The 459200-nt window shown below is 43.0% G+C and overlaps 2 protein-coding genes across 5 annotated transcripts; one reads left to right on the top strand and one right to left on the bottom strand.

Annotated features, from left to right (window-relative positions):
* The first annotated feature begins 17080 nt into the window (after positions 1 to 17080).
* Positions 17081 to 386673, top strand: kcnd2 (potassium voltage-gated channel, Shal-related subfamily, member 2). 2 transcript variants are annotated; one of them, XM_078417420.1, is made up of 8 exons: positions 17081 to 17275; positions 17520 to 18245; positions 18661 to 19930; positions 359319 to 359481; positions 368104 to 368202; positions 371770 to 371865; positions 381052 to 381293; positions 383934 to 386673. In XM_078417420.1, exons 3-8 carry the CDS (start codon positions 18807 to 18809, stop codon positions 384091 to 384093), a joined length of 1884 nt encoding a protein of 627 aa, XP_078273546.1. In that variant the 5' UTR covers positions 17081 to 17275; positions 17520 to 18245; positions 18661 to 18806; the 3' UTR covers positions 384094 to 386673. The 2 variants fall into 2 exon arrangements, with proteins under 2 accessions (XP_078273546.1, XP_078273547.1); XM_078417421.1 differs by lacking the exons at positions 17081 to 17275; positions 17520 to 18245 and adding an exon at positions 18407 to 18575.
* A 10064-nt stretch (positions 386674 to 396737) lies between these two features.
* tspan12 (tetraspanin 12) lies at positions 396738 to 435833 on the bottom strand. Of its 3 annotated transcripts, none has more exons than XM_078417417.1 (9): positions 435815 to 435833; positions 435165 to 435278; positions 434475 to 434603; positions 432360 to 432442; positions 430271 to 430406; positions 428834 to 428908; positions 421396 to 421503; positions 415840 to 415983; positions 396738 to 399066 (listed from the first exon to the last, which is right to left on the bottom strand). In XM_078417417.1, the coding sequence occupies exons 3-9, from the start codon at positions 434538 to 434540 to the stop codon at positions 398752 to 398754; spliced, it is 927 nt and encodes a 308-aa protein (XP_078273543.1). In that variant the 5' UTR covers positions 434541 to 434603; positions 435165 to 435278; positions 435815 to 435833; the 3' UTR covers positions 396738 to 398751. The 3 variants fall into 3 exon arrangements, with proteins under 3 accessions (XP_078273543.1, XP_078273542.1, XP_078273545.1); XM_078417416.1 differs by lacking the exon at positions 435815 to 435833 and adding an exon at positions 435442 to 435460; XM_078417419.1 differs by lacking the exon at positions 435815 to 435833 and having other exon boundaries at positions 435165 to 435282.
* Positions 435834 to 459200: the final 23367 nt, after the last annotated feature.

The raw sequence follows: 459200 nt of genomic DNA, 5'->3' as shown, positions 1-459200 counted from the left end.
TTACCCAGCCAATTAACCTACATACCTGTACGTCTTTGGAGTGTGGGAGGAAACCGAAGATCTCGGAGAAAACCCACGCAGGTCACGGGGAGAACGTACAAACTCCTTACAGTGCAGCACCCGTAGTCAGGATCGAACCTGAGTCTCCGGCGCTGCATTCGCTGTAAAGCAGCAACTCTACCGCTGCGCTATCGTGCCAATTTTTAAACAGGTGTATTGTTGAAACTAATTACCATTCTAGTTAGGATGAAAGTTATCTTAAAATGTATCCTGGGAAAATTGCAGAGACACAAAAGCATAGAATTCTGTGCATTGTGTTTGGTTAAAGCTCCAAGGCAAGAATTCAGATCCAAAGTCAAGCTTTGAGCAATGCTGAGATTTCAAAGTTAAAAGAAAATTTGGTTCTCAAGGACACAAAGGATAATTCCCAGTTACGTTTAATCATATTATTGTAAAATATTTTAGTTTGTACGATTTTATTACATTGCAAACCTTGGTTAAGTCCAATGTCAGTTGTTCAAGGAGAAAAATAATGAAGAAAGATTATTTTTCACAAAACCACGTGAAAAATTTTAATTGCCCCAATTGGTTGCCTTCTGTAAAATTTAAACAGGATCTGGATCTTAAACAGGACTGAATTAATAAACTTGGATTGCTATTAATAAAATTAAATCGGTACATCAGGTGGTAGAAATTTGTGCCATTTGTAGAAATTAAATCTCACTCAATTCACACTGCAAGAAATTTACATATATTGGGTATAATAATTAGTGGCATGGGTATGGGAAAAATGAATGGCGGACAGAGAAGTTATAATCTTATCAAAATGTTTATAATTTGTGCTTTAATGAGGGCAATCAATGTGGAGTGAGCTCATCTAGCCCAACCAATCCATGATGGTGTTTATTCTAATTAGCAAAGATCCATATCTCGATCCTCAACAGGATTTTAAACGATTCATTTACTGGAAATAACATTGCCCTTGGTTAAGTACCAACTCCAGTAGTACATTCTATAGACTGTGTGCTGTAGACTCAGAATTATTTTTAAAATCACTTATCTTTAATCTTAGATCCACAAGCCTTGATCTGGAACAGCCAGTTTCTATTTACTCTGTTGATTTCTTTCATATCTTAAATGCCGCAATCAACTTCCCCCTTTATTTTCTTTGCACCAGTTATTTTTTTTTATCTTTATAGTCGCATTTTCTTACACTAGTGAGCAGGATGAATCTGTGTTTCGGTTCAGTTCAGTTTAGTTTATTGTCACGTGTACCGAGGTACAGTGAAAAGCTTTCTGCTGCGTGCTAACCAGTCAGCGGAGAGACAGAACTTGATTACAATTGAGCCATTTACAGTGTATAGATGATAAGGGAATAACGTTTAGTGCAAGATCAAGCCAGCAAAGTCCAATCAAGGATAGTTCAAGGGTCACCAATGAGGTAGATAGTAATTCAGCACTGCTCTCTGGTTGTGGTAGGATGGTTCAGTTGCCTGATAACAGCTGGGAAGAAACTGTTCACCCATCCTAAAGCCTGCATAAACTTCCAGTAAGTTGGAATGCAAAAGGGCACACAATTCTCACAGTGTGAAATTACTGAAGATTTGTATAAATACTATTACCTCTTTACATTATACATAAATATCTCATTCATTTTCCTCATCAATTTGTCGGGCTGCTTTTATTGTCCTATTACACTGAAACTCTAAATACTTCCAAATGATTTCTCCATTTTGTTATTTCATTAATATCGCCTTATAGGTTTCTTTGGTGGAAATTATTTTCCATGTCTCCTATTATACTATCCCTATGATTGTGGGCACCAACCATTCTTACCCAATGTTTCAATCATATGTTTCTATTCCCCTTTTTAAAGACTCTGTAAAGTTACTTTTCAGCCTATGTTGAGCATTAGTTTAAAGGTTTTTGCATACTGCAGTAAAACATTCAATATGTCTACTTTCTCAGTGGTAGTAACAATCACAACAGGCATTTGTGTAGAATTACCCAATAGCTCTTCTTTGAGAAAGAGAGAACAGAAGAATCAGTAGGCCATGCATCTGAACACTCAACATCACTCAATGTGATTAGAGCCGATTCTCCAGCTTAATACTCTAATCCGAGTCTTTTTTCATACCCCTTGCTTCCTAATTGCTGAAAATCTATCAGGCTCATTCTTAAATATATTCAGCGACATAACATCAACAGCCATCTGTGGAGTGAATTTTATCAGTTCACCACCCTTCGTATGAAGAAATTTCTCCCTGTGTCCAGTTGCTCCATGCCTTATCCTGTATCCCTGAGACCTCTTCAGATCGTTCACCTTGTTGTAGTGAAGAGGCTTGCGTGCCCCCATGACTCCAAGAGCGAATCCGTCGGAAGCACTAGCTTCTGGTAGGGTCACCCTTGGCGGTAAGGTCGAGGATGAGGGTCCAGACTAAGAACAATCTAACATACAAGACCTCAACAACAGACCAGGCGGATGAAGTTATCTTGAACTCAACGGCTGTGAAGGCGGATGAAGGCTGCAACAGATCTATCAGCTCCAATCATCTTGGTTCCCTTGCCATTGGAATTAGTTGATTGATTTGTGAAGGACCGTGTGCTTCTTGGAGTGCAACATTAAGTACACGTTAAACAAACACATGCACAGGCGTCTTCGTTCTGACATCGGAGCGTAGACCATCATCCTCGACCTCGAGGGATAGCCATGAATCCCTGAGACCATAACCATTGGTTCGTGAAACTCCAAGCTGGAGAAATAGCCTCATTCTATCCAATCTTTCAATCACTCAAGTATCTTTTGCTTATCTTTATTTGTCTGTGCTTTCCCTGGGCTGAGCTACAGGGAGAGGTTGGGCAGGCTAGGGCTATATTTCATGGAGCGCAGGAGATTCCTTGTGTCTACATTCTCTTTTGGCTTTGGATTAAGAGGGCTGATCCGTGGGCGGTTGCTGCTGGGACGCGTCGGGGCCTGATCAACCCCAGCTGGGTCGCCTGGGCGAGTGTGTCTGATGTTGTGAGACCCGAAACACCCGAAACATGCATCACTGCACATTCCTGCCTATTATATCTACTGAACTTGCTGTTATTGCCACCTGCACAACTTCCTGCCTCACAAAGCATTGGGTCCTTTTCAATCAAGTTTAAACCATCCTGAATAACACTAGCAAGCCTGCCTTCCAGAGTATTCCCCCCCCCCACCCCACCCCCCCCCCACCCCACCCCCCCCCACCCCCCCCCCCCCCACCCCCCCCCACCCCACCCCACCCCAGCAACCCATCCCTCTTGTGCAGGTCACAAGAATTTTAGAATGTAAAAGCGCACAGAGGTAACCCTACCAATGTCGTTTATGCACTGAAACAGCTGCCATTGAGGGTGCAGACATATTAAAATCTTCAACGAAAGAATGCCAAAACTTCCAGACCAATGCTCAACATAGCTGAAAAGAGGCTTCATAATGAGTTGCTCAGGAAGTTGAATATTTTACATTAATCTACTCTGCAATGAAGGGAGAAAGACGATATTTTAATGCAAGCAGATAAAATATGCAATGCTGCTTAAGGTTTGAGTCATTGAAAATTTGATTCATGGGTATTGTGAGAGCAAAACTGAGCTCAGAATTCAGTTCTTTTCAATTCTGCAAAGGCCCCAAGAGCTCCAAGAAGGCTTCTCAACTGATGTGTGTGACAAATCGTGGTAGGCACTACTTTGGTGAAGGAACTAAATTCCAGGTGGTGCATGGATAATGGAGGTGTGCCGACTGGACTGATTATAATGTCAATCGGTGTACAACACTGAGTTGATGAGAACAACCTGTTTGAAGCTTAAAGGGCCTGTCCCACTTAGGCGATTTTTTAGGCGACTGCCGGCGACTGTCAAAGTCGTAGCAGATCGCCAAACTTTTCTTTTACCCGACGACAATGACCACGACAATGCCGAGTCAGGTCGAGATTACAGCGTCTTCGGAAACATCGCGAAATTCCCACGCTGTCAATGCTTCTCCGGCATCTTAATTTTCGCTGAAATCACTGACAAGTCGGTAAGTACTTGAGAGTTTTGAAATATAACATCTTGCCCGGGTTACTTGAAAACCAAGCTTCACGGTAACAAGGCATAAACTGGATTGACTTCCAGTTTACTAATAGCAGTATTAAGAAATTTAATTTTAAAAGTGGTTAAATGGATTTTTGTAAAAAGTGTGTGGGCATTCTTTGAAAATGTAAGGGAGATGCATATCTGGTTTCTGGGTTGCATATCTGGGTTGGGAGCCTACTTTAAATGTGATCGCTGATGGCCATAAACATCGCAAAAATTCCCACGCTTACCTGACCGTCAAACTGTCGCCTCCAATCTACCTGTCAAATGTCCTGACGGTAAATAAATTGGTTAAACACAAGTATTTTATGGTATTTTGAAATGACTTTACTTATTTTAATATTGTGTGCTTCTAAATGCATCTAAGAGAACCTATCAAACCTGGGGACAGCATGCGACAGCGCCCGCAATAAGCAACGATACCTGGCGACAAACCAGCTGTCGCGAGAAATTTCACTCCGGTTGATTTCTCAGTGACGCGTTGAGATCCACTACGATTCTTGGAAGACTCCTCACGATCATGCCCACGACATCCCGGCGAACTGTCGGCGATAGCCTAGTTGCCGGCAGTCGCCTTAAAATCGCCTAAGTGGGACAGGCCCTTAACACTTCAGCTCACATCTTCACCTAAACGCAGACTGAAAAGATCTCATGCAGACAGAAGCAAGCCTTGGAAGTAATATTTAAAGGACTTACCAATTGCATCCAAGTTTGGTGCTGGTTGAATATCTTCTGCTTGTTCTCTTGATTCTGCAGTCATTTGGTGATATATTTAGTTACAGATGTGAACAGGGAGTGAAGTGGCAAAGCTGAAGGACATGTTTCTGAGCAGTCAGGTGCATTTCTCCTAAAATGCGGGTGGGACAAATCTTTGATTATGTTGGCTGCTTTTCTGAGGCAGCATGAAATGTACATGCAGTCGATGGTGGGAGGTCTGGTCTGTGTAATAGAATAAAGAGGAAGAGAAATAGGAAGAGTTATTACCATAGTTCTTTAATAATCATTTTTCCAGTGACCAAAAGCTGTTCTCCGAAATGTCATGTGGATTCCATTCATCTGAGACACAGTAGGCACGATGTTCACTACACACTATCTCCAAGAAACATAGGAGCAGCATCACCCACTAAACATGAGCGTTTTAGACATCACTAAAGCAGCCAATTAGGTTCTGTGGAACATGTTCCTTAAATTTAACTTGCAACAGAAATTTGTCTCTTTTTCATATTTGCTTCATGATGCGGAAGGAAAAAAAATCAAGGTTCTCGTAGTTTTATGTAAGAAGTCTCATTGATAGCAAAGGTGCAGAAGTGAGATTAGCATTATACCGGGCCCAAGGTAACAGGCTCGAGAGAGAACTAAGCAGCTGAGTTTATATTTTCCAAGCTTGATATGGATTGTAAATCATATTAAGGATTTATAGTATGGAATAATGAGATCAAACAATCTAGTGCAAAAACATCAAATTGGCACCTCTGAATATTGTTCTTTATGTTCATTGTGGATTTACAACTTATGGTTAAGAAAGTAGAACTTAGCCATTAAATAATAAAAACTGAGCCTGAAGAAGGGTCCTGACCAGAAACATCGCCTGTCCATTCCTTCCCCACATTCTGCCAAGCCTGCGGATTTCCTCCAGTACTCTGTGTTTTGCCCTAAAATAACAGGTCTACCTCACACCTTGAAAATCATTTCAGGCTAACTAAATTTGATAGATTATAAAAATGGAACAATATGAAAACAAAAATGTTTTTACCATCTGGTTACTGTTGTGTCATCATGGCAGGGTTTCTATCAATTAATGTGGGAATATGTCAGCGGCATGCATCCTGCGGTTAACTGTGATAGACAAAGGAAAATCTGACCTTCAACTTCACTGTGAAAAATTCAGTGTCAGCTGTTTAATGAGGAATACAATAGATAGAAGTCTTTGGATGGAGATTACACACTTATAATAATTATTCTTGAGCTGAATTTGTATGATTTCTTAACGCATGAACAGTAGAACACACAGTTCTGGCCTGAAGAATATAAACATATTGTTGGACTCCTTGCTGTAGCGGCCAATAATATCATCACACAAGAGGTGAACCGCTTCGGACAGACCGCCGATTACAGCCGCTCCCTCTAGTCTCTCAACAAAATACTGCAAGATGACAAGGATGATGTCACTGCACTACATTGTAAAGTGGTCTGTCTGGTCCACGCTGGGAGTTTCAAGGAAGCGCTAAACGTGATCCACACTCACAGTAAGGTGCTTTCCAGTGATGTGATTGCCTTTGAGAAGGCATATTGTGAATACAGACTGAATCGCATAGAATCTGCTCTGAAGACCATTGAAGCCGTTGACCAGAGGACTAACAAGTTAAAGGAGCTTTACGCACAAGTGTTGTACAGATTGGAGTGGTATGAAGACTTTTTAACGGTGTATCGTGACTTAATTCGAAATTCACAAGATGATTATGAGGAGGAAAGGAAAACCAATCTTTCAGCTGTGGTGGCAGCTTTGAGCACCTGTGAAAATTCCTACCCTGAAGACTTGGGCTTGCCTGAAACTTCATATGAACTGTGTTACAATACTGCTTGCATTTTGATTGGTGAGGGTAAGCTGCCTGAAGCAATGAATAAACTTCAGAAAGCTGAAGAACTCTGTCGGCAATCATTTTCAGAAGATACTGATATAAATGATGAGGAAATTGATGCTGAACTAGCAATAAAGACTTCTGTTGTACCTTGAAGACTCGCAAAGTTTCATACAGGCATTGAACAAGAACACAAAACTTATGTAGTTGTAGAAACAAAGTTTCTAGCTGATGCGACACATCCAGGAGTGGTAATGGTGTATGAATCACAGTGCAGATCACCTAAGTTGCATTGCATGCTTCATTTGGGAAGCAAACATTGACTACCAGGAGATAACAGCCGACGTGTATGCCTACACATGTTCTTCTTACCTGACGGCTATCTTTAATTTTAGAAAATCTAATTGGGGTGAAAATAGAAGCATCTGCTCTTCAAAACATCGAAATGATTCATCAGTGAGTTTACTAAAAAAGCAGAAACTCCAAATTATAAAACTCAGAACTAAAATCCACTGAGATAAGATGGTTTGGGCTGGATGCCATATAAAGTAGCCCATGGACATTGACCGTTTGATTTTTATTATTTTGGAGTCAGATTGGAATTTAGTTCTGAAGATGCCTTTCTGTTTTTGCATCAATATTTCTAATAGTATTTTCAATTTTATTCGACACGACAGTAAGGAGGTTTTTGGAAATGATTGAATGTCACCATTCAGATCTTGCATTTTGACATTAAAAGAATATCTGCTGTGCTAGAAATTAAACATCAATAACATTAATCAGGCTTAATACTGTATAATTAAGTAATAACATCAGTATTTTATTTTGCATCGTTCAAGGTATGTGAAGGAAAACAAGGTTAAGTCTGTTTCAACAATCTTGATCTGAGGGATAAGACTACATTAGAAAAAATAATATGCTGAGGCGTCAAATGTAAACTTACTCCATCAGATGCAAAGGTTCTAACTATAATCCAATAAGTAGGAACTTAAAGAAAGAATAACTTTCCGGGGTAAACCATTTAATAGCGAAATCCAAAATATTAAGATGGTTTCATCAAAGATCCATAGCGAGAAAGGCCTAACAAATCTGCAATCCCAAAGAGGCTGTATGGAGTAATATACTTTATTAGGGATTGGGTTTACAAAACTCCCGATTGACTAATGTCATTATTTAGATGATGGGATAAGCTTCATCCCAACAGACATCTTGACATAGTTACATTGCAATGTCAGAATGATGATACATATTCCTGGCCATTTGAGGAGAGTGAGAAAGGCCGTCGGCTGTCGGAGAGTGAGGAGGGCCATTAGAAAGTGAGGAAGGCCGTCTGAGTGTGTGGAGGGCCATCGAGAGCGAGGAGAGTTGTCGAGAGCTAACCGGCAGGGAGCCACCGAGCATGAAGGGGGACCAGGGGGCTGCTGCCACATGCAGCGACAGGTAGAAGATGGGGAGGAAAGATACGACTGTTCGGCGAACTTTTGTTACTTTGTCAATGCCAGAAATGTGGTGACACTTGGGTACCGCCAAGCTGAGGCCTACTAAACGATTTTACCGGGTCGTATTCAAAACAAAGCATTTCACTATACCATATTGCAAGGTATACCATATTACTGAAAGATAGTAGTCAGAGGAGGAAATGGAATTGCAATACTGAACAGAGATAGCAGCATTATAGAATAACAAAATACCCATTAATATAGCATCAGTAAGTGAAGATTTAAGAGTTAAAAGTAACCATATAACCATATAACAACTACAGCACGGAAACAGGCCCGTTCGGCCCTACCAGTCCACGCCGACCACTCTCCCTGACCTAGTCTCATCTACCTGCACTCAGACCATAACCCTCTAATCCCCTCTTATCCATATACCTATCCAATTTACTCTTAAATAATAAAATCAAGCCTGCCTCCACCACTTCCACCGGAAGCCCATTCCATACAGCCACCACCCTCTGAGTAAAGAAGTTACCCCTCATGTTACCCCTAAACTTTTGTCCCTCAATTCTGAAGCTATGTCCCCTTGTTGGAATCTTCCCCACTCTCAAAGGGAAAAGCCTACCCACGTCAACTCTGTCCGTCCCTCTCAAAATTTTAAAAACCTCTATCAAGTCCCCCCTCAACCTTCTACGCTCCAAAGAATAAAGACCCAACCTGCTCAACCTCTCTCTGTAGCTTAAGTGCTGAAACCCAGGCAACATTCTAGTAAATCTCCTCTGTACCCTCTCCATTTTGTCGACATCCTTCCTATAATTTGGCGACCAGAACTGCACACCATACTCCAGATTCGGCCTCACCAATGCCCTGTACAATTTTAACATTACATCCCAACTTCTATACTCGATGCTCTGATTTATAAAGGCAAGCATACCAAACGCCTTCTTCACCACCCTATCCACATGAGATTCCACCTTCAGGGAACAATGCACAGTTATTCCCAGATCCCTCAGGCAATAGTATTGCATAATATGATAGAATTTAGGATAACTGTTTAGGAAGATATAAACAGAAAGCTGGACAATGATTTGGACAAAACTGATTTCAAAAGGTTGGGAATAGAACCTGGAAAAATAAAATGGAAAATAATGATGAAGGGTAATTATGGCAAATTTCCAAAAAGGTATTTAACAGAACCCTGGAGAAATATCTTCCATATATATAACATATAACATATAACAACTACAGCATGGAAACAGGCCTGTCCGGCCCTACCAGTCCACGCCGACCATTCTCCCTGACCTAGTCTCATCTACCTGCACTCAGAGCATAACCCTCCAATCCCCTCCTATCCATATACCTATCCAATTTACTCTTAAATAATAAAATCGAGCCAGCCTCCACCACTTCCACCGGAAGCCCATTCCATACAGCCACAACCCTCTGAGTAAAGAAGTTCCCCCTCATGTTACCCCTAAACCTTTGTCCCTCAATTCTGAAGCTATGTCCCCTTGTTGGAATCTTCCCCACTCTCAAAGGGAAAAGCCTACCCACGTCAACTCTGTCCGTCCCTCTCAAAATTTTAAAAACCTCTATCAAGTCCCCCCTCAACCTTCTAAGCATCCATCTTTAAAGAGGCTGAATGCTAATAGGACGTCAAGATATATGAAAGTGGAAAGGATGGAGTCACATATTATGTAAGGGAATTGCAGAAAACAAGAATGAGCATGTGAAGGGAAATTATAGGAAAAAAGGACACAACTTAAAAAACAGGAAAGCCAATAAGCCATACATCAGTTATCAAAGAGCATAAAAGTATTTAGGCACATAAATACAATGTGAAAGTTGGGGTGGGTTTTTTTTTATCAGTAAAATTGAGATGAAATCCCGGGCCATTGGACAAAATGGTGATTTATCAGGGAGATACAAAGATGAAGTGACAAAGATGAGATTAGAAATGATATGGTTGGATTTAAAATAAAACATGTAGAAATTGTAACCTAAGTAACAAAACTCAAAGAGGTTGAAATCCCTGGCATGGATGGATTGTGCCTTTACATTTTAAAAGAATTTAAAGAGCTAGCAGAAACTTACAGCTTTTTAGTTTAGTTTAGTTTAGCGATGCAGCACAGAAACAGGCCTTTCGGCCCACCGAGTCCGTGCCGACCAGCGATCCCCGCACACTAACACTATCCTACACACACTAGGAACAATTTACAATTTTACCATTCCAATTAGTCTACAAACCTGTACTTCTTTTTAGTGTGAGAGGAAACTACAGCTCCCAGAGAAAATCCACGCAGGTCATGGAGAGAATGTACAAACTCCATACAGACACCACCCATAGTCAGGATTGAACCCGGGTCTCTGGCACTATTAGGCAACAACTCCACCACTGTGCCACCGTGCCACCTGTGTAAAGAAAACTTCACCAGAGACAGAGATTAATGCCAGAAGATGGGTGGATAGCTACTTTTATACATGTAATCAATAATATATCTGTAAAATAATAGCCTACACGCTTAACAACGGTGGTAAGAAATTCTTAATAAAGAAAAATAGGAAAATCCCCAAAGATCAAAAAATTGGGAATGTTGACAAGGAGCCACATTCGAAGATGTCAGGGAAGTCGAGAAGAAGCTTAGTCAGGTAAATCTTAAAGTAGGAAAAGATGGTCTTGAAAGGAAATTCCAAAGATTCAAAAGATTTCATATTTCCAAATATCAGTGTCCTCTCCCAGGCTAACATCTCTAGCGTTGAGACCCTAGTTACAGTCTGTTGGCTCTTTTGGACAGGCCATGTCATTTTGTTGCCTAACACCAAGTTATGACATGGTGGGAAATCATTAGAAAGAGGGAAATAAAAATTAGGCAGGAAGAGGATATGTTCAAAGCCTCCGACTGTCTTGGGAATCTGTAGCCCATCATTGCTCAAAGTGGAAAAGGAACATTTAGGGTGGTACTGTGAACTTCAAGTACATGCATTGGGAGCACATGGTAGTCTATTGTGAATGATAGAAATAGTGCATCACTACCCATCAAGTGCACCAACCCCTATCTGTGTAAGAACTTCTAATTCCCACATTGGCCTCAGTGGCCAGAATCCACAAAGTCTGAGTGAAGTAAATCATCTTTGATCCCTAAGAACTAACTACGAAATAGGAAAAATAAATGAGTTAAGTTTATATGAATTAGGACAAGAGCAGCAAAATTTGGTGGATAAACATAACAGCGTTGAATGCAGGATCCTGACCTGGAGTGTGTTTGAATTGACAAGTCTGGGGATAAAGAAAGGGCAAACACTTTTGTTTTTGTGGCAGATGAGTATAAACATTGACAATGTTATCAAGGCAGGAACGTACGCTTTAATGATTATGCATTCTTGTAGTTGAAACTCATTAGGAGTTTCAACACTATCTTGTAAACATATAACAACATATAACAACTACAGCATGGAAACAGGCCTGTCCGGCCCTACCAGTCCACGCCGACCATTCTCCCTGACCTAGTCTCATCTACCTGCACTCAGACCATAACCCTCTAATCCCCTCTTATCCATATACCTATCCAATTTACTCTTAAATAATAAAATCGAGCCAGCCTCCACCACTTCCACCGGAAGCCCATTCCATACAGCCACAACCCTCTGAGTAAAGAAGTTCCCCCTCATGTTACCCCTAAACCTTTGTCCCTCAATTCTGAAGCTATGTCCCCTTGTTGGAATCTTCCCCACTCTCAAAGGGAAAAGCCTACCCACGTCAACTCTGTCCGTCCCTCTCAAAATTTTAAAAACCTCTATCAAGTCCCCCCTCAACCTTCTATGCTCCAAAGAATAAAGACCCAACCTGTTCAACCTCTCTCTGTAGCCTAAGTGCTGAAACCCAGGCAACATTCTAGTAAATCTCCTCTGTACCCTCTCCATTTTGTCGACATCCTTCCTATAATTTGGCGACCAGAACTGCACACCATACTCCAGATTTGGCCTCACCAATGCCCTGTACAATTTCAACATTACATCCCAACTTCTATACTCGATGCTCTGATTTATAAAGGCAAGCATACCAAACGCCTTCTTCACCACCCTATCCACATGAGATTCCACCTTCAGGGAACAATGCACAGTTATTCCCAGATCCCTCTGTTCCACTGCATTCCTCAATTCCCTACCATTTACCCTGTACGTCCTATTTTGATTTGTCCTACCAAAATGCAGCACCTCACACTTATCAGCATTAAACTCCATCTGCCATCTTTCAGCCCACCCTTCCAAAAGGCCCAAGTCTCTCTGTAGACTTTGAAAATCTACCTCACTATCAACTACTCCACCTATCTTAGTATCATCTGCATATTTACTAATCCAATTTGCCACACCATCATCCAGATCATTAATGTAAATGACAAACAACAGTGGACCCAACACAGATCCTTGGGGCACTCCACTAGACACTGGCCTCCAACCTGACATACAATTGTCAACCGTTACCCTCTGGTATCTCCCATTCAGCCATTGTTGAATCCATCTTGCAACCTCACTATTAATACCCAACGATTTAACCTTCTTAATCAACCTTCCATGTGGAACCTTGTCAAATGCCTTACTGAAGTCCATATAGACAACATCCACAGCCTTGCCCTTATCAATTTCCCTGGTAACCTCTTCAAAAAATTCAAGAAGATTAGTCAAACATGACCTTCCAGGCACAAATCCATGTTGACTGTTTCTAATCAGGCCTTGATTATCCAAATAATTATATATATTGTCCTTAAGTATCTTTTCCATTAATTTTCCCACCACAGACGTCAAACTAATAGGTCTATAATTGCTAGGTTTACTTTTAGAACCTTTTTTAAACAAAGGCACAACATGCGCAATGCGCCAATCTTCCGGCACCATCCCTGTTTCTAATGACGTTTGAAATATTTCCGTCATAGCCCCTGCTATTTCTGCACTAACTTCCCTCAATGTCCTAGGGAATATCCTATCAGGACCTGGAGACTTATCCACTTTTATATTCTTCAAAAGTGTCCGTACCTCCTCTTCTTTAATCCTCCTAATTTCCATCACTACTCTACTTGTTTCGCTTACCTCACATAATTCAATATCCTTCTCCTCGGTAAATACCGAAGAAAATAAATTGTTTAATATCTCCCCCATTTCTTCCAGCTCAGCACATAGCTGTCCACTCTGACTCTCTAATGGACCAATTTTATCCCTCACTATCCTTTTGCTATTGACATATCTGTAGAACCCCTTGGGGTTTACTTTTACATTACTTGCCAAAGCAGCCTCATATCTTTTTTTCGCTTTTCTAATTTCCTTTTTAAGATTCCTTTTACATTCTTACAACCTGGGGAACAAGGAAAGGCTGAGGGTAGATCTATGTGTCACCTGAGGTAGCAGTGTAAGTGAATCAGAAGAAAACTTCATGATTGTTTGGCTATGAGCCATCTAGAGGATAATAGAGAAGGGCTGAAGAAGTATGATGTGGTCAGTTGCCTCAAGGTTAAGGATTTAAAAAATATATTATGGGTATAATAGGATGTCATTAGTGACTTTAAAAAAGCAGATCGGCTATTTTGGTAGGCGAAAAACACCTTTTTGGGGAATTAATAAAAACAGACCAAGCACGAAGGCTTATATTTAGGAGAGTAGGAATGAAAAGTAAAGGCAAGCATGCATCAAACCTTACCCACTTCACTATTCATAGAGTCATAGTCATACAGTCATACAGCATGGAAACAGGTCCCTTGGCCCAACTTGCCTATGCTGGACCTGATGCCCCATCTACACCCGTCCCACCTGCCCGCATTTGGCCCTTATCGCTTTAAACCTTTCCTATCCATGTATCTGTCCAAATGACTTTTCACTGTTGGAGAACTGTATATAATTCAGGTTGGTATTTTACTTCATATATAGAAGAGGATTTCTATCAGTATTTACAAAGATAATATCAATTCTATAAAGTATAGGCTTCAGAAAGGGGAGTAGTGGGTTATTTTCTTCCTCCTGAAGGAAGGTGAAGAAATTAACTAATAGACATCTTTGTAATTAGATCAAATTTTGAAAGAGTTATCACAGGGAGAGGTTCCACTTGTGAGAAAGAGCTATGTCACAAGATAATAAATAACAAGTCAAAATATAAATCAGATCACAAATATAATTGCCAGCAGTTGAAGTATCTTATTTTTGTATAAATGTATTCATTTCCAAAATGCTTCTTTAATAAATAATGGGATTAAAAATGCATTTCGTTTTCTTCTTCAAACAAAAACAAGGCCTTCCACTGCAAGAAGTTCGCATTAGCGTGCTTATTTACAGCCCGACAATTTGCTGACAGTTTGGGGTTATTTAATTAAAGAGCTTTTGGCTAGGAGCTGCTGAGGGGGGTTGCATATGTATAAATGGTGATAGAATTGTAGTTATCTGATATATTAGCCTTAATTGTAGGAGTGAGCCGAAACAAATGAATACACTAACGCACGGATGGCATCGTAGGTTAGAATGAAACGTTACCCTTTACATAGGTAGTGGTAACTCTATGAAAGCGCCGGACACCCGGGTTCCATCCCGACTACCGGTGCTGTCTGTACGGAATTTGTACGTTCTCCCTGTGACCTGCAATCGGTTTCCTCCCACACTACAGGTTTGTAGGTTAATTGGCTTGGTCAATGTAAAAATTGTCCCTAGTGTGTGTAGGATAGTGTTAACGTGCATGGATCGCTGGTCGGCGCGGACTCGGTGGGCCGAAAGGCCTGTTCCCGCGCTCTATCTCTAAACTAAACTTATGAATGTCATGATTCGGAAAGGACTGTGAATCTGCATGGCCTGTTAGCCTTTTCAAGAACATAATCACTTACATAACATACAGCAGCGCCCAACTGCTCTGCCCAATTGCCATCAATGAAAATGCCAACTGCGATGAAAACCGCAGTACACTCAAGATTGTAGGTGAACACAATTTTGCACGTTGGCATACGCTCAACCATAATTCACATGAAGCAATTTATGTGTAAATCAAACTTAAAGCAAGACATTTCAATGAAGATGACAGAAAGCTTTCCTTTTGGAAAATGTTACTAATAAGCAAAATTAGATCCACATTCTGATTCACAAAAAATATAGCTCCAAAACAAAACTACAATCTTTCAGTGCCACCCCTCAGGTTTATAGTAAATGTATCAGAAACACATATTCACTCGTGCATTTGCTGTGAGAGTTGTGCCAACGCATTAATATTCTTACCAATTGATTATTATTTAAATTAATCTTGTTTAAATAATGTGTTTTTCTGCACCTCGGCAACCAACTACAATAGAAAACAATAACCCAAAGTTCACAAAATACTTCCATCCGACGTTTTAGTCTTCTGATGTCTTGTCATTGAACATTACATTGCCTGGTGTTTTGTCAAGCTGCAGCAGCTGAAATTTAACGGTTTAGTTAATGGGAAAAGGTGTTTAAAAACGCCCGGTCGTAAAACGACCCATTGCGATTTACCTGGTGTTGGGGGGGAAAGGGAATCTGTTTGAAGGAAATGCATCTTTTCACTCGAGGTGTCTAAAGAGCCAGTAGCACGCCTATGATTGTTAATATAGAGATAACACATTATAAATTGTCTTTATTATTGGGTCAGTTAATTTAATGCAACCTGATAGTTAACGGTAATCATGTTTGATCTTTAAACCTGTATTTGAACTTACTGTTGTAACCTTTTCATTAGATTTTTAAATTATTCAGAAATATTGTTAAGAACGATTTGTCTTTATATAACACTTGTGTCAACCTCAGTAGATCCAAGGTACTTCGCAATCAATGAACCGCTTCGTGATGAATCGCTTTGTCTGAAGAAGGGTCTCGACCCGAAAAGTCACCTATGCATGTTTTCCAAGGATGCTGCCTGACCCGCTGCGTTACTCCGGCAATTTGCATCTTCGCGTTGTAAGTAATGTGCTAAAGTAGACATCTCAATTTGCCGAAAGTTCACGATGATACCACTGTGATAACGTGATTTTGTATTATTGATCGAGAGTAAAATATTGGCTCAAACGCCTTTAATGACGCAACCACTTTTCAAAATACTCCAATGCAATCTTTTCAGATTCACCTGAAAGCACGGGTCACACTCAGAAACAGACTAACATCTCATCAGATTATGAAAAACAGGATATCTGACAATGCACTGTGACCTCAGCACTGAAGTGTTAGACAGACACAACATGCTGGAGTAACTCAACGGGATAGTCAGCATCTCTGGAGAGCAGGAGTGGGCAACGTTTCGGGTCGAGACCCTTCTTCAGACCCGCAAAGTCACCCATTCAATCTATCCAGAGATGCTGCCAGTCCCGCTGAGTTACTCCAGCATTTTGTGTCCATCTTTGGTGTAAACCAGCATCTGCAGTTCCTTCCTACATTGAGGTACTAGACTGGTTTGGTTTTCAAGTGGGCTATTTGAATCCAGAACTGTTGGTGATTCAGAATTGAGAGCACTAGCATGCGAGCTAAAGATGGGCTATTATTACCCTGGGCATTACATTATTTATTTGCAATGCGGTTGACTAGCATATGAAGAAAACAAGTTGGAACAGATTTAGACCATGCAATCCTTTAGCCTGTTCCATCATTCAGGTTCAGATCAGCAATCACCTCAACTCCCGTTTTTCAACATCTCCGCAGCGATAAAACCATAATCAAAATTTGTTTTGTGGAAAAAGCAACATTTCAGCTTTGATTCTCGACGATTGGCTGGGATAGAGGTCCAAAGATTCACAACTCATGCCAAAGGAGACTTTTCCCCCCAACACAGCCCATAATGTATGCCATTCGTGCCTTTCTGCAATGTATGTCTCTTTATCCCGAGACTCTGCCCCGACTTCTTGTGTCACCGGGGAACATTTGCGTAACATAAATCCCATCAAGCCCTTTCAGAGTCTTGCTTCAATAAAACCACCACCTTCTAAACTCAATCTTCACAAAACAACCTCTGCATCCCAGAGAACGATCTGGATATTTTTACTCATTCTGTATGGTTCCTACCACGAGACGAACCGAACATCTGTGTAGTTTCTTCACCAACCAACATTTATCACTCAGCCAGCAGCGTCTAGAGCGGATTATTGGGTCAGCGTTGTGTTTTTATTTGAGGGATCTTGCTGGGTGTGGGTGAGTTTTTGTTTTCCATTTGAAAAGTACTTAATTGGATTTTAAGCATTTGGGACTTGCTTTTGGTCGTGAAAGGTTACAAATAAATGCCGGCGTTTTCTTTGTTAATCAGCCGAATTCTGATTAAACTTGGCTATGGTTACAATATGTGAAAACTCCTCAGATATCCACATGCATTGTCACCGTCTCATCCCTTCAACACCCCCCTTCCTGAAATAACCCCGCTTATTTTTTTTACACACAGCCGTTTTGATTTTGATTGCTCGTACTGACCATCCAAATCCTGAAATGCATCGCCCTCTGCAGGTCGACTTCATTCCCATGAGCTGGTAACGGGGGAAACAGAAATAAATACACGGCATTGAATAGAGCTGAAACGCTGCCTTGGAGTATCTGAAACGACAACTCGAACCAGGCGGGATCTTTCTCACCTTGGCTTATCTGTTTATAAATGGCAAAGGAACGCGGAGACGGCAACACGGAAAAGCGCACAGGAGTTAGTATAATCGGCGAACACTGAGAACTGCAATGAATTCTCGTCATTCATTTCTGCAAGAGCGTTGGATTTTCTGGTTTCAATGATCGATTTTATTTTACGGAAGTTCTGGTTCCAGGAGCATCGTCCACCCCCACCCATCCATAAAATGTTTTAAAAAAATGTAAGTCTTGATCTTACATAGAGGTCCCCTTGAATACACAATAGCTGTCGGCTATGAACCACCCACACGGTCTCCGAACAAGGAAGTCCAACTGCGCCCTCAGTCTTGCGAGTGCCTTCATATATTCGGTCTATAAATGTACATGAAAACGATCTCGCCTTCTTTTGGAGGTACTGTACTGCAAAGACTGGAGAAGTGGAATATGTTCAGGTCTTGCATCGTCTACCGAATCGTCAAGCGTGATTACGTATCCTGAACTTGTTGCTGGTGGACTGGAAGCTCTGTTGGGGGATCCTCCTCTCACTGATCCGGTACAGGTTCTTTGCATTTTATTTTATACGTTGATAATACACACACATATATGTATATATATATATATACAATTGTGAATTGCACAAAGATCTGAAACCTCCAGGCATCCGTTAAGAGGTCGATATTTCGGAGAGGTACGGCAGCAAATAGTTAATGTTCTTTTGATAACACCTGGTAAATGTGCGGCTGCTTCTTAAGTTGGTGCCTGGAGGTGTACAACTGCAATAGGACGGTACTCTTTAAAATGCATGTGTAAACAGAGCATGCAGATTTGCTGCAAAGAAATTTGGAAAAACAAATCTCTCGAGGGTCGGCAATCGCGTGCAGTAGTGAGTTTGCTTTTTATTTTATTTCTTTTCCCACTCGTGCAAATCGCATTCCCATTCTGGTTTTTTTTTTTTTTTATCTTTCCAGATGTCAGACGTGCAACACCCAGCCGGGGTTTGAGTCAGGAGCGACCCACCCGTGTTCCTCGCCACCTACCCAGCCAGCCACCCACCCACCCAGACAGGCAGGCAAGGCAAGGCAAGGCAGCCGGCAGGCAGGTCAGACCGCTGAGGATGGCAGCGGGGGTAGCAGCCTGGCTGCCGTTTGCCCGGGCGGCGGCTATAGGGTGGATGCCGGTGGCGAGCCACCCCATGCCCGCCGCCCCAAGCGACAGAAAGCGGCCGCGGGACGGGCTGGTGGTCCTCAACGTGAGCGGCCGGCGCTTCCAGACGTGGCGGAGTACACTGGAGAGGTACCCCGACACCCTGCTGGGCAGCTCGGAGAAGGAATTCTTCTACAACGACGACATCCGCGAGTACTTCTTCGACCGCGACCCGGACATCTTCAGGAACATCTTGAATTTCTACCGCACCGGCAAGCTGCACTACCCGCGCCACGAGTGTATCTCGGCCTACGACGAGGAGCTCGCCTTCTTCGGCATCATCCCCGAGATCGTCGGCGACTGCTGCTACGAGGAGTACAAGGACCGCAAGCGGGAGAACTTGGAGCGCATCATGGACGACGCGGAGGACGAGCTGGGCCTAGGCGAGCGCAGCCACCTGCCGTCCATGAGCGCGCGCCAGAAGGTGTGGCGAGCCTTCGAGAACCCGCACACCAGCACCCTGGCGCTCGTGCTCTACTACGTCACCGGCTTCTTCATCGCCGTGTCGGTGATGGCCAACGTGGCGGAGACGGTGCCGTGCGGCGCCATGCCCATGGCGGGCGGCGTCAAGGAGCTGCCGTGCGGCGAGCGCTTCGCCCTGGCCTTCTTCTGCCTCGACACGGCGTGCGTCATGATCTTCACCGTCGAGTACCTGCTGCGCCTGATGGCGGCGCCCAGCCGCTACCGCTTCGTGCGCAGTGTGATGAGCATCATCGACGTGGTGGCCATCATGCCCTACTACATCGCCCTGGTCATGTCGGACAACGAGGACGTGAGCGGCGCCTTCGTCACCCTGCGGGTCTTCAGGGTCTTCCGGATATTTAAGTTCTCCCGCCACTCGCAGGGCCTGCGCATCCTGGGCTACACCCTCAAGAGCTGCGCCTCCGAGCTCGGCTTCCTCCTCTTCTCCCTCACCATGGCCATTATCATCTTCGCCACTGTCATGTTTTACGCCGAGAAGGGTTCTACTGCCACCAAGTTCACCAGCATCCCGGCTGCTTTCTGGTACACCATTGTCACCATGACCACTCTGGGGTAAGTGCCTGGCTTTCTCTGCACTCTCTGCTGGCTGGGGCAGGTTGGCCTGCCACCAGTCGTGGGTTTCACTCTTGGCCTGTGTTTTGTGTTGTGTGGAACTTTTTGATCTTGGTACCACTGATTCATTGGCTGCCCCGAGTTCCTTGAGTTATTTTGGAGTACACTTTGGAGACCATTCACAGAGTTCAGGGTATTTATTGAATGTGCATTGCTTTTGAAGGGCTGCATTGTTTGTGGAGAAGGTGTGAAATTCTTTGTTGGAAGAACCAATGTAGCCTGTTTGCCACAAAGGGTAATCTGCATGCGTTTGAAGTTTTTGAAAATTCAATACAGTTAACTTAACAGAACTTTGGAAAGTTTGAAACGTATAATTTCTCTCCCCTTATCAGCACATGTCATTTTCATATTGGTTTGTTCTGTGCCCATATTTAAGAGATATATTGAAATAACCATTACAACTCTGAAAGTCTATGTTTGAATTAAATACGCATAAGTATTTACTTTATATTTATAAAATACGACAACACAGAATTGCCACCTGGGAAGAAAACAACTGAGAAGCTCAGCATTTCTGAAATGTTGGTGTGCAAAGTTGCATTTTTAATAGCCTTTAAGATCATTTGATATCAAACTATAGGGCATATTTATGGTTCAGCAATCATGGATAGGTTTTTAGTAAATCATATGAGGCAGCTTGGAGAACCAGTTGCTGCTGTTGTGCTGAATATGACCATCTTTGTCACTTACAACTAACTATCTGACCCAATGGGACAAAACAGACCTTGACATTTTGGTCCATGATGTGTAACTAAGCTTTAGCCAATAAAGACATGTAAAATTCCAATAGTATTGATTACATTTGATCATTCTTGGGTTGTAAATTTCTATTTAGGTACAAAGATGATTGTTGTTAGGGGTCTTTCATCCTGTGTAACACATCAGACTACATCATATCTGATGGTAGCATGACAAATAACTGGGTTGAATGACAATTCCTCTGCACTTGTGTGCAAATACTGAAGAGCAGAGAGCATGTGGACAACAGTTTCCTATGGAGCTCCAGCATTATTCACCAATTATTCTCTTTTCGATAGTTTCACCTAGTATGTGAAAATGGACTTTGTGTCCAGGTTTACTGAGACTGTTGTGGTATGTGGCATAGTGAAAAGTCTGGAGTAACTTATTTATTACTAAGTGTTAGATTTACAGAGGGGGAGAAAAATCCGCTCTAATTTTCCTTCTGATGTTAATGGAATGTTTTATATTAGGACAGCATGGTGGACAGAAGATTTTATTTGTTATCGTGGAAGTGACACACACTTCCACATTCTGGGAGTCCAAATAATTTCACAATATTGGATAGTTTAATAGACGTTCTGAGGAAAGGTATTGAATGGACATTTCAAAAGTTGTATTTCTTCAGTCCACATGTAAAAGAAACGCGCCAATATAAAATGTGTTTTTGCATTTACCTTGTCTCTAGACAGTCAAGGAAAATATACATTTTAGTTTCAGCATTTTCTGTATATGGCAGGATGCATAGGAATTGTAGTTATGGGCACTCCTGATGCGCTGAGTTACTCCAGCACTTTGTGTCTTCTATCAAATTGATTGCTGTTTATTGAATTCTTCACTGTTTGCACATAGATGAATTGTTAAAACAATAACTACTGTTTAAAATAAAAACGTGGAATGCTTAAATATAGTTTTGATGATTCACCGTGAAAAAAAACAATGTAAATTTTACCACAGCTTTGCCACTATTAAGGATGCATAGTTTAAAGCTACTAGTGTTTCAGCTAGTTGCCAAGTTTCTTACTTAAAATTTGACTACTTTTGGTGGCTTATGGTAATTAAATATATACTTTTTTTAATTGATTAACCAAACTTGGGTTTCGCACAGGCAGTTGTATCTATTAAAAGATGTTGGTTATTCCCTTTTTCAGTATTACTCAAAAAGTAAAGATAGACTTTAAGAATCATTGACATCATATAACTATAACGTGTTGGAACAATAAATATAATCTAGCAGATCAAGCAGCATCTCTGGAGAACATGGAAAGGTGACGTATTGGGTCAGGACCTTTCTTCAGTCTGAAGAGTCCCGATCTGAAATGTCACATCTCCATGTTTTTCAGAGATGCTGTTTGACCCGCTGAGTTACTCCAGCACTTTATGTCCTTTTGTGTAAACCAGCATCTGTAATTCCTTGTTTCAACATAATCTTGCTGGTTTGCTTGGAAATAAAGTGCATTATTTGCAAATACTGTATATGTTTTCATACTCTGGTATGATCGGTGAAAATGTGGCCGAGATGTGTAATTTTGTGTTGACAATTTAAGTGGTCAATTTTATCTACAATGTTGAAATGAAGTGCAATTCGGAGTAAACTAAAGCCTGAAGTTGTCAGTAGTAATATAGCAGTTTTTTAGTTAAATAAAGAAAATGGAATTTCATCAGGTGAGTTTTTGAGGCTCTTTGCATTTTGCCCAACAAATCCCTAATTGTCAGTTGATGCGTAAATGAAAGGTAAATCCAGTTGTTCTGTAGCACAGAGGCAAAATCTAATGGATTTGCTGCAGGTGGTTATTTATGATTTTGCATTCTTTCTTATTAAATGAGTTAAATGCACCATGCCTTAACTTATTTCCTATTCTCTTTCAATAAGTAAGTACACGTTCTAAATATAGCCATTTGTAATGGAAATTGAGTCAACATTAAGCCACAAAATTTTAAGTTCTACAGACTGTTGAAGGGACAGGTAGTTCTATTATAATGAGTGTTTCCGTACCACGAATTGGATATAAAGCGACTGGTGCAATAGGGAACGCTATTTGTGTTGCACAGACCAAATTGGTCATAATACAATTTTGATGAGAACCACTTAAAGTTACTTTAGAAATTGACAGAAAAAATCTGTTTTGTAAAATAAACATTTTGCTTCAATCCCCAGGTATCTCACCCAAGTAATTGTCTATTGTCTCTTAAGAATACAGTCTGCCAGCCAGACCCGGATGTGTCTGAGCGTGTCCAGGATATCCTGAAAGGGGAGGGAGAGGAGCCAGAGGTCGTGGTACATATAGGTACCAACAATATAGGTAGGATAAGGGAAGAGGTCCTGAAAGGAGAATTCAGGGGGCTAGGAAGAGAGTTTAAAAAAAAGGACTTCCAAAGTAATAATCTCAGGCTTACTGCCTGTGCCACGCGATAGTGAGAATAGGAATGGAGTGAGGTGGAGGATAAATATACGTGGCTGAGGAACTGGTGCAGGGAGCAGGGTTTCAAGTTTCTGGATCATTGGGACCTCTTCTGGGGGAAGTATGACCTGTACAAAAAGGACGGGTTGCATCTGAACCCGAGGGGAACCAATATCCTGGCGGGGAGATTTGCTAAAATAACTGCGGAGACTTTAAACTAGTACGGTTGGGGGGAGGGACTCAAACACAGATAGCTAATAGGCAGTGTGTGAGGCAGGAGGCAGAAAAGGGAAACACTCAGACCCAATATGTAGGAGAGAAAGAAGGGAAAAGAAATAAACTGAGAATAAGAAATGATGGGTCCCTTAAATGTGTATATTTTAATGCTAGGAGCATTGTAAGAAAGGTGGATGAGCTTAGAGCCTGGATTGACATCTGGAAGTATGATGTTGTGGCGATCAGTGAAACATGGTTGCAGGAGGGTTGCGATTGGCAATTAAATATTCCAGGATTTCATTGTTTCAGATGTGATTGAATCGGAGGGGCAAGAGGTGGGGGTGTTGCATTGCTTGTCAGGGAGGATATCACAGCAGTGCTTTGGCAGGACAGACTAGAGGGCTCGATTAAGGAGGCTGTTTGGGTGGAACTCAGAAATGAGAAAGGTTTAGCAACACTTATAGGGGTGCATTATTGACCGCCAAATAGGGAACGAGAATTGGAAGAGCAAATATGTAAGGAGATAGCAGATATTAGTAGTAAGCACAGAGTGGTGATTGTGGGTGATTTCAATTTTCCGTATATAGACTGGGAATCACATTCTGTTAAAGGGCTGGATGGTTTGGAGTTTGTAAAATGTGTGCAGGATAGTTTTTTGCAGCAATACGTAGAGGTGCCTACCAGAGAAGGGGCAGTGTTGGACCTCCTGTTAGGAAATGAGATGGGTCAGGTGACGGAGGTATGTGTTGAGGAGCACTTTGGGTCTAGTGATCATAATGCCATTAGTTTCAATATCATTATGGAGAAGGTCAAATCTGGACCAAGGGTTGAGATTTTGGATTGGAGAAAGGCTAATTTTGAGGAGATGAGAAAGGATTTAAAAGGAGTGAAATGGAAATTGTTGTTTTATGAAAAGGATATAATAGAGAAATGGAGGATATTTAAAGGTGAAATTTTGAGAGTACAGAGTCTTTATGTCCCTGTTCGGTGGAAAGGAAAGAATAATAATTTGAAAGAGCCGTGGTTTTCCAGGGAAATTGGACACTTGGTTCGGAAAAAGAGGGAGATATACAATAAATATAAGCGGCAGGGAGTAAATGAGGTTTTTGAGGAATATAAAGTATGTAAAAGGAATCTTAAAAAGGAAATTAGAAAAGCGAAAAAAAGATATGAGGCTGCTTTGGCAAGTAATGTAAAAGTAAACCCCAAGGGGTTCTACAGATATGTCAATAGCAAAAGGATAGTGAGGGATAAAATTGGTCCATTAGAGAGTCAGAGTGGACAGCTATGTGCTGAGCCGGAAGAAATGGGGGAGATATTAAACAATTTCTTTTCTTCGGTATTTACCGAGGAGTAGGATATTGAATTATGTGAGGTAAGCGAAACAAGTAGAGTAGTGATGGAAATTAGGAGGATTAAAGAAGAGGAGGTACGGACACTTTTGAAGAATATAAAAGTGGATAAGTCTCCAGGTCCTGATAGAATATTCCCTAGGACATTGAGGGAAGTTAGTGCAGAAATAGCAGGGGCGATGACGGAAATATTTCAAACGTCATTAGAAACAGGGATGGTGCCGGAAGATTGGCGCATTGCGCATGTTGTGCCTTTGTTTAAAAAAGGTTCTAAAAGTAAACCTAGCAATTATAGACCTATTAGTTTGACGTCTGTGGTGGGAAAATTAATGGAAAAGATACTTGGGGACAATATATATAGTTATTTGGATAATCAAGGCCTGATTAGAAACAGTCAACATGGATTTGTGCCTGGAAGGTCATGTTTGACTAATCTTCTTGAATTTTTTTGAAGAGGTTACCAGGGAAATTGATAAGGGCAAGGCTGTGGATGTTGTCTATATGGACTTCAGTAAGGCATTTGACAAGGTTCCACATGGAAGGTTGATTAAGAAGGTTAAATCGTTGGGTATTAATAGTGAGGTTGCAAGTTGGATTCAACAATGGCTGAATGGGAGATACCAGAAGGTAATGGTTGACAATTGTATGTCAGGTTGGAGGCCAGTGTCTAGTGGAGTGCCCCAACGATCTGTGTTGGGTCCACTGTTGTTTGTCATTTACATTAATGATCTGGATGATGGTGTGGCAAATTGGATTAGTAAATATGCAGATGATACTAAGATAGGTGGAGTAGTTGATAGTGAGGTAGATTTTCAAAGTCTACAGAGAGACTTGGGCCTTTTGGAAGGGTGGGCTGAAAGATGGCAGATGGAGTTTAATGCTGATAAGTGTGAGGTGCTGCATTTTGGTAGGACAAATCAAAATAGGACGTACAGGGTAAATGGTAGGGAATTGAGGAATGCAGTGGAACAGAGGGATCTGGGAATAACTGTGCATTGTTCCCTGAAGGTGGAATCTCATGTGGATAGGGTGGTGAAGAAGGCGTTTGGTATGCTTGCCTTTATAAATCAGAGCATCGAGTATAGAAGTTGGGATGTAATGTTGAAATTGTACAGGGCATTGGTGAGGCCGAATCTGGAGTATGGTGTGCAGTTCTGGTCGCCAAATTATAGGAAGGATGTCGACAAAATGGAGAGGGTACAGAGGAGATTTACTAGAATGTTGCCTGGGTTTCAGCACTTAGGCTACAGAGAGAGGTTGAATAGGTTGGGTCTTTATTCTTTGGAGCGTAGAAGGTTGAGGGGGGACTTGATAGAGGTTTTTAAAATTTTGAGAGGGACGGACAGAGTTGACGTGGGTAGGCTTTTCCCTTTGAGAGTGGGGAAGATTCCAACAAGGGGACATAGCTTCAGAATTGAGGGACAAAGGTTTAGGGGTAACATGAGGGGGAACTTCTTTACTCAGAGGGTTGTGGCTGTATGGAATGGGCTTCCGGTGGAAGTGGTGGAGGCTGGCTCGATTTTATTATTTAAGAGTAAATTGGATAGGTATATGGATAGGAGGGGATTGGAGGGTTATGGTCTGAGTGCAGGTAGATGAGACTAGGTCAGGGAGAATGGTCGGCGTGGACTGGTAGGGCCGGACAGGCCTGTTTCCATGCTGTAGTTGTTATATGTTATATGTTATATGTTATATTGTGTTGGAATAATAATAAACATAACCTCTATTAATCAATATAACATCCAGCCTTTGGTATTTTAGTTTTCAGTAACAAAAATCCTTGCAGGTTTGGTGTTGTAAAGGATGGGCACGAGCACAATGTCAGACTATAATATTTAATCGGTAGATCATTCAACCATTCAGCTTTTTAATGTTGTTTTGACACCAACCTGACAAATTTGAATTTCGGCACTTCAGCTGCCAAGCTCTTGTAACCTTGCACAGTAGAACATGTATCACAAAATGCTGGAGTAACTCAGCGGGTCAGGCAGCATCTCAGGATGAAGGAATGGGTGACGTTCGGGTCGAGACCCTTCTTCAGACTGATGTCAGGGGAGGGGGGGGGACAAAGATGGGATGTAGTGGGAGACAGGAAGACAGTGGGAGAACTGGGAAGGGGGAGGGGAAAGGGAGGGACAGAGGAACTATCTGAAGTTAGAGAAATCAATGTTCATACCGCTGGGGTGTAAGCTACCCAAGCGAAATATGAGATGCTGTTCCTGCAATTTGCGGTAGGCCTCATTATGACAATGGAGGAGGCCCATGACAGAAAGATCAGACTGGAAGTGGGAGGGCCACTGGGATATCAGGTTGGTTAAGGCGAACTGAGCGAAGGTGTTAAGCGAAACGATCACCGAGCCTTCGTTTGGTCTTGCCAATGTAGAGAAGTTGACATCTGAAACAGCGGATACAATAGATGAGGTTGGAGGAGGTGCAGGTGAACCTCTGTCTCACCTGGAAAGACTTTGGGTCCTTGGATGGAGTCGAGGGGGGAGGTAAAGGGACAGTTGTAGCATCTCCTGCAGTTGCAGGAGAAAGTACCGGGGGGGGGGGTGGTTTGGGTGGGAAGGGACAAGTGGACCAGGAAGTTACGGAGGGAACGGTCTCTGCGGAAAGGGGAGGAGATGGTAAGATGTGGCCAGTAGTGGGATCCAAAATGGAGATGACGGAAATGTTGGAGGATGATTTGTTGTATATGCTGGCTGATGGGGTGGAAGGTGAGGACAAGGGGGACTCTGTCCTTGTTACGAATGGGGAGAGGGGGAGCAAGAGCGGAGCTGCGGGATATAGAGGAGGCCCTCATGAGAGCCTCATCTACACTGGAAGAGGGGAACCCCCATTTCCTAAAGAATGAGGACATTTCTGATGCCCCAGTACGAAACACCTCATCCTGGGCGCAGATGTGGCGTAGACGGAGGAATTTGGAGTAGGGGATAATAATAATAATAATAATGCATTACATTTATATAGCGCTTTTCATACACTCAAAGACGCTTTACAGGGATTTTAAAGAACATAGGGAAGTGAATAAATAGATAAATAAGTAAACGAACAGAGAAAGGAGACAGAAGGTGAGGTGACCTTCAGTGGTTGAAGGCAGTACTGAACAGGTGAGACTTCAGTGATGTTTTGAATGTGGTGAGTGAGGAGGAGTCTCTGACGGTTTGGGGTAGTGAGTTCCATAGGGTGGGAGCAGCGATGGAGAAAGCCCTGTCCCCCCAGGATCTGAGTTTGGTCCGGTTGGGGGGGGATAGGAGATTGGCAGCAGCAGAGCGGAGGGTGCAGGTGGGAGTGTGCCTGTGGAGGAGGTCAGTCAGGTAGGATGGGGCCAGGTTATGGAGGGCTTTGTAGGTCATGAGGAGGATTTTGTACTGGATTCTCTGGGGGATGGGGAGCCAGTGGAGTTTGTAATGGACGGGGGTGATATGGTCACGGATCGGGGTGTGGGTGAGTAGACGGGCAGCGGAGTTTTGAATGTATTGAAGTTTACTGATGATTTTTGAGGGTGAGCCATAGAGGAGGCTGTTGCAGTAGTCCAGACGGGAGGTGATGAAGGCGTGGATGAGGGTTTCTGCAGCTGTGGAGGAGAGGGATGGACGGAGACGGGCGATGTTTTTGAGGTGGAAGAAGGCTGTCTTTGTGATGTGTTTGATGTGTTTGTCGAAGGAGAGGGTTTGATCAAAGATGATTCCAAGATTGTTAATGGAGATGAACTGGTGCCTGTCAGAGAGGTAAGATTTGAACCAGGATAGGGCTGTGCCGGTGATGTTAAAGGAGGTTTCAAGTCGGGTGAGGAGAATGGAGTGATTTATGGTGTCAAAGGCGGCGCTGAGGTCAAGTAGGATGAGGATGTTGAGGTTGCCAGCGTCAGAGGAGAGGAAAAGGTCGTTTGTGATTTTGAGGAGCGCAGTTTCAGTACAGTGGTTGGAGCGGAATCCGGATTGGAAAGTTTCATACAGGTTATTGGTAGAGAGGTGGTATTTGAGTTGGGAAGCTACAGCATGTTCCAAAACTTTGGACAGAAAGAGTAGGTTGGAGATTGGTCTGAAGTTGCTTGGGGTGTCAGGGTCGAGACCAGGTTTTTTCAGAATGGGGGTGACAGCAGCGATTTTGAGGGACGATGCCAGTGGACAGGGAGGAGTTTATTGTTGCAGTGATAAGTGGAGAGAGAGCAGGAAGGCAGGCCTTGACAAAGCTGGAGGGGATGGGGTCCAGAGAGCAGGTGGCAGTTTTTATTCCTTTGAAGAGGTCAGAGAGGTCGGTGGTGGAGACTGGGGAAAACTGAGGCAGGGGTTGACAGGATAAGGGGGGGCAGGTGGTTTGAGGGGGAGCAGGTGCGTTGGTGATTAAGGTGCTGTAGATGCTGTCTATTTTGCTTTGGAAGAATGAAAGGAAAGTGGTGCATTTGTCAACTGTGAATGATTGGGAGATGGTGTCCAGGGGGCTGAGGAGTTTGTTTATTGTAGAGAAGAGTGTTTTGGGGTTTCCGGAGCCAGAGTGAATTATTTGAGAGTAGTAGGTGGAGTGGGCACGGGAGAGGGCATCTTTGTCGTGCTGCAGGTGGTCTTTGTAGGCTTGGGAGTGAATTGTGAGACCTGTTTTGTTGCGGAGTCTTTCAAGTTGGCGGGCATGAGTTTTCATCATGCGGAGTTCGGGGGTAAACCAGGGAGCAGAGTGGGTGAAGGAAACTGTTTTGGTTTTTGTAGGTGCAGGCTGGTCGAGGCAGGAGGAGAGAGTGTGGTTGTAGTAGTCAGTGAGGTCAGAGGGGCTGTGGAGGTCAACGAAGGGAGAGGCGGACATTATTTCAGAGAGGGTGGATGAGAGCGAGGTTGGTGAAACAGAGTTCAGCTTACGGAAGTTGATTTTACGTTTTTGCCTTGGAGCTGGGGTGGGAATGTTGACAGACATGGTGATGGCTAAGTGATCAGAGAGGGTGGGGTCGGAGTCAGAGAGGTGATGTAGATTTAGTCCAGTGGAGCAGACAAGGTCCAGAATGTGCCCACGGTTATGGGTGGGAAAATTGACGTGTTGAGTGAGGTTAAAGCAGTTGAGTATTTCAGTGAAGTCAGCGGTTATTGTGGAGTCAGTGGAGTCCATATGGATGTTGAAATCACCGAGGAGGAGGATTGAGGGGGAGAGAGAACAGAACTGGGTCAGAAAGTCAGAGAAGTCAGAAAGGAATGATGGGTGTGGTTTGGGAGGGCGGTAGACAACTGCCATGACTAATTGTGTGTGGCCAGAGAGTTTGAAAGCCAGGTGTTCAAATGAAGGAGCAGATGAGATGGAGATGAGGCTGATCTTGAAGTCCTGTCGGTGAATTACGGCAATCCCACCACCTCGGCCTTCCGAGCGTGGTTTATTGATGTAGGAGTATCCGTTGGGTGTAGTGAGGTTGAGTGGGAGGTAGTCCAGAGGTTGTTGCCAGGTTTCTGTCGGACAGAGGAAGTCCAGTTTATTTTCCAGGATGAAGTCATTCAGAATGTGGCTTTTATTGTCGAGGGACCGGATATTGAACAGAGTGAGCTTCATGTTGCTTGTGTGATAGAGTTTTTACAGGAGAAAGGGTGGGAAGAAGTGTAGTCAAGATAGTGGGAAGAAGTGTAGTCAAATCCTAACTCACACAGCTAACTTGACTACACTTCTTCCCACCCTGCGGTTGGAGCGTTGATCCCAGGCAAGGGATCCCAGGCTCCTATGGTAAGTCCCCGGCTCAAAGTTATTTTCGAGCAAGGCCTCCAGCTCCATGATGTTAGGCCGCAGAGCGACCAGAGTTACGATCCTGAAAACAATTGCATCTCCGGTAAGGTAAGAGATTGAAAAAAGTTTTCATCGACCCCCCCCCACCCCCCACATAAAACAAACCAGAGAACATTAACACAAACTTTTAAAACACACTAAAAATAACAAAAAAGATGAAAAGACAGACAGACTGTTGGCGAGGCTGCCATCGCTGACGGCGCCACCTGGTGGAAAAAATAATATTGAAGATCTGTACTTTGGAACCAGTTGTCCTACTGGCCAAGCTATTTTAGCGCAGTTGCAACACTGGCATATACCAGCCAGGTGTAAAATAACCTGATGTGTCCTGTTCTCAAAAAGCAGGAAAAATCTATTCCAATGAGTTACTGATCAATAGGCACACCCTCAACAGTAAATCCTTTCAGGATTGGTGCTTGGTGGCTGCACCTTCTGCGCAAAATGCACTGTATTTATTTGCAGTAGCTACTCCAATAGCGCTACCAAACTCGGAGAATTTATCACCAAGAACGGCAGAAATGTAGGAATGCCACCACCTGCATGTTCCCTTTCCATTTGCACTTCATCGATCTATTGCAGTTTCTTCTTTGCTGGATGTGAATCTTGGATTCCTTCCTCAACAACACTCGAACATCTTCACTAAAAAGACTGCAGTTCAAGAGGCAGCTCGCTACAAACTTCTAAAGGGCAGCAAGGGCTAGGCAAAAAATGTTAGCTTTGCCAATGATGCCCACATGCCTGAAAAAATAAATACAATATGACTGGTAAAAAATCACCAGTGGACAGAGCAGTAAGAAAGGAGAGCAGGAAGACTTTCTCATGCTCTCATAGACACCATACAGTGTGGAAACAGGCCCTTCGGCTCAACCAGTCCACGCCGACCAACATGCCCCATCTACACTAGTCCTACCACCCTACATTTGGCCTATATCCTTCTCAACATATACTATCCATGTACCTATCCAAATGCCTTTTAAATGTTGTGATAGTATCTACCTCAACTCCCTCCTCGGGCAGCTCTTTCCATATACCCCCCATCTTCTGTGTAAACAAAATGTTGCCCCTAAGTTGCCCTCATTAAATCTCCCCCCCCCCCCCCCTCACCATAAACCTATGTCCTCTATCTACCCTATTTATTTCTCAGCCCTATTTAATCAATGTCAAACTGAACCAGCTTTATGTCATACTGGATACAGATTCAAGATATATGTTGTCATACAAAGCCATGAAGTACATATTTTGCAACATTGTCAAACCATACCTAGCTTCAGTTCATCTGCACAAATCTTCATCTATTCCTTTTTTGTTATTGTTGCATTCGTTGACAATGCTCTGCTGGCCAATCTTCCACATTCTCATCTTAGTAAACCCAAGTTCAACTGCAACTCTGCTGATTTGCACTGGCTACCATCTGCCTATCATTCTATGTTTTGAACGTCGTTGGATTTCTATTGTGTAGTACTTGAGTCTTAATTCTTCCCCTTGTTTTCAAATCTCTATTACTACTGCTGTTTGCGCTCTTTGCCATCCATTTGAAAACATTTTGTCCCAGCTTTCAAAAAATGAATTGGACTTGGTAAATGGAGCTAGGTAAACATTTCAGGATATGCAAAGCTCTTTTCAGTCAATTGGTGCACAGTAACCTCTGACAATCGGTTATTGATGTAATAAATGTCTTAATAATTTTGTTAGAGGGGTAGGACAACAGAGTTAATTCCCCTTCCCTACAAAATAATGATGTTGGGTGTTGTATATTTATCAAAAATCAAGCTGATGTAACTCTCCTTCCATGTGTCACTGAAGTGTCAATCATAATTTTTATGCTCAAATTTGCTATCCAGTATCAATACAGGTGCTCCTCAACTTACGATGGGGTTACATTCCGAGAAACCCATCGGAAACCGAAAATATCGTAAGTCGAAATACATTTAATACACCTGATCACGTGGCCGGAAGCGAGCTGCGGCCACGTCGAAAGTCAAAGTCGAAATATCGTAAGTCGAAGCATCGTAAGTCGGGGAGCATCTATATTTCCTAATTGACTATCAAATTTTGCTTGATAATGTAGCATGGGTTGCCATCTGTCCATCTGCCTGAGGTGATGGTGCGGCTTTAACGTTGTTGCACTTGGAGAGGGGAATGCTTCGTCTGTGGTTGCATTTGCTGCTGCGGCTGAGTCGGCCTATATTTGACAGGCAGATCCTCCCACAGGTGAACTTTTCTCTGGCCACTGGATTGGGGAGTATGTTGCTGTTGCCATTGACCATTTTGTGGCATTGGTGTCTGGCCTCTAGGGTCTTGTACCACATGCTGTTGTAGTGCTTCATACCCACCTGGAGGCCCTCAGCTGTTCCTTCCCAGTTATTAGTGCCAATGTTAAAATTTGTCATATTGCTTTTAATCATATCCTTTTAACAAAGCTTTAATCTTCCTCTTGGTCTTCGTACATGGGCGACCTCCCCATATAGTACGTCTTTGAGGATGTGTTCATTTTCCATACCGCATACATGTCCAAACTAGTGGAGGCACATGTTTGTGGATAGAGGGAATGCTAGACCTGTTGGTCAGGGAGATGATAGATTAATTGCCAATTTTGCCTCCCAAGAAACTCCCATGATGCGAAGAAGGCAGCAGAAATGAAAATTATTCAATTTCCATTCTTGATGTAGGCGAGTCACCCAAACTTCACTGCTGTACAGTAACATACTCAAGACAGTTACTTTGCTCATGATTGTGAGTTTGAATCTTGATTGATCTGTTCTTCCATACCCATCTGGTTAGCCTCTGAATATGATTGCTGCCTTTCCGATGCTTAAATTGATTCCCTAATCCAGAGAATGGCCCTCAGTCACTGTAGATCCTCAGTAGGTGAATTTGTTGAGTTTCCAGCGTAATGGTGTTTAGGGTGATTTCAGGGGGGAATGAAGTTCCTGATTGTCAGTCGGTATTTGTTGTTTAACATGTGTCATTCATCAGCCCCTGAAGTCCTCCTTCCATTGGGCTGATGAATGCAACATCATCAGTGTACAGGAGATAGACACAAAATGCTGGAGTAACTCAGCGGGACAGGCAGCATCTCTGGAGAAGGACTGGGTGATGTTTCGGGTTGAGATGGTTCCTTCTCTCCAGAGATGCTGCCGAACCTGCTGAGTTACTCCAGCATTTTGTGTCTATCTTTGGTTTAAACCAGCATCTGCAGTTCCTCCCTATACATCAGTGTACAGGAGTTCCCTAAGAGGAAGCACATTTCTCACCTAGTCTTGACTTTCAACCTTGCTAGATTGAAGAGCTTCCTGTCACTTCTGGTGTGAAGAAACACTCCTTCCATGTCTGTCAGAAAGGTAAAGGATAGAAGGGCGCACAGGAAGATGTCAAATAGAGTGGGAGCTAGGACTTCATTCCACTTCTCATGGGGAAACTGATATAGCACCATCAAATTACAGTGCACCATGCATATTCCCATGGAAGGACAGAATGAGATTTAGAAAGCTTGGTGGACATCCAATCTTCTCCAGTACCCGCTGACAGAATTGAAAGCTTTCATAAGATCCACAAAAGTAATGTCTAATGGGGTTTGCTGCTTTCTACATTTTTCTTGGATATGGCTCAATGTCTATTGTGGATCTACCTCTGAGAAAACTGCATTGTGCCTCAGGATATATCCTGTCAGCCAGTCCATGAAGTCTTTGCAGGATCACTGACAAACGCTTTTCCTGTAACACTCAGAAGTGAGATGCTCCTATGTTATTGCAATCGCTATGATCTTCCTTGTTCTCATATAATGTGACAATGTTGGCATTACGCATGTCTTGAGGGACACCACCCTCTCTCCAGCAGAGCCTGGGAAGGGTGCACAGGTTTGGCAAGAATTGACAGTTTCCAGAGTTCAGCAGATACGCCATCCTGCCCAGGAGCCTTCCTTCGCTGCCAGGCAATGGATGGCTTTATCCAGTTCCTACAGGGGTGGTTCATAATTGAACTCACTCATCACTGGCACCGGAGGGAGAGTATCAAGAGGTGTGGTGGAGATATTAACCTCGCATGAATATAGCTGAGAGTAGTGTTCAACCCAGCGATCCATCTGCCATCCTTTTGTCAATGATGATGGTGCCATCTGCAGACTTCAATCTATTGGTCAGTTTATGCCATTGTACATGGCACAAATGTTTCCACAGTCACTTGCAGCTTGAATTTCTTTGCACAATTAATTCCAGTACCTGTTTGTTTAGTTTAGTTTAGTTTAGAGATACAGCGCGGAAACAGGCCCGTCGGCCCACCGAGTCTGCACCGACTAACGATCCCCACACATTAACACGATCCTACTACTAGGCACAATTTAGGCATACACCAAGCCAATTAACCTACATACGTCTTTGGAGTGTGGGAGGAAACCAAAGATCTCGGCGAAAACCCACGCAGTCACGGGCAGAATGTACAAACTCCATACAGACAGCACCCGTAGTCGGGATCGAACCTGGATCTCCGGCGCTGCAAGAGATGTAAGGAAGCAACTCTACCGCTGCGCCACCGTGCCGCTTAATGCCTTGCTGCTCTCGGTGTGGCAGCTTTTGCAAGCCTTAGGCCATTTTGTGTATAGGGGTTCGGATGTACATGTGTGAGGTGCACAGAGCGTTTAGCTTCAATGATGGGTGACATTTCATCTAAGCTTGCCCCAAACCAGCTGGTATTCTTACGCTTTACTTTCCTGAATGCAAGTGATTTTGCATCATAGATGACTGTTATCAGAGATTTTCAGTCTTTGTTGGTATTCCTTGGAGGGTCTGTGGTTGGGAGCGTTTTGGGGAATTGTGCTGAGAAATCTTGATGTTCGCCCACATTATTGGAGATGTTGTTACAGAGCTGACCTTTCTTTTTGGATGTACCTTACATGGGAGTAGCTTCACCTTGCTCTAGATGAGTGAGAGGTCAGTGTCACAAGTTGCACTGTGAAAAGTTTGAGTGTGGACAACACAAGGCAGATTATTTCTTCTAGTGATGAGTAGATCGAGTTGGTGGGAGTAACCAGAGCAGGGATGAGGCCTTATGGTGGTGTTTGCCCTGGAAAAGATATTTGTGATGCAGAGTTCGTTTTGGGTTTCTTATCTTTCTTTGTTTCTCGGGTACCGAGTTGACGTCTGCTTGTCAGGAAGCCCCACGCATCCATAGAGCAAGGCAAACATTGATGGGTGAGAACCTCATTGACTGGGGGCTGCCCAGCTTGAGGCAGATGATAACTCACCAGAAGGACAAGATGATCCTTCCCACCGTGAGAGATAGCCCCTGGTTCCCAGGCTGTACTGGAATTTAGAAGGATGAGGGGGGATCTTATCGAAACGTATAAGATTATTAAGGGGTTGGACACATTAGAGGCAGGAAACATGTTCCCAATGTTGGGGGAGTCCAGAACCAGGGGCCACAGTTTAACAATAAGGGGTAGGCCATTTAGAACAGAGATGAGGAAAAACTTTTTCAGTCAGAGAGTTGTGAATTTGTGGAATTCTCTGCCTCAGAGGGCAGTAGAGGCCAATTCTCTGAATACATTCAAGAGAGAGCTAGATAGAGCTCTTAAGGATAGCGGAGTCAAGGGGTATGGGGAGAAAGCAGGAACGGGGTACTGATTGAGAATGATCAGCCATGATCACATTGAATGGCGGTGCTGGCTCGAAGGGCCGAATGGCCTACTCCTGCACCTATTGTCTTTGTCTATTGTCTATTCCAATCAAACTTGACCTCTAGCATGTAGCTGCTACCTCCCATGTTTCTTTTCCCTCGCTATGATCAGCAAAGATGAAGTGTCTCTCCAGACATGCCCAGCTTCTGCATTCCCTGCACGACCTAATAGACTGATTCCAAAGGAACAGCAAGGCTGCTACATCTGGGGCCTATCTGGTTGCAGGAGTTGCAGAATGAACGAGGGATCAACCGATTGCCTCTAGGCCTTTGGCTTATCTGAACCTTACCCACACGGCAGTGGCATCCTATTTCACCCATAGCTGGGACCCAGTTGATGGATGCCAGGATGTGTCAGCATGACAGTGGACCTACACGTTGCAGTGGAGCCAATGTTCCTCCGAGATCACCACGCAGTACCACTTTGAGTCCCAATATATTCACTCGGACACCCGTCGACTGTGGCAAGGCCTGAATACTGTAACAGGCCGCAGAGCAAAGTCATTGCAGGATCACTACTGCAACAGTCTGCTCTTTGTTAAACGTTTCACATGAACATTTCTTACTTCACTCACTGGGCAAGATTACCAATGTATGAAGAATCACATGTATTATGCATTCTAACTTCCACCTGGACAGACAGTCCAATCCTATTTCATGCTGAATTCTTACTACTTTTGGAAGATGTTGGAAATCTTCATTCCACTCCTCCAGATTAAATAATGTGCAGAGATGAAAGAACAGCCAGTTCATCCACAGTACAATTCTAAACCATGAGACTAACAATATCAATGGTTGATGCAGAGAGTGAAGAGCAAGATTCACATTGACTGGACATTACCTGTTAATTCCCTTTCTGGTATAATTCATATGGAAGTTCAAAAAGGTTGTGGAACAGCAATTTGCAAACATCAAATGTGATTAATGACCTATATTAAAAATAAAGAGCAGACCAGCATCTTGCTTTTCAGAAAATGGAAAAGTCTAATTATGATAAATTTAACAGCTGAAGCCACAAATGTTTTGTTCGCCGAGGTTCAGATTCTTCAAGAGTGATGACTTATAATTAAAGTGTACACAGGTTATGTTTGAAATGAAGATAGGCCTCAGGGGATGGGTGTGGGGGGGGGGGGGGGGTGGGGGGGCGGGGCGGAGATGGCAGGGGGGGGAAGAGGGGGAGCTGGGAAGGGAAACGTAACTGATGCCCATTCAATGCAAAGCTGACAGCTTACCATGTCCATGCTGCCTATTACTTTTTGCAGTAATTCGATGTGCAATCTGTAAAGGTTTGATGGTTATCACTCCCGCAAGAGATTCAAGTTTGAGAGTAACGAGATAAAACTAGCCTTATTAGGTTCAAGACAGCCTCCTACTGATACCCATGGGCGGCATGGTGATGCAGCGGTAGAGTTGCTGCCTTACAGCGAATGCAACGCAGGAGACCCGGGTTCAATCCCGACTGCATGTGCTGTCTGTAGGGAGTTTGTACGGTATCTCTGTGACCTGCATGGGTTTTCTCCGAGATCTTCAGTTTCCACCCACACTCCAAAGACGTACAGGTAAATTAAAATATTGTCGCTAGTGGGTATAGGATAGTGTTCATGTGCGGGGATCGCTGGTCGGCGCAGACCCGGTGGGCTGAAAGGGCCTGTTTCCACGCTGTATCTCTAAACTAAACTAAACTAAACTAAGATAGTCCAGTCAATGTGAATCTTGCACTTCATTGCCTGCATCTTCCATTGATATTGTTGGTCTTGTGGTTCAGAATTGTACTGTAGATGAACTTGTTGTTCTTTCATCTCTGCGCTTTATTTAATCTATAGGAGTGGAATGAAAATTTCCAACATCTTCCTAAAGTAGTAAGAGTTCAGCATGAAATAGGATTGGACTGTGTCTATCAAGCTGTAGGTCAAAACGCATAATACATATGATTTTTCATACACTGGTAATCTTGCCTAGAGACTGAAGGAAAAATAGTTCATGTGAAAAGTTTGACAAAGAGCAGACTGATGCAGTAGTGATCCTGTTATGGGTGGAAAAGTATTATGGTTTCTGAGGTGAACGTTTATCCTTTATTGGGTTGTGCTTTGACTAATTAGGAATTACTTGAAGTTGATGCTGAACTCAGATTGTACCTTTCCCAAATTGATTTCCTCTTACTTATGAGGGTATTATGCACGTTACAATAAATGAATGGTCAGTATATATTCATTCTCTTTCATGCCTAAGTTTAGAGCATTTTTTTGTGGAGTAATATGTTCTTGAGTGTGTTGTTTACTGCACAACAACATTAGAAATGTCAACTTGGAACAGCTGCCTCTAAATATAAGGATGTAGTTTCACGTGAATACTTAAAATTGGTTGACATTGCAATAATATATTGAAAAGGATTCCATTTAAAAATAAACATTTAACCTAGGTACAATGTCACTTTTGCATGAAGAGCTGGTTTTCTTGGCTAGTGTTTCTAACCTAGGCAACACAATCAAAATGGAAAAAAAAGGTTATTTGTGAAACAGTATAATGTCTAAATTCAATACCATATTTTCTACAGAGACTCTTTGGTTGACTTTGAAGTATTTTCGTCCAACTCAAAATAATAGAAAATTATATTGTGATTTCAATGGAGTGAAGAGATGGTATAAGGCTGCTGGCCAGACAGAAATGAGGAACTAGGGGTTGTAATGTTACTCCATTTCAACTGATAGATGGTCAGTATTCCTGCCAGAATCGGATGGTAGGCTCTTTAAATGCTCACGTCTAACTTTCATGACAAACATAGCACCCAGTTAGGAGTTAATGAATGTAAGTGTGCATTCCATCCAATGTCAGTAGGTTAAAGATGAGTCCAGAGTTCATATGTAGTGTATCTCTGAAGTGCAGAAAAGCAACCAAAGCCACATTAATGGTGTTCTTTTCAGGATTTAGTTTGGTAGGCTGCACAAAGATGAAATCACCAACATCATCCAACCAACTAGGTTGACATTGTGATATTAAGAAAAAGCTGAATGCACTTGGCACTATATAGTGTCTTGGTAAATTCCCAGGTGTAGTTCTGCAAACATGTGCTTCAGAACTAGCTCAAACTCTACCAAAGCTGTCCTGGTACATTTTGGGTACTAGCATATATCCAGCTTTGTGGAAGGTTTCCAAATATATTCTGTTTACAAAAAAGCTACAATGGAATTAATCCAGCTAATTATTGCTCAATCAGTCTACTCTCAGTTATTAACAGATTAAGTCAATAGATATTTTTATGGCAGAGATAGATAGATTCTTGATTAGTACAGGTGTCGGGAGTTATGGGAAGAAGGCAGGAGAATGGCGTTAAGAGGAATGAATGAATGAATGAGTTTATTGGCCAGGTATGCATATACAAGGAATGTGCCTTGGTGCTCTGCTCACAAATGACAACACAAACATATAGTTAACAATTAAGAATAAAGCATAAACACATCAAAACAATGATACACCATGACGGTCTAAACATGTGGGTGAAAATAAACCAGAGCAAAAAAGAGACTTTAGTTATTGAGTAGAACTATCACTCGTGGAAAAAGGCTGTTTTTATGTCTGGCTGTGGTTGCTTTGACAGTCCGGAGTCGCCTTCCAGAGGGAAGTGCTTCGAAGAGTTTGTGGCCAGGGTGAGAGGGGTCAGAGATGATCTTGGCCGCTCGCTTCCTGGCCCTTACAGTGTAGTTTGTCAATGGGGGGAAGGTTGCAGCCAACAACCTTCTCAGCTGATTGAACGATCCGCTGCAGCCTCCGGATGTCGTGCTTGGTGGCTGAGCCAAACCAGACCATGATGGAGAAGGTGAGGACGGACTCAATGATAACAGTATAGAATTGGACCATCATTGCCTGTGACAGATTGCGTTTCTTCAGTTACCGCAGGAAGTACATCCTCTGTTGGGCCTTTTTGACTGTGGAGTCGATGATGGCCCCCCCATTTAAGGTCCCTGGAGATGATGGTTTCAAGGAACTTAAATGACTCCACAGATATGACTATGGTGTTGTTGATGGTGAGTGGTGGGAGGGGACGGGGATCTCTTCAAAAGTCTACCATTAGTTCCACTGTCTTGAGAGCATTGAGCTCCAGGTTGTTGCGATGGCACCAGGACGCCAGCTGTGTCACTTCCCCTCTGTAGGCAGATTCCTCCCCATCCTGGATCAGTCCAGTCAGAGTGGTGTCATGTGCAAACTTGAGGAGCTTGACAGAGGAGTCTGTGGAGGTGTAGATATGATTGAATGGAGGAGTAGAATTGATGGGCCAAATGGCCTAATTCTGCTTCTGTTACTTATGAATTTATGAACCGGGTGATAGTAGGCATCCTTGGTGCTATCAATCAGGATTAAATCACCAGCAGCCTGGGGAATGTATAGAGGAGGTTCATCTACCGTAGGCGGCGCGGTAGCGCAGCGGTAGAGTTGCTGCTTTACAGCGAATGCAGCGCCGGAGACTCAGGTTCGATCCCGACTACGGGTGCTGCACTGTAAGGAGTTTGTACGTTCTCCCCGTGACCTGCGTGGGTTTTCTCCGAGATCTTCGGTTTCCTCCCACACTCCAAAGACGTACAGGTATGTAGGTTAATTGGCTGGGTAAATGTAAAAACTGTCCCTAGTGGGTGTAGGATAGTGTTAATGTGCAGAGATCGCTGGGCGGCACGGACTTGGTGGGCCGAAAAGGCCTGTTTCCGGCTGTATATATATGATATGATATGATATCAAGATGTTGCCTGGTATAGAGAGTTTCAGTTATGAAGCAGGGCCAGGTCTTTTTTGCATGAAACAGAGGTTAAGAAGGGACTTAACTGAGTTTTCTAAAATTATGAGGCCTATGCAGTGCAGAAAACTTTTCCCATTCTCAGAAACACATAAAACTAGCATAAGGGATTTAGAGGGGATCAGTGTATGTAGAATGCACTGCCTCTGTGCTGGAGGCAGAGTCACTGACAGTATTTAACAAGTGTCTAAACGAGCACTTCAAATGTCTCGGCATAGAGGGCTACTAACCAAATGCTGCAACACGGGGTTAATAGGGCGGCACGGTGGCGCAGCGGTAGAGTTGCTGCCTTACAGCGAATGTAGCGCCAGAAACTCAGGTTCGATCCTGACTACGGGCGCCGTCTGTACCGGGTTTGTACGTTCTCCCCGTGACCTGCGTGGGTTTTCTCCGAGATCTCGAGATCTTCGGTTTCCTCCCACACTCCAAAGACGGACAGGTATGTAGGTTAATTGGCTGGGCAAATGCAAAATTTAAATTAAAAAAAATTGTCCCTAGTGGGTGTAGGATAGTGTTAGTGTGCGGGGATCGCTGGGCGGCGTGGACCCGGTGGGCCGAAGGGCCTGTTTCTGCGCTGTATCTCTAAATCTAAATCTAAATCTAAAATACAGATGGGTGCCCACTGGTCAGTTTTTGATATAGTGGCCCAAAGGCCTGTTACTATGGTCTATGACTGTATGATTATAAACTGATGCTCAATTGGAGTTTCCCCAGGATCACTTGCTTATAGACTTCACAGTCTTGGTCCAAGCATGGACCAAAGATCTGAATTCAGGAGATGAGGTGAGAATGACTACCCTTGATGTTAAGACAACTTTTGACTGAGTGTGACATTAAGGCACCATGGTAAAACTGAAATCCAATGAGCATCAACAGGAAAACTCTTCAGTGGTTGGAATCACACTTCCTAAAAAGGAAGGCTGCTGACCCAGGACTTCACTGCAGGTGCTCCTCGAGGGAATGTCCTAGCTCTGTCCATTTTTATTAGTAACATTACTTTCATTAAAACTCATTCCATTCGCAGTTCCTCTTCCTTGGACAATGAAACCATCTATGCCTTAGTGCAGCAAGATTCAGACTACATTCACAAATTCACGTGCCGGACACTGTCTGTCTCCAGCAAGAGCTAGTTCAACCACATACCCTTGACATACAATGACATGTAATTGCTGAGTCCCAAGCATCAATATCCTGGTGGTCTTTGTTAACCAACTTTATAAGTATGGTGGCTGCAAGAGCAGGTGACAGACAGGGTAACCTGCAGTAAACGACTCCCCTCTTGAACCACAAGGTCTTTCCACCATTTAAGGCACGACAGAGGTTCAATGGAATATTCTTCTTTTGCCTGAATGGTCAGAGAGCCAATCACTCAAGAAGCAGAACGTCGTGCCACTTGACCCACGAACCAACCTAAATATCCATTCCCTCCACCATTAGCGGGCATTGGCTGAACATTGTACCATTTGTACTGCATGAGAATATTGACATTTGCAGGTTCCCCACAGAGCTGCGCATCATGATGACCAGTTGTAAAATCCTGAAGTTCTCTACCTTGTATTGCGGTGAGTGCCTTCACAGCAGGCCTGACGTTTTTCAAGACGGTGCCTCACCACCACCTTCGGAAGGGCTTTTGGTGATAGACAATAAAAAGTAGCTATGCCAAATAGCTGATCCAGAAAATGAATGGTTTATATAAAACCAAATCTAGTAAATCTGGTAATATATTTAATATTTCTATTGTCATCAATAAAAATACATTTTTTAGATCACTTGATTTTAATCTACTTGTGCTACATTTAGAATTTTGCTCTGTTTACTTAACTACCGATAACATTGCTTTAACTTACCATTCATTGAGGTTGAAGGTTGGACATGCTGCTGATGTGTACTTTTAAAATATATTCCACTCAGAGATTGGCTTCAAATTGCCATATTACTAACATGAGTATCATTCAGTTGCAATCACTCATCTGCAACCAAGTTGTAATTAGTTTTGTGTTTTCTTTAAGCAACAGCCCCATTGTTTAGTATTGTCTAAAACTGGGTAGTTAATGATGCCATAATGAATTGGCACATTGATATGTTTAAGCACTCTTTTTGGATTTATATAGTTCATGGTTTGATTTAAGCAATTCATGTTATTTGGATTGTAATGTGAAATTGAATTAGGATTAAATAATTGAAACTATAGGAATTCATTGCACAAAGACTCTGTACGTTGTTTTGATTTTTTAAAAACAACTACTGTATACTGTATGGTATAAAATGTTCATTTAAATGTATGAGTGCAGGTATGTAACAAAATTAAATCGATTCATTATTTTTTGTGTCCGAGTCTGGGATTGTCCAAATATAAACTATATGGTTATGTCAGCTGGAGACAAACTTTTGTTAGAATCCCTCCCCTCCCACCTCTGCCAGTTTGCGAAGCATTCATCAACAGGCCAACTCTGAATCGATAAGACACAACTAACATGGTGATCAGTGGCTTTGTTATTCTCCAAATTAATTGACTAAAGCAATATTTAAGAGAATTTTAAGGGATCATCCACTGTGGGATTCTACAAATAGCAACACTTTAAGCAAGAGTTTTAGAACCCATTTTCATGCTTTACTTCATTTTCAGGTCAAACCTGTATGGATTTTGTTTTTTGTCAGTTTGTAAATACTGATTGATTTAACGTGACGATAAAATCATTGGGACCAATAAGGCGGCACGGTGGCGCAGCGGTAGAGTTGCTGCCTTACAGCGAATGCAGCGCCGGGTTCGATCCCGACTACGGGTGCCGTCTGTACAGAGTTTGTACGTTCTTCCCGTGACTTGCGTGGGTTTTCTCCAAGATCTTCGGTTTCCTCCCACACTCCAAAGACGTACAGGTCTGTAGGTTAATTGGTTTGGTAAATGTTTTAAAAAATTGTCCCTAGGTGTAGGATAATGTTAATAAACGGGGATCACTGGTCAGCGCGGACCCGGTGGGCAGAAGTGCCTGTTTCCGCGCTGTATCTCAAAACAAAGATACATTTATTAAATTTGCAATTAAGGGTTGGATTTGATTCACTGTGGGCTAGTCGAAAATTATTAAGCTGAAAGGGTGCTTTACTTGGAGCAAGAAATCTTAAAATAAATGTAACCTGTGTGAGGTTCGTGAAATGTAACCTAACTTTTTTCTAGGAATATTTTGATATATGAGACACAGCACTGAAATAATTCTACCAACCACAACCTCAAACACAAGTGTTGAATATCTACTGTCTCTGCCCAATGTGGAGGTAGTCCATTGTCCAAATTGTTAATTTTGTTTTATTTGCAAATGCTGCAGTGCAAATGTAGCCTTTGATTATATTTGCAGAAGTCAAAACATTCACGAATACAAAGTGTTACGTTGCAACTGAAAGTTCCAATAGGCAGACAAAAAATGCTGGAGTAACTCAGCGGGTCAGGCAGCATCTCTGGAGAGAAGGAATGGGTGACGTTTCGGGTCGAGACTCTTCTTCAGACTGATGTCAGGGGAGGGGGTGGGACAAAGAAAGGATGTAGTAGGAGACAGGAAGACTAGTGGGAGAACTGGGAAAGGGGAGGGGATAGAAAGGGAAAGAGGAACTATCTGAAGTTAGAGAAGTCAATGTTTATACCGCTGGGGTGATTGCTATGATGATGATGATGATGATGAGTAATTACTGAAGAGGCACAGAGATGTATAGAATTGAACCAAACTCTAAAATCGAGAGTATAGCAGAGATAAAGAGGGAGGATAATATTCTGTTACCTTGCTGCACAAAATTTGGTATGCTGCCACCATATTCTTATGGACTATCACTGTTCTCAGAAGTTATATCTAGATCCTATAGAAAACTGTACATTGAAATCCAATAAATATTTTGGGCCATTGTGTTTCTGATGTGTCTGCACTTATCAGTCTGAAGAAGGGTCCTGATCTGAAATGTTGTTGTCCATTCCCACCAAAGACACTGCCTCCAGCTCTTTGTTTTTTGCTCCACTCTTAAGGTTGCTTCTTCCCTTGGTCCTCATTGTTTATTATGTCTCTTTACTTTGACATCACCCTGGTCTCGTAGATGCACCAATAAATTTAGATGGCCTTTGATACTGCTTGCATCTCCACTGTCAAGACTGGTTCTTCCTAACAAAAAATGATTATGTTTTAAACACTGAAATGAAAAATAACTATCACGGCAAACAGATATGCAAACAATCTGTGTAAGTGAAACTGTGAAATATAGACTGATTACTTTAGAATTTAATCAATGCAGGCTAATTCTGAAGTGTCTTCCGATTATATTGGGAAAATTAAAAACCAATTGGTGGTTGGCTAGTTTGCCTTTCTATTGCCTATTATAATTGGTGAGAACTTGTCCACATGTATGCTAAGCCGGGTTACCAAAACCTAATATGGCAGAAGGTGAGAGGTCTCTTTGGTTTAGATTTAACAGTACATTATTGAGGTTCTCAGTGAATCGTCAAAATTCCTGTTTATTAAATGTTATGCCATCAGACACGTGCACAATTATTTTGCTTGTATTTTTGTTATAGAATGAGCAAGGAATAAAAATATCACCGTTTTTTTTAAAAACAGGTGCAGGATTAATTACTTCACAGTAGGATGCTTGAGGAATGAAGACATTACATTTCTTCCGTCATTTATCTGCATAAAATCTTGTCTATTTTCTTATGGGACTTAACACTTCAGTTTCCAGAAGTCTTGTGCTGGAGTTGCATTGAAGCACCAGCTGCTTTGTCCTTGCTCATTGCTGCAGTATTCTGTTGCCAAAAAATAGGTCCTTTAATATGGTTCAAGCGATACAGTAGCACTGATTTTCATTCCCTTCCAAGTGATGTTAATCAGTAGATACTAGCTTAATCCAATATAACTGCCCCATGTAACCATGGAATGATATACATAGTATTTACAAGAAGCCAATCATAGTAAACTGTTCTATGATAGCATTTAACCCTCACTGCAGCCTTTACCCATCCTTTTAAATTGAAGTCCATCAATATATTTATGTACTTAATGTTCCCTTGTACATCTACAGTGCATTCAGAAAGTATCCAGACCCCTTCACTTTTTACACATTTTGCTACGTTACAGCCTTATTTTAAAATTGATTAAATTCTTTTTTTTAATCATCAATCTACACACAATACCCCATAATAAAAAAGTGAAAACAGGTGTTTGGAAATTTTTGCAAAGTAATTAAAAAGAAATAATTGAAATATCACATTTACATAAGTGGTCAGACCCTTCACTCAGTACTTTGTTGAGGCACCTTTGGCAGCGATTACAACCTGAAATCTTCTTGGGTATGTTGCTACAAGCTTGGCACACCTGTATTTGGGTAATTTCTCCCATTCTTCTCTGCAAATCCTCTCAAGCTCTGTTAGGTTGGATGGAGAGCATCAATGCACAGCTATTTTCAGAGCCCTCCAGAGATGTTCGATTGGGTTCAAGTCCAGGCTCTGGCTGGGCCACTCAAGGACATTCACAGACTTGTCACAAAGCCACTCCTGCATTGTCTTGGCTGTGCGCTTAGGGTCGTTGGTCCTGTTGGAAGGTGAACCTCTGCCCCACTGAGGTCCAGAAGGCTCTGGAGCAGGTTTTCATCAAGGATCTCTCTGTAGTTTGCTCCATTCATCTTTCCCTCGATCCTGACTAGTCTCCCATTTCCTGCCGCTGAAAAACATCCCCACAGCATGATGCTGCCACCACCATGCTTCACCGTAGGTATGGTATTGGCCAGGTGATGAGCAGTGCCGCTTGGCATTCAGGCCAAAGTCGTCAATCTTGGTTTCATCAGACCAGAGAATCTTGTTCCTCATGGTCTGAGAGTCCTATAGGTGCCTTTTGGCAAACTCCAAGCGGGCTGTCATGTGCCTTTTACTGAGGAGAGGCTTCCATCTGGCCACTCTACCATAAAGGCCTGATTGGTGGAGTGCTGCAGATATAGTTGTCCTTCTGGAAGGTTCTTGCATCTTCACAGAGGAAACCTGGAGCTCTGTCAGAGTGACCATCGGATTCTTGGTCACCTCCCTGACCAAGGCCCTTCTCCCCCGATTGCTCAGTTTGGCCGGGCGGCCAGCTCTATGAAGAGTCCTGGTGGTTCAAAGGTTCTTCCATTTAAGAATGACGGAGACCACTGTGCTCTTCGGGACCTGCAATGCTGCAGAAATTGTTTTATACCCTTCCCCAGATCCGTGTCTCGACACAATTCTGTCTCAGGTCTACGGACAATTCCTTCATGTTCATGGCTTGGTTTTTGCTCTGACATGCACTGTCAACTATGGGACCTCATATAGACAGGTGTATGGCTTTCCAAATCATGTCCAATCAAGTTATTTTACCACTGGTGGACTCCAATCCAGTTGTAGAAACATCTCAAGGATAATCAATGGAAACAGGATGAACATAAGTTCAATTTTGAGTGTCATAGCAAAGGGTCTGAATACTTATGTAAATGTGATATTTCAGTTAGTTATTTTTAATTACTTTGCAAAAAATTTTAAACACCTGTTTTCGCTTTTTTATTATGGGGTATTGTGTGTAGATTGTTGATTAAAAAAATGAATTTAATCCATTTTAAAATAAGGCAAAACGTAGCAAAATGTGGAAAAAGTGAAGAGATCTGAATACTTTCTGAATGCACAGTATGTGTGGTTTTGACAGTGGCTGCGGTGAAAACATTTATTTAATGCATTCTACAGCCAATCTGCCAGTAGGAGGCAATCCAGTCAACTGACTGGTTTCAACAATCTCAATTTTATACTGGGTGATATGGAGCCAAACATTGAGTGATAATCTGGATGGAGATTTATAGCTTTATTTCATCTCAAGTGAAGATCCCTCATTTGATATCCTTTCTTTGATATGCTCTACCCGGCCCCACAAAATTTGGGCATGAGGGAATTCCAGAGCCTGACTTGCTGTTCTGGACCTCCTTGTATCTTAAATAATTTTGTCTTGCTGCAGCTCGTTTTATATTTTAGTTTGCTTTGCCAGATTATCAGTTTTGAAACTTTCCTTTCTCATTCTTGGTTGTAATGTTCTTGGTTGCTAAATGCTTTGAATCGCAGTATTTGAAGAAAATAAGTATCCCTTTTTAGTTCTGAGCATACTGCACAATAATGATGAGTATCCAAAATTGCAGGCTTAACAATTCCTGCAACACTTTGACTGCACTTAGCATCTCTCTGGGACCTCTGCCAAAAAAAAAATCACCTTTCACATATACATTATGTCTGACGAGAGTTGACTTAAGCTGTCTCCTCGATACAAAACAGCTGTCCCAGAATTATATCATTTGCTGCACCATGATTTACTGAAGGGGGTGGTGGTGGGGAGGGTGCAGGAAGCTTTCATGCTTCTTTTTAAACCTCTGCAGGAGACCTCTTGTGCTTGCAATGGTAAAAAGTGTGCACATATACCAAACCAGTGACTTGTACTCCCTTGGTAAGTAGCAGTATCTTCACATTTTTCCATTGGAAAATTGTTTTTTAGGAGTGCTGGATACCATAAATGCTACCCACATATGCACCGGAAATCTTCACATTGGCCCCATAGGCTTGCAGCATTGTCTTGTACATAATTAGTGTGATACTGTGGACTCGGCTCCTATGAGGTGAAATTAAAGGTGACATTTTGAGAGTACAGAGTCTTTATGTCCCTGTTCGGTGGAACGGAAAGAATAAAAATTTGAAAGAGCCGTGGTTTTCCAGGGAAATTGGACATTTGGTTCGGAAAAAGAGGGAGATATACAATAAATATAAGCGGCAGGGAGTAAATGAGGTTCTTGAGGAATATAAAGAATGTAAAAGGAATCTTAAGAAGGAAATTAGAAAAGCGAAAAAAAGATATGAGGCTGCTTTGGCAAGTAATGTAAAAGTAAACCCCAAGGGGTTCTACAGATATGTCAATAGCAAAAGGATAGTGAGGGAAAAAATTGGTCCATTAGAGAGTCAGAGTGGACAGCTATGTGCTGAGCCGGAAGAAATGGGGGAGATATTAAACAATTAATTTTCTTCGGTATTTACCGAGGAGAAGGATATTGAATTATGTGAGGTAAGCGAAACAAGTAGAGTAGTGATGGAAATTATGAGGATTAAAGAAGAGGAGGTACGGACACTTTTGAAAAATATAAAAGTGGATAAGTCTCCAGGTCCTGATAGGATATTCCCTGGGACATTGAGGGAAGTTAGTGCAGAAATAGCAGGGGCTATGACGGAAATATTTCAAACGTCATTAGAAACGGGGATGGTGCCGGAAGATTGGCGCATTGCGCATGTTGTGCCTTTGTTTAAAAAAGGTTCTAAAAGTAAACCTAGCAATTATAGACCTGTTAGTTTGACGTCTGTGGTGGGAAAATTAATGGAAAAGATACTTAGGGACAATATATATAATTATTTGGATAAACAAGGCCTGATTAGAAACAGTCAACATGGATTTGTGCCTGGAAGGTCATGTTTGACTAATCTTCTTGAATTTTTTGAAGAGGTTACCAGGGAAATTGATAAGGGCAATGCTGTGGATGTTGTCTATATGGACTTCAGTAAGGCATTTGACAAGGTTCCATATGGAAGGTTGATTAAGAAGGTTAAATCGTTGGGTATTAATAGTGAGGTTGCAAGATGGATTCAACAATGGCTGAATGGGAGATACCAGAGGGTAATGGTTGACAATTGTATGTCAGGTTGGAGGCCAGTGTCTAGTGGAGTACCCCAAGGATCTGTGTTGGGTCCACTGTTGTTTGTCATTTACATTAATGATCTGGATGATGGTGTGGTAAATTGGATTAGTAAATATGCAGATGATACTAAGATAGGTGGTGTAGTTAATAATGAAGTAGAGTTTCAAAGTCTACAGAGAGACTTGGGCCTTTTGGAAGGGTGGGCTGAAAGATGGCAGATGGAGTTTAATGCTGATAAGTGTGAGGTGCTGCATTTTGGTAGGACAAATCAAAATAGGACGTACAGGGTAAATGGTAGGGAATTGAGGAATGCAGTGGAACAGAGGGATCTGGGAATAATTGTGCATTGTTCCCTGAAGGTGGAATCTCATGTGGATAGGGTGGTGAAGAAGGCGTTTGGTATGCTTGCCTTTATAAATCAGAGCATCGAGTATAGAAGTTGGGATGTAATGTTAAAATTGTACAGGGCATTGGTGAGGCCGAATCTGGAGTATGGTGTGCCGTTCTGGTCGCCAAATTATAGGAAGGATGTCGACAAAATGGAGAGGGTACAGAGGAGATTTACTAGAATGTTGCCTGGGTTTCAGCACTTAGGCTACAGAGAGAGGTTGAACAGGTTGGGTCTTTATTCTTTTGAGCGTAGAAGGTTGAGGGGGGACTTGATAGAGGTTTTTTAAATTTTGAGAGGGACGGACAGAGTTGACGTGGGTAGGCTTTTCCCTTTGAGAGTGGGGAAGATTCCAACAAGGGGACATAGCTTCAGAATTGAGGGACAAAAGTTTAGGGGTAACATGAGGGGTAACTTCTTTACTCAGAGGGTGGTGGCTGTATGGAATGGGCTTCCGGTGGAAGTGGTGGAGGCTGGCTCGATTTTATTATTTAAGAGTAAATTGGATAGGTATATGGATAGGAGGGGATTAGAGGGTTATGGTCTGAGTGCAGGTAGATGAGACTAGGTCGGGGAGAATGGTCGGCGTGGACTGGTAGGGCCGGACAGGCCTGTTTCCATGCTGTAGTTGTTATATGGTTATATGGTTATATGATACCGTATTACAGAAGGATCATTAAGCACATCAACGACCATGGTCCTGGAAATAGACATGCTGTTTTTATGATGGCGCATTCAGCATAGTTAGTGCTTTTATTGAACGTAGATGGATACTAGATAGATTGCGGTTAGAAAAGTGGGCTCTGGCACTCCTGACCTTGCAAATGGACTTCAGGACCTCTATTCATTTAGTTAAAAATACCAATAAATTACCACATATAGCATATTATTTGTCAATAAATATTTAGTGTACTGATGGCTTTAAAAAACGTTAAATGTTAATGTAAAAACATTAATATTCTAATCCTGGAACTAAGATTTATAATTTTCTGTCAGAGGACGAGCTCTTCATGTTTTGTTAGATTTGAATTGATGATAAGTCCTGAGTGGTTAAATGGTTCAGTTAACTGCAATTAATTCAGAATTTTATTATGAATGCTTAGTTTGTAAAATCTTAATTTATTTTCATTGCATGTTGCTAAGATGTTATCTGTCCTCTGAAATCTGTTTCTAATTTACAGATTAAAACATTCCATGATGACAATCTTGTTGGATATTAAAGATAACAGTAAGGTTGTACTCAAATTATTTTAACAACATAGACTTTTGAGCAGAACTAATAATAAAAGTGAATAAAATGGCTGAACGGCAGTTTTGTTTCCACCTTGGGTATCCTATCCCAGGATTTGAGCTCAATTGTAAATTTCAATTACTATGCAGACCAAGCTACTGCTCAATTATTTCATGTCTAAGACTTTTGATTCACAGTTATCAGAAAATACAAGGAAATATAGGATCAACTAAATTTAACTGGGGTGGTTTGCAGAACAAGCATACCATACAAAGTGCTGGAGTAACTCAGCGGGTCAGGCAGCATCTCTCTGGAGGACATGGATAGGCAACGCTTTTTTGGAAGAAAGCTGCCCTAATGTTGCTCTTTGTCTTCTCCAGGCTGACGAAGATTCCTGATCCAAACCTTCACCTATCCATATCCTCCAGAGACGCTGCCCATCCGCTGTTACTTCGGCACTTTGTGTTCTACACAGGATTCCAGCATCTGCTGTTCCTTGTGTTTACCTTTTTTGTATTTTCTGTTGTAGAAACATAGAAAATAGGTGCAGGAGGAGGCCATTTGGACCTTCGAGCCAGTACTGGCATTCATTGTGATCATGGCTGATCATCCACAATCAGTAACCCGTGCCTGCCTTCTCCCTATATCCCTTGATTCTGCGAGCCCCTGGAACTCTATCTCACTCTTTTAAATTCATCCAGTGAATTGGCCTCCATTGTCTTCTGTGGCAGAGAATTCCACAAATTCACAACTCTCTGGGTGAAAAAGTTTGTTCTCACCTCAGTTTTAAATGGCCTCCCCTTTAATCTTAGACTGTGGCTCCTGGTTCTGGATTCCCCCAACATTGGGAACATTTTTCCTGCATCTAGCTTGTCCAGTCCTTTTATAATTTAGGTGTATCTAGAAAACGTATCCAGAAACGTAGGTAAGAAACTGTACCTAGGTGTCTTCAGCGTATACCTTTTTAATTGAAGCTTGAAAATGATTACTCACTTCATGATTTGTTTTACTTTTTCTTTTCTCAATGTCCCTTCACACTTACATTTTAATATCTGCCACTTATCACTTATTTAATTCTGTTTTGCACACATACAGTGCCTTTGTTGCTTATAATGTTGCTGTTTGAAATCTGAATGCTCTTTGATAGTTGAGATTTTCTGAGTTTTGAGGGCTTAGGTTAAAAGGAACAAGGTCTATGCTCCTTATTTTCAGGTGCATAATAAACTAAGGATATCTTGCTTGCAGTTGGCTACTAGAGAATTCAGCAAGACACAAATATGCATTTGTTTCTGTTTCAATTTTGGTCAGAATGAGCTGAATATTTGGAGATAATGCCAGTCTCACTGACTACGGAAAGGGTAGATTTTAATTTTTATCCCTGCAATATCCTTTTAAATAGTTAGCAATGTTAATTGCAAACACAAGTAATTTGTAAAAGGGACATTCTCCTTTATCTTCACTGATGTAATATCTCCATTATAAGAAATATCATATCATATCATATCATATATATACAGCCGGAAACAGGCCCTTTCGGCCCACCAAGTCCGTGCCGCCCAGCGATCCCCGTACATTAACACTATCCTACACCCACTAGGGACAATTTTTTTTTTTTACATTTACCCAGCCAATTAACCTACATACCTGTACGTCTTTGGAGTGTGGGAGGAAACCGAAGATCTCGGAGAAAACCCACGCAGGTCACGAGGAGAACGTACAAACTCCTTACAGTGTAGCACCCGTAGTCAGGATCGAACCTGAGTCTCCGGCGCTGCATTCGCTGTAAAGCAGCAACTCTACCGCTGCGCTACCGTGCCGCACAATAGGCTCACAAATTCTGTGTAAACTGCTCCTGGAGACAGGATCTCAGAATATAATTCCCATCATAAATGCTTGGGAGGTCTAACGAGCTCCAGCTCTGTGTTTGGACTTCACTCAGAATTCAGTGACAGAATGCAGCCAGAAAATCACTAAGGAGTTCAGCAAGCAAAATCAGGATGTGAGCACTGCTGGCCGAAACAAAGAGAATCTATGCCACGGTTTTATCAATACAGTAGAATTCCTATCGTCTACTGTACAGTTGGTCAGAAATTCCGATGGGCAATGTCTGGGTTTTGAGGCTTTTTCACATGCTCTCTTTAAACTTATGGAGCTCTGCTAGACATAGTTGAAATCTGGCATGTGCTCCACTATATCTGAGGATTCTTACAAATATCAGTAGGAAAATTACTCCCCAGTTACCGATGGGGAAAACCTCAGCTGTTATTAACATTTAACCTGTCACTGATCCTCTTGGGAAGAATAATTATTGCTTTTGTGGTGTCAGGATCCTATAACTCTTCAGGTTTGACTTTTGGTTATAGTGTTGCTGAAATCTGACACAGAACAGGGAAGTTAATCTTCTGTGTGAGTAGAATGAATACAATACACTTATCTCTGCACTGTAGGCAATTAGTGATTGATCACTTTACATCCATGCAGTTTGGAATGAATTATAAGGTCTCTGTGCACTCTTGCCTCCAATTTGCATGACCTTTCCACATAGTTCAATTACATTGTCTCCATATTTTTCTTCTAATGAGTTTACCCAGAGTTTTGATAATTGTGTAATTTATTTTATAAGAGAAAGCAAATAACTTTAATGATAAAGTTACAAATGAGTACTGTGGCCCCATTTGTCGTGTAATTATAATACTGTTAAGTGAAAATTTAAATCGGTGAAGATACCTAGATATTTTTTAAAGATTCAACCTGGTGTGTTCATTAAAAATAAAACATATTAAAGAGGTATTTATCGAATGGATGATTGATCTGTCTTCAAAATAATGTTTATCCAATATTTTCTGAACAGAAGTAATGACTTGACTGAAGTATGCCTCCAGGTCTGTAGTGGCACTACAATCTAGTTCTGTTGGTGTAACTGACATGTGAGTTAGAAGGAGCATGCATGCAGGCATTTTAAGCATTCTCTGCAAATCATGGAGATGATGGCTGATCTGATCGTAACCTCAACTCAACTCCAACTCCTCAACTGCCCACCTCTGATAACATTTAACCCCCTTGATTATAATCTATCTACCTGAATCATATTGTAGAGCTCAGAAATCTGCCCTTTGGCCTTGCACGTCCAAACCAAGCTCTTTGCCCCTCTGTACAAATCTTGTTTGTTCTGTATTAAACATTTTCAAAGGGTCCTTTATTACCACTCTTTGAGAAAGTGAGTTTCAAAGAGCAAATATATTTGCCTTGTGTCTCTTAAATGGATAATTCCAATTTTTTAAATGGTTACTAACCCAACACGCCTCATCACGCTACAGATCATGACCTGCATGAAATTGCATGTTTTAATCATGTCGCCTCTCACTCTTCTAGACACCAGTGTTTGAGACTAGCTTGTCTGATTTTCCCTCTGAAGATATCTAGCTTATTCCAGCTATCCGTTTAGTAAATGTACTGAATTAATTGAAACACATTTAAATAAGGAAACTGATACTGTGTAGAGTAGTCCTGATGTGGTCTCGCCGATATCCTAAAGATGAACATACCACCATTTTTGTGTTTGATTCCCTTCGTTATAAATAATATTCTGTTAGCCTGATTCATTACACGCTGTACTTGTATGATGTAGAGGTGTTTGTTAATAATTGCACAGTATTCAATTCCATTTGTAATTCTTCAATAAGTGAAGTAATGTATACTTGAATGCAGCAAGATGTGGATAGCATTTGGACAGGACTGAGAAATGACATGTAATATTCATATCATTGAAGTGCCAAGCCATAACCATTTCCAACAAGAGAAAGCCTAGTCACCTTTCTTTGGCACAAAAGCTGAGAACACTGATCAAAGCAGATCAGGCAGCATATGCGGAAAGAGAAACAGAGTTAATGTTTCAAGTCAAGGACCCTTTTATCAGAATTTGCAGTAAACTGCTATCCCACCTGCCATTTAAGGCATTGCCAACTATATCACATTTGCCTTCTTTCAAGATATTTGCATAAATTGTAAAATATTGAGGTATCGCCATTGATATACATGGTCCAAGCAAAGTTCCACTTTTGTTCCCCAGAAAAAGACCCAATTATGCCTACTCTGAAATTTCTGTGAGCTAGCCAATCTTCTGTTCATGCTAATATATTACCTGCTCTACCAGAAGCTTTTATTTTCCATAATAATCCTCGATGTGGTACCTTATCGAATGCCTTCCAAAACATAATTCTAGTACATCCACCTAGTTTCCCTGCATCCACATATTATTTAATTAAAGAACAATGTCTTGGTCAATTATCTAAAAATGAATGATTATTAAGAGTGTGTCAGCAATGTAAATTATGGAAAAATCAATTTATTAAGCAAATCTTTCAGAGAATGCCCAAAAAGCAGAAATAAGCTTTTCTTGATGTTCTTGAATAATTCAGGTAAATAACCGTTAAATATTACTTTTAAACAACTTCTGAAACTAGTTCAGTAAGGATTTAGAAATTGGATACTAGCAACATTTTAAAATCTTAATCTACATTGATTTGTGTGTCTTTTGTCAGGAGATTAAAGTAATTTGTTAAAAAAAAGGGTTAACATGTGGGAATTGAATCTTTCCAGAGCAAGTGCTTATGAATGCCTCATGTTTTTGGAGGTCTCACAGGAAAACTGTCAGAAAATTATTAATAATGATTGTCAACTGCACCCTAATTAAACTTTCCAATAAAAGGCACAAAATGCTGGAGTAGTTCAGCAAGTCAGGCATGGGATGCAAATATGAGAGAATAGTTACAACATTTAGATTAAATGAATTTCTGAAGGGTTCATTGAGAACGCAGGATGCTGTTTTGTGGAGTGTCTGAAGAAATAATACATTTAAGGAGAGTCTTGATGCATACATGAGGGATTTGGAAGAAACGTAGGAGCACAACATGGAATGGACAATCTATGTATTAAGTGACCTGTGTCCCGATCATATAATTTAAAAAAATGGCTCTTAAAGGTAATGTCTTTTTCCTGTTTTCTCATTGTAGAAGGAGCTAAAACTACCTTATCTTACGGAGTAGCTGAAAGCACTTTTACAGAAAATAATCCAATAATATTTTCATGGTGTTCAGGAAATTAAAGTATAGCTGAATATTAAAATAATTATCAAACAGTCACTTAGGTACAATACACAATCCTTCAGATTCAGAGACGACCAACAACCAACTCTTTGTTCATGGTAATCTTTCTGATGGTAAGGTCTAGGTTGTTGTCCTGACATCATGACACAAGGCTCTCGACCTTTTTTCTGTCCTTCCTGTCATCTTGTTGCTGATCCAGCAAGGTAATACAGCAATGGTCTGCAGAGATTAAAGGTCTATTTCAGGATTGTCTTGAGTCGGTAGACTAGAACATGTTCAAAATGACTTCATCCATCCTGGATGAATAGACATCAGTTGGTTTCATCAAGGAATCTGACTGCAATTGGGCATGATTGATTAGGGTATATACTAACCAAAAACCTTGGATGAACAAGGAGATCCTTTGGCAAATTCCAAATCCGAGGCATCCGAGAAGGATGATTCCACAGTGTATAAGAAGGCCTAGTGTGATCTTCACAAGGCTATCAGGATACCAAAAGTAAATTCCAAAACAGTTTGGAGGATCAATTGAATCGGGTGGGATGACGGGCAATTATAGCAGGGCCTGTATACCATCACAGGTTGTCAGTGGCAATGATGCATCTCTACTGGATGAGCTCAGACTTTTATGCCCAACCTGAACAGTCAAAGTTCCACATAGGCGTATTTTCCCTTTCTCTCCTCCCCCCTACCATCCTCTAATTGCTCTGTCCCACGCATCTTGCATCTCAGTGGCAGAAGTCAGATCTGCTTTTACGAGGATAATCTCTCTGTAAGTGGCCAACCTGGATGGAGTCCCTGGATGGTTCTGAAAACATGCGCCATTCAACTGGTCACATCTTCAATCTTCACTTTTAACAACCGACAGTCCCCTTCTGCTTCTAAGAAACCTCCATCGTTCCAGTCCCCAAGAAAAATGAAGTAACCAGTCTCAATCTCTACTGCCCAGTAGCCCTGACATTGACCATAATAAAATTGGTAACAGGCACAATTTTTATGATATATTTGCATATATTCTTTAAAGATTAGGAAATATCATTTAAAGAAAATCAATTTTGTGTTAATGGAATAAATTGCCAGAAAAGATGCGGGGAATGATTTTTATCTTTAAAGTGTGGGTGGTAATTTGATAGAGTGAATAAACCATACTTTTATTCCAGTAATTTTAAATGAATAATAATCAAGTGGATTGTGCAAGAGTTAGCTATTCAATGCACATCTGCCCTTTATTGAATTAGTTTACCAGGTTTATATTGGCAAAGCCCGCTCAATGTCATTAATGTGGTGTTGACCTTGCTTTTAGTGCAGACTTAACTGCATATGCATTCATAGAGAGTTCCCACTTTGAAGGAGCATTTTGACTGAAGCCAGCTCCTAATTAATGGGGGCTGTTAAATTCTTCAAGCAAAATCTGCATTAAATTTGAAGGTGTTTTTGGCGTAGTGTTGTTTTTGAACTTCCACTTATTGATGATATGACTGTGGAGGTCCTAGTGGTTGAGGTAAGGGACCAGAACAACATTTTTGCAGTCGTGTACACCACAATATGCGTGCTAGAATCTGTTTTTATTTGAAGATGGATCACTGATATTAGTAGCTGTGTCTTCCGCAACATAGTTTGAAGCCAAACTTTTCTCCATTGAGCTATTTCCTGGGCATTCTTTGCACTTGGCTGTTTACTCTTGCTAGGACTTCACCAAATTCAGATCACTGTTTCTAAATTATCAGAAGTGCCAGACTGGTAGAGTGTATATCTTTAATGTAAAACAAAATTCAAAGTATCTCATAGGCTTTGTGGCTAATTCATTATTGAGCTATTTATATCACATCAGTGTTGAAAGACTACCAATTATGTCAAGAAGAACTAACTGTAAGCAAAATTCCAATTTTTTTATTCGAAGGATATTGACATTTCCAATTTTAAAGAAAGGCAAGCTGCCTCAAATTTGCCGAAGTGACAGCAAGTGATGCCAGTTTCTGCAATAATGACAATCCTTTCTTTTTAATTGATGCTGCAGAAGCCGTATAATATTGGCTCTGAAACAGCTTTGAAAACTGCTGAGGAAGTTTAGCTGTCTTTTGAAAATCATTAATTGTAAACAGCAACTTCACAACTGTGTGGGTAGACGTTTCTTATGGTGATGCAAACCCCTCAACAAATAGTTTAAAATTATGTATGCATGTGGACTGATCAGTGCAACGATAGACTTAAGGCTTGTAATAAAAACTGCAGCAACTGCACCAAATCCAGAATAAAGCATTGATTAATTTATTTTATGAATTGATTATATTTATCCATTCTTAAGTTAATTACTTATGGCAGGAAACGGTGAGAGTGATCCAATGGTGTCACAGAAAATGCCGATGGATCAAACAATTATGGCCGATGAAGTGCCGCAGCGAACCATCAACATTCTTGTAAAGCAGGCATTATTTGTGCACACTCCAGTGGCTCAGGCCACTGTGAATGTGAAAAGTCAGCTTGTAAGTGGAAAATGGGCTGCAGGATGTCAAAAAATATTTTGAGGAAGACATGAACAAATAGAACACAGAATCTTATAGAAACATATAAAATTATAAAAGGACTGGACAAGCTGGATGGAGGAAAAATGTTCCCAATGTTGGGCGAGTCCAGAACCAGGGGCCGCAGTATTAGAAATAAAGGGGAGGCCATTTAAAACTGAGGTGAGAGGAACTTTTTCACCCAGAGAGTGGTGAATTTGTGGAATTCTCTGCCACAGAGGGCAGTGGAGGCCAAATCACTGGATGGATTTAAGAGAGAGTTAGATAGAGCTCTAGGGGCTAGTGGAATCAAGAGATATGGGGAGAAGGCAGGCACGGGTTATTGATTGTGGACGATCAGCCATGGTCACAATGAATTTCGGTGCTGGATCGAAGGGCCGAATGGCCTCCTGCTGCACCTATTTATGTTTCGAGAATAAAAAAATAATTTACAAAGTGCTTTTTTTGAAGCTTTTAATATTGATTTCGCATTCAAAGCCAGTCATGAACCTAGAGAGTTGTGAATCACCCAGAGAGTTGTGAAGCTGTGGCATTCTCTGCCGCAGAAGCCATTGGAGGCCATTTCACTGGATGTATTCAAGAGAGAGTTGGATATAGCTCTTAGGGCTAACTGAATCAAGGGATATGGGGAGAAAGCAGGAACGGCATACTGATTCTGGATGATCAGCCATGATCATATTGAATGGTGGTGCTGACTCGAAGGGCCGAATGGCCTACTCCTGCACCTATTTTCTATGTTTCTATATTTCTATGTTTCTATGAAGCATAATCCCAATTTTGTAGTATTCAGACCCACTGACTCCCACAACTATCTTGACTACACTTCCCACCTTGTTTCCTGCATAGACTCTATCCTTTACTCCCAATTCCCCCGTCTACACCTCTTCTGCGCCCAAGATGAGGTGTTCCATACTATAACATCCGAGATGACCTCATTCTTTAGGCAAGGGGGGGTTCCCCATTCCCATTATAGATGAGGCCCTCACTCATGTCTCCTCGGCACCCTGCAGCTCTGCCCTTGCTCCTCCTCCCCTGAGTCGCAACAAAGACAGAGTCCCCCTAGTCCTTACCTTCCATCCCATCAGCCGTCACATACAACACATAATCCTCTGAAATTTCCGTCACCTCCAACGGGATCCCACCACTAGCCACATTTTCCCATCTCCACCCCTTTCCACCTTCTGCAGAGACCATTCCCTCCGCAACTCTCTGGTTAACTCATCCCTTCCCACCCAAACCACCCCCTCCCCAGGTACCTTCCCCTGCAACTGCAGAAGATGCAACACCTGTCGCTATACCTCCTCCCTCAACTTTGTCCAGGGACCCCAACACTCCTTTCAGGTTAGGCAGAGGTTCACTTGCTCCTCCTCCAATCTCATCTCCTGTATCCGTTGTTCAAGATGTGGACTCTTCTTCATCGGCGATACCAAACGAGGACTGGGCGATCGTTTAGCAGAACACCATCGCTCAGCCTGCATGAACCAACCTGATCTCCTGGTTGCTGAACACTTTAATTCTCCTTCCCATTCCTACACAGACCTTTCTGTCCTCAGTCTCCTCCATTGTCAGAGTGAGGTACATGCAAATTGGAGGAACATCATCTCATATTTCGCTTGGGCAGCTTACATCCCAGTGGTATGAATAATGATTTCTCTCACTTCAGGTAGCCCCGGCATTCCCTCTCTCTCTATCCCTCCCCCATCCTATTCACACTAGCTTCTCATTTTCACCCTACAAACAGCTAACAATGGCCTGTTTCCTTTATCATCTTTATTTTTTTGCATATCCTTCATTCATTATTCTTTATCCCTCCACATCACCATCTAAATCTCTTATCCCTTATCCCTTACCAATTTGAAGAAGGGTCTCGACCCAAAATGTCACCCATTCCTTCTCTCCAGAGATGCTGCCTGTCCCGCTGAGTTACTCCAGCTTTTTATGTCTATCTTGTAGTATTCCGATTGCATTCTAAACTTTGAGAGATCTATGTGGCTGTAACACATATCTCACACATAGGTGACATCAATTGGCGGCTCTCCTTGAAATTATATCATAGAAATGCAACTTATGCCCAGTGTGGGCCATGCATAGAGGTGTAAATTATAATTGCAGCCGCGTGTTCTTCACCGGGTATTTAAAGGAATGCATAATGTGTGCGGATAATGTCATCTGCATGCAGTGCATGTACACTGAAAAAATATGAAATTCACTTTGTGATATGAACATTAAAAAGTAGGGATCACACTTCAGGATCATTTTGACTGCTACATCATAGGGACATCAGCTCCTTAACTTGCAAAGCCTTTTCCCTGTCTCATGGGCTCGTGTGAGCTCCAGAGGAGGTTTCGTAAAGCTTGGCAAACAACGGTAAATGCTTTCTGGATTGCAGTCAAGAAAGCGCTGAAGACTGCTATCTATTTGCCTGAATAAGACACCGAAGAATGCTGTATTTCATTAAGCACAAAACAATTCACTGCAATACTTTAAGCCATCATGAGCTTTCGATCTAAACTTGGCGAACAATTGGCAAACACATCAGGCAGTATCCAGTTGGATAACTGTAAAACCTCATGAAATTTCCTCCTTTGACAAGAAAGAGGCTCAGACTTTCCCACCTAGAAGGGCAAGGACATTTGGTCATTTGCGTTCTTCAATATGGGAAAAGAGACTCCCAAGTCGAGCAATGCCCTTCAAAGTATTTCTAGGCAGTCAGTGTTCCCTCCCAATTGTTTGTTAACCTTTCAGCCACATTTGCTGCTCATGATTTCTAAATGAGTAAAGAGGAAAACAAATCCACATGTTTAAACAATCTCTCAGTTACCTTATTTTGTAGGGTACGTCGAACGATCACTGTTCCAGGTGTACACTGGCCCTATCCCCGAACTCTATCTCCACTACATTGACGACTGCATTGGTGCTACCTCCTGTACTCATGCAGAACTCACTGACTTCATCAACTTCACCACTAATTTCCATCCTGCACTCAAATTCACATGGAGCATCTCCGACATCTCCCAACCATTTCTAGATCTCACCGTCTCCATCAAAGGAAACAGACTATTGACTGACATCTATTACAAACCAAGCGCAGGCTCGGCGATCGCTTCGCTGAACACCTGCGCTCGGTCCGCATTAACGCAACTGATCTCCCGGTGGCCCAGCACTTTAACTCCCCCTCCCATTCCCAGTCTGACCTCTCTGTCATGGGCCTCCTCCAGTGCCATAGTGAGGCCTGCCCGAAATTGGAGGAGCAGCACCTCATATTTCGCCTGGGCAGTTTGCAGCCCGGTGGTATGAACGTCGACTTCTCCAACTTCAGATAGCTCCTCTGTCCCTCCCTTCCCCTCCTCCTTCCCAGAGCTCCCTCTATCTTCCTGTCTCCACCTATATCCTTCCTTTGTCCCACCCCCGACATCAGTCTGAAGAAGGGTCTCGACCCGAAACGTCACCCATTCCTTCTCTCCCGAGATGCTGCCTGACCTGCTGAGTTACTCCAACATTTTGTGAATAAATCTATTACAAACCTACTGACTCCCATAGCTATCAAGACTACACTTCTTCACACCCTGCTTCCTGTAAAGACTCTATCCCCTACTCCCAATTCCTCCATCTACGATGCATCTGCGCCCAGGATGAGGTTTTCCATACCAGGGCATCGGAGATGTCCTCATTCTTTAGGAAAGGGGGGTTCCCCTCTTCCATTATAGATGAGGCTCTTACTTGAGTCTCCTTGTTATCCCGCAGCTCCGCTCTTTGTCCCCCTCGCCCCATTCGTAACAAGGACAGAGTCCACCCCATCAGCCGTCGTATACAGCATATAATCCTCTAACATTTTCGCCACCTCCAACGTGATCCCACTACTGGCCACATCTTCCCACCTCCACCCCTTTCTGCTTTCCGCACAGACCGTTCCCTCTGAAACTCCCTGGTCAACTCGTCCCTTTCCACCTGCCCCTTTACCTCCCCCCTCGACTTTATCCTAGGACCCAAACAGTCTTTCCAGTGGAGGCAGAGGTTCACTTGTACCTCCCTCAATCTCATCTACTGTATCCGCTGTTCCAGGTGTCGTCTTCTCTACATCGGCGAGCCCAAGTGCAGGCTCGGTTATTGTTTTGCTGAACACCTCCGCTCAGTCCGTCTTAACTTACCTGATCTCCCTCTTGCTCAGCACTTCAACTCTCCATCCCATTCCCACTCTGCCCTTTCAGTCCTGGGCCTCCTCCATTGTCAGAGTGAGGCCCAGCACAAATTGGAGGAACAGCAGCTCATTTTTCACTTGGGTTGTTTACACCCCAGCGGTATGAACATTGACTTCTCTAACTTCAAATAGCCCTTGCTTTCCCTCTCTATCCCCTTCCCCTTCCGAGTTCTCCCACTAGTCTTACTGTCTCTGACTACATTCTATCTTTTTCCGCCCCCTCGCATGACATCAATCTGAAGAAGGGTCTCGACCCGAAACGTCACCCATTCCTTCTCTCCTGAGATGCTGCCTGTCCTGCTGAATTACTCCAGCATTTTGTGTCTACCTTATTTCTATTATTGGTTATCACCTTCTCCACAATGCAAATCAAAATTACAAACATTTTTATATGTATCCAATCCAAATTATGCAATCACTAACTGGATCTGCCAGTGAATCCATGCAAAGCCTCCCACTGGGTCGCGTACTTGCACAAGCGCTAAAGGCCTGTGTGGACTAACTGGCTGGAGTAGTCAAGGACATCTTCAACCACTTGCCTCTGTGGTCTGAGGTTCCAACCTATTTTTAAAGTGCATATTTGCTACTATGCACAAGAAGAGTAAGGTGACCTGCCACATTAACTACCATCCAGTCGCACATATCCACATATCTCAAGTACTTTGAGAGGTTGGTTGTGATGCAGATTAACTGCCACAGAAATGACTTGGATCGACTTCAATTTGTCTATTGCTACAACACGTCAATAGCAGTTGCCATTTCACTGGCGCATCACGCTGCACTTGACCATTTGGATAACAGAAATACATAACAGGCTGTTGTTCATTGACTACAGTTTGCCATTCAACTGTATAATTTCCTCAATTCATGCGAAGCTCCAATCCAAAACTTGCACTTCTGCACCTCCCTTTGCAACTGGTTGCTTAAGTTCCTCTCAGCTAGTGCGGATTGGTAACAACCTTCCTTCCGCCCTGACCATCTACACAGGTGCACGCTTAGTCCCTTGCTCTCCGGTCTGTTCAGCATGACTGTTAACATAGAAAGAGTAAATGAAACTAAATTCCTTGGGGTGATAATAGATGAAAAAATTTGCTGGAAATCTCACATTAAACATATCCACAGTAAAAACTGTTACAATGGTTTCGTTTCGTTGGGTTGCTGTTAATTACTTAAATTATTGCATCGTATGGGAGGCGCATTCCCAATCTCGTTGTACCCCTGGGTACAATGACAATAAAGATATATTGTATTGTATTGTATTGTATTGTAAAGTATCTAGAAGCATTTCAGTTCTGGCCAAAGCAAAACATTTCCTAGATAACAAATCACTTCGCATTCTGTTCTGTTCACTAGTTTCACCTTATTTAACTTACTGTATAGAGGTGTGGGGAAGTACATATATAAGTTCACTACAACCACTATTCATACTGCAAAAAAGAGCCATTAGAATAATTCATAATGTCGGTTTTTGTGAACACACCAACTCATTATTTATAAAGTCTAAAATAATCAAATTTTATGACATTGTGGAATATCAAACAGCTCAATTCATGTACAAAGTGAGAAACAATTAGCTACCAAGTAACTTACAGGAAATGTTTTATGAAAGAGAGGGGGGGTATAATTTAAGGGGAACATTAAATTTCAAGATTCGCAATACTCGAACAACAATGAAAAGATTTTCTATATCAATCAGTGGAGTAAAGCTATGGAACAGAATGAATGCGGAATTAAAACAATGTTCAAACATCATCCAGTTTAAAAACAAATATAAACACATGATTTTTTCTAGGTACAGTGAGGAGGGGGATTAACAGTCACCAGGGGTCGACATATAACAACACATCATTATTTAAATAAGTATATCTATATGAACATATAAGGGTGTATGAGTAATTTTGTATTAATATCTGATACTTGATAAATATTGATTAGGGAATGGGGGTAGGATTAAATAAGTTCACACTTCTTCCTACTCCTTTTCGCACTTGTTAAGTAATGGATGAAATTCCTTGTATTTCTGTTTTTTTGTTTATTTTGTTTTTTAATTGATGTCTTTTAACATGTTCGAAATAAAATAAAATGAAATGAAATGAAATGAAATGAAAAACTGTATGGCTCAACACACCTCCAATGCCATCTACAATTTTGCCAGTGACATTGAGCTGGGTAGTGCGCAGAGAAGATTTACAAGATTGTTGCTCGTATCCGAGAGCCTGAGCTGTAGGGAGAGGTTGAGCAGACTAAAATTCTATTCCTTGAGCGGGGGAGGATGAGGGATGACCTTATAGAGGTATACAAAATCATGAGAGGAATCGATCGGGTAAACGCATGGCATCTCTTGCCTAAAGTAGGGGAATCAACAACCAGAGTACATAGGTTTAAGGTGAGGGGATGATAGATTTAATAGGAACCCGAGAGGTAACGTTTTTATATAAAGGGTGGGATGAGCTGCTGGAGGAGGTAGTTGAGGCAAGGTTTCAAGGTCAGTTTATTGTCACATGTACCAATTCAATTTGAGTTACCATACCGCCAGACTAAGTGAAAAGCAACAAGACACACAACCACATAAAAGTTAACATAAACATCCACCACAGTGAATTCCGCATTCCTCACTGTGATGGAAGGCAATAAGGTTCAAGCTTCTTCCTTTTGCAGGGACTATTGCAATGTTTTAGAAACATTCAGACAGGTACATGGATAGGATAGGTTTAGAGTGACAGGGGCCTAACACAGATAGGTGGGACTAGTGTAGATAGGACCTGTTGGTCGGTGTGGGCATGTTGGGCCGAAGGGCCTGTTTCTATGTTGTATAGCCCTATGGCTCCATGATATCGCTCTTCTTGTCTGAATCGCGGTCAGCATGCAGGGGAGAGATAAAGCAGCTGGTTGGATAACAATCTCTCGCTCAATGTCCACAAAACTACAGAATTAATCATTGACCAGGAAGAGGAAGTCAATTCTCTTTGTGTCAATTTTCATTGGTAGGTCGGCGGTGGAAAGAGGTAGAAATTGAAGTGCATGGGTGTTAACATCTCAGATGACTTGACCGGGGATCAGCGTATTGATATGATTGCAAGTAAGGTGTGTGCCAGAGCCTACACTTTTCCAGATGTTTAAAGAGCTTTGGCATGTTATTGAATATTCCAAAACACTTCCACAGATAAACTGTGTAAAATGTCCTGATTGGTTGCATTGTGGCCTGATATTGCATTCCAACACACAGGAGCTCAAGAGGCTGCCGAGATTGATAGACTTGGCCTGTTCCATCATGCGCACATCTCGACTATCAAAAGCATCTACATGTGGAGCTGCCTCAAGAACACAGCATCGATCATCAGGCATTCCTACCATCCAGGCTATGCCCTCTTCTCACTGCCTCTATTGTCAGGAGGTACAGAAGCCTGAAGTGACATATCACAGGTTCTGGAACAACTAGTTTTCTAAAACAACGACAGATAAATGTGTAAGAAAATAACTGCAGATGCTGGTACAAATCGATTTATTCACAAAATGCTGGAGTAACTCAGCAGGTCAGGCAGCATCTCGGGAGAGAAGGAATGGGTGACGTTTCGGGTCGAGACCCTTCTTCAGACTGATAAATGTGTGACTGAGGGATTGGTGCAGGGTACAGGGATTCTGATTTCTGGACCATTGGGGCAGAAGTGACCTGTACAAGAGGAACAGGTTGCACCTAAACTGGAGGGGCACCATCATCCTTGCAGCGAGGTTTGCTAATGCTTCTCGGGAGTGTTTAAACTAGAATGACAAGGGGGTGGGAACCAGAGCAGCAGGTTTGCAAATTGAAGAACTGATGAAATGTGGAGGTTATGACTTGTGGTTTACCTAGATTTTCAGAAGGCCTTTGATAAGGTGCCACACGTGAGGTTGCTAAAGAAAATGAGAGCCCTTGGTATCAAAGGAAAATATTATATTGATAGCAAGTTGACTGAAAGGCAGAAGGCAAAGTGTGGCAATAAAATGGGCTTTTTCTGGTTGGCTTCCAGTGACGAGCAGAGTTCCGCAAGGATCAGTACTGGAGCCGCTTTTCTTCACGTTGCATATTTCGAGAGGACTAGAATAAAAAAAACCAGGGATGCATTGCTGAAGCATTATAAGGCACTCATCCGACCGCATTCGGAATATTGTGAGCAGTTTCACTAACCGATTTCCAAGGAAGGCTGTGCTGGCATTGGTGAAGGTCCAGACAAGGTTTACGAGAATGATCCCAGGAATGGTTGGGTGAATGTTTGACAGCACAGGGCCTGGAGTTTAGAAGGATGAGGGGGGACCTCATTGAAACTTACTGAATACTGAAAGGCCTGGATAGCGTGAATATGGAAAGGATGTTTCCACTAGTGGGAGAGTCTAGGACCAGAGGCCATTGCCTTAGAATAAAACGTACCTTTATAAAGGAGATGAAGTGGAATTTCTTTAACATAGAAACATAAAAAATAGGTGCAGGAGGCCATTCGGCCCTTCGAGCCAGCATCGCCACTCATTGTGATCATGGCTGATCGCCCACAATCAATAAACCATGCCTGCCTTCTCCCCATATCCGTTGATTCCACTAGCCCCTAGAGCTCTATCTAATTCTCTCTTAAATCCATCCAGTGATTTGGCCTCCACTGCCCTCTGTGGCAGAGAATTCCACAAATTCACAACTCTCTGGGTGAAAAAGGTTCCTTCTCACCTCAGTTTTAAATGCCCCCCTTTATTCTAAGACTGTGGCCCCTGGTTCTGGGCTCGCCCAACATTGGGAACATTTTTCCTGCATCTAGCTTGTCCAGTCCTTTTATAATTTTATATATTTCTATAAGATCCCCTCTCATCCTTCTAAACTCCAGTGAATACAAGCCTAGTCTTTTCAATCTTTCCTCATATGACAGTCCCACCATCCCAGGGATCAATCTCGTGAACCTTTAGTCGGAGGGTGGTGAATCTGTGGAATTCATTGGTACAGAAGACTGTGGAGGCCAAGTCAATGGATATTTTAAAGGCAGAGACTGACAGATTCTTGATTAGTAAGGGTGTCAACGGTTTTGGGGAGAAGGCAGAAGAATGGGGTTGAGAGGGAACGATAGTTCCCCCATGATTGAAATGGCAGAGTAGACATGAATGGCCTAATTCTGCTCTTAGAACTTCTGAACCTATGAGAGAGTATACAGTTAATGGCAAAGACCCTTAACAGTATTGATATTCAGAGGTATTATGGAGTCCAGGATATAGCTCACTGAAGGTGGCAGTACAAAAAGATAGCGTGTTTTAGACCTCTTGTGGTATGCTTGCCTCCATTTTTCGGGCATGGAATGTAAGAGTCAGGCAGTCAGGATGCAGCTCCATAGGACTATGTTTAGGCCGCATTTGGAGTTTGTGTGCAGTTCTGGTCACCTCATTACAGGAAAGATGTGGAGGCTTTGGAGAAGCTGCAGAGGAAGTTTACCAGAATGCTGCCTGGATTCGATGGTTTCAGCCACAGGGAGTGGTTGGATAGACTTGGATTTCTTTGTCTGGAACATCGGAGGTTGAGGAGAGATTAATAGAAGGACATAAAATTACGAGACCCGGAGAGAGGGTAGACAGTCAGAACCTTTTTCCCAGGGTGAAAATGCCCAACATTATAGGGCATAGCCGTAAGGTGAGTGGGGAAAGTTTAATGGAGATGTGCAGGGCAAGTTTTTTACAGAGAGTAGTGGGGTCCTGGTATACACTGCCAGGGGTGGTGCTGGAGGCAGATATGATAGCGGTATTCAAGAGGCTTTTGGATAGGCAAATGTAAGTACAAGGAATAGAGGGATATGGATCATGTACAGGCAGATGAGATCAGTTTAACGGCATCATGCTCAGCACAAACATGATGGGCCAAAGGACCTGTTTCTGTGTTCTTTCTTTGTTCTAATCAGGTTCTTGAACCAACTTGTACAACCCTAATCCTACCTCAGCAAAGGAACACTACAGTGCACCACTTGCACTACCATGGATTTGTTTTATAATTGTATATTTTTGCTCTAATGAATTGTTTCTTTTTCATAATCTTTTTGTAGAATTTGGGTGATTTGTATCTATCGTGTTTTTGTGGGTTGTCTGAATCTATGTGTCTGTGATACTGATGCAAGTAAGATTGTCATTGTACCTGTATCTCACTGTATTTCTGCGTATGATAATAAACTTGACTTGTGCATGCCAATGTTGCCCATCTCTGTGTATGCATTGGCCTAGCTTCCTTCTTCGACACAGCATTGCTCTGCTGCACCGAACTAGTGGAGAGCTGTTGTATTGGAATGGAGGAAACTGGACATGGGAATGAATCTGAGGTCAGGTGGCTTAGTTTGAGACTACACCACCTTGCCTTTTGGCAACAAAAATCTTGGACAATGAGCGCTGTCAGAGTGGAAGTAGTACAAGCATGAATGCTTTCACCTTGTCAGTAGATTCATACTTAATGAACCCACTGAATCTCCTCTGTATGGGGCATCAGCTGGCTTAGCTAACTGAAGAATTAAAACAATGAAGTTGCATCATATCCTCAAAGCCTCGGGCACCAGGAATCCAGAGGAATGATAGCAGCCGCCATAGCTTGCATTGGTAGCTGAGCTCGGACCTTTATACTCGGATATTGAGATGGCTTCTGTGTTTGTTGTAATGTATTTTGATATCTTTCCTGCCAGGCACTGGACCATGTTTGGGTTCGCAAGTGATAACATGGAGCTGTCTACTGCTTCCATACTATTGAGACACTATTTTGTGCTCAATAGAAAGTAATTTGTAAAGTTGGGTACCATTTTAATCAAGGAGGATGTAACTGAAGTGCTTAGAAGGGACCTTCTCAGGGTCTCATCCAGTGAGGCTATATCGGCGTAACTTAGAAATAGGAAGGGAATGATCATTTTGATGGGACTGTTTTATAGGCCCAATAGTCATCGTGAATTAATGAATTAGAGGAGTAGATGCATAAGGAGATTGCAGATAGGTGAAAAAATAATAGAATGGTATTAGTGAGAGATTTCAACTTCCGTTACATATGACAGGCTCTCCCATAGTATAAAAGGCTTGGACAAAGTGCAATTTTATAATGTGTCCAAGAAGCTTCCATAATATTAATAAATAGAGGGCCCTACTAGAGAGGATGCAATAACAGACCTCTTCTTGGGGAATGAGGTATCTTGCATCTATGTACTAAAACTGTTGTTTGTTTGTTTGTTTGTTTGTTCCTGAACTACAGCCAAAACGGCACACGATAGCGCAACAATTTTAGGCCCATCTTACTCAATGTCGTCCCTTTGGTGCTAATGGAAGAAGTTTCGTTGAAATCGGTGTTATATTTTTAAAGTTATTCACATTTTAAAGTTTAAATCTATCGCCTAGGGAGGGAGGGAGGGAGGGGGAGGATAAGGGGGGTTGAGTGGATGGAGTGGGGGTTGGGGAAGGGGAGAAGGGAAGGGGAGAAGGGAAGGGGAGGGGAAGGGTGGAGGGAAATGGTGGTGGGAGGGAGGGGGAGGAGGAAGGGAGGGAAGATGGGGAGGGGAGGGGGAGGAGGAAGGGAGGGGGAGGAAGGGTGGGGAGATGGAGGGGGGAGGGGGAGGGGAGATGGGAGATGGGGGGAGGGGGAGTCCGGAGGGGGGGGAGGAGAACGTGCTGCACCGATGCAGGAGAGGTTTGGGCCCAATGGGTCCACTTGGTCTAGTCTATTTTAAATGCAAGGAGTCAACTAGTAAGATAGACAAACTCAAAGATTTTAGTTAACGTGTGGTACATGACGTTGTTGCAATCACTGATACAGTGATAAGATAAGTCAAAGGAAGGTCTTCCATTTTAGTTCAAACATTGTGGTATATTGTGGGGTAGAAATGGCAGGTACACAGTGGTATGTTTCTCTTGTGGGAAATTAGGGAGAGGTCAAGTGTCCCTGATGACTAGTTTACAGGAAGTGTGTTCAGGTACAAATTCTATCAGACCACATGAATCAGCTGGAGTGGCAGTTGAATTCACTACGGAACATACAGGAGACATAATATTGTTATAGACAGAAGCACCAGGGAGTTGGGGACTCCAATGCTTCATGCAGATAGCAGGTGGGTAACTGCCTGGAGGGGTTATTCTCCACTTACTGTTTTGGTGACTGCAGAGGTTGGGGGGGTTGGGGAATAGCCTCTCAGGGGATAGCTGAGAGACTATTCAAAGTAGTCAAATCACTGGCATCATGACTCACTCTTGTGCAACAAGAAAGGATAAAGTCTGGACAAGCAGTAGTGATAGGGGGCCTGATAATCAGGGAGACAGACAGACATGCATTTCTGTGACTGTGAACAATACTTCAGGATGGGATTTGCCCCCTGATGACAAGGAGCAAACGCATAATAATTTGAAAGGGGAGGGTAATATTTATTCACTTGTTCAAAAAGAGAAGTAGGAACAAAAGCTGGAAACTACAGGTTAGTGAGCTTTGCATCAATAGTGGGGAGAGGATCTATGTTCATTTGGAAAGGCAGGGGCTACTTAGGAGTCACATGGTTTTGTTCTGGGGAAATCATGTCCCACAAATCTGATTGAGTATTTTGGCAAAGTCCAGCACAGTAGGCTGGTTCTGCAGGTTACAGCAAAATGGAATCTAAGGTGTGTTGTCAAACTGGATCTAAAATTAGCTTGTTGATAGAAGAGAAGAGAACAGAAATCGAGATATGCCTATTTGACTTCAAGTCTGTAACATGTGGTGTACCAGAGAGAGCAGTGCTGGAACCGTTGTTATTTGTAGGCAGATTAATTAGTGAGTTTGGTGGTGGAGTAGTGCTATGATAGGAGACAAAGAATGCACTGCCAGAGAGTGTGGTGGAAGCAGAATGGCTGACAGCATTTCTGACCCGCTGAGTGACTCCAGCTTTTTGTGTCTACAGCATTTAAGAAGTGTCCATACATAGACTAAAACTGCCTGAGCAGAGGTATGTCTGAGCCAAGTGCTGGAAGATGGATTAATAAATGAATGCCCTGTGGTCAGTACGGATTTAATGAGTCAAATGGCTTGTTTCCATGCTCTATAATGTCTCTGTACCTCTGTTATGACTAACAACACTTTGTCTGCAAACAAGGTGCCTAACAGATTACCCAAGTTCAATATTGAACTCAACTATTCTAGGTTATCTATCCATTCTAGCCTGGGATCTTATACATCTATAATTTTCAGCTTTCATTGCCCTTCATTTTATAATTTCAGCTATGATTCATCCCCTCTCATTTACACCTTCCCCTGGATTAACTTGTCATTATTCACTTTTTTTTCACTATCCTCTTTCAGCCAACCCAGCTTTGCATTTCAGTCACTTCTGCTCTCCACCCTATCAAAGATCTTCTCCTGAATGAATGAAAGGGTAGCTGGCGGTCAAAGTCAAGCATCAGTTCTGCACTGAAGTGATTAATTGAGGATGTCATAGGGCTGTAAACAGACTGAGGAAAATGCACATGGAAAGACTTGCTTTGTTGTCCAGTCTTCCTATAACCTGAGTAGACAAGGGGCAGGTCACAAGAAAGTGAGCAGATAAAAACTGCTCGAGGGCAAAAACAGAAGGGGGCAATCGAGGAAGTAGGATAGAGAATTAAAGTGAGTGACAACCAGAAATTTGAGTCATACTTGCAGAGTAAGTTGGATGGAGTCACCCAATTTCTCTTTGATTCCACATTATAGAGGAGACCAAATACAGTGGGCACCAAATGCAGTAAACTAAATGGGAGAAATTTTAAGTGAATCTTTACTTCACCTGGAAGTTGTATGGGGTCCCGGACAGGAGGAAGGAACTAAAAGGACAAATATTCCATCTCTGGCTGTTGCAATGATAGCTGCAGAGCTGGGAGAATAAACCAGGCTATCCCTAATTGAATGGCCTCTCAGGGACAATGAAAGGAGAGTAGAAGTAACTGCTTGTGGCATCGCATGGAAATTAGAGCACGATGTGAAAGTGGGGTACGTGGGTGAGCAAAGAAATGAAACTAATACTCTCAACTCAGGGGAAAAAAGGATACATCTAAAACAGTAGTGTCAGAACAAATGTAATGGAGATGGAGAACGCAGTGGAGCACTTGCAGAGGGCAAATGAATAACTGTGGGAGGCTGTGTTTGTAGTTTTTTTCTTATCCCCTGAAATATAGAGGGGGGGAGGACAAGAAGGAAGGTAGGAGGAGGGGGGTGCTTTGAAATGCATCATGTGTAAATGAGACCCGAATAGAAGTTGACAGCAAATGTGAAGAGACCTTCTACTCCTGTGTATTGGTAGAAAGAGGTTATTTAGATGGGGAACCTGAGTACAACTTAACCAAGTAACGTTGAATGGACCCTGCAAAGGCACAGGCATCGCTTGGACCCACAGAGGTTCTCAGGGTTACCCTTGAAGTAACTAATATCACAGGATTGGATTTCAATGGAACACCACCAACCAAAGCAGAGGGAGGAGGAAATGCATCAGTGAAGGAGGACTGGTTGAGTCACTGTTCAAGATAGGAGCGAAGGTTCCTCGGACTAAGATAGGCACAAAATGCTGGAGTAACTCAGCGGGACAGGCAGCATCTCTGGAGAGAAGGAATGGGTGAAGTTTTGAGTCGAGATCCTTCTTCAGACTCAGACTATCCTGGTGGCATGCAGGTGCACACCAATTATTTAGCCATGGAGAGAGTGGGTTCGGGATCTGGAAATTTATATTTCTTCACTGCTAAGTAAGCTTTTCTGAATCTATTCCTCAGTTTGTCTATTTGAACTCCTTTTATTGCTTCAATGGAAAATGATCTGAATATACCTAGAATGCCAATTCCCTCTTTCATTGAAGAATGCTGGTGTGTTGTTAAAAACATCTTTTGCTTTGATTTGATATCTAGTTCCCAAAGTTGCATATTTTGCTATTTTAATATTTTATTGTCCATCCTAATTTGGGAAATTAGAACATGTTTCTTTTTTATTAAAACTTACTGCAGTATGGTGGAATAAACAAACATATCCTTCAGAATACATCCCTTGGACAAAAATAACTCTGGCTTGAAAGTTAATTACCACATTATCAATTGTGTGAAAACAATAAATGAGGTGAGAAAATGAGAAATTGCAACAACTTTGACTTTGTAGGTCACATTCTGCTGACATTAGCGTTTCAGGGTAATGTGATGGAATTACTTGGGAGGCACGATAGTCATTTATAAAATGGTAATTTTATAAAATAGTTATTTATAAAACACGTGAATGGGTCAAAATATTAACGGATTCCCTAAATTTTACATATTTTAAAGCTGCAGTATCGAAGACTGGGATTCTCTAAACTGAAAACCGCAACGAACTATCAAAATAACAGAGCTCCTCTGTGGCAGGAAAGTAGCGCTAAAGCATTATCTGCTGATATTTCTTTCAGTCCGGCTGAGGTGAGAAAAAACTTTTTCACCCAGAGAGTTGTGAATTTGTGGAATTCTCTGCCACAAAGGGCAGTGGAAGCCAAATCACTGGATGGATTTAAGAGAGAGTTAGATAGAGCTCTCGGGGCGAGTGGAATCGAGGGATTTGGGGAGAAGGCAGGCACGGGTTATTGATTGGGGACGATCAGCCAAGATCACAATGAATGGCGGTGCTGGCTCGAAGGGCCGAATGGCCTCCTCCTGCACATATTTTCTATGTTTCTATGTTTCTATCCCCATGAAAGCATTGTTAGAAGAGCTGTATGCTGGAATACAAGCTGCAAAGCTTAAAATGTGGCATGAAAGTAAGTGTAAGAAACCCCATTTACTGAGAATTTGTTAGAATGTTTAAAACATCCATCAGCTGCAAGGCAGGAATTTCATTGGGGCTTCATTGCCTTTTATGATCTTGTTTCCACCTTGTTACACAGGGTGATTTTTCATTTCCGGTTAATACTTTCTTTTATGTACCTGATTCAAGGTCTGAAAAGTTTCAGAGTTGTTATTTCAATTTTGACAGCTTTGCTCATGAAAGTACTGGAGTAATTTTCACCTGAAGATCTACGTGAAAAGTGAAAAATTAACATGGTTTGTGTCTGCTGCAAAATAGCTATTGAGCAGGGAAGATGTTATAAATTTGCCATGTCCTGTAAACCTCGCATAATCCAGCATACTTTGGAGTTAGATGTTGGACTAACAGGTTTTCTCTACAATTTATTCCTATGAATGCGCCAATAATTTTTTTATTTTAATTTTTTATTTTACAGAGTATTATATACATTTTCTGTGAACCTAGAAAATTTAAAGGGACTGCAGATGCTGGTTTACATCGAAGATAGATACAAAATGCTGGAGTATCTTAGCGCGACAAGCAGCATCTATGGAGAAAAGGAATGGGTGACATTTTGGGTCAAGACCCTTCTTCCGACTGAAAGTTAGGGGAGAGGGAAACTAGAGATATGAAAGAGTAAGGTGTGAAAACGACAGATCAAAGCAGACGGTGATCAAGGAAATGTAGAATAGTTCATTGTTAGCTGAGGGGAACGTGACAAAGAGGCATACAAGCAGTAAAATGAATCAGGAAGACAGTGAAACTAGTCGGAGAACTATTCGTACCGCTGGGTTGTAAGCTGCCCAAGCGAAATATGAGGTACTGAACCTCCAATTTGCGTTGGGCTTTACCTGACAGTGGAGGAGGCCCAGGACAGAAAGGTCAGTAGGGGGAGTTAAAGTGTTTAGAAATTGGGAGATCACCTAGACCTAGGCATACTGAGCGAAGGTGTTCAGTGAAATGATCAACGAGTCTGCGCTTGGTCTCGCCGATATATAGGAGTCCACACCTGGAACAGTGGAGCAGTCCTTTCAGGTAAGGCAGAGAGGTTCATTTGCCCCTCCTCCAACCTCATCTACTGTAGCCGCTGTATTTATACAATGGAAGCGGCACAGTGGTGCAGCGGTAATGTTGCCGGCGTAAAGCACGAGAGGCCTGTGTTCGATCCTAACTATCGGAGTTCTCTGTATAAAGTTGGTATGTTGTCTCTGTGACTGTGGGTTTTCTCTGGGTGCTCCAGTTTCCTCCAAAGACGTGCAGGTTTGTCAGTTAATTGTCTTCTGTTAATTGTCCCCAGTGTGTAGGATAGAACTAGTGTATGGGTGATCGCTGGTCAGTGCGGACTCGGTGGGCCAAAGGGCCTGTTTTCCACGCTGTGTCCTAAACAGAACTAAACTTAAAGCATCGTGAACCATGATTAGTCTTTCTTGTGGTCCCTGTGCAGAAAAGTTTACATTCCCTGTGTACACAGGTTGGCATTCTGGGAATTTTTTGAAGTCCAGAAAGGATAGCGTGTGTCAGTGGGGCCATGTACAGGTCTGAGTTAGACATGAATACATATGTAAGTACGATGTAACACAATGTAAATTGCAATATCTGCCACCACTACGTTTGGCCCAAAACATTGCCTGAAAAGTCACATTTCCTGCCTACTCACTGTCAAACCGATCCCTCCACTTGGACTGGTGAACTGGTCTCTTCCACATGTCTCAATGGCCTCACCTCTCTATTTTCTGGGAGGACGTAGTTGGATATAAGAGTCTGAGAAGGGAGATGAAAAAGAATGAAAGATGAGCCAAAAAACGTCAAGAGAAGAGAATGACAGTTAACTTAAAGTGGAACCCAAAAGTCTTCTGCAGGCAACGAGTACTTACATATAGATGGGTCAGACCTGTAAACAATAATGAAAATGATATATATCTCAAGATAGAAGGTATCACAAAAAGCTGGAGTAACTCAGCGGGTCAAGCAGCATCTCAGGGAGAAGGAATGGGTGAGGTTTCGGGTCGAGACCCGTCTTCAGTCGACCCGAAACGTCACCCACTCCTTCTCTCCTGAGATGCTGCCTAACCTGCTGAGTTACTCCAGCTTTTTGTGATACCTTCGATTTGTACCAGCATCTGCATTTTCCTACTATATATCTCAAGATAGAGGTGTGGCATGAATATTAAATGAGTACATAGATTGGTGTTTACCAAGAAAGGAAATGCTGCCAAAGCCTCCAATGGTAGGATGGTTGGGAGCAAGTGGAGATGATGGGATGTGGGGGTTGTGGGGGGGGGGAGGAATGATAAAGCCGAGATATTAGAAAGACTATCTATTCTTATAATATACAGGTCAGCAGGTCTCGTGACATGCCCTCCAGATAACATAAGGAGGTGGGGAGTGGGTCACAGAGAAGCTTTGCCATAAGTTTCCAATCTTTCTTCAATCTTTGGAAGGTTCCAAAACTCTGACAAATGGCAATTGTGACAACTTCTTATTCAGAAAAGCTCTAATGATATGAGAATGTAGTGGGATAATTAGTAAATTTCCAGATAACACCAAATTCGGTGGTGTGAAAGACAGTGAAGAAGGTTGTCTAAAGTCACAATAGGATTTTGATCAACTGGGAAACGTGAGAAAAGGAAAAGCAGATCGAATTTAACCAGTGTGAAGTGGTTAGTTAAACCAAGTCAGGATGTACAAAAGGATTGACAGTGCCACAGGGATTGTGGTAGACCAAAAAGACTTGATGGTACAAGAACATAGTTTCCTGAAAGTGTTGACAGGTAAAAAAGGTGGTGATGATGGAGGACATGCTTTGTCTTCATGAGTTGGGGCATCGGGTACAAAAGTCGGAACATCATTTTATAGCTGTACGTTGGTGATACTGCATGTTGTGTTTGATAAATCACCGGATTCAGATAACAGAGTTTGATTCACTCAGTAACTTATTACACTACCAAATAAGGCACATACACTCACGTATCCCCGAATGTCCCCGAACGCACTCGCAAACCCCGAGTACACAGCAGAGCATGCCGCAGGATGTTTCTACATACACTCACATAAACCCGTACACACTCGCAGACTCATCAGACCACGCCACAGGATGTTTCGTTCAATATCACCTGGCACCGTTCGCAACACTGTCCAAGGCTGTGGTTCTCTCACTGAAAGAGGGCCCAACACCATCCTTTATGGCATTTCTTATCAGAGCAGACCGCGCCACTGCCCCCTCCCTGAGCCAATCATAAGCCCCCTTCATCTGCAACGTTTCTGCACTACCAGCGGCAGGGGGTGCGGGTGGTCTACCCAACTATTGCTGTTGTGTTGTGTTTACCAACGTTACGCTTTCCCCTAGAATAGCCTTGGAAAGACTGCGTTCCCAGGTAATGATCACAGGTGCGAGGAGATACGCGTTCCCAGCTAATGATCACAGGTGCGAGGAGATACGCGTTCCCAGGTAATGATCACAGGTGCGGGGAGATACGTGTTCCCAGGTAATGATCACAGGTGCGAGGAGATAACGCGACTGGAAACTTGTTTTCGAGAGGCCATGGAATGTAGGACTGCTAACTTTGCTGATAACTCTTCCACATTTTAGCTGAAATTGTCTGTTTAACCCTTACACTACACTGCACCTCGCATATTATGTGCAGTTCTGGTTGCACACTATAGAAATAATATTATTAACCTAGCAAGAGCACAAAAAGATTCACAAGGATGTTGCCAGAACTGGAAGGCTTAAGTTATAAAGAGAGACTGGATGGATTATTTTGGAGATACAGCATAGAAACAGACCCTTTAGCCTACCGAGTCCACATGGATGTTCTCATTACTTCTACGTTATACCATTTTCTCATCTACTCCTAACACATAAGGAGCAATTTACAGAGGCTAATTAACCTACAAACCCTCATGTCTTTGGGATGTGGGAGGAAATCGGAGCACCTGGAGGAAACCTTTGCTGTCACCGGAGGTACGTGCAAACTCCACATGGACAGTACCCAGGGTCAGATTGAACCTGGGTTTCTGGCACTGTGAGACAGTGGCTCTACCAGCAGCACCACAGTGCCATCATGGAACAGTTGTCTCTGGACTGAAGGAGGCTAAGAGGTGACCTTACAGAGGTTTATTAAATCACGAGATAGGGAAAAGAGTCTTTTTCTTAGAGTAGGGGACTCTAACACTGGAGGGCATAGGTTTAAGGTGAGAGGGGAAACATTTAAAGGGGACCTGAGGGACAAGTTTGTCACATAGAGGTCGGTGGGAATGTGGAATAAGCTGACAGAAGTGGTAGAGGGGGGTACGCTTACAACATTTAAAATAAATTGGGACAGTTACATGGATAGAAAATGTTAAGAGGGAAGGGCAAAAACGCAGGAAAATAGGATGAGCTCAGGAAGACATTTTGGTTGGCATAGACTAGTTACCTGCTTCTATGCTACATAATTCTATGACTCTAGAAGTTGGTCAATCAGTATTTCAAAAAGATTTAGAAATGATAATCAAGAAGATTGTTGGAAAGGTTTGTGTTGAGAAAAGAGAACCAGCACAGGTTTGTTAGAAGTAAATAGCATTTGACCAGCCTGAGTGAATTTGTTTTGATGACTGAGAGAAGATTGATAAAGGGGATATGTACAAGGTCTCTGTGAATTTGATAAAATCCCGCACAAAAGACTGGTTAGCAAAATATTTAAGACCATGGAATTGAAGGATTGCCAGGAGCATGGATAATAAATTGTACTAAAGCTAGAATGTAATGTTAAATTGGTGCTGTCAGGTTGGAGGCTGATAGATGGTGTTCCCCAGAGGTCAATGTTGAAGACAGATGTTTTCCTAATGCTAAAGTTTCCAAAAAGAGGGATGGGATACGGAAAGTTTATAAACAGTTCCTGACTAATGTAAAATTACCTTGCACACACAACTTTACCTCGGTTAAAATCTTTTTTAGAACCCTCAAGACATTATGCCACTCTTTAAATTATACAGATTAGTCCAATTATGATACAAGTACCTGCTTGTGTGCTGCCCCGCAGAATGCCGATGAGTTATCGCACTCTTAGTTCTCCATCCGACCACACACAGGTACATATCCTGTACATAAGAAGGGTATCTGTTCGGGTTGCACACTGCTTTGCCAGAAACCAGGGTACCAGTCTTGAGCAATGGCTTATGTCTCACTGTTAAACTGCAGCATGACACACCCTGGGGCATTCGACACCAGTCATGAGGGACTACCTCTCCAATCCGAGCTGCAGGCGATTCATTGGTGGATTTGCACCAGGTTCCTGGCACATTGGTGCAAACCAGCAGGGAGTGAAAGGTTTTACACCAGTTCTAGACACCATAGCTGTGAACACAGTAGCGTGCTGTAGAGGTTAATGCAGTAAGGATTCATGTCAGATTTTTGGCACTGTAGCAGTTAAGTGTGCAGCTGTATAATATGCTACAATGACTCTTCCTAACATTAGTCTTGAGAGTGCTAACAGAATCAATCTATTGGCAAGAAGAATCAGAACTAGAAGTGATCAAGAAAATGATTCCTTCCCAGGGATCAAACCATTGGTCTTTCCCATCAGGAAGTGGTTATCCTTCCCTTGACTACCTTTCCTATCCATCCTCAAACATGAGGACTGTTCTTCTGGTCACAGATGTAAGATTCTTGGAGACGGAAGTTCCAACTCATTCACTAGTTGAGCTTTCTTCTCAGATGTGTACAGGAAATATAGCTTTTATCTGTTTGAGATCTAGAAATTGAAATCTTCCAAGCTCTTTTTGGCCTCTACCCACATGACTCATGGATGATGGTTGAATTCAGACCAATCTGCAGCACAAAATGTTTTGAAATAACGATTGCAGCCATGGTGGATGCTGAAAGTGCTGGGGTTTCCTTCTACAAACACCAGATGTGCAATGTGGGCATCAGCTTTTTCGTCATCATTTTGAAATCTCTGCAAATCATACTTTTTAGTTTTAGTTTTAGTGATACAGCGTGGAAACAGGCCCTTCGGCCCACCGAATCCGCACCGACCAGCGATCCCCGCACACTATTCTACACACACTAGAGCCAATTTACACTTATACCAAGCCAATTTTACCTACATACCTGTACGTCTTTGGAGTGTGGGAGGAAACCGAAAATCTCGGAGAAAACCCACGCGGTCATGGGGAGAACGTACAAACTCCATACACACAGCACCCGTAGTCGGGATCGAACCCGAGTCTCCGGCGCTGCAAGTGCTGTAAGGCAGCAACTCTACCGTTGTGCTACTTTGTCGCCCTTTATGGGTCAATTTATTTTACTTGTAACAATAATATTTGAATATCTCATTGTATGTAGTAAACAAGAAGAAAAGTCCATATGACAGTGTAGAAATAATACATTAGAAACTTTTTGTGTAGGCTAATCATAGATTTTGAGTTATTTTATTTATTATTGTGTGCAGTTATTAACTTAACATGTTATTCGGTTGGTGATCTTTGCATTTGCCAAAGGTGGCGGGTATGTAAGGGTAAATAATTTCCTATTTTTTCATTTCTTTTTGCATTAATGCAGTGTTCTATGCAGTTTAATATGCTTTAAAACATCTAGCTAGTGAGGTCAGTCATAGTTTTCAAAATTGATTATCGTGAAATTTATTGCAGCTTTTTAAAACCATTTTAACCATCGGTATTGTTGCTGAATTTTAATAAGATTTATGCTATTTCTGCTAATTTATGAATGGTATAATCCCAAATTTATCAGCATAATTGCACAAGCTAGACTTAAAAAGTAGAAAATAAGTAGAAAGTCATTTTTCACAGTCAGTGGATCTTTGAATAATAGTGACAGCAATGTCAGAAATCCCTCTGATTTTTAGTTATTTCATAGGGCATACAAAATTGTACACTGTTGCAGGATTTAAGATGTCAGTGCATATTAAAGGAGCAGACACTGCTTCATCATAAGTCAGTGGCATGATGTTTGGAGGGGAGGATATGTAAAAATATAAACCATATTTGACGGAAAAAAATTCAAACATTGGATGAAGGCATCATATTACAGCATAGATATATTTCTCCGAGAAAATTTTGCTTATGAAATAAGTGCCAAATTTATCACCGCCAATTTAAAGTTCATACACATCAGAGCAGTGTAGAAATGTTTCATCATCTTTATTAATCAGGCAAGCTAAGTCTTCTTTAATTAAAAATATTCAATATAACATATGTCGGACATGCATTGTACAAAGCATGTATTCACCTCCAACTGTACTTTAAGTGCTAGCAGGAGAATTGGTATAAACAATAGGTTCATGAATTGAAAGGGCATTATTTCATTTTGAAGTTGTAGGGCACATTTACAACCTTCACTTTTCATTTAATTAATTCAGTGTTAAAACCAGCTTTCCATGTGATATTGTAGCCAGGTTGTTAATTTACATGTTTTCATATTAATATTTGTGTTTCACTATTTATCAGCAACGTACACTTAGCTGCCTGGAAATGCAATCCTTCCACTTTCCAGAACCACGTCTCTTGAAATGGATTTTTTTTCACTCTTGAATAGATAACAATTACAATGGTTTCCAGAGGTTTCAAAGGACTTTTATTGTCACTTGTACCAATTAAGGTACAGTGATATTCGAATTACCCTACAGCCATAGTAAAAAAATGGTAACAAGACACACAACTACATAAAGGTTAACATTAACATCCACCACAGCGGATTCCCCACATTTCTCACTGTGATGGAAGGCAATAAAGTCAAATCTTCTTCCCCACATCGGGGTGATCGAAGCTCCCACGTCGGAACGATCGAAGCTCCCACGTCGGGTCAGTCGAAGCCCCCACGTCGGAGCGATCAAAGCCCCCACGTCGGAGCGATCGAGGCCCCACGTCGGAGCGATCAAAGCCCCCACGTCGGAGCGATCGAAGCCCCCACGTCGGAGCGATCGAAGCCCCCACGTCGGAGCGATCGAAGCCCCCACGTCGGAGCGATCGAAGCCCCCACGTCGGAGCGATCGAAGCCCCCACGTCGGAGCGATCGAACCCCCGTGTCGGAGCGGTCGAAGTTCCTGCGGCATGGCGCTCCCGAAGTCGGTCTCTAACCAGAGGCCACGAGCTGCACATTGTTAATGTCCGCAGACTCCCGCGGTTGGAATTCCGAGGTTGATCCCTGTTAAAGGGATTGCCCGAACCACGATGTTAAGTCCCGCAGGCTCCCGCGGTTGGAGCTCTCAGTCGATCTCCAGCAAGAGGCCGCCAACTCCTCGATGTTAGGCCGCAGTGCGGATGGAGATACGATACAGGAAAAAAATCGCATCTCCGTCGAGGCAAGAGATTTAAAAAGTTTCCCCCAAACCCCCCCCACATAAAACAAGCTAAAGAACTCTAAAACATACATTTAACACATACTATTAAAACAGGAACAGACAGACTGTTTGCGAGGCAGCGGTTGCTGGCGTCACCCGATGCCATGGTCAAATGCTCCTATTCCTAAACCTCAGTTGCAAATCTTGCTTGTGCCAATAATGAATTTTTGATGTTGAATGTGCACATAATGATGAACTTGCCCAAGAGAAATTAGTGTAGCTGGTTGCAAAGTGTATCTGTCAATGGACACTCTCAATACAACCAGCACTTACTAGTAATTAATCATTGTGGACGGCTTGATTGTAATTGTCTTTTCACTAACTGGATAGCACGCAACAAAAAGGGCTTTTCACCATATCTGGGAACTTTATTTATCCCAGGAGGGAAATTGATCTGCCAACAGCCATAAAACACAAGATACATGAAACATGAAATTAAAGTGATGAGTGGAAAGGATTGGGGATGTGCCAAGATTGGGGGTGGGGGAGGGGTGCGGAGGGGAGTCAGTCTACCCCATGATAGAAGGAAGAGGAGTTGTACAGTTTGATAGGCACAGGGAAGAAGGATCTCCTGTGGCATTCTGTGCTGCATCTTGGTGGAACCAGCCTGTTGCTGAAGGTGCTCCTCAGGTTGACCGGTGTGTCATGGAGGAAGTGAGCTATATTGTCCAAGATGCTCTGCAGTTTGAAGAGCATCCTCCCTTCATGACCACCTCCCATGAATTCACCTCCGCCCCCAGGACGGAGCCAGCCTTCAGGATGAGCTTGTTGATCTTATTGGCGTCTGCAGCCTTCGCCCTGCTGTCACACGACAACGAAGTAGATGGCACTGGCTACCGCTGATTGGTAGAACATCTGCAGACATTGAAGGAGTGGAGCCTTCTCAAAAAGTACAGCCGGCTCTGTCCCTTCTTGTACAGGACCTCAGCCTTCCAGTTTACTGTCCAGATACATTACAATAAACTAAACTATCAACTATAAGTGAACAAAAACCCGCAGATGCTAGAAACACTAGAAAATGCTAGAAACACTCGGCAGGTCATGTAGCTCAGGGAAGCACTGGGAAAAGGGGTCCTTTTGTGTTAAGGACCCTTCATCAGAATTAGAAAAGTGAGAATGCAAGCTTGTTTTGAGTTGCAGAGAGTGGGAGGTTGGAGAGAACAGAGAGATCTAGAATTTAAAAGCAAGGCTGTAATACTGAGGCTTTATAAGGCACTGGTGAGGCCGCATTTGGAATATTGTGAGCAGTTTGGGGCCCCACGGAGAGAGTCCAAAGGATGTTTATGAGAATGATCCAGGGGATGATTGGGTTAAAGTACGAGGAGCGTTTGATGGCTCCAGCCCTGTACTCACTGGAGTTTAGAAGGATGAGGGAGGGATCTCATTGAAACCTATTGAATAATGAAAGGCCTACAGAGAATGGACGTGGAAAGAATGTTTCCATTAATGGGAGAGTCTAGAACCAGAGGCCCTGCCTCAGAATAAAAGAATGTACCTTTAGAACGGAGATGAGGAATTTCTTTCGCCAAAGAGTGGAGAATCTGTGAAATTCATTGCCACAGATGGTGGTGGAGGCCAAGACATTGGGTATTTTAAATGCAGAGATCAGTAAGACCTTGATTAATAAGGACGTCAAAAGTTACGGGAAGAAGGCAGGAGAATGGGGTTAAGAGGGGAAAATAGATCAGCCTAATTCAATAGTGAAGTAGACTCGATGGGCCGAATTGTTTAATTCTGGTCCTGCGTCTTATGGTCTTATGGAATGACGGTGATCAGGTATAGGCCAAAGTTTTTAAAAACAGCAATTAGCAACAGAATAGAGAGAGAGAAAAAAAATTGAAACAGGCACATCCATATTCATGGAAAGAGTAAAAAGGGGGTTACCTGAAATTGTTAAGTTTAATATTAAGTCCCAATAACTGGAATATACCTATCCAAAACTCAGATTGCTGTCATACAGCTAATGTTTTGCATTGCTGGAGCCATAGAGGAAGTCAAAGGCAGAGAGGTTCGGCTGGACATTATGCAATGATACTGGAAGCTCACCGTCGCATTTGTAGAACCCTTCTAGTCTACAGGCCTAAAACAAGAACTGTTCAATGTACCTTTGAAAGACACAAGCATTGCACGGGCCCTTGCAAGGTTTCATAGCTATAACTCTGATCTGGAGAAAGTGAGTGGAGTTGAAAATAATTGCTCAATATAGGAATGAGTTTGGCTAGATAAAGGAGACTGTTGGAGTAGGACTGGTTGGGCCGCTGTACTTGGGCAAAATCAAGTGCTCACCAACCATTCTGTTGTGGTATAGGAATATAGAGTGATTGGATATCCATTGTGAGGATGACTTAGTTGTGACCAGGAAACTGGAAATGGCGACTGCAGGAAAGTAATCGTTACGTTTGAAGTGTTGGTCTACACTATTGCAGCCATTCCCTCAATTCTCTCCATCCTCTTGCTCTCAAAAGCATAAATAACTTGTCTCCATTCATGGAATGAAAGTGCTGGAGTAACTCAGCGGCTCAGGCAGCATCTCTGGAGAACATGGAAGGTGACATTTTGGGTTGGGAACCCTTTTCAGGGGGAGAGGGAGAGGAAGCTGGAAGAGGGGAGCATTTCTGTAGTTCTCATCAGAGAATTTTTTTTTTTTTTTAAATCTGCAGTTCTCATGAACTAAATTGTGGTCACTGCCACTTGCTCTGATGAGTTCTTCCAGTATTTTATGTTTTTTTCTTTTGTGTTTTAATAGCACAGTTTTCTCCAAGCAGCGTGATTTGAAAGCAGTGCTTCCTGATCAAGTGCCAAACTGGCAATGAGAACTCTTGGTATCATTCAGTTCGTTTATTTCTCTGTTTGTCTGCTGCAAACTTTTCTGCCTGATACTGGCACACATTTCCACCATCCCTTCAACTCATGATCAGCGAGGTGTCCTCTCTCTCCTTGTCCCCTGCTTCACCCCCTTTATCAGCTGATCTACTAAATCATTCTCTCTAAGGTCCTAATCATGGAGCTTCTAGGCCTTAATCTCACAATCTGATCCAGAGGTTGTGAGGAAAAAAGGAAGAGAGATGCCAGAGGAAATGGGAGCTAGGTCAAGGTACAATTTAAACATGTCAATCTTGACTTTGGCAGGATATCCATGAGGTGAATGATCAGAAATTGTAGATGTAACTGGAGCCTGACAGAGTGTTGGTAAGATAAATCTGGAATAGCTGCTATAAATCCCTCAGTATAGTTAATCGTGGATTCTTCATTGTGTAATTTAAAATTAGAGTTGGGAAATGATAGACTGCCTGCACAAAACAATATAGACTTAAGTAATTCTGTATTCAATCAAAAGCCAAACAATGAACTATATCCTCTTTTGTTTATGAATTCAGGTCTTTTGATGGCTACACGGTTGAAGTCAATCATGCTATGCACAAAACGTTTATGTGTGGGTGGTTTGGTGGGGGTGAGGGTTAGCTTGGGAAGTTTTGTGCTGCTCCTAAAAAGATAGCTTACCTTAATTTAGTTTACTTTAGTTTAGAGGTACAGCGTAGAAGCGGGCCCTTAGGCCACCGGGTCCATGCTGACCAATGATCATCCGTACATGAGTTCTTTATTACCCCAGTTTCGCATACCCCATCAAGAGATCATTTATAGAAGCCAATTAACCTACATACCTGTACGTCTTTGGAATGTGGGAGGAAACCAGAGCACCCGTAGAAAACCCATGTGGTCACAGGGAGAACGTACAAACTCCGTACAGACAGCACCTGTAGTCAGGATGGAACCCGGGTACATGGCTCCGGAAGGCAGCAACTCTACCATTGTGCCACTGTGCCGCCTCCATGCGCATCTGTCAAAGCGACTTGAAGCGCTCAATTCCATCCTGAATGCTCCTTCTCCGATTTGAATGATCTTGTCAGATTCCCATGAGTCAGTAATTTATATTGTACATTTTTTGACTTTAAGACCATGGGATGCATATTTCAGGAAGCTGGTCCCAGGCATGCAGATTGTGTGACCCGCCCAGCGGAAATGGCTGTGTTGGTGGCAATTTTGTAAAGAGAAGCAGGGTTAACATTTGAGTCAAATATCATTCATCAGAGCTGGCTTATGAAAGGATTTAGAGGGCTGCCACACAAACTTTGAGCATATAGAATTTGAGTCTTAATCTTCAAACACTCTTTCTGTTGGTCGATCAAACACTGTGCCAGAATAGTAAAGGCAGTGGTGAATCTTATCATCAATGTGTATTTGGCTGAGAGATGGCTTCCAAGATCTGGAAAAAAAACCTGAGATCTGAACTAGAAACATCGACTGCTCTTTGGCTCCACAGGATCTGCATGATCCGCTAAGTTCCTCATCTTTGCTGGTGACTTAAACCAGACAAGCTTGAAGTCTCTGACTATCTGCCATCAATATGTCACCTTCAACACCAGAAGACCTAACACACCTGACCAATGCTCTACTGCCATCAGAAACACTTACTGCTCCATCTCTTGCTTGCACTTTGGAAAGTCTGCCCACCTGGCAGCGCTGTTCCTTCCTGTGTACACGCAGTGAGTGAAGAGCGCAACATTGGCAGGGAGTTTCGTTTTTCATTTAGAGCTACAGCGTGGAAACAGGCTCTTCAGCCCACTGAGTCCGCGCCCACTAGCGATCCCCGCACACTATCACTATCCTACACACACTAGGGATAATTTACAATTGTACCAAGCCAATTTGCCTAGAAACCTGTACATCTTTGGAGTGTGGGAGGAAACCGGCGCTCCCAGAGAAAACCCACGCAGGTTACGGGGAGAACGTACAAAACCCAGAACAGACAGCACCCATAGTCAGGATCGAAATCGGGTCTTTGGCGCTGTAAGGTGGCAACTCTACCGTGCGCCATCGTGCCGCCCTAAAAACACCACAAAAACCTGGTTCGTGAAGGCAGAGGAGTGGTTAATGAACTGTTTTGAATTGGTGGACGGAAACATGTTCAAAGATTCATCAACAAACCTAAATTCATATATCACTGCCCTCATCAACCTCAAAAAGAAATATGTGGTCAAATGTGTACCTACAAAACATTCTGACCTTTTACTTTTGCAAACTGAGGACAATGTCTGCACTTGTACTTCCCAGAAGTTTAAGGAGATTCGGCATGTCACCGATTACTTGAACAAACTTCTACCGATGTACTGCAGGAAATATCTCGACTGGTTGCATCATGGCCTGGTATAACAATTTCAGTTCACAGGAATGCAATAGACTGCAGAGAATGGTGGACTCAGCATGGTCTCTGATGGATATATCGCTCCCCACCATCCAAACCATCTACATCGGGGATTGTCTCAAGAAAGTGACCTATCATCAAGGATCCTATTGACCCTAATACCTCTGGAAGGTATCAACTGATGTGTCGAACAAAAGACTAAACCAAGGTTTAGTACAACTTAATCTTTATTAACACTCGAGTTACTTAAGCAATCATGCAAACCACTGACTTCTAATAACTTCTCATTTGCTTTACTATTCCGGCTTGTCACTCCTTAAACTAAATCACAAAACTCATGATTTGTACTCCGATATTATCCGTATGAATGAATTGGCCAGATTCACTCTGTCGGTAGGTGGTAGTTTTCTCTGAGCTTCGAACTTGTGTCCGTCCTTCTTGCAATGGTTGTTCCTGGGTTTGTCGCTGCCAACGTCTTGCACTGCCCTTCCTTTATACTACTTTTTCATTTAATTTTCTAAAGGATGCCTTTGTTCCAACTGAAGGCTCTCTCATTTCAAGCTGTCCCTCCTCCAAGGGCTGAATAATTAAAACAGATCTTTGTTCCTTATCAGGCTGGAGAGTTCTTAATTATGTTGCCTGTTCATATTTGCATTCTCATGACATAGTCCTTTTAAAAAACGGCTATTCCCAGACATCTTAACTTCTCAAGGCCACACTACTAGCCCTGAGGTTACCTTCAGCTATGCTCTCGCCAGATGTTAATGACATGACCGCTTTCACAGTGCTTCATCGTTCTCAATACAATACAATATATCTTTATTGTCATTGTACAGGGGCACAACGAGATTGAGAATGCGACTTCCATTCGATGCAATAAATTCTGGTCCAGTATTTCTCTCTGTCCCGCTCTGGCGACCTGAAGCCTGTCGGGATGCTTGACATCAAGTCTCTGGCTAAAATCCCCACCACCTGGGCCATCTTCTCTTCTCGTGCCACCGTCAGGCAGGAGGAGATACAGAAGCCCAAAATCCAATACCTCAGGATTCAGGAACAGCTGCTTTTCTATAATGATCAAGTTCTTAAATCAACTTGCACCACCCTAATCCTACCTCAGGAAAGGAACACTATGGACTACCTCTTGCACGACCATGGATTTGCGTCTAATTGTGTTTTTGTACTAATGTTTTGTATTGAGCAGTCCTATTTTACTGTCTTGTACAATTTATGTGTAATTTATGTATAATTTATGTTCTGATTATTGTCTGAGTCTTATGTCTGTGATGCTGCCTGTATTGTACCTGCACCTCATTGTACCTGTGCATATGACAATAAAATCGACTTCACTTGTCTTGACTTCCTCCCGCTGTTTTGTTTTGTCCCAGATTCCAGCATATGGTGTCGCTTGTGCTCCCGAGAAATGGAAAGTGGTTCTTATTTTTCAAGGTCTCATAATGAATCTATTTTTTAGAGCATTGTTGTGTCATGAGGCAAATTATTGGACATTATTGGACTAGGAAATTTAGTGCGATGCTTATTCTCTCATATGCACTAGCAAATAAGTTAGTAGTGATATCAAGCCCTGCCTACAAATGTGCAAAAATGAAGGCATGTCAGCCTACTCCAGCTTAATTTTCCAGGACTGGACTGACCTTGGTCATTAATCTGAAGAAGGGTCTCAACCCAAAATGTCACCCATTCCTTCTCTCCAAGATGCTGCCTGACCTTCTGAGTTACTCCAGCATTTTGTGATACCTTTGGTTCCTGAAGTAGAGGTGACAAGGATTGAATTGTTTTCCATTTGATCTAGCTCATTCTAGCAACATGATTGGATGGCATTTTCAGTACATGATGGAGTCAACAAAAGTGAAAAAAGATATCGCTAAGAAATTTATGAGGTAGAATTGGTTTGGATGGAGCCAAGAAGCATCAAATGAGCAGAAAACTTTGGTAATTCAATGTGATTCATTGATTCAATGATTCAATGATACTTTTTTGTCACATGTACCTAAATACAGCGAAATACTTTGTTTGCATACAACCCGGTAAAATAGATCTCACCTAGGTAGTGCACAAGTCTTGCCATGTTTTGGCGCCGACAAAGTTACAAAAGTTCATTGAACATTCCTATCTACTGCCTGCCACATGGCAGCGGGCAGCATAACCCTCCCCTCCCCACCGTCCCCATTTGTTCTCGCTCCCCCCCCCACCCCTGCGGGTCCCCCATTGTTCTCTGTTTATAGGATTCCAAACAATAGTAGTAATGTAAGCAGTGACATCAAACACAAAATCAAAGATGCCAATCACAATGGTCCTTCAGCAGTCATGGGTGACTTTCATGCATTTATGCAATGGTCCAGCCAAATTAGCCATCATAATGTAGAGGGTGAATTTCTGGAATGTGTTTGGGATGATTTTTCTTTGACCATATATTAGGGAATCAATGGGAGTACAGGCTCTCCTAGATTATGTCCTGTGCCGTGAGAAGGGGTTTAAGGACTTTCATGGGGTAGCAGATGGTGCCTTGTGGAAACTGCTGGGATCAGTGTTTAAGTCCCAGCTGTTCACAATACATATCAATAATTTAATGAGGCAATAAAATGTATGTTTACCATCAATATAGAACTTGAAGCTGTTGATTGTCTTTGGTTACACTACGGACTTTGGTTTTGCTCTATTATGATTACCTAGCAATATGGTTCTTAATTTATTGTATCATTGATTATTATATTTCTGTGTTATTGAGTTTATGACCTTGTTAAGCTGCAGTAAGAAATTAATTGTTCCATGGTCGGTAATATCACAATTGACTCTTGACTCTCTTGAATCTTGGATGGGATGGATGGATTCAGACTTTTCATGGCATCTGCCTGAATGCACCACTGCATTGAGGGGATTGACTTCAAGCTCTTATTAGGAAGTGTTCAGTCTCCAAAGAGATATGTGTTGGCACCCTGGCTCAATTAAAATTGCTGCAAGAACACCTCTGAGCTCCTCCTGCCTCCTGCATCAGATCTAAGCATGCCTGACTGCACTTGACATCTCCTTACACATGCATCAAGTGTGTGAAAAAGACATTTCCATCATGATGTTCTGTGATTTCTATGGAGCGTTACAGATGATTGGACCACCTACTCCCTTCCCTTTGTCAGGTCCCAAAACTGGTTTCACTATTCCTTTTACCAGATTGTAGCCTGGGGATTTCAATGTGAAAAGAGATTGAGTGGACTGGTTCTGTCCAAGAAACTGGTAAGGAGAATCTTTGACAGCTTGCAGAGCATGCTCCTTGGACTAGATGGATGTCAGTACTGCCAATTAACTAATAATTTTCTATTTCTGACATAAAGAAAATATATATATATTTATTAAAAATGATTCAATCTAAGGAAAAGAAATAGTATTTAATTTTTTGGGGGGGAAATGGAATAAATACTATAAGCTGTTGTCAATATGTTTTTGCACATTGCATGTACAGACGTCCTGAAAATCTTGGCACTAACATGTGGAGTTCCTGGCATTTGCTGTAAAATTAAATTGTGTTAATCATTTAGTAGCACATCGACATTCAGTGTAGCAGTCAAATGGAATCTTATTGCAGGAGCATGAGTTTCTCCCAGCACTAAATTGTTTGTATCCTTCCACTTTGTTGCACACCTACTCTTTATTGCTTTTACAGTAGAACTATTGATATAAAGGAATGAGTTCCAGAATTCAACGATAGGATGCCTGTAGAGTACTAAAGAGCACACTAAAGATGCCAAATGAGGTACAATGCTCATCCTGGGTATAATTGGGATTTTTACATTGCTGGAGCTTGACTGCTTTATGTCCATTCTACTGGACTGCAGCAAATGCTGTCAGATCCTGCTGTGTATTTCCAGCATTTGCTTCCTTTATTTCAGAATTCCACAGTCTGCAGCATGTTGTTTTTGCAGATTGTGGGAGTTCTGATACTTTTCAATTAATAGTATTGAGCATTTGACAACTAAATCTGAAGGAGAGGATAGAGTGAAATATTTGCAGCTGTTGTTCATTGTTGGTAAAATGTATTGTGGGCCAAAATGCTGGCAAATGCAATTATTGTAGAGGGGCAAACAGGTCGGCATGGACGTGGCGGGTCAAAGGGCTCTTTGCTGTACAACTCTGTATGAACCTGACTTTATTAAGAGGACTCATTGATCAAGGAGCTATAATCACAATTTTTAAATCAATTTGTCAGCCATTACACTGCCATTAAAAAGACATCTTTACTTTTTTTGTTTTGTTTTGCTTTTTTTAACTTGTTTTTTACTTTTTTTACTTGTTTTTTTACTTGTTTTACTGGAATATACATATTCATTCTAATCTATATACTAAAACTCGTGTTGTTTGTTCCTGAACTACAGCCAAAACGGTTCACGATCGCGCAACAATGTTAGGCCCACCTTACTCACCATCGTCCTGTGGCGCTATGGATGAAGTTTCATTCAAATTGGTGTTATATTTTTTGTTATTCACATTTTAAAGTTTAACATCAGGGAGGGGGGGGGAGGGGGGGAAGAAGCGGGGGGAGGGAGGGAAGGGGGAGGGGGGAGGGAGGGAGGGTGAGGGGGGTGGGGAGGGAGGGAGGGTGGAGGAGGGGTGCAGGGGGGAGGGAGAGGGAGGGAGGAGGGGGTATAAGGAGGGTTGAGGGGGATGGACTGGAGGAGGAGAAGGGGAGGGGAAGGGGGGGATGGGGAGGGGGAGAGGAGAGGGGAGAGAGGAGAGGGGAGTGGGGGTTTGGGGGGAGTGGGGGAGGAGAGGGTACTGCACCAATGCAGGAGAGGTTTGGGCCCACTTGGTCTAGTGTATTATTATTGTTCTAATTTTCCTTTTTGTTTAAATGATTCCTTGTAGTAAACACAAGGTGTATGTTCTGGTTGGTAATATAGACGCAGGAATTTCCTGTTTGTGCTGTTTAGTTTCATCCCTCACCATCACCATGCGCAGATGCCAGCATAATGGTGCGCCATAAAGTCAAATAAGGTGCTGTTGTGGTGCTTTGTAACAATGTAAATTTGCTTGTTTGACATTTTTTCCATTTAATAAACTGTATCCGTTTTTGAGTTGAAGCCTAAAGCTGAATAATAGTGTTAATTTAACAGTTTATTGTTCTGCAACATTTAGTTTTAAACCTCCAAGATAAGTAAAATGCAAATATGTCAGGACTTAATGCCAAGGTTGAACAGATGGTATCTTTGTCTCAGAGTTGTTAATTATAAACAAACCTATCCCTCCACAAATTTGTGCAGTGATGAAGAAATAATTGGACCCATTTATTTACTCAAAATATACTGATGTCAGTATGGATATTAAATGAACTATATTAAATGACTTTTAAAACATATCTCAAGGTTTCTCTATCCACAGTCGTTTTATTCAATATTACATTTTAGAAAGTTCCCAGGAATCCAGTCTGCATCTCAATGTGCATTTACAAGAAGGCTAAATGAATTTATTTTCACAATTTATTTTTTGCAAACAAGTGAAATCTCAGTTATATTTGCTATGAATTTGAGATTTGTGTTATGTAAGAGAATATTATGATAACAAACTGCTCTTAAGTGTCTTGTTAGAGGCAGGAAACATGTTCCCAATGTTGGGGGAGTCCAGAACAAGGGGCCACAGTTTAAGAATAAGGGGTAGGCCATTTAGAACGGAGATGAGGAAGAACTTTTTCAGTCAGAGAGTGGTGAAGGTGTGGAATTCTCTGCCTCAGAAGGCAGTGGAGGCCAGTTTGTTGGATGCTTTCAAGAGAGAGCTGGATAGAGCTCTTAAGGATAGCGGAGTATGGGGAGAAGGCAGGAACGGGGTACTGATTGAGAGTGATCAGCCATGATCGCATTGAATGGCAGTGCTGGCTCGAAGGGCTGAATGGCCTACTCCTGCACCTATCGTCTATTGTCTATTGTCTATTGTTCATGCCAAAAGACTGGTATCTTGTATTCAAATTTTGTAAACACCAGTTAAAAGTAATTGCTCATTTTTTTGCATTTAGATTGAAATGATACCATTTGTCACATGGAATTTATCAAATCTATATACTAAAACTCTTGTTTGCTTGTTTGCTCCTGAACTGCAGCCAAAACGGTACACGATAGCGCGGCAATTTTAGACCAATCTTACCGCCGTCCCTTTCGTGCTAATGGAAGAAGTTTCATTGAAATCGGTGTTATATTTTTAACGTTATTCACATTTAAAAGTTTAAATCTATCTCCTAGGGAGGGGAGTGGAGGGAGGGGGAGTGGAGCGAGGAGGGATGATAAGGGGGGTTGAGGGGGATGAAGTGGGGGGGGAGAGGGGGAGGGAAGGGGGGAGGGAGGGAGGAGGGGGGGGGGGGGGGGGGTGGAGAGGGTGCTGCACCAATGCAGGAGAGGTTTGGGCCCAACGGGTCCACTTGGTCTAGTGAATAATAATTTGTGGTATGTAAAACCTCAACAAGTAATTCTGTATTGGGTTGTTCTATTTTTTGATCTGATTCCACCTTTGCAAAGCTCCTTAAGCTCTTCATTTTTTTTTTACAATGGATAGGATTTGACTTTGCAGCCAGCATGTGGTGTGCATAAATATAGTCACATCACTATGAAAGTATTATAAATAGTCAAGGAGCTGAAATGTTTGAGTAACTGTTATACAAAAATATTAAATACTATTTTCCAATGACATTATTTTTTATATTAAAACTGTATAAATTATTTTATACAGGACTAGAGGGCCTGAGGACATAGGCTCACGGTGAAGGGGAAACAATTTAATAGGAATCTGAGGGGTAACGTTTTCACACAAAGGCTGGTGGGTGTATGGAACAAGCTGCCAGAGGAGGTAGTTGAGGCAGGGACCATCCAAACGTTTAAGAAACAGTTAGACAGGTTTGGAGGGATATGGGCCAAGCGCAGGCAAGTGGGACTAGTGTAGCCGGGACATGTTGGCCGGTGTGGCTAATTGGGCTGAAGGGCCTGTTTCCACACTGTATGACTATGACTCTATGACTCTACATTGTGCTGAACGTTAAGTTAACACAATTCAGACAAAATGTAGATTTCCTAAAAACCTGACTCTATCCCTTGCAGCCATCCTCTCTGCTGAAATGAATAGAGTTGCTGAATTTGCCCATGTTCAGTGCCCAAATATCATAGTTTAACTGCAGAGTGATTGCACTAAACTGCTAAATTGTATGAGGAGTCAAAACTGGTGCACAGTCAAAATGACAGCAGTATCAATCTCCCAGGACGTTCAGAACTTCTGTGTTCGGGTAAGTGGGCATTGGAATTGAGTTTGATTCCCAATCTGGTTCCTTCTGCAGAAAAGTTAGTGTGCCATTGTCAAAGGACCAACAAACCTGTGGAAGGCAATTGCTGAGGGAAATACAATGGTAAATAACATACACCTTTGTTTAGTTATTAAATGTCCTTTATAGCTATCACTATCAAATTGAAGGTAGACACAAAATGCTGGAATAACTCAGCGGGTCAGGCAGCATCTCTGGAGTGAAGGAATGGGTGACGTTTCGGGTCGAGACCCTTCTTCAGACTTCAGTCACCCATTCCTTCTCTCCAGGGATGCTGCCTGACCCGCTGAGTTACTCCAGCATTTTGTGTCTACCTTCAATTTAAACCAGCATCTGCAGTTTTTTTTCCTACTATCAAATTTATTTTCATTTAAACTTCTTGTTCAAATCATTCCAGCAAAATCACTTAAATGTACAATGGATTGCAAAGGGAGATTTGGAAAAATGGGGTATTTCATCCGATAATGTTTTCTTCCGTTTATTTTTAATTAAATTATTTATTAAACAACTTGAAGGCAACACAATATGGAGTTGAATGTTTAGCTCAATGTGTACAAATGTGTTCTAACTCCGTTCCCTTTCAAAGGCATATGTATTTGCTCCCATTATTCTGAACCCAGATATTCAACTTCACAATCAAATGCTATCTGTTCCTTTTGGAGACCAAGGTGAAACTATTGTAAGTGCTTCCTCCACTAGCAGGAGAATAGATTCAGTTAAAATGACAATGTGTTTTGTTGAAGTTTAGATATTTAGAAATTAATGATGTAGACAATGTCAGTTGGAATTGCAGCCTTGTATTTGGCAAGTGAACTACAAAATTGGCGGAGGATTTGCAGTGACCCACAACTTCCTCATCACTGTGCTTGCAGCGGTGGAGGTCAGGACTTTTGGCTGCCAAATTGGGCAGGCATTTTGAATTTATAGTGCTCGATACGAAAAAATAATTTGTTGCGGTTGAATATTAGCAAAACATTTCATGCCTGCTGGTACATCTGGTAAGTAATTCCCCATAACTAAATATTGAACCCTGATTGCATGATAATTCAAATTCTGGATTGCTGTGATTTTGTCGAGTTGCGATTTAATAAAGCCTTCCAGGCTTCTCCAGTGCTGAGATTGGCAATTGTATGGATGGTATATGTGTATTAGTTATGGTGACTTTACTCAAAGCAATTTTCTGTTTAGTATTCTTAACGAAAGCCTTTGATTAAATTGAATAATTTATTTTGTGTATGCTGATGAAGTTATCTCCTGTGATGCCTTTCATTAACCCTGAATCATTGGGACTGACCGAGTGCTTCAGGCAGAGAATACTTCTGCAGATAAGCAAGTAATTTCTTACCCATTGCTTTCTCAGTTCTGTATAGGAACCTGAAGACTGTTCCATTATTCAACAGAGGTTTGTTGAGCTCCGTTGGACAACTTTGTGCAAACTCATTACAGATTTGACGAGAAATTGTGGTGTGGCTTTCAGAAGCAGCGGTATGTAAAGTCTACTGTAACTGAAGTGCTTAGAATTAAATATGAGAGTCAAGTGGTTGATGATGGCCTGGTCAGTTATCCATGTATCATTTCCCTCCTGGTTGCCGGGCTCGTGGAGTGGAGTCCTCACGAGAACCTCCAGGCAACAAAATTGCTTCTAACAGCACACAATTTGAGTGCCTTGCTTCACCAACATTGGATGAGGCCACCTCTGCCATTTGCCTTACTTTGAACCTGCTGCTCCTCCCCAACTTCCTACAACTTCAACTTCTTTTTATCATAATTATTCTGGAAGATCTTGGGCAAAGGTTAAGTTCTTTGGGTGAAGAAGTTGCATAAAAAGCAGCAACTAATTTCAGAGTATCTACACTTCTCGGAACAACAAATTCATGAGCATCCCGAGAGCTTCCTGCATTAGGCAAGTTAGTGGTAGGGTTATAGACCAGAGGCGAATATGACAAGGTGTCTTAGAGCTAACCTTCGCCTTCATCAGATCACCAACCTCAACAGTATCAGCCTCGTCAGAAAAACAGTGACAGCTTTGGAGAACGCTCTTCCACCTGCTAACACACGGAGGTAAATCAGCCTAAAATACCACACCACCAGGTTCTGAAACTGCTACTTTTGTACACCAAATAGGCTCTTGAACTAACCCATACAATCCTAATCCTACCTCAGCAACCGGGCACTGTGGTCCACTTTTTATGCACATAGTTCTTTGTTTTAGAAATGTTATGTGTATTTTTTTGTGTACTTTATATATAATTTGTGCCTGTGATGGTGTTGCAAGCACAATTTTTCATTGTACCTGTACCTCACGTGCATTTGACAATAAAGTCAACTTGACATGAGGGTGTGGAGCGGTGGATAGGGCAAAATTAATTTGAGGATTGCTCAATTTTCGGTGCTGTCCTGCGTAATGAGGATATTTTGAGAGTGAGAGTGAATGATTGCGCCTTCAGATCAGGTAATGCCTGTGGAAAGAGAAAAACGAAGTTAATTTTACAGATGGATAATCTTGCATAAGAACTGGCCGGTTCTGATAAAAAACGGAAAGCAAGATCTGGAATTGCTGAATTTGATATCAAGTCCCAAAGGCTCTATTGTACGTATGTTGGATTTTATTAGAAAACTGTAGGCAGCCACAGTTGGGTAGGTTAGAATAGGAATGGGATGAGATATTATATTGACAGGCAACTGGAAGCTCACTGTCGGTCTTCACTGAACAGCAGTATTGCACAGAGGTCACCCGGAAACCATTTGGTTTCTTGAATGCAATTGTCTAGATTGGAGGAAGTACTAGTGAATTGCTGCTTCACTTGAAGGACTGTGTGGGTCCCTGAATAATGTTGAGAGACATGGTTAAAGATGAGCTATTGTGTATTCTGTGGCTGCATCGAAAAACTGCTGTCAGGATAAAGAGTGGCTGGCAGAGGTGCTAGAGCAGACATGGAATAGCAGACGTAATCATCTCTTTGGAATGCTGAAAAGGAAGGGATGAGAAGGTGTGTCTGATGGTAGGATCTTGTTAAACATGATGGAAATTGTAAAGAATTACCTGTGAATGCTGAGACTAGTGGAATGGAAAGTGAGGAATGGAGGAACCTTACCTTTGCTCTGGTCACAGGGGAACAGGTATGAGCAGAAATGCAGGAAATACACACGAGACTGTCAACTGTGAAAAAGTGTAAACCACATTTAAGAATAAAGGAAGACATGTCGGAGACTTCTGTGCGTCTCATTATCTGAGCATATGCAACAGAGACGGAGAAACTAGGAGAATGCAATTGGGTCCCTACAGGGTGGGACAAATTCTAGTCGAGATGACTATGGGAGTTTGTGGGTTTGTAATGGACATTGGCCATTAAGTTAAGCCCTGAAGTGGAGGCAGAGAGGCCCAAGAAGGAAAGGGAAGAGTCAAAGATGGACCATGTGGAAGTGAGAGCAGGATGGAGATTGACAACAAATGTATTAACATTTCTGAGACCAATTTTAAGTGCAGAAAGCAGAGCCTTTACAGTTATCAAGGTACTGAAAAAGAGCAGAGAGAGGGAGCTTGAACCCGACTGAAACAAGTTCTGTTTCACATATCCCACAGAGTGTAACATGGACCAATGTGTGTTTCCATAGGCACCCTTAGATCTGCAGAAAATGAAAGGATTTGAAGAAGTCATTCAATATGAAGGAGAGTTTAAATGTAAATCTTCTCAATTGTTCTGCTTTTGTTCACTCACCATTACCAATCCCCTTCTGAGCTTGCAGTTCCCTGCTTTCTGAGAATTAACCCCAATATTGACATCAAGACCTCAGATGAGACTGATGCTGAACCAACTGGTAGCCAAAAGGTCATTCTTAGACACGTCCTCAAACCTGCTTCTGGTTTATAATCCCACCACTGAATATCAAGAAACATTTTATCTTCCTGGTTTGGGAGATATTTCCTCCTCAGCCTCCAGCCTTACTATCCCCAATCCTGCACAACCTGCTTCTGCCTCCCTTCCAAGATCCATGATCTTAAATGTTGAGGCAAGCGTAATATTTTGGCCTGTTCTTGCCCCACCAATCTTATTTCTTATTATCTTGACTCTATTCTTTCTCTTGTTCAGTCCATTCTCACTTACATCTTTGACATATGTAACGTGTTGGTCAAGACCTTTGTCAAAGGAAGAAGTAGAGGAGGCTCAAGCTATCCTTGGATTAAATTTTACCCAGAATAAGGGAATCAAGAATCAGAGGACATAGGTTTAAGGTGAAGGGGGAAAGGTTTACGAGAAACCTGAGGGACAACTTTTTTACTCAAAGGGTGGTAGGTATAGGGAATGAGCTGCCAGAGGAAGTAGTTAAGGCAGGGACTATCACAACATTTAAAATATCATTTGGACAGGTGCATGGATAGGATGGGTTTAGAAGGGGATGGGCCAAACGCAGGCAGGTGGGACTGGTGTAGTCTGGGCATGTTGGTCAGCATGGTCAAGTTGAGCCGAAGGGCCTGTTTCCACACTGTGTGACTCCATCACTCCATCCAAGTGTGGGACCGAACATAGATGGATTATACATCCATGGTGAAGAGGAGCAATTGCAACCAGCAATCTATCAAGATGACGAGGAGGCTACAAAGGTCTCAAAGATGCAGTGGGGAAGGTTTGAACAAGAAGAGAAGTATAAAGAAATACATTTGGTCAGGCAAGAGCAGGCTAAAACAATGATTCTACCCAGACATAGCTATTTGCGAATTTTGGATAGACACATGAGGAGATGTCACATCATTGGTACTACGCCGCGAGCTGCTACCTGACTATTTTAGCAACCTAGACATCTTTCTGGGCATTCCAAATACTGAGCTGAGCTGTTTCACGAATTTTGCAGATGAACTGAATTACCGTTATTGTTAAAATCTATAACGGTTAAATGTACAAAAAGTAGGTGAAATTCCATTTCTAGGCATTTATTTTGTACATTTACTTAGTTTCATATGAAAGGTATGCATGCTAATTTGAGTTGCTTTTCAGATCCAAATAATATTTTAAATGGTAACCTTGTAAAAGGAAAGTTTTACAGTAAAGTTTATCCATATTGGTGCTTAAATTGCAGTATTCTGGAAACAATTAAAAATAAGCATATTCAACATTTCCATTACAGTATTTTTTTCAGGCACATATAAGCAACTGATGTAGAAAGCAATATTTATACTTACGCAATTTAGGCAAGGTGACAGAATCCTAACTGCCAAGCCAGCATTGGGCAGTGTGAAAACATAAAATATAAATACAGTAATAAATCTGATGGTGCTTCTTGTCAAGAATCAGCAGAACAGCTTTTTTTACAGGGTTCTAGAAATAAATCACAGGGATGTCAACAATAAATGCACTGTCTCCTTCGTACTTTTTTAGTTCTTGTAGCTCTTTTGAACAAGTCTCCTTTCCACAGATGGGAGACTTAAGGGCCTGTCCAACTTAGGCGATTTTTTTGGCGACTGCTGGCGACTGTCAAAGTCGTAGCAGATCGCCGAATTTTTCTTTTACCAGACGACAATGACCACGACAAGCTGAGTTAAGTCGAGATTACACCGTCTTCTGAAACATCGCGAAATTCCCACGCTGTCAATGCTTCTCCGGCGTCTTGGTTTTCGCTGAAATCACTGACAAGTCGGTAAGTACTTGAGAGTTTTGAACTATAACACCTTGTATGGGTTACTTAAAAACCAAGCTTCACTGTAACAAGGAATAAACTGGATTCACTTCCAGTTTACTAATAGCTGTATTAAAAAAAGTTTAATAAAAAGTTTAAACGGTTAAGTGGATTTTTGTGAAAAGTGTGTGGGCATTCTTTGAAAATGTAAGGGAGATGTATATCTGGTTTCTGGGTTGAATATCTGGGTTTGGAGCTCACTTTAAATGTAATGGCTGAGGCCAAAAACATCGCGAAAATTTCCACGCTGTCAATGCTTCTCCGGCGCCCTCATTTTTGCAGAAATCACTGACAAGTCAGTAAGTATTTGAGAGTTTTGAACGATAACACCTTGTATGGGTTACTTAAAAACCAAGCTTCACTGTTACAAAGAATAAATCGGATTTACTTCCAGTTTACTAATAGCTGTATTAAAAAAAAATAATTTAAAAGCGGTTTCGTGGATTTTTGTGAAAAGTGTGTGGGCATTCTTTGAAAATGTATGGGAGATGTATATCTGGTTTCTGGGTTGAATATCTGGGTTTGGAGCCCACTTTAAATGTATTGGCTGAGGCCAAAACCATCGCAAAAATTCCCACGCTTACCTGACCGTCAAACTGTCGCCTCCAATCTACCTGTCAAATGTCCTGACGGTAAATAAATTTGTTAAACACAAGCATTTTATGGTATTTTGAAATGACTTTACTTATTTTAATATTATGTGCTTCTAAATGCATCTTAAGAGAACCTATCAAACCTGGGGACAGCAGGCGACAGCGCCCGCAATAAGCAACGATACCTGGCGACAAGCCAGCTGTCGCCGAGAAATTTCAAACCGTTTGATTTCTCAGCGACACGCCGAGATCCACTACGATAGCATTTTTTTCTGCTTATCAATTTCTCAAATAATTGCTTAGTTGTTCTAGGTCCCAATGGAAATAATGTTATAATCATATAATATCCTCCAACATTTTCGCCACCTCCAACGGGATCCCACTACTGGCCACATCTTCCCATCTCCTCCCCTTTCTGCTTTCCTTCAAAACTCCCTGGTCAACTCGTCCCTTCCCACCCAAACAACCCCCTCCCCAGGTACTTTCCCTTGCAACTGCAGGAGATGCAACACCTGTCCCCCTCGACTCCATGCAAAGGACCCGAACAGTCTTACCAGGTGAGGCAGAGGTTCACCTGCACCTCCACCAACCTCATCTGCTGTTCCAGGTGTCAACCTCTCTATATCGGCGAGACCAAGCGCAGGCTCGGCGATGGTTTCGTTGTCTTAACCTACTTGATCTCCCGGTGGCTCAGCACTTCAACCCTTCCCATTCCCAATCTGACCTTTCTGTCCTGGGCCTCCTTCATTGTCAGAGTGAGGCCCAACGCAAATTGGAGGAACAGCACCTCATATTTCGCTTGGGTAGTTTACACCCCAGCGGTATGAACATTGACTTCTCTAACTTCAGATAGTCCCTACTTTCCCTCTCTATCCCCTCCCCCTTCCCAGTTCTCCCACTGTCTTCCTGTCTCCGACTACATTCTATCTTTGTCCCGCCCCCCCCCTGACATCAAACTGAAGAAGGGTCTCGACCCGAAACGTAACCCATTCCTTCTCTCCAGAGATGCTGCCTGACCCTCTGAGTTACTCCAGCATTTTGTGTCTACCTTGTGTTATAATCAGTTCTGTACACATAATACAAATGGTAACCCCTAATTCATCAGTCGCATCATATCTAATTAGCATTATGGAAACTTGTGCTATTGTAGAACTATCCGATTTTCCCTTCAGACCAACCATGATTTCCTCGATTTACCTCACACCAATTACTTAATTTAGCTACATCGTTTAGGATTTTTCTCAGTTGTTTGAATAATACCTTTTAGTTTATCAACTCAAACTAATCTACCTTATGGTTTGCTTCAAGGTTTCTTTGTATCGTGATGCAGCATAGACATCTTTTAAAATATATATTTTAGTACAACCTTTAAATTTCTGATGAGGTAAGTGTTCTGAGTTATTCTCATTTCATATTTTGATAGTAGCAAGATGCTAGTGAAGTGTGCAGACACAGATGTAAACACGCAATGTAATTTTGTTGCCGACTTGTACTGGTCTCAGAAATAATGTTGATATTATCCATCAAATACTTTTCCAGAGATATCTATAAAAATACAAACATATGAATAAAATTCTAACAAATGTACAATGATATTTGTAGGTACAATGGATAACCACATGGGCCCTGAGCTGCTCTTTTTCATTTCTGTCATGAATTTTAATGTTCATTATTTTCTTTATTTTGTAGAGTTCTGTTGTGGACATGTTAATATTTTTTATAGCGTTTCACATTCTGCTATATACAGTATGTTCAAAACTCATTTTTTAACTCTGGCTAACATAAAATGAATTAACATTTGTCTTGATATCAGGGAAAGTGGATTGTAAGTCTATTATGCATGTGAAGATGCCAAATATTGTTAATAAACGTTACATAAATTAATACTGAGTTGTATTATTTAAATGTCTCCCAATTAACACCATTTTTATTTTTGGTAGAATAATATTAACAGTAGGTTGTAACACAAAGTGCTGGAGGCACTCGGTGGCAGATACAGCATCTGTGGAGGGAATGGAACTGTGACATTTTGGGTTGAGGCCTTCTCCAGACTGGTTGGAATTGAGGGCAGAAAGTGGGGTAAGAGGTGGGGGTGGGTCAAGCCCCAGCAAGTGATAGGCTGAGAAAGGTATGATTGACTGATGGATGAAGTAGGTGACAAAGATTAGAGGTGAACAGGAGATAATAGTTTGTCTGATAAAAAGAGGAGGAGCGAAATGTAAAGCCTGAGAGAGGGATGTGGGGATGGAAAATGAGTGTGAAGGTGGGGAAAGGAGCAGGTGACTGGGGTGGGGTTATAGGTGCGCAAAGTAGTGAAGATGAGGTCACGAGAAAGAATGAGGGGGTGAGGAGATTATTGGTGGAGTTGAGAATTCAATGTTCATATTTTGGGTTGTATGCTGCCCAAACTGAATAGGAAGGGCTGCTCCTCCAATTTTTTGTGGGGCCTCAGTCTACCAATGGAGGAGGCCAAGGATAGAAAGGTCAAAATGGGAAGGAGAGTTATGGTTAAGAACCCTGCGATCCAGCAGGCCTTTGGCAAAAATGTTGCGTAGTCTACGTTTGGTTTCAAGGTCAGTTTACTGTCACATGTACCAATTTAGGTACAGTGAAATTTGAGTTACCATACAGCCATACTAAGTGAAAAGCACCAAGAGACACAACCACATAAAAGTTAACATAAACATCCACCACAGTGGATTTCACATTCCTCACAGTGATGGAAGTCAATAAAGTTTAATCTTCTTCCTCTTGTTCTCCCGCGGTCGGGGCAGTCAAACCATCCGTAGTCGGGGCGATCAAAACCCCCGCAGCCGACGATCGGAGCCTCGTCGGGGTGATCGAAACTCCCGCGTCGGGGCAGTTGAAACTCTCTCCGCAGCATAGAGCTCCTGAGTTGGCCTCTTCTTGCTAGAGACAGCAGGTTTCATGGTGTGAAAGTCCACAGGCCCCGCGGTTGGAGCTTCGATCCCCGGCAAAGGGATCGCAAGCTCCGCGATGTTAAAGTCCCGCAGACTCCCGCAGCTTGGAGCGCTGGGTCGGTCTCCAGGAAAGGCCGCACCACTTCACGATGTTAGGCCGCAGTGGGGACGGGGATGTGGATTGGAAAAAAATTGCATCTCCATCGAGGTAAGAGATTGAAAAACAGTTTCCCCCAACCCCCCCCCCTCTTTATGTAGTTATCCATCTTTCATCGGAATATAGTTTGTTGTAATAAAGTTGATTTTGGTAATTTTTAAAAAAAATTGAGTCTGAATTTATTGTGTTTCTATGTACTTTATCATGGCATTCAAAGATTCTAGTCTCATTCATTATGACCAATGAAATAAAACACTGACACAGGCACTGCACTGTGAGAACTCTTTTCATTCATTTATTTTGATCAATGAAGCAAACACATACACAAGCATTTCACTAAGTTTAAAGGCAAATGCTCACACAAAGACAGACACGACTAACACAAAGACAAATGGAGTTACTGCGATGCTGTTAAAGGGAGTATGGACACCTGACCATAAGGACAGCAAGGTCCGGCCAGACCATTACCAACATCCAGGGATCTCTAATTTCCCCTCTCTCCTGACTCTCTTGTGTGTAGATTGATGATTAAAACAAAAGAGTTTAATCAATTTTAAAATAAGGCTGTAACGTAGCAAAATGAGGAAAAAGTGAAGGGGTCTGAATACTTTCTGAATGCACTGTAGATGCACAAGGGAACATTAAGTACTTAAATATATTGATGGACTTCAATTTAAAAGGATGGGTAAAGGCTGCAATGAGGGTTAAATGTTATCATAGAACAGTTTACTATGATTGGCGTCTTGTAAATACTATGTATATCATTCTATGGTTACATGGGGCAGTTATATTGGATTAAGCTAGTATCTACTGATTAACATCACGGAAGGGAATGAAAATCAGTGCTACTGTATCGCTTGAACCATATTAAAGGACCTATTTTTTGGCAACAGAATACTGCAGCAATGAGCAAGGACAAAGCAGCTGGTGCTTCAATGCTTGTCCTTCTAGCAGAAAGAAACTCCAGCACAAGACTTCTGGAAACTTAAGTGTTAAGTCCCATAAGAAAATAGACAAGATTTTATGCAGATAAATGACGGAAGAAATGTAATGTCTTCATTCCTCAAGCATCCTACTGTGAAGTAATTAATCCTGCACCTGTTTTAAAAAAAAAAAAACGGTGATATTTTTATTCCTTGCTCATTCTATAACAAAAATACAAGCAAAATAATTGTGCACGTGTCTGATGGCATAACATTCAATAAACAGGAATTTTGATGATTCACGGAGAACCTCAATAATGTACTGTTAAATCTAAACCAAAGAGAACTCTCACTTTCTGCCATATTAGGTTTTGGTAACCCGGCTTAGCATACATGTGGACAAGTTCTCACCAATTATAATAGGCAATAGAAAGGCAAACTAGCCATCCACCAATTGGTTTTTAATTTTCCCAATATAATCTGAAGACACTTCAAAATTAGCCTGCATTGATTAAATTACACCCATTTTCTAAAGTCATCAGTCTATATTTCACAGTTTCACTTACACTGATTGTTTGCATATCTGTTTGCCGTGATAGTTATTTTTCATTTCAGTGTTTAAAACATAATAATTTTTTGTTAGTAAGAACATGTCTTGACAGTGGAGATGCAAGCAGTACCAAAGGCCATCTAAATTTATTGGTGCAACTACGAGGCCAGGGTGATGTCAAAGTAAAGAGACATAATAAACAATGAGGACCAAGGCAAGAAGCAACCTTAAGAGTGGAGCAAAAAACAAAGAGCTGGAGGCAGTATCTTTGGTGGGAATGGACAACAACATTTCAGATCAGGATCCTTCTTCAGACTGATAAGTGCAGACACATCAGAAACACAATGGCCCAAAATATTTATTGGATTTCAATGTACGGTTTTCTAGTAGAAATAGGATCTAGATATAACTTCTGAGAACAGTGATAGTCCATAAGAATATGGTGGCAGCATACCAGATTTTGTGCAGCAAAGTAACAGAATATTATCCTCCCTCTTTATCTCTGCTATACTCTCGATTTTAGAGTTTGGTTCAATTCTATACATCTATGTGCCTCTTCAGTAATTACTCATCATCATCATCATAGCAATCACCCCAGTGGTATGAACATTGACTTCTCTAACTTCACATAGTTCCTGTTTCCCTCTCTATCCCCTCCCCTTCACATTTCTCCCACTAGTCTTCCTGTCTCCTACTACATCCTTTCTTTGTCCCGCCCCCTCCCCTGAAATCAGTCTGAACAAAGGGACTCGACCCCAAACGTCACCCATTCCTTCTCTCCAGAGATGTTGCTTGTCCCGCTGAGTTACTCCAGCTTTTTTGTATCTACTAGACCAAGTGGACCCGTTGGGCCCAAACCTCTCCTGCATTGGTGCAGCACCCTCTCCACCCCCCCCCCCGTCCTCCCTCCCTCCCTCCCCTCCCCTTCCCCTCCCCCTCCCCCCTCTCCCCCTCCCCCACACTCCACCACCCTCCTCCCCCCTCTATCCCTCTCCCCCACCTCCACCCCTCCTCCCTCCCTCCCTCCCTCCCTCCCTCCCTCCCTCCCTCCCTAGGAGATAGACAATCTTTAAAATGTGAATATCTTTAAAAATATAACACCAATTGCAATGAAACTTCTTCCATTAGCACCAAAGGGATGGTGGTGAGTAAGGTGGGCCTAAAATTGCCACGCTATCGTGTACCGGTTTGGCTGTAGTTCAGGCACAAACAAACAAACAAACAAGAGTTTTAGTATATAAATTTTCTTCGACCTGATTGCAGCAGGTTACAAGGAATCGGATCCCCCGACAGTGAGAGGAAGAGTGGCCGTGGGGCCAGTCCCGATTTTCAGCGGGACTGGATAAGTAAAAGATGTTGATACCGGGGAGGCTGATACAAAGACAGTGGGGACAACAGTATTGGCAGTTGGGTTCTCGCTGTCTTTCGGAAAAATCCCGGACGTCACGTTAAAACCAGACTCCAAGTCTGGGAACGCATTGGTTCTGCTGGAGGTTCACTGAAAAACCCTTGTCGCAGAGGCATTTAGAAGCACGTAATATTAAATTAAGAAAAGGCATTTGAAGATACCAGAAGATAGTTTTGTTTAACCAATTTATTTACCGTCAGGACATTTGACAGGTAGATTGGAGGCGACAGTTTGATGGTCAGATAAGCGTGGGAATTTTGCGATGTTTCCGAAGACGGTGTAATCTCCTCGCCAGGTGCTAGTTTAACAAAAAAGTAACTTGCATCGACCTGACTCGGCATTGTCGTGGTCATTGTCGTAGGGTAAAAGAAAATTTTGGCGATCTGCTACGACTTTGACAGTCGCCGGCAGTCGCCTTAAAAATCGCGTAACAGGGACAGGCCCTTTACTCCACCCATCTGTCAAACAAACTTCCCTCTCTGGATCCACCTATCAATTGCCTTGTGTTGCCCGGTCCCGACTCTCTTTTCTAACTTTCTCACACCTATTCGTATCATTATGTAGAAGGGCCGTGACCTGAAATGTCACCTGTCCATTCACTGTACAGATGCTAAGTTCCCCCAGCACCTTGTGTGTTGTTTCAGATTCCAGCGTCGGCAGTTTCTTGCGTCTCCATTAACATTAGGCGATTGACATTTTTGAAGAATGGTATTAATGAACAATATACAATATAAAACAGAGCTCTTTCACATTAAATCTGAGTCTGAAGAAGGGTCCCAACCCAAAACGTCACCTATCCATTTTCTCCCAAGATGCTGCCTGACCCCGTGAGTTACTCCAGCATTTTGTGACTATCTCTTTCACATTAGATATTTACTTATACAATGATAAATCTATACATTTGTTCAGGCTTATTACATGGAGTTACAAATATATATTTTCAAATGAACTGCTCTGCACAATCAATTGGTAAACATCAGTCCCCCAAAGATAACTTACTTGATACAAAGATATGACGTTGCTCAGCACGTAATTAATTTGTTTCCCTTTTAAAGTGTTGTGTTTATTTAAATATAGATATGGAACAATTTAATTCTATCCATTAATCCATTTTACCTCTATACTGACTAGGGATATAATAATTTTAGCCTTGTATTAATCACATTTACATGACATGTTCACTTTTTTTTCCTCGTGATTCTTTCTTTGTATCTGTTTTGTTTCCTTTGTACAACATAGAACAGACACATCAGGGGCAATTTTCTGAGCAGACAGGTAGCTACCTTTTGAAGAGAGACTGGTAATTTTAAGTTATAAGTTGAATCATCAGCAATTGAGGATGTATTTGTTTCAAATTATTTTACAGTTTAGAACCAATATTTTGGGGATATCCTTTATTTGCTTATGTATAATTTATAATTGAATATTCCAGTTCCTAATGAGGCTCTTTTTCTTTATGCCCTACTAGGGTAGAGTAAGTGAGTTATCAGGCTGCCATCTTTGAGTTAGGGAATTTTCTTAAGGGGGTGTGCTTGCAGAAGGAATGGGTTTTTTTGCATGACAAAATTGAAGAACAGCTCAGTACTTCTCACAATTCCCACCGGAGCAGCATCTAGGGCATGAAGTTAGTATTCAGAAGGTAACATTAGTAATAGAGGTGAGGTTTGCAGTCTAGCAATAATAAGAGATGGATAAACTTGGAGTACGATCTAGGTTACATGGTTGGGATTAATGTCTGAAGAAGGGCCTAGACCCGAAACGTCACCCATTCCTTCTCTCCAGAGATGCTGCCTGACCTGCTGAGTTACTCCAGCATTTTGTGTCTTTATCTTTGGGATTAATGAGAGTCAGGGTTGGGACTTGCAGTGTAGGTGATCCTGGGGTTAGGTGCATAGGATTTTGAAGATTTTGTATCAAGTTAATGGAGCAGATTAGTAAATAGTGGGTGGGGGGTAGTAATGTTATGTTTTGACAGTAGTTTGTGAGGGTGCAGATATCCGCTATGGGCTACACTTGAATTACTTTCTTCCTCTAAATTAAAAAAGAGTGGCTAATTGCTCCAGTGGCTTTATTCCACGCTGAGACCAATTTACTACAATCTGCAGACGCTACCATTGACTTTTACATGAGAGAATTAGAAATATTTGCTAATCAAACTCCTCATGGAAGCTCAAGTTGTGTAGGAAAATAACTGCAGATGCTGGTACAAATCGAAGGCATCACAAACTGCTGGAGTAACTCAGCAGGTCAGGCAGCATCTAGGAGAGAAGGAATGGGTGATGCTTCAGGTCGAGACCCTTCAGTCTGAAGAAGGGTCTCGACACGAAACGTCACTCATTCCTCATGGAAGCTCCCTCACTTCAGAGAGCCTGGACTCTATGTTCACTGCACCCTGAGACTATAGTGTTTTTTTAAGTGTTTCAAATATAAAAAGTCCTCTGAATCCCTGATTTTAACCTAAATCACAGATTACAGGTGTCACCTATTTTACCATGTGGCTATTGCTTTGGATTAGAGTGTAGTAGTTTTCATACTGAAATTTCTACCAGCAAATATTTTTCCAACATATTCTACATTTGGTGATGGTGACTTGTGATGTAGAAAAGGCGGCATGGTGGCGTAGCGGTAGAGTTGCTGCCTTTCAGTGCCAAAGACCCGCGTTTGATCCTGACTACGGGTGCTGTCTGAACGGAGTTTGTACGTTCGCCCCGTGACCTGTGTGGGTTTGGTCCAAGATCTTCGGTTTCCTCCCACACTCCAAAGACGTATAGGTTTTTAAAGTTAATTGGCTTGGTATAATTGTAAAAAATTGTCCCTAGTGCGTGTAGAATAATGTGAATGTGTGGGGGTCACTGGTCGGTGCGGACTCGGTGGGCCGAAGGGCCTGTTCCCATGCTGTATCTCTAAACTAAACCATACTACAGTATGCATAGAGGGTATTTTATTCCAAGAAATATCCCAGTAATTTACTTAGATGATATATCATTGGAAAAACCGTCTTTAGTTTTGATTTTTTTAATCATTTTCCAACAGAAAGATGAAAGGAAAATAAACCAAATGAAAATGTATTATGGATTGAGGAAATAAATTGGGGGGAGGGGAAACATTCTTATTTGGGTGGATTGACACATTTAAGATAATTCAAGATCAAAGTGTGAGGTTGGGGAATTAATTTCATGTAAATGGCCATGAAGATATTATAATGATTGAATTAGAAAATGCAATGGAAGCAGAATTTGTAATGGGGCTGAATTTGCAGTCATCAGTATGCTCCCACATCTTTACATTACAGTGTAATGATACAAATTGAGATGTTTGAAGCAAGTATGATTTAGTGCAAAGGAAAGGTTATTTCTAAATAAATACATTCACATTTAAAATTACTAATTTAAGTCACCAAGTCCACAGAAGCTGACACATTTCTACAGTCTGACCACAGAAATATTTATGTAAATATGTGATATGGGGTTGAGTGCATTTCACACCCATCTGACTGGATAGATAGTTTAGTTTAGAGATACATTGCGGAAACAGGCCCTTCGGCCCATCGAGTCCGCACTGACCTGTGATCCCCACGCATTAACACTATCTTACACATACTAGGAACAATTTACAATTATACCAAGCCAATTAACCTACAAACCTGTATGTCTTTGGAGTGTGGGAGGAAAACGAAGATCTTGACGAAAATCAAAGATACTAGAGGAACAAGATGGACCACTCCATTGAAATCGCCTATACTGAAGTGTAGTACGCAAAGGAGTGTAACGTCCGCCATTTTAACAGGTAAAACCTGCCGTTCGCTATGCCTCTCACAGTGTAATCAGTGTTTTAGGGGAACAGTATGTGTGATGATACCATTCAAATGCGGAATATATCTCATCTATCAATTCACAGATTTTTGTATTTTGGTATTAAGTGTCTGCCTACTAAAATGGCGCTATGACATACTACAGTTTTTAGGGTGGAGTGGTCTATCTTGCTCCTCGAGTATCTTTGGCGAAGACCCACGCAGTCACAGGGAGAACGTACAAACTCCGTGCAGACAGCACCTGTAGTCGGGATAGGACCCGGATTTCTGGCGCTGCAAGCACTAAGGCAGCAACTCTACCGCTGCGCCACCGTGTCGCACTATGTGTCATGCAATCTTTCACCCCACCTATGGATTTAATATATAATCAATGCCGCTCAATCGCTTGTTGTACTGCACACTGGGAATGAAAAACAAGTGTTCAATGTAAAGACAATACAGGCAGGCGCCAGTTATTGATTTTTGTATCTTTGAAATAGAACACTACAATAGCATTCATGCAATGAATAATCACAAAATAGATTGATTCTTTGACTCTTTGGAAGATAATGCAGCCGAGCAAGATTATCTTGCAGGTTTGAATAACTCTCTGGCTGGTATTGCATAAGCCACAGCTTACAGTGTGAGAGGTATTCATTACGTCATGATTAAAGACTGTGCTTACTTTAGTGTCCATCTGTCTGTTTTGTTATGTAATCATCATTGCCTGTGATGAATGTAGAATTCTGGCAGGTAGATTTGCCACTGCTGTATGGGTGGTTTTAAACTAAATAGTGGGGGGGAGGGGGTGTTTCAAATGGGATAGACAAAGATGGAGTTAAAGGGAAAGAGAGAAAATGAATAATTAAGAAACACCCCGGAATTAACGGGACAGAAAGCTCACGAAGCAATAGGAGAGAATGGCCAAGTATAATAGGAATCGATGTGGAAGCTGAGATGAGCAAAGGATTAAAAGTACTATATATGAATGCGCAAAGTATAAGAAGTAAAGTGGATGAGCTTGAGGCTCAGTTAGAGATTGGTAGGTATGACATTGTGGGGATTACAGAGACGTGGCTGCAGAAGGATCATGACTGGGAACTGAATATTCAGGGTTATGTTGTTGTTCGTCCTTCGGGTTCGAAGATGACCATGACTTCACTTTCAGTTGGAGGATTGGTGACTGTGGGTCCGGAAGTGACTGGTGAGGCCAATCTGGGCCCGGAAGGCACGCCCACACGTAGGACACAAGTGGATGGCTGCTGCAGTGGAAGTGGAGGTAGCCCGGGCCTTGCGCGCGGTGCGTTTCCTCTGGGCCTCTGCGGCGCGTCTGTTCTCTGCTGCACGGGCTCCCATGGTGAGCTTGCTATGCCAGGTTGGACGGTCCAGAGCAAGAGACTCCCAAGTGCTGAGGTTGATGTCCAAGTCTTTGAGGGACACTTTGAGGCAGTCCTTAAACCGTTTCTTCTGTCCTCCTACTGAGCGCTTGCCCTGACGCAGTTCTCCATACAGATGCTGTTTTGGCAGTCGACTCTCGGGCATTCTAACGACATGGCCTGCCCATCTGGCTTGGGCTTTCCGTAGGAGGGTGTGGACGCTAAGACCTCTGTGTCGGGAATTTTGTCCTGCCACCTGATGTGAAGGAGTCTACGTAGGCAGCTCAAGTGAAAGTGGTTGAGCTGTTTGGCATGTCTGCTGTAGACATAAAAACATAGAAACATAGAAAATAGGTGCAGGAGTAGGCCATTCTGCCCTTCGAGCCTGCACCGCCATTCAATATGATCATGGCTGATCATCCAACTCAGTATCCCGTACCTGCCTTCTCTCCATACCCCCTGATCCCTTTAGCCACAAGGGCCACATCTAACTCAAAATAAAAAACTGATCTATCTCTCCCTCCTAACCCCATTCCCCTGCCTTCTCCCCATAACTCTAATTTAGTTTAGAGATATTTTTGTGGCATGGTAGAGTTGCTGCCTTACAGTGCCAGAGTTTAGTTTAGAGATACAGCTTGGAAACAGGCCCTTCGGCCCACCGGGTCTGTGCCGGCTAACAATCCCCGCACACTTACACATACTAGGGACTATTTACAATTATACCAAATCCATTAACCTACAAACCTCTACGTCTTTGGAGCTCCTGGTCTCACTGGCATAGAGAAGAGTGGTGAGTACCACTGCACGGTAGACCTTCAGCTTGGTGGTAAGGCTGAGTCCTCTCCGCTCCCAAACATTCCCACGGAGTCGCCCAAAGGCAGCGCTGGCCTTGGCAATCCTGTTGTTGACCTCAGCGTCAATGTTCACCACTCGCGAGAGTGTACTACCCAGATAGGTAAAGCTGTCGACTGCCTGTAGGTTCTGCCCCTTCACCGTGATGTGTGTTTCCTGATAGGGCTTTCCAGGCGCTGGCTGGTACATAACTTCAGTCTTTTTGGTGCTAATGGAGAGACTAAAGTTGTCACAGGCCTGTGAGAAGCAGTCCATTTCATGCTGCATCTTCTGCTCTGTGCTGGCGTTGAGGGCGCAGTCATCAGCAAATAAGAAATCTCTGATGATGGTCTCCTTCACCTTTGTAACAGCTTGCAGGCGCCTGAGGTTGAACAGCCTGCTGTCAGTCCTGTACCTGATGTGTATTCCATCCTGGCAGTCACGGAAGGCATCAGTCAGCATGGCAGAGAAGACCATGCTGAAGAGTGTAGGGGCAAGAACACAACCTTGCTTCACGCCGTTTGTCACTGGAAAGGCTTCCGACTCGTCTCCGTCATCTAGCGCTTTCACCATCATGCCGTCACGGAACTGCCGGACAATCGTGATGAACTTGCTGGGACAGCCAAACTTCTGCATTATCTTCCACAAGCCATCTCTGCTGAAAGTGTCGAAGGCCTTTGTCAGATCGACGAAGGTCACGAACAGGTCGCTGTGCTGCTCTTGGCATTTTTCCTGGAGTTGGCGTGCAGCAAATATCATGTCAACAGTTCCACGCCCAACACGGAAACCGCACTGGCTTTCTGGAAGGAGACCCTGCTCAAGGTGTTGAATGAGACGGTTGAGCAGGATGCGAGCCAAGATCTTCCCAGCTATGGACAGGAGGGAGATGCCTCGATGATTGTCGCAAGACTGGCGGTTGCCTTTCCTCTTCAAGGATCATGACTGGGAACTGAATATTCAGGGTTATACATCCTATGGAAAGGACAGGCAGGTGGGCAGGGGAGGTGGGGGAGCTCTGTTGGTGAAGGATGGGATTCAGCCCCTTGCAAGGGGTGACATTGGGACTGACGATGTCGTGTCACTGTGGATAGAGTTGAGGAATTATAAAGGTAAGAAGACACTAATGGGTTATCTACAGACCCCCAAACAGTTGTCTAGATATAAGGTGTAAGTTGCAGCAGGAGTTAAAATTGGCATGAAACAAAGGAAATGCCACTGTGGTTATGGGGGATTTCAATATGCAGATAGACTGGGAAAATCAGGTTGGTTCTGGACCCCAAGAAAGGGAGTTTGTAGATGGATTCGGAGATGCCTCGGAGATGGATTCTTAGAGCAGCTTGTACTGGAGCCTACCAGAGAGAAGGCAATTCTGGATTTAGTGTTGTCCAATGAACCAGATTTAATAAGGGAACTCAAGGTAAAGGAACCGCTTGGAGGTAGCATTCATAATATGATTAGTTTTAATCTGCAATTTGAGAGGGAGAAGGTTAAACCAAGAATGTCAGTGTTGTAGTTGAACAAAGGGGACTATGAAGGCATGAGAGAGGAGTGGCCAGGATCGAATGGAAAGGGATCCTAGCAGGAATGACAGTGGAACAGCAATGGCAGGAATTTCTGGGCATAATCCAGAAGATGCAGGATCATTTCATTCCAAAGAGGAAGAAAGGTTCTAAGGGGAGTAAGAGGCAACCGTGGCTGACAAGGGAAGTTAGAGATGGAATAAAACTAAAAGAAAAGATGTATAAGATAGCAAAGAGTAGCGGGAAGACAGAGTGGGCAACTTTCAAAGAACAACAGAAGATAGCAAAAAGAGCAATAGGGGCTGAAAAGATGAGGTACGAAGCGAAGCTGGCCAAGAATATAAAGAAGGACAGTAAAAGCATCTTTAGGTATGTTGGGAGAAAAAGATGAGTAAAGACAAATGTGGGTCCCTTGAAGGCAGAAACGGGTGAAATTATTATGGGTAACAAGGAAATGGCGGAAGAGTTGAATAGGTACTTCGGATCTGTCTTCACTAAGGAAGACACAAACAATCTCCCAGATGTACTAGTGGACAGAGGATCAAGGGAGACAAAGGAACTGAAGGAAATTTGCATTAGGTGAGAAATAGTATTAAGTAGACTGATGGGACTGAAGACTGATAAATCCCCAGGGTCCGTGGTCTGTGGTCTGCTTCCCAGGGTACTCAAGGAGGTGGCTCGAGAAATCGTGGATGCATTGGTGATCATTTTCCAATGTTCAATAGATTCAGGATTAGTTCCTATGGATTGGAGGGTAGCTAATGTTATCCCACTTATCAAGAAAGGAGCGAGAGAGAAAACGGAGACCAGTTAGCCTGACATCAGTGGTGGGAAAGATGATGGAGTCAATTATTAAAGAGGTAATAACGGCGCATTTGGATAGCGGTAAAAGGATAAGTCCAAGTCAGCATGGATTTATGAAGGGGAAATCCTGCTTGACTAATCTTCTGGAATGTTTTGAGGATGTGACAAGTAAAATGGATGAAGGAGAGCCAGTGGATGTAGTGTATCTAGACTTTCAGAAAGCCTTTGATAAGGTACCACTTGGGAGGTTGGTGAGCAAAATTAGAGCACATGGTATTGGGGGTAGGGTATTGACACGGATAGAGAATTGATTGGCAGACAGGAATCAAAGTGTAGGAATAAACGGGTCCTTAACGGAATGGTAGGCAGTGGAGAGTGGAGTGCTGCAAGGCTTGGTGCTGGGGCCGCAACTATTTACAATATATATTAATGATTTGGATGATGGAATTAGAAGTAACACTAGCAAGTTTGCGGATGACACAAAGCTGGGTGGCTGTGTGAACTGCGAAGAGGATGCTCGGAGATTGCAGGGTGACTTGGACAGGTTGAGTGAGTGGGCAGATGCATGCCAGATGCAGTATAATATAGATAAATGTGAGGTTATCCACTTTAGTGGCATGAACAAGGAAGCAGATTATTATCTCAATGGTGTCAGATTAGGTAATGGAAGTGCAAGAGGAAGTGCAACAAGACCTTGGTGTCCTTGTACACCAGTCACTGAAAGTAAGCATGCAGGTACAGCAGGCAGTGAAGAAAGCTGATGGCATGTTGACCTTCATAACGAGAGGGTTGAGTACAGGAGTAAAGAGGTTCTTCTGCAGTTGTATAGGGCCCTGGTGAGACCACATCTGGAGTATTGTGTGCAGTTTTGGTCTCCTAATTTGTGGTAGGATATCCTTGCTATTGATAGTGTAAGAAAATAACTGCAGATGCTGGTACAAATCGAAGGTATTTATTCACAAAATGCTGGAGTAACTCAGCAGGTCAGGCAGCATCTCAGGAGAGGAATGGGTGACGTTTCGGGTCGAGACCCTTCTTCAGACTGAGGCAGTGTTTCACGAGGTTAGTCCCTGGCTGGCAGGACTGTCATATGAGGAAAGATTGGAAAGACTGGGCTTGTATTCACTGGTGTTTAGAAGGATGAGAGGGGACCTTATAGAGACGTATAAAAACATAAAAGGACTAGACAAGCTAGATGCAGGAAAAATGTTCCCAATGTTGGGGGAATCCAGAACCAGGGGACACAGTCTAAGAATAAAGGGGAGGCCATTTAAAACTGAGGTGAGAAGAAACTTTTTCAACCAGAGAGTTGTGAATTTGTGGAATTCTCTGCCACAGAAGGCAGTGGAGGCCAATTCACTGGATGAATTTAAAAGAGAGTTAGATAGAGCTCTAGGGGCTAGTGGAATCAATGGATATGGGGAGAAGGCAGGCACAGGTTACTGATTGTAGATCAGCCATGATCACAATGAATGGCAGTGCTGGCTCGAAGGGCCAAATGGCCTCCTCCTGCACCTATTTTCTATGTTTCTATCTTAGATGTTTAGGATTTCTTTTTGTGACTATACCGATGACAAAGCAGCACATTTGAACTTTCTTCCTGTGTGTGGGTGTAATAACAACCTGCCCTCCAATGTCCTTGATGCTACTTTGTTCTTCTTTCTATTTGTTGCCTTTTCTTTCTTAAAAGTAGTAGAAATACACACTTCAAGGTATTTCTTTTCATGTTGTTTGGAAGTGAACAAGTAATTAGACATCCCCCACTGGTGGCTCACATTGAAGTATCTAAGCTTAATTAAATAGATGCTAAGGAAACTCACAATAAAAGAGAGATAGAGAAGCAATTTCAGAGTTTGGTTTACATGGTTAGAATCACCTGTCAATGCTGAGGCGTAATAAGTGTCTGGCAAGAGGCGATTGTTGCAACTAATAGACAACCTCAGTGTGTTGAAAAGGTGGAGGAAGTTGGTGGTACGGGGTTGAAACCAAGCCCCTTGAGCAATTTGAACAGGAGGATGAGAAATTGAAACTTATTGTATTGGTAGAATGGAAGCCAAAATAAGTCATCAACCAAAGAGTTGAAGAATTAAAAGGCACATGGATTATGGGTATCTGAGTTTTGCATCAGTTCAAATTTAATGAGGTATCCATTTCCATTCAACAAGTGGATACATTCCATAATCACTATTCTATGAAACTTTAAAGTCTATAAATTGCCATTGATGTGCTATTCAGTGATAAGTTGCTCTGTAATGACAATTGTGGGGAGAATTTATTCCTGCTTATTCAATCTTAGTGGTGTTATTTTCAGCATATGGGCTAATGTAAAAGACAGCAGCCTTTGAATATAGTCAGAACCATTATTCTACAAAGAATATTACTGAGTAAAAGTTACAAATTATGTATTTTGCTTTCAAACAAATCAGGAGTAATGTGGAAAAAGTCACAATAAAGTAGCTACTAATACTATTCAAGTGTCTGAGGATGTAAGTGTACAAGGAGAATGCTTACATTGATTGACAAGAGACTATGTCATGGACAATTGATACATGCTGTTTGTTTAAGAAAATAACTGCAGATGCTGGTACAAATCGAAGGTATTTATTTCACAAAATGCTGGAGTAACTCAGCAGGTCAGGCAGCATCTCAGGAGAGAAGGAATGGGTGACGTTTCGGGTCGAGACCCTTCTTCAGACTGTTTGTTTCCTCAGTTGTGTTATTTCTCTGAAGAGATTTGAATTTGGTTCCCAGTTCACTATATTCTGCTAGCATTTCATAGAACATAGAAGAGTACCGCATCGGAACAGGCCCTTCAGCCCATGATATCTGAGTCAAAATTAAACCAATTCCTTCTGCCCATACATGATCCATGTCCCTCCTTTCTCTACGTGTTCATGTACCTATCTAACAGCATCCTAAATGGCACCATCATATCTGTTTCACCCTGAGCAGCATACACATTCTGGGTATCCACCCATCTATACATCCTCCACAATAATTCTTAGTCTGCAAGGATATGCTCTCAGTCCGTTATTATAGTCCCTCTGCACTCACGGCTGTGTGGCCAAATTCAGCTCTAATTCCATCTACAAGTTTTCAGGTGACTCCACTGTGACGGGCCGAAACACAAACAATGACAAGATGGAGTACAGGAAGGAGATGGAAATCATAATGATATGGTGTCAGGACAATAGCCTCACCCTCAATGTCGGCAAGACAAAGGAGTTAGTCATTAACTTCAAGAAGCATACCAAGTCCCCAAAATTCTCGTTGCAAAATCTCATCTCGCTTTCTACCTGGGTACCAATATAGACTACAATTTCTAGCCCTTCACCCTCATCTCTCAGAAAATCCTTTGCCTGCTCAGAGACATTGTTGACCTTGGGGCCAGGGTAGCCACACACCGCATGGGGAAAACAAAAGATACAAAGTGCTGGAATAACTCAGTGGGGCAGGCAGCATCCCCGGAGAACATGGATAGGTGACAATTTGTGTCGGGACACTTCTTTAGACTGATTGTTGGATGGGGGGGGGGGGGGGGGGGGGGGGTGGTGGAGGAAGGCTGGAAGAGTGGAGAGGAGTGGCAGGACAAAACATGGCAGGTAATAGTTTGATACAGATGAGGGGGATTTTTTGATAGGTAGGTGTACATAGGCCAGTGATGAAAATTAGGAGTGTGGGACAAAAGGATTGAAGCCTTGTGAACTGTGAAGTTAGTGGGAGGAATGTAGCGGAGAGGGGGGAATGGGTGCAGGGGAAGGGGGGTGGGGTTATGTGGGTGGAAAAGGGAGAGGGGTAGGATAATGTAGTTATGGGTTGCAAGGCACCAAAGTTAAAATGATTAGCAACCAGGAAGTACAGTAGGCCTTGGTGGAACATGCACATATTCAGTGAAATGTCGAGTCTACGTTTGGTCTCGCCACTGTGCAGGAGGTCATTTCGGGAACACTGAGGTGAGAAGAAACTTTTTCCACCAGAGAGTTGTGAATTTGTGGAATTCTCTGTCACAGAAGGCAGTGGAGGCCAATTCACTGGATGAATTTAAAAGAGAGTTAGATAGAGCTCTAGGCGTTAGTGGAATCAAGGGATATGGGGAGAAGGCAGGCACGGGTTAGTGATTATGGATGATCAGCCATGATCACAATGAATGGCGGTGCTGACTCGAAGGGCCTAATGGCCTCCTCCTGCACCTATTTTCTATGTTTCTATGTAACACTGCGTGCAATAGATGAGGTTAGACGCGGTGCACATGAGCCTTTGTCTCACCTGGAAGGACTGCTGTGGTTTCTAGATGGAAGTGAGGGAGGAGGTGTTACATCTCCTGCGGTCGCAGGCGAGAGTGCCTGGGGATGGGTGGTTTGGCTGGGAAGGGATGAGCGAACCAAGGTGTTGCAGAAGGAGCAGTCTCTGCGGAGGGTGGAAAGGAGTGGAGAAGGGAAGATGTGACTGGCGGTGGGATCACACTGGAGGTGATGGAAATGTTGGAGGATGATGTAAGGAGTTTGTACGTTCTCCCCGTGACCTGCGTGGGTTTTCTCCGAGATCTTCGGTTTCCTCCCACACTCCAAAGACGTACAGGTATGTAGGTTAATTGGCTGGGTAAATGTAAAAATTGTCCCTAGTGGGTGTAGGATAGTGTTAATGTGCGGGGATCGCTGGGCGGCACGGACTTGGAGGGCCGAAAAGGCCTGTTTCCGGCTGTATATATATGATATGATGATATGTGTTGGATGCGGAGGCAGGTGGAGTGAACTCTATCCTTGTTCTATCTGGTGGGAGGGGGAGTGAGAGCAGTACTATGGGACACAGAGGAGACACGGGAGAGGGATCAAATGTTTATGTCTGCAGGAAGTGTGTCCAGCTGTCGCTCCTCTCAGACCACATGCTTTGGTTAGAGCAGCAGTTGCACACACTGAGGAGCATACAGGAGACAGAGATGGTTTATAGACTGTAGCTTCTGGGTGGTCATACCAAAGGTTCTGCCAGATAGATGGGTGAGTGTGGCAAACAGGTAGTGCAGACCTGTGGCTATCTCCCTTTCAAACAAGCACACCATTTTGGATGCAGATGAGGTTGGCCTCTCAGGGGCATATAGCACTTAACTTGTTTCTACTCAAAGAGAAGAGTTATAATAACAGGACATGATTTTAATGCATAGCAGCAGGACCATTGTGGTATGAAATTATCAAATATAATCAACGACTAATCAGAATCCACCCAGATGTGATCAGTCTACAAATACCCTCAATTCTTTTCTTGGCTGTGGCTTTTAGTCCTACTCCAGAGAATTTAGCACAAAAGTCAAGGTGAAGATTGCAGTGCAAGGTTGATTGAATGCTGTTCCAATATAAGCCTTTTGCACGCAATCAGGTGGTCATAATAGATCCTACGACATTATTTTGAAGTATGTCCTGGTCAATTGTTTTTTAACCTCAATTGTCATCTTCACATCCTATTATCTGGTCATCGACTTTGCTATTTGGAGGATCGTGCTGTGCATAAATTGACTTGTGCTTCCAATATTACAGTAGTGTCTACAATTTTATATCAAATTAATTTTGATAACGTTCATGGTTAGTTTCTTTGACTGGATTAAATATATGTAGCTTATTGTCTACAACATTTTTGTACATCTTCACATCAGAAAACATACCAGTGTAAAATGCTTAAAGTCTTTATATTTGTGCTAATCCTCAGCAGTTATTGTGCCTAGATAACGTTTGTGTTCTAGAATACTACAATGCTTTTGAAAAAAAACTCAGCATCTATCCATAATAAAACAGATGTAACATTGAAATCCTTATAACATATGAACAGATGTGTGCACACTTGCACACAACTCTTTCATCTGCCAAAGATAGACACAAAAAACTGGAGTAACTCAGCAGGTCAGACAGCATCTCTGGAGAAAAGGAATAGGTGACAATTTGGGTTGAGGCTTTGAGAGTCAGGGGGCCCTGACTTAGTCTGAAGAAGGGTTTTGACCTGAAACGTCATTTATTCCTTTTCTCCAGAGATGCTGTCTGACCCACTGAGTTACTCCAGCTTTTTGTGTCTATCTTCGGTTTACACCAACATCTGCAGTTCCTCAGTTCCTTCCTACACTCTTTCATCTGCCACACCGTTATACACTTCTTCCTTTTAATAATGCAGCTCGTGTTACTGCCAGGAATATTGTGGTCTCATCCAGCAATATTTGATGAAATAAAAATGTCCATTTAATCACCAGTGATATTTTAAGTCAGAATACAGAGATATTGAGCTCTCACGTCATTAAATATCAAATTCATTTAAAAAATGGTGAAGGTTACATTTTTTGAATGGATTAAATATATGTCACCTTTAGAATTTGATATTTATGAATTTTGCAGTATCTATTCAGCTATGAACATGACCTCATTTTATAGATACTGCCGGGTGACCATTATGCAATAAATAAGCAAGTTATTAAGATTTGAAAGGGAGGGATATATTTTAGTATTTTGAGCATTGAATTTCAGATATATCAATTATAAACAAGTAAAATATTTTTGCACTTGCAACTGCTTGGGTTTACTCATTATCCCACAATGCTGCTTTATGAAAAAAGAGGTAATGTTCAAGTCATTCAACTGAGAGATGCTCGCCTGCTGTCCATGGGCACGCTGGGGGATTCCCGAGACCGCTGGGCACAGTGGGGGATGGAATGCATCCTTGACAAGGATTGTAATATAGTTGTTTAAGAGTGTATTTGACATTTAAGAATATTTGTTTAGATAATTGGGTGATTTTGTACGATGATGGTGAGTTTGTTTGGTATTGTATATATTATTCTTGCAATAATTAATTACGTTTATTTTTGTAAAAATAACTGAGAGATGCTGAAAATCGAGCAGTCAGCATAGCGAGGTCCACGTTGATTTCCAGTTCGTGTTTTGATTGGAACGGAGACGTGATGTTGAGACACTGTGGAAAATTGACAGTTGTTCAACTAGGCTCTTATTGTTGTCCACATAGAGATGAAAGCTAATAATCATTCTCCCCGTTGGATTGCAACCTTGTCGTGGTCGGGGGGCTTGTGTGTCTCAGTGACCGCTAGAGCTATGCCAGCGGGAGATTCGTCTCCTGTTAGGGTTTCCCATGCTGGACAGGTCGAAGGGTAGAGACGAGACGAAGAGCGATCCACTGGTCCTCCAGGTTGGGGGTTGAGCACAGGGCTCACAACCCCACCTCGTAAAACGAATATGTTACGGAAACACCAACTGAAGGAATCAACACTACTGGGCGTGACGGACTTCCAGGGCTATCAACAGACGCTAGGATGAATACACTGAGAAGAGAACCAGACAGCATCCCAAGAATAGCCCTGCACTGGACACCAGAAGGGAAAAGCAAAAGAGGGAGACCCAAAACGACATGGTGTCGGACTGTAGAGGAGGAAATGAAAACTATGGAATTGACCTGAGGTAGTGTCCAGAAACTAGCCCAGAACAGACAGGAGTGGAGGACCTTCGTTGTTGCCCTACATGCCAGGAGGCATAATGGGCAGTAAGTAAGTAATAATCATTGTTATTTTTAAGAACTCTTGGTTATGCTGTATTTCACCAAGTACAAATGGGCAGAAAATGCAGAGTGTATGCAAGGCCCATTTGTACCATAGAATTGCATCTAGAGCCCTATGATCTCACAGAATATGCAAGGCAGAATGGATTATTAACCATATTTACAGGACAAACCACTACCATAAATGTTGTTGAATATTCCCTTTGATGTTTCATTGGCTGCAGGTCCTATCATAACCTTCAAGAGACATTTGGAGAGGTACATGAATAGGATATGTTTAGAGTAATATGGACCAAGCAAGCAGATGGGCCATGTTGGACGGCGTGGGCAGTTTGGGCCAAAGGGCCTGTTTCCATACTGTATGCCTCGATGCTCTTTTCAGTGAGAAATGGGTGACCTCCCCAATCTTTATTGTCATTTGCTAACGAGTGTTTGTGTTCCCCATGGTACATATTATTTTATACATATCCTATTACAATAGCTTTAAAATTGACAGTATAATTACATCCAGTCTTGTTGTCTTTGCATAATGCCCCTTTGTGAATTGAAGGCCAGGTCTAATATTTTTTACGTCTTTTGTTTAAGTAACAAAATTAATCCCATGTGATGTTTTGAATTCACATAAGTAAGCATGTTATTATAAATTGTAGTTACAGAAACAATCGCTCATTTCATTAGTCATACATGTGTTAGACAATGCTTAGCACATTCATTGTTCCCATTGTAATTGTAATTTAACATCTAGCCCAGCTAGTGACTGCTGTGAACAGAGCAGCTGACAACTAGGGAAAGTCCATGTGACAGCTTGGAAAGACAGCTGACAGGAGGGAATGGAGCTGTTATTGGTTCGCACCTCATTGCAGCAGTGCCAGAGATTGTAAACAGTCTCGCTGCACCCCTAAAAACCTACAATAAATAAAAGAAAGATTCCACTAAGGAAGATAACTCACAGGTGGAGTACCCGGCTACAGACCACGGAACGGAAAAGGCTGTGAGCAGGATTAGCGCATCAATGAAGGACAGCGGCTCAGTGGTGGAGAGAAAAAAGATCCAGGTCTGTTCTTGTGGTTGGCAGAAAGTAACAACAGCAAAGGGCCTCAGAAGACATCAGGAAAACAAGTGCTTGTTAGAGGGAGTGCAGGGAAATCGCATTGAGCAGTACTTCTTAAAGTCAGTCAAGTCAATTGAGTGGTAGAAAGTCCAGCGACAGGTAGAAAGCCACAGTTCGCAGGATAGCATTACCCCTGTTACTGATGAGTAGGGAACAAGCTCTGTAGAGGGGGATGTAGGTGGTTGTGAGGTTAATCTGCCAATCAGGGAGAAGAACGGTGGGCTGAAACATAGTTAAATGTCCTTGGGCAAGTGAAAGAAAGGAATGGGAAACTGTTCATATAGATTTGGTAAAGGCCCTAGAGAGTCTGGAAGGGACAGTGGAAAACAAGTTAGATAAGATGGGAGAGTTTCTTTATCAATACAGTGCAGACAGGTTTGGTGTTATTGAGAAAAAGAAGGTGCAAACTCTACAGGTGGTTCGATCTAGATGAGAGTGAGAAATCAAGAGATTAGGGAAGGAGAGGAGACAGTTGAGAAAGCAGTGGAGAAAGTTTACACTTGATGAGAGAGAGGGAATTAATGTTTTGCAAGAAGAGTTAAGAAACCGGTTAGCAATATTAAGGAGGGCAGAACATCTTAGGAGGAAGAGAAAGAAGAAGGAGCAAGTCAGGTCAGCATTTCATAGGGATCCATTTAGATTTGTTAAAAGAATGTTTAGTCAGGAAAAAAGTTAAAAGCTCAAAGCTTCAAAGGAAGAGTTAGAGGAATATTTTAAAAGGACATACTTGGATCCAGAAAAGAAAAGGGGAATGGGTTTCCCTCCAGATGTACCACCCTTATGAGAGATAGAGCATCAGTTAGATGTTTTGCCACCAAAGTGGAAGGAAGTGGAAGGCGTAATAAGGCGTGCAAAGGCTTCTTTGGCCCCAGGGCCGAATGGAGTCCGTTACCGGGTATATAAGAGTGCACCTGATGTGCTCAGTCTTCTGGAGGCTCTTGCATATAGTTTGGGAGAAGCAGGTTATACCAAGGGTTTGGCGTAGAGCAGGGGGAATTTTCATTCCCAATAGAAAGAGTCTTCAGAGTTAAGTCAGTTTCGGCTTATATGTAGAGGGCAAGATTTTCTTTAGCAGTGGCACAGAGGCTGGCAAGTTATTTAGAAAGGAACAGGTTAATAGATACCACAGTGCAGAAAGTTGGAATCCCAGGTTGTGCAGGTTGCTGAGAACACATTAGTGTAATATGGCCACAGATTCAGACAGCCAAGCTCAACAGAAGAGAATTGCATGTGGTGTTTTTGGACCTGGCAAATGCGTTTGGATCTGTGCCACATAGTCTTATTTGGAGTGCTTTTGATTTCTTTAGAGTTCCAGGATCAATAGTAAATTTAGTGAAAGCAGATTTTCAAGATGTCCAAATGTGTTTTAGCATTTTAGGACTTTACAACAACATGGCAGAGGTTAGAGATGGACATTATGGCAGGGTGTACTATTTCCCCGTTAGCGTTTACAATGGCGATGGAGCTAGTGATTAGAGCATCACGGTGGGTCGTCGGCGGGGAGAGATGGCAGGTCGGGCTGCGCCTCCCTCCAATCAGGGCCAAACGGATGATATGACCTTGCTGACCACAACAGTAGCTTGTGCAGGAAGGTTATTAGAGAAGTTAAATGATAATCTTAAATGGGCTAGATTGAAGATTAAGCCTAGCAGATCAGAGTATTTCTTTGGCAAGAGGAAAGGTAGTAGAGAAAAGGTTCTGTGTTGATAAAGAAGAAATCCCGTCTATAATGGAGAAACCAGTTAAAAGTTTGGGTAGGTGGTATAACAGGAATTGGGATGACACTGAACAGGTTCAGTAACTTAGAAAGGATGTTAATGACGGGTTAGAAAGGAGAGAGCAGTCAGGGCTTCCAGGCAAGTTGAAGTTGTGGTGTTGCAGTTTACGCTATTCCCTAGGTTGATGTGGCCATTGACAGTATATGAGGTGCCAATTTCTAAGGTGGAAAGGTTAGAGAGATTGATTATTTCATATATTAGGAAATGGTTAGGAGTTCCACGGTCTCTTAGTAATGTGGCTTTATATGGGAAAGGTATTCTCCATTTACCATTGTCTTGCCTAACAGAGGAGTTTAAGTGTGCTAAGGTGATGTTAGAGTTGCAATTATCAGGGAGCAAGGATACCTTAGTTAGTAATCTGGTGCCAAGTGTAACCAGAGGGAGGAAGTGGAACTCAAAGCAGGCAGTAGAAGAAGCACAAGCAGCTCTGAGGCAGACAGACATTGCTGGTAGGGTGCAGCAAGGGAAAGGAGGCTTAGGGCCCAGCACAGGGAAACCAGTGTGGAGTAAGGCAGGTTCAACAGAGAGGAGGCAATTGGTAGAGCAGGTACGTTGTCAGGATGAAGCAGTGAGATGTGTAAGGGCAGTAACTCAGGTTAATCAGGGACAGTGGATGAACTGGGAAAGTATAGAAAAGAGGAGGTTTAGCTGGAGGGACCTGTGGTGTATGGAGGCGGGTCATATAAGTTTCCTTACAGGGCTATTTATGATGTGTTGCCATCACTGCAGAACCTAAAACAATGCGTAGGTGGGGACCTGGCACGTCCCTTGTGTTCAGAGTTGGCAGCGTTGAGGCATATTTTGTCAGGATGTAGGACTAGACTTTCTCAGGGTCGGTAGACTTGGCGGCATAACCAGGTATTGAAGTGCTTAGCTGCAGCAATTGAAAGGAGGAGAGCATAGGTGAATTCAGTAGGCATCAGGCCTGGGAGTGTAGCAATTCATTTTGTCCGTGAGGAAGAGAAAGGTAGAGGAGGGAAGTTTGCAGACAGGTATGACTCGGGCCAGTTACGGGGAGCCAATGATTGGGTGATGCGGGTAGATTTAGGAGGAAAGCTTGTTGTTCAGCAGGAAATAATCACTACTAGTTTGAGGCCTGGGACGCCAGAACCAACTGCTGAGCCTTCCCGAGGTGGCGTGGACCAAACTCAACGAAACACCAATGAAGGGAAGTGCCCTCTTGATAACCCCAATGATATACTTGCATCTACTGGATTAGGGTTTTTTTTTAAAGAGAATTAATATGTTGGTAGCCGGTGGGGGGGGGGGGGGGGTTTGCAAATGGAGTCATTTATTGTAAGTTGGTGTATTTAGGTAGATAATACTTTGGTCTTGGGCTTGGTTTTTTTAGTTGAGCGCTTATCCTGGAGTTATAGCACAAGTACTTTGTGTTTTAAATGTAATTATTTTATACATATTCTATTGCAATAGCTTTAAAATTAACAGTATAATTACATCCAGTCTTATTGTCGTGCATAATGCCCCTTTGTGATTTGAAGGTAAGGTGTAATATTTTTTACATCTGATCTGTTGAGGTTAAGTAACAAAATTAATCCCATGTGATGTTTTAAATTCACATAAGTAAGCATGTTATTATAAATTGTGGTTACAGAGACAATCGCTCATTTCATTAGTCATATATGTGTTCGACAATGCTTAGCACATTCACAGTTCCCATTGCCAAATGTCAATCTCTAAGGATATAGTTTATCCATCCATTATCAATGTATAATTTAAAATTCATTGAATCTTTTCTCTGTAGCTTCCCACCAGAAGATCAAAATAGATTTGATGCATTTTCATTGGTCAGTTTTATTTTTCACATGTATTTCTTTTTAACCATCTTGGATCATTATCATCACATGTCTATATTCATCGGAGGCCATCGGATAATTTAGATAATGAACATGATTTATTAAATTTGACCTTACATTTTAAATTTGACATAAGTATGTCAACAAACTTTGTTCATTGTCAAATGATCAGAATCAGGCCTGCAAGTGCAGTGATAGTCAGCTATGTCAAGTTCGATCACAATATCATTGTTGGATCGACAAAGGTGGGTTGCGTTCAGGGAGTTAGGTGTTGCCTTAGTTCAAAGATCAAGGCCTCAAAGCCAGCACAAAACTGGTGTTCCATCTAATGCCAGTAATTCTAGTGGTCTTGTCAAAAATCAGGAAACTTACTGGAGATCCCTCAGAATAATGAAAAGGTACCATCATTGCTGTCCAAAGACAGTCACACAATTTATGAGGAAGTTAAGCAAACCAATGTCAGTATTCTCTCCCTGGTGAACATGTGGAACACTGAGACACTGATCACCGTCAGCCAACATTGATGAGCGAGTGGCATCAACAGCATGTTGAATACAATTGTGAACACTGCCCAGTCCATCACCGGCTCTGACCTCCCCACCATCGAAGGGATTTATCGGAGTCGCTGCCTCAAAAAGGCAGCCAGCATCATCAGAGATCCACACCACCCTGGCCAGACACTCATTTTATTCCTGCCATTGGGAAGAAGGTACAGGGGCCTGAAAACTGTAACGTCCAGGTTCAGGAACAGCTTCTTCCCTACATCCATCAGGCTATTAAACACTACAACCTCAAATAAGCTCTGAACTACAAAAGACTATTATTATTATTATTATTATTATTATTATTATTATTATTATTATTATTATTATTATTATTATTATTGTTATTGTTATTGTTATTGTTATTGTTATTGTTATTGTTATTATTATTATTATTATTATTGCTCTACTATTGTTTGTTTTTTGTGTGTACGTATGTGTATATGTATATGTACAGTATATGTATATATATGTGTGTGTATATATATATATATATATAGGTGTGTGTGTGTGTGTGTACTTGTGAGTGTGTGTATATATACACTGATATTTTTCTCTCTCATTTATTATATTGTTGTGCTGCAGCAGGTAAAGCCCCTGTCCTACTTAGGCGATTTTTTAGGCAACTACAGGCAACTAGGCTGTCGCCACACGGTCGCCGGGGTGTCACCTGTATGGTCGTGAGTCGTCTCCAAAGAGTCGTAGCGTTTTTCTGGTCGCCGCTGGATTTTGAAATGTTTAAAATTTTCCGGCGACTGTTGGTTTGACGCCAATAATCATAGCTTGACGTCTCCTGACGTGGGCGCTGTCATAGGTTGTCGCCAGGTGACGTAGGTTGTCGCCGGTGCTTACTTCGGTGAATTCCATTGGCGACTACCAATGTCAACCTACGTCAACCGGCGACAGGTCAAAACCGGAGGCGAAAATGACGTGAATTATCTTCAGTTGTCGCCGACAGGGTCGTAGCTTGTCATAGCTTGTCCCGGGTAGACGTAGGTTGATTTCAGTTGTTGTAGCTTGTCGCCTGCGTGGTCGTAGGTTGTCGTAGGTGCGGTCGTCGGTGGACGTCCTAGTGGCGACGATTGGGTTGTCGGTAGCTTGCCGTAACTTGACGTCGACTAGGTGGTAGGTTGTTGTAGCTTGTCGTAGACATTGCCCAGTCAGTGTTTTTTCGGCGAAATGCTACGACTATGACAGTCGCCGGCAGTTGCCTAAAAATGAAGAATTTCATTGTTCTATCTGGGACATATGACAATAAAACACTCTTGACTCTTGATGTGTGACATCAGACTCAAGATGCACCATTGTATTCCAAGCTCCATCAGGGTGAGATTTTAAAAAGGCCAGTGAAAACACTTTAGAAACATTCTTAGAACCTTCTGAAGAAAAATGTTACATTCTCACAAACTCATAGTAATGGCTCAAAACTGCCCAAAATAGTGGAAAAGCTGTAAGGAAGAATCCAGGCACAGATCACCCATCCCCAGGTTATGAATACCTGTTCAGCCCATATATATGGTTTCAGATTTTTGGACTGTTGGGATCTCTTCTGGGGCAGAAGTGACCTGTATAAGATGGAGAACCAATATCTTTGCAGTGAAGTTTGCTGGTGAGCGTTTAAACTAGAATGGCAGGGGAGTGGGAACTAGAGTGCTAGGTCAACAAATGAATTACTGATGGGTATGTCGAGATTGGCAGAACCTTTACTCCCAGGTGGGAATGTCAAAGAATTGAGGGTATAAATGTAATGTGAGAGAGTCAAAGGTTTTTACAAGGAGGGTGGTGGGAGCCTGTAATGAGCTTCCAGGAGTGATGGTGGAGACAGATACGTTAGTGCCATTGAAGAGGCTTTTAGGGAGACACGGATATGCTGGGAATAGAGTGGTATAAAAGTAGGCAGATGTGATTAGTTTTTCTTTACATTATGTCCGGCACAGACATTGTAGGCTGAAGGCCTGTTCCTGTGCTGTGCATTTTCATGCTCTATGTTCCTCTGGGCGAGTGTTTAGGAGAATGGTGTGATGGATTTGCCGGTTACTGCGGGATGACAGACTGGGATTTCAGTTGGCCACCACATTTCCATCTCTCTAACGGTCGAGGATACGAACAGTTTACAGAAACAGAACCCTCTTGTAACCTCAGGAGGAACTGTAATCCAAACCACCCATTTATCAACCCCTTCAACATTTATCTCTGCCACATATGGCAGAATCTGCAACTCCTGCGCCAATCTGATTTAGTCATCTTAAAACTCACAGAATTGAATTGAATTGAAAGATACAGTGTGGAAGCAGGTCCTTCAGCCCACCGAGTCCATGCTAACCATCAATCACTCTTCACACTAGTTCTCTGAAATCCACACTTTTGCCACCACTCCCAACACGTGAGGAGCGATTTTACAGAAGCCTATTAGCCTTCAAACCCGCACGTCTTTGGGATGTGGGAGGAAACCGGAGCACCCAGAGGAAACCCATGTGGTCACAGGAAGAACGTGCAAACTCCGCACACATAGCATTCGAGGTCAGGATTGAGCGTGGGTCACGGTCGCTGTGAACAGTTCCACCAGCTGCTCCACTGTTTTGCCATCTAAGAGAACTCCAAGGGAAAGTGATCATCTAATTCCCGAGGGACTGCCTAAGAAGAATTAACAGCAGCCTAAAAAAGTCAAGGCTATAAATTTGATTTACCTCACTCTCACAAATTGGGTGGATAGCTTGGTTTCCTTTTCAATTGCTTTCAAATAAAACCATTGCTAATGGATTGCTAGTTCACCATCAGCCTATTTTGCACTGCTTAACGAGTTTCAACACTGAATTATACATTAATATAATTCAATAATAAATGTTTTTTAATTGCAAGATCATTATATCTGCACAGATGAGGAACGATATTTAGAGCATAATACACCAGTGCAGGGATATTCCTATTTTTCCCTCTATTATTGCATCGAGTTATTTCCAAAAAATGATTTTTTCATAAATCAGTTTTCATCTCTCCAGCATTTGTTCATGGGTGGGATGCAATGCAGGATTAAGGCAAGTGAAAGGCCGGAAGTTGGTATTGAAGGTGAAAAAAAAAGTTTAGTGGACAGAATAGGCAGGAGGATGCTCGCTCGGAAGGACTGTTGGATTAAATGGCATGTAATCTATTGTGAGAGGCCTGAGCCTGGGGTAAGGTGGATGAATTCAAAATGTGAATAGGTATGCGCGACTGGGACGTTGTAGCCATTACAAACATCTGGCAGAGAGGGACAGGATTGACAGCCACCAAGATGCAGGACAGAATGCCATAGGAGATCCTTCTTCTCTGTGGCTATCAAACTTTACAACTCCTCCCCCTTCTGCATCAGTGAGGGGAGGGAAGCAGAATACAGAGGTGTAGTCAACGGCTTTGTTTAGTGGTGTGGGCTGAATCTCCTGCAGCTCAACACCGACAAGACTAAGGAGTTAATGGTGGACTTTAGGAGGAGAGGAACACCCCTGTCCCCTGTCTCCATCAATGGTGTGGACGTGCAGTTTACCGGGCAGTACAAATAACGGAATGTACCTGGACTGTAAACTGGACTGGTCCAGGAGCTGAGGCCCTGTACAAGAAAGGACAGAGCCGGCTGTTCATTTTGAGGAGGCTCCGCTCCTTCAAGATCTGCAGTAAGATGCTGCAGAGGTTTTACCAATTGGTGGTAGCCTGTACCGTCTTCTTCGCTGCCGTGTGCCGGGGTAGCAGGGCGAAGGCCACGGACATCAATAGAATTAACAAACTCATCAGGAAGGCTGGCTCCGTCCTGGGGGTGGAGATGGATTCATGGGAGGTGGTCTTGGAGGGGAGGATGTTCCTCAAACTGTGGAGCGTCCCGGACAATACAGCTCACCCCCTCCATGACACATTGGTCAACCTGAGGAGTACCTTCAGCAACAGATTGGTTCCAGCAAGATGCAGGACAGAACGCCTCAGGAGATCCTTTTTCCTTGTGGCTATCAAACTGTACAACCCCTCCCCCTTCTGTGATGGGGTAGACTCAGACTGACCCCCCCCCCCCCCCCCAATCTTTGCACATCCCCCAAGTCTTTGCACTCGTCACTTTCATTTCATGTTTCATGCATTTTGTGTTTTTATGACTGTTGGCAGATCAATTTCCCTCCTGGGATAAATAAGGTTTCATCGTATCGTATCGTTAATGTTCCAGGCTACAGGCTCTATAAGGAGACATAGAGTTGTGGGTGATGCTTTATTGATCAAGGAGAATGTCACGGGATTAGACCGAGATGACATTACTGGTGGTTCGTTCAGTGTGGCTATATGGGTGGAGCTGTGAAATAAAAAGGGGATGATTACCTTGTTCGGACTGTATGATAGGCGCCCCAAATAGACAACAGGAATTAGAGGAATAAATATGCCAAGAGATTGCAGGTAGCTGCAAGACTAACCATCCTCTATGATAATCCTCAACCCTACAGGGAAGCATTCTCAGCCCCCTTCTATATTCCCTATACACTCATGACTGTGCAGCCAAATTCCAACCAACTCAATTGACAAATTCGCAGACGACAACATTGTTTATATTGATGGCGCCGAAGTAGAGATGGTTGAATGCTTTAAGTTCCAGGAATAAATATCACCAGCAATTTGTCCTGGACCAGCCACATCGAAGCAATGGCCAAGAAAGCAAAACAATGCCTCTACTTCTTTAGAAGGCTTAGGAAGTTCTACATGTCCCCTATAATCCACACCAACTTCTACAGATGTGCCATAAGAAGCATTTTATCAGGATGCATCACTGCATGGTTTGGGAACAGCTCCATCCAAGACCGCAAGAAATCGCAGAGAGTTTTGGACATAGACCAGACCATCAGGCAAACCAACCACCTTTCCATTGACTCCATCTACACTTCACGCAGCCTCAGCAAGGCCACCAGCAAGATCAATGACCAGTCTCACCCTGGGCACTGAGTTTGTAAAGATTCCTCAGGCAAAATGTGGTGGGCTTCAAGGGAGGGGGCATAGCTTGATCTACTCTTAGAAAATTGGGAAAGACAGGTGACTGAAATGTCCATGGGCAAGCCTTTTGGGACCTGTTACCACTGTTCTATTAGCTATTAAAGTAGTTATGGATAAAGATAATGTGCACCCATAAGTTAAAATTCTGAAGTGGGGTAAGACCATCTATGATGGTATTAGACAGGAACTTTCTAAAGTTGATTAAAATAGCAGATAGCAGATATTAGTAGTAAGCACAGAGTGGTGATTGTGGGTGATTTCAATTTTCCGTATATAGACTGGGAATCACATTCTGTTAAAGGGCTGGATGGTTTGGAGTTTGTAAAATGTGTGCAGGATAGTTTTTTGCAGCAATATGTAGAGGTGCCTACCAGAGAAGGGGCAGTGTTGGACCTCCTGTTAGGAAATGAGATGGGTCAGGTGACGGAGGTATGTGTTGAGGAGCACTTTGGGTCTAGTGATCATAATGCCATTAGTTTCAATATCATTATGGAGAAGGTCAAATCTGGACCAAGGGTTGAGATTTTGGATTGGAGAAAGGCTAATTTTGAGGAGATGAGAAAGGATTTAAAAGGAGTGAAATGGAAATTGTTGTTTTATGAAAAGGATATAATAGAGAAATGGAGGATATTTAAAGGTGAAATTTTGAGAGTACAGAGTCTTTATGTCCCTGTTCGGTGGAAAGGAAAGAATAATAATTTGAAAGAGCCGTGGTTTTCCAGGGAAATTGGACACTTGGTTCGGAAAAAGAGGGAGATATACAATAAATATAAGCGGCAGGGAGTAAATGTGGTTCTTGAGGAATATAAAGAATGTAAAAGGAATCTTAAAAAGGAAATTAGAAAAGCGAAAAAAAGATATGAGGCTGCTTTGGCAAGTAATGTAAAAGTAAACCCCAAGGGGTTCTACAGATATGTCAATAGCAAAAGGATAGTGAGGGATAAAATTGGTCCATTAGAGAGTCAGAGTGGACAGCTATGTGCTGAGCCGGAAGAAATGGGGGAGATATTAAACAATTTCTTTTCTTCGGTATTTACCGAGGAGAAGGATATTGAATTATGTGAGGTAAGCGAAACAAGTAGAGTAGTGATGGAAATTAGGAGGATTAAAGAAGAGGAGGTACGGACACTTTTGAAGAATATAAAAGTGGATAAGTCTCCAGGTCCTGATAGGATATTCCCTAGGACATTGAGGGAAGTTAGTGCAGAAATAGCAGGGGCTATGACGGAAATAGTTCAAACGTCATTAGAAACAGGGATGGTGCCGGAAGATTGGCGCATTGCGCATGTTGTGCCTTTGTTTAAAAAAGGTTCTAAAAGTAAACCTAGCAATTATAGACCTATTAGTTTGACGTCTGTGGTGGGAAAATTAATGGAAAAGATACTTAGGGACAATATATATAATTATTTGGATAATCAAGGCCTGATTAGAAACAGTCAACATGGATTTGTGCCTGGAAGGTCATGTTTGACTAATCTTCTTGAATTTTTTGAAGAGGTTACCAGGGAAATTGATAAGGGCAAGGCTGTGGATGTTGTCTATATGGACTTCAGTAAGGCATTTGACAAGGTTCCACATGGAAGGTTGATTAAGAAGGTTAAATCGTTGGGTATTAATAGTGAGGTTGCAAGATGGATTCAACAATGGTTGAATGGGAGATACCAGAGGGTAACGGTTGACAATTGTATGTCGGGTTGGAGGCCAGTGTCTAGTGGAGTGCCCCAAGGATCTGTGTTGGGTCCACTGTTGTTTGTCATTTACATTAATGATCTGGATGATGGTGTGGCAAATTGGATTAGTAAATATGCAGATGATACTAAGATAGGTGGAGTAGTTGATAGTGAGGTAGATTTTCAAAGTCTACAGAGAGACTTGGGCCTTTTGGAAGGGTGGGCTGAAAGATGGCAGATGGAGTTTAATGCTGATAAGTGTGAGGTGCTGCATTTTGGTAGGACAAATCAAAATAGGACGTACAGGGTAAATGGTAGGGAATTGAGGAATGCAGTGGAACAGAGGGATCTGGGAATAACTGTGCATTGTTCCCTGAAGGTGGAATCTCATGTGGATAGGGTGGTGAAGAAGGCGTTTGGTATGCTTGCCTTTATAAATCAGAGCATCGAGTATAGAAGTTGGGATGTAATGTTGAAATTGTACAGGGCATTGGTGAGGCCGAATCTGGAGTATGGTGTGCAGTTCTGGTCGCCAAATTATAGGAAGGATGTCGACAAAATGGAGAGGGTACAGAGGAGATTTACTAGAATGTTGCCTGGGTTTCAGCACTTAGGCTACAGAGAGAGGTTGAACAGGTTGGGTCTTTATTCTTTGGAGCGTAGAAGGTTGAGGGGGGACTTGATAGAGGTTTTTAAAATTTTGAGAGGGACGGACAGAGTTGACGTGGGTAGGCTTTTCCCTTTGAGAGTGGGGAAGATTCCAACAAGGGGACATAGCTTCAGAATTGAGGGACAAAGGTTTAGGGGTAACATGAGGGGGAACTTCTTTACTCAGAGGGTTGTGGCTGTATGGAATGGGCTTCCGGTGGAAGTGGTGGAGGCTGGCTCGATTTTATTATTTAAGAGTAAATTGGATAGGTATATGGATAGGAGGGGATTGGAGGGTTATGGTCTGAGTGCAGGTAGATGAGACTAGGTCAGGGAGAATGGTCGGCGTGGACTGGTAGGGCCGGACAGGCCTGTTTCCATGCTGTAGTTGTTATATGTTATATGTTATATGTTATAGGTTGTTTGCAAGCAAAGCGACGTCCCGAGAGTGGGATGTTTTAAACATGTGGTAACAAGAGTTCCTGTTAGAGTGAAGAGCAACGCGGGTGGGAGTAAGGAAGCTCGGTTGATGGGAGAAATTAAAGCCATTGTCAGGAAAAAGAAGGAGGCATGCAGGTATAGGCAGCTGGGATAAACCTGGAGAGGTTTTGGGAACTGAGCAGCATAGTTAAGAAGGAAATAAAGAGGGCAGGAGATAGCCCTGACGGATAATATTAAGAAAAATCAAAAGAGATTTTAGGAAAGAGGGTAACTAAAGTAGAAAAAGGGCCCCTTAGAAAACAAAGTGGTCATTTCTATGTGGACCCACAGGAGATGGGCAAAGTCCTCAATGAATATTTCTACTCAAGGAGGTGCTGGATGTCCTAAGGCATGTGAAGGTAGTTAAACCTCTCAGGCCTGATCATAGATATCCAAGGTCATCATAAGACACGGGTGAGCCAAGACAGACGGATGGCTTATATTGTGCCTCTATTTCAGAAGGGCTGCAAGGAAAAGCCTGGGATTTATAGAGCAGTGAACCTAACATCTGTGGTAAAAAGTTACCGGAGTGGATTCTGCGGGATAAGATATAGACGCATTTGAATAGACAGGGGCTGATTAGGGATAGTCAGCATGATTTTGGATGTGGGAAATTATATTTTATGAATTGGATTGAGTTTTTTGAAGAAGTAACCAAAAAGGGCAAAGCTGTAGATGTTGTCTCTGTGACTTCAATAAGGTATAAGGTATCGCGTGGTCGGCTGCTCTTGAGGGTTAGATCACATGGGATCCAGGGAGCGTTAGCTCTCTGGATAGAGAATTGACTTCATGGCAGGAAGCAGAGGGTGATGGAAGATTTTTCAGACTGGAGGCCTGTGACTAGTGCTGAGCCCATTTGCTGCTGGTAGTTTCAATCATCAGTTGGAATGAGAACATAGAAGACATGATTAGTAATTTTGCAGATCACACTAAAGTGGTTGGTATCATAGATAGCAAAGATGGTTATCAAAAGTTAGATTTTATATATATTTTTAGAGATACAGCGCGGAAACAGGCCCTTCGGCCCACCGAGTCCGCGCCGCCATGCGATCCCTGCACATTAACACTATCCTACACACATTAGGGACATTTTTTACATTGACCCAGTCAATTAACCTACATACCTGTACGTCTTTGGAGTGTGGGAGGAAACCGAAGATCTCGGAGAAAACCCACGCAGGTCACAGGGAGAACGTACAAACTCTGTACAGACGGTGCCCGTAGTCAGGATCGAACCTGAGTCTCCGGCGCTGCATTCGCTGTAAGGCAGCAACTCTACCGCTACGCCACCGTTACAGCAGGTTCTTAATCAGTTGGGCAAGTGGGTTCAGAAATGGTTAATGGAGCTTACTAATAATAATAATCATAATCATAATAATAATGTATTCCTTTATTTATCCCACACTGGGGAAATTTACAGTGTTACAGTAGCAAAGTGGATAATAATAATAATAATATATTCCTTTATTCGTCCCACACCGGGGAAATTTACAGTGTTACAGCAGCAAAGTGGATAGCAAGAGAGCAAGAGATCATTCATTATAAATAAAAGATACATAAATTGTCATCAGTTTTCTGTGTGTTCTTAGCTGTTATTGTTGACTGGTCTGTTGGGAGCAGTGCTGGTTGTGCAGTCTCACAGCAGCGGGAAGGAAGGACCTCCTATATCTCTCCTTCACGCACTTGGGGTGAAGGAGTCTGTCATTGAAGGAGCTACTCAGTGCAGTGACAGTGTCCTGCATGGGGTGGGAGTCATTGTCCAGCAGCGATGTTAACTTTGCCATCATCCTCCTCTCTCCCACCACCTGCACTGAGTCAAGGGGGCAACCCAGGACAGAGCTGGCCTTCCTGACCAGCTTGTCGAGTCTCTTCCCTTCCGCTGCTGAGATGCTGCTGCTCCAGCAGACCACTCCATAGAAAATGGCCGATGCCACCACCGTGTTGTAGAAGGTCCTTAGGAGTGCCCCCTGCACTCCAAAGGACCTGAGTCTCCTTAGCAGATAAAGTCTGCTCTGGCCCTTTCTGTATAGCGCATCGGTGTTTTCAGTCCAGTCCAGTTTATTGTTGAGGTTGATACCCAGGTACTTATAAGAATCCACCCTCTCGATGTTCATTCCCTGGATGTTCACCGGTGTCGGGGGGACCTGGCTGCGCCTGCGGAAATCTACCACCATAGCAAGAGATCATTCATTATAAATAAAAGTAAAGACAAGGATAAATTGTCATCAGTTTACTGTGTGTTCCTTAACTGTTACTGTTGACTGCTTAATGCAGATAAGCATGAGGTGTTGCATTTTAGGAAGTCAAACTAGAGAAGGATCTACTGTGAATGACAGGACTCTGAGGGAGAGCAGAGGGATATAAGAAATCAGATACATGGTTGCTTGAACGGGTACCAAGGGTGCCCAAGAAGTCTTGGCCATTTGGTCAGGTACATTGATAGGAAAGGTTTAAAGGGATATGGTCCAAATGCAGGCAGGTGGGACCAGTATAGATGGGGCACCTTGGTCAACATGGGCAAGTTGGGCCTTCGGACTGTTATTGTGCTCCACATCTCTAAGTTTTGATTGCCCCCTTCTAAAGGAGTTATTTATAATGAATTTAAGATTAATGTAAATGTTGCTGCAGAAAAATAGATCGGCCTCGATTATGTTCATTTCATAATTGGATCAATTGCTGTGCTAGTTTGCAGTGCTGCCAGTTATAAAAGGAAAAACACAAATGGTTACAACAGATAATATATAGTTGGTAAAAGAGAAACATTCTTCAGGAAAATGATTCATTTGTCACATGCTTGGGTTCCTCACTATTTCAACAGCCAAGACGAGTTAAGTGATATGCTTATAAGATTATCCACGCACCACTTCTTTATTTCTGAGTATAAAGGCAACAAAGTAATAGCAACAATTCTCAGTGGGTAAGTATCAATTTGTTGATTTCAAGTGCATAGAACAGATGTTCCATTTAAAAAATGAAAATATAATGTTCATGTGTGTAGGGTTACTGTAATCCAAAATGAACAAAACCACTAAAGCAATCATTGGTTTTACAAATTGTATTTGGTTGTGAGAATTTTTGAAGTATGCTTTATCTTGCTCCATTTATTGGCTTTTCCCAGGGGGATTTGGACTGAACTAACTGTATCTGTTCTGGATTTGCAGTACGTGTTTTATGCTTTGAAGAGACTTTTATTGGTTTATGCTTTCTGAGGAGCCAGAACTAACTGCAATACAAGTTGCTTTGTAAATCATGCAGGAAAGAATAAGCTGCTTGCGATGGAAAAATAAGGCAATCTTTATGCACGGTGTGAATTGGTACTCTGAGTTGTTACTGTTGTTAGCCGTTTTGAAAGAAGGGATCAAACTTTGAAATCTCTCATTGGCAGTAAGGCCCTGAAACACAGGGGGAAGACCTCACACGACTTTGCAGAACTGGTGGCTGGCAAGGGCGCACATTTAAAATGCCAATAAAAATGTGTCTTTGCATTTGTGAGGGGATCCTGCAAAACATCTTCGAGTGCTCTTAGTGTAACACACTTTCCAGTATCAGGGCGCTTGCCACTATTAGCAACAGCATTATCTAATCTATTGCAATTTTTATGCAGCAACAATATTCCCAAGTGTTTTTTGAAATGGGAAATATTTGCTGACTGCGTGAGGTGATTTTAAGAAATGAACCGAAATTTCGAATATTTTAAAGAATGAAACCAAGCGGTTTAAGAAGAGAAATAAAAAAATCTAGTGATTTGACAGCTGAAGGCTGAGCAGCGAGACTGTATTCAGTATGGATGTACTATGTACTGTACTCAACTGGCCAGAATTGAAGGACCATACCTGTTTTGTTGGTATTTAAGCACAGTAGCTTATAAATATTTGGAGGGATGAGATCATACAAAGGTTTAGAAACTTTAATTAGAATGACCAAATCAAGATGCTGTGCAACTGAGAGCCAGTTTACATCAGTTGGAGTGATGGGTAAATGGGGTTGGTGTGTGTTCGGACACAGGAATCAGAGTTTAAATTAAGCTTAGGAATAATAGAACAACCAAGGATTTCAAAAATTCTTTGGTATGGTCAATTCTAACAGTTATTAAATCGTGAATGGGAATTTCATCAATGGATTAGCTGAAGCAAGGAAGAGTCAGATAATGTTAGAAGAATTGAAATCAAACTCTCTAGGATTTCAAATGAATGCTTGGTCTTACCACTGTTCTCTTACTCCACAAGCAGGGCATCTGAAGCGAATGACATTCCATTGAATTAGCACGCTAGAGTAGCTCACAGTGCTTGTTCAGGGTCCTAGTTCTGATCGAGGGGCTTGGACCTTAAAAGTTAGCTGCTCTTCTTTCCACAGGTGATGTTTGGCTCGCAGAGTTATTGTAGCCGTTTCTGTTTTGAGTTTCAGGTTTTTACCATCTGCATTTCTTTTGACTTTCATTGCCTGTTCAACTGTTTGCCACCTCCAAGGTGGTCTTGGAAGCTTGAGCCTTTAATTACAGCAATCTTCATTTAAAGGCAGACTCCACTGCTGCTCCAGTCAAGACACTGGCACTTCAAAGTTAACCCACTAATTCAATTCCAGTAAAAAATGCATTGACTGGAATACAACTTTGTGTGACAGTCTTGAATCATGCTGACAGCCCATTTAATATCTTTCAGCTTCTTGAGTCAATAGAAAATACATTGAGAGAAATAAAATAGGTAGCTAATTTGTAACTACCCAGAATGTAAATAGTGAGAAAAGAGTTCAGAGAAGGACATTTGGTTTCTTTATATCCTATTTTTGATTAATTGTTATCTATTATATATTATTTCAGAGTGAACTTATTCATTTGTTGAATCTACTCCAAAATATTTAGCAAATGATGATTACAGTTCTACATGATACATTTTGTAGGCAGGTAAAAATGTGTCCAATCTTGGGAGTCAATGGAAGTCAGTGGTTAATGAAGGTTTACACTGGATCCACATGGCATCTCCTTGCCTTTCACCTTTTAGGCTGCTAATTTCATGATACCTGAAAAACCAACCCAGCCTGGATTAATTTTAAAATGGGAGATAATTGTGAGTTACACTGCCTTATTTTAATATGCAAACCACCCAAACCCACCTCCTGTGGTGACCTAATGTGTTATCTGTCTGCCATTCTGCTTCTATGGAACGCATTTGACAAGTTTGGCGCCATATTTTTAATGTTTTCTGCTTTCCTGCGTCGTGCCTGTAAGATGAGGTGGGGTTGCGTTGGTTACCAGATTTACAAAACCGTCACTTTCATGCTAAAATCGATCAGTGTAAATCAAATATCTAACCTAAAGCAGCTCTTCACATCAGTCATGTGGGGTTCAGTTTGAGGTTTTACCAAATTGAATCATGTCAGAAAATCATGAATATATATTCTTGAAGAGTAAAATAAATTCAAAGGGTATTTTGTTTCAGTGAGATCTGAAAGAAATACATTATAATAGGCTATACTCAAACACCTGCGATTTTCATGAAATATCTTTCATCATCCACCACACCAGGAAACATCATAATCTCACATGAACCTAATACGGAAACATGCGCAGTTGACTCCTGATGGATGTGTGATTATTTAGCCAAGAACCTTTGTGCTTGAATCAGAACTTCTGTAAACTGAACATAAAAGAGTCAAAATTGCATTGAATTGCTGAATGAACAAGTTAATGAGCTATGCCAGAGCGCATTAACATATACATTCAGCAATTCAATTTAAGCAAAATTTAATAGAAGCACTCTACAGGAACATATTGTACAAAAGTGATTAGAGTTTTAATAGTAAGTTTCATTCTCGTGTTGTGATCTAGCAGTGAGATGCTAAACATTAGGAGATCAATAACTAGGAGGCAGTTTGTGCTTGTGGTTTGTTCTTTTTATGTATAAATATTGAACATAAATTGGATATGTTGCTACAGTGGGAGATAATTGGAAATTGTTTGTACATTGCCCACACAAGACCAATTTTTTTTTTGCCAGTAGTGGGAATTACATTTTAAAATGAGAGACTGAATCTGAGAGATAAGATTTAAACGGTAAATTCCAAGTTAACAGTTACTGCTTGTGTTGCACATGAGATCATTTTTACTCCCGAGGAAGAGGGTAATATTGAAATGGTCCAAATCTCTTGCATCTTATTTATAAATGGGAATTACTGCTGACAGATTAGAGAAATATGAGATTCATCTTCTTGCAACAATAACGTTTACATGCAAAAAATACTCTGAACAGGCTCATTTGCCTTTATGAAAGGTTTATTCTTCAGATATTTTGACCAGGAGGGATGGGTGCTGGTCTGCATGATTGAATTTGTGTTGTTGGGAAGAAATGGCTTCACCTGCCTTTATACCACTACTGTACCACTCCAAAATCATGATTGAAATGAGCTATAATTCGTTTTGCAGTGAGATACTTCCCATTGCCTGTCATTTTACCACAACTGTTACTTAGTTATTCAAATGTTGTAACTTTAATTGGTTTATTCTTGGCAATGAGATGCTCATTCTGAACTTTTGAAATGAAATTTAAATGAAAATTTTAAAGTAATTATCTCGGTATGGATCATGCCACCAGCCTAATGGCAAAATAGAGTGGAAATCCTGTTGTAATAGTATAATGATCTGGACTATCAATTTCTTGAGTGCTTATAGAATTCTGTTCAATGAAATGCAAAGGCAGATGACAGATGTCCAAAAAATGTGCCAAAATGCTGATCCCACATGTTGGTGATCTGAAATATAACAAATCAATAGATGTACCATTGCCCAGAACTTCATTAACACCTATACAGGTGTAAGCAAACTTTACAGTCTGGGCCAATGTGTGTTTTAGTGTGGAGTAACCCATAGTTTTGTATTGAATCTTATACGGTGAATCATCCTTATGGTTAAAATCCTTTACCCTCTCTTCGCTGATTAAATGCTGAGATCATAAGGTCATAAGTGATAGGAGCAGAATTAGGCCATTCGACCCATTCAATCAAGGCTGATCTATCTCCCCATTCTAACCCCATTCTCCTGCCTTCTCCCCATAACCCTCGACACCTGTACTAATTAATCTATCTCTGCCTATCTCTGCATCAGGCAGTTGGAGGTGGGAGAAGGCTAGGGAAGGATGAGGAGGTTTGGGTATGGGATCAGTAAGTAAAGGGTTTGGCTGAGAGTTAGCAGAAGAAGTGGGTTGAGGGAAAGCAGCCAAGGATCAATGTCATGGGGTGGGGATAGGTCGGCAGTTGGTGTGTGTGGGTCACTAGATGCATTTACTAGCCCACCTTGGTGTTGGTGGTCACGATGTGCTTTTCTTAGGGACTTAAGCAATACTGTACACTTTTAAATATTAAGGGGTACCCAGAAACTGACTGCATATTAACAAGTATAGTAAAATGGGTTGTGCTGTTTTTTCATGCTGTTTTGCTAATGTAATATTAAGTTACTAATTAATGATTTTTTTAAGCTATGATAACAATTGGCTATTCTGGGTAGAAGCAACAGAATATTTTTCAATGCAAGTTTTTAAAAAAAGATGTCAAATTGTTCATGGCTAAATGTGGCGCAGATTTTTTGGGCACTATGAAGAACAATATTTCAATGTTTTTCTAACATTATCTGATTTATGCACTTTCTAGTTTAAGTCACATTGGCCACCCTATCATAAATGTAGTGAGATGATGATGTGCAATGCCCAGTCTTGAGTTATTTAGTGATACAGTTAAACACAAAGGCCTGGATTTCCCAAGTTGTCAGTGGTTGGTAGAGTTCAGTACCTTGAGTGCCATTTGCAGTATGGCACTGCCCCCCTAGTGCGTGGAAGACCACGTGCTGGTCGTAAGGACGCATCCCCAAAGCTGCCCACTTGTATGGGGTTAATTGATAAGTCTGTCATCACCAGTTTGATTTTGCTTGACCTACATCAACGTCAGCCGCTCAGTCTTGAGATTCATGATATTTCTGCTGTATGGTACAATCGTGAGGACCCAGTCCTTGCTATCACCTATGCAGGGAACAGCGTCAAAGCAGGAGGAGGAAAATGAAGGACAGAGGCAGTAGAAAGACAGCACCAATGAAGATTCTTCAATGCAGCATGACCTTGAGCAATTCTTGATGTAAAAAGCTAGGTTCCAGACTTCCTGAGAAGGGCTTCAGCAGTTTGGATGCCTGGCTGATTGACCATGTAAGGGCTCTAGCTAAATGGCATTGGGAGAGATCCGAAATGCTTGTTCTGAGAGAGTGAGGGAATTGTGTTCCACAGAGCCTCCCACAATGATTATAGCAATCCATTTTTTGACACACTGGACTGGTATAAAACCATGAAAGTTGCTTTGTGAATTGATAGACCCAGCTTAAGTGTCAGCAATATGAACTTGCATGGCAACAAATGGAGCGTGCATGACAGAAATCTAAGCTACGAGGGTTGTGTTTGCTCTGCAGTAGAAGCTAAGACACAGTCATCGTTGTGTAAGGTTTTAATGTTTTAAAATAGTTATAAGCATCATTCCGTCAAATCGGCCATGGTGACCAAGCTGTCGATCCAAGCTAGTCCCATTTGCCTGTGTTCGGGCTACATGCCTCTAAACCTTTTTCTGCCCATGTACCCCTTCAAAATAAACATTGCCATTGTACTCGTCTCTATAGCTTCCTCTGGCAGCTCGTTCAATATACCCTCAACCTTCTGTGTGGAAAAAAATCCCCCTCTGGTTCCTTTTCAATCTTTCCCCAACCATTTTGAATCTGGGTTTTCTAGTTTTAGACTTCCCTACCTTGGGAAAAAGACTGTGATCATCCACCTTATCTAAGCCCCTTATGATCTTACATACAGTACCTCTTTAAGGTCACATTTAGCCAACTAAGCTCCATTGAAAGAAATATATGCTATTGAATTATTCTACAATATTAACATTGTTAATACTGAACATTATCATACTTGGTTAACCATTTAAAAACAGCCGTTCACATTTTGAATAACTAATATTACCCTAGCCTAGAACAAAATAATGAAATAATAGGAAGAAAGATTATAAAGACACACAACGTGCACCAGCTATACACGTACGCTTTTGGTTTAGTATCAAACACACAATGCAAAAATATTTTTGCACAGTACTCAGTTTTTCATCTCTGTTTATTTATTAAAATGATGACTGTTAATGGCAAATTCATATCTCCACTGCCCTGAGCTGTAATCTGGCAGAGTAGATGGCCTACCCATTGTAGAATCATTTCAGTTGACATTTTATTGTGGAATTAAAAACTGAGCAGGTTCCATAATGGGTGCGTGATGCTCCATGTCAAATTACTGCCGAGGGGTAGAGGTGAAATTTACCCCTTAATGGTAGCACATTGACATGGAAATGCAAATAAGTCAGAATAAATCCAACATTGGTACTTTTATATATGCTAACTCTTATTAAAATCATTTAACCACCTTCCGGCAAATAGGAATTATGTCCTCCTGCCCTAAAAAGCTCCTCCTCATCCTACGTGCCGAGATCTCATGGTTGGTGCTGGTTAACACCTGCGTGAGGCTTCCATCTAGGGCAATATTATGAGATGAGGAGCAAGTGCCAGTTTATTTTCTATTTTTCATGCAAAATTCTTTACTTCTCAGAAGTATCTAATCATAGTCTATGAGTCGCTCGACAGGGGTTTCAAATCTTCACAAAGCCACTCTTTAATTATTGCTTCTCCTTCAAAGAGATGGGTCATAGCGAATTAATGTGAAATGAATTAATCATAGGTACTGGCTGAAAGCCATGTATTCATATGGAATGTGTTCATGCTAGGCTTTGCAGATTCAAAGAATGATAGCTTTTTCAATTGACAGTACTAAATGAGTACAGTCAATTAAGCCTACACCTTAGAAAAGCTTGCAAAAAGACAAAACTCGAACTGGCTGCTAATGGTTGAATTTTAAGCTTGGAATAAATTGAGAACAGAGCCCGAGGAAACCCAGAAATCAATCTTATATTTCTGCATTAGTTCGCCACTAAACCTCCATTTTGTATCTCCTGAGTAATTATTATCAGTCGGAATTTTTCAACCCAAAATTTGGAATTTGGAGCCAAAAACAATTGTTACTCCTCAATTTGGTGACACGTTCATGATTATGCATCAAAGGGTTGTGCGGGCCAAGTGGGTACATTTCTAAAGCAACAGGAGTAATGAGTCAGTTGTAAGAATGTCAAGCCACACTTTTAGATACCCGCTTCTTGTCTCCCCTGAAATCCTAACGATTCCTCACTGGTTCTATGTTATCCCATTTTCTCATCAACTACCAGCAGATTAGGGGTCAATTAACGCACAAAACTGGACATCTTCGGGATGTGGGAGAAAACCGGAGCACCCAGAGGAAACCCACAGGAGAATGGGAAAACTCCACAGAGACAGCACACAAAGTCACGATCAAACCCGGGTCTCTGCTGCTGTGAGGTCAGCATCTTTACCAGCTGCACCATTTGACAGAGTTTTCGCTGGTAAAGAAGAATAAAGGTTTGTGTTCTCCTGTGGTTACTGGTGTTATTGTAAGATTCTATTTGGTTAATTATCCAAATCAGTAAGATTATTACATTCCACTTTTGTGCCTTGCCCATTATTAATTTTTGATTGGCAACTAGTTTATTTATTGGCAACTACTGAATGATGTCAAGATATGAATTGATTATAACAAAGGAAAAAAGGGTGGGATTAAGTTGTACCATGAAAGATGTACAGTTTTTTATTTACAGACTGCTTAGTGTTAACAGTGATGAGGGTTGGGGTGATAAGAAAATAGCTTTTGTCTATGGCTTTTAGTTTCTCTGGTGAAAGCCAGCCAAACCTTTGAATGTTGAGGGCATTCCCGGCAGCTGTGTGCTAATGATGGTGCACAACATTCATAAAAATCTTTCTTGTATATCTCGGAGGCATTAGCAGGACGGTGCTTTACACTTTGTTGCTTCCACGCATCCTGAACACCCTTACTATGCCGTCCTGTGCAGAGTGTAGCATATTGAATGAATGATTGAATAAGTTTATTGGCCAAGTATGCATATACAAGGAATGTGCCTTGGTGCTCCGCTCACAAATGACAACACAAACATACAGCTAACAATTAAGAATAAAGCATTATCACATCAAAACAATAAGGATACACCATTATGGTCTAAACATAAAATGGTGAAAATAAACCAGAGCAAAAAAAAAGACTACAGACTTTGGTTATTGAGTAGAACTATCACTCGTGGAAAAAAAAAGCTGTTTTTATGTCAGGCTGTGGATGCTTTTACAGTCCCTAGTCGCCTTCCAGAGGGAAGTGCTTCGAAAAGTTTGTGGCCAGGCTGAGAGGGGTCAGAGATGATCTTGCCCGCTCGCTTCCTGGCCCTTGCAGTGTACAGTTCGTCAATGGGGGGAAGGTTGCAGCCAACAACCTTCTCAGCTGTGCGAACGATCCGTTGCAGCCTCCGGATGTCGTGCTTGGTGGCTGAGCCAAACCAGACCATGATGGAGAAGGTGAGGACGGACTCAATGATAGCAGTATAGAATTGGACCATCATTGCCTGTGGCAGATTGTGTTTCCTCAGTTGCCGCAGGAAGTACAACCTCTGTTGGGCCTTTTTGACTGTGGAGTCGATGGTGGCCCCCCATTTAAGGTCCCTGGAGATGATGGTTCCAAGGAACTTAAATGACTCCACAGATGTGACTGTGGTGTTGTTGATGGTGAGTGGGGGGAGGGGAGGGGGATCTCTTCGAAAGTCTACAATTAGTTCCACTGTCTTGAGAGCATTGAGCTCCAGGTTGTTGCGATGGCACCAGGACGCCAGCTGTGTCACATCCTGTCTGTAGGCAGATTCCTCCCCAACCTGGATCAGTCCAATCAGGGTTTTGTCGTCCGCAAACTTGAGGAGCTTGACAGAGGAGTCTGTGGAGGTGCAGTCGTTGGTGTAGAGAGAATAAAGGAGAGGGGAGAGTACGCAGCCTTGCGGTGCTCCTATGCTGAGGGTCTGCGGGTCCGAGATGTGCTTTCCCAGCCTCACATGCTGCTTCCTGTCTGTCAGGAAGTTGGTAATCCACTGACAGAGGGGTTCAGGCACAGTCAACTGGGAGAGTTTGGAGTGTAGTCGCTCTGGCACAATGGTGTTAAAAGCAGAGCTAAAGTCCACAAACAAAATCCTTGCATAGGTCTCCTTGTGGTCTAGGTGCTGGAGGATGAAGTGCAGGCCTAGGTTGACTGCCGCATCCACCGATCTATTGGCCCTATATGCAAACTGCAGGGGGTCCAGCAGGGGGTTTGTAATGTTTTTCAGCTGGGCCAGCACAAGTCTTTCAAAGGTCTTCATGACTACAGAGGTGAGTGCGACAGGCCTGTAGTCATTAAGACCAGTGTTTCTTGTCTTTTTGGGTACAGGGACAATATTTAAACCATTGTGAAAACCCTGATTGAAATACATTGGCGGGATTCTCAGGATCTATCCAGGCATCTAAAGTGCATTTTCAGCATGCCACTGACTTGTTTCATGAGAAGTCATGAGCAACATTACATTGGTCCTGTGTCTATTCCTTGAGTTTATGAGAGGCAACATCAACTGGTATTTCAAGTGGGTATTTCTGTGTCCAGTCAACCATTTGGTATCTGTGTTGTTGGGAATGCACACATTTGGAAGAATAGTCTGCTAAAGAATGAGACTGTCCTCACATTAGGCCAGAAATCTTGAACAGGTCTGCATAAAGATCCCCTTCTTGTCCTTTTGTTTTCTTATTTAACTCAGCTTTTGTCTGCTTACACGATCAGAGTGTTTTGTGACTCTTCCTTTTGTAACTAAATACAGCTAATTGATATTTTCCACAGACTCTCATAGTGCAGCTTATAGAATTAAGATTTCAAGAAGGAGATGAACGGTCTTGAAATGCGTTAAGGTGGCTAAGTCCTCAGGCATTATGGCATGTAGTTAGTTTGTTTGTTTTAGTTTATTGTCACATGTCACCGAGGTACAGTGAAAAGCTTTAGTCGCTTGCTATCCAGTCAGCAGAAAAACAATACATGATTACAATTGATCCATTTACAGTGTATAGATACTTGATAAGGGAATTACATTTAGTGCAAGGTAAAGCCAGCAAAGCCCGGTCAAGGATAGTCCGAGGGTCACCAATGTTCAGGACTGCCCTCTGGTTGTGGTAGGATGATTCAATTGCCTGATAAAAAGCTGAGAAGAAACTCCCTGAATCTGGAGGTGTGCGTTTTCACACTTCTATACCTTTTGCTTGATGGGAGAGGGGAGAAGAGGAAGTGGCTAGGGTGCGACTCGTCCTTGATTTTGCTGCTGGCCTTGCCGAGGCAGCGTGAGGTATAACTCAGATAGAATTCCCCCAGGTCTTACCTTTAACTCCATCAGCTTCCGCATCCAACACATCATTCCCCGATATGTTTGCCACGTTCAATGTGATCCCACCACCAGTCACACCTTCACATCCCCACCTCTTTATGTCTTATGCACTGATCGCTCCCTCTGCAACTCCTTGGTTTGCTCATCCCTTCCAAAACCACCGCCTCCCTAGGTTCTTTCCCGTGCAACCATAGAAGATATAACACTGGTTCCTATACTTCCTCCCTCACATTCGTCCAGGCACCCCAGCGGTCATTCCAGGTGAGACAGAGGTTCACGTGCATCTCCTCTAATCTCATCAACTGTAGATCAAGCATAGACTCAGCGACTGTTTCGCTGAACCCTTACGCTCGGTTCGCCAAAGCCTGCTGGATTTCCCAGTTGCTAACCATTTTAATTACCTTTCCCATTTCCATACTGACCTTTCTGTCCTCTGCCTCCTTCATTGGCAGAAGGAAGCCATATGCAAACTGGAGGAACAGTACCTTATATTCTTCATTCCTTTGCTGCCTGTCCCGCTGAGTTACTCCAGCATTTTGTGTCTACCTTCGAATTAAACCAGCATCTGCAGTTCTTTCCCACAGCACCTCATATTCTGCTTGGCTAGCTTACAACGGTATAAACATTGAATTATCCAATTTTACGTTACTAACCTACAAATAACCCTTTTTTTCTTCCCCCTCTCTTCCCTGTGTCCCACCTGGACTCACACACATTTTTCCCCTCCCTCACCCTTTCCATCTATATTTTCTCTGGCCTCATAATTCGCACATCTTCTCTCGTTATCTCACACCTTTAGTAATTTCCTCTGTCCTTTGTCCAACCAGATGCCTTTCAAAAACCACCTTCATGTCTCCTCAGTCTGAAGAAGGGTCTCGACCCGAAACGTCACCCATTCCTTCTCTCCGAGATGCTGCCTGACCTGCTGAGTTACTCCAGCATTTTGTGAAACCTTCATGTCTCTCCACCTATCTCTTATCAGGCTTTGTCCTTCTCTCTTCCAGCTTTCTCCTCCCAAACACACTCTTCTAAAAAAGGGTCCCATTCCTAAATGTCACCTATCCACATTCTCCAGCCTGACCTGCTGGGTTTCTTCAGCACTTTGTGCCTTTTTTTTGTCTTGATGGCACATCCTGTGGAATTGTTAATTCTGCCATGACTCAATACAACTTATGGCCTCTTCTTTCGATTTCATTGCTGATTTTAATCTATTATCCTGGAAACTCATTAAAAAAATTAATCACTCATTGAATGCTGCCTGATGCGATTCTTAAATGTACAGCTCACAATCTTGAATCTGTATCCTAACGTATCTGAAAATATTAGTTTGGGTGCACTTTTAGCATCTTGCCTAGTATCTGCTTACCTATTGTTTAATAAATGGACAAATTAAATATATAATTTATTTTTCAATTTTTTTATTCTGCAAAAAAGATAGCAGTCTAAGCAGGACCAAAAGAAAGGCTGCATTGATTTTAGCATGCACAGAAAACATTCCAACATAATTGCTTAGATAATTGTTCTGTCACACAGATCACTCCCTGAATTTTGACAAAGAAAAAAGAAATGGAACAAGAAGTATACAATGCAACATCAGGGTCAAGAATCAACTGACAGCCGACAGATAGTGCCTCGACATGTGATTAATTGTGCAAGTTAGGTTATAAATTAAGAGAGTGGTTGAAATACACGTTACTCTGTCAACAGTGCCTTAACAAGAGTTAAGAACCATGGCTTCTCTGGTGGTATTGTTGTGAAATGTCAATAATCTGACATCAATAATAATGCGGGCTGGGGCCTTCTAGTGGTGTTGGACCAGGAGGTCTACAGCTCTCCTCGACGTTGATCTATGCACCTCAACACACTTTTAATTCATATTTTTTAGATGTTACGCAATATTATAGTAAACTAGACCAAGTGGACCCGTTGGGCCCAAACCTCTCCTGCATTGGTGCAGCACCCTCTCCTCCCCTCCTCTCCCCTCTTCCCCCCTCCCTCCTCCCTCCCCTCACCCTCCTCCCCTCCCTCCCCCTCCTCCTTCCCCTTCCCCTGCCCCCCACTCAATCCCCCTCAACCCCCCTTATCCTCCCTCCTCCCCATCCCTCCCTCCCAAGGAGATAGATTTAAACTTTAAAATGTGAATAACTTTAAAAATGTAATACCGATTTCAATGAAACTTCTTCCATAGGACCATGGGACGACGGTGGGCCTAAAATTGTCGCGCTATCGTGTATTGTTTTGGCTATAGTTCAGGAACAAACAAACAAACGAGATTTTTAGTATATAGATTGTCCATCCTAATTTGGGAAATCACAGCATGTTTCTTTTTATTTAAACTTGCTGCAGTATGGTGAAATAAACAAATATATCCTTCAGAATACATCCCTCAGACAAAAATAGCTCTGGCTTGAAAGTTAATTACCACATTATCCTGTGAACCTGATACCATTGAGGGACTGTGGGAAAGGTAGTTGCAGTCAGTATAAAGGGAACATCAGAGCCAGGTCCTGGTGAACTGAAAGGGAACACAGGAGCCAAAACTCCAGTCAGTTGAAAGAGAGCACAGGAACCAGGGCCTCAGTGACTTAGAAGGGCGCGTGGGAACCAGAACCCTGGTGAGCTGGGAATACGGCAAACAGCACCTGGTGAGATGAATCCCAAACCATTACAACTTCTGATTATTGGAGTTTTACTGGAGACCCATGCCTTGCTTTCATTGCACCAGAACCTGCTGATAGTGATGTGTTGTCACCACTTGCAGCTGATATAATGAAAAAAATGCAGACACTTCACTGCTGTAGACCTGCTGGTAAGTGCTAATTCTAAATGATGCAAGCTATTCTACAAAGTACACTAAAACTCCACTAATCTGCCGACCAATTGTTTGGAAATTCTGACACTTAGGCATCTCTTTCACAAGGACCCTTGTTCGTGTGCTCCCTTTTAAAAGCCTGGGGCCCAGTATCCTGTGCTCACATCAACGCACCAGATCTCTTGAGTTACCGGCTTCACTGGAAAATTTATTATACCGCCAGGTAACATCTTAAAAATAAATAGTGTGCCTGAGTATTCGCTGAATAACATACAATAGTCCTGAAAAATTGCCATTCTAGCACAACCCAAAGTCCCCAGCAAAGTCCCCAGTCAGTGGAAGCAAGCAGACTAATGGAATGAATGAATGAATGAATGAATGAATGAATGAATGAATGAATGAATGGGTTTATTGGCCAAGTATGTGCACATACAAGGAATGTGCCTTGGTGCTCCGCTCACAAGTAACAACACAAACATACAATAAATAATTAAGAATAAGCATAAAACATGTAATTGTATAAAAAGTATTACTTCAGTTGTGCTTTAAAGCTTTATATTTGTACACTATTCAAAATGTCCATGTTATCAACATTGATAGGTCATCTCAATTTGAAAGATGCGTATATTTTTATATTGTCTGAGCAAGTTGTATCTGGCATTTTAAATAGAATGAACATTTGTGGAATCAATTGCAGCAGAAAAAAGGGTGGATGTGATGTTAATTTAAGGCAACAGATTGGTATCTGTGCAAGTTATAATACTGCTGCAATTTGTTGAGGAGAATTTATTTTCTGTACAGGAAATTTGATAACAGAGATAGATATTTATATTCTGAAATGGTAAAATATTACCATTGCATTTTTTGTTACCACCTGACATGATTGCTTTGGGCTAGAGTATACTTATGAATGCTGTTTAAGTGAATTTTTGAAGTCAAGTCAAGTCAAGTCAAGTCAATTTTATTTGTATAGCACATTTAAAAACAACCCACGTTGACCAAAGTGCTGTACATTTGATTAGGTTCCAATAGAAAAAAAAATGAAAACATACAGTAGCACGCAAACAGTTCACAGCGCCTCCTCAATGAGCCTCAAACGCTAGGGAGTAGAAATATGTTTTGAGCCTGGACTTAAAGGAGTCGATGGAGGGGGCAGTTCTGATCGGGAGAGGGATGCTGTTCCACAGTCTAGGAGCTGCAACCGCAAAAGCGCGGTCACCCCTGAGTTTAAGCCTAGACCGTGGGATAGTGAATAGCCCCAAGTCGGCCGATCTGAGGGACCTGGAGTTAGAGAGGGGGGTTAGAAGATTTTTGATGTAGGGGGGGGAGTGTCCATTTAGGGCTTTATACGTGAATAGGAGGAGCTTGAAGTTGATTCTGTACCGTACAGGGAGCCAGTGGAGAGAGGCCAGAATCGGGGTGATGTGGTCCCTTTTACGGGTACCCGTCAGGAGTCTCGCTGCGGCGTTTTGGACCAGTTGCAGGCGGGACAGGGAAGATTGGCTGATCCCAGTGTATAGGGAGTTGCAGTAGTCTAGGCGGGAGGAAATGAAAGCGTGAATGATTTTTTCTGTGTCGTCGAATTTGAGGAAAGGTTTGATTTTAGCTATGGTTCGAAGTTGGAAGAAGCTGGCTTTTACCACAGCGTTGACTTGCTTATCAAATTTTAATGCAGAGTCAAATATCATGCCGAGGTTTTTGACATGCGGTTTGACTAGGCAGGATAGGCTTCCAAGACTGCCTGTTATCAATTTGATGGAGTCGGGGGGGCCGAATAGGATGACCTCAGACTTGCTCTCATTTAATTGGAGGAAGTTCTGTGCCATCCAACATTTTATGTCCTCAAGGCAGTGTGAGAGGCTGTTTAAATTTGACTGGTTGTTGGGTTTCAGGGGGAGGTAAAGCTGAGTGTCATCGGCATAGCAGTGGAAAGAAATGCCGTGCCTTTGAATGATTTGGCCAAGGGGGAGCATGTATAGAGAAAAGAGAATGGGGCCTAGGATTGAGCCTTGTGGAACTCCGCAGGAGAGGCTAGCTGGAGCAGAGGAATAACTGCCTATGTTGATGGCGAAACTCCTATCTTTGAGGTACGAAGCGAACCAGCTCAGGGCAGTGCCATCAATGCCAACCGCGTACCGGAGACGGTCAATAAGGATGGTGTGGTCCACTGTATCGAATGCTGCGCTGAGGTCGAGAAGGAGCAGGATTGCACAGTCGCCGGTGTCGATGGCGAGAAGCAGGTCGTTGTGTACCTTCAACAAGGCAGACTCTGTGCTGTGGTGGGCTCTGAAACCTGACTGGAAACTTTCCAGGATGGTGTTTTGGTGCAGGTAGGGCACTAATTGGTTAAGGATTGCCTTTTCAAGGACTTTTGACAGGAATGGCAGTTTGGAAATGGGTCTGTAGTTGCTAGGCAAGGTGGGGTCTAGGTTAGGTTTTTTCAGTAGGGGCTGGACCACCGCGTGCTTGAAACTGGTTGGAACAGTGCCAGTGGCCAGAGAACTGTTGATAATAGAGAGGATGCTGGGACCAGCTATTGCAATGACATCCTTCAGAAGGGCAGTGGGGGCAGGATCAAGGGGGCAGGTTGCAGGTTTCATAGCGGAGATAAGCTTTGCAAGGGAGGATAGAGTGACGGGTTGGAAGCAGTCCAATTTAGATGAACAGACTAGTGAGACAGCTAGGTCACGGGTGGGAGGGGAAATGTTCATTCTAATATTCTCAACTTTGTTGGTGAAAAATTTAGCGAATTCTTCGCACTTAGCAGGGGACCCAACTAAGCTGGTACTGGGGGCGGGTATCTAGGGCTTGTAAGATTTGAGAAGTTTTCCCTCATTCTGCAAACAACAAAACCAAAGAGCTGCAGTTTGGACATTCTATACGGGACTGGGGCTGATAGCGGATAAAGGCTGCGGTCAGTTTTTTTTAGGGATGTCACAATCCGTGGGTCCCAAGATGGCCGCGGGACCTCGTGACCAGCCACAAAAGCAAAAACCCCACAGCCCAGTCTCTAGGTTTCTGCAAAGCCATGGCCAGAAGAATGGATGGATATTGGCCGTGCAGAAACCCGCGAAACCAGGTCGAAGTCCAGACACTGGGGCGCTGACATCAGCATGCCTCACAATGCCCCAAGCCGACCTACACAGTTAATCCCGTTAAGGGGGCACAATAGCCCATAGAAAGCTACCTGGCAGGTGATGGGAAACCAGTTAAACCCATCACCTCTCAACGAGAAACAGACCGTCTAGCCATCACCGGTACCCCCAGACATAACGCAGAACAAAGAGAAAACTCGAAACCTATCTTTGAAACAAAGAGATCCTGAGATCTGGCGGGAGATAGGACGGGTCAGGATTAGTATAACTGGCCACGATTTTTGGGTTTCAAAAAACGGAAAACGGAACGCAAGAAGGGGACGGCAGTCAGAAGGAAGAAGAAGAAGTCTCACAGATTTTTGCCTGTGCATTTTTCACCTCAATAGGGTGTTATCATTTGAATGTTGTGAGTAAAATTTAGCCTCGCTTCTAACAGAGTGGGAATTGGTGAGGGGATGAGCGAGAGGACGCAACGAACTTCAATAAACTCACGGGACAAGCACGGGCACGCAAGAAATGGAAAACATCGGAGGAAGCAGCACGAACAGCCAGTAACCCCAGTAATAGCCCCATGGTGAGCATGTACCCCGATCCTGCACATCCTGGACATAGTTTATAGAGGGGAGGGTGGTTTTAATTAACGTGGGTGTAAGTGTATATGTGTTGGCCAATTTTACGATGTGTCTTACGTTCCCCATCTTACAGTCAAGTATATGTCTTATAGAACATTGCGTTTAAGATTCAGAGACAAAGTATTCATGTAATTGTGCATAGGTCTAATAGAACTATGTCAAAGTATTCGTGTAATTATGTATATGTCTTATAGAACTGTGTCAAAGCATTCATGTACCATAGTCACAAGCGCTCAATAAAAGCCTTATTCCGTTTAAACCCTGGTCTTCAAATCTGGTCTGGTTGAATTTTTCTGCACTATCAACGCTCCTGCATCTAAGTCCAGTGTCTAGAACCGTAGGGGGTGAGTGGGTCGAACCACTCACGGGGAACCAGTGTGCGCGGCCTGGTCGAGGGACCAGAGCCAGGCACGGGGACCTTAGGTCGGGCGAAAGCTCGGCGCAGAAACCCCTTACAGGCTAATGAAACCTGAAGGTCACAGCCTTAATTTTCAAAACATATCACAATTTGTTAACTTCATTGTGACCAATTTGCACATTTTATAGATTTAACATTTACAAGAACAAAAAGTTGTTATCTGTAAATTGTGCTTAAATCAAGAAAAGTTTAAATTTAAAAAGGTGTAAGCCTCTCTGTGAAGAATTGTTGGCACTTGCTCCACTTCGGTCAAGGATGTGTTCTTATTTGTGGTTGAGCATGACTTAATTGTAATGTTCTGAAAGGAAGAGCATTTTATGTCTGATTTTTGCCTGTGCATTTTTCACCTCAATAGGGTGTTATCATTTGAATGTTGTGAGTAAAATTTAGCCTCACTTCTAACAGAGTGGGAATTGGTGAGGGGATGAGCGAGAGGAAGATAAATGGAAATTCTCTTTTGCAGCAGCATATAGCATTTAAGCTATATTCTCTAATATTTGTGTGGGCAATGATTGTTTTTTTCAATTATTGATCATCATTAAAGCATCTGGGAATATATTTCTGTAGTAAGGATTCTCATTAAAACCAGTTATTCTCTACCCTGGAGAATAGTGGAGGCTAGGGCGTGGGAGGAGGTTGATAAAGTTGTGAAAGATCAGGGAATTAAGGGCAACAGGGCTGACAAAGAAGAGGAAATGAGGCCTGTGATAGATTAGCCAGGATCATTTTAAATTTAGGGCAGGGATGTGCCAAGTAGCCTCTCTTACTTCTAATTTCTCATGTTCTTATGTTATTGTCTGCCCAAGAGAAGGTTGTCATACTAAGTTCTGAATAAATTTCTCAGTAGCAAAACTGATTTAGCAAAGCATCTTTCTTCTCACAGAACCAGCAGAGTAAGTGCCCAATTTTCCAAACCATGTCAAACATATAACTGATCCTGGATCCTAGAACTGACACGAGATCGAAAAATAAATCGTGTAATTGATGTATCATCATCTATATTGTGTGCTTGACAGAAACATTCTTAACTATGCGAGATGCGAAATTTGTGAATAGTATGTCCAGTTTAGTTTATTGTCATGTGTATCAATGTACAGTGAAAAGCTTTCATTATGTGCTAACCAGTCAGCAAAAAGACAATACATGATTACAATCCAGCCACTCACAGTGTACACATACATGTTAAAGTGAATAATGTTTAGTGCAAGTTAAAACCAGTAAAGTCCGATCAAAGTTAGTCCGAGGGCCTCCAATGAGGTGGATAGTTCAGATCTGCTCTCTAGTTGTGAGTCCGTTGAAGCATTTCGGATGATGAAATGTCCTAAAAAGAATGAACTGGAAATTCAGTCACACGGTGCTGCCTTTTTCAGCGCTACATCATTAGAAGTCAATGGTTCTTGGAGTGCAAAGCAATGACATGTTTTGAGGATTGAACCGTGCTGGTGCTCTGGGAATTCGATCAGACACAGTCATAAATTGCACATGCATGGGCTTGCACATAATGAAGTAATTCCTAATCAGCACCTATTTAGTGTATTGCCCGAACAAATTAAGTAAATGGTGATCCAAAGCACATCTTGGCTTCATCAGTCGGAACAAAATCATGTTTTCACAGTGCCGCAAACTCTGCCACTGTGAATATTAAAGGGAGTATCTCTGCATAGGTCTACAGATTGCCACCACCACCACCACCTTGATGATAATGCCATCACAGGACATTCTCATTGATTTCAACCTCAACTCACCTTTTATGGTCCACAGCCAACATCCCTTGCTTGAGCTTCATTGTTCAGGATCTCCTGTGGCTCGAATTCAACCAAGCCCTTGAAATTCATTGTGTGCTCAGCATCAGATAAACATGCAAAATAAATGCCTTTCCTTGTCTTTCTTATTGAAACATATCAGATTATTAAGGGATTGGACACGCTAGAGGCAGAAAACATGTTCCCAATGTCGGGGGAGGCCAGAACCAGGGGCCACAGTTTAAGAATAAGGGGTAGGCCATTTAGAACGGAGATGAGGAAAAACATTTTCACTCAGAGAGTTGTAAATCTGTGGAATTCTCTGCCTCAGAAGGCAGTGGAGGCCAATTCTCTGGATGCTTTCAAGAGAGAGCTAGATAGAGCTCTTAATGATAGCGGTGTCAGGGGTATGGGGAGAGGGCAGGAACTGGGTACTGATTGTGAATGATCAGCCATGATCATATTGGATGGCGGTGCTGGCCCGAAGGGCTGTATGGCCTACTCCTGCACCTATTGTCTATTGTCTATTGTTTATTGCGTAAGGCTGATTTGGTGAGTCCAGATTACTTGGGCCTCTGGTGCTATTGTCTTTTCAAGCACTGCCTATGGCCAGAACAGTCAGTGGTGAGGTGTATGATGACATTACTGTGCCTCTGCGTATGCTGAGAAAATTCTAGCAGGATAAACTTACATGTTCTGTGCAGAATATAGAAAAGAAAAGAATTTTAATTTTAATTTATACATCTCGCACTGCAAATGTGCATTTCTAACAACCTCATTTTCTTAACCTAAGCAAGTTATATTTGTAATTAAGTATGCAATAAGTATGTGTAAATTTATATTCTATTTATTTTCTTGAGTATTTCAAGTTCTGTTATCTGCACCATGTAAATTTTATTTCTGAAAGGAAAATAACCTCAACTCATTTAATAATCTCTACAGCTTTTAGAGATAGCTATAATAATAATTCTTGTTTTTCTTTCATTCTGTTCTTTCCAATTAACTTATGTTGTAAGGTCATTAACTGGGTGGGAGCACGTCTGAAATGTTTGAGTACTTGTTCCCAGCAGGCATGAAGCATGCGTACAGCCAGATGGTTATGCCTTTTATTTTACTGTAAATGCACCAACCAAAATGGGGTACAACATTCAAAGCTATTCAAACAACATTTCTTTTCTCTCTAATGCTGCTTTTTTAAAAAATGCGTGATAATACACTGCAAAATTAAAAAAAAATAATAATAAAAACCTCATAAAAATACTGTTACAGATATAGTGACATCACTGTAAAGCACCACTTCTATTTCTTGCAAATGCCAGTTTAGTAGGATGAGAGGGGACTGCATTGAAACTTATCAAACAGTGAAAGGCCTGGATAGAGTGGATGTGGAGAACATGTTTCTACTAGTGAGAGAGTCTAGGACCAGAGGGCACAGCCTCAGAATAAATGAATGTACCTATAGAAAGGAGATGAGGAGGAATTTCTTTAGTCAGAGGGTGGTGAATCTGTGGAGTTCATAGCCACAGACGGCTTTGAAGGCCAAGTCATTGCGTATTTTTAAGGCAGAGATTGACAGATTCTTGATTAGTAAGGATGTCAAATGTTATGGGGAGAAGACAGGAGAATTGGGTTGAGAGGGAAAGATAGATCAGCCATAATTGAAGGCGGAGTAGACTCGATGGCCTATTTCTACTCCTATGTCTTATGGGAGGATTCACCACCCTCTGACTAAAGAAATTCCTCCTCATCTCCTTTCTATAGGTACATTCATTTATTCTGAGGCTGTGCCCTCTGGTCCTAGACTCTCTCACTAGTAGAAACATGTTCTCCACATCCACTCTATCCAGGCCTTTCACTGTTTGATAAGTTTCAATGCAGTCCCCTCTCATCCTACTAAACTGTATGAACACACAGCGGCAACCTCACTAGTCAGTCATTAAAGAGGTGTGTTACACCATCAGCAGCCTATTGCTACTGGAGCGTGCCGATTAAATGCCGTCTCACAGCAGAACCGAACAGAATTGGCAGAAACTGAAAAAGCAAGCTGCCTGAAGATGTTGAATTTTATACTCTGAAGACTGAAGAAGGGTCTCGACCCGAAACGTCACCCATGCCTTCTCTCCAGAGATGCTGCCTGTCCTGCTGTTACTCAAGCATTTTGTGTCTACCTTTGATTTAAACCAGCATCTGCAGTTCTTTCCTACACATTTTATTAGCATGGTATGCCTTCTGTGTCATAGTGGTCCCTAGCACCTCATATTCTCTCCAACCCATTGCTGCCAAGTCCTTTTTACTTCTGCTCAACTACCCATTCACACTAAACACCAGGTCTTCACACACCTGCAATGAATGCTGAACTCTCCAGGATTCCTGGTTCACCTCATATACTTGTTCACATGCCCTCCACTCTCTCTTTAGCCCTATTTCCTAACCGCGCTCCTTTGCCTTTGCCATCCCCTTCCTTACCTCGGCAAATATTCATCAATGTGTCTCCTTTGTTTCTCATTTTCAGGCAATTCCCCATTTGACTGATGCCAAAATAATTTAATAATAAATTAATAATCCATTAATTTAAAGTTTTGCATTCTCACCGACTGTATTATTTAATATGTTACTAATTACAACAAAGCGCTTGAATTGCTTAGTCGGGCAGCATCTTCAGTGAGGGAACAAAATGTTTCAGAATTGAGAAATGTTGACAGCAAAATGTTTCAGAATTGAGAAATGTTGACAGCAAAATGTTTCAGAATTGAGAAATGTTGACAGCAAAATGTTTAATGCTGCTGGGGAGGATGTGAGGCTGAGAGAACAATAATGATGACCAGGAGAGAGTGTTTTCTTGTATTCATTTTCCAATATCTGGGGATCACTGGCAAGGCAAGAGGTATCCCCCTATCCCAATTAGCCTCCAGACAGTGGAGAGCCACCTTCTTGAGCTGCTGGTACTGCTGTACCTTTGGTGAAGGTGCTCAGTGATATTAGGTAGGGAGTTCAGGATTTTGGTCCGGCAACATAAATGGTCCATCAACATATTTCCAAACCAGGGTGGTGTGCAACTTGAATGGGAATTCACAGACAGTGATGTTCCCATGTTGCTGCCACCCTTGGTGATGGAAATAGGTGTAAATTGGAAAAGCAACCGATCACTTGAATAACGCAGGATTGAAAGGTTGGTGAATGCTAGTGAGCAACAAAATATATGTTTGGAGGAGATGTAAATGGAAGCGGCCAAATGTAGTCGGAAAGAGCAGAAGAAGAGAAAGATAAAGCTTGTGTAATATGAGACTGGAATGGCTGATTGTCTGGAATATTTGTTCAATGATGAGTCCTGAAGCTGTGATGTGCCAAGTTAGAAGATGAAGTGCTGTTCTAACCCAAACTGAATTGTCAATTATAGTATGTAAGGGTGTGAATGAGTTGATTTTGTTTGGTGCTGTAAGAATCAACAATAGAACACGCTATTTTGTAAACAAGGAACTGCTGATGCTGGTTTACTTAATTATATATTTTAGATGTTGCTGTGCAATGAGAAAGAGTTAATCTGGTAGTTAAGAGTTTTTCAGGAAGAGTGGTCATTATATTCAATTTAGATGCAAGACTGAAAGTGGTTTATTTAAATCTGAAATAGAAGATAGACACATAACAGAAGATAGTCACCCATTCCTTCTCTCCAGAGATGCTGCCTGTCCCGCTGAGTTACTCTAGCTGGAGTAACTCAGCGGGACAGGCAGCATCTCTGGAGAGAAGGAATGGGTGACGTTTCAGGTCGAGACCCTTCTTCAGACTAAAATTTAAATCTGAAACTAGGTTAAGCAAAGCAAACTGCAACGGTGTGAAATGTTAGTTTCCCTGGATAGATTTGAAAACCATATTAAAAGAAATGATGGCTAAAAAGCATTGACTATCATTTTGATGAATTTGGTGAACCAAATCCCTGGTTACGGCTAACAAAAGAACTTAAAGATAGTTTTAATTAAAAATAAAGGCTCATAATGTCAGCAAAAGGAGTGGAAAATCTAAGGATTGGCAAAACTTCAGCATGCAGCAAAAGAGCACCAAATTCAAAAGGAGGAGAAAGAGGAATATAAGAAAAATCAACCAAGAAATAAAGCATGTATACACTTTAGCTGATATGTAAAAAGGAAAAGGTCAGCAAATGTAAATATATATCCCATACACACTGAGATAGGAGAAATTGTAGTGGGGGAAAGGGAAAGGAGGATAAATATGTTGTGGAAAGAGAACCAGAGTTAACATTTTAGTTTGACGTGAAATGTTACTTCTTTCTCCACCAATGTTACCTGATCTGCTGAGTGTTTCCAACACTTTTTTGTTTTTATTTCTGAACATCAGCATTACTTGTATTATGGTTGCAATGTAAAGATGATAGAAATTGATTGCATCAGAGTGAGTGAATATTATTCATTTTGATGTGAGGTACAGAAAGTCATTAATGCAACATGTACAGCAAATTGTGATAACATAGAAACATAGAAAGATGCAGGAAGAGGCCATTTGACCCTTCGGGCCAGCACCGCCATTCATTGTGATCATGGCTGATCATCCACAATCAGTTACCTGTGTCTGCCTTCTCCACATCTCCCTTGATTCCGCTAACCACTAGAGCTCTATCTAACTCTTTTAAATTCATCCAGTGAATTAGCCTCTACTGCCTTCTGTGGCAGAGAATTCTACAAATTCACAACTCTCTGGGTGAAAAAGTTTCATTTTCGTGACATGTAGGGAAAAATTACCTAGGCACATCCTGTTCGCAAACACAATCTGGCTAATAAGTGCAGTCAATCTACTTTCAGGCATTATCAAAGGGACAGCAGTGTCAGTCACCAATATTACATGCACTGAGGCACAAAATGGGTTCCGTCAGAATCACTCAGCTGCAGACTTCATTCACAGCCTAGTACAAACAAGGGCCAAAGAATTGAAATTTGGAAGAGAGGTGTGAATAACTGCTCTTGACATCACAATAGCATTTAGTCAAATACAAAAATCAATGGGCATCCGAGGAAGAACTCTCATACTTGAAGTCATACTACATACCAAGGCCAATTTTGAATGTTTATATGAATAATAACTAAGAAAACTACATTGTGATATTTATAGTAGTCGAAGTAGAATCTTTTGCTTCTTGGATTGAGGATGAAATGCTTCCCCTCCAGTTGTGAGATGACTGATGCCAATTTGGGAAATGTGGAATCTTCCACAGATGAGGCAGGAGGGTGGGTGGTTGGGTTTGTGAGGCAGTGTTCATGAGGTTCAATCAATTACTTCAATCAATCCAGTAAGAATTTCACTGTTCCATTCTCGTGCATACGTCCATTAAACACTCATGACTTCCTTGATTCTAACCCTTTGCAGAGGGCTAGTTGACCTCTGTAATTTGCCCCAACACAAGGAATTGAGATTCTGAGTGCCATCCTGAATGCTTGTCCAGTTTGAGTGGTGTTACATCAGTGATCCCCATTACTCAGTGGGAACGTTGCACGATTTCAAGGAGACCTTGACAACATCTTAGAATTGTTTCCTTTGTCCACTTGGCAATTTCTCTCCACGACAGCTTGGAATAGACCAATAAGAGGAATCTTTTGCAGGACTTTCAAATGAAGTGGCCTGCCAACAGAGTTGAACAAGTCTGATTAGAGAATCAATATAGCTGTTGTTGGTCTGGGAGAGGATGCTGATATTGCTGCACTTATCCTTCCTGCCTTTCTAAGGTTAGTAAGGTTATATTGTTGCCGCAACCCTTTATTCAATTTTCTCACTGCAGTTTTGCACCTCACCCCTGACAAGCTTTCCACCAGAATGGAACTAATCTGCAGGATCAATGGAAAATTGTTGAACCTATGGTGTCTACATTCAGAAGTAAAGTCAGCCCAACTGCAATAATCAAGCAGCGATGTTTAAATTCCTGTTACGTTTGGAGCCCCAGCTCCAGGTTATGTCAGCTCGTAACTGAATATCGAATCTCCTCATTGTGTCCCACGTTACCCATGTTCTGCATGAGTGCTGTGAAATTTATGTATATTAAATTGCCAGACAATTATTGGTATTTAATATGTCTTATAAAGCAATATAACAATATTTGAAATACTCATTACAATATTTTGCTAAATTGAGATAAGATTTCACGGGGTGATACTACTTTATGATTAAGTTCTTCAAATGTATGAAAAAATGTGAAAATGAATGTAATTCGTGCTTTAGATTTGATGTGATGGTAAGATTGAGAATGGATGCGTTATTGACTATCTCACCCTGATGAGATGTAAATGGCTCATTTTGCAGCTTATTTGTATAAACCAGAACCTTCTCAAAACTTGTCAGTAATAGTTGAGTTCCACTGTTTTCAGAACATAAGGTTAATAAGCTTTTCTGAACTTTTTCCACAATTTCTGTTGTTTTGTTCAAATTAACAACAGTACAATTAGTGGCAGTGCATTTATACTAGTTTCCTGAATCTCAAGTCAAGTCAAGTCAATTTTATTTGTATAGCACATTTAAAAACAACCCACGTTGACCAAAGTGATGTACATCTGTTTAGGTACTAAGGAAAAAATGAAACATACAGTAGCACACAAACATAACAGCACATACAAAACAGTTCACAGCGCCTCCTCAATGGGCCTCAAATGCTAGGGACATGTAACAGAACATATCTCTGTCCCAAATGTTCTTGTAGGTGTTCATTGACCTCCAATGGCTCCTGTCTGGTAATAAGTAAGTTTTAAACTTATCATTTGTAGTTTCAAATTCCACTGTGATCTCACTCCTTCATATCTTTGTAACCTCACCAAGCTCTAAAACCATAGAAATATCAAGAAACCATCAAATCTGGTCTCCGATGTGTCTACTATGTTTATTGTTCTGCTTTTGATGGCTTGCTTGACTCTAAATTTTTCAATTCCTACCCTGAAAATCGCTTCCTCTATAACTTTAATGTTGAAGCGCTCTTAAGATTATGCTTTTAAAAAGTGTATAAAGACCATATTTTTGATCATCCATCCAAATATTACGTCCTGTGATTTGCATTTATTTTTTCCCTTCATAAAAGACAAGTTGTCTTGTGAGGAAAGATGATGTAGGCCAGACTTGCATCTGCTGGAGTTTAGAAGAGATATAGAAGACGTAATTAAAGCATATAAGATTCTGCAGGGTCTTCACAGGTTGGATGTGAAGCAGATGTTTAATATCAAGGAGGCAAAAGGTTATAATAATAATAATAATAATAATATTCATTTATTGTCATTGCAACGAGTACAACGAAATTAAAAAAATAGCCAATCCTGACGGTGCGTACAAACATATATGCAATAAATGCAAAAACAAATAAATACAATTATATTAAGTACAAGACTTTTTAACGGTGTTGCCTAGTGCAAAGGTAGTGTTCAGTTCTCGTATGGCCCTGGGGTAAAAACTGTTCTTAAGTCTGTTTGTTCGGGATTTGATCGACCTGAAACGTCGACCAGAGGGCAGATGAACAAACAGACGGTGGCCGGGGTGGGATGGATCTTTTATTATTTTGCCTGCTCTACTGAGGCAGCGTAGGCTGAACAGGTGCTCCAGGGAGGGCAGTGAGCAGCCGATGATCTTCTGGGCCGTCGTGATGACCCTCTGAAGGGCCTTCCTGTCCTTTTCTGAGCAGCTGGCATACCATGTGGTTATACAGTATGCCAGCACACTCTCGATGGAGCAGCGAAGGACAACATGAGCTTCTCCTGCAGGTTGGTTTTCCTGAGGATCCTCAGGAAGTGGAGTCTCTGCTGTGCCTTCTTTACTGTGGTGATGGTGTTGGTAGACCAGGTAAGATCCTCTGCGATGTGCGTACCCAGGAACCTGAAAGCGGGTACCCTTTCCACACAGACCCCATTGATGTAGAGTGGGTCGTATTCTACACTGGTTTTTCTGAAGTCAATTATAAGTTCCTTTGTTTTGGAGGAGTTCAGGACAAGATTGTTCACTGAACACCATGCTGCCAGCCTTTGGATTTCATCCCTATAGGCTGTCTCATCTCCTCCTGAGATGAGTCCAACCACAGTCGTGTCATCCGCGAACTTGATGATGGTGTTGGTGGGATGGGTGGGGGCGCAGTCGTGAGTGTAGAGGGAGTAAAGGATGGGGCTCAACACACAGCCCTGTGGTGAGCCGGTGCTCAGTGTAATGGTGGAGGAGAGGTGAGGGCCTATTTTGACGGTCTGGGGGCGGTTGGTCAGGAAGTCCTTGATCCATTGGCAGATGGTTTGGGAAAATCCAAGGTCAGAAAGTTTGGTGACCAGTCTGCTCGGGATGACCGTGTTAAAGGCAGAGCTGAAGTCGAGGAAGAGCATCCTCACATAGCTCCCCTGGTGTTCAAGGTGGGTCAGTGCAGTGTGAAGAGCAGTGTCGATGGCATCCCCTGTAGACCTATTTGCTCTGTAGGCAAACTGGTGTGGGTCGAAGGTGGGTGGGAGGCTGGTTTTGATGTGCTGCAGGACCAGTCTCTCGAAGCACTTTGTGATGACCGGTGTGAGTGCTACCGGACGGTAGTCGTTAAGGCCGCTGATGACAGACTTTTTCGGCAGTGGGATGATTGTGGCGGACTTCAGGCAGGGAGGGATGGTGGATTTTAAAAGGGACAGGTTGAAGATTTTTGTGAAGACCTCAGATAATTGGTCTGCACATTCCCTCAGCACTCTGCCCGTCACACCATCGGGGCCTGCAGCTTTCCTGGGATTCACTGCTCTGAGCACGCGCTTAACATCATACTCCTGCACAGTGAAGGTGTTGCTGTCAGGTGCTGGAGAGGGTGTTATGTCTGCCACTGTAGCTTTCACCTCGAAACGAGCAAAGAAACAGTTAAGTTCCTCTGCCAGCGAGGCGTCGCCGTCGGCAGTCGTGCGGTTGCTGGTCTTGTAGTTGGTGATGTGCTGGATGCCTTGCCATACCCGCCGTGGGTCATTGTTGGTAAAGTGGTCCTCAATCTTCCTCTTGTAGGACGCTTTGGCATCCTTGATGCCTCTCTTCAGGTTGGTTCTAGCAGCACTGTATAGAGCTCTATCACTAGACCTGAAGGCGGTGTTACGGTCCTTGAGGAGAGACCTGACATCCTTTGTCATCCAGGGTTTCTGATTGGGATACAACCGGATGCGTTTGTCGACGGTGACATTGTCAACACAGTTTTGGATGTAGCAAAGTATAGTTGATGTGTACTCCTCCAAGTCCTGATCCTCAAAAATATCCCAGTTGGTCCTTTCGAAGCAATCCTGCAGCTGCGAGGAAGCTCCTTCAGGCCATGTCTTAACAGTCTTTATGGTGACTGGAGCTTTCCTCCTGAGTGGGGTGTATGCTGGAGTTAGGAATATGGACAGGTGATCTGACTGCCCCAGGTGTGGTAGTGGTGCTGACCTGAAACCCTTCTTAATATTTGAATAAACCTTGTCTAGTGTGTTTTTCCCCCTGGTAGCACATCTTATGTGTCGTTCAAGTTTCGGGAGAACTGACTTTAGGTCTGCATGATTGAAGTCCCCGGCTATGATGTGGGCTGCTTCTGGATATGTGCTCTGTTGTGAGTTTATTGCACCGAGCAGGTAGCCTAAAGCTGTGCTAGCGTTAGCATTCGGTGGGATGTAGACTGCTGTTACTATAACTCCTGTAAATTCACGAGGAAGGTAAAAAGGCCTGCATTTAACTGTTAGGGACTCCAGATCAGGAGAACAGTGGCTATCTATGATTTGGATGTTAGTGCACCAGTTGTTGTGCACGTAAATGCATAACCCCCCCCCCCCCCCCCTTGCTCTTACCGGAGTCGATGTTTCTGTCCCAACGAAACGCTGTACGCCCGGCTAGCTCAATGGCTCCGTCTGGGATAAGTGGATGAAGCCATGTCTCTGTTACTAAGAGAATGCAACAGTCCTCCACGAGTTTGTTTGCTGATATCTGTAGTTTTAGTTCGTCCATTTTGTTGATGATGGATCTGGCGTTGGTGAGAAACATGCTGGGTAGCGGTGGTTTGTGTGGCTGTCTCTTTAGCTTGGCAAGTATACCGGACCGGCATCCTCGCTTTTGCTTCCTGTTTCTCCTCCGCCTGCAACGCCTGTTCGCGCCGACAACTATCCACGGAGCGCCCGGTGTCCTGGCTATCTCTTCCGGTATATTTCGCGGGTGTGGAAATTCGCGCATAAGGTCCCGATTGCACTGGAATCCTATGATCAGAAGATCCTTTCGGTTGTAGGTAGGATTTGCCTGATTTGCCTGGTTTGCATGACTAAAATTGACTAACAGACATAACACAGATAACACACATAAAACGCACCGAAAGGTGGGAATGTGGAGTTAACGTTTTTTTACCATTATCTTATTGAATGGCAGAGCAAGATTGCGTGATCAACCCCAACTATTATTTTGTTCATTCATATATTGTTGTGTAAAAGATTGTTTATAAAATTATGGTGGTTGCGGGAATTCTTGAAGAAGAGGCTACCACTCCACTGACTAATCAAGTTGTATCAGATAGGCATAAGGAACTGCAGATACTGGAAAAAAACCCACAAAGAGCTGGAGGAACTCAGCGGGTCAGGCAACATCTCTGGAGAACATGAATAGGTGACGGTTAAGGTCGGGATCCTTCCTCAGAAGAATGGTGTCGACCCGAAAAATTGCCAATCCACGTTCTCCAGAGATGCAGCCTGGCCTACTTAATTCCGCCAATACTGTGTGTTTTTTGCTCAAGTTGTATCAGATCACTTGATATTTCTAAATTGTTTCACTGCACTATATACTGCCCATAATTCTAAGGGGTTTTACTTATTTATCTAATTATTTTACAAATATTGGAGCTGAATTGCATTACAGAGGTTCATTTAGTTTGGTGCTAGTTATGTTTCATGATTTAAAGGTTTAGCGGAATGAGTACATTGTTCGCTGATTGTTGTATATTATGCTGTTTAATTGCATTAAGTTTGAGTGAAATTTCCCATTGCCAAGGACATTGCATCCTGGCAATGTTCTTTGTAACTTTGAATATTCCAGAGCAGTCTAATAGGCTTGCCCTCTACATTTCTTTTCACTGTGACTGCTGAAAAATGGTCAGAGAAGCTGGAGTGTAAAACTGTTCTAAAACCAACGTGGCAAATATAACAAAAACTGGGAATGTGGACTGGGATTTTTTTTTTGTAATTCAGTCAATTTATCTGAACACTCATTTACAAAACACGAAGCAGTGGAGGAACTCAGCAGCTCAGACCGCATCTGCTGAGTGAATGGACAGGCGGCGTTTTGGGTCAGGATCCTTCTTCAGACTGATTGAGAAATATTTTTTGTCTGTGATCCATTGTCCCTCATTTTTATGTTCCTCTAGATGACAGTTAGGTGGCAAACATTACACTGAAATAATTTTATTATCAATTCATGCATAAGGGGGAGCAGCAGAATTATTTTAAGTGAGTCACTCAATTAAAGAGGCTGTCCGAAGAATTCATAAGATTTGAATGTATTAATATTACATATTTTTCTTTATTTTTAATCTTTTTCTTATGCAGTGCCAAATCACAACTAGAGGGATTGTTCCATATTCGGCTCTTAGGTTTCTTGACAAGATTGTTTTCATGCAAGGAATGATTCAGGAGCAGTCAAATAGCGCTCCCTCCAATTTTTATTTATATGTCTGCAATGCCCTTCCAGGATGCAAAATGTTATCATGTCATTTAGATGATCTTGGGTATGTAATTCCGGTTTGTTTACACAAAATAATTTATAAATAAAACAAATTAACAAAAGGGCAGCATAGTGGCACAGAGCTACTGCCTTACAGCGCCAGAGACCCGGGTTCGATCCTGACTAGGGATGCTGTCCGTATGAAGTTTGTACGTTCTCCCCGTGACCTGCGTTGGTTTTCTCCAAGATCTTCGGTTTCCTCCCACAGTCCAAAGGTGTTCAGATTTGTAGGTTAATTTGCTTGGTATAAATGTAAAATTGTCCCCAGTGTGTAGGGTAGCGTTAATGTGTGGGTATCGTGGTCAGTGCGGACTAAGGTGGGCCGAAGGGCTTGGTTCTGCGCTGTATCTCTAAACTAAGCTAAACTAAAGTACTCAATGGAAAATGGTGATTGGTTTTACATATTGCATTAGGCAGTATTCTTGAAACTAAATATGAAGTTGTTGCAGTGAAGAAGAATCACAAAGCTAGATAATTGCCAAGTGAAAAATAGGTAACAAATAATAGTTTTGTGTAAACAGATCTCTGGTTCATCGTTCAAGGCAGTCTCCGTAGAAGAGAAACAATCATGAAGCTTTGAAGAAGGAAAAAAGAAGCAGAACAAATTTCATTAGTTATGACACCTAAAATTAAAAACAGGTATACTGAGGTATATTTTGTCATTATAAATTACCATCTTACAATCAGCTAGCATATTATCTTCAGTTATATATATAGGGGGGGGGAGGAGACTGAGGCTAGGACTGAGTGGCTAGGGCAGGCCTGAGATACTGGTGCTTCTTCCTGCCCAAAGACAACGAGGGACTTCGTCCACACACAGAGACAAAGACTGAATGACTAGGATAACCCAGAGACCACCAGCGGCATCACTTCAAGCCCAAAGCTGAGCTGCCAGGATAAACCTGAGATCGCCAGGATAAACCTGAGACCGCCAGCGCCTCCTCTCGGTGCAAGGGTGAACTACAGGGAGAAGCCTGAGACGGCCATGCCTGCTCCTTCGAAGACCAGGACTGAGCTGCCGGGACACCCCAAGATCACCAACAATCCTTGATGGTGAGGGACAGCGCTCCCATTTGGTCCTGGACTTTCTTACCAGTGCAAATAAAATATATCATGTGAGTTCACCCAACAGCAAGTGTCGGTGTGGTTATTGCCAAACCTGGCGTCATCCTTGGCGCCACACAAGGTACATGTGACAATAAAGTACCATCGAAAGAGCCCCTTTTTTTGCTCCCACTTTGGTTTTTGAAATGATCAGAGACGCAGCTAGACAGAAATTGTAAAATGAAAATCTTCTGTCATTATAGCTGATGTAATTTTGGAGGAAGTTTTGAAATAGGCAATAAACGTATGTTTTTTTTAAATTGGACTTCATTGATGAACGTAAAAGCAAAATACAGATTTTTACTTTTGATTGAGTATATGGTACCTACCCAGTCAACGTTGTCAGACTCTCATAATAAGTGCATCTTAAAACAATTATTGGGGACTGTATTCAGTAAGGTTTCTGAAACATTTCTGCCAGACCTGGAGAAGCATGGATTTTATTATACTAATGGACCACCTTAGAGATAGACAATGTGTGTGTGAGGGGGGAGATGTGTTGGCTCTGGCTGCAGGGCTTCCGTTCTCCAAAATAGCCTCCTTGTCAGCTTGACATTTTGTTAAGATTGGTGAATTGTTTCATAACATTAATGACATTGCAACCAATAAAACTGTTAATATTTTTGGCTAATAGAGTTATGCACTGGTGGTTAAAACACACACACTTTGAATCTAATAAAGCTATCCTGAGATATTTTATATACTCCATGCTTGATCAATATTTCTTCCTGTATTGTGTTTACGTAATAGTAATGAAATAATTAAAAATTATGGCATGTAAAGTCGTCAGAGTATGCGTGTAAATGTGGCTCGAAGAATGCATTCCTGCAATTAATTAATTAATTAATTCAAAGCCACTTCACACCAAAGATTCTTTTTTTGGATGCCTTGTTTGCTGCTCTAGTGTTCCTCCAAGAAGCTGCATTATTGATGATAACCCAATAAATCGCTCTGCTAGTAAAGCATATAGCTTTTGTGAGAGACTCAAATCTCTAAAAAGAACATTGCTGTGGTTTTAGATTGATTAGTTTGATGCATTGTGGATATGTACTTAAAAGAACTTCAGTAAACAAGATTTGCTGCCATTGAATTTGAAGGTTAGAATTCATAAAATTGTGGTCAATATGGATTAAACTGAGCATGCAACAAATTATTTCCATGAAGAAAGATGGTAGTTGTTGGACAGATCATTAATTAATCTCAGAAATGATTAATGCTTTGACCAATTTACCTCAAGCATCTTTGACTGCAGTCAGTCTAAGAGAAAGGCTTACTGATTCTATGATCCAGTTCAGTTCAGTTTAGATTATTGTCATGTGTACTGAGGTACAGTGAAAAGCTTTTGTTGTGTGCTATCCAGTCAGTGGAAAGACAATACATGATTACAATCCAGCTATTTACAGTGTATAGAGATACATGATAAGGGAATAATGTGCAAGATAAAGCCAGCAAAGTCCGATCGATCGAGGATAGTCCGAGGGTCACCAATGAGGTAGATGGTAGTTCAGGGCTGCTCTCTTGTTGTGGTAGGCTGATTCAGTTGCCTGATAACAGCTGGGAAGAAACTGTCCCTGAATCTGGAGGTGTGCATTTTACACTTCTACACCTTTTGCCTGATGGGAGAGGGGAGAAGAGGGAGTGGCCAGGGTGCGACTTGTCCTTGATTATGCTGCTGGCCTTGCCAAGGCAGCGTGAGATATAAATGGAGTCAATAGAAGGGAGGTTGGTTTGTGTGATGGTCTGGGCTGAGTCCACAATTCGCTGCAATTTCAATGGAGCTGTTCCCAAACCAAGATGTGATGCATCCTGATAAAATGCTTTCTATGGTGCATCTGTAGAAGTTGGTGAGAGTTGTAGGGGGCATGCCGAACTTCCTAAGCCTTCTAAGGGTGTTGAGGTGTTGGTGTTCTTTCTTGGTCGTTGCTTCAATATGGGTGATCCAGGAGAAGTTGTTGGTGATATTGACTCCTGGGAAGTTGATGTTTTTAACCATCTCTACTTCGGCACCATCAATGCATGCTGGGGTATGTGTACCGCTTCGCGTCCTGAAGTCAATCACTCTATCCTTTGTCTTGCTGACATTGAAAGATTGTTGTCTCGACACCAGGAAACGAGGTTCTCGATCTCCACCCTGTACTCTGTCTCATCATTATTTGATATCCGGTCCACAATGGTTTTGAGTATTATCATAGAGGGTGATTTGTCCCCTATTCTCACTGATTGAGGTCTGTTGGTCAGGAAGTCGAGGATCCAGTTGCAGAGATGAGTGCTGGCACCAAGTCCTACGAGTTTGGTGATAAGCTTGGGTGTATAATGGTGTCAAAGGCAGAGCTGTCGTCTATGAATAGTAGTCTGACGTAGTTCTCTCTCTTAACTAGGTATTCTAAGGATGAGTGTAGGGCATTGTCTGTGGACCTGTTGTGGCGGTAGGTGAACTGCAGTGGGTTAATGGCGTGGGTAGACTGGATGTAATGTGTTCCATAACTAGCCTCTCAAAAGATTTCATGATGGTAGCTATCAGGGCCACTGGATGGTAGTCGTTTAGGCATGAGGTCTTGCTTTTCTTCTGCACTGGGATGATGGTGGCCTTCTTGAAGCAGAATGGAGTAGGGAGAGATTAAAGATGTCCCCGAATACTCCCTCTAGCTGGTCCATGCAGCAGCTAAGGACATGGCTGGAACTCCGTCTGGGCCAGTTGCTTTTCGTGGGTTTACCCTCAGGAAGGCCAATCTAACCTCTGCTACAGTCACTCTGGGGAGAAGCACACTTGAGTCTGATAAATTGTCAGTCACGTGACTTGTGGTTGTGGGGAGGGGATGGTGGGGGAGGGAGAGATGGATGTCGGATGGGGAACCTCCTTACTCCACGTGTTATCAACTCACTCAGGAGATGTAGCAAAGGGAAGTGACTCCAATGAGATGGTGTAAGCTGATGTTCAAAAGAAAGAACATTATAGGAGAAAAGAGGAAGTTTGTCGCCAGACAAACAAGCATGCCTGGAATATGGCATAACGCGGAGAAGAGGTAGATTTCCTGATGCAACGGACAAGATTTTCTCTTTATTTGTTTATTTTTGTGCTCTGTGCAAGATTGCTGCTGTTTTAACTGAATAATTACTAGTTTCCGCATTTATAACTAATTTGTGAATCATCCACATATGAAGCAGGAGCAAGCCATTTGGACTCACATACTTGCTGCACCATATAGCTGTAATCCCAGCTCCTCATTTCCAATCAATAACTGCCATAAAAATATTTTGAAAAATCTGCTTCCACCTTATTTTGAGGAAGTGAATTCCAAAGACTCATAACTTTCTGAGTGAAAGAAGATTGTCTTAGCACTGGCATAAATGGGTGACAAAGTTTTAAACAACAACCCCCAAGTTCAATATTCTTCCAGGTAGTGAAACAAGCTGATGGATGTAATATGGTGTTATATAAATATTAGAATGTTCTATTTTTGTGGTAAAATGTAGACTTGAAGTGTTAGAATAAACTATTCTCATGTTGCAAAGTTGTTTTAGTGTATTGCTACTTTCATTTCGTTCCAAACTGCAACATGTTTTATGACTTTGCTGGCTGTACTCAAATCAGAGGGCGGCACGGTAGCGTAGTGGTAGAGCTACATACAGGCAGAGACCAAGGTTCGATCCTGACTACGGGTGCTTGTCTGTACAGAGTTTGTACATTCCTCATGAGGGTGAACCTTCGAGAAGTAGACCTAATGGTCCACCTGGTCACGTTCTCAAAACCTGCGCAGACCAACTGGCTAGAGAGTTGCAGACATCGTCAACTTCTCATGTCTGACGTTCCTACCTGCTTTAAAAGGGCAACAATAAGAGCCGAATCCAAGTTGAGTAAGGTAACATGCCTCAATGACTACCAACCTGTGGCACTAATGTCCATGGTGATGAAGTGCTTTGAGAGGTTGGTTATAGCGCATACCATCTTCAACTTTAGCAAGAACCTGGACCTCCTACAATTTGCCAACTGTCCCAATGGATCTCCAAGGATGTGATCTTGCTGGATCTCCACTCTGCACTGGTCCACAATATGAACTAATACATCTGGCTGTTGTTCAAGATCTACATGGCAATCAACACCATCATCCCCTCCAAACTTGTTATGAATCTCATGGAAATGTGTCTCCGTGCATCCCTATGCAACTGGATTCTCAATTACCTCATGATCTGGAGAAATGAGAACAACACTTCCTCCTTGGTAACCATCAGCACAGGAGCTGTGCTCAGTCCCCAGCTCTACTCTCTGTACAAATGACTGTGTAGCCAGGAATAGTTCAAAGTTCAAAGGTCTGTTTATTGTCACGTGTACCAATTAAGGTACAGTGAACCTCGAATTACCATACAGCCAAACTAAAAAAAGCAACAAGACACACAACTGCATAAAAGTTAACATAAACTTTATGTTAGTTGGTCTCTAGCCAGGGACCACGAGCTCCACAATGTTAAAGTCCACAGGCTCATGTGGTTGGAGCTCCGAGGTCGATCCCCGACAGGGATCGCGAACTCCGCAATGTTAAGTCCCGCAGGCTTAACATTGGTTGGAGCTCCCGAAATCGGTCTCCAGCAGAGGCCGCCAGTTCCTTGAGTGCGGACGGAGATACAATAGGGAAAATAATCGCATCTCCGTCGAGGTAAGAGATTTTAAAAGAGTTTCCCCCAACTCCCACCCCCCACATAAAACAAGCTAAAGAACACTAAAACATACTTTTAGCACATACCAAAAAAACAACAAACAAGGAAGAAATGGCGAGGCAGCCATTGCTGACGCCACCCGGCTTTCAACATCAGCAAGACCAAGGAATTGATTGTTGACTTTAGAAGAGGGATCCATGAACCTGTCTTCATCGAGGGGTCGGCAGTGGAGAGAGTCAACACCTTCAAGTTCCTGGACGTGCATATCTCTGAAGATCTATCTTGGGCCCAGCACATCAGTGCAATCATAATGAAAACCCATCAACACCTTTTACTTCCTTATAAGATTGAGAAGATTTGGTATGTTCACAAATATTCTCTTGAACTTCTGTTGTACAGTACAATAGACAATATATTGACTGATTGCATCACGGCCTGGTTTGGCAACTCCAACATCCAGGACTGAAGGAGATCACAAAAAGTGGCGGACACGATACGATACGATATAACTTTTATTTATCCCAGGAGGGAAATTGAAGTTCTATTCAAAACACAAAATACAGGAAACATGACTTTAAAGTGGAAAGATTGGGGGATGTGCAAAGATTGGGGATCGGGGCGAGGGGAGTCAGTCTGAGTCTATCCCACCACAGAAGGGGGAGGAGTTGTACAGTTTGATAGCCACGGGGAAGAAGGATCTGTGGCCTGCATCTTGGTGGAACCAGTCTGCTGCTGAAGGTGCTCCTCAGGTTGACCAGTGTGTCATGGAGGGGGTGAGCTGTATTGTCCAAGATGCTCTGCAGTTTGAGGAGCATCCTCCCCTCCAAGACCACCTCCCATGAATCCATCTCCGCCCCCAGGACGGAGCCAGCCTTCCTGATGAGTTTGTTAATTCTATTGACACCCGTGGCCTTCGCCCTGCTGCCCCGGCACATGGCAGCGAAAAAGATGGCACTAGCTATCACCGATTGGTAGAACGTCTGCAGCATCTTACTCCAGTCGTTGAAGAAGTGGAGCTTTCACAAAATGTACAGCCGCCTCTGTCCCTTCTTGTACCTCAGCGTTCCTGCACCAGTTCCTTTACTGTCTAGGTACACTCCAAGGTATTTGTACTCCCTGGTAAACGACACATCCACACCATCGATGGAGACAGCGGGGGGGGGGGGGGGGGGTATTCCTCTCCTAAAGTCCACCACCAACTCCTTAGTCTTGTCGGTGCTGAGCTGCAGGTGATTCAGCCCACACCACTCAACAAAGTCGTTGACTACACCTCTGTATTCAAGCTTCCCTCTCCTCACTGATGCAGCCCACAATTGCAGAGTCATCTGAAAACCTTTGCAGGTGGCAGGAGTCTGAGTTATATCTGAAGTCCGAGGTGTAGATGGTGAACAGGAAGGGAGAGAGGTCAGGCCCCTTTGGGGCCCCTGTGTTGCTCACTGCCATGTTCGAGACACAGTTCTGGAGCCTGACATATTGTGGTCGTCCAGTCAGGTAGTTGGCGATCCAGGGCACCAATGGAGCATCCACTCACATCTTCGTCAGTTTGCTCCCGAGCAGTGCAGGCCGGATGGTGTTATAAACAATGGAGAAGTCAAAAAACATGATTCTCACAGTGCTTCCCGGCTTATCCAGGTGAGCATAGGAATGATGGAGCGTCCTCAACCCCAATCTGTGTTTGGTGAGCGAACTGCAGGGGGTCCAGGTAGGGTTTAACCAGGGGTCGCAGGTGAGTGAGCACCAGCCTCTCCAGGGACTTCATGATGTGTGAAGTCAGCGCCACCGGTCTGTAGTCATTGGAGGAGCTGGGGCGCGTCCTCTTTGGTACAGGAACCAGGCAGGATGTTTTCCACATCACAGGAACCCTCTCCACGCTCAGGTTGAAGATATGCTGGAGTACTTCGCACAACTGGCTATGAGCACCCTTGGGCTGACACCATCGGGACCGGTGGCTTTGCCTGGGCGGAGTCTGCTCAGCTCCTTCCTCATCTGCATCGCCCGGTTCATCATGAGTACTGACCTCCCCACCATCAAAGGGATCCATTGGAGGCACAGCATTATCGAGGACCCACACCACCCTGGCCTCGTTCACCTTTCACTCCTGCCATCGGGAAGAAGGTGCAGGAGTCTGAAAACTAACGTGCAGGTTCAGGAACAGTTTGTTCAAAACAACCATCAAATTCTTGAACACACAAATATTAGCTAAACTATGAACTGTTTTGGTTGTTTTAATGATTTTGGGCTTACAATAACATTGAAGTTTTACATTTATCGGATTTTTTTTGTTTGTAAATCTTATCTATGAGTACTGTGTTTATTGTCCTGTTATGTTACTGCAATTAAGAATTTCATTGCGTGGGTTTTTCAGTAAATATGGCAATTAAACACTCTTGACTAGGTACAGACTTGTAAAGGATAACATGATAGAACAACATTATTGCATTTATTTGAAATGTAAGTTAAAAATAAACTAACACTATTTATACTGGGATTTGGTGTCTGGTAATTTGGTTATTGCATTTAGTTTTCCCATACAACTGTCATTACTTTGTCAGCTATAAAGGACAAAGGGATATCCTGACAATGCTGAAGGGGTTGTAAAAATCTCATTCTTTTTTTTTTTTGCTGACTGGAAACCATTCAACATATTATCTCATCACTCTTGGCAAAGTGTTGCAGCAGTTCTGGGAGAAGGCACATAGCTGTTTCATTCCACCCGAGTATGAAAATTATGTGCAGCATCTATCAAATTCATGAAATACATTTTATGAAAAGTCTTTCACCCTTTTCTTAATTTATACTACTGGATGGCATAGGTTTTCCTGTATAAACTCTTTCACCCGTTAGACTAGATAGTGTTCAATTTTGTCATATTCTGCTCATTTTTATTCCAATGATGTTGTCCTGATGCAAATTGCATGGACAGTTAACTTGACCAACTTACTGTTCAGGTCGCGGGGTTGGACAATTATTCTCAAATTAGCCATTCTCGTCACTATTCTTTACAGAAATTTAAGTTTACAATTGAATAGCACCAGTAGTACAATTCCTGGGAAGGTTTCTCTTGGCCTAAATACTGCGGGTCAGGCAGTATACTGGAGGACATGGCCGGTCAAAGTTTCAGTTAGGAACTTCTCTTCAGAGAGAGGCAGAAACAGCTGGAAGAGAGGTGGGTGCAGGATAAAGCCTGCCAAGTTATAGGTGCACACATGCAAGGGGGTTGATTGGCAGATGAATGAAATAAAGCCAGAGATGAAAAATAAACAAAAGGCATTGAGATGTGGAGAAAAGAGGCGGTTGTGAGGCTAGGATTGTAATTGTGATACAGGTAGAAGGGGAAAAATATATTGGGAGGGGGTAGGGAAAATTGTGGGAGAAATGCAAGGGAATGAGAAGGGCAATAAAAATGGTTAGCAACCAGGAGTCCAGCAGGCCTTAATGGACCGAGCGCAAGTATTTGGTGAAACAGTTGCCTCGTCTACTCTTAGTCGAGTATGAGTCCCTGACCCCATCGTTAGAAACTGCACAGCCCAACTAGCGGGAGTGTTCATGGACATCTTTAATCTCTCCGTTCTGAGATACCGACCTGCTTCAAGAAGAGTAGGAAAATAACTGTTGACGCTGGTACAAATCGATGGTATCACAAAATGCTGGAGTAACTCAGCAGGTCAGGCAGCATCTAGGAGAGAGGGAATGGGTGACGTTTCGGGTCGAGACACTTCTTCAGTCTGAAGAAGGGTCTCGACCCGAAACGTCACCCATTCCCTCTCTCCTAGATGCTGCCTGACCTGCTGAGTTACTCCAGCATTTGTGATGCTTCAAGAAGACCACCATTATCCTGGTGCCAAAGAAAGGAAAGATCATATGTCTTCATGATAGCACACAACAATAAGCTTTTGACTGTACTCATGACAATAATAAACTAAACTCGTCTCAGCAATGTAAATGAGGCCACATCAGCAGCACCGGATGGAGTGGATGAGGCTAGAGGAGGTTAACAGGAACTTTTGTCTCACCTGGAAGGGCTGCTGGGGACCCTTGATGGGCATGAGGGATGAGGTGTGGGGACATGTGTTACATCTCCTGCGATTACTGGGGAGAACACCAGGGAAGGGAATGACTTGTGTCGGAAGGGATGTGCAAACCATGTACCACAGGATGTGCAAAGAGTAAAATACCAGAGTGCAGAGTATACTGTTACAGTATGATAGAGTTCCAGCTACAGAGAAAGTGCAGCTTTAAAAAAGTGCCACGGGTCACAACCAGGTAGGTTAGGAGATCGGATCTACACCCCCTTCTTTATGAGAGGATCGTTCAGTAGTCTGATATTAGCAGAGAAGAAGCGTTTCATCCTTTCATACTTTTATATCTTCTGCCTGATGGGAGAGGGGAGAAAAGGGAATTCCCAAAATGTAAATAGCCCTTGATTATGTTGACTGCTTTAACAAGGCTACATGAAATGTAGGTGGAGTCGACTGGGCCACATCTACAACACTGCAATTTCTTGCGATCTTGGGCAGAGGCTGTTGCCAAACCAAGTTATGATGCATCCCAATAGGATGTTTTCAATGGTTCTTTTGTAATAGATAGCAAGAGTCATTGGAAACATGTTAAACTTCCTTAATCGTCTGAGGAGGTAAAGACATTGGTGTTTGATTGACTGTAACGTAAACGTGGTTGGTCCAGAATAAATTGTTGTTGCTATTTATGCCTAGAAACTTGAAGCTCTCGACCATCTCCACTTTAGCATCATTCAGACATTTTTTATTAAGTGCAATATCTTTTGTTTTGGTTTAACAGTGTAACACCATTTCCGTGTAAGAAGTATAGCAGAGATCAGTTCATAACTGAATTATGTCATACTTTGCTTGAATTTCTGACCCATAGACCACAATCAGTGAGGATAGGTGACAATACATCCTCAATAATAATACCCAACATTGGTGCCCCGCAAGGATGTGTTCTCAGCTCCTTACTATACTTCCTATATACTCACAACTGTGTGACCAAATTCTGTTCTAACTCCAAATAATACAAGTTTGCAGAGGACCACTGCCACTGTGGTAGGCCAGATCTTCATCTTATCGTGTTCCCACATGCTAGATATTGTGTTCCAGCTAAAACTGAACACAACTCTTAGTAATATCATTGTTCTCCGCAAGGTCCTCAGCTTTGCATTGGTGCTCTAATAGAGGACATCTCAATAGGTGCTCCATAGTTTGTGGTTCAGTGCCACATGTGCAGATGACGTCTTCAGTGTCTATATAACCCCACTTCTTGAGAGTCACATTACAACGACCAGTACCAGCTCTCAGTCTGTTGAGGCGTTTCCATTCAGCCCAGCTTGATTCGGCCCTAGGAGGAAGTTCTTCTTTGGCACTTATGGACATGGATGTCGTTGATGGGGGATTGGCTAGTCTCTCTTCCCATAATGCAACTCTAGTACCTTCAGCTTCAGTATTTGGTTCAACTTCTCAAGATCTCAAGCAATGACAAGACAGAGTACAGAAAGGGGGTATAGAGCTTAGCAACATGGTGTCAAGACAACAACCTCTCCCTCAATGTCAGCAAAGTGGAAGACCGAGTTATTGACTTCAGGAAGTGTGGTGGTGTACACACCCCAATCAGCACAGAGAGTGATGAAGTGGAAATGGTTGAGTGCTTCAGGTTCCTAGGCGTAAATATTGCCAGCAATCTGTCCTGGACCAACCTCATTGATGCTGTGACCAAAAAACACACCAACATCTCTACATCCTCCAGAGACTAAGGAAATGTGGCATGTTTTCATCGACTCTTGCTAACTTCAACAGATGCATACTATTAGCTCGCATCACAGCTTTGTTTGGGAGCAGCTCTGCTCAAGACTGTCGGAAATTGTAGAGACTAACCCAACGCCACCTATTAATGTTCTCCAATGACACTGCCTGACCTGCTAAATTACTCCAGCCTTTTGTGTACTTTTGTGTATTAACCATCATCCACAGTTCTTTGTTGCAACTATATTCAATGATAATACTTGGTTATACTGGGCAATCGGTAATAACAGACACCATTCCCCCACTCTCCTTCCCCTCGGGGTCCTTTACAACAGATTTGGGCCCCATTTCTGAGGAAGGATGTGCTGGCTCTGGAGAGGGTCCAGAGGAGGTTTACAAGAATGATTCTAGGAATGAGTGGGTTAGCATATGATGAGCGTTTGACAGCACTGGGCCTGTACTCCCTGGAGTTTAGAAGGTTGAGGGAGGACCTCATTGAAACTTACAGAATAATGAAAGGCATAGATAGAGTGGATGTGGAAAGGATGTTTCTACTGGTGGGAGAGTCTAGGACGAGAGGTCATAACCTTAGAATTAAAGGGCGCTCTTTTAGAAAGAAGGTGAGGAGGAACTTTGTTAGTCAGAGGGTAGTTAATCTGTGGAACCCATTGCTGCAGAGGGCTATGGAGGCCAAGTCAGTGGATATTTTTACGGCAGAGACAGACAGATTCTTGATTAGAACGGGTGTCAAGGGTTATGGGGAGAAGGCAGGAAAATAGGATTAAGAGGCAGAGATCAGCCATGATTGAATTGCGGAGCAGACTCGATGGGCCGAATGGCCTAATTCTATCCCTATAACGTGAACGAGGGTTTATTGTACTTTTTTCTTAAAGCTTTCCAAAATCATGGGCCATTTGTCAAATAGAAAGGTGGGGTAGCATACAAATGAGTTACTGATTGAAAAATTTAGATGAGGACATTTAGTTGGGCATCTGTAATTGTAAAACTATGAATTATTCTCTTGTATTTGATTTGAATGTAGGAAGCAGTATTAAACTGCAGCACGAGCGCAGCTGTTGTTGGAAGGCTTCCATTGCTGTCAAACCAGATGCTAGTAATTATGTTTCAACATACATAGATTGCCTTGCTGATACTCTTGAATTTGATACCATGACCTTGTCATGCCTAAAGAGGTCGATCGGGAAGAATTGTTGTGTCATGCTCAACAGTTTACGTGATTATGAAAAACAAGACCTGTAGTGATTGATGAGAAAGCTGTTGATTTTGCCTAAGCATTCGTAATTATTCCTGTGGGACCGTCCTCAAAGAAGTGGAGGCCGAGAGCTTTCACAGTGGAACTGTAGCTACTTCTGTAAAATTAATAAGTAACATTTCCTTCCATTAAATTCTGTTGCACTTCACTGCTGAGCTCACTAATCGTGTTTGACATTTCCTGACACATTCAAAGAACCGATGGAGTTCAAGAAAAAAGTGAAAACTTTAAAATCTACTGTGAATATTTCGCACTTTCAACCTGGGTAAAACCAGTTTCTTTTACTCCATCCAGTCATATCCATTGGCGTTCCTTCTGACTGAACCCTCTCGAGCCTTGCTTCATCCTCAGCAGAAACCTCAGCTTCACCTCCTTGCATCCTAACCTTACTAAATTCTGAACTAGGCATGATGTTGAGCTCTTTCTTTTTCCACCATCTTCACTTCTTTGCCCATTTCATCCACCGCCAACACAATGGATTCTTTCTCCTCAGAATATTTAGTCCATCTAACACCATGCTTTGAGCTGTATGGAATTTTTCATTGCACACAGTTGTGATGAAAATCAGCTAGAATGCCCACGCTGCCCATTTATCTCCAGAGATATCAACTGCTTTGCAAGCCAACAAAATATGCCAAGAAACTCGATCATCCAGTGCTGCTTTTTTGTTAGCAGTGTGTAATTGCAGCACCGCGTTTATCCAAAATGATGCTTTCCGACTGCAGCACATTACCCTGAAATCTGACTGGACCGTTTGATGAGTGATTCACCCTTGCTCACTTGAAGTAATTTCCAAAGATCACCAAGGCTATAACCCCTCCACCATTCTAATCATTTTCCCCATGAACCATCAATTGGCCCAAATCTCAATCCCCTGGGCCCTCCCTCATGTCTTTCCACCAGTTTCCCCAGACTACCAGACACTTGCATGTTCTCCAACCTCAGGCCCTGAAATGAATTTGCCTCTCAGTCCCTGATCTACAAGCAAATCACCATGCTAGTTTTCCCAGTCACTTTCCTTGCTCATCAGCCCGAACCCAAACCTCAGACTGTAACTTTGCTCATTTAGGCAAATCCAGCATGTCATTGAAATTTGCAATGGGGAAGGGTGGGGGTGGGGGGGGGAGGAAGGGGGGGGGGGGGGGGGTGAGGTTAGTTGTGGGTCATGACACAATCATTGTGAAAACCCACAACTCATTACATAGCTCATCTAATGTATCCAATTGGGTGCTCTAAAACATTTTTGCCATTTAAAAAAATCTTTTAGTTATAATTTCCAGAAAATGCATTATTTTGATCTTATGTTGCTGCTTTATCAAATCTTCCAGGTTATTTGATTGGAAAGGATTAAGTTTAAATGAATTAGCAGCTTGCTTGGGCTTATAAATATTTTTAATATTTTAGAAATACAAAATGGAAGCAGGCCCTTCACCCCACTGTCCACACTAACCATCGATCAGCCATTCACACACGACGTTATCACTATCTCATCCACTCCCTACAGATTGGGGGCAATTATTTTAGAGGGCAATTATTTTAAAGGTCAATTAACCTACAAACCCTCATGTCTTTTGGATGTGGGAGGAAACTGGAGCAAGTAGAGGAAACCCATGCAGGCACAGGGAGAACTTACAAACTCCGCACAGAAGCACCTAAGATCTGGACTGAAGCTGGGTCTCTGGCACTGTGCCACCCATCTCACTTTAGGGTCTGAATTTTGTGGCTTTGTCAACTACATCTGTAGATGACTATACATTCTCCATTCACACCTCAGTGTAATGCTGCTGAAATGTTGCAGAATGGGTGAAATTTTAAGATGAAGCTCACGGCCATGGATTTGGTGTGAAAAATCCCAGGGCACCATATGAGAAAAGTGTTTAAGTTCTTTATCGAAGATACACAAAAATGCTGGAGTAACTCAGTGGGACAAGCAGCATCTCTGGAGAGAAGGAGTGGGTGACTTTTTGGGTCGAGACCCTTCTTCAGACTCTTCTTCGGTCTGAAGAAGGGTCTCGACCCGAAACATCACACATTCCTTCTCTCCAGAGATGCTGCCTGTCCCGCTGAGTTACTCCAGAATTTTGTGTCTATCTTCGATTTAATCCAGCATCTGCAGTTCCTTCCCGCACATGTTTAAGTTCTTTATATGTCTTGGGCAATATTTACCATTCACTGCAACATTGCAAAGTGACTTTGAATGCCACTTACATTTCACACCTGAAAAATAGTCACAACAGTGTTAAATTTCTCCATTTCTACGAAGAGCTTCACTGGCATTTAATGAGCTTGTGGTTTACCAGCTGTCTTGCTTTGTTAATTATGATCCATTTATTTAGCTAATGACTGGCTAAAAGGCAGCTCTGTAAGCTCTTGCTCTCTTTTGGGCAACCATTAAAAGGTCTATGGAGCAATAAGCCTTCTTTGATCATAATAATGGACCTCTTGAGTATTCATTGCTGATTAATAAATGCAAGCTTTGGCATCAAATCACTGTTCTCACATTAAACCTTGATACAATATTGATGGTCAAGAATTATTGCATGATGTTTAGGATTAATTTTTTGAAAACTTTGCATTTGTGGAAGAGGAATTATAATAGAAATTGTGAGTTTGTATTTGGCCCAAAACGGAAGATCTTGGAATATCATTCACAATCAGAACGGGGTACTGATTGTGAATGATCAGCCATGATCACATTGAATTGTGGTGCTGGCTTGAAGGGTCGAATGGCCTACTCCTGCACCTATTGTCTATTGTCTATACCAATGGCTAAAATTACAATGATTTGTGCAGCATTTGAGGTACAAATAGATTTCCACAGATCCCCACCCCCATCCCCCACATAAAACAAGCTAAAGAACACTAACACATACATTTAGCACATACTCTCAAACAACAAAGAAGGAAGGGACAGACAGACTGTTGGCGAGGCAGCCATTGCGGGCGCCACCCGGTGGTCTTAGCTGTGGCTTCAATGTGGTTGGTGCAGGACAAATTGTTGGCAATATTTTCACTAAGGAACTTGAAGCTCTTGACCATCTCTACTTCAACATGATTGATGCTGACTGGGGGGTGGACACCACCTCGTTTCCTGAAGTCAATAGCTAACTTATTGCTGACATTGAGAGTAAGGTTTAGGAAAGAACTACAGATGCTGGTGTAAACCGAAGATAGACACAAAAAGCTGGAATAACTCAGCGGGTCAGATAGCATCTATGGAGAAAAGGAGTAGGTGACGTTTCAGGTTGAGACCCTCTTCACCCAAAATGTCACCTATTCCTTTTCTCCAGAGATGCTGTCTGACCTGCTGAGTTATTCCAGCTTTTTGTGTCAATCTTGCAAGGTAGCTTATTGTTTTGACACCATGTTACTGAGCTCTCTATCTCCTTCTTGTACTCTATTTTGCCATTGTTTGTAATCTGGCCTACTGTGGCATTATCATCTGCAACATTGTAAATGGAGTTAGATATTCATTTTAGTCATATAATATACATGTTTAGAAAACTACTTCCACAAATCATTCTCCCACTAGTCTTACTGTCTCCGACTACACTCTATTTTTGTCCTGCCCCCTCCCCTGACATCAGTCTCGACCCAAATCGTCACCCATTCCTTCTATCCCGAGATGCTGCCTGACCCGCTGAGTTACTCCAGCATTTTGTATCTATCCACGGATCATGTAGTATTCTAAAATATAGTTCATCTTAGTGATTAAAAATGTTATTTTATATTTATTTTCTTTAATAAAGCTTCATTCCACTTTAACTGGCCAGTGATTCATGTTATGAGAGAACATTTCTCCGGGGCTAAATATGTTGCTTTAAAACTGATGCTGGAAGTGCAAGGGGCTGTACTTTTTCTGGGTTTCTTTTCCAGCCTCTGGAGTAAATAAATTCCATCTGTTCGGCATCTTCCATAATCAGCCTAGCTCAGATTACGAGCTTGCTGCGAAGGATTTTTGGTAAAAAGGAAGCACTGGTGAGATTCTGTGCATTATTGTCAGTATCCTGTGTAGTTCCACTTGAACTGCTTTCGGTATGGTGATGCTCTGCTCCTGCCACAAATGGTGTTGCTGTTATTTCATGTATTGGTTTCAGCCTGCTTCAGGAAAGACAGTGATTAAACTGCATACTTCAACCTGGTTCATTTGTATTCAGATAAATATTACTCTTAATTTAGTATTGTAATTGTTGCCATTGTTTAAACCCAGACTGCTAGAAATATACTGAGATAACTTTTTAACTACTGTACATCAACTTTTAACATTTTACTTCACCTTTTAATTTGGGTAACAAAAGTTTTAACTTAACGTTATTGCTTAAAATGTGATTGCATTTAGGTGTTAATTTATTAAACCAGGATCAATCTCTCATGACGACATTTCCTTTGATCTTTTTCCATTGAGGCTGGGTTGCTTCCACACCAGTTCCAAGACTCTAAGAAGGCAGATAAGCCCAATCCAGGACCTGCAAACTCACAGATATGCCAGGGCATGCTTTCCTTTTTCTGTATTTCGGAACTGATCTATGCTTAGGTCCCGATTAATGTACCCTCATTGATCCCTCACCCACCAGATTTACTACAGTCTTATGTCCAGTTTCGTTCACTTTTATGCCTGCTTCTGCAGCTAAATTGACTTTGACTACGGTTTCGCAACTAATAAAATTTTAAATATTTAAGACCATAAGACAGAGGAGCAGAATTAGGTCATTTAGCCCATCAAGTCCATTCCACCATTCAATCATGGCTAATCTATATTTCCCTCTCAACCCCATGCACCAACCTTGTTCCATAACCTTTGACAACTTCACTAATCAAGAGCCTATTAATCTGCGCAATAAAAATACCCAATGTCTTGGGCTCTACAGTCGTCTGTGGCAATAAATTCCACAGATTCATCACCCTCTGGCTAAATAAATTCCTCCTCATCTCCATTCTAAAGGTACGTCCTTTTATTCAGAGGTTGCGCCCTCTGGTTCTAGATTCTCCCATTAATGGAAACATCCTTTTCACATCCAGGCCTTTCATTATCCAGTAAGTTTCAGTGAGACCTCCCTCATCCTTGTAAACTTCAGCGAGTACAGGCCCATAGCCTTCAAATGCTCCTCATCTGTTAACCTAATCATCCCTGAGATCATTCTTGTAAACTTCCTCTGGTCCCTCTCCAAAGCCAGCACATCCTTCCTCAGAATTGGGGCCCAAAACTGCTCACAATATTCCAAATGTGGCCAGACCCGCGCCTCAGCATTACATCTTTGCTTTTATATTTTAATCCCCTCAAAATAAATGTGAGCATTGCATTTGCCTTTCTCACCGTCGACTCAACCTACAGATTTGGGAATCAGCACTCAGATGTCCTATGTATCTCCAGTTCCTGAATCCTCTCCCCATTTAGAAAGTAGTCTATGCTTTTATTTGTGGCCAGGGTGAGAAGGGTCAGAGATGATCTTACCCGGTTGCTTCCTGGCCCTTGCAGTGTACAGTTGGTCAATGGGGCGAAGGTTGCAGCCAACAACCTTCTCGGCTGATTGAACGATGCGCTGCAGCCTCTGGATGTCGTGCTTGGTGGCTGAGCCAAACCAGACCATGATGGAGAAGGTGAGGACAGACTCTATGATGGCAGTATTTTCTGTGGCAGATTGTGTTTTCTCAGTTGCCGTGTGAAGTACATCCTCTGTTGGGCCTTGTTGACTGTGGAGTCGATGGTGGCCCCCCATTTAAGGTCCCTGGAGATGATGGTTCCAAGGAACTTAAATGACTCCACAGATGTGACTGTGGTGTTGATGGTGAGTGGGGGGAGGGGAGGGGGAGCTCTCCTAAAGGCTACAATCAATTCCACTGTCTTAAGAGCATTGAGCTCCAGGTTGTTGTGATGGCACCAGGATGCCAGCTGTGTCACTTCCCGTCTTTAGGCAGATTCCTCCCCATCCTGGATCAGCCCAATCAGGGTAGTGACATCCGCAAACTTGAGGAGCTTGACAGAGAAGTCTGTGGAGGTGCAGTCATTGGTGTAGAGAGAGTAAAGGAGAGGGGGGAGTACGCAGCCTTGCGGTGCTCCTATGCTGAAGGTCTGCAGGTCCAAGATGTACTTTCCCAGCCTCACATGCTGCTTCCTGTCAGTCAGGAAGTTGGTGATCCACTGACAGAGGGGTTCAGGCACAGTTAACTGGGAGAATTTGGAGTGTAGTAGCTCTGGCACAATGGTGTGAAATGCAGAGCTGAAATCCACAAACAAAATCCTGGCAAAGGTCCCCTGGCGGTCTAGGTGCTGGAGGATGAAGTGCAGGCCTAGGTTGACTGATCTATTGGTCTGGTATGCAAACTGCAGGGGGTCCAGCAGGGGGTCTGTGATATATTTCAGGTGGGCCAGCACAAGTCTTTCAAAGGTCTTCATGATTACAGAGGTCAGTGCAACAAGCCTGTAGTCATTAAGACCAGTGACCCTTGGCTTCAGGGACAATAGTGGAGACTTTGAAGCAGGCAGGGACAGTGCAGGTTTGCAGGGACATTGAAAATGTCTGCGTAGACTGGTGCCAGCTGTTCGGCACAAAGCTTGTGAGTTAAGGGGAAAACAGAGTCCGGTCCTGGAGATTTCCGGCTTTTCTGTCTCCTGAATAGCTTTTCCTCCTCAATTTCTATTTATTTTACAAAATGCTGGAGTAACTCTGCAGGTCAGGCAGCATCTCAGGAGAGAAGGAATGGGTGACGTTTCGGGTCGAGACCCTTCTTCAGACTGATGTCAGGGGGGCGGGACAAAGGAAGTATATAGGTGGAGACAGGAAGATAGCGGGAGAACTGGGAAGGGGGAGGGGAAGAGAGGGACAGAGGAACTATCTAAAGTTGGAGGTGCTGTTCCTCCAATTCCCGGTGTGCCTCACTATGGCACTGGAGGAGGCCCATGACAGAAAGGTCAGACTGGGAGTGGGAGGGGGAGTTGAAGTGCTCAGCCACCGGGAGATCAGGTTGGTTAAGGGGGACTGAGCGAAGGTGTTGAGCGAAATGATCACCGAGCCTGCGTTTGGTTTCGCCAATGTAAAGAAGTTGACATCTAGAGCAGTGGATACAATAGATGAAGTTGGAGGACAGAGGTGAACCTCTGTCTCACCTGGAAAGACTGTTTGGGTCCTTGGATGGAGTTGAGGGAGGAGGTAAAGGGACAGGTGTTGCATCTCCTCAATTCTCCTCCTCAATTTCTATTGTTAGTGATGGAGAAGTGGCCAGACTGATGTTGGGCAGCAAGGAGAGGGTGGGTAGTGGACGAGGGCCCAGTCTTTGCAGACTGGAGTCATGCAGTAAGTGGGTGTGAAGTGGTGATTGGGGAAGAGTGGGTGGGGAAGGGTCGTCTTTGCAGATTGGAGTCAGGCTGCGAGTAGGGGTGAAGTGGCACGGTCAAATGGGAGAGTTTGGAGCACCCATATTTTACACTAATCGTACCCTAATCCATTTTATTTTCCCCATATTCCCACCAGCCCCCACCCCGGGTTAAACCACTCACTTACATTAGGGTACTTTAGAGTGACCAACTAACCTATGAACTTGCACATTGGTGGGGGTTGGGAGGAAATTGGACCACGTTATCACCAAGAGTACATGCAAATTCTGCATAGCCAGCGGCAGAGGTCAGAATTGCCCCAGGTCATTGGAGCCGTGAAGGAAGCAGTTGAACAACTTTTCTTTATTTCATTTTCTATAAATTACTTTAAAACTTAAATGAAGTTAATGGATTTTACTGCTTCAATTTCTGTGAGAATTCTTCAATATGATCGACCGCTCAGTTTCATTAATTATATCACTTATTATCCGATGCAATATTTTTCTGTAGAAAGTTCCTCATAGCGAGTAATGTTAGATAAGTAGAAATCCATCCATAAAGGTCATTTCTTCAACACAACCAAATATGATCACTGTGCCATTGACTCTGCTCAAGAAAATAAAAAGTTGCTTGTTGTGTTGTGAATTCAACCCTAAAATTTTAACTTGTGTGTCTTGATGACTACATGGTGCTAAAATCAAAGGTTTAAAGTTACTTATTTTTGCCTCAACTGAATAAATAAAATATATGTTGCTGATAACTGCCTGTATTCAGTTCATTGGGAGATGAGTTGCATTACCATCAGGAATCTACACTTTGATTGTTTCACATCCAAATGTGATTCAGTGGATGAAATTTAGCTTTTAAAATATGTGGCTTACAATTATTGTGTTACATTGCAATTTCATTTTATAATTCATGTTCTCCTGAAGCAATCTTGTATGATCCAAAAATGGCAACATTAACACAAAATGTTTCTGATAATCATTTAATGAGATATTTATATTTGTTCTGTTGGTGGTAATTTTGATAATCATTCTATCAAATAAAAACATGAAAAGTATGAAAAGTGCCTCTGTCATTAGAACTAGTTCCAAATGCAACAAGGAGTAGAAAATGGCAGATATACACAGCAGGCCAGGCACCAACTATACAGAGATTTTTTTTTAATGTTTCTGACAATGATGCTTCACCGGAACTGGGAACATAAGAACACAAATACGTTTTAAGTTGCCGAGAGAAGGTGGGACAGAAAAACAGAGCATTATTAAGTAAAAGTAGATCCAGGTTGGCACAGTTATTTGACAGTCTTGTTAAGAGATAGGTGAAGTAACTGGAGAAAGAGAGAGAAAAAACAAAATCAAAAGAATGTTCTGGAATTGTGAGAGGCTGAAAAACAGCACTCATTGGAAATCTGAAACAAAAGAGAATGATCCAAATATCCAGCGGGGCAGGCAGCATTTGTGGAAAGAGGAAAACTGAGTTAACGTGTGTAGGCAGGAACTGCAGATGCTGGTTTAAACCGAAGATACACAAAAAGCTGGAGTAACTCAGCGGATCAGACAGCATCTCTGGAGAAAAGGAATAGGTGGCGTTTCGGGTCGAGATTCTTCTTCAGACTGGGAGTCAAGGAAAAGGGAAACGAGAGATATAGATGGTGATATGGAGAGATATAGAACAAATGAACAAATGACTCACAATCTGAAGAAGAGTCTCGACCCGAAACGTTACCCGTTACCTATTCCTTTTATCCAGAGATGCTGTCTGACCTGCTGTGTTACTCCACCTTTTTGTGTATATCTTTGAGTTTACACGTGGATGACTCAAACAGGAAAGGCTGGTTATCTGAAGTTCCTTTGTGTAATGTGGCAACCATAATTGAGCATAATACTTCAGCTCATACTGGTGCAATGTTTTATAAAGGTTCATTGTAATGTCCCTCCTCTTGTGCTCTATACTTCTGTTCTGTATTCCTTGTTAACTGTTTTCTCGAGTTGCTCTGCCATTTTCAATTCTGTCCCCAGGTTTCTCTACTTTTGCACTTCCTCGAGAACATTTTCCTCCATGAAGAATGGTCCCAACCCAAAACATCACCGATACATGTTCTCCAGAGATGTTGCTTGACCTAGACACAAAATGCTGAAGTAACTCAGCGGGACAGGGAGCATCTCTGGAGAGAGGGAATCGGTGACGTTTCGGGTCGAGATCCTTCTTCAGTCTGAAGAAGGGTCTCGTCCCGAAACGTCACCCATTCCTTTTCTCCAGAGATGCTTCCTGTCCCGCTGAGTTACTCCAGCATTTTGTGTCTATCTTCGATTTAAACCAGCATCTGCAGTTCTTTCCTACACATGTTGCTTGACCCATTGAGTTACTCCAGCACGTTGTCATTTTTTTTTGTAAACCAGCATATGCAGTTCCTTATATTTCCTTTATTCTTTATTGCTTCTCCTCATTCTTTCTGCATAAATGCTCAATCTCACATTAACTACCTGCTATTTGTTTGTCCATTCAATCTGTTTATATCCGCTGCAATCAATCACTGTCCTCTGCTGCTTTCAGCACTGCTTTCAGCGCGTTTTATCTCGTCCACAAACTCTAAAATTGTGGCTTGCACCCTCATTTCTCAGTCACTAGTATAGATTCAATAAAAGCAATGATTCTAACCCCAATCCCTAGGGATCATCACTTTTCACCTTCCTTCAGTTTAAAAGCAATCATTCACACCTTCTGTTGTCTACTACTTGGGCCACTTTGTGTCAATGCATGCAACATTCCTTTTATGCCATGTTCTTCCACTTCACTGATAAAACTGCTTTGTGGCATCACATCAACAAGATTGCAGACGGCACGGTAGTGCAGCGGTAGAGTTGCTGCCTTATAGCGCCAGAGGCCCGGGTTCGATCCCGACTATGGGTGCTGTCTGTACGGAGTTTGTACGTTCTCCCGGTGACCACATGGGTTTTCTCCAAGATCCTCAGTTTCCTCCCACACTCCAAAGACGTACAGGTTTGTAGGTTAATTGACTTGGGGTATATATGTTAATTGTCCCTAGTGTGTGTAGGATAGTGTTAATATGCGGGGATCGCTGGGCGGTGCGGACTCGGTGAGCCGAAGGGCCTTTTTCCACGCTGTATCTCTAAACTAAACTAAAGTAATCTTATGAATTCTACCTGTTACAGCATCAAAACATTCTTTAAATTGGTTAAAGGCGAATTGTCCTTAACATATTTTGCTGGCTTGTTTTAATTAATTTGTTTTCCTCCAGGTGTCTATTAATACTGTCCCGGATCAATGTTTCTAAATTCTTTCTCATCTCTGTAATTAAACCTGCTGGCCTGTAGTTGCTAGTCTTATGCTTAACTTTTTTTTGAACAATGGAGTAACATTTGCAACTTTCCAATCAATCCTCTGGCACATTGTTAATTAAAGGACACTTTTAGATTCCCATTTATGTTGGCAATTAATCTTTCTCACACACTCTCTTATGAAAAGACAAACAACTGTAAAGCACAAAGTATAGAAACAAGGAACTGCAGATGCCAGTTTACAAAGAAAAGGCGCAAAGAGCTTGGTTACTCAACGGATCAGGCAGCATCGCTGGAGAACATGAATAGGTGACATTTCAGGTGGGGACCCACACAAAGATTATATTGCTATTGCCTATCTTCCAGGTAATATAATTTCCCAAAACAAATCCACAATTAAGTTACACATCTTAACACTACTCTCGTAACACTACTTTTAATCTACTGCCACTTGTTAGCAGCAAATAAATGCAGAAAGTAGGATGTTAGACCAATACAATAGATCCGAGATATGATAGTGGCATTTAAGAGGCTTTCAGATAGGTACATGCTGGGAATGGAGGGGTATGGTTCATGTGCAGACAAATGAGGTTACTTTATCTTAGCATTATGTTCAGCATAGACTTTGTGGACCGAAGGGCCTGCTCCTATGCTGTACCTTTCTATGTTCTATTTTCTATTAGTTTAACTTGACATCATGTTCAGCATGGACATTGTGGGCCGAAGGGACTGCTCCTGTGCTGTATGTTCTATGTTCTAAAGCATTTTCCTTTTGCAATTTCAGTTCACGGTTTATTCAAGTAATGGCACAGAGTATGATACAATCAAATGTATGGAATGAATTTATCATGGTGTGGCGGTACCCGGGGATTAGGCCACTCCCTGGATCATCCCCCTCGGCACAGGTTGGACAGAGCTGGGGAAGGAACTAGTGCTACGGGGTTTGCCTGAAGGGGCTAGAGAGAGAACTCATGCTTGAGACTGAGGAGAGTGTGGATGTTCTGTTGCTGCATTAAAATTACTGTTAGTACCTACCTGGCGTCTTGCCTGATTCCTACTGCGCCCAGACCCATTACACTGGTGACCCTCGACATTTCCTCGCAAGTCGCGATGGACCCGAACGTTCCTCAACACGTACTACCCGGCCCTGCCGGTCAGCCACCTCTGGACCCTGCCAGACCCCACCCCGTGGACCCTGCCGGACCCCACCCCGTGGACCCTGCCAACCGCGCCGCTCTCCACGCCGTGGTGTAGAAGCTGCCTCCCCTTTGGACCGACGAGCCTGATTTCTGGTTTGACCAGGCCGAGGCGCAGTTTGCACTGCGGGGCATGACAGCCGACACCACCAAGTACTTTTACGTTATCGGTGCCCTCGACCAGGCCACCCCGCGACGGGTCCGACCTTTCCTCCGCGCCCCCCCGGTGGGTAATAAGTATGAGGCCTCAAGGTATTTCTCCTAAGGAAGTTCAGCCTCAGCGAGGCCGGTCGGGTGACCCAGACCTTACAGATGACTGGCCTGGGTGACCGCCGCCCGTCGGTACTGCTGGGCGATATGCAGGCACTGATGGGTGACCACGAGCCCTGCCTTTTATTTAAACACGCTTACCAGCAACAGCTGCGGTCCGCTCTCCGCCAGCAGCTCACCAACATGCAGGCGGTGGGGGAGCGTGCTGATGAACTCTGGATGGCCCGTCAGCTGGCCCTCGACGCGCTGGACATTCCTCCGATGTCCGATGACGATCCGCAGGTCGGTGCATCGATCACCCGTGTCTCCACCGCTCCTCAACGTCCTTCGCGGGGGGACCCGGCTGCAACGGCACACCCAGCCGGCAGCGCGTCTTTCCCGCTCAGCCTGCCGTCAGTTCCTCCGCACGCCACCAGAGGTCGCTGGTGGTCGGATCAGCCCACACAGCCGCCCGTTTCCACAGACGCCAGCGGAGGGGGCTGGTGCTACTTTCACCGCCGCTGGGGACCTTCAGCCTGTCAATGCCGGCAGCCCTGCTCGTTCCCGGGAAACGCAGGGGCCGGCCGTCAGTGATTGTTTCGGCAGCCGGCCAGATTCATCGCGTTTTTGCATGGGATCGCCACACCAGGGCTCGTTTCCTTGTGGACTCAGTGGCTGAGGTGAGCGTTCTTCGCCCTTCGAATGATGACCTCTGCTGTGGTAAACGTGACTCCCTCCTCGCCGCGGCAAACGGGACACCAATCCACTCATACGGGGTGCGCACGCTCTCCCTCAACTTCAGAGAGGGCCGCTTCTCCTGGCCGTTCGTCATTGCGGATGTGTCCCAGCCGTTGCTGGGTGCGGACTTTCTACAGGCACATTCCCTCCTCGTGGACGTCAAGCGGCAGCGTTTAGTGCACTCCGTCACCTTGCAGCCTGTTTTCCTCCGTGTGGGCGACCCGGTCGTGCTGCCTGATGGGCCCCTGTTGTCCGTGAACACTACGTTCTCGCGAATTTTGGCTGAGTTCCCCAAAATCCTCGACCCCCCAGTTCCACTCCTCTGCCCTGAAGCACGGGGTGGAGCATCACATTCCCACCACTGGCCCGCCCCTGCACGCCCGGGCGCGGCGTCTTCCACCGGACAAGCTCTGTCTCGCTCGAGAGGAGTTCCACCTTATGGAGTCGTTGGGTATTGCGCGCTGCTCCGACAGCCCGTGGGCGTCCCCGCTCCCTATGGTCCCCAAGGCAGATGGTGGTTGGCGTCCTTGCGGTGACTACCGTCGGCTTAACGATGCTACCATCGCTGACAGGTATCCGGTTCCCCACATTCAGGACTTTAACGCACACCTGGCTGGGGCCACGGTGTTTTCCACGGTCGATCTGGTGCGTGGCTACAATCAGATTCCCATCCACCCAGACGACGTCCCCAAGACGGCCATCGTGACGCCATTTGGCTTGTTCTAATTCCTCCGTATGCCGTTCGGACTTAAGAACGCGGCACAAGCCTTTCAGCGGCTTATTGACTGCGTGTGCCGTGGCCTGGACTTTGTTTACGTGTACTTCGATGATATTTTGGTGGCGAGCCGCTCGAGACAGGAGCGCGCTACCCATCTCCGCCAGCTATGCCAGCGCCTCAGCGATCATGGGCTGGCCATCAACATCGCCAAGTGTCGTTTCGGGGTGACGTCCATCAATTTCCTGGGCCACCACGTGGCTCCGCATGGGACGCTGCTGCTCCCGGACAAGGTGGCGCGGTGCGCCAGTTTCCACCTCATGTTGCGCCCGCTGTTCCACTTCATGGCGGGCAAGCGCAAGGAGGTCGAATGGACTGACGATGCATTGGCGGCGTTCCAACATGTCAAGGAAGCCCTGGCTACGGCCACAATGCTCGTGCACCCACGGGCGGATGCACCAACCAGCCTGACAGTCGATGCTTCAGATGTGGCGGTTGGGGCGGTGCTAGAACAGCAGATTGATGGGTGTTGGAAGCCTCTCGCTTTCTTCAGCAGGCACCTCAGCGGCGCACAGTGGAACTACAGTGCCTTTGACCGCGAGCTCCTCGCCCTTTACCTCGCATTCCGCCACTTCCGCTACTTCCTCGAGGGGCGAACCTTCACCGCGTACACTGACCACAAGCCCCTCACCTTTGCGTTCGCCAAGGTGTCCGACCCGTGGTCAGCTCGCCAGCAGCGGCAGTTGGCTTTCGTCTCGGAGTACACTACCTCCATCCGTTTCATCGGGGGCAAAGACAACAGAGTGGCCGACGCCATGACTCGACCCGCGGTCCACTCCTTCCTGCAAGTGGCCGATGGTATCGACTACTCGGCCTTGGCGGCAGCCCAGCTGACGGACGGTGAGATGTCCGCCTATTGTACCGCCGTTTCGGGCCTGCGGTTGGAGGACGTTCTCTGTGGCACTGGGGGCGCAACGCTGCTGTGCGATGTATCCACCGGGCAGCCGCGCCCCATCGTTCCCGTTGCCTGGCGGCGCAGAGTGTTTGAGGTGCTCCACGGGCTGGCCCACCCTTCCATTCGGGCGACGATGACCCTCGTGGCTTCCCGTTTCGTGTGGCACGGGTCATGTAAACAGGTTGGGCATTGGGCGCGCACCTGCATCCCGTACCAAAATGCCAAAGTACAGTGGCTTGTGCGAGCGCCGTTCCAGGAGTTCATCGTCCCTCGCCAGCGGTTCAACCACATCCACGTGGACATCGTGGGGCCGCTGCCGCCTTCTCAGAGCTTCACCCACCTCCTGACCGTGGTTGACCGTTTCACGCGGTGGCCGGAAGCAGTTCCACTGCCGGACACTTCTACCGCTACTTGTGCCTGTGCGTTGGCGGCACACTGGATTGCCAGATTTGGAGTGCCGCTCGACATCACGTCCGACCGGGGGCCGCAATTCACCTCTGAACTGTGGTCGTCCATGGCTCACCTACTGGGGGTTAACCTGCACCGCACCACAGCATACCATCCGCAGGCGAACGGCCTGGTGGAGCGCTTCCACCACCAGCTCAAGGCTGCCCTGAAGGCCCGGCTCGTCGACCCGGACTGGGTCGATGCGTTGCCGTGGGTTTTACTGGGCGTCCGCACTGCGCCCAAAGAGGACTTGGCCACCTCCTCGGCTGAATTGGAGTATGGGGCCCCGCTGACAGTGCCTGGTGAGTTTATTCCATCAGCCCAGGGTCAGGCAGAACAACCATCGGCCGCCCTGCAACGCCTTCGGGAGACGGTGGGCAAACTGGCACCGGTGCCGACGTCTCGCCACGGTTCAGTTCGGCCGCACGTCCTGATCCCTGTGGCACACCTCTAAATGAGGGTGCAAAATATCTTTATACCTACTCATTTTACCTTTTACTCAAAGAATCTCCTATCTATGTCCATATAAGTAGCCCGGTGTTATGGGACGAAGCGAGGAGGGTTGTGTTCCTCGAAAATGTTTTGTATCACGAATTTCCACAACACAAAGCTGCACTGTCTGTGCACACATCAAGAACAACAAGCTGATTCATTTATTTATTTACATTTTGCACATAAATAACACAAGAGTGAATTTTATTTGGTATCTCACATTTTTGGGTAGTGATTTATCAAATCTGCAACAGCAAATTTCCATTACCTGTTTTTATGTTACTTCTTACACCACGAGCTTTTATTTTCCACAATATATTTGATGCAGCACCTTATCAAATGTGATGATCTGAAAAGCTAAATATTGTAGTAAACCAATCGTTGTGAATCAAACGGGTTTTATTAACGAAACAGTGGATTAACACACGTGTGCTTAGTTAGGAGAACAGTTAGGTGCTAGTTGCTGTTAAGAGGAGCACCACACATCTGCTCACTCGAGGGCTCGAGCTGAGCTTCCCATCTCCAACTATCAACTGTCATCTCCAACTGTTAACTATCATCTTCAATTGTCAACTGTCATCTCCAACTGTCAACTGTCATCTCCTTGTCATGTGATCGTTCCAGTTCTGGTGATGAAGGTTCGATCAGTAAGTGGCTTGACCCCTAGGTGGCGCCACAATATAGTACATTCATCGGCTCCCCCTTTATCCACAGCACGTGTTTAGTTTAAGGTAGACACAAAATGCTGGAGTAACTCAGCGGGACAGGCAGCATCTCTGGAGAGAAGGAATGGGTGATGTTTCGAGTTGAGATCCTTCATCAGTCTGAAGAAGGGTCTCGACCCGAAACGTCACCCATTCCTTTTCTCCAGAGACGCTGCCTGTCCCGCCGAGTTACTCCAGCATTTGTGTCTACCTTCGATTTAAACCAACATATGCAGTTCTTTCCTACATGTGTTTAGTTTAGTTTACTTTTAGAGATACAACGTGGAAACAGGCTCTTTGGCCCACCGGGTCAGCGCTGACCAGCGATCCCCGCACATTAATACTATCCTACACACACTAGGGACAATTTACACATACACCAAGCCAATTAACCTACAAACCTGTAAGTTTTTGGAGTCTGGGAGGAAACCAAAGATCTCGGAGAAAACCCAGGCGGTCACGGGGAGAAAGTACAAACTCCGTACAGACAGCACCCGTAGCCGCCCACGTGTTGTTTTTTAAAGAACTCCATTAAGATTGTCAAACTTGATTTTCCGTTAATGATGCATTACAAGATCTCTCTGATTAACTTGAACTTTTCTGAGTGCCTTTCTGTAATCATGACTTCCAATACCTTCCTGTTAAAGATCTTAAGCTAACAGCCCAATAGTATTCAGCAATCTATCTCCCTCCATTTTCTAAATAAAGAAATGACATTGTTAATCGAATGTAACCTGCCCCGATGTCAGGGAACTTTATGAAATTAAAGCCATGAAACAGCTATTTCTTAGCCACTTCTTTTTGGACCCAAGGATGAAGTGCTTATGTATTTCGCAATTTGCTCTGTGCCACTTCCTTGTTGACTGTAATTTCACGAGTTTCTGCCTCCATTCAAATTCCCGATTTACAACTATTTCTGGAATGTTAATGGTGTCCCCTATTGTAAAGGTTGTTGTAAAATAGCTGTTTACTTAATCTCTTCATCTTGTGACCTCCCATTATTAATTCTATGAGATTTATTTTTTAAACATCTATAGAACCTCTTTATTCTTCATTCATTCAAGGGATGTGGGTTTTGCAGGCTGAGTGAGCGTTTAATTGCCCATCCCCAATAGCCGTTAAGAAGATGGTGGCAAGCCACCATCTTGAACCATTGCAGTAGATGAGGTGCGTGTATAACTACAATGCTGTAAAGGATTTTCCCCTTTCGATGCTGAAGGTACAGCAATATATTCCCAAGCCTCGATGGTAACATAGCTTGGAGGGCAATTGCAGGTTGGAGGGTAACTTCCAGGTGATGATGTTCTCATGTTTTACCTGTCCATCACCTAGCTGGTAGAGATTGTGGGTTTGAAAGATGCTGTCTGCGGAGTCTTTACTTCTTTACATCGGCGAAACCAAATGCAGGCTCGGCGATCGTTTCGCTCAACACCTTCGCTCAGTCCGCCTTAACCAACCTGATCTGCCGGTGGCTGAGCACTTCAACTCCCCCTCCCACTCCCAGTCTGACCTTTCTGTCATGGGCCTCCTCCAGTGCCAAAGTGAAGCCCACCGGAAATTGGAGGAACAGCACCTCATATTTCGCTTGGGCAGCTTGCAGCCCAGCGGTATGAACATTGACTTCTCCAACTTTAGATAGTTCTTCAGTCCCTCTCTTCCCCTCCCCCTTCCCAGTTCTCCCTCTATCTTCCTGTCTCCACCTATATCCTTCCTTTGTCCCGCGGCCCTGACATCAGTCTGAAGAAGGGTCTCGACCCGAAACGTCACCCATTCCTTCTCTCCTGAGATGCTGCCTGACCTGCTGAGTTACTCCAGCATTTTGTGAAATAAATACCTTTGATTTGTACCAGCATCTGCAGTTATTTTCTTACACCAGCAGGGGAGTGAGTCTATGGTTATGGATTGGGTGCCTATCAAGGGACCTCTATGATGTTGGTTGAGCTTCTTAGCTGTTGCTTAAGCTGCAGTCATTCAGGCAAGTGCAGAATATTGCGTCACATTCCTGACTTGAGCCTTATAGATGGAAGGTATCACAAAATGCTGGAGTAACTCAGCAGGTCAGGCAGCATCTAGGAGAGAGGGAATGGGTGACGTTTCGGGTCGAGACCCTTCTTCGAGCCTTATAGATGGTCGTTTGGAAAGTTAAGAGGTGAATTACTTTCTGCAGGATTTCCAGCTCGACCGTGCACTTGTAGCTGTATTGTGCACATGGCTACTCCAGTCCAGTTGCTGGCCAATAATAACCCTCAGGTTAATGATGGTGGGGAATTCAGCGAGGTGAATGCCATTAAATGTCAGGTGGTGGTGGCTGTTTTTTCTCTTGGTGGATATCGCCATTGCCTGGAACTCATGTAGCATGAATGCATCTTGCCACCTATCACCCCAAGCCTGGATCTTGTCCAGCACTTGCTGCATTTAGTGATGGACTGCTTCTTTACCTGAATCACAAATGGTGCTGAACATTGATCATCTTCAGCTGACCTTACCATAGTAGGATCATTGATGAAACAGCTGAAGATGATTGGGCATAGGTCACTACCCAGAAACACTTATAATGACTTATAGGGTCATTCTCCCTTGCTGATCTGCGGATATTACATTTAGTAAAGGAATGTCTGGGGCAGGTTATACCGTACAAACGTAACTGAGTTTGTGAATGATGATTGATGAGGGTGGGGCAGTGGAAGTTGGCAACATGGATTTTCATAAGACTTTTGACAAGGTCCCTCAAGGTAGGATGATCTAGAAAATCAAGATGTATGGGATCCACGATGACCTGGTAGTTGAATGTACAAACGGCTTATCCATAGGAGAACGAAGGTCGTGGTGGACAGGTTTACTCTGACTGAAGTTCTGATACCAGCGGAGTTCAGCAGGGTTTTTCTGCTATTTGTGATTTCTATGTAAATAACTTGGACAAAAATGTAGATGGGTTGGTTAGTAAGTTTGCAGATGAAGCAAAAATTGGTGGAGTTGAGGAAAGTGAAAAAGCTCTCAGAGGATATAGCTGGATATAGTTCAGTTGCAGCAATGGGTGGCGAAATGGAGTTTAATCCAGGAAAGTATGTGGTGTTGCACTTTGGGTGATCAAAGGTATTGGGAAAGTATACAGTGAGTGGCAAGACCCTTCACAGCATCAATATACTAAGGGATCCAAGCCCATAGATTCCAGAAAGTAACAACACAAGTAAAGAGAGTAATGAAGTCGTAGTGTATGTTTGCCTTCATCTCTTGGGGCCTTATATAAGAATCAGAAAGTCATATTGTAACTTTATAAAAGTTGTTTTAAGCTGTATTTTGAATATTGTATGCAATTCTTGTCACCACATTATATGGAGGCGTTTGAGAGTAATTGATAGGATAAACAGCCAGAATTTTTTTCACAGGGTGATATCAAAACATCACTCTAAAGCAGAATTTGACATTCTTCCATGCCATGATCTCCCTTCCTTAAGAGATACTTTATTATGAGATAACTATTAATCTTGTCTCTGATATAATACTGGATTAAAAATAGCTGCCTTCCTTGTTGCTTCCTCAATGTAATGCTCTAAGAAATCATTCTGGCTACCCTCTTTGAACTGGTCCTTAAGATAACCAAATTGATTTATCAATTCATTCAATGATTAAAGCCATCTATGATAATTGTAACATCATTTTTACGATCCTTGAATTATTTCTTGACTGTCCTCCATGAAAGTTCCTGTAAGGAGGCCGTATACTACCTTCACCAGTCACCTTTTACCATTTGTGGTTATTAAATAGCAGGCTTTGTCCGAGGCTTTAAAATCTGCATTTATTGTTTGTTCAACCAAGTATGTTGAGGATTACGAATAAGCAATAATATCATACATCATTTAAAATTCTGCCGTTTGCCGTTTTCCTCCTTCCTTAAAAAATTATATATATTTTTTACTTTGTGCGAATAAGAAAAGCTCCTATATCCACATGATTCATGCCATTTATTTCAAGCAGCTAAAGTAATGGTTAAATTCACCAAATGTTTGTGAAAAATCGACTTTTTCTATATGATAAACTAAACCAAAGGTTTACAGGTTTTTTGGTTGAACCAAAGCTGTATAGATATAGCCTTAAATCTCTTTATATTTTGATGTATATTTAATATCATTGAGGAAGAGACAACGGTGATTGATTAAGGTAGGGCAATGGATGTTGCTTACGTGGATTTTAGTAAGGCATTTGTTAAAGTCCCTCATGGTAAGCTGATCCAGAAGATTGGGAGCCACAGTAACTTTGTATTTTGGATTCAGAATTAGCTCACACAGAGGGGACAGCGGGTACTGGGGAAGAGTATTATTCTGTCTGGTTGTCTGTGAAAAGTAGTGATTCCACAGGGATCAGTGATGGGATCTGTTGTTTATGGTATATATCAATGACATAAAGATGAAGACACAAGGAACTGCTGGAATCTTGAACAATGTGCTGAAGGAACTCAACGGGTCAGGCAACATCTATGGGTGGAATGAACAGGTGATGTTTTGTTTGAGACCCTACTTCAGACTTCTTCAGAGGTGTGAAGAAGAATCCCGATCTGAAATGTCAACTGTCCATTTCCCTCTACAGATGCTGCCTGACGCATTGAATAGTTCCAGCATTTTTTTTGTGGTGGATAACAATGTGCATGCGTTTGTTAGTAAGTGTGCCGACGACACAAAAATTGGTGGAGTTGCAGTCAGTGAAGAAGACTGTCAAAAGATAAAACTTAATATAGATGAGTTCCAGATAAGGTTTGAAAAATGGCAGATGGCGTTTAATCGGAGTAATTGTGACCTGTTGTATTTTGGGAGATCAAATTTAAGGGTGAAGGTATGGTTAATGCCAAAACTCTTAACAGTAATGATGTACAGAAGATCTTGGATTCCAAGTTCATAGATCCCTGAAAATGGCAACATAAGTAGCTAGAATGGCAAAGAAGGTGTACGATATGCTTGTCTTCATTGTTCTGGACATTAAGGATAAGAATCAGGAAGTCATGTTGTGGGTTTTCAAAACTTTGGTTAGACAGTATTTGGGACATTGTGGGCAGTCCAGGTCACCCCATTACAGAAAGCAGAATTTGGAGAGGGTGCAGGGTATGTTGCCCGGATTAGAGGGACTATCTTTAAGCAGAGCTTGGACAAATTTGCATTGTTTTCACTGCAGCAAAAAAAGTTGATGGAAGTATTTTAAATTATGAGGGGCATAGATAGGATAGACAGTCAGAACCTTTTTCACAGGGTGGAAATGTCAAAGTCCATAGCCCATAGCTTTAAGTTAAGTGCATGAAAGTCTAAAGGAGATTTGCAGGACATATTTTGTATGCAAAGAATGGTGTCTGCCTGAAACACACTGATGGGGGAGGTCGTGGATGCAGGTACGATAGTGATGTTTAAGAGAATTTAAAATAAGACACATGGATATGCAGGGAATGCAGGGATATGGATCACCTGCAGGGAGTGGGGAATATTTTAACTTGGCATCAAGTTCAACAGACATTGTGGGATGAAGGGCCTGTTCCTGTGCTGTATTGTTTCCATGTTCTGTGTTCTATTTAAATGGACATTACCCTGAAAATGCAAAACTTGCTGAGCAAGATTATACCATTTAATAAATTTAGATAAATTATTAGATCTGGTTATTTACAAGATTCTGAATCCTTACGACTACTATTCCCCCCCTAGTATTATTTTATTTCCCTAAAGAACTTTCCACACAACCACAGGATTTGCAATACCTGTCTTTTTCCCTCGTTCCTGAAATTCCCCAGTGTGGCGGCTCCCAAGGGTCGGGCCATACTACTACCGACCCCTCGGCACGGGAATTGACCAGTCCAGGGGGGCGGTCCGGTACCATGTATATAAGGACAAGGTTTTGGGCGCGAAGCCATTCCGGCAGACTCGACCCGTCTGATAACCGAGGAATAATAAAACAGAACGTCCCGAAATACCTGGCTCTCGCCTTTATTTCGGGCCTCTTCCGACGCGCCACATTGGTGACCTCGACGGTCCATTCATACTAGGATGGACAAACGATGGATAGCCGACCGTCCGTCCGGCTCGCAGGCCGACCAGGCCGCAGCTGTCGACGCGGTAGCCATCAAGCTCCCGACCTTCTGGACCACCCGGGCTCGCATTTGGTTTTACCAAGCGGAGGCCCAGTTCCAGCTGCGGGGCATCACATCGGATGACACCCGTTTTTTCCACCTGGTGGGAGCTCTTGACCAGGACACGGCCGAAGAGGTAACGGAGTTCCTCCAGGACCCCCCGGCCCACGATAAATATACAGCCCTTAAGGAGCTGCTGCTCCAAACCTACGGGCTAACCCGAATGGAGCGGGCCGAAAAGCTCCTCCACATGCCAGGCCTCGGTGACCGGCGCCCATCTAGCCTCCTGAAGGAGATGGTCGCGTTGCCCGACGGGCACAGACCGTGCCTGATGTTTGAATACACTTACCTGCACCTGCTGCCGGCCGACATTCGCCTACAGCTCACAGACGCCTCCTTCGATGACACCCGGGCCCTCGGCAGGCGCGCGGACGCGCTGTGGGCGGCGCGCCGTGATGACGTCAGCGCGCTAAACGTCACTCGAGCAGCGCCCGATTTTCTCTGGTCGGGCGGGGGAGCTGTGGAAGGAGTGACAGCTATGCCCCGGAGGCTTGCGAGATCACCCCCGGTGGCCATTGCGGGTCCTGCACCCGCACATGCACCTGCAGTCCCACACCAGCAGGCTCCAGCCAGCACCAGCAGGAGGCACTGGTGTTATTACCACCAGCGCTGGGGTGCTGAAGCCCGACAATGCCGCCAGCCGTGCACGTTCCCGGGAAACGCTGGGGCCGGCTGCCAATAGTCCCCGCGGCGGCCGGCCAGATTCACCGCCTCTTCGCCTGGGATCGGCGCTCCGGGGGCCGCTTCCTCGTGGATACCGGGGCGGAGCTGAGCGTCCTGCCCCCTTCGCTGCTGGACATCCGTTCTGGGAAGCGGGGGCCCATCCTCACCGCTGCAAACGGGAGCCACATTCAGACTTATGACGTCCGCACGGTCCACATCGTTTTCGGCGCCAGTCATTTCATGTGGCAGTTCACGATCGCCGACGTCTCCCAGCCGTTGCTCGGGGCTGACTTTCTGCGGGCTCATTCTCTCCTGGTGGACGTCAGGCAGCAGCGCTTGGTCCACGCCACCACGATGGAGCCCATTGCGTTGCGGCTGAATGACCCCATTGTACGCCCACTGTCGTCCGTGGACTCCCATTTCGCACGGGCTCTGGCGGAATTCCCAGATATTATGGCCCCGCAATTCTGATCGTCGACCCCCAAGCACGGGGTGGTCCATCATATTATAACTACCGGCCCACCCCTCCACGCACCAGCACGCCGACTGCCACCTGAGAAGCTACGACTGGCACGGCAGGAGTTCCGCACGATGGAGTCCTGGGGGATCGTCCGCCCTTCCAACAGCCCATGGGCATCCCCACTCCACATGGTCTCCAAGGCAAACGGGGGCTGGAGACCTTGCGGGGATTATCGGCGGCTGAACGTCGCTACCACCGAGGACCGATACCCCATGCCCCACATCCAGGACTTCAACGCCCATTTGGCTGGGGCCACGATATTCTCGAAGGTGGATCTGGTGCGAGGTTACAACCAGATCCCGGTCCACCCGGAGGATGTGCCCAAGACGGCAATCATCACGGCGTTCGGACTCTACGAGTTCATACGGATGCCGTTCGGCCTCAAGAATGCCGCACAGGCATTCCAACGGCTAATGGACGGCGTGTGTCGCGGGTTGGATTTCCTGTTTGTCTACCTCGACGACATCTTGGTGGCCAGCCGCTCGCGGCAGGAGCACTGTGCCCACCTCCGGCAGCTCTTCCAGCGGCTCAGCGAGCACGGGTTGGCTATCAACCTCGTCAAATGCCGCTTTGGCGTGGCCACAATTGACTTTCTCGGCCACCGTGTTTCTTCGCAAGGCATGGTTCCCCTGCCGGACAAAGTCGACGCCATCCGCCGGTTTCCCCGTCCGTCCTCGGTGCGCGGTCTGCAGGAGTTCGTCGGCATGGTGGCGTTTTACCACCGGTTCCTTCCTTCCGCGGCCCACATCATGCGGCCGCTATACGAGCTGCTGGCGGGGAAACGTAAGGACGTTGTGTGGACCGACGAGGCGGTAACAGCCTTCGACGGTGCGAAGGAGGCCCTGGCTCGGGCTGTGCTGTTGGTTCACCCACGGGAGGATGCCCCGACAGCCCTTACTGTGGACGCTTCAGAGTCGGCGATTGGTGCCGTACTGGAGCAACTGACGGACGGGGGTTGGCGCGCCCTGGCCTTCTTCAGCCGGCACCTCAACAACGCCCAGAGGAAGTACAGCGCTTTTGACCGCGAGCTCCTAGCTCTGTACCTGGCCATGCGCCACTTCCGCTATTTCCTGGAGGGCCGCCCGTTCACCGCATACACGGACCACAAGCCGCTCACGTTCGCCCTGGCAAAGGTCTCCGACCCGTGGTCCGCCCGACAGCAGCGCCATTTGGCGTACATCTCGGAGTTCACCACCTCCATCCGCTTCATCGAGGGGAAGGAAAACCGGGTGGCCGACGCGTTGTCTCGCCCCGCCATCAATGCCGTTTTAGAAGTGGCGCCCGGCATTGATTATTCTGCTCTGGCGGAGGCCCAGCTAACGGACGGGGAGATGCCCGCCTACCGGACTGCCATCTCCGGCCTCCGCCTTGAGGTTGTCCCCCTCGGCCCCGGAGGAGCGACGATACTGTGCGATGTGTCGGCAGGTCAGCCGCGCCCCATCGTTCCGGCCACGTGGCACCGGAGGGTGTTCGACGTGGTCCACGGACTGGCTCACCCATCCATCCGGGCGACGACCGCACTGGTAGCTGCGCGGTTCATGTGGCACGGTCTGCGCAAGCAGGTTGGCCACTGGGCCCGCACCTGCATTCCGTGCCTGACGGCGAAGATCCAACGCCACGTCCGAGCACCACTCCAGGAGATCGGTCTACCCTGCCGGCGTTTCGACCACCTGCACGTGGACATTGTGGGCCCTCTCCCGCCGTCCCGGGGCATCACACACCTCCTCACGGTGGTGGACCGCTTCACACGGTGGCCGGATGCCATACCGCTGGCCGACACAGCCACAGCTACATGCGCTCGTGCGTTGGCCGCGCACTGGATCGCTCGCTTTGGGGTGCCGGTGGTCATCTCATCGGACCGGGTGGCACAGTTCTCCTCTGAGCTGTGGTCGGCCATGGCCCACCTGTTGGGCGTGCGGCTGCACCACACCACGGCCTATCACCCGCAGGGAAACGGCCTGGTGGAGAGGTTCCACCGGCAGCTGAAGACATCGCTGAAGGTGCGACTCTCCGGCCCCGACTGGATGGACGAGCTACCATGGGTCTTGCTGGGCATCCGGACTGCGCCCAAGGAGGACCTGGCTTCATCATCAGCAGAGCTCGTATACGGGTCCCCGCTCACGGTGCCCGGGGAGTTCGTGCCCTCGTTGCCGGGGCGAGAGGAACCGCCCTCATCCACCCTGCAGCGCCTCCAAGAGCGAGTTGGCAAGCTCGCGCCCGTGCCGACGTCCCGCCATGGGACATTCCGCCCTTACGTGCCATCGGCCCTTCGGGACTGCGCCTTTGTGTTCCTGCGCCGTGACGCCCACCGGACGCCACTCCAGAGGCCGTATGAGGGCCCGTACCGGGTGCTGGAGCACGGACAGACAACCTTTGTTTTGGACATGTGGGGCCGGCCGGAGGAGTGTCAATTGACCGCCTGAAGCCGGCCCACTTAGACATTGACCAACCGGTGCGGGTTGCCCAGCCTCGGCCACGAGGTCGCCCACCCTTGCGGGTCCCACCACCTGTCCCTCCAACTGTGCCTCCGCCGGCCCCTCTGTCGACCGATTACCGTACGCGGTCCGGTCGGGTTGTGCGACCACCAGTGCGCTTCGTGCCTCCGGTTCTGGGGGGGGTCCTGTGGCGGCTCCCAAGGGTCGGGCCATACTACTACCGACCCCTCGGCACGGAAATAGCAAAGGGGAATATTTCAGATAAGTCACCTTCAGGTTCTGTCTGATCTGAGACATCCTGATCACGTTTTATGTGAAAAGCGCCAGATATTGGTGGAAATTCTCCAACAATCTATGCTGATTTACAAATCATCATATCTTTTCTTTGCCGTCCATTACCGGAAATTAACGCCCTTCATATATTTCTCATTAGAGAATTATAGACCCATTTCATTTACATTTTATTTTTGCAATTGTTTGTTTTTAATTCTTCAAACAGTTGCCAGAAGGGGCGAGTCAAAACAATTACTACCCTGAGAATAAAACAGATTATTCTGAATATGATTGTTCCTTTGCCTTTTAATTACTGATTTTGTACTTGTCATTGTGAAAATCTGCATTCACTTGTAATACCATTCACAAACATATAACTGGTTAACTGAAGGCGTAATTTTAAAAATTGAGGAAGATTTCCATTTTGAAGTGGACATCTTAATGTAATGTTTATTTAAATAAAATGGTTCCATTGTACAGCACAAATAGTTGTTAAACATCTTGGAATTAAAATGAAGGGGTAAAATAAATATTTTAGTAGATAAGAGAGTTTGAGAGTAGTAAAGAGAAAATGGTTGGTGGAATAGTACACAAGTGATTTGGAGCGCACATTAAGCCTGAGTTATTCATAGATTATTGGGGAGAATACACACACTGCAACTGATAATCGTACGTGAGATATACAACAAATAATTCGGATGAGTTATTTTCTTGGCTTAAGGAAAGAGCAGAGGAAGCAATGGCAAATTGACAAAAGATTGGTCGAAGGGAAGAAATTACACATGGAATGAACAGGAGATTTTGTTATAAATGGAGAAATTGTGATTGATAACAATCACTCAATTATAAGATAACACGACACACAATTCCAAGCATTTTTTGGATCCTATAAACTCTCCAGTGGATCTGTTAGTTCTGCCTAAAGTGATGAGCATGTACCACCGGGTGCAAATAAAGACAATTTAAAGCCATTCTGCGCTGATAAAATTACTCTTGGGGCAAAATAATCTGAGCCAACTAAAGCACTGCGAAGTGCAAAAGCTTGATGGAGAGCTATGAGCTTTTGTTGTTTACTCCAAGATTCCCTGCTGGCTGGATTTTTCTCCAAAAGGTTTACCAGCAAATCCAGTGTGAATAACTAGATAACAAAGAAGATTCTGCAGTCAAGATAATTGTTAAAATGCTGTGAAAGCTTGTAAGCAAAAACATTATCCAATTTACCATAAAATTAATTAAGGTTTAATATTTGGATTGAATATTCAAGTGCTGTCTCGAATTTGTAAAAATGTTGCCAGAATTAGTGGGATACAAATTACATGATGCATTAAAGAGATCTTTGGCTGCTACGTGATTTATGATTTTGCCCTTATGTCTTTGCTATTGTCACATATACATGTCCCTGGATTTAATGCATTAAATGTGTACCTAATAGAATAAGGAAAAAATATGGATCTATTTAAGTATGATGATTGGATAAAATGAGCTACTAATGTAAAAGCCATCAATTGGGGAATTTTTTTAAATATTTAAATCTAATATTACCATGGACATCTTTAAAGTTTGCTTCAGGGAGAAGCTGTAATGTGAAAAAGAGTCGCAAATAATTTTGATAGGCCTTATTTTCACAGAAGCAGTGAAGTGTAATGCAGTCTGTATGATGCGAGGCAACACGCTGTTCCTGCAGAGTTCATCTGCAAAGTCCAGTTCAGCAATAAATAACCGTGGAATAAAGAAATAAAGAGTGTGTTTGAGTGGGCATAAAGTGAGGACACTGTAACATGTAGAAGGATGTAGAAGGAGGCAAACATAAAATAAATGCATTAGCCTGACCTGTTGCCAGAAATTCCTTTCAAAACATCTCTTAACTATCCCAGCCTGGCTTCTGGCCATTCCTTTATAGCTCCTACCTGAAGTATAAATCATATAGCAGCCAAGGATATGTATATGGAACCATGTAACAGATATCCTACTAGTTATGGCTACCTTCAATGTGAAGGCATTGTGTAAGTCTAGCAATGCACTTGTGTCACCAAACTAAATTGAGATTGGAACTGTTAATGGATCCTGATTTGCATGATCATTCTCTAAGACTGATCTATTTCTCGTGGAAATGCTAAAGGCCTACATAAATAGCAAATATTGGGGAAAATGCAATGATGTATGTTGTTTTGTGACTTAATTCCTATACAGGATTACAACTGTGTTTCTCAAACAAGGCCACATGGTTTAGTTGCCTCAGCAACTGTAATATTAAAGCCTCTTTGAAACCGACAGGAATTGTGTTAATTGTACTAAAATTATTAAGAGCTAACATAACATGTGCAAATGTGTGAATTCTTATGTATGAATCCTTTCTTCCTTAACCTGTACTTCCACAAGCTAGTTTCTGTCGAATACCTAAGATGTGCATTAATGCTGCAGCCTAGTGCAGATGTCTTCAAATTTATTCCTTGTCAGTAGTTGCATTTCATTAACCAAATTTCAGAGGCAGTGGACGTAGGAGAATTGACTAGGCATAAATTTCCAAGCAGAGAATCCCAATTGTGCTTTATAGAGTCTTACGGCACGGAAGAAGGCCTTGTTGTCCAACTTGCCCATGCCGACCAAGATGGCCCATCTATCCAGGCACTTGGATTCTTAAGGTTCTTGATTATTGCTTTCTGCCCAACTTCGTCAGAATCCCTGCCACACACAGGCATAGATGTTGACCCACTGCAAGGTGCTGACAAGTGTGCTACTTTAGAAACATACAAAACATAGAAAATAGGTGCAGGAGGAGGCCATTTGCCCCTTCGAGCCAGCACCGCCATTCATTGTGATAATGGCTGATCATCCACAATCAGTAACCAGTGCCTGCCTTCTCCCCATATCCCTTGATTCCACTAGCCCCTAGAGCTCTATCGAACTTTCTTTTAAATTCATCCAATGAATTGACTTCCACTGCCTTCTGTGGCAGAGAATTCCACAAATTCACAACTCTGGGTGAAAAAGTTTCTTCTCACCTCAGTTTTAAATGGCCTCCCCTTTATTCTTAGACTGTGGCCCCTGGTACTTTCTGGCCTTAGCTGCTCCTAAAACTGTGTTTGCTGTGTTTAGAAAAAAGTACACAGAAAGGTCTTTTTGTATTGTGCTGGCTCTTTGAAGGAGCTTTCTTATTTTGTTATGCTTCCTAGATTTTTCCCCATAGCACTGTAAATAAGTCCTCTACAAATACTTGTGTAATTGTCTTATGAAAGTCCATGTAGAAGCTGATTTTACCACTCATTCATGAAATGGATTCCCCATCTTAACAACCTTTGCTGTATGAATGAATATCTCGTAATATCCTTTATTTCTCTTTTTGCTGGTTACATTAAATCAATGCTCTGATTACCAACCCATGGAGTAGAAAATAGTTTCTGCCTCTTGCGCTATCAAAAGTACATCAGTATTTGAATAACTCATTCAGATCTCTCTTTAACCTGTTTGTTGCAAGGAGAGCATTCCTGAGTTTTTTTTTCAAACCTCAGTAATAGAATTCCTTCATTTCATGCATTATCTTGGTGAACCTCACCTGTACCTTCTCCAATTCATTGATATCCTTTCCACAGAGTGGCTCCCAGAATTACACTCGGTGCTTAAACAGAAATCGTCAAGTCAAGTCAAATTTATTTATAAAAGCACATTTAAAAACAACCCACGTTGACCAAAGTGCTGTACATCACAGCAGGTACTAAAAACACAATAAGAAACAGACATCACAGCACACATGCACAAAAAAAACACAGTTCAAACGGAGCAGCACAAAACAAAAAACAGCCCCATCAGAAGGCTTCAAAACCCTAAAGAATAGAAGTATGTTTTGAGCCTGGACTTAAAAGAGCCGATGGAGGGGGCAGATCTGATAGGGAGGGGGATGTTGTTCCACAGTCTAGGAGCTGCAACCGCAAAAGTGCGGTCACCCCTGAGCTTAAGCCTAGACCGCGGGACAGCCAGTAGCCCCAAGTCAGCTGACCTGAGGGACCTGGAGCTAGAGTAAGGGGTTAGAAGGTTTTTGATATGGGGGGGGGGGCAAGCCCATTTAGGGCTTTATAGACAAACTAGAGAATCTTGAAATCAATTCTGAACCGTACTGGCAGCCAGTGGAGAGAGGCCAGAATAGGGGTAATATGGTCCCTCTTTCGGGTACCTGTAAGGAGCCTTGCTTCCGCGTTCCGGACCAATTGCAGGCGGGACAGGGATGACTGACTGATCCCAGTACACAGGGAGTTGCAGTAGTCCACGCGAGAGGATATAAAGGCGTGGATGACTTTCTCCAGATCTTTGAGTGAGAGGAACGACTTGATTTTAGATATGGTGCGAAGCTGGAAGAAACTGACTTTTACTACTGAATCTACTTGCTTGTCAAACTTAAAGACGGAATCAAATATCACACCAAGGTTTTTGACATGAGGTTTAACGAGGGTGGATAGGTTACCATGGCTGTTGGTTATCTCTTTGATGGAGTCAAAGGGGGGCCAAATAGGATGACTTCAGACTTGACAAGTCTAACCAGGGATTTGCATAAGATTACCATGATTATATTTTTGCATTCTATATTCCTGTGGGATTTTAGGCTTGTAAATGTACTACTTTGATCATTCTGGCAAATTGCCCAGCCATCCTCCAAGCTTTGTAAATCCCCAGTACCAGGATTCTCTGATCTTGCACCCCTCCAAAAAGACAGTTAAATTATATTGCTTTTCCATCCCAAAGTATATCAAATCATATTTATCCATATTAAGTATCATCTGTCCATTGCTCCAGTCTGTTGATGTGCTCCTGAAACTTGCTGTAATGATACTGGAGGAATGAAAGGGCAAGAAATCCACGCCAGAAGACTGCCCTCCAAGATGGAAATGTGTTCAATCTCACTTATGGCTTGAGGATCCAATTGTTGTTAGGATCCATCAGCAAACTGTAGTAGTGATTATTTTTAAGTCAAGGGATCACGATGATAAATGTCATACTCATTCGTTATCACCCTCCATTATTGTGCATCTCCTACTCAAATTCAGGCCATTTACACACAAATCATGAAATTCCGTGTAAGTATACATATGTGACTAATAGAATTTATTCAATTCAATTCAATGTATTCAAGTCCTTCTGTGGACTCCATGCTTCCTCTACATTACCTGCCCCTCCACCTATCTTCATATCATCCGCAAACTTGGCCATAAAGCCATCAATTCCAACATCCAAATCTTTAATATACAACGTGAAAGGTAGTGGACCCAACACCAACCCTTGTGGAACACCATTAGATACCAGCAGCCAATCATAAAAAGCCCCCCTTTTTTCCCCACTAGTTGCCTTCTGCCATCCAGCCAACCTTCTATCCATGCCGGTATCTTCCCTGTAATACCATGGGCTCTCATCTTGTTTAGCAGCCTCATGTGCAGCACGTTATCAAATCCAGGCCTTATCAAATCCAGGTAAACAACAACCACTGACTCTCCTTCGTCTACCCTGCTATTTTCTCCCTCAAAGAATTCCAGCAGATTCGTCAGACAAGATCTCCCCTTCACAAAACCATGCTGACTTTGGCCTATTTTATCATGTGTTTCTAAGTACTTGGACACCTCATCCTTTATATTGAACTCTAAAATCTTACCAACCATTGAAGTCAGGCTAACTGGCCTATAGTTTCTCCTCTTTTGCCTCGTTCCCTCCTTGCAGTGGTAATATTTGCAATTTTCCAATCATTCTGGGACAACTCCTGACTCTAGTAATCCTTGAAAGATCACGACCAATGCTTCCACAATCTCTAACGCTACCTCTTTTAGAACCCCGGGGTGTAGTCCATTTGGTCCAGGCGACTTATCCACCTTCAGACTTTTCAGCTTCCCAAGCACCTTCTCTTGGTAATAGCCACTCCATTAACATCTGCTCCCTGACACTCTTAAATTTCTGGCATGGCACTGATGCCTTCCACTGTGAAGACTGACACCAAAAACGTATTCAATTTGTCCGCCATTTCTTTAAAAGCTTCCCAATCCTCCAGATTCCAGCTAATCTTTGCAATATTACATGCTTTTTTCCCTCCTTTTATGCTATCTTTGACATCCTTTGTCAACATCAGATGCCTCATTCTCCTCTTAGCATCTCTCTTCCTCTTTGGGATGAAAAGATCCTGCATCTTCAGAATTACCCCCAGAAACCTCTGCTACGGTTCCTTTCCAATCAACTTTAGTCAGATCCTCCCTCTTACCGCTATTGTTACCTTTACTCAAAAGAAATACCAACACACCTGATTTTATCTTCTCCGTCTCAAACGGCAGGTTGAATTATATCATAGTATGATCACTGCTGGCTACAGGTTCCTTTACCTTAAGGTTTTTAATCAAATCCACTTAATTACACGACGCCAAATCCAGAATTGTCTTTTCCCAAGTAGGCTTGACCCCAAGTCATCTCATTGGCACTCCACAAATTCCTTATCTTGCGATCCAGTACCAACCTGATTTTTCCAGTCTATCTGTAACAATGTCTGTTTGTATCTCCTGATGTAATTTTTTACCCTACATCCTGACTGCTATTCAGAGGCCTGTATGTAACTCCCAACAGAGTCTTTTTACCATTGCACTTTCTTAACTCTACCCACAAGGATTCTACAAACTCTGATCCTCTGTCATCCCTTGCTAAGGATTCTATTTCATTTCTTACCAACAGAGCCACCCCACCCCCTCTGCCCACCTGCCTGTCTTTTCAATGTCAGTGCGACCTGTGAACACTGAAGGTTTTAGTGTGACAGCTTCAGAACAAATGATAGGCTTACTGTTCTGTGCTATCAATTACAGTTCTGCACTAATCACTATTAGGTACAGATTTTATTTAAATTTCTATTTCCAGTTAAATCTATGATGTACCAGGTAAGGTTCCTGTTAAAGATATGTAAATACATAAAAAATATCAACTGTATAACTTTCAGACTTGATTAGTACACGAATGCAAACAGGTTGCTGATAGGGTTAAGTCAAAGGCTTATGTTCAAAAATGTGTCCTTTTTTGCTTGTTTTGCAAAATCAAGTCTCCCACATTGGAGTGTATTTTTATCAGTTTAATGACCATGCAGGTTCTCCCAGGAGCAAGGCATTGCTGACTTCTCCACTCCCTCGATACTGTTTTATGAACCAGAAGGCAGAAAACGCTAAAATTCCGTGTGTATTTTTTATGATATTCACTGTGATTAGAGTGGAGCTGCTGAATATCCCCAGGACGAACCCAGCAGGCCTAATAACATAAGCGAAATAGTAAACTAAAACATCAGGAATTGGAATTTTGATATTGCATTCGGTGTTATCAGCTCATTTTCAAGCCGGTGCAAATTGACAAGGTTTTCTATAATGTTGCCAAGGAAATAAGCAATTTCCTGAAACACACATGCACGAGATCTGGCATTTTATTTTCTCAGCAAGCTCAGTTAACAGCTTCTGTTGATGCAGCAGATTGATCACCCAAATGTGGCTGCACAAGAAAACAGAGTTTAGCTTGAAAAGAGTTCAAAATTGGAAATTTGGTGAGGGTGGGAATTGTTGGCAGAATTTTACCTTTGTTCTGCAAATAGTATTTTGTTTAATATTTTAAGCTTAAGTGAGCAGCATTTATTACATTTTTAGTTGGTAAATAACATGTCTGCCAGTGCTAGTTAACAATAAGTCTGAAGAAACGTAGAAACATTCCTTCTCTCCAGAGATGCTGCCTGACCTGCTGAGTTACTCCAGCATTTTGTGATACCTTAGAAACATAGAAAATAGGTGCAGGAGAGGCCATTTGGCCCTTCGAGCCAGCACCACCATTCAATGTGATCATGGCTGATCATCCACAATCAGTAACCCGTACCTGAACGTCCCAACCCGAAATGTCAACTATCCATTCTCTCCAGAGAGGCTGCCTGACCTGTTGAGTTACTCCAACACCTTGCATCTTTTTTTTTCTAGTTAACAATTAATAAGGTGGCCAATTAATACAGTGGTACAAACAATTGAACTGTTAATAGATAAATAAATTGCTTACAGGCCAAATTAGATTTAAAATATGTAGCTTCTGTGTGCAACAGGAAGGGGCCCTGCAGTCCAAATTAATAAGTGGGAAATGGAGAGCATAGCCATCAAATCTGGAGTCAGGCAAGACTGTCCACTTGACTAGTGTCTTGTTTGTGTAATTCATCAAACCTTTTACTATATTCATCAGAGAGAACATTTGCATTGGAGAGGTGATGATGCCTGGCGGAGGGGTCACTCAAGTCAGAGGGAGGGTTCTTTAGTCATAAGATGGTGAATCTAGGGAATTCTTGCCACCGAAGGCTGTGGAGGCCAAGTCAATGGATATTTTTAAGGCAGAGATAGATAGATTCTTAACTAGTACGGGTGCCAGGGGTTATGGGGGAAGGCAGGAGAATGGGGTTGAGAGCGAGAGATAGATCAGCCATGATTGAATAACGGAGCAGACTAGATGGGCCGAATGGCCCAATTCTGCTCCTATCACTTATGAAGTCAAAGTCTACATGGATAATGTCACTGTCTTCTGCTTGGTCCACGGATTAATCAACATCTGCAACAGTTTGAACCGGCCTCAGAGCCTATTTAGCAACTGGCCCAACTAATCCTTTGTTCCCTTCGCTGTTAGACCATCTGTCTGAAGGCGCTGGGTATTTGGTTCGGAGGAGGCAGAGTGTGTGGCTGCAGCAGATAACCAAAGTTGAGATTATTGGAGCAGCCCTTCTTGTCGATGATGGGCAAGAGCCTGATCATCTGATGCAAGGTGCACCAGGGGGTGCTCTAAGTGGTGCAGGTGTGGTTCATATCCAACCCCTGCATTGCACCAATCACCAGTCATCTTCCATTTCATGCGGAGGTCCATTGGGTCATGATGTGCAGGCTTTTAACAAAAAGGGGGAGGGGGGAAATCGTACCCAACATAGCCCTCAATCTTAATGTCTACCGTTCTGTGTAGGTGCATCAAGATGTGTGTAGAGCTGGAATATGCAAACATGATGTTTCACTATATGTTGAGTTCCCACCTGTCTCATGTTGCAAAGATTGGGCTTGCTCTCATTAAACATAGAACATGGAACAATACAGCACAGGAATGGGCACTTCGGTCCACAATGCTTGTGCCAGACATGATGCCAAGTTAAATGATCTCATCCGCCTGCACATAATCCATATCCCTCTATTCCATGCACTTCAATGTGCCTATCCAAAAGCCTCTTCAATGCCACTATTGTATCTGCCTCTACCACCACCCTGGCAGTGCATTCCAGGCCCCCACCAATCTGTGTGTAAAAACACGCCCTGTACATCTCCATTCATCTTTCTCCCTCTTCCCTTATAGCTATGCCCTCTTGTGTTTTCCACCTTATGAAAAAGGTTCTGACTGTTTATCCCATCGATGCCTCTCAGAATTTTATATACGTCTATCGAGTCTCCCCTCAACCTCCGATGTTGCAGAGAAAACAATCCAAGTCCATCCACTTTTAGATAGACACAAAATGCTGGAGTAATTCAGCAGGTCAGATGGCATCTCTGGAGAAAATGGATAGGTGATGTTTCGGTTCGGGACCCTTCTCTCTCCGACAGGAGTTCTGTAAGACCGTCTCTCACTGTGCTTCTGCTATCATTCACCGTAGCTGAAACCCTCTAATCCAAGGAGTAATCTGGTTAGTCTCTTCTTACCCTCCCCAAAATCTCCACATCATTCCTGTAATGGGGCAACCAGAACTGCACGTAATACTCTGAATGCGGCCAAACCAAAGTCCTATAGAGCTACATAATTGCTACCGTGTGCCTTCTTAACCACCCTGCCTAATTGTGTTGCCACCTTCAGTGAGCTGTGAACTTGGACTCCAAGATCCCCCTGCACATGTGCTGTTAAGGGTCTTGCCATTAACTGTATACTCTCTCCTCAACACCTCACACGTGCTCAGGTTAAACTCCATCTGCCATTTCTCCCTACATTTCTGCATTCCTCACTGTCTGCAAAGCCTCCAACTTTGGTATGTCACCAAACTGACCAATCCATCTACATTTGCATCTAGGTCATTGCCGCTCAATATTCCATTCATTTGGATCCCGCTGCACTGCCAGACTCTTGTTGAAATGTTGCTGAGGGGTGCCTCCTGCAGCTGACCATGAGGGAATGGTGGGGCCACACCCCGGTTCCCTCTCCTCCCCTCTCCTCCTTCTTGCTCCACACCCGTCACACCCCTCATCTCTAGTCCAGAGACTACGGGGAAGGAGCAAGAACTGGCTTGGCAGCTTCCCCCTCCCAGTCCGGCGGTCGCTGGGTCCAATGAGCAGGAGACCAGCTCGGTGGGCTCCCTCTGAAGCCGCGATCCGCCAGTCTTCTTTACGGCTGCGGGGGACCGGCTCGAAGAGCTCCCTGTGAAGCCGCAATCCCCTGGGTCTTTACTTCAGCCACACAAGTGACGCAGACTTCAATTACATCTTTGCTGCAACTGGTTAATCTGGATGACAGCAGCAATAACATCATCACCTCCAGAGTCCAGATTGAAGCGGTCAAACCTATGCCACATCCACAGGTCAGTCCAGTGCCAGATAGACTTCCTCTTTTGTCCCAAACACTCACAGTCACATTTACCAGTTTTAAGTTGGTGTTCTTCCCTAATATTGCCTCCTATTGCCTGACTGTCATCTGCAGGGAAATCAGAGGAAAGTGGAAGCTGCACATTAAGTTGCTGGCCTCAGAAAGTTTCGAGGAACTCAGGACGGGTTACACATGTTTCAAGAATCATAAAACCACTCTTTGACTGCTCAGTGCACTTGTGGAAAGTAATCATGGTGAACATCAAGGGGATTTTCATATTCAAAGCAGTTCAGAAGTGAGCGAGTGTCAAAGGGAGCTGCGTCCCTCAGGCAGCATGCACAATACGCTCCTGCACAATACGCTCCTGCAGCTTTGCTGGATTGGTTGTGGAGGAGGAACTCGAAGAGCAAACAAACCAATAAGCCTCGCTCTTTGACCAGCAGGGTGAAACGCGCTGACACTTCTTCCAACAGTTCACATAGGGAGCTCTGTAAAGTGAAAGGCTCAATCACATCCTCATAGCCAGACATATTAAAGATCTTCTAATCCTTCTATGCCTCCTTATGTTCTTTGAAGACCACAAACCGTACAGCTCCTAGAGTTATCTCAGAGGTTTTAGACAAAATAAGCCGGCATGCACCAATGATTATCCTGGAGAAACTGACCTGATCAAAATCTGTTACTTTCAGACTAATAACATTTCACAAAGTTGTGTTGTATTTGGTTCAGTGGGGCTGGATGGGCCCAGACTTGCTTGAAACATGCAGGCCATATTCCAGATGACAGCATGTCAGATTCCATAAGGAAGGGCATTATTACACTCATCTCGAAGCAAAAATGGAAAAGAGATCAGAAATTGGCAACCTGATAAGGATTACGATTCTGTTGAGGTTATTAACATTCAAATCAAGTCTGCTCTGGGGCTGGTGATCTTCCTATTGAGACAGGTAGCGTACTCAGGAGGATGATTTTTGCAGTTAAGCACCATGCAGGGATATGATCACCCGTGTCCAGGGTATAATGCCTCATTAGCTGAATCTCAGACAGACAAACACAAGGTCTTCACTTGACTGGTGGTGAGAATGGTCTTCTTTGCCAGACTCTTCACGCACAGCTGCAATCTCAAGCCCAATGCACATTCCCCTGTGGAAGAAACTTAGGAGAGTGAAAAGAGGGCAAGAAATTGCTCCTACAGATAATATTAAGGAAAATCCAAAGAGATTTCATGCACATGAAGGGAAAGAGGGTAACTAGAGAGGAAATAGGACCCCTAAGAAACCAAACTCGTCACCTCTGTATGCAGCCGCAAAAAAAAAAATGGGCAAGGTCCTCAATGAATATTTCTTCTCTGTTTTTACTGTGGAGAAGGATATGAAGGCTGGGGAACTTGGGTCAATTAACGGAGATGTCTTGAGGACAATGGAGGAGTGTTCAGGAAATGCTGGACGACCTAAGGCTTATGAAGGTAGATAAATGTCCTGGGCCTGATCAGATATAAATGAGGATACTGTGGCAGACTAGAGAAAAAAAATGTAGGGCTAAGATATATGATCCATCATTAGACACGGGTGAGGTGCTGGAAGACTGGAGGGTGGCTGATATTGTGCCTCTATTTTAGAAAGGCTGCAAGGAAAATCCTGGGAACTATAAACCAGTGAGTCTAACATCTGAGGTAAGTTACTGGAGAGGATTCTGAGCGATAAGATATGTATATATATATATATATATATATATTTATACACTGATGAGCCAAAACATGATGTCATCATGGGCACTCTGACTGGTCTGTGGCCACGCAGCCCCATACGCAGCAGGGTGTGATGCACTGTGTATTGTGACACATTCCTCCCGTGACCACCATTAACATTTTCTGTGACTTGTGCCACAGTAGACCTTCTGTCGGTTCGGACCAGACGGGATAGCCTTCGTTGCCCTCATGCATCGGTGAGCCTTGGACGCCCAACACCCTGTCGCCAGTTTGTGGTTTGTCCCTCCTCGGACCACAGTCGGTAGGTACTCACCACTGCTGACCAGGAGCACCCCACAAGCCTTGCCGTTTCAGAGATGCTCTGACCCAGTCTTCAGGCCATAACAATTTGCCCCTGGTCAAAGTCGCTCAGGTCATTACTCCTGCCCATTTCTCCTGCATCCAACACATCAACTTGAAGAACTGACTGTTCACTTGCTGCCTAATATATCCCACCCCTTGTCAGGTGCCATTGTAACAAAATAATCAATGTTATTCACTTCACCTGTCAGTGGTCATAATGTTTTGGCTCATCGGTGTATATATATATATATATATATATATATATATATACATGAATATGGATCGCCAGAATGGTTTTGTAAGTGGGCGATCGTGTGAAATGAATTTGAGTTTTTTGAAGAAGTAGCCAAAAAGATTGATGAGGGCAAAGCTGTAGACATTGTGTATATGGACTTCAGCAAGGCATTCGATAAGGTTCCGCATGGTGGGCTGTTCTGGAAGGTTAGATTGCATGGGCTCCAGGGAGAGTTAGCGGACTGAATAGAGAATGGGCTCAATGGAAGGAAGCAGAGACTGATGGTGGAACATTGTTTTTCGGACTGGAGGCCTGTGGCGAGAGCCGTGCCTCAGCGATCAGGAATAGTTTAATGAGGGAAAAGGTTAGTTCATTCCACGTTAAATGCTGGAGAATTTGGAGATTAAACATGGGTCAAAAGAGCTGATGATGAGATATCATTGTGTGTCATTGGTGCACTTGCAAAAATATGCTGCATATTTTCAGACGATGTTAATGGGGTTAGAAACATAGAAACATAGAAAATAGGTGCAGGAGTAGGCCATTCGGCCCTTCGAGCCTGCACCGCCATTCAATATGATCATGGCTGATCATCCAGCTCAGTAACCTGTACCTGCCTTCTCTCCATACCCCCTGATCCCTTTAGCCACAAGGGTCACATCTAACTCCCTCTTAAATATAGCCAATGAAATGGCTTCAACTACCTTCTGTGGCAGAGAATTCCACAGAATTCCACAGGGTTGTGTTAAGATGAGAAATAGGAAAGAGACAAGGAGCGATCGTTCGATAACACCAGACGTAATGAAACATGAAGTGGAAGAGGGCCATTGTTAGTGAATCTGCGGATAGGTCAAAATGTCTAGGAAGGGACTGCAGATGCTGGTTTAAACCGAAGATAGACACAAAAAGCTGGAGTAATTCAGCGGGACAGGCAACATCTCCGGAGAGAAGGAATGGGTGATGTTTCGGGTCGAGACCCTTCCTCAGACTCCAGAGATGCTGCCTGTCCCACTGAGTTACTCCAGCTTTTTGTGTCTCTCTGTGGATAGGTCAAGACGGACAAGGAGAGATTGATGATCTTTGACAGAGAGGACATAAGAAAAATTCATTTCAGTTGTGATGCAATTAACGCATCTCTTGTTCTATCCTCTTTTGTGCTCTGAAGGAGTTTGCTTCACTGCCATTGTGTAGTCCTGATAAAGAGTGCTTCTTCAAAGCATTCATCTATCTATGTAAATGTTTACAGATCTGCAATGTACTTCCAACATTTCTATTTAATTTCAGATTTCCGTGATAGTGTGCATATAATTGGTTTTACTTTTTTTTATTTGACTGGTGTAATTGCTTTTTAATTGACGTAAAAATATTACAAATTGACAAAATTCATAATGGTTTTGCAGGTTGAAAGTTGTGCCATTTTGAAAACAATAGAAAGCACTGATTTCCTGTCTCACTGGAATTGCTTCTGAACAAAGTAACAACAGTTATAAATGCCATTTCAAAATAGGGGAAAAAATCAATATACAGCAACCTTTCATTTTAGTGCAAAGAATATATGACTTGGTTAGTATCCAAAAATTCTGCACAGGATGTATTCACATAAACAGATATTTCCAAGTAGATAGTTATGTGTTCACAGGTAAGATGTTGCAGTAATTTTGACCCTCCTCAGATGGCAGATAGTGGATAGATGAAAAATTCAAATTGTTCATGTTGTTGTCCATGTGGCCTCATGGGTTTCCCAGAGTGATCAGGAGTAATCCATCAGCATTTAAACAAGAGACAGGCACAAAAGACTGGAGTAACTCAGCGGGTCAGACAGTATCACTGGAGAAAAGGAATAGGTGACGTTTTGGGTTGAGACCCTTCAGACTGAGAGTCAGGGGAAAGGGAAGCGAGAGAAATATAAACAGTGATGTAAAGAGTTATAGAACAAATGAATGAAAGAGATGCAAAAAAGTAACGATGATAAAGGAAACAGGCCATCGATAGCTGTGGGCTAGGTGAGAACGAGTAGAGACAATGAGACTCACCAAGACGACTTTGAACCTGGTACAACTTGGGTGGGGGAGGGATGGAGAGAGAGTGGATGCAAGAGTTACTAGAAGTTAGAGAAATCAGTATTTATACCACTGGTTTGCAAGCTGCCCTAGCAAAATATGAGGTGCTGTTCCTCCACTTTGTATTTGGCCTCATTCTGACAATGGAGGAGGTCTAGGACAGAAAAGTCAGTGTGGGAATGGGTGGAGGAATTAAAGTGTTTGGCAACCTTCCTGAACATTTAAACAAGACCTCTGTTCAGCAGTGCGAGTTTCTTACCCTCGTAGCCTGCTGGAACTCAATTTGGACAATTTAAGTAGATTTACTATTTTAGATGTTTTCTGTTTCATTGTTTCAAACTGTGAATCAAAATAGGAATTAAGAGAAGTTTCTAGGTAAAAGGAATGAGTATTTTCGTTTTAAATCTTGGTGGTAGATGGTATTCCCAGAAATCATGAAACCAAACTTCACAATAGGAATGTACAAGGAACAGATTCATTATTGTGTACACGACATTAAACACTGGCACTTATGTAACTTCTTATATAACTCATGGCATTGCATAACCATAAATACATTCTGAACATAGGATAGTTAAGCACCATTTTTAAGTATATGCAAAAGAAAGCTGTACTCCTATAAGAAAAGACACAAAGTGCTGGAGTAGCTCAGTGGGTCAGGCAGGATCTCTGGAAAACGTGGATAGGAATGTTTCGTCTCGGGACCCTTCTTTGGACTGATTGAGGTGGGGGGAGATGGGGATGAGGAACACAGGAGGGCAGAACAAAATGTGTAGGAAGGAACTGCAGATACTGATTTAAACCAAAGAGAGACACAAAACACTGGAGTAACTCAGCGGGTCAGACAGCATCTCTGGAGAAAAGGAATACAGTGCCCTCCATAATGTTTAGGACAAAGACCCATCAGTTATTTATTTGCCTCTGTACTCCACAATTTGACATTTGTAATAGAAAAAAATCACATGTGGTTAAAGTGCACATTGTCATATTTTAATAAAGGCCATTTTTATACATTTTGGTTTCACCATGTAGAAATTACAGCAGTGTTTATACATAGTCCCCCCCATTTCAGGGCACCATAATGTTTGGGACACAGCAATGTCATGTAAATGAAAGTAGTCATGTTTAGTATTTTGTTGCATATCCTTTGCATGCAATGACTGCTTGAAGTCTGCGATTCATGGACATCACCAGTTGCTGGATGTTTTCTCTGGTGATGCTCTGCCAGGCCTGTATTGCAGCCATCTTTAGCTTATGCTTGTTTTGGGGGCTAGTCCCCTTCAGTTTTCTCTTCAGCATATAAAAGGCATGCTCAATTGGGTTCAGATCGGGTGATTGACTTGGCCACTCAAGAATTGACCATTTCTTTGGCTTTGAAAAACTCCTTTATTGCTTTAGCAGTATGTTTGGGATCATTGTCTTGCTGTAGAATGAACTGCCGGCCAATGACTTTGAGGCATTTGTTTGAACTTGAGCAGATAGGATGTGTCTATAACTTCAGAATTCATTATGCTACGACCATCAGCAGTTGTATCATCAATGAAGATAAGTGAGCCAGTACCTTCAGTCATACATTCACATACCACAACACCCGTGTTCCACAGATGAGGTGGTCTGCTTTGGATCTTGGGCAGTTCCTTCTCTCCTCCATACTTCGCTCTTGCCATAGAAACATAGAAAATAGGTGCAGGAGGAGGCCATTTGGCCCTTCGAGCCATCACTCTGATATGTTAATCTTTGTCTCCTCTGTCCACAAGACCTTTTTCCAGAACTGTGGTTGCTCTTTTAAGTACTTCTTGGCAAACTGTAACCCAGTGTGTCTGATCTGTCAGACAGGTGTTTGGGGATTTTTATTTATTATAGAGAGAATTCTTCTGTCATCAGCTGTTGAGGTCTTCCTTGGCCTGCCAGTCCCTTTGCAATTAGTAAGCTCACCAGTGCTCTCTTTCTTCTTAATGATGTTCCAAACAGTTGATTTTGGAAAGCCTGAGGTTTGGCTGATGTCTCTAACAGTTTTAGTCTTGTTTCTCAGTCTTATAATGGCTTCTTTGACTTTCATTTTCACAACTTTGGTCCTCATGTTAGCAATAAAAGTTTCCAAAGGTGATGAAAAGACTGGAGGAAAGACTAGGTGCTGAGTGCTCTCTTGTACCTGCATTAAGGAGGCAATTAAACACACTTGAGCAATTACAAACACCCGTGAAGCCATGTGTCCCAAACATTATGGTGCCCTGAAATGGGGGGACCATGTATAAACACAGCTGTAATTTCTACATGGTGAAACTAAAATGCATAAAAATGGCCTTGATTAAAATCTGACAATGTGCACTTTAACCACATGTGATTTATTTCTGTTACAAATCTCAAATTGTGGGGTACAGAGGCAAATAAATAAATGATGGGTCTTTGTCCCAAACATTATGGAGGGCACTGTAGGTGACGATTCGGGTTGAGACCCTTCTTCAGTCTGAGAGTCGGTGCGAGTGTTGTTGGGTATATACTGGTGAGAGCTTTTTGTTTGCTTCTTTCAGCTAAATAGGTGAGTCATTAGTAGTCATCCTGGTTATCCTAGGATTATCCTGTCTCTCTGTTACTGCGTGAGCAACAACTGTTCTTAGTGGAAACCTGCAAACTGCAGTCAATAAATCAACCAGATTCAAGTACAGCTTCTTTCTTATTGTTATCAGACTATTGAGCGAACCTCCTGTGAGCTAGGGCTGAAGTCGTGATCATCTAGTCTCTCTCACTGCAGCCCTTATACTTTATCTGTAGCTGAAACACTATATTCTGCACTCCTGTTTCCTATCCTATTTTGCATTCTCCTACCTGTTATACTCATGTAGAAACAAAGAATTGCAGGTGCTGGTTTACAGTATCCGGAGATGCTGCCTGAACCGCTGAGTTAATCCAGCACTTTTTGCCTTCTGTTGTACTTGTGTATGGTTTAATTTCACTCATGTAAACTATGATTTGCCGAGACAACATGCAAAAAAAAGTTTTTTACTATATCTTGATATACATGACAATAAAAAAAACATTACCAATAAATGGTAAGTCTACATGTGCAGATACCATGAATAAGGTATCACTAATTGAGTCAGAAAAATGTTCCTTAAAGTTTGCTTAGAGGAACAAAGCAGTTCTTGTGAACAAAAGCAATCACTGAGTCACTCAAGGGGAGCAGCTGTGACGATGCAGAATTTATTTGAGGATTACATTATCAGCTTCTTTGCTGTAATTCAGTGCCTTTCTTTCTTCTGCCAGGCTTTGATTAGCGAGTTTCAGAGAACCTGTATTCCCGAACATTAGTCTCTGAAGTGACATAGTCACACTTAATAAACGTTTAACAAATTTGAACCATCTCTCTGCTGCTCTTGCAGAGGATTCATCATTTTTGCCTGTTACCCTGGTTAAATTTCTGTAGCTAGACACAAAATGCTGGAGTAATTCAGTGGGTCAGACAGCATCTCTGGAGAAAAGGAAAAGGTGACGTTTCGGGTTGAGACCTTTCTTCAGACGCAAAATGTCACCTATTCCTTTTCTCTAGAGATGCTGCCTGACCTGCTGAGTTACCCCGGCTTTTTGTATCTATCTTCGGTTTAGACCAGCATCTGCAGTTCCTTCCGACACATTAAATTTCAGTAGGCTTTGTTTACCCAGCTCACAGACTTTCTTCAGGATTTAATCTATCTCCCCCAGCCTGCTGCAAGATCCATTCACTCTCAAGAATTCATATCTATCCCGAGTTTTCTACAACAACAAATGTACAATTCAAATGTGCAAAATGTGGATTAACGGGTCCCTTTCAAAATGGCAGGCAGTGACTGGTGGGGTACCGCAAGGCTCGGTGCTGGGACCGCAGCTATTTACAATATACATTAATGACATAGATGAAGGGATTAAAAGTAACATTAGCAAATTTGCAGATGACACAAAGCTGGGTGGTAGTGTAAACTGTGAGGAAGATGCTATGAGGATGCAGGGTGACTTGGACAGGTTGTGTGAGTGGGCAGATGCATGGCAGATGCAGTTTAATGTGGATAAATGTGAGGTTATCCACGTTGGTGGTAAGAACAGGAAGGCAGATTATTATCTGAATGGTGTCAAGTTAGGAAAAGGGGAAGTACAAAGAGATCTGGGTGTCCTTGTTCATCAGTCACTGAAAGTAAACATGCACGTACAGCAGGCAGTGAAGAAAGCTAATGGCATGTTGGCTTTCATGACAAGAGGAGTTGAGTATAGGAACAAAGAGGTCTTTCTGCACTTGTACAGGGCCCTAGTGAGACCGCACCTGGAATACTGTGTGCAGTTTTGAGGAAGGACATTCTTGCTATTGAGAGAGTGCAGGTTAATTACTAGGTTAATTCCCGGAATGGCGGGACTGTCGTATGTTGAAAGACTGGAGCGACTGGGCTTGTATACACTGGAATTTAGAAGGATGAGAGGGGATCTTATTGAAACATATAAGATTATTAAGGGATTGGAAACGCTAGAGGCAGGAAACATGTTCCCAATGTTGGGGGAGTCCGGAACCAGGGGCCATAGTTTAAGAATAAGGGGTAGGCCATTTCGAACGGCGATAAGGACATTTTTTTTCACTCAGAGAGTAGTAACTCTGTGGAATTCTCTGCCTCAGAAGGCATTGGAGGCCGATTCTCTGGATGTTTTCAAGAGAGAGCTAGATAGAGCTCTTAATAATAGCGGAGTCAGGGGAGAGGACAGGAACGGGGTACTGATTGTGAATGATCAGCCATGATCACATTGAATGGCGGTGCTGGCTCTAAGGGCCGAATGGCCTACTCCTGCACTTATTGTTTATTGTCTATTGTCTAAAACAATATTTATTTGTTCCTGAAAATATAATAGTTTCTGACTGAGAAACTAGATGTGAAGGGCATAAAATCAAGGTACATTAAACCTTCAAGGGAAAGATTCAAATGTCAAAGGAAATGTTATATCACAATCAGTCTTAATTATTGCCAAACAATCTCCTTGAAGCTGAAAATGAACATTTACAAGCACAGAATCTTGTTTCCTTAAATTCAAATTGTAATTATTGGAGATTTTTAAAAGAACATGTCTTTCTTTTTCATCATCATTTATATCTCACTTATCTTCCTTTACCGTCTGTATATAATTTGACACCTAGCTATGTTTTTTTCTGATTTAGCATTTATCGGTAAGGCTTCTTCATTCCAGTCACAAAGGAGACACTGCTAGTTGCTCTGTTCAAAAAGACAACAAATTCCCTGTAGGGGGCACTGTGCTGCTCTGGTTTTCTAATTAAAACAACTTCCAGGGCAAGAAATTGGTGGAAAGTTAATGAACAAGATTAATAAAAGGTTAGCACCCTTCAATCAGAGCTGACTGGAGTATCTGAGTAGTTTTATGTATATTTGTATATTTAACAAAATGTGCTACCCAACTGTCTTATTATTAAGAATTAAGAATACAAAAGTATTTTGAAAAAAATCTATTCAGAAATGCTTTTTTTTTGCTGGAAAGATTTCCATTCCCTTAACCATTCTGATTATCTTTCTTCACCAAGGCTACAATTATAACATGTATTCCTTTTGGAGCGATCAGAATGTGTGTTGTCACTAAAATCAATTAGAGGAGGAAGCTAAATTAGAAAATATTCCATGAAAAAAAGATTCCGTCTCTTGGAATTATCATGAAGGGTTCAGAATGTATTTTTAAAAAGTCATCGGTACTTTTTACGATTATAAGAAATGTGGCATATAAAAACTAATAGTCCAAGGACTGCTTTAAAGTCTTAAGTATGGGTGGCAGAGTGGCACAGCTGGTAGAGCTTCTGCCTCACAGCGTCAGCGCCCAGTTCCATCGTGACCTCGGATGCTGTCTCAGTGGAGTTTGCATATTCTCCCTGCGCCTTCTGGGTTTCCGCTGGGTTTCCTTCAACATCCATAAGACCATAAGACATGGGAGCATGATTAGGCTATTCAGCCCGGCACATCCACCCTGCCATTTAATCATGGCTAATCTATCTTTCCCTCTCAACCCCATTCTTCTGCCTTCTCCCTGTAACCTTTGATACCCTCACCTATCAGTATCCACTTTAAAAATACCTGATGTCTTGGCCTCCTAGCCGTCAGTGGCAATGAATTCCTCAGATTCACCACTCTCTGGCTATAGAAATTCCTCCTCATCTCTATTCTAAAGATATTTTATTCTGCGACTGTACTGTCTGGTTCGAGACTCTCCCATTACTGGAGACATTGTTTTCACGTCCACTCTAGGCCTTTCATTGTTCGGTAGGTTTCAATCCCCCCATCCATCTAAACTCTAGCGAGTACAAGCCCAGAGCTTCAAGCGTTCATCATATGTTAACCCAATCGTCCCTGGGATCATAACCCTCCTCTAGACCCTCGCCAACGACATGAGGCCCAAAACTGCTCACAGTATTCCAAATGTGGCCTGACCAGTGCCTTATAAAGCCTCAGCATTTCAGCCTTGCTTTTATATTCTAGTCCTCTCGAAATGAATGCTAGCATTGCATTTGCCTTCTTTACTGCTGACTCAAGCTGCAAATTAACCGTTTGGGAATCCTGCACCAGCACTCCCAAGTCCCATAGCACCTTTGATTTCTGAATCCTCTCCCCATTTAGGAAGTAGTCGATGCCTTTATTCCTTCGACCAAAGTGCGTGACCATACACTTTGCTAAGCTGTATTCCATTTGCCACTTCTCTGCCCACTCTCCCATCCTGTCCAAGTCCTTCTGCAGGCTCCCTGCTTCTTCAACACTTTCTGCCCCGCCACCTATCTTCATATCATCAGCTAATTTGGCCACAAGCCATTATATCCATCAGCCAGATCATTAATACATAACGCGAGAAGTAGCGGAGCCAACATGGATTCCTGCCGAGCACCATTAGTCACAGCCAACCAGACAAGACCCCTCTATTCCCACTCTTTGCCTCTGCCAGTTAGCAAATCTTTTATCCATGGTACTAACTTGCCTCCAATACCATGACCTCCTATCTTGTTTAATAGCCTCACGTGTGGCACCTCATTAAAGGCCTTCTGAAAATTAAAGTAAACAATGTCTACTCACCCTTCATCTATCTTACTTGTCACCTCAAAAAATTCCAACAGATTTGTCAGGGAAGATTTCCCCTTAACAAAACCAAGCTGACTTCGGCCTATTTTATCATGTGTTTCCATGTACCCGAAAACCTCATCCTTAATAACGGACTCTAACATTTTACCAGCCACTGAAGGCAGACTAACCTGCCTATAATTTCCAATCTTTTGCCTTGCTCCCTTCTTAAACTGGATTTACATATCAAAGACATGTAGGTTAATTGGCCTCTATAAATTTGCCTCTCGCATGTAGGGAGCGGATGAGATAGTGGGTTCATTCAGTGGACTCAGTGAGCCAAAGAGCCTGTTTCCATGCTGTATCTCCAAAACAAAACTCAAGAAAAACTTTTATCAACTGTGAGTTGATCTCAATACCAATAAAAGTCTATCTCAATACCAATAAAAGTGCTACAAATAAAATAAAATGTAATAAATAAATACAAATTATCTGTCTGAGTAATCTGGTCGCAAATATATAGAGTTCTTTCAAGTCTCAACAGGTTTTGCATCTCAAGCAATCAGTGCTCATCTCCTGTTGCCACTCTCCTATTACCAGAAGCCATGCTGTCTTCCTAAGGGTCTTACAACCAAATTGCCATTTTGTACCAGATAGCTTACTTATTGCTGTGGTTTCGCTGTGGTTTTGTACGTTTACAAGGCCTAACTGCAACATCAGTGCATTCATTTTCACGAGCATTAAATTTACATCAATTTACGAGGTTGTTCAAAACACTGCTAAATTAGTGCCCTGGCTCAGTCCATGAGGACTGCTCAATAGCATATAATTCTGGGTCTTGAGTTTCCTTGCAGGTTCCTCTGTAAAAGGCCACAAAACGTGTTTTTGATACATTGGAAGACATTGATTGCTCTTTCTGAATTCATAAAATTTAAAATGTTCCTTTCTTGGCATCTAAATGACAGGTCTTGAAAGTTCACAATATTAGACGTGGGAACAGCTTCTTCCCCTCTATTATCTGGCTTCTGAGCAAGCTTTCCATAAGCTTGGGTACTGTCTGATTATCCTCTACCTTATTAGAGTCATACAGTCATACAGCATAGAAACGGGCCCTACTGCCCAACTTGAGACCAAGATGCCACATCAGCATTAGTCCTACCTTCCTGTGTTTGGCCCATATCGCTCTAATCATTTCCTATCCATGCACTTGTCCAATGTCCTTTAAATGTTGTTAGAGAAGCAACCTTGATTACCTCCTCTGGTAGCTCATTACATATTCCTACCACTTTTTGTGTGAAAAAAGTTGCCGCTCAGGTTCCTATTAAATCTTTCCTCTCACCTTAAACCTATGTTCTCGATTCCCTACTCTGGTAGAAGACTCTCATTTCAGTTTCCTGGGCATCAAGAAATAAAGACTCATAGACTGTCTAACCTTTCCCTATAGCTCAGGCCCTCAAATCCTGGTAAAATCCCTGTAAATCTTCTCTGCACTCTTTCCAGTTTAGCAACATCCTTTCAATAGCAGGGTGACCAAAAATGAACACATTACTCCAAATGCAGCCTCACCAACGTCATGTACAACTGTAGCATAACATTTCAACTTCAATACTCAATACCCTGATTGATGAAGGCCAATGCACCGAAAGGCCTCTTGACCACTATTTACTTGTGATGCCACTTTCAAGGAACAGGCACCTGCACCCCAAGATCCTTCTTGCTCTACAACAGTCCCCAGGGCCCTGGTCTGACTTTCCAAAGTGAAACACTTTGCACTGGCTGCATTAAACTCTGTTAATCATTGATCAGCCAACTGATCAAGATCCTGCTGTAATTAATGATAACCATCTTCATTATCTATGATACCACCCACTTTTGTGATATTGCAAACTTACATACCTTCTACATTCTCATCCAAATTGTTGATATAAACCACAAACAGCAATGGGCCCAGCACCGATCCCTGAGGCACACCATGGTTGCAATCACCAGTCTGATAAACAACCTTCCACTATCACCCCACAAGATAGGTCCATATCACACTTATCTTAAGTCCCCAACTCATTAAGTAATAAAAAACATGCAATATACATAACATACTCCTCAGGGCCCACCACTGAACAGATATTTGGTCATTATAGCCACTGCTTCTGCAATATTCTCCCTTCTTTCCTGAAGAAACCTAGGATACATCTCATCTGGTTTGTGTGATTTACCTACTTTGTGTAGCTAGCCTTTGATCTGATAAAGCGTTGCAGACCCAAATCAGACCCAGTTTCTCTTCCCATTGATGCTGCCTGACCGGCCCAGGTTTATTCAGCATTTTCTGCTTTTAATTTAGCCTCTCTGGTACCCCCTCATTATCAATTTTAGTCCAAACTGAGCTTCACCTGCTGTGGTTGAGATTCCTGCCGATTTTCTTACTGAGTGAAGGATGAATACGTATATAGCGCTAATTAAGTAGCTTAGTCATGCCCTCTTTCTCCATGAATAGGTTTTTCTTTTCATTTCTGATCTGCCTCACCTTTCGTCTTATAACCCTTGCACTAGTCAAATGCCCAAGGCATATTTTTGGATTCCTTTTACATTTGCAGCAGTTACTGCTAATGCTTTTCTTTTGCCAGTCTTATTTCCTTTTCTTATTTCCCCTCTGAACTTTCTCTAATCAGTCTGGTCCCATCAGAGTGGCACCTGTCATATGTTTTCCCCTCAGCTCTATATTACTCCTTTTTTGATCATCCGGAGATGTCCTGGCATTAATTCCCGAACCGTCCCCCTGCTGGCAATGTACTTAGGCAGCAGATGAAACTCAAACTCCACTTTAAAGGCCGCTGTTGTTCATCAGCAGTTCTGACTGCCAAGTTTTTATTGCAATGTACTCGAGCAAAATCTTTCCACGTCTTGCTGAAATTAACCTTTCACACACTGACTATTTTCATCTTTACTGGTCTGTACCTGATTGAAGTAAAATATAGAGACACAATGTATTGAATGATGATGCAGTCACAATGGTCTACACCTGCTTCTATTCCTTAAATTCCGATTCTAATCATATTATGATCGTTATTCTCTGGATGCTTCCTGTTTTCCTGATGCAAGACCAGGTTTCTAAAAATGATGGGTGTAAGTTCACAAATAGAAGCCGATTTGAAAATAAAAGGAAGAGAAATATTGTTATCAATTCAATATTTTGTTCCAAAATCACAGCTTTTTTAAACTGTGAAGTATTGTAAAATCGCAACTCGAACATGGAGTGTTTTCAAGTGATAATTGCTTTTCTGTTTGTGATGCTTTGCTGCAGTGGAGCACAACAAATTTCATTGCACTGAACTGCACTAGCGCACAAGATCATGCACCAATGTATGGCAGAAAATCTAGTACTGCCATCCATCTTTTCAACAGGACAAACATTTTTATATATTGCGGTGAAAACATTAAAAAATCAAAATTAAATTCACACAGTCACAGACACGAAAGAATACTCTGTGTTACCAATGACACTCAAAATCCTGAAGTTTAATTTCCATCAAGTCCTGTTGTTTAAACATATTTGAAAACCTCGGAAAATGCTTGTGGAAATTTCGATTTAAATTTGATCAATGTGATGGACAGTAATTCGAGGAGATGTAATAATATTTTCATAGTTACAAGGTTTGGTATTGTATAGGTTTGATACACACAGACATTAAACATTTTTCTGAAAGACTGGGACCATCAGGATAGTTGCCTTCATCATGTTTTGTGTCTTTTTTGAATGAAATTAAATATCTGGTGTCATGGACTCAAGTCAGTGAAATTTATACTGTTCATAACATTTATATCAGAATGGATTACCAGCACCACCATTGTCTTGATTTTATGGGGAAAGACAGTCTATGTAACAGTCAATATTTCTCTTGATTTCTGTGTAGATGTGTAAATCCTAAAGTTGCTATCAGCATTTCGTCGTAGATTTATACAACACAGAATCAGGTCCTTCGACGCAACTCATCCATGTGTAACAAGATGGCCTACCCAAGCTCGTCCCATTTTCTCACATTTGACCCATATCCCTCCAAACCTGTCTTATCCGTGTACCTGGCCAAGTGTCCTATTGTTCAGGCCCTTCAGTCCTGGCAACATCCTCATTTATCTTCTCTGCAGACTTTCCAGCTTAATGATATCCTTCCTATAGCAGGGTGTCAAAAGCAGAACCTAATACTCCAAATGCGGCCTCACCATTGTCTTGTACAGCTATAACATAACATCCCAACTTCTATATTTAATATGAAGAAGGGTCTCGACCCGAAACGTCACCCATTCCTTCTCTCCAGAGAATCTGCCTGACTTGCTGAGTTACTCCAGCATTTTGTGTCTACCTTCGATTTAAACCAGCATCTGCAGTTCTTTCCTACACATTCTATATTCAATACCTTGACTGATAAAGGCCAATGTATTAAAAGCTTTCTTTACGACCCTATCTACCTGTAACACCACTTTCATGGAACTGTGCACCTGTATTCCTAGACCCCTCTGCTCTATACCAATGCAATATATCTTTATTGTCATTGTACAGGGGTACACTCTCCATATACCATTCCCAGTGAAGATCCTACCCTGCTTTGGCTTCTCAAAATGCAATACCTCACACTTATCTGCATTGAACTACATTAGTCATTCTTCAGCCCTCTTGCCCAGCTGATCAAGATCCAACTGTAATTTTTGATAACTATCTTCATTGTCTATGATACCACCTAGTGTCATCTGCAAATTACTAAACCTGCCTTGCACATTCTCATCAAAATCATTGTTAAAAAACCACAAACTGTAATGGGCCCAGCACCAATCCTTGAGGCATGTCATTAGTCACAGTCGTCAGATGTAGAAACCAACCTTTGTTTTAATATTAAACAACTTAAAGTTGTAATTTTGAAAAAGGTTCAATACTTATATTATTTGAATGTATCTGTATGATTGGAACATTCAAAATATTTAACATCATTTAAACCATGGGACATGGCTTGCCACTGGTCAAAGGTTTTCCATCTATTTTGTGCGCATGGCTTACTTTGGCCATCCAGAGTCATCCTAATACATTACAGAAACCCATGCCAGTGCATTGGAGCTGCAAGTTTATGTTTGTATGTACAACATCTGCTGCACAGGTTGAACACCAATTTTCTAGCACCTTTGGTTACAGAGCATTCCTGGATTATCCGTGTTTCTGGACTAACAAAGGTCACGTGATAATGAAGCGACAGTACAACCCTGGCCCACTAATGACACCCCTCCCGTGTCTCTAAAGCACCATGGAGTGCCAGAAACTTAAACAAATATAAAATGTGAACTCCACAATGTGAATGGAATGACCTGCCAACCCAACCCCAGCTCCCACCGTCATCCCGGCTGTTTAGCGTCCCGGTTTCCGACCTCACTCCCGACTCGCAAGGTGTGCCAGCGAGCCCTTCTTCACCCACCGAAAGTGCTGGAGTAATCGGCGGCTCTGGATCTCTGAAGAGCATGGATAGACGACATGGAGACCCTCCTCAGACTGATTCAGTCCGCTGAGTTACTCCAGCACTTTGTGTTTTAGCGCACCCCCTCGGTCACCCTGGGGCTCCCTGCCCTCTTCCTGCTGTGGCTTCCCAGGTGGGAGTATGGTGGAAGCATGGTCCAAGGTTGAGTATGTCAGCGACTCCGGTAGTGGTTGCCACCTCCTCCTCCCCCCCGCATCATACTCTACCTTGAAAGCGAGGGTGTACTGTATTGTTTTTGTGAAACAGTTAGGAGAGAAGATTGAGAATATAGTTAATTCTTTCACGACGGAGGGACACGACCAGAAAGTGCGCTCGCCACTCACAATGCCACCTGTGGCCGCTCAGGGAACTTCAACTGAGCTCTCGGAATTTTGTCCGGTTTATATTGGCACGGTAGCGCAGCGGTAGAGTTGCTGCTTTACAGCGAATGCAGCGCCGGAGACTCAGGTTCGATCCTGACTACGGGTGCAGTACTGTACGGAGTTTGTACGTTCTCCCCGTGACCTGCGTGGGTTTTCTCCGAGATCTTCGGTTTCCTCCCACACTCCAAAGACGTACGGGTATGTAGGTTAATTTGACTGGGTAAAATGTAAAAAATTGTCCCTAGTGTGTGTAGGATAGTGTTAATGTGCGGGGATCGCTGGGCGGCGCGGACTTGGTGGGCCGAAAAGACCTGTTTCCGCGCTGTATATATATGATATGATATGATATAGGGGTCGGTGGACATCAGTTGCCGGAAAATCAGAGTCCAACCTGTACTGAGACTTCAAGTAACATGTTGCCTCTGCTCACTGCTGACTTCAATTCGAGGCCAGTTTTATTTTATGGCTCACTTGCACGTTAAAAAGTGGGCCTGAACACCCTATGATCTGACATACAAAATATAATAACTGAGGACCATGTATAATTATGAAGATGTTTTGCTAAATTATTATGGCAATGCATTGTAACCAGCAGATTCTTTTACCAATGACTTAAAATCTGAAAGGTGAAGAGAGGATGTGATGTTTAATGAGGTGCTTGATGATCTAAAGTGCCCTGCTTGAAAGAATGACAGAAGCATATTCAATTGTAGCATTTAAAGAGGAATTAGATAAGTTCTTGAAAAAGAAACTTTGCAGGACTGTGGGACAAAAGCAGGATGTTAGACGGTTATTCCAACTTGTCCGTGCTGACCAAGATGCCCCCATCTATGCTGGTCCCATTTGCCTGCGTTTAGCCCATATTCCTTTAAATCCTTTTTATCATCAGTACCAATGTTATTGGGAATGACCTTGTTATTGTCTATTTCTATTGACTCATTGTATGAGTTAATTATGCAATTCGTGTTGGACATGAAATTTAGTTTAGAGATACAGCGCGGACAACAGGCCCTTCGGCCCAACGAGTTCACACCGACCAGCAATCCCCGCACATTAACACTATCCTACACACACTAGGGAAAATTTTACACATACGCCAAGCCAATTAACCTACGTACCTGTACGTCTTTGGAGTGTGGGAGGAAACTGAAGATCTAGGAGAAAACCCACACGGTCACAGGGAGAACGTACAAACTCCCCACAGACAACCCTCTTAGTCGGGATGGAACCCGGGTCTTTGGCACTGCAAGTGCTGTAAGGCAGCAACTCTGCCGCTGCGCCACCGTGCTGCCCAGCTTTTTATCCAACAAACCAAATCTGTGGAAGGATTCTTGAAATTTTAACTTCCAAAGCTATTTTCAGAAAATATTATGAAAGTAAGAAGTTGTGCTCTCAAACAAAAACAATTATGAGAATCTGATGTTGATTTGAGCTTAGGAGATGAAACATCAATGAAAATAAATCATTGCAGAAAAGCCTGCTGTGAAAGTATATATCAGCATAAGTGCAGAGTAGCTAAATGAACATTTGCAGTATAACGACAAGTTATTAGCTTGCACAGAAGGCACCTGCCAACGTAAAGTAATCCCAGAGGTCCTTTGTATTATTTAGATCGTGTAGGACTGTTGACCTGACATTCAACTTAAATAACTCATCAAACTTTTAATTTTCATCAAGATGAAATCAACTGACGAGAAAAATAAAGAGCATAATTTTAATTGTTGAGACTGCGTTTCTGACAGATCGTACTTACTTCTGGTTGCTATGTAATGAGTGAACTAAATTGCTTGTCATTACAAAAAGAAACCAATATTAGTTGATTTCCCCATATTGTCCCCCTTAAAATGGAGAATACATTCATATTAAGTTAATTCATATTCATATGCATCAGTATAACAAATGATAAAAATGGAAAGGGATAAAAGAGAAACGATTTGGACATAGAAACCTGGATGACTGTGATATGTTGTTTGATCCAAACATCGTTGACTGTGGTAATAGTTTAGGATGTGTACACCAACAGTTAACACTTAAATATACGACTTTTGATATATTGTTTCGTTGCATGCTAAAATAAGCTTTGAAGCTTCATTTAGGTTGAAATAACATAGTTATTTCTTACCAGATAACACTGTACCGCATAAACACAATTTAAGGTGTTAAATCATATTGGTGTTATTTTAACTTTGACAAAATGTGTTATCTACAGTTTTGAATAATGATAATTTTTATTAGCTTTTTTTGGCCTGTGTGCTTTGTGGCAATGAAAATATATTAAATACTTTTTGAAATTGGAAATGTTCCAAAATGTGTTGGTGTTGTAGTTATTTTACATCGACTGCAGTTGTAACAAGGGATGTACTAGAGTTTCACATAAACCTGTTAACAAAATTTGAAACTACAGGAAAATTACAATGTTGTAGTTAACTATGCTGTGAAATAAAGATTAAAATTCTGCTATATTATAATAAAGGGAACAAAGCTCACTATCCCGTTATATTTAACAAAAGAGCCATTTGTGGTTTGACTCAAAATAATAGAGGAAGTGCTGCACATTGAGGCAAACATGCATCTATATAATGCCATAATTTGAAGAATCATTTGCCTGGAAATTCCGTTTGAAGTGTAAATTCTGGACTGGAAAATCGAGGCGTTTGAGTTCCGTGAAGCAGGCAAGAAGGCTGGTTAGTTTATGAACTTATTCAAAATGTCTTTGTGAGGTGACAGGCTGTGTAGGATGTCAGTGAATCAAGCAGGCTCACAGGAGTGGTAATTACATTGCCTCATCCCCTGGGAGTGCCTTACATTGCCTCCTCCAGTTTGTGACTTACCAATGTTGTATCATGTATTAATAATGGGCTTGCAACTCACAGAGGAATTACATCATATTACAGGCGGCAGTAATCTCTACAGTACTTTATATTTAGTTAGATCAATCTTCTCCTAAGCAAGCTTTGCAGGCTTAGATCAGGAAAGGTCATAAGTCCTGCATTGACCTTTAAATTGCTGCCCTGTCAGGTCAGCACTGTGTTTACAGACATGGACATGTTGGGTTGTTGAAGTGCCAATTTCCATGTACGACTGATGAAATCTACCTGCCTTCTAGATTGTCCCCTAGAAAGAAGAATGTCCGACAAAGCCTAACATAAGCTCAAGGCACAGCCCCTCCGTCTTCTATCTGGGCTCATTGCACCCCCAATTATCTCCAATTATCTCCAATATCCAGCTCTTGCTATTTGTATCAAAAAGGAATGGTTCTGATTTAAGATTATCTGTGACGTTGACTCATTTATTCTCTCTCCACTGATGCCACCTGATCAGCTGAGTATTTTCAGCATTCTCTTGTCATTCCAGTTTTCAGCAACTGAAATGTGTGTTCTACACCACGCGGTTAGAAACGTAGAAAATAGGTGCAGGAGGAGGCCATTCGCCCCTTCGAGCCAGCACCGCCATTCATCGTGATCATGGCTGATCGACCCCAATCAATAACCCGTGCCTGCCTTCTCCCCGTATCCCTTGATTCCACTAGCCCCTAGAGCTCTATCTAACTCTCTCTTAAATCCATCCAGTGATATGGCCTCCACTGTCCTCTGTGGCAGAGAATTCCACAATTTCACAACTCACTGGGTGAAAAAGTTTTTTCTCAGTCAGTAAAGGTTGGGGAGAGTCAGTCAGTAAAGGTCGGGAGAGCAGCAGCAGGAGCAAGGACGACCGTTGGCTGAAAGAAAGTAAGTGTGAATTACAGGTAAAAGTCCGTTTTAAAAAGGGCACCAAAGGGATGCTAGCAGTCAATTTAGTGACTGCTATAAACAAGGCTTGCACAAGGGGTGCGGCCCTGTCGAGGGAAGTGCCCAGTGAGAAAAGTGCGAGTCTTTGGCTGCGAGTCTTCGCTGAGGAGGATACGCTTATTTTTCATGCTGATTTGCTTTTAGACTAAAGTAATGGCAGGCAAGTTGGTGCAGTGTGTTTCCTGCAGGATGTGGGAAGGTATGGACACCGCTGGAGCTTCTGGGAGCTACACCTGCAAGAACTGTGTCCAGGTGCAGTTCCGGAATGGACGTGTGGCGGAGTTGGAAAGGCAGCTGGATGACCTCGGGGCCATCTGGGAATGCAAGAGTTTCCTGGACAGGACCTACTGTGAGGCTGTCACGCCAAGGGTCCAGGTCGAGCGAAGGTGGGAGACCGTTTCAAAGGGGAGTAAACATGGACTACAGGAGACCCCGGTGGCTGTACCTATTGCAAACAGGTACACACTCTTGGGAACTGTCGGGGCAGAAGACGCTTCCAGTCCGAGCGGCGGACAGGTCGGTGGCTCTAATCTAGGCAAGGAGACCCGACCGGGGAGACCGAAGTCGGGAAGAGCCATAGTGGTGGGTGACTCCATTGTCCGAGGTACGGACAGTAGATTCTGTGGCGGCAGGCGGGACTTGAGGATGGTCTGTTGCCTCCCTGGTGCCAGGGTTCAAGACATCACGGACCGGCTTCAGAACATCCTAGAGAGGGAAGGCGATCACAGGCGTAGTTGTGCACGTAGGCACGAACGACGTCGGGAGGAAGAGGAAGGAGGTACTACAACGTGAGTTTAGAGAGTTGGGAAGAAGACTGAGAAGTAGGACGTCGATGCTATGAGGTTGCAGGGTGACTTGGGCAGGTTGTGTGAGTGGGCGGATGCATGGCAGATGCAGTTTAATGTAGATAAGTGTGAGGTTATCCACTTTGGTGATAAGAATAGGAAGGCAGATTATTATCTGAATGGTGTCAAGTTACGAAAAGGGGACGTACAACGAGATCTGGGTGTCCTAGTGCATCAGTCATTGAAAGGCAATGAAGAAAGCCAATGGAATGTTGGCCTTCATAACAAGAGGAGTTGAGTATAGGAGCAAAGAGGTCCTTCTACAGTTGTACAGGGCCCTAGTGAGACCGCACCTGGAGTACTGTGTGCAGTTTTGGTCTCCAAATTTGAGGAAGGATATTCTTGTTATTGAGGGCGTGCAGCGTAGTTTTACTAGGTTAATTCCCGGAATGGCGGGACTGTCGTATGTTGAAAGACTGGAGCGACTAGGCTTATATACACTGGAATTTAGGATGAGAGGGCATCTTATTGAAACATATAAGATTATTAAGGGATTGGACACGTTAGAGGCAGGAAACATGTTCCCAATGTTGGGGGAGTCCAGAACCAGGGGCCACAGTTTAAGAATAAGGGGTAGGCCATTTAGAACAGGGATGAGGAAAAGCTTTTTTAGTCAGAGAGTTGTAAATCTGTGGAATTCTCTGCCTCAGAAGGCAGTGGAGGCCAGTTCTCTGAATGCTTTCAAGAGAGAGCTAGATAGAGCTCTTAAGGATAGCAGAGTCAGGGGGTATGGGGAGAAGGCAGGAATGGGGTACTGATTGAGAATGATCAGCCATGATCACATTGAATGGTGATGCTGGCTCGAAGGACCGAATGGCCTACTCTTGCACCTATTGTCTATTATCTATTATCTATTTTCTATTGTCACCTCAGTTTTAAATGGCCTCCCCTTTATTCTAAGTCTGTGGCCCCTGGTTCTGGACTCGCCCAACATTGGGAACATTTTTCCTGCATCTAGCTTGTCCAGTCCTTTTATAATTTTATATGTTTCTATAAGATCCCCTCTCATCCTTCTAAACTCCAGTGAATACAAGCCTAGTCTTTTCAATCTTTCCTCATATGACAGTCCCGCCATCCCAGGGATCAATCTCATGAACCTACGCTGCACTGCCTCAATTACAAGGATGTCCTTCCTCAAATTAGGAGACCAAAACTGTACACAGTACTCCAGATGTGGCCTTACCAGGTCCTATACAACTGCACAAGAAACTCTTTACTCCTATACTGAAATCCTCTCGTTATGAAGGCCAAAATTCCATTAGCTGTCTTCACTGCCTGCGTAACCTGCACACCAATTTACAGTGACTGGTGTAAAGGACACCCAGGTCTCGCTGCACCTCCCCCTTACCTAACCTAACACCATTGAGATAATAATCTACCTCCTTGTTTTTGCCACCAAAGTGGATAACCTCACATTTATCTGTATTATACTGCATCTGCCACGCATCTGCCCACTCACTCAACCTGTCCAGGTCACCCTGCATCCTCCTAACATCCTCTTCACAGTTTACACTGCCACCCAGCTTTGTGTCATCCGCAAACTTGCTAGTGTTGCTTCTAATTCCCTCTTCCAAATCATTAATATATATGGTAAACAGTTGCGGCCCCAACACCGAGCCTTGCGGCACTCCACTCGCCACTGCCTGCCATTCTGAAAAGGACCCATTTACTCCTACTCTTTGCTTCCTGTCTGCCAACCAATTTTCTATCCATGTCAACACCCTACCCCCAATATCATGTGCTCTAATTTTACTCACCAATCTCCCGTGCGGGACCTTATCAAAGGCTTTTTGAAAGTCTAGATACACTACATCCACTGGCTCCCCTTCATCCATTTTACTTGTCACATCCTCAAAAAATTCCAGAAGATTAGTCAAGCATGATTTCTCTTTCATAAATCCATGCTGACTTGGACCAATCCTTTTACTGCTATCCAAATGCACCATTATTACCTCTTTAATAATTGACTCCAGCATCTTTCCCACCACCACTAACTGGTCTGTAATTCCCCGTTTTTTCTCTCTCGCTCCTTTCTTGAAAAGTGGGATAACATTAGCTATCCTCCAATCCACAGGAACTGATCCTGAATCTATTGAACATTGGAAAATGATCACCAATGCGTCTACTATTTCTAGAGCTACCTCCCTGAGGACCCTGGGATGCAGACCATCAGGCCCAGGGGATTTATCATCCTTCAGTCCCATTAGTCTACCCAATACTATTTCTCGCCTAATGAAAATTTCTTTCAGTTCCTCTACCTCCCTAGATCCACTGTCCTCCAGTACATCTGGGAGATTGTTTGTGTCTTCCTTAGTGAAGACAGATCCGAAGTACCTGTTCAACTCTTCTGCCATTTCTTTGTTACCCATAATAATTTCACCCGTGTCTGCCTTCAAGGGACCCACATTTGACTTTGCTACTCTTTTTCTCTTAACATATCTAAAGAAGCTTTTACTGTCCTTTTTTATATTCTTGGCCAGCTTCCCCTCGTACTTCATCTTTTCAGCCCATATTGCATGATTTGTTACCTTCTGTTGTCCTATGAAAATTTCCCAATCCTCCGGCCTCCGGCTACTCTTTGCTGTGTATACATCTTTTCTTTTAGTTTTATTCCATCCCTAACTTCCCTTGTCAGCCACGGTTGCCTCCTACTCCCCTTAGAATCTTTCTTCCTTTTTGGAATGAAATGATCCTGCGTCTTCCGGATTATGCCCAGAAATTCCTGCCATTGCTGTTCCACCATCATTCCTGCTAGGATCCCTTTCCAGTCGACCTTGGCCAGCTCCTCTATCATGCCTTCATCGTCCCCTTTGTTCAACTGCAACACTGACACTTCCGATTTAACCTTCTCCTTCTCAAATTGCAGATTAAAACTAATCATATTATGATCACTACCTGCAAGCGGCTCCTTTACCTCGAGTTCTCTTATCAAATCTGGTTCATTGGACAACACTAAATCTAGAATTGCCTTTTCTCTGGTTGGTTCCCGAAAGTTCTTTGTTTTTATGCTAATTGCGCCATTGAACTCGTTCTATTCACACTCCTCCAGACAGATCAACTATGATGATGATGATGCTTTATTGTCACTCGGTACTAGCTAGGTGCTACGTACCAACTTGTACCTAGCTAGGTGCAGAGAAATTCTTCGTCTATACATAAAAAATGCACAAAAGAGTTGCCACAAAGGTGCAGGCAAAGTCACAAAAGTACTCATCCTGTCTTAGTTTCCCCTCCCCACGCCAGGTCCCCCTTTGTTCTCAGTGACGCTGCCCGTCCACCTCAGCCCGACCTGCTCCGACCTCGGCCCGATTAACTTGATGACACCAAAAGCAATGTTGTCATTTGGGCAGCCTTGGCTTCCATCCTATCAGTTTGTCCTCTTCACCCTTCCCCGTCTCTCCTCATTAGAGCATATCTCTTTTGTCAGTTTTGCAGTTCTAATGAAGGATCATTGGCCTTAAGAGTTACCTCTTTCCTTGTGTCCAGTTGCTGCCTGGCCCGATGAATATCTGCGGGATTTTCTGTTTTGATTTTACAATTGTCAGATTGGATATGAAATCCATTGAATTTGTAAAGCTGATCTGACAATCGCACACATTTTTGCTGATTTCTGATGACTTTTATATATGTGATCAGCATTTCAGAAGTCAGGGAAGTTTGCAAAAGCCCTGGTTCCTGATGAGCCAGCGCTCCGCTCCACACATTGTGGTGGCTGAAATAAGGCTGACAACCAGAATGCCTGCAAACTGCTCTGATGAAGAATCCCAGACCTGATGCACTAACTGTTTCTCTTACCTGCTACATGCTAAGTATTTCCAGCATTTTCTGGTTTTATTTCAGAATTTCTTGCATCTACAGTTTTTTTAAAAATTTTCAAACTCCTATGATATTTAGCATGAATCTTCTTGTACAAGTGTAAAGAGTGATCGCCTCTTCATGTACACAGTGCTGTCAAAGTGTAGTCTATCACTCCTTGAATCTTCAGGAAGCTTTCAATTTTCATAAATCTACATACCCATTGACTAATTATCTTTGGATAAGGAAAATGAGGCAAAATAATTGTTTGCTCAGTAAAGAATATTACTGACCTATCCCGCGCTGTAAAGAGCACTAACTGGGATGTCGTGCACATGTTGCTGGAATCTGGGACAATTTCAGAGGAAAGGAAATCTGATCACCCTGGACTTGGCCTCCATAGGTAGAGCAAGAGTAGAAAACGCCAATATGCATTTTCTACAGGTTGTCAGACTTTTCTGATTCATATCTTGGAAAATGTTGGTAAATGCTCTTTCCAGTTTGCAAATTATGTTGTGTGTTTATTAGGAATCCAGCTGTTTTTCTCAACTATCTTTATGTGAATGAATAGCTTTCTAAAATTCTGTAGTTCAACATAGTTCACCTGCTGCGAGTGGTGCTGGCTAACGGTTAAAGTTACTGTCAATAATAGACAATAGACAATAGGTGCAGGAGGAGGCCATTCGGCCCCGAGCCAGCACCACCATTCAATGTGATCATGGCTAATCATTCACAGCCAGTACCCATTCCTGCCCTCTCCCCATTCCACCTGATTCCGCTATCATTAAGAGCTCTATCTAGCTCTCTCTTGAAAGCATCCAGAGAATTGGCTTTAGCTGAAAGTATTGTGCTTTTATACTTACCCCATTCACCTCTGGCATTGTGGAAGCATGTAGGTTGGGCTTACTATAACAATCATGATTCAGTGACTGCATCACAACAGGATTTTAACAGAACTTTTTAGAAGTACTGTGCAAAACTACCGGTGAAATTAGTGTGAGCAGAAGAAGCTAAAGTGCATGTTTGGTTTTATTTTTTTCACACAGTTGTTGGGATTCAGAAGGAGAAGGACTGTTCCTCCAGATCACACAAGAAATATTTCCACATCTTTGACTGTAGTGTTTCCTATTCTGCCACTCACTGGAGCAGCTCTGCAACACACACTCACTCCTACCACTTATCTCAAACAGGTCTGATTCCTTCAGTTCTTGTCAATGTCTCGCACAATGCTTCTCCAAACTGCAGACCTCAACATCATTTCCTTAAATCTCTGGCATAAAATAATTAAATGCAGTTCCAGACTTTTTCATATAATACCCTGGGCTTTATGCCAATGAGCTTATTTGTAACCACCTCAAATTCAAACAAAGTAATTACTGTCTATGCCTTAGAGAGGTGGTGTGAACCCTTTCTGCACGAGTGAATAGTAGTTATAAGTATATTAAAAATACTGCCATTTTCCAGAAAAGAAAAATTGAAGGAACAAGGTAACGGTGATGTTAATTGCTGTGACTCGTGTGTGAAACGGTGACTGGTGTTTTTGTAGATATCTAAAAGCATCTGCAGATATACATAATATCTAGAGGCACCTGATTAGCAGCTTTCATTGCTGCTTAACAAAATATATATAAATACTAATTATCAGTGATAGACACAAAATGCAGGGGTAACTCAGCGTGACAGGCAGCATCTCTGGATAGAAGGAATGGGTGACGTTTCAGGTCGAGACCCTTCTTCAGACTGAGAGGGTCGAGACCCAAAACCTCACCCATTCCTTCTCTCCAAAGATGCTCCAGAGTTACCCCCGGCATTTTGTGTCTGTCTTCAGTGTAAACCAGCATTTGCAGTTCCCTCCTACACTCTTAGACAACCATCAGAATGTGCATGCTGTGAAATTGATTTCCTTGAATGCTAGTCCACCAGAATGAATTGTGCCCGTGTATGAAATTCATTTAGCAATTAAGAATTAGAACAAAAGACACATCTAATTTATTTTCACAGAAATAACTGTGAAAATGGGATATGTTACTTCAAGGAAGCTGAGACATTCATGGGAAGGAAGAGAGAATTGAATACTTGAGAGAGAATATTAAATGTATTAGTAAACGAGATGCTCCGTAGCCGAAAGCTTGCATCTGCAGCTAATATGAACAGAGGCACATTTGGCAGTTTGCCCATCTTCTAGGTTAATTTCAATGATATTTTAAGTCTTTGCTGTTTTGACAGCAGTGTTAATCCATTTATTTTAAATGGATTAGAGCTGTTATTGAAATAAAAGGCAAAGGAATTTAAAATAAATTCATACATGTCAACATTTGAAGTGTCTAAATTCAAAGCATATGTTTTGAATAGAACTATACACACCAAGAAAAATCCATTCTTGATCCTCAGAGCCAAGTTCCTTCATTGTAAATGAGTAGAACCGCAATGTCACCTTAGTGCGTCTTAAATAGGTAGGGTGTGTAGAACTGCAGATGCTGGTTGAAATTGACAGCAGACACAAAATGCTGGAGTAACTCAGCGGGACAGGCAGCATCTCTGGAGCAAAGAAATGGGTGACGTTTCGGATTGATACCTTTCTTCAGAGTCTGAAGAAAGGTCTCGACCTGAAACGCCACCCATTCCTTCTCTCCAGAGATGCTGCCTGACCCGCTGAGTTACTCCAGCATTAGAAACAGAATCCAATGTATCTGGCAGCAAAGGAGAATGGAAAAAGTAAAATGGGCAACTTTTCTTTTTATCTCATTGTATTAGCTGCATTGAATGAACTGGATCATTCTGGACCCTGCCCTGCATCCGAGACTCCTGGCCCACCCACTCATCGTCCACATACAGTGACGTACAGTCGGCTCCAATCATTGACGTGACATAAGAAGTCGTATCCTGCTGCGGACGTCAGGAAACACGCCGACATCCTTTGACAGAAAACTAGTCAGAGACATTTAAAACCTATTCAAATTGAATCAGATAACTAAAATATTAAATAGCAATGAATTTAAATGAAACTAAAACAGTAGCAAAGAATTTAAATAAAGTAAAATAAATGAAGCATCTACCAACACTTACTTTAGATGCTTGAGTTGGTAATCCGATTCAAATTAATGGATTTGCTATTTGGACACCAATGCAGAATTTTCAAAATTGATGATTATTTGGTGTACAAAATTATTGCTGACGGCTTAACTTAATATCCATTTCTTTCTGACCATAATTCTCACTGCTTCTGAACATACTGAGATAATCATTGCATTGAAATTCTGGAAATCCTTGTAATAAATGCAAAATGGGATAATTATGCCACTGTCCATGCTTCCAATTCTCTATACTCCCTTTGATTCTCCTTGGACACTTCGTCCCATAAAACTGTGCTCACCACTTAACTAGAGTTCAGATGATGATCAAAGCCTTCTGATCTCCATTTGGCAATCATCATCTGCCCCACCTGTATGCCATCTTCACTTTCCGAAGTGGTGAATTAATTTAATAGTTTCCTCACAGAAATTTACTCCAAACTAAAATCCAACAAGTGACATCAATGTGAAATAGATGTTCTGCAGTCCACAGACAAAATTAGTATAGAAATGAAATTATCAGAATGTGCATGTTTTAGTTTTATTTCCTCACACTGTATATTTGAAATGTTATGTGCTATTTAATAGAGTTATGCTGTACCATGGTAAAGAGCTTGGTATTTAGTTAATGCAGTACCTTTAAGACAGAATTGTGAATAGTGTGCTACTCTTTTTTTTAATTTAAGGCAGTAATCATGATGGATGAGGCAATTTTTTGGTGGAGTTCTTATTTGGTGCAAAAAGCCACCTACATCAGGCCAGTAATTCCATTTTCCATTATGATTGGGATCAAATGCAAAGGGATGATTTATAACTTATTAAATGGCACAAAATTTTCAAGCAATTCAATAAGTCCTCAGTCAGTAATTAGTGGTGTGTTTGGTCCTGAGGCAATTTTAATTAACCGTGCACTGCTTGGTAAAGTGCAACTGCCTTAGTAATGAGATTTTGCAAGCCGTTATTAAGATGTTCAAAAGTAGTTTAGTTTAGTTTAGTTTAGAGATACAGTGTGGAAACAGGCTCTTCGGCCCACTGAATCCGCACTGACCTGAGATCCCTGCACACTAACACTATCCTATACACACTAGGGACAATTTACATGTATACCAAGCCAATTAACCTACAAACCTGTACGTCTTTGGAGTGCGGGAGGAAACCGGAGATCTCAGAGAAAACCCACGTAGGACACGGGGAGAACGTTCAAACTCTGTGCAGACAAGCACCCTTAGTCGGGATCAAACCCGGGTTTCTGGCGCTGTAAGGCAGCAAATTTACCGCTGTGCCACCGTGCTGCCCAAGTTGTAAAAATGAAGATATTTGTTACTTAAAAATATATTGCTTTTCATTAATGCACACATGGGTCAGAATAGTACAGCTCTCTTAAGCAAAGCCAGACCTTCACAAGACAAGTGAAGCCTGCTTCACCACAAGTTAAAGGAAATTTGCCAAGGAAGGTCTCATCCATAGAGACAGGGCTGAAAACTGGCTTCAAGAAAATCATTAGGTTTGGCATTGGTATTAGTTAATTATCATCATGCACACCAAGACAGAGTGTAGAATAATGTATTACTGTGTAGGAGCTTTATAGCTACAGAGAAAATTCTGAGAAAATGGCCAAGGACTACAATGAGGTAGCATGGAAGATCAGGACTTCACTCTTAGCTTATGAGCGAACCATTCAGTCATCTGATAACAGTGGGGAAGAAGCTGTTCCTGAATCTGGATGTATGTACTTTCAAGCATTAGTATCTGGTGTGGGAAAAAGAGGGAATGACTGGGTGTATTCAGTGGTTAATGGTCTTTGATTGAAGAGGTGGTACAGGTTCACTTGCACCTGTTCCAAACTCATCTATTGTCCTGATGTGGCCTCCTTTATATTGGCGAGAACAAGATTAAGAGACTGTTTCGCCAAGCACTTGTAGTCCACCTGCCAAGTCCAGCTAGAGCTCCTGGTTGCTTGACACAAAAAGCTGGAGTAACTGAGTGGGTCAGACAGCATCTCTGGATAAAGTTTTGGGTCGAGACCCTTCTTCAGACTGAGAGTCAGAGGATAGGGAAACAAGAGATATAGGCGGTGATGTAGAGAAATATAAAACAAATGAATGAAAGATATGCAAAAAAGTAACAATGATAAAGGAAATAGGCCATTGTTAGCTATGTGCTAGGTGAAAACGAGCACAGACAATAAGACTCAGCAAGGCAACTGAAGCTGGTACGACTTGGGTGGAGGAGGGATGGAGAGAGAGGGGATGAAAGGGTCCAACTCGTGGTTTTAACTCACCTTTCCATTCTCATACCAATATTTCTATCTTTGGCCTCCTGCACTACTGGAGTGAGACCATGTGCAAACTGGAAGAACACCATCTTATATTCTATTTGGGTGACCTACAACCCAACAATATGAGTATTGAATTTCTCCAATTTCAAGTAACACCTCACAATCCCCACACCTCACCCCTCCTTTGTTCCGGTTTTACATTTCACTCCTCCCCTTCTTCCCTTATTTGTCTCCTTTTCACCAATAGTCATCATGTCCACTCCGCTGCTAATCATCCCTTTCCTTCACCTACATTGAGCTATCACTTGCCAGGGATAGACATTAAATGCTGGAGCAGCTCAGCGGGTCATGCAGCATCCCTGGAGAATATGGACACACTAGGTTTTGGGTCAGAACCCTTCCTCAGATGGATTGTAGGGAGCTGGGAAAGAATGTTGGAAAAGAGGAGGGCAGGACAGAGCATGACCGGCAACAGGTGAATACAGGCGAGGGGATTGTTTGATAGGCAGACTGCTGGACAAACGCCAGAGATATGCAGATGTGGCCCTGAGGATAAAAGAGTTGTGAATTGTTAAGCTAAGGCCCACACCTGCCTCATCTCTGGCCGTTTCTCATGTGATCTCTTCTGATGATGGGTCCCAGACGTGGGGCATTAACTATTACTCTTTCTTCCATTTCTGCCTGACCTGCTGAATGTTTCCACCATTTTCTGTTTTTATTTCAGTGTTTCTACAGCACTGCTATGTTTTTGTTTAATGTTTTAGTTTTAGTTTAGTTTATTATTGTCACATACACTGAAGTTCACTGAAAGGCTTTTTGGTTGCATGTCATCCAGTCAAATACAAGACTAGATATGAATACAATCAAGCCATCCACAGTGTAAAAGGATAAAGGTTCCAACATTTCGTGCAAGATAAAGTCAGATTACAGATAGTTTAAAGGTCTCCAATGAGGTAAGACGGGAGGTCAGGACCACACTCTAGCTGGTGAGAGGACAGTTCAGCTGCCTGATAACAGCTGGGAAGAAACTGTCCCTAAATCTAGAGGTATGAATTTTTAAGCTTCTGTGCCTTTTGCCTGATGGGAGAGGGGAGAAGAGGGAGTGTCCAATGTGAGACTGGTCCTTGATTATGCTGGTGGCCTTGCCGAGGTAGCGTGGTGTAGATGGAGTCAATGATAGGGAGGATGGTTTCCGTGATGGTCTGGGCTATGTCCACAACTATCTGCAATTTCATGTGGTCCAAGATGGAGCTGTTCCCAAACCATGCTGTGATGTATTCCAATAAAATACCTTCTATGGCGCGTCTGTAGAAGTTGGTAAGGAAGTTGGTGTGCTTTCTAGGCCTTAGCTTCGATGTGGCTGGTCCAGGACAAATTGCTGGTGATGTTTATTCCTAAGAACTAGAAGTTTTTGACCATCTCTACTTCGGCGCCATCAATGGATGTTTGTACTGCTTCACTTCCTAAAGTCGATCACAATCTCCTTTGTCTTGCTGACATTGAGGGGGAGGTTGTTGTCTTGGCACCGGGTTATGAGGTTCTCAAGTCCTGACATTTAGCATGAACTTTCTTGTAGTATTGCAGAGAGTGATCCCTCCTTCATGTACAAAGTGCCACCTCCGTGTAGCCTGACCTATTCTCAGCAGATCACTTCCTCTGCACTCCACAAGTACAACTTACTTGTTTCCTTTCATTTTTCCTGTTATTATCAAAGAAGCAGTCGAAAGGATTTTGCCTGTAATTCTTCCTGTCCCCTTATTAAAATTCCTACCAACTTATTAAACATTTAAACATGGTTTAAGGTTGAAACTGATATATATCACAACTTGAAAAGAATTTAAATTAATTTCAAATTATATGCCTCAGCGATATTAAATATAGCTATTTTTTTTAAAATTCTTGACGGGTTGAAATAATTATTCTGATGGAATTAGACTCCACGCATAAATAATATTTCAGGGCAAGCGAGATTGTTCAGCAGTAATTAAGGTTTAATAAGTTATTATAAACTCTGTCTCATCCTATTCACTGTGGCATAGCATTTTCAATATGTTGCAATGAGAATTGTGTCCAAAAAGTTGAAATTTCAAATCACTTCACAACTTCTGCGTTCATTGTCTCCACATAAGCTCGACATTCTACTCATCACATATTCTAGGGCGCTGGATTTTCATTTTCGTGATGCTGTCTGATTCTATTAATTCTGTCCCATTCTTTTGTATTGAGTGTTCAGTTGTACCATCCTATTATCTGCAATGAATCTACTTTTGTGTTTGTATTTCTTTATTCTATGATAGATCTGAGCGATTCTGGGTTGCATATTTTAATACTTTTAACCTTAATATACTTCCTACAACTGCACACAAATAGTGTGAAGGATTATTAAAGTTTTGTGTAGGCCTATTATTCTTTGATTTTTATGTTCTATACCTTTTTAAAAAAACAGAATACTGTTTAATTTTATTTGATTAAAGATCCCTACACCCACCACCACTGTCCCCGATATTATCACAAAAGTAATGTTGGTGACATTTGTTCCAAGTTAAAGGTATCACAAAATGCTGGAGTAACTCAGCGGGTCAGGCAGCATCTCAGGAGAGAAGGAATGGGTGACGCTTCGGGTCGAGACCCTTCTTCAGACTGTGATCCTACTCCACGACTTTGTTCCAAGTTAGGTCATTGTGCCCCCAGACCCTGATGTCATGAATTGATATCAGCAGTTATTGATTTTAATATTCCCACAGTGAGGATAATGACAAATTGGAAGCATCACAACCATTGGCCAATAAATAGATTTAGTTTTATTTAGGAGAAACATTAACAATGATCTTTTTCTTTACATGAAGTTTAAAAAAAAATGGTGTACTTGTAATTTTAATTAAACCCTTAGTTTTTGCAGATGTAGTTATTTTTCAAGTCAACACGGCTTGCTGGTGCTCTGTTTCATTCACGTGGTTTAAATTCATTGTTTAATTGCTCTCTTCATTTCATCTCTAGGGTCTGATGAAATCTGCATTGAAACCTAGCACTGAAAGGTTTTCACGTTAACATTTTGCACGTTAACAGCTTTAGGTCAAACGGTTTCTATTTTGTTTATTAATCGCATTGTATAACTGCTAGTGGGTTTTTTGAAGTGGAATATATTTATCTGCATTCTGCAATATTAAAAAAACAAACATTCCACTCTCAGTGGAATTGGGCATGGGGCTTTTTTCCTTCGGTTTTATCTTCTTTAGTTTACAAATTTTGTTGCTCTCAAATGCTTCCCTTTCTAAATGGATTGTAAATCTTGTTTTCAGGTAGGTATTTTTCCCAAGGTGTTTACTTTCATTTAACTCACCCATATGTACAATTATACTTAAAATAAATATGAAACTCATAATATCTTTAGTGCACCATTTTCAATTTTTTTGCCATTCTGACAAACTTCTTGTAACTTCAACCCTCAAGTTTTCTATTGCACTAGACCAAGTGGACCCGTTGGGCCCATACCTCTCCTGCATTGGTGCAGCACCCTCTCCTCCCCTCCCCTCTCCCATCCCTCCCCTCCCCCTACCCCCCTCCTCTGCTTCTCCTCCCCCTCCCCTCCACCCCACTCCATCCCCCTCAACCCCCCCTATTCCCCCCCCTCCACCTCCCTCCCCATCCCTCTCCCTCCCTCCCCTACCCCCTTCCACTCCCCCTATCCCCCCTCACTCCACCCCCCCATATCCCTCCTCCTCCCTCCCCTCCCCTTCCCCTCCGCCCCACTCCATCCCCCACAACCACCCTTATCCCCCCTCCTCCCCTCCCCTATTCCTCCCTCCCCTAACCCCCTCCACTCCCTCCCTCCCCCCTTCCCCTCTCCCCCACTCCATCCCCCTTATCCCCCCCTCCCTCCTCCCCCCTTCCTTCCACTGTCCCCCCACCCCTCCCTCCCTAGGAGATAGATTTAAACTTTAAAATGTGAATAACTTTTAAAATATAACACCAATTTCAATGAAACTTCTTCCATTAGCACCAAAGGGATGACGGTGAGTAAGGTGGGCCTAAAATTGTTGCGCTGTCGTGTACCATTTTGGCTGTAGTTCAGGAACAAACAAACAAACAAACGAGAGTTTTAGTATATAGATTATGAGGCCACTAACTTCACAAATGTGAACATTTTGTCATGAAATTTTTATCCTCAAGAAACGATTTTGAACATGATCGTATATTGCATCTACCGCATTTGTTTAGCATTTTTATTACGTATTCCAAAGTTAAGTATGTTTGCTTAAATGCAACTTTTTACAAACCTATACTGATTGTTAATATGTTCTCCATCTCTACATGTTTATTAACTGACCTTAACAGCGTTTCTAATATCAATGTTCCCAACAACAATGTTAAACCAGATGATTCTATCGAAAGGCAGAGGAGACTTGAGGGTTGCCTTACCGGTTCTTATGGTCTTCTGGAATCTATTTGCTGCTGGATTTTTCTACGTTTTTTATAACTAATTACATTTGGAATCTTGTCCACAAGTTGGTTAATTGTTGCATTGCTGCACCTTATCCTATTTAAGGTTGTCATCTCTTTGTTAGCCAAATGAAAAAAATAGTATCTTCAGTATTTCTGTCAGAACAGTGGCTTATCTCATTCCAAACAAAAGACACCTTAATTCCAATTTTATTACATACTAGAACAAGTGTGCCCGTTCAAAGCGGGCCCGTTCGGCCCGACCCCACACCCCCCATTCTCTCCTCCCCCAGCCCCACTCTTACTCTCCAAGTGTGCCCGTTGGGCCCGTCCTCCTGATCTGTGTCTGTCAAGTGACCACTATAACTGTCTTTTTTTTTTTCTTCCTAATCAGATGTGCAGCACTTTGGTCAACGTGGGTTGTTTTTAAATGTGCTATACAAATAAAACTGACTTGACTTGACTTGCAATAACAAAAAAGACTACTTGGAAACTTTTCGAAACAATGTAGCCGTCACAAGCTGAAGACTGAATCTGCACCGCAGCGCCCCCCTGAAAAGGGGGGGGGGGCAGCGCTTTAAAACCTCTGTAACTTAAAAAATACGCGACCAAAGTAAATGAAAATACCACGGCCGATCGTTCGGGAGGTTGGCGATTAAGGCGGTGCGAAAACCGTCGCGTCACGGTTGACCGTTTTGCCGCAATCGCTGTTACGAATAAATATACACACGATATATTCAGGTCAAACCCAAAAAAAATCTATATATATTAAAAAACACGCGACCAAATTAAATGAAAATATCACGGCCGAGCGAGCGCGAGATTGGCGATTGAGGCGGTGCGAAAACCGTCGTGCTACGGTCCGCCGTTTTGCTGCAATCGCTGTTACGAATAAATATACATACGATACAGGTCAAACCCAAAAAATATATATATATATATTCACAAGATCTGAGTTTTAGTAATAGATAGATAGATAGATTAGATTAGATAGATAGATAGATAGATAGATAGATAGATAGATAGATAGATAGATAGATAGATAGATAGATAGATAGATAGATAGATAGATAGATAGATAGATAGATAGATAGATAGATAGATAGATAGATAGATAGATAGATAGATAGATAGATAGATAGATAGATAGATAGATAGATAGATAGATAGATAGATAGATAGATAGATAGATAGATAGATAGATAGATAGATAGATAGATAGATAGATAGATAGATAGATAGATAGATAGATAGATAGATGTACCGCGAGAATACATGTTTTTTCTCTGTTGTAATAGTCTTTCGTTTCATTCTATACTACATTGCTTCTCAACAAATGATCTAGTTGAAAAACTTGTGTCCAATTTTGGCACGCTTCATGCTCCAAGCCACACTATCGCTGATTGTGAAGTATTTTTTGGCTAATTTTAAGATTTTCTGCAGGGGTTTCATTTAGCATTGGCACTATCTGCAGTGTAGATTTGGTGCACTGAAGAATTTGAAATCCAGTTTTCAGGCTGAATTATTTAATGTTATGACTGCCCGGCAGCCTCATGGGTGCAGATTAATGTATTCATACTGCTTTAGCCACACTGAGAAATAGGAAGGTAGGCAAGCAACCATTATTTTGAAAGGAACCTGGCACTGACTGCCTGCGATGCCTGATTGTATTTTTGGATGGATCTCAAAATGGCTGCCAGTGTGGAAACAAGCAGTTGCTTCAATATAAGTCTTATGCTTGTTGCAAAGCAAATAAACGGGAAAGGAAAAAAAGTGATAGGAGACAAGGGGATTGGGTTATTGCAATGCAAACAATTGCCTTTTTTAACTCAATACATAATGTGGGAAGGTCAACATATGATTCACAGTTTGGCCGTATGGGCAGATGCTTTATATATAAAGTCCTGGGTTAGACATTGCAAGTAATCAGTTAACTGGGTCCTTCTGCAAAGTGTCTCTCTTTGAAGGAGCATCTAATAGCCCATGCAGTTCTTGCCTCCCTCCACTCATGTATAAGATGAGGCTCTTGGTGATCTGCTGGGACATCATCTCGTAACTTTTTCATCTTGCACCACTGATTCATGCTATTCTTCCGTTTCTAGATTGTTCCTCAGGTGCTCTTTCTTTGGCATCAGCTGCTGTCTTTACTTGGCAAACAAATGCACTCACAGCACACAATAATTGTTGCAGGGCAAAGAATTACTCACACAAACCAATTCTCCAGTAAATCAGAAACATATTTATTTGATCAATCTTTTTCATTAGTGTGTACAGGCCATACACACTCCCTGATGGTAAATAACTCAGCATTTTTATACTTGCTTAGAGATAAACCAATTACTATTCTACCAATGTTCAACAGTTTAGTTTTCACTCATGAGCTAACCCAGGGTTCACCATTCCCTCAGCGTGATCAGTGTGTGTGTGTGTGTTGAGACCACTATCTGTAGATAGTGCCTGAGGTTGCATGCCTAGTATTCCTTTTTTCCAGCCTCTTATCTCCAATGCAAGTCTCACAGAGGTCTGTAAAATGTGTTTTTTTTAATTTGATGGAGGCAACACTTCCAACTAATCTCCTAATTAATTCCAACTAATAAATCTCCTGACTCTTCCTGACAGAAGGTGTTGCTATTTATCTTCTGAAAACAAGTTCTGTTTACTCAGGCACTTCAGCTTATGCCTTTCCATTTGGAGGTAGCCCAATATGCTGCTGCTTCACTGTATGCAGGTTAACCCTTACCCTTCAATGTGGCCCAATTGATCTTCAATGTGGCCCTTCAATATTGAAGCTTCCGTGCCTGCAGAACATCTACTGCAGCACACCCTAGGACTGGTGCAGGCACCAACATCCCATTTTTAAGATGCCAGTGGCTTTTTGCACTGTGATTAGTATAACTTGAACAGCTTTCATTATGGGGATACACAGCTACTGTGCTGGGAATGCAAATTGATGCGAGGAGCCAGAGATATGAAGGATAGACTCTGCCTCTAGGGCCATCTTCTGGGGCAGTGGTGTCATCAAAAACGTTTGGTAGCTCAGTCTCCTTGATGTTGAAGAGGTCAAGTTCCTTTCCAGAAACATGGCATTCAGCATCAGCATATCTGCTGATAGTCCACAGCCACCTTAGAATCGGAAGACTGGAAACCATTCCTATTGAGAATAAAAAACAATGGGAAAATAAAATAACAAAACTGCAAATGCTGGAAATCTAAAATAAAAAAAGAAAATACTAGAAAGACTCTGGAGGTCAGGCTGTATCTGAAGAGAAACAGGTACAGAGAGTTAATGTTCCTGGTTGATCACCCTTCATCAGACCAAGGAAGGAAAGAAAAGAAGGTAGACACAAGAAGCTCGAGTAACTCAGCGGGTCAGCCAGCATCTCGGGAGAGAAGGAATGGGTGACGTTTCAGGTCAAGACCCTTCTTCAGGCTGATGTCAGGGGAGGGGGCGAGCCTTCGATTTAAATCGGCATCTGCAGTTCTTTTTCCTCAGAATGAAAAGAAGTTTGGGGGCCGCCTTGTTGAGGTGAAGTGCCTTGTTGGGGGGGAGCGGCCTTGTTGGGGGCGGCCTTGTTGGGGTGAAGTGCCTTGTTGGGGTGAAGTGCCTTGTTGGGGGCAGCATTGTTGAGGTGAAGTGCCTTGTTGGGGGGAGCAGCCTTGTTGGGGGCGGCCTTGTTGGGGTGAAGTGCCTTGTTGGGGTGAAGTGCCTTGTTGAGGTGAAGTGCCTTGTTGGGGGGGAGCAGCCTTGTTGGGGGCGGCCTTGTTGGGGTGAAGTGCCTTGTTGGGGTGAAGTGCCTTGTTGGGGGCGGCCTTGTTGGGGGCGGCCTTGTTGGGAGCGGCCTTGTTGGGGTGAAGTGCCTTGGGAGGTAAAATGTGAGTCTTTGGCTCGAGAGTCTTCGGCGAGGAGGCTGAGGCAGGGAGCCTACACTTGATTCGAAATTTGTGATTGTTTTTGTCCACTGAAGAAATGGCAGGCAGTGCACTTCCTGCAGGATGTGGGAAGTCAGGGACACTGCTGGAGCTTCTGGAAACTACACCTGCAGAAACTGTGTCCAGGGGGCAGCTCCTGAATGACCGTGTTGGGCAACCGGGAAGGCGAGAGTTTCCTGGACAGGACCTACAGTGAGGTTGTCACGCCGAGGATACAGGAAGAGCAAAGGTGGGTGAGTGTGAGAAAGAGGAGTAAACGTGGAGTGCAGGAGACCCGGGTGGCTGTACCCACTGAAAACAGGTACACTCTTTTGGGAGCGGACGACACAACAAGATTGAGTGGTAGCCAGGGCTGTGATTCCATCCCTGGTGCCGAGGCTCAATGGGGGAAGAGTGACGTCAGGCAGAGCCACAGTGGTGGGAGACTCCATCGTCAGAGGTGCGGACAGGAGATTGTGCGGCAGTAGGCGGGACTCCAGGATGGTGTGTTGCCTCCCTGGTGCAAGGGTCCAGGATGTCTCAGGGCGGCTGCACGGCTTCCTCAAGAGTGAGGGGGAGCAGCCGGAGGTTGTTGTGTCTGTTGGCACAAATGATACAGGTCGGAAGAGGAAGGAGGTTCTGCAACAAGAATTTATGGAATTGGGTAGAAGACTGAAAAGCTGGACCTGCAGGGGAGTGATCTGAGGATTGCTTCCAGTACCTCGTGCTGGTGAAGGTAAGAATAGGAAGAGAGGGGAGATGGATGTGTGGCTGAGGAGTTGGTGCAGGGGGCTGGGATTCAGATTTCTGGATTATTGGGATCTCTCCAGGGCAGGGGTGACCTGTATAAAAGGGATGGGTTGCACCTAAACTGGAGGGGGACCAACATCCTAGGGGAAGGTTTGCTAATGCTACACGGGAGGGTTTAACCTAGATTGGCAGGGGGTGGGATCTCGTGCAGGACAGAGGCACGTCAGAGGTTAGAAGTTGGTATGGAGGGTGGTGTGCGAAAGGTTAGTGGACAGAATAGGCAGGTGAAAGGCGGAGAGCGAGGAAGGAGGGTTGGTTTTAACGGCACGCATTCTAATGCAAGGGGCCTGATGGGTAAGGCAGATGAGCTTAGGGCATGGATAGGTACGAGCGACTGGGACGTTGTAGCCATGACTGAAACCTGGTTAAGGGAGGGGCAGGGCTGGCAGTTCAATGTTCCGGGGTACAGGAGCTTCAGGAGAGACAGGGGTGAGGGAAAAAGAGGAGGGGGGGTTGCATTGTTGGTTAAGGAGGGTGTCACGGCTGTGTTCAGAGGTGACATTACGAATGTTTCGTCGGGTGAGGCTACATGGGTGGAGCTGAGGAACAAGACAGGGATGGTCACCTTGTTGGGGTGTACTACAGACCCCCGAATAGTCAACGGGAATTAGAAGAGCAAATGTGCCGGGAGATTGCAGACAGGTGCAGGTCAAATAAAGTTGTTGTAGTCGGGGATTTTAACTTCCCCAATACAGACTGGGAAAATCATAGTGTGAAGGGTTTAGATGGGGTGCAATTCTTCAAAAGTGTTCAGGAGAGTTTTCTGAAGCAGTATGTGGAGGCCCCCACACATGAGAGGGCAACGCTGGATCTAGTATTGGGAAATTGGGAAGGGCAAGCTAATGAAGTGTGTGTGGAGGAGCCTTTTGGGGCCAGTGACCACAGTTCAATTAGGTTTAAGATAGTTATGGATAGGGACGGAGAAGGTCCACGTGTTAAAATGCTCAACTGGGGTAAGGCCAACTTTGAGGGTATGAGAGAAGGTCTCGCTCAAGTTAACTAGAGCAGGTTATTAGAGGGGAAAGGAACAGCGGCCAAGTGGGATGTTTTTAAAAGTGTACTGAAGAAAGCCTAGGATATGTACGTCCTCGTTAGAGTGAAGGGCAAAGCATGCAAATGCAAGGAAGCTTGGCTGATGAGAGAAATGGAGATGTTGGTCAAAAACAAGAAGGATGCATGGGACTGGTATAGGCAGCTGGGATCAAGTGCATCCCTGGAGGAGTTTCGGGAAGTAAGGAGTAAACTAAAAAAGGAAATTAGAAGGGCAAAAAGGGGCCAGGAAATAGCTCTGGCGACTGGCATTAAGGACAATCCCAAATACATAAGGGGGAAAAGGGTAACTAGAGAGAGAGTGGGACCTCTTAGGAATCAAAGCGGTCACCTCTGTATGGAGCCACAGGAGATGGCCAAGGTGCTAAATGAATATTTCTCCTCTGTATTTACCGAGGAGAAAGACAATAGGACGGGGGAAATAGGAGCAGTCACTGGAAGTGTCTTGAGAGCAGTTAGGGTTATGTTGAAGAAGTACTGAAGGTACTGTCGTGTTTGAAGGTAGACAAATCTCCAGGGCCTGATCTGACATATCCGACGACATTGTGGGAAACTAGAGAGAACATTGCGGGAGCCATGGTTGAAATTTACGAGTCGTCCTTAAATACAGGAGAGGTGCCGGGAGATTGGAGGGTGGCAAATGTTGTGCCTCTATTCAAGAAGGGCTGCAGGGAAAATTCTGGGAACTATAGGCCGGTGAGCTTAACATCTGTAGTTAGTCAGTTACTGGAGAGTATTCTGAGGGATAGGATCTGCAGGCATTTGGATGGGCAAGGGCTGATTAGGGACAGGCAGCGTGGTTTTGTACGTGGGAGGTCGTGCGTCACAAATCTGATTGATTTTTTTGAAGATGTGACCATAAAGGTTGATGAGGGCAGAGCTGTAGATGTTGTGTACATGGACTTCAGTAAGGCATTCGACAAGGTTCCGCATGGTAGGCTGCTCTGGAAGGTTAGATCGCATGGGATCCAAGGAGGAATAGCTGAATGGATAGCAAATTGGCTCCATGGAAGGAAGCAGAGGGTGATGGTGGAAGGTTGCTTCTCAGGCTGGATGCCTGTGACTAGTGGTGTGCCTCAGGGTTTGGTGCTGGGCCCGTTACTGTTTGTCATCTACATCAATGATTTGGATCAGAACATACAGGGCAAGATTCGCAAGTTTGCTGATGATGCAAAAGTTAGTGGTTTTGCTGATAGTGAAGATGGTTGTGAACGATTGCAAAAGGATCTGGATCGATTGGCCAGGTGGGCGGAGGAATGGTTGATGGAATTTAATACAGATGTGTGTGGTGTTGCATTTTGGGACATCAAACAAGGTCAGGACCTTAACAGTAAATGGTAGGCCTCTGGGTAGTGTTGTGGAGCAGAGGGATCTAGGAGTACAGGTGCATGGTTCCTTGAAGGACAAGTCGCAGGTAGATAAGGTGGTCAAAAAGGCTTTTGGCACTTTGGACTTCATCAGTCTGAGTATTGAGTATAGAAGTTGGGAGGTCATTTTGCAGTTGTATAAGACGTTGTTGAGACCCCATTTAGAATATTGTGTTCAGTTCTGGGCACCATGTTATGGGAAAGATATTGTCAAGCTTGAAAGGGTTCAGAAAAGATTTACGAGGATGTTGCCAGGACCAGAGGGAGTGAGCTATAGGGAGAGGTTGAGCACCCTGGGTCTCTATTCCATGGAGCGTGGGAGGATGAGGGGAGATCTTATAGAGGTGTACAAAATCATGAAAGGAATAGATCGGGTAGATGCACAGAGTCTTTTGCCCAGAGTAAGGGAATCGAGGACCAGAGGACATAGATTCAAGGTGAAGGGGAAAAGATTTAATAGGAATCCGAGGGGTAACTTTTTCACACAAAGAATGGTGGGTGTATGGAACAAACTGCCAGAGGACGTAGTTGAGGCTGGGACTATCCCATCGTTTAAGAAACAGTTGGACAGGTACATGGATAGGACAGGTTTGGAGGGATATGGACCAAGCGCAGTCAAGTGGGACTAGTGTAGCTGGGACATTGTTGGCCGGTGTGGGCAAGTTGGGCTGAAGGGCCTGTTTCCACACTGTATCACTCTATGACTCTAGGACTCTAAGAACGTAGGGAAATTATCAATGGGAACCCTTATGGCCACATTGTGCAGTTAGTGAGATGCCACCTGAACATCTCTGAAATCAATTTAAATGAAATCATCTTTTTGCAAATGCATTTTCCGGTTGATCTTTCTAATGCACAGTTGAGCAGCAGATTATGAGATATTGCAGAGACCTGTGATGAACAATCCTGTGGTGAGTTTGGGCTTTTTGGAGAGTGCGGTCCAGGCATGAGAGCACAGCAATGGGTCTTCCTGTGCGATATTGTATATCTCTGCGATGACAGCCTTGCATAATGTTAGTCTGTAAGGACATTATACATAGGGAGAGTCCAGATAAAATGTGTTGCCCCTAAAAACACTCTTGGAATAATCTTGTCATGGCTTTTTGACTCATAACCTGAGGTCCCTATGCATTCTGCTTGCCAAATCATTGCCATAATGATGCCCCAGTAATGAAGCTACCAGCAGCTCAATGATGCAAGTATCTTTTTGTTGCTTTCAGCACACCTAGAAGACTTTGAATGAACTCCAGTCACTTCTTGAAGCTGGCCAATTAAGGCTGGTGGTTTTAGCAAGGTGTCAATTTAAACAACAATAAATGCATTGAGGTGGCACAAATCATCCAAAAGATTTGGACATTATTGAAAATGTAAGCATTTATTGTCTATCGCTAATTGTCCCTGAACAGCGGAATCAACATTCCTGAGTTGTCTTAGTGGGATTGGGATGTGTTTTTCAATTATCAGCGGTTGACGACTGTGACTGCTGATTCCATAACTTGACCACTGCACGACCACATGCCAACACAGGCAGTTGAGAATCAGTCATGTTGCCGACTCTGGAGTGACATCCAGACAACATTTTCTTCCCCCCAAGGACATCAGTGAACCAGGTGAATTCTCATGACAATCTTCAATTTATGCAGACCTTAGAGCAAATAGAGATATCATTAGGAAATGGAGAACTGTCAGGATACCAGGCACTCGCATGAATAATGCATGGTCACTTGCATTTCCATTTCCCAATAGGTATGGTATCAACTGGAAATTATTGCTATTGTGATCTAAGCCGGATAAATACCTTTATTAGCATTTTGTACAAAAAAAAAGAGACGATTGAATCCAATTGAGTAACATGTCCTGATAGGGACATGGCATTGGCGTAGGCATCGGCGTGACTTTGGACTCGCTGGCCGGTTTCCACTCTGCCCAGTCATTCCCCCCTCCACCCCACAGTCTGCTGCTCCCCCTCCCCTCTCCCCGCCCCCACATCACCACACTGTTGCTGCCTACTGTCTCCTCTCATCCCCTTCCCTCCACCCTTCCCCTCAATGCCACCGCCCACTCTCCCCTCCCCAAACCACCAACCTTTGCCACCTGCTCTCCCCTCTAATCCCTCAGTTCTTGCTAATGAGGGAGCGCAGCGTAGTTTCACCAGGTTTATTCCCGGGATGGCGGGAGTAACATATGATGAAAGAATGGATCCACTGGACTTATATTCACTGGAATTTAGAAGGATGAGAGGGGATCTTATAGAAACATAACATTCTGAAGGGATTGGACAGGCTAGATGCAGGAAAAATGGTCCCGATGTTGGGGGAGTCCAGAACCAGGGGTCACAGTTTAAGAATAAGGGGTAGATTATTTAGGACTGAGATGAGGAAAAAGGTTTTCTCCCAGTGAGTTGTGAATCTGTGGAATTCTCTGCCACAGAAGGCAGTGGAGGCCAATTGATTGGATGTTTTCAAGAGAGAGTTGGATATAGCTCTTAGGGCTAACATAATCAAGGGATATGGGGAGAAATATCTTTACCTCAGATCTTGTCTCAATTCTCCATTGGAAGATGGATATTAGAAAAATATTGGAACTTTAAAATGTCAGAGATATTAAGCAAAGATTTCGTGCAAGTGATATTTTTAAGTGCTTCCACTGTTGTGATGTTCTTAGCAGCATATGCACAAAAATCAAGAGTAGCAAATGTTTATGTTTCATGAGGTTTTTAAATTGATTTGATGGCGGGGTCTCTGCCCACCCTCCCCCCTGCTCCCCGACAGACTCTCCCCATCAATCCCCCTGGTCTACTTCCTCTGCCCTTTCTGACTGCTGGCAGATCAATTACCCTCCAGGGATAAATAACGTTCTATCGTATCGTATCATAGCGTAACTGATGTACAAGGATCCTTAAATATCCTTATTTGGTAGTTTTAAGACGCCTTGTAGATTTATGCCAATGTAGTTCTACAAAGTATTGCAAATGCCTATTTGTTACAGTGACTTGCATGTTCATGACACACATCCAGAACCTAATAGCAATAATTCAAGTCAAGCAGTTTAGACAATATAAAAATAGCTAGTAATAAGTATAATATGGTCCACTGACGATAGTTGGAAACACAGAATAGCAATAACAAAAGACTGCTAAAACAATTGTATTCATGGAGATATTCAAATTTAAAAATGTTCTCCTTTCATGAAACCAGCAAGAGCTATCACAGAGGAGTTATCTTTAGCAAACGCTAGACCTTCTACCCCTAGGTTATAATCATTTCAAAGACGGATGATGATGAGCTACAAGATAATTTAAATCCTCAGGCACAGGAATTCTGTGGCCATTGGAATGACCATCTCGAGAACAAGAATCCATTGTGTTACTGATCAACAACACTCGTCACCAATTTCCAACCCTCTACTGATTTTCTGATATATTATTCAAGTTTCTAAGGTTTTAAGTAAAGGGGAGGTTACACATCAATCACTTTTGACAGACACTGGCCTTTCATCATATTCTCCACTGTGAGCTTGTTTTAAAAAAAACTGGAATCTGCATTATTAAGCCATCAGCACTAAACATAGCAGCGTGCAAAATCCGATTACATTTCAAGCACCCTATCATTGGCAATATGGTTTATTATGCAGTTTGATTAGCCACAGATACCAGAGATTATCTCCAGTCAATCTGTTCATAATGCAGAAAATAAATGCTGCTCCACATTGTCTGAACATCTTGCTCATGATCTGAAAGACTTTCTGAGGAGTTTCTGCATCTAAATGCAGTTCCCTTGTGGCAAGTATTTGGTGTTGAAGCAGTGTTCCGAAACAATCCTCTTTGCTTCTTATTAGCTTGAAATTAAAGCTTTAAAAAGACAATTACCTGTAAATTTAACAACAAAAGACAGTCTTTTTCAGGCAGCCAACAAGCATAGTTCATCAGGCACATAAGTGTCCTGTTTCCACCCACTCCAATCTGATCTTGGCATCTTCCAAGCCAAAATTAAGTTTATATAATCAAATTGTGCTCTTTTCAAAGTTCTTTCATTAAAAAATTGAAATTTGCAAAATTACTGTATTCTGTACTGCAAAATAATAATTACAGGATTATTTAATCTTAGGCATGGGTTAAAGGACTCTTATTAAAGTTATTTGGATTATAATCATTGCAATAACTGAAAAATAGAGTGCAAATATATCAAATGGACAAACAACTTCTCTTTTGATTTGCAATTGAATAAAAATGTGCTATTCTGCAAATTATTCATTATTAGCACATTTCCACTTTACAGCCACAACTATCCGAGGCATAATTTTATTTCATCCTTTGCACATTTAACACTTTTCACTATCATGTTCTGTGTGCATTTACTGTCCCGAAATAAGTAATTTATTACAGTTCGTTATGGAATATGCACAAGGTTTCTATGCAATAAAGATAGTTCAAACTGGTTCAGTTTCTTAAAGGATTACAAAATTATTGTTTAAATCATGTTATAAATCGAAGCAAGGTGAGGTTTCTTTTAAAGTTATGTTGATACTAGACCAAGTGGACCCGTTGGGCCCAAACCTTTCCTGCATTGGTGCAGCACCCTCTCCCCCACCCTTCCCTCTCCCCCCTACCACCCCTTCCTCTCCCCTTTTCTCTCCCCCCCACTCCATCCCCCTTAAAATCGCGCTTTAAAATGGTGTTTTTGTTCTGCATTGGTCTAGCACCCTCCCTTCCCCTCCCTCACTCCATCCCCTCCACCCCCCTTCTTCCCCACCTACTCCCCCCTTCCCCTCCCACCCCTCGGTCACCCACTCCATCCCTCTTTATCCCCCCCTCCATTCTTAGGCGCTCTCCGGTGGTGCCGCCATTCCCGCCCGTCGGGTTTCCATGGTGGAGGTATTACTGCGCATGGGTGGCTGACGGGCACAGCAAATGGAAAAGGGATTTATTAAAGTTTAAAACGTGAATAACAAAATATAACAATTTGAACGTTAATAAGATTTCTTGATGCAGGAATTCCTGATGCAGGGGGGAGAGAGGAGGGGAGGGGGAGAGAGGAGGGGATGGGGAGAGAGAGGAGGGGAGGGGGAGAGAGAGGGGGGGAGAAGAGGAGGGGAGGGGGGGAGAGAGGAGGGGGGAGAGAGAGGAGGGGGAGAGAGAGGAGGGGGAGAGAGAGGAGGGGGGAGAGAGAGGAGGGGGAGAGAGGAGGGGGGGAGAGAGGAGGGGGGAGAGAGGAGGGGGAGAGAGGAGGGGGGGAGAGAGGAGGGGGGAGAGAGGAGGGGGGAGAGAGGAGGAGGGGGAGAGAGGAGCGGGGGAGAGAGAGGAGCGGACGGGAGAGAGAGGAGCGGACGGGAGAGAGGAGCAGGGGGGAGAGGGGGGTCAGGCGCTGCACGAATGCAGGATGGGTTTGGGCCCAGCGGGTCCGCTTGGTCTAGTCAGTCTGACCTTTAACTGCTCGGCGGAGCGGCGGTGGTGGTGATGCTGAGCGGGAGCTGGAGGGCGCAGCGGCGACGGCAGCGATGGAGACGCCCGGGGTTTAGAGCGGCAGTGGGAGCAGTGGCGGCGGTGCGATGACTCAGCTGGAGCTGGAGTGCGGGGCGGAGCGACGGCCATGATGGAGACGCCCGGGGTTTGGAGCGGCGGCGGTGACGCTCCCCCCACGTGGGCCGCAGAATCAATCGGGCGTCTGGCAGGAAGTGGGAGCTGAACGAAAATGGCGACCCTCCCCCCCAACTGCGCACACGCTGTCACCCGACGGCCATCTTACGTAAGTGTAGGCACTGGTCTGGCGGCCATCTTATGTGAGGACCGGCCCCGACTGCACATATGCTGGTTTTTAAAAACTTTAAAATGTGAATAACTTTTGAAATATAACACCAATTTCAATAAAACTACTTGCATTACCATTAAAGCGACGACGGTGAGTAAGGTGGGCCTAAAATTGTCGCGCCATCATGTACCGTTTTGGCTGTAGTTCGATCACAAATAAACAAACAAACGAGAGTTTTACTATATAGATTACACAGATTGAATATGAAAATATATTTTACCAGTAACAAGTGGTCTTTAAATTATGTATTTTAAATAGTAAAACATCACAAGGCAGTTTACAAAAATATTATCAAGCAAAGTTTGATATTGGAAAAAAAACACAATAAGTTAGGTGTGAAGGAGGAGATGAAGAAGATAAGGCAGCAGAGAAGTTTGGGGAGGGAACCTCTGAGTTTAACTAGTTTAAAGATAATGCCACCAAAGATGGGGAGATCAAATTAGGGATATTCAAAAGCCCAGAATTGGAAGAGCAGAGAATTGCTAGATATAATTCGGGCAAATGGAGTGACAGAGATCGGGATTTGAAGAAGGATTTAAAAATAAGAATGAATATTTTAAGGCAAAGGTCTTTTAAACTGGTGGCTAAAGTGTCAATGGGCAATGTACAAAACACAAAACAATGTGAATTTGGAGATAGCAGCAAAGATGGATAAGATCAAATGAATGGAAGGTCGAAGATGAAAATATGAATTAAACAAAAAACACAATTCGTGCACTGGGAATTTCTGTTTTGATAAGGTGACAGTAAAAAGTGAAAAAGGCTTGGATAAAGTGGATGTGGAGAGAATGTTTCCACTAGTGGGAGAGTCTAGGACTAGAGGTCATAGCCTCAGAATTAACGGATGTTCTTTTAGGAAGGAGATGAGGAAGAATTTCTTTAGTCAGAGGGTGGTGAATCTGTGGAATTCTTTGCCACAGAAGGCTGTGGAGGCCTTGTCAGTGGATATTTTTAAGGCAGAGATAGATAGATTCTATAATGGTATGGGTGTCAGGGGATATGGGGAGAAGGCAGGAGAATGGGGTTAGGAGGGAGGGATAGATCAGCCATGATTGAATGGCAGAGCAGACCTGATGGTCTGAGTGGCCTAATTTTGCTCCTATCACTTATGACATGAACATTGCAATAAATAAATTATATTGAGAGAGCTATGTTGCTGTTTTATATAAATTTACTTCCTTGGTTATCATTCTTTGCAAACGTTTAACTGAATATATCACAGCCACCAAGGAAAAGAACAACTATATTGCTGCTCTGCCCTTCATTAGACTTTTCATCCTCTAAACTAAAAGAAAAGAAAATGACATGTTATATTTCTGCACGCACTGATGTGATCAGTCTTATAAAACAATGTGAATTAGATATGATATAAATAGCAAAAACAATTTGCCTGTACTGGAAATAATCAGTTTCCTTTTGTATAATTCTCAATATTAGTTCAATTACAAAACATTTTCATCTGGTAAAGAGCCATTTGTGAGGCTTGGATTCTAGCTTCACTTGAATATACAACATCAAATTGATTTACCAGCTTCATTTGTTTTCAATGATAATCTATGAATGCATTTGAAAATGGCTTCTGGCACAGATTTCTGATGAATGTGTTTGGTAAAGCAGAAAGCAAGATATAAAGATGTGACTGGAATAATCTCCAGGATTAAAGGAAAACTTAAGTTCTTCCTTCATTATCTCCTAGATACCATCAGAAAGATTAATGAGAAAATTCACAAATTAAGGCAGTGTATTCTGAATTAAAATACCCAATTCTCAGTGTCCTGTATAGGGAACTATCATGTTGCACGTGTTGGTTCATTTTCTCATTTTGTCAGAATTAGTCGCAACCAGCCACTCCCTCTTCTCCCCTCTCCCATCAGGCAAAAGGCATAGAAGTGTAAAACGCACACCTCCAGATTCAGGGACAGTTTCTTCCTAGCTGTTATCAGGCAACTGAATCATCCTACCACAACTAAAGAGCAGTCCTGAACTACTATCTACCTCATTGGTGACCCTCGGACTATCTTTGATCAGACTTTGTTGACTTTACCTTGCACGACATGTTTATTCCCTTATGTTTCTATACACTGTAAATAGCTCGATTGTAATCATGTATTGTCTTTCCGCTGACTGGATAGCACACAACAAGCTTGAGTACCCACCTCCAGTTTAAATTCCATTTGGAATATTTTGGAGGACCAAGAACCAAGAATAGTTCCAGTCACAATCTTGAGGTACAATTGCAATTGCACTGGAGGGAATTTCAGAAAAGGTTTATGAAGATGTTGCTAGAAAAATGTAGCTATGAGGAAAAACTGGATATGTTGGGTTGCCTTGTTTGGAATAAAGGAAGCTAAGGGAACATTAACTGAGTTTTGTGAAGTTTGAAGTCTTTTAGGATGGCTCGGTGGTGCAGCAATAGAGCTATTCCCTTACAGCGCCAGAGACCCGGGTTCGATCCTGACTACGGGCGCTTGTCTGTACGGAGTTTGTACGTTCTCCCCGTGACCTGTGTGGGTTTTCTCTGATGAGATCTTCGGTTTCCTCCCACATTCCAAAGACGTACAGGTTTGTAGGTTAATTGGCTTGGTATAAAATGTAATGAAGTGAAGAAAGGGACGAAACAACACTAATTTGTGTGAAGCAAAGCTTCAGAAATATCAATAAGATAAATGGTTCTTTACTTTACTTTACTTAGTTTTATGGTGCCAAATGAAAGAATCATTTATCTTATAGATGTCATAGTACAGTATTCATTTCAAAATTAGTTAGTAAACCCTGAATTAAACTTATAGTGCAAATTTGGGGGAAAATATGCATCCACCCCTGACATAATTTGTAAGGCAATTGAAAGGTATGTTACTTTAAATGCTCAGGTGTAAGAGTACTGGACTGAAAACACCGATGCGCTATACAGAAAGGGCCAGAGCAGACTTTATCTGCTAAGGACACTCGGGTCCTTTGGAGTGCAGGGGGCACTCCTAAGGACCTTCTACAACACGATGGTTGCCATGATCACATTGAATGGCGGTGCTGGCTCGAAGGCCCTAATGGCCTCCTCCTGCACCTATTGCCTATTGTCTATTGTTGCATCAGCCATTTTCTATGGAGTGGTCTGCTGGAGCAGCAGCATCTCAGCGGCGGAAGGGAAGAGACTCGACAAGCTGATCAGGAGGCCAGCTCTGTCCTGGGTTGCCCCCTTGACTCAGTGCAGGTAGTGGGAGAGAGGAGGATGATGGCAAAGTTAACATCGCTGCTGGACAATGACTCCCACCCCATGCAGGACACTGTCACTGCACTGAGTCGCTCCTTCAGTGACAGACTCCTTCACTCCAAGTGCGTGAAGGAGAGATATAGGAGGTCCTTCCTTCCCGCTGCTGTGAGACTGCACAACCAGCACTGCTCCCAGCAGACGAGTCAACAGTATCAGCTAAGAACACACAGAAAACTGATGACAATTTATCCTTGTCTTTACTTTTATTTATAATGGCTTGCTATCCACTTTGCTGCTGTAACACTAAATTTCCCCGGTGTGGGACGAATAAAGGAATATATTATTATTATTATTATTATTATTATTATTATATGATTACATTCCAGTGATGGACCATCCTATTCTGAGATCCACAGAAAGAAAACTATTCCTTTTACAACAAAATATGACTTCAATATTTAAAAGAAAACTGCAGCTTTATTCCTAGCCTGGAGTCTCTGATGAATTCCATTTATTTGATACATAAATATTATTTTGATCATATGCCAGATCACTATTAATCATATGCCAGATATCTCTGAGACAAATGAAAATGGAAACCTTTAGTTTTGAGCCTTATACCTATACCCAAATGAAGAGAACACCACGCGGTCCCACATTTGGACAGGCATGATGTGAACTAATATTGCCTCTGGATTGATCAATTGTCACAGTTCGTGGACCTGAATCTAGAGCCTCCAGATCAACTTCATGGTCAGTTGAAAAGCTCTAGAGACATCGTTATACCTGCAGAAAACATTGCCTTGGTGGTCGTCGAACCATCTATATTTATGAATCTAATCACTTATGGGTCAACAGCCAAATCTACCTATGAACTTAGCATGCCTTTATGCACACATAAAGTACGCATGGATTTATGAAATTGCACCTGTGTTCCCGTGTGCATTACACGGCACAGGTAAAATAATTGCTGAGATGTTCAAGGTGCTGGAGGAGATTTGCAAAGTTAATGTTGTCAAGCTCATCTTTTTAGACAGCCTGTTCCTGCTGAAGTGTTCATGCTTGCCATAGATGTATTAGTTAAATTAGCAAAGTGAAAAATATTCCTGTGGAGTGTACATATTGATGAAGTTTATGGTTTGATTATTTGAGTAGGAAGCTTCTTTTTAAGATGGCAGTGTCCTTGTGGAAATATAAAAGTCAAGACCAATATTGACCTGTTATTACAATATTCACATCCCAATATTTACTTACTATGTATTAGTATTCACATCTCTTAAATAACATGTCACAGATGATGCGAAGTCATCTTTTCTGATCATGTTGCACCTGTAGTTTCATGAAGCACATTTGAAGAAGACTTATTAGTGAGGTGACACATATCTGATGACATTCAATATTTTAAGCCACATCTTTTTGTTTTATCTGTAACAAACTTGTTTTATTGGTACTGGCAGGCCAGGTCAACAACAGTTAACATTTCAGTCCAACCTCAAGATCGAAAGAAGGTCATTAACTTCCACTGCAAGTCACTAGTTTTTTTCATCAAATTGTTAACTAGTTCAATGATTTCTTTATTATCACGTGTACCAAGGTACAGTAAAATTAAGTACCGAATGCGTAGAAACAGTCCACTGAATCCATATACAAGAGTCGCCAGATTTTGCCGCCATTTTCAGTCCCAGCTGCAGTTGGCTATAAAGGCCTGTTGCAGCCTCCATCTGGATTTCCAGCAAAATGTCATCCGTCTCTCGCCCGGCCTTCATCCTTCATGCCCCAGGGAGCGCCTCCCGCAGCCTATGTTGAGGGCGCAGCAGGTAAGACCCCTGGGTGCCCTTACTGGCCCTTTGTCTACTGTCGCCGACTCCCTCCAATTTCCAGTTCCCAGTCGTTGGGGGCAAGCAGGAGATGAGCCTCGGACCTGGCTCCCACTCTGGGTGGGTTCCCCAGTTCTGCGGTGGGCGAACCAGGCCTGCTGCCGGAGTATGGCTCCAGCCCCATCAAGAGTTCTTCAGGTGCACTCGGTCTTCAGAAGTTCTCTCTCATAGATACTGCCTGATCTTTTGAATGCCTACCAGATTTTCTGATTTTATTTTAGTTTTTAACACTTTTCTTCAATTCAGTAATAGGTGCTGTTACTTTAAGAGTCCACAATTACATCGAACCATTATAAATGTAATAAAATTGATTATGTCTGTTCAGATCTATCGGTAATCTGCCAATTCTTCACTATCTTTCTCACTAATTAATTAATTAAGTGAAACAAGCCTGGGAACCAGGATGTGAATAGGCGGGCAGGTGGTGAATGAATTTTCAGCAATGGTTCTCTTCTGGAAAATGGACAGCTAATGGTTGGCAATTCAGTTCATGCAGAGGAAGCCATGGCTTACTTGAAGTGCAGACCTGCGGAGTGCCCTGCTGAAAACTACCTGGGTCGCCACTGCTGGTACTTGCTCTGTCCTCTCTAACATTCACTTCCTCCCTGCTCTGTCCTAATCCAACCTGCCAGCTTCCTTAATATAGGTATCAGACAAACCCCTTCCTTCCCAAAACTGGTGACTCGCAGTGGCACACTTGTTTAATGCCCTGGTTCTCCATTGGTAATTCCGATTTGGTGAATTGTCAGAAACTGAGTTTAGTTGAGGTATTGACTTTGTTTGTTCTCGAGAAATCTGTTATTATTCCTGCCATCAACGTAATTAGAGCATCTGATTCAAGTATTTGCATGAAGAAAAATAATGTGAAATCTAATTATTCCAGGGCTATTTTCCATGAATTTTTAATGATTGCTGAAAATTATTTGTCATAATAAATGGTCTCCCAATTCCATACTCCATTGAACTGAGATAATGAAATTGACACCATACCATGTATTTATAGCACGATAATTTGAATAACTTACCAGGACAATTCTTGTAAAAAATATTATGTATCCTCTTCTAAAGATTAATATTGAGTATGGTGTAATTGGAGGACTTGTCATAAATTTAAACAGATGTACAGTTTTTATTGTTTCCTAAACATTTGAACACTCATTGTCCTTCGAGAAGCACAGTATTTAGCAGGAGAAACCATAAACTGCTTTATACTCTGTCCAAGGTACTGAATCAGTTGCAAAATATCAGTTGTTCCCACAGATGAGATAAGCCAAATTAGACTAGGGTTCGAACTAGGAAAGTATATAATTTATTCAAGTGTATCCACTGAGCTGTGAAAGAAGTCAAAGGAAATGGGTGGCCACGGTGGCGCAGCGGTAGGGTTACTGTCTTACAGCACTCGCAGCGCTGGAGACCCGGGTTCGACCCCAACTACGGGTGCTGTCTGTACGGAGTTTGTTCGTTCTCCCCGCAACCGTGTGGGTTTCCTCCCACACTCCAAAGACGTACAGGTATGTAGGTTAGTTGGCTTGGTGTATGTGTAAATTGTCCCTGGTGTGTGTAGGATAATGTTAATGTGTGGGGATCGCTGGTTGGTGCGGACTCAGTGGGCCGAAGGGCCTGTTTCCGCGCTGTATCTCTAAACTAAATTCTGTGCTTCAACCACATTCCCCAGCTTGAATCAATACTGTTTTCCAAACAAAATGCTCTATGTAAAATGAAGCTAATAGTAAGGAAATCACGGCACTACACTTCTTGAGCCCAATGAAAACCCTATCCTCTTGAATACGACTGAGATTGTAACTTGTCTCTGGGTTGAACTATGGTTCCAGGAATCATCACCACCAACTGTGCTACACGTGGTAATTATGCTGTAAACTGAAAAGCTTAACTAATCAAAAATGTGTTAATCCACAAACTATTAGTTATGGAAGCTTAAAGTGATAGATTACAAAGTATTCCGTGCTAATAAAAGGACAAAAGTGAAAAACAAATATTATGTAAAGACATGTTTTTAAATTCCCTTCACTTAGGTTAATAAAGTTAATGTAGGTTAATTGACTGGGTAAAATGTAAAAATTGTCCCTAGTGTGTGTAGGATAGTGTTAATGTGCGGGGATCGCTGGGCGGCGCGGACTTGGTGGGCCAAAGGGGCCTGTTTCCGCGCTGTATCTCTAAATCTAAAAAAAAAATCTAAAAATCTAAAAAAAAGGAGGGAATTCTCCAAATAGGGGAGAGTTCACATCAAAGTGGCAGGCTTTTTTCTTGAATTTCCAAGTGGTGGCATTTAAATATGGACAACATTACCAAGATAGAATGACAAAGCTGTTCTTGGTGTCTGTGATCAACCATTTATCATGCCCGCTCTATTCAATAAGTCTATCGGCCACAATTCTTTCAAAAGTAGGTAGAAATGTATCTTGTGGGGTCCTCAAAGCTGTCTTGATTTCTCACTGTACCTCATATTGGTTCAGTAATGGATATGTATTATTCATGCAGTACTTCAGAAACACTTGTTAATGAAAGGGCTTTAGTGACAGTGTGTTGAATGGTAGAACAACCCACTACCTTAATTAACACGGAGCTAGTTATGATCTCTGAAATTTACTAACTGCAGTTTTGATGGAGAGGATTTTGGCACCATCCACCCATAAAAGCCCTGGGATTTCATTAAGGCATTTGTATTTTAATTAGTTAGTGTATAATGCCAATATATTTTTTCTTAAGCCATAGATTGAGCACAATGACATTTAGTAGACAACAGTTGAGTCCAACAGGGACACGACATAATCCTCAAATTAAACAGCGAGGAAGTAAACAAGCATTGTTAACATAATTTCCTGTTATTGATGTGAAGGCACTTGCTGAATTTTCAAACAGATGTTCATTAATTCTGGAGAGACTTTTGTTTAAACAAGTCTTGACAGGAAGTGATTCAAGTAAAAGGGAAATACTCCATCAAATTCAACTCTTTAGTCATCCAATTCATATTCTCAGGACTTTTTCTTATTGTGTAACATTATGAAAATCCATTGACATCAAATAATTATATTCTAAAAAAACAAAAAATAACCTTGCCAACGCGTGAAATGAGCACAGGACAATTCTCTACAAAAAGTGAAGCTGAGAATGAAAATAATCTCCTTTAACAGTTGGATACTCTGTTAAATGATTGAAGTGATGTTCTTTTGCTAGCTGAAAGGGCTATTCAGACTCCATGCATTCAAAATCTCCATGTAAAATAAATTATGCATTTTTCAGCCACCAAATAATTCCTTGGATGGTTGGTGCCGGAAATGTATAAATAATAGTTTTGCTCCATATTTTACTAAGGGGTTTAATGGAATACAATTATGGCAGTAATGCCGTAGAAATCAACCTGACCCAACAGTGAATTTATACATTTTCCAGTCGCAGGCAAGTGAAGTCCTGTTTAATTAAATTAAATTTATACCAGCATGAGGTAAATGAGTCAGAGAGTCTGAAGAAGGGTCTCGACCTGAAACGTCACCCATTCCTTCTCTCCAGAGATGCTGCCTGTCCCGCTGAGTTACTCCAGCATTTTGTGTCTATCTTTGATTTAAACCAGCCTCTGCAGTTCTTTCCTACACAGTGTGAAATAGTCATTGGCCAAAGATTTTCCAGTGACACAATCACAGGATTGAAATTTTAAATTACACCATTTTGAGCAGCAAGCTGCAGAGGTCCACCACGAGTTTGCCTGGAAATATTGTTTTCTGATTTATTTTCTAAAAAACCCATCTTCATTATTGGATTTTTTAAAAAAAAGAGATACAATGCGGAAACAGGCCCTTCGGCCCATCGAGTCCACATGGACAAGTGATCCCCGCACATTAACACAGGTCTACACACGCTAGGGACAATTTACACTTATACCAAGTATACAAATCCAAGCCAATTGACCTACAAACCTGTACGTCTTTGGAGTGTGGGAGGAAACTGAAGATCTCGGAGAAAACCCACGCAGGTCACGGGGGGAGCATGCAAACTCCATACAGACAGCACCCGTAGTCGGGATCAAAATGGGTCTCTGGCGCTGTAAGCCAGCAACTCTACCACTGCGCCACCGTGCAGCCAAGTTCCTTCAAAGGAATTAATTGTTTTATTCCAACACCATCAGATATTTTAGGTTTACACACATTACACAATAGCTGCCATGTTTTCACAAAGAAAAGGAGAGCAGCTGGAGAAACTCAGCAAGTCAGGCAGTAACTGTGGAGAGAAATAAACAGCTGATGTTTCAGGTGGAGATGCTTCATCTGGACTGAAAGAGTAGAGGGGAAGGAGTCAGTGTGAAGAGGTGAGGCGAAAATCATCAGCTAGAGGTAAGCAAAGAGAAAAGGCAAATGCCTTTATGCCAGCTGATGGACGGACATTTGTGTGTTTCAACGCGAGGAATATTGTGGGCAAAGCAGATGAACATAGAGCCTGAATCAGTGCTTGGGACAATGATGTGTGCGGGAAGGAACTGCAGAGGCTGGTTTAAACCGAAGATCAACACAAAAAGCTGGAGTAACTCAGCGGGACAGGCAGCATCTCTGTAGAGAAGGAATCGGTGACGTTTCAGAGCGAGACCCTTCTTCAGACTAGTTATGGAAAAGCGGAAATGAGAGATATTGACAATGATGTAGGAAAAGGAGAAACGAGGGATATAGATGATGATGTAGGAAAAGGGGAAATGAGAGATATAAATGATGATGTGCTGTGATGTGGCCATCGCAGAGACTTGGTTGCAAGACAGACACGACTGGCAACTCCACATTCCAGCGTTTCAATTCTTTTTAGATGGGATGGAGGGAGGTAAAAGAAGTGGAGGAGTTGTTCTACTTCTCAGGGAGAATGTCACGGCAACACTCAGAGAGGACATACTAAAGGATTCATCTGCTGAGGTAGAACTCAAAAATAAGGAAGTTGCAATCACTCTAATAGGAGTGTAATTTTAATGCCCTAAAAGCCAGAGGGAGAGGCCGAGAGCAGGGGAATCCAGGAGCAGAGGGAGAGGCCGAGAGCAGGGGAATCCAGGAACAGAGGGAGAGACCGAGAGCAGGGGAATCCAGGACCAGAGGGGGAGGCCGAGAGCAGGGGAAACGAGGACCAGAGGGAGAGGCCGAGAGCAGGGGAATCCAGGATCAGAGGGAGAGGCCGAGAGCAGGGGAATCCAGGACCAGAGGACATAGTTTTGAAACAATTTAATAGGAATCTCAGGGGTAACTTTTTCACACAAAGGGTGGTGGATTTATGGAACAAGCTGCCAGAGGAGGTAGTTGAGGCAGGGACGATTGCAACCATTTAAGAAACGGTTAGACGGGTACACGGATAGGTTTAGAGGGAATGGACCAAATGCAGGTAGATGGGACAAGAGTAGATGGTATATGTTGGTCAGTGTGGGCCTGTTCCACGCTGTATGACTCTTTGACTCTGGCCACAGGTGAGGACCTGGAGGACGAGAGTGCAGCCAATGTTGTTCCTTTGTTTAAAATAGGAAGTCGAGAGAATCTGTGGATTTAGAGGCTGATGAGCCTCATGTCATGAAAGGGAAGCTTTTGGAGAGGATTCTTCAGGATAGGATTTACTCAGTTATGGAAGAGAATCAGCTACTTAAGAACAGTCAGCATGGCTTTGTATCCAGCAGGTCATGGTACTAACTTGTTCATGTTTATTGAGGTAATAAAGCTAATTGTAATGGTAGGGTGGTGGATGTTGTCTATGGATGTTGTCTACATGGATTTTAGTAAGTACATTTGATAAAGTCCCCCTTGGTAGGTTGATTCAGAAGATTAAGATGCATGGGATTCACAGTGACCTGGAACTGGTTTACTAATAGAAGAAAGAGGGTTGTAATGGAAGGCCATTATACAAACTGGATGTCTGTGACCAGTGGAGTTCCACAGGGAATTATGCTGGGACATTTGTAAGTGATATATATATAAAGGACTTGGACTTAACTGTAGATGGGTTGGTTAGTAAGTGTGCAGACGACACCAAAATCACTGGAGTTGCGAACTGTAAGGAAGGCTGTCAAAGTAAATAGCAGGATATAGATCTGATACAAGAATAGGCGGAGAAATGGCAGATGGAGGTTAATGTGAGCGAGTGTGAGGTCAAATGTAAGCGAAAGGTACACAGTTAATGGCAAGACCCTTAGCAGCATTAATGTAGAGAGGGATCTTAGGATCCAAATCCAAACCTTGGTTGGGGCATTATAAGAGTCAGGAAGTCATGATGATAGAACATTGATTAGGCTGCATTTGGAGTATTGCATACATATCTAGTCGCCACATAACAGGAAAGTTGTATAGGCTTTGGAAAGGTGACATTGAGGTACAGATCACCAATACGAAAAAAAAATGCTGAAAGTACTTGGCTGATCAGGCATTATGAAGAGAAAGAGAATCACAGTTAATATTTCAAGTCAGTGATCTTTCATCAGAACCAAAACCAATCGCTGCCTGATAAGGAACCAAACGTTTGAATCATATCAAGGAACTTATTTTAAGCTGAAAAAAAGTTGCTGAAATGTTTCCCTCGCACTCCCGGTATAATCCTCACTTTTCAATACTTGGTCCCCTGTAATGATAAATTCCATTTACTTACCAATTAATGGAAGATATTACCTGCCTTTCCCCAACCTCATTAAATATTTGTGCTACATGCAGATTTCCTATCCAGAAGCATTATTATAGACTGCTTTTAAGGTGATAATCTGAAAATGCCCTCATTGACTTCTGCAACGTGATCTTTTTTGATTTGCATGTTCTCCCTTGTCATATTATTTCCTGGCATTGCATCACTAAGTCAGTTTTCATTCAGTATTTTTGGGCTTCCTGATATTGCTGGCATCTCTTTACTTCCCTTACTCAGGGGTGCAGCAACAGTTTCAGTTCAATTGGTACTATTATATCACTAGCTTTGCCCATATAACCCATTTGTGTATTGATTCTGTCGCCGTCTTCCTTGCCTGCATGTCACACCAGCCTCGGCTGGCTTGTTTTTAACCTTGTCCTAACCCCAAAAATAAATCGTAAATATCCATTTAGTAATTTCTTTATCCATTTTAACTGACTTGAATTTGAATCTTTCTTTATCCATTTAAACGTTTCCACTCTCCTAAATGTGTTTATGCAAACTTGTGTTGATTGCTTTAATGTTTATTATGTTTCATATTTGTGTCATATTTCCTTATAGTATCTGCTTTAACTTTCCATTGCTTTGTGGCTATTTGTAGATTTCTCTGTCTGCTGTATGTTCTCGGAATAAAAAACTTAAATGTTCAATTTGCTTTTGATAAAGCTTTGGCTAGATAATGGCTCTGCTTAACGGAATAAATCTAATATAGTCCAAATAGTTCATTAAATACGAGATGAGTTTAGCATATTTAACTCTTTTATGAACATATGTAGCTTACACAAACTGCTTTAGAAATCACATTAACCTCGGCTTGTAGCAGTTAAGCTTTCCTTTTGCATAATGGATGTGACATCTTCCAAAATGTATTAATTTGCTAATGAAATATACTTGTACAGATACAATTTAGTAAATGCTTCCATTAGAAATATATATATTGTAAATATCAGAATTTAATGTATCAATATTGCAAATAAATTGAGTGCAGTATGCATTGGTCTAGCAGGGAAATAACAAAACACTTGCATTTCTGTTGCAATGATAGCTCAATAATACCATATTGTTACTGCCTTATATTACTGTTTTGCTCTTTAATTTCCTGGGTTTCAAGTACAGAGTACACAAAATAAGTATAAATTAACACATTTTTCAAATGGTCAGAAACAGCAACAGGCCACATATGATTGCTGTGAATACAAGCTCATAATTTTGTCTTGGGATTTTGTTGATAATTTGTAAATTACATGACTTTTTCACCATTTAGATTCGATTAAATTGCCGCCTTACAATTCTGTGCAATCCATCTATTATCAAATGTGAACACAGTGGCATTTAACAACCTGAAGTGCTGAAACTTATAGCAAGCCAGCACACATTCACACATTAGACTTTCACAACAACAGCATGCATTTGGGGTAGAAGCTGTTGCTTTGATCTAGAAATCTTGGACCAACTGGTCTGGTTAGAGAATTACTCAAAACACAAATTATATTCTGGAGTCATGAAAAGAATCAGTGCTTGGTTTAGTTCTTGAATCCTATTTCTTTGAACAATAATTACATCATATCTTTATCTAAAATCACCTTAATTTCAAAAATTCATTTGAGACACTTATGTTTTTGCCATCAGTAATTTTAATTAAAATATTATGATTTCAAGTTGTGGTTATTTTTGGAATGTAAGTGTAATGGTTTTTTAAAAAATTAAAGTTGCCTTATTAATTAATGTTTATAGTTAACAAAACCAATTTGATGAAAAACTAAGTGGGAATGGCAGTACTAATTTGGCTGTACTCAGAAATGACTTCAGTTATTGCAGATGGTACACCATTAATGTTTCAGGTGTCAGCTCAAGACCCAATTAAATATTTGCTGAAGGCAAAGAAAAGTATCAATACGTTTCTTTAGTTTTACCTATAAAACAGTCAGTATAAATCATTGCAAAATAAAATTACATATTTCAACACAATCGGATCCTATTAGATAAATGTAAGTACTAGAATAAATATACTTGGCACAGTCAATTAATCTTAGAACTAGAAGGATGTGGTTGGGAAAATCGTCCTCATTCCTAAATATTGCCTTGGATGTTGGTGGCACAGTAGCACAGTTGGTAGAGCTGCATCTCCAGATTCAGCGAAAGTTTCTTCCCAGCTGTTATCAGGCAACTGAATCATCCTACCACAACAAGAGAGCAGTGCTGAACTACTATCTACCTCATTGGTGACGCTTGGACTATCCTTGTTCGGACTTTGCTGGCTTTACCTTATACTTAACGTTATTCCCTTATCATGTATACACTGCAAATGGCTCGATTATAATCATGTATTGCCTTTCTGGTGACTGGATAGCATGCAACAAAAGCTTTTCACTGTACCTCTGTGCACATGACAATAAACTAAATGGAACTTAACTGCTGCCTCAGAGCGCCAGGGACCCAGGTTTGATCCTGACCTTGAGTGATGTTCACATGGAGTGAGTGCGTGGGTTTCCTCTGGGTGCTCCAGTTTCCTCCCACATCCCAAAGGCATGTGGATTTGTAGGTCTCCGGAAAATTGCCCCAAATGTGTAGGTGATGGATGTGAAAGTAAAATAACACACAACTAATGTGAACAGGTGATCAATGTTCGGCATGGACTCAGTGGGCTGAAGTACCTGTTCTATGCAGTATCTCTAAAACTAAAACTAAAATCATATTGACCCATTGGAACAGCAAGGGTGGTCTGATCAAAGGTATGGCTTAGAAAAACTCCGGAATGTTTTGTTTGTCTAAGAATGGTCTTCTCTTGATAACTATGGTGGCTCCCAGTAATCAAACTTCCAGTGCTCCTGCAACATACACCTCGGATTGCCCTGGCAACCACCAGCTATATTAATTGTCTGGTCCTTGTTACCCCAATGGTAGTTGACAGCAAATGCTACTGAACCACACTTACCTCACTGAATATTTAGACCTACAAGTTTCATAGACCGTATTTACAACATATCACTTTTGCGAAGACATAAAATGCTAGAGTAACTCAGCGGGGCAGGCAGCATCCGTGGAGAACATGGATAGGTGACATTTTAGGTCAGGACCCTTCAGACTCTGAAACATCACCTGTCCATATGCTGCCTGACCCACTGAGTTGCTGCCTGACCCACTGAGTTGCTCCATCACTTGTGTCTTTCCTTGGTAAACCAGCATCTGTAGTTCATTGTTTGTAAATATCGTTTTTGATGATATTACTACTACTTTCAATTTTAACCAACATTTACTGTTCTTCCTTTGTGATAATTAATCACCTTGCGCCTGACACCATCTCAGTAATCCATCACACATCGGAATCCAATCCATTAGGATTCAAAAACTTTTATCCTTTGGAATGCCACCATTACCCAAGGACCTTATTTGAATGTTTAGATGACAGGACTCCTGCAGACATCTGACACGTTTTTGATTGGAATTTAATCTAATTCAGGTGGATAGTTTTGGTTCTTTAGATGGTTTATCCTGATGAAATGTTTTAATGATCCGGAGATTTTTACCCATATTCATTTGGATTTGACCAAAGCATTGGCTATTTCACCCATGTGGTTTTATCCATATGGATATTATATTGGACATTTTTCAGGATTTGTACAGCTCAATTGAACTCCCTTTACTGTAACAATTCTCATTTATAATGAGAAACAGCATAGCTAGTCATTAACCATTTGCTTCAATATGACAGTTCTGGGGATTTTGGATGTTTTCCAGAATTATTAATGTTGTTTCTGTAGCAACCACAGTCTGTTATTGTTTAATGCAGTCAGCTGAGATATTTTAATGCAGGTAGATGATATTTGAACAGTGAAAAGGTCTTGAGAAAGGGCTGTTTTGATTACAAAGTCAGGTGATAACCGAAGCAGTCAAATCTGATTAATATAATTAGCCCCGAGCAATTTGATTGCCAAATTGAAAATGAACATTTAATTCTCTTGTCGGCACCTACATGCACATCATCTCATATACAGGCTGAAAAAGTACATATTGCACATAATTATAAGTAATGCACGTCATTATACATGACGCCAACCAGGGAAGAGAAGATATATGGTGTGAAATAACCTGGGTCATTGCACATCAGTCAAGCAAGGTGGCTGAAGGCATGGGATTAGAAATATTTGGAGATGTTTATACTATCGAAGATTGTAAATTCAAGCAGAGTTCAAGAGAAGGGAAATCAGTTGATCAGGCTTTGCTGCTTAATATTGAGCATGGCAAGAGATTGCACAAAGGACCAGTATTGGGGCATTGATAGTTATTGGGAATAGAAGATGTGAAATGCTTTGGAGAAAGGGGTGAGGCTATTGAGGGACTTTTGTGATTTAAAATTTGGGAGATGGGCAGTCAGGGTAAGTCGGCAAGGATGCGAGTGATTGATAATTGGACAGAATGATGGCAGACAAATTCTAAACATGAAGGAGTTTGTGGGAAGGTTGATCCTAGTTATGAAGAGATCAAATTTCAAGTTGACAGAAATGAGCATTAATGTAAGAACAGCAACAAAGGTGAGGCTTTGAAGTAGAGAAGGGTGATCTTACACACAGGTAAAGCAAACACTATGAAAATAGAAAACCTCAAACTCGTGGATAAAATCAAAATGGTGCCCATGGAGGATGTGGAAATAGCACCTAGACAATGACGTTTAAAGTAAGGGGAACCTCTGGGGACACTCTTTGATGTCCATTCGGAAGAAATTATGACTCATCCGACAAAAGCTGAACAAGGAACTGTGGTTTTGCAGTGGTTGAGGGAGATAGAGAAGGAAAGGTTGGGTGTTACCAGCATTCGTGAAGAGTTATTTCCTTGTAGAGTTTAAAGTAAAACATCATTAATATGTTGAAAGTTAGGTTATGAATTAGGAGATACAAGTATAGTTCATTACATAAATGTATTAAATTAATGATAATGGCCAACATACTCTGATTAACAAAGAAATGTGGAATGAGGAACATGGTGATATTTAGGCAATATTTTTTAACACAATGTGTTCAATTTTCTTTTGGTGTTATTATAGTGTACAGTGGCTTTTTTTGTAATGTACTAGCACCTCTAAGAAGTTAAATATCATTAGAGTAAACGATTCATCCCACACCTTTATAAAGTTTTTAATATGGCAGACAGACCTGCCAGCGCCGCCCATGGCCTCCCCGCCATGCGGTTCACAAGATGCACCAGTGAGCCCTTCTTCACCCATCCCCCGGCCTGGTGGCATGGCTGACGCTGTGGCTCATGTTGGAACCTCTGGAGACAGTGCTTTTTCTGGGCCGTTGCCGCTGGCGGGGCACGTTTGGTCACCGCAGGGCTCCCTCTAACTCACCGGTTTCTGCTTCTCCAGCCCGTCGCTTTGTCCACTCCCCGCTCTGCCGCTGCTTCCTCCTTCTCCTGTCGCTTCCTCCTTTGTCATTGGCGGTGGATTGAGGGGAAACTGATGGTTGGGGGTCGCGTGCACCAGGGTAGCTGATTGGGATGAGCTCCCTGGTGCAGGCTAGCAGCATCAGCGCCCAGTTTTAAGGTGAAACGACAAAGTGCTGGAGTAACACAGCAGATGGAATCAGTCAGGAGAAGGGTCCCATCCATACATATTCTCCAGAGATGCTGCCTGAACCGCTGAGTTACTCCAGCACTTTGTATCCTTTTGTGTGTTGACCATCATCTGCAGTTCTTTGTTTCAACTACATACTATGATAACATCTTACTCAGTTATAATGGATAGTGGGCAATAATGAACACCACTCTCTCCCCACCCCTCTTCCCCACCATGGTCCATTATAATGAGGGTTTACTGTATTTTGTTTTCCATCCACATTATTAATGTTTATTGATCATGCATATTGGCCCCTAATGCCTACAATAAAAGACTGATGTAGTAATTATAATGACTTTTATATTTTTGTGAACAAATAAAACTGTTCTATTACTTGATCTTATGTGCAACATGATGTATAGAAAAAGGTAAAATCTTACGCACAATCAAGTCAAGTCAAGTCAATTTTATTTGTATAGTACATGCTGTGAATGTTATCACCAAAAATGTGTTAGTGTATAATGATAAAGTGAGGAGGATTGAGAGTAAAGGGTTGCAGGAGTAAGAAGCAAAGCCATTTCCAGACACAAGGTAGTTGTGTGCGGTTGGCAAGAAATGGAGCTACATGAAAGAAAATATATAAAATTGAATGTTAAGGAACCACACGGGTGAATTATGTAGTTCATCAGAATCAGTCTGAAGAAGGGTCTCGACCCGAAACGTCACCCATTCCTTCTCTCCTGAGATGCTGCCTGACCTGCTGAGTTACTCCAGCATTTTGAGAATAAGACAACTAGTCAATCGTGCTTTATTTGTTACGTAAGCAAATGCACAGTGAAATTCCTTTTGCATATATTACACATGCGGACACTGTCATTTTTGGCGCCATTATTCAAGTCCAAAGTCCGGTCGGCCCGCGCGCTCGATGTAATGAAGCGGTTCCCGCAAACCGACAAGACTTTGGACTTGAATAATGGCGCCAAAAATGGCAGTGTCCGCATGTGTAATATATGCAAAAGGAATTTCACTGTGCAGTTGCATATGTAACAAACAAAGCACTAATGACTAGTTGTCTTATTCTGGTAAACTACAGTGTCCTCACACGGCCATCTTTGGGTCTCGGGGTCGCCTCCTGCAGATGACCTTGAAGGCGCTGGAGGCATTACCCTGGTTCACCCTCCTGCGTCCTGCGTCCCACTTCTCCAGCTCCCTCCCGGTTACGCTGTCTGCTCAGCCTTCGGGCGGGCTAATAGGAATCTGATGGGTAACTTTTACACGCAAAAAGGGTCCTGGTTGTATGGAAAGAGCTGCCACGGGAGGTAGTTGAGGGAGGGACTATCGCAACTATTAAGAAACATTTTACCAAGGCATGAAGAAGCTTGATTGATCGATATTTTGAGCATGTATAAATATAGTGAAGTGCAACAGAGTTTGTGGACTGGGAGTGGCAGCAGTGCCTTTCCCTCCCCACAACCCCAACAAGCTTGTCTGCTGCATCTGCCTACACAGCCTCCACAGTCTCTAATCTTGCCCATTCCACAATTTTCAGACCCGCTACCACATGATCCACGCAGCAATCCCTCTGTGATCAATCTGCAGACGCTGTCCCGTGGAACTATTTTCTCTAGTCGAAGAGCCTAAAAATAGGGGTCATTGTTTTTAAGACAAGGGATTAACTATGGACTGTCATTAGCAAGTACCCTGATGAAAAATGCCTTTATATTAAGGATTGTAAATCTTAGGGACACTCTTCACTGGATTTTTATATTTTGGGGGAAATAAAGGGATATATGGCAAGAACGAAAGTGGCACTGATATATAGAACACAGTAAAGCAGGTGCAGGAGCACTGGCCCCTCAAGCCTGCCCTGCCGTTCATTGTGATCATGGCTGATCAATGCTGGTCTCAGCTCCTCCTCTGTGCCACTTCCTCATCACTCTCAATTCCTAGATTTTACAAATATTTATTTATCTCCTCCTTAAATATAAGAAGTGTCTCGACCCGAAACGTCACCCATTCCTTCTCTCCAGAGATGCTGCCTGACCCGCTGAGTTACTCCAGCATTTTGTGTCTACCATCTAACTATATTTAATGATCTGGCTTCCATCACCTTCAGAGTCAGAGAGTTCCAGTAACTACGGTGGGCGTCACGGTGGTGCAGCGGTAGAGTGACTCCCTTACGGCGCCAGAGACCCGGGTTTGATCCTGACTACGGGCGCTTGTCTGTACAGAGTTTGTACGTTCTCCCCATGACCTGCATGGGTTTTCTCAGAGATCTTCGGTTTCCTCCCACACACCAAAGACGTACATGTTTGTAAGTTAATTGGCTTGGTATAAATGTTTTTTTAAATGTCCCTAGTCTGTATAGGATAGTGTGCGGGGATCGCTGGTCGGTGTGGACTCGGTGGGCCGACGGGCTTGTTTCTGCGCTGTATCTCTAAACTAACCTAAACTAGACTATTTCCGATAGACATAAGAAGCTGGAGTAACTCAGTGGGACAGGCAGCATGGTTGATGTAGACTGGGTAGTTTACTTCACCCAGCTTTCTGAAGTCGATGGCTAGCTGCGTTCCTTTTGTTGAATATCTGAAAGAAGATGAAAGTCTCAAATTCCCTGACAGAAAATCAGATAAACTTGTTTCCCTTTAACTAACAGTGAAGCAAGCCTTCACTCTCAGTTAAGGCCTGTGGTGGTGTGGGTATCCTTTGCAATTCATGGGCATTGATAACTTTGAACCTTCTGTGTTAAGTTGAAATATTTCTTACCCTTTGTTCTGCAGAACCAATGTTCACTATCTTTATGTGTAGGAATGAACTGCCGATACTGCTTTAAATCAAAGGTGGACACAAAATGCTGGAGTAACTCACCGGGCAGACAGACAGAGATGCTGCCTGTCCCGCTGAGTTACTCCAGCATTTTGTGTCAATGTTCACTATCTTTATAAAAGTTTGGGCATTCAATAAGATTCAAGAAAGGATTTTTTCACTAAGAGGGTAGCAAATCTTTGGGATTGTCTATCTAGGGGGGTTTGGAGGAATAGGCACTCATACATTTAAGACAGAGATTAATAGATTTTTAGTTGTTAAGGGAATCAATTGTATACTGTATAGTTGTTATTTGTGAAGTGATGTAAAATAGTGTACACAATGTAAATACATATTGTGTAGGAATGAGAGATGACCACATTGTCTAAATAATGTAAAGTACTCCAAACTTGCAATTGTTTGGTTGTGCAATGAAATTGATAAACATATAAACACGAGAAATAGAAGCAGGAGGTGGCGATTTGCCCCCTGTGCCTTTTACCATTGCAGATAATCTTTCATCTCTGAATCACTTTCCCGTACTAACCCCAGATCTCCTTAGTAACAAAGATCCATCACCTTTTCAGTGCAAATTTTTTTTCTTATCACTCATTGAATGCCTAACTCCTGCCATTTATTTAGTCTATGATCCCTGGTTCTGTACACACATGCCAGGAGAATCGTCACCTTTGCATCTTGCTCTGTCAAAACTCACAAAGCACTTTACTGTTCTGTAGTGAGAAATTATTTAGAATTGAATGCTGGTCTTTCACGGTAGCATCATTAGCCATGCTTTAAAGGATAATAGTTTGAATGACAGTCTGCCAAAGAATAAATCTTGATATTAGGAACCGTAATCCCATTCCAGACATCACCTGTAATTGAACAGTGAAAGAGCATCTACATGCAATGCGACTCATTATTGCCATCTCTCTGGGTGGAAAAATCAATTTCACATAAGATGAGACATTTATAGGTTACATTGGTTCAACAAGGTGTCTAGTTGAAACTGCCAAATTCATTTCACTTCAGAGAGAGTCAAGATTTACACAATTCAGAGAGAGTCAAGATTTTCATCGCATCCTATCATTATTCTGATCTGTTCAATCTTTGGTCCTACGAAGAGAAATTCCATATGACATTTTGTGCTGAGAAACTGTTGAATTTAAATTGGGAAGACTGAAATATCAAATGTTTCCTCGTCTAACATTATACAATACAATCTGGTGAGAAGTCTACAAGTCTACCATTGAATGCAAATTAAAACCAAATTAGGCGCTGGGGAGTGGAGCACTGTTTTTGTTTACACAATGAAATGTACCTCACATTTGGCCTCAGTGACACAGGTTCAATCCTGACCTCGATGGCCTCTCTGCGTAGAGTTTGCACGTTCGGTCTGTAACCGCATGGTATTTTCGCCAGGCTCTCCGGTTTCCTCATACGTTCCAAAGATGTGCGTGTTTGTACGTTATTTGCCCACTGTAGATTGCCCCGAAAGTGTGGAGAACAGTTGCAAAAGTGGGATAACCTAGAACTGGTGTGAACAGGTGATCGAATGGTCAGCGTGGACGCTGGGCCGAAAGACCTGTTTCCATGCTGTATCTCAAAACTAAATAAACATGTCAAACTGGGTATGCATGCACGTGTCAATGCATGTGTTTATTATATTGCTGAGCCAGCACCCAACTGTGTCTTTGTTCTGGCCTGTCTGTGTGGTTTATCGCTGGTAATTTTTTGAAATTGACATTGATAGCTATCCTTTGTCCTTGATTTTAAGAAATTGAATGAATTCATCAACTTCACCACCAATTTTCATCCTGCACTCAAATTTACTTAGACCATCTCCGACACCTCCCTCCCCTTTCTTGATCTCACAGTCTCCATCACAAGAAATAGACTATTGACTGACGCCTATTACAAACCCACTGACTCCCACAACTATGTCGACTACACTATTTCCCACCTTGCTTCCTGCATGCACTCTATCCCCTGCTCCCAATTCCTCTGTCTACACCGCATCTGCGCCCAAGATGAGGTGTTCCATACCAGGACATCCGAGATGTCCTCATTCTTTGGGGAACGGGGGCTCCCCTCTCCCATCATGAATGAGGCCTTCACTCATGTCTCCTCGGTACCCTGCAGCTCCACCCTTGCTCCCCCTCCCCCTAGTCGCAACAGAGACAGAGTCCCCCTAGTCCTCACCTTCCATCCCATCAGCCGTCGCATACAACACATAATCCTCCGACATTTCCGCCACCTCCAACGGGATCCCACCACTAGCCACATTTTCCCATCTCCACCCCTTTCCGCCTTCTGCAGAGACCGTTCCCTCCGCAACCCCCTGGTTTACTCATCCCTTCCCACCCAAACCACCCCCTCCCCAGGTACCTTCCCCTGCAACTGCAGAAGATGCAACACCTGTCGCTTTACCTCCTCCCTCGACTCTGTCCAGGGACCCTGACAATTCTTTCAGGTTAGGCAGAGGTTCACTTGCACTTCCTCCAACCTCATCTGCTGTATCCGTTGTTCAAGATGTGGACTCTTGTACATTGGGGAGACCAAATGCAGACTGAGCGATTGTTTTGCAGAACATCTTCGCTCAGCCTGCGTGAACCAACCTGATCTCCCAAATCTTTCATTCGTTGTTCTTTATCTCTCCACATCACCATCTATATCTCTCATTTCCCTTATCCCTAGCCAGTCTGAAGAAGGGTCTCCCATTCCTTCTCTCCAGAGATGCTGCCTGTCCTGCTGAGCTTTTTGTGTCTATCTTCGGTTTAAACCAGCATCTTCAGTTCCTTCTTACACAAATTCACTTCTAATTCTATTGATTTCCTTTTACAAATATGATCTCAATCACATGGAGCAGAAACAAAAAAGGTATTACAGTGCCCTCGATAATGTGTGGGACAAAGACGCATCATTTATTTATTTGCCTCTGTACTCCACAATTTGAGATTTGTGATAGAAAAAATCACATGTGGTTAAAGTGCACATTGTCAGATTTTAATAAAGGCCATTTTTATACATTTTGGTTTCACCATTTAGAAATTACAGCCGTGTTTATACATAGTCCGCCCATTTCAGGGCACCATAATGTTTGGGACACTGTTTGCGTGCTACTGTATGTTTCATTTTTTTTTTTCCTTAGTACCTAATCAGATGTACAGCACTTTGGTCAACGTGGGTTGTTTTTAAATGTGCTATACAAATAAAATTGACTTGACTTGACTTGACATGGCTTCACAGGTGTTTGTAATTGCTCAGGTGTGTTTAATTGCCTCCTTAATGCAGGTATAAGAGAGCTCTCAGCACCTAGTCTTTCCCCAGTCTTTCCATTACCTTTGGAAACTTCTATGGCTGTTTATCAACATGAGGACCAAAGTTGTGCCAATGAAAGTCAAATAAGCCATTATGAGATTGAGAAACAAGAATAAAAATGTTAGAGACATCAGCCAAACCTCAGGCTTACCAAAATCAACTGTTTGGAACACCATTAAGAAGAAAGAGAGCACTGGTGAGCTTACCAATAGCAAAGGGACTGGCAGGCCAAGGAAGACCTCCAAAGCTGATGACAGAAGAATTCTCTCTATAATAAAGAAAAATCCCCAAACACCTGTCCAACAGATCAGAAACACTCTTCAGGAATCAGGTGTGGATTTGTCAATGACCACTGTCCGCAGAAGACTTCATGAACAAAAATACACAGGCTACACTGCAAGATGCAAATCACTGGTTCATTGCAAAAATAAGATGGTCAGGTTACAGTTTGCCAAGAAGTACTTAAAAGAACAACCACAGTTCTGGAAAAAGGTCTTGTGGACAGATGAGACGAAGATTAACTTATATCAGAGTGATGGCAAGAGCAAAGTATGGAAGAGAGCAGGAACTGCCCAAGATCCAAAGCATACCACCTCACCTGTGAAATAAAATGGTGGGGGTGTAATGGCCTGGGCATGTATGGCTGCTGAAGGTACTGGCTCACTTATCTTAATTGATGATACAACTGCTGATGGTAGTAGCATAATGAATTCCGAAGTGAAGAGACACATCCTATCTGCTCAAGTTCAAACAAATGCCTCAAAACTCATTGGCTGGCGGTTCCTTCTACAGCAAGACAATGATCCCAAACATACTGCTAAAGCAACAAAGGAGTTTTTCAAAGCTAAACAATGGTCAATTCTTGAGTGGCCAAGTCAATCACCCAATCTGAACCCAATTGAGCATGCCCTTTATATGCTGAAGAGAAAGCTGAAGGGCATTAGCTCCCAAAACAAGCATAATCTAAAGATGGCTGCAACACAGGCCTGGCAGAGCATCACCAGAGAAGACACCCAGCAACTGGTGATGTCCATGAATCGCAGACTTCAAGCAGTCATTGCATGCAAAGGATATGCAACAAAATACTAAACATGACTACTTTCATTTACATGACATTGCGGTGTCCCAAACATTATGTGCTCTGAAATGGGGGGACTATGTATAAACACTGCTGCAATTTCTACATGATGAAACCAAAAGGTATAAAAATGGCCTTTATTAAAATCTGACAATGTGCACTTTAACCACATGTGATTTTTTTTCTGTTACAAATCTCAAATTGTGGAGTACAGAGGCAAATAAATAAATGATGGGTCTATGTCCCAAACATTATGGAGGGCACTGTATTTTAGAAATCACCATGACCATTTTCTCCTGCATTTTCCCTCACATCTACAACAGCCTATTTATTGCAATGTCCTGCTACAACATGGGATGAGTTCCGTTCAAATCTGATACTCCATCTTGTGATCATTGCAGCAAAAACATGTGCTTCTAACAAAGTTCCTTTTGGGCACCTCACAGGCACCACTTTCACAAATAATTCTGGATGTGAACCACTGTGTAATTGGTTCTAATATACCTGGGCAATTTCACAAAGTCTTGCAGGGGATCCAATTATGTCTTTGTGCTACACATTGCACGTGTTTAGCACACTAAATATAAGGTGAAATGCAATTTGTAGTCAAAGCAATCTAACCTTAAGATTTCCACACAAAATTGTTTCATACATTGAATTATAAAAACTATTATTCTAATGAGGAAATGATTGTTCCTGGATAAACATAAAAAATAATCATAACAACAGAATAAATACTGGGAGGAGAAATAATGAAATTTATGGTTTATGCTGCAATGAAGCAGCTGAACCAAGGATTAATTACATGAATAAAAATAAGGGAATAAATCAGTTTTGTATATTCTAATCATGTCAGTTTTAAATTATTCCTATAAAATAACAAACAATGTTTATTCAATCTGATCCATTTGTTCTCACCTCTTGTCATTGTATTTTGGTGAGTCAATACCTTGAGCCTTCTACTTTATTTAAGAAATATTATTGATGAGTTCATCATATTCCTTATGCATTTCTTTGTTATCTCTGCAATGGAATTGTCTCAGAAGGCAAATGAACTTTCATATTTGCCACCTAAAAATGAGAGATACCATCTCTTGTTCACTTTACACATACCCCGGTTTGCATTGACAGCGCCTAGAATAGGGATTACAGAATGATCTGATTTTCCCATAGGAATGTAAATGTACCAATGAAACCAAGCTGAATGCATAGTGGCTGTATTGTCTGCAACTGTACTGGAAATACCTGTCATCATTTTGGCTCAATTTTGCTCTTTCTATATCTATTGTCTGACCTGCTGGGCATGTCATACAAACATGCTATTAGCTTGGGCAGAGGAATGGCAGATGAAGTTTAATCCGAGCAAGTATAAAGTGTTGGACTTTGGGAGGACAAAAGTAAGGAGAAAGTATACCGTTAATGGCAAGACCCTCAACAGCATTGATATACAGAGGGATTACGGGGTCCAAGTCCATAGTTCCGTGAAAGCAGCAACACAAGTGGATAGAGAGGTAAAGAAGAGATTTGGTATGCTTGTCTTCATTGGCTGGGGCATTAGTATAAGAGTCAGGAAGTCATGTTGCATAGAACATAGAACAGTGCAGCTTTGGCCCACAATGTCCATGCTGAACATGATGCCATCATCTCTTATCTGCCTGCACATATCCATAACCCTGCACATATCCATAACCCTGCATTCTCTACATGTTCATATCACTATCCAAAGATCTCTTAAATGCCACTAACCTCTCTGCCTCAACCACCAACCCCAGCAGCACATTTCAATCAATCACCACCCCCTGTGTAAAACAAAAATTGCCCCCCACATTTCCTTTAGATTTTGCCCCATTCACTTTACAGCAATGCTCTCTAGTATTTGATTTTCCATCCTGGGAAAAAGGTTCTGTCGACCCTATCTATGCCTTTCATAATGTTATGTACCTATCCTGACAACCTCCGGCCTTCCAGAGAAAACAATCCAAGCCTGCCCAACTCCTCCCTGGAGCTAATACCCCCTAATCCAGGCATCATTCTGGTAAACCTCCTCTGCACTCAATCCAAAGCCTCCACATCCATGTTGTAATGTTACAACCAGATCTGCACGCCAGATTCCAAAGCCGCCCATCCAAAATCCTATAAACTGCATCGTGACTTCCTGACTCTTATCCTCAATGCACCGAACTATGAAAGCAAGCATACCATATGCCTTCTTTACCATTCTCTCCACTTGTGTTGCCACTTGCAGGGAGTTATATGCGTGATCCCCAAGATCCCTCTGTACATCAATGCTGTTTTTCCACCCATTTCAGTAAATGATCTGTATCCTGCAGTATTGATGTGATTATGGGGCAGTTATCTTTACCAGAACATTTCCCAAACTAATGTAACCTGAAGTTGTTGGCTTTGTTTAAACCACTTAAAATCTCTCCTGAAATGCTCAATCTAAAAATCCTTCACAGAACCGCAGTTTTGATGAAAGTGAATTTGAAGAATTGTGACATGGTAAATTTATAATAAAATGTACTTGTATTACCAGCAATTTGAATAAAGCTAGCACAATCAGGTTAGTCAGTATAATCTGATCTGATTGGTGCCGAATATGAAAAATACATCTTATTTTTAAAATTCTACTTGCAACAAATTCGTAAAATCAAGGCAGTGAAAGTATCACATAATTCACTGACTTGACATCAGCATCAAGAGTCATTATTGAAGGAGATATATGTCAGAGTAAAAATAATGGAAATAGACTGCTCGTTTTCTGCTGAAGCTGTCATTTACTGTCTTTTTATTAGGATGCTCCTGAAAGATAAAATGCATTGCAGTTACGTAGCTATGAACGCTGCATACTGAGCTTGCAGTAAGTAAGGTAATACATAGACATTGAATCTAATTACAGGTCCACCACCAATTTTCTGGCAACTGATGGTCCGGCACCTCCTTCAACCCGGACAAAATTACGAGAGCGCACATGAAATCCCCCCCCGGAAGTCCCGCCAAAAATGTGTCGTGTAGGCCAGGTGAGGCGGCCGACCTCAACATCATTGGGACTTCCGTGCCGATTGGCGGGTCGAATTAGCCCCATGCTTACGGGCCACTGGAACTTCGGAGCCGACTTCCGAGGTCAGCCTTGCGGGCCGATGTCTCGATTCCTCGTCACGGTACGGTACCATTGGAGTCCTCGCGGAGGCCGAGGCCTTTGTTGGTCTGGCAAAACAGATAATGCAGACAAGCTCGGGAACCAAGGATGCCGGAAAATCGGTGGTGGACCTATCGTACAAAATGAAGCTACTAGGAAAATAGTTGCCAACAATGTCCCCTCACGTTATTTTACTAACTTTACCGTAACATCCTTAAGTAGACGTTATTGAAATCAATGTGCACTGAAGGTAAGAACTGACATTGGAAAGGTGAGAAATAAAATAGGATAGAAGGCAGAATTGTAATTATGAAATATCCAATGTACATCTACATGGTTACAGAGTTAAGAATGAAGTTACATTTGCCTGAGGTAGAGGAAATCATGGACAAGTATGGCCAACAATGGAGACAAATTGTCAATTCAGTCCACTTTGGCATTTTTGCCATTCTCATCTTGAATGATCACATCTTTTTATTCTGTTCTGCACCTTGACATTCTTGCTGAAATAGGAAAGCTGTTGATTACTGAACTGAACATTTCAATGGTAAGCCATCCACAATCTGTTGTGGAATGGAGTTCTAATTTACTGTCATCCTTGGGGTGTTAAATACTTTTCTGTTTTCACTCTGAATCTGTACATTTCTAATTAAAAGATTTTCTTCCATTGTTCTGTCAAGACTTTTATATTTAAAGGTTGAATGGAAGCAACCTTCAAAGTCAAGTTAATAGAAAACAAATCTATGCAGCCTGCCCTCATAACATAACGCCTCAAAGCCACAGTATTGCGAATCTGCAGCATTGCTTGTAAAAGCAAATACTGTATACACGTACTGAGATCTGGGACCAAACTGTTCGTTAGAAAACATCTAACAGACATTCTGAATGGTGGGATCGCTTCTTTAATTATCAAGATAATAATTAACTAGTGATTTTGTGTACATGAGCACCTAAATCTATTTGCTCTCCAAAGCTCCTAGTCATTTAAGCTCATTGGAAGGAACAAACAGGAATGGTTAATCTGTAGCAATGCCATCAGTGAAAGTAAAATCTACCTACTGAACTTTACTTAAAGGTAAGGTGACCCACTCAATCAATGTTTCCATTCTTGATCATGAAAATAAACTGATTATCCAATTAGGTACTTTTGTTTTATTCAAAATGTCTGAATATTTTAGTTGCCAAGATAATTCCACATGGCGATGAACATTCCACCACCTTTTCATGATCTAATATTTGTTTGCCTTGATTGATCCATCCAGGTGTCGATTCCAGGTGTGGTCTGATCAGACCATCCTTCACATATACACGTTGATCAAAATGTTCTCTAACTTTGTATTTTGTTCTTTTAGCTGAATATTGCATTTTTTTCGTTTTCTACTCTGTATAAATTGGAGAAAGTGAGCATTGAATCTACTAGTACCCTAAAGGGCCTGTCCCACTTAGGCGATGTTAAGGCGACTGCCGGTGACTAGGCTGTTGCCGACAGTTCGCTGGGTGTCGTGGGCATGATCGTTAGGAATCTTCCAAGAATCCTAGTGGATCTCAACGCGTCGCTGAGAAATCAACTGGAGTGAAATTTCTCGGCGACAGCTGGCTTGTCGCCAGGTATCGTTGCTTATTGCGGGCGCTGTCGCATGCTGTCCCCAGGTTTTCTAGGTTCTCTTAGATGTATTTAGAAGCACATAATATTAAAATAAGTAAAGTCATTTCAAGATAACATAAAATACTTGTGTTTAACCAATTTATTTACCATCAGGACATTGGAGGCGACAGTTTGACGGTCAGGTAAGCGTGGGAATTTTCGCGATGTTTATGGCCATCAGCCGTTACATTTAAAGTAGGCTTCCAACCAAGATATGCAACCCAGAAACCAGATATGCATCTCCCATACATTTTCAAAGAATGCCCACACACTTTTCACAAAGATCCATTTAACCACTTTTAAAATTAAATTTCTTAATACTGCTATTAGTAAACTGGAAGTCAATCCAGTTTATCCCTTGTTACCATGAAGCTTGGTTTTCATGTAACCCGGGCAAGATGTTATATTTCAAAACTAGTCAGTGATTTCAGCGAAAATTAGGACACCGGAAAAGTATTGACAGCGTGGGAATTTTGCGATGTTTCCGAAGACGGTGTAATCTCGACCTGACTCGACATTGTCGTGGTCATTGTCGTCGGGTACAAGAAAATTTTGGCGATCTGCTACGACTTTGCCATATAGTCATACCAATAAAAAGCAACAAGATACTCAAAATACATTTTAACATAACCATCCACCACAGTGACTACTCCACATTCTTCACTGTGATGGAATGCGAAAAAAAAGTTCAATCTCTTTCCTTCTTTGTTCTCCCATGGTCGAGGGCCTCAAGCCTTCCGTTGACGGGACTAAAAGTCAGTCCTGAGCAAGGCCGCCAGCTCCATGATGTTAGTCCGCAGAGCAACCAGAGATACAATCCTGAAAACAATCGCATCTCCGGCAAGGTAAGAGACTGAAAAAAAGTTCCACTCAACCCCCTTTCCCCCTTTCCCCCTTTCCCCCCCCTACATAAAACAAACCAGAGAACATTAACACACTAAAAATAACAAAAAAGACAAAAAGATAGACAGACTGTTTGCGAGGCTGCCATCGCTGACGGCGCCACCCGGTGGAATTTACACATACACATTATCACAAATACACATATAAAATTTATATAGATCACATGTATACAAAAAAGCAAAATCACACAAAAAAAACTGTAATAGTGCAATAATAACAATAATAGTCTGTGTAACAGAAGGATGGGAGAGGAACAAATGATTTAAGTCTCTGTTTAAGCAGGTGGATAAAGGTGGTCAAAGATAGACACATAATGTTGGAGTAACTCAGCGGGTCAGGCAGCATCTCTGGAGAGAAGGAATGGGTGATGTTTCGGGTCGAGACCCTTCTTCAGACTTATTTAATTGTGTGAGATTAAGGCCTGGTGCTCATGTGTGTGATCATAGTCCAAGGATAAGTAGGAGGAGGTGTCTGAGAGTTGTCTCCTGACCTCAGCCCAGTAGAAGTCAGTGCGCCAGACTACCACGGCACCTTCCTTGTCGGCGGGTTTGATGATAATGTCGGGGTTGCTGCAGAGTGAGCGGAGGGCTGTACATTCAGATAGGGTGAGATTAGAGAGATAAGGGAGTGGAAAAGTTGAGACGGTTTATGTCAAGCCTGCAGTTTGAAATAAAGAGGTAGAAGGCCGTTCTGGGGAATTCAAGAGGAGGGGGACCGGTGGAGATGGGAGAAGGGGTCATCACAGGGTGGTGAGAACTCCTTCCCATAGAAAATGGAACAGAGGCGGAGGCAACGGAAGAAAAGCTCTACGTGGTGGCAGACCCGGAACTCGTTGAGGTGGGGGTGGAGGGGAACGAAGGTGAGGCCTCCATTGAGGACAGAAAATTGAGGATAAATGTAGTGGATAGAGAGAACAGTAGGTGCAAAGCAATGGGCCTTCATCATAAAAATATAGATAATGGTAGTAAACTCATCTATAATGTGGAGGGGAGTATTAGATGTGTTGCAAATGTAGATGGCAAGAGACTGGAGAAAGGTGAAAAAATTGGAACTAAGGATGGAAGAAATTAGTTGCGTGAGGTAAGAGCAGCTTAATCCGATTGATGAATCTTAGGAAATCTACAGCAGTCGGAAGAAGAAAGGAAGGTTATTATTTTGAATGTTTGGCTGCCTGCAAGTGCCGCTGTCAAAGATAAAAGCAAATATAAACTGCACGACTACTACATTTTGATAGCTCACTTGTCAATAGCCTGCTCCAACTCATTAGCAAACATAATAGTATTCCAACCATTACAGGAATTGTAGACCAGCAAAATAGATTGCTTGGCATTCTGACAGCAGCATGAACAAAATTTCCACAGCAGCAGACTTGGGAGGCAGATTTGAAACGCCACTTGAGAAAACAGCTTTCTAACATAAATGCAGCATGAGCTAGTCCCAGTATAAAATTAAACTACCCATTTAGTAATTGAGAAGATGTTTGGAGTAAGACTAATTAAAAACAGGATGCAGAATTATGTGACAGCTCATTCTAAAACCTGCACCAAAGGAAGCAACTCAAAGAATACAGGTCTGATTAGGACCTTTGGTGACATCCTCTGCAGCTACACAAACAGTAATTATTGTGGTAACGGAGAAATCTTGAAGTAGTGCATCTGCTTTTGCAAGCAGCCATATGTGAAAATTTCTCTTCGTCTTAAATTAAATTAGACAAATTAGTGAACTTTGATCTCAAAAGTGTTATTTCATCGTCCTTGGAGTGCAAGCAAAGTCATTGGCATTATTTGTTAATGGAGAAAGTGGAAAATTACATTACAGATGCCTATTGCGGCTGTCTGAACATTTTGGATGAATGATAATTACTTTAATTGTGGCCTCAATCAATTCCTGTGCCACCTTTTGTGTAGACTGTGGAAACATTATCTTTTAAGAATCTTGAAAAATGTCAGATGATTAGAAAGATGCACAAGAGATGCTGAATTCTATAATTAAGTGCATTGCATATTTAAGCAAGTTCATATAAATTAATATAAATTATCACTTACTCCTCAGCTGCTAAATTATTTTAGTTCCTGCTTCAGGGATCAATAGTGAATGCGAATGACTGGATGAATATTTGAAGGACTTCATTTAAGAAGAAGATCTGAAGTAATTGGGTGATTCTCTATGTCTCATAGAAACATCTCTGATTATTCAAGAAGGAAACTTCTGTTCAGTCAGATGGCCATCACGTCCTCCAAGGTGAAACCAGGTGGCAGCTCAAACGACAGTGAGGCATTACTCTGGATGAGCTTAGTGTGTTCTATGCACGCTTCGATGGGGAAAACACTAATATGCCTTCTCGTGCTCCCATAGCCCCTGATGGTATTGCAATCTCAGCTATCTAGGCCGACATCGGAAGATCCTTCAGGAGGAAGGAATCCTTGGAAAGTGTCTGGACATGACGGTATACCTGGTCGTATTCTCAAAACCTGCGCAAACCAACTGGCTGAAGATTTTGTGGACTTCTTCAACCTCTCATTGCTGAGATTTGAGATTACCACTGTTTTAAAAGGGCATCAATAATACCCTTAATACCCTTATCAATGATATCAATAATCTTCTGATATCCAAGAAGAGTAAGGTGACATGTCTCAATGACTACCGACCGGTGACACTAAAGTCCACGCTGATGAGAGGCTTTGAGAGGTTGGATAGGGCACTTTTCAACTCCTACCTCAGCAAGAATCTGGACCCGCTATAATTTGCTTTGCAAATTGACATCAGGGGAAATGATGTGGCTGACTCACCACTCCACATTGGACCCCTTGGACAATAACAACATGTCAAGCTGTTGTTCAGAGACTACAGCTCGACGTTTAACACAATCATCCCTCCAAACTTGCTACCAAGCTCAGGGAACTGGGTCTCTGCGCATCCCTTTGGAACCGGATCCTCGACTTCCTCATCAATAAAACACAATAGGTACAAATTGCCAACAATACTTCCTCCTCAATGACCATCAGCACAGGAGCATCACAAAACCATCTTCATCAATGAGTTGGTGGTGGAGACGGTCAACAACCTTAAGTTCCTGGCCGTGCATACCTCTGAATATCTGTCCTGGACCCAGCATATTGATGCAATCATAAAGAAAGGCCATCAACACCTCTATTTACTTAGAAGATTGAGGAAATCCAGCATTTCAACCAATACAGTCTTGAACTACTTCAGGTGTATGATAGAGAGCGTATTGATTGGTTCAATCACGGTCTGGTTTGGCAAGGAATGAAGGAGATTACAAAAGGTGGTGGACACTGCCTGGTCCATCACTGGTACTGATCCCCCAATATTGAAGGGGTCTACAGGAGACGTTGTATCAGCATGGACCCACACCACCCTGGCCACCCTCTCATTTTACTCCTTTTTAATTGTTTCCAGTGTTGAATTTCAGAAGCAGGGATGTGTACAGCACATAGCTACCCTGCATATTGTACAGGGAAGCAGCACTATTTCTGAAACAGATTCACCTCAGACATTTTCCAATTGAAGCTGTCCTGGGGAAATGAAGTACAGTACAACATTGGAGGGAGCAAGCTCCATGGTGTGCAGTCACTACGTCCAAAGCCTTAACGGATGAGGTGAACAGGAGTCAAGATGTTCTGCTTCTGCAGTGGTCCAAGAGACCACTGGATGCACACTCAGATGATGATGGGAAATGGCTGCACAGGGTGGCAGTGCCAGGAGTCAGGCACTGGTATAGGAATATAATGACACAAGAGATTCAGTGACCACACAAGAGTGCTCCACTTCAAAGTTATAGAAACATAGAAAAATAGAAAATAGGTGCAGGAGTAGGCCATTCGGCCCTTCGAGCCAGCACTGCCATTCAATATGATCATGGCTGATCATCCAGAATGAGTACCCCGTTCCTGCTTTCTCCCCATATCCCTTGATTCCGTTAGCCCTAAGAGCTATATCCAACTCTCTCTTGAATACTTCCAGTGAATTGGCCTCCACTGCCTTCTGTGACAGAGAATTCCACAGATTCACAACTCTCTAGGTGAAAACATTTTTCATCATCTCAGTCCTAAATGGCCTACTGGATATTCTTAAACTGTGACCCCTGGTTCTGGACTCCCCCAACATCGGGAACATTTTTCCTGCACTTAGCCTGCCCAATCCTTTAATAATTTTATATGTTTCTATAAGATCCCCTCTCATCCTTCTAAATTCCAGTGGATATTAGCCCAGTCGATCCATTCTTTCGTCATATGTCAGTCCCGCCATCCGGGGAATTAATCTGGTGAACCTACGCTGCCTTCCCTCATCAGCAAGAATGTCCTTCCTCAAACTAGGAGTCCAAAACTGCACACTAAACTCCAGGTGCAGTCTCACCAGGGCCCTGTACAACTGCAGTAGGACCTCCTTGCCAGCAAGGAGTTGTATCTTGCCAGCAACACTATCAGTCTCAGGCACCATTTGATCTACCATATTTCAATTACTTGCCCACAAACTCTATGAATTGCCACCCATACCAAAGATTCATATCCTTCACCACACCCTTATACACTTGACACATCTACAAGCCACATACCCACAGTTCAGAAGCAACCATCTACCTGTAACAGCTATTTAATTGAAGCAAATGCTTTAGTTCCTGTTTAGACAGAGGTGAATCTGTGGAATTCATTGCCACAGACGGCCATGGAGGCCAAGTCATTGGGTATTTTTAAGGCGGAGATTGATAGATTTCTGATTAGTAAGTGTGTCAAGGGTTACATAAACAACAACGAACTGCAAACTGGGAAATGATGAAAATACTTCTTGCTGAAAGGATCTCTGTACATATTTCACCATGGCAAATTGGCAAGGCAATTGTTTCCTGCTCCGACATTGCATTTTAGCGCATTGCATTGAGGGCATCTTTATCTTTAAGACACAGACTGCTGGTGGAACTCGACGGGTCAGGCAGCATCTGTGGGGCAAATAGACACGTGACACGTAAATGGAAGCTTAGAAGTCTTGCATGCTAATGTAGCAGAAGAAAAACTTATTTTCCTCCCTTTAAGACCAACATAAGTTGGGAATATAAGAATACAGCAGATAAACGCATTTGGGCCACAGATCAGCCAAGATTTCATTCAATGTCCAAATAAATATATGGAGCTGAATGGCTTAACTTATTCATTCATCGCAAAGTTCCTGACCCCTTATGATAATAGTGTGTTAGCAAGAATGTTTCTCCCATCTCTAACTAATAATAATTTCAAAATGTTTGGAAATATTATTTATATAGGCTCAACCCATTTAATTAAAAGTCATGGTTACAATTCCCTCTGCCCCAGAGCGCTGCTGAAAATAAAATAGAAAAGCCCAGTATATTTATCTAGACAGGAGAGTTCAATTTTATAACAGGCGGTAATGAATAGCAAACAGCTGGCACATGCAGAGCAGATCAAATGACCACCATCTGTGCTGCAAAATTACATGGTTCTAAAGACATCTTTCATATACACTGTAGACTAACATTATACTATAGGATAGTCAATTCTGTGGTCATGATCTTGTTTAGAAACAGGCCCTTCGGCACACCGAGTCCGCACCGACCAGCGATCCTCGCATATTAACACTATCCTACACACACTAGGGACAATTTACACTTATACCAAGCCAATTAACCTACAAACCTGTATGTCTTTGGAGTGCGGGTGGAAACCGAAGTTCTCGGGAGAAAACCCACGGGGAGAACGTACAAACTCCGTACAGACAGCGCCAGTGGTCGGGATGGAACCCGGGTCTCTGGCGCTGCAAGAGCTGTAAGGCAGCCACTCTACCGCTGTGCCACCCTGTTCTCCACACCTGTAACCTCAAATGGCCTATACTAGTGTGGCTAATACTAGTGTACCTCTTGTTGCTACATGAGTCACTGTGGTTTGATTATAAACATGCAACCTTGCTCCATTTCACCTGAGGTGTTATGCAGCCACTGTGAAGGTTAAGGAGAATAAAATTAGCAAAGAAATTAAAAGTACACTTTATTAAACCGTAACTGTTTACAGCAAAATAGACCACCAGCTGGACTGATGTTCATGTCAATCTTTTACCACAGCAATCCAAAACTAATTCCAGTGTCCTACTTCTTTCCCATAACCTTGTACCATTGTCTCCTTCGAATATGTATTCAGCATCTCCTTAATTAATTTAATGATTTCTACCTGGAGCAATGCATTGCGAACAGCTGGAACATTCCCTGTGACAATAAATTTGCTAACCAGCCTCATCATTCTGTTGTGACAGTTTGAATTGATGACCCCCCGTCCCCAATCAATAACTGCATTGCCAGAGGAAGTAGCTCCCCAGTTCCTTTTTTTAACAAAAACAGAAAAATACTGCAGCTAGTCGGTCGGCTGGTAGCATCTGCTAAGAGAGAAACAGAGTTATCTTTTCACGTCAATGATCCTTATCCAGAATGGAAAAAGTAAGAAACCATGCACGTTCTATGTGACTAAAAGGAGGAAGAGAGAACTGAGGGTATGTCTGGAGACCAGGTTTGGCCAAGTGACAAAGTTCTTTTGATAATGAAGAGTCTGTAGTGAGTCCGATAGCGGATGGATGTTGCAGACGAAGTTTATTGCATGGTTCTAAAAACTCCGTGACAATCGCAACACTCAAAACTCTAGACAACTACCTAACGTCTTTCCTATACAGAGTTCAACGCTAGACTGACTAATCTACCGCGCTAGCACACCTGGTGACATCGCTAGCCAATCCGAGGGTTCGAACTCTTCTAGCCAATCCCTATGTCCCTACATGACCCCCCCCAGAACCCTCGATACCGTACCTCACGGGCGTCCGAACCGCCCGACCTGAACGCGTACGGAGAGGGGAGGCCGGTACCGCCAGCGACGAAGGAGGCGGGGAGGGCCCCGCCGATGGAGACGATGGGGGCGCCGCTGGAGGGGGAGGGAGGGGGGAGCCTGCAGGTGTAGGCAATGGGGGCGTGGCTGGAAGGGGCAGAGTGAACACAGCCGTGGGCGGCGGAGGCCCGAGAGGTAAGGGAAGAGACGCAGCCGGGGAAACAGGTGGGCCGGCCAGAGGTCGGCCCCGGCGAGGAGGTTGGGCCACCAGCACGGGACGGTCCTGGTCCAAGTGGGCCGGTTTGAGCCGGGAGACAGAGACGAGCTCCTGACGGGTTCCTACCTGTAACGTGAAGGTGACCGTCCCCCTTTTCAGCACCTGGAACGGGCCCTGGTAGACCGGCTGTAGAGGGGGGCGGTGGGAATCCCGCCGGAGGAAAACGAACTCGCAGTCCTGCAAGTCCGCCGGCAGGTGCACTGCTGTACTTCCGTGACAGGAGGCCGGGACTGGGGCCAGGGAACCTACCCGCGCCCGGAGAGAAGCCAAAACCGACGGGACGGACGACGACAAGGGGGAGGACAAGGGAAGAATGTCACCCGGCACCCGCAGGGGCGATCCGTAGACGAGTTCCGCCGAGGAGGTACCCAGATCAGACTTAGGGGCCGTGCGAATACCGAGGAGGACCCAAGGCAGCTGGTCGGCCCAGTCAGGGCCGGTCAGGCGGGCACAGAGGGACGCCTTCAGCTGTCGGTGGAAGCGCTCTACCATCCCGTTAGCTTGGGGATGATAGGCGGTGGTCTGTTGCAAGCGGGACCCATACAGCTGCGCAAGCGCAGCCCAGAGAGACGAGGTGAACTGGGCGCCCCGGTCGGTAGTGATGATAGCCGGGACGCCGAAACGGGCAACCCAATGTAATGCCAGGGTCCGTGCACAGGAGGCCGCCGAGGTGTCCGACAACAGAAGAGCCTCCGGCCAACGAGTAAAACGGTCGACCACCGTTAGTAGATGAGTGTAGCCCCTAGAGCAGGGCAATGGACCAACCAAATCCACGTGGATGTGGTAAAAACGGACGGGCAGAACCACAAAATTCTGGTACGGGGGCTGGACGCGGCGGGGACCTTAGAGGTCTGGCACGGGACACAGGCGTGGGCCCAAGCGGCCACCTGCTTCCGCAGGCCGTGCCAGACAAATCGGGCGGCCACCATGGCCGAGGTCGCCCGGATGGACGGGTGTGCCAGGCCATGAATGGCCTCAAAAACCTTACGCCGCAGGGCGGTCGGCACAACCGGGCGGGGGCGGGGAAGGGAAACGTCACACCAAAGTGTGGTACTTGTGGGGCCGCACGCTACCTGGGCCAACCGCAACCCTGAGGCGGCGGAGGCGTACGCTGAGGCAATTCCTTCCAGGCGCTGAGCCTCCGCTAGCTCCTGGAAATCCACCTCGCCCCCCACCGCAGCAACAGAGGAACTGGCCGGCCGGGACAGGGCGTCAGCAACGGCGTTAAGCCTACCCGCGATGTGGCGAACATCAGTGGTGAACTCAGAAATGAGGGTGAGGTGCCGTTGCTGGCGGGCCGACCACGGATCAGAAACCTTCGAAAAAGCAAACATGAGGGGCTTGTGATCCGTGTAGGCGACAAAAGAGCGGCCCCCCAAAAAATAACGGAAATGGCGAACAGCTAAATAGAGGGCCAGGAGCTCCCTGTCGAAGGCACTGTATTTCATCTCAAGCCGAGTGAGCTGCCGGCTGAAAAATGCCAGAGGCTGCCAGTGACCGTTGACCTGCTGCTCTAAGACCCCACCCACCTCCGCGTCTGAGGCGTCCACCGTCAGGGCCGTGGGGGCAGAGCGGGGGTGCACGAGCATGGTGGCGTTGGCGAGGGCCTGTTTAACCGCGGCAAAAGCCGCCTCTGCAGCTGTGGACCAGACCAACTCAGCGGGGTTACCCGCGAGGCATTGAAAAAGGGGGCGCATGATCCGAGCTGCCACAGGCACGAACCAGTGATAAAAATTCACCATGCCCACGAATTCCTGCAAGCCCTTGATTGTGGTAGGGCGGGGAAAAGAGCGGACGGCGTCCACCTTAGTGAGACGCTGGAATGCCTGAGCCGCGTTTTTGAGACAGAACGGCATACGCAACCACTCAAATAACCCGAACGGAGTAATCGTAGCCGTCTTGGGAATGTCCGGTGGGTGGACAGGGATCTGATGATATCCCCGCACCAAATTGATTTTCGAAAAAACCGTAGCGCCCTCGAGACTGGCTGAGAAGTCCTGTACGTGAGGGATTGGATAGTGGTCAGGCCGGGTTGCAGCGTTAAGACGCCGGTAATCCCCACATGGTCTCCATCCCCCAGATGCTTTAGAGACCATATGCAAGGGGGAGGCCCACAGACTATTTGAAGGCCGAACAATCCCCAGTCGTTCCAAATTGAGGAACTCCTCCCGAGCCAGGGCCAGGTTGTCGGGAGGTAGGCGCCGCGCCCGGGCGAATACAGGCGGCCCTTCGGTAGGGATGAAGTGGACGACACCGTGCTTATCGGAAGGTGCATCGAACCGCTGAACGAGGAGCTGCGGGAAGTCGGCAAGGACCGCAGTGAACTGACCGGGAGCCGTGGTGATGGCCTGGATCGACGGGCAGGGTGGGGTGGCAGGTGGAGGAGTAGCAGGCTCCATACAGCTAGCCGAGGGTTGTAGGCCCTTCCCGCGACATCTGCGACCAACGAAAAAGCCCAGCGGAAATCCGCGCCCAGGATGGCCTGGCCCACGTCGGCAACGATGAAATCTCAACGGTAGGTCTCGGACCCGAAGGACAGGGACATGGCCCTCTTGCCGTAAGTGCGGATGGGACTGCCGTTGACCGCAATGAGGGACGGACCCTTCCTACCTGCTCGAACTTCGCAGTCGTAGGGAGGCACGATGGTAACAACCGCTCCCGTATCGACCAAAAAAACAGTGCCGGTACCTCGATCTGTGGCATAGAGGCGGCGGTTGCGGCCGATCGAGACTGCCTCTACATTCGATCGGCCGAGGCATTTCCCGGAAAGGAACACGGGGCCCTGCAATTCCGGGCTTCACTGCCCCACCGCTTGTGAAAAAAACACCAGCCGCGCCTGTGCGGCTCTGTTGTTTGGGCCCGCTGCAATATGGCGGGTGCTGCAGCCCCGTCTTGGCGGGCTGACTGCAAAATGGCGGCCGATGTGCTGCCATTTTGGCCGCGCGGCCGGCTGCTGCTAGGCCTCGAAACCCGATTTACCGAGTCATCTCGTGTGGAGCCCTCCGTGATGAGCGCGTTGGCTTTTTCTGCGAACGCTACCGGGTCTTCGAAAGAGACGTCCGCCAACACTAACCTGACGTCCCGGGGCAATTTCTCCCGGAATGCCGCTTCGAACATCATACACGGCTGGTGGTCGCCAATCAAGGTCAGCATCTCCGTCATCAAAACCGACGGTAGCCGATCCCCCAGCTCCGGTAAATGTAGGAGCTTCAGAGCCCGCTGGGTTTGGCTAAAGCCAAAAGTCCTCAGCAGGAGCCTCTTGAGCCCCTCGTATTTTTCGGTTTGGGGAGGGTTGGTCAGGTACCTTCCCACCCGCGCGCGGCCACCTCGGTGTAACTTCTCTTGGTCCTCCTCCACCTTCTTGAGGTGGAACTGGGACTCTGCCTGCACGAACCACAGGTGCGGTTGATGGGCCCAGAACGGGGGTAGGTGAACGCCGCTCGCGTTCTGCTGCCCACTGTTCGCTCCTACCTGCGACATGCTCTTGTGATCTTCGGATCACGTCGGGGTCACCAATGTAGTGAGTCCGATAGCGGATGGATGTTGCAGCAAAGTTTATTGCATGGTTCTAAAAACTCCGTGACAATCGCAACACTCAAAACTCTAGACAACTACCTAACGTCTTACCTATACAGAGTTCAACGCTAGACTGACTAATCTACCGCGCTAGCACACCTGGTGACATTGCTAGCCAATCCGAGGGTTCGAACTCTTTTAGCCAATCCCTATGTCCCTACAAGTCAATGATAGCTGACCTTGCAGAAATTTTGGAATCTTGCACCGTTGTGGAATTCTCCGTTTAATTTCACCTTAATGCTCAGAAAAGCAAGTGACTGCAATATCTTAAGTCAATCCTCATTACTATAACTTACCTTGTGCTGCTACAATTGGTGATGCATGTTCAATGTTATTAATACCCTTCCTCCAGTGTGATTGTGCCTTTATTAATATATTTTCTATAAATTTAGCAATTTATCTTAGGTACATCATATTCCTATTTACAAGATCTATAATAAGTTTGGTTTTGTTTGCGATCATACATCCTACACCTGTACTCAAGGGAATTGTTTTTTGGACCCTAACGACTCTGTGTTGATGGACAACTTTCAGCAGTGAATTTATAGCTGCGGTTTCTTGTTTCATTTGCAATGTCTGGTTTAATTCATAAAAGCACAAAAAATCCCCCCTTCACACCCTTCCCCCTCAGCCTTCCTTCACCCTTTCATTCCCTCTCCTTGCCTCTGCTATCGCTCTCCCTCCATTACATGCCTGCATTCTATAATGCCAATCACCCATTTTGTGGCAGAGTATAAATGCCAAAGTTTGCCCTCTCCAGTGCCACTCGTTGACTCTCGATGTTGAATTAACCTCCACCCTATACCCCCCCCTCAATCATTCCAGTGGTCACACTTCCTGATGGTGTTTGAGTGTGGGAGGATAACAGTGCAGCATTCAGGTCTGTCATTGTCGAGAAGTGACTCGAGGGAAGTGTAGTCAGAGGGTGGTGAATCTGCAGAACTCATTGCCACAGAAGGCTGTGGAGTCCAAGTCAATGGCTATTTTTCAAGTAGAGATTAAACCACAATATTCATACATCCTTCAGTCATTTCCAGATCATCTAAGGCCCAAACACTCAAGGACCCACCTTGGAAAAAACAAAAATTGCTAAAGCGTCTCAGAAAGAGGGAGGCAGTCAGTGTCTCTTGAAAGGAATACTTCAAATAATCCTTTAAACAAGACGGTGCCTTTGGCACAAGAATCCATGACTCTATCTCACAGCACATAATTCCTCCCAGCTTTGGCACTAACCCAGTCCACTAAGATATTGAAAAGCAAAAAGCCTCCAGAACAGATGAAATCCCTGCTGAAGCACTAAAATATGTCAAGTAGACACATATGGTGTGAATTTATGACTACATCTCCCTCAACTGGGAAGCAGAGGGAATGCTGTGGGATCTCAGATGAACACAACTGTGACCATCTTTAGTGTTTTTCCTCAAACTGCAGTGAAACCCTTGAGTATTTTAAAGGCAGATTTTTGATAACCAAGAGGAACAATGGTTCCTGTGGAAAGAAGGCACAAAATTGATGGTTACTGTGGAAAACCTGAATGTGGAATTGATGTTACAGTCAAACCAACCATTATATTATTGAATGGCAGGGAGGCTTGATGAGCCAGGTGGCCTACCTCTGCTCCTATTTCATATGTTCAGTTAAAGTAGGTTTGATAATTATGGAGGGGTCTCCCTGCTGTTTGCCTGGGAAAATTAAACCCTCTTTCTTTTCGGCCCAGTGGGGAATGAGTGCTCCAAGTGTCATAACGCAGATTTAGTCCATGAACAGGTACAGTATACTTCACAACAGATCTTCACTTTTAATATAGTTTAGAGATACAGCGTGGAAACAGGCTCTTCGGCCTATTGAGTCCACATCAACCAACCATTACCCATCTTATACACTAGGGACAATTTCTGGAAGCAAATTACTCTACAAACCTACACTTCTTTAGAATGTGAGAGGCAATCGTAGCACCCGGAAAAAACCCACGCACTCACAGGGAAAACATACAAACTCTGTGCAGACAGCACCCGTGGTCAGGATCAAACCTGGGTACCTGATGCTGTAAGGAAGCAACTCTACTGTGCCATTGTACCGCCCCTAAATGCAAGACTGTGTGACAAATGTAAGAAAATCTAGAAAGTAAAAGCAGCCAACGCATGTTATCAATTTTTCGAAAACTTTTGTCACCGTCAAACAAGATGGAGAATGTTTGTCAAATTTAGGTGGCCTCACAAATTTATTAGCATTCCTCGTCAGCACCGTGATAATCTTCAAACGATTATCCAAAATAACTCCCCCACCCACTCCCAGTCTGACCTTTCTGTCCTGGGCCTCCTCCATTGTCAGAGTGAGGCCCAGCGCAAATTGAAGGAACAGCACCTCATATTTCTCTTGGGCAGGTTACACCCCAGTGGAATGAACATTGACTTCTCTAACTTCAGATAGTTCCTCTGTCCCTCTCTTTCCCCTCCTCTTCCTAGTTCTCCCACTAGTCTTCCTGTCTCCTACTACATGCTATCTTTCTCCCGCCCCCTCCCCTGACATCAGTCTGAAGAAAGGTCTCGACCTGAAACGTCACCCATTCCTTCTCTCCAGAGATGTTGCCTGACCCGCTGAGTTACTCCAGCATTTTGTGTCGACATCCGAAATAACAGATCCACCGTAGAGCATATCTTGGTGCAGAAGATAGACACAAAGTGCTGGAGTAACTCAGTGGGTCAGGCAGCAACTCTGGAGAAAAAGGATGGGTGATATTTCAGGTTGGGACCCTTCTTCAGGTGCTGCTTGACCCACTGAGTTACTCCAGCACTTTGCGTCTCTCTTCGGTATAAATCAGCATCTGCCGTTCCTTTCTACATATCTTAGTGTAGGTAGAAGCTACTCAAGGTTGTGTAATCATACCAGCCATCTTCTCAATCTATCGTGCAGCCATCCTGAATTTCGCCTGCAACAAATTACCCAGCGAAGTGAAGTTAATGTACGGAGCAAAGAGGAGCAAGTCCAAGATTCATTGCCTCCAATCCAGTACCAAAATTACCCCAGCTTCAATCATTGCGTGATAGTTCACGGATGATGCCTGTGCATATACATGTGTGTTTGGAGGCTAAGCTCCAAGTCATCGTTGACACATTCATTGAAGAGGAGAGGCCTTAAGATAAACATCCAATAAATCAAACCCTGTACAAATCTCTTCCTGCTGGACAGCACCAACCCCCACAATCAAGATCCACAACAGAATCCTGGAAAGCAATGATATCAAACAATATCCTGGGAAGCAAAGAAGACAGGATCCCAGAGCCACCTCTCCATGAGCCACCACCGCCAGACTAAGATTTCACCTTCATGCCCAGCTCATAGTTTATCAATTAGCAATGATTTATGTCTTTCTCTAAGTTTCAAAGACCGCTCAAAAAGGAGCATCCAGGAACCCACTGAGCACCGCTGGTCTCTACAACAAGTGCACGTGCAAGCTCTGCAAATGCAGCAAAAGCAAGGCACGATATCTCAAGCAACCCACCTGCCCCACTTCAGAACCCAAAGAACAGTGGGGGGCACAGTGGTGTAGCGGTAGAGTTGCTGCCTTACAGCGCCGAAGACCCAGGTTCGATCCTGACTACGGGTGCTGTCGGCACGGAGTTTGTACGTTTTCCCTATGACCGCGTGGGTTTTCTCCAGGTGCTCCGGTTTCTTCCCACACTCCAAAGATGTACAGATTTGTAGGTTAATTAGCTTCTGTAAAAAAAATGGTGAGATTGTTGCTCATGAGCAGGATGGTGCTAGTGTACGGGGTGATCGCTGGTTAGCGCGGACCTGGTCGGCCGAGGGGCCTGTTTCCGCACTGCATGTCTAAAGTCGTAAGTCTAAACTGCTTAAGAAGATAGCACGTTGCATCTGTCATCTCTTTCCTCATTCTGCTAAGGTGGCCATCTCCTCATTGTATTCCAAACTGTTATTTTTGTGTTGTTAGCGAATTCTGATCCTGTGCCGAGCGACATATGGAAAACATATTACAGTCTGCACCGTCTAGATTCCTTGGGTGACTCTGTTGTCTCCGTAACATATTATCGACTGTGTTTTTCCTCAAAGTAGAAAGTGAACCATTGCATACTGCGGGGATTCTTAAAAGAAATGCAGTAGACATTCAATCTCAGTTGTTTGCACCAATCATGCAGTAACAGCAGCATCAGCACATTATGCTGTGGTTCTGAAATTTATTTCCATTAAGTTTGAGTTTCTATCCCACTTTAATGGGCACAGCTCCATTTGGCATTTGATAATGACTGTGTCGTCAGGGCAGGGGAGACAGTCAAGCCCTGGAGGAAGTATACTGGAGGCCTCCCTCAGCCTAAAATGCACATTCTGAAAACCTGTATTCTGTTTTATATTTATCACTTTACATATTTGTAATTTGCAATGTTGTAAACACATCACGGAGTTATTTGAATGTCTCAAATCTGCTTGTGTGATAAACTGAAATGATGGCCTCCATAATCCATGCTGAATTTTGAAAACTGCCAGCTGTAATATATTTGTTTGAATCGAACCTTGCCTGGAATGCTGCAAAAAAACAGATTTGCTCAAAAATCATTAATATGTGATTTGAAACATAAAAAAATAGATGCAGGAGTAGGCCATTCGGCCCTTTGAGCCAGCATCGCCATTCAATATGATCATGGCTGATCATCCACAATCAGTACCTCGTTCCTGCTTTTTCCCCATATCCTTTGATTCCTTGTGTAGGAAAGAACTGCAGATGCTGGTTTAAATCGAAGGTAGACACAAAATGCTGGAGTAACTCAGCGGATCAGGCAGCATCTCTGGAGAGAAGGAATAGGTGACGTTTCGGGTCGAGACCCTTCTTCAGACTGATGTCAGTGGAGGGGGCGGGACAAAGATAGAATGTAGTTGGAGACAGGAAGACTAGTGGGAGAACTGGGAAGGGGGAGGAGATGGAGAGAGAAAGCAGGGCTATCTCCGCTCAGTGCGTCTTCTCCTACCTGATCTCCCAGTGGCTCAGCACTTCAACGCCCCCTCCCATTTCCAATCTGACCATTCCATCCTGGCTCTCCTCCATTGTCAGAGTGAGGCCCAGCACCTCGCATTTCGCTTGGGTAGCTTACACCCCAGCGGTATGAACATTGTCTTCTCTAACTTCAGATACCCTTGCTTTCCCTCACCATCCCCTCCCCCTTCCTAGTTCTCCCACCACTTACTGTCTCCGACTACATTCTATTTTTGTCCCACCCCCACCCCTGACATCAGTCTGAAGAAGGGTCTCAACCCGAAACGTCACCCATTCCTTCTCTCCAGAGATACTGCCTGACCCGCTAAGTTACTCAGGCATTTTGTGTCTACCGCTCTTGATTCCTTTAGCCCTTAGAGCTAAATCTAATTCTCTCTTGAAAACATCCAGTGAATTGGTCTCCACTGCCTTCTGTGGCAGAGAATTCCACAGATTCACAACTCTCTGGGTGAAAAAGTTTTTCCTCAGTTCAGTCCTAAATCACCTACCCCTTATTCTTAAACAGTGACTCCTGGTTCTGGACTCCCCCAACATTGGGAACATTTTTCTTGCATCTAGCCTGTCCAATCTTTTATGACTTTTACATGTTTCTAAAAGATCCCCTCTCATCCTAAATTCCAGTGAATACGGGCCCAGTCGATCCATTCTTTCATCATATGTCAGTCCCGCCATCCGGGGAAATAACCTGGAGAACCTACACTGCACTCCCTTAATGGCAATAATGTCCATCCACAAATTAGAAGACTAAAATTGCACACAATACTCTGTGCGGTCTAACCAGGGCCCTGTACAACTGCAGTAGGACATCCTTGCTCCTAAACTCAAATCCTGAGATATTAACCAATTATACTGCAGAGAATGAATAAATGAAAAACGATCACATATTTGAGAGAGAGAGAGAGAGAGAGAGAGAGAGAGAGAGAGAGAGAGAGAGAGAGAGAGAGAGAGAGAGAGAGAGAGAGAGAGAGAGAGAGAGAGAGAGAGAGAGAGAGAGAGTTGGTGCGAGCACGTGGCAGGACTCTCAACTTCGCAAGGTCAGGGACGTGTGTCTTTTTGCTTTATTAATAATTTGCCTGTGCTTTGCTTTAATAAGAATAGTTGCTTATACTCTCAAAAAGGAGAGAGAGAGAGAGAGAGCTTAATGTGGTAACATAATTCAGCTGATTAAATGCTAAAAATATACCTGCATTGGTGATAAATTTAAGTGGCTATAATCCCACTGATGTCATAGAAATTTATGTTGAGGCAGGCAACTACATGTGGAGCTCTTTTAAAAAAAATTTAAACAGAAGTTGCTTTTATAGAATTACGTTTTAATCTTTATCCAATTAATGCATATTTTATTTTTGCTTGGTCAAATAATAAGTAATGTATTCCTATGAAAGTGGGTTACAATCAAACAGAGATACTTTTATTACGGATGACAGGTAAGGATGAAATATGAAAGAGAATAGAGAGACAAACGTGGCATTTTTTCGTCTGCCTCACATCCCATTTTTCAGTGTAGAACTTGGCAGCAATGGGTAAAAAATGGGATAGAAAGTTGTTAGCTTAGTTAGCTTGTTATTTTAAGACATACTTCAATGTAGGAAGCTCCGGGGGGAATTCGGGATGGACATCAAATGCTGGCCTGGTCAATTATATCCAGAGAATGAATACATTTTTAAAATGCAATTACATCAACTGGGGCTCTCATAACATTCGTGGGACCCAAATACTGTCCATTTATAAATCATCGCTGCCTTCTTCACCACTTGCCTGAACATTTTTCACAAATCTTGTGTTGTACAGCCAATCCTCTTGCGTAAAAATGGCATAGAAACATAGAAAATAGATACACGAGGAGGCCATTTGGCCCTTCGAGCCGGCACTGCCATTCATTGTGATCATGGCTGATCATCCACAATCAGTAACCCATGCCTGCCTTCTCCCCTTATCCATTGATTCTGCTAGCCCCTCGAGCTCTATCTAACTCTCTTTTAAATTCATGCAGTGAATTGACCTCCACTGCCTTCTGTGGCAGAGAATTCCACAAATTCACAACTCTCTGGGTGAAAAAGTTTTTTTCGCGTCTCAGTTTTAAATGGCCTCCCCTTTATTCTTAGACTGCGGCCCCTGGTTCTGGACTCCCCCAACATTGGGAACATTTTTCCTGCATCGAGCTTGTGTCTGTTCTGAATCTTGGAAAAGAAGCAGAAAGTGGAATTACCACATCGAGCTTGCACAGAGACCACAGCAAAGGAGAATTCGATATTTCCAAACAGGGTGCACAACCCCAGGGTTAAACGGCCACATTTCTCAGTGAAGTTTACATAAGAAAGCTGTACTTTATTCAGCATACCCTCACCAATCAACATCAACTTCACCAATCAACTTCTTGTAATTTGTCCTGAACAGGGCTGAGGGGTGGTTAAACTGGTGTAATTTAATGTTTTACATATTAACATAGAGCCGATAAATTAAAGATTGGATATATTGAGGAGACCGGCGTAGCAAGATGACCCAGTGTGGCTGATCGATGATACAAAATTCAAGGACAGAAAAGGTTATCTAGCTACCTGCTGCATGTTCATTGATCAGCCGTGGCAAGTCTAATCTACAAGAATAATATACTGCCCATTGCAGGAGTCTGAAATAAAACAGAAAGCCCTCGAGCAAAACACAAATGCTGAACTAAGTCTCGGGGTCAGGCAGCATCTGTTGAGGGAATGGATAGGCGACGTTTCAGGTTGGGACCCTTAAGGCTGTCTTCACAGATGCTGCCTGACCCGCTTAGTTCCCCTTACCCTTTGTGTTTTGCTCAAGCTTCGAGCATCTGCAGTTCCTTGCATCTCCAGAAATTATGATAAATTAGCAGCAGCTCTGGTACCTGCTCGTCATTCTTCAGACAAATGACCTTTCATCGGAAGAAGGAATGGTTTTATACAACCAAGAATGGGAGAAACGAAGGTCTGGCAGGGTAGACTGCTAGGAAAGTTTGAACGTTTCTATGGTGAAAGAGGAAAAGGTCTGACTTGTGATGGTGATGGAGGTACGAGCGAGTCTCCTAAATGGAACAGACTCTTCAGGATGCTGAACGAGGAAGGGAACGTGATTAATGGTTGCACTGTATAGGAGGTGTTAGCAATGGCAGAGGATGATCCACTGAATGAGGAAGTTATTAGGTTGGGAACCCATCCTCTGTAACCAGCTAAATTGTACCACCCTCACTTGATCATTGATGTTTATGCAGTGGTAACCAAGGAACCACCCATAGCTTCTCTTCCCACTCCTGCACCTTTACCTATGAAATACTTTTTCATGTTCCCTTGACCCTCCCACCCTTTCGTATTTCTTATTGATGTGCTGGTCTCAGCTGCCTTGAAATTTATTCCAGTTGATGGCATTGAGAAGGAGAGAAGGCCACAACATGTCTTCAAAATTCAGTCTCATGGAACTTCAAGTTCTAACCATTCACTTGTATTCACATTCACATACCATTCCATCACCATTCACATACCAAACTCCACCTTATCATCATTTCTCTTACTGAATTGACGTAGATACCCAGAACTGGATGAGTAGACATTTCTTCCAAATAAAAATCTTGCAGACCAAAGCTATTGCCTTCTCCCTGTGCTGCAATCTATACTCTCAAACTATCAATTGTATCCTCGTCCCCGGCAATACGAGCATCTATATTAAAAATTCATATTTCATCCTATCATCTCTAATTCAGTTCAGCTGCTACTGAAACAGACATACCTCTGGATCACTAAAAATAGACACAAAAAGCTGGAGTAACTCAGCGGGTCAGACATCATCTCTGGAGAGAAGGAATAGGAGACATTCCGGGTCGAGACCCTTCTTCAGACTGTAGATCTGTGTTTGTGTTCTATCAAGCATCGTCAATAAAGCAGAACCCTCCATCTCCATAGTCTAACTCATGGACATCAGCTCTTTGTGCACTGACCTACATTAACCACTGGTGCAGCAGCCCTGAAGTTACAAAGCACTCATCGTTATTTTCAAGTCCTTCCATGGTGTCTCCTCACCCTATCCTTTGTTTGAAATGTCTGTGCTCCCTTGATTCCTCCTCTTGTACATGCCCGATTTTCACTGCTCCACCTTCGGTGTCTGAGCTTTCTGCTTTGCAACACCCTGAGCTCTGGATTTTTAACTAAAACCTCACAGTTCCCTTTGTTTAATAATGGGGCGGATCACGGTGACAGCCAGCCAGCTGCTCCGTGCAATGTAGGCAATGAGCTGCAGTTTGCTGCCAGTGCAGTCCAGACATCCGTGCCGGCACACAGCAGTGCTAATGCACGCTAGTTGCTGCAGGTCAGATGGTATATCTCACTACTTGCTTATCAGAGACATTGTTTACATAACCTCCCTGTGACTGCGTGGGTATCCTTCCTGTGCTCCGGTTTCCTCCCATATCCCAAAGACATGCAGGTTTGTTGATTAATTGGCCTCTGTTAAATTGCCCCTAGTGTACAGTGAGTAGATGAGAATGTGGGATAACACAGAACTAGTGTAGATTGATGGATGGCATGGATTCGGTGGGCTGAAGGGCCTGTTTCCATGCTGTACCTCTAAACATCTAAAGCAAGTGGGCGGCACGGTGGCGCAGCGGTAGAGTTGCTGCCTTACAGCACCAGAGACCTTGGTTTGAACCTGACTACGGGGGTACTGTCTGTACAGAGTTTGTACATTCTCCCCGTGACCGCGTGGGTTTTCTCTGGGATCCCCGGTTTCCTCTCAATGATGTACAGGTTTGTAGGTTAATTGGCTTGGCACAATTGTAAGTTGTCTCTAGCGTGGGATTGTATTATTGTAGTGGTCAGTGCAAACTCGGTGGGCTGAAGGGCCTGCTTCTGCACTGTATCTCCAATTGAAACTAAACTAAGTTGAAAAGGTTTTCCGACTGTGGTGGGCCTTGAACAGATCATTAGTCCCACTAATGTCACCATACTCACTGCTCCCACACCAATAACAGCAGCAGGACTGGCAGTAGTTGGGATCCACATGGTCACAAAAGAAAAGTGGGCATCTTATGAGGTGCAACACAGATGCAATACAATTCAGCAAGATCTTGTCCATGAAGTGCTTTAGGACAGTCTGCTGCATTGAAGGCACTGTATAAATAAAAGTTGTCTTTGTTAATTATCGGAAAATGCGAGACAATCTTTGTAGGAAAGTTCTCTGAAATTGTGTTTTAGGGTCAGAGGCTAAATTGAAATGGATAATTTAAAATAAAAAGATAAAGCAGTGATGTATGTGGTGCGTTGGAAAGAATTTCAGTATCAGCAATTCTTTAATCTCTGGCACATCATTATGCAGTCATTTATTCTAATGGGATCACGAGTCTTTCAGAAATCCTTAAAGCAATTTTAGAAAGATCCAGTGCACGATCATTCCTATAAGGGTGGTACGGTGGAGCAGCTGGTAGAGTTGCTGCCTCACGGCACCGGAGATCCGAGTTTGATCCTGACCTTGTGGAGTTTGCACGTTCTCCCCATGACCACGTGGGTTTCCCCGCAGGTGCTCCATCTTCTACCCACATCCCACACATGTAGGTTTCTAGGTTAATTGGCCTTTGTAAACTGCCCCGAGTATGTAAGGAGTAGATTAGAAAGTGGGATAACATACAAGTGTGAATGGGCGATGGATGGTTGGGATGGGCCAAAGGGCCTGTTGCCAGGTTGTATCTCTAAACTGATATAAACTAAAGTAAAGGTAAGAGTGCATTTTATGATCGTGAGATGAATGAGCATGCACATGGTGTAGGTGCTACTTAGTTACCTGAAGCAGGTTGACAATCGAATTAATCAATTAAAATGCCTTCAAGAATCAATAAATGAGTAATAGGGCAATGCCTCAAAATGTAATCCAAACCAACATGAATATTTCTCACCGACTGAGAATAATTCAATCGTACCATGAGCACCTGAACCACAGAGTGCCAACATGCTGCCAGCGCCATTTACCAGGGCTTCTTGGCCAGATGTTGAATGTCATTGCCAGATGCTGATAAACTACTGCATATTTCAGTGAATGAGTGATAGGAGTGAGTGATATGGGGTTACCATGGCAAAGGGCATCTGTAAAGATCATGTCATAAATGATAGGAGCAGAATTAGTCACTTGGGCCCATCAAGACTACTCCGTCATTCAATCATGGCTGATCTATCTCTCCCTCCTCACCCCATTCTCCTGCCTTCTCCCCATAACAATACAATACAATACAATACAATACAATATATCTTTATTGTCATTGTACAGGGGTACAACGAGATTGGGAATGCACCTCCCATACGATGCAATAATTTAATTAGCTAGTCAGTATTAATTTAAACAACAACAACCCAACGAAACAAATTGTAACAATTTTAAGACAGAATAAAGTGCAAGTAGATCTGTGCCGGATCACTGTGCGATGTGACCATCCGGCTCAGCAGGACCGGTTCATGGCAGCTATGGCCCTGGGGATGAAGCTGTTCCTGAGTCTGGAGGTGCGGGCGTAGAAGGCCTTGAATCGTCTGTCCGATGGAAGGAGTTCGAACAGATTGTTGCAGGGGTGTGAAGAGTCTTTGTGGATGCTGGTGGCTTTTCTGAGGCATCGTGTGTTGTAGATGCCCTCCAAGGCTGGTATCGGTGTTCCGATGGTTCTCTGAGCTCTATGGACTACCCGCTGAAGAGCTTTCCTTTCTGCCTCCGTGCAGCTGAGGTACCACACAGGGATGCCATGTGTTAGGATGCTCTCTATGGTGCAGCGGTAGAATGTCGTCAGCAGCTGTTGGGGCAGACCAGACGTCTTCAGTGTTCTTAGGTAGAACAGTCGTTATAAACCTCTGACACCTGTACTAATCAAGAATCTATCTTTCTCTGCCTTAAAAATATCCACTGACTTGGCCTCCGCAGCCTTCTGTGGCAAAGAATTCCACAGATTCACCACCCTCTGACTAAAGAAATTCCTCCTCATCCCCTTCCTAAAAGAACTTGATGTGAAAGGCTAATGTGGAGAATGTGGAACTGCTCTGCAATAGATTTACAAAAGGAGACACAGGCAGGGACTTCAAGCATTGACTTCAGCATGTGCAGACAGTCTCACTCAAAGAGGTTCTCAACGGTGACATTGCTACTGAATACCACATCAGTACAAAAACTGTAACAGAATGTCAGAAACGCACCCGCACATCACATGCTGCACTGGAAACTTGCTCTTATTACAATTGCATTGCTCTTATTACAACTGTGTTTCATAATGCAGAATTCCAAATGCAGACTTAATCATTGCCGGAGTGGATCACACATTAGGATGGCGTTCCAGTTCAGTTTCTATTTCTATTAATGCTTCCAGCAACCACAAGGTTCAGATTCATGAAATATTGAATCCTGTAACAATTGCCTGCAGCAGTGCTCTGTCACCCTATCTAATAAAAAAAAGTTACGGTATTAGCAAAGAATGAAGCACCTTTCGCACCAAGATTTGTTTTACTCCATCTGTCACTGTACATATCCACGAGGAATATCAAAATCATAAACATATTTTCCACAAATGATACAGGCTGAATGAATATGGTGGCATTTATGGGTCGCAGTGAAATGGAAATATTAGTGCAGCACAATTGTGTCTGATAAGGTTGTTGCCACCATATGTTAAGGTGAGCAATTGGTTAAGCCTCCTGACAGTTCTTGTGCCAGCTTGTTTGTCATGCAGCGCACATTGAATGCTGCTTTAGGGATTGTGTTGTATGGCATTTTTGCAAAAAAAATTATAAATTATAGTAGAACAATTTATTCTAATGGATAACACAGTAGCAGCACAATCTAGTTTGGCAATGCGTGTTTTCAGTAAAATGAGGAATATATGAACACTTTATTTAATTGTCAAATGTTACTCAACAATGGTTGTAAGCAGTGAGAATAATAGGAGGGAAATTAGCTAGAATATATAAAGACAATGATTTTCCTGTTCAACCTAAAAGGCGTTAAAATTGCATTCAAATGTCAGGCTTGTTCTGAAATAAATGTTTCAATTATAGAATTTGTTTGCTTTAATCTTTGGGATCGAAGTTGTTGTTCTTAAGACTGTTTCGGCTTTAATGGTCATGTTTGTTATGCGATGCGTGTTGTGTGCTAAATGTCACAGTCATTTCTCTTAATTATCCATGCTTAATTAGTAGCCATGACCCTGCTTTACAGAACTGTTTAAGCCAACTATTTCCTTTGGCATTATTAAGATTTTCAATGTTTTTTTGATGAAGATGGAACATTTTCACCGTGTCAAAAGAAGCTAGCAATCTGTGCGTCAGTGGTGAAATGTAAAATTAGTTACTTTTTAATGATACACGGTTTCATGGAGGTAGAAGGTTTCCTCTACCTGTCTAAACAGTCATGACACAGAGATAACGCGAGAGCAAATGAGGCCTTATAGATTGGGACCATTTCTGAATGGCCTTTAAATAGATCTATTATCTGAAAAATGTGTCTTGTCCTCACTCTGTGAAAAGTCTTTTCTGCTAAAAGCCTCCCAAGTCCATGAGTTTTGAACCTATTAAATGGTTTGGCGAGTTGAAAATCCTCCTTCTTCAGTACCTTGTTATAGGAAAAAAATCACCAGCTGCTGAGACCGGTTCAGTTTGACTGTCTGCCTGTGCTAGCTTGCAGTTTAGTGCCCCCTTTTGGAAAAAATGTTCCATTAAATACATATAAGTTGAAGTTTGTTGAACACAGGATAAGTGCATTCTGAACAATATATATTCTTTTTGTTTTACTTGAAAAAGAACATTGGAGTCATACAGCATAAAAATGACCATTCAGCCCAACTTGCCCACGCCGACTAACATGCCCCATCTACACTAATCCCACCTGCCTGTGCTTGGCCCATATCCATCTAAACCTATCCATGTGCCTGTTCAAAGATCTCTTAAACATTATAACAGTACCTGCCTCAACTGTGTCTTCTGGCAGCTCGTTCCATATACCCACCACCCTATGTGTAAAAATGCTACCCCTCAGGTTCCTATTAAATCTTTTCCCCCTCACCTTAAACAAATGTCTAGATCTCATTTCTCCTCCTCTGGGCAAAAGACTGTGCATTTACCCACTCTATTCCTCTTATGATCTTGTGCACCTCTGTAAGATCACCCATCATCCTCCTGCATTCCAAGAAATAAAGTCCCAGCCAGCTTAACCTCTCCCTCGAGTCCTGGCAACATGCTCGTAAATCTGCTCTGCAGCCTTTCCAGCTTGACAAACCTCTCCTATAACATGGTGAGCAAAATTGAACACGATACAGGTCCACCACCGATTTTCCAGCAACTGGTGGTTCGGCCCCTCCTTTAACCTGGACAAAATTAGGAGGACACACTTGAAATCCCCCCCACCCCTCCCTCCTCCAGAGGTCTCCCCAAAAATGTGTTGCCGAGGCTATGAGGCAGCCAATCTCCACCACATCAGGACTTCCGTGCCGATCGGTGGGTCGAATTAGCCGCATGTGGCTGGGACTCTAGTATTCCAGCCCGCCCAGAGCTGGCAGATTTGTTCCGATTGCTGACTTCCACAGCTGACTTTGCGGCAGTTTTTCAGCCCCCTCTCTCCCCCCCCCCCCCCCCCCCCAAGGCTGTGGTTCGGCAAAACAGATAACATGAGGTTCTGGCACCAAGGGTGCCAGAAAATTGGTGGTGGGCCTGTACTATAAATGTGGCCCCACAAATGTGTCACACAACTTTAACATGACCTCCCAACTTCTATAATCAACACTCTGCTGATGAAGGCCAATGACCACCCTATCAACCGAAGATGCCACTTGAAGGAACTACATAGCTGCACTCCTGGATCCGTCTGCTCTTCTCCGCTCCCCAGAGCCCTGCCATTCGCTGTGCACTTCCTGCCCGTGTTCCCAAAATGCAACACCTCATATTTCACTTTATTAAATTCCATCAACCTTTCCTCAGCCCACCTGGCCAATCGATCAAGATCCTGCTGCAATCTTTGACAACCATCTTCACTATCTACGATACCATCCACTCTCGTGTCATCTGCAAAGCTGCAAATCATCGCCTTGCATGTTCTCATCCAAATCATTGATATAGATAAACAGCAATGGGCCAGCACCGAACCCTGAGGCACACGACTAGTCACAGGCCTCCAGTCTGAATAGCAAACTTCCACCATCACCCTCTGCCTCCATCCATGAAGTCACTTTTCCATCCAGTCAGCTATCTGCCCTTGGACCCCATGTGATCTAACCTTCCAGAGCAGCCTACCATGCGTAGCCTCATCAGACCTTGTCACAATGCTAATTCATCTCTCTGTTGCTCTACTTCATACTTCTCTCTGTAATTTTAATCTGATAATTTCCATCTTGCAAAGGCTCTAATACCAGCCTAATCACAGATCCTTGTCTCAGCTGCTCTTGCCCCTTTGATTTTCATGTTATGCCAGCTTGCTTGGATGCATAATCTAAAATATTCTGGGTAAAATAAAAACAATGTCAATAACCCAAATGATAGCAATTATTGATATCCTGCCAGAATGCCTATTTTTCACCAACTGCCAGTAATCAGTAGAGTGAGCAGCACAGTGAGAGGCAGAGTTTGGAGCGCAGCAGGTACATGGCAGTGACAGAGCTCTCATCTTCCACTGCCTTACTCAGACAATGGGTAGGTTCTGATTCTGCTGCCTGCGGTGAAAGCTGAGATCTTTCAGCCTTCAGATGCTGCTTGACGTCTGGATACAGAATTATCCGAACTTCATGCAGGGAAGGATGTGCTTCATCCTTTGCATGGTGCTAAAATCTCAGACTCCCTAATGTTGCACATATTTATTGTGAGTGCTGCCAATGCACCAAATTTTTCACCGTGCATATATTTCCCTTAATGGCCTTGATTTGTCTTAATGGCCACGCGATAGTGAGAATAGGAATGGAGTGAGGTGGAGGATAAATACGTGGCTGAGGAACTGGTGCAGGGAGCAGGGTTTCAAGTTTCTGGATCATTGGGACCTCTTCTGGGGGAAGTATGACCTGTACAAAAAGGACGGGTTGCATCTGAACCCGAGGGGAACCAATATCCTGGCGGGGAGATTTGCTAAAATAACTGCGGAGACTTTAAACTAGTACGGTTGGGGGGAGGGACTCAAACACAGATAGCTAATAGGCAGTGTGTGAGGCAGGAGGCAGAAAAGGGAAACACTCAGACCCAATATGTAGGAGAGAAAGAAGGGAAAAGAAATAAACTGAGAATAAGAAATGATGGGTCCCTTAAATGTGTATATTTTAATGCTAGGAGCATTGTAAGAAAGGTGGATGAGCTTAGAGCCTGGATTGACATCTGGAAGTATCATCATCATATCATATATATACAGCCGGAAACAGGCCTTTTCGGCCCACCAAGTCCGTGCCGCCCAGCGATCCCCGTACATTAACACTATCCTACACCCACTAGGGACAATTTTTACATTTTACCCAGCCAATTAACCTACATACCTGTACGTCTTTGGAGTGTGGGAGGAAACCGAAGATCTCGGAGAAAACCCACGCAGGTCACGGGGAGAACGAACAAACTCCTTACAGTGCAGCACCCGTAGTCAGGATCGAACCTGAGTCTCCGGCGCTGCATTCGCTGTAAAGCAGCAACTCTACCGCTGCGCTACCGTGCCGCCCTGTATGATGTTGTGGCGATCAGTGAAACATGGTTGTAGGAGGGTTGCGATTGGCAATTAAATATTCCAGGATTTCATTGTTTCAGATGTGATAGAATCGGAGGGGCAAGAGGTGGGGGTGTTGCATTGCTTGTCAGGGAGGATATCACAGCAGTGCTTTGGCAGGATAGACTAGAAGGCTCGATTAAGGAGGCTGTTTGGGTGGAACTCAGAAATGAGAAAGGTTTAACAACACTTATAGGGGTGTATTATAGACCGCCAAATAGGGAACGAGAATTGGAAGAGCAAATATGTAAGGAGATAGCAGATATTAGTAGTAAGCACAGAGTGGTGATTGTGGGTGATTTCAATTTTCCGTATATAGACTGGGAATCACAAAGGGCTGGATGGTTTGGAGTTTGTAAAATGTGTGCAGGATAGTTTTTTGCAGCAATACATAGAGGTGCCTACCAGAGAAGGGGCAGTGTTGGACCTCCTGTTAGGAAATGAGATGGGTCAGGTGACGGAGGTATGTGTTGAGGAGCACTTTGGGTCTAGTGATCATAATGCCATTAGTTTCAATATCATTATGGAGAAGGTCAAATCTGGACCAAGGGTTGAGATTTTGGATTGGAGAAAGGCTAATTTTGAGGAGATGAGAAAGGATTTAAAAGGAGTGAAATGGAAATTGTTGTTTTATGAAAAGGATATAATAGAGAAATGGAGGATATTTAAAGGTGAAATTTTGAGAGTACAGAGTCTTTATGTCCCTGTTCGGTGGAAAGGAAAGAATAATAATTTGAAAGAGCCATGGTTTTCCAGGGAAATTGGACACGGTTCGGAAAAAGAGGGAGATATACAATAAATATAAGCGGCAGGGAGTAAATGAGGTTCTTGAGGAATATAAAGAATGTAAAAGGAATCTTGAAAAGGAAATTAGAAAAGCGAAAAAAAGATATGAGGCTGCTTTGGCAAGTAATGTAAAAGTAAACCCCAAGGGGTTCTACAGATATGTCAATAGCAAAAGGATAGTGAGGGATAAAATTGGTCCATTAGAGAGTCAGAGTGGACAGCTATGTGCTGAGCCGGAAGAAATGGGGGAGATATTAAACAATTAAAGGATTAAAGAAGAGGAGGTACGGACACTTTTGAAGAATATAAAAGTGGATAAGTCTCCAGGTCCTGATAGGATATTCCCTAGGACATTGAGGGAAGTTAGTGCAGAAATAGCAGGGGCTATGACGGAAATATTTCAAACGTCATTAGAAACAGGGATGGTGCCGGAAGATTGGCGCATTGCGCATGTTGTGCCTTTGTTTAAAAAAGGTTCTAAAAGTAAACCTAGCAATTATAGACCTATTAGTTTGACGTCTGTGGTGGGAAAATTAATGGAAAAGATACTTAGGGACAATATATATAATTATTTGGATAATCAAGGCCTGATTAGAAACAGTCAACATGGATTTGTGCCTGGAAGGTCATGTTTGACTAATCTTCTTGAATTTTTTGAAGAGGTTACCAGGGAAATTGATAAGGGCAAGGCTGTGGATGTTGTCTATATGGACTTCAGTAAGGCATTTGACAAGGTTCCACATGGAAGGTTGATTAAGAAGGTTAAATCGTTGGGTATTAATAGTGAGGTTGCAAGATGGATTCAACAATGGCTGAATGGGAGATACCAGAGGGTAACGGTTGACAATTGTATGTCAGGTTGGAGGCCAGTGTCTAGTGGAGTGCCCCAAGGATCTGTGTTGGGTCCACTGTTGTTTGTCATTTACATTAATGATCTGGATGATGGTGTGGCAAATTGGATTAGTAAATATGCAGATGATACTAAGATAGGTGGAGTAGTTGATAGTGAGGTAGATTTTCAAAGTCTACAGAGAGACTTGGGCCTTTTGGAAGGGTGGGCTGAAAGATGGCAGATGGAGTTTAATGCTGATAAGTGTGAGGTGCTGCATTTTGGTAGGACAAATCAAAATAGGACGTACAGGGTAAATGGTAGGGAATTGAGGAATGCAGTGGAACAGAGGGATCTGGGAATAACTGTGCATTGTTCCCTGAAGGTGGAATCTCATGTGGATAGGGTGGTGAAGAAGGCGTTTGGTATGCTTGCCTTTATAAATCAGAGCATCGAGTATAGAAGTTGGGATGTAATGTTGAAATTGTACAGGGCATTGGTGAGGCCAAATCTGGAGTATGGTGTGCAGTTCTGGTCGCCAAATTATAGGAAGGATGTCGACAAAATGGAGAGGGTACAGAGGAGATTTACTAGAATGTTGCCTGGGTTTCAGCACTTAGGCTACAGAGAGAGGTTGAACAGGTTGGGTCTTTATTCTTTGGAGCGTAGAAGGTTGAGGGGGGACTTGATAGAGGTTTTTAAAATTTTGAGAGGGACGGACAGAGTTGACGTGGGTAGGCTTTTCCCTTTGAGAGTGGGGAAGATTCCAACAAGGGGACATAGCTTCAGAATTGAGGGACAAAGGTTTAGGGGTAACATGAGGGGGAACTTCTTTACTCAGAGGGTTGTGGCTGTATGGAATGGGCTTCCGGTGGAAGTGGTGGAGGCTGGCTCGATTTTATTATTTAAGAGTAAATTGGATAGGTATATGGATAGGAGGGGATTGGAGGGTTATGGTCTGAGTGCAGGTAGATGAGACTAGGTCAGGGAGAATGGTCGGCGTGGACTGGTAGGGCCGGACAGGCCTGTTTCCATGCTGTAGTTATATGTTATATGTTATATATGTTAGCCTCAGGGTATGCTGGCATTTTTCTTGCTCTGACAATTCTGGCCCTCCCTTTGATACAGTGTGCATAGGGTATGTATCTGAGCTGCTTTCAAATGTCAAGTCACCTGATAATACTTGATAACAAAGATACTAGAGGAACAAGATGGATCACTCCGTCGTATTCGCCTATACTGAAGTGTAGTACGCAAAGGAGCGTAACGTCCGCCATTTTAGTAGGCAAAACCCACCGTTCGCTGTGCCTCTTGCAGTGTAATCAGTGTTTTGGGGGAACAGTATGTGTGATGATACCATTAAAATGCAGAATATATCTCATCTATCAATTCACAGATCTTTGTTATTTTTCTTTTTAAATGTTTCTGCAAGTTTCAGCCTAATAAAATGGCGCCATGACATACTACGGTTTTTAGGGTCGAGTGGTCTATCTTGCTCTGCTCTATTATCTTTGCTTGATAATACCTGAAGAAGGGTCTCGACACGAAACGTCACCCATTCCTTTTATCCAGAGATGCTGCCTGTCCCGCTGAGTTACTCCAGCATCTTCGATAATACTTTCACATTTACCTACTTACAGCAACTGATTGGTCAGGTTCAGCCTCTTTGGTATCTTAAAGGAGAAAGGTACAGTGCTAGGTTAATAAAGATGGGAGAGGAGCAAGGGGAGAGAATAACCTTCTTCGCCTCGTAAATCAGAAGAGATTGTGGAATGAAGAAAAAGTGTAGCCAATTGTCAGCTGAACAGTGAGGCCACAACAGCGCAGTAACTGTCTGGTCATGACAGTCATCCCCAGCCTTCGTGCTCCATTACTCCTGTTAGCTGGGGATATGTACATTCTTGTCACAGCACTAATAACGGAGAGGTGAACATTGTGTGACTCTGTGGAACCTCACCGATGCTAACACTCCCACAAGCCTCTTGCAGATTGCTGAAGAAAAAAGCAATCAAAGGGGGCAGCCTTGTCCAGAGTCATGTGGAGCATCTTGTTAGAACTGAGCTCATTCACAAAGTGAAGAATATCCCCTCACATTCCTACCTATGCCGTATATATGTGAAATGGCTTTGGAGATTCATGTCGGTAACATAGGATACCCAGATTCAGATCTACTCTAGCAGCCGTAGCACTTGTGTAGCTGGTCCAGATCTCAGTCAACAGTAACTCCTCTACATCCCCGCCACCTCAGTTATCAATAAGGGATTTGATAACAGTAACATTGTCAAAAATCTTGGGGAGATATTTAGGCTCTCACATGTTGGAGGTGGGCATTGACTGGCACTTTTTGTGGCAAAGATGTAATTTTTACATAACAGCCCATGCTTGAGATTTGTCTGGATGATCACGGATGGCTTTATTAAATGAAAAGTTGCAAATAGATAGTGTACTCATCCACAAGCATCACCATCTTTGAGCTTATAACAAAGGGAAAGCCATTGATGAAACACTTTGGTTTTTAGTATTGCCCTGATGAAAGCTGGCAGTGAAGTCCTGGGACTGAAATAATTGCCCACATTCCTTTATCTTTGGAATAGGATTTATTTCTTAGGGATAGCGTTTACTCACATTTGGAAGAGAATGGGCAAATTAGGAACAGTCATCATGACTTTATCTGTGGCAGTTCGTGTCTTATGAAGTGGATTTAGTTTTTTGAGGGGTGACGAAGGTGGGATGTTGTCTACATAGATTTGAGTAAGGCTTGTGATAATGTCTGGCATGGTAATCTGATCCAGATGATTAAGGTGCATGGGATCCAAAATGACTTAGTCATTTGGATTCAGAACTGGTTTACTCATAAAAGTCAGAGGGTTGTGCTGGAGGGGTGGTCTTCAAGCCGGAGTTGTGACCAGTGGATCTGTGCTGGGACCTTTGTTGTTTGTGATATATATATAAACAACTTGGATGTAAATGTAGATGGGTTGGTGAGTAGGCAGGAACTGCAGATGCTGGTTTAAATCGAGGATAGGCAGAAAATCCTGGAGTAACTCAGCGGGACAGGCAGCATCTCTGGAGAGAAGGAATGGGTGATGTTTCGGGTCGAGACCCTTAAGAAAACTCAACCCAAAATGTCACCCATTCCTTCTCTCCAGAGATGCTGCCTGACCCGCTGAGTTTCTCCAGCATTTTGTGATACCTTCGATTTGTAAATTTCCCCGGTGTGGGACGAATAAAGGAATATATTATTTTATTTATTATTATTATTTGTACCAGCATCTGCAGTTATTTTCCTACCAAAATCAATGGAGCTGCAATCAGTGAGGAAAGTTATTAAATTATACAATGGGATATGGATCAGCTGCAGAAATGGGTGGAGAAATAACAGATGGGGTTTGATTTGAGCTAGTGTGAGGTGTAGGACTTTGGGATGTCAAATTTAACAGGAAAGTGCCCAATTAATGGCAAGACCCTTAACAGCATTGATGTACAAAGGAATCTTGGGGTCCAAGCTCACAGCTTCCTGAAAGTGGCAACGCAAGTAGATAGAGTGCTAAAGAAGGGTATGGTATGCTTGCCTTCACTGGTCAGAGCATTTACAGTGCCCACCATAATGTTTGGGACAAAGACCCATCATTTATTTGCCTCTGTACTCTATTTGAGATTTGTAACAGAAAAAAATCACATGTGGTTAAAGTACACATCAGATTTTAATAAAGGCCATTTTTATACATTTTGGTTTCACCATGTAGAAATTTTGGCAGTGTTTATGCATAGCCCCCCCCCCCCCCCCCCCCATTTCAGGGCACTATAATGTTTGGGACAAAGCAATGTCATGTAAATGAAAGTAGTTATGTTTAGTATTTTGGTGCAGATCCTTTGCATGTAATGACTGATTGAAATCAGTGATTCATGGACATCACCAGTTGCTGGATGTCTTCTCTGGTGATGCTCTGCCAGGCCTGTATTACAGCCATCTTTAGTTTATGTTTGTTTTGGGGGCTAGTCCCCTTCAGTTTTCTCTTCAGCATATAAAAGGCATGCTCAATTGGGTTCAGATCGGGTGATTGACTTGGCCACTCAAGAATTGACCATTTTTTAGCTTTGAAAAACTCCTTTGTTACTTTAGCAGTATGTTTGGGATCATTGTCTTGCTATAGAATGAATTGCCGGCCAATGAGTTTTGAGGCATTTGTTTGAACTTGAGCAGATAGGATGTGTCTATACACTTCAGAATTCATTATGCTACTACCATCAGCAGTTGTATCATCAATTAAGATAAGTGAGCCAGTACATTCAGCAGCCATACATGCCCAGGCCATAACACCCCCACCATCGTGTTTCACAGATGAGGTGGTATGCTTTGGATCTTGGGCAGTTCCTTCTCTCCTCCATACTTTGCTCTTGCCATCACTCTGAAAAAAGTTAATCTTCGTCTCATCTGTCCACAAGACCTGATTCCAGAACTGTGGTTGCTCTTTTAAGTACTTATTGGCAAACTGTAACCCGGCCATCCTATTTTTGCAGATAACCAGTGGTTTGCATCTTGCAGTGGCTCTGTATTTTCTGTTCATGAAGTCTTCTGCGGACAGTGGTCATTGACAAATCCACACCTGACTCCTGAAGAGTGTTTCTGATCTGTCGGACAGGTGTTTGGGGATTTTTCTTTATTATAGAGAGAATTCTTCTGTCATCAATAGTTGAGGTCTTCCTTGGCCTGCCAGTCCCTTTGCGATTAGTAAGCACACCAGTGCTCTCTTTCTTCTTAATGATGTTAAAACAGTTGGTTTTGGTAAGCCTAAGGTTTGGCTGATGTCTCTAACAGTTTTATTCTTGTTTCACGGTCTCATAATGGCTTCTTTGACTTTCATTGGCACAACTTTGGTCCTCATGTTGATAAACAGCAATTAAAAATTCCAAAGGTGATGGAAAGACTGGAGGAAAGACTAGGTGCTGAGAGCTCTCTTATACCTGTATTGAGGAGGCAATTAAACACACCTGAGCAATTACAAACACCTGTGCAGCCATGTGTCCTAAACATTATGGTGCCCTGAAATGGGGGGACGATGTATAAACACAGGTGTAGTTTCCACATGGTGAAATCAAAATGTATAAAGATGGCCTTTAATAAAATCTGACAATGTGCACTTTAACCACATGTGATTTTTTCTATTACAAATCTCAAATTGTGGAGTACAGAGGCAAATAAATAAATGATGGGTCTTTGTCCCAAACATTAAGGAGGGCACTGTATGTCATAAAGTCATGTGGCAGCTTGAGAGGCTTTTGGTTCGGCTGCATTTGGAGTATTGAGTGCAGTTCCCATTGCAGGAAAAATGTGAACGTTTTGGAGAACGCACAAAAATGGTTTACCAGTATTCGATCTGGATTAGAGGGTACTAGCAATAAATATTTGGTGGAGGTTGGACAAACTTGGTTTGTTTTCTCTAGAACGTCGGAGGTTGAGGTGAGACGTCATATATGTTTTTAAAACTATGAGAGGTATAGTTTCCTGGGGTGGAAATGCTCAAAGGTGATAGGGACAAAGTACACAAGGGATGTGCAGGGCAAGATTTTTACACAGAGATTGGTGGGTGTCTGGATTGCCTGTGCCAGGGGTTGTGGTGAAGTCAGGTACAATATGGGTATTTAAGAGGCTTTTATATAGTTGCATCATTATGCAGGGAATGGAGAAATATAGATCACATGCAGGCAAAGGAGATTGAATTTGGCACTATGTTCAGCACAGAAATTGTGGGCTGAAGAACCTGTTCCTGTGCGAAACTGATCTATGTTCTACAATAAATTGGCCCAATGGAAAGTCCTTCATTCAAATGGAGATTTCCATTGATTTCAATTTTGCTCAAGCTCGTTGACATTTGGTCAAAAGCTGCTTTAATTCAAAGGCAGTCACTGTCACTTCATTTTTCAAGTGTTCTGACATATTCAATCTTAGGTTATTAATAAAATCTGGCGGCAGATGTTTGTGGAAGGATCCTAATTGAAGTGATTATTGATAAATAGGTGTAACTAAATATGTAGGAAAGAACTGCAGATGCTGGTTTAAATCGAAGGCAGACACAAAATGCTGGAGTAACTCAGCGGGACAGTCAGCATCTCTGGAGAGAAGGAATGGGTGACGTTTCGGGTCGAGACCCTTCTTCAGACTAAATATCACTGGCGATGACAACTTCCATTACTCTGCTGATAATTGGGAGGAGAATTGATAGGGCAGATGGGTTGATGGACAAAGTTAGATTTGACCTGCTTTTTGTGGAAGAAATGTCCACAATACTGAATGGATGGCGGTTTTGTGAGTGCAGTGACACAGCTTGCCTTGAGGCACAGCTTACTGTGGAGAACAAGTCTTTAGCACCGTTGCCAGAATGCTGTCTGAGCTGAGAGCTTTTGCCGTCTCCATTGTTCTCACCTGTCTCTTGGTATTATGTGAAGTGAACCTAAGTGGCTAACAACCTGATGCTGGAATGAGTGGCTTTTCCAGGAGATCATTCGGTTAACACTCCTGGCTGACAGTGATGGCAAACGCTTCCGCCTTGTCTTTTGTGAAGATGCACAACAAAAACAGCCCCTCCGGAAAGCCAGGTCTTTGTGGGTTCCTTGACTCAAGGAACCCACAAAGACAGCTCCACCGTCAGCAGCTCACGAATAACCCATTGGAACCATGTGCATCTGTTTCTGCTCCACCTTAATTACCATCTCCAAAGACACTCCATCAGAAAACATCAAGATTGATTTGATAGAATGACCAAAAAAATCTAAAAGCTGATTAAATGTAAATGCCAAGCGCCCTTGGGCTGGAGATCCCATCTCTTCTCAAGAGTAAAATAACTCTATGGGCAGCAGAAGGTCAAGGTCCAACAAGAAACATTGATGTGAAGAACAAGTGGCTAAAGTATGGGAGATGCAGCACCGAACCAATAAGCACAACATGTATGGATTCCTCAGCACTGTATGTACAACCTCTGTGCTACCCCAGTTCAGCAAGAGTTTAAGGCCATTCCAATAGTTGATAAACCTGACAGAGAAGTACTTTTGTGGCACAATTTGCATTCTCATCTTCATTAGCTGGCAAGAGAAAAATGTGCCAGTGGGTCTCCGACTTTGTTCTATGACCATATTGAAGATAGCAGATAAATCTAATGATGTTAATTATAATGGGGTCTCCCCACTGTTTTAGAGATACAGCACGGAATCAGGCTGTACGTGTCCACACTGACCATCAATCACCCGTTAACAACAGTTCTATGTTATCCCACTTTCACATTCACTCCCTACACATTAGGGACAATTTTCAGAGGCCAATTAACCTACAAACCGGCACGTCTTTGGGATGTGGGAAGAAACGGGAGTGCCTAGAGGAATCCCATGCAGTCACAGGGAGAAGGTGCAAACTTCACAGACAGCACCTGAGGTCAGGATCGAACCTGGGTCACTGGCGCTGTGAGGCAACAATCTTACCAACCTCTGACAGCCACAAGAAAAGGTATTGCAAGAATCCTGCCCTCTGAATGCCAGAAGAGCTGCTCAGTAGGTTTCCGAGCTTGTCATGTGGTCAAGATCATATCCAGTGCATCTTTGAAAAGGTCCAGTGAGCATAATCTAAACAACAACACGTTCAAAATAGAATGGTGCAGTGGCACAGCTGCCTCACAGTACCAGAGACCTGGGTTTGATCCTAGAATCGGGTGTTGTCTGTGTAGAGTTTGCCTTTTCTCTTTGTAACCGCATGGGCTTCCTCCAGGTGCTCTGATTTCTTCCCACATCCCAACGACGTGTGGGTTTGTAGGTTAATTGGCCTCTAGTGTCCCTAGTGAATAGGGAGTGGATGAGAAAGTGGGATAACATAGAAATAGTGAACTGGTGATCAATGGTTGACCAAAGGGCCGTTTGCATGCTGCAAATCTAAACTAAAAAAAAACAAGAACACATGTTGCGAACATGAACCATGATGGGCCGGGCTCAGCGGTCATTCACATGGAGATGTTCATAGAGACCTCTCCTCTCATTAAATGATTAATTGTCCAATATTATTCATAATGGGATGTGGCAGGATTGTAGAGCTTTAATGTATTTTTTTGGCTGTGAGATTGCTAAGCACTGCTTATAGAACAGTACTTCAACTGTTCTGTGCACAGTTGTAGCTTCATCTGCCATATAATTTCTAGATGCACTTGAGGTTATTCCTTGCATGCTCTTCAGTGAATTTAAGAAACAGTTAGACAGGTACATGGATAGGACAGATTTGGAGGGATATAGACCAAATGCGGGCAGGTGGGACTAGTGTAGCTGGGACATGTTGGCCGATGTGGGCAAGTTGGGCCGAAGGGCCTGTTTCCACACTGTATGGCATTGACTGTAACAAGTTTTTTCACCCACTTGGAACTGACATTGTTATATCCCTTGTACACAACAACCTCAGATTTACAGTGGAGAAAGAGATTTTGTACTTCCATTTAAAAACCTTATAACACCCTTCAAAAATGTTTCAGGCCGTTTCAAAGAGTACTCACCAGAATTATCAAAACAACCTTTAAAATAAATAACCTCATGCTAGAGTGTGAATGAACTTCAAAAACAAGGTGGTCTCCAACAAAAATGTGATGCTTTTTGTTTCTTAGTTCTTTTGTGTTTGAAAGCACAGTTTTCTTTTCAACAGTAGTTGCATGACAGCTATTTAAAAAGATTATTATGCCTACGATTATAAGACCAACATATATCAGCATAGAGAAAAAAGGATGAAGAACTTCCTTCAATTAACATGAGCCTTATGTTAACGACAGTTAAGCGTACATGTACTACTGTATTAGTAACTAAAGATATCTTGACTTCTGATTGATGACAATGACTTCTCGTGGCTGTGATGGTGCATGCATTTGTCGTGATTAAAACCTCATTAAGCACGATCCCATACATCCCGCAGTTGATAATAATGAGGTCAAACATACCAGTATTTCTTTAAAAAATAATAATCAAAGAAGGAATTCTAATTCTTTTCTCATTTGAACTTGAAGCCAAAGCACTTGGTGTAACTAACTGAAAGTGCCACATATGATTGTTTTTGTAGCAATATCTCTGATCTTCATTAACCTAATTAATTTAAATATCCTCTTCATTAAGAGCAATGATAATTGCTTAATTATTTTTAACAACAATAGGTGAACATTCTCAAAGATTGCTCTTTTCTCAAGTCTCACCAAATTTTATTTTTTGTGATCTTATAGACATAGAAAATAGGTGCAGGAGGAGGCCATTTGGCCCTTCGAGCCAGCACCGCCATTCATTGTGATCATGGCTGATCATCCACAATCAGTAACCTGTGCCTGCCTTCCCCCCATATCCCTTGATTCCGCTATCTCCGCTAGAAATTAAGAAATCTTAATTATAAGATTTGTATATTATAAGCATGTATATTAAGAAATCTTAATTTCTGCAGACCTGTAAACTAGGTATCAATCTCGGAATCAATTCTAAATCTTTTCGGGGATGTTCCTGTCACCCACCATCTGAGAAGAACAAAAATCGACAATACGAGGACCACCCAGGATCTTGGGACGATGCAGAGCTTTTGTTTTGTATTTGAATCTCCAGGTGAAGCACACGAGGACTCTATTTGCTTTTACTTTCATCTCCTTAAAATCCATCCGATTACATGGTGCATGGTGTTAGGCCTATCCAGGTGTCAGATAAGTGCAATAAGCATTAAACATCTATTGGTTTGTGGCACATCTCAACATCACACCCATCGCTCCATCCCTGAAAGTCCATTACTGAATACTTCAGCCGCTATGCTGCCTTTCTCTAGTGCTCTCAACTCTCGCAACTATGCTTGCCTCTGCCCACTTCCACCCCTCTCCTTTCTCAACATCCTCCCCCCGATGATGCGTGACCTCCCCGATTTCATCAGCTCGTTCCTTTAGTCAGAAGAAAAGGCATTCTTGCTACAAAGGATGGAGGATTTGTTCTATTACAAGAATGCCATGGGCTCTGTGGACAATATAATTTCACAGCTGGATGCCATTTGCAAAAATAGCTGCTGCTCTTCCCTGCCCGTGCATGTATATTTCCCACACACACACACGCACACGCTTGCGCACACACACACACACACACGTACACGCACACGCGTGCGCACACACACACACATACACTTATTTCCAAAATTGGATGTACACCTATTAATGTCACTAGTCAGACGACTCGTGCAGACATTCTTACCATCATAAATGGAAGCTTGATATTCATAATAAAGTGACGAGCACATTGTAGAAACAAGGAACTGCAGATATTGGTTTACACAAAAGTACACAAAGTGTCCGAGTAATTCAGCGGGTTAGGCAGCATCAATAGAGAACATGGATAGGTAACGTTTTGGGTCGGGACCCTTCACATTGTGCTGCTTCATTATAGAACCATCGGCCCCTTATTTTGGAACACACTTCTTCCAGCCCAAATAGAATTCACATTTGATTCAATAGTTCCAGCTTCAACAAGCATATGGTATATGGAAATTTCTTGGATGTTGTCTCCTGAGAAGCCACTTGGGAATAGGATATCCAATGTCTCTTAGCATCTCCACTGAGCTGAACGATTTCTGCTACCCTGCCAATGCTATGCACTACTGCTTTCGCCAATATTTTGACCGTGCTAGATGAAGCCTTTAGCAAATATTGATAATATTTCTACGAACATGGTTCCATAATAAAGTAAAACTATTTTCCCTGAAATCTGAGTTGTTAATGAGCCGCTGGACAATTTGCTCTTATTTATTCTTTGCATCTTAACTCTGGGGATGCACGCAGACTTGTTTTGCATTTGGATGTGCTTGATATGACTTTGTTTGCCTTGTGTATTTATAATAACTGCATGGTGGAGTTATCCATTCAACCTTACACGTTTTTTTTGCTTTTGAGAAATGTAATCCTCTTAACAACATAGTAAAATAGAATAGAAATTTTTATTTTGACATAGAATGTGGCATTTAAGTAGAAGTGAAGGCCAAAGGAATCGTTCAGAACTCGGAAGGATGCAAGGAAATCAATAGGCACAGAAGGCCAACCAATTTTCTTTCAGTGACTTGCTGCTACATAATTCTGGCGTGGATGAGACCATTGTGTGCTCTTGAAAAGGCCAATGAACACACTAAAAAATCTTCTTCTGGCATTAGAAACGTAGAAACATAGAAAATAGGTGCAGGAGGAGGCCATTTGGCCCTTCGAGCCAATGGAGGCAACATGAGATATATTTGAGCTGAAAGTGGATCTGCCTGAAGCAGGAATTCAGCACCTGACTCCACTGCCAGTTTCCCTTTAGGCTCCTCCAAAGCAGGTCTCATGTAAGCAGTGAAGTCCGGCTTCCACATGAGCTGTCCCAGCCATTCATACACCATTAATAAATGACCCCATTCTCCATTTCCAGGTATCTCTGTGCGTCAGTTTGTCAGATGCACGAAGAAACTGGAAGGAAAACTATGAAGGGGATGGTGCCCTTCATTTGTCAGGGTATTGAATACATGAGCTTATGCTCGAAGGTAGGCACAAAATGCTGGAGTAACTCAGCGGCTCAGGCAGCATCTCGGGAGAGAAGGAATGGGTGACGTTTCGGGTCAAGACCCTTCTTCAGACCTGAAAGGTCACCCATTCCTTCTCTCCCGAGATGCTGCCTGACCCGCTGAGTTACTCCAGCATTTTGTGTCTACCTTCGATTTAAACCAGCATCTGCAGTTTTTTTTCCTACACAGCTTATGCTCTAACGTAATGCATAGGATTAATAGTGACTTGGTCATATGGATTCAGGAATTGGCTTACTGATGGAAGACAGGGGGTGTTGTGGCAGGCCAAAATCAAGGCGGGAGTCTGGGACAAGTGGACTTCCGCAGCGATCCGTGCTGGGACAGGCAGCATCTCTGGAGAGAAGGAATGGGTTGCTGAACTCTCATTGGAGAGAGGAGCAGAACTTCTGTAAAGTAGACGACTGTTCTATGGTCTATTTATAAAACATTTTGTCACGCCTCAGCTGGTGGACTCTGTGCAGTCTGGTCACCACACTGTTAGAACGATATGATCGTACCGGAGAGGGTACAGAAGATGGTGCCTGGGTTGGAGCACTCCTGTAATGGAAAAACACCGGAGGGGCTAGGTCTGTTTCCCCTAGATCAGTGAAGGTTAAGAGGGGACATGATTGAGGAATTTAAAATTATGAGTGGTTTAGATAGAATAGACCACAGGAAGCTTCTCCCCTTATCAGAGGTGAATAAAACTAGAAAGCATAGATTTAGGGTAAGGGATATTGGTGTTGGTTTATTATTGTCATGGTGGCGCAGCGGTAGAGTTGCTGCCTTGCAGCGCCGGAGACCTGTTGTTCGATCCCATCTAAGGGGGCTGTCTGTACGGAGTTTGTACATGCTCCCCGTGACCGTGTGGGTTTTCTCCGAGATCTTCGGTTTACTCCCACACTCCAAAGACGTACAGGTATGTAGGTTAATTGGCTTGGTGTATGTGTAAATTGTCCCTGGTGTGTGTAGGATAGTGTTAATGTGCAGGGATCGCTGGTCAGTGCGGACTCAATTGTCCAAAGGGCCTGTTTCCACGCTGTATCTCTAAACTAAACTAAACTAAACTAAATGGTATGAGAAGTCGGGTTCTCAACTATTATGTTCAGAGGTTAGAATCTTATGGAGAAGGGGACTGTGAGGACCTCAGGAACTGGTGGAGGTATGGGTATGATGTCTGGAGATTAGGTTTGAGGAACAAGGTTTATAACTCAGGACCTTGAGGGATGGTGTCTGTCAGAATGAGACCTGGGACATGGCGACTTATAATGGGATTCCAAGTGGCACGTTTGGGGCCAGGATGTAGACACAAGGAACTGCAGATGCCGCTTTACAAAAAAAAGCACAAAGTAAGTGCTGGAGTAACTCAGCATCTCTGGACAACATGATTAGTTCGACATTTCGGGTGGTAGGATAAATGCCATGTGGTTACAGAGGGAATGTGATGTTGGAAAAGGAGCTGCTAAGTTTAAAAGATAATCAAAGAGGATGTGCCAGAGGAACAGCATAATGAAAATAAGGTTTCTTCCCCACAGTTACCCAATAAAAAACAGTCAGTGAAGAGGCATTCTTAAATATTTTTAAATGTTAAATATGCATTTTTATTTTTCATTTAAATGCTTTTTCATTTTTTAATTGATTTTTAATAGTGTTAAATGCTTTGGAATATCAGGAACCTGAAGAAGCATTCATAGTTCTTGACAGGTTTGACATAACATATGGAATTCAGAGTAGCTGGGATTTAAAACTGAGCTCAGTGCATTAAGCTTCAAAGCATTGATGTCGAAACAAATTTGTCAAAGACAGTTTAAATTTGCCCACGCTGTTTCTTCTAAAAAAAGGTTTGTCTTCGGCTTCTTAAATCACCAGCAGTACGACAGCTATAATCAAAATGCCCACAGAGACTGCACCCACTTTCCCACTCCCCTCCCCTTTGTCACCCACTCCATCCATGATCACTCAATGACCCGTTTGGACCTTATCTTCTGACCCATGCCAAACCTAAAGGGCCACCGGTGGCTTCAATCTTAAAGATACCATCATCCAAGGACTTGATCTCCGGATAACCCTTTTAATTTAAAATGAAGGCAAGACTAAAACTTGTGACAGACGCACGTCATAAAGATTGAATATCTCTCGTTATCCTGTTGGACACCTCATGTAATTCTTATGTGTGGAACACCTAAGGACACAAGTTGGAGCAATTACTGGTAGAAAAGTGCCTGGCGTCATCAAGGGCGTGACCATATTGCTATGTTTTTTGACAAGTCCTCCTTGTCCCAATGATGCTAAGGGCTAAATTGTAAACTGTCATGCTTCATCGTGTTATTTGAGAGGAACATCCAGAAACTTCGGATTTGGCAGGCAAATTTAATTTTTTTTTAAAGTAATGACAGAATATGTGCTGTTTGACCATTTAATAGTTGGTTAACTAGAGGTGTTAATCAAACTGAATGTATTATTTAATATTACATCAGTTGTCCAAAGGAATATGGGAGGAAGGGTCACATTAGTATTTTTGAGCATAAAACGTGGCAGAGGATCCAAAGGAGAAAAATATGTCATGTTCTTGACACACGTCAAAAGCAATTATAGACAAGGGATGCCTTTTGCTTCCATGGGGAAAGGATTATGCCTGCAGATCGCGTGCTGAACTTGGGTGAAATGATTACTCAATAGCCTGCACTTTCAATTTTGGTTATGTGTGACCACAGCTCCTCCTCGTGATCTGAGATAAGGAAAACAACAACATACATTCTAATCTATGAAAACAGAAATAATGAATCGATAGACCAAGATAACGAAGAAGGTATTAATCTGAAATCATGGAGGGACTTAAAGATATCTTAAAACATCAAAAGGTGGAAGAAATTCTACATTTTGGGACCTATAAAACTGAAGATACAATTGCATGAAGAGGACAAAAAGAGCCGGAGATAAAAGGTGGAAAATAGTGAGGCTAGAAAAGATGAACAGAGATTTCGGATTACATGGGTGGAGACAAGCATGTGGGGGACTTAACATGAGAAAGAAAATTTTACATCTGAAGCATTGGAGAAGTAGGCAACAAGTCAGAATAACATTCTGAACAGCACCTTGTACAGGATAGTTTTGGGTGATCTGAGGGTGGACCATGGGAGCATAATCAGCAAAGCATAGTTAGGTCTTTGTTGATTTCTGACGTGAATGAGGTAAACTTTTGTCCTTGATCACATGTCCAAAATATGTGATATAATACCTCATGTGTCCCACTTCTGGAATTTGTTTATTTTGAGCTTAAAATTCCCAAATGTTTAAAGCAGAGTTAGTTCAGTGCACAGCTGGACCACGTTACATGTGTAGAACTTATAACCAAGGACACATTTCTCCGCAGGGTCCTTAAATAATGGAGAAGAGATGAAATCAGAAACTCAACTCAGCGCAATAGAATGCAGCTCTTTCTGAGCACTCTGCTCCAGCCCGAGGGTGAAGTAGAGGGGTAAAGGATGAAATTGATGGGAATGTTGTGGAGTTAGCTACATGGGTACAGTTTGAAACCGACTGATTAAAGTGAATGAAGGCTGAGCCATGCAAAATAGAAGCCGGTGCTAATATAAATGGGGCTGTGCTACGTTACCTTGCACGTTGGCAACATGCTGTGTATATCCTGTAATGAGAGCACGATATCAAATGTACTTTTGTCTTTGCTGGTTTCCCTTTGAAGCTGCCATGTAAAGCAATTACCATGGAGCCAAGCCTCAGGACATATCATTTATTCACTCTGTTTCATTAAAATTATGTGTTCCAGCGTAAAATTAACATGCTTTCTAAACCTGACACTGAAATTACAACCATCAGCTGTAATGATTTTTTTTGTCATCATAGCAATCTTGTAATCCATTTTATTGTATTTCTGAAAACATCAAATTTTGGTATTTTATCAGCTAATATTTTATTGTGGTCGCAATAGAAACACCATTACATATATTGTGACAGGACTGACAAACAAGATGATGGTCAGTGTTAAATGAGGATTCTTAGCAACAGAATATTTTCATTCAAAAGAAAAATGATGCAGTTGCTGGGAATCTGAAATAGAAATGCAAGGTGCAAAAGATGCTCAGCATGTCAAATAGCATTTGAGGAGAGAGGGAAGCTGAATTAATGCTGTACGTCAATGACCTTGCATCGGAAACTTTTAATGATAGACTATTAACCTGCTAATTTTATTTATATCTCTCTGATGTTGCTTCCTGATCTGTTTAGTGTTTGAATATAATTCTATCATTCTTCCAATTTTCCTTTTCATCTCTGCAAGTTTCAATTATCCCCGATAATGTATTAAACTTGTTCCCAATCCTATACACACGCCACTTCCTATTACAAATAAGTTTATAAGGTCATGTGATAGGAGTAGAATTAGGCCGTTCAGCCCATCAAGTCTACTCCGCCATTCGATCAGGGCTGATCTATCTCTCCCTCCTAACCCCATTCTCCTGCCTTCTCCCCATAACCTCTGACACGGTCTGTACTAATCAAGAATCTATCTATCTCTGCCTTTCTTCTCTCCAGACTGTGAAGCGGTGTGCATGGCAAAAATGAAATATTGGATTACTGTTTCAGTACAAATCCTAATTTAGAATATGTTTTAATAACTCTCCTTCCTCATGATTCCATGCATTCACACACAGACAAATGCCCCAGTCAGTAATAGTCAAGTCAAGTCAAGTCAATTTTATTTGTATAGCACATTTAAAAACAACCCACGTTGACCAAAGTGCTGTACATCTGATTAGGTACTAAGGAAAAAAAAATGAAACATACAGTAGCACGCAAACAGTTCACAGCGCCTCCTCAATGAGCCTCAAACGCTAGGGAGTAGAAATAGGTTTTGAGCCTGGACTTACAGGAGTCGATGGAGGGGGCAGTTCTGATGGGGAGAGGGATGCTGTTCCACAGTCTAGGAGCTGCAACCGCAAAAGCGCGGTCACCCCTGAGCTTAAGCCTAGACCGCGGGATAGTGAGTAGCCCCAAGTCGGCCGACCTGAGGGACCTGGAGTTAGAGAGGGGGGTTAGAACATTTTTGATGTAGGGGGGGGAATGTCCATTTAGGGCTTTATACGTGAATAGGAGGAGCTTGAAGTTGATTCTGTACCGTACAGGGAGCCAGTGGAGAGAGGCCAGAATCGGGGTGATGTGGTCCCTTTTACGGGTACCCGTCAGGAGTCTCGCTGCGGCGTTTTGGACCAGTTGCAGGCAGGACAGGGAAGATTGGCTGATCCCAGTGTATAGGGAATTGCAGTAGTCTAGGCGGGAGGAAATGAAATCGTTAATGATTTTTTCTGTGTCGTCATAAATAGACATTAAAGGTTAAATAAAATATATTTCTTATTTGAAAAAACATAGAATCTTATTTCTATCAATGCAGATATAAAAATCGATTCATAGGATCATAATGTTTGTTTAAGTATTCACTAATAAAACCTCAGCTACATTTCATTCAGTTCAGCTTTTTTTATAACAGAAAGAATACATGAAAAGTTAATCTTTGTTTTTTTGCTTGCTTTGTCCCGCCTCCTCCCCTGACATCAGTCTGAAGAAGGGTCTCGACCCGATACGTCACCCATTCCTTCATTCCTTCTCTCCTGAGATGCTGCCTGACCCGCTGAGTTACTCCAGCATTTTGTGATACCTTCGATTTAAACCAGCATCTGCAGTTATTTTTCTACACATGAAAAGTTAAAGTTCATGTCAAATCATTGATCTTCAACAAAACTGTAACAGTGCCTCCTGCAAAGGAATAGGATGTTACTGATGACAAATTCTGGATTTCTGCCTCTAACTGCAGGTGCAGAGCATTGGAAGTTGATAGATAACTTTGCGATTATTACAACTGCTTGTTCCAGTCTATTATTTCTCGAATAACCAAAGGAAGTTAAATGGTTTTAATGGATTGTAAAGAATTATTAACTTTCAGTGTTAAAAAGTATGGTTGTTCTATTTATGTTCAGCTTTATATATTCATCACCTAAACATTATGCTGATGACATCATCTGGGAATTTTGCCATACACAGTTATTCTTCTTAGCAGTATGAGAGAGCAGATGAATCAACACCCACAAACAGATTGGTGATGCTCCCTAGGTTAATAATTGCATCTGCTGCTGTTAATTCAACTCCTTCATGCTGTCAGACCCAGCAATTCTTCCAAAGCAAGATTCTGACCATGTCACTGACACAGAACCAGTTTAATCCAAAACAATTCAAATGAAATGGACATAGAATAGAAAACAATATGACATCTAATGAGAGCTCTTTCTAGGTTTCTTTTTAAAGTGAGCGAATGCTGAAATTTGTGTTTTAAACTTTTTATTAGCCTTTTAAAGGAATAAAAAATATCAAATAGAGACAAAAGGGTGAATTTATTTCTAAATAGATCTACATTTGGTGTGTATGTAGGAAGGAAGGGCAGATGCTGTTTTAAACCAAAGACAGACACAAAAGGCTGGAGTAACTCAGATAACTCAGAGTGATTCAGACTGAAGCAGGGTCTCGACCCAAAACCTCACCTATTCCTTTTTTCCAGAGATGCTGTCTGACCCGCTGAATTACTCCGGCTTATTGTGTCTATCTTCTGTGATTAATCAAAAGATGACTGCTGACAACTATTTGTTGAAATATTTTCTACGGGAATCATCTTCATGTCAAATGAAGAAAACCATGAATTAATACATTCAATTCATTGAAACCATTTAACGTCATTAGGTTATTTGAGAAATAATAGACTGAAACATGCAGTTTGAATAATGTTAAAGTTACCTGTCGACAGGTTCCAAACTTCTGCACCTTTAGTTAAAGGCAGAAATCCAGGATTTGTAATCAGTGGCATTCTACTCCTTTGCAGGAGGTGCTTTTGAAGTTTTTGCAGGTCAATGATTTGACATGAACTGTAACTTTTTAATGTATTTTATGTGTGAGTAACAGTAAAGGTTTAATGGTTTACTTTTACTTTCTTACATAAATGTTACAACTTAAAATGTAAAGTATAATTCAATTTGGAATATTATAATTAAGACAAAGGCTGAGTACAATGTTCTAGTAAACCTCCATCTGTGGATTTGGATAATTATGTCTCGCATAAGATTGAAATTTTGCCATTACATATTCATACATACCTTGATAGACACATTTCTTAGAAACAAGTAACATTTATCTTAAATCATAGTTCCTGTGATGCAAAACTGTTGGAAGCTAGTTAGATCAATTTTCCTCATCACACTCTGCGACCACTTTTCCCGCTGGTTTATTTAACATTGCGTACCGCCAGCGATCGACCCTGGATGAATGAGTAGACAGGAGGATATGCTGGGGGTAACCCCAGGTGTGCTCTCATATGAGACATTAACCAGGTGAACAAAAAAAAGACAAAAAGTGCTGGAGTAACTCAACGGGTCAGGCAGCATCTCTGAAGAACATGGATAGGTGACACTTTGGGTCAGGACCCTACCTCAGACTGATTGGGGTGGATGATAGAAAGCTGAAAGTCAGATGGGGTAAGGACAAGTCTGGAAAGTGATAGGTGGATACTGGTAAGGGGGTGGAAGGGGGGTAGATTGTCAGATGGTTGGACAACCTAGTGAAGCAGAATACAATCTGCATGATCAACAGCAAAACCAGCAGACAAATCAGATCAGATCGACCGTCCTGTCTCACCCATTCATGGAAGATGGTGGACAGGTAGTCATTTAACACTATTCCCACCATTAATGATAGGAGGACTCGGCATGTGAACAAAGTTGAAGTGTTTAAAATCATGTCCTGTCAGAAGTGCCAGGTGGATAATCCAGTTTAACATCCTCCCAGGAGCTCCACCATCACAGACAAAAGTCTTCCACCAGACTGATCCATTCCGTGAGCTGTCGAGGAAAGGCTGAGACCGCAACATAAAGCAAAGACAATGGGACCAGAAAATAATCCAGACGTAGTGTCAAGGACTAGTGCTACAGAATTGGTTGTGCCTCTTTCCAAATGCTCCGCACAATTAAAACACTGGCATTTACCTGGCAACACCCCGGGCACGATTGCCCACGAGTACCATCAAAATACAATTAATTACCAGAAAGTGTTGTCGATAGCACAAGCAACACTTACTCAGTAAACACCTGCTCACCATTGCCCAGATTGTTTGGTTTAATGAGGACCACACTTTCGCCAAACAAAACAAAACAAACCTAAATTAGAAAACAAGAACAAGCTCTGCTCAGAAAATCAAAGTCAGGCTCATCCTCACTCTGAGAATCTTGCCTCAAGACTCATGTGAGATATGTTCCAGGCGTTGTCCCTGCAATGTGCCAGATATGACACTTCTACATTACAGAAATCAAGATAGCTCCACCAGCAGTGGGAACATTCCATTTTTGACAAACAAGTTCACGTTCACAAGTTATCGGAGTAGAATTAGGCCATTCAGCCCATCGAGTCTACTCCACCATTCAATCATAGCTGATCTCTGCCACCTAATCCCATTTTCCTGCCTTCTCCCCATAACCCTTGATACCCGTTCTAATAATAATAATAATAATAATAGTAATAATATATTCCTTTATTCATCCCACACTGGGGAAATTTACAGTGTTACAGGGGCAAAGTGGATAGCAAGAGAGCAAGAGATCATTAATTATAAATAAAAGATACACACAATCTCCCAAATGTTCTAGGGGCCGGAGAACCTAGGGTGATGGAGGAACTGAAGGAAATCCACATTAGGCAGGAAATGGTTTTGGGTAGACTGATGGGACTGAAGGCTGATAAATCCCCAGGGCCTGATGGTCTGCATCCCAGGATACTTAAGGAGGTGGCTCTAGAAATAGTGGAAGCATTGGAGATCATTTTTCAATGTTCTATAGATTCAGGATCAGTTCCTGTGGATTGGAGGATAGCAAATGTTATCCCACTTTTTAAGAAAGGAGGGAGAGAGAAAACGGGTAATTATAGACCAGTTAGTCTGACATCAGTGGTGGGGAAGATGCTGGAGTCAATTATAAAAGACGAAATTGCTGAGCATTTGGATAGCAGTAACAGGATCATTCCGAGTCAGCATGGATTTACGAAGGGGAAATGATGCTTGACAAATCTACTGGAATTTTTTGAGGATGTAACTAGGAAAATTGACAGGGGAGAGTCAGTGGATGTGGTGTACCTCGACTTTCAGAAAGCCTTCGACAAGGTCCCACATAGGAGATTAGTGGGCAAAATTAGGGCACATGGTATTGGGGGTAGGGTACTGACATGGATAGAAAATTGGTTGACAGACAGAAAGCAAAGAGTGGGGATAAATGGGTCCCTTTCGGAATGGCAGGCAGTGACCAGTGGGGTACCGCAAGGCTCGGTGCTGGGACCCCAGCTATTTACGATATACATTAATGACTTAGACGAAGGGATTAAAAGTACCATTAGCAAATTTGCAGATGATACTAAGCTGGGGGGTAGTGTGAATTGTGAGGAAGATGCAATAAGGCTGCAGGGTGACTTGGACAGGTTGTGTGAGTGGGCGGATACATGGCAGATGCAGTTTAATGTAGATAAGTGTGAGGTTATTCACTTTGGAAGTAAGAATAGAAAGGCAGATTATTATCTGAATGGTGTCAAGTTAGGAGGAGGGGGAGTTCAACGAGATCTGGGTGTCCTAGTGCATCAGTCAATGAAAGGAAGCATGCAGGTACAGCAGGCAGTGAAGAAAGCCAATGGAATGTTGGCCTTCGTAACAAGAGGAGTTGAGTATAGGAGCAAAGAGGTCCTTCTATAGTTGTACCGGGCCCTGGTGAGACCGCACCTGGAGTACTGTGTGCAGTTTTGGTCTCCAAATTTGAGGAAGGATATTCTTGCTATGGAGAGCGTGCTGCGTAGGTTCACTAGGTTAATTCCCGGAATGGCGGGACTGTCGTATGTTGAAAGGCTGGAGCGATTGGGCTTGTATACACTGGAATTTAGAAGGATGAGGGGGGATCTTATTGAAACATATAAGATAATTAGGGGATTGGACACATTAGAGGCAGGAAACATGTTCCCAATGTTGGGGGAGTCCAGAACAAGGGGCCACAGTTTAAGAATAAGGGGTAGGCCATTTAGAACGGAGATGACGAAGAACTTTTTCAGTCAGAGAGTGGTGAAGGTGTGGAATTCTCTGCCTCAGAAGGCAGTGGAGGCCAGTTCGTTGGATGCTTTCAAGAGAGAGCTGGATAGAGCTCTTAAGGATAGCGGAGTGAGGGGGTATGGGGAGAAGGCAGGAACGGGGTACTGATTGAGAGTGATCAGCCATGATCGCATTGAATGGCGGTGCTGGCTCGAAGGGCTGAATGGCCTACTCCTGCACCTATTGTCTATTGTCTATTGTCTATAAATTGTCATCAGTTTTCTGTGTGTTCTTAGCTGTTATTGTTGACTCGTCTGCTGGGAGCAGTGCTAGTTGTGCAGTCTCACAGCAGCGGGAAGGAAGGACCTCCTATATCTCTCCTTCACACAATTGGGGTAAAGGAGTCTGTCACTGAAGGAGCTACTCAGTGCAGTGACAGTGTCCTGCATGGGGTGGGAGTCGTTGTCCAGCAGCGATGTTAGTTTTGCCATCATCCTCCTCTCTCCCACCACCTGTACTGATTCGAAGGGGCAACCCAGGACAGAGCTGGCCTTCCTGACCAGCTTATCGAATCTCTTCCCTTCCGCCGCTGAGATGCTGCTGCTCCAGCAGACCACTCCACAGAAAATGGCTGATGCAACCACCGTGTTGTATGTGCGCCCTGCACTCCAAAGGACCTGAGCCTCCTTAGCAGATAAAGTCCCCCCTTATCCTTCGAAACTCCAGTGAGTACAGGCAGAGACCTTCAAGTATGGTATGTCAACCTCCTGGTATGTTAAGCTAATCATTCCTGGGATCATTCTTGTAAACCCCCTCTGAACCCCCTCCAAAGTCAACTCATCCTTTCTCAGATATGGGCCCCAAAACTGCTCACTATATTCCAAATGTCTGACCAGCGCCTGATGAAGCCTCAGCATTACATCCTTGTTTTTATATTCTAGTCCCCAGCTAACATTGCATTTGCCTTCCCTTACTGCTGACTCAACCTGCAAATTAACCTTTTGGCAATCCTGCACCAACTTTACAACTTTGATTTCTGAACCCTCTCCCCATTTAGAAAATAGTCTACACCTTTATTCCTTCTATCAAAGTGCATGACCATTCACGTTCCTACACTGTATTCCATTTGCCACTTCTTTGCGCACTCTCCCAACCTGTCCAAGTCCTTCTGAAACTTCCCTGCTTCCTCAACACTATCTGCCCCTCCACTTATCTTCGTTTCATCTGCAAACTTGGTCACAAAGCCATTAGTTCCATCTTCCTGATCATTAACAAATAACACGAAAAGTAGTGGACCCAATACTGACTCCTGCAGAACACCATTAGTCACCGAAAGCCACTTCTATTCCCACTCTTTGCTTTCTGCCACTCAGCCAATCTTCCATCCATGCCTTTAACACCTCCAATTTAAATTCCATTTGGAATATTTTGGAGGACCAAGAACCAAGAACCAATACCCTGGGCTCCTACCTTGTTTAAAAACCTCATGTGTGGCACCTTATCAAAGGCATTCTGAAAATCTAAGTAAACAACACAGTGGCACGGCGGTAGAGTTGCTGCCTTACAGCGCTAGATACCTGGATTCGATCGATGACTACGGGTGCTGTCCGTACAGAGTTTGTGCGTTCTCCCCGTGACTGCATGGGTTTCCCCCGGGGGCTGCAGTTTCCTCCAACGCTCCAATGATGTACAGGCTTGTAGGTTAATTTGGCTTTGGTAAAGAAATTAAATTGTCCCTAGTGTAAAGGATAGAGCTAGTAGACGGGATTGCTGGTTAACGTGGACTCAGTCCAAACTGAACTAAACATCCACCAACTCTCCTTTGTCTATCCTGGTTGATACCTCCTCAATAAAATCCAACAGATTTGTTGGGTAAGATCTCGCCTCAACAAAATCATGCTGACTTTGGCCCTTTTTCAAAGTACGCTGAAAACTCTAAATTCTTACCCACTGCAGAAGTCAGGCTAACTGGCCTATAATTTCCTCTCTTCTGCCTTGCTCACTTCTTAAACAGCAGAATCACATTTGTGATTTTCCAGTCCTCTGGATTCATTTTTGACTCTAGTGATTCTTGAAAGATCACGACTCATGACTCCACAATCTCTACAGCTACCTCCTCTTTCAGAAGTCTGAAGTCTAGTCTGTCAGGTCCAGGTGACCTATCCATCCTCAGAACTTTCAACTTCCCAAGCATCTTCTCCTCTGTAATAGTGTCTGCACTCACTTCTGCCCCTCGACTCTCTTGGATTTCTGGCATGTTGCTGATGTCTTCCACTGTGAAGACTGAAGCAAAAAAATCATTCAGTTCATCTGCCATTTCTTTATCACTCCTTCTCCAACATCGTTTTCCAGCAGTCCAATGTCTACTCTTGCTTCTCTTATACTCTTTAAATATCTATAAAATCTTTTGGTATCCTCTTTAATATTATTGGCTAGCCTATGTTCATATTTCATCTTTTCCCCCCATATTGCTTTTTTAGTTACCTTCTGGTGGGTTTGTAAAAGCAAACCACCGGCGGCACGGTAGCACAGCGAGGGCGGCACGGTAGCGCAGCGGTAGAGTTGCTACTTTACAGCGAATGCAGCGCCGGAGACTCAGGTTCGATCCTGACTACGGGTGCTGTACTGTAAGGAGTTTGTACGTTCTCCCCGTGTCCTGCGTGGGTTTTCTCCGAGATCTTCGGTTTCCTCCCACACTCCAAAGACGTACAGGTATGTAGGTTAATTGACTGGGTAAATGTAAAAATTGTCCCTAGTGTGTGTAGGATAGTGTTAGTGTGCGGGGATCACTGGGCGGTGCGGACTTGGTGGGCCGAAAAGTCCTGTTTCCGCAATGTATCTGAAATATAAAAAAAAAAAAAAAAAAAACAATCCTCCAGCTTCCCACTAATCTTTGCCATGTTATACGCCTTGTCTGTTGCTTTTATGCTATCTTTGACTTTCTTCGTCAGCCACAGTGACCTTGGTATGTTTCTTTCTCTTTGGGATGAAAAGATCCTGTGTCTTCCTACAAGCTCATCATCCACCTTGTTTCGTGTACTGCAGGCATTTACATACAACACCTTCAGTCCTGTATTTACCATCTCTCTTCTTAAAATGGTCGTCGTGTTGACTGACGTGACACTCATAACCATTTTTAAGCTTCCTGTCATATTCTGGAGACTTTGGTAACCTCTCCCGCACATTCCTTCCCTTTAACTTTATCCACACTTTTCTAATCTGTGGAACCCAACCTCCCACTGTTTAGTTTAAAGCCCTGTCTGCAGACCTAGTTACGCAATTTGCCAGGACGTTGGTCCCAGCATGTTTCAGGTGGAGTCCATCCCATCAGAACAGTACACTCGTGTCCCACAAATTCAAATCCACGACTCCCACACCAATCTTTGCCTCACCAGTTCTATCAACACCAAAGGCCCAGATTGACACCGAAAGAGCCAGCTAGCTCCCTCAATTATAATGACATTGAAATGAATGAATGAATGAATGAATGAATAAGTTTATTGGCCAAGTATATGCATATATAAGGAATGTGCCTTGGTGCTCCGCTCACAAATGACAACACAAACATACAGTTAACAATAAACCATAAACACATCAAAACAATAAGGATACAACATTACGGTCTAAACATGTGGGTGAAAATAAACCAGAGCAAAAAAGAGACTACAGACTTTGGTTATTGCCGAACTATCACTCGTGGAAAAAAGCTGTTTTTATGTCTGGCTGTGGCTGCTTTGACAGTCCGGAGTCGCCTTCCAGAGGGAAGTGCTTCAAAGATTTTGTGGCCAGGGTGAGAGGGGTCAGAGATGATCTTGCCCGCTCGCTTCCTGGCCCTTGCAGTGCACAGTGCAAGTACAAATGCACTTGTTGGGAAGAGTACTACGTCAGCCACTGAGACAGGGTGACACGTTACAGTGAGCAGAACATGGTCTTCCATTCTGAAACTCCAAGGGCCACTCCAATTGTAGGCCCTTGTACCACCACCACTGTTGGATCAAACAAAGTAGTTGGACAGGACGTTCCTGGGGCTGGTCATGCCATGATTAGTGTTCAGAACAGCCCTCCAAATGTTCAAATCTCTTCAAATAATAACGCAAAATAGAGAATAACAGGTCTGCAATAATTTCTAAACTGTTCAGTGAATAATGGTTCAGTGGTTCGCTTATTGTCACATGTGCAAAGTACAAACGCACAGCAAAATTATTTTCCTACAAACAGTCCAGAAGAGTATTGCCATACCTAAGCACATCCCCGATTAACAAAGATCGAGAACCTCGTGACCTGGTGTCGGGACAACAGCCTTTCTCTCCATGTCGGCAAGACAAAGGAGATAGTGATCGACTTCAGGAAGCAGAGCGGTACACATACCCCAGTTTGCATTGATGGTGCCGAAGTAGAGATGGTTGAAAACTAGGAGTCAATATCACCAACACCTTCTCCTGGACCACCCTAATGAAACAAGGACCAAGAAGGTACGCCAACTTCCTTAAAAGGCTTAGGAAGTTCGGCATGTCCTCTACAACTCTCACCGAGTCGCACCCTGGCCACTCCCTCTTCTCCCCTCTCCCATTGGGCAAAAGGTATAGAAGTGTGAAAAGGCACACCTCCAGATTCAGGGACAGTTTGTTCCCATCTATTATCAGGGAATGAATCATCCTACCACAACCAGAGAGCAGTGCTGAACTGCTAACTACCACTTTGGTGACCCTCAGACTATCCTTGATCAGACTTTGCTGGCTTTACCTTGCACTAAACGTTATTCCCTTATCATGTGTCTATACGCTGTAAATGGCTTGATTGTAATCATGTATTGTCTTTCCGCTGACTGGACAGCATGCAACAAAAGCTTTTCACTGTACCTTGGTACACGTGACAATAAACTAAACTGTAAACTCCCTGGGGGTGCCTCCTGCAGCCACCTTTGAGGGTGCTGTGAGCCAGACCCTGGTTCCCTCTCCTCTCTTACTGGCCTTGTTCCTCGTCCCTCGCATCCGTCATCCTCACTGGCTCCGTCCTCCTGGTCTCTAGTCCTTGGGGGATGAGCAGGGGTGGATCGGCGGCTTCCCCTGCAGGCCGTGATCCACCGGGCCCTACGAGCAGGGGTGGCTCGGCAGCTCCCCCTGCAGGCCGTGATCCACACCACAGGGTCCTACGAGCAGGGGGGGCTCGGCGGCTCCACCTGCAGGCCGCGATCCACCAGGTCCTATGAGCAGAGGCGGCTCGGCAGCTCCCCCTGCAGGCCGCGATCCACCTGGTCCTAGGAGCAGGGGCGGCTCGGCGGCTCCCCCTGCAAGCCGCGATCCACAGGGTCGTACGAGCAGGGGCGGCTCGGCGGCTCCCCCTGCAGGCCGCGATCCACAGGGTCGTACGAGCAGGGGCGGCTCGGCGGCTCCCCCTGCAGGCCGTGATCCACCGGGACCGACAAGCAGGGGCGATTCGGCGGCTCCCCCTGCAGGCCGTGATCCACCGGGACCGACAAGCAGGGGCGGCTCGACGGCTCCCCCTGCAGGCCGCGATCCACCAGGTCCTAGGAGCAGGGGTGGCTCGGCGGCTCCCCCTGCAGGCCGTGTTCCATCGGGACCAACTAGCAGGCGTGGCTCGGCGGCTCCCCCTGCAGACCGTGGCCCTCTGGGATATTTTGCCACGCACAGCCCTCTGAAGCCTATAATCACCTGTTTTTGCCTGTTTAGTGGCCCAGGCCATCCCGACAGTTGTATGGGATTCTGCTGCTCTAGATTGAGATTAACCATAACTAATGTCTTGAGATCTGGTAGTAACTCCTAAAAAATACTGAAATTGTACAACATTAACATTGAATGTAAAGATAAGCTGAGGTATTTTATTTTTTACTTACCGACAATCCCATGTGTTTTTCTTCATCATTGTGCTTCTAAACCACTCACTTACATAACACTGCTGTCTATTATGTGTAGGATTGTGGTTGGAAACACTTAACATATAAACAACAGTACTGGCCGTACAATGTTGAATATCAAATTCTAATTCATTAAACAGATGAAATTGTTTTTTTGGTAATATCACGTTTTGCTTTTGCATTAGTCAGTTAATGCTAAATACTTTCAACATTCCTTGCTACTCCGATACCTTCAGCTTATTTGTGGGATTTAACATAGATAGAAGCAAATTAGATATTTGTAGATTTTAACCAAGGTTGTCAAAAATATCATTTTATACATTGCATATGCTACAGAGAGCCTTCTTAATAATAAACAGGGAAGCACACAGCTTCAAATTGTCTCATACTGTATTCACTTGTAAATTGAAATGCATTATGCAATGTTCATAGAGTATAAACTAGTAAATGGAAAACACGGGCATTTCACATACAAGCTAATTGAAACCGCCTTAAATGCAAAATCTATTGCAAGTTATAAATAACATTGCATGTATATTTTAGCAATACTGTGTGATTTACTACCCAGCAGCATGCACAAGCTGTGAAGCACAGATTTAAGGCTGCACCATTGCCAAGTGCATGAGGGTGCAATGGAGCGTATAAATCTTCGTGAAAAGTCAGGAAAGGTCAGTGATGGAGAACTCATGAATAGATCGGAGCCTGAAGCCATAAGGCACAGCATTTGATGCTGCATCTGCTAAACATTACCACTGTGTGGACTTCAGTGAACCTTCTGCAGCACTACGTCCCCATGTTTAAGGCCAAACTGCTGTCATTGCCCTCTCTGGCTTGTATTCTGCCCCCCCATGGGCACATCCAATAATGATGGCGTTCTTCCCCAAATCTAACAGCACACAGAGGGTGCTGCATGTGTGGAACAAGCTGCGAGTGAAAGTAGCGGAGGCAACATTTAAAAGACATTTGGTAAAGGTAGATAGACACAAAATGCTGGAGTAACTCAGCAGGACAGGCAACCTCCCCAGAGAGAAGGAATGGGTGACGTTTCAGGTCCAGACTCTTCTTCATACTGAGAGTCAGGGGAGAGGGAAACTAGAGATATGGAAGGGTAAGGTGTGAAAATGACAGATCAAAGCAGACGCTGATCCAGGAAATGTAGAATGGTTCATTGTTGGCTGAGAGCAAGGTGACAACAAGGTATACAAACAGTAAAATTAATCAGTGAAACTAGTCGGAGAACTAGGGTTGGGGAGGGATGGAGAGAGAGAGAAAGCAAGGGTTACTTGAAGTTAGAGAAATCAATATTCATACCGCTAGGTTGGTACAGGTACATGGAGGTTTAGAGAGGTAGGCGAATGGGACTAGCTTAGATTAATATCTTGGCCATCGTGCTGAGTTGGGCTAAAGGACCGGTCTCCGTGCTTATTAGTAACTAAGTAGAGGTGAGCTACCTTCTGAAACTGCTGCAGGTTTTCCTACAATGCTTTTAGATAGAATGTTCTGGTATTTAGGCCCGATGGTGAGGAAGGAAAGGCAATATATTTCAAAAAGATGTTGAGGGACATTTCAGGCTATCGTGTTTGTGCTTCTGCCCATATCTTTTCAGAGATATATAAATGTGCAGACAACTGTGCCTCCCACAATGTCAATGGTGGGGAATTTGGCCATGGTAATGCTGCTGAATGTCAACAAGAGGAGGTTTGACAGGTTTTGGTGAAGAATGTTATTGCCTGACGTGTGTAGCGTGAATAATTGCCAGTTATCAGTCCATGCCTGATTGTTATTTAGTTCTCCCTGCACTTCTTCATTTTCCATGGATTTGTGAATGGAACTGAACATTGTCAATTGTCAGTGGACATTATCATGGGAATGATGGGGAAAGTCAGTTACAATGGAACAGAAGTTGGAATCTACCCTGACAAACTCCTCTAGCAATCTCCAAGGGCAGTAATAATTGCCCTTCAACAACTACAACTGTATTCCTTTTTCCAACCGTGACTTCAACTATTTATGTATATTCCTTGATACCCCCCCCCACTTTTGAAATTCAGCACATTTGGACCGAGGTGCCAAGCTAAGTGGTCCTGACGGGGCCCAAGCTTGGCATTAAGGTGCAAGCTGTGTGAGTAAATGCTGTTGGCAGCACTGCTGTCAGCACCTTCCAATGGTTTTCTCATGATCAAGCGTAGCTCCAAAGACGTACAGGTACATAGGTTAATTGGCTTAGTAAATGTAAAGATTGTCCCTAGTGGGTGTAGGATAGTGTTAATGTGCGGGGATCGCTGGTCGGCACGAACCTGGTGGGCCGAAGGGCCTGTTTCCGTGTTGTATCTCTAAACTAAAACTAGATGGTAATTAACTGGTTAGGGTTTGTCCTGCTGTTTGTGGAGAGGGTGTAACTCATAGAGTCATAGAGTGATACAGTATAGAAACAGACCATTCGGTCCAACTTGCCCACACCGGCCAACATGTCCCAGCTACACTAATCCCACCTGCCTGCATTTGGTCCATATCCCTCCAAAAGTTCTATCCATGTACCTGTCTAACTGTTGGGATAGTCCCAGGCTCAACTACCTCCTCTTACATCTTGGTCCATACACCCACCACCCTTTGTGTGAAAAAGTTACCCCCTGAGATTAAATATTTTTCCCTTCACCTTGAACCTATGTCCTCAGGTCCTCGATTCCCCTGACCTACACAGGACTTTGGGGATTAGACGGCAGACGGAGAGCTAGACTAAAGATACTGGATATTTCTGGAGTGCAAGTGTTTGGTTCATTCCACCAGGATGCTGCCTGCAATGGACTGCTGTGTCCATTGATCCTAGTTTTTTCCCCGATTTCACATCCATTTAACTGAATTGGCTGAAGACTAGTTTCAGTGATGATGGGGTGCTGACAAGAAAGCCAAGATGGGTCAACCATGAGACCCTTCTAACCTGACAAAATGGTTGTAATAGCTTCATCCTTGTCGTTTGCTCGTTTGCTGGAACCATTATTCCACGGACATTTTTGGAGCCACCTGTTTAATTATTCACCACCACTCACAGCTAGACATAGCAGGACTAGAGAGACTTGAACTAAACCTTTGGTTACGGGATTGCTTAGAGCGGTCTATTGCATGCTGATTATGCTGTTCAGCATGCATGCACTCCTGTGCTGCCGCCTCACCACATTGACATTTCCTCTGCACCTTTTCATTTAACTCAGGTTCACCCTTCTGCTCATTTGCAATGGTGGAATGGATCAATAATGCCCTTTGGTGTAAATTCATTTACTTTGATTCACAGCACTGTTTGCAAAAACTACCTGTTCAATGGCAGGAGGAAGTTGCTGAAGCATTGATTTTTCTTTTAGCAAAGGATCATTCAGTGTGCTGCAGTAACATCGGCAAGAGTTCATACTCCCAGTGCATCACCATCGTCTCCATCGCAGATATCATGCCGTAAAGAAACGTATTCCCGACAGAATTAATTTGCATTTGGAGTTTGAGATCATTCTTCCTGAAAAACCTGGAGAGAAATTAATTTTAAAACATGCTCTCAGGATAAGATGGATTGTGTGCAATTAGGAAGTAACTCCTAAAGAAATGCAAAAGCTTACCCTTTTATTAAAGTGAACTGGTGTAAGAATAAATAACGTTATTGAGTGTTTTGTGCTGCGGTCATTTTCTGAAGGATTGGAAGTTGCAGGTCATGAACATAAAAAGCTGGCCTTTTACTTTTAAACATTATGAATAGATGTGTCATTTTAATTTAACAAGTTTGTTTTTATTTCTATCTAAGAAAAATAATGATGAGAAGAAGGGTGTATTGTTTGATGCTCTGCTCAGGCTTTGTCAGACAGAAATGGTTCATGGGGAAAAAGATGCTCAACTACAAATTGGAATGAATTGTGAGTTTTTGAACTCCGATTTACATATTGTAAATGTCATCCACCCCCCCCCCCCCCCCCCACCCCCTTCTGTGGAATTAACTGGAAACCCAACTGTAGTTCTTTTATTTAGGAAGATACCTACTAAAACACTGGCAGATATTTAACTGAAACTAATGGTTTGTTGCTTTAATTGCAGGTATGGGGACATGGTACCAAAGACCATTGCTGGGAAGATATTTGGATCTATCTGCTCTTTGAGCGGTGTGTTGGTTATTGCCTTACCTGTGCCCGTCATTGTCTCAAACTTCAGTCGCATCTACCATCAGAACCAACGGGCAGATAAACGGAAGGCGCAGAAGGTACCGTGCTCCTTAGTTCTCATCTGGTCAATGCACACCTTAATATCAGACTTGAGATTTATATTCACATCGTTTGTAACTTTCCATCTGCCACTTCTCTGCCCACTCTCCCAACCTGTCCAAGTCCTTCTGCAGAGTCCCTGCTTTCTCTGCACTACCTGCCCCTCCACCTAGCTTCGTATAATCATCTGCAAACTTGGCCTTCAATCCCCTCATCCAAATCGTTGACGTACAACGTGAAGAGTAGCGGCCCCAGCAGCGAGCCCTGCGGAACAGTGCAAGTCACTGGCAGCCAACCAGAAAAAGCCCCCTTTATTGCCACTCTTTGCCTCATGGCATCCAGCCAACCTGCTATCCATGCTAGTATCTGCCCTCTGGTAGTACCTTGCCTACAACCCCAGACTCCAACCACAAAGTTCCTTATTGATCCATCAGCAGTCCTACCTTCTCACTGGGGGCCTGCACGTCTCTGGATCCCCCTGTGATTTCCTGTTTTTATCTTCCCTTGGGTTTCTTCCTATCACAGACACCCCTTTTTCCCTTCAGTCCTTTCCATTTCTGTAAGTTTATACATTTATCTTCACACTCTGCTAAAGTTATTGATCTGGAGCATTAGTTTTGTTTTACTCCACACAGCTGCTGACCGACCTGCTGAGTATATCCTGAATTTTCGTTTTTTTATTTCGGAATTCAAGCATTGCTAATATTTTAATACATTGCCTGGAGTTCAATGCAAAATGAGCTGTAAACTTGACAATATCTGAGCTCAGGACTATATAGCTTGACAATATGCTTGCTACTTCATTGTAAACAACAAATAACATAACTCTTTTAAGAAAATATTGCTTGTGCACTTCCGGTGGGCATTTTTGCTGCGGTCATTAAATCTGCATCTCTTTTATCCAATACAGTTATTTTTGAGGAGTTCCTGAAACTAACTTTATTTTTTTTACTGTCACAGTTAATTCCTATCAGTCACGGTAATCCTAAGGTGGGCAATGTTACGGTTCAAGTTACTTGCTGAAGAAAGTGGGCTAGAAATTTGTTTGCATAATGCAATATTACTTCCACTATTTTCAGCAACTGGTATACAGGGCAAAATATAGTCAATCGTAGCATGGATTTGTGTACATTTGACATCTCACACACATCAAGACCATTTGCCATTCAACACATGACTGATGTTGTTGATGCAAAATGTATGCACCAATAATGAGCCATAGAAAACATCACAAAAATCATCCACAGACCAGTTAAAGTGTACTACAGTGCTACAGTACTATAGTGAATTACTACAGTGCAATTCATGGCCATCGTAAGCACACATTCATCCTGCACAAGTGATATCAAAATGTGCATTACATATCTTTTGGTATCTCAGCACATACAGCACGAGCAGAATCCAGATCAAATTTAGAATTCTCCCAATTGTTTTGTTATCTTAAAAGGTAGAGAACAACCTGGGAAATAGTTATAAAAAATTGAGTATGTGGTTAAAAGACATTGCTACCTCTATGAACCTCTAATTTATATGAGGGGCAAAGTTCTGCACTATGTTGTTCTGATTGGCTTTTTTATTGAGATGTATCGCTTGATAAGATATGTAATATTATTCAACTGACTAGCCTTATTTATCTCCTTTGGTTCTATGAATGCACAATATTTGTTAGACTAAGTTTCATTCACACAATGAAATGAGATAAATGTAAATCAACTGTCAAAATTCTTTTGTCAAAATGTTAGATCATGCACTGACTGACCTGACTGCAACAGAAAAGCAGGTGTTGGAAGCATACTCCAGTGACTAGATTACTAAAACGCATGCACACAGACATAATTTAATTTTAAATATAAAAAGCCTTCTTTCTTAAAATTGTTCACAAAGCAAATGGGATTCAATTTTAAAATACGCCTCGAGGTTTTTCTCATCTAAGTCGTAAATATCCTTCACCATACCAAGCTCTTTGTAAATCTGAGATTCCAACTTAAGATTTAGATTGGCTATGCAAATACAGCTTTGGGTTTCTACTCTGCAAATGGTTTGGTACCAGGAAAAGATGGATCTACGTGAGAGTTCAAAAGTAGGATGAAGCACAGGATACCTGTTAATAAATCCAGAGATAACTTCTGGAGAAGCTTCCAAACTCAGAAATTGGGAATATTGTGACACTCACAATTGCAATGAATGGCTAAGATGCATAGCTTTGATGCATTTAAGAAGAAACTAGTTAAGTACATGAGGAAGAAAGTGGTTCTGGGACATATTGTCCACATGGTAAAAGTAAGTTGGCAGGAAGTAGCCGAGGCATTGACCTGTGGTGACTGTCTGATTTTAAATCAGCAAAGAATACCACTGTAAAAAGCACATGTTTTAAATATTCCCTGGTTGTGAACTTGTTTAGCCTTTAGTTGATTATTTCTGCAGTGAAAATAACATAAGATTGGGATTGAAATGATAGCAATGATTGAGATACAGTGTGGTAACAGCCCTTTGGCCCACTGAGTCCGCGCCGACCATTGATCACCCTGTACACTAGCACTATCCTACACCCGAGGGACAAGTTATAGAAGTCAATTAACCTACAAACCTGCACGTCTTTGTAGTGTGGGAGGAAACTGGAGCACCTGGAGAAAACCCACGTGGTCACTGGGTCACACAGTCATACAAACTCCGTAAAGCCAGCACCTGTCATCTGAAAGAAATCTGGGTTTCTGCTGCTGTAAGGCCGCAGCTCTACCACTGTGCCAGTGTGCTGCCCGGTACACTCAACAGAAAGTTAGCCTTAACGAGAATCGTAGAGTTATACAGATGACAATAGGCCCTTCAGCCCAACTCCTCCATGCCGACCAAGATGTCCCATCCAGGCTAGTTCCATTTAGTCCAGGACTTTCGAAACCTTTCCTATCCATGTATCTGTCCAAGTGTCTTATAAATGTTGTTATAGTACCTTCAGCAACTACCTCCGCTGGCTGCTCCTTCCATATCTCCAACACTCTCTGAGTGAAAAAGTGGACCCTCGGGTTGTTATTTAATTTTTTCCCTCTCATCTTAAACCACCTACTGTGTTCCCTGGTTCTTGATTCCCCTACCCTGGGTGAAAGACTCTGTGCATTCACCCTTCTGTCACACTCATGATTTTTATACACATCTATAAAATCACCCTTCTGCTTCCTGCTATCCAAGGAATAAAGTCCTAGCCTGCCCAACCTTCCTCCCATAGCTCAGGCCCACGAGTCCTGGCAACATCCTCGTAGATCTTCTCTGCACTCTTTCCAGCTTAACAACATCCTTCCTATAACAGTGTGACCAAAACTGAACACAATACTCAAAGTAAGGCCTAACCAATGTCTTGTACAAAGCCTTCTTTTCCACCCTATCTACCTGTGGTGCCACTTTCAAGCAACTATACACTTGCACTCCTAGATTCCTCTGCTCTACAACGTGGCCAAGGCCCTTCCACTCACTGTGAAGGTCCTGCCCTGATTTGACTTCCAAAATGGAACACCTCACAATTATTTGTAGTAAACTCCATTAGCTGTTCCTCAGCCAACTTGCCCAGCTGATTGAGATGTTGCTGTAATTGTTGATAACCATCTTCACTTTCTACGATACTACCTACTTTAACGTCATCTGCAAACTTACTAATCGTGCCTTGTACATTCTCATCCAAATCATTAACATAAACAGCAAACAGCCCAGCACCGATCCCTAAGGCACACCACTAGTCACAAGCCTCCACTACAAAAACAATCTTCCATCACCAGCCTCTGTTTCTTTCCAAGAAGCCAAGTCTCCATCCAGTCGGCTAGTTCTCCCTGGATCCCATGCAGTCTAACTTTCCAAAGGAACCTACATGCAGAAGCTCATCAAAGCCCTTGCTGAAGTCCATCTCGACGTCTACAAGGGTCTTTGCAAACCTTCTTGGTTACTTCTTCAAAAAACCCAATCAAATTTGTAAGAAACAATCTGCCACGTACAAACCAGCATCTGCAGTTCCTTCCTTCACATTTCAACTGCAGCACTGTGAAATCCCCTCAAGGTATGCCTACTTTGAAGAAGTTCTCATCCTTTCTCCAACGCTCCCCTGGCTCTCAGTCTGAAGAAGGGTCCCGACTCGAAACGTCACCCATTCCTTCTGTCCAGAGATGCTGCCTGACCCTCTGAGATACTCCAGCATTTTGTGTCTATCGTCTGTGTGCAAAACCATGTTGACTATCCCTAACCAGCCTCTGTACATCCAAATAGAAATATATCTTATTCCTCAGAATCCACTCCGGTAACTTACCTACCACTCAAGTTAGGCTCACTGGTCCACAGTTCTTTTAGTCTAGAGACTTTTCCTGGCAACCTTTCTCAATTAAAGGCTCAACATTAGCCATCGCCCAGTCATTCGGCACCTCACCTGTATCTAACGATGATTCATATATCTCAACTGGGACTCCTGCAATTTCTTCTCGACCTTCCCACAGTGTCCTCGGATATTTCTGATCAGATACCGGAGGTTTATCTATCTTCATCTGCTTTTGGACGTACAGTGCCTTCTCGACTGTAATACTGATTGTCCTCAGGACATCTCCATTCACTGTCTCAAGTTCCCTAGTCTTCTTGTCTTTGTCCATGGTAAAAACAGAGAAAGACCCATTACCTTGCCCATCTCCTTCGCCACGCTTACTTGACCTATTCTCTTTCTAGTTACAATCTTTCCTTTTTTATAAACTATCTTTTGCATTCTCCTTAATTTTATCACCCAGAGCTATCTCCTGCCCTCTCTTTCCTCTCTGATTTTTTTAATAAGTAAGCTCCTCAGTCCCATAAACTCTTCCAGGCATACACATGATCCTAGCTGCCCGTGCATGCCCCAGACCTCCTTACTTTTCCTGACTGGAGCCTCAATGTTTCTCGTCAGCCAGGCTTCCTTTCTCCCAGGTGCCTTGCCCTTTCTACTAACAGGAACATGCATGCCTTGAACCTTCGCCATCACTCTTTTAAAACATCTCACTTTCCACACACTCCTTTGCCCACAAATAACCTACTCCAATTAACTGTAGCAAGTTCCTGTCTAATTCCATCAAAGTTGGCCTTTCCCCAATTCAGAAGTTTAACTTGTGGGCTTGCCCTGTCCGTATCCATAACTCTTTTAAAGCAAATAAAACTCTCGTTACCAGTCCTCAAGAGGCTTGGCCATCAACACTTTAGTCACTACCATTCCCAATATTGTAAGAGTAGGTGGAGTTCTGCCCTCTCTCTCGTAGGGCACTCTGCATATTGCCTGAATACAGCTTTTGATAAATTCCATCCTGTCTAAGCCCTTGGTATTATGGCAGCCCCATTCTATATTGGGAAAGTTAAAATCCTCTCCCATGACAACCCTATTAGTCTTGCAGGCGGCTCTGCTGAGGACTGTAACTTTCCAGGCAGATTTGTTTCAACATGACAGTGGTGTGTTCTTTTGGATTTCATGTGACAGCCTGGCTTTTGTTGCTGTGTACATGAATGAATTTTACATTAAAGTCCTAAGCAATATCATCAAAGGTCCAGTGACCGCTCCATGTTTGCTTGTGGCTCCAGTGGAGATAACACAATGGCATTCCAGTAACAAAAAGCAGAGTTAACTGCTGCCAGAAACCCAGACGTTGACCTTCATGATATGCTGCCTATGGTCACACACCAGCTGGACATTGAGCAAGTTTAATCCTTTTGGTTCCAGTATAATGTAAATGTAATACGTAATGCCTTTAAAGTCTGGTGAATGTAATAATGACCCCCTGCATCGTGAAAAACGACCAATCCTAAGAGAGCAAAATGTGTTTTCTGCCCATTTGCATCTGACACCAGCGGGTGGGATGAAGTTTAGTGTTTCTTGAGTAGAAAGATGCGGCTTGTCAACAATGGCAGGATATTCCAAATATTTCAAATACTGCCTGGATGAAACCAGGTGCATAAAGGTTATTGCCATTCTCTAGTTGCTGGTCCTTAACAATGCGGCCCCTACAGTTACATTGTAACTGTGGCAGGTGGCATATATCGCTGAGCATCCGATTATTGAAGAACTTATAACTGACATATTATTCCTCACCAAATTCCCCCTTGAAAACAATGGGTGGCGCCGTGGTGCAGCGGTAGAGCTGCTGCCTTACAGTGCGAGAGGCCCGAGGTTCGACCCTGACTACAGTGCTGTCTGTACGGAGTTTGCATGTTCTCCCTGTGACCCCGTGGGTTTTCTCCAGGTGCTCCAGTTTCCTCCCACATTCCAAAGACGTGCAGGTTTGTAGGTTAATTGGCTTCTGTAAATTGTCCCTGGTGTGTAGGATGGAATTAGTGCACGGGTGATTGCTGGTCAGTGCAGACTCGATGTGTCGAAGGGCCTCTTTCCACACGATGTTACTAAACTAAACTAAAATCCCTGAGACATTACAACCTTCCCTGAAGGGCCCTTCACGCTTTCTTCTTCATTCCTTTTCTGGTATTTATCGTACCCTGTTTGTAAACTATTCATTCTGCCATTCCTGCACTATTGCAAAGGGACTACTTGCTAATACACTCCTGTCTTGAAGAAACTGGTTTGTACAGATTCTTTGAAATTAGGAACAAAAATCTTCCAGCTCATGCATCTACCTGGGCCGTTGTTTAGTAATTTCGTAATTTCATCATGATCTATTTACAGGGCAAACTTCCAAATGGAAGTTACCATTTACCACTTACCAATATGGAATCTAATGCAAAGTAAGAATCAAAATTCTGGAGTAACTCAGTAGGTCAGGCAGCATCTCTAGAGAACATGGATCAGTTCCAGCATTTTCCAACTCCCCCTTGCAATTAGCCTGAAGAACGGTCACCCGAAATATCACCTATCCATGTTCTCCAGACATACTGCCTGATCCGCTGAGTTACTCCGGCACTTTGTGTCTTTCTTTGGTAAGCGAGCAACTGCAGTTCCTTGTTACAACATTTGGAATCTAATGCAATTGGTTCCAAAATGCACATTTAGGGCATTATAAAGCAGGAGAAGATCATTCACCCCTTTGTGTCTGCTCCACCGTTCAATAAGACTTGGCCAACTTTTTGTCTCAGTAGCACTTTTCTGCACCATCCATATCTCCCTTGATTCCCTTAATAGCAATCTGGAATACTCTTGTCTTAGGTAGACACAAAATGCTGGAGTAACTCAGCGGGTCAGGCAGCATCTCTGGAGAGAAGGAATGGGTGATGTTTCTCATCCTCTCTCCAACACTCCCCTGACATCAGTCTGAAGAAGGGTCTCGACCCAAAACGTCACCCATTCCTTGTCTCCAGAGATGCTGCCTGACCCGCTGAGTTACTCCAGCATTTTGTGTCTACCTTTGATTTAAACCAGCTTCTGCAGTTGTTTTTCCTATGATCTTGTCTTGGATCCATATACTTAATGACTGAGTCAGGAGTGAATTCCAAGCACAGAGTGAAGACATTTCTTCTCATCTCGGTCCCGAGTGGCCAACCACTTATTTTGAAGCTATGACTCCTGGCTCCAGAGACTCCAATCAGGAGAAACATCCTTCCTGAACATCCCCCATCATGCCTCATATATACCATGTGGTTAAAATGAACGAAGCATGCAAAGAAGCAGATATCACAGTTTATTCTATGTCACAGGACTCCAATTTACACCATTAAAATAGCCCATTGCCTGAAATGCAGATTTCTTCAAAGGTGGTGATAACCATTAAGGTAATCCAAATCACACAGGAAATGTCTTCCCACTCTCTTTGGCATATTACCATTCCATTCTCATGGCCCTCAAGGCAAAACACGACCAGAGAGCGGTGCTGAACTACCATCTACCTCGCGGTGACCCTCGGATGATCCTGGTCAGTCTGAAGAAGGGTCTCGACCCGAAAAGTCACCCATTCCTTCTCTCCCGAGATGCTGCCTGACCTGCTGAGTTACTCCAGCATTTTGTGAATAAATACCTTCGGATCATCCTTGATCAGACTTTGCCGGCTTTACCTTGCACTAAACGTTATTCCTTTATCATGCACGGTAAATGGCTCGATTGTAATCATGTATCGTCTTTCTGCTGACTGGATAGCACGCAATAAAAGCTTTTCACTGTACCTCGGTACACGTGACAATAAACTAAACTGTAAACTGTATAAACTAAACTATTAACAATCTGTATGTAAAGGTTAAAAGCATTCTACACATCAAAACTGAATATGTGTTGTGAGCATGTGGTGTGCAATAACTGTATATGTTTATTTCCGATATACCTAGTAATTTGGTAAATGTTTGAGGTGGCAATTCATTGTGTGTGGAAGGAGGGGATTTGTTAACAGATCAGTTTGAAATAGATTTTTCAAATATAGAATTAGCCAGTATTTTGCATGTAAATAAGTAAAATTTAGCCAACGGGAAAACATTAGCTGTCTACTTTATAAACAATATATTTTTACCAGAATACAGCATAGTGCACTCGAATTTACACCACCTTATTTCCACATGAAAAATTGTACATGCTATCCAACCAAAAATGTCATTAATCGTTAAGGTTTTTGATGTGTGCTCTGATGTCACTGCGGAATATAATGAGAAAAGAAGATACAGGGTTAAATTATTAATTTGTGTGTATGTTCTTGTTTGCACAGAAATCCAGACTTGCAAGAATCCGTGCAGCAAAGAGTGGGAGTACAAATGCTTATATGCAGAGCAAGCAAAACGGCTTGCTAAGTGAATCACTCGAGCAGGTAATGGGCTGCTGAAGGCTCAGTGGTGACTTTTTTGTCCCTTTTCTGCAGTAACTGGAACGGAGCCAAAAGAAAATTAGCTGCTTCTACCAACCTTGCAAACGGTTGCTGACATTGTGATGTATGCCAGTTAAATGTTCCTTCATTGAAATTGAAATCTAAGCCATGAATATTTTGTACATGTGCAGGAATGAACTGCAGATGTTGGTTACCCTGAATATCAACACAAAATGCTGGAGTAACTCAGCGGGACAGGCAGCATCTCTGGAGAGAAGGAATGGGCGACGTTTTGGGTTAAGGCCCTTCTTCAAATTCTACTCGACCCGAAACATCACCCATTCCTTCTCTCCAGCGATGCTGTGTGTCCTGCTGAGGTACTCCATGAATATTCTGCTTGTGTACGTTCCCCATTTGCTAAAATAATGAAGCAATTCTTATCTTTGAATTTTGCCTCTTTTAGTTCATGGGACATTTTAGCTGACAATATGTAATGATAGATGGAACAAATCAGAGGAGGAACCAGGGAACCAACGAAGGAGGAAGCAATTGAACAATATGAAGAAGCACTGATTAAGCACACAATAGCAACACTCCCTGCTACAGCCGATGTGTTTTAAATCTTCAATAGGGATTTTGTTTTAATGGAATAGACCTATTGATCCTGCAAGCACATTTATAGTCCAAGAACGATGAGGCACAGAAACAGGCCCTTTAGCCCACCAAATCCACCCCAACCATCATTCGATCATTTACACCAATCCTACATTAATACAACATTCCTATCAATATCCACAGATTCTATCACTCTTCTACACTGCAGGATCAAGTGGCCAGTTAATCACATGTCTTTGCAATGAGGGAGGCAACTGGATAATTTGGAAGAAATTCACGCAGTCACAGGGTGACCATGCAAATTCCTCAAAAGGAATAGGTGACGTTTTGGGTCGAGACCCTTCTTCGGACTCAAGAAGGGTCTCAACCCGAAACGTCACCCATTCCTTCTCTCCAGAGATGCTGCCTGACCCGCTGAGTTACTCCAGCATTTTGTGATAACTTCAATTTGTACCAGCATCTGCAGTTATTTTCCTCCACCTCCAGAAACCATGATCTGTTATCATCAATGGCAAGAATTAATAGTGGGTCGAAAGGACATTTGTACCCTTCGTAACTGCGTGACTGCTTCAAGCAGGGAGGTGCAACTGCCGACTGAAGACTCTGCAATTTTAGATTGAAAAGTAACATTGCAAAAGTATTCAGATTTAATAATATTAGCAATAGCTATTTTCTTCACAATTGTGTTAATCCCAAAATGTCCGTTCTCCAAATCTGCAAAATCACCCCCCAACACTCCTGATAACCCTTTGTTCTAGATAGGGTTTATGTTGCATTATCTTTCCATGGTCAAAGTGCTGTCAAAGCACCAACACTCAGCAGTCTTTCCTCTCCTCACAGAGTCTCTCCGATCCCACCGCTGGACACTACCCAGTGTCCACCACAAGGCAACATTGCCCACGCCCCACCTCCAACAGAACACAGAATAATTACTTCAAGGGTGGACGAGATCAGGCGCTGAGCACAACAGAAAATAGTACATTCAAATAAGCAAAGTTTGAAAAAGAGGAATGAAGCTGCAGCAGAGTGAGAGAATGTTATGTCTGCTGCAGTAAGAAGGATTAGGGCAGAGAGGAAAAGCAGCGGCAAAAAATAATTGAGAGAGGAAAAGAATTACAGGAAGGATAAGGGCACTGAAGATAGAGAGGGAATATTGGATTGGCGATTAACAATTACTTATCCAGTTAAATTACTTTGAAAGAATTAAACCCACATTGAAATTTTCATGGCTAGTGTTGTCAGGAGGCTAGGTATGTGAATCAATAGTCTTTCCTATTGAAATATTTATGACCATTGAAGTTTTGTTTCAGTTTACAAGCCACCTCTGACATCCAACCAACAATCAGGTCCTCATCTGCTATTCATACCAATTGTTGTTGTTTCCTTTAAACTTTCTGTCAATTAACACACAATTATGCTCGTCTCCAGCCTGCAAAGTGACTTTGTGCCTTTACCAGATTTTACCATTCACTTTGCTTTAGTCCTCCTCTGTTCCTTCCCTCTCAGTCTACACTTTAGTTTTAGTTTAGAGATACAGCATGGAAACAGGCCCTTCAGCCCTCCGAGTCCACGCTGACCATCGATTATCCATTCACACTAGTTCTATGTTAACCCATCCTCTCCTTCAACACGAGGAACATTTTACAGAGGCCAATTAACCTATAAACCTGCATGTCTTTTGGATGTTGGAGAAAACCGGAGTACCTGGAGGAAACAGGGAGAACGTGCTAACTCCACACAGACAGCACTTGAGTTCACCGTTGAACCCGGGTCTCCGGCGCTGAGAGGCAGCAGCTCTACTAGCTACGCCACCATGCCATCCCAAAAACCCATAACCTTATCTTTGTTGCAAAGCATAATTTGCCTCCACAGAAGCTCTGTCCAAACAGCTGCAGGGATCATATTTAATCATTCAGGTGCTGTTTGTCTGGAGTTTGCACATTCCCCCTGTGACTGCATGGATTTTCCTGGGTGTTTCACTGTCCTCCACCATTGCAAACAGAATATGTTGGTGGAATAATTGGCTGCTACAAACTGCCATCAGTGCAGATGGATAGCAGGAAGATTGGGAGGATTTGGTCAGAATCTGAGAATAGATGAGTTGCAAGAAAATGTGAGAGAATGGTCCACTTCAATCTTGTAAGAAACTATAAGTCAACATTCCAGACTCTGCTCCATCTTATTGACATTCTGCTCATTTTTTTTCAGTTTATCTCCAAAGATTGTATTGTGATGCAAAGTTAATGTCATGTAAATTTAAGAGTTTCCATTGGTTTCTTTCCTCAAGTTATTTCTATAGGTACTGTGCCACTAACCATTAGATAGAGCTCTAGAGGCTAGCGGAATCAAGGGATATGGGGAGAAGGCAGGCACGGGTTACTGATTGTGGATGACCAGCCATGATCACAATCAATGGCGGTGCTGGTTCAAAGGGCCAAATGGCTTCCTCCTGCACCTATTTTCTATGTTTCTATGTTAATTACAATAAAAAGCCTCCCTTATTTATGCAGATTAATAATTCATGTTGGTGCATAACCTGGATGCCCTTTGACTTGCTTTCCTCAACGTACCACACACATTATTTCTCTTTCCAGAATTGAGGTTTTAGATTTTCTATAAGGGCACAATGTTTTCAGCTGAAATCATTTAAAATTTCAAAAACTGCAAAGTCCTCTGCAGTTTGTGAATATGATTTATTGATATTGGAGTGTCAAACAAAATAATTACCCATATCTCTCATTACCGCACGAATTTCAACGGTCAGGCTGAAAGAGAGAGAAATTATAATATAAGGGTCCAGACTAAAGTCATGCTCTCTCCCAGATGAATATTCAACCCTTTCCAACTTTGGTATTCAAATAATTTTTACTGATTTTGCGGAACTAACACGTTCCATTTATGTTCGGCTGGAGTTTGGAATCTTTTCATTGACCGCTGCTGGATTTTTGTTTGCAGATGTCTAATGATGAAGAACAAGCCCTAGTTAACAAGTCAGGATCTTCATTTCAGAGGCAACATCATCACCTGCTACACTGTCTGGAGAAAACCACGGTAAGGAACGGCACCTGAGTCTTCACCAGAAATTTGGATTGAAGAGACTTAGTCCACTTAAATGAACTTTGTTGTGCCTGCGGCATTATTCTTTGAGAGGTGATTGTTATGCAGAGTGGTGTGATCGCAAAAGGTCATGTTGTCCACTCACTGAAAATAGATCTGGCCATGAAACTCCATCTCACAGTGCCATAACATTCTTGCTTCAATTGTGCTGCCTTGTCCCTTTTTTCATCTCCAAAGGAAATATGTATTGAGGGAATAAGAAAAATTCAAAAGAGGATTCCATAAGATAGCCAATAGGGTTTAATTATATATGAAAATAATGTGCAAATGGTATGTGTTCCAATATAAACGCAAAAGATTAAAATAATTTAATTATAGTGAAATTTCAAATTTTGAGTTTTACACACGTTTAAAAAGAAAACAAATTTATAAAGACATTTTGGATAAAGCTAATTTAAATTTGACAGAAGATATTTGTGCACGTTAGATCTAAAACTTTGGATTCATTATAAACACATCTATGTGGGATTTTTAAACCAGAAATATAGTACATAAATAATGTCTGCATTAGTCCCAAGAATCTGCAGATATCATAGAATGGCCATTTAACTAAATATTTAAATCTGTAAGTTATTTCCAATTGATTTTCATTTTTTCCCATGGATCAGAGAGGCCACCATGCAGGGATTAAGTAGTTCCTCACAAGGATGGAATAAAACAACCGAAGAATGAGTTATTCCTAATTTCAGCCGGCTAGATAGATTCTGGAAACTCATACTACAACCGTATTGCAAATGGACTGATGCACTTCAGTTAATGAATTGTACAAACAACACATACCTTAAGGATGATTAAAAGGAATGATGAATTTGGAACAAGGAAATTGAAATCCGTATATGTCATTTAGTTCTTAAGGATTTAAAACAAAGACGTGCTTACTGTTGGGTGGTAAACCAAACCAGATTACACGATAAACCACAAATGTTATCAAAGACAATAACTCAACAATTGTTTCACAAGAATAAACCAATTAGTTGCAAAGTTCATAAGACTGGAACCAGGTTCATAAGAGCTGGAGCAATTTTGATTACATGGAGCAATTTCCAGACTTCTCATTGTGAAGTTCAGTTTGTTAGAGTAGAAAATGGATCAAGGCAGAAACGTAATTGCATGCTCAGTGCTGTCAAACACTGAGCACATGGGTTCACACCCAGTGTCATGCCACTTTTGAAATTAAATGGGCAGTGAAAATCGCATGTCGTTCCACAGAATAAATGCATAGTTATATGTAAAACTCAACCCGCAGCCTCATCCCATTTCTCCCCCATCTCTGTCCTGTGCCCCACTCAGATGCACACCCATTTCCGCCACTATCCTGGCCCCCTTTCCCCTTCTCCTCATCCACTTCCATCTATCTCTGGCTTCACATTTCACGCCTCTTCTCTCCTTATCTTACAGCCTTTTGTCTTCTTTTCATCCCCGGCCTTTGTCCATCACACCCTCGCCTACATCCACCTATTACTTGCCAGACCCCCACCTCTTTTCCAGCTTTCTCCCCCATACTACAACCAGTCTGAAGAAGGGTCCCGACCTGAAACATCACCTATCAATGTCTCACCGTTGAGTTACTCCAGTGCTGCATGCTTTTTTGTCATAGTTATATCATATTCTGCATGAACTCAAAACAGTAGTTTATGGTGCTATCTAGAGACAGTTCATCATCAGAGCTTTTACACACAGCATTACCGATGGCAGAACAGAGTTATAATCCATAATTTGATTTTGGTAATTTGGCAACCTGACATGCAAATAGTAAAATTTCCAAGATCTTGCATTTGCACTCACAACTCCTGCAACAAAATCAAACCGCAACGCATATTTATTTTCACAACCTCTGGATATTCCAAAGCCTTTTACCGCCAATGAATCTTTTTAATCCTTGTCTCTACTCTCCACTGGAAGGACCAGTTGAAACAATATTCAGCATCTCTCCCAGGCCAACATCTCTCCCAGGGCATGAAGCCCTAGCTACATGCAGTCGGCCGTGGGCTGCAGGTCAGATGGGGTGCATGCCCACTACCAGGCTCTCAAAACAGATGGTCTGTCCTGGGACGTTATTGCCAGACATAGAGGAAAAGATCAAAGATATGCAACCTTACCCCCCCCCCCCCCCCCCCGCCGGCTCATTGGAATCTCCGCCCCATGACCGCTCAAAGCGCTAAAGAACATTCAGCGTGGTATTGAGAACCTCAAGGTCATGCATCAAGAACCTACAGAGGCTCTACTAAAGTAGCTGTAGTAACAGAGCTCCTCACAAAGTGCCCACCCACACACCCCAGCAGCAGGCAGCTCCCTCAGGGTCATTAATGTTTCAGACCATCAAAGCCAGAGTGAAAGCAAGTCATTCTTAATCCTGAGAAACGGCCGCTGTAATGTATTATTTAATATGAACAATAAGCTAGTGTGCCTGGCTCAGATGACCACTGGGTGTTGTGCTTAAGCAATATCACTGCTCACCTGGACAACTTCGTTGGAATAACCTTCTAACAAGTTGACAATGCCAGAAATGAATAGCCTCCTGTGTGAATTTAACATCTGGCTCAAATTGCAAATGGCAGGCCTGGGTGGGGCCTACAGATTGAGAGTGGGATCAAGCAGATGCAGCTTTGTGAACTCATGCGAGTTCTGCACCAGGAGAAGCAAACTATGAAACATCACCTGAATCACCCATCACCCTGCAACACCAATAATACACAGAAACAGCTCCACACCAGAAGCAGCAGCCTGTGCAGAATACTAGGAGCAGAACATGTGGAAACACACTGAAGTGGAAAAAGTTGGTGTGAAGATTTACCTCTTTCAGCTTTCTAATTCATAGCTGAATTTAGGAAGAGAATAACAGCTGTGAAGGATGGTGTTCCAGGAATGGATGCAAGAGCTGGTGAAACAATCAGCTCTTGGCAATACACCAGCTTAGTCAGCTTGTGAGACTTCAAAACGTGGTTTATTTTACTCTGCAATATCTTTGGAAGAAGGAAACCCATTCCAAAATTTCACACTATGAAAAAATACAGAAAATAAGCAGTAAATTAAAAACAAATGGTAGATTAAGGACTGTGTTAAAGAAGCACCTTCAGGAAATTATTTCAAGTACCAGCAACTAGTGTTTTAGAAAAAGCACTCAGGATTCAATCTTCTCTTGAAAAATACACACAGAGTCACTCCTTTGTGATTTTCACAGGACAATGATAGGACAGGTAAACGTTGCACCAATTTGTATCTGAACCTGCAAATCAATCTGAAGACTTTAGAATTAGTTATTTGTGAAATAGTGGAGCAGTTATGTTATTTGTAGTGCCTTGTTATTTTTATTTATATAAAACCGCCCATTAGGGATTCACGTCTTCTTGCTGAGTCTTGCTGATGGAATTTCCCATTTTGGTTACCAACTTTCAATATGAGTTCGTTTCAGGTCAGAAATGAGAACAAATTAGAAGCCCTTCTACTCTGCTTCAGCAGAGGGCCTCTTAACCTCACAACCGTTCCTTTCTGCACCACAGTGACAATATTTTATTTTCAATTTTAATCAGCTTCCTTGAAAAAGATTGTGAAGAGCTCTCCCAAGCTGACTTTACATCAGGTCATGCAGTTGGGTGCAGAACTCAGAGAGGTTATTATACTCTGCTGCAAATATATACCTGATGCAAACATAGATCTGCATTCAAACAGTAATGCAAAACACATTCCTTATTTATGTTAAGGTCTGCACAGAATCACCGTTAACCTACTCACTCCACTTTGCTACCCAAAATCAGTTTGAAGAGCCACTCATGCATTGAAATCTAAAGTACATTTCTTTTGATTTCATTGATTGGCCTCAAAACGCAACCTATTTTCGCTATATTAAGGAATGTTACTACAAATTTTAAAAAGGCTTCTGTGATCAGACCATTTTCTTCCAATAGAATTAACCTGTTTTTGCAAATCTACTGTCAGCTAAGTGGCAAAAAGTAACCTACAACTTGTAAAAGGGCAGCTACCGAAAACATTGTTATTATCTTTTAAAGCCATGTAAAAATTCAATCCCTAACTCTAAAGATAATAATTGACTAAAATAATAGTCAATAGTCACCCATAAGTAATAGGAGAATTAGGCCATTCGGCCCATCAAGTCTATTCTGCCATTCAATCGTGGCTGATCTAACTCTCCCTCCTAACCCCATTCTCCTGTCTTCTCCCCATAACCCCTGACAATAGATACTGTAATAGCTCATGAATAAAATGGGAGACTTAGAGCGCTATTTACAATATATTTACTTTTTCCCTTTAACAATGTTAATCTTCCATTGATCTATTTAATTTAAATAGAATTTGCCAAAAGCAACTATTTCTAGACTGCTATTAAATATATTTGACAGCAAATAATAATATTGTGATTTACTATATGATACTCCCAGGTAATAAAAGTGCCAGAAGTAATGCTGGTGTTTGTTCTGATATTTGAATTTACTTATTTTAACCTGTTAAGATGCATCAGTCATTTTTTCCTTTTTGTTGGCATGTTACCATATAACAGTATAACAGTATAACAGAGCTTTATTTGGCATTCGGTACCAAAGTACCGAACGAAACTACATAGCAGTCATAGAAAAAAAGAACACAAGACACACAGCCCCAACACAAACGTCCATCACAGTGACTCCAAACACCCCCTCACTGTGATGGAGGCAACAAAACTTCCACTCTCTTCCCCACGCCCACGGACAGACAGCTCGTCCCCGACCGACCCGCACAGTCCCCGCAAGGGGATGGAAGTCCCCCCGGCCGAATCGCACCGGGCGCTGAAACGTCTCGCGGCCGAGCCGGGCAATGAAAGGCCCCGCGACCAAGCCTTGCGCAGCTAAGTCCCGTGGTCGAGCCGCACCAGTGATGTAAAGTCCCGCAGCCGAGCCGCACCGGGCGATGTTAAGTCCCGCAGCCGAGCTGCACCGGGCGATGTAAAGTCCCGTGGTCGAGCCGCACCAGCGATGTAAAGTCCCGCAGCCGAGCCGCACCGGGCGATGTAAAGTCCCGTGGTCGAGCCGCACCAGCGATGTAAAGTCCCGCAGCCGAGCCGCACCGGGCGATGTAAAGTCCCGTGGTCGAGCCGCACCAGCGATGTTAAGTCCCGCAGCCGAGCCGCACCGGGCGATGTAAAGTTCCGTGGTCGAGCCGCACCAGCGATGTAAAGTCCCGCAGCCGAGCCGCACCGGATGATGTAAAGTCCCGCAGCCGAGCCGCACCGGGCGATGTTAAGTCCCGCAGCCGAGCCGCACCGGGCGATGTAAAGTCCCGCGGCCGAGCCGCACCGGGCGATGTTAGGCCCCGCAGCCGAGCCGCACCCCGCGCCGTGAGGAAGAGAAAAGTTTCCCCCGCCACCCCCCACCCACACCACCACCCCCCACACATACACAACCAAAAAAATATATACAAAAACCATCCCAACACCAACACACAACAAAAAAAAAGGAAAAAAGACGAACAGACTGCTAGCGAGCCGCAGCCGTTAGGCGCCGCCACTTCCACTGTCCTATCTTGAGGATGATCCCCTTTTATCAATTCGGTCTTCAGCGTCCATTAAGGTATCAGTTTGATTGTTCATCTCAGAATTATCTGAACTTTAAGCGTTTTACCATCATTTTAATGGTACTGTATTTGTGTGCCACTGCTCATGCATTGTCTGTCTAAAGATGTTTGTGTTGTGTCCTGGTATTTTGTGATTTAAATGCTTCCCTGCTGTTCACCTGTATGGTATTCTCACTGCCATTCTGTCTGGAAACACTTGGTCTGCTCAGCATTTGTGCCCAGCCGCTGAAAAGATACGAGGCAATAATAATGTCATATGCTAACCCGTTAAATCATGTCACATATATTTTGTCCATCCATGGGTTTTATGGCCATAAACATTGCACATGCTTGACTCAGATTGTAATAAAAATGCAGTGATATGCTTCAGGTAGAGAGAAAAAGGAAATCAGGGAAAATTAATTCTTCTTTTATACTTAGTAAAAGTTTAGTTAATGAGAATGTAATGAGAAAGGTAAATGATTTTTGACATAAACATGTGGAAACTGGTTTCCTGCCAAACATGCCAGATCAAATAAATTCTAATTCCATAAAGTGTAATCATGTTCATTGGTATTGACAAAAAATGGTTCTGTGACAAAGGGCTATGTGGCCCATTGAGTCTATGCTGGCTCCTGGTAAGCTAGTCCTGACAGCAATCTTCCACCATTCCTTCCCCTCAGGCTTGCAAATGATCTTTGTCAGTATTAATGCAGTTATGCTTCAAGAACCCTGACTGATTCTGTTTCTTGCACCCTAATAATAATAATTATAATGCATTACATTTATATAGCGCTTTTCTAAACAGTCAAAGACGCTTTACAGGGTTTACTAAAACATAGAGAAGAAAATAAATAGATAAATAAGTAAACGAAGAGAAAAGGAGAAAGAAGGTGAGGTAACGGTCAGTGATTGAAGGCAGTGCTGAACAGGTGAGACTTCAGTGATGTTTTGAATGTGGTGAGTGAGGAGGAGTCTCTGACGGTTTGGGGTAGTGAGTTCCAGAGGGTGGGAGCAGCGATGGAGAAAGATCATAAGTTATAATAGATCATAAGTTTCACATCATATTTGCTCCGTCAATTATTTTTTAAATCCTCACATTCCTTTTCTCCAAACCCTTAGTTCTGTGACAGCAAACAAAAAGATGCAGTTCCAGAAAATTTGGAATAAAAACTGAAAATGCTGGAAATATTCATCAGGACGAACAGCATCTGTGAAGAGTGAAACAGTTTACTCCCGAGCCTTGAATCATAGAGTTCTTTTTAGTTTAGTTTAGTTTGGAAATACAGTCGGGAAACAGGCCCTTTGGCCCACCGAGTCCACACCGTCCAGCGATCCCCGCACATTGACACTATCCCACACACACTAGGGATAATTTACAATTATACCAAGCCAATTAACCTACAAACCTGTACGTCTTTGGAGTGTGGGAGGAAACTGAAGATCTTGGAGAAAACCCACCAAGTCACGGGAAGAAGGTACAAACAGACAGCACCCATAGTCGGGATCAAACCCGGGTCTCTGGCACTATAAGGCAGCAACCCTACAATTGTGACACGGTGCCACTAGCTGGAGCAGCTTCTCTCTGTTTATCCTGCCCTTTGATTATAACTCCCCAACGTCAATCCTCTCCCACTCTCTGATCCCCTCCCACTCTCTGATCCTCTCCCACTCTCTGATCCTCTCCCACTCTCTGAAAGTCCATCTCAATAAATGTTAGGTTTCAGATGTCTGTCAATTAGACTTCAGTTTTCAGAAGTGCTTGCATTTCCTCCCCAAAGTAGACCTCAGAGATGGAGAAAATGAAATAAAGCAACAAATCATGAAAAGCAGTAAAATCAATGTTGGAATAATTTACATTAATTAGAAATTAAGGAAAAGGAAAAAATCAACAAAGAACTGGAAAAAGTAATTGCCATTGTATTTCTTGAAATCACGGATGAAAATCTAGGCTTTGTCTATGTTAGATCTTAAGCCTTTTTATTTGCAGTGGGTAAATATTGTAATCATGAAACTACACCTGAAAATCAAAAAAGCTTTATCACTGTAATACCAAATTGCTTCAGCATCGTGATATGAATTCTGGATTTCTTGAGGTGCACTCTTTCTGAGGTTTATTTACGGGTTGCTAGCAATGGATTGATTAAACCTCTGATCCTTAAAAGTTTGTAAAATATCAGGAATATTTTAATGAGCAACTCCATCCCCTGTGTAAACTATAACAGTGTATAAAAGTGTATAAAACATGATAATACTGCTAAAGTAAAAAAATCAGAATTAGTAATGACTCCCTGACCCAGAATTTAGGATGCCTTTGGGACCAGTGCGTTCTCAGTGTAGAATTTATTATTATTATAACTTTGAGTGTAGTTCTAATCATTAATGTTTCTGCAGTCACATATATATTTTTAACTACTGTGGAAAGTTTATTGACTTTCTAAAAAGAAAGATCACTTTCACATCATGATTGCCTAAATGGATTGCTGGATTTCACTACAGAATCTATATCTACAACAGTATATACTGCAGCCAATGGCACTGGCTCACTGGAATAACCAGTTACATTTTACTGTTGCCTGGACAAAACATATTAGTACACTACTAACATAAAAATACTATGATACAAAAAACATTTGTCAGCTGTTATAAAAAGTAATGCTAACCATACGAGATTTGAAAAGGTTAAACCACTTCAGGCAATTATCAATGCCGATACAACTCTGTCCTCTATGTCTTTTTTTCAGATCACTCTCTATGTAAGCCCACCCAGCCCTGCACTGAGTGCACATCAGTAATGGGGGATAGTCATCACCACACATAACATGGCTTTACATCTCAACGTTTCTGTCAATGATTCAGACTTCCACAGGTGCACTGATCTGTAAACCAAAGATAATAAAGCAGAGCAAGATTGACCACTCGACCCTAAAAAACGTAGTGTGTCATGGCGCCATTTTAGTAGGCAGAAACTTGCAGAAACATTTTAAAAGAAAAATAACAAAAATCTGTGAATTGATAGACGAGATATATTCTGCATTTTTATGATATCATCACACATACTATTCCCCCAAAACACTGATTACACTGCGAGAGGCATAGCGACTGGCGGGTTTTGCCTACTAAAATGGCTCCTTTGCAAACTACACTTCAGTATAAGTGATTTTGACGGAGTGGTCTATCTAGCTCCGCTCTATTATCTTTGCTGTAAACTTTCATGTGAAATGTTCACATTTTGTAATTATATTCTACAAAAACCCTATTGAGCACATGTGGTGTCAAAGACTTTATCATCTCAGGTAAAAGAAAGAAAAATACAACGCGTAATAGAAATGCAGGAAATTCAGTATCTCTGCAGCTGCTGGTCAGTGTGGGCAAGGTGGGCCAAAGAGCCTGTTTCCACACTCTATGACTCTATGATGCTCTGACTCTTGAATCCTGAGAGCTGTTTAGCCAGACTCAGTCAGTGCAGTCAGTCAGAACCGACCTGTGACATCTTCTCAACAGGGATGAGGCACCAAAGTTCTCTGAAAGCCGATGTGTAAAATACTTTTCCTTTCCTCTTCCTCTTTCAATTAGAATCACGATTTTGTGGATGAACAAACGTACAAAGAGAATTGTCTTCAACAATCTACAAAGAAGCAATTGCACAGTCCCTCTCTCTCGTCTCACCATGGTTTAACTGGAACATGTTGCTCCAGACGTAGCAAAAAACCTTTCCATCTCCCAAATTCGAATACTTCTTGCAGTCGTCTGGGAAATGTACAAGAACTCAGTACTATTCAGATTCGATGTTTACAGGAGAGTGAGCTCTCCAACAGGTAACTGTTGCTTAGTACCTTTTAAGTGTCAATCCTGTGACTGATGGCCCTAGAATTACATTTCAACTAAATTGTACTGCAACTTTTTTAAGGATGTAACATGTAAAATGGACAAGGGAGAGCCAGTGGATGTAGTGTACCTGGACTTTCAGAAAGCCTCTGATAAGATCCCACACAGGAGATTAGTGGGCAAAATTAGACCACATGGTATTGAGGGTAGGGTATTGACATGGATAGAGAATTGGTCGGCAGACAGGAAACAAAGAGTAGGGATTGACGGGTCCCTTTCAGAATGGCAGGCACTGACTAGTGGGGTACCCCAAGGCTCGGTGCTGGGCATTGCAGCCATTTACAATATACATTAATGACTTAGATAAAGGGATTAAAAGTAACATTAGCAGATTTGCAGATGACACAAAGCTGGGTGGCAGTGTGAACTGTGAAGAGGATCCTATGAGGATGCAGGGTGACTTGGACAGGTTGGGTGAGTGGGCAGATGCAGTATAATGTGGATAAACGTGAGGTTATCCACTTTGGTGGCAAGAACGGGAAGGCAGATTATTATCTGAATGGTGTCAGGTTAGGAAAATGGGAAGTACAATGAGACTTGGGTGTCCTTATACATCAGTCACTGAAAGTAAGCATGCTGGTACAGCTGGCAGTGAAGAAAGCTAATGGCATGTTGGCCTTTATAACGAGAGGAGTTGAGTATAGGAGCAAAGAGGTCCTTCTGCAGTTATATAGGACCCTGTGTGGTGAGACCACACCGGGAGTATTGTGTGCAGTTTTGGTCTCCTAATTTGAGGAAGGACATTCTTGCTATTGAGGGAGTGCAGCATAGGTTCACGAGGTTAATTCCCGGAATGGCAGGACTGTCATGTAATGAAAGAATGGAGTGACGGGGCTTGTATTCACTGGAATTTAGAAGGATGAGAGGGGATCTTATCGAAACATATAAGATTATTAAGGGGTTGGACACGCTAGATGCTGGAAACATGTTCCCGATGTTGGGGGAGTCCAGAACTAGGGGCCACAGTTTAAGAATAGGGGGTAGGCCATTTAGAACTGAGATGAGAAAAACCTTTTTCACACAGAGAGTTGTAAATTTATGGAATTCTCTGCCTCAGAAGGCAGTGGAGGCCGATTCACTGGATGCATTCAAAAGAGATTTGGATAGAGCTCTTGGGGCTAGCGGAATCAAGGGATTATGGGTAGAAGGCAGGAACGTGGTACTGATTATGGATGTTCAGCCATGATCACATTGAATGGCGGTGCTGGCTCGAAGGGCCGAATGGCCTACTCCTGCACCTATTGCATATGTATTTATATAACAGGGTTTAAAACCGCAACGGGCAACATTTTTTGTATGGCTTGCGAACAGCTTTAATGCCTCTTGTTTATGTGAGAAACAGCACATTTGTAGGAGTGGAACGACCAATATTGAACACAGAACATAGAACAGAACAGGAACAGCCCACAAAGTCCGTTCCAACCATGAAGCCAAGTTAAACTAATCTCCTCTGACTGCACATGATCCATATCCCACCGTTCCCTGCATATCCATGAGCCTATCTAAAATCATTTTGAACACCACTGTCCAATCTACCACCACTCCTGGCAGTGCATTCCAGGCACCCACCACTCTCTGTACAAACAACATGCTCTGCCCATCTCACTTTATAGCTAGTCTTTGATATTTCCACATGGGAAAAAGGTTGTGTCTGCCCTATCTTTGCCTTTCATAGTTTTATTTACTTCTATCAAGTCTATCCTCAATCTCTACTGCTCCAGAGAAAGCAATCCAATTTTGTCCAACCTTTGTTTCTGGCTACTATCCTCTAATCCAAACACCATTCAGATAAACCTCTTCTGCACCCTCTCCAAATCCTCCACATTCTTCCTGCAATGGGATGACCAGAACAGCAAAATACTCCAAATGCAGCCTAACCAAGGTCCGATAAACCTCCAACATGATTTCCTGACTCTGATACTCGACTGATGAAGACAAGCAGACCATCCCCCTGCTTTAGTGCTCTAACTACATGTGGTGCTACTTTCAGAGAGCTAGGGACTTAGACCTGGAGATGGCTCAGAATACAATGTTGTTGAGCAACTTGCCATTAACTGTATACCGTTCCCTTACATTCAAGTACAACATCCCACACTAGCCATGTGCCATTCTGGTTGCTACCTGATGAGCTGTGATGAGGCTGCAGAAGAAGTGTCCCTGCTTTCATGCTGGAGCACCAAGCTGAGGGCCGAGACCGAGATCCATCAGGCTCTGCTTTCCAGATGCATTTCTCCGTGGTTTCATTTCCCGCTCCCTTGCTCTGTTATCGTCCATTATTGACTTAGTCCCATCTCGGTGACTGACCCACAGGATTCTCCAGCCACTTCTTTAGTGGCAACGTCGGAACATCGGGACATAAGTTAGGTTCTACTTGGTCTATTCAGAGTTGCATACAGCAGACTCTTGGTATAAGTTTCAAGGCTGAGCTTTGCTGTTACTTTAATGACTATTTTGATGCAAAAGATGACTTTATAACATTTGTATTTATATTCAGTTGTTCTTTATGAATTTTTATTTGAGTAACTCATCTGCATTTTATGGGCTGTAATAAGCTGTGTTCATTCTTCCAGCCGATCCAGTTTGAATGCAAAGTTAGAAGAAGGTGTCAAACTAAATTGTGAGCAATCGTACATAACAACAGCAGTGATAAGCATGCCCAGCCCTCTTATCGCAACGTCTGAAGGAGATGGGAAAGCAGAAAGAAACATTGTAAAAGTGTCAGCACTGTAAAAATCTTACCACGTCAGATGTGAGCCTGGAAAGTCATCTGACCACCTGTGTTGTTCCTGCTATTGAGAAAGTAGAAAAGAACATCACAGACTGGAAAGCAAATGGAGAACATCAGCGCTTTCCCTGATAGTTTTGCATTGTGAAGTCCATGACAACAGTGATCATCACACTGAAGCTATTTACCGGTGAAGTTTGACCTCAGAGGATGTAACATTGATAATGAGGTGAGCTAAAGGAGGTAACATTAAGCTTGAAAACCTGCAATAATTTCTTTGCAGTGAGCACAACGAGATATTTCCACATGCTACATGTTCCACCCCAAAGGCTCGTTTTATTATAAAGTACACAGGAACTGGAGAAGTGTGCATGGGGAAGGAACAACGAAATCAGCGTTAAGAACTCATCATCCTTACAGCAACAATGAATACAGAGAAAGTAAAGCAAACCTGTTTAATTTAGAAAATAATTGTGAACAGTGAATTGAGGACTGGCATATTTTAAATTGAACAGAGAACATACATGCATGTTGAATACTCCTTGAGGCATTACCTAACATTCATTGTTTTTCAATGCAGTGGACACGTACAATATGCCACCAAGATCTGGATTTGTTCGTAGAGGGAAATGTATAGGGCACCTTGGGACCTTTGCAAGATGGCCACTACTCACTGAAAGACTGTTTAGTTCATATCAGAAGGGAAAGTAATTGTAGTAATGAGTTTGGATTGCTGATTTATATTAATAGTTTACACAACAATAAAACCTTGTGAATAATACACCTTGAATTCCAAATGTTGTATTGAGGCTCACACAGTTAGACATAGCGGCACCCAAATTTCTTTTTGAGACTTTTCTTTCCTGTACAAGCTTGTCCTATATTGCTTAGAATGAGTGCAAACAATTTTCAGGCAAAAGCACTGAATACGTGAACTGTGATTGATGTGTATTACAGATGTTATTCTTTTCATTGCCGCTGCAGCAAGACTAACAGATTGCTCTTTCTGCATGGTCTCCCCGATTTATGTGGAATTTAGTGGATGGTTATTCAGCAGGCTATGTGCTCCAATCATTTATAGCTATGGAAGTTGTTCTTCGTGCTATAAATATATGTATATTTTTCAGTCAGTCCCTTTAAAAGTACTAATTTCCAGTATTAGGTACATTGTTTTTAATTGGGGATTTTAAGTGCGGTATTAATTCAATATTTGGACCTGTTATTTTCCTTAAAATGTCGCCGTATGATATTTTGGAAGAGCAGAATGTCCCCCACTCTCGACCACAATTCAAGACAAGAGGCCCATTCTCTGCATGCTCGGTGGAGAGAGCATGTTTCAATGGGGTAAAGCTCTCACCACTTCCCTGAACCCCAGAGAAAAACAAATGACACAGTGCTTCAAACAGAGGTAGCAATGACAGCAGCTTTAAGCTTGCATGATTGAAATTTTGAAATCAAGGCTGTAAACCGTCCTCTAAATTATTTTTCTTTTTGTAATGCTGTTGTATTTAAACTAATATATCAAATTTACAAATGTGAATATTATTGGTGTGCTATCAAATAGGGTATGGTGCTTGGAAAGGAAAATAAAAAGCCGCTGAGGTTTTATTCTTTGTTTCCCATAGATTGGTTTTTGGCCGAAGCACTGGAAAATAATATAGCAATATTTGTGAGAAGTTAAAAAAAATCGGGTTCTAAACAAAAAAAATATTTGCTTCATACTACTACAGTCAATGGTAGCAGAAGTTGCACCTGAATGTTCCCACGTACACCATGTATTATTTATGTAAAGTTTCCTTTTCTATTTCTCTCATTGTATCTCTGACCAGTTTCTATAATAGTGCCCTTAAAGTCGTGTTGTAAGAATGACTCAGAAATCTGTCAGACTTACTGTCCAGAGTTGTAAAATGGCTATTACAGTGTGCAATGCTCTGTGCTGTAAATTAGTTGTAACTTTGTAGTGTATCATATGAGTTCAACACCTTTGATGTTTTGCATTTAAACAGCTTTCATAGGTTTCACTTTAATGAAGCAGCATAATTTGTCACCTATTATGCTCTAAAAAATAAAATGTCTGCATGCTTCGGTTGGAAGAGTTGGTATTGTAACTGGAAGTAACGCTAAATAAAGAACCGCGTTCATTTTCTTAACTACTTGAAGGTTAACTCATGTAAAACTATCAACAGGCAAATTGTCCAGAGCAAGTAGTATCTGAAAGCTAACTAAAAACTATTTCTGGAAACAATTTGTGCAATTGATAAATAGAATGTAAGGCATAGAACTTACAATGGGAATAAGAATAGTTGAGCTGAATAACTTTAACCTCTAATATATACATGGAAAGATGTGTCATTGAAATGGGGGTATTCAATAGTGTAAGAGATCAAAAATTGTGTATTTACATACTTTTTGAAACTAAAGGAACATTAAAGACATATGATACATAAAATGACTCCCATGTATGAAAGTTGAAATTAAAATGTTTTAATTTTTGAGCACGTGTTTTCTGTCACTTCAGTGATGTATTATTCAATGACAGACAGTTGTTTCCCACAAAATAACAAGTTTCTTTATTAAAATATAAAACATTGGAAGCATTCTGGTTCTTTAATTATCGGCGTAGTGAAATGTATGACCATTTATTTGAAAGTCCAACCAGTTACAGCCTCCAACTGGATCAAACACAATGTATAATCTTGCTGTGTCACATCTTGGCTACACTGCTGATATCCTGCCTTTCCACCCTCGGACTATCATTGATCAGACTTTACTGGCTTCACCTTGCGCTAAACTTTATTCCCTTATCATGTATCAAAACACTAAATGGCTCGATTGTAATCATGTATTGTCTTTCCGCTGACTGGTTAGCACGCAACAAAAGCTTTCCACTGTACCTCGGTATACGTGACAATAAACTAAACTGATATTGCAGTGATGGTGGAAAATTAGATCATGAGGACCAGCACTTTGTGCTGGGGTGAAGTGAGTGGAGGTGGATCGGAGAGAAGTAATAGGCAGCGAGGACTGGCAGCATTCAAGGAGAGTTAACGTGCTATAAAAGAGTAAATTGTGTTAATGTCCTTGTAACGCTGCAGCCAATTACAATTCTATGATTTCACTTCCAGTGAATTGACTCATGAGTTGGCTGGGATCAGGGACTAGCAGTACAATGCAGAGAGGGCAGAACTGGGACCAGCATTGTCAAAGAGGGCAAATAACAGGATGGTGGTGGAAAATAAACTAGCACGTGGAATACCAGACAATGTGATCAGTGAAGGATAAAGGTAAGTATTTTTTTCATCTGGGAGGCATCCCTATTGGCAGAAGGAGCAAAGGTCCCGACCCAAAACCTCATCTATCCATGTTCTCCAGAGATGCTGCCTGACCCGCTGAGTTACTCCAGCACTCTGTGAAACATCACCTATCCATGTTCTCCAGAGATGCTGCCTGACCCGCTGAGTTACTCCAGCACTTTATGTCCATTTAGTTTAGCTTAATGTACAGTGACAAGCTTTTGTTTGCGTGCTATCCAGTCAAAGAGAAGGCTATACATGAATACTATCAAGCTGTTCCACAATACACAGATAAAGGATAAAGGGTACAATATTTAGTGCATTTTATCCCCAAGAGTAGAGCAGCCATTCTGGAGCCTACACTTTGTGTCATGAGGAGAGAAGTGTGTTTGAAGGTAGAGAGAGGCTAAGCAGAGGGTGACGGCAAGATAGAACATGGCCGTTTTCTGTCATGCTCTGATCTTCGTGCAGATGGGATGGTGGTTCGGGCACTGGTAAGATCCTACTGTAGAATGTGGGAAGTTGGGGGAACCTCCAGTATCCATGAGGACTGCGTGTGTGGGGAGTGTGTCCAGCTGACTGACCACAGAAGGGAAGTGGAGCTGCAGCTGGACAACCTCAGGATCGACAGGGAGACTGAGAGCTTCAGACGGGAGTTATAATGAGGTGGTCACACCCAAGGCACAGGCAGAAGGTAGATGGGTCACCACCAGGAAAGGAAATAGGCAGGGCGTGCCGGAATCCCCCCCCCCGGCCATTCCCTCGATAACGAGTGTACCCTTTTAGATACGATTGACAGCGATGATGGTTGAGAGGAAGCAGCAGTCTGGTCTGTGGCACCAGGCCTGGCTCAGAAGCACAGCAGAGCAGGGTGATGCCAGGCAGGACTGTAGTGAGAGGAGACTCCTTACTTAGGGGGTCAGATAGCTGATTCTGTGGCAGCAAACGGAAGTCCATATCTCAGGAACGGCTGCAGAATGTTCTCAAGGTTGTTACTGTGATTGACCTCTGTGCCGATGTCTAGCCTCCCTCCTGCTTCACCCCTGCTGTGAATGCCATCCCTCTGCCAGTCGAGTTGAAACCACCTGCGTGGCACTAGCACACCAGGATTCATTGTGCACGTTGCTGTAGGTGACAAAGGGGATGAGAGCCTGCAGAGTGAATACAGAGAGGTCACAAGGTCATAAGGAATAGGAGTAGAATTAGGCCATTCGGCCCATCAAGTCTACTCCGCCATTCAATCATGGCTAATCTATCTCTCCCTCCTACCCCCATTCTCCTGCCTTCTCCCCAAAACCTCTGACGCCCGTACTAATAAAGAATCCATCTCTACCTTAAAAATATCCACTGACTTGGCTCATGTGGCAAAGAATTCCACAGATTCACCACCCTCTGACTAAAGAAATTCCTCCTCAACGCCTTCCTAAAAAAAAGTCCTTTAATTCTGCGGCTATGAGCTCTAGTCCTAAACTCTCCCACTAGTGGAAACATCCTCTCCACATCCACTCCATCCAAGCCTTTCACTATTCTGAATGTTTCAATGAGGTCCCCCCCCTCATTCTTCTAACCTCATGATCTGCTACATCCCACCAATCAACAGCCATCCTCTCCGCCCCCTAGCCCTCCTCACAATATCTAGTGATGACCTAGTCTGTCTCCCCTGACAATGATTTAATGATACTTTATAGTCACATGTACCTGGTACAGTGAAATGCTTTGTTTTGTCTACAACCCAGTAATATCATGTGGCATGTGAGTCAGACAAAAAGTTAAAGAGCAGCACCTCAATGATGGTAATCTTGTGAGGATAGGAATGGGAAGATAGGACAAGTGAATGTGTGGCTGAGGAGCTGGTGGAGGGGGCAGTGATTCCCGTTTTGGGACCATTGGGCTCTCCTGTTGACCAGTAGTGATCTGTACAAGGGGGATGGGTTTCACCTGAACTGGAAGCGAACAGGTTTGCTGGTGCTCCACAGTTAGGTTTAAACTAGATTGGCAGGAGGACGCGATTCAGTGAGGAGGTGAGGCAGGTGGGAGGCTGGAAGTTGGTGCAGAAGTTAATGACAACAAGTTCAGTAGGCAGGATAGGCAGGATAGGCAGGAGCATGGCAGGGAGCATGGCAGGGTGCGTGGCAGGGAGCGTGGCAGGGAGCGTGGCAGGAGCGTGGCAGGGAGCGTGGCAGGGAGCGTGGCAGGGAGCGTGGCAGGGAGCGTGGCAGGGTGCGTGGCAAGGAGCTTGGCAGGGAGCGTGGCAGGGTGCGTGGCAAGGAGCTTGGCAGGGAGCGTGGCAGGGAGCGTGGCAGGGAGCGTGGCAGGGAGCATGGCAGGAGCGTGGCAGGGAGCGTGGCAGGGTGCGTGGCAAGGAGCTTGGCAGGGAGCGTGGCAGGGAGCGTGGCAGGGAGCGTGGCAGGGAGCGTGGCAGGGAGCGTGGCAGGGAGCGTGGCAGGAGCGTGGCAGGGAGCGTGGCAGGGAGCATGGCAGGGTGCGTGGCAGGGAGCGTGGCAGGGAGCGTGGCAGGAGCGTGGCAGGGAGCGTGGCAGGGTGCGTGGCAAGGAGCTTGGCAGGGAGCGTGGCAGGGAGCGTGGCAGGGAGCGTGGCAGGAAGCAAGAAAATATGGTTATATTAAATTGCAGCCATTTCAATGCTAGAGGACTAGCAGGTAAGGTGGATGAGCTCATATGTGCGAATGAGACGTTTCAGCCATTGCAGAAACCTAGCTCAGCGAGGGACAGTAGCAGCAGCTTAATGCTTCAGGGTACAGGTGCTACAGATGAGACACAATTGGAGGTAAGAGAGGAGGGGCAGTTGCTTCACTGATTAATTAGTAGTAATCAGTAGTGACATTACTGAAGGAACGACCAATGTGGCAATGTGGGTGGAGTTGAGAAATAAAGAGGGGATGATGGCTTTGTTGGGATTATATCATCAGTCCCCACATAGTCCATGGGAACTTGAGAAACAAATACGCCGTAAGATAGCAGGTAGCTAGCTACAAGACTAATAGGGTTGTCATAGTAGGGGATTCTAACTTTCCCAATATAGACTGGGACTGCGATAGTGTTAAGGGTTTAGATGGGCTGCGATTTGTCAAGTCTACTAAGGCTTTTTTTTCCCAGGCAACATACAGAAGCCGCTGTAAGGGAGAGGCAAAGCTATCAACCATCTCTACTTCGGCACTATCAACGTGTACCAGGGTACGTGTGCTGCTTTGCTTCCTGAAGTCAATCAGAATCTCCTGTATCTTGCTGGCATTGAGGGAGAGGTTGTTGTCTTAGCACCAGGTTAAAAGGTTCTCAATCTCCTTTCTGTACTCCATCTCATCCTTGTTTGATATCTAGCTCACTACGGTGGTGTCGTCTGCAAATTTGTAACTTGAGTTGGGTTGGTATTTGGTTGCACAGTCAGGAATGTGTGAGGGAGCTAGAGAACACGTCCTTGTGGGCACTAGTGTCGACAATTATCACAGAGGTTGATTTGTCCCCCACCCTCACTGATTGCAGGCTGATGATCAGGAAGTCAAGGATCCAGTAACGGAGGTGAGTGCTGACTCCAAGTTGTTGAAGTTATCAAATCAGGAGCTTTATATAATTAATTTATATAAGATTTAAATAAATTTGTTGAAATTGTCCTGACAGCTTTTCCACAAAAAAAATTGCCCCTTGAATGTCAACTCGTATGGCTCTTCCCAAGTTCATGAGTACCAAACATGGAGCTTTCTTTCCCATGTGTTTTTGTTTCCTTTTGATGCAACAATCTCACGTTCACAAAAAAAGTCACGTGTATTTTCATCTCTTGATAATTTGAAAGACCAGAACAATTGTTCATTTTTATCAGACACTGATTTTTTTAGAAAGGTCCACACATCTCAAAGGTACACCACGTGCCAATACACGATGAGAATGCAATCATTCTTGCGGCAGCAGAATCACTCAGAGATGCCACCAAGTGTTTAATAAAGGTGACAGCCCACCTGAATGCAAAGCTGTTCATTATTTCACAGTACACATCAAGGGCACAATTGGAAAGACTGACATTTTTTGAGAGTTTAAGTTTGTTGTGCCTGCAAAATATCTCAGTTAATTATTAAAACACATATTAAAAGACTTCAGCATAGCTACCATCAAAACATACTTCCATTAAACATGATTAATGCAGCTGTTTTGCTTTGAGAAACATTCAATCCTGAATCACTTGAGATAATTAAATAATAATCAGTAATCGGCAATGATTCACACCTCAGGCAGCATGTGTTTTGAAATGATTCGAGCATTAGGAATTCAAGGTCACTGAAACCGAACTAAAATCAATGGGCCGAGTGACTGTTGATTGGCTTCCCAACAGCTAAATAAAACGAAAGCCCAAAATTGTAAAGGCATAATAACCCAATAGAACAACAAATTAAATTAATTGAAATTCATGTTCATTTCCAGCCGTCGTTAGAAGGGCAGAGGTTAACTGTGTGAATGTAAACAATGTGGCGAAGCAAGTTTCATTGAATTGCAGAGTTTCTGTACCCCTTTTATTTGCAAAAGCCTTAACGCCCAGGCTTTTATTCACAACACTGTAATGAAATGTTTGGTAAATTACATTAGCCACACACACGATGTGTACTTTGTTGTTGACTGATCAGGGTTTCAATGTTGGGATGTCATTTACAAAAAAGAATAGTGCTGGCCAGGTACAGCACGATAAACTAAACTAAACTAAAACGAAACTACAGGCACTTCAGCCCATGATGTGCGTGTCATTAGTGAATATCAAAGCATAGAATAGTGCTGGCCAGGTACAGGCGTAGCCCACCATGTGTGTGTCATTAGTGAATAGCAAAGCATAGCATGCTGCAATAGGGTGAACTAGTCTAGTCATGTTTGTTCATTGTAAACCCCCTGTGGAGCAAATATTGAGTATTTTATTTAATTAAGGAAGACAAGATTGAATTCAACAGATTACCAGTATGAATAGTAGCTTGGGATAATTACTAAGAGGTTTGATCACATGCCATTGTAAAAGCACTAAGCACACAAGTCATTTTAAATCCCAGGTAAATTTTGCTGGCAATCATTGCAGGTGAAATCAGATCGAACACTAGATCGGACTGGACATTTCCACATTCGGCGGCAGGCAGTAGATAAGACTGATGAACTTTTGTATCTTTGTCGGCACCAAAACATGGCAACTCTTGTGTACTGCCTAGGTGAGGCCAGCCATATGGTTTCACTGGGTTGTAAGCATTTCACTGCATCTCATCACATGTGATAATAAGGTATCATTGAATCATTGTTTTGGAGTTCTCAACTGTGTCAGCCACTGGGATTGAGATGAGATATTTCTCAAAGAGGAGAATCTTTGGAATTCCCAACTCTAGAAGGTTGCGGAGATTCAGTCATAAAGCAACACGAGGCATTTTCAAAGAATGGATTCCTAATCTAATTACTGAAATCTCCCATTAGCCAAGCATTTTCCCACTCAGGGATTTGGAAAACTGGAATAGACAACCAGAGACACATCCTTCCAGACTCACTAATGGTGGCTTTGGCTGTTCTCCTCACCTCCTTAACATAGAGAACCTCTTTCCAGGCATGCATCACATTGACCAGGACTTGTATGTCCTGTTGTTAAATGTGCTAGCTGTCTCTGCCATGGGGAGTGGGCCTTTAAGAGCTCACTGATGCAAAGTAAATTGGCAGAAGCTGCACTCAATTACGCATAGTTCTATCTGGAATAACACATGCTCTGCCTTAACAGAATTATCTGCTTGTAATTCACCCAAAAGCTTTTTGATATGTATTTAAGTCATGTGCATAATATTTTGCCATCACAAATGAGCATTGGTATCAAAATGGTTGGATTTCATCTAATCAATTTCTAAGCAAATAACCCAAATTATCATGTGGGACATTGACCAGAGTTCACTGATAGTTACTTTTCTTAACCATCTAAATGTGAGCAATATCGTGAACTTGAAGTTGTGAGATGGGCAGAGCAAACTGTGTCACACGTCAACAAAATTGAAGGATAAAATTAAACCACAATGACTACACAGGTGATTATATAATAATTTCACTGCTCCTAGGTTCAGAAACAGAAATAAAAACAGAGGAAAAAAGGATATGATTTTAATTTGTGTAATTTTCTATCAAATAAAACTCAAAGGAATGAGATCCTACATTTGTGATCATCTGCTGATCCAAGTTAATTGCTCTCCTGCCTTGGAACACATTGTCCTTTAAAAATAGAAACAAATAAAAGCAGAAAATGCTGCAAACACTCAGCAAGTCTGGTAGATGGCAAGGTTCAGTGGAATGTGCTAAATTGTTTGCTGTTTCTCTCTCCAACGATATGGGAGGGGGGGGGAGAGGGGGGAGAGGGGAGAGAGACGGGAGAGACAACACTGATGCCTAGAGGGATCTTTGGGTCCAAGTGATAACGCTCTGAAAGTGGCAACATAAGTTGATAGATATGGTATGCTTACCTTTGTTGGTTGGGGCATTGAGTGCAGGAAGTCCTGGTGCATCTTTATGTAACTATAGCTGAGCTGTATTTGGAGTATTGTGTGCAATTCTGGTCACCCTCACTACAGAAAGGATGTGGAGACTTTGGAAAGAATGCAAAAGACATGGTCGCTATGTTATAGGAAAGATGTTGTCAAGCTGGAAAGAGTGCAGAGAAGATGTACGAGGATGTTGCCAAGACCTTATTCCATGGAGTGCAGGAGGCAGAGCTGCGATCTTATGGAGGTGTACAAAATCATGAGAAGAATAGATCAGGTGAATGGACAGAGTCTTTTGCCCAGAGTAGGGAAAATTGAGAACCAGAAGACATAGGTTTAAAGTGAGGGGGTAAAGATTTAATAGGAACCTTAGGGGTAACTTTTTTCACACAAAGGGTGGGGGTGTGTGGATATGAGCTGCCGGAGGAGGTAGTTGAGGCAGGTACTATCGCAATGTTTAAGAAACATTTGAACAGGTACATGGATAGGATAGCTTTAGAGGGATATTGGCCAAATGTAGGCAGGTGGGACTAGTGTAGATGCAACATGTTGGCCGTGGTGGGCAAGTTGGGCCGAAGTGTGGGGTGTTTCCGCACTGTAGACTCTATGACTCTCTGACTAGGATAATGCCTGGACCTGGGGACATTAGCTATGAGGAGAGGTTGGACAGACTTGAGTTGTTTTCTGTGCAATGCCAGAGGTTAAGAGGAGACCGAGAAAAGTATATAAAATTATGAAAATCATAACATAGGTAGGGTCGACAATCAGACATTGTTCCCAAGATGGAAATATCAAATACTAGAGGGCTTAGCTTTAAGGTGAGGGGGGCAACATTTAAAGGAGATGCACGGGGTAAATTTGTTTTATTGTTACAGAGCCTAGAATGTGTGGCTGGGGGTGGGAGTGTGGGGGGAAAGCAGATACAATAGGGTCATTTAAGAGATGTTTGGATAGACAATGGATACGCAGGAAATGGAGGGATATGGATTACGTGCAGGCAGATAAGAGTTGGTTGGTCTTGGCATCATGTTCAGCACAGACACTGTGGGCCGAAGGGCCAGTTCCTGTGCTGTTCTGTTCTATGCCGACACAGAGGATGACAGATGATGAAATCTGGCGCAAAGTAACCTGCCACAAGAATCCAACAGGTTGAGGAGCATTTGGGGAGGGGGGGGTGGGGGGGTGGAGGGGGAAGAACCTGATGCAGGGTCTTGACCCAAAACGTTTCTTCACCCCCCGTTGCTGCTGGGCTACTAGTTTCCTCCAGCAGTTTTATAAGAAAATAACTGCAGATGCTGGTACAAATCGAAGGTATTTATTCACAAAATGCTGGAGTAACTCAGCAGGTCAGGCAGCATCTCAGGAGAGAAGGAATGGGTGACGTTTCGGGTCGAGACCCTTCTTCAGACTGATGTCGGGGGTGGGACAAAGGAAGGATATAGGTGGAGACAGGAAGATAGAGGGAGATCTGGGAAGGAGGAGGGGAAGGGAGGGACAGAGGAGCTATCTGAAGTTGGAGAAGTCGACATTCATACCACCGGGCCGCAAACTGCCCAGGCGAAATATGAGGTGCTGCTCCTCCAATTTCCGGCGGGCCTCACTATGGCACTGGAGGAGGCCCATGACAGAGAGGTCAGACTGGGAATGGGAGGGGGAGTTGAAGTGCTGGGCCACCGGGAGATCAGTGGCGTTAATGCGGACCGAGCGCAGGTGTTCAGCGAAGCGATCGCCGAGCCTGCGCTTGGTTTCGCCGATATAGATGAGTTGACATCTAGAGCAGCGGATGCAATAGATGCAGTTTGTTTGCTGCTCCAACTTTCATATGTTGAACCCAGCCATTGCTGTGATAATCAGAGTTCGCTGAACCACTCCCCTCTCCAAGATCACCACATGGTCATGCACTGTCACACTCTCTTCAGAATCAACATTTCATTGCACATCGGAGTCGTTCATGTCTAGAGGTTCACTTCACCTTGTGTTTCATTTGACAGTTTCATGAAAACCTTTTAAAGCACGAGCTTTGACATCTCCTGATTATCAATGCCCCAATTCTTCTTCCCCTTCAACTTTTATTCCTGCTTCCAATTTAATTATTTGCTTTACTTTAACACTGTGCTTCTCAGCCTGAAAGATCAGTGCACAAAGGTCAGAGCTGTACCCCTTCCCACCAACTTCCACGCAGTTTGATTCTGTAGAATTTACACATCGTTTATGTTTATGTGTGTTGTCTGAGTCTATGTGCATTGAGTCATAGAGAGATACAGCATGCAGACAAGCCCTTCGGTCCAACTTGCTCACACCGGCCAAAATGGTCCAGCTACGCTAGTCCCACATGCCCACATTTCGCCTGTATCCCTCCAAACCCGTCTTCGTACCTGTCTAACGGTTTCTTAAATGTTGGGATAGTCCCTGCCTCAACTCCCTCCTCTGGCAGTTTGTTCCATAACCCCACTAACCTTTGTGTGAAAATGTTACCCCTCAGATACCCATTAAATCTTTTCCCCTTCACGTTAAATCTATGTCCTCTTGCCCCCGATTCGCCCACTCCGGGCAAGAGACTCTGTGCATCTACCCCATCGATTCCTCTCATGATTTCATACACGTCTATAAGAATGGAGTCCCAATCTACTCAATCTCTTCTGTAATGTTTCTGCAAGCAACATTTTCATAGTAGCTGTACCTCAGTACACTTGTGCATATGACAATAAACAATTTCAAACCAAACACAATACTGCCCTTCAAGTTCACTTCTGGCATTTTCAGTCGAGCTGAACTTCTTCAAGGTGGTCAATCAGGTAAAACAGAACTAATTTAAATATAAGATTTTAATTAAATGCGTTAAATGTTTTCAACTTTTATTTCTTAAAACAGAATTGATGGTTTTTGCTAAATTCATTTTTTTTAAAACACTTCTATAAAATATCAGGCATTCAGAAACTGAAAGAAGCATAGATGATAAAACTGGAAGGTTACACTTTGAAGCAGAGGTTCTCAGAGCCGTGTCCGTAGTCATAGTCCATGGAAAGATGCCCTTCGGCCACCATTTTCAATCTGACTGCTACACATCCAACTACTCTAAAAAGTATTTCCCTCGCCCACTTGCATACCCATCAACAATTGCCCTTCTCAATTCTCCTGCCACTCAAGTACCCTTGGAGCAATTTAAAGTAGTCAATTAACATACCAAGCAGCAGACATTTGGCACATGGGAGCACACTGTACACTCGGGAGAAAAACATGCAAACTCCACATGGACCGCACTCAAGATCAGGATCAAACCTGGGTCACTGGACCTGTGAGGTATCATCATATCATCATCATATATATACAGCCGGAAACAGGCCTTTTCGGCCCACCAAGTCCGTGCTGCCCAGCGATCCCCGTACATTAACACTATCCTACACCCACTAGGGACAATTTTTACATTTACCCAGCCAATTAACCTACATACCTGTACGTCTTTGGAGTGTGGGAGGAAACCGAAGATCTCGGAGAAAACCCACGCAGGTCACGGGGAGAACGTACAAACTCCTTACAGTGCAGCACCCGTAGTCAGGATCGAACCTGAGTCTCCGGCGCTGCATTCGCTGTAAAGCAGCAACTCTACCGCTGCGCTACCGTGCCGCCCAGGTAGCAGCACCAGCCACCCCTAGTGTCAGCGATTATTATTTTCTGGTGGATCTTGTAGTGCTGCACTCACTGAACCAGACTACAATGTTGCATCCCCAAGAGTTGGCAGCACTTCGCTCAACTCCTGGGTTGTCTCGGCCAGCAAGATTGACCTTCAAAATACAGTGACGTTGGGAGATGGGAAATGTGAACTGCCAGTGCTGGAGACAAGCCAGACTCTGGGAATATTCAGGTCACCAACTCTTTCCCTGCTGCATCTCCTGCTAAATGTTTTCTGCCTTGTGACACCCAGGAGGCACAAACCAAGACACGAGGGGGAAGAAGAAGATTTAGCCATTTATTTTCTTGCAAATATCAAACTATGCTGCATCTCGTGGCCAAGACATGAGAAAAACAGGTATCTACATTAACACTCCAGAAAACAGTGAATAAATTGCAGGTTTCTCATACCCTGCATGCTAACTCCTCTGACATTTCTTTGCAATAATTTTGTCTGTATATTCTTGAAATACAGTCTGCAATTAGTATAGTATTGATACATGTGCAAAACAAATACAAATATTAAATACTAATTAATTAAAAGAAATAATTTGTAATTGCTTCAAGTACAGAAATCTTATCAGGCCCCGCCCACATCTACTGTTTAATGAGAAAGATGAAGTTTTGTGACTTGGAATTAGAAAGGAGTTAATTTTAAAAATTGAAAATTAGAACTACAATTATGTGCAAAAAAAGGACATAAAACAAAGCTGTCCATTTATCAAGTTATTCACACCGGCATCTGTTACTGAAGAATGTAAACACAGAACTACAAACTTTGACAAAATCTGCATCTTGCCCCCCAAAATACAGTAGTCACTGAATTCTGAGTATTCTATAACATTAAAAGCCTCCAAAACATGTTAAATTAAGGTTCTTCTAGATTGGTTAGAATGTTTTTGACATCGGATGCATGGTATGCTTGATGTCTTTGTACAGTGCAGTTAAACAAGTAAAACCCAGCCCCTGGAGATTAACTTTGGATCTTGATAAAGTCAGAAGCCTTTATTGAGGGAATGGCCTCAAAATACACTGGCATTTGAGTACAGGTCTCCTATAGCAGCAGAATTAAAATGCCTCAAATAAAATACATTTTATTCCATTCACTTCTAGATGATTTGTCTCAGTCTCTTATTGCTTTACTTATGTGCAAAGGTAGAAAGAGTTGTGGTCAAATATATCCAGCATTCTACTGATTTAACCAAATCCAGCTACAATTCCTCGATTTCAAACTGTGTGTAAAAGCTTTTTGCCACCACATGTGTCTGCTTCAGTTCGCTGCCTCTCGCGACATGTTTCAGTAATTCTGCTGAATGACAGACTGGGTGTTGGGAAGTAGTCTTTTTTTGGCTTATCGTTTGAGCCGTGTGCGGCTCCTTTTTGTCATAATACAACGTCCAGAGGAATGTAATGGTGAGTATCATAGCCAGCAGTTGTGCAACCCCAATGGATATTCCCAGGAACCTCAGCATTTGCAGTTGTTTTGTGCCACGTAGAAAATTGTACATCTTCTGTCCACAGCCCTGCTACAAAATAAAAAGATGTTACAGTGAATAGCCATGAAATAAAATCCTGCATTAATCTGCTGAAAAGAACAGAGTTTAATATAAAGAAACATTGTGTAAATTGTATAGCAATTTACTCTGAGATGCCCTGCAATTTGCAAATTGGCAAAAGATGCTGGACTGGTTCTGCCTTCTGGCAGCTTACGTGTACAGTTTGAAGAAATTGCTGCTTTTGTTAAAACCTATTACCTAAAGTTAATGTAGAATGGTACGTCTGCTATTTAGTATCACTACCCTTTAAATGAACACAATTGCACATCAAAATACTACCCCAATCTAAAATGGGAACAATTGAAAGCAGTGTTTGACATCGGAGGCAGAATATTCTTCTTGGAGATTTAAAATGCATCCTTATTTCTTTTTCTGAAAATAAACTTTCCCCTGTGTTCCTCTTTTTGTCTCAAATCAGCTTACACTTACAGCAAATTTCAGCGTGAAAAGACTTTGCCTGAGAGGCATTTGAAGGAGTGCAACACAAGTCAGTGTGCTCCAGCATATTACAAACTTTTCTTTAAAAAATTAATTGAATAAGTATTTATGTCATTCAATATTTCCTATGATGACATGACAGTAATTGGCTCAGCTGACTTAGAGATATTTCATGAAAATGTTTTACTTTTTATTTGTAGAGCACGTGCAGATATTCTTTGTAACACTGGCATTCATTGCTTATTTCTAACCGTGTGAAATGCAAAGGCAGTTCAGTCACTCACAGAGATGGGCCTGGAGTCACATACACTCCTTTGTCAGGTTACATTTCACAGACGTCCATAAATTTATTTTGTCCATAAGTTGGAAAAGACACCATCACTGCAGTAACCATACCACTGCAACATTGTAATGCACGGTATCAAAAGCACTCAAAACTCATTCATGAGAGGAACAGATCGGGTAGATGCACCGAGTCTCTTGCCCAGAGTAGGTGAATCGAGGACCAGAGGACATAGGTTTAAGGTGAAGGGGAAAAGATTGAACAGGAATCTGAGGAGTAACTTTTTCCACACAAAGGATAGTAGGTGTATATGGAAAAAGGCTACCAGAAGAGGTAGTTGAGGCATGGACTATCCCAACATTTAAGAAACAGTTAGACAGGTACATGGATAGGACAGGTTTGGAGGGATCTCGACCAAATGTGGGCAGATGGGACTAGTGTAGCTGGGACATGTTGGTTTGTGGTGGGCAAGTTGGGTCAAAGGACCCGTTTCCACACTGTGTCTCTATGACTCAAAGTGTAGAGTGAGAAAGAAGAAAATATTTCTGCCATTCATATCAACGGATGTATTTTGGACTTTTGAATTAAATAATGTGGGACCTGGTTCATACATACAGGTGTCCATAACTCAGACATCTGTAACCAAGGGACCACCTGTGTTGGTTAGACTGGCAAAGTTCTTTCTCTGAAGCACAGTGAAATGATTGATTGGTTGATTGAAGTATACCTCATGGAAACATGCCACAGGTTCACGCCGACCATCACACTAGCTCTGTTATCCCTGTTTCGCACTCACTACCTATACATTGGGGCCAATTACTTACAACCCCACTCATCTTTGGGACATGGGAGGAAGCCGGGGAACCCAGAGGAAGTCCACAGTCACAGGGAGAATGTGCAAACTCCACACAGACAGCACCCGAGATCAGAATCAACCCCTGCTCTCTTGCCACATGAGGCAGCAGCTCAACCAGCTGGCTGTGCCACCGGGCTGCGGCTTTATTCATTAGTAGTTGTGAATACGTCCATTAATTGGGTGTTATAGTGGCTAGATTTACGCACATTGGATATGCCCCTTATTGTGGATTTATGAAGTGAATGAATTGATTCAATTGCATTCAAGCTTCTTAACTATAAGTCTTGTCTTTGGGAATGCAAAGCTTAACAAGGACTTTAACCACTTAAATTAAATTCCTTTGCCTAGTTTCCACAGACATGTTGACATTTGAAGAAATTCACAACCTTGCCAATGGTAACTTAGATCTTAATTTGCTCAAAACTAAAAGATTAGTGCAGATGCGAATTGCCACCATGATCTTAAACCCTATTGGAGCTTAGCTTCTATTCTAAAATGTCATTCAGTAAATGTACATTATCTTAACCACATATCTCCCACGCCGAGCCCTATATCCTTTTTGTTCCCCCTCACCCCCATTCCACTCCCCATCTCTTTCTACCCATATCTTTCCCTCCAACTTTACATTTCACTTCTCCTCGTCCTTGGCACTCTTTTGTCTCCTTTTCACCTCTAGCCTTTGTTACTTACTTCACCCACCTGCCAACTAAACCCCTTGTATTGACCCATCACTTGCCAGGCTATATCCCACCCCCACCTCTCTTTTCCAGCTTTCTCCCCCCCCCCCCCACTACTCCTAGCAATCCGAAGAAGGGCCCCAACCCGAAACATTAATGTCCATTCCCTCCATGAATGCTGCCTGACCTGCTGAGTTCCTCCAGAACTGTTTTGCTCAAGATAATATCGAAAATGACTCAGAGATCAGATGAATATCTTCCCATCCATCCCACATGACAAACTCAATAGGATACGACAGATTATCATATGAAATATAGAGTGCAAAGTACATGTGCACTTTTCTTATGAAATAAATCTGCATTGAATTGCTTTCACAAGAACAAGACGATTATTAATCATGGTTCAATAGACTCAGACGGAGGCCAGTTCCACCAACAAATTACATCATTGATTTATGTTGACTATTTGCCTCACTGCGCAAATGTATTCAAAAATAGAAATGTCCAACACACAAGTAAAGCAGGATATTTAGAATGACATTTGATGAAATGGTTTCCAGGGTGCTGACATACTTGTCTCTCAAATGGCCTTTTGGACAGCTCAATCAATTTCCCACTGGGTTCACTTTCATAATATCTTGAGTATAGTTATTTGCTTGACAGCTTGAAAGCTGATGTATCCACTATTTGACAAGCAATCCTCTGTAGGAAATATCAATCTCTCAGAAATGTCCATGTGAAACAATTCTTTGAACGTCACAAACTAAAGTCATATTGTTTTTGATGAGCATGATTCTGCCACATTGGCCTAGAAAGTCAATCATACAAAGGCACAATTTTTAAGTGGTACGGTGTTAATTTTATGCATTAAATCTATTGCAAAATGATTGGGAACTAGTGGAACCCATTGCACAAACGGCAAACTTCTACCAGCAGCTTCCATGCACAAGTGGCCACAAGAAAGGGCCATATCCAACATGCCCGAAGCGAGCCACTGTAAAGGCATAGACCACTGCTCACAAATACTAATGGATAAAGGGAGATCCAAATGTCCATGGATACATGCTTCCCTTGCCATCATCCCTTGCCATTGGCGATTTAATGCCAATCGCAGTATTCTTCCCGCACAAATCAGCCAGGCTAAAAGAGACACAAAAGGCAGCAGATGCTGGAGTCTGGAACAAAATAAAAACAAACGGCTGGAGGAAATCAGTAGATCAAGCATCCATGGAGGGAGGGTGAAAGGAATGCTGCCATTTTGTGTCAAAACCCAGGACCAGACTGAGAATGGAGAGGGAAGATGGCCGATATAAAGAGGATGGGCAAGGGGGAGGGCAGTCGGTGACAGCAGGACTTAATGATGACAGACAGAAGGAGCTGGGGCAGGATTGTAAGACAGATGCAGGTGGGCAATAGGTGGAAGCGGACATTTCAGAGGGCAAATGGGGCCAGTTAGCATGAGGGAGGAGTGAAGGCAGAGACAGAAACTGAAGGGGATTAGTAGGAGGCAAAGGGAAGATGGAACTGGTAGTGGTTGGATGGAACCAGGAGGGAAGGGGATCGAAAATACATAATAATAATAAACATTTATTTTTTATAGCGCTTTTCCAAATGCTCAAAGACGCTTTACAATACAGTCAAGACATAAAAACAAACAGACAAACTATCCTGATGGAGAAGCGGCGAACAAATAGCGCCAGCGTCCTCTCACGTCAGGGTCCGGCAGTAGACAATAAAGAACACAAGACACACAATTACAATTTTTAACACAAACAGCCATCACAGTGATTGCTCCAGGCACACCCTCACTGTGATGGAAGGCAAAGAAAAGTCTTATCTCCTCCTCATTCTTCCCCCGTGGTGCTACGAGGCGATCGAGGCTTCCGACTTTTGAAGCCCCCGCCGGGCGATGGAAAGTCCCAGGGCCGAGCCGAGCAGGCCGATGAAGGTCCTGAGCCCCCACCGGGCGATGGAAAGTGCCGCGGCCAGGCCACGCAGGGCGATGAGGGGCCTGCGAGCGGGTCAATCAAACCTCGCGCTTCGGGGCTGTCGAAGCTGCTACGGCTGGAGCTCCCGAAAGCCGGTCGCCAGCCAGGGACCTGCGAACTCCCGATGTTGTGATCTGCAGGGCCCACGGCCGAAGCCTCCGAGATGGTAAGTCCAGGCCCTGCGACCGAAGTCTTCAAGGTTGATCCCAGCTGGAGGCCGCCGACTCCACGGTGTTAGGCCGTAGCACGAACGGAGACACAACACGGTAAAGGTCGCATCTCCGTTGAGGAGGAGATTGAAAGAAAAGGTTTCCCCCACCCCCCCCCCCCAACCACCCCCCCCACATATACAGAGTTAAAAATAAATCAAAAGAAACATTTAAACGATAACAAAGACAAAAACAAAAAAAAAGACAGAGAGATTGCCGGTGAGCCGCAGCTGCAGAACGCAGCCACGCCCCCATGAAGGGAGAGCTAGAGTTGGGTACGGGAAAGGGGGTAAAAATGGAAGGACCAGAAGTAGATGGGAAGGAGAGTGGATAAGCCAGGAGGTCAGCGTAGGTGGGAGAAGAGAAGATGAGATGGCATGCAACTGGAAGCTCGGGATGGCCACTGTGGACAGAGCGCAGGTGCTCTGCAAATCCACGGTCTTGTCTGAAGCTGGTCTCATTGATGTAGAGGCGGCCACATCGTGAGCACCTAACGCAGTAGACAAGGTTGAAAGAGTTGCATGCGAATCTAAACCACAGCTGGAAGGGTTGTTTCAGTCCACGAGTTGTTCTTGTGGTAGATGTACCTGGAGTCGAACGACAGCGGGGCATCTCTCATGAGTTGGAATCCAAGAATTTTAATCCCACTGCTTCTGACGGACCAATGCATCTGCCAGTAAAGTACTGTGCAATTTTGTCATCCCTGGTAACTCCAAAAACTGCTTGCTCATTCCCCTTCAAGGTGTACTTGAACACGCATTTGACCGACTTTACAGAGGAGCATATCTCAAAGTTGATGTAACATTTGAACAACTTCAAGAGTTGAGCACTACAGGGCACCACCCATTCAGAAGTAATAGGTCAATCCCGGCATCCTTCATGATATCCCTGAAAACCTCCCATATCCGGAGATCGTCTCCTGTACAGAGGATGTGACTCATCTCCATACATTGTGCTTTCGATAAACGTCTTCAGGAATCTCTTTCTGCATCTTCCATTCTTCCAACATGGAGAGGTGTGGTCACAGTATGGTTCATGAACAGACCTCCCAACATTTGGTTTTACAAATTCATAATTTTGATGTCCAAAATTCAGAATTTTACATCAAATTCATAATATGGCGCGTAATGCGACTTTTCAGCAAAAAAAAGTATGCACGCCAAATGTGCATACGCGTTGTGCTACATTCATGTGTGAAAAACGACTATTATTTCCAACAGTCTATAGTTCTTGGATTACATGTACAATGTCAGGCCTATCATGAGTATATTCTGGTATTTATAGAAAGGCTATTGAACAGAAATACTTTTTACAACAAAGAAAATTTTGTTTTGTTTTGTTTTTTTCTATTTTGGTTTTTCCGTACACATCCCTATTCTCTTGATATTGAATAAAAGAACAACGATCATAAAATGTGTGAGTAAGTTATGAAGAAAGAGTTTCATTTAAAACTGCACATACCTAATTTCATTGAAGACATACTTGCTCCAGTGGTCTTCAATAGCAAATCACAATGGCCTGGCAGGCGGCGAGGCGAGGACCGGCGGGCAGTGAGGGGAGGCGAGGCCCGGGGAATGGCGAGGCGAGGCCCGGGGAATGGCGAGGCGAGGCCCGGGGAATGGCGAGGCGAGGCCCGGGGAATGGCGAGGCGAGGCCCGGGGAATGGCGAGGCGAGGCCCGGGGAATGGCGAGGCGCAGTAAGCAAATTTTAGTGCCATATCGTTGGCCTCTGCAAGATCCTTTACAGTGCATGTGTCATGCAGCACGTCACAGCTCAGGAGATGTCCCATTGTCTGGGGGCCACGTCTGAACCCGCAGTCTACCGCATCTTCAGTGTATCCCCACTTCAGCATGTTGGATTTGCTCCTCCCCTGCCTGTCCCCAGTCTGTTGAGACTGCGCCAGGTTATCCACGGTTGGTCGGAAACTGGTGGGAGTTTCTCAGAGGGATCGATTGCCTTGTGAATGTCTTCCGGAGATTTCTCTAGTCTCTCTTCCCAGAGTTTGAGCCTTCCACTCACATTGAAGTACATATTTTCCAACACAGACATCAAATTAGGATTAGATTAGATCAAATTAGACCTACACAGCGAATGGGACGGCTCGAGGGAGTGTTGTAGAGCAGAGGGATCTAGGAGTGCAGGTGCATGGTTTCTTGAAGGTCAAGTCGCAGGTAGATAAGGTGGTCAAAACGGCTTTTGGCACATTGGCCGTCATCAGTCAGAGTATTAAGTATAGAAGTTGGGAGGTCATGTTGCAGTTGTACAAGATGTCGGTGAGACCGCATTTAGAATATTGTGTTCAGTTCTGGGCACCATGTTGAAGGAAAGATGTTGTCAAGCTGGAAGGGGTACAGAGAAGATTTACCAGGACTAGAGAGTTTGACCTATAGGGAGAGGTTGAGTAGGCTGGGACACTATTACTTGGAGTGCAGGAGGATGAGGGGTGATCTTATAGAGGTGTATAAAATCATGAGAGGAATAGATCGGGTAGATGCACAGAGTCTCTTGTCCAGAGTAGGTTCATCAAGAACCAGAGGACATTGGTTTAAGGTGAAGGGGCAAAGATTTAATAGGAATCTGAGAGGTAACCTTTTCACACAAAGGGTGGTGGGTGTACGGAACAAGCTGCCAGAGGAGGTAGTTGAACCGGGGACAATCCCAACGTTTAAGAAACAGTTAGACAGGTGCATGGATAGGACATGTTTGGAGGGATATGAGCCAAATGCGGGCAGGTGCGACTAGAGTAGCTGGGACATGTTGGCGGGTATGGGCAAGTTGGGCTAAAGGGCCTGTTTCCACACTGTACCATTATGACTCTGTCCCATTCTTCTTGCTCTGCTTGTTACTGGCATGTACGATTACAGTGGCCTAATATTATGCAAGCACAAATTAAGATACTAATTTTGCAACAAATCAAAAGCAAAGCAACCACTGTTAGAACCATAAAACTAGTGCTAGGAAGCCAAGTTTCATGAGGGCCAAAAAAGTTATGTAAAAGTAGGACAATAAAGATCAATAGAGCCATGACTTGCAAAAGCCAGTGTAGTAATGTACAGATAAAATTACTGTAGGCATCTAAATAGACCAGCAATAAAATATATCGATCAGGATTTTTCAACATTAGTCTCTGAGGGAAAATAACATTCAGGGAGAATGTTAATAATATTCTCTATGTTCAAATGGTAATATTAATAAAAATGTCAAAAATTGGGTATCTGCTGCATATTCTACATTTGGATAGTCAATGTAATTGAATTATGAATATTTGTAATGAAAACTTTACATTTTCTAAATTTAGAATTTACTTTCAACTTCATACGTCAATAGACAATAGACAATAGACAATAGGTGCAGGAGTAGGCCATTCAGCCCTTCGAGCCAGCACCGCCATTCAATGCGATCATGGCTGATCACTCTCAATCAGTACCCCGTTCCTGCCTTCTCCCCATACCCCCTCACTCCGCTATCCTTAAGAGCTCTATCCAGCTCTCTCTTGAAAGCATCCAACGAACTGGCCTCCACTGCCTTCTGAGGCAGAGAATTCCACACCTTCACCACTCTCTGACTGAAAAAGTTCTTCCTCATCTCCGTTCTAAATGGCCTACCCCTTATTCTTAAACTGTGGCCCCTTGTTCTGGACTCCCCCAACATTGGGAACATGTTTCCTGCCTCTAATGTGTCCAATCCCCTAATTATCTTATATGTTTCAATAAGATCCCCCCTCATCCTTCTAAATTCCAGTGTATACAAGCCCAATCGCTCCAGCCTTTCAACATACGACAGTCCCGCCATTCCGGGAATTAACCTAGTGAACCTACGCTGCACGCCCTCCATAGCAAGAATATCCTTCCTCAAATTTAGAGACCAAAACTGCACACAGTACTCCAGGTGCGGTCTCACCAGGGCGGTACAACTGTAGAAGGACCTCTTTGCTCCTATACTCAACTCCTCTTGTTATGAAGGCCAACATTCCATTGGCTTTCTTCACTGCCTGCTGTACCTGCATGCTTCCTTTCATTGACTGATGCACTAGGACACCCAGATCTCGTTGAACTCCCCCTCCTCCTAACTCCTAACGTCCAAGTTATTGTTTCAGGAATGCTATAATGACTCATTAAAATACACATTATTAACATGTACCAGAAAAGGATATCCGAGTTGTTTTTATAATTTAGTCTTCTTAAAATCTCTCTTTCACTGCCCCATCCCTAAACAAATATTGTCCTGGAATAGTTTTAGTGCGTCATTTGAAAAGAAAAACCACAAATATGTGAATTCTGATTTGCCATTGTGTACTTATATGGCTACAGTGGTACATTTTGCACATAATATCTGAACACTAACCAAGATGAGAAAAAGAAAAAGGAAATTTAAAGCTTAGCTTATTATTTCCTGGCAGAAAACACTTCAATGTCAATTGTTAAATGCCTGCGAGACCTCCTTTGGCAAAAGGCATTTATTTGTTGATGTGCTCTGGATGATTTCCTATTTTCCAGTTCACAAGAAGCTTCATTGAAATGTACCCCGTACATGATAATGCTGCAATCTGACTTCAGGCAGCACTCATTGCTTCCTCTACTAATACTGATTGGTAATATTTTCATATTGCAGGACTACAGCTCAGAACCAATTGCTGCAAGTCAATTTGGAAACTGGTGACAAGAAACTCCTAAGCTTGTTAATGAATATGAGGAAATTATTGAAGTGCAGAGACTGAAGAATGAAAGCATTAAATATTTTCAACAAGCTTGTTATTGGAAGGAAGGAGTAAATGTTTGCCTGAACAGCCCCTCTGGCAACGTGAAGTAGTGGGCACTCACACAACGCACAAAGTGTACTCCACTTATTTCAGTAGGATGTGTATGTTTAACAATGCACTCATGATTTATTCCACTAGATTAACACTGACACTGAAACTGAAAGCAATGATTTACTCACACAGCTTTAGCCTGTAGTTGCAAACAAGATAATTGATTATTTTTAAAGAAAATATTAGGAGAGTTGTTCTTGAGATGAAAAGCAGTGAGAGAAATCTAGTTTAGATTTTATAATGGGGAAAACAAATATATGGGCATCGAGTGGCCGATCCCAAAATGAAAATGATGCAGAGATCACAGCTAACCTTTCCACAAAGGCGGCAGCACAGGAGCCACATCTGGGCCACTGTTTCACTCTGATCCGTCCTCACTGGTCCATTGCCTGCCTGAAGCCGGTTTCTGATCAGTGGGGCCCTGCAAGAAGATCCTTCCCACCATCTGGGGGCACAGTGGTGCGGCTGGTAGATCTCTTTAGTCAGAGGGTGGTGAATCTGTGGCATTCATTGCCACAGGCAGCTGTGGAGGCCAGGTCAATGGATAATCTTAAGGCGGAGATTGACAGATTTTTGATTAGTAAGAGTGTCAGGAGTCATGGGGCGAAGGCAGGAGAATGGGGTTGAGAGGGAAAGATAGATCACCCATGATTGAATGGCCGAGTAGACTTGATGGGCCAATTGGCCTTATTCTGCTCCGAGAACCTCTGAACTCCTGCCTCGCGGAATCAGAGCCTAGGTTCAATCGTGACCTTGGGTGTTGCCTATATGGAGTTTGCACGTTGTTCCTGTAACCACACGAGTTTCATCCGACTGCTCCTTTTCCTCCCACATCCCAAAGATGCGCAGATTTGTAGTTCAATTGGCCTCTGTAAATCGCCCCTTGTTTGTAGGAAGTGGACGTGAAAATGGGATAACATCGAACTAGTGTGAACAGGTAACTGGTGGTTGGCGATGACTCGGTGGCCTGATAAAATCGGTGGGCTGGTGCCTGTTTCTACGCTGCATCTCACACTCTAAATAAATATTAGATCCCAGATCTTGAAATGATTACACAGCCAGTTATCACATTCCCAAAGGCCTACTCTCTCATATAAAATTAACAAAAAACAAGATTTTAGCACTTAAAGATTTAAAAAACTGTTAAATCACTTAACCACAATAAATTTAAGTTAATTTCGTACTTTTAACATAACAATTAATTAACTATTAGCTGAAACTTGCCCGTCTCCTTCATTCCTATCCTTTGAAATGAATAAAGTCACATTTAATGTCATCAGTTATTCCCACAACTGCTGGGAAATTGCAGAAAGTTGTTTATCTCTGCACATCTACCAATGGACTCCACCAGGAATCCAACAGAGGAGACCGATTAAATGAAAGCAGCATCGAGCTGCCAGGATGTTTAGGCCTGCCATGTTTATATCAGTTGATATAGAGAGGTCATTTCAATCACCACTGATGTAGTCTGCATTCAGACTACATTTGCACAGGTCTGTCTGCCAGATTAGGGTGAATAAATTAGGTCAGATGACATGGTGGCACAGCAGTAGGGTTGCTGCCTTACAGAGCCAGAGACCCAAGTTCGATCCTCACTACGGGTGCTGTCCGTACATTCTTCCCGTGAGCTGCGTGGGTTTTCTCCGGATGCTCCGGTTTCCTCCCACACTCAAAAGGCATGCAATGGTTTGTAGGTTAATTGGCTTCTGTAAAAATTGTAAATTGTCTCTCGTGTGGTGGATAGTGCTTGTGTACGGGGATCGTTGGTCAGCATGGGCTGTGGGCTGAAGGGCCTGTTTCCACGCTGTATCTCTAAGCTAAACTAAATGTCAAGTGTATGGAGTGTTTAATTGTCATATGTACTGGGACAGGAACAATGAAATTCTCACTTGCAGTTTGACAAGCACATTAATGAAATGCAAGCTAACTGACCCCCCATTCAGAATTCTGGAGTATTCATCCAGAAAATGCCACTGTGTTACTTGGGGAAATTAAATTGATGTAATTAAATAAAAATCCAAATTAAAAAAGCTAATCTCAGTAGCGACACCTATGAAATTGTAGGATTATTGTTGAAACCACATTACTTAGGGTAGTAGGTCTACCTTTCATTTTTGTGTGAACTAGGTCTAACAACATAAGACGCTCAACACTACTCCCAGCAAAGTAGCTACTTGACGAGCACCCCATCTAGCATCCATTCAACATCCCCAAGCACCCCATCTAGCATCCATTCAACATCCCCAAGCACCCCATCTAGCATCCATTCAACATCCCCACTACCAGCGCACTACCAACAAAATGAACCAGCAACCTCACCCCTAGGCTTTTATGATGCCATCTTTCAAGGAAGATAAAGGTTATGGGATGTTACTACGTGCTAGTTGACATGGACATCATTTGCCATTCCAACTAGAAATATACTATTGTAGGGACATACGGATTAGCGGGGGGGGGTCTCGAACCCTCGGTTGGGCTAACGAGGCACGAGATGCGGGAGCACGGGATATAGTTGTCTGGCGACCAGCTGGAAAGATGAGATTAGATTATTATACCTAGTTAAGTAGTGTGTGTCCAAAAGCTGCAGTCTGTTTGCAAATACCTTCGAATAAAGACTTTGAACAAAGACGCTCGTTGTGGACTCACTACATTGGTGACCCGAACGCGAAGAAAACACGCAGCATGTCGCAGGTGGGAGCGAGCGCGGGCGAGGTGCACCTACCGCCGTTCTGGGCCCATCAGCCGCACCTGTGGTTCGTACAGGCGGAATCACAGTTCCACATTAAAAAGGTGGATAGCGAACTGGAGAAGTTCCACCACCTCGTGAGCTGTCTGCAGGCGGAGGTGGCGGCGAGGGTCAGTCAGTATCTGACCAGTCCACCCCAAACGGAGCAGTACGTGGGGCTCAAGAGGCTCCTACTGAAGAAATTCGGCTGGAGCCAGAACCAGCGGGCTCTGAGGCTGCTCCATCTACCAGCGCTGGGGCAGCGGCTGCCGTCCGAGTTGATGACGGAAATGCTGACCTTGGTGGGCGACCATCAGCCGTGCATGATGTTCAAGGCGGCATTTCGAGAGAAGCTACCCCAGGACGTCAGGCTGGTGTTGGCCGACGTCTCGTTCGACGACCCGGAGACGCTCGCCGAGAAAGCCGACGTGCTCGTCAGGGAGCGGCACAACCGGGACAACTCGGTCAATCGTGTCTCGAGGCCCAGCGGCAGTCGGGGGAGCGGCCGGGAGAGCGACGGCTCGACCGCTATTTCGCAGTCTGCCAGGCAAGAGGGGGCTGCAGAACATGTTTATTGGTCGCGGACACAACCAGCACGGCAGAATAAAAGCGGCTGGTGTTTCTTCCATCGGCGGTGGGGCAGTGATGCCCGAAGTTGCAGAGCCCCGTGTACGTTTCCGGGAAATGCCTGGGCCGAACGAACGTAGAGGCAGTTTCGATTGGCCGTAATTGCCGCCTCTACGTGACGGACCAAGAGACCAGGATCGTGTTTCTGGTGGATACGGGAGCGGTTGTGAGTATTGTGCCTCCCTACGGCTGTGAAGTCCAAGCGGGGGGGAAGGGGCCGCCCCTTATTGCAGTGAACGGTAGCGCCATCCGCACTTACGGTAAGAGGACTATGTCCCTGTCCTTTGGGTCTAGGACCTACCGTTGGAATTTCATCGTGGCGGATGTGGGCCAGGCCATTTTGGGTGCAGACTTCCTATGGGCGTTTTCGTTGGTCGTAGACGTCCACGGTAGCGGCCTGCAGCCCTCGGCCGACGTACGGCCCCGAGGTACGGGGCCTGCGGCCCCTCCAAGCCCCGCCCCACCCAGTTCAGCGATCCAGACCATCACCACGACCCCCGGTCAGTTCGATGCGGTCCTAGCGGAGTTCCCGCAGCTCCTCGTTCAGCGGTTCGATGCACCTTCCGAGAAGCATGGGGTGGTGCATTTCATTCCGACCGAGGGCCCGCCGGTTTTTGCCCGGGCACGGCGCCTCCCTCCCGAAAAGCTGGCCATGGCTCGAGAGGAGTTCTTGAACCTGGAGAGGCTGGGAATTGTGCGGCCTTCAAGTAGTCCGTGGGCCTCACCCTTGCACATGGTTTCCAAAGCATCTGGGGGGTGGAGACCATGTGGGGATTTCCGACGACTTAACGCGGCAACACGGCCGGACCGCTACCCGATTCCGCACATACAGGACTTCTCAGCTAGCCTGGAGGGGGCTACAATTTTTTCAAAGATCGATCTGGTGCGGGGATACCATCAGATCCCGGTCCATCCGCCGGACATCCCAAAGACGGCTACCATTACTCCGTTCGGATTGTTTGAGTGGTTGCGCATGCCTTTCGGCCTTAAAAACGCAGCTCAGGCATTTCAGCGTCTCATGGAACGTGTGGGTCGAGGGTTGCCGTTCGTGTTTATTTATCTCGATGACATTTTGATTGCCAGCCGTTCGGTCCAGGAGCACTTAGTCCACCTCCGCATTATATTCCAGAGGCTGCAGGACCACGGCCTGATTCTGCACCCGGACAAATGCCAATTCGGCCTGTCGGTGGTAGATTTTTTGAGTCACCGGGTTACATCGGCCGGAGCCACCCCTTTGCCAGCTAAGGTGGAGGCGGTCCTTCCCGCCTCCCGTCACATTGGCGGTATCGGGTTCCCCCCTCCGTACGCGTTCCGGGAGGGAGGTCCGGGCACCCGTGAGGTACGGTTTCGAGGGTTCTGGGGGGGGTCATGTAGGGACATACGGATTAGCGGGGGGGTCTCGAACCCTCGGTTGGGCTAACGAGGCACGAGATGCGGGAGCACGGGATATAGTTGTGTCTGGCGACCAGCTGGAAAGATGAGATTAGATTATTATACCTAGTTAAGTAGTGTGTGTCCAAAAGCTGCAGTCTGTTTGCAAATACCTTCGAATAAAGACTTTGAACAAAGACGCTCGTTGTGGACTCACTACACTATAAACCCAACTGTAAACCCATCTCCTCGCATGGTACTTTCCTGTGCAGCCTCAGGAGATGCGAGACTATCCCTATGCCTCCTCCCTCACATCCAATGGGCGACCCCAGAAGTCCTTCCAGGTGAGACAGAGGTTCACGTGCATCTCCGCAAATTTTAGTTTAGAGATACAGCGTGGAAACAGGCCCTTCGGCCCACCGGGTCCACGCCCACACATTAACACTATTCGACACCCACTAGGGCAATTTTTATATTAACCAAGCCAATTAACCTACAACCCTGTACGTCTTTGTAGTGTGGGAGGAAACCGAAGATCTTGGAGAAAACCCATGCTGGTCACAGGGAGAACGTACAAAATCCGTACAGACAGCACCCGTTGTTGGGATCGAACCTGGGTCTCCGGCACTGCATTCGCAGCAACTCTACCGCTGCGCCCTCTCGTCTACTGCTCCCCGTATGGCCTCCTTTACATTGACAAGACCCAGCGTAGACTAGGCCACACTTGTACATGGTCTGGCCTCTTGGATCTCCCATTTGCTAACAATTTTAGCTCCCCTTCAGATTCCCACACTGACCTTTCTGTCCTGGGCCTCTCCATTGCCAGAGTGAGGCCACACATAAACTGGAAGAACTGCACCTCATTTTCCGCTTGCGTACCTTACACCTAATGGGATGAACATTGAATTCTCCAATTTTAGTAACTAACCTGCAAACAAACCCTGCTCCCAGCTCTCCTTCCTTCTCTGCCTTGTGCCCCGCCTAGGTCCATACTCACTTCCCCCTTCCCCCTTCCACCTGTATTTTTTCCTCGGGCTTCACATTTCATGCCTCTTGTATCCTGCTCTCCCATTTTTTTTCTTTTCATCTCTGCCCCCCCCGCCCGTGTATAACCTTACTCGGTTATAGCGTACAACCGGCAATAACGGACGGCGCTCCCTCTGGTATGGTCTGTTACATATTATCATCATATGTATTTGAAACAAAGAACTGCAGATGATGGTCAAACAGCACCTCTGGAGAACAAGAAAAGGTGAGTCAGGTCGGGACCACTCAGTGAATGTGGTTGTTGGGGGGGAGGGGGGGGGATCTGGAAGAGAAGTGAGGTGCGGAACAAAGCCTGGTAAGTGATAGGTGAATACAGGGGGGGGGGGGGGGGGGAGAATGCACAAATTCACTGCCGCCGACAAGAAGCAGCGGTAGGTGAGAGGTCAAGGAGCCCCACAGTGACCGAACTCATTCTGTCGGTGGCAGCAGCCAGAGACCGTACAGTTACATTAAATTGGTCCTATTGTGCACCTCATTAGGAGCAATGTAGAGGCCAATTGACAAACAAATTCGTACGTCCTTGGGATTTGAGAGGAAGCCGGCTCACCCGGAGGAAACCACGCGGTCACAGGGAGAACATGCAAACTCCATACAAACTCCGCACGAGGTCAGGACTGAATCAGAGTCTTTGGCGCTATAAGGCAGCAGTTCTTCCAGCTGCACCACTATGATCTTGAGCTGCTGAAGGAAGCTCACCATCACAGCCCTCCAAACAGCAATTAGGAATAGGCATTAAATGCGAGCCTTCGACACATTCAAGGACAAAAGTAGACAATCTAGCAAAGATGTTAAAATAACTTTCTTCATAAAGATTTCTCTCGCCAACAGCCAAATACAGGGTTTTATCGTCCTGTGCTAGTACACCTGGAGATACATTGAAGCTCATGTCTGGCACAGCTAATGATCATGTCAATCAGTTGTGGCCTGAATTCTGCTTCTTCCCCCCTCAAGGCTTATTGGGACGTCACCATGTGGTAAACAGGCCATTGCCCCAATCATCTCGTGCTGTGCTATCATTTCAGTGGCCATCAACTGGGACAGGTTGACATGCCCTGTCACCTGCCTGAAGGCTCAGACTCATTTGTCAGGTTTTTTTGTGCATTTAGCACCTTAACTTTCTCCTTTCCGTTTTCAATCTCAGCTAAAACTGGCAATTGGTTGAAATGACCAAATAGGTTTATCAGCACGGCAAATATTTTGTACTCTTATTAGTTATTTTCCATTATTTCTACAGATTTAGTTTAGTGGTACAGCGTGGAAACTGGACCTTCGGCCCAGCTGGTCCGTGCCGACCAGTGATCCCTGCATATTAACACTATCCTACACACACACGAGGGACAATTTTTTCATTTACCAAGCCAATGTCTTTGGAGTGTGGGAGGAAACCGATGATTTCAGAGAAAACACACGCAGGTCATGGGGAGAACGTACAAACTCCGTACAGACAGCACCCGTAGTCGGGATCAAACCTGGGTCTCTGGCGCTGCAAGCGCTGTAAGGCAGCAACTCTACCGTTGCGCCACCGTGCCACCTTTTTGAATTCTTTTAAATTTCATCTACAGATAATTTTCTGTACCCATAACTTGTCCAAAGCTGCAAACACAAAAAGCTGACTATTAAAAGTGTGCACCACTACAAATGCGATGTGTACTCATTTCTGACCCGCATCAACTTTCATTTGATTGAATATTCGAAAGAACAGCTCTCCTACCTCTTGATAGATGTCAACCTGGTCCCCATAATGGGCTTGCTTGGAGCATCCTGGAAATTCTCTAATGCAGCAAGATTCTGGAGGCCACTCCATTTCCGCCATTTCTAACCAATCTGTAAAGTATAGCACTCCGCAACACTTGAACTAGGGGAAAAAAAACAAACCCGTAAATATCTTGAGGTTCATGAATTGTTAGCCTGGGAACTTATGCCCCGTCACCAATGTCATTCTGTTATACATATAACAACATCTACAATAAACATCAATTGCTATAAAGGTTTACAATTTTGGACTAGCCATTCACTTCTTGCAGCAGATGACTAACATTAGAAACAGCTTTTAAAGTCATAAAAGGAGGAGATACAATCCAGAATAAGCAATTTTCAATAAAGTGCAACACGGAACAAACCTCAAGCACAGTAAAATGTGGCAGAGGCAAGAGCTGGAATTAGTTATGTCCATCATCTCACACAGATTCTACATTTCTCACTTGCCTGACTGAGCTTTTGCATTAATCACTGGACTAAAACTTTGAGTCATCGTCCTTTTAGTCTGCAGACCTCCTTACTGTGCTTAACGATAACCTCAGGCTTGTCTCCATGGTAGAATTCTCGTCCCTGGTAGAATGCTAAGGACTCAAAGTCCTCTAGTACAATTCAAAGCAGAGCAGTGCTACCTGATGTCTCTGCCAACAAACTTTCCCCGACACCATTAAAGGATTTGTAGACACAAGGAACTGCAGGTCTGGTATACCAAATGTTTAAACAAGTGCTGGAATAACTCAGCTGGTCAGGCAGCAGCATCTCTGGAAGGCATGGATAGGCTTCAAACCTGGCCTTCTGTGTTCCAGTTTCCTCCAACACTGAAAACGTTCTTCTGTCTGAGGAAAGGTTCCTACCCGAAGCATTACCAACCCATGCACGTTCAGAGATGCTGCCTGACCCGCTGAGTTTACCCAGCACTTTGTTTTTTTAAATTCGTTTATGGATTCGATTATTTATTACATTGCTTTTAGTGATCCTACTGTCCCTTCAGTGGAATTGAAAAAGGCACGTTATCAATGCACTCACTCTTTTTTATAGTCAGAGAGGCTTGCAAAAGAAAACAGGCCCTTCAGCCCACCCTGTCCTCCCTTACCAACCAGCCTTTTACACTAATCCCATTTTTATTCTCCTCACATTCCTACCATCTCCCGCCAGATTCAATGCACTTACTACACACTTGGGGCAATTTACAATAGCTAATGAACCTGCCCACCTCAGCAGCTTTGGGATTTGGGAGGAAATTGGAGCACTGATCTGTGTTGTCTCTGGTGCTGAGACTGCAGTCTAGTAGTTGTGCCACTGTGCTACCAGCTGTTCCATTCTTACACCTTTCTTCAGGTAATCTTATTTTCTAGATTATGTGATTTAGTAGGTACCCAGAATACATTTGTCAACTGCATGCCCCGCATTAATCCAGCTCTCTTCCATGAGAAAATTTGAAGATATTGCCTTGTGTCCCTTTCCTCTCTGTGCCCAGCACCCAGTACCACCAGCATGTTGGTAGACACAAAATGCTGGAGTAACTCAGCAGGACAGGCAGCATCTCTGGAGAGAAGGAATGTTAATGAAGGAATATCATCAGCATGTTAATAGTTTGTGTTTGGGCACTTTCCCTCTTCCTCCAAAATGCATCATCAAAACCTACTGGCTGCCCAGCCGAGTTGACAACAAAGTGCTGGAGGAACTCAGCGGGTCAGGCCTGCACTTGTGGAGGAAATGGGTCAGTTTACATTTCAGGTCAGGACTCGTTTTGTCCATTTCCCTCCACAGGTTGGACTTCCCAAACTGCAACATCTTGCAATTAACTGCATTAAACTTAATTTGCCACACCTCGGCCCACTCACCCAGCTGATCAAGATCCCACTGTAATTCTTGATGATCACCTTCACTGTCTACGATACCACCTATTTTTGTGTCATCTGCAAACTTACTAATCATGCCTTGTACCTTCTGTTCCAAATTGTTGATAGAGATGACAAACAGCAATGGGCCCACTCTCAATCCCCGAGGTACACCACTAGTCACAAGCCTCCAGTCCAATAAACAACTTTCACTAACACCCTAAGCTTCCCATCATGAAGCCAATTTTCTATCCAGCTCTCCCTAGATCCCATACACTACAACCTCCACAGCGATGTACCATGCAACATCTGATCAAAGGCTTGCTGAGGTCCATACAGACTACTTCAGCAGCCCTGCCCTGCTCAATCTCCTTCGTTACTTCATGATCTCCCACTAACAAAACCATGCCCACTGTTTAACCAAAACTGTGTATATCTTATCCCTCAGAATCCTCTTCACTAACTTTCTTACCACAGATTTTTGGCTTGCTGGCCTATAGGTACCAGATTTTTCTTTGCAGCCATTCTTCAATACAAGCATAACATCCAATAGTCAGCCACCTTATCCATGTCTAACCATGATTCATGTAGCTCAGCCAGGACTCCTGCAATCTCTTCTCAAGCTTCCCACCGTATCCTTGTACATGTCTAATCAGGCCTTAGATGTCCAGCACCTCCTCCAGCATAATATGGATGGCCCTCAAGATCTCTTCATGAACCATCCTAATCTTCATGTCTTTTTTCAGAGCAAAAACACAGCAGAAATATTCAATGAGGCCCTTGCCCATCACCTGCAGCTTCACACTAAGGGGAAATGTGTCTCTCTTCAATTACCAGTTTTCCCTTTAATATATTTTTTAAAACTCTTTGTGAATGTTTGGAATAAAATCAGAAAACACTATGGATATTTATTTGGCCATGTCTCTTCTATAGTCGAAGGATGGTGAATCTGTGGAATTCATTGCTACAGAAGGCTGTGGAGGCCAAGACAATGGATATTATTAAGGCAGAGATTGATAGATTTTTGATTAGTATGGATGTCAGAGGTTATGGGGAGAAGGCAGGAGAATGGGGTTAGGAGGGAGAGACAGATCAGCCATGGCGGAGTAAACTTGATGGGTCGAATGGCCTAATTCTGCTCCTATCATTGATGAACATAGAGAAAGGAAGGCAAGATTAATGATACCAAGGTTTATGGTTCATTGAATGAGGTTTCCAACATTTCCATTTTTAATTCCAAATCCATATTTTCTCCAGTTATTTGGACTTCCTCCAAATACCTTCTTGCTTTTTTGACTTCCTCATAAACTTTAAGAAATTCCTAAAAAGGTATATTTCCAGTCAAGAATTTGTGTTTCTTCTTCTAATCTTCCTGTGAAGGCCATTTACTGCTGATGCGGTATCCCAAATCTCTAGTATTTATTCCCGTTTTAAGACTAGGGCATCAGAGATGTCCTCATTCTTCGGAAACGGGGCTTCCCCTCTTCCACTATAGATGAGGCTCTCACAAGGGTCTCTTCTCCATCCCGCAGCTCCGCTCTTGCTCCCCCTCCCCCCATTCGTAACAAGGACAGAATCCCCCTCATTCTCACCAGCCAGCGTATCCAACAAATCATCTGCCAACATTTCCGTCACCTACAACGGGACCCCACCACTGGCCACATCTTCCCATCCCCGCCCCTTTCTGCATACTACAGATACCGCTCCCTCCGTGACTCCTTGGTCCACTCATCCCTTCCTACCCAAACCACCCTATCCCCGGGCACTTTCCCCTGCAACCGCAGGAGATGCAACACCTGTCCCTTTACCTCCCCCCTCAACACCATCCAAGGACCCAGTCTTTCCAGGTGAGACAGAGGTTCACCTGCACCTCCTCCAACCTCATCTATTGCATCCGCTGCTCTAGATGTCAACTTCTTTACATCGGCGAAACCAAACGCAGGCTCGGCGATCGTTTCGCTCAACACCTTCGCTCAGTCAGCCTTGACGAACAATAGACAATAGACAATAGGTGCAGGAGTAGGCCATTCAGCCCCTCGAGCCAGCACCGCCATTCAATGCGATCATGGCTGATCACTCTCAATCAGTACCCCGTTCCTGCCTTCTCCCCATACCCCCTCACTCTGCTATCCTTAAGAGCTCTATCCAGCTCTCTCTTGAAAGCATCCAACGAACTGGCCTCCACTGCCTTCTGAGGCAGAGAACCTGATCTCCCGGTGGCTCAGCACTTCAACTCCCCCTCCCACTCTCAGTCTGACCTTTCTGTCATGGGCCTCCTCCAGTGCCATAGTGAGGCCCACCGGAAATTGGAGGAACAGCACCTCATATTTCGCTTGGGCAGCTTGCAGCCCAGCTGCATGAACATCGACTTCTCCAACTTTAGATAGTTCCTCTGTCCCTCACTTCCCCTCCCCCTTCCCAGTTCTCCCTCTATCTTCCTGTCTCCACCTATATCCTTCCTTTGTCCCGCCCCCCTGACATCAGTCTGAAGAAGGGTCGACCCGAAACGTCACCCATTCCTTCTCTCCTGAGATGCTGCCTGACCTGCTGAGTTACTCCAGCATTTTGTGAATAAATACCCGTTTTAAGAAGCTCTGTTCACTGGTTTTTCCCACAATGCATTCTATTAATAATGACAGGGAATTCAAAATTACACTGACAAATGTATTCAATTTGATTTCTGCCACCTATGTTGCAAACTAATGGGTTAATTAAATTTGAAATCACTGAGCATTCAATGCACCATAACCAAGTGTGAGAGAGAGAACAAATAAATCTTGAAAACGCAAAATGATTTAACCTCCCTAAAAAAAGATTGTGAACACAATGATAATTTAAAAACATTTACTCCCTCAATTGACAGTTCAATCACATTTCAATTATATAACTTTCATAAAAGTAATTCAGATGCATCTTTCTTTTTACTTTAGTTTAGTTTAGAGTTGCAACACGGAAATAAGACCTTTGGCCCACCGAGTCCACGCCGACCGGTGATCCCTGTACAAGCACCGTCCTACACACACTGGGGACAATTTACAATTTTACCAAGCCAAATAGCCTAGAAACCTGTACGTCTTTGGAGTGTGGGAGGAAACTGGAGCACCCGGAGAAAACCCACGCAGGTTACGGGGAGAACATACAAACTCTACACCCATAGTTAGGATCGAACCCAGGTATCTGGCGCTGTAAGGCAGCAACTCTACCGCTGTGCCACTGTTTTTGTTGAATATTTTCTTATTTGATACTAATGGGTACTTTAGTAATCAGCATTATCCAGGCAAGAAATGGCACAGCTTCTACCTCACAGCACCAGAGACCTTTGTTCGATCCTGACCTCAAGTTGTCTCTGTGGAGTTTACACGTTCTCCCTGCGAACACATGGGCTTCCTCCAGGTGCTCCAGTTTCCTCCCTCATCCCAAAGTTGTGTGGGCTTGAAGGTTAATCGATGTTGTAAATTGCCCCCATGGTGTGTAAGAAGTGGATGCAAAAGTGGGATAACACAACTAGTGTGAACGGATGATCAATGGTTGGCATGGAGTTGGTGGATCAAAGGGCCCATTTCCATGCTGCACCTCAAACCTAAGCTAAATTGAAGCTAAATAAGCCAAGTGTCAACATGAGTAAGAATAATGCATCCTTGCAGCAAAAGCAGATTTGGCGCTGAATTTACCTCTCTCTGAAAGAAATTCCAGGCGTGGGTTAACCGCTGGTATGCACCCATACCAAAATGGGACATTCTTGATTTCAAACCAAGCATGTCAGACCTTTGTATGGAGATCTGAAATAAAGAGTGACTTCTTAGTGACATCATTATAATTAAACTGTGACATTTTTGACCAATATGGAAGATGCAAAATATCAACCACATATTAAATACCAATGTCTGGATAATAATAATAATCTGTTGCCAGTCTCATTGAATTATGATGTATACAAACCAGAATATACATTACGGAATATCAAGTGCTGTTCCTCCAGTTTGTGTGTGGCCACACTCTGGCAATAGAGCGGATTGGCAATGGCGAATTACAAACAGTATTAACAATGAAGATAGACACAAAATGCTGGAGTAACTCAGCGGGACAGGCAGTGTCTCTGGATAGAAGGGTTTAAACCAACATCTAAAGTTCGTTCCTACAATGGTATAAACAATGAACCAGTTTTAGATAAACGTCTTTCCCTACCCTTTTCCCTGTTCCCCACCTGCGTGCACCAATTTCTCCCCACCCTTTCCGCCAACATTCCTTCCCCTAGCTTCACAATTTGCTACACCTCTATCCTTATCGCACACAATTTGTCTTTTCATTTCTGGCCTTGATCCGCCTGCAAGAAGTCCCGCTCACCTATATCCATCGATCACTTCTTTTGTCCCTCCTCTCTCCAGCTGTCTTCTCCCCCCCCCCCCTCCAACCCCATGCCAACACAATCAGAATGAAGAGTTCCCAACAAGAAACACCGCCTAACCTCATTCTCCATAGATGCTGCCTGACCCGCTGAGTTACTCCAGCACTTTGTGTCTACCTTCATTCTGCAGAGATGCTGCCTGACCCGCTGAGTTACTCCAGCACTTTGTGTCTACCTTCATTCTGCAGAGATGCTGCCTGACCCGCTGAGTTACTCCAGCACTTTGTGTGCTTTTAAAGTAGCTCCTTTCATCCATTTTTGTTGGTGCCGATCAGCTTTAAAATAATCATGTATTGTTTGACAAAAAGATCAAACAAATTGGGAACATGCCCAACATTTTGTTTTTTTAATAACAAAAAGAATTAAGTTAAAATCTCCTGGAGGTACATACTCCAAATGACGATGATCAAATGAGGCATTCAAGCAGTCCCATAAACTTCTTCAGGTCATAGAGCAAAAACAAAGGTCAAATTGGCAGCATATACATTTCTGCGCACAATTCTCTGCCCAAGAAGTATTCAATCTCTGTCAGTCTTAAGTGAGATGTGCCAAAGAAAGGTTAATTGACAGGATATCAGCCCTACCACTGCGGTACAACCAAGTTTCATTGGGACCAATTCAGACGCAGTTCTGGTACAGTCTTGAGAAAAGGTTGATCGGCATTGAGCATGTAATAGGAAGAAAAGAGAAATAAATATTTTTTTTGAGTTGCCCTCTATAGCCTGGAGTTACAGGCTTCTGATTCAATGCACTCAAGTGTTTTGGGAGTGCGTCATGCAGGACTCAGCTGCTCAGTGTGCGGTAGCAGCAGGGTCTTGGATTACACTCCTCCTTTTCCCCACCCACCAATCCACCCCCATGCCTTTTGAAATGATCTCGGAAGCAGTGACATTGTTAGATAGCAGTACTAGCTATAAAACCTAATGCCCTGCAAAGGAAACTTGCTTGGTTTTCAACGAGTCCTTTAGTCTTTGGAAAATCCCCTACAAAGGCGGTGCAGTATTGAAGAACCTAGTGTAATACTGGCTCATTACATGGAGTAGACAGAGCATGTCCTATTCCAGAACCCAGCAGACAATAATTCCCCGAGAAAGGAGAAATGAAAAACATATTGTTGGATAAACTCAAGATATACAACTGAATTTGGTTCGACAAATGACCAGGTCTTTTGAAGCACATTTCAGAAACCAAAATGCTATGAAGAGAAATAGCTCTAATTTATTTGCTTTTTTTTTTTGTTCAATTGTATGAGGCTTAAAAGAATATTGGTGCAAGGCATGATTTTAAAATGGCAGCAATTCACATGCCAATTTTAGTATTATTTATGCTGACAAAGGAATATTTACTAGCGGATTGCTTCTGAACAGAACTGTGACTAATGGCTCATTACAGGAAGATGTGGAGGCTTTATGGAAGGTACCAAAGAGGTTTAGCAGGATACTGCCTGGATTAGAGGGTATTAGCAATAAGGAGAGGTTGCATAAGCTTGGATCGACTACTCTGGAGTGTCAGCAGCTATAGAATTATGCGAGGCAAAGAGAAGCTAGAGTCAGAACCTTTGCCCGCCAGGATGAAATACCCTGGAGCAAAGCTTTAAGATCAGAGGCAAAAGGTTTAAAGGAGATGTGTATAGCAAATTATTTTATACAGAGAACGGTAGATGCTTTGAATGCTCGGCAAGGGGTAGTGGTGGAGGCAGATACAATAGTGGCATTTGGGATACTTTTAGACGGGCATATGGCTCCAATTTAGAAACGCGAGAATTATCAGGGTCAAGCTGGCCCATCATGCTAACCCATAAATGACACACAACTATTATTGATTTGACTGCCCAACAGTTACTTGTAGTCAATAAGATAAACACTGTTAGGTTTAACAGATGGTCCACTGTCAAGAGAGAACGCCTGTGTTAGAAGACTGCAGCAGGATCCACAGCAGTGCTTCATCAAAGACTCCTGCACACTTGGGTTGATGGACTAGAGATTATGTCAACAATTATGGAGAGAGAGATTATGGTGCAGAGGTATCACAGGATACAGGGAGTGAGAGTTGTGGCAATTGTTGGGAGTTAGCATGTGGGCTATAAGAATACAAGGATTAAATTATAAGAATTTATTGTTTAACTCATATCACATGTACTAAACTATATCCCATTTTTCTAAAGAGAGGAAATATGAACTGATAAGTTTTAATGAGGGCATGTGGGGTAGCATAGGTAATTTTGGGTGCAAACCAAATTTACTTTAAGACTGCCATCCTTTTAAGTTATGAGTCCATAATTACATTTAGTTTGCACCTGTGTTTATAGGTATTTCCAATGATGGTAAGATAGGTAATGTCACATAGGATAAAGGAATACAAAAAAATACTAAACCATTTCAACCCAGCACCTTTGTGGATTGCAGAAAATTACATGGCTGGAACCTATAATTAGTGATGAGAAGATTAAAAAAGAAACCAGTTCTAAAAACCTGATGCAACACGGTGGGCAGCACATGGGCAGCATGGTGGCACATGGGCAGCATGGTGGCACATGGGCAGCACGGTGGCGCAGCAGTAGAGTTGCTGCCTTACTGCTCTTACAGTGCCAGAGCTCCGGGTTCGATCCCGACTACAGGTGCTGTCTGTAGGGAGTTTGTACGTTCTCCCCATGACCTGCGTGGGTTTTCGCTGAGATCTTCGGTTTACTCCCACACTCCAAAGACGTACGGGTTTGGAGGTTAATTGGCCTGGTATAAGTGTAAATTGTCCCTAGTGTGTGTAGGATAGTGTTAATGTGCTGGAATCGCTGGTCGGTGGGTACTCAGTGGGCCTGTTTCCGCGCTGTATCTCGAAACTAAACTCAACTAAAATACATCACAACTTTGGTGTATTCTTGAAAATTGCAGTGCAAATTATGTGGATGAAATGACAAGCATATCGAGGCCAAGTTACGAAACACACTGGATTTAATTTTCAAACGGGAATCCAAATTGACAGCATCTTTGAAAAAGTACTAAAGATGCTAAAATGAATTTCTGCTGCCATGGAATGTTAATGCAAACATATGGATCGATAGGAGCCCGCACACAAGTACCAAAGACATGAACTGTTTACCTGTCAGGAATCTCTGCCTTTATTGCAATCATTCAGCACGAGCGTGCCAATTCAGAGCAGCAAGTCACAAAAAGCAACAACAAAGTCTCCGTTTGCAGGGCTAAATTGAGCGCAATCCGAAGTTGGGGCAGAAGAGAAACGACCGCAAAGCACAGAAAGCAAGTTTATATAAACACACAGGAAGGTGAGTAATTCAAGGAGTGTATTTTGTTAGCATTTATATCATAAGTAAAGTTCTACATGTTATCCAAACATCATTGCCCAAGCAGAAGAGATTAAGTCTGCATGGCAGAGTGTATCTGCTGCAATCTTCTGGTAGGTTACAGATGGGACATTATAGAAATAGTGAAGGTAAATTGTTGTGTGGATTGGTGAGAAATTCTGCAGTCTAAGCAGAGTACTTGCTCCTGGCACATGATGCCTCCGAAATCCCTACAGAAGACAATTCAGGGTGATCCTTAAACAAATCCCAGGATTGTTCAGCACACGAGATTTCTGATGAGATTCAAGATGACAGAATGCCATAGAGTCCAGAGATGGATTAAAACTCAACATCTTATGTACCTGCAACTTCAAAATAACTAATACCAGTACTGCCACAGAGTGCAAAAACCCTAATTAAAGCTAATGTCAGTTTATATTTCCTCTCTTCAGAAAAATGGAATGCATTTAATACATGTGATACGAGTTAAACAATAAATGTTTAATTTAATTGTTAATTTAGGACAGCTATATCTTTAATTACATCATATGACCAAATCTCCCCAGGGCCGTCAGAAATGTTTACAGAAATTTTCAGTCATTTCCTGATTGAATAGACTGCACTTCCCCTCTTTGAATTTGGTGTTTTGCTAGTTTACAAACCTTACAGTCTGCAACAGGCTTTGTTGAAAGTTAAGGAAGCACTGCATAGATGGTGTACAGTACAGAGGCTTATGGAGGGGGAGAGATCTTGGGCTATAATGATCATTTAGAGATACAGCGCGGAAACAGGTCCTTCAGCCCATCGAGTCCCCACCGACCCCCGCATATTTACACTATCCTACTACTAGGAACAATTTACACATACACCAAGCCAATTAACCTATATACCTGTACGTCTTTGGAGTGTGGGAGGAAACCGAAGATCTCGGAGAAAACCCACGCGGTCATGGGGAGAACGTACTAACTTCGTACAGACAGCACCCATAGTTGGGATCGAACCCGGGTCTCTAGCGCTGCAAGCGCTGTAAGGCAGCAACTCCACCGCTGCGCCACCGTGCCGCTCGGTACTGGCATAAAAAGGGCAGAGATACATTACGGCGACTGAGAGATCATGGGAGAAATAGCTTGGGGAGCAGGTGGCCGTAATATTTGGATATAAACAGGAGTTAAGATCATGGGAAACAAGAGACTGGTGGACCAACTCAACACTGGGAAAGACACAAGTCATTGTGGAAGACCTGCTTGATGGGCTAAAAGCAATTTTTTTACTTCTAAACAAAATCCTGTTGAAGCAAGTGATTCCTGCCTCTTTTTAGAAAGATAGAAACATAGAAAATAGTTGCAGGAGTAGGCCATTTGGCCCTTCGAGCCAGCACCACCATTCAATACGATCATGGCTGAGCATCCAAAATCAGTACCCCGTTTCGGCTTTTTTCCCCCATGTCCCATTTCCTCAAATTAGAACTTTATTTCTTTGTTCGCCCTGTGCAGTTTTGAAAACCACCATCATCGGCACCTCATTATGTCCCCATTTTGTTTGTTTCTCCACTAACAAGAACTGCTCCAGCAATTCCCTCCAGGAGATAAAAAATTCTCAAATGCTGAAAATGATCAACTTCATGGAAATGCTCTTTCCATGAATGAATTTTAAAAAGTTGCCTCTGAACAAATGTAGAGACATGGTCCAAACCAAGTACAGCGTTTTTCAATAGATGCTGCTTGTTAAAACAGTGGAATACTTTAGACAAATCATGTACGACTAAATTAAATAACTAATCAAAAGTGAAGGAACTGACTGCCAATAGCACAAGGCTAATAGATTATTAATAAGAAGCAAAAAATTAGAAATAGATTTGACTTCATAGCCTGGAAAATTCAATAACACAAAAATTCTATTACTATTGAATGGAATGTCACATGATTATATTTAATATCTGTCTGGGGGCTTTTTTTATACAGTACACAAATTCCCCAAGATGGTGAGATATGAACACAAGCTGGGAGAGCTGGATTGGTTACAATGGCCCCTCAAGCCTGCTTCTCTGCTCCACTTTCTCACTGGATCCCTTGACAGTCTAATTATATCACACTCCAAAAAACCTATCGATTCTAATCTTGGGCATGTTCCAAGGCACAGAATCCATAATCTTGGGACAGAAAAATCCATTCTTCCCCCAATATAACTGATCCTTTTCCTGAAGCTCTGCCCTTTGTTCTCACCCTTTAGCCAGAGGGACAAGCTCTCAGTACCCGCCCTGTCAAACCCTCTCAAAATCTTACGTTTTAAAGGACCAGAGCTGTGGAATGCATAAAATATTGATCGGCCTTCAAGAAGTAATCAGTAAATGTTTTGAAACAACCAGCAATTGAATGAACAATAAGTAGGAATTGTAGCTTATTGAATCATTACGAAATGTAATCCAAGTTTTCCAGTTAGAATTAAAACTGTGACGTAACCACACATCGGCAAAACCACTGATCTTGTTGTTGTAATATTCTTTTACTTCCAAAACATGAACAAAAACAAGTGTTTTGAAATAGAAAACTCTAATTTGACACATCGAACTAACATTCTGATTGATCTGTCACCGAAATATCAAAATGTTGGGAATCAATAAACAGTATACTACTCGCTGATATCAAATATAACAGTGTTTGTGACAAGTATTCTGCATCCATATTTCATCAGATGATTTATTTGAAGTACTGTTCTTTCAAAGTGACAATTTCATCTGGTAACTTGGTCAAATGTCACCCTTGGCAACCTCCCCAGGCACTGGCATGAATTTTCTCATTCGTCAGTCAAGTTGTTATGAATACCAGAAGTCATCTTAAAATAAACTATTGGCGATTTATTTTTGATGACACATTTTTCTGGGGTGCCACTGAAGTGCTTGAAGGAGGTGGTGTTGGTGAAAAGAAGAGATATCCTTTAATAGGCCAGCAAGTTTTCAGAGACATGCAGTACAAAGGCAAACTGGGAAGGCATTGCGATAGCCAATGCTAGAGTTCTGAATGATGTGGATGCAGGATTATATTAGATACTGAACATAGGTAAGTGTCACTGAACATATGCAAGTGTGAGGTTTTGCACTTTGGGAGGTTGAATACAAGGGAAAGATATACGCTTGACCGCATGGCCCTTAACAGCATTGATGTGCAGACGGATCTTGATTCCAAGTCCATAGCCGTCTAAAAATGGCAGCATATTTTATGCTCGCCATCGTTGGTTAGGGCATTGACTACAAGAATCGAGAAGGCATGATGCAACTCCATAAGACTTTGGTTAGGCCACAATTGGAGTATTTAGCCCAAGCATAACCTTTTTTTAAATTTAAAACATAACTGCACTACAGGAATCCAAGCATTAATATAACGTTTTGAAATACTAAATTGGAACTCACCAAATAGTCCTGATCATAGTTCCATACTCCACAGGCAAGTTCCACACAGAAAATTATCAACAGGATAGCAAAATACTAGAAAAGCAGAACATTGATAATTTTTAAAGCAATTCGTGCGGCTGAATTTATTTATTTAATATCTTAGATCATCCATCTTGCATTGCGAATTAGTCAATAAAATTCCCCACAACTTATTTCACTTTAAAATCTTCAAACATTTCTTCATTCAATTTGTTGCTTGGGTACAACAAATACAAAACCAAAATCCTTGCATTTTTGCAGAGCCTCTCTCAATCCCAGGATCTTCCAATGCACTTTAAAGCCAATTAAGTACCTCAAGTGTAGCCACTAATGTAATGTAGGGAGCATGGCAAACTAATTGTGCAAAGCAAGCTCTCCACAGAAAGTGGCAAAATAATTTAAATAGTATAATTAATGGTGTTAAAATTATTAAGAACAGGTCGGCCGACTTGGGGCTACTCACTATCCCGCGGTCTGGGCTTAAGCTCAGGGGTGACCGCGCTTTTGCGGTTGCAGCTCCTAGACTGTGGAACAGCATTCCTCTCCCCATCAGAAATGCCCCCTCCATCGACTCCTTTAAGTCCAGGCTCAAAACCTATTTCTACTCCCTAGCGTTTGAGGCCCTCTGAGGGGGCGCTGTGAACTGTTTATGTATATGCTGTTATGTTTGTGTGCCATTGTATGTTCGTTCTTAGTACCTGAACTGATGTACAGCACTTTGGTCAACATGGGTTGGTTTTAAATGTGCTATACAAATAAAATTGACTTGATTTGACTTTGCTGATCCCATTTCTTCAGGCCGCGAGTTGTTAGTTTCAACGCATCAATTTAATGTTGTCCTTATTTTTCCTTTGTCCCCACCCAATGCAATTTTGCTTTCCCTCGTGGACTCTCATTAACTCTCCTTTGTCACTCTCCCTCTCCCCTGACTCTCAGTATGAGGAAGGGTATCGACACAAAAGGCACCTATTCCTTCTCTCCAGAGATGCTGCCTGTCCCGCTGAGTTATTCCAGCATTTTGTGCCTATCTTCAATGCAAACCAGCATCTGCAGTTCCTCCCTCTACACTACTCCCTTGTCTTCCCACTGTTTGCTTCTCATTATTTTAGTCGCACTGATTACAGAAATACTGTGCTCATCTGTCCTGTTGTCAAGATGTCCAAAGTAATCTGCACAATTATCAACTTGCCCTTTCAACAACATTTTAGGTAAAGATTTGTGAACTCAAACCATCCACCAAAAGTTTAATTAATAGGATATGGTGCAATATATATTGTCTATTGCACCATATAAAGTCTATGTTAATTACTCTTCCCAAATTGGGGAATAAGAATGGAAAATTCTAACCTTCAGGCAAGAGGCATTTATGCATTCATTTATCCAAATTAGATTATCCTTTGCTGAAAGCATACTCACCCAGGCAAGGAGCAATGGGTTTCCCTTCACCGTTCCACAGTAGCCCAACATCCCAACTATTATTAAAAAACAGCACACAGTGACCATTAAGGGATGGATCACTGGAAAATACGTCAGAATGAATGCTTCTTCCAGCCTGCAGAAGAATACCAAATTTCCATTAACAGCATCTAAAAGAAAAGTTACTTGTGAACAATAATAGCAACAAATCCTTTTGCACCAATAACTCCCTACAACTGCATTTCTCCTTGTATTTCTAAGACTCAATGATCACAAGGTCATAAGTGATAGGAGTAGAATTAGGCCATTCGGCCTATCAAGTCTACTCCGCCTTTCAATCATGGCTGATCTATCTCCCCCTCCTAACCCCATTCTCCTGCCTTCTCCCCATAACCTCCGACACCCATACTAATCAAGAATCTATCTATCTCGGTCTTAAAAATATCCACTGACTTGGTCTCCACAGCCTTCTGTGGCAAAGAATTCCACAGATTCACCTCCCTCTGACTAAATAAATTTCTCTTCATCTCCTTCCTAAAAGAACATCCTTCAATTCTGAGGTCATGACCTCTAGTCCTAGACTCTCCCACTAGTGGAAACATCGTCTCAACATCCACTCTATCCAAGCCTTTCACTATTTTGTATATTTCAATGAGGTCCCCCCTCATTCTTCTAAACCAGAGCGAGAACAGGTCCGTGCCGACAAACACTCATCAAATGCTATTTAAATGCTAAATAGGTTAACACAAAATGCTGGAGTCGACTGAAGAAGGGTCTCAACCCAAAATGTCACCCATTCATTCTCTCCAGAGATGCTGCCTGTCCCGCTGAGTTACTCCAGCATTCAGAGTCTACCTTCCATTTAAACCAGCATCTGCAGTTCTTTCCTATAGGTTAACCAATGATAAGAGTAAGCCTCAAAAATAATTTCTTCTACATAATGTTTTGTGACCACAATTTTTACATGCAAACTAACTTAAATGTTGACATGATTTCTGACACAATCTTCACTTTATGGGTTCTTCTTAGTGATGTGTTAACAGAAACAATGCAAGATTTTATTGATGAGAAGGCAGATTACCTTCAGAGAACCATAACTATAATTTAAATCAATGCAGGTATTTAAGATTTTAGATGTGCACAAGCCACAGTATAAAATGGCTCTAACTTTGGTGCAGCCAATAACAATGCGTTATGCAATTCTAGTTTAATTAATTAAATTAGATTTAGTTTTATTAATCCCAATATATTTATTTTTATCCTTGCTTTTGCTCATTTTCTCTCCTACCCATCTCTGAACTTTCTCCAAGGGCATCCACTTCTGTTTTGCAGAATACTGATAATTTGTTGCAATATTTATTGTATATTTTTGTTGCAATAGTACACCTGTAAAAGCTGCGGCAAAATGTTCATTATTCTGTTTCTGGTGCATGACAATTAAACACTCGTAACAACTCTGAACATTCTCCATGCACACCAACACCTTGTGCTAGTGGTCATGTTTAACTGAGGTCTAAATAAGTTATTTGAAGTGGGCTTCAAGGTATTCTTTCATGCACAAAGCTGCAGAGGAATCCCATTGTAGAGCCATTATGAGATAAAACCTCATACAAAATGCATTCGTCAATTTATTCAAGACAGACTTTATTTTAAAACTCCAGATTTTATGTAAAATCTTGTAAATCCTATATTGACAAGAATTAGTTAAGAAGCAAAGCCCGCTGTTGTCAAAAGATGGTTCTGAATGTGTCTACCACATTATCGATGCCAGGTTCGATCCTGGCTACGGGCGCCGTCTGTACGGAGTTTGTACGTTCTCCCTGTGACCTGCGTGGGTTTTCACCGAGATCTTCGGTTTCCTCCCACACTCCAAAGACGTACAGGTATGTAGGTTAATTGACTGGGTAAATGTAAAAATTGTCCCTAGTGGGTGTAGGATAGTGTTAATGTGCGGGGATCGCTGGGCGGCGCGGACTCGGTGCCTGTTTCCGCGCTGTATCTCTAAATCTAAAAAAAATCTATAGCTATTCACCTTTACCTCTTTTTTTTTTTTTTAACGTTTTTCATCCAGTAACTAGTTCATACATACCTGGTTTCTGTTGTTAACACAAGTACATTATTCAGGTAATCTCTCATCCATGCAGACACACCCAGAACACAGAGTGACATTAGCTGTAAAATATGCACACCTTTTATTTACCAGCCTGTAAGCAAATATTTAAAACTGCACAGTAATTTCCTTTTGCTGAACTGGTTTCCCGTTAATATTTTTATCAGTTTGCCTGAACAAATGGCTCTAATTTACTATAATGTAGGTGTGAGCACATGTATGTGCTTTAATGTTTTTGCTAAATAGTGAAATTCAATGTTTCATCAAGACAATTTGTTTTTAATTTTAAAATTATTGTGTAATATCATCTGCCCACAACGGCAAAATATTTTACGCAACTCTCAACATTATCCTATAAAGGCTGATCACACAAGAACCGTTTTAATTTTAGTTTTCTGACAACGATGCAACCTACAGTTACCAAAATTAAAAAGGCAAGACACAAATAAACATGCATCATATTTGTGACAAAACTAACTATGGACTTAAGACTGGATTATGCACACATCAACCTGCTATCTACAGATTATCACTTCCACCAATCCTGTCCTGCCTGCTGTGGCCATCCCACAATGTTGAGTGGACAGTGGCAACTCAACCCCAGAAGCACCACAACTCAAATGGCCCTTCAGCTTACTGCTTAAACACGTTTTGACCAGTTCATAAATGTCAATACATGCAAGTAAAGTAAAATACCTTAAATAATCTACACAAACTAAAAAAAAAAAAAAAGTAAATAAATGTAAAATGAACTCCCACGGACGGCTTGTTCGGTGCCTTGGACTCGGTGTTGAGACAAGCTGTACAGCAGGTGCATCAGCTTTGGATCACTAGCTAAGTTCTGAGTCCTACATTTCAATAAGCAGTCACAGAAGTCAAGAGGCAAGCTGACCTAGAAATTGCAGTCAGCCACAGGTTCTTTATTGAACCTTCAGTTGTAGATCAGCATGTCCAGCCCCTGGATAAATCGCACATATTTGTATGCCAACCATGGCCATTAACTCTGCATTCCAAAACCCATTTGAAGTTGTCTTTGAAAAAAAGATTGAAGATCCTAATAGTACCTATAACCCTTTTATTTTAAATGCGCAATTACAATCCCAATTCATTTTTAGGGATTTCTCTCTGTACATACAACTGCCTACATAGATTTGCACAGAACTAGCATCACGGAAGCAGGCAATTCAACCCAAACAGTTTCTACCAGTTAATGCTTCTCACAAGAATCCACCCACACATCTTTGACCCAACCTTTTAGCTATCTACTTTTTAGCATTTTTACCTAGTTTCCACTTACACACTTATGACCTCTCCCATGGCCAAATGAAGAAAAGTAGATACATCCTAGAAGAACATTTCCACGGTGCAGTGCAATTTATGTAACACAAGTTACCATTTGGCACAAATGGAGTGAGGAAGAACAAAGCAAATGATGAGATGGAGTATTATCGTGGAAAGTGACACAGGGGAGGAGCACAAGGTGGTACAAAAAAATCCTAACTTGGGAATATCACACTCCACATCAATAAGGCTGTTTAAACAAGAGAAAGATGCAGACTATTTGTATACATTGAGAAATTCAATTCCCCAAATTTACATTGCCTTTTGTTCCAGAAACTTGAAATTCTTTACATAGTTTTGGGAATATTTTCTTTGTAACATTTTTGCAATTATTTTTCAAAACTCACATCTTGCAAATTCAAATCTAACCAATTCTTATAATTTGAGGATTAACAACATTGCACATTATTTTATTCCAAATTACATAAAATTCTATTATGAATTATTGACTATGACTATCCAGATTTTATAAAATGTAACCAGAGAGCAAATAACAAGAGCATGCTGACTCTGCACATCGAGCTATCAACAGATCAAAATTTACCAGGAACAAACTTCTTTTTCAGCCACATCCAAAGGCCAAATAAAAATCGATTAGTTCAACATTGGTGGAAAGGGCTTTCTAACTTTGTTCAGCATGAAAACGAATGCAGTTTTCCAGAGGCAATCCAATCCATTAGAGTCGATGACAACCGTCGTCCATGAACAGTGTGCGGAAGCAAAAGCGTATCTAGTTTACTTAATCGTACTCACCCAAAAGAGAAAATTCAAAGCATAAAGCGAGCAGCGCAGACACTTCACGGAATCTTCCCTTGTCATTCTAACTGAACCTCAAAGGGTGACCACATCATCCAGTTTCACAACCACACCACACCCCGTCATCTTAAAAAAAAAAAGCAAAACCACGACTGCATGAAATCGTCGATATTGCTTCAATTCTTATTTCAGAATTGTTCAGGTTGTAAATCCAATTCTATTATCATTACGCTCGGTTGTTTCGGGGTCTTGTACTTTCCAAACGTAGAAGTGAGAGTACTGTAATGTACATGAATGTAAACGGATTCGCACGCAGAACAACCATGACTGACAAGTTAGGAACACTATTCTGCTTCAAAATGATGGAAGGTTTACAATTGGTTACAGCTATGTGAACTGTTTGAAAGATTAAACAGCATTAGGCCTCGTTGTTATTGGTCGAGACCGAGTTAACAGCGAGATGTCAATTTAATTCAACACAACTTTCCACCGTGCAGAAAGTTCCACATTAACACAACTGAGTTACAGGTCTGGGATTATCTTCATTCCAAATAAAGCATGCCTTTACACTATTTTATATACAAGGATATAAATTACCAGTAGAATATAAATTTGTGAAAATGCACTAAAAGCTTTTATCAGTCAATTGGAAATCAATGCATTGAAAATTAAAGTTTAAAAACTGACCATTATTCTCTTCCTGTGTTCACATGTTTCACCAATCCGTTGTATTTCACTCTGCGGGATCATTCGGTCACTTCTTGCCCAATTCCAAATGTTTTTGATCCTTTGTTAACTTTCCTGATAAAATGAAATGTTACCATTGGTGGAATAGTTCAATTGCCCTGCAATCTCACCAGGATGATTAACCCGTAACCCAGAGTGCACGGTAATAAATAACCTCTGCCACTGTCCTCTCGGGCAGCTCGTTGCTTATTAGCCTGGGCCAAACAAAGCTACTGACATGCAGACATAGAGGAATGTCCGAAGAAGGGCCCCGACCCGGAACGTCGCTCGTCCATGTCCTTTAGAGATGCTGCTTGACCCGCTGAGTTACTCCAGCGTTTTATGTTCCACGCCAGATTCCAGCATCTGGAGTTCCGTGTGTCTACTCTATAGGGAAATACAAAACCCTTTAGCTTGTTAATTTTAATCAATACCTAAGTCACCAATAGGTAAGAAAAAATACATTTCAACTCACAATACCACCACGAGAAACTCGCAGTACAGCAAACATTTTTTTTAAAAACTGCATGCCAAAGACAATTTTCTTCCAATTGACGTTATAATTGGACACGTTATAAAACTAAATAAAAGTGGGCGAAGTTGCAACTCACGCGTGTTGAGCGGCGTCCCCTCCGCCCAAGCAACAAGATTGCTTCGCAGTGTGTGGTTTACTTTTGCAGATTCCAGCAGCACTTGACCCTTTCGATACTTCTGCACCTTTTGTTGCTTCCTGGATAAATGCTGCTGGAACTGTGCCATGCCGACGCCCTTTCTTTGATACCGGAGGACGCTGACAGCAGAATCGACCTCACGCTGTGCCCTTGCGTCTTCGGCTACACTCACCTGTCCAGGTACCCGAGAGTGCTGTCCTCGCCGAGGTCCCGTGCCACGATTCCCAGCCGCTGACGCCAATGGAGAGATTCAACCACGCAAGACATTCCAACCAAACCCCTTGCAAATCGTAGGAAAAGACCTTCGTAACTAAACCCAATTTCTCACCTGTTGTCTTAAAAATGTCAGAATATCAGTACTCTTTTTTTTGTTCTATTATGAAAACTGGACGCATTGCTCATAAGGAGAGTTTCCAACAAAACCTTCCCTGTAGGAATTACATAATTCTCCAGATATGTCAAAATTCCCAAATAAATGTTTCATATCCATAACTTCTTACATGAACAATGTTGGTGAAGGAATAATCAGTGCAATTGACATATAAAGTGGCCCCATAGCAGAAACGTCCACATCGCGGGGCTGGAAACTGGAAGTGTCCTGAGCTAATTCTGCTACCACCATCGTCTACTGTACAAGTGATGGCTCCCACTGATTGTCGCCGGAAGCTTGCGCCCTTTTCAGGACGGACGATGACAGTGATGTAACATTTGAAACATGGATGATGGACACGAGAGAAGGGGACGACATATAAAGTCTTCATGTCCCCCCAAAATTGCAATTAGTTTACTAAACCTAGAATAATGGCCATCTCACCCGATTCTCAATTTACATTCTGCAACCATCTCTTGGCTTTGGGCCTCAATGTATCAGAACAGTGGGAAGGAATGTGGTAGTGCCACTGACTGAGGCATGAGACAACGCAAAGCTGTAACAGCCAGCTCAAGCAAAGTCAATGGGGATGGGGTGTGGGGAGGAGTGGTGAAATCTCAAATGGCTGGATGCATAAGTGACACAGAGAGGATTGTGGTCAGTTCTTGACTTTCTGAAAAACTGCCCCCATATCTAATGGAAACTCCCAAGGATCTATCTTTGACCCCTCACTATTTATCATCAACATGTTTCCACTCAGTAATATCATCCAAAAATGCAATGTTGTATTTGAAACAAGATGTGACAACGTTCACAGCTTTTTTAAACTTCATTTATTTTTGTTCTCAGCTTTCCCTCGTCGCCACAGCATTCTGTTGCTATCAATTCCACTGTCATCACCAGTAACTGTCTCAGGCTGAAGCAAACTGTTCCCAACCTCAAAATTCAATCTGATCCTTAATTGACCATCCAACCCCAGATACTTTTTATCATACACAGGTAGATCATTGACCTCCAACTGTAAGTTACCCATCTCTGCTCCCATCTCATCTATCTGCTGCAAACCTCATTTTTAAAACTCAGTGCGAAGAAAAAAAGAGTTAACATTTCAAGTCGATGTCCTTTCATCAAGGCCCAAAATGTTCTTTCTTCCCACAGATCCAATCTGACGGATCAGTACACCCAGCATTTTCTATTTTTGCTTTTAATTTCCAACATCCACCGTGTTTTTTATTTTTCAATTTTTATGTCAACTATTACATTGCTTTTATGGCCAGCATCCCACTATCACCTTCTATGAACATTCCCCAAAGCCCCTCTTCTCATATCCTCTCACATTAAATACCATTCACCCCTTCCTTCTGAGTTAATTGAACAACAATGGCTTACTCTACATCAAAGCCCACATTTTTGAGATTTTCAAATGCTTCCAAAGCCACTCCCCTATCATTTTAAACCTTTCGTTTTAACCCTCTGAGAATGGTGCATCCTTCCAAATCTGACCCCTTCTTCATCCCATATTTGCTACGGTTGGTGCCTCTTGCTCCATCCATCCAGGCCTTTGTAGTTTAAAATACCTTTCCTAAATTTTTCTGTACCTTCTTCTACAAGATGTCTTTAAAAACCTACCCCTCAAATAATCTTTTGATCACCTGATCTATACTTCTTCCAATGTCTCAATTACAATTTTGATTCAATATAGGCATTGCTTGTTTTAGCCAGTAAAGGATGATTTATCAATTTCTGTTGTTTTGAATTCCTATTGTATGCCCTGATGTGCAATGAGTGATGCAATGCCCAAATTATTAACATTGTTCAAATGTTCTCATATCATGTAAAATGAATAATGGGCAGCTAATTATCACTATGTAGAATTACATAAATTTGTATTGCGTCAGAATCTTTAGCCCAGTGAATTGAGTATTTGTGAGAGTACTTAGATACTTGCAACATCAATGGATTAACATGCTGATGGTAAGGACGTTTTTCAGTATATGCTGAACATTTGTATTATCACACATCATAAAGACTAGTTACAGTCACCATTGGCATGTAATTTTGGAGAATTATTTGATAGCAAATTAATTAATTACTATTATGTTATGATTAAAATTTAAAAAGGCAGCATTAATTGAAGTGAAGATAATTAAAGTTAAATACCAACCAAACAGTATTAATATTTTAAAGCAATCCAGCAAAGCTGAAAGTACATTTAAAATAACCAGTAGCCTCGCAATAAATTTATATTTGGAATAGGACATAAGTATTATCAAGATTTTTTTTTAAATTCAAATAAACATTGATTAATAGCAACAAAAGATGTTTTATAGTTCAGCCACAAGGAAAGATTGGATTAGCTACTTTCCCTTGGTGTGGAGAAGGCTGAGGATGACCAGTTATACAAAAATACGAGGGGCAGAGATAGGGTAGGTAAGAGGAAACATTCCCTCCTCAACCAACAAATCTAAAACCAGATGACAGTTTTAAAGTAAGGGGTAGGAGGTTTAAAGGAGATCCGAGAAAGCACTTCTTTAACCTGAATCTGCGTGAAAAGGTGATGGAGGCATGTATTCTCACAATACTCAAGTAACTGTACAACCACTTGAATTGTAAAAGTTTAAAGGCCATCAACCAAGTGCTGGTAAATGGGATTAATATAAGATGTAACTGATGTTTGGTGTGGATATGGTGAACTGAATGGCATGTTTCTGTTTTATATTATTTATATTATATTATATATATAATATATAATTATATATATATATATATATCAAAAATAATATATAATATTCATTATGTTAGAGTGATATATTTTTAAATGATTGGAATTAAACTTTGATACATCATACCTCATACCTGTAATATGGTGCAGAAATGAATACATCATTTGCAACAAGCTGTACATTGGGAGAGTTACACAATTATATTTCAGTGGCACAAATCCATTGGGTAAATGTCAGTGTTAATAATGAAGCTGAACATGACATAAGCTGTAGCTCTAATAAGCAAATTCAAAAACAAATGGACAATCTAGGCTGCATCTGCCAAAGTACAAAACATTTAATATTACCAAAATATACATGATTTAGTATCTTTCTTAGCATTAATGATCACAATACTTACAATGTCAACCATTTAACCATGGTGGCTAAGAATGATTTAATTTCTACCTTATAGGAGATTCTTCTGTGTTTGGACATTTTGGTCCCAGTAATAGTTTAAGATTTGTAGGAAAGAGCAACAGATGCAGGTTTAAATCAAAGGTAGACACAAAATGCTGGAGTAATTCAGCGGGACAGGCAGCATCTCTGGAGAAAAGGAATGGGTGACGTTTCGGGTCGAGACCCTTCTTCAGACTGAACATGAAACCACCTATCCATGTTCTCCTGAGATGCTGCCTGACCGCTGAGCTACAGCACTCTGTGTCTTCTTTTGTACACCAGCATCTGCAGTTCTTAGTTTCTACAGATCTATATTCTAGATGTGCCAAAGATCCAATACTCTTTATTGTAGTACTTCGCAAAGCATTAAAGAACTATGAGAGGGGAATTAACATAAATTGCATAGAATCAGATAAATTCAAGGTCAAGGTTCAAGATCAAGGTTTCAAGGTCACTTTATTGTCACATGTACCAATAAAGGTACAGTGAAATTTGAGTTACCTTACAGCCATACTAAGTGAAAGGCAACAAGATACACGACCACGTAAACGTTAACATAAACATCCACCACAGTGGATTCCATATTCTTCACTGTGATGGAAGGCAAAAAAGTTTAATCATCTTCCTCTTGTTCTTCCACGGTCAGGGCAGTCAAACCATCTGCAGTCGGGGCGATCAAAGTCCCGCAGTTAACGATCGAAGCCCCCGTCGGGGTGATCGAAACTACCGCGTCGGGCGGTTGAAAATCTCTCCGCGGCATGGAGCTCCCGAGTCGGCCTCTTCTTACCAGAGACCACGGGCTTCACGATGTTAAAGTCCACAGGCCCCGCAGTTGGAGCTTCGATCCCCGGCAAAGGGATCGCAAGCTCCGCGATGTTAAAGTCCCGCAGACTCCCGCAGCTTGGAGCGCCCGTCGGTCTCCAGGAAAGGCCACCAACTCCACAATGTTAGGCCGCAGTGGCGACGGAGATACGATATGGAAAAATAAATTGCATCTCCGTTGAGGTAAAAGATTGAAAAAAGTTTCCCCCTACCCCCCCCCCCCCCCACAAAACAAACCAACGAACACTAAAACATACTTTTAAACACACACTAAAAATAACAAAAAAAAGAAAGGACAGATTGTTGGCAAGGCAGCCATTGCTGGTGGCGCCACCCGGTGTTTACATGATAACAGAGAGTTGTTTGGCTGAAATATAATGCCCTCACAAGGTAAAGTGTGATCCATCTTATCAATTGCTTTACACAGAGGTGAAAGAACAAGCCTATTTTCAAGTATTCTTTTGGAAAAGCAATATGCTTTCAGTGGGAATGTGGTATTCAGCCACAATCTTGCTGAATGGCAGTGGAGACTCAAAGGTGCTCATGGTCTACTCTTGACTCTGTGCTAGTTGAGTCCAGTTGGAACAGTGATAAGAGCAATGTTTCAATTGGCCTCCACACCTGTGTATCAAGAGACTGTAAATAGGTCCAAGTTTTTGTCTTTAATTACAACAATAATTGGCCTACAAGTCTATGGTTTCCATCTCTCACAATTCCTAAAAACAGAGTGCAGTACAAACTTTAAAATTCAGAAGAACAATTCCTAAATGTAAAGAACTTTGGAAAATGTATTTGGAACATCTGCAATATTTTCACTTTCTTCCTTTAAAATGCTGCAATGGAAACCATCTTGGCCTGGAGATTTGTCACTCTTTAGTGCCATCATAACTTTCATTGCCATTGTTTGACTTACAATCAAAAGCTGGTGATTCTATGTACTTTCCTTGGATATTCACCATACTCTAAATACCTGGATACTCTAAATACTGATTCAGGAAAACCAGTGTAGACTTCAGGAAAACCAGTGTAGAATACGACCCACTCTACATCAATGGGGTCTGTGTGGAAAGGGTACCCGCTTTCAGGTTCCTGGGTACGCACATCGCAGAGGATCTTACCTGGTCTACCAACACAGTCACCACAGTAAAGAAGGCACAGCAGAGACTCCACTTCCTGAGGATCCTCAGGAAAACCAACCTGCAGGAGAAGCTCATGATGTCCTTCTATCGCTGCTCCATCGAGAGTGTGCTGGCATACTGTATAACCACATGGTATGCCAGCTGCTCAGAAAAGGACAGGAAGGCCCTTCAGAGGGTCATCACAAGGGCTCAGAAGATCATCGGCTGCTCACTGCCCTCCCTGGAGCACCTGTTCAGCCTACGCTGCCTCAGTAGAGCAGGCAAAATAATAAAAGATCCATCCCACCCCGGCCACCGTCTGTTTGTTCATCTGCCCTCTGGTCGACGTTTCAGGTCGATCAAATCCCGAACAAACAGACTTAAGAACAGTTTTTACCCCAGGGCCATACGAGAACTGAACACGACCTTCTGCACTAGGCAACACTGTTAAAAAATCTTTGTACTTAATATAATTGTATTTATTTGTTTTTGCATTTATTGCATATATGTTTGTACGCACCGTCAGGATTGGCTATTTTTTAATTTCGTTGTACTCGTTGCAATGACAATAAATGAATATTATTATTATTATTATTATTATTATTCAATATTTGTTGCTATTTCTTAATTTTCCATCACAAAATCAATCTTATGGGTTGTTCAGTTTTCCGAGACATCCATACCATCAACAACCCAACCTGGCTCTTCACAGTAATGTTGTAATCAAGAAAGAACATCAGCATATTTGCATCAGAGAAGATTCCACAAGTTCTCTCAAACCTTTAGAGATATGCCATTAAAAGCCTTCTGACAGGATGCACGGCTCAGCTGGATATAGCAAATGCACTGCTCTTGATCACCTGAACCTGCAGAGAATGGTGAACACAGTCCAGTCCATCACAGGCTCGTCACCTCCTTCACGGTACCTTGCATCAGGGGGACTGGAAGTATTGTCATGTATGTCTGCCATCCTGGGCAATCCCTTTTCTCTCTATCCACTGGGAGAGAACACAGGAGTTTGTAAAACCAGATCCTCAGACAACTTCTTCCCCACTGCTATCAAGCTCCTGAACTAATCAACTCTTTCACACGCCCTTCCTGGATGTACTGCCATGTGCCCTTGCTCTTAGTTCTACCTCATTTGGTTATTGTACTTTAATTTATTTTGCCATATTTTGTATTGCACTAGAATCGTGCACCATTCTGCAATTTTGAATCTAAATATTTGTTGTATTTATCATTACTTTATGAATACTGTTTACCCTGTGAGCTTCATGTGAACAAGGAGTTTCATTGTACCCCGAAGTATATACAATACAATACAATACAATACAATATATCTTTATTGTCATTGTACCCAGGGGTACAACGAGATTGGGAATGCGCCTCCCATACGATGCACTAATTTAGGTAATTTAGACAGCAGCAACCCAACGAAACGAACAGTTGTAACAGTTTTGGACAGGGTAAAGTGCAAGTTGATCTATGCGTTGTGGCCATCCGGCTCAGCAGGACCGGTTCATAGCAGCTATGGCCCTGGGGATGAAGCTGTTCCTGAGTCTGGAGGTGCGGGCATAGAAGGCCTTGTATCGTCTGCCCGATGGAAGGAGTTCGAACAGACTGTTGCAGGGGTGTGAAGAGTCTTTGTGGATGCTGGTGGCTTTTCTGAGGCATCGTGTGTTGTAGATGCCCTCCAAGTCTGGTAGCTGTGTTCCGATGGCCCTCTGAGCTCTATGGACTACCCGCTGTAGAGCTTTCCTTTCTGCCTCCGTGCAGCTGAGGTACCACACAGGGATTCCATGCGTTAGGATGCTCTCTATGGTGCAGCGGTAGAAGGTCTTCAGCAGCTGTTGGGGTAGACCAGACTTTTTCAGTGTTCTTAAGTAGAACAGTCTTTGTTGTGCCTTCTTGACCAGCGCAGCAGTGTTATTGGACCATGTTAGGTCCTCCGAAATGTGAGTGCCCAGAAACTTGAAGCTGGACACTCTCTCCACACTGACCCCATTGATAGAGATCGGGGCATATTCCCCGTTATGTGACCTACGGAAGTTGATGATCAGCTCCTTGGTCTTGGTGGTATTTAGGGACAGGTTGTTATCTGAGCACCAGTCCGCCAGGTTCTGCACCTCCGCTCTATAGTTTGTTTCATCCCCGTTGGTGATCAGCCCGATCACCGTTGTGTCATCTGCAAACTTGACAATGGTGTTGGTGTCGAATGCAGGAACACAGTCGTGTGTGAAGAGGGAGTAGAGCATGGGGCTCAGAACACAGCCCTGTGGTGTGCCGGTACTCAGGGTGATAGTGGAGGACAGGTGCGGGCCCATTCTCACTGCCTGCGGTCGTTCCAGCAGGAAGTCCAGGATCCAGTCACATAATGACGAGCTAAGGCCTAGCTGGTGGAGTTTGGTGATGAGCTTGGTGGGGATGACCGTGTTGAAGGCGGAGCTATAGTCTATGAATAGCATCCTCACGTACGTGCCCTGTCTCTCTAGGTGAGTCAGGACAGTGTGAAGTGCCAGAGAGATGGCGTCCTCTGTAGATCTATTTGCCCTGTATGCAAATTGATGTGGGTCCAGTGAGTCAGGGATGCTGGATTTGATGTGTGAGAGGACTAGCCTCTCAAAGCACTTCATGACAATCGGCGTTAGGGCAACCGGGCGGTAGTCGTTCAGGTTGGAGATCTTTGCTTTTTTCGGCACCGGAACTATGATAGCCGACTTCAGGCACTTGGGGACCGTAGCCAGAGATAATGACAGGTTAAAGATCTTGGTGAATACCTCAGCCAGCTGTTCAGCACAGTCCTTCAGTACCCTTCCTTGAACACCATCCGGTCCTGCAGCCTTGCGTGGGTTGACCCTTTGCAGAGCGCGTTGTACCTCCTGTGTGCTCAGTTGCAAGACCTGTCCCACCGCCTCGGCTGGGGTTCTTTCACTCAAGGTGGTTTTGCCAGTTTCAAAGCGGGCAAAGAAGGTGTTAAGCTCGTTGGTCAATGCCATATCGCTGTGGGGGCAGGCAGGGCTGCTCTTGTAGCCAGTGATGTCCCTGACACCCTGCCACATGCTTCTGGTGTCCGTGGTGTTGAAGTGGTCTTCCACCCGTTGCCTATGGGTGTCTTTGGCCCTTTTAATACCTTTGCTTAGGTGTGATCTGGCAACACTGTATGCTGAAGTGTCACCAGATTTAAAGGCATTGTTGCGTGCCCTCAGCAGGTTCTGTACCTCCTTGTTCATAACAATATTGTCCTATGACAATAAGCTGATCTAATCAAATCTACAAGAATCAGTATGCATATGGCAATACATGAGGTGAAAAAACATCCATGTTCTTGCTTGTTCCTATGGAAAATCAGGTATGTTGAGCAGTCGGAATTTGATGTTCGGCCATGTTCTTGTTGAGCAGTGCGGGCTCAAAGGGCCAAGTGGTCTGTTCCTGAAAAGGTGTTATATGATCCATATGATCCTTTGCCTTCACTTTTTCCTAATGTAAGTGTAAAAACCATTTCTGTTCATTTTAGTAAAAAAATCTTTTCTGTTCATTTTAATTTTCTTGCAAATTTCTTTTTCTGTGGGTTTTTAAAAAACTTTTGCTATCTGGTGATCTTTGTACGACGGTTTCTTAAGTAGCTCTTAAGATCGGTTGCAACAACTTGTTGCCTTCCAGTCAACTAGTCGATCATTTTAGAGAGTTCTAACCATCAAATGCCTTCTTAATGAGCATTTGGTGGGTGGTTTAAAAAAATGTATATAACAATATTCAGAACAGCCATTCCTAGCGCACTGACTTGCATAGTTTTCAGTTACAACTCCATTTTTGGCAGCCCCAAAGGATTTTAAATATCTAAAGTAGCAAGGGCAATGGCTCCTTTGCATTTTTAATGTAATTTGTTCAGTGTGAATTCAATTACTGAAAATCTTCAGTTAATATACACCAAGAATATTTTATGTGCTTTTACTGAAAAGCCATAGGGACTCAATAAGTATAAAATATTTTATGTATAAATGCAGGTCATTGCTGTAGCAGTTTGCTTGGTTTTACATATTAATACTGCAGTTGTAATTAAGGAGCAATGGTTTAGTAAGCCAGAAGACTGGTAGAGGGAGCACTTGAGCATATCATTTCTGCTTTAGTTTTGAGAAGAAAACCAAATGTTATATATAATTTTTAGAATTAGATATGTTTACTGCAAATTTCTATGAAAACCCAACAGCAACAGAGTTAATTTCTAAACGTGGCTTATTTATGTAAAAAAATATTTAAAAACACAGAACTCTGACAACAAATTATTAGACAAATTTACCATTTACACCTTTTTGTACTAACAAGCAGGGAACTCTGGCTGTTGATCTAAACAACCATTCATCAAAATAAGTAAAATACATGGTTGTATATGTTTGAACAATTTTTTATAAAGGTCAGAAACCAATTCAAATACATTACTGCAATAATACAATATGTAAAAGACAATAAAATCTGACAGACAAGAATCTGTTAACTAATTTGGAAGCATTAGTCATTGTATTGGATAATGGGATAAGTTTAGCTTCAATAAGAAAAATGATTGACAAAGTATTTATATTATACTTGCAGGTTTGGATAATTTCTACAAAATGATTATTTTGCTTTCTGTTTAGTTTAGAGATACAGCATGGAAACCAGCCTTTTGGCCCACCGAGTCCACACCGACCCATTCACACTAGTTCTAAATTACTCCACTTTCTAATCCATTACGAATACCCCAGGGGAAATTTACAGAGTCCAATTAACCTACAAACCCGCATATCTCTGGGATGTGGGAGGAAACTGGAGCACCTGGAGGAAACCCACATGGTCACAGGGAGAACGTGCAAACTCCACACAGAAGTACCTGAGGTCAGTATCGAACCCAGGGTTTTTAATGCTAGGAGGCTGTAGCTCTACCAGCTGCGCCACTGTGCTGCCCTTGTAAGCTTTTATTTTTCGGTTTGGACTCTTACCTGACCATTGCCGTGAAAAGAAACTCAAGAACAGTGCACAGGAATGTCTATATTGTGCAGCTGGGCTGTTAACAGCATGCTATTTTGTTAGTCGTGATACATTGTAAGACATTCCTGAGTTTGGATATCTTGGTCTCGGGAATTGTTTTAAATTAATTGTTTTTACTAAACTGCGTCAAGAAAATCTGTGTTCTTTCTCTGACCAGTTTACCAAATTCTTTGTTGTAATACTGCTCAAAATATTCCAGAATCATGAGAGGAAAATTAACACATTGCATAGAACCAGAGAAACCTACTCGATTGAAGAGGACTGTTCAGCCATTGTGTGCTCAAACTGTAAAGAGCCAATAGACAATAGGTGCAGGAGTAGGCCATTCGGCCCTTCGAGCCAGCACCACCATTCAATGTGATCATGGCTGATCATTCTCAATCAGTACCCCGTTCCTGCCTTCTCCCCATACCCCCTGACTCCGCTATCCTTAAGAGCTCTATCTAGCTCTCTCTTGAATGCATTCAGAGAACTGGCCTCCACTGCCTTCTGAGGCAGAGAATTCCACAGATTTACAACTCTCTGACTGAAAAAGTTTGTCCTCATCTCCGTTCTAAATGGCCCACGCCTTATTCTCAAACTGTGGCCCCTTGTTCTGGACTCCCCCAACTTTGGGAACATGTTTCTTGCCTCTAACGTGTCCAACCCCTTAATAATCTTATATGTTTCGATAAGATCTCCTCTCATCCTTCTAAATTCCAGTGTATACAAGACTAGTTGCTCCAGTCTTTCAACATATGACAGTCCCGCCATTCCGGGAATTAACCTAGTAAACCTGCACGCCCTCAATAGCAAGAATAGCCTTCCTCAAATTTGGAGACCAAAACTGCACACAGTACTCCAGGTGCGGTCTCACTAGGGCCCTGTACAACTGCAGGAGGACCTCTTTGCTCCTATACTCAACTCCTCTTGTTATGAAGGCCAACATTCCATTGGCTTTCTTCACTGCCTGCTGTACCTGCATGCTTCCTTTCAGTGACTGATTCAGTTTCTGGACACCCAGATCTCGTTGTACGCCCCTTTTCCTAACTTGACACCATTCAGATAATAATCTGCCTTCCTATTCTTACCACCAAAGTGGATAACCTCACACTTATCCACATTAAACTGCATCTGCCATGCATCCGCCCACTCACACAACCTGTCCAAGTCACCCGGCAACCTCAGAGTTATACAGCACCGAAACATGCCCTTCTGTCCACCTCGTCAATGCCAACCAAGCTACCATCTAAGCTCGTTCCATTTGCCCACATTTGGCTAAACCTTTTCTATCTATGTCCATATCAAGTCAAGTCGAATTTATTTGTCACATACACATACACGATGTGCAGTGAAATGAAAGTGGGAAATGAAAATCCAAACGTGTTTTAAACATGATTGTTGTACTTGTCTCCATAGCTTCCTCTGGCAGCTCATTTCATATACCCACCACCCTCTGTGAAGAGGTTTTCCCTCAGGTTCCTTATAAATCGTTCCCCTCTTTCCTGAAATCTATGTTCTCTAAATTTTAGACATCCCTAACCTGGTAATAAGACCAATCATCCCATCTACACCCCATCTTTTCATATATGTCTAATGCAATCCCAGTAACATCCTCCTCAATCTTTGCTATCTCCTTTACATCTTAATGGCATCCTTGCTATGGCTGGGCCAGCGGCACTGCACATAATACTGCAAGTGTTGCCTTACCAATAGCCTGTACAGTTGAAACGTGTGATCTATCCCCAATGCCATTTCAAAGCTTCTGATTTGATTGATACAGCCAAGCACTTTTAAAATGTTGGAGTAACTTAACTCCCCTTCTTTTCCCATACTGACCTTTCTGTCCGAGGACTCCGACACCATCAGAGTGAGGCCGCACGTAAATTGGAGGAAGAGCACTTCATATTTCATTTGGGCAGCTTACAACAATGGTATGAATTTGATTTCTCTAATTTCAAGTAACCCTCTCTCTTTGTACCGCCCCCACCCTGATTGTCCTGCCCCATCGTTATAGAAACATAGAAAATAGGTGCAGGAGGAGGCCATTCGGCCCTTTGAGCCAGCACCACCGTTCATTGTGATCATGGCTGATCATCCACAATCAGTAACAATCAGTAATCAGTATGTTTCAAGAGAGAGCTAGATAGAGCTCTTAAAGATAGCGGAGTCAGGGAGTATGGGGAGAAGGCAGGAACGGGGTACTGATTGTGAATGATCAGTCATTATCACATCGAATGGCGGTACTGGCTCGAAGGACCGAATGGCCTACTCCTGCACCTATTGACTATTGTCTATAGTAACCCGTGATTCCACTAGCCCCTTATCACCTCCTCCACAGCCAACAATGGACTATTGTGGGCTCCTTGGCCATCGGTGCTGGCTCTTTTGTGTTCTGTACCTTTTCTACTGTCCCTCTCCCCTGACTCTGTCTGAAGAAGGGTCTCAACCCGAAATGTCGCCTATTCCTTAGTGGGTGTAGGATAGTGTTAATGTACGGGGATCACTGGGCGGCACGGACTTGGAGGGCCGAAAAGGCCTGTTTCCGGCTGTATATATATGATATGATATGACAACACCTGTAGTCGGGATCGAACCCGAGTTTCCGGTGCTGCATTCGCTGTAAGGCAGCAACTCTACCGCTGCGCCACTGTGGCCACTCTGTTAGCATCGCGAACTGTGCCTTGTATATGATGGGAATGCTTGGGGTGTCACAAAGCGTATCACACATCGCAGGTCACCCAACCTCTCACCCAAATTGTACTTTACTTCCTAACATAGTAATTAATTTATTAGCCAAGTATGTAAACATACAAGGAATTTGTTTTGTCAACAGTCATACAAAAAAGTAACATGATACATTTGTTTATTATTTCAGGTATTCGACCATCTGCAGTAAATAATGATAGTTTCAGCATTTATATTCTCTTGTTTTAAAAAAAATGTTTTTCCAGATTGGCTGCAAATAACAAGCATTTATCACGATCATCACACATCATTTAGTCTCTCTTGTTTGCCAATCTATCACAGATTCCTTTTATTCTTTTCACCAATCCTCATTCCATGCAAATTAAAACATATTTCGTTTCTAATTTCTAATTCTGAAGCGAGATCAGCAACCTGAAATTATTTCTCTCCATAAATGCTGCCTGACCTTCTCAATACTTCCAACATTTTCTGTTTTTATTTAAAGAGTTGCTAAATCAGAGGTATAGAGGGAACAAACAATGAACGTGAAGCATTATACATTAGATTTCAGGACCAAGGCAAGTTGGATGGCTTGGTCACGAGAGGGTGGAATAAAGGAGTAATGGGATGGAATGGGGTTGGGAATGGTGGTGGCTGCAAACAAGGAAAAAGCAGTTATCACTATTCAGGCTTTTATTGAAAAAAATACAGAAAATGATCAGCGGGACATGAATTACATTCAGGGCCTCAATAAATATTGGGGCTTTTTGGCCTGCTACCCAGTGTTAAGGTGTTACTAATCTCGACGGATCAAAGATTATGTTTGCTAAATCTCTGTAAATTGTACATCTTGTATCATCCTCTGAAAGCTTTGAGTGATCTAAAGTGCTTTAGACTTTACTTCTTGACTTCAGGGATATAGCACAGAAACAGGCCCTTCGGCCCATGGAGTCCACGCCGACCAATGATCACCTTGTACACTCACACTATTCCATATACTAGGGACAATTTTACAACTCAGCAAAGCCAATTAACCTACAAACCTGTATGTCTTCAATGATACCTTATTGTCACATGTACCTAGGTACAAAGAAATGCTTTGTTTTGCAAACAATCTGGTAAAATCTTACAGCAGACCTCACCTAGGCAGTACATAAGTTGCTAAAGTTTACCGAACGGTCCTATCTTCTGCCTCCCATGGTTGCATGCGCGCCCCCCCCCCCCTCAGTGTCCCCTCACCAGGACCCCCCCTCACCTCGTTCTCGGCGGCCCTCCTGTGAGCAGATCCTAGGTCCACGATACTCCTGGCCCATGGCTCACCAAGATACTTCTTTGGAGTGTGGGAGGAAACTGGAGCACCCGGAGAAAACCACAATCAAAGGGACAACGCACAAACTCCATACAGACAGCACCCATAGTCAGGATCGAACCCGGGACTCTGGTGCTGCAAGGCACAATTCTACCGATGCACCACCATGCTACCCAATCTGTGCCTGCTGAGAGTGAAAACATTTTCAAGCCCCAGATTCAATGAAAACATTCCAGAAAAAAACTACCGTATTTAGACTGGCAAAACCACCGCTTAAAATGCTGCAACTTATTTGGAACACAAAGAAAAGTAGACTTATTTAGAGTAGCAATTATTTACACATATTTTGATCATATATTTTTGGACTAGGGTTGCCTAAGTTTATACCAACTTCATTAATGTTGTAATACATGCTCTGATTTGGGAATTCCAAGGGGATTTTGTGTCATCTTTAAGAACAGATGGATGAAGCTATTCTTGAACCTGGCGGTCACAGTTTACAGACCCTTATATCTTCTTCCTAATGGTGGAAGTGAAACGTGAGCATGGCCAGGGTGATGTGGGTCTTTGATGATATTAGCTGCATTTTTGAGCAGCAGCTCCCTGCGACGGTGTAGAGGTCAGTACCTGCGATGGATTGGGCAGTATCTACCACTCTCTGTAAACCCCTTTGTTCATGAGTGTTCAAGATGCCGAACCAGGCTGTGAAGCTATCAGTCAGCCTGCTCTCTATTGTACATCTGTAGAAGTTCAAGAGGGTATTCGAACGACATACCGAATATCCACAATGTTCCCAGGAAGTAGAGGCACTGATGGTCTGTCTTTGTGATTGCAACAATGTGCAGGGCCAGGACAGATCTTTAGAGATGTACACGCCATGGAACTTGAAGTTATTGACTCTCTCCACTGCCAACACATCGATGAAGACTGGTTTGTGGATCCTTGACTTTCCCCTTCTTGGTCATAAGGGATAGAAGAATTAGGCCATTCGGCCCATCAGGTCTACTCCACCATTCAATCATGGCTGATCTATTTCTCCCTCCCAACCCTATTCTCCTGCCTTCCCCCCATAACCCCTGACACCCTTATTAATCTGACATTGGGTGTCTGGTCTTGCTGGCGCGAGAGCAAGATTGTTGTTTTGGCACCATTTTCAATCTCCTTACACTTAAATGCCGAGCTTTAGTTGATGAACAGCAGCCTGGCATATGTGTTCTTATTGTCCAATTGTTCCAGTGTAGAGTGGAGAGTCCGTGAGGTCGCATCTCCTGTTGATCTATTATAGCAATTGGCAAACTGTAATTGGTCCAGGACCTTGTTGAGGTGGGAATTGATATGTGTCATAGCCAATCTCTCAAAGCACTTCTGCACCATGGATGTTAGTGCCACCAGTAGGTAATCATTGACACAATCACCTAACTCTTCTTGGGCACCAGTAGTATTGATGTCCTTTTAAACCAGGTGGGAAACTCGGACCCGAGTAATTTGAGGTTGACGATGTCTGTAAAAACTCCAGTCTATTGTTCCATGCAGGTTTTAAGAATACGGCCAGGTATACCATCAGGCTGGCCTTTTCTGAGAAATCACTTTCTGATGCCAGCGAATTGTGCAGAACTATTTTTGAGTTATTAACAGTAGAACGAATTAATATTTTAAAGTCCTGAACTTTAACAAGTGTGATATGATAGAGTTTAATTTAGTATATAAATAGCTGTGAGCGTTAATGTTTCTGGAAATCTACAAAGATGGCAAATACTGCATTTAATTATAATGGCATCTGTTGAAATCCCTGGAGATAGCAAGATTTGAAGAATAAATTTCTTATCCTTGAGTAAGTTCTACGGTCAACAAAAGTGATATAACAGCTGTTATCAACAAAAGTATACATCAAGGCATTAAAACATGTTGTTTTAATTTGTTAAGCATGCAGCAGCTTCATGAGCTATTAAACTGGCATATATTTGTTACTTCAGTGTACTGGCAATTATATATTAGCATCAAAGGCATGGCATTATCACTAAATTAAGATATGTCGAGTAAAAGCAAGCCATTTATTTTCCAGTAGAGGGGCAAATAAGCACTGCCTGGTCAAGTCAGTGTGAAACTTTCCAAGTTAGGCTAAAATAGCACTTTTTTTAAAAAAACCACCCTTAGAGCAGTCTTCTTTCTGTGTTCAGTCTCTGCAAGGTCAATTTTGAAAGGGCTGATACATTTGTGAGAATGTGATATAATGAAAAGGGCCTAACAATTGTAATCAGCGACATGTCATGTCATCCTTCACCATTTCTTAAATCTAGTATCTCATTCAAATCCCTCATCAGATCTCTTTGATTTTGTGTTTCCAAATTCAATTGAGCACAGGCATGAATACAACTTAGCAGTCAAGATGAACTTTCAAGTTTACAAGAGGTAGTAATTTAAAAATAGGACAACAAAATATTTTTGCCAAAATGAGTTAACCTAAATATGTATTTTCAAGTATGAATACAGAGCCCGTTCCCTTCCCCATGTATAATGCAACTTTTAGAGAAAGTCAAAATGGGAAAGGAGACTGTGTGGCCCTGCTATTAAAGAATATAATAAAGATAGTGAACAGCAGTCTTGTCTTAAAACATCGAACAATTGCAGTTTTGTTGAAGCTAAAACAAAGGGATAGAGAATTGGTCAGTTGTATATAATTCGCAAAACTGTAGTGTTACTGCAGGGAATAAATCAAGAAATTAGAAGTACAGCTTACAAGGATACTATAATAATCATATGAATCTTTAATCTCCATATTGATTTAGCAGTAATAATGTAGAGGATAAATCAATAGGGTGTAAAATGGTTTCTCAATATTGATGAACAAACAAGATAACAGCTTCTTTTATATCTGATGTTATAATAACGAGAGAGCGAATGATCTGGTAGTTAAACATCCTTTAGGGAAGTGTGATAGAAATTTACATTAAATTGATTTAGTTCAATCTAAAACAGGGATCATAAATCTGAATAACACAAATTTCAAAACGTACGGGAGTGGATTGGGAACTACATTCAAGTATATTATAGTGAACCAACAATGATGAACATTTACAGGATTTATGCATAGTTTTCTAGTAATATAGATTTCTACAAGTAAACAAAACAGGAAAAATAATCCAACTCTGTCAGCTAAGTGAAAAACAGTATTTGAACTAAGAAAATTACTTAAAGTTTTTAAAAGAAGACTCCAGTAAACGTGAGGAATGGAAAAATATTGTAACTTTTAACAAAGGAGACCAGAAAAAGATATGGACCAGACAGGAGAAACTGCAACAGGAAATAAGAAAATCACAGTGAAATTTACTGCTTGTTCTCATGTGAGCATAAGAAACCTCCTAGAATTAACTCAACACTGCAAGTCTAATGTACGAAAATAGTTTTGGTAAGAAATTAGTACTGGAGAATTTAATCTACCTGAAAAGTATTAAGATTCAGGGCTTAGGGCCTAGCAATGAACATAGTAGATGCACGGTCAACTTCCAAAATTCCTTAGACTGGAATTGATCTCATTAGAGGATGGCATGATGGCGTAGCGGTAGAACTACTGCCTTACAGCGCCAGAGACCAGCGTTCGATCCTAACTACGGGTGCTTGTCTGTACGGAGTTTGTACTTACTCCCTGTGACCTGCACGGGTTATATCCGAGTTCTTCGGTTTCCTCCCACACACCAAAAGATGTACAGGTTTGTAGGTTAATTGGCTTGGTATAAATTTAAATTGTCCCTCGTGTGTGCAGAATAATGTTAGTGTACGGGGATCGCTGGTCAGTGCGGAATCGATGGGCCGAAGGGCCTGTTTCCGCGCTATATCTCTAAAACTCTAAATGGGTGTAAATGTATCCCCAATATTTCAGAGAGAAAACAGGGATCTATAGACTAGTCAGTCTGACATCAGCACCAAGGAAAGCTCTAGAATCCATTATCAAAGAAATAGTTACAGGGCAATTACAAAAAATATAGAATTGGACTGAGTCTATACAGATTTAAGAAAGTGAAATCATATTTGATAACCCCGTTGGAGTTTATAAACTGCAGAATAGCTAAAGCAAACCAGCTAATGAGGTATATTGGGATTTTCATAAGGCATTTAATATCTCCACATGGGAGATTATTAAACAAAATTAGACTGCATGATTTAGGAGACAACATACTGGCGTGGATTGGGAATTAATTGAATGAAAATAGAGTTTTCAAATAAACATGTTGTGAGGACGATACTGGCGAGGTGCTGGTTCACCAGCTGTTTGGGGAGGCGAGATGGCCAAATGAAATATAGTCATGACCTGTGGAATTTGCTGCCGCAGAGGACTGTAGCGGTCAAAAGGTATCAAAGTATATGAGGAGAAAGTGGGAATATTGGATTGGGATAGATGATCAGCCATGATTGTCTGAATGGCTCGAAGATGAAATAGCTTATTCCTGTTACTAGTTTCAACACTTTTCCTTCTGAATATAAAACTAATAAGACGGTGCCTTTTAAAAAAACAACATTATGAACACTTGGAGTTCAGCAAAGTACAATCAATATTTAATGCAGCATAACAAGTTGGAAAAGATACATAAATTACCACAGGGCATCATTTCCAATGAGGCACATTATTGCCCTTTCTGCTCAGTAGTGATTTTTATTATCCTCATTTATAACTCTTTTGCCTTGTATAATAATTCCTTTTGTAATTTAATCTCCTACTCCATTAGACTTTCCCGTTTTTCCCACCCTGTCTTCCTTTTCACCATTCTAAAATTAGTTATCTCTATTATCACTTCAGATTTAAAAACACATTATTTCCACATGGATGCTGTCCAGTCTAATGTTTCCAACACTTTTATTGTTCCATTTTTATCATAAATGTCACCTGAAGGACATCTCAAGACCATGCAGAATGCTGGTCATCACATTGAACTAGTTTAGTTTGGAGATACAGAGTGGAAGGAAACAGGCTGTTCGGTCCGCGAGTCCATGCTGACCATTGATTACCCGTTAACACTAGTTTCATGTGATCCCACTTTGCCTCCACTTCCTATACACTTGGGGCAATTCAATGAGGTAATTTAGCTTACAAACCTGCACGTTTAGTTTTTTTTATTTTAGAGATACAGAGCGGAAACAGGCCCTTCTGCACTAACCAGCGTTCCCCGCACATTAACATTATCTTCCACACACGAGGGACAATTTACACCTATATCAAGCCAATCAACCTCCAAACCCCTCCCGTTTCTGGACCTCACCATCTCCATCACAGGAGACAGACTAGTGACGGACATTTACTATAAACCCACTGACTCGCACAGCTATCTGGACTACACATCTTCCCACCCGGTCCCCTGCAAAAAGTCTATCCCCTACTCCCAATTCCTCCGTCTACGCCGCATCTGTGCCCGGGATGAGGTGGTTCACACTAGGGCGTCAGAGATGTCCTCATTCTTCAGGATGTCCTCATTCTCCCCTCTTCCATTATAGATGAGGCTCTCACTAGGGACTCTTCTACATCCCGCAGCACCGATCTTGCTCCCCCTCCCCCCACTCGCAACAAGGACAGAATCCCTCTCGTTCTCACCTTCCACCCCACCAGCCAGAGGGTCCAACAAATCATCCGCCAACATTTCCGTCACCCACAACGGGACCCCACCACTGGCCATATCTTCCCATCCCATCCCTGCATTCCGCAGACCGTTCCCTCCGTAACTCCCTGGTCCACTCGTCCCTTCCTACCCAAACCACCCCATCCCCGGGCACTTTCCCCTGCAACCGCACGAGAAGCAACACCTGTCTCTTTACCTCCCCCCTCAACTCCATCCAAGGACCCAAACAGTCTTTTCAGGTGAGACAAAGGTTCACCTGCACCTCCTCCAACGTCATCTATTGCATCTGCTGCTCTAGATGTCAACTTATTTACATCAGCAAAACCAAGCACAGGCTCGGTGATCGCTTCGCTCAACATCTGCGCTCGGTCCGCATTGGCCAAACTGATCTCCCGGTGGCCGAGCACTTCAACTCCCCCTCCCATTCCCAGTCTGACCTTTCTGTCATGGGCCTCCTCCAGTGCCATAGTGAGGCCCACCGGAAACTGGAGGAACAGCACCTCATATTTTGCCTGGGCAGCTTGCAGCCCAGTGGTATGAACATCGACTTCTCCAACTTTAGATAGTTCCTCTGTCCCTCTCTTCCCCTCCTCCTTCCCAGATCTCCCTCTATCTTCCTGTTTCCACCTATATCCTTCCTTTATCCCGCCCCCCTGACATCAGTCTGAAGAAGGGTCTTGACCCGAAACGTCACACATTCCTTCTCTCCAGAGATGCTGCCTGACCTGCTGAGTTACTCCAGCATTTTGTGAATAAATACCTTCGATTTGTACCAGCATCTGCAGTTATTTTCTTATCCAAACCCATGTGTCTTTGGAGTGTGGGAGGATACCGAAAACCTCAGAGAAAACCTACGCAGTTACAGGGAGAACGTACAAACTCCGTATAGACGGCACCCGTAGTCAGGATCGAACCCACGTCTCTGGGGCTGCAAGCACTGTAAGGCAGCAACTCTGCCGCTGCGACACCGTGCCACCCTTTGGGATGTGGGAGGAAATCAGAGCAGCCAGAGGAAACCCACGCCGTCACAGGGAGAACATGAAAACTCTTGACAGACATTAGCAACAGACCAGGAAACATCTAGCACTTTCTGCAGCCTCTTGGCTTGATTTACCAAACCAGGTGGTGATGTAATCAGACAATACACTCCCTACCATACACCAGTAGAGGTTCCATGAGTGTATTTTGCAGCAAACCCAATCTCCCAAGGGAGTTGAGGCTTTGTTCAGCTTTATTTGTGATTGTGTCAGCATGCTGGGCCCAAGACAGATCTTCAGAGATATGCAGGCCTAGTTACTTCAAGCTGTTGGCTCTCTCCACTGCCTTCTAGTTGAAGAAGAAAGGTTCCTGGATCTGACAAGCTTTGATGGTTACATCTGTGACTCCCCAGCACTTTTGTTTTTTAAAAAGTGTTGGCTAGCTTAAAACCCCACCATAAGAACATTGCATTTGCCAACTTCACACAACCCCACCACTCCCTCTATGCCCCATTTGGACATACACCTATTTCTCCCCTTCCCCTACATTCTTTTCTCTTGCTACACAAGCCGCAACTCTTCAATCCTTTTGTCACACCTTGTTTTTTCACCTCTGGACTTTGTCCAATCCTCTGCCGATCACCCCCCTCCCTCACCTTGTTCACCTATTTATTGCCTGCCACACTTTGTCCTGTCCCTCCTCTTTCTCAGAATTAGTCAAATCAAGTCAATTTTATTTGTATAGCACATTTAAAAACAACCCATGTTGACCAAAGTGCTGTACATCAGTTCAGGTATTAAGAAACGAACATACAATGGCACACAAACACAACAGCACATAAAGGACGTTCCTTTAAGAAGGAGATGAGGAGGAATTTCTTTAGTCAGAGGGTGGTGAATCTATGTTATTTTTTGCCACAGGCTGCCACAGAGGATGTCAATGGACATTTTTAAGGCAGATATAGATAGATTCTTGATTAAAGGTAGACACAAAATGCTGGAGTAACCCAGCGGGTCAAGCAGCATCTCTGGAGAGAAGGAATGGGTGACTTTTTGGGTCAAGACCCTTCTTCAGTCTCAACCCGAAACGTCACCCATTCATTCTCTCCAGAGATGCTGCCTGACCCGCTGAGTTACTCCAGATTTTGTTTACCTTCGATCTTGATCAGTTCGGGTGTCCGCGGTTTGGGGGCGAAGGCAGGAGAATGGAGTTAGGAGTGAGAGGTCGATCAGCCATGAATGAATGTTGGAGTAGTCATGATGGGCCAAATGGGCAAATTCTGCTCCTATCGCATATGACCTTACAATTTTCTCTCCCTCCCCCTTCAACGACCACCCCCCCCCCGGCACATTACCTATCCATGTTCATGGATGCTGCATGACCCGAGTTACTCCAGCATTTTGTCTTTAAAATAAAGATAATTCTGTTGATTAAATAATAACCAGTTATGCTCAAATTTACATATTGCAATTTGAATAATTTGGCAAGTACTCAAACCCATTTCAAATATTTGCCATTTTTGTTGGAAAAATCAAGTCTTATAACAGATCACAAAATAACTGTCAAATCAAGTAACTTGTACAATTTGCATTCTTTTAGAGTGCGTTTTTTTAGAGCAACGGTGGGTGTCATACAAAATAATCACCCACCAACTTTTAATACAATGCCTGAGTGTTGAGGTTCAAATATTAATCTTCATAAATGATTATTTTTTTCTTTCAAAAAAGAACAAATAGAAATAGAAGGAATAAACTGCAGACTAGGTCTCATTGAAAAGTTATTTCTATCAACCAACACAAACATGGGCAAAATGTCCTTTCGTACATAATCCATCAAGCCTTCTTTTGAGCAGTGTACATTTTACCAAGGAAGGTCCAATGGTGATTAAACTGTTTAAGTAGGTCCTTCAAACTGAAAAGTTAACCGGTTTCTCTTTCCACAGACGACGAATATTTCTGAACTAGAGTTCTTCTAACATCCGCAGGGTTTGATTTTCAAATTGAACACGTTGCAGCACAATCGGAAACGGAAACGCGTTTAACTGTTTAAAAACTGATGCAATAACTACAAGGGCCCGTCAATGCGAAAGTTAAATTTCACATCGCTTCTTACCCTTGTTACCTGGCTTTAAGCCAGCACGCCCACCGAGCAGAGAACGTACAAAAGACACAGCCTCCATTCGCAAAAGCGCCCTTACTTTCGTACTGTCTCTGTCCCTCCCCGACCCTACTTTCACTTTCCTTCTTGAAATAAAGTAGTTAAATCCACGCTAA

Source organism: Rhinoraja longicauda, chromosome 20 (genome assembly GCF_053455715.1).
Source record: "Rhinoraja longicauda isolate Sanriku21f chromosome 20, sRhiLon1.1, whole genome shotgun sequence".
Taxonomy (NCBI): Eukaryota; Metazoa; Chordata; class Chondrichthyes; order Rajiformes; family Arhynchobatidae; genus Rhinoraja; species Rhinoraja longicauda.
Note: the sequence above shows the minus strand (reverse complement) of the source record. Positions and strands in the feature narration are given on the sequence as shown.

Coding starts and splice junctions, on each gene's coding strand:
- kcnd2 (XM_078417420.1), top strand. CDS start 18,807: ATGGCAGCGGGGGTAGCAGCCTGGCTGCCGTTTGCCCGGGCGGCGGCT. Junction 359,482..368,103: donor ATAAACGGAAGGCGCAGAAG/GTACCGTGCTCC, acceptor TTGTTTGCACAG/AAATCCAGACTTGCAAGAAT. Junction 371,866..381,051: donor ACTGTCTGGAGAAAACCACG/GTAAGGAACGGC, acceptor TCTTTCAATTAG/AATCACGATTTTGTGGATGA.
- tspan12 (XM_078417417.1), bottom strand. CDS start 434,540: ATGACAAGGGAAGATTCCGTGAAGTGTCTGCGCTGCTCGCTTTATGCT. Junction 432,443..434,474: donor CTTTGAATTTTCTCTTTTGG/GTGAGTACGATT, acceptor CATATTTTACAG/CTAATGTCACTCTGTGTTCT. Junction 415,984..421,395: donor GGAATTTCTTTCAGAGAGAG/GTAAATTCAGCG, acceptor TTTTTCCCCTAG/TTCAAGTGTTGCGGAGTGCT.